General features: G+C 39.3%; 3 protein-coding genes and 1 long non-coding RNA gene across 7 annotated transcripts; 2 read left to right on the forward strand and 2 right to left on the reverse strand.

The window, feature by feature from the left end:
* The first annotated feature begins 74,328 nt into the window (after positions 1 to 74,328).
* LOC137851694 (uncharacterized) lies at positions 74,329 to 76,033 on the forward strand. Its single transcript, XR_011093366.1, has 3 exons — positions 74,329 to 74,539; positions 74,841 to 74,955; positions 75,406 to 76,033. It is a non-coding gene; the product is annotated as an uncharacterized lncRNA (long non-coding RNA).
* A 28,957-nt stretch (positions 76,034 to 104,990) lies between these two features.
* Positions 104,991 to 189,463, reverse strand: HIBADH (3-hydroxyisobutyrate dehydrogenase). Its single transcript, XM_068674269.1, has 8 exons — positions 189,317 to 189,463; positions 182,782 to 182,942; positions 177,163 to 177,272; positions 173,895 to 174,016; positions 119,017 to 119,150; positions 118,570 to 118,646; positions 111,296 to 111,452; positions 104,991 to 105,992 (listed from the first exon to the last, which is right to left on the reverse strand). Exons 1-8 carry the CDS (start codon positions 189,378 to 189,380, stop codon positions 105,834 to 105,836), a joined length of 984 nt encoding a protein of 327 aa, XP_068530370.1. The 5' UTR covers positions 189,381 to 189,463; the 3' UTR covers positions 104,991 to 105,833.
* Positions 189,464 to 204,240: 14,777 nt separating this feature from the next.
* On the forward strand, positions 204,241 to 261,342 carry TAX1BP1 (Tax1 binding protein 1). 4 transcript variants are annotated; one of them, XM_068674270.1, is made up of 18 exons: positions 204,241 to 204,401; positions 206,849 to 207,032; positions 220,569 to 220,671; positions 222,965 to 223,152; positions 224,165 to 224,323; positions 235,435 to 235,583; positions 235,721 to 235,811; positions 237,331 to 237,516; positions 239,778 to 240,005; positions 240,237 to 240,383; positions 241,730 to 241,823; positions 243,024 to 243,142; positions 244,574 to 244,699; positions 246,625 to 246,696; positions 251,200 to 251,374; positions 251,713 to 251,861; positions 259,420 to 259,505; positions 260,172 to 261,342. In XM_068674270.1, the coding sequence occupies exons 2-18, from the start codon at positions 206,856 to 206,858 to the stop codon at positions 260,371 to 260,373; spliced, it is 2,451 nt and encodes an 816-aa protein (XP_068530371.1). In that variant the 5' UTR covers positions 204,241 to 204,401; positions 206,849 to 206,855; the 3' UTR covers positions 260,374 to 261,342. The 4 variants fall into 4 exon arrangements, with proteins under 4 accessions (XP_068530371.1, XP_068530373.1, XP_068530374.1 ...); XM_068674271.1 differs by lacking the exon at positions 204,241 to 204,401 and adding an exon at positions 204,642 to 204,884; XM_068674272.1 differs by lacking the exon at positions 237,331 to 237,516.
* A 1,018-nt stretch (positions 261,343 to 262,360) lies between these two features.
* JAZF1 (JAZF zinc finger 1) lies at positions 262,361 to 448,170 on the reverse strand. Its single transcript, XM_068674274.1, has 5 exons — positions 447,546 to 448,170; positions 347,545 to 347,617; positions 291,705 to 291,901; positions 271,307 to 271,476; positions 262,361 to 264,758 (listed from the first exon to the last, which is right to left on the reverse strand). Exons 1-5 carry the CDS (start codon positions 448,168 to 448,170, stop codon positions 264,582 to 264,584), a joined length of 1,242 nt encoding a protein of 413 aa, XP_068530375.1. The 3' UTR covers positions 262,361 to 264,581.
* Between the last annotated feature and the right edge of the window lie 5,494 nt (positions 448,171 to 453,664).

A 453,664-nucleotide genomic window follows, 5' to 3' on the forward strand; every position in this document is an offset into this window, starting at 1 on the left:
GAGTTACTGCATTTGAGGTGGTGTCAAATCCTGTAGGTGATGGCAGAATGCAGCTACAACACTTTCCTGAGCCTCATGCAGAATCTGGGGACAGAAAATTTCTAGTTCCTGTTCTAGATTTGGAGTCAGATAGTCAACAGACAGTTCAGAGCTGCTGACCAGTGACAGTTCTAGGACAGAAGATGCAACTTTGGTAACTGGGAAGCTCTACAATAAACAAAAGCACAAATGGAGTTCAGAAGTTGACAATTTTGCAAAGAGGTTTTTGCAATTGCAGTTTTGTAAATTATTGCTTAGGTTCTGCATAACTTTTTATTCGACAGCCAGAGTCCTTCTTTGGATTTGGCTGTAAATTTTGCAACGATTCTTCTTGCATGGAGCTGACCCCAAATGTCTTCTTCATTTCGTGGGTCTTTCTACTGCTCAGGGCTCTGTGACACTGACTCCACTCTTCCACCAAAGCCATCTGGCACTATCTGCTACAGCCTTCTATAACATCAGTGCCAGGATCATTTTCCAAAGGTCATGAATGTTCCCCTCCTTCAGCAGTAGGCTAAACCAAGGTCACCTCCATGTCCAGTGATTTAGTCCACATTAGCAAGATCCATGCCAAGGTCTTCCTAAACTGTATTTTGGATCAGCTCAGCAAGTGCTGGAGACTTGTTGGAAGGTGCTAGAATGCTGCAAAGAACTTGGCTAGGTGAGACACCTTTGCTGGATTATCACAGAGGGGCTCTGCAGGTGTTGTAAAATGGACACATCTGGTCCTGCAGTGAGAAATATGATGGCAAAGTCCATGAGTAATTCTGTACTCATAGCAAAGGTATGAGTGGTGCAGAGTAACTGCACCCACAGAATACCCAGTAGCCAATGCAGAGAAAATAAAATAATAAGAACCTGCTTTTTAGGTCAATAGCTTCTTACCTGAATGACACAATGTTTTTGCTGAGGAAAACAAAACAAAACACAACGCAACACAATACATGCACACATAAGGAAATGCACAGTGAAGTCATCCTTATTTTTGCTTTTTCTTAACTTTGGTTGTTTGACCTTGCAACTTCAAAGCTGTTTCTATAATATTCTTTAATTCTGTTAGTTTCCAAACACTGCTTGATGCTTCCTTTGACGTCTGTTGTTCCCATTTCCTATGGGTTGGTTTCATTCCTCCATTGCAGTGCTGAAGCTTTTTGGAGTGAGAACTGCCTTTTAAATTAGCATCTATGTGGCATCTAGCACAGTGGGCAACTAAATCTGATCCCAAATACCTAATTTATGTACTTTATTTGGGTCACCTCACATCTGCTCATGTGACTTTTTGGGCCAAATTCATAGGTAACTTCTGTTCAATTGCAGACTGATATAAGAGTGTGGAACTAGGCAGCACATCAGATATAATGGAGCAAGAGTTCAAAGAAGTCCATAACCCAAAATTATGGGTTATGCTACTCGACCACTTTTGCCACTGGACCAGTGGCTGCTGGACCACTTTTGCAAAGAAATTCCCTTCATTGCCCCATGAAAAACTGATGTTAGATGGAGGTTAAAGGAATAGTACTTTTGTTTACTGGAAGGGATCAGGAAAAAGAGAAAAAAAAAAAAGGAAACTAGCGTACAATGCTCTAATCTTGGCTGAAGGGGCTTTACTTAGTGAAAATAAATTGGAGTATGTAGAAACTATCAACATACTTCACTGTACATAATAGAGAATAAAGTATACAAATAAGCTTATGACTGAGGAAAAACAACAACAACAAAAATCAAAACCAACCAACAACAACAACAACAAAAAAAAACATGAATCACAACTATGAAAACTTTGGTCTGGGATGTGAGGATTTCTAACATGTGAGAGAGTTGTAACAGGGGAAATCAGAAATAAAAGGGAGAAAGAAAAATAAAACCAGACCTGTGTTCAGTTACAAAAATAATGAAGTTTAGGATAAAGTAGTGCTATTTTCCAACATCCACTATTTTAACAACAAAATCTGAGACTCTTTTGGTCTCAGTGAGACAACACTGGAAACCATGTTGAGAATGAAAGGAAGGAGAAAGACACAATACGTTTTATGGTTATTTACCACTCCAAGATATGCTAATATCTGCTAGTATTTACTGTATGTATTAACATTTGTGCAACAAAAGACAAGTCAGAGAACATCAAGTGAAGCATGACTTCACAGGATTTCAAGGAGAGAAGATGTGAGAGGCATGAAGTTTGGCACCATAAGGAGAAGTGAAATTCAGTTTCATTAAGTAATGAAAAATTTGATACAACACCCACTGAAGTCAGTGGAAATATTTCCATTGACTGATTCCTAGCCCCATGATGTAGGGTATATGGAACATGGTTAGAGCGAACTGCAAATCAAATGCACGGCAAAATGGACAGAGATAAGCAAAAGTCAAGAGAAGTCCTGCAGCTCCATGAAAGTTTCATTATTGCTATGTACTGCTGGCAGGTGAAGTCAAGCTTTTTTTTTTTTCTCTGCATTTTCCACCCGAGTGGTGTTCATTTAGGTGTGGGTGCGGGCATATAGCTCTTCTAGTTACCACTGGCACACACTGACTGCAAGCCACATGTGTGAGTTCTTGGATATCCTTTGGCTTTCACATCGTGTTGTGGTTGTGGTTTTTAAAAACAAGAGCAATGCACTTCAGCATGAAAGGAGACTGACACCTGACTATGAAATGATGATGTAGATATTTTCTTGATGATTATTTAATCAAACAGGAGAACTGAGAGTGTCAAATGAGTACCAGCAATTTATCAAGAGCCGGTTGTAGAAGGAAGTGTTCTCTGAGTCATCAGTGTGATAATTACCACTGACATTTCCCCAAGGGGAACTGCATTTTTAATTGTTACAAATATAATCACACTTCTACAGAGAAGTGGGAACAGAATCCTTTCAAGTCTGTTTCTGGAAATAGAAATGTCTAAAGTTTCCATGTGGAAAAAAAAACTTTGTGATAAGAAATTATTGGGTACACCAGAATAAATATGTCATTGCAAAGGTTAACTAAAATACCAGCTACTGTACTCTAATTTCCAGAAGAAAATGCATTTATTAAGGGTCTCTGGGTTAAGTCCTGGCCCTACTGTAACTGCAGCTTCCTTAGCTGGGCTGGAGCTGAGTGAGCTTTGGTGGAGAGGAGAGGAAAGTCTGTGTGGACCTGCCAGTTGAGCCGTCTTGAGCTCCACCACCTCTGCTTTGGATATAGAGGGGGTAATACAAAAGCTGTTTCTCTCCCATGGCAACACTAACATGAGCAGTCACATGCAACCGCTCGGAGGTACCTTTTTTTTCTTTTTCCAATGGGCAAGCCAGAACAAATCAGCTATGTTTTGCCTTCCCTCAGCTCCCCGTTGCAGGCAAAAGCCCTTTCTTACTCATATTCCCCCTTCAAATCTGGCAATTGTGTCAGGATTTTCCCTGTCAGGATGATAGAAGAGTGAAAGTCTTCACTAACTTTTTGGGTGTCATCTGAAGCCTGCTGAAACGAACTGAGCTAATAATATACTTGCCACTTAAATCTGCTTGCCAGCTACATCTATGCCTTTGTTAATTAAGGTAGCTGTACTGGTTTGAGGATAAGAGAGGTAAGTTTTGTAGGAACAGATTAAGTCTTTTACTGGACTAGCTGATATGGCTAGAAAAAATATTGAATTTTTATCAGGGCAGCAAATCCTTCATTCTGTCAGAGGAAGTTATTTCTAAAAATCTCTTAAATTAAAAATAGTATCAGGTATTTTAGCCTCTCACTGGGCACAGAAGAACAGTGTTGGGGAGGGGAAGGTATTTAAACCTTTCTCAGTAGTGGGCTCTCCATCATACAGTGCCGTCACCATCACAGGCATCTCCATCTCCTCTACAGCTTGGTCAGGTGCTGCCTCTGTCCCTGGAGCACAGAGGTCACTAACAGGCAGTTTTAACTAAACTGTGTTTTATAGAGAGTTGCAGTCTTTGCTGTTCAGAAGGGTTGATTTAGATAGCAGAGACTGGACATCAGCAGATAATACAATCTGATAACCAATCTACACAATTTAGGTTTTCAACTGGTAAATTTATGAAAAACAAAGCAAAGCAAGCAAACAAAAATACCCTACTGTTTGGCTAAGAACAATTTGGTTTAACTCCTTTTTCATTAAGGACCTTGGCCCTTCTTCAATTGAAATCAATGGAAATTCAACTCTAGGTTAAGCAGATACCACTCAGTAATACTGACAGAGCCATTCCAATTTAGCTTGGGCTGCATTTATACTATTAAATTAGAATGTTCTCTGCCCCTTCATAGCTAAAATCAAAAGGGTTGTTTTGTCCTATGTAAAAAAAAAAAAAAGACAATAAACAGAAATGAGTCAATTTGAAACTAAATGTAAAGAGAATACTAATTACTGCTATGTTAACAGGCTAAAAAGTGAAGAAACAGTATATTCAGAAACTTGTAAATAGCTTTAAAAAGTACAATTAACTGATTACAGCAAGATTTGTTGAAGTTTCATATAAGTGAATATGGTACCAAATTAAAATAAATAAATAAAAGAGCAGAATTTTCACTCGTTTTTATTCTGAATGGGCAGACAATCAGGGGTTGCATGTGAAAATAATTGATTTGTTACTGTTTTTGCTTATCCACACTTTACATGATGTACCATCTTTGAAACTGCACACAGAATTTAGGTGCATGTGTATGTATGGCACTTTCTGAAAACAAAACCAAACCCAAAACCAAACCAAAACACACACACACACAGAAAACAAAAACAAAAACAAACAAACACACACACACAAAAAAAAAAAAAACATTTTTTTTTTTTAGGGGACTGTACATATAGGACTTAATCTTCTTGCAGATTTGTTTTATGATGTTGCTTTCAATCAGACCGTGCAATCACAGCTGACTCCCTCATCTACCCTTCTCTTCCCAACCAATAATCTCAGTCCTGCTGTGAAGCCATATAGAACTTTCCAACTCTTAACTTCTGTGACCTGGTGTTTGCTGGCTGACAAAGGTGTTGGCTTATGCCAGCAGTATCTGGGGTTTCCAATCTAAGCATTTTGTAGGTCCAGGTCTTTTTAGATGTCAAGGTCAAACATGGCCAGGTGAATTCATCCTATTATGGCCAAGTACTGTGCTTACCTTAACCCTTACAGAAAAATTAAGGCTTGCAAGATAGGTCTTCTAAATGAGGCCAATATTTCAAACGCCTCACTGAGAGTACTGCATTCAAAGATACACAGATGACGTTAAGCTTCTGCAGTAATTCATGGTATTTGCATTTTATGGACTACTGAAAGAACGTATTACTTTCAATTATTAAAAAAAAAAAACAAAAACAAAAACAAAAAAAATTTACAATGACAAAAGGTTCTTGAAATAATGATTTAGAAAAAAAAGCCTTGAAGACTTTGGCAGGAATTCACCCACTTCAGACTTAAAATATATTACAACTTCATGCAGCCACTTTTTCCTGGACTTTTGAAGATATTACTTCCATGGTAAAGTTGAAAAGCTATGAGATCATTGTGCTCTGGGGAAAAAAATAAAATAAAATAAAAAATCACTAAACATTTCATAATGTCAGGTGATTTGACTGATCACACTTGATGTGATTTGACACATCAGAGCAGTGGGATGCATGAGCTAAGAAAGAAGAACTTTTTAGCAATTTGTTCCCAACTTATAATGTGACATCAGTGCTTCTTGAAACCTAATCCAACACACAGGAGGCATCCCATTTTCTAAAGATCTATCTCAATTTTTACTGTTTCAGCTAATATTCCTTAGTAAGCCTTCAGACTTTGGTCTGCTTAATATTAAAACTTTTTTTTTTTTTTTTTTTCTGAATTATGAACATTTATCTCTCATCAGGGAAGATAAGTGTCCCTTAGGAGAGACATGAGAGGAAGATTTGTGAGATCTAACAGATTTGTACAAGAGAATCATGACAGGTATTTCATAATGGAAAGATCCTCAGAAAGATAATTCTTTAGCATACAGATGAGTTTGCTACCTTAGCAGATGTTCACCTTTTAAGTAAAAATATGCTTTTAAGAGACCCTCTGAAATGTCACAGTTATCCCCATTATTAAAAGATATCTTGATTTATATTATTACAATTGTTGAAACATTCCTAAGCAATAGGTTCTGAAAGCAGTACTTTACCTGCCCTGCAAGACATTTAATTAATTCCATACTTTCATTGTAGACACTGCAATTAAAATAATTCTTGACTACCTCATGGAATTTTAAACATTTTCAAGAAATGAATTCAATACAAGATAGTGTGTGTGCAATTCTGCAACTTGGTCTCCCAGCTGTGCAATAAATTGCTGGGAGAAACAATTAGTGTAGAGTCATTTGTTAGAGAATGAACCAAAAATGTATCTAAAAATGCCAGTACTAAATGTGCTGACAATTAAGAGCAAATTACTTAGCAAAGATGCCATGTGTTCATATGTTTCTTCAGCTACAAGCATTTGATGTCTAGCACTACATTTATGTTTAAGACATAATTGCACATTTTTTTCATTTTTGTGTCTGTACTGAAATAAGGTGATATGATGCCACCACTTTCAGACAGGACTCCCCAGTGTCTCCAGTTATCACCATACCTTTTCATTCCAAGGGCAAAAATATTTCTAATTACATGTGACACAAGCCTTACTCATTCATTTTGATTATTTTTCCCTTGCCCCCCAGAAAGTTTTATAGGGCAACAGAATGAGAAACAGAAATGACTTACAGTGGAATTGATGCTACATGAAAAGATCTCTCAGGGGAAGCAGTAGGACTGTCATTGCCCCATCAGCTGAAAACTAGACTAGACAAAGCATTTATTAACCCTTTGCAGAGGACATTCCTGCATTGTTTGGGACTTTTATGATGGCCTAAAGGCTCTCAAGCCCAAACAATTTACTCCAAAGAATGGTTTGCATCATTACATTTCACTAGAAGCACCTGGACAGATACATGGAATCTTTTGAATGTGTTTGACTTCACAGCGTGAACAGATGACTTTTTTAGTGTCTTACGAAAAGAATTTGATAGTGTTTAAGAATAGATTTACAGTTCACATTTTTCAAAAGTGCTTGAGTAACTGGGAAATGTACCCCTCCTCTGAAATTATAAAATCTGATGTAAGGGGTCTCTAGAATTGAAATTGCTTCTCTCTTTGCTGCCTACGGAACATGCACCACACTGGGAGAGGAAAATGGCAATGTTTCGCCAGCCGTGCTCAGAGAGATCTAGCCTTAGACTTTCACAGACTGCTAATAGCAACTTGTTCTTATCTATCTGTGTTTCTGTACAAAGCTGAAATCAAGGTGACATATGCAGATGCAATGGAAGACCAAAACAAAAGTAAGTTATTCATACAAATTTATCCAAATCCCAAATTGTGATCCATCTTTCCAAACAATACTGTGATAGAAATATATCCTTCAAATCCAGAAAACTATTTGTAGAGCAATAAACTTCAAAATCTTGCACTTCTGTCACATTTCAATCAGACTTCTTTCAAGATGACTTAATTTGCTCCTTCCAAATCTGTTTTGGATAACAATAAAGGATAGCTACTGTGACAGGCACTGAAGACTGTTGTGCATTAATAATACTTCACATTTAGGCAGGGAAGAGAACTGTATTAGCACTTACAGAAAAAAAATAGCTGAAATTACTTTCCTTTGACAACTCATTTGCTTAGTAAGTATCTGGTGCTTTCTTTAGAGGTAAATCAGGACAACGGGCTGGGAATCTGCTAAAGTTGAACCAGGAAAGCACACACTTCCAGCCTTCCCAGCAAATTTCTAAGGTTTATTGCTTCAAGTTCCATCCATATCAAATCTTTTTATCATTCTTATTAAGTAGCTTCTCTATGGATCTATCTAATAATTTGCAAACATCATGCATTCATAGAGAACATTACAAACTTATTTACCTTCTGTTGTTCATTTAGTCCATTAAGGTCAGGTCATACTATATTCACAGATTAGATTGTTTGGTAACATAATCCATAGGATAATCAAGCCAATTTATCCCTAAATAGATTCATTTTCTCCTGCTTATTATTTTTCACTGGGTTGCTGAAAACTTTCAATGACTTATACCACTTTGAAAGAAAATATTGTCAGAATGAAGAAAAATGCCTTGTAGCTATGTCCTTTCACTGAGAACTTGTTTTATAATATACTTCTATTTTGGACAGTGAAACAGTAAAGTGTGTCGTGGAGAAAAGTGATAGCTAAACTGTGCAAAAGTTCTTCCGGCTAAAATGTTGACATCACTGAAATCAACAAAAATATTTTTACACTTAGGATCCCAATGGCATACATTTCATATTCTCCAAAACCCCCTCTAAATAACATCATAACTCTTTTCGAAGGAAAGCATCTTATCCAAGATCTTTATTCTCTATATAATGGGGACATTTTAGACTTCCTCATTTTTTTTCTTGTCAGTCTTTCCCCTTCCACTTGCTAATTTCAATAGCACCCATCTTTCCCTCATTTTCTCTTATTGTGATTTTGTTATTTCCACTGATCAGTGGATAACTTATTTTCCTTTTTTTTTTTTTAGGTCTGGTACCATTATGAAGCTTGAGTTATAACTGCCTCTGTGGATGATCTCTGACTCTAGATGTTCATTCTTTACCAAGCTCACCTTTCTCTTATGAATGTTTCATGTCTTAAAAACTATTGCTTATTGTAACATCTTCTTTTCTTACTAGTAGCTACCAACAATTCCTAGTTTTCACTCTCTTGTTTTGGTTAATTCTGTGTGCAGCCTTACTAGCCCGATATTAGTCTTTTCATTTTTTATTTTCTCTATTCCTTTTAAAAATATAAAAGTGAAAGCCATCATTTTCTTCTGGAAACCTGTACTTGACAAATCCTTCTCTTCTTCTGTTGCCCGTTGCCTTCCTTCAGTTTTCCAAGACCACTCCAAAATCCTCACTCTCATTTACTCAGTCCCTATATGTATCTTTAGTCATGTTTTATCTCACACTGTTCTTTCCTTGACTTCTCTCATCCCTACCAGAAAAGGACCTTACCAAGGCTTCTTTTATATTTCTCATTTTGCGACAAGCATTCTGACATATTTTCCAGTGCAGGGAATGCTCTCTTCTTCCTATTTATTTATTTATTTATTTTTTGGAAGGATCATTTATTTCTTCAGTCTAGCAGTCTACAAATTCTGCCTTCCTTGAGCAACTGTCCTATGTTTTATCATGGCTTTCTTGTCTATCTTTATTTTATTTTATTTTGAAACCTGTGCTGTAATTCTTTCAAAGATATTCAAGTACTATGACATATTGTTATCAGGACAATGCAGTGGTATGATTCTATGATAATGCAATTATATTAATGCACATGTTAAAATAAAAGTATTTTGTCAATGATTGTGTAAAAATCTGATCAAAAATTTTTTTTTGAAAGTTTTGTATGCTTAACACTCCTTAGTTTATTAAAGAAAATATTAAAACCTGGTTTGAATGTGATCCATAAATACGTAGATGTATTATACTAGAAGTGAGTTTTTCAGACTGTCAGACATGGCAATACTTAATACCTGGAAGCTGAATACATGCAAATTAAGATGGGAAGTAAGATTCGGTCTTTTAAGAGTGAGAATAATTAGCCATTGGAATAACTTTATAGCTATGCAGTGAATTCTTCATTTTAAACTTTTAAATCAAGATTGGATATCTTCCTAAAGTATACATAGTCTAGTTCAGACAGAAATTCTAAGTTTAACACAGGGACTTCTGGATGAGTTTCCACAACTGCTTGTCAAGCAAGATGACTGTTATCCGTAAAGTCTATGGCTGAAAGCCTAGCCATGTTTAAGCAAATGAAAAATAGTCCTGAGTTTGGTGGGGTCAAGGGTGTGTATGAAAGTTGGAGCTAGCCATGAACAAGCAGCCAAACCTCCCTCTGCTTGTTGGTTCTCACTGGCCACTGGTGAAATCAATGGAAAACATGATCCCATGTTCCAAAATGTCCTAAGGCAGCCTCATGCCAACAACAATTTCACATGGCTCTCCCTATCACTGGTTTACCAAGTGACATGATGGCTTTAAATGTTTAAAGCAGAACACCCCATTTTCTTGCTTTTAAGAACAGGAATAGGTTTTGATACATGCTTTATGATAAGTACTTTGCAGAGCTGAGGTAAAACATATGACACTCTGGGCTGGTTAACAAGGTGGTTATTTTCTTGTTGATGAAGGAGGGGAGAGAGGGTATTTTTATTTTGTTTGTCAGGTTGGATTTCCTGAGAGGTTACATCATGTGAAAGAAACCTTTCAACCTTTTCATGCTGCAGCAGAATTTAACTCAGTGTGTTTCTTCCCATGAGGCCAGAAACATATTTCTGAGTGCAATAACCTTGCATTGAAAGGCTACTGCCTGCCAGCTCTGAAAACTAAAATTCTCTACATAGCAGTTCAGGCTTCTTGCCACAATCTCGCCTTGAAGTGTTCACTTCAAGAAGTGCTTGTTTTTTACCACATCACTGAGCAGAAAGATGCCAATTTTTTTGCCTCTCTGCAGGTACCTACAAAATTCAAAGTGGATTGGATTTTGGGGGCACCTACATTTAAATCCTGAGGTCCATTGAGGTGGAAGGCTAGACGCTAAAATCCTCTGAGGACTTGGGGCCTTCAGTTCTGGGAGCCATGCTGAAAATACTGGCTGACAAATTTAATGTACGTCCCTTTAAATAGCCATCAGATGGTAACATCATTGACTGTTATTGTTAAAAAGAGAAATAGACAATGAATGCTCTACTGAGAAATGTATTTGAATGATTTTAATAAATTATGCATTTTTTTTTTAATGTAGGTGATCATCTGGCAAAGGTTAGGTTGAGCCCATCACTCATTTCACTTGTGGCCTGTCAGGCACATTAAAATACTAACATCTACTAGCAAAAAGCTAATGCCTAGACTACAGCAGCTCCTCACAGCATACTCTGAAGTTCCCAAATGAAATACCAGGTCATTTCCAATAATGGCCACACAATCAAATGATCAAGTATAATTAAAACAAGAGATTCATCATTTTTGCCTGCGTCTGCACTCCTGCTTAAACACTGTCCACACGCCGCTATGTAATTAAGCACCTAACTGCCAAACTCTCTTTTTGAAGCCAGCATTTCTCTCTTTATCTCTCCCTCTCACCCTCCTGACTTGCATATTAACATCAGATTGGAAACCGGCAGAGAACCAGGGTTTGCCCTCATAGAAGCCAATGGCAAAACTCCTACTAGCTCCAAAGCTTACTTCCCTGATGTGTACATGCTTACCTGCCCATGGCTTCATAACGAAGATAAGTATTTCTCTAAAATACTTAGTTATATCTAATTTAAAGGGAAGACACAAACAACCATACGGCAGTCTTTGTTGTATCTCAGCAAATGCTATTCTTTTTAATAAAAGATTAAGATCCATTAACCCAAGAACTGTCAAATCTTATCCAGAATAACAGTGTCTAATACTAAAGCTGGCTTATAAAGTGTGGGAGGACAGACAAACTGTCTTTTCCCCTGGGGTCTCTCTTTTTATTTCCCTTTCCTTTTCAAATGACCCTCCCCAAATAATAGAACACAGCGCTTTATGTTTCAAATGTACCATATGGCATGACGTGAGTGCAGTTTAATTACATATTAGCATATTCTTACAACGAGGGTTGGCTGTTTAAAGCAGCTTGCCAAAACATGAATTAAAATATTTGCATGAACACTTTTGGACCAAATCTGTCTTTGTTATTACGAACACTTTTAAAATTGTGAATGTGTGATGATCTCACTAAACTTTCACAGCATGATATTGTGAAACAGCAAGAGAAATTAAATCATGCTTTTCCTGTTTGGGATTTTAACAGTTATATTAAGGACCACTGAAATACACAAATGACAGCAGCTCTCAACTCAATATGATTATATGATTTTAACACTTTCTTCAGATTCTAAAGTAAAAATAAAGTAAAATTAATGCCAAGGTCAATATTCCTTTAAAATACAAAGTATGGAAATTTGCTGGTCAAGATTTTCCCTGCTTTCTGTCTCATTAAGAATGTTTCTTTACTGATACATTTAACCATCCTTGTGCTGTCCTCAGCACTTGCAAATGATCAATGGCATCATTTGGTGTCTTAAGAAGAAGGAAGCAATTAGCAGCAAATTTATATGAAAGATTTCTCTGAACGTGAACCCTCTCCTACACTGTGCCTTCTCTTCTATTATTGCCTCTACTGTTGCTGAAGCATCACATCTTAAAATACCTTTTAAACAAAACAAACTAAAAAATACCTACCCAGACTGCCTGTACATTGTGGGCTGTCCTCAAATGTTACTGGGAACATGCTTCCTTTTTCTGACTGAAAAACAGTTCTGGGCATTTTTATTGCAAATATTTATACACGAGTTTCATGGAATTACTGATAATCACTCACACAAGTAATTGTTTGAAGGCTCAGACCCAGTGTTTGTTAAGTGGTCCAGCTCTTTCCCGTACTGACATTTCAACTCCCCAGTGCTCAATGAATTAGGGGCATTCTCCAAACATGCTCCTGCAATCCTTTATCAGTGACATTTTCCTCACAGTTTGTCTTGAATTGTTTTTATTTTGCTCCCCATGGGTAAAATTCTTGGCTTTCTACAGTCTGGACAAAGCCTATATACCCCTGAAGCTTACAGAAGAGGGATTATGTGGAATTCGTACAGTGCATTGGCCTGGTGCTGGCTCCATGTGCATGGATGAATGGCATCCATGTCCAATTGTTAGTCTCCCCAGAATGCTCTCTCCAGTGATAAAGATGACTCATGTTTCATGGCGATTGGTGGGCCAGCAACATCTGATCAGACTTTTCCCATCATTTGTTCCAGCCACCCTTGGGCTGAAAGTTATCTTCAGAGATTTTTTTTTTTCTTTTTTTTTTTTTTTAATATAAAAGCAGCATTCAAGAGTTTGCCAGTAAAATGTATATCTAATGCAATTTATGGGATAATTTCCATTTTAAACCTGATTTTAGCCTTGTCTAATTTTCTGAAAACAAAATAAAAGCTATTTTTTTTTTTTTTTCACACAAGCCTGGCAAAAATAATACACTTTCCACTGGTAAGTTGTGTGGGAAGAGGAGCACTGCTATTGGAAGGAGTCAGCCATCTTAGAGTGACCCCTTTATAGGTGATCTTGGTCCTAATTACATAGGTTTACAATTTAAAACTTGTTCTTTGTCCTCAGCCTCTAATTAGTACAGTACATTGATTTTCCCAAACCTGAAGTATATTTGAGAGCAATCTTCTCTTCTTTCTATTCATGTTTGGGAGTACTGTCCTTCCACGTGGTCCATGTGTGGTGTGATGGGCAGGGCTGGAGGCAGGAATTGAACCAATTTGAAACCACAGTGCCAGAGCTCTGCCTCTGTTGGCAGAGAAAGGGGAAAAGAAAGCAGAGCCTGACAGGGCAACATTTGTAGCCCTTGGGACAGAGCTTCCTGGTAGTTTCAATCTCACTCCTTGTCCCCACCCTGGTAGAGCAACAGGCAGTCTGGGCTCTGGCACAAATAGCAAGCAGTGGGGTTGCTGCAAACGCTCTGCCATTTTCTGTCCTGTCCTCTATCCCATAATCTGGAGGCAAACCTGGTTAAGACATCTCTACTCAGAAAAGCCATGGTTAAGACATCTACACCTCTGAAAAGCCACTCATAAGCATGGCAAGCCAAATTCCGTTTCCTCTTTGATAGCATGAACTAGTACTAGTGTCGTGCTTGTTTTCTTAGAGGACAAGGCCAGGGAGCACACAGAGGCTAGAGGGTGAGAAGAGGATGATATTTCCTCCCCATCCCACACTCAAGTAGGGAAGAGCACTGGCATATGGGGCTGTGTGACAGTGAGGGCAAATGGGTAAGATTTTCTGGGAGACCTTCGGAAAGTGCTGTGGGGCTCTAGGTTGGATTAGAAACATCACAACTCATCCAGGAAAGACTCCAGGTAATTGTGCATCTCTACCACCTCTCTAGGCATGTAAGGCAATGAGATATATGGAGCCACAGGACCATCCACAGGGCATCAGATCTCCATGGTCAGAGAGGGTATACCTGAATGTGCTCACAAACACAGGGTATGCTCAATATTTTCCCCTAGGAAATACCACTGAGGTCCCTAGGGCTGTTGCTCTGCAGGTAGCTGTGCAGACTGCCTCCAATATCATCCTCTGGCCATATCTGCATGGTGGATCAACACAGGTTCTTCCTTTAGGACTTCTCCACCAAAATGAATAGGATCTCTGAGCAATTGAGTGCGTTCACTATCTCCCTTCATGCCAGGGAAGATAAAACTGTTTCTTTGGACAAGTTGAAGTGTTAGTGGGGCCACGCTTATCCAACAGTCACATTACTAAAAGTTCAGCTAAATCAAGTTTTACATTAGCAGAGCTTTGAAAATGGGCTGTATGTGGGCTGTACAGTTTGACTCAAGCACCAGTCAGGAGTATTCGAAGTTTAAAGTGGGGTTTCAGTTCTACAGTATATTTCTGAGACTTCTGCTTATGACAGCAGAAGTCTCACAAAGTCCATTATTTATTGAAGGATGTTAGAGACACCTTAATCTGAACCAGAAAATATGATTCACAACTGAAGTTGTACCAGTTGGTTCATACCTGAAAGTTTGCAGTTGAAATGTCTCAGCTCCTGGAAACAGGTAAATTCAGGTTTGAAGTTCTGGCTTTGACCAGTTTCTTTGTAAATGGTACTTTTTAGTGGTGTAAGTTATTTGGAGAGTAAAGATGCAATAATACTGAGTTATAGACCTTATTTTTAACTTCTGAGGTCTCAAACAAAGCCATAAATGTGCATTCCATAGTTCCCAGACAAAAATAAACAGAGCCTGCAATTTCTAATCCATTCCTCCTTTCCCTGGGTGCTGATTAGATTGCATATCCTGGAAGGGATGAATTCAGGCTTTTCTGAAGTTATTTCTTAGAGGTTCATTTATGATTTAATGCAAATGTTTTGTAGATTTGAAATATATATGGAACAGCTGTTCCTTCTGCATAGGGCAACTTTTGTGTAAGCTCTTCAGAAGGAAAAAAAAACAACACAACACCAAAACCTCACAGCTATTCAGTTGCCACAGGACACCATGGCCTTCTTAAAGCCTGAAGAACATCCTCTCATTCCAGAGTCTCAGATAGGGGATGACTTTGACCATCACTTATCTGACACTAATTCCATGTTTAGAATACCGAGGGCTGTTATGTTTTTATCTTCTCTCTTAAAAAAAGGAAAGACATTTCCTGGGCCAAAATGAAATATCTTGCAATGAGTTCTGATAAGCCCAGAGTAACTAAATAAATTTCAGGGCTTTACAAGTAATTCAAATATCAGTGTTTAAAATAAAATAACACTTAAGAATGTTTCCACAAAAACAATTTCACCATGTGACAGAGCTGAGCCCGTGCTGCTGGCAACTGTTTATGTTCTCCCCTTAGATGTTACATTTGTGCTTCAAACCCAAGTGGTTAACACCAAGCTTTCTGTTTCTTCCTTTGTGCTCCTGTCAACCTATTCAAATGCAAAATAGCACTCTACTGCCTAATCCCTGATCTGCATTGAAATCCAGAGTAGCATTTTCAGGTTTATGGGTCATCTTTAACCTGGTAAAACTGTGGGTTGTGCGTCCAGAGCCTTTTCCCACTTAGTAGACCTCTAACGGACTATTACATTAATAACACAAGGGGTGTCTCATAAAGGCCAGTGTTTCCAGCAGTCTGAAGGTAGATGGGTGCTTCTTTACCCTCAGTGATCTGACTCATAGACAATATGGGTGTTTTGACTTTTCCTGGTGGGAATCGATATACACTAGACTGAAGAACAAAAGCATGACACAGCATCAAATGCCATTAAACAATACATGGATTAAAATAACTGAATACATCATGGGAGTGGCAAAAATCTCAGGCTAACAAGTTATGTATACAAAGGCTTATTCAACACTTCCTATCTGAATAGACCTTTGGGGCCAAAAAGCATTAGAATTTGGTGACATTTAAAAACATGCATTGATAATACGAGAGTACTTATAGTTGTGCTATAATCGTTGCGAGCACAGGAACTTTATGGTTAAAATGTGCTCCAAAGCTATACAAACACATAAAGATATGTAAATACAAGTCTAAGTAACAACAGCTCTGCTCTTTCCTAACAGTAACATGATGGAATAAAGAAAGTTATAAGGAGGACAAAATTGTGTTTTTAGTTTCAGGTGTATTAAACTGATTTACAATGACTTTTTGGAGACACCTCTCTCTTCTCTGAAGGAGCAGAAGAACAATCTTTGATATTTAACTGCAAACATTTGCAAAAGCTACCTGAGATATTAACCTGATGCTCATCTCTTCTAAAATGATAACAGTTAGCCAAAGTAATCATTGACAGCTACCTGCTTCCTCCAAATGTAGACTGTACTGTTGACTTATATTAAATTGAATTGCATTTGTAATTTAAGATATTGACACTATTCTGCTTTTTACTACCTTTGAGACTGAAAATACCTGACAAGTATTCCATCATTTACTGATTTATTTAACTATTGATTAGCAAATGATTAAAAGAATTGCTTGAAAATTATGACAAAATCATCCAGTTTCCAGAGTTATAGTACCACAAATGGAGACTAACATCTGAATGGGGGGTTGGATTCTTTCTTGGATGATACAGCAGCAGCCTACCAAAAATAACTAGCTACTCCAGAGTACATGCTCTTTGCCTGTGATGACATTTTCCCTTGATCTTATAGGCCCTGCTTTGCATCAGGTAAATTCCCCTGCCTTTCAGGCAAATCAGAGTAAACCTAATTAAAAAATATATATTTAAATTTAAATTTTAATTTTTTTTTTTTATTTTTTTTTTTTTTATTGAGAGGGGAAACTCAAAGCAGAGGGAGATGCATGTTTCATACTGGGATTTTGGTGTGGTCTAAATTGTGTTAGTAGTTTCTAGGATCCTTCTCTAGGTGCCTCCTGAAGCAACTATATTACTAAATTATGAAAAGAAAAGGATTCCTGAACCTTCTGGCATGGAAACAGCTGTTTCCATACATGCTTTTTCTCAGCAGCATGGAGAGACACAGCTCTCATAAGCACTTGTGAGCTCTACACTTTGTTGTGTTCAGAAAGAAAGGAATCTGAGGTTCTGTCTGAATTTCAGAAAACACTTTCTTTTTTTTTTTTTTTAACTGTGAAGGTGACTGTGCACTGACAGTTTGTCCATAGAGTTTATGGAGTCTCTATCCTTGGAGATATCCAAAAACTGCTTGGACATGGCACCAGACAACCAGCTCTTGTTGGCCCTGCTTGAGCAGGAAGGTTGGACAGTATGACCTCCAGTGGTCCCTTCCAACCTCTACCATTATGCAAGAAGATTTTGGCACAGGTGTACTTATTTTACACAGGTCTAATTCAAGATTCCAGTCCTACTTTACAAAATCACCCTCATTTTGAGAACTACCAATCATTTTAACCTGAAAATTATATTATTTTACGTGAAGCTATGACAAATATCTTTTGCACAGAGAATGTGAATATATGGACCTGTAATATTTCTTACACAAGCAATGGTTTTGTCTTTGGTCTTTGAGTGCTTTGATTAATGCTCATGGACTGTGTTGGAATCATGCATATCATTCACATCAGGGTAGGTACTGGCTATGTGATTCACTCCAATTAATCTTCTGAAAGCCTTTTATTTCTCTATTACATCAAAAAAAGTCACTGTAGTATTGCAAACACTGACCTCACAGATAAGTAAATTCTGGATCTTGGGTTAGTTTTTCTGGGTAAATAAAGAAAGAAAACACATACCCAAAGAAAAATTATAACAATTTACATGGGATAAGAGCATGTTAATGTCTGGTTACATGTACACCAAGGGACTTGATTTCACCTGGTCTTAGCTCATTACAGTATTTCTTTCATGTGTTTTACTTATTGCACTTTAATTGACCTAGCCAAATGCTGAAAAAATGGTTCACACAGCTCAAAATTAGTCTTGTTCTTTCTTCTTCACAAGCCAGAGGATGAACAGAATAATTGTAGAGGCTTAATCCTGTGGAACTGTACTCCATTAGATACTAGCATTAGGAAATAGCTGGGAAAAATTCCCATACTGACATGAGAATAGAGCAAAAGCATGTGTTTTATTAATTCAATCTAATTACATTATTCACCCCTTATCTATGCAGCTAGTCAAAATCACTGTTATGCTCCACAAAGACAAGAGTCTTAATAAAAACCAAATATTAGAAGTGTTGTTTGACAAGAAGCAGCTTATGACAGAAAATGGTTTTCTTTTCTTGAGAAGGATGTCATCATGGTCATGTTCAGTGATGATTAATTGTAATTATTGTGTTTGTTTCACTTAATTCCCTCTAGATGGGCTCATTGGATTTCTGCTGTGCATGTGTGTCAGTGTGCATGTGTGTGAATTTATTTTTTTGCTGGACCTCTCACTCAAATAAGAATGATGTAAATCTTCTATGTCTCTGTTTGGAAATGGTAGCCAGCTTTGTTGAAATGCAGAACATCACCCAGCTGGCATAGTGAAAGCAAATGACACTCAAGCTTCAGAGTCTTTCTGAGTATGCTAGAAAACCATTTCCTTTATATTTTCTAATGCTTCACAGCATTGCCTCTAATCATAACTAACACTTACTTTGTGCCTAATGGTGCAAATATCATGTATGATGGCATTTTATCTGAGGTGGCATAAAAACAGTGCAAGAAATCATTAGAGAAAATGCTAAGCAAATGTGAAAAATCAGCAAAGTTTAAAATGAAATGTTCTCTCTTGATTTCATACATTCCTGGCATAATAATACTGTAGCATATCATTATCATTAGTTGTGCTGCTTGAATTAAGGTTATATAAACCAGTTGGATATATCCTTGTGTTAGGAGGCTTTCTTGTCGGTCTGATTCCATCACAGCTGTCTGAGCTGCACTTTTATAAGAAGGCCCAAAATGAAAGATAATATATCTAACCACCAGTTTGACCCTTCCTTCATTTTGGTTGTGGGTTTGATGCAGAAAAAGATGGAGAGAAAACTTGCATTTGTACAACTCTTCAAACAGGCCAGGAATGGTAAGAAATATGTTTGCAACAGGTGATTCAGAGACTGCTTGTAAGGAGATGACCCAAGTACCCAGGTGTTATAGCTAAAACGGCAGTCCTAGCTGGGAAAGGAAAGATTTAATTATGACGACTTTCCTGCTTTATTTTTTTGTTTGTTTGTTTATTTATTTTTCTAATTCCAAATTGTGGTGAACTTTCAGTTGAAGTCAATGTAGTCACAGGAAGCAACTGGTATGATTGTGACTTTGTGTGTTTATTTTAGCCTTTGCAAACAACAGCTGAAAGAATAATATAGTAGTTAAATCATATTTCCCCCTCTCCTCTTTTCTGTTTTCTCTCCTCAGAATTATCAGGAATTTGTTCTTATGTCCATAATGTTGTTTCATCGCATTCAGCCATTTCAAAAAAAAAAAAAAAAAAAAAAAAAAAAAAAAAAGCTACTTTGAGCCCAGAGTTAAAATTCTTATCTTCAGACAATAATCCACATACCCTCTTCATATAATAATTTCAAAGTTAACATTTCTTTCTACATAAACATTTAGTACACTCATAAATGTAGGAAGGTGTATATTACTAGGAGAAAACAAAAACAAAATAAAACAAGCAAAAAACAACTCAAAGTACAATACCCCAAAAAGTACCATGCTTCTAAATTACAGGTACTGTATTATATGTATTGTCAGTGTGTCATGAAAGTTCCCTTCTGAGAATAAACACAGATTTGCACACAGACAGAAACGTATAGGACTGTCCCAGGATATTAACTTGTCTTGTCACTCTTACACATATACAGATAAGGCATGTGCTCAGATTAGTGCTCACCAGGTATCACATGTACTTCGACAACATCACTTGAGATAGTTCTGTTTGGTATAGGATCTTTAAAAGAACACTGAATTATTTTGTTTCAAAATAGTTTTCTCAGATTTCAGTGCATTTGCTGCACTTAACAGAACCTGCTGGCCTAAGCATAACCAGGCAGTGAGATGTTGATAGTGGCCTCTCAGAATCAGATCAAGAAGACAACTGTAATGATTAGCCAGACCAGCCTTATAGGCATAGTGTAAGCACATACACAGAACAAGTATTCAGGAATGTCAAAGCCTGTTGGATTCATTCTTGTGATGTTTGTATATGTATGTATACCAATATATTTACAATGACTCATTTCTGTTTCACAGCTTTGGATGATGTGGCAGAGAGACCACTGATATAAGCTGAATCAGGTCTTCTGATGAAGGTATTGTTGAAATGGAAGAACTGGTTTTAAATGGGATCTGTATTCTAAGTGAGGCAAGAGCATGTTCAAAAGAAGCAAAGCCCTATTAAAAAACTATTTGTTTTGCAGGGGAAGTTTATATCAAGTAACAGAGATATTTTCTTTCTGTGGTAACAATATCCATGGCAAAGTTTTCAGAGCTGGAAGTGCTGAAGAACAAGGAGAGGAAACAGAACCTGCAATGCAATTCCTTCCTACACACTTTTGGCTGAACTTAATTTTAATTTTGTGTAGAAAATACTTGCACCATATCAATACTTTGTTATATTCCCAGGCATTCTCTCAAAAAGAAAACCAACAGCACAATGCAAATTTTTATGCACCTAAGTGATATGTGCTCAGAATAGTGATTGGCCCCCTGTGGTATAGAGAAAAAATGAAAATCTTTGCTAATTAGACACCTTTATAATAAGGAAATTTAATGGTTACTGTTATGCAATCAAGAATGAGAATCTCTTCCATTACAAAGAGCTATTCTTCACTACTATGCCAGAGCAACCACTAATTTTATTTTCAGATCAATAGCTTGTATGTTGAGTTAATAAATGTGAAATGTTAATGCAGTATCAAACAGCAATCTAGGCCTCTGGGTCCTAGTAACATCCCTTCTAATCAGCACATTCTGCAGTGATATATAGGGCTATCTATAGGGACAGATGAATCATACAATACAGAAAGCTGCTGTTAGCTCTCATAATAATTCCAAGCTGGACAGGAATCTCGAAAGAGGAGCTGACCATACATGCTTTTTATCTTATTTGTCTAATAAAATTTGTGTAATTGTGAAACTTGTTTTCTCAAGAGATATAATGCATATTCATTCTCTGTCTCAGGCCAGTTGAGCTAATAATGATTGCAATCAATAAGAAAGTCTTTCATCGGTATAGTTTTCTAATAGACACTTTAAGGGTATCCAGCTATCAGATGAACCCACTTATATCTTGCGGGTAATTTACCAGAGATATCTTGCGAAAATTACTTAGAGGAGTTAACACTTATTTTCATTTGAAGTTTGTGAAAACCCTGTGAGATCAAGGGATAGAAAACTATTTTATCTCTGCAATAGAATGGTAACTAGCAGATTCAGTTTTCAAAGGCCCCTCTTTACAGCCTCTGAAATTACACAAGGAATGGTCTCATGCCAGCTTTCACATGCCTCTCAACACAAAAACATGAGTTTTACACAGGCCAAAAACTTTCATATGAAAACCAGGCATGCAACTTTGCATTAAAAGTTAAGGGAACACATTTGAAAATTTGCCCCTAATTGTCTAGTTTGCTGTGCTTGCAAATGGATTCATTGCCAAGGTATATTTACGGGACACGTGAAAGTCATTGTTATTCTCTTTTTATTCCTTTTGTCTGCTTTAGTAATTTGGGTTCTCTAACATTTTCCATATGTAAGCAAGGGCAGCAGAAGGCCTCAGTGCGAGGCCTTGGGAGTGCTTCTAGCTCTTATTGACAGCCAGGTTCTTCCTTGAGGTGCAGCAGTGCTCAGAGCACACCCATGGACTGCATGAAGTCCAGGTTCACACATTGTATTATAGATAAAACTAATACATATAAAGGTTTCATGGTGCCACATGGCTGCTAGCTTTCCTGACTACACTGTGATTTCTGTAATGTTCTATGTTTTATTTAAAGCTCCAGGACCAAGAGGGTGTTGGCTTTTCTATGCAGAAAATGAGTTTCCAGTCCTCTTCTTTGCAAAGGAAAACTTAAAATACATTCAAAGGCATACATTGAAGTGTGGAGCTTGAGACCAGAACATTTGTTTCAAAATTCGATTGTTTCTAAAAAGATCTCATTTTTAAAGACTAACTCCTGATTTTGGAATTATATGCAATAATGATACCACAAGGTTTATAAGTACATCATTACCTTTCTTGAGTTGTTTTTATTAATATTTTTTTTTCTATCTCATTGTTTATACTAGTTCTTGAAGGGCAGCCAAGCTGAAGTACATTCACATTAAATTTTATTTAAACAGTTGCAAATAGTCATCTGTCCCAAATGTATTCAAAAGATACTATCTAGGATTTCTTATGTAAAAATGTCTTTTTATGTCTTTTTCTTATGTAAAATTATGTCTTTTTTAATGAAAGATGAAAGTAAAAGATGTTGATAAACTGAGCCAAAGGTGCAGACACTCAACCTGCATGTGTTGCTGTGAATGCTTTTCCCCTTACTAATGAAAAAAAAAAAAAGTAAAAAAATTTTACATTCTTTAAGCAGAGCAAGCAGAGGACTTGTCTTTGCAGAACAAGTCATTTTAAAACCATTTACAGTGTTTCCATACAAATTATAATCATGTGTTTGAGTTTCAGTGGGAGGGCACACACTTCATTGTGTACAGAATAGCATGTGATAGGTGAATTAGCGTGGAAAGAAATTCACACTCAAATGTTTTATTGATGAGAGACCTCAAATATTAAATAAGATCAAGAAGGTATTACATAATGATATAGACCAAGTTAGTTGAAAACAGAATCATTCAGAATATTTGCCATTCTCTTTTTAAACCTGGATAATAGGCAAAAAGCTATCAAGGAGAGAGAACATTGTATGTTAAATACAGTTAACATAAAGGCTAAATATCCTCACAAGCAGAGGTAGATAATTTTAGATAACTGAAATCAAAATATATTCCAAGCACCAATTGCTACAAATTCAGTGTTAGCTTTGTAAATTAGTACAATTCTAGCATTGTTACCAAATAGGTACATTTTTTGCTTGTGTGTTATTTTTGTAGAGATTGTTAGGATCTTGCAATAGTGATAACAGAAGATGCAGTTGAAAGTGTAACTTTCCTCCTCTGACTGTATGAGTACTCATGCGGAGCTCAGACATCAAACTCAAAACTTGATGGCAATTTGAGAAAAATTACATTTCAGTCTAAGTCCAGGAGGAATCAGCCATTGCAATAGTCAATCAGAACACCAGCACAATATTTAAGCCAGCATAGCATAGCATGATAAAATATAAACTAATGATAAACTTTAAAGATAGATATCAATAATACAGCTTTAGGTCAGCAAAATTATTTTGAAAATTATCCTTGGAGATAATTTTTCTCATGGAGATCTGAGGCAAATATTTGCCTCTGAGCATGGCTGCCTGTGCAGGATGAATCTTCACATAAAACAATGATTCCTGCTTATTTACCCACTTAATAATAACACTAATCTCCAGTGGAGCTGTACCGACATTTATTCTAACATGGTGGCTAGAAGTACCTTAGACCACACCAATAGCCATCTGTAGGTATTCTTCTTTATACCCTCTAGACCTACATTTTATGGTCTTTTGCTTACATAATATCAAACTGTGAAATTAGAGTCCTGGGTAGGACCTTGCTGCTTAGATTAACTTTCCCCGTAAGGGCCTTTAAACATACCTGCCTCTCACCACTGAGACAGTGATATAGATAACTTAGGCTCTCATTTTAGATTGCCTATATTTTGTGTGAGAAAGATACCTGAATGCAATTAAGATGCTGGTTAGGTGGACTCCAACCCAATTGTTTTCCTGCTTTTACATGAAGATGTAGACACTGAAAGAGGAAACCACTGCTAAATATTAATTAAGCATTGATGTATAATAAGGGGAGTAATTGAAAAAGAGATTTATTATTTATAAATTACTGCATTTTAATGATACCTAGAAAACTCTAATATTACCTTTGAAGGTTTATGAGCTTTACTCCTGTGCAAATAAGCATTCAAACATGTTTTTCCAACATGTCTTTTCCACAAGCCCTTTGGTTTAATAATTGTAAATACTGGCACTCTTTTTGTGTCAGTTATCTGCATTAGATCTTGCAATGTCTGGGTTCAGTTGAAAATTTTTTGGACCTTGCTTGCATCTCCTGTGAGAACAAGACATTCATACTTTGAGGAACATAACATGGAATATCATGTTAAGTATAAATAAACTTTCTACCTGGAGAGTATCTATGATATGTCCTTTTGTAAAAAATATTCCTTAAAAGGAAGATTCTAAGGAAGGAGATCATCAGTTTGTCAATGGGCTTGCAGAACAAAGGCCATGTTTGTGATAATTGGTGAAAAGCACAGACAACTTTTCAGACTGCTCTGAAATAACAGCAGTCTTACAGACCAGTTCTCAGAAGATATTAGGTTTTATTTAGACTGGAAGGGATGTAGTCTGGGGATTGGCTGCTGAGGGCTTTCTCTTGAGAAGATATCCCAAGATCTGACCAGCTCTATGGTAAGGAAATCATCTTTTGGTTTCTGTGGGCAGGTGTGGCATGCCAAATCTCTGTGCAGTGTTGCCAGCTTTCTGAGTGACTTCATCTTCATGGGGCTGTTTGTGAAACCAGCACAATTGCATCTTCCTCTAAATACACAGTTAGAGAGTAGGGAGAAAGGAGTGTCCCACCAGGTGAAGGTTTTGAACAACTGCAAAACATGTGACTGGCAGATAAAGAAGAGCCAGTTAGCTCACATCCTTGCAGATATGGGAAAGACAATATGGAAGAGGTTGAAAAATGGTACCATCCCTTAAACTGAGCAAAATCTTGCCTTGCTTATATCATGGATCCAAGACACACCAAAAGTAGGCTCTATCTTCTCCATGCAAACAAGTCTTGTTTGAGATGGAGAGAGGATGCCTCAGTAAGATGAAGCCCCTTTAAATCATGCTGAAAATGGCAGCTGGGTAAGCAGTAGGTATCACACTACAGAGAAGTGAATTGTAGATTTCCCAGGTGTCCCAAGGCTTTCTATGATTTTTATTTAAGAGTAAGAATAAATTAGAGACCAGATTTTGAGTAAACTGAGGAGAGCTCACTGAGCTGGGAAGAAAAGGTGTTATGAGGGATCCTCAGCAAACTGTGCTGTCATTACACTCCCCTCCTAACCTGACTTTGAAAGAAGACAGAAGATAGTACAGCCCTTTCTCTACACATGATGAAGTCCTTCCCTTTTCCCATCATATTTTATGTTGTGTTTTGTTAAGGGCATACATTCCCTGTTTAGAAAATAACTTCATTTAGAAGCCTGCCCTCCTGATGCAGTCACATCTGGGAAGCTGTAGCTACATACTTTAATCACCATTTTAAAGACAGTGCTGAGGTTAAATTTCCAAAAATAACAATTTGAGCAAGAAATGAACAAGAAAACCAAGAATACTATTTTTTTTTTTCCTGCACCAACTGGAAGGAAAAAAAATGATCAATCATTATGACTAGTTTATCATAAAATGTGGTACTCCTTGCGGAGATGCACATCAGCAAAAATTTATTCTGCCACCAATCCTTTGATACATTTGTAGGAAAATATTTACAATGAAAATACTGCCTATTCAGTAAACTGTAATTTTACAACAAGAACAACACTGCTGCAATTACTTTCCTATCAAGTAATTCTGTGGATTTATACCATCATTTAGCAGGTGGCCTGCCGACCTTCAGCCACTGGATAGTTCTATGTGGTGTAAAGTGGCCATCCTTAAAATATAACATCTACCTGCTGAGGACAACATTATGCTATTTATGAAACCATATAATTTCAATAGCCAAACTCAGCAAGATTTTATTGCTCTCCCCACCTGTAATTGAGGGAGAGCTGACATCATTCCATAATCACCCCTCACCAATGAATGGCTTCACTAAAAGTCTTGAAGTGACTTGTTTTCTCATTATTCCTGTGCCCATTGTCTCTCCCATACAAGACCTTCACTCAAGAAGTTATAATTAATTACAGTTCAGATTAACACCAGGGAAACATCCATGTGAAAAACTCTTCACTGCCTTGTTGATCAGAACAATGTATACTTTTAGTAGCATGAAGATAAATTAAAATTCATTAATGTATATAAAGAAATGCAGTTGTTTTAACAGTAAACTTCCCTTTTGTCTAAGATGTAACAATGTAAACATTCCTCCAAGGATGGAGATATTTTCCTCTGCTTTTCCTCATTGACTATAGCTCTTTATTAATACAGGACATAGTCAAGTCCTGCTTCAGGGTTTTCATGAGTTAGTTGCAAGGATCAGGAAGGAATACCTGGCACTATGGTATGCAACTCGAATTTAGATTTGGATTTTTTTTCCCCCTTCTGTTTAGTCATTTGCTTTGACAATAACTGGGTTGGGCCACTAGGTAGGACGGCACAACACTTTGAACCTCCTTTCTCAGGTGTTTCCTGGTACATGGCCTTATGGCTTAGACAAACTAGTAACCCAAGCTGGAATGAGGGAAGGGCTGGCAGAAACCCCATTTTTTTCAACATAGAATATAGGTCACCTGTCAGAATAATCTGATTCTAACAAATTCCCTGCCCTGCAGCAAGACGAACTGTTAAACTGAAGAGCATGGTCATATCTGCAGAGCAGTAAATTAATGCTCTTCAGCAGATAAATGGTTGGATAGTTCACCATAAATACCTCAGACTACCTGTTTTCTACTTATGGCGTACAATCAGTGTGTGACTGATGAACTGAAATGCTTCAGATTCACCTAAGCCATTGGACTCAATCTGTCAACAACTGTACTAAACTGCCTGGCTTGAGCTCTGCAAAAGGTCAGGCTGAACAATGCAAAAAATCCCCCATGGCAAGAGGTTCTGAGTCTGGGGGATTTGTGCGATAGAATTTTAATCTCTCGTTTATGGTTGCAAGGGAAAAAGAATAGGATCAGAGGGACTAAAGAAAAGCCACAGTAGAATTCAGCATGGATGTCTCAGTTAATACAGGATCCTGGCTTCAAGTAGGACTCTTGATGCCAGAGCAGGGGGTCCCCTTTCTCTCTCTCTCTTTTTTTTTTTCTTTTCTTCTTTTTTTCAGTAGAGCATATAGCTGTTGCACTTGACCAGGTCATATAGCTGTTGCACTTGACCAGGTCATCATGTCAGATATGTCACTAAAACCAAGTAAGGGTTGGTTATTGCTTTGAAAAGTAATACCTACCTTTTTAGATGTTTTCCTAAACTCACCCTTTAACAATGATTACTTGGAAATCTTACTATTATTTTTTCAATAATACTGCTTGTGAGACCGGACTTTTCAGGTAAGTAGGGTCTTGTGTTGGCAGAGTGTGTGAAAGAGCAGTTTGCTGGAGCCGAGAACCTCTCCATGAGCTCCTTGGCACATCTTTGTCTCTCAACCACATGCCTAAATCAGAGCAGTTTGCCTCCTGCTCTAGTCAGTGTCAAAGTGACACCCACAATGACCATTTTATATTTCACGCTCCTTCCTCCTTCATCCTATACCTTCTCTTGATAAGGGGGAGGTGATGTTTGACTTTTATAATTTTCTTGCCAAAACATCTCTGAAAAAAACAAATATTATTTGTTTTATTCCCTTCACAAAATGACATATTTCTGTGGTACTGGATTGTGACACATGGCTCAAATAAAATAAGATGAATTTTATTTGAGTCATAGCTACATCTGAAGTGCTAAGTGGTGCCTAAAGGAACAAAAAAAAATATGGATAATACAGATGGGGTCAGACTCTCAGCAAGTAAAATTGTCATATCCTCGCTGCTTTTGAGTGAATTTGCACCAGCTGAAGATTTGACCCATGCATTAAAACTGCTGGGAAAGCCAGTTTATTAGTCATCTCAGGTAAATGGAAAGAATGCTCAGAAATGAAAGACAACACTCTTTATTTGACTTCTTCAAAACATTTTTAGGCTTTATTGTTAATAAGATTAAAAAGGAGATGAGCAATAAAGATATTGGAGCCGAGTTTATTATGAGAAAAAGTACACTTCAGGAAGAGTGCTCTCCCACCACTTAGCCTGAAAGTTTGTGTACACATCCTTCCATTCACATTTTTTTATTGCTGTTTGCCTAGAAAAAAAGTCGCCATTAAAAGAATGTGAGCAGGAGTGCATTGCCTCCCTTCTCCAGGTTACTCTAGATGCACTGATCCACGCATTTCCCATAACTATGTAATTTTCTGCCAGTCATGACTGTAGACCCTTCAGTGGGTGAAACCCTATACTTCCTTAAAAATAAAGCAAGTCATCTGACAAACTGTATTCCTCCTTCCTTTTGTGGGCCATTCAGTGACTTTATTTTACTGAGGGAACAAGGGGAAGTTTATAATAGGATCAGTTTTGTTTGCAATTTGTTTCTAATAGATGCCAATAAGCCGGTTAACTAGGCTCTAGTTAATGGAAATTTTATTGTTTTTCCCCCTGCAGTGCACATGACCTTTTCTTACAAGAGTTTGTGATTCTTGAAAACATGTATCTGCTGCCTTGCCTCAGGGTCTGCTTACAACAGCAGGGATATGACCATAGGCTCTTCTGAACTTGTTCACCAGCCCTCTGCTTTGAGTAGACCAAAATACTTTGATCATCCTGTCAGTGGCAAATTTACAGCAACATACTGGCTTTTGTTCCATGTGTATTTCTCCAAATATAATATCTCCCTCAAGAAATCAATGATAAGCTGTTAAACTAAAGAGCATGGTAACATCCACAGAGCAGTAAATTAATGGTCTTTTGTGGATAGATGGTTACAGATTTCATCATAAAAAATGGATAAAAGATTACATATCACACAGAGCGAAACTTTTAATAACTCAACATGACTTTTCTTAATGGGTTTTATTCATTTTAATCATTATAGTGTCAATGATGATTATAGCCTTATTAGATTCTGGTGATTGAGGAGCCTGTTTATGAGATATTGAAAATCTTCGTCTGCTCAGAAGTGGAGTTGCAGGCTGTGTAGGTTTGATGTGTAACTTCATCTGTAGAAGTAGGGGTTGCCAGAAGAGTTTCAATTAATACTTTTACTAAATTGCTCCTGTCTGTCGTGACCTAGGTCACAGATGACTTAAGGATTCCACAACATTGGCTTCTCAAAACAGTAGACCAGAGACAGTGTAAATCAAAGAGAGCTGAGGAACTAAAAAAAGAAGAAAAAAACGGGGGGGTGGAGTACCATTGTGGCAAAAAGAAACTGATCGTCTCTCTCTAGCAGCCACACAAGAATCTAGCCTTATGCTATCACTCCAGGCTTACTTTCCTTCCTAGTGATGGAGCTTTTCACATAGACTTGAGCACGTATGAACATTCAAAATTAGAATGGCTCTTAATATTATCTGGGACATGAACAGAATAAACAAAAACAGGTGTAACAACGCTGTGTAATTATCTTTGCATTTAGAGGAACAATTACAGTATCACTAAAAAACCACAGCTTTTTAAAAAAGTACACATATATGTTAACTCTCTTTAACGTGGACCAGAATACAAAAGGCCACCATTTTGATTTTGTTTGGCTCTTGCTTAAAGCTGGTTAAATGAACCCTTTTCCTTGTGAGGGCACAGTTATGATCTAGAAGCTACCAAGTGAAAATGGTGTCATAAGTTCATTTATCATTGCAATGGAATACTTCTACTAGTCACACATCTCTCTCTCTCTTTCTCTCTCTCTCTGCAAGAGGAGTTACAACTTCCTCCTACAAATCCACAGCGTAGGAATTAAGTAAGGTTTAGATACCACATAGATCCACATACATCTATCTAAATCATCCTGAATTGATTAATCTTTTGAGTCCTGAAAATGTGAATATTTAGACATATCCTGCCTCCTAGCCTTACTCTGCCTTGTGGCACTCTATCTCACTGTCAGATGTGCAGAGCTTTCAGGCTAGCTGGGATCCTGCAGGTGCTAGCCGGACACCTGGCTTGGTCACTTCTACCAGCTCTCAAATATTACAGGAGCTGGGAAATCTTTCTTTACTAGCAGGACATCTCAGAAATGCCCATGCCCTCCTCCTTCCTTTTACTTTGCTGAGTATGTTCCAGGAGCAACCATGGCCAAGTCCCTAGCTTCACTTCATTGTCCAGCAGCTGCTTCTGGGCAGTGTCATGCCTCTTTCAGAGCTCAGACTAAATTCTGTGGAATCACTGCAAGTTCATCCTGAATAAGGATTTCAGGATTTGTCCTGCTAAAAATCCAGTAAGATCTTGCAGTGCCACTGGATTAATTCCTTTTTGCTTCTTTTCATCCCTAAAGCAGCACTAGCAATTTTCAAAGATGTAGGATGTAGGAGGCATGTCTGACAGAATTGCAGCATGACTTATAGAATGGCTAAGGTTGGGAGGGACCTTAAAGATGATCTACTTCCAAACTCCCTGCCATGGAGTTGGAAAATAACATTTTCTGTGTCCATTGGGGATAAAACAGTGAGTGTTGGGTTTAAATTATGGGAATGATGTTGACTAGACAGCAGAGCAAGGCAGTATAGATGGCTAAGAATACAGACTGTTAGGGATTGCTGTTGGTCATGTTGTGGAAACATCATCTCTGGAGTTTTTTTTAAACCATTAGGGAAAGAACTAGACAATTTTCAGAGTCCCTTTTAGCCCTGTTCTTGATGATTTCTAAGATTTTCCTCCTTGTTCACAAGTTTGCACTATTTTTTTTCTTCTTTTCATAAAAATCCAGGTAGGCAAACATGTTCTTAGTAAATTACCTAAACTTACTCCAGATTTGAGTTTTTCAAATCGAGTTTTTCAAGTACTGTATTTTCTTTTCTATCTGTTCAAATTGTATGAATCATCACAATTGGTTATCAGTACTTTCTAAAATCACTGTATTGTTAAATGAATAACCATACTTGCATTAGAAAATTACAAAAAAAAATCTCGTATTTCCTAAGAAACAGTGACACAAGCAAATGTTGGAGGAATCCTATATGAAGAAGAGTCTGTCAAAAACTCTTTGACATAGTCAGCATGAGGTCACAGTTACATACAAAAGCTAGGTGGGTCTGTTTGTTGTTCTTGATTCAATCTTCTATTATGCCATTTGCATTGCAGACAATGCTCAAACTGCAGACCAAGGAAATCAGTGAACTAGCATTTGCTATATTCTTACAGATATCAAGGGCTGGCAGGAGATAAAACACAGACTGAAACCCCACTGTTCCTTTTCACCATTCCTGGTGTCATGCATTGCTTCAGACAGCCAAGAAAACATCATTCTTGCTTTGCTGTGTTAGGCAACACACAAGCACACAATCAAGGTAAGGAAGCAGAATTACCATTTCCACAGTTCATTCACTTGATTCCTCTTTTCTTTCTAAGTGTATCAGAAAGGTAACAAACTTCTCAAAGGACAAGAAGAAATGACAAAGCATGTTTGTTTTATAAATGTCTGGGGATTTTTTTTAATTAATATGACGATCACCTAGTGAGCTGCAGGGCAGACTCAGTAGCCAGGACAATCCAAATAAAGCCCACATGCTCCTGTTTTAGTCACCTCCCTTTCCGCAGGGCAAGCTTATTAACTCATAAATAGGAAATCAAGGTTTAAGGTAGTGCTACACCCTTAAAAGCAGAAATCTTTCTAGCACTGCACAGATGAAAAGTTGGGAATCAGCCTGGCTCCCTCTTGATGTCTCTATCTGGGCCATCTGGTAGCTTTTTTGTTAATCCCAAGTCTCTCCTGCTCCCTTCTATCTGCTCCTGTTTCGCTGGAAAGCTGTTACACCTTAGGAAGGGCAAGCAGAAAGGACCAGTAAATATGCCTCACAGTTCTCCATGCCCCCTGCACCCCCAAAAAAAGGGGCAAAGAGATTTTGATGCCTTGGAGCTGTTGCATGGCTCTGTCTGGATCCTTCCCACCCTGCTCATGAGGCAGCGCTCCCTCCCCAAAGGCAGCAGAAGAGCTGCTCTCAGCTGTGCTGCCCCAGGAGCCGGGCAGCGATATACTTTCGTCTGTGGTTCTCCCATTAATCAGAGAGAAAAGCAGATTGCTCCTGGCCCGGATCACCAGTAAATTACTTCCTGCTGCGTGCTGGGGTGGGGGAGCGGCAGGCTGGGGCTCTGCTGGCTCCCTGGCAGCCTGCTCTGCCCGTCAGGCACAGACGAGGGATGCACAGAGGCCACCCAGGGAGACTTTCACTTCCTTATTCCCCGGCGTGGGTGCGTGGGGCAACCTTGCCCTGTACTAGCAGGAAACATTCAGCAAATATATCAAAAGCACCAAGGCAGAAACTTGCAAACCGCAGTCTCTTTATCCTTATGGGAAAGGCTGATAGCATTTAATAGAAAACAAATACCTTTCTGAACTCTCCTATCAAGTTTCATAGGGATTTCTACAGACTGGGCTTCACAGACGAACATGGAGATTAACGTGGCTACAGGACTCATCAGAGAAGTGTGAAAGCCAGATACTCTTCTTATTCTAACCATCTATTGAGTTCTCTAAGTTTTGTCTTCATCAGACATTAGGATACACTATAAAATTTCATATCATCCCATCAGAAGACGGACCAAGCTTTCCTGGCATGGATGTGTTATATTAGGATGCACAGGATTTGGCCAAGCGTGCTAAGTCTACATGTAGTAACTAGCCAGGGTACATTTCCACATGTTCTATACACCTGCTTCCTTTTCAGGTTATGTATTAGGAGACTTTTAATGCAAGCAAATAAATGATGATTTATCAAAGTGACTAAACAAAGCCTTTGTATCAATATAAAAATATATCTGTAGTAAATTGGGTGATTAAAAAAAAAACAACATTAATTTATTTAGAGAGATGCACCAAAAATATCTATCCCCAGTATTTGTTTGTTTGTTTGTTTGTTTGCTTTTCATTAAGGTCAAGCAGCCTATCTTGTTTCCTGGAATTTGGCTTGTAAGTTCACAGTCCCATCTCTTTTTCTTTTATTGAGGTAATAACTAATCGTTTCTACTCCATACCTTTGTCATATGTAATTGCTATTTTATTGTTCCCTAAGGTCAATTTTACTAAGACTTTTAAAAAGCTGAATTTAAAATGACTAATGCTGATTAAAAGTAGGAATTTGAGGTTGCAAAGCCTATCACAGCCTTATGCCATTTCCTGTGGCTGTATTTTAAGGTAATTAAGAGCAGATCTCCCTGTAGTGCATCTTTGTAAAGTAACTGCAAGTGCATTAAGGCACTGGCCGACCTAGTAAATATTCACACTTGTTTGTGAGGTGGGAAGCTTTTCCCTACTTTTTTTTTTTCTTTCTTCTAAGTTCTTCAGTTCTGTTATGTCTACCTGCAAAAGTTCTTCCAATTGGCTACCACCAGATTTACTTTAAACCTCCTCCTCCCCTGCCTCCCCACCTCGTAAAATCCAGGCACAACAGCATGTCATATATAGTAGCGGTGTAATCCTGCCATCTCTTACTCACATGAACAAAGCCGACACAATTTCTGGTGGGGTGACGGTGGCTCTTCTTCTACTCAGGATGGGGTGGGAAGATCTCTCTCCAGACCTTCCTATTCAGCTGCTTTCAAACTAACATCTTGGCAACTTCTCTGGGTCTGCTAGTGCCAGCATCTTTGGAAATCAGAACTACTGGTTTACAAAGGTAGTGAGGGGTTTTGAACCTCTGAAATTCTTAAACTGAGAAAAAACAGTCTGTAAGTAAGCTTGACGGAGTTAATGAGCCCAGTCTCTGGGTGTGGAACTGCTAGCAAAGGTAATGAGTTTTACCTTTCAGCAGAGCTTGCCAGATTTTGTCTATTTCTGCTCTTACTCCAAAGGTTTTACTTCGCAACCCAGAATTCACAGCTGAGAAAAATGAAGGTACATACTAAAAACTTCTGGAAAGACACTGGTCACCCTGTGAAAGAAAGCTGGCTAAAGTATGATATAGAGGAAATATTTTTATCATAATTATTATGATTTTTTTTTTCAGTTCTATGATGCCTCTTTTTAAAGGTACTATAAACATTATTTGAACCAGGTTTCCATTACTAGGAAAGGTCAAATCTTACAGTAGACTCACAAAGTCAGGCTAGCCATTAGTAAATAAGGGTTTATGGAAAACTCATAAAGCACCTAAAGTGCCAGCTTATGTAATGTATCTAACATAATAAACACTCTGAGGGGAGTCTAGGAGTGGAAAAAATGCAGTTTTTTATTATGAAATATTTGAGTATAGTTGAGACTTTACAAATTGATGAAACTGTGTGAGCCAGAAGGCTTGAATCCATGAAGCTTGAAAACTCAGGAGACCTTTATCTTGCTGAGAGGAAGAATTTTAACAGACCCTACAGGATGAATTGTTAATACAATCATATTCACTATGTGCTCAAAACTTGTGTAGGAGAGTTATCTGGCACAGACTTTGTGAGATTCATGTTGCACTAACTACTGTACAAGCAACTGCATGGTTTTAGATTACAACTACTACACTGTTCTGCCAGTGAAATGTGGGTAGAATGGAGCATATCACTCATTTTGTTGCATAGATGCCTTTTAAAGAGAGCCACTGAGAAAGCCAGTCATTGCTGGCTATTTGGCACCGAATTGGACTGTTTTCCTGAGTGAGGGTATTCCCACAACAGTTATAGTCACCTGGTATTGTACAAACTACCTGCACAGAGGCGTTTGATTCGACACACCATCATTGTGCTATTTTTGGCACACTCCTTCCTAATTTGTGATTAACAAGGATTAGGTTGTTTTCACTTTGTAAGGGCTATTTATAGTTCAATAGAAGATTTCCCCCCACCCCTTCCTGCCCCTATAGTGCATCAATGGCACAATTTAGTCTTAACACGTGACTACTGTTACACAGTCATGTTATGTAATTAGGAAAAAAAAAAAAAAGGAGCTGATTATGAAATACAAATGACTATGTCAATGGCATGCTAAAATATACAAATAACTAAAAACATATGAACAATACACTACATATACACAACGTGTATTTCATCTAAGAGAACCAGATCCTGACAAGATTTTGCATGATGCTTTCACAACTAACATGCCTTTTTAAGTGGCATACACCATTTAGCAGGTCCAAAACAGGAGCAGTAGGATAAACCTGAACTTGAAATAATGAGAGTTTTATGACTGAGTTCAGTGGGAGCATGAGCAAGCCTGGAAAGTAATTATCTAAAATTGAATTTGACTGGGAACAGAGAGCTATGATGCATTTGTAAATTTGCAAGAGAGATCCATGTGGCATAGGAGAGTGCCCATAACAAATTAGCTGGGAGATATTCTAAGTAACCAGTACACAATCTTGATTAGGATGAAGTTATTAAAAGGACTGAATGCTGGACCAGCTGTACACCCACTGAAGTCAGTAAAATTAAATCATTTTATTGTTTCTTTAAAAGCCAAATATTTGTGAATCTTCAAATGTGGACAGAAAATTGTGTTTAACATGCCTTAATCTATAATGCAACCCCCTAAAAACAACACAGCCATGTGAAAGACATCCAAAGAATGGCTCTACCCAGAAATTACTGCAATATACGGGTCATCTATTCTGATTACTGTTATCAGTATTTTCCAATAGAAAACAGTTGTATCAGCCTGAGATACTCAGCAAGTGAGCATGAGAATAGCAAGAAGAAACAGCTGTGGAATTAGAAGAAGTATCATATGTAATGAAGCTAAGTATTTTATGTAATGAAGTCTTCCCATCTTCTTCCACCACTGAAGTAAAAGGGCCTTCAAAGGAAGTCGTGTGATGCAGAAGTGATGGAGACAGTGGCCACTGTCTGAGAGAATTGTCAGTAGCAGGCTGCTGATATAAACGGTTCTGACTTCTTCATCAGGACAGATGTGTGTACTAAGGATGAGATCCAAATCTGGTAGAGTATCCTGTGTAAAAAATTAGGTTTCTAGTCTAGCTAGCAATTGAGAGAGAGGTGGCTTTTCACTCCTTTGTAAGACCAGCATGAGAAGAGGTGTGATGTAATGTTCTCTGAAAGAGCTTGTCTCCTTCCTGGGACTACTATAAGACTCTAGACAGCCAAGATGCCAAGATTCTGGACTGGTCATGGTGCATGAGATGCACCTAATGCCAATAGCTGCAAAATGCCTGCCTGGAATTTCCCTCCTCCCTTGCTGTGCATGCTTGTCTAGTTTGCTGCAGCCATATGTTGTTAATGGGTAACTCAAGCCTGAACAGCTAGTGAGCTGGATCTGTACTTGCCTGCTTAGATTCCTGGCTTTGTTTGCTTTCCCAGTTGTGCTATCTTCATGCCCATTTAACTGCTGCATGCAATCCGTTATGCTTGCCCTACTGAGCCAAACTTGTGCTGTACTATTGCAATTATCATTTACTCTTCCTCTGTTCCTCTGTCAGCAGATGGGTCTGTTACCAAGACTGTATGTGCTGGTGCCAGATACCCTCTTTCCCTATCATTGTTCTGTACAGGGATGCAGTATGCTTTGCTGGAGGTGTGCTCCTTTGTTGAGCCCCAGGAATACACTGAAAATAAAGCACTGGGGCTTCAGAGAACAAAAATCTGGTGGACAGCCCTACATGTGATTGACAGTGAGCATTTTAGTTCCTTGCAGTCCCTTTCTCCCAGTTTCCAGTTCTCCATCTCCCTTGAGTATATTTCTCTGTTCAGCCCTCCCATTTTTCTTCTGGGCTTTCCTCCCACACTGCACAGCCTGCCTGGCAGCCTTCAAACCAACCCACTTTCTACCTCAGGGTCTTCTACTCTTGTGACAATTACACTCGAAGAAATGCTGTGGCCCTGGAAAGTCAGTATCAGGCTGCAGACCAATAATAAAATGGCCACTCTTTTTATCTGCTACAAACCTTTCCCCTACTTGCTCCTTTTCTGTTTTGTCCTCTTAGTAGATACGCCCTTTGGTGCAGAGATGCAAATCTCAGCTAGCTTTGATGTCATGAATACAAATGTCTTTTTTATTAACCTTCCAAATGACTGTTACTCTGGGCCGCATCCTGCTTTTAGTTAGTCAAATGCAAGCAGTGTTTCTGCTTGATTTCCTTCTGTTCTCCAGATTCTCGTGTTGCGCTGATATCATTTTACACAACAATGTTCTTATTTTCATGTGTCTTTTTGATTAGTTGGTCACTTACATATTATTCTCCTTCAGTGATAATTCCTTTGCCTTTACTGTATATTTTCCTACCTTTACTAAAAACTGAAACATGAATAAAAACCATTAAGCATAACCAAATATAATGCAATGTACTTTAGGAAGTCATTACACTTGTTCATTTGCATTCTTTATTGCTTGTTTTTCTTACAAAATATCAGGAAACATGTAGATTACCATTTGGTTTTATTACTTAAGAGCTCCAGCTATCCTTACTTAAGATTAAAGTCATTGTTGCCACAATAGCTCTTCCACTTCACAGAAAAGAATTGAGCTTGCAGAGAAACGCACTCAGTATAAATGGGTTCTGCTGGATCTCCAAGTCTCCTGCCTAGATTAGAGCAGGGTTTTAAGTTGGGAAATGACATATCTGAGCTGTGATCAGTTGTGCTATCCAGGCAAGTCTATTTAAAAGCACTTTCCATTTTAAATATGGCAATAAAATACCACACTAGCAAACCTTCTTGATAAGGGTAAAAGCAATACATCCAAATCCAATCTAAATTTGACATTGCCTAGAACAAGAATTCACATTGATAACTCAGGACTCATTTACAAGGCCATAAATGGGTGGGTAGCTATAATTTGGGTATTAAACTTGTAAAATATATTGATGGCATACAAGGGCTAAATAATTTACTACAAGAAAATTGGAAATCTTTACACAGTACTTAATTGACCAGCCACTCTCCCATGTTCTTGATAGCTTCCTATTTTGCATTTTTTTTAATTTTTCACACACTGAAATTTCCCCCATGTGTATTTTTTCCAACTTCAGTGAATGTTCATAAGTTGCTATATATCTGCAAACATAACCTGTTTCCATCCTTGTTTCATCAGTCAATTACTTTCTTTTTGACATTTTCATTTGTTTGTTTAAAGGCATGAATTAATCAAATGCCTTCTCTTAGCATGGCTCAGCTGGTGTTATTCTTAAAACTAAAATGAAATTGCCTCAGTGATCAGCCTAACTTTGCATGTTAGTTAACACCATTTTCAGTGCAGAGCTGATTGAGATATTGTAGTTAATGGGTATTCCAGTGACCACAGTTAGGGTGATATTGGTGACTTTATACAAGCTTATAAAAATTCATATGACCACTTCACTGGCCAGTGCAAGCCAGGGTAGTTGCTGCAAGGCCAATGAATTTTGGCTTTAAAGGAGATTTGCTATCCGTAGATATTGCAAAGCTGGTTTTGAGTTTCCACACAAGCCCTTGGTTGACCCTGCTCTCCAAAACACCCCATGAGTCATGAATCTGATCCATGAAATTTATAAGATTTTATTTTTAACATCTAACACTTGCTTTTTGTTAGAATTTTACTCTGAAACCAGACCTCTGGGGTACATTTCCACTACCTTTTCCTGTGACCCCAGGAAGAAAAGCTTTCCACCCCATCTCTCTAGCTCTTGTGGTTTCCCTGGGGGACCATAGCAGTACTGTACATGCTCGTATCCTTTTGATGTTCCTGTGGGGCCTCTCCTCTCTGCCAGAGCAATGAGAGGACAGAAATGTGCCTTTCTCTTCCCTGTTATGGGTGGTATGGTCTCTCTGTACAGTGAAATTCACTGAGTACAAATAAACAGTTATGTGACATAGCATATTAGAAGGCTTTTTAGGGGAAGAGGAAGTGCATTTGAAGTCAGGTTCCTCCTAGCCATGTTTTGTCTCATTCTCATCTTTAGCCATCCACAACAACCTATTTTGCAAAGAATTATGCTCTAGACTGGCAGAGGTCATGCTTCTTTGTGAACACATCCATCTTCTTACCAGGGAGCTTCTTACCAGAGCTACTGCTCATGTGAGTAGCCGAGTTACGTTGTTGGTACACCCCGTACAAGTTTCCCAGGATATATGATGCAGTGTGCCAAAGGAGTCTTGGCCATTAGTGCTTCTCTGTGAGGGTTTTTGCCAGGATGAAATGCCATGATGAAACTCATGCCATAACACCCTGAGTCATATACCGGACCCAAGCATAGGTAAACACCACAGAGATAAAGGAGCAGATCAGGAGGGAGCATGGCAAATTCAGGTTAACTAAAGTGAGAGTTTGCTCCAGCTGCTCTGGGCCACTGCCATCTACTTCCCTGTTGTTATAGGCACCCTGAGACTCCCATCTAATTCCACTTTCCACCTGCCCTTCCCAATAAATTCCTTTTAAAATGGTAGTTATTTTTGCTCAAAATATTTCCATTGTTTCCTCAGGAATGTCACCCCCCTCCCAGCTGCCCCCTGGGTTGGTTGACAGCACTCTGCTTAGCAGCCTTATGACCATTTTGGAGCCCAGGGGTAGCTTCACAGTAAGATACTTGGGGGGAGGAGGGAAAAACCTCTATTCCATGGACTGTGATAAGGTGGGATGAGGGTTAAGGTTTTTAAGCAAGAGCTGCTCTACCCAAGTTCAGATGTGAAAGAAGTCTCTTGGCTACAGGAGGAAGGGTACATGCTGGCGTAACACACGTGAGAGAGCCAGAAGAAAGCAAAACTGAAAGGCTCTGCTTTACATGTGTGTAGTATGCTGCTGCCCGAGGGAGTAAGAACCCGCTTACAACCCTACATGGATTACCCAGGCTTTGTCCAGGTGCATGAAACAAGCAGGGCCACACATCTGCTTATTTCCTCTCTGGGGATTAGAAATTGGAGGGTGGGAAATGAGTAGAGCCTGGGGTCCATTCTCACTCGCCAGCTCAGATGAGCTGGTGAGTGCTTGAGGGGGCTGGGGGAAGAAGGGAGGGAGTATTATTTTATTTCTGGCTTAGGCCAGAGGTAAATGACCGCCTGAGGGAATAGGAGAGGAGAAGGTGTGCCGCTGAGTTACGGCGCCTCAGGGGGCTCCTGCTGCAATGGCACAGCTATGTAACGTGCTCCCTTGGGGACTGCATCTGAAATAAAAATGTAGCCTGTTACTTATTGGCATTAATGTTCACTTACTAACGTCTTTTATTGCTTAACTCTTCTATTTTGGCGCCTGGGTAACTACTTAGGCTCTTTTAAATTCACTGGACCAAATTCAGAGATCACATATCCAGAGATCTAAGTAGAGTTCACAGCTGGCAGGGTAGTGTGGATTAAAAGTAGTATGTTTAAGAAAGTCTAGAGAGAGAGTCATAATTTATAAAAGGGCCAAGGTAGGTAGGATTCCTCCTCCCACCCCTTTTTACTTTCAGTGAGCTTGGCTTGAGTGTGGCATTGTGTCTCCCAGGCCCTTTTAAAAAGTATGAATTTGTTTCGGATCTGAGGTGTCTCTCAATGAAGGAGATGCTGACTGAGAGTCAGGAGCTACTTGTGGTCTCAGCACACTCAAGAAACCTTTGCATAATGCTTTGTAGTGTAACATGGAGACACTAGCTCACCAGTAATGCAATTTCACAGGCAAAACAACATTATGATGACCTTATATAAAGTTTATCTTGAACTATCCCACCAGTAAACCCGTTCTCGATCTGAAAAAAAATGAGTCCTTAAAATATTCAGTACATTTCCAGAACATAATATCTAAGCTCTATTTCCTTATTTAATTACAGGAAGCACATCACCACCCTGGCTGGGCTCTAGTCCATAACAGACACTATTTTTTTAGTAGGCATTTCTCTGTGTGCTTGCATACAGACTACATGCAGAGAAAACCTAAGGAACAACCTTCCTCACCCAGTTCTCATGTGACTATTACAACAGTGGCGTTGGCTCAACCCCAAACACTCCCCATGCACAGCATGGGCATGAATGCCAAGGCAGGGCTGTCTTATTTCCTGGACATAGCCAGCAGACTTGTGGCTGGTTATTGGCCATCAGGAATGCTGCTGTCAGGTTTTCTTCCACAGCCTACTATGTTTTTCTATGACACCTGCTGAATATCACCCATTTTCATTTTCAGACACCCTCACACAATGTTATCTGTCTTTCACATCACTTTCTAGTACTTCCAGCTCCCATTTCCTGTCAGCATGCCTTCCTTACAAGTATTGTGTGCTTTCTCACCTATTTTCCTTCAGATATAGAAGGCATGTCCACATATCCTTACCAATCTACAGTTGAATATTGCCTCAAAGCTCTGCTCTGTCACTCTATTCTCAGGAAGTGAGGCAGCAGAGAGGATGCTACTGGACCCACCACCCACAGTGAGCACCCCTGCTCCCCTATTTGTGTCTACCTAACTGCTGCCCCGTGTCCTGTGAGAGACAGAAAAGACCATCATTTCACTGCTTGTACAGCTCCTTGCACCATGGGACTGACCTCATTGCTCTAACCACACAAATTGCATGTAACTGTATCTTCCTCAAAAGCCATGGCCATATTCCATGAGATTTAAAATTACATGCCAGCCCCAGGATCCTCCCTTGCTGCTGAGCCATGGCACGGCAGCTGGGAAGGAGAGGGAGGGAGAAGAACCAGCTCTGTATATTTAGTTACAGTTAATTATAAGTTTATGACCTTATGATGCAATTGTTGTATCCCTTGCTCAATATATTTTTCAGGCTGAACATACAGAAGGGGTGTATTTTATGGCTGCAGTGTTTGCTTGAGCTGTGCAGATAAGAGAGCTGCAGCGAGGTCTCTGTGCAGGACGAAGCAGAGACATTATGGCCTTGTAGTATTGGCAGGGTCTGAATGTCTCTGCCAAAAGAGCTCATGAAGCGTAGGTGTAAGCCATGCTGATCTGCTGTCCCCTGCTTTCTCTGGCAGCAGGGGTTGAATTATCTTGCACTTTCAGAAGGGAGGAAAGCTAAGGAAGGGAGTAGGTGAGTAGGTGTCATTAATGTGTAAGGGAAACTAGAATAGGATTTTTTTTTTTTTTTAAGGGAGGCAGCTTTGGAATTTGACATTCGCTTCACCCAAAGATTTCCAAATATTACACTTTTTTTTTTTTCCCCCCCACACACTTCATTCATATTATGCCCGTTTTATGGATAAATTAACTGATCTCAAAAGTGAACAGTAAATAGAGAGTTCTTTGCAGGTCTATGAATAGATTCAAAGACCCTTGAAACCTTAATCCACTTGATCCCACTTAATGCTTTCAAGATGCATTAAAAGGACAAAAAGAAGTTTAATCAAAGAACATTAAACTCAATTTAGGAACTGTAACCCTTCTGCTTACAAGAGCAGCAACATAAAGAAAAATGAAGAAGCATCAGTTTGCATTTCCCTGGAAAATAAGTAAGCAGGAATGTGTGCCTTATTCTGGCTGGCATTTTAATCTCATCAAAACTGAGCTTTAAAAATGGCTGTTCTCCTACTGTGCTTTCCAGGATGCACAGCACAAATGTGCTGTGAACACTACAGAACTAATTGAACAATCACAGCAAAGGAGGTCAAAACCCAACAAACAGCGTAGCATCTAAAATGACTCTGGAGGATTTTAACAGATGGACACTTGTAAATCTAACAGGATTTCCTACTGGTGAGAATGCCTTAGGTAAAATTCAGAATGTCTCATTAAATTGTCAGCCAGCTATGAGGCATTGCTCATGTGAATATGAACAGCTATGCAGCTTTACTGTAAATACAGACAGCCATACATTAACATAGGCCTGAAGAGCAATGTTTGGATGTGAGTTCAGTTAGAAAACTCTTTCAAAACTGAAGGAAGATCAGATGTAAAGTTTCTGGCTAGGATCCATTGGAGATGCAGTAAGGGAAATGAAGCCAGGGGTCAGTTTTTTTCTGTCTTCATTCTTGAAGTCGTATGGTTTTGTCTGTGTGTGCACTTCCATGCAAATTTGCAAATCAGTGCAGCTTAGACTTCTCTGACTGCTTTTTCTATTGCTTTTTTGTAACCGTCTGTGTTCTTGCGTTGTTGATAAAATGCATCAACAGACCCAACACAGGTATAAATACGTTCTGTGTCTCCCAAGTAGATGCCCTCGTGCCAAGAATTTGAGTGTAGGTTAGTACAATGCAACAACACAGCAGTTACACATTTCCATTTTTACACGTTTGTTTTACACAGTGCCAGCAATCTGGATAAGAGCAATTAGTCTGTTTCTCACCAAAACGCTGTGTGTGCCCCTTTACCTCATCCAGTAACCCTACTGCTCACGAGATCTGTGAGCCTGTTGTTCAAACCCACATTCCTGTACAGTCCCACTTTCTCGGTAAGAAATAGTCTCTGCTGGGTTTATTGGCATTTCTCACAGTATCTGAGTTCAAAGAAAATGATTACAAGTTAAGACAGAGCTCTGTTCTTTAAAGCGCCACAGTGTATAGATCTGTTGAGTGATATATAACATGGAACAACTTCCAACTGAGGAAAGCTTAACACAGCTCGGGCTAGCTTGCTGATAGCTGCTCAGCTCCTAGAATTACTGCTTACAAACCATAAAGGCCCCAGCTTGAGTTTCATGGCGGGTGGGGGGGGTGATGTGTGTTGCACACACCGCAAATACAGCCACAGGGCGGGTAACCCGCCAACTCCCTAACCTCAGCCAAAAAATCTGGCCACTGCCTGACAGGCGGAGTGTGTGAATTTGCTGTCTATCAGTGGCAGCAAAACAACTTAAAGTCAAAAAAGAATCGTGTGAAACCACTGAGTTCACTTGTGGGAGTATTTGTGTGCCAAATCGACAGGCTTGGTATCTGTTAAAACTGCCCTTCATTGCTGTGATATTTTTGGCAAGGAAACAGCCCATAAATATAAACAGATCGCTCCTCTCCCTACTGAAAAGCAGGCACCTCAGAGGGAGGAAGCACAGTGCATGTTTATCAGAGCCATAAATCCTGCACGAGGTTTTAGAACCAGCACGCAGGGGCAAATATCTTGATGGAGAGAAGACAGTTGACGAAGGACAAGTTAACTACAAGAGAAAAACATGTGCAGTGTATCCCACAGACCACAGAATACACCTCTGTTTGCTTTAAGGTGAGTGGGGGAACTGTGCCAGGACAGGACACATGGGCCTGTGATTACTGACCCAATCCTTCATCAGAGAACAGGCACGGCCGTCCTGGGCTGGAGTAGTAACTGGAGTTGCATTCCCATCCAGCTGGAGAGCCTCCATATCCCTGACACTCTTATCCCACTCCCAAGGCTCTTGTGTTCAGTCTGACACTGGAGAAAGAGCATTCAGTGTGTATGCATGCAAATGGTTATGGTAAGATGCCCAGACCAGTACGAAAATTGTGCGTGGTGACACTGTAATTCCAAGGGAAATAGTGCGTAGTGTATTGTTATAATAAATAAAGCAGATATAATCTTGATTAGAGCTTCAGCAAGGTGGATAGACTGCAAAAGCTATGCAAGATATGTCACATTATGTTATATGAATACTTCATATTTACTGCAGTTGATCAGAAGTATGAAATATTTTTAATGGAAAATTGTAGGGGGCCATGTATTCCAATATTTCTAAAGGATTTTGCTTAAAAATTAAAAAGTTTTGAAAATCAATCATTTAAGAACTATTTTCTGTAGAGGATACTATTTTTTTCAAGTTTAAATTTTAATATTTTTCCCAGTTTTCCCCATATTAACTGCTCACCTTTGTTTGAATTCTGCCGTCATCAAGCATACGCTTGTATTATTGTGCATTATTGTTATATCAGAAACTTAATGTCTTCAAGTGATCTATGCACCTTTTATGTTTCATCATCCTTCTCCTTTCTTCATATTTAAAAGTGTCTTTCTTCCCACATGTTTCTAGAATGAGCCTGAAGGAGAGAAGAAAGAAAATTACTGGAGTATTAATGACAGAATATATACTAAACTTTTAAAATGAGAAGGTTCTAAAACCAGACATAAATGTGGAGTTCTTATATTTGTCTATCCACGCTCAGTGTGTTGAGTTCCTCTTCATGAAAACCCCTCAAAACTTTGTGTCTCTTACACTGAAGCAATCCTTGCTGATGTGGATATGAAGTTGCAGTGGCAAAGCAAGAGGGAGTTAGGCACCAAACCTCTGCAGTGGAAGAAACACCTCCAGCAGCCCTCAGACCTGCAGCTGTATTCTGCCCTGGCATGCTGCTGTCCTGGGTGTGCTTGACAGAGGACAGAGCCATGCACTTTTCTCTTATACTTAGGCAAATCAAAGAACTCTTAAAAGATTTGTGAGATGTGACTTCTTCTAGAAAAGCCTTGTTGTTTCTTCTCTTTATGACACATTTACCTGCTATCTCTCTCCTGTTTTACAAACTTTAGCAGGGTGCATGGCAGATAGGTCAGACCCACTGATCTGTCATTCCTATGATTACCCCAAGAAACCTTTCTGTTATCATATTTGCTACTTCATACTCATCTGGGATAAAGGGTATATGATCAGTAAATTACCTGTACTGCAATTAATAAAGAAATTTCACACTTAAGTTCATTTAGACCTCATCTGACTTTAGCAATTTCTTGCTGTTCAATGTATTGGGTTGTCCTATAGCCTGGATTATTAACACTATAATGTAAAAATACTTCTTAGATTCATCCCCTTTAAAGAACAGTTCTGTTGTAAGGACCTCACTGAGCTCCAATTAGTAAGCACAAGAACAAGGGGTTCATTTAAATTATCAGTAACAGTCCTATCTCTCCTAACTGTTCCTTTTATATTTTGTTAACGTTTTCACCATGCCAGGTCTCTGGAAGGCATCCTGTTTCCGATGACTTTGTTATTATTAGTTTTTATGGCTGTAGCATAAAATCTGAATCCAGATCTGAACTTTCCCAGATTTTAGAGGTTCAGATTTGGACTGTTATAAAAATAGGATCAAGATGTGGGGCCTGAGGCATAGCCTTGAGCATAATGTTTCTTGAAAATATGGCTGTGCTTTTCAAGGTGAGTCAGTAATGGGGCACTGTGTAGATCCATTTGTGGTGCTCATTTTCAGCTTATTTATTCCACGTTGGACTTCTCATAAGAAAAAATACATTTTTCATGCCCTGCAAATGAAACACAGAACCTGGGTTATTTGCTCTTTAGGTGTAAACATCATCAGGGTTGCACAAAAACAAACAAACAAACAAACAAACAAAAACAAACAACCCATGGAGTACAAGGTGTCTGGAAGTTCTTTACTATTGATGGTCACATAGGAAAAGCAAAAGACCCACCTAAGAGACAAAGTCTGTGTGTTTATCTCTTGCAGGTCTGTTGGCCAACAGGTGTTGGATCATCTACAGAGAGAACCTACCCATTTGCTCTGTTGTGTTACAAGTCATTGTCAGCTCACTCCAGCCAACTTCTGAGACAGCTACCAGCCATGGAGCTGCAGGGAGGATAGTGCCCTAGCTAATTACAACCTTCTGAGACACAGGTATAATTCCAGTAAATTGTGATGACACAGCTTTTGACTATTTTGTGGTGTAGTCTTATACCTGTGGACTTACACTACTTAGGATATTGTGCAGAGAGGTTTATGAACCCACCTTTAGAAATATGGCTGAATGACTGACTTCTGAGGCTGTCGTCTAACCCAGCAACCTTGTGTTATTTTTCTACAATCTGCTAAAAACAAAAGATGACTTCTCAGATGAGTGTCTTTTTTTTTTTTTTGTCATCTTCTCCTTCACTGCTATATCATGTGCTTTCACTGTATGAAGAATATGAAACTTTATATTCTTTCCTTAAAACAAGCACACAAGTGGCAAAAGAAAAAAAAGTAAGATGGCATTGTGTTTGTGAATGGTATTGTGATGAGCTGTGCTCTTTTTCTTTCACACCATTTAATATGGAAGGTAAGGAGAAGTTAGACTTGCTCCTAGGAAGCTGGCTTAACAAAAATCAAGGGTGGAGAAGGTTAAATATTGATGAACTATTTTTTTTCCTAACCATATACCTCAATTGTGTAAACAGTAAATAAGCTCAACAGCAAATTCTCGTTGTGTGACATTTCCCTTGCTTGTCCTATTATTAATTGTCAGAAAAATAAAAGGGAAGAAGTGAAGAAAGAAAGGAGGATAGAAGCTAGTCCAAGAGGGCTTATTCTGGGGAAAAAAAATGCTAATTTGCAACTTCTGCTCATGCATTATGTTTTTCCTGAAAACTCATGGCTTAACACTAAATACAGCAGAACCAAAGACCTGATTTACTCTGTACATCAAATATAGTGAATAACTCCACTATGTAAAGAGAAGAAAGCTTTTCTGTAATTGAACTCTCACTGGGAAAAAAGTAGAAAAGACAGGGAAAGATACTATTTCTGATATTATTCATTTATTATATCCAAATTTAAAAGATTATCCAGCTAAAGAACCATGATTTTTGCCTATGTGTTTTTAGAAAAAATTAACCATTCTATTGGTGGAAAATATTCAAATACAAAGTGGCAAACTTTGAAGAAATACATTGTGTTTTTCAGTAATGATATTTCTGACCATTAGTTAAAGACAGAAAGCTTTATCTTGTAGGAAAAACAGTATGTAAAAGCGATACAAACAGTATGAAGCAGAAAAATGCTTGGATTGGGGTGGAAAAAAGTGTCACAAACAACTCAGTTTGTACTGAATAGATGACATTAAAAAGACACAATACACACAGGCAGATTTTTTTCTGATTTAATCTAGGCAAGCAGCATCTTTGGTCTCCTTACTCATTCAGTGTCTTGTCAAAAAGAAAAGGAAGAGCTAAATTGTATGTCTAACATGAATGCAGTTGGAATGGATGCATACTATCTTTGCAAAACAAATACATCTCATTTGGCTTTCCCTGGCTAGGAAGCATTCTCCCAAGGAGGGTTGATCCTTAGAGTAGAAAGCCAAGAGAGGTGCCATGCATCCTGAGACTCCTCCCCACCATGTGTATATGGTGAGAAAATGTTGGGAATAGGGAGGACTTGCATGGCCATTCTGCATTGTTCATTGAGCAAAGTCTTCTAGCTGCTGTAAACCACTGTTAATGTGTATGTTAAGCAGGTCCTACTTGGTGACAACATATGTTTTTTCTTTGAGTATTGAACTGGACATGCCACTAAACTGTCCCTTTGTGGCCATCATAACGCATGCAGTTGAAATTTGTGACAAAAACATTTTGGCAATCTACTGATGCTTGTAATAATCCTTCCAGGTAGCACTTGTGGGAGAAGACCTGATACTACCCCATAGGCCAGCCTGGCCTTCTGATTAAACCCAGTAATAGGAGAAAATAAAATGTCGTGAGACTGTGTTGGCTTCACCAGGTTTTGGGACTTGGATTAGAGGAGCTTAACTAGGCCCCAGAACTGTGAACTGGTGCAAAGTCCATATCATCCTAAAGCTTAGTAAGTGTTGCATATTAGACATTAACTAAAAGCTCTCTTTTAATTCAAAGAACATTTAATTCTCCAGGTGAATTCAGTCCCCTACTTGTACTCTCAAACTAAGTGGGTATTATAAATGCTTAGTATTTAGGCCCCTTTCCACTCACTCTGTGCCTGAGCATATCCAGTGTAGCCAGCAACGGTTGCCACTGTTTCACACTTCCATTTTGGTCAGGAACCCATGAATTTGGGCTGCCCGCTGAGAAGTGAATGACCTTGGAACAAATCCTTCTTCTGCCCCCTGAGACAAAGAATCTTAGAATTATAAAGGTTGGAAAAGATCTTCAAGATCATCTGGTCTAACTATTACCTTACTACCAATGTCACCCACTAAACCATGTCCCTAAGCACCAGGTCCAACCTTTCCGTGAACTCCCCCAGGGACAGTGACTCTACCACCTCCCTGGGCTACCTGTTCCAGTGCCTGACTGCTCTTTCTGAGAAGAAATGTCTCCTCATTTCCAACCTAAACCTCCCCTGGCCAACTTGAGGCCATTCCCTCTAGTCCTATCACTAGTTATCTGTGAGAAGAGGTTGGCCCCCAGATCACCACACCTTCCTTTCAGGTAGTTGTAGAGAGCAAATAGGTCTCCCCTGAGCCTCCTCTTCTCCAGACCAAACAATCCCAGTTCCCTCAGCCGCTCCTCACAGAACTTGTTCCAGGCCCTTCACCAGCTTCATAGCCCTTATCTGGATGCGTATCCTCTCTGGAAGAAACAATTACCCTAGGCTATGAGGGAAGATAGATTTATCTACTTCTGCTGAAGCTGTTCTGTTGTACATAGGATGGCTAAATATGCATGGTGGTGAAGGAGGGAGAAAGAGTATACTGGACTGACTGGACAGCGTCTTCAGCCCAAGGTCTCTACAGGTTATCACAGCTTTTACCAGTAAGGAGAAGAGTTCATTATCCTAAATGTGATTTAATTCAAATACAAAGTGCATCTGCCTCAAGAGGAGAAAATGCAGCTTTCGCACCTTTGAGCTTAAGAGTTGATGGACAGAAAGGGCATGCCCTGGGATGATATGTATCCAGATCCCCTTGGGTTTGAGGTACTTAATGTAGCTGTGGCACCTAAGTCCTCTAGCAGAACCAGCTGTATTTCCCTACTAGCTGAAAAACAAACCCATTTCAAGTAATTATACATGTGTTTACAGCTTCCAGAGGGAAAATAAATACAGCAATTAATGTAATTTATGAAAACAAAGCGACTCATTCACATTAGGAACAACTCACTTGACAAAAAATATTTTCTGAAGCGATCCATTTTTAATAGTTTAGAAACCATAGAAATAATGAAGTAATTAATTATGTTCTTTTGTTTTAAAAAAGGTGTAAAATTACTTAATGCCATCAGGATAACAACAAACAAACAAACAAACAAACAAAAATAAACAACAACAAAAAAAGCTGAATTTCTACCCTACAAACATTTTACTTTCAGAGATTTTAAAGTCTCTGAAATTAGTAGAAAATATAGCATATCCCAGATTCGTGGGCTGTGGCACATACATCCGTAAATAGCTATCAAACACAATGCATATATAGAATCTTATGCAGTAATCCTGCATCAAGGGAAATGCTCTCTTTGACTTCTCTGGGAATCAGAGACTTCCTTAAGGAGTAGAAGAGTATACCATAAACGAAACAAAGCTTAGTTTAGATGTAAATCACAATGCTGCCATTGAGTTTATGCTCAGTTTAACCTATTAAACAACGGAAGATGGGCAAAAATTACTAATTTACATACTGCTGATTTTGCAGGCTTCAGAAACCCTGAGTGTGAAATAAATAACTTGCTCTTAATAAATGTCTACTTTCAGTGTGGATAATATATTTAAATGTAGGAAGATGTAAATGATGTTTTTTATTGCATTGCTGGTTACATTTCTATGTGAATTCAGATAAATGCAGAAGTTTAAAATTACAGTGAACGGCCTATTTTTTTTTCCATTCATCACAAGTAGTACATTGGCTACAACATGTTATAATGGAAAGTTCTGAAGATTGAGTCAACTGTATCAATATAATCAGTACTTTATTTCTTGAATGTCTGGCCTGGTTGTATAGCTATGCCTGTATCATAAAAAAGCAATGATAAAATTGCACAGAGGAAAAGACGAACTCACTGCACACAAATTTAAGCAACATTCTTCTACATTATTCTTCATTAGATGGATTTCCTGTATCAGTATACCATGTTTATTCCTAAATAGAATACTCTGAAAAGACAAGATCATTCTAAAGTGTTCTTAGCACTTGAGAAGTGTGTAGCTTCTGGATCAATATATATATATATATATATTTTAAATAAAATGAACATTTCTAATAACCAATGCTTTGGGAGTCTAAAAGATAAATTATTCGTATTGCAAGACAGGATGTAAAGAAATAATTTATCTGACATATTAGAGAGCAGTAGGGAAATTGGTGATTATGAAATTTGTTTGCTTTTCTGCTAGCTACTTTGCTGATATGATAAATTTTTATGAAATATTCTTTATGCTTAGGTAAAACTGTGGTCACTTGCTGCATAGCTGCTTACCTTTGTGAAGTCTTTTCACCTCTTTTTCATAGTCTAGGATCCTTTTCACTGTCAAATCTCAATTCCACTTACAAAACTCACTAAATAATAGAATACACAAAAGCTTCTAATCTCTTTTAATTCCTCTCATCAGGCATATTTTATCTCTTTTCTTCCTTTTAATATGTTTTTCTTCCAACTTATTTTTCCTCTACATGTTTTTTCTTGCCCTGATCATGGATTTGAATTGAGAGAGGGACAAAGATGTGCTCAGTATCTGCAAACATAAAATCTCTATGCAGAGCTGAGTCCATCACCCCCATTACCATCTTACTCCAAAATCATATAATCATAGAATGGTTTGGATTGGAAGGGACCTTAACAATCACATAATTCCAACCCCCTGCCATGGGCTTCCCACCAGACCAGGTTGCTCAAAACCCCATCAAGCCTGGCCTTGGACATCTCCATGGGCATCCACAGCTTCTCTGCGCAACCTGTTCCACTGCCTCTCCACCTCCTGAGTAAAGAATTTCCTCCTGGTACCTAAGCTAAACCTGTCCTCTTTTAGTTTGAAACTGTTACCACTTGTCACTACACTCCCTGATAAAGAGTCCCTCTCCAGCATCTTTCCTTTGTAGTGTTCCCTGTGAATGTAGCTGCTCTGGCAGAGGAAAAATGGTTGATAGGTTCTTAGGAAGCATTTCACAAACAGCCCAAACTATCAGGGGACTACTAGTATTATTGGAGGCCATTAAAATGTATGAGTCTACAGTTCAATGTTCTTCTGAATAACTGATGCTTGGAAATGGAGCTGCTGCATTTGTTCAAGTCTCCATGTAGCTTCTTTCCTTAATTCCAGTGGTCATACATTTCTTCCTCCTGAGCACCTGCACCAATAGATCTGTAGCTGTTTTGAGGTTTGCTCTCTTTGGCTTTGGCTTACTAGAAAAATGAGTAATTTCTAGCAACAGGAGCTGGCAGTGGAGGTAACAGTTCTGTGGCCTCTACGAGTTCAGACAGAGGTTCAAACTTGATAGGCACACAAAATCCTTCCATGAGACACTGAACAGCACAGACTTGTTTCATGTAGGTAAAAAAGCTTTTGGGAAAACTGTGATTTCCAGAGCTTTGAAAATATTTAACTTCTTTCTGAGGTCAGGGCACAGCAACCCCCTGAACTGAAAATGATCTGTTCCTGGATATGAGCTTCTGCAGTGGCTTGCCATTGTGGAGGAGCTGAGCTCATGCACAGTAACTCATTCTGCATGACCTATTATTTCTGAAAAAGTCAACATTCAGAGGGTTGAGAAAAAAAACACAAATGATAAATGGCAAGTGAAAAAAAAATACTTTATGTGCTTCTAGGATTTGGGATTTGAATCTCACTGAAAAAAGGAGAGAGGAGCAGAAAGATGGAGGGGGGAACACATTGCCAAGTCTACAATAATAAAAGTCCTCCTGAGCTTTCAAACTCTCTCCTCACAGTGTGACTTCATTGTTTTATTTACAACAGAAATACTGGATTATAATGTGGATTATAATATGTAAACCAACCTATAAACATAATAGATATCATATATGGGCCATCTTATACCAAATCTAGTTATCTGGATCAGTGCTGTAATCCACTTGGGTAAGGATCCAATTATTTGGGAAACAGATGTTGATTTTATTTCAGATACAGTTCTGGAATTATTGCTCCTGCATTCTTATTAGGAGATATATATATATATATATTTTTTTTTTTTTCAATACGGAAAAAAATGTATGAATTAACAGTATGTATGAATTAAACTTGGAAACTTGGAATCACCTTTCAGAATAAGCTGGGAAACCTATAGTTAAATGAATGACAAAAAAAAATCTGCAAAAGTGTCGGGAGATGAGCTCAATAAGACTGCAGATTACATAGCCTTTTTATTAGTAGTGACTAATATTTTTTGGAATGGATAAAGATCTGATTTGAAGCAGTTAAATCATAATAGATATATTAAACAAGTTTATATACAAAGACCACTCTGCATTAGCTGTTGCTTCCTTAAAGTTCTTTTTGTTTTCCATCTGCTTTTTATCTGATCAGCAAGTGCATAATGAGAAGGGTTGTATGAAAGGCATGTAGCAAGAGCTTCTCCGCCCCATTGAAAAGACTCAGTAAATTGGGCCAAATGTTAAGAGCTCACTGAAAAAGTTTTCAGCATTCTGTGCTGTTACTTTCAAATCACCATTTCCAAGTTCTCACTTCTCTTACTGACTCTTCTTTCCTAAATTGGCTTTCTGAATTGTGAGTGTCAAAGCTCTAAGTTGTTTCAGCCTGATCACAATATAAGATCAATTTTAGTTCTAGGTGACTGTGCAGTTTCCATTAGGCCCACAAAATCACTTTGATCCCCCATTCTTAAATGACAACAACAAATATTTGCAGAGGTCTTTAAATGCTGCCTTTTAAATAGAGGTGGTTCTGTTAAGCAAGACCACAGTAAAATCAAATGAAATTTTGTTCATGAGACGTGTAAACAAACTCAAGAAATAGCCTCATATATTTCCTACTATATTGATCCCATGAATATCCCCCATTAATGACCATGTGTGTATGAATGCTCCTCTGGCCAGGATTTCTTTCTACATGTCATTTAAAGTGTGTTCCTGCCATGGCCTCTTTGGTACTGGGATGGGGGGCTGACTGGTCCCAGCAGCATGAGACCTTTCTCTGCTGCCCCTGTGGCTGGGAGGTAAGGCTGTGGTCTGTCCTAAGGCTGATTTTAACTCTCACTGAAATAAAAAAGTGGACTTGGTGGCACCTGGTGGTCCAGAGGCAGACTGGAGAAAATGTCTCACCTTACCAAAGAAGCTCACTGGTATACTTTTTCTTTTGTTTTGTTTTCATTTGGGCTAAGCCCCCATGCTTATACTGATGCTATTCTCAAACCTAAAAGATTGAGCATTTTCTTTGTGCCATCAGGGACAACTACAGTTCAGAGCATGGAGGCTAGTCCTATCTTTCCACTAGCACATGTGCTGCTAAGCCCCATATGAAGCTCATACCAGCTCGCACATTGTCCCATGTTTCAGTATGGACAGGGATTGCCTTCCCAGGCTGATTCATAGAGCTAGGCAGAATCTGGCTTTAGCCTTCTGTGTCATAAGGAATGAAACCAAAAGGATGAAAATACCCATCAGAGTGATGATCCTCCCTAAGATGAAATCCAGCATGTTCTGAAGTCTGAAATAAAGGCACTTTCAGCTTGGCAGTGATCTCTTACACAGACGGGTTAAGCCTAAGAATAAAAGATAAGCCCAAGAATAAAAGATAGGGACTAGACATTAGGGGGTTACCAGGCATGCCAATTTTCACATTTTTAATGTAATCCAATATATTTTTTTACACTTTATGTACAAAGCTGCATGGTTTACTATATATTTGAAAATCTCTTCATGCTACCAGCCATGTTCGTATGCATTTTTTTTTCCCGTGGTGGAGCAGACAAAATTTTAGAGAGGAAAGTTGCCTTCAGCAACAGAAGATTAAGTTATCTGGAGTAACAAACCCTAATGTTTCCTGCTGCTGCAATTGCCATAGAAACAGAAATGCCACTGCTCTCCCTTGTCTGTAATGAAATTTAGAGGGTCAGATGAAAAGACCTTGATCCTACCAGGTGCTGAACACCCCTCGTGAGGTGCTGTTCACCTTTTAACACTTGCTGAAAGGGCTGAGGGTTTAGGATTTAACTTGTTTTCCACTGGTACTGTCTGGGACATTTGCTGTTCAAATGATAATAGGTCCAGGCCCTTCATAAGTTTACCTGGTATTTTTCTGAGGTCAGAGGCATTTATCTGAGGCAGCCACTGAGGCAACACAGACAGATGTCAGCATAGCCCTAAGCATGTTGGTTTAACTTGCCCAGTTCTTGCTATTTTCATATCCTTACTTCAGTTCTATCCAGTCAGGTGGCTGAGGCATGATATGTTCCATACTTAATGCTGATAGTACCAGAAACTATCCAGAGCAAGTGGCCAGATAACAGTCTACAAGTTAAATAAAATCTGGGATTTCTTTTAGATCCATTAAGGGATCTCATTTTTTACAGAGAAAGCAGACTGGGGCAATAATAATCAAAGTAAAATTTACCCCTTAATAACTGCCTATTTTTATACTGGTGCTAGAGGTTAATAGCACTGTTATTTACTCCTCTGCCAAAAAGTACTGAAGGATGTGAAATGTAGCAGTCAATAAAGCTGAGCCGTCAGATAAATAACATTCATATTACTTTTTGACAAATTCTTTTGCTACACGGGGATATAAATAACACTAAGAAAGCAATTCCTACATTACAAGTTTACTGATGTGTAAAATGTAATTTTAAAAAGAGCCCAAAGCACCAGGAGCGTGACTTGCCGTAACATGATGTGTAGAAAGAGATATATGGCAAATCTAGCACCTGTAACGAGAAGAAACAGGGAGAGTGAGACATCTTTGTGAAGGTGGGATGCAGCACTAAGGCAGAAAAGGTGGTAAGAGAGCAACTCCCATTTAGAGAGGTAAAGATATCCTCATGTACTGAACAGAGCTTCACAGCAATAATGATAAAGTTTCTGTGCTCACAGTCCTCAGAGGGACAGACTGGCCAGCAACAGACTGGCTCTCAAAGCAAAACTGCATTTAAGTTGTGTTTATACTCAGAAATAGAGGGAATGATGAGCTCCTGGCACAACTCAGATTTACATCCAAGGGCTTTCTCTTCTGTAAGCACCCAGGGATGGATCAGACTGCACCTCCCCAGCAGTGAAGAGGCTCAAAGAGGGACACAGTGGTGCTGTTGTGATCAGATCATCTGACCTTGGAATAATACCGCCTGTTCAGCCACTTGAAAAGGGTGGCTGTAGAAAAGCATGCTGTTTGCATTTTTACATTGGGTTCTTGAGTGCCTCAGTAACAAGAGATGTAGGTATGTAGATAGATAGATAGACGGACAGACAAATAGATAGATGGTTAGATAGATAGAGAGGTAAATTGATAAACAGAGGAGTGTGAGTCCTAAACTAACCAGGTATACTGCTATCAGAACCAGGCTGCTATCAGAAAAAATGGATGTGGAAAACGGCAACATACATGAAATGAGTGTCAGGGAAAGAAATAAATGTGGGAATGGTCTTCAGTGTTGTAAATGCTTCATGCAGACCTGTATCCCTTGGCAGTCTGTGTGATGGAGAAAGAAGGAGTCACTTCATCCAGGAGAGAAGTAAAATTACTTTTAATTGGTCTGCCTTCTGTTTCTCTACTGCTCACTCTTTCAGAAGGTTTTCCTTGGAGTACATTGGATTCAACGTTACAATGACTGAGCTACTTATGTGGAGAACATTAAAAACCAGTGAAATCTTTAGTTTCATATAGCATAGATCATTGAAATTTTGTTCATACCATTAGTATGGAGAAGCCATGCAGTTCTGCTTGCACACTTCTGTGCCTTCAGTCCCTGGCTGGGGAGAGCCCCTGTTGTCCTGATCCACATCTGTCCTGCCTGGGGACAACTGAGCAGTTTGGCAGCTCCATAGCTCCAGAGATACTCTGCAAGATGGCTTTGTGGCCATGCTTTAAGTGCTGTATAAAACTCCACCCATTGGATGACAGCTTCTAACAGGTTTCTTTTTAGAGCTTACTGAGTAACTAATTTCCCTGGCAGACTGTGTGTTGTGTATTTACAGGAGCTCTTGTCCTGCAAATGGGTGTATGTTGCTTTGTGTCATTAAAGAGAATTTCTACACTGTGTTACCTATCAATATGTGTAAATTATAAAGCTTTCAACTTCCTGAAAATCTGATTTGGGAAAATGTCAGTATTGTCTAATGTTTGGTGCAATAAACAAGCCTCTCTGCTGTCACCCATCAAAGGCCCCAGTGACATCTGCTCAGTGCCTGTCTTTTGTAGGCTAGACAGAGAAGCAAGAGAAGGACAGAGGGAAAAAAGAACGGTGGACTGTCTGCTTCCAACTGACCTTATAGCTGAGCTTGGCTGTCGCTGAGGTAGATGGACATTCTTGAATAGCCCTAGATTATTCTTATTTTTTTTATGAGAAATAATAAAAAGATAATTTGGGCTTGTTGTCCACAATATTAATATTTTGAATCTTCTTGGAAATATTATGTTGACATTTTAAGGTTTATGTTTCTGGAACAATTGTATGTGTCTCCTCTTGGATTCCAAATGATAATCCTAAGAGCATTAACAATCACCCAAAGAAATGAGAGTAGGAAAGCTATTTCTAAAATATCAGAAATGTCTTTTTCCAACTAAGAAAATTTGTAGCACAAACCAGAGGAGTATTTAAACCATAGCAGCATAATGACAAAAACAAGCAAGTGTACCTATACATGTAGTTTGCAGTAAATATTTAAGCAATACATTTCAATCAGATCTTGATGTTGTGGGATAATTTAGATGCAAGTGGAAAGATATCTTATCAGAATTTTCCTTAATAATTGCAAAAGCATTTTTGTAATCCAAACAAGTTTATGCTGTATCTTCTTCCAAGAAAATAGAAATTACTCAAATTATTATTAATTAAGGGTGTGTGGGAAAATACTTCTACAGCAGAGGAGTGAGACCTCTCTAATTTTTAAAAATGTGTTTCATATATGGTAACTGCCATAACCAAAAGGACAAATTTTGCAGACATTAGGAACATATCCTTTTGGGAAGTCAAAACAAATATCACGTGGATCAGGCTTTTGTCACAGATAAATATATATATATTTGCAAACCCTAGAGTATTTAGAGTAACCTGGCAAAGTCCAATGAAGTGTCAACTCAAGCCAGAAGCATTATTATTTATTGTCAGTTAGTACCTTCATCACTTTCAGACATCACTGGAAATATTACTGGTGATTGATACTGATGGCAATGATGATTACTCTTGCAATAAGCTTAATTAAAATAATGAAGTACTGTTGCACAGTACTTGGTTGCTGCCCAGGCAGGATAATGTATAAACAGTTCAAAGAAGTCATCAGCTCTGAGAGTGCTTCACATTTCAAGTGTGGCATGGCTAGCGAATCAAAGAGGCATTGTGTGTTGTTTCACCACTATTCCTGCTCCATCTCCTGCCTGTGTTCAACAAATAATTGCTGGAGTAGACAGTGTGGAGAAGACACTGCAGTGATTGCCTCTTACATATTAATCATAGAATCATAGAATAGTTTGGGTTGGAAGGGATCCCTTAAGGATCATCTGGTTCCAACCCCCTGTCATGGGCAGGGACACCTCCCACCAGATTAGGTTGCCCAAAGCCCCATCTAGCCTGACCTTCAACACCTCCAGGGATGGGCCATCCACAACTTCTCTGTTTCAGTGCCTTGCCACCCTCTGAGTAAAAAACTTCTTCCTTATATCTAATCTAAACCTACTCTCTTTTAGTTTAAAGCCATTACCACTTATTCTATTACTACACCCCCTGCCCAAGAGTCCCTCCCCAGCTTTCCTGTAGGCCCCCTTTAGGTACTGGAAGGCCGCTGTAAGGTCTCCCCAGAGCCTTCTCTTCTCCAGGATGAACAACCCCAACTCCCCCAGCCTGTTCTCACAGGAGAGGTACTCCAGCCCTTTGATCACCTCTGTGGCCTTCCTCTGGACTCATTCCAATACATCCATGTTCTTCTTCTGCTGGAATCCCCAGAGCTGAATGTAGTGCTCCAGGTAATCTTGACTCTCTACTATAACAACGGGTGTATTGGTCATAATGGGGGTATTGCTGTTTTTATAAGATACTGCATGTCTCCAGTAACTATTTTTGGTTATTATTGTTCAGGGAGTTCTTCTCTGAGCACTTGGTTGTGACAGTTTAATTGATCTTCTGCCACAATAAGTAATCCATGCAATCAAAGGTTATAAGGTACCTAGAGTGAGGAAGGTCATTCCTGACCTTTCTTGCTCTAGGTAGCTGATGTCGGGAAAAAAACAAGCAACAAGGTGTAACATCAACTTATTATTCTTTTATAGGCAACTGAAGTTACTAGTAGTGCAGTTAGATGCTCAGCATATGGAAACCCTGTAAACTCTGAACCATTCAGGCTGTGGGCACAGGTCTTCATTGCATGGCAACTATAGAGAATATAGGCAGCTCCAATCCCAGAATAGGAGGGTGTGCATTCATAGAGACCTGCATTCTAGGCTGATTGGATTGTGTCAATTAAAACAGCAAGCTGTATAAATATTTAAGGTCAAATTTTATTATAAATGTTTCTGTAACAAGATTTGTACTTCTGCCTGGTGTGGCCTAATTATTCAAAGTGATGTAGGGAGCAGTTAGAAATCCTTTAAAGAATGACACATCTGTTTTATCTAATAAGACAAGTATATACACTTAGAAGGAAATTTCATAAAAGCTTAGAAAAATCATTTTGTGAACAGGTGAAATGCAAACATGCAGTCAAATTAGGAGCTAAGTCTGGAATAGGTACCACATTTTGTCATTGAAACACTCTAATTTTGGATATTCTGTCACTTGTCCTTCCCTTTTCTAGGTCAAAGACGGATGATGTTTAACATTTTGCATGGAAGCTTGCACCTTGTCCCTTTGTCTCTCCAAAGCTCATGAAACATGTCAAATGTTTGTGTTTCTTCCCTGTTACTTTCAATTTACTTAAATTCACTGAGCACTTTCCTTTGCATTCACACCAAAGTTTTGAATATAACCTTCCTCTTGAATGAGAAATACTGTAAAGCTAAGCAGTATTTTGTATAAATTACACACTCTGCAAGTGAAAAGGAAAAGAGACAGATGATGTCCAGATGAAGGCAGAAGGGCATGACTTAGGCACTTGTCTTACTTGCATAGACCTGCAGGGACTCCTCAGGCACTGCTGGGGATGCGTCCCCACCAGTACCATTCCCATTCCAGTTCCAGTGGCCCCTATGTCCTCTCAACTGATACCAATAAATGATCTTGCCCAAATAAATTATCTTTTCTTGTTAGTTAAGCCTCAATCCCATCTCAGTTAAGAGGAAGGGAGCTACAAAAGAGATATGCAATCAGCTGAACAGAGTTGGTTGTAAAACTGGTTTCACATAAGATGGTATCAGGGCTCAAATTATCTTGTGCATACCAAGAAAATATATTTGCCTTTTCAATGAGATGTTTTGCCTATTAAACAAGATAAAAAAGATAAAACACCAGTTGCAAAGTGGGAAATCACCTGAAACCTCTCTTCCAGTTGTTACAGGCAATCACGCACGTTGGGGTCTAATATTTCTTAAGTAGGGGAAGAATTGTTCAGCTAACACAGATGTAGTTTGCTAAGCATCCTATTCTCAGCAGAAAGCAGGGTGACATTTTCTGAAATTACATCTGACCTATTTTTGTAGTAAAAAAGATCTCTGTGGCTTTGTGTCTTGACATATCAGAAAGATGTTGAGAAAAATATTGCCCCTATTAGGCCATTTGAAAAACTTACAGGGAAATGTATTCAGCAGTAGTTTCTAAAGAATTGTGTCGGGATTGGAGCAGCAGAGAGAAACAAGAAGGGAAAGAGCAGAGGAACATTGGTATGTGTGCCCAGGTATGGATATAGGAAGCAGGCATGCCTGCCATATGGATCTCCCTAACCTATTCCAGCTGAGACAAGACTCTTGCAAGCAGAAGTACTCAGAGGAGAGGCACAAGAAGAATATGAAATTTATTTGGTTAAAGTACATAAGATCTGTTGAGTAAACCAAAACTTAAAGCTTTGGCTGGTATGGGGAAGGAGTTGGAAAACAAAAAAAAATCAAACTTCTATGAAGCATCTCTGCACTCAAGACTGTAAGTTTGGTGACAAGATAAAGCAAGACCACAGTCACAAAACAGGCAGGAGACAAACTTTAAATAAATATGCATAATGTTTTATTGAATGTGGAAGAAAATAGGCAATATTTAAATGTCTTCCTACTCAGCATATTGGTGCATATAATACAAATAAGATTTCAAAGAGATTCAACTGAAAATGTAGTCAGCGTAGCTAAGGGAAGGATGGGACTGCACAAACTTTTCACCGCTCACTGCTTTCTCCTCTAGAGGACCAGAGATGGTTCCCATGAGCTACAGCTGTTCCCACTTGTTCTGAGTTCAGCTGGGATTGAGTTAATATTCTTCTAGTAGCTGATATGGTGCTGTGTTTTGGATTTAGGAGGAAAATAATGTTGATAACACAGCAATGTTTTAGCTGCTGCTCAGCAGTGTTTGCACTAAGTCAAGGAGTCTTCAGCTTCTCACACTGCCCAGCCAGCAACGAGGCTGGGGGTGCACAAGGAGCTGGGAGGTGACACAGCCAGGACCACAGGGAAATCCCACACCATGTGGCATCATGATGAACAGTAGAACTGGGGACTTGGCTGGGGGTCTGCCATTGCTTGGGGATGGGATGGGCATTGGTCAGCTGGTGGTGAGCAGCTGTGTTGTGTATCACCTTTTTATATATATATATATATATATATTTCCCCCCTCCCCCTTCTTATTAAACTGTCCTTATCTCAACTAGCGAGTTCTCGCCCTTGTACCTTTTCCGATTCTCTTCCCTATGCCACTTATGGGGAGTGAGCGAATGGCTGCATGGTGCTTATCTGCTTGCCAGGTTAAAATACAACACCACCTCTCCCATAAGGGTTAGAGTTCAGTGAATGACAAAACTTAGAGCTGCAGGGCCCCTGGGGCTGGAAAAGGGAAGCTTGGGTCTCTGTGAGTCCTATTTTTATTGAAATTCACATATTCATTCATACATTTTTCTTCTTCATTAGTAGAATTATGACCGTGTAATAGATTTTTTTAAAAAGTCAATCACTTTTTACTCTGACAAATTTTGAAAGGAAAAATACTACCAGCCTTTTTTATTGTGTTTTATTTTTTTAACCCCTTTGGTACAGGATATTCACATTTCTTGCAGTCCTGTCATTTGAAATCAGGTCTTAGTTTAAGATCTTGAATATTACCTAACAGTATTATCTCAAAGCAGAATTTTAAATGAATTATGAAGAACATGTGAGAGTGTTTCTGGCAGAGCTCTGTGGGAATTGGTTCTATGTTAAAAACTTTTTAATTTAGTACACAAAGAAATATTGTGAAACATGTCCAATAAGAATGTACATTTCTTTATAAGAAAATTATTATAACATGGGCAGGTCAGGTGCTACTGTAATCTTGATAATGTGATGAAAAAGTATGCAGTATAACATAATCATTTATAAGGTCATATATGTAGAAGGAAATGTAGAGAGAAGGTATACTGTTAACACTTAGAAATGTGGTTTTGGAAAGGACTGAGAGGTCAAAGCAGAAAGATAATTAAATATGATTTCTCAATATAAAACTATTGCCAAAAAAGATTATGTGATATTTTTATATATAACTGTGAATAAGAGTGTGATATTGTCTAGTATCATTTCAGTTGTATTATATTGTGCCTCTTTATCATTCTTTCCTCAATGAGGATACCTAAGCATTGGTTAAGAAAATATCTATAAGGATAATCTGAGGCCTGGAGAGTTTGGTTTATGAAATAAATTTCTTATATTTAACTTATGAAGGTGAAATTTAAGTGCTAATGTAATTTTAGTTTATAAACATCTACCAAAAAAAAAAAAAAAAAGAAGGAAAGGAAAAAGGTCCAGGTAGCAGAAGACAAAAGCAGAAGTGAAACTAGAAGCATGCAGATTTTATGGTGAAAAAGGTAGCTCTTACAACAGTTCTTACAGGCTGACAATAAAGGAAAAAGTTTTTTATCACCTGATGTTTCTAAATTGAGATCAGACTGTTCACTACAATTTGTGCTCTAGTTGAACCAAAACCAGGTATCACCACCTGAGTATCATACAGTCTATCCAGAAAAGACAAAATGATTTAGGAACAGGAGATAGAGTCCCATTCAAATTAGATGAAAAAGCAGTATGTTGATAATAATTCTAAGTGATAAATATGAAGTAATGCATATAGGAAAGATTAATATGAACTATACAAACATACCTGATTCTGATCCCACTGTAGATATTTTGTTATCACTCAGCACTATCTGAAATATGGAAAAAAAAAATAATAAAAAAAAAGAGAAAGGATAGAGACCAGAACAATGGCAGGATATAAATATTACTAGGATACTTTTTTTCCAATCTGAAATATGACTTAAAAGAAATTGGATAACTTGGAAATAGCTAAGGATGATAAGAAGTATGTAAAAGCTCCTTATTTTGAAAGGATTTACATTAAGGAGAAGATGAACACTTATAATACGATATACCAGGCATGATCCTATAAAGAAGATGGGACACTGCGTAGCTTTGTTTACCATATATCTTAATTAAAAAATGAAAGGTAGTCAATAAAATTAAAGGGCAACTTTGTGTTTGTGTGTGTGACAGACCCTCATTTTAGCTAAGTACTTGATAGCACTGAAAAAGTTAAGACATCTATTGCCTAAAAGAATGTGTAGCATCAACTTTAGCTGAATTTTAAAAAATATTTTTTCTTAAGCACGCAAATAAATCCTAATACCCAAGGACAAAAGCCAGCCGGTAGATGTCAGAGGCTAACAAGCGGCTTCCCTAATGGAGCAGTTACTCCATAAGCCCAGCAGTTTGTCACTCTTTAGGAAAACATGTTGAGTGGAAATTTTCAAAGGGGTAGAGAACAACGAGGTGTGTAACTCCCATTCAAAGCTGGGGGGAGGAGAGGTGAATGCCAGACTTCAACTTAGGCTGTTGAAAATCTTCCCATAGCTAAAGTTAAGCATGTGCTTAAACACCTTGGACTTTCATGGTACAGACAGGACCCTCGATTAGACGACTCATGGAGTGGATCAAGTATGGGGAGACCTATGCTGCTGTACAATAAATCTGAAGTCTCCTTTCCTGTTGTTAATCTCTTTCCTGTCTGTTAGCCTCAAGGCACAGTGAAGAGTTAATTGATTTTCATCCAGGAAAAGAGGACTTCACTGAGAAGTGCAGTCATGGAATTTTTTATTTTATTTTAAGCACCAGGCACACCTGCCAGGCCTCCAATTATTCCTCAGGAGGAGAAAGTCTACTGTTTTTCCTGTGAGGAAACCCTCTGATCCAAGCACTTGTCAGAGGTTTGTACTTCATCTATGCACTGTGTTAATCTGTCTTCCCTTTTAAAACCCAGCTGCTGGTGAAGGTTTGGGGATGTCTGTCCTTTTGTGTAGGTGTTTAGTGCTTAGAGCATTTAACCAGAGAAAGAGAAAGCCAGGGCTGTTTTCCTCCTCAGCTGGGATGCTAAAAACCCGGGGAAATGTCCCCTAGAGGCCTGCGGGTTGCCAAGACTCTTTTTAGTCGTGCCCATTGCCAGGACAAGAGGCTATAGGCACAAACTGGAACACGTAAAGTGCAATTTGAGTATCAGGGAACACCTTTTTCACTGTGTAGGTGACTGAACACTGGCATGGGTTGTCCAGAGAGGTTGTGGAGTCTCCCTCCTTGGAGATATTCAGAAGCCATCTGGGCATTGTCCAGAGAAACCTGCTCTGGGTGGCCCTGCTTGAGCAGGGGGGCTGGACAAGATGACCTCCAGAGGTCCCTTCCAACCATAATATAGTTCTGTGAGGTGATGTGATGGGGGAGATGAGGTTTTTGAACCCCTTGGGCCAGGTGGTTATCCAGCCTGGTCCCATCCTTCCTGGGGAGGCTAGCCTGCTACATAAAAGGGGCAATTCCTCTACAAAGCATCTTCAAATAAAAAAGACTTTTGTGAGGAACCTAACCCTACTCCTGAGGGTTGGGAGACCCATCATGCTTCCTTGTCGAGATAGGGAGCAGACCTGATGCAAACACACACTAGGGCAGAGCTAAACTCAGAGTCATGCAAGGAGAATTGTGATCTGATGACTGGGAAGCACCATTAGGAACCAAGGGCTGAAAAGAGTAATTTTGCACCATTTTGCCCAGCAGCGTTGTCCTGCTGTTTAGCCCCAGAAGGGATCATTGAGTCTGCCTCTTCACAAAACCTGGACCATTTTTAGTGAAACCAAACTGAAAAGTGTCCTCCAGAGAGCACAGAGCACTCTAGTCACTCATGGATGCCTACTGCACAGGAGCACTGCTGGTCTGAAAGCTCCTCAATTTGTCTCCCTGATATGACATGGACACTGGGTCCTCAGTATCAACAATTTCTCACTAAGGATCTCACTAAGGCTTCTCTTCCACTACCTTACACTTAGATTAAGTCTTAGGTGCTCAAAATCATTCCAATTCTTATTTGAGGTACTTCTGTGATTTTTGTTTAGTTTTCATCAGTTGTATTTTGAGTCACTATTGCAGTGCTCTGCCAGAACAATTTTTATACCACTACATGGGGAAATGAGACCCACTTTGCTGAGGTTTGAAATAAAGTTAAAAAATAAAAATAAACAAACAAACAAACAATGAAGAAAAAAAAAAACAAACACAAAAAAACATACAACAACAAAAAAACACAACACAAAATGTTTGTACTGAAGTCAAAATTGCACAGAAGGCTATAATGGTTCTACATTTTTTTTAAATACCAGCATGAGTTCTGTTGTGTGTCCTGTACCCACTAATGGATTTTAACTTTATTACTATCCAGTTTTATTGGAACTAATCAGAAGACTGTAGGAATGAAAGGACTCCCACATTACTGAAACAGTTAATTTTTTTAAAGCCAGGCTACTGAAGTGCAAGTTAAAAGGGAGGAGCAGATCAAATCCATGTGCAGGTCATTTAAGAGCTCAGTCTCATTTTTGAGATATAGATTATCCAGGATAACATGAATTCAGCATTTCTATGTAATGTTGTTTCATTGATTGATCCCTTAGGCCAACAGGATTTGGCTGCAGATAGATACCTAAAAATGAGGTTTAAAATTTTACCATCTTTTAATATTTATAACCTGCCAAAAAAAAAAAAAAGAAAAAAAATATCAGTCAGAAGCTCTGCTTTTTCTCAAGTTCTGATATCACGGCAGCAGATCTTTAACAGAAATAAGTTTTTTTTTCATGCAGCTAAATGGTAGTTGCCACAGAGGCACATCATGAGTCATGACTCCAAAGAGATTCCTGGATGAACAGTTGCAGAGGTGAAACGAATGGCTAACACCTGCCAAAACCTGCATGTAGAGTGCTGATGTCATCAGCTGGGCCATCATTTCGCAGGCAAAGCCTCCGCTCAGGTCTTGACAGGTAAGGGTAGGAGGCTATGACCTTCAAATGGTCTATTTTAAGATGCATTTTCTGTGTGGTCTTTTTAAGTCTCACTGAAGCCTGGGCAGGACCCAGCCTTTTACTCATCAGGTCCTTATTTATGTTTATTTATAAGCTTTTCCATGGAGGTCATCCTGGTACTATGCGAGTGCATTATGTATATTAATGGCCTTGTCCTCAAGCTATGCTGGGAGTGATGAAAGTGTGATGCCTCCTTTTAACCGCAGGGAACTGATGCAAAGAGGGGTGAGGTGATGGGCCAAGGTCATGCACAGCATCTGAGGAGGCATCTCCTGTGCCCCAGCCTCAGCCTTAACTACTGCCCTCATTTTTGTTAAGTTATAGCTATTCACTTCAGTGCGAGATGGAGGTTTTCATAACACTTCCCAGGGTCAAGTCTAAAGTGGTTACAACAAGTCAGTAATGAGCTAGATGGATGGATGGATGGATGCACAAACACACACATGTGCCATGCTACCCCCCAGGATTGAAGTCTCATGATCAGTTTCACAAACATCCCTTGAGCTCTCCCGGGCACATTGTGTGAGCAAGACGGAGGCAATGTCATCCAACAGGCAGCACTGGGGATGGATTTCTGGCTCTGCCATAGGCCCAGCACGGGAGGTTTGGCAATTTGTTTAATTTCACTGCAGCATACCGTAAAACAGAAATACTGACACTAGAGCCAACCTGCCAAAGCTTTTTTGATTCAGGTTAAGAGCAGTTGTTCACATTTCTGGTATCCTTCAAGAAACAGTCATCTTTTCAAACCTTTGTTTCCTAAAAAAAAAAAAAAAACCACCACAATGTATCCCAGAAAACTATCCACCTGAGCACTGGGAATACCCCATGCCTCACAATGATGCTTAATGCAGCTTAGTAGCAGGAGCAGTAACAACAATATTGTGCAATATTTGCCTGTTTGCCAAGGCCACCACTCAGGACAAACCTGCACATGGAAGTAGTTAACCTGCGTGACAGTAAAATACTAGCAATCTTTATTATGTTGACTTTTAATAACCATCAAGAAAGATGAGAAAACACACAGGAAATAGCAATCTGCTCTGAAGTATATTGAGAAGAAACACGTATTGCTCTCATCTCTTAAAAGCCTAGAGTGTTACAGCGTCAGAACAGATAGCCCAGGTTAACTGGCAACGGATTTAAGATTTCAGGACACACAGCAGCTGAAATTGAAAGTAATGTGAAGGAAGGTGATGTGTTTAGCCTCAGGAAGCATGGAATTAAACTGTCTGCTGGTAGGAGGTGAGAGGGGGAAAAGCAGGGAATGCAGCAGTCCCTCGTTTCAGCAACAGCAACCCACAGGAAGGTGGGAGGGGGGTGGGAAGAGGGGGATGAAATCACAGCAAGTTTTCCCTTCAGTGTACCTAGCAGGAGATTAACAAAGAATATGCTTAATTATTGCTTCCTGCCCACCTGCCTAGCTCCTTCAAGAACCAGAGCTCGCTCACTCAAATAACATACGCTCCCTTGGCAAATGCCCTCCTAATGGAAGCGGTTACAAATTAACCAAGTCCATTCACTTCTTTTACCTAAAAGGCATTACAATTATTACCCTCTACCTTTTTTTTCAGACCTGCTGGTGGACTTTCAGTTTTCATGGATTGCAATCTAGACGTCATGCTGGGGTAAATCAGCATAACTTTTGTTCAAGGCAGCGATATCATACCCATTTACACCAGTCAGTCATCTATCAGTTCTGGATGATCAAACTCACTGTCCTAGTTACTGCCTTCAGTAATTCTGTGGTATCCTAGCTGGTGCTAGATTTATTTTGTTAATAATTCATGTGTTGCCTTCAACTTACAGCTCTCTGTGCTACACGAATGATGTGGGATAATTAAAATACCTTTAAAGCACCTTGAGTGCTGTTGGCAGGAACATCGGCAAGTATTTAAAAGAATATTTAATATCATACACTATCGGCATGCATGCTGGGAAACAAGCTCACATCCCAAAGCCTACCCTGGGCCAATCATAGGAGAATGGCTTAATTGGTTAATCATATAAATTACAGTCACTTAATCATTTTAATCACCATCAGCCAATTAGCTCAGAGTTATGGGCTCTGAGGTAACAGTTATGCAAATGTTTGTTCCACTGAAAGCTATTAACAGCCATATTTTCTATATCAAGCTGACAGTGACTGATGTGAAGAGGGAAGTGAATGAAAGTGAGCATTTGTTTAATATAAACTTCTCTCTTTCTGCTTAGAATGAAGCAAAATACAGGAATAGCCTTAAAATGGAACAGTTGTCTTTTCAGCATGGATAGCAGACTATGTAGGTTGTGCTGGTGTGGGCGTGCTAAGGTGCTCTCCTCGTTTTTGCAGAATGCTACTGTGATTGTGTCAGTGTCCTAGCATCGCTGTCATGCCTAATGAACTGCTTCGCTACAAGGATGGGAATAACTGTTAGCATTTGGCTGCTGGAAATCTGCAATACCAAATGAAGGCTAGTAGTTCAACAACACTGGATAACTTTAAAAAAGAGAGGCATGAAATCTTCACTCAGTGGTTTTGGGTTTCACCTGCTCTGTTTCTGCCAAAGTCATCCCAAAACCTCATCTCCATTACTGCAGAAGCACCATGCTGGTTTGAGTGGAGATATTCACTACTCAAGGTAGGTCTTAGCCCCACATCAGAGCTGAAAAAGCATGCATGAGATTTTTCAGTGCAGCATGGTTCCTTTACACTGTTTGGGTAAAAGTGGGCAGCGCAGCAAGAACACATACAGGAAGTACAGATCAAGAGAAGTATGTCCAGTACAGTAGGATCCATGGTGCATTGGAGGTGGGACATGCAGGTCATGACCAGAAATCCAGTGGTATTAGGTCTGTTCAGGAAGTACACGGCCATTCTGTCCCATCGCCTGTTCGGTCTCCCTTGATATGTAGCTCTGAAACTTCTGCATGCATTGCTATAATAAAGCTAATATAGAGGAGGGGAAAATTTGGTAATTTTACTTCCAGCAGTATATATTTATCAACCAAAAGTACGCTTAGATACCTAGCAGATCAGGAGGGTGCAACTGACATGATTCTCTGGACTACGCACAAGTCTCATCTCAGTTTGTCATTAGCGGAATGACGCTACCCTGGAGAAACACTGAGGAGATGCAAAGCCTCATAGGAAATGCAGTTGTTATACCTAATGTGAGAAGGCACAAACTATTCATTCTCAAAAATGCCTCGCTACTGTCAAGAATCTGAGCGAAAAGTTACTCCACTAGCCTCATACTATTTTGGTTTGATTCGTGTGTGCTTTTGTGTGTTTTAAAAAAATGTGGGTTGCAAACTTCCATAATTGAGGCACTAAAAGTAGTGACTAAATATATACACATATCACAGCCACCAGAGTTATGTATTATGGCTTAGATGAAATGTACATATGAAGGACATCGGCAGACAGGGTTATAAACAGTTTTAAGCCATGGTTATTTGAAAGCAATTAACCTGTTGGTCTTTGTAATACTCAGTTAACAAATTATTACATCTATTAACCATTTATTAGTCCTGTATCAGTTACTCATAAATAGAACCTTAACGTAAAGCATAACTTTTTTGGCCTTTTAGATTAACAGTTAGTTTGGGGAGATGATGTATGAGTTAATAGTAACATATTTTTGGACTGAAGGGCTGATCTTGTCAGGTACAGAGAAGAAAAATCAAACCCTCCACTGATTACTAACCAACATAGGAACAACTAGTGGATGGAAAAGTTTTGCACAAGGCGTTTCCTCTTGGGTGCTGGGGAAGAGGAAAGAAATGTTTTCTGAGTCTCAGCGATGCTGCAAATAAAGGGGCTGTGCATATACTTGAAGTACCTTGATGAACAAAGAGCTACAAATAGGTTGCCACCTCTGACATGCAAAAATACCTGGCGGAGCTGGGGAAAAATGGCTGCTGCAGCTGCAGATGGGTCTGTACATGCAGAACGCCTCTGATGCCAACCAGTAAAGTCTACAGTAAAGGCAGCCAAGCTAAATGGCAACCACCCAGAGGGCAATCTCATTCATAATAGCTCTGTGAGCTAGGAAAATATTTGCATACAAATTTTATGGAGGAAACTGAAATTGAGATTAAAGCCTTGATCTTATAAAGAGACTTGGCCAAACAGTGGTCTGTGCCTATAGAGACGGGATCTCTGTGGTACTCCACACACATAGGGCACGGCCCTGAGCAGCTGTGAAATCAGTACCACACCTGCAGGAAAGCCTAGACCCATGGCTCAATCCTGAAAAAGGAGACCAGGTTGGAAGTGGCATGTCCTGTCCTTACAGATGAATAAAATGCTTCAGGTCACTCTCTGGTGTTGTTATATCTTTTGATGATATAATTTAGGAGAGATCCTGATAAATACTTCAGGTTTACTTTTACATTTCTGTCTTTGAGCAAAACCCTATATTTCTGCAATACCAAAGAAGCTACCACTGCTGGCATTGTCTTTCAACTGTATTGACAGGGTGTGTTGGTCTTTGCCATGCCCTCAGCGGAGATACTTATGCCTGGTAAGCACTGCTTCCTGTCAAGGTCATTCTGCAGCTTCACAGACACACTCTGCCCAAAATAAATTAATAACAGAGCACACCTATCAATATTTATTACAATTACTCAGGCAGAATATAAAACAAAGGCTTCATCCCTGAGCAATGTCTAGTCAGACAAGCAATGACCCCAGGACCAGGCCCCCCAAACCTTCACCCCCTTGTAAACCATGTCATATCCCAAGAGAAACAAGGATTGGAGCTGCTCTTCTGCTTCTGTAAGGAAGATGGAGCCAGGAGGAGATCTTCCCACAGAAGAGGGAGAAAGCTGATAGGGCTCTAATTAACCTTTCAATAAAATATTTCCTGGTGCCAAAGAGGATTGTTGTCTAGGATATTCATTTATGCTGTCAGGCTGAAATCCTCTAAAACCTTTCTAAGGCCATGACCCACATACCAAAGGATACGTTTAAGATGGTGGTTGTACAAAACTGCTCTCTTCAGTAACTAAGTGGTCATATTACAGCCTGTTGCTTTTCAGATTTAAAAAATAGGTACAGCTGTGATTTTGGGTGTGTGGGTTCACTCTTTAGAAGCACTTAGGAGAAGAAAAAAATGTATTGTTGTTAGCTTATCAAATGATGACCAACTTTCATATTTTGTGGATGCTACTGAAAAAAAACTTTTTTTTGTGGATGCTTAAATAGTTGTTTTAATGTCAGATTTTCTTTACCAGCTCTATTGTTTTTGTAGTTCTTCATTCACTTCAGCCAAGCAGTGTGCGAGGAATGCCAGATCAGGCTTCCTGAAAATTAAGCTCAATTAAGCCAGGTGGCCTTTGATTGTTAACGATTGATTAGAAAGGAAAAGACAGATTTACAGCAAATTAGTCAATAACTGAACATTTTTTCTTACTAAGAGAGATCTCCTTTCTGCCTGTTGTTATTTTAGGTATTCCATTAAGATCCCTTTATTTATGTTGCCATGCTGAGATAGAAAGGCTTTTTTTATTCTATTGACAAACCTGTCACTTGGAAAAGAACATAATGCTGCTGGTGGCTTTACTGATTAGTGGTGGCGTTGACTATATTAAATACGATAATGATGTTAATATATTGCCATTTAGGTACACAGTGGTGCTTGCTTTCAGCGTGAGGGGAGGTCACACTCAACCACACTATTTGTTTTCATTAGTGCGGTGAGGGCGGAGAGGTACATCAGTGCGTAACCCCAGAGCAGGAGCAATCTCCAGGCAGGAGCAGTGCTGCACAAATGTTTTCCCTCTGATATTTCTAACCTTACAAAGAGCCCAATGAATCTTTGACCTGACTTAAGCAACAGTGTGCCTAAGGAGTGGCTTGCATCACAAACTCGATCAATATTTGTTTCAGGCATTTTATTCCAGACAGGCAAGTTTTCTGAGGTTGTGAATAGTAGCAAACACAGGTGGATGGCTAAACGCAAGGAAAGGCCGTGGCAGCAAAGTGCACCACCAGTAGAAGCTTAGGCACCTCAGAGAACAGCGTCCGAATAGGGGCTTTCTGCATCTCAGTTTTGGCCTGAATTCCTGTTTGAGTTGAAGCTTGGATGCTGCTACATCCACTAACCATAATACCAATCCCAACTTAGTAGCAAAGTACCTCAGAGAAAAAATGCTAGCCACTTCTGGTTTTAGAAGCCTAAATACTTTTGAAAAGTTGGCTCTGTAATCAGCTGCACAGAGAAGCATCTTGCAGCCCATCACCAAAGCACAGTGAGTAGACATGTACAAGATTTTTTCTCTGTTTTCCTCCCTGTCCCTTTGTCTTTGGCATCTTCACCAGGCTGAGGGAAACAATGAGCAGATGAATCACACAGAAACCCCAAAAATGCATGAGTGGAAGCAGATAATGAAATGTGTAAGGAAAACAGTTGGAGCCTGGTTTTCAATGAGAGTCAGTACCAGAACCTTAAAGAACCAGTATGGCTGGGTGAGCCTTATCCAGGGCTTGTCAAGGTCCTGAGTGTACCCAAGGACCACTCATTCCACTTTGGTACAAGACACATCTTCTCTGCTGGTAGTGCTAAAGCAGTGTAGCACAGCAATTTTCTTTAGGCCACCAGAAGCCGCAAATTCTCCTTTTCTCCATTTGTAGTGATTGCATGTATGGATTTGGTTGTTGTTTAAGTGTGACAGGGAAACTAAGACAAAATCACAGCTGTATTGCTTAAGAACCAAAGGAATAGAAAGGACATGGTTAAATTAATAGGGGTGTTCTGTTGTTCAGATCTGGGAACATGGAATACAAGCCAGGTCTGGGCAGTGAATGTTAAAGCAGCAGTAAAATGGGCAACATTAAAAGTATAAAAGGACTATTATAAACTCCTGATTTAACCTTCTTAATAAAAACTGAAAGCTGGCGTTGGTTCCAGTAAGGGCTACTGAAAGTGTGACTGTGTTAGTACAGGTGGGGCCAGGGAGAGGGAAAGGAAGAGAAAACAGAGCATCAGGTGAAAGTGTGCTTTTATTGTCCGATTTTTTTTTTTATTAACAAAGCTTGTAATGAAAAAGGGGTAGGTGGACTCCTCCACTTTATGTAGTGAAGGGGAGCCTGAAGAGTCCCCACAAAGAAGGACCTTGTCTTTTTGACATGCTCCCTTTTCCATCTTTGACTCCAGATGTTTCAGGCACTGGGTATCTGTCAGGTCAGAAGTTAAACTGAGAAGACAGAAAAGCTTCCCTTCTTGTCTTTGCACTGGCCATAAGTGATATGTCATCTTACTTCTCCTAAGGTTCTTTTATTTTTCATTGAGGTAAGTCAAATGACATTGCCCTACCTGTGGGCTGAAAAAAAAAAAAAAAACAAAAAAAAAAAAACACAAACAAAAACAAAACAAAACAAATACACTACTCTTATCCCACATAGAATTGACCTCATTCTCCAGAGGGTTCCTTGCCTTTTCTCCCATTGACTACATGAGGGCTCTTAGCTACATGCCCAACTAAGTTGCTGTGAACCTGTAGGCGCTGAGGGACAAAACATAACCTCTCAGTGTGCTGTGAGTGGTTCTTGTCAGTGCCATTTCTATTGAAGATGACAACCTCTTCTGCTTGTGCACTAGGGTTCTGGAAACGTGTCACCAGTCAGAAATTCAGAATGCTGAAGGCCTGTTCCTACCCCAGAAATTGGCTAGAGACTATTATTAGCTGATTTCCAGGAGAACCCTGTTCTGTCCGTTCTTTTCTCATATGCCATATATTTAACTAAGTGATGAATTTTCCCCTGAAGATCTCTGTCTTCTTCCCATTGCTCTTTCTCCTTTAACCCTTAAGTATAACATCTAAAATGATTGAGAACTAGAAATAAAATGTCTAAAAATGAAACATCTGTTGACCGTGATCTCTCAACTATTTCCTTCAATTTCGGTTACTCTTGTAAAGACCTTTAATGAGGGACATAATGTATTTTTATTATTTTAACTAAGTCCAGTGATTTTCTTAGTTGTGTCATGCAGTGTGCTGCTACTGATTAAGTTAATGTAGATTTTTTTTTTTCTCAGAAAGAAGTAGGCTAGATACATTTGTGTCTGACTGAGAGATCTGAAATGTAAGTAAACTAGAGAAATAATTGGAAGACCATTTCATAACAGGTTTGAGTTGGATAATGGATTGACCTAAGTCTGAAGTACTGCAGATGTGAATTAGGATCACTGTGTGTGATTTATTTCTGCTTCTTCAATGAATGATAAAAAACATATTTTTCTGTATGTATTTCTCCATTTACAGTGTAGGACTTCATGAATGAATTGTCAGATCAGGTTCAGAGAAATCATGTGATCTGATGACACAAAGAATGAGGTAGGTGGAATAGAGTACATCCCCTCCCACTCAGTGTGCAACATCTTGCAGGATTAATCCCAAACTGAGGGCTGTTATAGTTCACATTTATTAGGATGAGCTGGTCATTATAAGAAACAAACAATGTGTCAAACTTGATCAAAATTAACTTGGCTGCTGGCCAGTTAAACAGAAATTAGATCATCGCTCACTGGGCCAAAGACATCAACGGTATGTTGATGCATTTCTCAATAGCAGTTTCTTGAAATCTCTCAGCTGTAATCAGAGAAGGAAAGGGTTTAATTTCTCTGCTTTCTTGTAGCTCTGTCCCATGCAGGTCCAAGAGAAGGCAGCTGTGATGGCACTCTGGTGCATGGAAGCCATGGAGATGTGGGGCTCTGCACAAGGAAATCTGCATGCTGAATGGAAGGAATAAGGTGACAATTTGCAAACTGTGTTTTCTTATGCTACACTTGAGCAGGGTCTCATGCCTCCCAGGCTGGAAGAAAAAGTCTGTTTCAAGGAGCTAGATTAAACAAAAATCTCACTGTGAGGTAGGGTGTGGAGACAAGAGTAAGAATTTCTTTGGATTTAGCCCCATAGAGATGAAAAAGTGTGGTAAGGCATCATAGGAGAAAATGTCCTAATCACTCCTTAAATTTTAACCGAATAAATTATGGGAAGAGGTGAGGAATCAGCATCAAGGTCACCAGTGCAGTAAATACAGTAATTGTTCACTGAGGAGTATATTCATGTCAGGAACACTTTGTACAAGGCAGGAAAAGCAACCGTTTGATCCTGTGTTCATGAGTAATACATGTCTTTCAGGTCTGTGACTGCTTACTATGCATCATGTTCTCTGTATTTCCATTTTTATTTTATTCCAGATAATTAAAAATGGCTAATATTCCCACAAGTACAAAGCCACAGCGATGTACTTTCATCTCCTTCTGAGGGCTTCATGTCATTTTAAAAATAAGAAAACCTCCCCCAGCTGGATCAAGTGTTTACTGCAGGAAAAAAAAAATTAAATATATATCCATAACTGTAAGAGAATGTCTCCCAGTCCAAAGGCTGTCTGAAGATTCCTGTCAAAGATCAAAGGACTGTGCAAGGGGCCAGGCATATATGGGAATCTATGTGCAGTTTATGCTCTCTGCTGGATAAGAAATGCTGTGAGCCAAGTTACAAAGAAATTAGAAATCCACTTTTGATTGTGTTAACCTGGTTTGTACCTCCTATATCATCATCTTACCTTTGCTTTGAATTGAAAGTGGCAAGGACTACAGGTAGAAAAATAATATTAGAGAATTGTTAAAATGAACAATTATCCACTAGAGGCATCCATTTCAGTGACCTAGGAATTGCCATGAAGATTCAAAAACCATGTATCACCATATTTCCAAAAAAAACAAACCACCCTACCTCTGGTCAGAGTTGTGTACCAAGATAAGGGCAAAGGTTAAGCCAGGATAGTTCAGCATCAGCGACTGTTCTTTCTGGCTTTATGGAAGAGGGAGGAAAGGATGTTTGGGGGAAAGTGGAACAGTGGTTTTAATACAGACAATTTGGCATTGGAGGCTGGTGAGGAAATGTGGAAAAGTATCTGTGAAGACAAGGCAGAAGGCAACAAGCTGCATAACTGAGGGATGAGGGTCCTGGGGTTAGAGGATACTTCAGTCTGACAGGGAGGCTGCAGGAAACCTGGCAGAATGTTGTGCTTGAGAAGAGGAGAAGATGAGGAAGATGCTTACAGAACCACAAGTGGTACCTGAGTTCTTACTCCAAGGCTCGCTATTCCTCTGTCAGCAAATAACTAAAAACAATGGTAAATATTTCTAGCACTGGTCTCCCAGAAAAACGACAGCTTTGTAGTATTATCTGTTACTCCATTAACTCACTTGCCAGAAGTCTAAAGGTCCAGCTCTGCTGATGACCCATAGGAGTGTCAGTGTGACGCCATGTGATGGAGTTTGTTTTTCCTTGCACCTTCCTTAAAGCCCTAGGAAATTACTCTCATGAAAACTTATTAAAAGGACTTTATTAATATAACAGAGTTAATCAGAGTATAAGCTAGGAAATACCAGAAGTGCCACAACCAGCCGACTGTTACTCCTCTGGGGTATCGCAGTCCCCACTAATAAAATATCACAACCAAAATTATAATAAAAAAAGCAAACAGATTTGTTTTGGTCAGTCATGCTGTGTTCGCTTTGAAAATGACTGCATGGTAAGGTGAGATTTTAAAAGTTCCAAACAGAAGCAATTAAGTTGGTGAAAGAAAATATGGCTATTTGCAAATATGCCTTATCCTCCTTCACTCTCCAGTGCAAGAGTGCTCCTAAGGGACCAGTTAATTTCTGCATGTGTATGTACTGTTCTTTAGGTCACAGTACAGCAGACTGAGACACAGAAGTTCAAGCCAAAATTGTTTTGCAATTAAGAAAGTGTTGCAAGGTGAAGTTGTGAGTGGAAATAATAAAAAAGGAGGTCTTCAGTATCATGTGTGTGTGTGTATATATATATATATATATATATATATATAGGTATATATATATATTTACTTCAGTGGGTCTGAAGCATGTGATTTAACCTGAAGTACATGCTTAAGAAATACTGTTTTGAATTTGGCCAGATTTGTCTGTTTAAGAGAATTCATGAACAAGAGGCAAAGCTACATGCTACACATTTTATAATGCTTTGGTTTAAGGGTCTCTGGCTGTCAGAGGATAAAACTGATATGAATCGTGTTAGGCACATACATGAGGAGGAAAACACAAGAAAGGACTGACTGAGGAGCAGCCTTCATTGCCTTACAACTAATAGAGTCCTTGCCTTACCACAAGAAACTCTTATCCAGCATGCCAGTGAGATACCAGCACAAATTAAGTGACTTTTCCACTGTCAGAAAGAGCACTTTGGATTAAACCAGGGTCTCCCAAGGCCTAGCCCAAACTTCACAGCTCTAAGTAGTTGTACGTAACCCCCTCTGTGCTAACTAAAAATAAGCTAAATATATTTTAAATGGCAAGCTTTTGAGAATTGTATTTTCTCAACAACCAGCCATGGAATACAGAACAAAGCAGAGCCCAAGTGTTAATTGCTCCAACCCCATAATTAAATGCAGACGTACTGTACTCTGTGATTCTTGAAAGCTTGCCCACTTTTTTTTTTTTTTGTCCAATAAAAAAGAACACCATCAAATTTTTGTTTGAGTAAATGCAATCGCTGACGTGACAATAGGTCATTGGCATAATTATGATTAGAAATGCCTTCACGTGTTAGCCACAAGATTAAAAAAAAAAAAAAAAAGGCAGTAGTCAAGCCACTGCAAATTATTCTGCTTATTAACATCCGGTATGCTTTAAAAAGCAGTGAATGCGCATGTGTTTATTTTGCGGTTCTGTCGGGGAATGGCCTTGGGATCTGACTGGGTGCACGCCTGCCCGCATGAGCCCGTGCTCTTAGTTGGACGGGTGCAAGGCTGTCTGGCCCAGAAGCCAAACCCTCGCATCAGCACAGTATCGGGAGCAACCTAGTGCACGCCGCTTCTTTACTGGTGTGTCTTCAGAGCTCTGGACCAAAGGCCAGGCTGCTTCCATCCGGACCAAAGTATCTGCAGCTAGAGGCAGTGCCACTCTGCGTCCATTCCCGTCCTGTGATCTGAGCCAACGCGAGCAGTTTTCCCCTGGCCCACAGCAGGTAGGTCCTGCTGTCCCTCTCCAGACCTGACCTTCACTGTTGGCCCCGTTTAGGAATTAAATGCGTGTTGAATATTTATGATTTAGACATGCCAAGACTGAGCCTTTACTTCCCAGTAAAAATCAAGTGGCTGGTTTAATAAACAAGAAATCTGTTCCAAAAACTGAATCAACACATTATACGCCTTCAGGGCTTGGACCCCCTAGGCTACCTTCTGCTTCTGTATTATTTGCAACCTGCACATTTTCTTTGCAGACCTAGACACTTACAAACAAAACAAAAGCTGAGATTTTCTTAGCATCTCTCATGGATTCTTAAATCAGACACCAGGTTTGATAGGCCACCGTAAATTGACAGCAATCATTTTCATTTCAGGACATTGATCTCATGACCACCTGTAGGTCGGTGAGTCCCTTGGGTGGGTAGGAGGGCAGGAGTACTGCAGCTCTCACTGCAGGGTTCATCCAAGGGAATCCTGGAAGCCTTGCCCCAGCACTGAATGGAAATGCAGGTTACCCATGCCCAAGATCCACCTCAATCCCTCACTGGCAACATCTGTCTTTCGGGCATTTACCTTCTGCCTCCAGATTCCCATGCAGAGAGGGGCTAAAAGCATTGCTACACTCACATCTTATAGTAAATGGACCTTGTACCACAGTGGTAACTGCTGTGCCCCAGCAGCACTGACTGGTAATTTGAAAGGTGCTTTACGATCCCTGCAGAGTGAAATAAACTCGTAAGTGAGAGGTAAAGCCTTGAGCCTGAATAGCGCAATAAAGCTGTTTAACTCTAGCCAGTTCGACAGTCTCAAATAATATCCCCTTGGGGGCTGAGCACATTCCTGTGGGAGAGGAGGAAGAGGATCAAGATGCTCTCTAGGTGCTGTGCTGCTGGCGGTGTTGGGGCTTTGGCCGTCAGTGCAGAATGTGCTGCCCTTTGTCCCCAGATCCACGGGCTACCAGGCTGTATACACACCAGCCACAAAGCCACCCTCCAGGACGGTGACAAGGTCTTCTGGTGCTAATTCAAATCTCCAAAGGATTTCTCAATCTGATCTGCTGATTTGCTGACTATCCCAGTATACCTGCTTTTGTTGTTCTTGTTTCTTTTTTTCCCTTGGTATCCAAATATAATACAAGTGGCGGATTAATTGATTTTTTTTTCCTCCTGTATCAGTACTGCATCCTACTGACACATTTGCATTTTGACTTAGATATTCTCTTATAAATAAGATGCTCAATCTGAGGAATCTGTGGTTGTTTTAGGGAGTCTCTGACACACTTCAAATATTTTCCCAGAAAAATATAAATTGTTCCTTTCTAAAATTATCCTCCAGTTTCAGACCAGAAAAAAATCATTCTTCTGAAGCCGTTAAATATGATGCAATTACTAAAAGGCTGTGGTATGCTCAACCAAGACACAATAGCATCAGTCTGAACAGGTAAACCAACCCTGCAGAATGTCTTAGAGATCCTTATAAATAAAAGTAAATAATTAATATTGGTTCTATAACCAAACTGTTTCAGGCCCATGGGAATACAGGGAGAGAGCCGACTTCTTCAGTGAGAGCTGTAGCCATTATTTTGGCAGCATTGAACCTAGATTTATGGTATTCCATTAAGAAGGAATGCATTAACTCTACAACTGTCACCACTGCATTGATGTCAAAGGAAGTGCTCTGCCTGGCTTTGCTGACTTGATTGATGGAAAATAGTATATCAGTCTAGTTGCTTTCTCTCTGATGAGAAAGGCAAGTATCCTGGATCCCTGAAGCTACAGAGAAACTCCATTTTTTTTTCTTACTCTTGGATAATTTTCCTGCATTCTTTGGCCCTGGTCATGGAAAAGGAAAAACAGGACAGTTGACTTTTTTTTTTTTACATTGCCCAGAAAGGAAGCAACCCAATAGGCAGGGCAATGAAGTTGAACCTTTCTCCCCTTCCACTCCAGTTCCAAACTCGAACATTGCACCAGTGCTATCACGACAGCAGGCCAAACTGAAGCAACTACAGATTCTGAGGTAACCACAGATTGAAACCCAGTCAAAATCCTGATTGTAACACAGACATTTCTCACCATGTATCCACTGTCCCAGTGGGCTGCAAAAAATATTGGATTCATCTCTGGCAAGTACTTAAAATAGCACCTATTCCTGCAGCACATTAAAAAGGCACTTATTTTTTTGCAAAGCAGGGAAGTGCTGCTATTGCTCTTGAACAGACGGAGAATTAAGACACACAGGAAATGTCTAGTAAGTAAAATAACCAGGGACCATTCTGCAGCCCCGAGGCCAAGCAGCACAGCATGGCTCAGCTCTACATACCGTGGTCTCTTCTTTCCCTTCCCCACCCCCTCCAAACCAGAGTATTTGAGACGAAATTGCCTGCTGGGAGCGGTCCCTGGCACATGCTCTCCCCTGAAGCGTGTCTGTGTGTTGTCTGGAGGAGCAGCAATCAGCACAGCCGGAGCTGTGGTGCTCGGGAGTGTGCTAGCAATTAAAGAGCACGGACAACTACCAGCCTGTGCTGCCGCCCCGGTCTGTCTGGCAGGCTACAGAGAGCAAAGGAGAGGCATGCCCTGTTACGGACCCATAAAGGACTTGGCAGGACAGGGGCATTCAAGTCCATAAATGCAATCCTTGAAATTTACCTCTAACCCTATTGGCATTTAAATTTTTGACAGCAAGCTGCCCCAGATGGGTAACATCCTGCATCTGTGTGTTTTCCCGGCTGCTTTGGCTGTGGTGACCTGGGACTTTGAAAAGACTCTGAAAGACTGTGGTCAGGGTACTGTTTTTGTCAGGGAGCAATGTAAAGAAGAGATTGGAGCCATGATCAGATCTGCAAATGAGATCCCCAAGCACACACACGTGTGCACAAGCACACACAGACCTGTGCACACATGCATGCACAACCTGAGCGACATTGCCAGGTAAAAATTTTCAGATGCACCTAATATAAACACAGGCAGACACGTCTTGCACGAAACAGTGCCCAAGTCTCTTCTTGCCCCAAGTACCAAGTGATGTCCCCAGTGGCACATTGGAGTTTAAGCCTTCCCATGTCTACCCTTGCTCCTGTCTGAAGAAGGCACAGTGGTGATGGTGCTGACTGAGGACTTGAAAAACCTGAATTCCACCAAAAAAAAAAAATAAAAATAGAGCCACACCTAAAATACATACAGTACATAAGAGACTGACAGATCAACAGAACGTGGTTTTCTATTTTTTTTTTTAATTTTTATTTTTAAACTTTGGGCCAAAAAAGAAAAGCCATATTGTGAAAGATACAATTTTATCAGCATCTTGCCCATTGAGGTTTTGATTCCATTCAAAAGGAAATCAGGATGCTTTATATTCGTTTTCTTCCTGTGTTATTATTAGAAATTGTCCCTGTAGACTTAAAACTAATGTTCTCTTTACAGAAATAATCTCTATTATTCATAGTTTTGGCTTGAAATTAGTCCTTCCACAAAGCCTTCCCATCTCAGCTGAAAGATTAGTCTCTCTACTGTCTTGTTTCACTGCCCTCTTCTGTTACTCATCTGCTCATACTTCATCTCATCCAGAGCTTTTGCAAAATCAAGGGGCTTACAACGAATTCATTAATCAATGTTTCTGGAGTTTAGATGTGGGGAAGTCTCACCCCTGCACATCCTCTCATCATCGCTGCGCTTATCATCATTTTAAATTGGTTTGTCAGCCAGCCACTCACCTCAGTTGCTGTTTCTTTCTATGCCAGCATCACATTCCCTGTGAGAAATCACAAATTATGGTACGTAGCAAGGTTCATATACCATTCAGTCAAAATAATCACTTAGTATTGTTACCTACGTCCATAGATTTTTTTCCCTCAAAGACTCCTGAACAAATAGACGTTTCTAACTCAAGATTTTGCATTCTCTATCAGCCAGTTTTCATTCCAGTCTCATCCTTTTATTAAATGTAAGCTATTGAACTAACTCAGTTCACTGCGTTATTTCACAAATGATTAACGCAGATTATTCTAAAAACCATCATCCCTTAACTCCTTACCATCTCAAATGCATTTACATATTCGGTTTCTCTGAATTACTCCTGTGTAAGAATTGAGACTGCAGCTTTCTGGTGGTGCTACTGGAAGAACACTTGTATTCACAGCATGGGAAATTCAACATAAAAGATCATAGACATAGCCATGCATAGAGCAGTTAAAAGACTGGAGTTTTCCACTACAGGGAGCTGTTTTCTCTGCATTTGCTGGACTACCATCTTGCCCTTTCTAATGCACTTAGTCATCACTCTTTGAGAGTACCAGGCAATGTGATTCAGCAATCTTCAGGCGAAATGCAGCACAGATGTGTTTGGTCAGTCTGCTGGCTAATTGATAATATATCAGCTGGCAGCCTGAGGGGGAATTGTCTGCAGATGTCTCGCACTGAGAGCCATGTAGCTGTGATGACCATTAGGAGTGCATTAAACTTCCCATTTTGTATTCTTGTAAGGAACTCTGATAGCCTGATAGGCATTTAAATATTCTGAAATAAATATGCTAAACATATTCCTGACTATCAGGTTTTATTATTGAAATCTGCAATTTTCAAGGACTTCTTTTTAATGTAGTCATAGGAGGTATAGATGGAAAGAAGTATAAGCTTTATTTGATAGTATATATTTTTAATTGTTTGCATAAACCCTAGTAGGAAACAAGTCTGCACAAACTCTCATCTTTCAGTTTGATTGCAGGCATCCAAACAACCATTGGCAGAACACAACAAGCATCTGTGTCTCTGCTTCAGTTTCTATTGCCATGACAATTATCTGTGCGAAGCTGGTTCTTTATGATAATATGTGCTCTACCATAACAGACCCAGTCAGTTTGTTACAATGACTCTTCAGAGGATTTAACTTTTTATTATATTGAATCAAAAAGAAAGAAGCAATGTGACTGAATAGCTGACTCTTGAGCTAAAACATGTTTTATCCATTCATTTTTCAACAGGCTCTCAAGACTGTACTGCATAAAGTTTATTTTAGCTATCAAAAAGGCTATCAAGATGTGTTACTCATTTTAAACAAATGCTCCTATTGTAGTGTCAGATTTACATGTTTTTCTGACTCTATCTGACTCAGATGCATTCTTCATGGGGATCAAAGTGATAAAGTTCCTTACATCAGAAAACTCACTTAGATCAACTTACAGTACTTCAATGAAAGCGGGTTTCCTTTGCTGGAACAACTTAAAGTACATGCATATATTTTGATGTTCCTGGTCCTAGTCCTGTGATGTTCTCAGCCCAAACACTCAGAGACAAAGTTTCCAGAGACACAGGAAAAGTCATGCAAATATTCCAGGGTTATACCCATATAAACACAGGACACGATATTGAAAGCTTTAACAGAAACTGAAATTAAAATTCTACCAAGAGTGCAATATGACATTCAGGATGATTTTTACTGTCTTCAGTGGGTTCATGATTTTGTCAGAATACAGACACAGATTAGGTTGCATATTTAATGAGCTATATATTTTTTGGTTTATTACAGCCAGTTTTTCCTACAGAGTATTGTCCAAACAGTAACATATCTTCACACATACTCACCTATTTATGGAAATGAAAGTAAGATCAGATAAATAATTTTTTAGGTTGTTTTTAGTGGTAAAAATGCAGATATATCCATTAGAATATTTTGTGAGAAATATGTCATTTACATAAGTATCACAAAGACTGGGAGCTCCAGAATGGGAATGGCCAGTGAGAGGGATCAGAATAATTTGTGAACATACAGGTTTAAGTCCCTGAACACCTATACTTGCCAGGTTTGCCTCAAAATTGAAATGTTGGATCTTCTGAGCTGGATTTTTTTTTCCTTGTAAAGTGGGTTGAACTTGAAGCTTCACTCCAATGCAAGACAAAAGCAAATGCCAAACATTTTTGTTGTTGTTGTTGCTTGTTTGTTTGTTTGTTTGTTTTCCCAAAAAACAGAATTCCTTTTTTTTCCAGCCAGTCCTACCTAAGTGAGTAAAACTGATAGCAGAATTGACACCTTAATCTTTTTATTTGCACAAGCTTTCCAATTTCATACCACATTATTTAGTTGGAAAGTATTTCTACCTGAGCTGATCACTGTAATTCATGATTTACTAGTCAACTATGTTTCCAAATAGCCAAATATTTTCTTAGCACTCATGTAGACTATGATACAGCTGTCTGAGTTATCCTCAAATTAGCCTTTTACACCACATGCTCCTTAACTGCTGGAGGGAAATTTTCTTTGACATGCTTACCTACGAAATCACTATCTGGCAATTGCCATTTAGCAATTACTTCCATTCTGTCCCCAAACTTCAATTTCTCTGCCACAGATCCTACAGTAAATGGAGGATATGAGGCAAGGACAAGCTTGAGGCACAGGCTGTTTCATGCCGTGATTACAGATAATGTCGATCCAGTACTATATTGCCCAGACAAGTACTGCCAGCCCGTGTGACAGAAATGTGCTGACCTGTGCAAAGACAAGTTAAGTGCTCAGCAAAATGGATTATTGCAGAGTTAGAAAGTGATGGGTTGAAGGCATGTGTTTCAATGTGTTTCCAAAGTGCTAGCTGTGAATATTTTTAAATGATGCGTAGATAGTTTAGATCTAAGCCTAAGCGCTGTCTAAGCACCTACACAGTTTTGCTTACCAAGTGGCTCTTAGAAATGGCCAGTGAAGACTTTGAGAGTTATGCTAAATAGAGAGCAGTAAAGCTACATGATATTCTGTAGCACTTTCCCCTGTTTTTAATTCCAAACCTATTTCTATGTCTGGCATTAGGACCGAGCCCGAGTGAGACTACTGGCCATGAATCCCTTCCATCCAGATCTTAGTGTTAAGTCTCATTCAAAGATATTTGTTTTTCACAACCTGGGGAGAAGGATCCTCTCTGAAGATGAGGGCAAATATGTGAATCTCAGAACAGGCGATTTTGTGAATTTTTCACAATATTGAGATGAAATCTTATTGGACATCCTTAGGTGATTTCTACAGCATTAAACTACAATGTGAACCTCAGCCAAGGTTCAGCCTTTATCATAAAACCCAAACCCTGATTTAAAGCTGATCTTGACCCACATCTGGTCATGATCTTCTGAGTTTGCATGCTGAAAAAACTCAAGCTGGTTTTGTTCTTTGTAAAGGTGATGTGCTCCTGTTTGAAGAGTGAAGAGAATGATTTCATTTTATTATTATAGGAACTTACATTTATATAGTATGTTTTCACCCCAAAAGATCCTAAAGTGCTCTAGAAAGCATACAAAGGGATCTCTTAATCCAGTTCTGAAATATAACACTTAATGCAATACCATATGACAGTTTAGGAGAGGATGTATGCCAGAAGTCTTTAATGACCACAGGCAGACAGGACCTTGGTTTTAAGTTTCATGCCAAACACAGTAGCTCCACTGGCATGGTCTCTTAAACTCCAGGCTAAGTTGGCAGTTCAATTCCGACTCCAAAGATTTCCACCTACTAAATCATGGATGCCAGTTCAGCAGCACCAATGCATTCCACAGAGCCCTTCTGCTCAAGATGTCCTTGGCCACAAATACCCTCTAAGCTGTAAGACATGATATGCCTACACTGGAAAGTGTAAGAAGGAGTGACAAAGTGGGAAAGAGTATCAGAGAAAAAATGCTTGCCACCCAATCTACATTTTCTTCTTGCCAGACTGCAGTCAACCTGCCAGATCTACTTTCAGTTATCTTGTTTACAAAAAGCCTAGAAAGAAACTTGCTTAAAACACAATACCACTGAGGCATAAAAGTCAAGCTGTTAGCAAATAAAGTTTAATCAATAAATTACATTAATTCACATATTGATCACATCATCTACCTTAAAAATAAACATAACAACCCCTCTGGTAATATAAAGCGTGAACAAAAAGAGTATACATTTCATATGGTACCTGAATTTTCTCTCTCCCTAGAAATCCTAGATTCATCCAATAACCCTGGAAATTCACTGAGACTGTCTTCATCTAAAAAATAATTTCCTCAACCACCATGAATATTTTGATGAACTCTAGAGAACTCTACAAGCATTGTAATGCAACTCTGACTTAGGTCCTTAGTATCTTTTAATTACCAGTCTTTGAAAAAATATGCAGAGATGAAAAACAATCCACAGAATATTTATCATATATGTGAATACAAGTCCTATCACTGAAATATTACAAAAAGCAAAAATGAGAACTGACATAAGGGCAGATGAGGAGACCAGCAAACAAGGCCAAAATATGTTTCAAACAACAAGAGTTTCATTTGCTAGACCTGAAGGTTAAGTCTTCCAAGACTGACTACCAAAGTGGGAAGTCTCATTTTTGGTATTTCCAACTAGATATGCCTCTAATTTTTGCTAGAGATGTTGAATTTGGCACTCTAAATTGCAAATACTATTTGAATATTTTAGCTGGAAAGTGAAGTAAAATAAAAGAATGAGTTATTTTTGTGGATCGTATCTGTGATAAGAAAGTGGAAGGAACAAATAAATATGAACATTTTCTGCAAGTTTCAGACTCAGCCATTTTCATTTTCCTAGTAGATGACCATGAGGATAATAAAAGAATTGGGTCCACTTGCATGAAACTGGAAGGCTATGACCACAATATCAGGCTAAGGCAGCTGCAGAGGAAGAGACCCAAGAAAGAAGCAGGAATAATGCTGGAATTTGAGAGCTAATGAATTTAGTCTCATTTAATTCCCTTCAAATTGATTGTATATTTTTCCTGTAAAGTAATTTCAGAAGAGTTTAGCCTGGCCCAGAAAAATAAATAAATAAATAAATAAATAATGAATGAATACGGCACTAAAATAGGAGCAACAGAATCAAGTCAGCTTTTCTCCTTGGTAAACAATGCAAAACCTTATTGTACCATTAAGGTACACAATCCAATTACTAAAATATGTAAAATTGAAATAATAAACATGTAGTTTGATTAGACGAGGATATAAAAGTTGTGGTAGTAAAGTCAATGTTTGAATCAATCATATTTATGAAAATTAAACTAGCAGAGCATGCATATATTACTTAAGCAGGCAAGCATTACCAAAGTATTCAACATTTATTAGGGAGAATAATGGAAGTTTTGTTTTCATTTAAAATGATATCACATAAAACATGAGCTCTATCACCTTTTCAGTGCTAAGTAAGTGAGTTTAGTGGCAAATGACTCCAGTAATTTTCATTTTTTACTATTTACCATCATAGAAACTTTCAGGATATTATTTTTGGTGCTGCAAAACATTAAAATGATCACAATTTTACCCAAGCAAACAATGACTAACGTTTTTGCACACAGAAAGTGCAAAAGAAGGTCCACTGTGCCAGACTGCCTAACTCGTGCTGAACACAGAAATGTTGTTCCTGAGCTATGAATGCCTGTTTCAATGAGAGAATGTTTCTAAGTGAAACTGTTCAGATTTCAGCCCTGAAGCTTTCTCACTTTCCAGATTTTGGCCTCTACTGGTTGCAAGAGAAAAAGGAAATGCAAAATCAAAATTTCAGGTTTGGCTTTACATTCCATTTGGAAAAATGCATTCATAAAAATATATATTTAGAATCTGAATGAACCAAAACAGATGGAGTGTGAATAATTTCCCCCCACATGTTCACATTTCTATCCCAAGATTGTTTCATACACAAAAGCAAAGGGTCATATATTATGCAAATGTTAATAAGAAAAAAATGCAGTATCAAGTCTGAGAACCCATCATGTGTAACAACACCTTGAGGGCCACTGTCAATTGCTGAAAGAAAAAAAGGTGGCTGCTGCCTAGGGATGCATATTTGCTCTATTTATGGCCCTTCTGCTTCCTTTATTAGCCCAAATTGACACATTTTCCTTGATCTCTTTCTCCTGCTCCAGAGATCCATTCAAAGGTTATTTTCCCGATGAGGAAGCAAGTCTTTAGGCAGATTTGTTATCCTGAGTTTAGCAACTGTAAGGCTAATTCATCCCTCTACTTGCAGGGGAGATATCTGCTCATCTGCCGACCACCTCAGACTGCTTTTTCAACCCTTCGCTGTAGCCTCTGGCAACAGATTTGTGTCTCCTGTCTTCCTATCGGGCAAGTTAGGCTATCTCCTCTAAACCCTGAACAGCGATGCCCAATTGCCCGAGGGTTTAAAACAGTTAAAAGGGACGTGTTTTTTCTTTCTTCTTAGTAGCTGCTATTAGCCTTATCCTCATGTTTCAGTGAGTTTTCTCCCAGCAGGGAAACTGCCTGCTGCAGGGTGCTTTGTTGCTTTCATAAATCTCTAATTAGGTCCCTATCTGATTTAACAAGAAGTCAGTCCTGTCCCCAGTCATCTTGAAAGCTTTACAAATCTTTGCTTTTTGAAGATTCCAGTGAGAAAACAGCTTCCCACCTATCCCACAGCAAATCTTTTCTATTTGCTTTGAAGGTATTTCCTAATGCCCTAACCTCCTATCTAAATAAAATCAGAGCAATTAAATAGGAAGACATTGTGACATACATTTCCATGCTCAAAGGATGTCTGTCCAGTGGTTGGGAATGGTTCCTCACTGAGGGTAAGGCCCTGAACTGGCAATAATAGGTTTCATAAAACAGGTACAGCTCCACTAGTGCTTTGGCAGTGTCAAGATATTATCTGAATATCAGAACCTTTCCTTCTTTTTTTAAAGGTTAATTTATTCTATTTTTTAAAAAAATAAATTTAAATATTTTAAATTTTGTTCATTCCTTGCTTAGGAGGTACAAGAAGAAAACGGAACAAGTAGCTGTTTAAAATCTTGAAACACAGTCTGGAGACTGAGATCAGTAGAATACAAGCATTGATTGTGTGTGTGTGCTTGAGTTCCCCCCCGGGCTTTTAAAAGGAAATGTAACATTTCCAGAGTCTGAAGAGATTATTTCTGTACATATAACACAAGTGGGATAAGAACAAGAAGTTTCCCTGACAGCAAAAACTAAAGTAGCAATACACATGTTTACCTCCCTAAAACTTACATGACCACTTTTGTCCCCAAGGGAAGTCCATCCCAACTCAGTGGTTGCCCACGAGGCACAACTTCTTATGCAGCTTTCAGCTCAAATGTCAGGGACCAGAAAAGATTAATACTTCTTTCATGAAATCATATAAAGCACCTTGTGAGAGGTGTTGAGTGCCTTCATCTCACAGGATCAGGTCCATAGAAAACTAGAAAAATGTGTACAAAACACGAAGAGTTCAGGAAAGCAGACTGGAAAAATACCACACTGTGCTCTCGTTGCCACACTCTTCTCTCCACATCCATCACTTACTGCTGTCCATGACAGGAGGCAGAACTGTAGTGCTTTTTTTATTCTTGCACAAGACCACAATTCAAAGAGAACTACTTTGCATGAATTGTTTCACTGCAACTACATGAACAGTCATTCACATAGGAAATAAATCACAGCATATATATGAACAGCCAAATTTCTGAGGTGTAAACTTTGAATTTAAAAAAATTTCTTGTCCAATCAATTCTACAAGCATGGCTGAGTCTAAACAGGGAGGAAGGAAGAGCTGGAGACACGTCTGAGAATGTAATTCATGTCAGTAAGAACTTCAGCTCTTGACACCTCTGAGAAGATAGACCCAGAAATAGCTTTTATTGCTATGACATAGCAGTAAATGCCAAAATCCATCAGGAATGCACCTGCATCTCACATCTAGCTATCATTGGGTATCAGTACCACAAATCATTAGTAAAAAAAGGAAAAAAAAAAAAGAAAAGTGTCCAAATCCTAAAGGACAAAAATATTGAACAGTAATTATTGCATATTTACAAGGCCAGAGCCCCTGTTTAATGCAGAATACAAAGACAAAGACCCAGGGATGCTGTCGCACAGCCTGTAGTGATCCTGACTTTGAAACCCAGTAGCAGGGTGACTGAGCTATAATAGGTTGTTAAAAGCCTTCACAAGGATGAATTTGTCACTTTTCCTCATGAGCTGTTTGATGATCAGTTACTGTCACTGCCATCAAACAACAATTTTATTTACCTCACTTGAATTCCTCAGTGTTGCAGTGGGCTGGATGGGACTGTAGCTCACCCCAATGCTGGGCTGGAGGGCCTGCCAGTCTTGGACATTTTCTCCCCATGTAGATCTCCCCATCATAACCAGATTGCTCTTAACTTCCTCTTTGGAAACCCAGCTGACTTGTCCTTCCTGAACATTGCCCTTTAGGTTTGCTTTCCACACACTAAGGCCATACCTGTGCAGCAGGATTCTGCTGGGACAGACGGGCTGGGGACAGAGGTGCCAAAGTAGCAGTGCTGGCAGAAGCTCCAGTGTAGGTGATGCTCCAGCAGTGAAGTTATGCTTCTGCTGGTGTAATCTGTCACACTAAGGCTGTCCAAGGCACGTCTTTGCCTGTGACAGTGCATGCATGTGATGAACACTTTCCAGGCTGTCGTTTTTACCAGTATCATTAATACATGCCCAGCGCAGCTGGCCAAAACCCTCCTGGAACTTTTTCCAGGATCACATCCAGCTTTCTAATGTGCGCATCTCTCTAAATATCAAAGCTAGCCACCTTATCCTAAAAGTATCACCAAAACATCACCAGTGCTAAAGAGGAGCGTGAGGATATTGATGTGCAAATGAGCAGTCTGGCTGAAATCTCAGGTTAACTCTAATTTAAAAGCCACTTGATATAGAAGTTGTCGGACACAGCAGGTCACTTCTTCGGAGCTTGGTTTTGCATGTCAATGCACAGCATGCTCCCACCTTAAAGGGATATAGTGACTGAGGAGGGAAGGTAAGGTGGCAAGCAGCTCTTTTGGGGAGGGTCTCTATGAAAATGAGACTTGATTTGGGAGGGTGTAAGGTCTGTGAGTAAAGACACTGGAAAATTTCTGCATAGTGAACATGCAGAGTGACAGTGCAATAACAATGAGATTTGTCACCTGGACTGTTTCGGAAGCACCTCAGGTACATTGCAAGTCACCCTTTTGATCTAAATCAGAAGAAACAAGCAAAGTATAAGGCCAGCTCATCAGCACACTAAAGGCTCAGGAATGCTGTAGACATATTCACACATTACAGCTACACTGAAGTCATGTGTGACAGTGATGAGCTGCAAAGCAGGGGTTGGGGAATACACCCATTCATGATCCCACATAGAAAAGCTCTATGAATGCTCAAAGAAAACAAGCAATCTGTTAAAATGCATTGGGTCTGTTAAAAAACTTGCATTCCACATTAAGGTGATAACAGAAAACAGTGACATTTCTGCTGCCTGGCTCTTACCTCCTGTTAGGTACGTTGTATTACTTCCAAGCAGTGACAAACAAAATTGAACATTTCTCCAAAGGTCACATCTATCTCAGTTTTTATTTTCTCATTTGATTCGGTGTATTAGGGTCTTGTTATTTATTCTATTTCACCTGTTCAGTGAAGTAAATCATTCCTCCTCTGGATAGAAACCAAATGTTATTTATAGAGTTGAGTGAATATTTCACAGCAAATAGCCTATCCAGTCAATTCAAATTTTCTTTCTGTTCATTACTTGTTTATGATCAGCTTGCTATTTGTTATCTCAAATTAGGGATAGTAGTTCAGCCTAGATCAATGGGAAGTTTAGGCTGCCAAGCACAAAATCATTGTACTTCAACAACTTACAGCAAATGAAATTATTTCCAGTTGAATTTGAAGTACATTCTTCTGCCCATTATCAGAAAAGCCTTCAGGCAGGACATTGCCACTACATTCAGGGTGGCATGGAGGGGTTTGCATTTCACCTTGATTATGACTATCACTGCTCACCGGGCTATGCTGTCAAGGGAAACAGATACAGACAGCCTAATTTGCAGCACCTGGTACAGATTCAGACATAAGCCATTTCCCACAGTAAAAATAAATAAATAAATAAATAAAAAAAAAACCTTAACAGCTAAAGCCACTGCATGCTAGGGTGATTTTCCAACTTGGAGCTCTAGCTACGTTCACTGTGGCTGCTTTTACGCACCCTGTTTGGGCACCAGCACAGATCTATTACCTAAAGCCTGACATTTTCTTTTTTTTTTTTCCTGGTTCTGGTTAAACCATGAATAGAACAAGAAGGCCTTCTTTTAGAAGTGATGGTTTACTCTTTCATGGAGGACTCAGGGACCTGTGAAGTTGTGTAGGTAGAATGCTGCCATGAAGCCACAGGTTTCTGACCTCGCCATCTCTTCCCACAGACCTAGGTGTGCCTGGGTGTCTGTGGGAAAGGTCTTGGTTGAGAACATGCTGAAAACAACCAAGGCTCTAACCCCTGTCCCTCCCCAGAGAAGCTCTGCTTTTGGGAATTATGTCAACATGTGCTTTTGGGTTAGGAAAATAGCAGACAACATCTTCCATTTGGAGTAAAACATCTTCCCCACTTTGTTATTGTGGAAAACCAAATAAATCCTTGGAGACACAAGCTGGGCTTGGAGACACATGCTTTGAGAAACCGAAAAATAAATATATATATACGACTTACAAAATGTTACAGCATTTTCACCCTGTCATTTTTAGACCAAGCCACAGCCTAGCTTCAATAACCATATGTGACATTCAGCAACAGCCCCGGTACGTTGGACATGAAAAGAGAATGGTTTATTGGCACAGCAGAATATTTAAGTTCATCTGCTTTTCATCTATAAGCAAGACAGATGACCAAAATGCTACTGAACCCACCTGTAATATGGCTATTGACAGCACAGAGCGCTGCCTGAAAGGACATGCAGTAGATAGATACATAATGGTGGCAAGCAGGGACTTCTCTCCCACCTTCAGGATCTCACTGAGATTTCTTCCACATGCCTGAGGCTGCAGGGGATGACAGAATGATGCTCAGCACAGCAATATCTGCAAAGGCCAACAACAGGTTCTTGTTGTTTGCCTCTTCATATGTGGAAAGGTTGAACAAGGCAGTTTCCTAATTGTGACCCCAAAATTTCTGACTTCTAGTTATTTAATATTTGGCTGTATTTCATCAACAAATGTACGGATCTTCACTCAACTTTCAAGTTGAGACAATGTGAGACAGGTTTTTTTTTCATTTTTGAGACATTTTGAGTCACACACTAATACAATTCAGAAGTCAAGTTCGCCCTTCACGTTAATTATTTCTTGCAAAAAATATTTTCATTATCTGATCAGATTTTTATAAAATTCCTGATACATTTTGTAAACTGAAGAGCCTTATTCCAATCTGAATTGCACCCAAACAATTAGATACATGTGAGAAAAAGTTACATCCTACCAAAATAAACGGCAAAATTTCCATTAACTCCAGAAGCACTCTGATTTTTTTAGTTGCTTAAGGTAGAATCATGACCAAGTGGCACAATCCAAGTCGAAGAAGGAAAGAGGTGTGCATGTTTCAAATACACCCACAGCAGTCTTTTTGCCTTCATATTCATAAAAACACTACTTCTCAGGTCTGCCTTACAACACAGCTGATTAATATGCCTAATGCTATGACATTTTTTCCCATAGAGATAAGAAAGTCCATGAGAAGTGGATTTTCTTTCAATATCATATGCTTTTTAGCAAATACTTTGGCAATATTCTTTTAGTACAGTACAATTTGTTAGCCTTTATGGCATGCAGTAAATTAGTAAGACCTACACACTGATTTTTATTACTTTAGGTAGAAAGATCACAGCCTTCTCAACATAACTGAGCATCTGTAAATTACTGTTAACAACTACATGAGAGAGAAGGAAGTGGAAAAGTCACCTCTACAATAATGATTGTTTTCTATTCTTCCTTTGTGGGTTTTGGGAAGGGAAGCTTTCAAATAAAATGAATAAATAAAATAAAGGGGACACTAATGGTTTGGAAGCCCTGTATCCCTACCAGGGCTGCTGAAGACTTTGTAGCTCACCATCAAAGGAATTCTTTGCAGCTAGCAGATTGCCAGCCATTATGTTGTTACAATACATTTTTCATGAATGTGAATGTATTTTGAAATCTTTAAAAATCCAGAGTCATAAAAACCACCCCCCGCAGAGAGCAGATTTTAAATAATTACTATATCTTGTTTCCACAATAATAACCTGGTTATCTCCATTAAAATAAAAAGCTAGCTGAGTGCTGCAGCTTGTATTAGAAAAGTAACTGATTTATATTTAGGCCAGTATCAGAGCATTTGCAATATGAAGAATATGGTCATGAGCATGACATTTCATCAAGCAAGATACATTTCAGTTTGGATCTCACTTTGGATACTATAAAGAGAATCCCCATAGAAGTCTATGAGCATGCTTGGATACAAAATCAGTGTGGTAAGAAGAAGATCAGCCCCACACTGCTGGAAGGCTAAGGCTTGTAATCTCACACTCCTCTGATGTGACACAGACAGACTTCAGATGTTGCAACAAATAGATGTTTCCCATGGCAGTGAAAAATCAGTGAAAAAAGCTCCTCTGAATGGACATTCAAGAAATGTCTACATCATCAGCAGAATAGGTGCAAGTATGGAAAGCTAAACTGTTGGTTTTGAGGAGCTGGTGTCCACGCTCTGTTTTACATCTGGAGTTTTCTTCAGACTAGCTGCAGGCTGGGCCTGTGATCAGAAGTCCCATGAGCAAGTCAGAGTGCATGAGACAGACCTGGGGCGTGATCTTGCAGCTTTGCTTCACCCGAAACCCACTCCCACACTGTGGGATTGCTCTGCAATGTGATTTTAGGTATGGTAGAGAGGTAAGGTCAAAAAACACACTGTAAAGCAGATTCATGCTCCAGACTGGATCACTGGTTTAGACGTAGCCTTAGAGGCTGATATTAATGCAGTTGTTTATGAATGAGAAGTGAAAGGACACTTGATGCTCATTTAGTCAAAAAGACAATTCTGGGAGCTGGAGGAAGGCACAAGATGTGAAAGCAAGAGTGAATGTGGCAACATGAAATCCAGCCTCCTTCATGCCTTAAATATAGTCTATTGCTGCTCTTCAAACTGACTACACAGCATGTGTAACAGCTGTGTGAGTAGTAGAGGTTGCAAAAGTACAAGAAAATGGGAGTGCAGTTCAAATGGAGCAGAAGAGCTGAGGGAGACAAAACATGCTAGGTAAAAAGGAAAAGGGAAGGAAGAGAAAACTAAAACATTGGTTGTGGCAGAGTCATATGCTGTTTTTAGGGATGATAGTGGCACGTCTCTGTGGATCATGGATGTGCACATTTAGGTGTGGTGAGAGAAGCCAGAAGAAGACCATGTTGCACACCAGCTGTGGGAGGAGGCAACTGAGAGATTATTATTATTACTATTTTTTACAGACTGAGGTCTAGAGGCAACCAGCAAAGTCTGTCAGAGAGGAAGAAATGAGAACCAGCAGGAAGAGAAATAAAACATGGGTCAGGTTTATGTAGACTTAATTGAAGAGATGTCTTTGTCCACCTTGGAGGTGACTTGAAGCAGTATGAGCAGATACAGACCCCTAAGAAGTGGCTGAAGAGGGTTCCAGAAAGCTCAGAACGATGCGGGTGTTTGGGTACTGGTGGACATGTGGAGAGCTGATGTGTGAAGCCAGGCAGGTCCCTGAGCCCACTGCTGCCCTTGGTTGGACTCTGGAGGTTGGTGGGAGTTGCACTGAAAATGAAGGTGCCAGTAGCTGTAGGGCTCATGGGCAGAGCAGCACAACAGAGGATTTCCCACCCTGGCTCACAGCTTTGTTCCTTTAGGCTCTACTTTTTGCCCTTAGCCATACTCAGCACCCAGAGCACAAGAAAAACAAGCCCTCCAATGCTTTGCAATGCATGTTGAGTAGACGTGGTCTAAAGGAGCTAGAGATAAAATAAACCTCTGCCTGCTATTTATATCCTTAAATGTAAGATTTTATTACAGCTTGCTGGAATAGCTACATATTTTACCAAGGCCTTTAAAATAATTCCAAGAATTTGACACACTGGTCTCCAAGAAGAGAGCAAAGAATTCCAAAAGGTGTTTTACATGCTGTGAAATTGCAGGTTCTCTCCTTTGTTCTAAATTTACTAGTAATTAATTTCCTCTAGCAATCCCATATTTGAATCTTGGCACTATAAAACTGAGGGGCTGAACACAAGCTTTCAAAGGCAGACGGCTGATGGACTAATGCAGAGTGCCTGTAATAATGTAGATTTTATTTTTTAAGGAAGTGTTTGGGTAATATTCTTATCATAGCCTAAGTGAAAAACTAGCATCTGGCTGGTGAAATAAATAAATGAAAACTGAACAGGGATTTACAGGGAAGAGTTTATAACCATATCCAGCCTGTCTGAGAGAAGGATATGTATTTTCCTTAGTTCTGTCTTCCACCCTATTTTTTCAGGCACAAAGACACTAACCAATGTTTACTTTTCAAGCAAAAGGGGTCACAAAATGGAAAGAGTGTAAGCAGTGAAAAAACAAACTCATAACATTTTTCAGTGTCACTAGGGTAAGACAGAACTACACGATTAACTTTCCTGCATCCAACACTGGTATTGTCTTTAAAACACACGTACCTCTGTTCTACCCCTAACTATATACCTGTCACCTCAAAGTTTGTGGGATCATTAATGCAGAAATAATCTATCCTATCATTTTTAAGGCCTTTCCAGCTGCAGCAGGTTTGCTCTGAAACTGCTCACACTAGTTTCAGCAATACTTCATGTTATTTTCCCCCCCTTTCAGTGGCTTTGTCCCCATCAGAAAAAAAAAGGTTGCATTTTTGCTGCTTTCTTGATTCGGAAGAGTGTCAAACTATTGGCCAGGCTGAAGTCAACTGAGAAGTAATGCACTTTAAAATGCAAAAGACACTGAAGTACTGTAGCTCTTCTATACTTTAGGGTTAATCTCACCATCTGCTATGTCTGTGGCTAAGAAAGGCTGACTTCCCTTTGTATTGGGGAAAAAAAAAATAATTGTGTGGATCAAAAGAAGTTTAAACAGGGAAAAAGTAGCTACCAAATTCAGGGGTTGCACACAATTTCTGCACACAAAGCAGTGAGCATCCACAAGGAATTTATTTTTATTCTAAGGTGATGAGTATTTTACAGCCCAGAGAAATCCTCCTCAGTGAATGCTTCAGCTCTGGGATCCTTCTCACTCAGACACTGATGTCTGCTTTGCAGTCCCCTCCCATGTATGCTCTTTATCAACCAGGATGAAGCAGACTTCCCTCTGCTTGTTGGTGGCTTTCATCTGCTTTTTTCCAAAAGTCCAGGTACAAGCTATTTGTGAAATTCCCACACTCCGACATTAAAGATGTTCAGAAAACACGTTGGACCATCAGTCACCACTTGCCTTCTAACATCTTTGCAAGGGAAAGGCACTGTTCCTAAATCACGATCCTGCCCCTTCTCACAAAGCAATTTTCGACTGAGATTGCTAACTAAAAGGAACCCAGTAGCTTTCCTGCAAGTAAATAGCTCGTTAATGCTGGAAGTAGGGCTTGTGTGCAAAGACTGTCCTATGCAAATCAGAGCTGATGAGCACTTAACTAATCTGTTTACAGACCAGAGCTGCTGGGCAGGCCTCAGCGATTTTCTATCAAAGCAAAGAACCATTCTTTATGGGCATCTGGTTGTCCCTGAATTGGTAGTTTAAGCATATACCCTTGCTTCAAAGAAAGATCAAAGGATTTATTACTTCTAAATGAGTGCATTATTTCCACTTACTACTTTCTTGTTTGCAATGTGTTATTAACAGCACCGTGGCAGGGTTACCTCGAGACTCTAGTTTCTCATAGATTCCTGAACATGATTTTAGGTGTTATTATGTAGCCAGTAATATGCAGGCTGTTACCTAGATGGAGAAGGAAGTAGAGAACAGATTAGAGCAGACAGTTATTGAAAATGGATTTAAAAACACAAAGCAAAACAGCGACAACTTAATACATGAAAATGGCTATTTATCGCTTATGCTGTAAAGGACACAATGAGCCTGTTTCAGGATGACAGCCACAGTTGTGTGGACAGAGCCAGTTTTGGCTCCTCCTCATGTGAAAGGAAACACAGATCACTCCTGCTTGCAGAAAAAGCTGAGATGCCGCAGTCTCGAAGTAGCACAACGACCGGTTCAATGAACAAATTCCTATTACCCCATAAATGCCTACCATCCCCATCCTTTTGGCTTACTGTTTATAGCTCCGCTTACTTATTAAGTCTGGAAGAAACAAGGGAGACACATTCATTATGTGCTTTCTGGCACTACTGGGAGCACATGGAAAGCGAGTAAGACCTAACATCTTATTTGCACACACACTGAAGGCCCACAGTCAGCTCAGGCACAGAGCTGGAAAGGGGATTTTAAGGAGGAAGTGCAGAAGTAGATTCCAGGCAGCGAGGGCCAAGTCAGACAAAGCTGCCAAAACTATAGCCACAAGTGGCCCCAGGGAGAGTTTGGAGAGGCTGGTGTGATGTTTATTGCTCAAACTTCAGTGCTGGGTGGTGCAGTGGGGGACAGAAACTGCTTGCTGCTGCCTGGGAGCTCAGTAGCAGTATCTAAAGATATCTGTGGGCTCAGCGTCTCCATCTTTATCATGGTGCTTGAGGGAGCAGATTGTGGTTCCCTTATCAGTTTTACAAGGAACCAACGTTGCCTGATAGGCCTAGCAAGTCACACAGCCACGTCTCGTTCTCCTCTTTTTGCTGAACACAGACTCAGTTTGCATCCCCATGAGCTAACAGTTCCCTATCCAGGGACAAGCAGAAATTAAGTGTCGTAGCAATGGAAGGTGCAACGTGGTATTAGCTCCTGAGAGAGCTGAAGACCTACTGGACACCATTTGTTTTGCAGTGTTTTTCTCCACTTTTCCTGGCACACATTGGCTATTTTTGAGCTCTAACAGTAAATGTGACTCCAATACAGACAAATGCAGTGACGGGATAATGTAACGGCCTTGTTTGGGTGTCTGCATCAGACTTCAAAGCAGCACCAAACTCTTTGCAGAAAGTTGATTTTTTAAAATTTCATTTCATTTTTATTTCATTTTATTTTATTATTTTATTTTATTTTATTTTATTTTATTTTATTTTATTTTATTTTATTTTATTTTATTTTATTTTATTTTTATTTTTTACAAGTGGAAAAAAACAACTGATATACTGCAGTCTCCTGGTTCCATGCAAATATAGGCACAAACAAGATAGAGCTTGTATTGAAACCTGACTGCACAGGAATCCAAGCATGTGTCTTAAATCCACCTGTCTGAAGCTCTAGCTTCCATCTCCAGTGAGTAACTGCAGTTAGTCTTTTTTTTTGGTGGACTATACAATGACTGGCTGCCTGACACTGTTACACTACATCAACAATTCACATCACGGGTACCCATAACATATAACAAATTTTAAATCAGCAAAATCCTGTCATGCATAGTACAGGTGTACACATATAAAGGCACTGGAAATAGCTACTCACAGGCAAGAAGAAGAACAGGGTTAGAATACTTAGCCAAACAAGTACCCGTATGGTATGTGAAGATATGGCACTAAGAGACATGGTTTAGTGCTGGGACTCAGTTGGTCAGCTGGGTGGTTGGACCTGATGATCTTGAAGCTCTTTTCCAACCTAGATGATTCTATGAACCTATTCTATGATTCTAAAGATATCCAGAATATGTCAGGAATATGGTGGGAAGCTGGGGATCTGAAAGTCATTGAATAGGCCACGGTGTGAATTCCAAGAGACTGAGCATCAATGAAACAATCAGGCAGGGGACTTGTCCTGGGTATAGTGCAAACAGAGGAAGAAGAAATGGGGCACAGACTGCCAAGATGATGTTGTAAAACAGACAACAGCAACAACATCCAACACATTAGCTTACTAAATATCTTGGTCATTGACAGCTAACAGCCTCTACAGCCATGGAAAAACATACGCTGGAGTCCTACATAAGTGGAATTCTACTATTGCTAGCCACAGACTAGCCAGTTTAGGTACTGGAAACAGCCTGTCTAGGTTCAGGTTAGCTGTCCAAGTATTTACCCAGGGAAGTCTCTGGGACTAGAGATATGTAAGCAAGGTACAGTTGGCTCAGGTATGCCTGCAACCAGTGACTGCAGCCCAGTTAATATTTTAAAATCATTTGGAAGAAGGCATCAAGACCAAAGTATGCAGCTCAGAGATTTTACGAAGCATTCTTTAAGTTACTTTCCAAATCATTTTCCAAATTGCTATTCTTTTGTTTTACTTGTCTGGTTTCTCCTTTGAATTTCAACAATACAAATTTTTCAAAGCACGATTCATTTCATTTCTAAGAATACTCTAAAGATTGAAATATATTGTAACAATATTTGCTTTTCTTTCCAGGGTAGCTGCATTTCAGGTACAAGCAAACTTTTATATAAGTTGGTTTTGTTGAGCACTCCAAGTCATTTTGAAACCAGTGAAATTCATAATACATGCTAGCAGATTTATTATTTCCAGACCTACCATTTAGTTTACCAAGCAGAACACTGTCACCACTAATGGGAGGCTTAGCAAAGCTAAATGAAGAAACAGACTGAGTTATCTCTGACCTCAAACAAAAATCAAGACCCCATCTCAGGGTCAAGGTCAAAAGGAAGAGTTGGGTGTAAATGCGGAAAGAGACAGACAGCTTTTTATCATGCAGTTGTTATAATGAGACATTTACTACTTTAAAAAGGTTTATCCACCTGTTTCAGTTTATTGCAAGTGCTCACAATCTATGATGAATACCAACAACAACAAAAAATCGTTGCCATATGGATGCCTAATTCTATGTCATACATCTACTGAACACACAAACCATAAAAATACTCATTCTCTGTCCACCTAAGAAAATGTTCTAAGTGTTGCTATTACTCTTATTGGAAAAAAATAATATGTAACTGTGCCAGCAGACAGGATGGTCTTGACAAATCATATATATAAAGCAACAAATCTTAAAAAATATCAGTAGCCTTTAAAGACCATACATCTGTTATGCTATTGCACTGAATGTCAAAGATTATCTTTGTTATTGAAAGCTAGAGCTTTTCAAAAGCAGTGCTTATTCATTTGTAGATGTTGAATTCAATTTCTCCCACTACTAAAGTATAGTTTTTCAATTTTGCAAGGCTTGCAGAAAGTTCTAAGGGCTTGATACTGAAGTCAATAAAAAGGCTTCTCCTTTTAAAGTCCCCTCACTTTAAAAGGGTCTTACCCAACCAGAAGTCTAAAACACTGCTGAGGACCCTAGCTCCACACATTGCTTCAGTGCACCAAGAAAACACAACACAGACTTCTAAATTGCATCAAAGTGTCTATAACTTATTAGACGACCTCGTCTTGTTAAAGATAGACAATGTTCTCAGCTTTTCTTGACCAAAATTGAATTACATCTGTTTTATACAGCGCAAGAGAGAGTAAGGATGACATAAAGGGAAATCAAAAGCAACAGGTATCACTGTAGTCGAGTTAGTACCTTTTGAGTTGGGCCTGGATAGCTAAAGTCTTGCAAATCAAGATGGAAGACAAAAAACACAGAAAGACATATTTTGCATAAATACGGTAGCCTTTGTGTGATGGTAGCCCTCCTCTGCTTGCTCTAGGGGCAGCCCCAATCTTTTTGTCCCATAAATCATTTAGTAAGATCATTTTGGGCAAAGAGATGTCAGATTTAAACAGATGAAAAGGTGAGTAGCTCTCTTCTCAGGATGGACGTGACAACAGCTATTCTGTCTTCAGCAGCTCTATCATCCGCTGTAGGACAAGGCTGGGACAGAGACTGGCAATATCAACTTCAGGGGCTCCTGCTGGCTCCTTCCTCTCGCAAACAGCACCCCAGCTTTTCAGAATCCCAAAGCCAGCAGCATGGCACAACCCCTGCCTGAGGGATGCCCTTGAGCTATTCCAGAGCTGCATTTTGGCTGCGTCTGTACTGGAATTACATGGTCATTCAACAAATGCTGTGAAATCTTGGCAGTATTGTGTAGTTAATGGCAAAATTCCCATTGATTAAAACAGAGCCAGAATACCCTGTACAATAATTTTACTTGGTCAGAATGCCTCCTCTTCCTCCTGAGGCTTGTAAGAGCCATAAATAAAGTTAGAGCAACATAGTACTCAGCAGTTTTAATAGAAGGCCTCCTCTGTTAAACGACCACCAAAAATAGTTGCTTAAGATGGGTTACACTGAATCATAAATGAGAGAAGACTGCTTATTTTTTTTTTAAACCATCACTATTTTTATTGGTTGTCAATGTTTCCCTGCTAGTCAATAAATGCATTTGGGATAGGTGAATTTCCAAACTAAGCATGATGGGAGGGCGTGTTTAACATTCAAACTAATTTAGAAAGAAGTTACCTCAAGATTCCCTTTGGGACATTTAGAAAATATGCAGTTAATTTGCTGCACCTAATTTGTGTGCATGCACTGGGAGGTAATTAGTGTAGAAATTTAACCAATTTTACAGTCTTTCTGTTCAGCTCAACAAATTGCTGTTTTCAACACCTGTTTCTGTCAGTGACAATAGTTTTAGTCCTTGCTTAATTTCCAGAGAGCATTAATATACCCCTTGCAGAGCAAAAGATACATTATGTACACATGTACATGCAGAATAGATGTAGCTAGCATGAATACCATCACCATTATACATACTCAGTAATACAATATCCCCCTGCAGAATTAGGAAAAAATGTGTATTCTACTATAAATTGCATTACTGGCTTCAGGTATTGGACACTATTAAAGCTTTCAAGGCACTTTCCACAATAAGACCTATTTTAAAAGTTGTTTCTAACTTTGCCAAACTAACTGCTTGGTCTAAAATTTTACATTCTGGCTGTGTGCCCCAAAGCTGGTATTTTTTTGGTTTTTGTTTTTAATTTAATCCAAAATCCTCCTCTAAGAAGCAGACCAGAAAACATTTTGTAGGTTTGCCATAACAGCATTCTGGCAACTTGAGCACCTTATGCTTTGGAGTAGAAATTTAAAATTTGATCAGAGATTGTGAGAAAGGAGAAATGAACCCCAAGAAGCTTAAGCTGCAAGCCTTTGGGACAAACATAAAAATAATATGATGTTTCCACATGCTTAGCAGAGACTTTATGATTTCAGAAGCTAAAAGCTTCAAAGAAGCATATTCTTTTCCTTTGTGGCTCCCAACATTTATGTGAGCATGTAACATATTCAAAAAGCAAATGATTATGCTTTCTGCAAGCCCAGAGTTACCAGCAAACACGTGCAAGGTAACTGAGGCTCCAGGCTGTGGTGGACACCAGAAGGATGCCTCTCTCAGCAGTCCTGCTGCCAGCCAGCTCTCCAAGTCAAATTCAGAGGAGACAACTTTAACCAGGCCTCTCTCTCCTACCACTCCTTACCTCATCCATTTTAAACAAGGATCCTACCAGCAAAAACATCCTTTATTATGTGACCCAAATTCATTATGAGACTAGGTCCCATCCTTTGTATTATATGAGGCAGGAGTCCCATGGAAAAAAAAGTTATACTGTGAACTTGAAATACACATCTCATGTGGAACAATTTTAATAGTTTTTATTGCAGCTAGTTTTGTGTCTGATTTCAAGGAATGAACGTAATCCTACAGAAACCGTAGTTTTATCAAATGAAAGGGGAATGATTTTTAAAAAGTAAGATTGTTCCCAGTAGTCCCAGACGTGTATATAACATCAATGCACCCCCAAACAAACTCTGCATAACCTAGAATGTCATACAGTCTTCAAACCAAACTGAAAGGAGATCAGATCAAGGGACCTTAAAAACCATACAGTTCCAATGCCCCTGCCATGGGCAGGGACACCTCCCTCCAGACCAGGTTGCCCAAAGCCCCATCCAGCCTGGCCTTGAACACCTCCAGGGATGGGGCATCCACAGCTTCTCTGGGCAGCCTGTCCCAGTGCCTCCCCACCCTCACAGTAAATAATCTCTTCCAAATACCTAATACTCTCCTCTGTTAGTTCAAAGCCACTACCCCTTGTCCTATCCCTACAATCTTTGACAGAGTCCCTCCCGTGCTCTCCTGTAGGCCCCCTTTAGGTACTGGAAGGTCTCCCCAGAGCCTTCTCTTCTCCAGGCTGAACAACCCCAGCTCCCTCAGCCTATCTTTGTAGGAGAGGTGCTCCAGCCCTTTGATCATCCTCATGGCCCTCCTCTGGACTCGCTCTAATAGGTCCATGGCCTTCTTGTGCTGGGGGCCCCAGAGCTGAATGCAGTGTTTCAGGAGGGGTCTCACGAGCAGAGCAGAGGGGAAGAATCCTGTCCGTTGCCCTGCTGGCCACACTTCTTCTGATGCAGCCCAGGATATGGGTGGCTTTCTGGGCTGCAGGCACTCATTGCTGGCTCATGTTGAGCTTCTCATCAACCAATCCTTCTCTTCAGGGCTGCTTTCAATCCATTCTCTACCCAGACTGTATTTGTGCTTGGGATTGCCCTAACCTAGGTGCAGGACCTTCCACTTGGTCTTGTTGAACTTCTCAGAAGTTCTCAGAAGATTACTGAACTGAGCTAATTAAACCACACAATTGTCTTATCTGAATGTGCATGTATAAAAGGATCTGTCTAACAACAAAAATTGAAATGTAAATGCATAATAGTCCTAGAGACCAGAAATAAGTCTGAACTTAAGTAGATCTAGTGAAATCAGGAGTACTTATATTTATAAAACTAAGTTTGCACTTCTATTTTGCAAGAAACAGTGAAGAGCTAAGCATATTACTATATGCATTTTACAATCACAAAAGGCTACTTTTGCAAGATAATCTGTAGAAAACCAAGCAAATTAAAATATAAGACCACTTAGTATGTTTTTAGTTAATTGTGTATGAGAGTGCATCAAAATAAAAAGCAAATAATTATACAGCAAGTATTTACCAGTATAGATTTTTATTTCTTTTCAAAATAACGGGGTTTGAGGTTTATATTACTGCAATAGTTTCTTAAAGCAGATGTACACTTTGTTTAGAACTTCTACTAAGTGCTGTTCTTGATCTCTCAAAATGTGTGACAGAATACAAGAAAATACAAAATCGGGTTAGCAAAATACAATAATGGAGTTTTATGGGAGAGACACACATACTATGTTATTTTAACTAAGTCTATCAGATAAACATGCTGTAACAGCTCTCCACTTAGTAGCATGTGTCTATAAACTTAATCTGCAACCTGAACCCCAGGAAAAAATTCACTACTGATCAATCCAAGGCTAGTAGGTGCAAGGAAAAAAAAAATCCATCTCAAACCGTTTCTGCATTGAAAAAAAAAAAATTCCCTTTTTCCATAAAGTATTCACTTTCATTTTTAATAGATTACTATATATCGTTAAATCACTATATAACTTTCCCATACTATTCAAGATTCACGTAAGTTTTCAGCCATAATGTAAGTTATTTTATATGCAAACAATTAAGTGTTTAATAAAAAAAAAATATATATTTACTTTATTTATTGCATCTAATGAAAAAAACATTGATGGTTCTTAAAAAAAGTGAAATCACTGTCTGGCTAAGTGCCAAACAACCCCTTCTTCTGGCTTGCTTTTTCAAGAACTGATGAAAAAATCCTGGAGTTCGTTGTGATCTAGACAACCAAAGATGATTAGTCTTATGTGATCAGGATGCACAGTATTTGATTAAACCCATATACTTCACAAACGAGCTGTAAGGATTAAAAAATGTGGTTTGTTATTGTGTCCATTGCCAAAGGACAGCTCACAAGGTTTCCTCCTCACGTAAAAACTGGAACACAGCTGAGAAGTCTTTCAGGGCATAGCCTTTTGCACACATCATCCTGTAGATCTGATGTGCCTGGGATCCCAAAGGAACTGGTGTCTTTGTGTTGGTGGCAGAAATCTGGGCCAGGCCAAGATCCTGGGAGCAAGGAGGAAAGAGAGGATGAGGGTAGAGAGGAAGAAGGGAAGGAAAGAAAAAGGAGAAAAGATCAAGAAAACAAACAAACAAAAAAAAAACACGACAAGGTTATCAATAGCCACATATGTATTATAGGTTATTGAGAAGAGCAGTCTACTGCCAACAAGTACAATACCCCAGCCTGAAAATTTCAGTCCTGGAAGAAGGGAGCCTTGTTTGATTTTTCATTTTTAAAACAGTAAACCAGGGTTATTCAACAGGAAGACACATAAACAAACGAAAACCCACAGCTCTGCAAGGCAAACAAAAAAATTTGGGACAGAGGGAATTTTAAGATTCTAGATCACTGACTGTGCAACCTGGTAGGAAGGCTCAGTCTTGTTTTCCCCACTTTATTATATCATCTCCATAAACAAGATTCCTCTGGCTATTCATTTAAGCATTTCACATCTGTTTTAACAGCATCATTTCCCTGTTTGGGTGAGAGGACATTTCTTTCTACAAACAGATTAAAAACAAAGCTGGAGGTAGTTGAATAACAATGAAATTGAAGCCACTTATATTACATAGATTTACTGTAATGTGACCGTACAATTAACAGAAAAATGATAGGCATAGGCCACTTTGTGAATACGAATGTTTTGCAGCCTAACTGGAAGGATTTATTAAAGAATACTCTAGGGGACTGTCCTGGGTCCGTTACAACCTGAGATTTTCTTTAATGACTGAAGATAAAGAGATACAGAGAATAAATCAACTGCAATTTTAAATACAAAGTTTGGGGCAAAAAAGAAGGGGAGGTTACAAAGAAGGTGAATTTGAAACCTGTCCTCCAAGAGTACTTGGTCAACTGTATAGCTGTAATTTGAAATAAATAGGACAGAAATCAAAGGCAAGTATCAGGTATGATGACTAACTACAGCTAGTTAGAAATAATCAGCTTCATGCATGCTGGACAGAAATGACGAGCCAGGATAGAAGATGTCTTGAATTCTAAGCTGAATCAGATATCAAGATCACCAAAGAAAGAACAGCTAACAAGGGCCTGGTTATATAACCAGATCTCTTTTCCAAGTATGAAAGCAATGCTTGCACACAGGGTTGCCTTTATAATGTTTTGCTAGAGAAGAGAACTTGACTTTGAGGTCCACATTTGAAAAAAGCTGCGGAAGAATTCCAGTGTTACTAGTAAGTGCCTAGATTTGCTGTCCATCCAAGACTGTGTTTTTTAATAAAATTTGCAGTCTTTATTTTTTTTCCTTTTCTTTTTAAAATAACAAATCTTTGATGCAGAAGAACTGAGAGACTGTAGTACTGCTGAGAGCACCTTTGGCTTCTCAAGGATGACTTACAAGACAGGTCTTTACTTTCTGTGCGTCTGTATTTGAATTAGCACAAGGAAATTCAAGATCTTACTCTGCTCTCTAAATGTCACTTCGATCTGTAAATCGGCTCTATAAAGGTCATTCTGATACAAATCAGAATTATAGTTACTTTTCCTATTACCCTTGAATGACTTCAAGATCTAGGAAAATGGGAAAAACACACGTATCAGATGCCACAGGACCCAAAATATTCTTCATCTGCATCAGGGCAGATCACTCCTTTATGTCCAACAATAACCGATGATCTAACAAATCTAAGAATAGTTACTTTAGCCCAACTTACAATAAGATATTCTATGACATATTCCTAACCTCTCCTAATCCATCCTTGTGAAATCTGTTGCTCGTTTTATTCAAGACAGCTTAAATCATATAATGCAACAGTAGAATGGCAAAGGCATCCAACTCCAAACTAGTGAAGGTGCTTAGTTTTGGTAGCAGTGAGCTATTTTTCTCTGAAGGTGCCAGCACAGAAGCAATCCCTCAAAATTCTGAATAGACTGCCAGCACATGTACCATTTTATAAAGCAGGTGTGTTCACTTTTTTAATGAAACTCAGGCTCCAAGATGGTTGAAACATTAGACAGCATCTTAACGTTTATATAGACAAGGACTCCTGACTCCAAAGTGCAGGAAGGTCATGGTTTTGTTTTATTTATTTAAAAATCATTCTATAAATTATAGATTTGAAGGAGAAAAAAAAATACAAACTATAAGTAAAACTTATCTTTAACTTCAAGTTGTGAAGTACTTTGCACCTTTTCTCATGAAGCTGGAGACTCCCTGAGTGAACTGATACAAAACAGCTCTGAAAGAGATTTGCCTTCTGCTGAACTTTTTGGAGAAGTAAAAATCAGAGAGCATAGTTTAAGACTCATTTCATACCATTTGGAACTGATATAATCTTCCAGATGTCTCACTGTACCAACTATTCTGTTCTCCTTTTCTCAGCTTGGAATAGGGAAACAGATTCTCTTTCAGGAAACAGTTGCCAAAATATTTTTAAAAAATGCCAAAAAATGATCATGGTAAAAATACATGGATCCTTAGACTTATTTTGCAGTTGACGTAACTGAAACTCTGCCATTCGGAATAAAGCTTGAAGGCAGTCTTGTCATCAGTCAAGAATACCATGATATAAATCTCACTCTTCTCAAGATTCAAGACATTTAATCAGTAACTATGCTGTGAATATAGTTGTTTTTTGACTCTTTTAAGTGGCAAAAGCATGCTTTGTACTTCCCACAAAAAAGTCCCCAACCCAAATAACCCACAAACTACATGATCTGTCACATACCAGGATGAAAGGGATTGTAGGAAAAGTAAGGAGGAATGTCTTAAAAAGGTCACCACTGCAAAACATAATACCCCAAACATGATCAGCTTTGTCTTGACTCCTTACTCATTCAAGTAATCTTCCATCTATACTGAAAAACATGGCATTGTTGAAGAGGCATGAGAGGAATTTATTGTCTTCTTATTGAGGATTTCAGCCTGAAGAAGGCAATCTTTAGGCTGCTTAGCAGGCAGGATGGGCAGGAAAGGCATAGTCAGAAGAGGTCAACAGCGATTATAAAATCTCTGAGGAACAATCCTCTTAGGTATCGATGATAATTTATAACCCAAAGCTGGCAGTTTCAACGGACACAAGCCAAGCTGCTATTACTCCTACAGCAGGAAACTTCCTGAGGAGATGAAGGTCCCTCTTAGAAGTGGAAAAATCACTTTTACAGAGAAAGTTAATGGGAGGGAAGAAGGGAGAGGAATATGTGCCTCCATCCCATTTATATTTTGAGGTTATTCTGGACAAGAGTAACAGATCTGAATCACAAGAGCAGAGTTTACAGCGTGAAGCAGGGCACAATAGGCTGAACATACTCTGAAAATGGCACATGATGAAAACAAGAGCTTTGAGGCAGGGCCAAGACCAGGTTTCTTATCTATAATTGATAACCCTGCCAAACTCCAAACAGTAACCTGAAGCATTTTATAAATTAGTAATTTAAATAATGCTTTCTTGTCCCCTATGTCCAATGACAAGAACATGATGTAAATGCTGCTGTTTTCCAATATTTTAACACATACCTCAAAGGGATGAAAGCTCCTGGCTGTTGGTGCATAAGTGTAAAATGCTGAAGGCCAACCACCGAGGGATTTCGAGTTGCACAGTATTAGTGAAATTTTTTGGTGCTGCCACACACCAAAACACATAGGACCCTTGGACTGACAGAATTTGGCCAATTCCACTGAAGTTAGGGCAAACACACTAACATAAATCAACTGCAAAACTACAGGAGCAATCGTTTTCTATCAGTAGGCAGGCATTACATACAGGAAATGCAGCACTGTGGAGATTTGCATGGCAATATCTGTTTTATAGCCACCTCTTAGAACAGCGTTTTAGTTTTAAGTGCTTAATCCATTCACACAGTACATGGATAAGCTGAAAATGGCCAGAATGCCTAACCAGTTGGGAGCACTCACAAACTGGTAACCATGAAACTTGTCCTGTGCAAATTCAAATTCCTCCCTCAGAATAGTATCCCCATGAAACCAATCTTCAGAGTGTGAAATGGTTTCCTGCACTTATATGCTTACATAATAGATCTCTTCCAGGACTGTTTTTGTAATTTACCTTAGGCAACCACTGTGCTAAAAGCAGAAGCAGTTCAAAAGTCAGAGCCTAACAGCTCTTTCTTCCAACTACGTGTCCTCATCAGTATGATGCACAGCCCTGACCTCCTTGCCTACTTTCCTCTGGCCTCTAAGAATTTTGCTTTCCTGACCACAGAGTGACTCAGGACAGTGCTTTTCCTAGAACAGCCAAGAGTGTGGCAGTGAGTGTATCCTCCTGGGAAGGGACAGCTGTAAATTACAGCTTCCTTGTGCTGAGAAGGACCTAAACCCCAGATCTCTCACTTTGTAGAAAAGTAATTTAGATTGCTAGGTTATTACTTGCAAGAAAGCACTACTTCTTCCACCACCACCACCAATTCAAGAGAGGTGAGAGCACGGTGTGTGAGCACCTGCAGAAAATCATAGTCTGCAGAGGGTTGGGGTTGAAACCTGTCTGCCTTCTCCATTCTACATGACCTTAAGCAAAAAGACAAACACTTAAGCAGTTGGCTCAGCAAGGAAGGGGATGCTAGAGGGGACGTCTGGTGGCACAGCTTAAGGTATCTGGAAGAGATTGGGCCAAAAGACTTGGATGGTTATGCCATCACTGGCACATAATCAGATCAGCAGGATTTTCCTGAACTTGTATAGAATCATAGAATCATAGAATATCCTGAGTTGGAAGGGACCCTTAAGGATCATCAACTCTTGACACCGCACAGGTCTACCCAAAAGTTCAGACCATGTGACTAAGTGCACAGTCCAATCTCTTCTTAAATTCAGACAGGCTCGGTGCAGTGACCACTTCCCTGGGGAGCCTGTTCCAGTGTGCAACCACCCCCTCTGTGAAGAACTTCCTCCTGATGTCAAGCCTAAATTTCCCCTGCCTCAGCTTAACCCCGTTCCCGCGGGTCCTGTCACTGGTGTTAATGAAGAAAAGGTCTCCTGCCTCTCGACACCCCCTTACCTAAGTTCTAGAGAAGTCATGTGAGAGCCACATAAATGGCTTTCTGAATGCTGCCATACACACAAGTCCATCAGGTTAGATGGACAAGTTAGAACTCAAGCAGACGGTGCATACAAACTCACTGAGTGGCTTTGCAGTAATAGCGGCTAGGAAGAGGCTGGAGGTTAAAGAAAAGCCCCTTACGATATTCATTAATTCAGAGCTACAATAAAAGGTTGGGTTCCCTTTTGTTTACGCACACACATTTCCCTGTAATTGTTACTTTTCACTAAGAAGAACGTTTGCTAGAAGCCCAGAGAGAAGCAACTGTACCTTTACATGCCAGTATTACGTACCTTAGCCATGAGTGTTGTTCCAAAGCCGCCTTGATAATTATTAGCAGACGGTACTCCTTCCATCACTCCAGGAACAGGGTTGTATGTATCGCTTGACCAACAGCGACCTGAGCTCATATTTAGGATTTTGGCCAGCAGCTTTGGGTCAAGCCCTAATCTGTCAAAGGTCAAGGAAGAGAAGTGTTAATGTCAAAATGCGCAAGACATGGGTGACTTGTTTTATATCTTTGGACCCTACCATCATTTCTCTCCCTTTATTATAAGCCATGAAAAATGACACAGTATTGATATTGGGGGTAGGGATGTTGTATCTTAAATTAAAGAGCATCAATCCACCATTTAAGCAGTAGGCTTTCAGAGCTTTTTTCCTTTTGCACTAAGCAAAGCCCCTTCACCTAGCAATTCTGAAAGTGCAAGCGAAATAAAGGTCCTCTCAGAAGTGCAGTTCACCTGTATTTCAATTACAATAAGGCATTCCCTGTACTGCTAGCTACTAGGTCACATATCTGTTCTTTGTAACAAAATTATATTCTCTAAAGCTGAACAAAGCAAAGGATTCACAAGCAAGTGAGGCAGTGTTAAAATATTTTTACAGTATGTTTATACATGCACACTAATGTATTTTCATGCAAGCAAGATGACACCAATGATCCTGATCTAAAAAGAAAAAAAAGATACCACACCTGCTAACGTTTCTGAAAAAAATATTACCACTGTACACATCCGTATGCTCTTTGCTTTGTTATTACTAAATCTTCATTATATACGCTTGCTTCTGAGGCACAGACATATGCTATCTATTCACAAATATACATTATAGTTCTGGGTCAACTGTTGATAAGGTTACTGATCCTGATAAAACAAAGCTTGTCCAAGTAGAAACACCATTTGTTCTATCACACAGCTGATGGCATAAGCTGCTGTTCAATGAAAACCCTGAAGGTATTTCAACATTACAATTAACCATCTTTGGTATTTGTATTTTTGGGAGGTGGAAGGGATCATGGAATTTGGGTTTACGCTTTGAAATTTGTATTTATGCTGATATCAAGCTGCAAATATAATTTTACACCAAAATAATTTATACAAACAAAGCATTTACCAACAATTATACCTACAATTTTATTTTACACCATTTGTGTTTATACCAGCATGTACAGCAACAATGACAAGCAGCAGTCTATCTGGCCCTGTACAAATGTTCAGCTACAGTCATACAAAAATAATTAAATAAATAAACCAAAATAACTATCTTCAGTAACTATCTTCAGAAACAATCAAAGAGGAGAAAAGGACATTTTAAAATGGATATATCACAACCTACTTCAGCATGGATAAGCAAGCAAGTTAACAATAAAACACCTTTTCCACACAGTTCCAGTGGAGCTTTAACCTACATAGAAGTCAAGACTGTTTATGTTAACTTTTACCACATACTTTTTGCAGATCTCCAGAGCCATGGGGATCTTAACATGGCTTCCAGGCTCTGTAGAGCCCAAGGTTAATTTCTAGGTGATTAAAGCTCATTACCAATGGAATAGTTGCTAAGTTACATGTATATGCCTATTTATTCTGATAGGCATTTAAGGCTTGAAAAATCTATCTAAAATAGTTGCCAAAGCAAGATCACTTTCTGTACTGCAAAGTTACGTGTTTAGCATTACTGCTGTACAGTCTTTTTTTTATGACTTGCTGCACCAGCCCCTGTAATTCAATGGGAAGTCCCCTGCTGGCCTGAATGGGATCACACTTTATTCTCTTCCTCCATTTTGAACCCTCTGACTCAAATGAATGGTTTCAATTGCCATTTATTTTTAAAAAACAAAACAAAACATTTTCCAGCACCAATATGTCTTCACAGTATTTTAGTTGTACTTATATCCTGCAAAATGCATTAAAATCTTCATCAAGAACCTCTTGGAATAAATGCTCTAATTGTTGTCACCCCCCCAAAACAAAACAAAAACAACCCCAAACGCATTGGGAACAGACAATGCCTGAGCTTTCAAGTACAAAGAAGTTGATTTTTTTTGGTTTAAACAAATCTCTTGGCTTGTTTGCTTCCTTATTGTTGTTACATCCCGATCAGTATTTTTAGCAATCTAGCTACATGCAGAGGTCCGTAATTACAGCTGCAAGACGGAGAGCTTATTATTTCAAGATGCATATAGCCCTCCAGAAGAATGCTCTCCTCACAGTATTCCAGATACCTCTCCGTAAAAATACACTTAAAAAGATATATATATGTTTGTTAAATACGTCAAATATTGTTTGCACTAGATCTGGCATATTTTTGCTCTAGCAAAAGAAAAAGATAGTGTCAGTTTAAATCCCTGCTTCTTCAAACTTCGTTGCTCTTAAAACACCACACAGATTCTCTTCAGGAGACCTGAGCCTATTTTTTTTTCCCCTTCCTTTGCAGCAAGTGTATCATTAATAAGAGCAAGTTAGAAGTGCTTTGCATTTCATCTTTCTGAGGATTCATCCACTGGTGCATATATAACTGACAGTTAAAATTAGACATATATTAAAATCAGTTACTGAAGAAGTCCTCTGTCTTCCACTGTGCCCAAAGCTTGTAATGGTCTGAAACCAGCTAGAATATACAGTAATTGTCATTCAGTGAGAGTCTATCCTAGAAAGTCATGCTTCAGTGGAGAAGACTGAGTTTCCATTTGAAATCAACAAATTAATCCAAGACAGGTATCTGAAAGGGCAAGTTTAATAGGAAGCAGCTACTGGGCTCTCAACCATGATAAAATGTTATTGCTGTTTCCCTGTAAATTGGCTGGGAACATATGATACTCTCTGCATAAGAGCTCCATTGCTGTTCGGGAGATATACTGCTCAAGCTATCAAAATGATGACAGTCTGCCAGTCCCCATAACAACTTGCCATTGGACGTGGCAAGAGCTTGTGCATGCGCATGTGAATTTACAATTACCAAAATGTTCTTCTCCCTTATAAGCAGAATAGAAGTCCATGCATTAACTGTACTTGTAATAGAGCACAAAAACAATTCCTTGCCTCAAATTAATGCTTCTTCAATAACATTCATAATGAACTGAACAGCAGAAACGAAGCAGTAGGCACACATACACACACAAAAAGAAGGTGAAAATAGGATCCATCCCTTTGAACCACTTCTCAAAACTCAAGTTTTGCTGAGCTTTAATAAAATAATGTACTGAAATTTTCACACACTCCTCCTCCAAGAGCTCAGTCTGGAACAGAGATAAAAATTCTAATGGCATTTTGGAAAAAAAAAAAAAAAAAAAAGATACCTCCTGGTCTCATTTTGGGGTGTAACAACCAAAGTAGCTGAACTGTTGAGTTTCCCATCTTGAGGTGTTTCTGATAAATACCACATGAAGATGCAAATATTAAAGCAGAACCCTAGGACCCTTCTACCACAGCTAAAAATTATTTTGCCAGTGGCATGCTAAACAAGATACGTGCTTTCAAGTGTCATTAGAAACCTGAACAAGACTTGGCTGTAGCCCCATGTGGAATAGAGCAGAGCCACAGTGCTCGTGGAGGAATTCTGTTTCAAGACATTCTTTCTAAAATTTGCAGTGGAGATGGGTTCAGGGCTCTATCCCCCAGGCTGCAGCACAGGCTCCTCTCTATACTGTCGACTCCCTTTTCTGCTCCTTTCTTCCATCTATAGCCCAGGGATGCTCACAGAAACCAGATCTAGAGACTGAAACTATGTATAGACTTGACATCAGAGGGTGAAGTCTTTCTACTTTATAGATCTAAAAAAAGCAAGCAGGCACAAAACTAATATGCAGTAAGATTACTTAGGAAAGAGCACTCTTTGCAGCTTTTGACACAAATCTGGGTGCTACCATAGTCCCTTCCAGTAGAGAAGACTTCTCTCTGCTGTTAGAAGCCCACAAGTGATTTTTGCAGCAAGGCTACTGCCAAAGACCACTTACTGCTGTCCTGGTCCTTTATATCCCAACCATATTAAACAATCTTGTACTGTCATGTGTCAGCACATGAAGCCCTTCTCTGCATCTCTAAAGGGACTGCAAGCTGCCTGACAGGCAGCAACTTCCATCTGACCCAAACATAAACTAGGTATCAGCAATAACTCATTTCCAAGCTTTATTTTGCTAGTATTAGACATTGTTACATTGGAACTGAGAGCTTGGTAAATTACTGACATGGAGATGATCTGCAAAAAGAAAAAGAAAAAATAGTCTCCAGCTGTGGACAGTATCAATTAATGTTTTTATTTCTTATTTGTGAAGTTCACGTGTATTCTGTGTATTGGTCTGACACTACAGCATTTTGCAACATGTACGTTATCCATAAAACTAATAGCAGTAAAATCTACTCAAGAGATTTTTTGGTACCGTTCAGTTGCATTATGATGCTAGAAAGAACATACAAATGAGAATGTAAATTAATTTCCAGAATGTCTGCCACACCTTCAATAACTTTTAATGGCAACATTCATAAAGCATCAGGAAAGTAATGGGAAAACAAAACAAAACCATTTCAATAGTCAAAACTCAGACTGTATTTTTTTCTAATAGTTACAGAATCTAAACTAAAGCACTTCCAGTGAAAGTGGACATCTTCATTAGTAAATTAAGTAATTAGTAAATAAAGTCATCTTCATTAGGTAATGAAGATGATATTAAAATAAAGTAGAAAAGCAAGTAGAATATAAAAGAAATAACTACGTAGCAATATTGCCCATTTTTCTGAGAGTTTATTGCAGAATTTTTGTTCACTAATGCCAGTTTTCCTTCCTCCTCACAATATTCAGTTTGCTGAAGTTCAGAAAAATTCTACAATTTCAAATATAACTAAAACAATAGCAAATGTAATTTGAACACCTGAAATGAATAAAATGAAAATTTAGGCTGCGTGGTTAATGAAAACAGTAGAGAAGTGGTTTATTAACAGAATTAATGCCACACTGTTCTGAAGACTTAAGCACAGATATATATCGATTTCTGAAAGGCCCTGTGGTATGACTTTCTAGTTACATCTAGTTTAGTTAGCAATATTTTGAAAAACTAATTATCCAAAGTCCCACAAATTCAAGATTTAAATGATACAGCAGGTAAATATAATGCATGACATGAAGGTATTTTATATTCTGTCTAAAAGTTAAGAACGTGTATAAGCTCCAGTATTTCTACTACAAGGTTTTTAGGTTTGCAGAGTCTTTTACCATTATTAGGTTAGAATTGGACTTTTTTTTTTTTTTAAACAGATAAGCATCAATCTAATAAACCAAGTTCTGCTTCTAAATCTCTCCGGACTGTGTAGTCAAATCATCCTCTCAGTTTTACACTTGGAAAAACAAATCTAATTAATTCATTTAAAAGGGAAAACTTAACAATTAGAATTACAACTGTAACTTGCATGTTAGAAATTTGTAAACACCAGAAATGGAAAGCGCTTATTCTACTTACATGCAGAAGAAGTCATTTCCAGGATTTAATTCACAGCACATTAAAATTAATGCAAGGGTTCCAAATTACTTCACTTAAAATTATTGCCTGTATCTTAAACTTGATACGGTTTTTGACTAACAGATTCTATTCTTCATGTTATTCTGGATACAATCAGCAGGTTTCTTCTACAGTAAGTACAATTCCTTCTTGATTACCATGATAGTAAGGTAGGAAAGTTAGTATCTTGTCACCTCCACATTTCTGATTTTTGGTCAGAAATGCTGAATATAAATTCAGCCAAAAATGATAAAATGAAAAATAAAAATCCAAAAACCTTGAAGCTAAAGTAGCTTCAGACAAGTCATTCTGCATTCAGGGATTACATGCCCAGAATATTTGTTTTCCAAACCTCTTGATTTTATTTTTAACTATAATAATTCCTACAAACTTAAGACAAAAATTTAATGAAAAATCAGTTGTATATGCTTTATTAAGTGAAGCATGACTTAAAACAGAACCCGATGAAAGCTTTACACCATGCTGGATTGCAATACTTGTATACAATGCTACTGTTTTTATTATGGGTTGATACAGACGTGCTTCAGTATCTTACAGACTCTCAATTTTAAAATGTAAATGGTACAGGATATTGATAAACCAATTAGCACTGATGCAAAGCAAATTCCTCTTTTATCTCAATTACAACATGACAACTTAATAGGTCAAGATAGTCTAACATCTGAGACAAGGGCAATTCAATAAAACAACTGCATCTTGATATGGTAATTAAGAGGAAATGTGAATCCATTACACTGCCTCGTGTATGTGTGCACATGTAGGCGTTCTTTTTTTTTTTATTATTTATTTAAGCATTTGATGCCCTCTTGCTGTTTTTATAGTATATCAAATCCACATGAGCACACAGTCTAAAGCTCAGTTGATAACTATCTACAATATCTGTAGTTTTAGCAGGCCAATTGTAAGGATGCAACTGTGCAGATGAATAATTCATGAAGAACACTTGAAAGATACACAATTGCAAGATAATCTCTTCAAACATAACACTGCATATAAACTTACAAATGATTTAGATCTGGCTAAAAGAATTTATGAAGATTCAAATACTGTGATAGTGAACTGGTTCTTGCATGCCCTGTATTTGAAAAATCTTAAACACCAGAGCAAAATAAATAAGCTACTATTGGATAGGACTTTTTTTTTTTTAATACACTGCTGTACGAGCAGCAAGTCAAATGCACCGCCTGTTAAAAAAGAAATGGTGCTTTTAGCATTGAAAAGAGCATAGTGGAACATACTCCAGCTTTTCAACAAAGTAGTAGTTTTGGCAATTACGTTAAACAACAATGACAAAGTCTGACAAAAATGTTATGTTCTTTTGTATGCTTTAATTTGATACATGCACCGTATTGGAAATTTTACTTTATTTTGGAACAATTTCCCAAAGATAAACAAACTAACAAGAGTATCATACTCAGAATACATTGTACATAAACTCAGAATCCAATAGTTACCTCTGTATTACCTCTGCTTATATATATAATGTAAGACAAACATTATTGTACAGTGCGCTATAACAGAATAAACAAATTCTTATCTTCAGGTGCAGAATGGAATGATCTATACAGTCAATACAAGAGAATATTTCTGTTCTGAAGAGCCCTGCCTTAGTTAAATAATATCTTTAGCACGTTAATGACTTTTATAAGAGAATTTCTGGGCAAAGTGTATCTATGCTGTCTAATCACTATTGTCTCAGCAACAGTCAGCTGTAAAACACAAGACTGTGAACACAAAAAAAACCAACCTTCAATCCAGTATAAGAATCAAACAAACCTGATTCCAAGATTCATAGCCTCAGCAGTTCCAATCATACTGATGGCCAAAAGCATGTTGTTGCAGATCTTTGCAGCCTGAAAAAAAGGTAAACAGTCTATTAGTTCTTGCATTTTCTAACATAAACATGTTAAGTTTATGCATAGGTAAAATTAAGTAAACCTAAATTTAGAAGAAACAAAGTTAAAATGCACGTCCTCTAAGAAGTATAATTTAACAAAGCAATGTGAAAAAACACTGGGTCAGATGTTTTGGCACTAAGCTACACAACATACTAGAGAACAGTGCCAAAAGATTATTTTATAAACATGTGGTTGAAGAATAAGGAAACGCAAGAAGATAATACATGCATTTAGTTCTGGGATAAAAAAGTGGATATCATTCAAGAAAAATAAAGCACCAAAAATAAAAGACTGAGATAACTATCAAGCCCTCAGCAAGCATTACCTGTCCAGTTCCAACCTCTCCACAATACACCACATTAGAACCCATGCATGTTAGCAACTCTTTGGCAGCATTGAATTCCTGTTCCACTCCACCAACCATGAAAGTAAGGTTTCCAGCTCGAGCAGCTCCAACACCTGAATCAAGACAACATTGGATTTAATACCAATATTTTTTTTCTTCAAAAAAATCTTAACAACTTCATCTTATCAGTAAGGGTCTGATGATGCAAAATTTATGCGTTTAATACTTCCCTTATGACGAATCCCTCAGATGATGTAAAAGTAAGCCTATATCCTAAACACTTACAGGATCAGAGATCTTAATTCTTAAGCATTTGATGAAGATAAAGCCACCTTATGAAAGGCTGTATCTTCAGGAATACTGGCAGATAAACAATTCACAAGAATTATAGAAAACAGGCTCTATAATTTCATATGAAGAAACAATCAACCCTTTCTGCAACCTTGCACTCCATAAAATTAATTGTATCTGAATAACTAAATAACATTTCTGTTTTGTCAAACTACTCTGAATATGTGAATATGACTATTCACAAACAATTGCTCAAAGTTAACTCCACTTTTATCAGCTTTTCCAAACCCCAGGCTAAGTTTTATCAGTGCTTGCTGATTTTTACATAACCGAACATCTAAAAGCCACAAACATGTAAAACAACGTGTTTGCCTTCTGAATCTCTGCAGTTTGTTATGTCTCTAATCTAAAGCAAAGTTCTACTTAATTTCAGAAATGTTTAGTTTTCTATGCATAAACTTAACACATATACAACTACATAAAGAGCTACGCAAAACCAATGTAAAGATGATTGACATTAGCACACATATGAACATTTTATTCCCAGTTTTATTCTGGGATTCTATCGTATCTTTACCATGGGTCGGGAAGAACATACCCCAAAACTGACCAACGCAACAACTTCCTCACTGTTTTTCACTTCAGCAAGAGGTATAGACAATATGAATTCTGTGTTATGCATCAAACTTTTGACTTATTAAAACGTACAGCTGCAGAGAATGGCCCATTTTCAAATAAAACATGCTCAACTAGTTACAGTGGTCCTTCACATGATGCCCAGGTGAAATGGTTTGTTCTTCTGTATGGAGTGGACCATTCTGCTTCTACAGTAATGGAAATTGCTCTCCAGCTATGATTCACACTTCTTTTTCGGCAACTATCTACTATAATAACCATTAATAGCTGTTTATATAGAAATAGTTTCCAGGGTATAACTGGTATAACTTCACCGAGCTAGATGTTGTGTAGTGACAAATGAAAACGCACTCCTAAAATGGGATTTCACAAGTTTTCATTTGCACCCGTTACCTCCTACCCTGTCACTGGGTACCACTGAGAAAAATCTGTTTCCCTCCCTCCCATCAAATACTTCTAAATGTGGATGAGATCCCCCTGAGCCTTCTCCTCTCACTGCTAACCAGTGTCAGTTCTCTCAGCCACTGCTTACAAGGAAGATGCTCCAGTCCCTTCATTTTCTTGTAGCGGGGAGTCCAGAACTGGAACATCCAGAACAACTCAGGTGCAAGCTTTAACCAAATCCATCCATACATGCCCAACATTCATTGCTGCTCCTAGAACAACACTTGTACTTGTAATATACATAGTGGTGGAGGCCCTTCTGCTCTGGTTAAGAAACACCCTATTTGTAGCCAATCCTTAACCTCACTTGAACAACTCCTCTCCAGCCAACTCATGTCGCAAAACCCAGGAACTGAAGGAATACCAAAACCTAGACTTTGAGCTAACACAAACACGTCATTGTCATCTTGTTGGCTACCAATTTACTACATACATGACCGCAAAGATTGCTACGTTAATAAACACAATGATTTTCATTCCGTTCCTCCAGCTATTTTTATTCAAACCACATAATGGCCTTTACCACTAATCCTGTGATCTGACCTGCAGCAAATTAAGTAGACAATTTAAGTCAAAGCTTACAAACAAAATCCAGTACTATCCATCATAGGTCAATAGCCTTGTATCTAGATTACAGACTGCTAAATAGCTTCAGAGAGTCATTTATTAGAGCAAAATTAATGCTGACAATAGTTTTCAGCTGGTTAATCTTCTGACAGCTGCACTCTCTCACTTGTTCAAACGCTTACATTTCAAGTAGAAAAAATAAATTAGCTAACTAGAAAAAAAGAGCAATTTGTTGTATAATGCAGAAGGCTTGGAAAATTCTGTTTTTAAAAACAAAAACCTGTTTACTTTGTGCTAAATTTTATCATCCAGGATCCTTGCCAACTATCAGCTATTTTATCAAAATTAAACGAGCAACGCTGCAGATCTTCTACACTGGCAATTTCTGGAAGTTTTGGCAGAGAGTCTAGGCATACAAGAACTGTAACTTCAGCTAAAAATAGAAATCAAAAGTCATTAGAAAAGAATGCAAAGCTTTATTTCAAAAATCACCAATTCCACACCAACAACACAGGCCAGTAAAGTACTATCAGCTTCTAACATTAAAGAGAGCAAGGGAGAAAGCAAAGCAGCTCAATGAAATCATAAAGCTAATGATTATTTTTCATCTTTTGGCTTTTGAAAGATTGTTCACTACCTAAAATAGTGCTATATATACACCACTGCTGATTAGGGTCATACGTCCATAAAACCTTCAGAATCTATTTGCTCTTTCTAAAATACAGAAAGCTCATTGTCAGGAAAGAGTTTTGGAGAAACCGCATTTGTGAGCAGCACACGTTTAAGATCTTCTTTCCTGCAAAACAAGACGGCTGGAGCCCATGGCTGCAGTCCTATGCTTGGCTTCTCTAGGATGATCCCCCCAACCCATATGTTCTTTAAAACATCCCGTCACTTCTAAGTTACCCATGGGGCAAGGATGAGTTCAATCCATGGGATTCTCACTTCAGTTGCCATTGATTGCAATGAATGGACCTGAGGCAGAGCAGTTCCCAAGTTCAAACCTTTAGACAAAAATGTGAATGGAGCCCTCATATGACAGCAGCAACTGGTTGCGGCTGTCCTGGGATAGTCTGGATTTGGATGACCTCAAGTTTCAGGTTCCCAGCTAGGCAGCCTAGTTCAGTAGCCACCCTACCCTTCCATATCTGGTTTTCCTTGCTTAGTACAACTCCGACAACATTTAACACCTTGAAAAAAGTCTTGCAGTTTGCAACTGTTGTTTCCAGCTCCAAAAACTAAGGTCTTACCTCTAGAGCTGCATCAGTAAAAGCAGTTTGGCTAAATGCAGCTTATTACTAAGAATACAAATTGCTAGAAAAAAAGATGTTAATATAAAGATGTTATATAAAAATTATCTGCTTTCAGTTTCAGTTGTATTACATTTCTGTAAGAACAGCAGGGTGGAGATCACTTAAAAAAAGAAAAGTGATACTGTACGGCTACTCATTGGAACACCATTAGTTACACTGCTGAAAACACAGAGTACCCTATGCCAAAAATATTTAAATCACTGTTGTGTTGCATCTGCACATACCGTTTTTTGTTGCTGACAAGGTTGAGAACAAAAAACTAAAACTAAATGCTACTCCAAAGGACAGGCTAAAGATGAGGGCTATAACATCAAAAAGCTTAGACGGCAAACATCCATTTTATCATTGATCTATTCAACATCTAGTCTACTGAGCAAGGCAGAATTTCAGCAACTAGTTTATGATCTAAAAAGGATGTAAAAATAAACAAGAACAATACTGTTAGAGTTTTAATCCTCTCTTCTGTTTTACAATGTTGTACTTTCACACATAGGAACTGAAGCTTTGCTGCCTGTTATGTTTTGGGAAGTGCAAGGAAACACTGGTCCCTTATTCCAGTATTTTTGCAAAAATACAACTTAAGTGACTATGGTATCTTCAAACAAGCAGTTTCTTGTCATGTTTGCTCTCCTTCAGATAGGTTGAACTTGAGAGCCTGCATCTGTGTAGCTTGTGTGTGTGCATGATTATAAGCTCTAAGCAATTCCTTTTAAGTACCTGCCAGCTTGCATGAAATACTTTGTCTTTTGCGACTCACCAAAAATTAAACCAAGATACACAAGGAAAGATTAGCTGTAAAGGTTACTATTGTTTTGCTACGTATATAAATCCAAAACCAATTAAAAGGCACGTATAGGCAACATCGTCTACAAATCCCTACTGGAAATAAAAGCAGGATATTTAAAATGATACCATAAATTTAAAATAGCCACAAGGAAGCTAGTTATTTTTATAAAATACAAATAGGGTATCATTTTCTTCTAGTTGCTTCACAGACAAAGTCTGACATCCTCAATCTATTTCTAGGGAACGAGTAAACAGACCAGTCTCAGAAAATTAAAAAAAAAAACAACAACCACCACTCAAAGGGATTGGGCTTCTCCCTATTATAAAAACCAGCATCAAAGGTAGAGCTATGAAGCTATTCTACTGCTGTATAACCAAAACACAGTAAATCACTTAATTTGCTCAAAAGAACTTAAATGTTTTAACCAGTCTGCCATCAACGCAGATAAAGAAGAGGGCCGATGGGACTGGGCTGCGATGTGAGCCGTCTTTAAAATGCAATTGTTCTAATCATTTTCTACAGATGCAGCCTCACAAGGGGCTGCTGTCACAGGGACCATTTACGACTTGTTATGGTGTCTCTATTGTTTACCAGCGACATTCGCTAAAAAGGCGACAGCTGGGACAGAAAGCTGCTACTCAACGAACAATATAATCCCGTGAAAGTAATCAACAAATTTAAGGGTGTTAATTAACTTTACACTTTATCATGTTCAATTAGTTGTCCTTTCTCGAAAAGATTGCCGTGCACAATCGGTTTAGAGCGTGCCATGTTTGATTTGTAAGTGATCACTGTTTCTGTTTCAAAGTCCATGTCAGATGTCCTCTTGGGTTTTGGTGACACAGATGAATGGCTCTGCACATGTTAGGGGTGATCTGGTTTAACATAAACCAGCACAACGTAACCCCTTGTTACCGCAGCGCTGGCCTTGCCGGCACAGGAGCGCCCACGCTCACGGCCTCACGCCGTACGTGCACGAGCCCCTTCCAGCAGGGCCGCAGACAACAATCCCAACTTTGGTTTTTGCTGAAACACAAAGACACAAATAAACGGGCAATTTTTCATCATTATATCTCAAAGCAAGACTTGTCTTTTAGGGGCACGCTTGGGATCATTTCTTCCCAGCAAGATCCCGAGCTCCGCCGCATGATGCGCCGTGCACAAGCACGTTTGCACATTTTACATAATGCACGCTGCCTTTTAATGGCAGCTGAGCAAATGCCGGGTAGATGGGCTAAGTTCTAGTGGGTATCAAATTCTGCGCTGACTTTTAAATGTCTATGCTGCATTTCTAATGGCAGACATTCTAGAAGAGAGTTAATTTAATTTATTATTAAAATTTGCCATTTTCTCTTTAGTGCACCCGTTCCTGCTTGCTAATGGGACAAGGCAAAGCTCATGATGAAGCGACAACGTACTTGGAAGTATGCCTTAATGAAAGTCATTGCTATTTCTCTCTTCTGATAAATCGAGCCTCACATCACCATACCTCATAAACTACTGATGTTTGAACAAAAATGGAAATGGAGGTTCAGGTCAGTGCTTTGAAGATTTATACAAGTACGCAATATTACTCTAGAAAAAAAAACACACTCAAGGAAATAGAAGCATCTCTCTTACAGCACAAACCAATTATCAAACGTGCAAAATTATGGCTGTGCGAAGAAAAAAAAACTAGTTGATTTTTATTCTGCAGCAACAGGCAAATTAAATACACATTATCATAATTATTTAAGCAGTTACGTTGTACAGAAAAAGCAAACTGCAAAAAAAAATAAAAAATCCACAAAACAAAACAAAATAAAAATGCAAAGAAAGCCCAATGGAAAAGTTGTTAACTCTGAAAGCTAATAATGGAGTAGGTTAAATATTTAAGAGGAAATTATAGACTATATCAGAAATAGCTGAAACCACAAAACAAAGCAGTAGAAAACATTAGTTTTCTGCTAGGAAGAAGATCTGCAGGGAGAAGGGAAGCGGTCGATAGATCCTTAAATTGGACGCAATAGCTGTTCTTCTATCCCAAGTTGGCAGCTGCTACATTTGCAGACCTGGTTCATTATTTACCCATAATGACCATCAAGCTCCAGTCAAAGTCAGATCACAACAACTGTCAGCAGCTCTTTTAATTAGCCTTGTTTGAATTCAGATAAATATCACAATGGCCCAGCTTCTGCTGAAAAAGCAACAGAAGACTGCAGAGAGTAAGCTGCTCTGACTTCCGAACAAACAGGATTGTGAAAAAGTCTGGGGAACAAAAGTTTTTTGTTTGTTTTTCGACTGAGGAAGGAATGGTGATGTGCACATTATTAATTTTCCCTCATGAGATATTCATATCTCGACCTACAGTTCCTGTTTATGGGCAAATTTCTGCATCTCAAATGCCAACTCAAAGCATTACCCCACAATCTATAAGGCAAACTTAAAGAAATGGTTTACAGGTACTAATTAAATCTCTAACCTCTGCGAAACCGTACGTTTTGAAAAACTGAATCAGAATTAAGGAATGCACATATTAACAGGATTATCCTCTCTCCTAATTTATCTCCTTCTGTTTGTTTATCCTCAGGGAACATAATCTTCTGTTGCATCAAGCCACTCTCATTCTCCCTGTGTCAGCAGCAGAATAATAATTGCCTCCTCCTCCTCCACCCCCGCCTCCCACAAGCACAGGCAAGACCGAGGAGTGGATCTGACTGTGTGCATCAGCATTAATGCTCCATGCAGCTATTTTCATAACAGTGGCGTAGATTGAAAGAAAGATGCAAGAGAGGTGTGCAATATGCTACCTGTTCTGGAGAGCCCAGCGTGACAGGCAGTAATTAAACAGATTTTCCCTCCTGCAATAATACGAAGGCAGAAGGTACGGACAGAGAATGCTTTAATACCCTTTCTTTAGCACTTCTGTTGGTGTTGTGGTTGAGTGTATTTTGCTAGCTGCTGTATGAAGACAAAAGCCAGCACCAAACTCTCCAGTCCCGCGTGGCAATCGGAGATGTGCTGCTGTACATGCAAGGATCCTCAGGGGCCTCAAGGAGAACGTACTTAGGGATTTACATGAATCAAGAGGATAAACGTATGTAAACAATAGGTACACTTGAGTTACAGTAGCACAGGATATCCCTTTTGGGCACACACTCAAAATTATTTAAACATCATCAGGAAGGTAGCAAAGAAGGAAGGGTAGAGAACTGATTAAACAAAAAAGGCAACAAGAGGCTCTATGCTTTTAAAGGAAGAAGAGTGCAATTCTATAGGGATTAGTACTTGAACTTGGCTGTGGACACCAGAATAAAAATCTTCAGTCTGATTTAGATGTACTATAGCAGGATGCCAAAACGCAGAAAACAATATGTCCTCTCAATAAATCATGAAAAACCAGAGTGGAAGCTATTGTTAAGATGGTTTAATATAAAGCAAATGCATCAGAAAAATTTATGAGATGATATTGAGTAGCAACTGACACCTCCAAAATGATTAGCCAAAGAAAATAAGTTGCAAAAGGCAAAAGCACACAGAAGGCACTTTAACTTTTTCAACAGAAGTACAAAGTGAAAGAAAGGCCTGAAGAGATCACTCTGTTGGCAGCACTGCTTTTAGTTCTGGTCATTGTAATGGCAAAGTGAAATATCAGAGTACCAGGAAAGTCACCAAGGAAAAAGGTTAACAGCCTTGCAATAAGAAAGGAAATAAAATACGATTGATTAAATAAGTTGCTTATTTTTAATACCTCAAATACTGTATCAAATACATTTTACATGCCAGTCATCTCTCCTATGCCCTCTCTTTAAACCCTACTCCACTATAAAAAGCCACAGACAACTGAAAAAGCCGTTAGGTGTTCTTGCTGGAGTACCAGATTTAGCTACTCCTTTATCCATCCCTAACATTTGTATATACAGTATAAATGTCATTTGGGTCTGCAGGCTGATATAGAAATATTAAAACTTAACAACAACCACAAGTATCTACTGTCTTGGGCAGCAAAGCTAGCTGCACAGAGCTCAGCAGAATCGAAAAGTATTTCAGTTTTTATCCAAACATTAGCAGGAAGGCTGGTAGGTCAGTGCACGACTGAAGCAGTATATTCCAGGCATCCAATAAAGCACGGTTCCAAAGCAGGCTTCAGGACAGCCCAAATACAAAGCACGTGCTGCTAAGCTATCTGCTTAACCTTAGCTCAGTTCCGAGGGAGTGCAGCATAAATACGAGAGAAATATCAAATGCAAAAGAAACAAAGAAAATAACCCCTGATCTTCTTGGCCAGCACTACTGTTTGAAACTCCAGTGTTTTAGTGGAAGTCTGAAAACGAAACATGAACATGCACACAGTTTCTCAACTACGTGGGCCAATGTTATCCTTCCATGCAACAAAAATTGAGCAGGCAGGCTCCAGCACAATTCCCATGTTGGCTGGCTTATGTACCAAGTCCTAAAACCAAAACAATTTCTCAGCCACATATTGCAAAAACAAAAACATTTTCTAGCATTAGAAAGGTGACGGAGCCAAGTATTAAACATACACTGAGGACATCCCAACTCTATGCTACGCAGAAGATCAGCAACCAGGAAACAGACTGTGGGGACTGCATGAGAAGAAGCTCAAAGGGATGTGCATTTGCAATGTTGTCTTTAGAAAATGTAAAATCTCAGAAGAGCTATTTTATCTGCTCTAACTAAAATCAACAGACAGTATCAAAATGAACAACAACAATAACAAAGCCACCCCAGAATCGTAACGTTTGTAAAGGGCAGCAAAAGCCATGACTAGAACCCAAAGCCCAGCCTGGCATCGCAGCTTTCGATCTCATCTACCTTAACTGAGCAACACGCAATTGCTGTGCAATTTTGTGACCAAAAAAAACAGACGTTTGGCCAAACTTGCTGAGCCTTGCAAATTACAAAAAGCAGTTAGCCATACACCACCGCATTTGCAGATTTTGCTAGTTGGACTTGAATGTCTGTACCTAGAAGGCATGAAATCCTCACGTATTCTAACGTAAGCCCACAGCAAAATGCAGGTATGTTGACACTTCATTGTGGAATAAATATGCAATAGCTGAAACCCTGTATTGTAAGAGAAAACCAATTTTCTCAGAAAGGAAAAATAAACAATATGTTTTAATATTATTTTTACATATTTCTCCAGTATCAATACAACTGTAACAAGATATTAACCCCCTTTTACATAAACCAAAATATTTAAATGATTTAATCCTTTATGCTTTTCTTTACCATGTCACCCTCAGACAGACTCCCAAAAGTAACAAAGCACGGCAACATTTTTTCTTCTGAATAAAGAAAGCATTAAGCACATTGCTAAAAAAAATAAAAAATCGAATCAGATGGAGGTATGCATTGAAACTGCATTGCTCAACAGGTACGGGTTCAAGTGCTCTGCTCAATAAAAGGTTCCCTTTGGAGAAAGGCAGCTGCAGAAGCCTAAAATCATACAGACAAATTTCTGTTGATGCATTCATTGGTCCTTTCCTGTGATATTATAAAATAAAAGCATTGTAAACACAGAAACAAAAAATAAACCAAAAAGCATTCAAATGGGTGTGGAACTGCATAACATACTGATCCCTAAGCATTTCTGGTTTATCTCGCAGTTGAGGATGTAGCAATGCCAATGCCGAGCAGTAGGAGCACATTTACATTTACAACATTTAAAATGCATCCACTGTATAACAGCAGCAACCTAATGAAATTCTAAACTGATATAGGCAACAACATATAGTCAGAAGGAAGTGTCCGACAAGTTATTTAAAAAGAATCCAGTATTTTCTGCTGGAGACTTGCCTGGCTGCGAGTTTTAATTTTGCCTATTTAGGGTACAGCCTGTGACGGGACAACTGACACAGTTTCACCAACTGCAATGGGAAAGAAATGCCTAAAAAAACAGTAGGACCAAGGACTGAAAGGAACATTTCTGAACAAACTTTGGAACTTTGTACCTTAAATTGTTACGAGCAGTATAAGGACCGATAATTTTTTCATTCAGGTGAACGACTGCCACAGTGCATTGCTTTCGATGCGGCTCTCCTTTCTGCAACCACTTTGTCGTTGAATCTTGCTGCAGGATACAGCATAAGAGTCCAGATATTCTGTCTTGCATTTTCTTCTAAAAATATGTGCTGATTTTTAAGCAAGCCTAAATTTATATCCATAAAGTAGCTAAACATTTCCTGCTGCCTAATTTCAGCATGTTCATGGTTAATTCGAGAAGCCTTTATTCGGAGCTAAAAAAGCAAAGTAGAATATGCAAGCTGACAAGGACTGCAAGAAAAGCAGACCAATTTGGAAGGATGCAGACCTTCCATTTAAGGCATCCTTCATTATACGGCCGTTCTCATATCTATTTCCTGCTTAGGAACCCTCCACACATCATTCTATTATTACTCCTTTGCAAAACAAAAAATATATCTCTTCCGTAGGACTGGATTTAGCATTTCCCTCCAGCCCAAAACGTAACGTCCTATTCAGTGTTCTCAAATGTATTTGATGCCTCGTACCCAATGAGTTCAAAACATGCAATTTAAAATCATTTTACATCACGCTAATTCTAAGTTTAAAATGGAAATATCTTTAAAAAGAGATAATCTTTTTCTTGCTGCTTTTATTGTTTCCGGAAGGGCAAATATGCAATCATATGGTTTAAATTTACAAATCTTTACATGCTCTAAATGCTGCACTTAAATGAAACAAAATATTTTCACATTTAATGGTACTGAGTGACAGCTTAAAGAAATCCACTATAAAATTATTCTTGTACTTCTTTTTTCCCAACTAACTATAACTATTCCAGCACTACAACTTAAGCAATTTTGCACAAAACAAATTAACCTTTTTTCTTTAATGTAAAGGTATCTGAAGTCAATGCATGCCCTAGTCTTCCATAAGGAAAAGGAAAGAAAAAGACTGCATTTTGCCTATGAAAAGAATCAAGAGGGTAACAAAGTTAATTATTCCTCATAATCAGTAATTATGATTAGATAAGAGAGTCTTTGGTAATGAACTGCTCTAATGATGGAGGACCTCCATCCTAAGAAATATAATAGTACATTAACATAACTGTGTATGCAAAGTACATAGAACCACCGCCACAGTTAACTTGTCATTGAATGATTAAATAGGAATTCATAATTAGAAAAATCCACAGTGTAATTTATTGGCCTTCCTGACAGTTCTGGTTCATTAGAAGTTGATTACCAAACAGTGACCTCTAGTGGCCCACAGGTTTTTCATGCTATCGTGTTTCTCTGAACTGCTACTAGCTGCGATTTAACCTAAAAAAATAAAATAAAATAAAATAAAAAATGCAATTTGAGGAATTTAAAATGTTTCCCTCGATCAGTCCTTTTTCACTTCTCTTAAAGTCTATGGTGTGCTAATTGTTTCAGAAAAAGGTTTCCCTTTCTGTGACCAGTTATAAATGTGTAAATTTATATAAAAGTAAATATAAATGTACACATAATTGGGAAAAAACAAACTTCTCAGCTTTAAAGTTAATACTGAGGTTAACACAGCTCTCATGTTAATTAATATTTATATACTGAATAAACATAATGTTTTCCAGAACTATAAAAAAACAAACAAACAAACAAAAACCTCCTATCCAGTGTCAGAAATTGAGACCTTCAAGATCTCACACTCCGAGCAAGCCTTCGTATCTGAAAGCAAAGCGCCTCTGAGCGCTGCCTGTGAGCAGTCACTTCTACACTAAACCAAATTGTACTGGCTCAGATGGAGAGGACAGAGGACGGGAAAGCTGAAAACTCCCCAGTTCTCTGTTCCAAATTGAGAAAAAAAAAAGCCCCATGGTTTGTACTAATTGCTGAACTTGTGATGATTTTAACTCAAAATTCATTTTGAAAGGATACAACTTAAATTTCAGTAAGATTTGCATTTAGCTGCAAAATCTTTTAAGCGTTAGGGAGTGGAATTTCCTCTCACTCACCATAATGAAGCCACTGTTCAGCTATTTAGGCAGTCTTCTATTTTAAGTTTTTCCATTATGATATATATGCTTTTTCTTGCAATAGGACAGTGGCTAATGTTTTTTTAATCCGAATATTTTTAACAGGAAGTAGCACATCTGAAACTAATATAGAAGTTACTCAAACACAGCATTAAACAAAAATCCATATTCAGGGCACTCAAGCAATTGAGATTTCAAATGTTTTCATTTTGCATCTTGGTCTGGTTTCCAAGACTAACATTTTAGAAGGGACGTGCGTGTATTTTTCTTTGTTTTGGTCTAACACGGAACTGGCCACAAAAAATAATGTCCTCTTATCAGAGAGAAGCTAGAAAATAAACTGCGTAGTCCTGTTTCATACACAAACAGATTTTTCAGAGAGAACTACTTCAGCCTCTCAAATGAGGTGAAGTCTGTCATCCCGGTATGCTGGAAACAGCTTTAACAATTGCAATAAACAGAGAAGCGGATAGCTGCAGGACACAGCTCCCCACCTCTGATTTTCCCATGCACGAGTGAGTGTGTGTGTGTGTGTGTGTGTGTGTGCATATGCGTGTGTGCACATGCTAGGTCCTAGCTGTTTGTGGCGATGATTTAATATAGTGACTGGATAATGAGCTGTGCTCCCCGCAGCAAGTGAATCACCATTTAATGCTATTATCAACAGTTCATGACCCACCGGCATGAAATGTCAGCCTGATTAATCTGAACACTACTGACCTCGGAGAGCAAAAGCTACCTTATTGCCAGAATTTAATATATAATAAAATCATACACGGAATATAAATATCTGATAAAGCAAAGCCATTAATAGAAAATCTACTTAATTCTAGTCTACTGTTTCTTTTACGTTTGCTAAGACACAATTTATTTTTTTTCCTTAATAAATACTTTTGTCTAGTCAAGCAGAAAGCAATCCATTAGGACCCATTATTTTGATGTACAGTGAAACACTTCAAAATGGCTGTCCAAATACAAACCCCCGGTTGATACAAATAAGAAGAAAATTAGAATATGCTAGTGTAGGACTTGCTACTGTCAATTCATATCAGGAAATGCTCAGAAATTGTTCTTGCTTTTCTAAGGTCAACGAGGCAATAAAAATACCGATCTGTAAACAGAAACAGTTTGTATGAGTGATGCTGCATGGCTCAGAGAAGAAAGCTACCTTAGCCTAATAAGACCAATATGCCTCAAGTAGATTAGAAACTTGTGTCAGTTGAATATAAAGGGGAAAAAAACACAGTGTATTTTATTATAAGCACAATGAAGATTTTTCCTTATATAATTAAACATCACAATACAGCCCCACTCAACACAATTATTATAAATTTATTGATTCTCCATGGAGAATCATGGAGAATTCATGAAACCATGAAAAAAAGGGAAAAACAAAAACAAAGAAAAACAAAACAAAACAAACTTTCTCCAATCACAATTAGGTTAATGCAATTGTGCTGTATCTTCTCCAAATCTCTTTCTAATTTAACCTGGTCAGGATTCTGATTAAGCAAAACAAACAAACAAACAAAAAGCACAAACCAACCAAAGCCTTTTAAGGCAGCTTTTGAGGATTCTGTACATCACAGTATATAAATAACCCAGACTGAAGCTGGTAGGACTACGTGGCATTTATTTATGTAAAATTATACTAACTTATGCAAGTATAGTAACTACTATGGTTTATTGTTAAAACACCATAGTGCAAAATAAGTGAAAACTGCTGCAATTACTACTAAAATTAGAAAAAAAAAAACGCTTAATCTCTCATTTTGCATTGTTGTCACCTGGTACTGAAAGGGTTAAGGGATTTTTCAGCACAAGGGACTGGAAAAGAACTGGGACTGCAATCCCCAGAAGTGTCCACATATGAATGGAATGACCGTGGGTGAGACAAGAGAGTGATCCGTCCAAGTACTAACTTATAACAACTGGCAGCCAAGGAAAGAAGAACATGTCAAACCGACTTGACTAAAACTTGGACAAAACAAGAACCCTGGTGTCTGAACTCCCAGTTAAGAGCTCTGCTGGAAACGTAAAGAAGGGATAAAGGAATTCTGGACACTTATGCAGGAAAGTCATTTACGCTGCCAGCACAGACATATGTTTAAGCTTCGCTTTTCCATTCAGAAACCAAGAAGTTTTTGTGTGCCAGTTGACTAGTAAATGCTGGCTTGTTTCGCAAAAGCTCTCCTGTGTAGCTGCAAATAGTGCTAGCTGCAGCGTGCCCAAATGGGTAAGGGTGATAATGATAGCAGTTTGTAACCTCTTCCACACCTCTCCTCTGAACTTACTGGGAGAAAGAGGAGGTTGCCATACAGTAGCACGGCCATGGTGCACTGATTCTTGGAAACATCAGACCTAGCAGTAAGAAGTGTTAATGCGGAGTGGCTCCATCAAACACAGACTGTATGCCTGTAGGATGTCCAGAATCCTCTCATTTATCTGCAGCTGAGCATCCCCACAGTCATGGGGACACTCTTCCTCTACTGCCGATCAGCCCACCTACTGCTCTTGCAGTTAGATTGCATCTTCTGCTGCTACAAAGCCCTCTGCTATCCAAAGCTTTTTATCTCTGTGGTTTCTCACTGCCCACTCATTCTACAAGGCCCTTTAAAGATGCTGTTTTAGTCATTTCTACTCTGAGCAAACATCATTTTCACTACTTTTGCCTCTTGAAGAGGCAGAGGAATGAGGGAGTGGAGACTTGTTTTACCAACCAGGTGCATGATACAACCAAGTCCAGCAAAAAAGCAGAAAGGTAATGAGGGATAACTACAGTTTGCAAGAGAGTTTCATCTGCACAGAGGTGGGGAGGCACAGTTAGGTCTTATTTACAAGGATGAAGGACAGAACTGCATCCTGTCTAGGAATACAGTTGAAGCAAGGACCAAACACAAAGCAGAGATTCAGTAGAGCAATGACTGTTCCTAAATAAAAGAACAGTGAAAGCATAAAGGAACTGATGAGAGATCAGTTTTCAATTGGTGGTGATGTCTGTACATACGTTTGCACGTGTATGTGCTCACGGATGACACAAATAAAGATAAGAAGGATGATCAATGTGAAATATGGAATCTCAAATTGATTTATATCATCTGAAAACAAAAGCCGTAGCTATGAAATAAAAACATAGCCCATGTAAGCAAGCTCAACAAGAGTAAATGAGGAAAAAAAATCCACAAAAACAAAACAAAACCTAAGTATATAAGTCTGCTAAAAATAAAAAATACATTTAAAAAATCAGATACATTAAGCATGGAAAATGTACTAGTGGACAAGATTTAATTGTTACTGCTCAGAGCAGTCCATACAACAAGGAAAAGGCAGCCAATGAGGGCCCATAAACATTTCTTTTTAAGAGAAGAGAAAAAGAACATTAGCATTGAAATCTGAATAAATAACATTTCGTTACAAAAGCCACATGTTGAGAAAAACAACCTGCTATCTAGTAAGACTTCCATGATGCATACACTGGAAGGAAAGAAGCTGCCATTCTTGAGGATAAATTATTTTCTCATCTTGAGCCATATTTATTTTTTATTCTCAAAATTTTACACAAATCAAATTGCATTAGAAATAAATTGGATCATATGCACTGAAGAGATGCGGCTACTGTCAATACTGATGAAAGAAGTCACAGAGTAGCCCAAAACTTGCCATTTTCAAGGGTTCCGTAGAATATTTTGGCATGCATATAAATTGTTCAATAGACTTCTTTTTTTCCTCTTCATTCTTAAAAAAAATAATTATCACGAGGAAGCAAGAACCTGGAAAACACAATGTAATTTGGCGTATTTTCTACTCTGTTTATAGCTATTTATAAAATGCCCAAGAAATGTTAGTAAAAGAGAAAACAGTGGCCAGAATCGCTTTTTAAAGTATGCTTTTAAAAAACTCTTAAAATAAAAGAAACACATTTGCCGTCCTAAGAAGGTAAAATTACAGTTTCAAATTAACTTTTTAATTACACCCTGGAATGAAGATGAAGAAAGAACTGCACTTGACTGATATTAACACAAAAAACAGTTTTTAAGAGGTTATACTGCAATCTTTCTGTGCTTATTCTGGTCTCAGAATATGTAACTAGGATGTGTTTTATTTTTTGTTTTGTTTTGTTTTTTTTTTTGTTTGTTTGTTTTGTTTTGTTCCCCAAATGTAGCCCAATCAGAGATTTGGGCTTTCATTCATAAAGAGTGACATGGCTCTGGCTCCAGCTGTACCCTGTATTTACGAACATACTACAGTTCAGTGGGTGCTCAGCAGGGAAAATACAGAAAGCTGGTCAAAACAGTACTGAATGTAGACTTTTTTTGGCTAAATATCCAGATTCTAAGTGGGAAGTCAGTCTGTGTTCTCTGCACTCAGAAATCTCAAAAAAAGAGACTGTGATGACACCTGCATATCCCTTTTCCTGGAAAGTGGGGAAAGAAGGAAGAGAGAAGACAGTCATTTACTGAGAAACTTACAAAATATATTTATATATACATAAATAAAAAACTGCTCCAAATTTGAATTGAATATTCTAAATAACATCAGAAATTAAACTCATGAACCAGCTACTAAGGAAGTGGCATAAAAGTAAAGCATCCACTAACACTGGCACAGACAACACAGAGACAATAATCAGATCTGCTAAACACAACCTGACGTTACACTCTTATCGGGGAAGCTAATCATGCCAGCCACAACATTTGAAATGCCAGCTCCTTAATCACTTTTGGCTAAACATATGAGGTGTACTTTTGCATTTTAACAATTCCTCTTGATTTCCGTGGAGCACTTTTTCAGACAACACTCCTTGCCTCTTTGTAGGCTCTATATCCATCTCAAGTAAAACTCCTCACTTTCTTTGTGCAAAATACACACAGAAGTAGGAAAGTCAATGGATCAAGATCTTCTAGAGAAAACAAAGATGCAGCACTTTCTTTTAAAAAGTTTATTTTTTTTACACCTTGTATCAAGGGTTAGCTAGATGTCAACACATGAAACAGTAAAACAATTATGTAAGCATCTCAAAATACTGCCAAATCTCCCTTCTTGAGGTAGCTGTTCTGTGTTTTCAGTGTGAGGAAAACCTGTTCAAATAACAGTATTTCTCAATATTATATTTAAATTCACACACATACACACACATAAATGATAAATTACCTAAAAAGGACATTTCCAGAATCAGGTAAGAGTGCACTCAAAGGCTTTTGTTTATTTACCATATAGACTTACAGGGATATATGCACATCATACTTAAAACATTTCTCCATCCAAAAACAGCGTATGTAACAAAAAACTCAGGTGGCAAGGGATGACAGTTTGTCAACTATGTTCTCTATATGTTTTTTTGTTTGTTTTTTTTTTTTAATCTGATGGACACAAACCAGTGATTTGCTCTGTCATCGCTGCTGTCTGAACAGAAATGCCTTGAGGTTACCGTTCTACAAGTCAAATCTTGCAAGTTTTATGTTGCAGCGTCACAGGATTCAACTAAAATTGTAACTTTTTATTTCAGCCTTCTCTCATGAATAGATATACAATTAATTAAAAGGCTTAATGACACAATTTCGCTTCTTTCAAAGTAAAACTAAGCCAACAGATGATAAGAAAAAATATAACTGAAAATGTCTACAGGCTATAAGACAGAGTGGTCCTTATTTTGACAAATGTCTCTTATTCATTCTCCATTCAAATGGGGTTATTTCAACATGGAGAACCCTTTCCAGACTGTCTATGAAGTGCTATCAAAACGCTCTTGATAAAAAGACATCCCCCCCGAAAAAATCTGAAGTTTTTAATCTTCTTTTAATAGTCTAGACTATATATTCTTAAGACAAAAGGGAACACATACATACTGCTACAGAACAAGATGGATTAAACAGATTAATTACAATGGGACAGTTATATAAATTACAGTTGATTCCAGACGCTGCCAGAGGGGCACCAGCCTGTTAAAGTTCAGGCAGGGAATTCCAGATAGCCAACAGGGAAGTGAATGAGGGACCCAGAAGACCCAAAAAACTGTGTGACTGGGATGATTCACAAGGCTGTTTTCACACTTCTTTTGCCAATAGAGTCCACTGTGTGCAAGGAGGCCTTTCCTGCTAACAAGTGTCCTGAAAGCAGTTGGGTACAACATCCTCCCTCATCAAAGACAGGTTCTAGCCTGACTAAAGCCATGGTGCAGAAGTCCAGACAGGGAATCCCAGCCCACCTGGGGAGATATGAACCACTGAATTTGTGAAGGAGCCTTCAGGGAGTGCCCCTTATCTCCAAATTATGAAGTGGGTGTGGAAGAGCCAACAGCCAGGTTGCCCTGAGCTGAGATTGCTAACAGAGCATGGCTACACCAGAATTAGGGATGCCCATTAAAGGTAACGAAATTTTCACAGGAGGAAGGTAGGGGGTGGATAAAAGTGATAAGTTAAATAATAATCAAAAACCACAGTACTAATCAAGTCACAAGGGCAGAATGATGGTGGCAGGATCTACTGACACGTTTATAAAGGCTAAAAATTTCTCTCCAGTAAAAAGAGAAAACACAGTAAGAATGAAGAAACTGATGTCTGATTTTGACATGCTGTTTTTCACACGAAAGGTAGAAGATAGGGCTAGTGGCTTGGCAAAAGTCTGTGGATGACCACCTAATAATGACATTGCAGACACCAGTACTTGAAGAACACTAGGAAATGGATCTCTCCTCTAGCATCCCCAAAAGAAGTAAATGAATAAACTTGGTGAAGCAAGAAGATCCTTAAGAAATTAAGAGATGTAGGGATATTACGTCCAATAAAAAATTATTCTTGGTTCCCTCAGTTTGTGGTGGTTTGCATACATCGAAAAAGAGACTGCCCACATCACTAGCCTTTATATTAGACAGCAGTACCTACTTATTTCAACCATGGCACCTCTTAAAGAGGGAACATAACATCCATGGGCACAGAAAAAATAAGCTGGTGAGAGTGCACAGCTCTTGCTAGTGGTTTCATTACTATTTTGGGAGTGGACTGACCTGGACTATAAACTCCCAGTGAACAGGAACTTTCCTAAGTTTGAGAGGGGGGACAGAGTTTAAATCTAATAGCTTAATGCTAGGAGTCTGGGGCTGGGGAATGTTAGAAATAAGCAACTTGGAACAATAAAGGGGTAGGGTTGATTTTTCTTTTTTTTTTTTTTAAATATTATTTCTTGGAGGATGCCTGAGGAAGAGATTTCTACTGTTATGCATACTCTTTTCCTACCTATACCGAATATTTGTGCACGCTATTCAAGTATAATAGTTGTTGCCTGGATTGTTAGCAACAGTTTCCTTTACAGGGTATTTCCATAAACTGCTCCCGCTAACTGAACATGCTAAATCTAGAATACAGCAGTATTAGTTCAGATGGAAGGAATACAGGGGGGGAAAAGCTCCAGCATTTTGTCTTACAAATGTATTAAGCTCATAAAAATGCATTTCTGTCACTGACTGGGCATGCTTGGTTAGATGCATAAATATTGGTATTGAAACTAAACATGTAGAAACTAACACCAAGTGATAGATTTCAAAACAAAACGCTGGAGAACAGGTTCGTCCTGTCCTTGTTAAAGGATGGAAAAAGCTTTCAGAAGGTTTGCTCTCAGCGGTAAAGCAGCAGCTATTTAACAGAAGCAGGTTTCTGAAGCATCTTAACAACTCTCACTGGTGACTTGTTACATCTTACCACTGGTCCCTGCAGGTCCTGTACCCTGACAGGCAGAATGAAAAGATTCTCTAACGGGGCCACTGGCTGTCAGAAGCCACCAGCTGGCCTGCCAGGGCTTTGCAATTGCAGGGGCCAGCTGACAGTCTGGGTGTTGCTGACCATGCTGAGAAACGTGCCACCCAGCTGCTGTGTGGTCACGTCCATCTGGAGATCTCCAGCCAGACAAATCTCTGCGCCTGTCAGATCTCTTCAGCAAGCCTTGTTATGCAAATTCAATTACTCAAGTGTGCCCTATTACTGCTGGCTAACTGCTCCTAGAACCAATCTCACACTGACAGTCAGCTCACATTTTTACCCACCAAAAGTACCTCATTTATTCTTGCTCAACTATTCCCTTGTATCATTAAGGCAGAACAGACAAAGTCCATAGTACTGTAACCTCTCTGCAGTGGGTTAGTATTCCTTGCAAAGAGCTTAGAGAGAAATTAATTTAAAAACATACAGCATCTAATCAAACATGAGTTAAAGCCACACTATCTACATAATTTACTCCTGGAAATGGGAACTAGTAAACTTTGACAGAATCCTAGCTCATCCGGCAACTATTTGAAAAAGCAAAGAGATGAACATGAAACAGAGTACTCAGGAAAGAAATGAGTTGTGTTTGAAATATTATTTACTTTAACACTGGGCTACAGGTAATGAAAAATAAGATTTCTCATTTTATCTACCACACTGGTGTTTAGATTTGTTCAATTAGCAGGATTGCTGCAGCAATAACCACCTATTTCTTTCACATATTCATTTAGTGAATCTAATTTAGAAGTCATCTGAACCATTAGAAGTTTTCCCTCATGCAGAGATATGAAAGATGTGACTTAGAGAATTCATCATGTGAATATGACAATGTGTAATAAAAAAGTTTGGTGAAGAATCATAAAGGAAGAATCAAAGTATTGAGTTTTTCAGTATATAAATAAAAGTTTCTACTCAAAACATCATTGTCAAATTGCACAACTTCATTTAGCAAAATTATTCAAAATCTATCACAGGAAACTTTATCAGATAAAACAGTGTGCTAAAAAAAACTTATAAAGATATAAGGCAAATTTAAAATATTTCTGTTTTCCAAACTACCAATAAGCAAAAGAAATATTGTTAGTGAGGAAGAATACTAATGAGTTTTCTGAAACAAAGAATTCAACTATAACAAGTACAAAGCTACAGCACGGTTATTTAACTAGATCAACGTTCTATGTGTTTTACAACTGATTCAGGTGTCAGGACAGATTGTAACAAATCAAACCAAGTTTCTCTAACCCTGTTCTCTTCCATTTCATAGGAATGAAGTTGCATTTCTAAGTGTTGATTTATCTCTCAACTCCTCACAAAAGTGGTCTTAGGTAAAGAGAAAAGGAATAGGAGGAGATTTACTTCAAAAACTTAACATTTGCACTGAAATGGTTTTGTCTTTAAAAATGACTGCTAAACAAATTAAAGGAAGCATCAGCGTTGGAAGACTGTGGGGAAAAAATATTAAGATGCAATCATAAGATTATGAGTTGATTAATACATACGAACCTGAGCTTTTGTGAAGGAAGATATGAGTCAAGCTTTGGGAGAAACTGGAAAAATGGCACAGGACACAATGCTGGCAGAATTGCCAGCATGAGCAGAGCAGAGCTTGGCACAAGCAAGGGAGATGGGAAGAAAGATATGTCTGAGAGATAAGTGTTTTTGTGTTACGTTTTGAAAGGTGAAGATACATAATGCAGACGGAGATCAGAAACTAGGAAAAGGATTCCAGGAGCATACATACAGCAGACTGCAAGAAACGAAGACCTTAGGTGAAAGATAGAAGGGAAACAAAGGATCATAAGAGGCCAAGAAAAAGTTAAAAAAGTACAGGTGTCAAGACCTGAGATAACTGGGTCATGGATCATGGTCATATCAATAGCATGGGATTCTAAAACAAATCTAAGTGAAATGTCAGCAATATTTAAAACACACCTTCTTAGAAGAAAAAAAAAAAAAAAAAAAGAGAAACAGAAGTCAAATATGATAGTGGGATTGGAGTGTGAATGAAAGAAATACAAGTAATGGGGAGTAATGGTTTTGTAGAACCGCAAAACCTCTCTAAGACTGTAAAATGGTGAGAGGGAGATGCAAAGGTGTTTCTTGCAAATCAGAGCAAATGATATAGAAAACAAGACACACCTGCAAATATATCAGAAAATGGATGGTTGAATTCAGAACAAAACTGCTAGACTCAGATCTGATTTTGAAAAAAGCTCAAGTTTACGCTTCAATTTTTATAACAGTACCCAAATTCAAATAAGCAAGGTAACTTAAGCATAAACTTAACTGCCTTACTGAAGGATTATTACAAATGGTGTAAATAACCCCAGAGAAGTAAAAAAAATATTACTATTCCCAAAGGAAATTATTTCTGATGATTCGAGCAGGGGTAGATGAGACAGAGAAATAGAATGGAAATGCACATCATTGGCACATCTGGTTTTTATTTAGGAGCATTGCTTTTAAAGGAGCTTTAAAAACCTCACTCCTAATCAAGCCAACTATATTCTTGTGAAAATCAACTGAGGGATGGGCATGGAAGCCACATCCTTCTCCCCATCATTTCTTTTGAGAGGTGGCTTGAAAAATGACTTTTTTTTTTTTTTTCTAAGATGGAAGACAAACAGTCTGAGAGAATACCAAATCTAAAATGAGTTTCATTCTATCAATACTTACACACAGGCCTACATTTTATCATCCAAAACCACAATACACCTAGTCAGGGATAAATTAGCTGTGTGGGAAAGTTCAGCTTCACTGAAGTCATCCAGAGTGACACCCTCCAGACAAAACAATACGGACAGCTCTGATGGTATCACCCCCAGGCTATTGGTGTCTAACAAAAACAAGTCAACTTTACTCAAAGTTTCAGTAACAATAATGCATATATTGTTCTCAGACTCAATCTATTCTTCCCTGTTTACGTGACATTAATATTTATTTTACTACAAATCAAGACGCAACTGTATAAATGGATGCTAAAGAAGTAATACTAACCCACAGTTCACTGGCAAACAAGACAAGGACAGATAATCCAAAGGCAGGTATTTCAATAAGATGGAGCAAATATAAAGGTAACTAACTTGATCACCTGAGAAGTTGTGGTGGTTTCACAACAGTAGGTAGCTAAGCCCCACCACCATGCCACTTTCTCACCTCCTCTCCTCAGGAGGATAGGGAGAAAATATGATGAAAAAAATTGTGGGTTGAGATAAAGACAGGGATATCACTCACCAACTACCATCACAGGCAAAACAGGCTCAGCCTAAAGGATATTAATCTAATTTATTACCTATTGATAATAGACTAGAGCAATGAGAACTAAAAGCAAACTAAAACTGCCTTCCACCCACCTTTTTCTCCTGTCAAGAGGTGCAAAGGAATGGGAACGGGGGGTTGTGTTAAGTCCCTAATGTTTCACCTCCACCATCCCTCATGGTCCCTCCCATGTGATGCTATCTTTCCCGAACTGATCCTGCGGGGGCTGCCCACAGGCAGCAGCTCTCCAAGAAGTGCTCCCACATGGCCCCGTACCACGGGGTCCATCCCCAGGAGCAAACTGCTCCAGCACGGGTCCCCCATGGGTGAGCGGCAGCTCCCCCCAGGGCCCCTGCTCCTGCGTGGGCTCCTCTCCCCGGGCTGCAGCTCCAGCCCGGGGCCTGCTCCATCAGGGGCTCCTCTACCCACAGGGGGGCTGCAGCGTGGAGATCTGCTCCATGTGGGACCCATGGGCTGCAGGGGGACAGCCTGCTCCACCAGGGGCCTCTCTCCACAGGCTGCAGGGGAACTGCTGCTGCGTGCCTGGAGCACCTTCTGCCCTCCTGCTGCACTGACCTTGGGGGCTGCAGGGCTGCTTCTCACCCCTCTGTCCCAGCTGCTGTTGTGCAGCAGTTTTTTCCCCTTTCTTTAATCTGCTCTCCCAGAGGCCCATCCAGCATCACCTCTGGCCAGCAGCAGCTCCCTTTGGAGCTGGCTGGAGCTGGCTCTGACCTGACATGGGGCAGCTGCTGGGCTCTGCTCACAGAGGCCACCCCTGCAGACCCCTGCTATGAAGCCTTTAAACATAAACCCAATACAGATGTACCATCAAGCCCATAGCATTCCAACTCTTGGTATCATCCAGTACTGATCCACCTAACTACATAACTAGTAACTTGGGTTTTCTGTTTTACTTGGTCATGGCATGCCTCATTAGGAAGGCCCATTGTACTTGCAAAACTGACTGCCAGGCTCCTAATAGTTGTTTCCTGCTAAGAAAGGATGTAATAGTTTCCCACCAATACAATAAATATAAGGAGAAATATGAGGAAAAAATGCAATTAGAAAGAATGAAGGCATGGAGAAAAAGCTCCTTTTGCTGACTCTTTCATTCCAATCTTTTGCTTCTTACCAGAAGTAAGAATAGCTGTAACCACACAGATATTTCTAGACTAACAAGCTACAGAAGCCCTGTGGCTTTCCCCCTACCCCCTCAAAATGCCAAAGAAATCACAAATTCCTCTTCGTGGAATTCTCATGGCAAGCTTTATTCCTCTATGATGCAAGACATTCTGTGCTGATGTTTTATAAAAAAAAATACATTCAAAAATTCCAGAATCAAGAGGTGTCAGGAGAGGTTTTTTTTGTTTAATCTGAAAGCCTGAAATTATATATGGGAGTAACGTGAAAATTATTTATTATTAACCTCTATCATCTCTTAGACATCTGATGCAGTAAAGTATGAAAACATATATGTCTCATAGATTTCCGTTAATTGTGCCTAATGAAGCTGTGGGTGTAGCTGTATATACTGATATTCTTGGTAGCTGTATATACTGATTTAATTCTTTCATTTAATCCTAATAAGCTTCTGCCCTAAGTGAAATTCACTCCATACATTAATACTGAACTGCCATAGGAAAAAAATGAGTACTAGTTTCTAGTTTGTTGCCTTACAATTTGACTGAAGTCCCTTTATCATCATACCTTGAGAAAACCCAAACATGTATGGGCTCTTTATTCAGTCTATACTCTGCCACCATATACTTCCACCATTGCCTAGTTTGGGAGATATAATTTTGGAAGGAAAGCTATTATTACTTTCTTCTTTTTCCTATGTTTCAAATACCATTTCATCGGTCTGAAAGCCTCCTCCATTTTAGCTGCAGCCTTGTGAGAGCAGTGCAACCAGAATATATTATGCATAAAGCTCATGTGGCACATCACTCATTTCTATATTGAAATTACATTTCAGTACTATTTTTTCAGACCTGCTTCTCATATAAACCAACATTTATTTGTTTATTTATTTATTTGTTTAATATGTTGATCCATATTAAACAGAAGCTTTCACTAATTAGCATGCAAGGATATACAGTTAGTGGCTTAAAAAAGGGAAAACGTCTTAAGTGCATTCAGCTAATTCAAAATCAGGCAGCAATGAGGAGTTAATCAAGTGTTTTTTCCTTAGTGATTACCACTTTATATTTATCAACACTGAACTGCGTTTGACTCCATGCTGCTTGATCACGTATCTTAATTTGGTGCCTTACAATTTAATTGAATGTACATATGTCACCATATCCCCCCAAAAGCCAAAGTACCTTGATCTTTTCTACTCTCAAGTGACCAGAAGAATTCGGAGAGACTTGTAAAAGATGGATTTTTATTTTTATTTTTTAATTTCCCTCAGATAATAAGTTTACCACACGGAGATGAAATTGTGTGCTGGGGCTGGTAGCGTAGAACTCCACCATGTGTAATATATCTGGATTCAAAGAGTGGCAGCAGGTAGCAAAAGGTGCAGAGCAGAAAGGAAGAATAAGACAGCTGTCGTTTTCCCATCATGAAAACAGAAACAGATCTTAGAGAGATTAGAGAAGTAAATCTCTCAGTAGATCAGAATCAGTTCACTCAGGGTCACTGCCACTAATTAAAGGGCATTTTAAAGGGTTAAAAAGAGCAACCTTTCTGTCTAGCCAGAGCTTTCCATTCATCCAGACTGCCAGAAAAAGTTTGGTCCTTTTTTTAAACAAAACAAAACAACAATTGACTTCAGCTACCAGCTCCGTCACAACCCAGTTACTTACTGCTGGCAGCCAAGTTTTTTTTGCTGGGCTCACTGAAATAGTATTGAGAGATAAGAGATCATTTGTATTAAAGGTGATTTCTGCGTGGTGATGAGATCCTTTAAACAGCAGCTGTTGGTTATCTGCTGTCCCTCCCACATTCCCAGTAACCACCACGCTTATTCTCAGACCCTGTTCCCATAAAGGAATTAAGGGTATACCCAATTTATACACAAATATTATATTAAAAGCAGATTTCAAATGGGCTTGGGAAAGGAGAACATATGTGTGTGGACCTGAATGCAATTATTTTACTACTTATTTGGTGTAAAATATTAGACAACCTGGCTCGAATGCTTCTGTGAAATTAAATCCCTTTCTATCAAAAAACAAACCAAAGGAAGAAGATAAAGTAGAACACATATGTTCCATGCTTCAGTTCATTATAAGCAGGGTGCTGAATGCTTTCTTTGAAAACCACTCCTTTATGTACGTGAGATTAATAATGGAGTCTGTAAGGTCATTCTTCAGCAGTTTTCAAGTTCTCTGAAAACCGAAGTGGTCAAGTCAGAAATATAATCAAGTCAGAAACAGAAGGATGTCTATGACAAGTGTTCACCTTGTAAAGACACTATGACAACTAATTTATTCCAAAACAGATGGGAGCCGTTATTTCCATATAGCAAGCTTCCATCCAACTCACAAAACACAAATACAGTTAATGTGCAATATTTTAACGCATGTGACGAATGAAAAGAATATATAATAAACACTTTCCAGCATTTCACAGAACTTGCAAAAAGGTGAACTGCAGACCTGAGACACTGGAGGAAAAAAAAAAAAAGCAGACACAGACAAGGACATGGCCTAACAGAGGCACCTGTAAAGCACTGGCAACAGACAAAAATTATTTGGACTGTGCAGTTAAGAAGGCTACCTCCAAAATATATAAAACTTTTAAATACACAAAGGAATCAGAAGTTGGTCCTTCTAGCATTAGGTGAAAATTCAGGAGAAGGCTTTTTTACCATATTTTTCTCCATAAAACTTATTTTGATACTTACCTCCTATTCCACCTACATTAAATGAACACTTAAGAAAACTAAAACACATGGCTGCAAAAACGTTTACTACAGGTATATCTCTTCAATATTGTTCTGAGGATAACGACTGTATTACAATAGTAAATGCTTGATAAAAGTGCACTACACTGATGGAGATCTGCCTGGTAAAATTCTGAACTTGACTGTTTTTGTCCCAAACTTTCATTTATGTAATTTTGACATGACAATAGTCATGTCATTCATTGATTTGTAAAAAGAAATTTGCACCAGAAATACATAAATCTACTCTGTACACAGGGGTCTCTTTTCTTTCAGAACTGCCCTTCACTTTCACATTTAAATATTATCAAGAATGGTTAATAAAGACACATTAATTGTACTGAATAATTTTCCATTTTTTTTAATCTTGTGTACTGTCACTACTTTTCTGTTTTGAGGATGCCTACAGCACCTTCTACATTTCATGTCAGATAAACAAGCCAACTACAAAACATGTTAACTTACATACTCAGATACTCAGAATGTATAACCAGCAACATAAAGTTCCTCCTTTTACAGCTAACTCAGGTATTTCTGTAGTACAACAGTCTGACATCTAAATACAACTTCAGACTACTCTCAATAATGCAATCAACCAACAATGCAATTAGTTTCCTTCTGAAAACAATTACCTTGAGAAAATTGTAATTCTGATCAAGACATAAAGCACAGAAGATCAGACACAATGGAGACGTGGGAGCACTCCTGGTAGCAAGAATTATTATTATTACCTTGATGAAAAAAGGACAAGTGATACATCAGCCAATTATGAGGCTGATGCCAATCATAAATATATCTTTCCATTTCAACCGTGTTCTCTGGAACAACAAATCCTTCAAACAGAGTCTCTGAGGTCACAAATGATATAAGTTTATGCTAAGAACTGTGGATGTGGCATTTATTTTTGTTGTCTGAGCTAAAAGTACAAGCCACATTTTCCTTTGTGAGGTTGACTAAGACTGCTATTTGAGATATGAATTTCAACAATTTAATGGCCAGCATTAAGTCGCAAGATTTAAGTGAACCATTATTGGTATAATTCTCAGACTTGGCAAGCCATCTTTTCTTTATGACAGAGGAAACCCTTAGTTTCTCCACTGCTCCCAGCATCTTCTACTGTATGTTGATGAACTGTAGAAAAGAAGTTACAACTCCACAGTAACATCATAAGTTCTGACCAAGTTGTAAGTCACAAAACCTATGAGTGAGGAGATGAACATGGAAAAAAAAAATGCAGTGAAAGATTACAACAAATTCCAGACGTGACTTTAAGCAGATTTGCGAATAGGAAACTGGGAGGAGGAAAGTGCAGAGTCACAATCAGACACAGGAGACTCAAGTCACGAATAGAAGATGGAGAAATTGTAGAGATTCATACTGTATGAATCTCTCATGGAGAGACAGATTCATACTGTAGATAGTTTTTCTTGCCCAGGAGAATAACTTTCACTTGAAACACTTCCCTAAAGGAAGTTAAAATGAAGCCATATGGCCACCTGGTCAAGGCAAGGAAGAGTGGGCCATTGGAGGGCTATCATTAACGAGGTCAAGAGACACATACAATTAAACTGTCAAAGTGATAGCTATAGCACAGATAAGATAACGTAGGGGAAAAAAAAAAAGAAAAAAAAAGAACAGTAGATCAGAGAATTTAATCTCGTGGAATGACAGGCAGGATCGTTTTAGTCACAATTTTCAATCATCCTAGATAAAGCAAGCTTCCTTCTGACCCCTTGAATGGCTTCTTTGCAATTTGCTTTGTCACTCTTCCAATCAGTTTTTCTACTCTGACTGCTTCCACTTTACTGTGGAGTACAGCCTGCTGCATCAGTTTCCAAGCAAAATGAAATCCTACAACAGGCTCATCTTAGCTTCAAAGCAGGAAGAATTGTATTAAATTTATTGCCACTTAATACACTCCCTTTTGAAGTCCTGCTGAACACAAAGACTGGGAGTCATAGATTTGGAATAGCAGTACAACAAATCATGGGCCAGTCTCTTGCAATTCACCCCAAACCTCTACCAGTGTAGGTCTACCGAAATGGCAGCCTGATACCACCCCTTTCAGTAGAACAGCCAAGACCTTCCTCTTGTCCTGTCATTCTGTTCTCTTGATTATTATGTTGGTCAAGCCTCTACCCTAGCCATATTAGCTGAGGGATCTAATCAAAATAATAGTTGCTCTGGACAGGCACCCCAAAGCTACACTGGATACTTAAATAATTGCAGCAAGTGCAAGAGAATAATAATTACTAATATAAGCGCTCTCTTGCACTCCTAGGAAGAACAGAGATGGAAATGGACTTTTTTAATTACTCATTTCCCTTTTTTCTTGACAGCAACATTACAAATCTGCCCTCGTACTGAATTGTTTTCTTTCATGTTTAATGACTCAAAGTAGATATGCTGGTCTTGGATGTAAGGTAGAGATACTGCCAAAAGTGGAAGCAACAGGAGCATTTCTATAAACATCTCCCCAGCCACCAGAGAAGGCAGCAGATGAACTCCAGTAAAGTCACCTTAGCTCTTAAGTATAATTGTATGAGTTACATAAAGAAGAGTGCTTGTGCTCTAGTTACTCTGCAAATGCCAATAAATGTCAGGTACCAGAACTTGAGAGCATGTCAGGAGAAATGAATTGAAATGTTCCATAAGATTCATCACCCCAGTGAGTCATGACATTTACCCAGGCAGTGCTTCTCCAGCAAGAGTTTCAAACAACTACAACAAAATTTTCTTCACTGGAAGATCCTACAGTAATCTCCGTATCTTTGCATAGCACCAACTCTATTAAGCTGAAGAGGCATATGCGCTCCTTCCTACAGACCTGATAAGGAGATTATTTCCTGTGAGAAGAAGCTGTATCGATGTCACCAAACCAGACAGATATCAGCTCTATTCATCATAAAGTATGAAAAAACATCTCTAAGATTTATATTTCAACTCTGGAGTAAGAGAGGGTCCATGAGTCTAAATCTTCTGCTACTTTTTGATGCTTTCACTGAATAATGAAACTAACCATTTACATAAGATGTTAAATGTCACTCTGCAAAGCTCTCGCTCAAACACTGTTTATGACCTGTAGGAAGTCACTGGGAAAACCAGTGAAACCACATGGGCTTAAGCACCAGGAATACGTGAAGAGAAGCTCAGAGGTACGTCTTGATATTTATTCTTGACAATCACCAATATTTCTGAATTAAAGGGAGGCAAACCAGCACCAGTCCTCAAATAAAAAACAGCTGACTGAAAATAAATGCCACTAACAACAAGTATTTACAGTTATCAGAATATGGAAGTGGTCTGAAGATACAAACCAGGCCATAATTCCCACTGCACAGAAGTGAGGTGGTATCAGAGAAGGAACAAGGTCCAGCAGAGCCATGGAAAAAAAATCCCCACCACACAGCACAATTCAGAAACTCCAACCAATGCTCAAATACATATTATCTCTCCCCTAATAACATATGTAGGAGCATAAGGGACTGTGAGCAAACATACCCTAACTACCTTCCATTCCTGCACGCCACTACCTTAGATCCTCACTGAACTGAGCTGATTTCACAATCATTACAATTTTTTCTAAGAGGTATTCCTACGTGTGGATTTAGCTATCCATGAGACATTCCCTCCAATTGGTAAATACAGTTCCCAACCAATACCATCCACTGCGTACATCTACCAACACTACATGCATAACTACAAGTATCGAAAATGTATGGTAGTTACTCCAAGATTATGGATTTCAATCCTCTGAAAATTGAAAGAATAGAATAGAATAGAATAGAATAGAATAGAATAGAATAGAATAGAATAGAATAGAATAGAATAGAATAGAATAGAATAGAATAGAATAGAATAGAATAGAATAGAATAGAATAGAATAGAATAGGAGGTGATCCACTATTTACAATGCATTCTGAGCTAAAAGAGATAATGTGCTCTTCCCTACATATAAATAAAAATAAACCCTTATAAACTAAGCAAGCTTCAAATACAGACAGTTATCGTATTTTCTACTTTAAAAAGAACTAGAAGCAGCTCAGTTATTATGGCCATGGACAGAGGAGGAATGTCTGTAATACTGACATATAGGAGTAATTACAGGTCACGTATTGTTTAAAGTCAGAAAAAGGCTTGATTATTTGACCTGTAGCAAAATACATCGGTACTGCTGGTAAAACTGGTAATGCATACATATTTACTTTAGGCAGTGTCTCTGCTGAAAAATTATGCCAGACATTTTCCAGAATCAGTTCTCACCATCTTTTACCTCTAGGTCATTCAGAAATTACCAGTTTTCCATTTCTGGGACAGTAATAAAAGTGCTCCAGGTAGCTTTTTTTTTTATTCTTTCCCCTCTCCCCACAATATTACTTTTATCTATGTTGCATCTATTACTCATGTGTCAGTTCATGACAAAAAGTAATTCCTTTGTTCATCCATTCCTAAATACCATAAAGTCAAAGATGCGATATCGATAGCTTGCATTCTGTAGGGCCTCCGGGACACTGTTTTTTCTTTATCTGGCCACTTAATATCTTCTAACAGTCAAAAAGGTCTTCAGCAAAAGTTATTTAGTATTTCCACATTACACTGGTAGCATGGCAAGACCCTTTATTTTAAATATCATGTATAATTAGGTGGAAAGCATTACAAAATAATACAATCTGATCTCATTACACTTGCTACCAGACAGCAAAAAACCAAAAATGTACCAAACTAAATTTCTGGGGAGAGATAATATAGCATTTCTTAATATCATTGTGTTAAGAGGGTTACTGAAGTATCCCCTCAACATATGTAAAAATGTGGTCACTGTGCCATAAATTCAGTATGTGGGAAGTGTTGGTACTAATTACTGGTATAGAACCTTGACATTAGACATTGCAAAAACCAAGCATCAAGTAGACCAGCTCTCTGACAGCAAAGAGATAATTATTAGGCTTCTACTCTTATGGAATTCCCAGGACTTATTAATGCTAGTGCACACACACACACACACAACTCATCAAAGAAGAACAGAAGCTTTTCTCATTGTGATTAGATGACTCACATCTAAAAGAAGAAAAAAAAAAAAAAAGAAGAAAAAAAACATTACATGTGATCAGACACTAAAAGACTCACTTAACAATTGATTTGTTACGGGTTTGTTAAAGATGTCCTAGTCATATAGTCTTTTTTAATTTTCACAGGAGCATCCAAGGAGGTAATTGACTAAGTATGTCAACAGTTTCTTGCAAGCCGCAGACTTTGAAAAAGAGCTATGCATTGCCTATTTACTTTCCTTTAGCAGTTGTCACTATCCAGATAAAAACAAGCCTTATTGCTCTCTACAACTACATGAAAGGAAGATGTGGAGAGCTGGGGGTTGGCACCTTCTTACAGGTAACCAGTGATAGGACTAGAGGGAATGGCCTCAACTTGCGCCAGGAGAGGTTTTGGATAGAAATGAGGAGACATTTCTGCTCAGAAAGAGCAGTCAGGCACTGGGATGTGTTGCCTAGGGAGGTGGTGGAGTCACCATCCCTGGGGGTGTTCAAGGAAAGGCTGGACGTGGTGCTTAGGTACATGGTTTCATGGGTGAAATTGGTGGTAGGGTGATGGTTGAACCAGATGAACTTTAAGGTCTTTTCCAACCTTAATGATTCTATGATTCTAAGTCACCAAATTTGTGACTGAATTAATTCTGCAAAAAACATATGCTCAAGGAAATTGTGGATTCGTGCATCAACTTTTCTTTATTCTGGATTCCAAATGCAATTTGACATGAAAAACTTGGTTTCAAATCCAATTAAATACTGAGAAACTGAAGTTCAGCTACTTGTGTCTTTGGATCACTGGCACTGTTAAATACATTAAGAACAATTCTGACGCTCTCAGAACTATTATTTTTAAAATTCCAACAACACATCCAAGGCATAGTGTTCACCAGATAAGACACAAAAGTTTCAAATCTGCCACCACTCAAAAATATCAGAACTGACTAGAAAAGCATGCCTGGAAAGTGTTTTCATTATTCCATTCATCTTTTCCCTATCATTTTGGGATCCGACTGGCATCTCTACCTGATCCCTGCATGCTGGCTACAATAGCTCTTGACTGAGAGGAGAGTGTGGCAGGGGACCTGGTTAACCAGACAGTGGTGATGGAATCTTCATCCTTGAAGGTTTTCAAGACTTGGCAGAAGAAAGCCACAGCCCACTTCATCCAATCTTGGCAACAGTCTTGCTTCAAATGGCAGTCTGGACTAAAAGACCTCCATAAGTCACGATAAATCAGGACTTCTCTGAAAATAAGACACCAGGACAGTACTTTGGTATTTCCTTCCCAGTGAGTGACAGAAAACGTCCCCCTTAAAGAAACCAGAACCCTGGCCTGCATGAAGCAGTCTGGGATTGTTGCTTTCCGGGATTGTTTGCCAATATTGCTTTCTAGGTTTTCCAGTCTTGCAATACTTTCTCATGTTGTCTGTGCCCATGACTAAGCTTTGGGTCCTTGAGGAAATCTTATACTTCCTCCAATAGGTCTATAAATGAAGTCATATTATTGAAAGCAACCTAAACATTAATAAAGCTATTCCTTTATGGTACAATATACTCATTCAAACAAATCCCTCCCACAAAAGAAGACGTAAAATCTCCTCATTCTTGATTTAGAGAGGGACATAAACCCTTGGCACTTTGAGTTCATCAGTACAGAACTTTCCAGGCCAGCACCCATATGTGCACAGTCCTTTCTTTTTTCCTGTATGCTCCATACTGCTTCCAGTTAGTAATTCTAGAGCTGTTTGTGAATGGCACGTCAGCTTTTTCTTGGGCCGTCCACAGTCCAGCAGTGTCCTACTCTCCCACCAATACACATTACAGCATTTTCTAATTAAACTTTTCTGCAGAGTTCACCTGTCTAGGAGAGCTACATGTTTCAGAGACTACATAAAAGAAAACACAGGTGAAGTAAAGCATCATCTTCAGCATGCTGCTCTCACATTTACATTATTTTTTTTCCCAAGAAAGCTCAAACAAATTTTGCTCCCCAGGAAATTTTATGAGAAAATTTTAGGCTAACCTAAGACTTCGAGGACAGTGAGGCTGATCTTATTTCTCTTCTCCTTGTGACTTTCTTTCTTTAAAGAATCTTGTTCCTTCATTATAGTTTCCAACATCTTGCTTGCCTGTTCATTTTTACCGGTAAGCACATAGTTTTCCATCCTCACTGTCTTTCACCAAGTGTATTCATGCCCTCAGTCTTTCAAACTGGCCTGTCTGTAGAAGAAAACCACATTGTTTATAGCCATTCGGTATCTACAGCTCTCAAAGGCTATCTTCTAGCTGATTGGATAAAGTATTGATAACTTCTACTTTGAAGACTATATTGGTCTTCAAAGTATACAGGTTATTTTCAGAATACAGGACACAAAGTGTGTCAATCAAAAGGAAAATATGAGCGTTAACAAATGAATACAGATACATTCTACAATTAGGTCAATCAGCCTTAAAAAACATAAGGAATATTGCTAAGTCTTAAATAATAAAATCTAATTCTATATTCTTGAGAAAATACAGTTTCCTCTAACAATTTGTATTATGCTGGTTAATTTTTTCTTTAAAACTATCACAATGATATCAAGTTTGCTACACTTTTGTGATATGGATAAAAATAGTTCTGATTTTTAATTTAAAATGAATTGATATTTAACTCAAATGTTATAAAAACTGACACTACTAAAGAAGGCAAAGCATTGATATTACATAGAGAACACAAACATCCCTCATTCAATGTACTATGTGGAACAAGCAGTTCATTATAAAGCAATGTCAGTTTTGCATAAAATGATAACATTTTTTTTCCCCATGTCTAATCACATAATCTGCATTCCATATAATAAGCATATATACAAAAAACCTACTTATATATAAATAATTACAAAGTCCTCTCAGTCTTGTGAGGCATTACAGTGTTGTAACTTTTAACCATCAAAAGACTTTACACAGACAAAACATTTGAGATCACAACACAATTAAGTTACTGACAAACTGAAAATCTACCAGTTCTCCTTTCTGTAAAAGGTTTATAGTTGCAACAAAAATTAATTCACTGGATAATCATTAATGTAACAGAAATAATTCAGCAAGAAGGTAAGGTGTACACTTCTACAATTACTGTCATTTTATGGCTTTGATACATATTTGTGTGGAAGGCTGAATGCAGTAAACACATCAGAGAATATCTTATTACCCAATAATGCACACAGTCAACTACCTCATTGGCATTATAAAATGGTTATTTTAGGTTCTTGTTGTTGTAAGGAAATTTTACACTTTTTGTTGTTCATTTTATTGGGTCATTTCTGATAATGTAAGGTAGGGCACTAAAAGATAAGAGAAGAGAACACGGATATAAATGTACACATGCATACCATTTAACGTGTCCTATCTATTGAACACCTAAAAAAAAAATATGGTTCATAGGTGAGAACTTTAAACAGTTTATGTGCACTACTACTTGCTTTAAATGTTATTCCCAAAGTCATTAAAAAGAGTCAAATATGAACATGCAATGATGTACTTAGAATAAAAGTTCAAGACTTTTTTTTTCAGCTAACTGTTTGTCACCCTAATTGTGTTTTATTTTAAAGAAAACAAAGAAGCTCAAAAGTGCTTATATCACCTATATAATTTACAAACCCGTAAAAGAAATGCCTGCTATTCCAGAATGCATATTACTCCTCCAGAGAGAAAACCCCTTGCCTGTTGCTCTAGTGAACAATTTTCTTTTTGGTCTTTCAGTAGAGTACTACTCTGATATACCACCAAATGAGTAACACACATAAAATGTTCTCCAACACATTCTCTTGTCAAATTATGTAAGTCACAAGAAGACTAGAAAAGAATTAGGATTTTATATTCAAGTTGCTCTTGAATTCTTCTTTACTCCGACAGCCATATTTCTTTCTCCCACCATTCAACAGTCCAATCCACTCGTTTCATAGACTCTCCAGCCTACATCCCATTTCCTCAAAGAGCATTTTTCTTCCATTTCTTTGTTCTCTCACTTCTTGCCCAGGGAATATTACTGCTTTTGCACTGTAAAATGAAATTAGTACCTAGATGCCAATGTCCCATTCTGTGACACAACCCATCTGTGAAGACCTATTTTTTGTGATAGTACTCGTTTAACCATTTGCAGTAGGCAAAGAAACACAGTAAATTTCCCAGAACCACAGAGCTGCGAAGAGAGATTTACTTTTTATAGTTACTCAGTGTCCTGGGAGGAAGATGTTCTGCAATTTTATCACCCTGTGTCCAGTCAGGTACAGCCCTGAGCAAAGGTGCAGGAAACTACAAATACAGAAGAAACTCTTTTGAGGTGAGTAACAGGACTGACCTTTGAAAAGTTGCTACACTTCTTTAAGATATGGCTTGTAACTATTCGCAGTCATGCTCCATTATCCAGCAGATGCCAGCCATGAATCCTGCTTTGAAAGCAGGTTCTGCCGATTTCATTCCTGAAACTAGTCAGGGCTTCCACGGTTTTAATTTATAAACTCTTCACTTACCTATTTTACACCTAGTTTGCAAAATGATTATTCTCTAATCCCAGAAAAGGATGAAGCCAATGCTCTTGGGCATCTACTTCAAAAGCTCAAGGGTGTTTTCTACACAAGCAGCTTTAATTTCTTCCTCTACATTTATTTCCAAGCATGTATCAGATGGAGTTTTAACTATAGGTCAAAAGTGTCATATGTTACCATTACTGCGGTATCTTACGTTGCCACTAACTAGCTTTGGGCTAAAAAGAAATAACTGAATTTTTAACTGGATTTTGTTTTATTTTAGTAGTGGGATCCCAGTGCATCTGCTATGAATCTAAGAGTCCTTGGCAGTGTGCAGGAACTTTTTTATTCCCTTAGGAAAAGCCCGTTCTGTACTTTTTGAAATTTCATGGAGGGTTAGAAAAAATATTACTAGAAACATCAACTACAGAAGATCATATGCATAGCCACATCCTTTATCTTAAAAAAAAAGAACAACAAAAAACACTTTTGACAATAAAGTAGCCAAACACTTTTCAAATTTTCTAAGTACCACATGCTGTGTACTTAAGCATTTCCATTTTTACTGACCGAAGCCAAAAACATTTACAAACAGAAAGAAGAAAAAAAATCACAAGTGTCTATGTAGGAAATAATTCTTGTAAAGTTTAAAGCAGTAAGTATACAAATACTATAAAAGCCAGCCACTCTAAAATGACTGTAGCTGTAACTGATTATAGTAATTAAACATTCCCATTATACACTTTTATTGAATTTTCTATTTAAAAAAAATCTGTTTCTCAAAGTGCTTTAAAAATGTGCAAAGCAATACGCAACATTACCATGGTTTTGACACAGTATTTATACACACATAGTACTTAAGTCAAATGAAAAGTCAAAGAAAATTCTCTTTTCTAAAGACATCAAAAAGCATGTTGTTTCTTCTTCTCCCTTTCTCATCCAATCCCCAATTTTTACCTAGCTAGCTGAACCAGTGCATCGGATGTTAAATGGATGCTCTTATTTTATTTTTCCTTTAACTCAGAGATTCTCGATTTTCACCTCTGTGCTGTGACTCCCATCCCAGCTCTCAGTAGCAGTGCTGTCACGCTGGCCTGAACTGGCAGACGCAGAATCAAAACTGTGTTATGATTAAACAGGTCTATAAGAAAAACACTCCAACTTGCAGAGATTCTTTTCTCAGCAACCATTATTTTTAATGAGGCCAGTTTACTTTTGGAATCTTGGCAAAAAACAGTCATTTACTCTAGTCCTAGAGCAATGGCTGCAAACTGGGCAAATATAAAGATTACATGCGATGTAAAATCTGCATGTGCATATCATTACACAAGAAAAGCATGATGTGCTGGGAAAGAGGCCTGTCAAACCATCGTGTTTGCTAATGAAAAGAACAGTTTTATTCCAGTCTACTGTATCAGATTTGATAGAGCAAGTGTTAACTAAACGTCGTGCTTAAAAGCTTTGATGAGAAAATCTAACACGTTAAACCAAGAAACAGTTCAAGGACAGCAGGAGGCAATTCCAGAACACAGGCGCAATCTATAAAGGCAAACTACCACAGCTTTTTGATGTTAAGTAAGTAGCAATATCAGTATACAACAAAGCTTAGAGGCAGACTGTTGTATCAAGTTTAAAAGTCTAATATCCAGGGTCAAAAGCCTCAATTACCTATTCTACTACTACTCCTCTTAGTGAAGAGATCAATACTAGCTTTAAATTATGATTTGCTTAAAACATTACCTAAATTATCACATTTTTGTCTTCTTCCATTATTATCTGGATTTTTAGCATTTTTATTATGCTGCATCTCAGATACTCAGACTAGGGCAAAACCCGTATGTTTGGACTTCAGCAAGGTGGGAGGTCAGAGACACACTTACTTTGAAAACATATACATTTCTAAAAATGGGCTCTGCCCATTAAATGCACCAAGAAAAAGGGCAATGACATAAGACAAGTGGCACTTAGTAAAACTGCAGAGAAATGATTGCAGTAGCATTTTAAAGTCATCCATTTAGAGTGAAAGCATAAAAGTACACATTCAAAAAATACGAAACTGGGAAAAAAATCCACTTTTACTCAAACTAGGGATTTATTATACTTTTGACAAATTTAATACAGTAACAGGCCACATGACACGTTACTAGCTACCTGATAATTTAGTTACGTGGTGAAAGATGATTTTCTAGTTATTTTTATTGAGCATGTGATTTCTTTTGTCCCTTTACAAAACAGTATGGAGGTATGATTAAATGGTAATTGGAAAAGGAGAAAACATTCTTAATGCAAAAGAGGATTAAAAAACAACTTCATAATAGTCCTTTTTTCTTCAATATAGCAAGATATCTTCACACTTGATTCAGGAAACCTCAGATTCCTCTACATATTCTTCTGTGCCTCTGCACTCCTCAGCTTTTATAAAATTACTGTGACCTTCTCAGTGAATGAATCTAAGCTGATTCATTAATTAAACAGGAACATAATTCTGTTGTTACTACATTACCAAAGGAGAAAAAACAAAAACAAACCGCGACATTTTGCAAATACCCTGGTGAGGCAATTTTACCACTTTTTAAACTTTTGTAAACAACATGTATGACTTAAGTCACTCTGATTATTTGTTTTACTGGAATATTAATTATCATTATCAGATACTACAAATTAAGCTGTGAAAGCTAGAGAAAATAAATGGGGTGGAGGGGAGAAATGTCTTCTGTACAAATTTTTATAAATTATCAAGTGTCTCTTTTGAGCAGGCTAGGCTGCAATGCCACCTGGTGGTTTAGAAAAAATAACAGGATTCTGTCTGAACAGTGCTTAATGGCTTGGAAAATATGCAATATTCTATAAAATACCAAAAATGGCAACAACGTTTAAGTTAATCATTTTAATTTCTTTGCATTTTTTATTCTGTTGCTTTCAGTGTGCAGTGCTTTAGTTAAGTTTTAAAGTTCGCATGTCCAAATCTAACTTCAGCAAGAACTTTACAAATGTCTTAAACTGTGAGTTGAACTTGCCAGTGAGTGCATTATACTGTATACAGTTGTACCCACACACAGTCTAGTTCACACAACTAACCCCTAAAATTGAATTCTTCCCCATTTGAGGAAAAATCAAATGCAGCAGAAGTCTAAAAGGAGGGTTACTGAAATGCTTTGTAAAATTACACTGTATAATTAATTCCATAGTAAGAACGTTTTTATGGTGTGTGTTGGTGACCTTTTATTACCATCAAGTTCACAATGCTGGTGGGCTGCCTTTTAATCCCTCCGCAGACAAAGGCCCTAAATAAACACAGATCCCTTCCTGGGAAAAAGTCCTCTCTGGTTAAATGGTAAGGAAATGAGTAAATCATTAGTAATCTTTAAAGCCAAAGCTATAAACTCAAGTTACCTTAAGTTAAAATGAAAGTGTCCTGCAAGAGTTTCAAAGTTCTGTCACAGATAGAAATCTCCAGCTCTTGACTCCAGACTAGGCGCCAGCTGATAAACAAACAATTTAAGTCAAGAGCTGGAGAATTCCCAGCTTTTTCATTTAATGGCTTTGGCCAAGAGTATTTATTGCCTCCAGTTTTATTCTCACTTAGCTCTAAGAGGAAATTTAAACTCATCATTATCTTAAAGCCCCATATGGGCCACAGTCAGCTCACCTGATAGAGCTCCTTTTACTCTGCATAAGTTCTACTCCCCACTACAAGTGATGTAATAGTGTAAACTAATTAAATGTAGTTTTAGGCTGACTTTTTAATAGGCTAAATAAATTTTGTTCAATATGGTTTATATTCCCACTTGGGGCAGTAACGATTCCAAGAAGTTTAACTTTACAGTTTCCAGTCTAAACTACTTGTAGTTTACTCCACAAAGGACAATTGAAACAAACAAACAAATAAACAGTCTTTGGAACAAGAGCATCCACCCAAGTACTTTGGAAATTCTTTGCCGTAAATTCATTCAAAAAGGCACCAGAAGATACACTGAATCATGAAAAAGCAGACTGCACAACAATTCTGATACTTCTAGCAAAGCATTTCAGGAATGCAAGGACACACGTGCAATTACAACTCTGCATTTAGCACTTGTTCTGGTTTTAGAATGAAAGTAAGTAAAGCAACGGAGGTGGAAATCAAATATTAACCAGGCATTAGTGGTTAAGCCACGGTGTTAAATGCAGTGAGCAAGTCCAACATGAAAATACTTTATTGTAACTGAACAGAAAGATAGCATCATCCCGTGTCTCAGACTACACCTTCCTTCGTCTGTTCTAAAACTGTACACCCTGGAGGAGGTTAGAGTTCTTTAATATAGATTCTAATGCTTACCTCACTTCAGAGATTTTTAAACCTATCATGAGTTAAATTCAGCCCTTGCTACCTCATCCCAGGGATCTCTCCCTAATAAAATTTTTGTCCTATATATTAATAGCTTAGAATCTTCTTACTTTAGAAATCAATTTCACAAATGTGAGAGACAGAGAACTGCACGTATTAGAAAGTCTGACTACCATTCCTAAAGGGTTAATAGAAGTCAAACTTGAAGCCAGGAGGTTGTATTCCCCTCCCACCCAGCCCCCTCCCCACAAAATACTTTCCTAACCTGACTTGGCTGAAAAAGCCAATTAATTGTTCCAGTGTCTGCCAAGACTTCTTATTCCTTTAAAAATGCGGATAGTGTTTGAGACAGCTGGCTATTCCAAACCCAGGTAACACCCCTAAATGTGGAAAGAATGAGGGAACATGAATTATGATTAGTATTTTAAATGGATTTGTAATGATACAGACAGACAGATATCTTAAAGCTACTATAGTTCCAGCATCCACTATTTAAAAAGAAAAAGACGGGATCTAGATGTGTCCGCTGCTTGGAAGCAGTTTAATGTAAATTGCATTAAAATATGTGGAGTTAGTTTTTCCATCTTTGTTAGATACTAACAGTACAGACAATTTGAAACATACACACACATACACAAAGCAACCACCAAGTGACAGACAAGAACCCTTCTGAACCTGAGCCACTGCAATCCCTACAGAAAGTAGTGATTTTAGGTCAAGTTAAGGTCATTGCAAGGCAGAGAAGAGAAACCCTTATGACAGTTGTCTGCCAAGTATTTGGCTTAGCACTGAGCAGAGAGCTGCAATTAAACCCTTATTTACTTTTCTACAAGAATGAGAGGTCTAAAAGATACTACAGAACAAGGGCAAATAACAAAAAAGTCCATAAAACTCATTTTGCAACATTTCTGCTCACGAAGAAGCTCATAATAAGAAATTGCTGGCTGACTATATGGAGTCAATGTGCAAAGGAACATTCGTCACTTGCAGGAGAGACATCCAAATATTATTAAATAACTAAAACATTGTAATTTATATAAATTTATGATTATGTTGTATTATTGTAATAATATAATCTACTTTTATAATCTCTTCTATTTCAGAAGGGACAGCGCTTATTTATATCTTATGATAGTACTTCCATTATCACCAATTAAACACACCAAATTTATTTTATGTCTTTCCTGTAACCTCAGTTTAAACCCGCAGGTTGTACTTTGCGTAAAAAAAAAAAACTGTTTACTTAAACAGGAACACCTGCATGTTATCTGTTTTGTGCACTTTTGATAGTCATTCTTTAATGAACATGTATACTAATAAACAGGAAAGCGTGAGCCAATACAGACAATTTCTAAATCCTGGAGGAAAAAAATTCAGAAGGTTCCACAAATATATGAAAACTAACACAAGAAAATAAAAGCAGAGACATCTTTCTGTCCACTTTTAATTTGCTTGCTTCTATTTGTTTTTTAAGAAAAGCATTATGTATGTGCAACACTTGCATACATTGCATTTACATCTGACCTGTGACTTCTCCAACTTAAATTTCTCTCTTGCTACTCTTGATTTTTATGCAGTTTATTTCAGTCCATAAAAGGTACAGAGTTTTATCTCATCATATTGAGTACTTCTACATGTTGATAATTAAATTGGTTGGTTTTCACAGTAACTATAAGATGCCAAGTAAACAAGGGCTGCACAAGTCATGCTGAGTTCTAAGGCATGCAAGTTATATGGCCATCAGAAAGCACGTTCTAAGCTTAGGAAGGTCAAAAAAAAAAAAAAAGCATACACCATTCACTTAAGCAATACATGCAAGCGACCATGAGCAGGTAGGTACCTTCCTAGTGAGAGCTGTCAGAAGAGTTATGAATTTTAATAACACTTGACAAAATTGCAGGCAAAGTCCCATGGTTTCAGCAACTTACATGAGCATTAGGAACACCTGAAACTCCACACTAAAGCCACACACCTATAAAAGCAACAGTCCTGGTTGCTTTGTTTGCAACTGTGGTCTATGCCAGGTACTTACAGACATGTACCTTTCAGCTAGTAAACCTTCTGCAGTTCTCTTTCTCCCAAAAAGCCCTGTATGCTTTGTCATTGGAAATCCAGGGCAACAATTGGAATTCAGAAAATGTGTTTTATTTCATGAGCCAGTGTGGAAGACACTCAAGTTGTTATAGAATCAAGTAACAGAGATTCAAGAATGCTCATTCCCAGCTGCAACCTCATTAAAAACAGCAGTATACATACCACAGTGGATGAAGGGAGGGGGGGAAATGGACATTATTTCTGCTTCAGTTACAAAACTGGGAGGTAAGAGGCAGTATTTAAAGTGAGCCAAATATTGTTGTGCTGAAGAGATGTAAATACAGTAGTAATGAAACATAACAACTTGTAAAGCCTAAATACAGAATTCTGCTTCAAGATCATGTTTGCAGGAGACATGGCTTTGAAAATAACCATAAAATACTCTAACCCTATACTATCGCATTTCTAAGAAAGGCAGAAAGGAATAGAATTCATCGTGCTACATGACACTTCAACAAGGTTTAAATTATATATCAACAAGACTAAATATAGAAAATAAAAAATGTGAAGCCCTTGAACATTGGTGACATTAAATAAAAAATGCTCTATATTTAGTTCAGGATGAAGGATATTTCCAAATAACTAAATCAATTAGATGTACATTGTCCCTCGCACTACTTAAAAGAAACACAGGTCCATTAAAGAGCAGTGTCTGATTATGTTTGTGCAGCTTTTGCCAAATAAAAATGTTGCTTGAAATGTCTTGCCAAATCATGCCTAGAACACCAGTCCACATAGTGTTTTGAAACCCCTGAGTTTCATAGTGACTTAGTAGTGTAAGAGACACACAGATTGCCACAGACACTTAACATCCCCTGTGGATGCTACCTCTCCAACCACTAATTAATTCCCATTGAAACAGATGGGCTTAGGTAGGTGCTTAAGAGTTTTATGCTGAATTGGAGCTTTACAGATGTTCTCTGCTGTGGGCTACCATATAGCTACTTCTAATGATTTTGTCCCATGACTGCTCGTAGTTTGAATTTCTTGATTCTTAGCAGTAAAGGAATACCAGTAATGATGTTATTGAAATCAAAGTTTCAATAGTATTTTCAATCATGTATTTTGTGACACTTGCATTTTTTGGAAGCTTCTGTTTGCAGAATCCAAAATGTAATATAGTGGGGTTTAATATATACTACAGTTTTAGCCTTCAGTGCTTTTAAACATTAAAGCCAACAAGCTAAAAATAAACTAATAAAATTTAAAATGAGTTGTCTCTGAAACATTCAAAATTTGGAACACTTAACCTATGAATTTGTTAACATCTGGAGTTAGGGAAAAAAAAAAAAAAAAAGATGTAGAAGACTTTCAAATGCTTCAGTGGGACCCAGTGCCCCATGGTTCAGTAAGCTGTTGCTATCTGCCTCCATAGTTAATTTTACTTCTGCTTCCCTTTTCCTTCTTGTCAAGAAGAGAGAATATAAAATAGAGCAAGGCAGTTTTATTATGCTTGTCCAATCAGTAAGAATTACTCTACAAACCTGCATGAATACCTGAAAATAGAAGACGCCAAAGGATGAGTACCCAAGAAGTTGCCAAACCATGTAAGTAAGCCCTCCCCACTTTGCTTTCCACCAATTCTTTTTTCTTCTGAGTAATTCAATAACAAAGGGAAAAAAAAGCTATTGTACTTTACTGCTTCTTGCATAACGTGATGAAAGAACTGAGAAAGAAACTTGTTTTCCATTTTCAACTGTATTATTTGGTCTAATAAAAGCTTCTGCCTCTCTGCACACAATTCCCCTTCTTTGTATTCTTAAACCACCATGTAAAAGAACACTGGTGCTGCGTTACTATGATTAGTACTGAAACGTTATAGATATGTGTTATTTGTGTGGCAAGAATTTAATTAGCATAATAATACACTACTATGGTAAGAATTTATGACTAGAAGGAGCTGAAATTCCTCTGTGGTTCAGCGTTCAGGGCCATGTGAAAACAGCAACGCACACCACTTTTAGACTCAGAGGATTACTGCACCCAAGTAGTAATTCACCCGCATCCCATAAGGAATGGCAGAGCCCTAGCAAATGCCACTCGTAGCCACATAGGGTTACATTTGACTGACAACTGCATTTGGCCTCTCTTTTTCCAATTAAGCTCCATCTGTTTGCTCTGCTGAACCGGCTGGCTTTCGGCCCCTTAACAGAACATCCACTGTATGCTATTGCATCCACTTCCCCAAAACTGTTCAATGCCAGAAGCCTGGAGATGCTTCCTCAAAGCGTGTCATTGGGAAGGGGCAGACAAGATGAGTGGTGGGGTGGGAGAGGATGTTTGGCCTGTGAGTAATGGGAGCAACTTGAAAAAGCACGGTTTTAATACCTTTGGCACATCCAAGGAAGGGTTAAGTGCCTACATTAAAAAAAAAAAAAAAAGCAGCACCATTTTTCTTTCATTATATAGTCTGACCAAAAAGCCTCTGAAACCAAAATTAAATACTATGTTCCCCTCCACTCCCCAACGTACACACTCTAAAATAAATAATGGCCAAACTGATTTAAATGAAATTCTGTAGAAGAATTTGTGCTTGGATGAAAATGGCACATTTGAGCCTGAAGCAAAAAGTAAAACCGCCAAGTTATAAACCTCTCAAAAGGAAGGTTTATAATGGAAATGCCAACAGACCCTTAACTATAGTGGAGCTGTTAGGTGCCAACGTATAAATAATTTTAGCTTTTGTGGTCAACTTACGATAAATTAGATACAGTGCAAGTGGAAACAGTAGGGTTCTGATTCAGTAAACAGTAACGGCCAAGAGTGCATGTTTGGATTTTTAGACAAGTATAGCATAGATTTGATGCTGGCTCTGAAATGGAGTCTATAAGGGACGTTTGGACTTTTTTAAGTAGTAAGCAAGCCATATTCTGAATTCTTGAGGGCTTGTAAAATAAAAACTCCTTAACAAGCTTTGCTGCCTACTGTTTCAATCTTCTTAGAGTCCTTTAACCCTGTTACCAAAAATGCTCTGTTTAAGTTTGGTATAATTGTCTGCTAAGGAAAACAACACACTAAGTAAATGCACATAACCACATTTAGCAGTAAGAATTGCTAAACATACTAGTACAGTCCAAAAAAAGTGCCAATAACTGAACAGTAACAGATTATTCACCTTCTTCTTTATTAGGTGTGTCAGTTGCTCCAGTGCTAATAGAAATGCCTTCCTATAGTCCAGTTCGGTTTAGCACAGGGATGTTTGGGTGATCAGGTATGTTCCTCTTGGCCCTGGGAGGCAGTTATTGCATTGTTTCACAGCAGTCGAACCCCAGGCCTTAGCGTGACATGTTGAGGCAGTGAGTGATGCTATTAGCCTTCTCTGTGGGAACTTCCATCTTGGAGAGGGTGGGAGCCCTCGGAGGCAGCCAGGATTCAGGCCGAAGCTGCTAAGAGGATGCTCCAAGTCAGGAAGTTGTCCTGCTTGCCAAACCCACATCAGCTTCTCATTTGGTACTTCCGCTGCAACAGCTTCCCACTGCCCCAGCATCACCCCGAGCTCCCCACTAAAGTAAAGTCTAAGACGAGTATCTCCAGAGAGAGGAAAGCTGTAATACACACTCTTGGTTTGCTCTAAACCAGAGCTATACTACAGTGCCTCACATACTGATAACGCTAGTGAAAACTGCTTTTTCTATATGTCTTCTAACTTCTAAAAAAGAAAAATGTCTACTCTTCCAGCATACTCAATGTGACTTTATTCAGGGGAAAAAAGCATTTAGCTGATCCCAGATACTGCTTTTGGACTACTGGCAATTGCAACAACTTTGGGAAAATGTTTTGTGTCAGACAAATGTGGAACATTAGAAATCAACTAAGTTCAAAGACCTAACTATTTATAGTTATATACCTGTATGGATTATCTATAGTTACATTTACACTGGTTGCTGAAAAGTCATGATTGTAAGCAAAACCAAGAAATCTAATGTAAACAAAACACAAGAAGTACACTTCTCAGACAGAATCTGTGAGCCAACATCAAAGTGACCTTCTCTGTACTCACAGTGGCAAATACACCAAGTGCCACAAGTCACGCATTCCCACCATGTGTTCTCAGAAAGCAAAGGAAATATACAGACTGATAACAAATTGACAGCAAAAATGTGTTGTTTCTGACTGTGTATGGTTAAACTATATAGTTGCTGACTAACTAAGAGCAAGAGCTTGCAGCAACGCATATAAAGTAAATTAATAGTAATCATATCAGATTAGTATTATTGCCAATGACCTAAATTACACACTAAAAAGCCCCAGAGGTTTACAAAGAGTTAAACAAAATGGAGGGATACCATCAAATCATTACGTGATTTAAAATACATAAAGGATTTAATAAAGTGTTACACAGTGTTTCACACTTTCCCCCCATTTTACTGCAGACAAATTTAATATTCTTCCACAGTTGTTCTTCCAGCTAAATTAACTACGGGAATGAAAAGGATAACTAAGTTTTAAGGGTTAAAGTTGTAGGTCAAATACAGTGCAGTAAGTCATTTTGTTTTCACTTCAGGTTGTATGTTGTACTTGGCACGAACAGAGCTGTAGTTAAAAACTATATCTTTTCAGCTCAGGAACTGCCTGACTCTCATTTGTCCTTTGCATTTCAGTAGATTGAAGAAGTGAGCCAACAGGACTAAATACTGTTGGACAGACTGAAAGGTGAACATTTACATAGTTCATATGCTCACAAGCTGAATTCTGAGTGCATATGGACAATAAGAGGCTATATTGCTTCTCTTATGCTTTTATTTAATTATACAAATCATGGATTTTTAAGATGTGTTAGGAGCAGAAAGAATTAAGAAGCCTTGGTATTTCTATTTGCTCTCTGAGGATTAATCAAAAGTAGCTCTCCCACAGAAAAAAGCATAAGCTGCTGAATTGTCTCAAAGCTGGCAATACTAAAATACTTCTAAAATTCATTGTTTTCCAGGTGTTTGTTTAAATTGTGGTGGGAATACTTCTGTGAAAAAATTTTCCTCTTTTTTTATTGGCACAATTTAAGAAACTTGTCAAAACATGAAGATGCCCCCCACTATACGACAACTTTCTGCAACAAATCAGCATCTTAGAATGGCTCAGGATCTTCAGACGATTCCCACATAAATCCCAACCTTGTCCAACATGTCACCATGATTTCAAAAACAAAACAGAAGTCACTCATAATACTGGCATCCTCAGATGAAGGTCCACTGAAGATCAACTTTCCTTCCCTTCTACTCGTCTTGGATTCAGCCATTTAGAGGATCAGTGAACAACGTACTTTCAAAGGCCTGCCTCAAAGGTCTCTGCACTACAAAACAAAGAGCAGTTGTCCTTATCTGTAAAGTTTCTCCCATCTGTTTATTTTCTTTCCACTCCTTTAAAATAGTTTGTGTTTAATGTGCCTACAAAGAAGCAAAAGAGAGTAGTTTGCATGACGTGTCCCACGACATTGGTTCAGGTACTTAGGATGTTCTCATGTGTCTAGTGTAAGATCTGCCAATGTGTCTTGCTAAGTAAAACATAAATTAAAACCTGTAATTTAAGTCTTCAGCAGCCAAATCCACTTAACCAAGTCAGGTTTCTTTGGATTGATGTGGTTTTTGTTTTTTTCCTTTTTGTTTGTTTAAACAACAAGAACGTGCATCTGCAGACTGAAAAAATCTGCTGAAGGCAGCACTGAATTGGTGCCAGTACATTGACTTTACATTAAGATTCAGAATAAGCTGCATTTTCTTCAGTGGCACCTCCAGTGCTTGCAGCTAGTTAGGGTTGTCCTCATGCTGATGGCTGTTGTGAAGTTCCAGTTTAGGTATCTTGCCCTTGTGTGCTGTGGTGCTGGGTTCAGTGTTGATGTGTGCCATCCACATTCAGCATTGTACAGAATGATTCGGGAGGAGTCAGGGCATTATTAAGGTCTGGTACTGATCATCCCCACCATCCCAAGCATGAGATTCATGCTAGGTTCTTTGACTAGATGAAAAATACTCTTTGAATAAAACAGCCTATTTAATAAGAAAGAAAAAGAAAAAAAGAAAAAGGAAAAAAAATGAAAAAAAAAAAACAACTTATGAACATTTAAAAACAAAACAAATCTTGTAGAAAGCTTCAAAGCTATCACTGCATTCCAGAAACATTTCCAAACAACACCTGCAACTCCTTAACTTTAAAAGGTCTCTAGAAGAAGCAATCAAAATTTTAAAAATGAAAATAATTAGTTTTTATTCCCTAGGATTTACGACTGGCTGAAATTTGAAGATCTCTCTTACTCTGTATATCTCAGAAAGCTCGATGGGATGAGCATTAAAGTAACCACAAGTAAATAGAACAGCTATTAGGAATTCAGTAACAGCTCACATGCAGCCATGGATATTAGAAACAGTTTTACTGAGAAAAGGAATGTTGGCCATAATTCCACAATTATCCCTTGCTCTTTTTCAAAGAGTGCCACAGGGATTTTCAACTTCCATCTGGACAGCTTTCCTTTAACTGTTTTTGAACACCATGTGTGAGAACACAACAGAATTGTAGACATTAGAGATGGAAAAGACCTATTAGATCATGTAGCCATCCTTCTGCCAGTTAAAGATTTTTCCCTACAGAATAGTTCCTAGCACTTTGCCCGGTACAGTTTAAAGCATGTCAAGATACTTGGCTTCAACCAGCCCTTTTGGAAAAATATTCCACAGTGTATGAAGAATGTTGTTAGGAAGTTTTTCCTGGTAGACACAGCATGCATTTTTCTTTCCTTAATAATTTCCAGCCTATTATTCCTGGTTATATCCCATTGGGCCAGCCTGAATAACTCATCTTTACACCTTTGAATAAATGGAGACAGATATGTTTCCCTACACATTGGTCACTAGTTGGCCAGACTACACACGGTTTTATAGCCAAGATATACACTACACTTCAATAAAATCACTCATTCCACCCTTTTAGTCATTGTAGGAATGATTGTCTCCACCCCAGTGAACATTTTCAGATGATACTCTCAACAAATCTGTTTGTTCTTGGTTAGCCGTGTACTATCTTTTGCATTCTCCATAAAAGTAAAATAAAAAGAGTAACAGACTCACAGAAGAAAAATACCCTCACAAAGTCAGCACAGCAGTAAATGTACTATCTCATCCTTCTGCAATGGCAGCTGCTGTGATTTCTCCCCAGTGTCATAATATGCAATTTGACAATGTGTATATTTTCAAGATCTCCGTTCTCTTCCATCTTCTCTCCAAGAAAACAGAGGCCTATTAAACAGGCTTTATTTTGACAAACGTAAGAATTGTTAAATAGTTTCAAATTTTTTTTTAATTTATTAGGAATCAGAGGCTTTTAAAGCATCTCAGATTTCAAAGTATTTCTTTGTCCTCATTTCAGCCTCCTTAAATGACAGTACACCTGATCCTTCCCTTTGTTATCAGTTACTTCCTGTACTAGTTTCACCTCATTTAAGTTTCAGAATTACTCAATAACATTTTTCATACTACCTTAGTATTAAGGTTGCATGACAAAAATTTTACTATTGTCCCTAAATCAAAAAGCTTTGTGATAAAGTAATAAGATCTGTTGCATTTAGCTAAAATGTGAACAGAAGTCATAAGATTGCATTTCTCTAAAAATGCACAAAGCTATGGAAACAAAGCAGATACAACCTGAAAGCGAAGAATAAGTAGCTCTATTGAGGTTCTCCAACAAATGAGAGGTCTATGAAACTAGCTTTGTTTAATATACAAACATGTTGATAATGATGATGCTTTATTAGGTAAATAACATATATATTTGTTATTATATAAATAACATATATCATATATATATGATATATAACATACACTCTAAGAGCTGCAATGTGTGAACCACTCATTATTATTTTTCATTAGTCTTGTCTTAAAACATCTTTCAATTCATCTTTGAAAGCATTAGTGTGCAAAGACATACTCCTAAGTCTTCTATAAGGCCCTCTCCTCTTCCTACTTCGTTTGGAAAAGCATTAAACCATCTGAGTAAGAGAAACATTCACCAATTTTTGAAGTTGGCCTATTTAATCTCTTCCATCAGTCCAGTCATGCAATTGAATACATTCATTCCTCAAGTTTGGAGATGTTCTCATTTAAGGAGAGGAAAGGAGCCATGAAATATAGTGTTATTAGACTGAAAAATCAAAGAAAAAATCTCCACACCATTGCTAAATATTGTTTTTCTTTACTCCATATTAAGGACAGACTTGGCCACACAAGGATTAAGTCTGTAGTTCATGCTTCAAGGTCTCCATTGCCAGAGAGCAGAAGTCTCATTTTGTAATTATTATTGGTAATATTCTTTCCACCACTTAATGGTTAACTGGAGCTTATGGAAGTACTACTGTAAGATGAAACAGTTTGAAATGACAGCTGGAATAGAAATTCCAACTTTTTCTAATCTACTCCAGCCCACAGTTGCTAAAAAAAAAAATGTGTTGTTGTAGTGTTTATTACTGTTTTAGCATGACTGCAGCTCTCTCTGACAGCTATTAACAATTAGCAGGATGACTTATTGACTACTATCTCAGCTAAAGTAGACAGCGAGGAGAAAGACCTACCTAAACTTCCTTATCAGATCCACAGAACTGTACCTACAACAGAATTTAAAACTTTACCTGTAACTCCAAAAACATAAAAGGTAATCAAGTTGGCACATCTTCTTGTGAAGTTCCAGCAAAATGCAGTACAACATGTTTTGAGCAGAACAGGAGCTGACATTAATTTCAAAGTTGGTGGAAGTGGAAAAAGTTGCAAAGATACTATCTGAACACTAACAGTGTTTACAGTGAAGAAACCATCTCATCAGAAATTAAATTAAAAACCAAACAACCAACAACATTTTGTCCACTGTACTTTAGACAATGCATATTTTGTGTACTAAATTCAACAGTAGATGTTACAGCAGCATCAGTGAAACCACCAGTAAAATTTGCTCTGAACTGCCAGGTAAGAATCATACTTCCAGTGAAATCAATGGGAAGACTCTCTTGACCCAATTCTTAAAGGTTAAATTGAGATCTCGTGCTAAGCCAACAGCCCTTTCAGTAGCAACAGAAGTCAGTTTTAAATATGCTTCTGTCATGATCTGTGCTTTAAAAGCCTTTTACGTGTACAAAGATGCAGAATCCAATCTTTGCAAGAAGATAAATTTACCCCTCTATGTTTAAAAATATATATTAAATAAACATGGATTGTGAAGATTGTTCTTCATTTGTCTGTGCTCACAAAGAGCTCACAAAGGGCAGCACTGGGAACTGTGGCACAACTTTCTCATGGGGACCTACAAGAGATCCTAATCCCAGGATTAAGTGACTGCTATCTCTAAACAGCATTAGCAGCATAATCTGCATGCTACTGCTGGGCTGAGAAGTATTTTCCAAAGTTAGTTAATACAAAATAACACTACAGTAATGTGGCGTATTATCTTCTACTTAATGGGTCTTGACTATAAGCTGCAAGTAAATGCTGTAGGCCAATCATATGAAGAGCACAGCACTACTACATGGGCAGCATAGGCCCATCTGAAAAGGGTTAAAGGAAATAACCTTTAAGAAGTAAGGCTGCAAACAAGCCACTGTAATCCAGCACTAACTCTAGGCCTTAAAATACTTTATTTGCAATGTCAGAACAGGAATAAAATTACCACTATTTCTCCATGAGGTTTATAGACCAAGCGACTTACAAAATATTATTTAGTTTGTGAAATTATTTTTTTTTAGTGCAGATGAATATTAATGTCCACTAGGCATACCCAAAATACCCAAACCCACCAGTGGAATCACCTGCCAATAACAGCTAGTAAACACACAGGTCTAAAGATGACAGTTCAGGCTTGCTGATTCTTCTTCCTCCTCACTCTATCCCACAAACTCCCTCACTGACGCTCCTGCCAAGTCTGTTGCATTTCACAGCAACACAATAACGCCTGCCAATTTCTAGAGAGCTGAGCATACTTCTCCATTTAGCACTTTGTCTAATGGCCAACAATGCAGTCAGGACATACAAAAATACCCCAAAGACATGATGTGTAAGGCTCTAAAAGACACAAAAACCAAAGCATAACATTAATGTTTTTCTAGCATACTTAACTTCTCCATTTGTCTAGCAACTGCCCGCTTTAACTATGATTTGTACGGAGTGCTACTTGGCATTCACAAGCGTATTATATACCAGAAAGATAAACATCAATTCTTTCCCCCTCCTTTATAATATCACTCAATCTGTAACTCACAATAAACACCAAATAGTTTGTATTCAGACAAAACACTAAACACCAAAACAGCCATCTGTATTCAGACTAGTCAACTGTATTTTATCACATTAACCCAGTCTCAGTATTAACATTTTCTCAAGAAACAAAACCCAAAAACCTGCTAGGGTTGTTTTGGAAACAAATTTTTCTTTCTTTCTTTGTAGTTATAGCATAAACAGCCTCAAAGCAAAAAATATAGGAAAAAAACAAATTACAGATGTTTCCAAAAGATAAATAATTCCCTCAGGTAAACAACATATTTGGGGGAAAGGGATTGAAAAGAACCACATAAAAGCTGTCACGATTCCCAATCTAGTAAGTATAAGGCCATGCAATGTTTAGAAAAGGATCAGATAGATATATACTCCACCCACAATGTACTTTTTTTCTGTGGTTTTTATTCCCATGCTGACAAGTTATCTAACTTTATAAAGCAAGGACTAATATTTTGGCTGGAAGCAAGAATCCTATCTTCCCATTAGCCTTGAATATGCTCTGACTCTTCCTATTTTCTTTTCACATTAGAATTGTGGTGAACACTTTGTCTTCTATTGTGTTGCCAAATCATACCTAAGTTTTCACTTGAAAATTAAAAAGATTAGGTTTTGAACCTCACCCACACTCATCTTCATGATTTGACATATAGGCTCTGTATTCTTTCTAGCTTGTGCACCATACCTTTGATAAACTCTGTAAGACCAGATTTTCTCATACCTCTTTCATTTTTACTCTCTTTCAGGTATAGCTATCTGAATTACCTCAATTAAAACAGTAAAATAGAGGACTCACAATGCCACTTAGATTAATTTTTACAGTGGATTGTAAAAACAAACCAACCAAACAAAGAAACCAAACCAAAACAACAACAGGAACCCGCAAGATTTTCCTGCAGAAAATGGGCTTTCCTCGTCTTCTAATGTTTTAGATAACAATTCAACGATAATAACAGTTAGCTACAGTTGTGTTTTCAAAACCTTAATTTTATGCTTCTACTCTCCTCTATCCACAAAATGAAAGACTTCCCTGCTCTAAATTATTTCTCACAATAGATGCAATACTCAGATATTAGTAGTTACCAACCTCCAACTTCAAGAATAGCTAAACATCTCTCATACACAGAATTTAACTATTATAAAACCAGAGGAAGCTAAATAGTCTTTCCTACCAGAAATAAACAGATGGAGACTGAAGAGATGTTGACCACCTGCATCATAATACAACACTCTGAAAGAACTAAAAGAACCACTATACCAAACCATGTGAAAATTCAGTTTGTCCAGGTGTATCACTAAGCATATTTGTAAGCCTAAAAAAAATCCTAAATTAACATGTAACTTCTTAAACACCAATGTTTCTCATCTGCTCCTAGAAAGACAGTAATACAACTGCATCAAAGAATAAAAAATACAGCACACTGGAAGATCAGGTTTACCAGCCTGAGCTCCCTTACCGCAACAGCACTGCCTTCAGGCGAGAGATGACAAACAGCATTGTGCTTCATAGAAAGCATTAAACTCTTTACACAGAGGTAAACATGCACACGTCACAGAGAAAACAGGGAGCCCTTTCTTTACTGTAATGGAACAAAAAAGGAATACCATACATCTAGCAAAGACAACCAACTGCACCAGTAAGGGCACAGAGTGGTGGCTAAGATTGCTAGCAAGAAGACAAGCTGTCCAATATGAGGTAAACTGTTAATGAAGACTTACCTCCAGAAACCGGAGCATCCATGAAAACAGCTCCCATTTTTTCAACTGCTTTAGCTAATTCTTTTGAAACTGCAGGGTCTATAGTACTGGAATCTATTAATAATGAGCCTTTCTTCACTTTCCTAGAATAAAGATTTATTATTATTAAATATCTGTTGCACTAGGTATCTACAACTACTACCATGGCAATGACTTTCCTCAGCATGACAACCACACAAATATTATTTGGTACACTAATAATTAAATGTAATGCTTTAAACTCTACTGAGCAAGATCTGCTCAGTGTGTATACTCCTGAGTATGTATGTTACAATGTTTTGATTGACTCAAAACACAATAAAAAATAAACACACAAAAACACACAGGCACATACACAAAAATATTTTTTTCCTAAATGCTATTGTAAAAGAAATTACACAAAAGGAGTACACTTGGAAAATCTGCCATCAGATAAGCTTGAACAATATATCATATACAGATCACCGAAGATGCATTCTAAGCAATGGAACTAAACACCAATGTAGCTTAAAATTTCATATATAGCTTAACAGAGTTTTCTTTCTATATACATTGTATTAAGCATCTTATTAGAAGAGCCTGTTTGTATTCTTTTGATTATTGTTACAATTTGTTCTGTATAAAGATAGTAACTAAAACCACAAAAGCCCATTACAGACTTAAAAGCAAAGAATGGTACAAAGTTTCCGCACTGACAGCAAGTAAATTTAGGCAGAAGAATTGTATCCCAAATGGCAGAACATGAGAAGCTGTATATGTGATTAAAAAAATGCAATTAAATTAAATTTTAAAAATGCCTACACAACAAAAACGTTGATTATATCTTTAGCCATCTTTCCATTCAATTGCACTGTGATTTAATGACCACTGGACCCGCAAGCACTATGAAATCAAACTGCATAATTTTTCAGTCATAAAAAGGTGAGTTATTTAAAGCTACATGTTACATTAGACAAAGAGCCCCCCTGCACTTCGCGTGCTGTTGGGAGTACAGTGAGGTTCACTGCACTGAATTAGATGGATTGCTGGAAATAGTCTCTCAATACATACATGTGGCTGTGAACCCCACTACAGCTCCAGATTAAAGCAGTGCCACATACACTGAGTCCTTTTTCACATGATACATGAACTGCTGCAGATAATTTGCACACATGCAAACAAAAACCAGCTTAGCAGATACAGCACTACATCATCTCCTCTTACATTCAGCACTACGTTCAGTGGCACAGACTCCCTGGTCACCCAGCAGGATGACTACGTTAACCCTTAATGTCAATGTTTTCTTCAGTGAAGCTCGAAAAGCTTCAGAAAATGAGTGAGGTCTAACCAGTTATCAATGAACAAGTCACTCAGGGCAACAATTAACCACTACTGTCAAATGACACTTCCTTCTCTTGAATATGGAGGCTGAGAAACTGCAGCAGCAAGACTGCTTACTGTATCTTCTGTTCTCCTCAGAAGATTAACTGCCTGCATTATACCAGTAAGCACTGCCAATCAGTCTTCAAAGCACTGCCATCCTGAGTACAATTCTCCCACAGCTGTTTGTCTAGCTTTGTGGGACTGATCCAATTACCCTTCTTCCTGAAGGGCATAAGCTACAGACTTCAATCTGCTCAGTCCTGCTTTGTGAGGAATTAGAGGATGGACAGTAAGGGAAGAAAGCAGCTATTGTTTCCTGTGTTGGGAAGGAAAAAAGAAAAATCCCTCTCCTCTATTTCATTTTCTAATCACTGCACCTTAATATAGACTACAATCAATAACTACAATTTTACCAGTTTTAGATGATCTACTATATTTTTGTCTTCTGTATGTTTCTTCACCTACATTATCAAGCTGGATAGCAGTAAGATCCTGCAAGATCCTCACAGGGGCTGAGTAGCCTCAGTCATCCTGCTAAGAGCAATGCACATGTGGCCAGAAGAGCTTTTAAAACACTATTAATTTATTTGGCAAGTCCAAAAACTCTGAGTATTTCCACTATTAGAATTCTGCAAATAATGGATTTTAGGCTCAGTTGGAATCCCTCCACAAAAGCTAATAAAACCATTGTTACAGATTAAACAAACTCTTCAGATATTTTCTTGTTAATAAACAGGGAAGAATAAACCAAAATGAAACAGTTTTCTCACCAAATCTAAAGACTAAAGCCTATCTGAATTAGAAACATGCCAAAGCAAAACTGAGGTTTTGGACAAATTCCTTTTACATTTTTTTCCCTGGTCAAATCAATTGGGTATAAAAATGGTAATCTGAAGATAATCATCTCTGAAACAGACTCATTTCATGGTTTGGGGAACGGGGAGCATGTCTGCCCTTTCAGGTATTCAGAAGCCTTATGGTAAAATGTATGACACTGAATCTTGAAGCAAACCAACAGTCTACTGCTTCAGTACAAGATCCACTTTAAAGGCCTGAAACCACTGAACCTCAAAGCATTTAGAACGTATTACTGTTAAAAATACCTCTGTGTATAAAAGTATTTTCCAATAAACCAAAATGGAAAGCTGATTAAGTCACCTTCTATACTCAAAAAAGAAAACCCTATCATCTCCAATAAAATAAGGAGTCAACTGTAATGGTGATCTTCATTCTTAAGTACGAATAGATGGAGACATTGCTATAGTTCACTCAATACGAGGATTTGGTTTCAAGTGAAATATAACACTACATAAATCCCTGGCTCTTACTGCTCAATAGTCCATTTTTGCCTACAAATCCTAGAATTCCTTTATCAACAGTAAGGAGTCTGCCAAGATAATGGACAACAAGAGTAGAAATCAATAAAGTCTTGTCAGCTATTCTATGTCAGCACTTTAATACTATGAGACACAACAGCAGCTCTTCAGAACATTTCATTTATAGGATTTCATGTCAAAGAAAAAAGCATTTGAGCAAGTAATTGTTGCCAGCAAATATTCCACTTGCACTTACTGTAGTACATTACCTTAATGGTAAAAGACACATGCAACTGAGAAGTTAGGTAGGTCAGTTGGGTTGTCTCAAATTCACATAAATTATTATTCTACTGGAAATAAAATTTGACTTTAGCCACAAGCCATTCAAAAGAAAGCATAGGTGAAAAGAATTCATGTAATTAGAAATACCAACAATAAGAAAATAGAGGAGAGCATCAAGTTAAGTGCCCTGAAGGTGCAGCAAGGGTTACAGCAATAATGATCATTTGACAAGCAGTGTAATACAGGCTTGAGTACAAGAGGGAATTCTTCAGACTACAGCAAATCCTTACTTTAGAATTCCATTTGCTCCTGTGTAAACTTCTATTGCATTGGGACTAGAAGGCAGCATGGTAATAATTCTGTCTGCTTTTTCTGCTACATCTGCTGGGGAATCCGTTACCTTTAAAAGAAAAGAAAAGAAAAAAAAGGAAGTAAGCTTCCACTTCTTGAGAAAGAAACATCAGCTGAGTCTGTTTTAAGTATTTGCAGGTCATCAGACACAACTAAGTTAGGTAAAAAAGCTAGAATGCAAGACAAACTTTGCCCTCATAATGGAAAATGTCAATTAAGTGGATCCAGTAACAAAAAAAAAAAAGAAAGAAGAGAGAAGAGAGAAGAGAGAAGAGAGAAGAGAGAAGAGAGAAGAGAGAAGAGAGAAGAGAGAAGAGAGAAGAGAGAAGAGAGAAGAGAGAAGATGTCCTGTTATGGAAGTTCCTCCAGAACATCACAAGTGGATGTCTGCAACCCATTCATGAATCTTCAACTCACTAATAAACCATGCCTCTGTACAAAATACTGTTCTATAATGTTTCTAAGGAGGAACAACACTAAGTATGATCTCACTTTTATTTTCTTGGCTTACATACAGTGTTGGAAGAAAGAAAGACTGAGGAAAAAAGAAAAAAAAGACTTAATGTACCTCCAAGCATCACCTTATAAAAGTCAAATAAACTAACTGATGTTTCTCACGATATCTTGACTGACATTTTTGAAGAAGAAAATGATCAGCTCAAGCATCCTTCACCAAAATGTCTAAACAAGTTTCAAAATATATTTGTAGCTATTTGTTGCTACATAAACATATTTAACTTTAAAGGTATCATACCTTCCCCACTTCTTCATTCTCAGAGGTATGGTATTTAAGGTATGTACACAACAAGTGAATTAATGACAGCTAAGTAGTGAGTTTTGCCAGTTAACTCCAAGAAGGCATATGCCAGTAGGATTTTTGTCTAATATTAGTTTTAAATAATTTATTTAAAAAAAAATGCATTGTTAATATAGCTTAAGGAAAATAGCAACAAAAAACTACAGTTTATTCTTTTATCCTCAGCACAAGAGGTTTAAATATGATTTTATTAATTCAGGTATTCTACTGAAAGGAGAAGTTCCAAGCAGGAATTAAAATGAGAAAGATGAGGAATTAAGATTCTCCCCCTCTTCTCTGCTCTCATGAGACCCCACCTGGAGCACTGCGTTCAGCTTTGGGGCCCCCAGCACAAGAAGGCCATGGACCAATTAGAGCGAGTCCAGAGGAGGGCCATGAGGATGATCAAGGGGCTGGAGCACCTCTCCTATGAAGACAGGCGGAGGGAGTTGGGGTTGTTCAGTCTGGAGAAGATTCTGGGGAGACTTTACAGTGGCCTTCTCGTACCTAAATGGGCCTACAGGAGAGCTGGGGAGGGACTCTGTCAAAGATTGTAGGGATAAGACAACAGATGATGGCTTTAAACTATCAGAGAGTAGATTTTTATTAGATATTTGGAAAAAATTAATTACTGTATGGGTGGGGAGGCACTGGAAAATCCCTGGAAGGGTTTAAGGCCAAGTTGGATGGGGCTTTGAGCAACCTGGTCTAGTGGAAGGTGTCCTTGCCTATGGCAGAGGCATTGGAATTAGGTGATCTTTAAGGGCTCTTTCAAATTAAACCATTCTGTGATTCTGTGGGCAGAAAGTAGGTTTTGTTTGCGGATAAGGTTTGTAGTATCATGCTGTTGCTGGATGATAAAGAGTAACCTTAATGTTACAATGATCTATTCTGCTAGATCTATTATGTGCCTTGAGTCTCTAAATTATAAGGAATGTCTTAAATACAATTTCATATGCACTTATTCAGTATGGGTAAATCACAATTTCCATATCACATGGAATTAGGGTTAAGGAAATTGCAGTTTGAAAGCTACTTGAAAATTTGATTCCTTTCTATAAGGTAGACAAATGAACAAATCAATGATCTCATTTCACTACACCCAATCTGTTTCCAAGTACAGGTATTTGTTATCATTTTGTGTTAGTTTTGATACTCAAGGCAATTATATATTAATATATTATATTCTAATATACAATGTTCTTATAAATTCTCAGCATCTAAGAGAGCACATAATACATACATTTGGAAGAAATGATGAGCAACATCTTAAAGGACTTCTGGAACACAGCAAAATAAACTTCCTGATTACTATTTATTGTAAAATAAGTGAAAGAAGACAAGACTGTATATTCACTGAAAAGAGCTCTCTCTCAAAAAAAAAAAAAAAAGAAACTTAGATGGGACTTAACCTTTTTTTTTTTTTTTTTTAAGTATAAGTTAATATTACATTAAAACATCTGGTATAACACACAGATACAAAAAGGAAACATATCCTAGTCCAAAGAACAAACATTAGGAAGAATAAATGAGGCAATTACAAGCAGAAAAACATCTATACCTGATTAGTTAATTTTATGACTCGCTTCCCTGGAGACCGGAGAGCCTAGCTCTTTATGTAGGAGTATGACACCTTTGTCTTTAGTTCAGAGTATCTCTGGTTCAGTTCAGTCCCAATGTGTGTTATTAGAGGAGTAGAGAGGAAGTGTGTAATTAGAACCTGGATTTATATACACCTTCTTGATCTGAAGATATTATCTCCAGTGTTCTCAAAGGTTTGCAAGTTATCAGGTGAACACTCTGTAGTCCATTTCAACAAGAAATTGAAAAACATGCTATATTGGGCACACAACTTTAAAACTACATCAGCTTCATATTTCCACTCTGTTATGTAGATAGAACACAACTGTTTTATTGTTGTCTTAGAGTTTGAAACAAAGCTTAAGCAATACATATAGAAGACATAGTACAGCAGTCATCTGTACAGAAATTCATTTTTTCCATCCACGTCTTTCAAAATACTACAATGTCTTCTAAATGAAGAAAATGAGATTAGGAATGCACACTGACTGTGACAGTTACTTCCACAACTGTACGAAGGAAAATCATTTCGCTAACCTGTATTAGGCAGCAAAAAAGGTGGTAATTAAAATGAGAATTGTCATTCTTGGCTTTTTGATACTGTAATAAATATGATTAATAATCCCAGAGGAAACCTACCTAGCTGGTTCTTAAATAAACTCCTTTTATTTGGAACTTCCTGCATAAGAATGATCATTGAACTTGAATGTTTTGAATGCTATTAAGAAGCAGTAAGCATTTGAAGTTATTAAGACTATGTGTGTAACTAAAAAACGTACCAAATACTAGTTGCTGATTGCTAACATAGATCATACCAGGTAAGACTGGCAGCCCACCAAGTTCCATACATGTTCTGATACCAGTCAGTTCAAGCAAATTTTTGCAGTATGCATTTGGATAGGGGAAACTTCTTCATACTTGTCATCAGCTTATGCCCTCCAACATGCACATCTGCTTATATTTCTTCCAAATGCTTTCCTGTATTTTTCTTTACATTTACTGTAAGCTAATTAACAGATCTACTTGCCTGCAATGCCATTCTCACTAAATACACTGAAGAAAGCTCCACTTTTTGCTGCTTGACTCATCAGATGACTTCAGTAGCTTTTCCAAATGTGATATATGATTTGAAGATATGTAAACTGAAGCAAAGTAGCTGTGATATATATGCACTTCACTGTGTGAGGAAGAAAACGTTAACTATGAGGTGGACAAAAGAGACAGAACAGAATGAGGGCGCAGGCAACTTACAGAACTACTCTGTGTTCTCTTGTTTGTCCCCTTGCACCTTCATCCAAGTTTCTCCCCAGCTGATGGAGAGGTGAATAGCTCTTGCTCAGGCAGTTTTCCCCTTACTAGTCATCAGCAGCAGGCAGGTGGCTGCCTCCTGACACACCTCCCAGTTCTTACTTCGGAGGATAATGAAGTGGAGTCACAGAATATGTAGACTTATAATCAAACATTTGTCATCCTCTATATACCTTAGCAATAGCGCTGACTTTAAACAATGGACATTTGACAACATTTACTGTCTCTTGGGGGACATCTTTTCACTTCCATAACACTCCTGACAGTTTCACCCTACAAGCCACAACAAAGAAAAAGCAGCCCTCAGAGCCCAATGTTCCTTCTACATCAGTTTCTACAAGGCCCACTGGACCCACAAGTTTTTAAGTCCTGAAAAAAAACACTGGGGAAGGATTTACACCTGTAGATCAAAAAGAGGGAGTTATGTTAAAATATTTTCTTAAAGTGTGTTTTATTTGTATTTAAGCTTACCCACATATTCTGTTAATGATTTATGATCTTAAAACATACTTTGGGCTTTATTTTCAAAAACATTATAATTCACCTAGTTCACCTTTAATATCATGCATGAAGTCTTGAAGTGGATGCTAAGGATTCTACTGCTATGGCAACACGTCATCCAAGGGGGCAGCCACAGCAAAGAGAGCCCACTGCAGAAAGTGAATTAAAATATAGCCAATTGTTCAAACCATTCCATTTGCAAGGCCTCTTACTCAACATAGATCTGGTTCATGCCCAAGGGTCTCAGCTACTTTAAGAAAATGAAAATAGTAGCTAGGAAAACAAGCTGAAAAGCCTGCTTTCCCACATAAAGCCAAGATGCTGTAATTATTTAAGGACAACTGCAATTAATTATCAACAGGTGCACTTTATCATTTTACCTTTCAGAAATTATTTAAAACAATTGTAATTAGCTCTACCAGTTTAGACTTTCAAGGCATACAGTTCCTTTATCTATATCTACCTCAAAGTTCCTTGCCCTGCTTGAAAATTTCTTTCACGTATTATTTTTGAATTGGTTTCTCCTTACTCAAACATGTTCTTTGTTTCAGTGCTTTATGTACCTATACATCCACCCATGCCGTCTGCACTACTATAGCTTTGAAGTATGTCAAAAACATACAAATACATTTCAGACACTCAGAAAAGACTGCCCCAACCGTGTGAGGAACTGAATGGGTTGCCAGCTGTATTAACAGATCAACAAAAGCAATAGCACTGACTGGAACAGGGCCAAGATTTCACAGGGTATATGGCAGGAAGGTAAACCTCCTTAATGTGATCAATTTCCTTCTCTCCTTTTTCCTTTTCATTCCTTCCTCTTCTCTCACCATAACCTTCCTTGCCTCCTAGAGAATAAGCACTTAAATAATTAGATTTTTCCCCAGCCCCTGAGGACTGCACCTTGAAGCAGCAGGAAAGCTCATATGTCCCTATAACCCTTACAGCTATGCCAGCAGGAATTTTTAACTAGGGTCGTCTAACCTGAAAAGGTCAAAGTAGGAACCAGATGAAAAGCAGCCCACTGGCCATCTAGACCTGTGGGAGGAGGAAGCAGCAGAAGGAAGGTGAAAGAATAGGCCATCAACCTACTCTCATAAAAGGAAAATAAATAAATAAATAACAGCTAGAGAGAAGTTCAACAGAGTAGCAATTCTGGTTAGCAGCATGAAAATAACTTAGGGTGGAATCATGTCTTTGTTCCAAGTAAAATCTGAAGAGATTCTGACTGTATTCACTAAGCTGTTTAGTTTTGAATGAGAACTTCACCAAAACCAACCAAACAAAAAACAGATTATTTTAAAAACATCACATGCAAGCACGATTCGATACATACAGTTATTGTGGGTATCAAGGAGGTTTATTACTATACCTGAGCACCCAAGTCTTGAAATTCTTTGCAGGCTTCTGGGAATACATCATATGCAATAACTGGATATCCATGTTTTACCAGGTTTTTTGCCATCGGATTTCCCATGTTACCGAGCCCAATGAATCCAACAGGGGTTTTGGAAGCCATTGCCCTAGAACACACTGATTTCAAAACAAGAAATATCAATATTTTCATACTTTAGAGTAAAGTGTAAAAATAACACAATAAAAGCTAGCATGTAATCAGTTTGCACTGGTTTAGACAACTTAAATATTTAAAAATATTTAAAAGGGCAGAAATGTGCATTCTATTCCACATAATTTAAACTGTAAAGCTAACGGGCCACAAATACCATCCCAAAATGATTTTCTACATGTCAAAGAAAATTAATTATGAAAGCATGGCTGTTTCAAAAATCATAGTAACAATCAAACTTTGGCGACATCCCTGAAAACTAACGTCTGAGTTTTGGTCTGAGAGAAGCTCCAACACAGACTTAAAACAAACAGGCTTGTCTATGTTTTGTTAGTGTCTAAATCCTAAACTGGATAATCACAATCAATTTTAATGTATGTATATTTTGTAGACTCTTTATTTGCAACTTTGGATACAGCCCTAGGACATAGCACCTGCTCTCTAGAAACGGACTGAGGCTGCTCCTGTGTTTCCTGTGGCTCCTCACAGATAATAACCGGTCTCTTTGGATCCTGCAGTCAGACATAAAGCCCAAATCTAACAGTGAGAGTCTCCCTAATAAGTCAGTGCCAAACCTTTGAGCCACGTAATCACCTGCGCTGCTGTTAAAAGCAAACACTGAAAAATAGAACAGATTACAGTATGAATGCAAAATGAATGCAAAATGCAAGGATAGCTGCTGTATTCTATTTGCTGTGCTACAAGGCAGAACTGGAAGGCGTGATCTACACCCAGCGGAAAACAGGACAGTTTCAGTCAGTTACTTTTTACAAGTAGTTAGTGAGTATCAAATGCTGGCTAGTCAGTAGCTCTGCAGGCATATCAAATGCTGGATAGAAAGCAGTGTGGCAGGCATTCATGTACTGTAATCACTCTCATCACTCTAAACACTCCTAATTCAATGTTAACACATTTGGTGGTTCCTCGATTTCTTTGCTGATGACACAAGATAATGTCTCCTTTGTGGCAAGGGAAAAAGTTATGCAGAATAAACACGGAGGCACGTGGCAGCTAAGCAGACAGAAAGAAGGCAAACTACAGAGCTACCGCCGCTCAGAAGCACACACAGAAGTGCCTAAGCTGGATCTAGACTCTAAGAGGTCTCAATGCTTAGCGAGGAATCCTCCTTAGGCCAATAACACTTGATTAATCATTTCAAAGTCTTTCTGCCTTTAAGCTCCTTCTTAGCCAGCAATGGTCATGCTCTTTCATCTCCAGCACTATTCTGGAAGTGCCACGTTTAATAAATCAGGTTCGTTGAGAGAACTTGGGTCTGAGACAGTTTCCACAGATGCCGGCAGCAATTACATAGCTGGAGAAGTAGCACAATTTACAAGAAAACTGCCTGGGAAAATGCTTAGTGCAAACTGAGATAAGTCACAAAAAAAGAACATGTTGCTTTTTTAAGAAGTGCTACATGTCAAGTCTTGGAAACATATGAACAAAGAGCTTAAAACACCATCATCAGTCACAGTCATCATCTTGAAGTCTCTTTCTTCTCATAGTTTCTATGAGTCAGACTTCCCCAGTACATCACTTACATTGATCTAAACTGCTATGTTATTAGCCAGAAGCCTCCAGCTTCTCGTGGAGCTTCAAGTCCTGGTTTTCAGCATCTTTCCTTCTTTGCCCCTTAATACCAGTGGATCTTATCTACCAGTAAAGCTTTCATGCCATGTGAGATACAGCTTTTCTCTCTCCACCGTCCACAAAGATCTCAGCTACATCAACACTTGGCCACCTGCCTCAACAGATGTAATTCTGTCTTGTTCTTCCAGGAACTACTGGGAACAGAGAAGGGCATTTTGCTTGTGCTGCTTCTCTGTATCCTGCCTTGCTTTTCTCTACAGTGTCACAGAAGGCTGCTTTGCTTTGATGACGTTGTGTGGCTGCCTACCACGTCTTATGATAAAGACGTGAAAAACCCCTGGTAATTGGACTGCAACAACAGAGCACGTGTATTACTTCTCAAAGCAGCTCTCTCGGTGTAAATACCCAAGAAACCAACTCACTCTTCTACTATAATTCCTTCCTTAAAACCGTTTATTATGCAATATCCCCAAAATAGCTAGCAGTGGATTGGCTGCAATATGAGGCAACATCCAGATCAGTCTTAATAGTCATGTGTCACCCTATTCTACTATTTCCCCTTTCGACTGTCTGTGTTGATTACATCTTTTCTTAAAGGCTCATCAGTCACGTGCCATTTTCTGTTCTCTGCTAATTATAACACATTCAAGCCCACGAGAAGTGGGACTTTTTAGAGTAACAGTCCAAATCCTGACTCATTTTCTGACTTCTTAGTTTGCTTTAACTTCTCCCAGTCCAACACTAAGTTAGCCACTTAAAATTATATAACTTGACTAACAGCTTTAAAACACCTCCCGGTCCCCAAGCATTCAGATGCAGGAAAACTCTTTTAAAGGACTGATTAGCTCACAGACGTAACTCACAGAGCTGATTTCAATTAAATTTGAATCAACTATGTTTTAAATCCTGGCATGTATTTCAATGGCTATTTACGACAGCGGGGGCTTGCCAGACAGAGGCTGTTTAAGAAGGCTTGGTTCTTCAGATCTTCACATTAGATGAAACTCCACAGTTTCACAGAGAAAGTGACGTCCAGTTTGAATACCTAGGCACTGCTCACAGCTCCAGATACACAGCACAGGCTTGTTTTCTAAACAAGTGCATAATTCAATAATCTGTGGATTCATATTCTGCAAACCCACATACACATGTACTTAACTAATCCCATTAATTGCGTAAGCGTTGCCAGAAATTGTCCCTGTGGTATCAAGCCCATTTTACTTTCCTCAGAACATCTACAGGAACCTGATGGAATTGCATGGCTGGAAAAATGCCCAGGCCACATTCAACTTGTAATTTATGCAATTAATACGCCATCACTGAAAACAGAATCAGCAACATAAATTAATCTGTACATCAAATTAATTGTCACCAAAACCAGATACAGCTACATTGACTTCAAAGATTTTGGGCTTTTCCCAGGAGATTTTTCACTTGTCTATTGAGGGAATTAGTGCTCACAGATCCTCGATCCTATGAAGGCTCCACTGATGAGGAGGATCTATTCACGACCCTCTTGCCATACTGGAGGCTTACAGACAATACAGATAAAAATGTTTTGCTTTGAAAAGCCACCCCATGATACAAGCACTTGATTTAATCTATGTAATCACATAAAATTTTTCTCTTAAAAATAATTTAATAAAGAAATTCGGTACAAGGTCATGAATTTCTGAATTCTTTTTCTTGACCGAAGTAAGAGAGGAAATTGAGAAATGCACAGGCTGCATCCTGTCCTTAATCCTGTCCTCAAAATACCTGGCCCGTCAGTGACCTTACACACAAGTCTTCTCAAGCTACTACGTAAAGATGCTTAAAGTCACTTTCTTCTTAACCTGAATGATGGCAGCTACACTTCTAGGAGATCATTTCAGAGGCTTATATTTCATTTTACACTATAAAGTAATGATTCTTACAGCTTTTAGGAAGGATTTCAGTCCAGTGGTACCTTGGATTCACTGCAAATAGTAGAGTGACCAGACACTGTAAAATGCAGTGCAGGGTATGTCTTTCTGTACTCAGAGATAAAGGAACTAGTAGCTAGATAGGATCACAGACAGTGGGCCTGAAAAGGTCCAATATGCCTGTACTCTGAAAGAAAGCACAGCCTACATGGCCAACAACAGGACTGAGAAATCATTAATTCTCCAGTTCTAATCTCAACTGTTTTACTTACTTTTTGGCTGTATCAAATATATCTTAAACTATGTTCACCACAAGTGCCTAGCTCCTGCAATGGAATCCCTAGCTCCAGTGTCAAATGTAATCAATATATCTGGCACAAGGGATAAGAGCCCACAAATTCCTGTCCCACATGAATGCCCTAATCAGAGCAGCTGCAAGTCACACTAATGTTTTTGTTCCCTCTGCATCAGTGAATCCTAAGTTAACTCAAGAGAGATTTAACATGAATACGGGCAGACGACCATGGTGGGATGAAGCTCAGACACTGAAGTTACCGGTTTTGCTTTATGAGAAAGCACAGTTGTATATGAAGAAGTTTGACAAGGACGGTGCCATGATGACGGTTCAGTATGAGCCATTAAACTAGGGCTCTTGCCTAATTCAGCACCTGAAATTATGGTATAAGTACAAGACACCACTCTTTTCTCTTTCCCACTTTGAAACAAAGGCTCAGAGAAAGCTTCTGTGCTTTGTGCAGAGTTCTCTGCGGAAACTCATGCAGCCTCTACTGAAGTAGATCCTGGAGGGAACTGGATGGAGAAGCATAGAAGTTTGTGAGGTCAGCTGCACACAGGCAGAATCAGGTCTTCCTGCTCCTAGAAGCCTTTGCCAATGGAATTTAAATTGCCTGGGGGTCAGAGGCTTTTAAAGGTTATGCAATGATTTTGAGAACTGCACTCTGCCAAAATCATAATTTAAGATTACAAGACTAAATTTGGCCGGCTTTACACAGAAAACGTCCTACTTGGTTCTTCTTGACTCTGTAAAGGCCCACTGATGAAAAACAGACACGCTATCTTGTAATGGTCAGTCTTCTTACCTCATTTTTCTTATCTGTAGTTATACCTCATTAAATGTTTGTTAATGTACTAAAGACAAAAGCATGTAGTAAGTACTGTTCATCTAAAAAGAGCATCAAGCGTACACTTGATCCCTTAATTAAGTAATGTGCTGGACTTCAGAGCAACAGGTCTTTCCGTCGTAATCCTTGCTTAGTAATTAATACTTCTCTGCACCAGAGCATGGAATCATTTGACAATTCAAGCAAAGCTAGTGCATCAACAGACGTACTATTAGGCTGTTAATTGAATCGGTCCCTTTTACTCATCCGAAAATGTTTGCAAGGACACTTGCATGCTCCAGCAGGGTACTCTTTTCTGCAATGAACGGCTCCGTCAGCTGCTGAATCTTCGTTTACTTTCTCAGCCATGTTACCTCATCAACACCACCCCCCCTTCACCGTCCTTTGAGGTATTTGAGGAAAGGTTGGACCTGGTGCTTAGGGATATGGCTTAGTGGGTGATATTGGTGGTAGGGGACGGTTGGACCAGATGATCTTGATGATAGAATCATTTGATGATTTAGACAGATAGATGACAGAGTCATTAAGATGGTCGTAATGATTCTATGATTCACCCCTGCTAGCAGTCCCCAGGAAGGATTCCTCCACACCTTTAAAGATGTGTTTTAAGCAGTCACATACACCCTCTCCAAGAAACACCTTTATAAGTGACTGCCAGCTGCAGATCGCAAGACACCACGGTCTCTGTCAACTCTCCAGTTTGCCAACACACAAACACACATAACCAAGATGCTTCTCCAAAATCTGCCCTCATCTGTTTTCCTTATATGAGTTTTAAGAGTCTGGTGTAAAGGTACAAAAGAAGCAATCCATCGTGGTTTGTTGTCTAAGTGGAACCCAACATGTAGCCAGTAAGTGGGCGACAAAAGGCCACTGACAGAGCTGTCACGTTGGACACGTCCCGTGCTGCTGTCACGCTGGACAGCTCTGTCACAGCTCCTTCACGAGCACGGCCTTTCCCTCAGAACGACGCTCAATGAAACCTCCACTCAAAACACACCTCCTAGACTACTCCAGCAAAGGGTGGCCAACCTAACGCAGACGTTAGAGATGAGGAAACCTGGATGAAAACGAGCTTAGCCGGTAAGCAGGCTTACAGCTTAGTCCTTCATCCCATAAACGCGTCTCGGAGTCGACGGGACTTTCAGCGCGGCTGCCGCTAAGTCAGCGCTTCAACACCGCGGGCAAACCCCTGTGCTGTGGAGCTTCTGGAGAGACCCACCGTGCCTCCCTCAGCCACAGCTCCTTCCTCGGGTCTTTGGGCACTGCATTTTGGAGTTTTAGGGGTCAGCGGGGTGCTCTGGGCTGGTTTCCACAGCCGTGCCCACCACCACCAAACCAGGCACGCGTCCTTCTCAAGGCTAAGCACGACCAGAGAGCTACCTGACGGCCACCACACACGGGAAGATCAAAACCACGCCGCAGGCTGCTGTTGGTGAAGCTGTGGCGCAAGGAGGGTGCTCAGCACACACGCAGGTCTCTCATATTTCAATTTTATCAGCACACGACCCGCACCCGCTGCGCCTCAGCGCCTGCTGCTCTCCACCCCTGCCTGTCAGAGGGGTAACACTGCGCCACGCAAACCTGACCCCCAAAACCCAACGCAAACCCAGCTGTCACCAGGCATTTTTTTTCAAGTTCCAGGCTCGGCAGCCAGCCCGCTGCCCGCTCCCCGCTCCCGCCGCGATCCAGGCCGGTCCTTACCCATCACCCGCCCGTGCCAGCGCCGCCAGCCCGCCGCTCCCCCGCGCACCACGGCCGCGGCCATGCTGCGTCCGGCCACCTCCGCCCAACCGCCGCCCGCCCCGCCGAGCGGCAGCCGCGCCAGCCAACCAGCGCCCTCCCCGCGGCGCCGCGCAGCCAATCGGCAGCGCGCTGAGGGGGAAGGCCCCGCCCTCCCGCCCCGTGACGGGAGGGGAGGGGAGGGGCGGGGCGGGGGCCGGGCGGCCGCCGGGGAGCCCCATTGGGGAGCGGGGGGGGCGGGGGGAGCCTCGCCCCTGAGGGGAGGGGGCGGGCAGCACGCCCAAAATGGCGGCGCGGCCGGGAGGGGCGAGGCCTGGTGCCCAGCCGCAGGGAGGGAGGGGGTGGCTTCGTCGTGCTGGGCTCCCCGAGGGGCTGCCGGCCTCGAGTGGGGTTGTGTGGAGCTACGGGGCTTGCTGCAGCCTGGGGTGCGAGGGGGTGGAATAATTCCCTGCTTTTATTGAGTAAAAGAGAGTGAAACACAACACAGTTCAATTCTATCCTTGAGTGAAACACAAAACACTTCCCCACTCTTCTTGAGTGAAGGAAAGAGTGAAACACAAAATAGATCCTTCCCTGACAATGAAACTCGCCATAGTCTGGTGTGGTGACACTAGAGTAGTGCTGGGAACGCCACCAGTCATTAGGTTACTTGTTCTGTGTCAGAGGTCTTTTTTTTTTTTAGCTGTTATGTAGTGCCACTGATAGACTTCTGGGAGGTGGGAGATATCAGGAGCAGGTCTCAGGTTTCACAAAGTCAGCTATTCACTTGGTTATATGTTAGCACAGAAAGAAAAGTCTCGGTATATTCTCTTAGCTCTTCTGTCAGTACCATAGTATATTTTTGTATGCTCGCCCCTATAAAACAGTGGATGATACATAGTTAAATCAACCCAGCTCAACATAAAGGAATTTTGTGGACAGGAAACACGGCTGTGGTTATATAGTTGCTTTAATCTAGCACGCCTGAATGCTACCACTCGCCAGGCTGATCTCAGACCTTCACCCAGTTGCTTCTTTCTCTCATTGCCCTTCAGCTGTGCACTGAGACAGAGCATGACTTCACAAGAAAAAGATTCCTGCACCTCAGGCAATGAAAAGACACACACAAGATCAGAAACTCTTCAATATACTAGCACTTTGCAAGCGTTTTGAAGGTCCAGAGACTCATCCGTGCCAATGTTTTCCTTAAGCTCACTCATCTCTTCCACCCCACCTACCATTTGAAGAGTGCCAAGTGAATGAAGCTACTGCACGGTGTTACTTTCTTCCTCAGGGGGGAAAAGGCTGACAAATATCATGAGCACCAATTCTGCGTGGATGGGAGGAGGTGTGATCCCCCGTTAATGCCAGCTATGCTGGCAGAATTTTGTACTAGCTCAAATAAGGTCTTTGGAAATCATTAAAAGATGAATTTTACACATAATTACATATACCTTTAACTTTGCTTGTTAATGTGTTTTTTGCCTTCCTGGATGAGTTTTCACTGCCTTGCATTCATGCATTTCAGTCATTTACCTTTTTCCAGCTGACTTCAAATTCTTATTAAATCTGAACTGAATTAGAAAAATGATTTATTTAGTGTTTTGGAAGGAGGGGAACAAGTGAGCAGAACCTGTTGGATGCCATTCATTGTAGTGACTGCATTCAGAATTATAATTCACATTACAAGATGCAGCTTTGCCTGCATAGCCGCATCTTTTTCTAGAACTCTGTTGTGTCTAAGGATTTTATTTGTGTATGTCAATGAGCAGAATTTCACTTTATACCAGCATAACAAAAATACAGCACAATTATTTCCAAACACATCATGAGAAACTGCAAAAACAAGAGTCTTGTTGCTAAAAGTGTAGTAGATTTAGCCTTACATTACTTTGCCAGTGTACCTGAGAATACTCTATTGCTACAGTCATGCCCACTGTTATCTTGCTATGCTTTTTACATGGCTTTTGTACAGAACATGGTTTTGCAGACAACATATGAAATTTGATATATAAATATGAAATATAATCCCTGCTCGTGTACTAAACATGGATACAACTACTATTAGTAGAATAGTATTTTTAAGATAGCCACTATGAGAAGGAAACCTTTGCAGGACTAGACTACAGTATTGCAGTGCATTTGCGGGAAAAGGGACCAAAACAAATTAAAAGCTTGCTATTTGTTTTCCTCTTCTTGAAATGCCCTCCAGTGATGTTTGAACTTATAGCAAGCCTATAGTAAATTTGGCTTATTTTATAGTAAAGTTGGCTCATTTTGTTAAAAATGATTTTGCCCTTCACAAAAGCTTATCTCACTATAAATTAAGCCTTTCTAGTTAATTTTATTTTGTGTTTCTTCTTTGCCAACCTAATTACATTCTTTCCACACAAACTGAAGAAAAAGGGGTTGTTAAGATTCAGATATTTTTGTTTTAAGTAAATAGCCATGAAAGCTTTTATTTATATTAAATCCAGGATGTTTTGAATGTTCTGAATTTTTCCAGTAGAGCAGTGATATCTCCTTACTCACATCTACTAAGACAGTGTTTATAAAGATTTGTATAAGATGATTTCTGAAATTTTTAGCTAGTTAAAATGCAAATAAATTACTATTTGTATAGCTAGGTTCTACATATTAAAGAGTATTTTCCCTTGTGTTAAGATGTAGATACATACCTCATTTGAGTGCATAAAAGCCCTATTTTTAAAGTAAAATGCTTTGAAGCACTCTGAGTAAAGTCTAAAATTGTTCATAAAAACAAATTCATTAGATATTTCAAAATATCTTGAAGTGCCAAAAAAGCTTTCCAGAAATCAGTGATTGCACTGCAAACATGCTACAAAGGGGAACTGTTAACAAGGGTGACTTTGCCAGTGGTAGGAAGATTGCCAAAATTTAATTGGCTTTAAAGTTTTGTTCTATCAATGGTGTATTGTATCTTAAAAGCAGTAATACCAACCTTATGATTTAGGCATGAGAAGGGACTTCAAAACATCTGACTGATTATGGAAGGAAGGAACAATTTTCTCAAGGCAACCTCGGCAGTCTGCTTGTTGCTCTACTGTTAGTAAAGAGTTCATTTCGTACAACACAGTAAAAAGTATAGCATAAAAATTATATATGAGAACGACAAGTAGTAAACATATAACTCTAATGTATCAGTTTTCATTGGTAGATCTTACACTGCCTTATCAAAAAGAGTACAGTTGTCATAAAAAGTGATCTGCTGGCTGCCAAACCAATCTTAAGTTGTTCTTGTTCCCCAAAGCTCGGTATATCCTGCAGGCTCTCTTTTTCCTCCCTGGTCAGCCCACTGAGTTCAATGGTATTTTGACAGCTTTCTGCACTGGAGCTGTAAAATGAGCAGGATTTTAAAGAAATCCCAGCTGCTTTTATCCTGTTTGTGCATCCCTATCCTCACATAACAGTTCTCAGGTATGCCAATATAACTGCTGTTAACCCACATGCTTCCTCTCATCATCCATTTTACAACCAGCCCCAACAAGTGCTCACGCTGCCACACTGCTCCTTGCTCTGTCCAGAGTGGGCCAAGATGGAATGAATGAGTGGATCAGAAATCTTGGATCTTGAACTACACAGTATTGGTTAATGTGGAACCAAATTCTGGATCATAGGAAGATAGCTGAAGTTCCTGGTGTCATGCAACACGTCCATAACAGCAAAGGGAAAGAAAATACGGCTTTCTTGACTGTCATTATCATATAACCATGATATAACCAATGGTAATCCATTACCATTATTACCATGTTAATTAAGCCACATTTCCTTGATATTATTAATGCATAGTTACCATATTATCTTGCTTTGTAGATTGGTGCAGGTTCATTTCTCTAGAACCCCTACAAATGCAGAGAAAAAGATACAGTGCCTTGATACTGAATGGCTCTGCTGTCATCTCATGGTCTATTAGATCATCAACAATTTCTGTGCATTTACTTGAATCATACCCAACAAATGCTTAGTGACTCTGTAAATCAAGGCCTTTGAGTTTAAGTGACCAAGATTTATGTTCTTACTCTAAGAAATATAAGGATGTGTAGAGCTTAGGTGTGCTCCATAATATTTGTGACTTGTAACATGGATGTTGAGAGAGCTGGCAGAGCACTCATAATACAGAAAGCAGCTGCTGTTGATATGTTGGTATTGTAGTTGTTGGTACATTATGCCTACTAAGTTCGGAGACATGTAAAGAAACAGAAAATAATGTAAAAGGTACTATTTTATTCTTAGTGTTGAAAATGTGACCATCGCAGTTTGTTTTAAAGATCTGATATAAAAAGACAAAACACATAGGAAGAATTTAAAAAATATATAGAACATTTATAGTATATTTTTGGCAATTTGCATTTTCTTGTATATAAGGTTTTTTCCCCCTTAATAAGAATCTCTTAAAACTGAAGGGAAATGTAAAATTATGCTAAGAGTCTCTAGATTCACATTCAGAGCCTCCCCCTGACTTAAGGTGTATTGATGTGGGATAATTACGGTTGATCATATATTTTTTTTTAAGTTTCCATCACTCTGGGGAGATTTTCTTCTTTAGGACATTGAGCTTTATGGCCCAGGCTGATAACTATGCACTATGTTCACTGAATTTAGCAAGTTACAGGCATACAACACCTGTAAAACTGGCCCCTCATTGCAGAGTGATATTTAAATTCAACATTAACACTACTTGGTGTAGCCAAAAGAAACTACAACAAATGCAACAGCACATTTGAGACTTGAATCAAAATGAATTGGCAACCCGGCTTACAGTGTTTTATTCCTAATTTCTAACCTTTCATCTTGTGTTTGTTGTGTCTACCCCTCTGCATTGGAGAGCTTTCATCATGTTTGTAAAATGTGCTAAAAGTGCAGTGAAACTGAGCTGCAAATAGCCAGAGGTGGGAGTGCATTCCAGAAAAATATCCCCGCATATTTCCTCTCTGTTTGGCCACTGCTAGAGACAGACTACTGGGCTAGAGGGACCTTGAGCCCAACAAAATAGGACATTCTTCATGCTTGTAAATGCTACAGTTAGGATTCTCAGGGCAGCATTCATTTCCTAATCACTGTGTGCACTTCACCAGATCACTCACTGGAATGCATAAGCAGCACTGCAAGAGCTTATTTTTGCCCAGAGGGAAAAAAAAAAAAAAAAAAAAAAAAAAGTGTAATTTGAACTGATTTATTTCTTTCAGAATTGTGTGATATATTCTGCAGCAGTATGTAATCCAGTAATCAACCATGAGCTGAGTATGTGCAATATTCTGACTACTGCATATATGTGTACACAGGGCAGCACATTCCAGGCTTCTGTGGGAATGTAGTGCCCTGGGGGATCATTGACACTTTTTTTGGTATGAAGAATTACTGTCTGTTTTGTCAGAAGCATTCCTACTGTTGTTTGGAATGGGGTTGCATCTCATTTGGACATCAGCTGAATGTAGGGTGGGCAGGTTGCAGAAGGGTAGCAGCACATGCATATTTGTTCTAATTGACACCAAGATCAGTTAAACACCCTTTTTTCCCCTTTTCACCTTTTTCAAAATCCCACCCAAGTAAACTGCAATAGAGATACTTCATCTAACTGAGTTGTACTGGAAAACGTTCAGGGAACAAGTCCTTTTAAGCAAAGCATTTTGCTCAATAGAACATGTTGCAGTTCTGGTTATGAGCAACTTCAATCACTACTATCTTTTACAAACCAGTAGGAAGCTGTATGTAGGTGACTGTGTATAGGTTGTACCATGAACAAGAGAGAGGTTGTTCCATTTGGAGGACTGGCACAAAAACATACAAACAAACCAAAAACAAACCAATAACAAACCAAACCAAACAAACAAAACACCAGAGTGTAAGGGCAGTTACCTGTACAGCATCCAATAGCAATTTGAGGTTGGTTTCATTTTTGTTTTAACTGAAAAGTATGTTTCAGATTATTTTAGTAGTTTTACAATCTGTCAGTGCTTGTGTACACTGGCTTATTTTTACATGCTCACTTCATGTGACACAGAAGTGCAAAGAGGAGGATGACTTTGATTCAGATGTGGAAGAGTTTTTGTGAAAGCAGATAAAGAAGGAAAGAAATTCCCAAAGAAATATTGCTACATGTGATAAATAATTGGTATTAATCATGTTCATTTTATTTTGACCTCTACCTGTAGTGCACTACATACAGAACCCACTGAATCATGTAGGAATTGTCCAAAACAGTCACTTGATGCCTTTCTGTCACTTATGGGATACTGACATAGGAAAAGAAAATGAACGTGCTAAGGCAACATGGAAAAACAATGTGGAAAAGCAACATGGTAAGTTGATCTCAAACATAAGGGGCCCAAGCAAGGAGGCATGCATATAATATGCAGAAAAAAAAAAAATGTTAAATTTTTTCCAACTAACACGCGCATATCAGTATAAAAGCATCAAATTCACATTATTCTGATAAAATCCTGAACTAACCTCATTATGATATAAAAAGAGGAATACTGGCAACAACTCAGTTCTTGGGTTTTCCTATACAAAAGTGTAGAGCACAGTGCTTCAGAAACAGTTTTTTTTTTTTTTTGTGAGTGTCATGCTCCTGAGCAAACCCTTGGCTTTGCCAAAATGGGAGGTGATGTTGGTTGTATTTACATTCTTAGGAATTTGCTACTGAATTTAGAAGAAGGAACATAAGATCCTCAGAGGAGTAAGGTATGTGGGGATATTCCTCATCACTGGCTTGCTAAAAAAAAATAAATAATAAAAAAATGAAAATAGTACCCAGGAACACAACCTACTGCAGGTCAAGAGAGATATTAACTAACTTGTGACATAGAAACACAGCTACTGAAGTAATACATGCCAACACAGAAGAAGAAGGCAGCTTTCTAGGCTATTAAGAAGAACGCTTTAAGAAGGCTATTTTTCATTCTTGGGCATTTTCTATTCTTGTTCATTGAAGTACTTTAGATGGAACCTGTAATAGGAGATTTGGAATGTAAGCTGTAATTTTCATGGGTTACTTTTAAGTAAAAGCAATTAAGTAATTGTCAGCTTCAGTGAAAAAATGCTGAAGAAATTATCAGACAACAACACTTTTTTAGGAGGAATATGCTGTTTGTTCATAAAAAAAGATGAATGCTTCATCTGTGCTGACTGTGGTATGAATTCCAACAGAGCAGTCACTACAGTGTCAGTCACCAAAACAATAGGATCACTTTGTGAAGGTCAGCATTACAGTGGCAGTACTCTCCATCCTTCCCCCCCCACACCAAAAAAAAAAAAAAAAAAAAAAGAGAGGTACGATAATTTGGTTTCCTAAAGTAAGGAAAGGCAAACCTCTTGTTAATGTACAACTTAGTGAAGTTAAAAAGTAATTTGATTTTTGTTACCTGAGCTGGGAGATAAAATAAGAGCACACATTACACAGAGAGATGTTGATTACACCAGAAGCAACCAGTAAATCTAGTCAAGACATGCACTTAAGAGCCTTCCCTGATACACAGGATACTAAACCAAAACTTGGCTATGGTATTAATCTTAATACCACCAATTATAACAAATAGTGCTACTAATAATATTAATTAACACCGCTGTTAACAAATGAATCTACCGTGGACTCCTCAAATATAACTGAATACAATTGAAATGCAAATCTGGTCTCTTGCATCTGTCTTTTGATATGTGACCAAATGTAGGAAAAGATACACAAAAAAAACACCCACATCATGACCAGCTTCCAAAATCCAGGGCTGTTGACTTAGGGAAACCAGAGCTTTCTGAGTTTTCCTCATTATTATTATTTCTGTAAAACTGGCACAGTGTGCCTGCTTATATACACAAACTGAAGCTTTGATTTACAAATAAGACAGACGAAGAAATATTTTCCATGACTGATTTGCTTGAAAGAAAAATATTTTTTGAATGGTTTGTTTTTTTCCCCTGTAACACATTATCTTCACCGAACATGAAATCAAACTTTGCTTTGTTACTATTAAAAATGAACATAGCCGTATCATTATTACTAGAGGAATATAATCCCATTATCATTTTACTAGATAAGCGGTGACAATGTTGTGTTTGTAATAGCCCCTAGAGATACAATAAATCTAGCCAGGGAATGTCAGCCTGGTCCAAGACAGATTAAATGGAGAGAACTGGAATATAGTTCCCAGTAAACAAACACTTGGAGGTCAGGGGGTCGTACTTGCTCAGCTGTTCTTCATAAGCCCTATTGGAAATAACTTTCATACCATCACTGAGGATATTTCATGCTACCTAATAATACCAAAGGCCAAGTACAGTTGTGACAGAAACGATTCCTAAGTTAAATATTGAGTGTAAGATGATCAAGACACAAGACTTACATGGCAAACCAGGATGATGTTAGATGTTCAGGGGTGCGATTCATGAGATCTGCTCTTTTGTGGGGGAAAATTCATTCCACTCAAAAATTTCCGCAAATTCCCATTGACAAATGAGCTGAATTTGGCCCTGGCAATGCTGTGAATAATAGCACCAACTAAGGCTAACAATGCTTGAATCCAGAAGAGGGCTAGGCAGAACATACAGCCAAGGAACTCTCCCATGGCAGTTGACTAAGTGCCGCAGAATGGGGACTGCGAGTCAACAAAGGTCTGGGAAGGAGGGAGAGCTGCATACTCAGCTTTTGGCATTTCTTCTGAGAGTGAAAAAAAAAATAATGCCTGGATTCTGGGAATGCTAAAATAAATATATATCAATGTGTTGTTTATTATGGGTAAAGTTCCCAAAAACTTTTAAGATCACTCAGTGCCTTTCAGAGGGACTCATACACCTCGATCACCCCACTGCAGGGAAATGCCACACCACTTACAGGCAGTTCTGGGAATATTTGTGACAGATACTGTTGACAAGCTCACTTAGGGCTCAGCAGTAGATTTCAGCAGGCACTTCCACAAAGCCTGAAAAAGTCCCCTTTATCACTAACATGCTGTATTCAGAATATGCAGGTATAGGGACCAAATACTGCACTGACACAAAATACGCACTTTAAAACCAGATCCTAACCATGGTGTTTGTATACAAAACACTATTACAGGACCAACAAATCCTCGCCCTGTAGTGACGTAAAGCCATATGTCATGGCTGTGACATGAGCTTATTTTTTAAAAGACAAAGAGCTGTTACCCATGTTGTTGATGTGAAGCACCTTTTGCTTGAAAGACTCCAGTTCCAATACACAACAACACACAACTGCACTCTGGACAAAATTGCTCAATTTGCTACCTTATAACATAAAATATTTATTAGCAAAAAGGAGGATCACTTGCTAAATATGTTTCTTCTTCTAGAAAGTAGTAGAAATGTGAGCACTGTAGTATTCTGCTTTTTTATAGTCCTTATACAAGGAAATTCATTTGTGAAGTAAGAAAAGGCATGTAAGTTTTCAAAAAAAAAAAAAGATAGGCTATGTGCCTATACAGTTTGCATTTCTAAGTGATATTGTGCTGATGTAATAAAATCAGAAAGACTGCATTACCTTCTGTATGCAAACTTGCATGACAAATCAAGTATATTCTACTCTGTACAACATTGTTAGACAAAATAGAATAGCAAGTGATCAGGGAGATGAATTAGAGACAAATTTTAATTTTAGCGCTGCATTTCCAAGGTTCCTAGTAGTAGATTTGTATGTAATGTGTGTAAGAACACAGTTATTATTTTTCCACAGAATGTAAGAACTCCTTATGTCACAGCTTAAGAACTCAAGCAGCAGGAGGATAAGAGAAGCTGGACTCCAGACCTGCTGGCTGAGATGTTTTCCATACACATAGGAACACAGCAGGTTTAGACCCCTCTCCAAGGTGAACGTGAGGCTATGGAGAAAAAAGCAGGGCGAGTGGCTGTCTGTCTCAAGTCCCAGGTCAGTTACAGCACCATTAGTATGAGGACTCAGACATCTTTAGATCCTCTGAGAAAAATATATACCTTTATGAGAGAACAGGAAAGCTGCCAAGCTCCTTACAGATAGAGTACACAGCCACTCCTGTACTCTGTCAGTGAGGGCAGCCAGTGCTGGAGGGGGACCCAGAAGGGGATACAAGCAGCACGCTGGGTAGCTATGGAAAGCGTCTCTCTGCTCTCCATCCCTCAGGGTTCGGTATTGTGCCCTGAGGTATAAGGGCTTTGAAATCTCCTTGCTTGTTTGTTTCCTGCCACAGGCAGTTCTCATGCCTCTGAAAACAAAATGTTGGTCATTTGGGAGCTTCCTATTACTTTAGGATAGCAAAGATAAAAGGCTTGGAGAAACAGTAAATCTACCAAAGCATACAAAACAAAGGTATTTACCTGTTTAGTATCTGTTAAGATTTAAATGACACCTACTCAGTGGTCATGTACATGCAGTTCTGTGTATGCCTGTAAGAGGTACGCAAAAGGGAAAAAAAAAATAAAAATCCAACCCTGCAAACATCATAAATAAGAAATGAAACACTCCCCGAGACCCGGGTCTCCAATGCACCTATATTAATTACACACCAGAGAGCAAAGCCTCAGTGTGTGCAAGCATTTAATTCGTTATTTGCATTTATTAAAAACATTCCTTTTCACTTCAACAATACAGTAAGCCAACAGTGAAATAACAGCAATTCAAATGCGGTCATTTGCAGACATGCGGTTTCTTGTGCCCATTGTACAGTGCAACGCTGCCAAGTCTCACACCTTAGGAGTAAGCTCTTGCTCCCTCCCCTCTCTGTCACACGCACACATGCACACACATACAAAATTTACATGTCTGCTCTCACCTACGCTCTTTTGGGAAAAGCCACAAATTTCATCAATCTCACTCATACAGATCTAAAAATCCTGGCAGCTTTTGAATAGCTTTTCTTCATCACCTGCAATTAAGTGTTGGAAAAGAAATCCAAAATATACAGAGAGAGACTTTCTCCTTAATAGGAAATGTTAGCAATAGTATGTGATTTCTAATATGTTCCAAAGTTCTGCCACTCCATCTTACTGGAAGGCAAAGTCTGCGTACCCCATGATTAGATTTCCTTAAACGCTGGGCAATTCAGTGTTGTCAGCTGTAATATAAAACATTATTTATAACTATTTAACTGTTTTAAGAGTATAGTTAATAGCTTTCTGTAACATGATCTTAAAGAAGTTGATTAAGTGTGCTTTACAACGTGACCAGAAAGAGCTTCCGATTAGTGACATCAATATGTATATATATATATATGTATATATAATATATATATATATATTACATCTCACATGGCCCATATTCTTAAAAGCTGGGAGTGTTGAAATAGGAGTTGAAGCAAAATGAAATCAAGTCATTAGAACCTAAGCGTTCCCTTACCACACTTCATCAATATCGTCATGTCATGCCAATAGATCGAATATCCATGACAAAAAGTACCTTTCTCTGGTCATAAAAACTAGAAATACACAGTTTTTCTGTCACTCATACAAAGCAAAGATGGGCCTCGGAGGAATAATTCAGGTCTGGATCCAAAACTCATCATGGCTTTGCTTCAGGCTGTAATGCAGACAGTAAACAGAAAATACACTGGGCTCCAAATCTGAACACGAGTTCAAACGCAGCTAAGGTTAAACACATGTGATGGGGACGCATTTCTAATTTTAAGGCTATAAATCGCTAAAGGAGCTCACAGGATTAAAAAGATTGTGTAGTTATGAAAATAGTAAATGATTTCCAAACATGCAAGACTGTTTCCCAAGAGTCTGAAACCTGCCCCACGCTTCCTTTGGCAATCCTGGTTAGCTGCGGCTTACAGATTTTACTCTTCTTTTGTCTAATGCCTGAAGACGGAGTTGTGCAGATCTCAGACTTGGCAGGGAAAGTCTCTGTGTAATTACAAAGCAGGGAGACTGTCATGTCTCAGCCTGAATTTCAAACTTCAGGATCCAGTAATGCTCGAATTGCATTCACATACATTTTTACCTTATTTAACATTTCTTGCAAAACCACAAACGCTAACTTGCCATTGCTTATTTATCCTTTATTTATACACTTAAGGAATTTGGACAATAAGAAAAGGGTTCTGCCAGCTTTCAATTTAAAAAAAAACAAACAACAACACTGTGGTGAAATGTATTTCACAAAATGAGAGATATACTCTCTGGGAATTTTATATATATTCTCACAAACAGAACTGATTTTTCTTCAGCCTTAAAAAGAGAAGGCCACAGGGAGACCCTACTGCTATCTACAACTAAGCAGGGGGTTTAGAAAAGATGGAAACGAACTCTTTTCAGAGAAGCACAGTGAAAAGAGAAGTCGCAACAGACAAAACCGAAACACAGGGAATTCTAGCCTGATATAAATAAACTTTTTTTTTTTTTTTTTTCTTTTTTTTTTTTCCCAATGACTGTTGTCACACACCAGAGCAGGTTCTCTAAGTGATGGTGGAATTTCCGTCCTTGCAGATATCCTACCTGATTCTATGACATATATAGAGAGAACCACATCAGAAAGACATTTCACATTCATCGTCTCTTCCTTAAAAAAAAAAAAAAAGGTTGGCTAAACAATGTTTCTACATGCTTAGAGTACAATTCTGGTATACATGACAAGCCTGTAATTTGTTGGAAAATACTGTCTTGAATGACAACAATTTCCTGTATTCTCCTTGAAGTCCACATGGTTGGAAAGGTGGAAGTCTAGTCAGAAGGAGATAGGATTATTGTCATCTTACCCGTAACAAGCTTTTCTAATTGAATTAGAGTATTAGTGTTAGAGAGTCTCACATGACTAGGCATTCACCAGAAATGCTGGTATCTGACTTTGTGTTCTAAGATATTAAATATTTTGCAAAGAATATAAGCAAAAACAGAAAAATAACATTGTTTTTCGACTCAAGTGCAAGTTTTCCCAAAGTTTTATGGATGAATTCATGGATAAATTTCAGGAGATAGTACCTTACAATCCCTGCCTGGAGTATTCAGATTGATTAAAGCACTCAAGCATTAATGGAAAGACCAAGTGCAAGTTTTACCAGTTCCAACCACAATTTTTGTTGTCCAAATCTTTCTTTGTACCAGTACAAGCCTAATGTTGATCTTGGGGTCACGGTGTATAGCCTTGAAAATGTGGGTAAAGTCCTTCAATTCTCAAAGTAGCAAAAAAAAAAACATGAGAAAAAACTCAACATGAGACACAGTCAAAGCTCCTACAGGGACAAGACTGCTATCTAAACTTAGGATACAAATATGTAAATGAGAATGCTTTTCATAGTTTCATTTCAGTAAGAAATGTTCTTAATTTGAATAATTAATTAAACATTTCCAGACTTATGTGGTTAAGGTACAGAGTTAAATGCATTTTTTCCCTGAAAATTGTGGACAATTACAAGAAAAGACAAAATTATTCTCAACTTATTACCCTTAATATTTACCTTGTACATGTGATAACTGTAATATGTAGTTCGTTTTGACTCGTATAGACACATTTAGCAATAAAAATAATAACTTAATATTGAATTATGACTAAGCCATAACTAGTTCTTTTGACTGAATAAATATTTATGAACTGAGCACAGAAATACCTCAAGATTCTTTAAAACTCAGAATTGTATATATATATATATATTATTAAGAAACCAAGGATTTTTTTTTTTCAGGCATTTACTGTAAAAATTGTCAGCTGCCAAAGAACACCTTTATTTCAAACCTCCCACTATATTCCATAAACTAGCATTACAAATGATGTTCAGTGAAAGCAAAACTACTTGTTAGTCTCATCAACATTTATATTTCCCAGCTACCGACAATGAAACTGAAGCTCTTTCCAAGTCCCAGCCCACAAGAGAACAGCATCTTGTGACTCTTACACAGCCCTTTATCATGCCATGTGGTGCAAAGGGCAGTGACGAGAAGAAATGGAAGCTAGAGATAAGAAAGTATAGCTCTCTCCACCTCCCCAGAAAAATGTATTGCTTTTCAGATTATCATACCAATTTCATTTGCCACTACAAAATTTCTTCTGGTCTTAAAGGAGAAAAAGGACTTCACGCACACTTCTTATGTCTTATAAAACAATTTATTACTATATAATGCAGGGAATTTATTGCTTTCCAGGGAAAATTGAATATATGAATAGTATGAGAAATTATTATGTACCTAAATCAAATGGTTACCTAATAACCTGTGGTACACATGAAGACGTAAGGTTGGTTTCTGAAACGAGAAGTGCAAAGTAGAAGCATGTCGAGCCATTAACCTTCATTACTTGAAAGGGGAGCTTCTATACTCCACCTTGGTTTCATTTCCATCAGGAGTGACCATAAACAAGCCCGTGATCTTGTCTACAACTTAAGTCATAGGTTTATGACCTAAACATGGCCTGTTCACTGATAATACCAATGAAAATACAGAAGAAACAGCAGCAGTAAAGAGGCAAAGGTGACTTTGAAGACCATTTGCGGGAGCCGTCCAAGCTCAGCGTACTGGGACACGTCCAGCGTGCTACTGGCAATTACTCATCCCTGCTGGTTGTTACTCAGCCCCTTTGTTCTGGTGAATCTCCTACAACTCGACTGTGTATAAAAACCTGGCAGAATCAGTGCACTTATGAGGTGACGTGCTTTAACGGGGCTTTACCAGTTTGCGCAAGCAGAACCGTGTATGCATTTACAACCTCTCTCCACCTCACTCTTCCCTCGGCTGCACGCCTTGCAGGTCCCAGGAAAGACCCTCAAAGAGTGGGAGACAGCGGGACACCGACACAAGGTGCTCAGTGTTTTGGGAGCGGGATGGAGGACGACGACACGGCTGAATCGGGGTACGCCAGCATTACACGAGGCGTGCTGTAACCACCCTCACGCATGAGGGGGCTTAGGCAGGGGTTTTATGAAAGCAACAGCCCCGTACCAAGCCCTACACCCTCAGCAGGGTCTCCCCACCCCTGTTCGCCCCACTCTGCCCACCGGGCTGAGGCGGCCGCTTCCCCGCCCCCGGCTGAGGCAGGGCCGGCGCTGGAAGTGACGCGGGGCGGGCGGAGCTGCTTGGCGCTGATGGCGGAGGCCCCATGTTGATGTCCCCGGCGTCCTCCGCGCCTGCCGAGGTGAGGGGAGCCGCGGGGGCCGGGCTGAGGGCAGGGCACGGCTCGGCGACCCCTTCCCCACCGCCTCCCTCCGGCCGCCGGGCTGGAGGGGGGAGGCCGGGCAGCGGGCAGCCGTGCTGCGCCACCGGGAAGCCGCCCCCCCGGCGGCTGCCTGGGGCTGGGGGAGGGAGAGGGGAGCCGTGCCGGGGCTCCCAGGGAGGGAACGGGGCAGAGGAGGGAGGCAGCAGCGGGGTCCCCCCGTCCCCGAGGGCTGAGGAGGGGTGGGGAGCGTGGGCAGGCAGCGCTGGGGGCTCCGGGAGGAGCTGGGCTGCGGCTTCGGCGCTTTCCTGCCCGACCTGCTTTTCCTCCTGCCGGCGTGTAAAGGCCAGCGGCCGCCTGCCCCCGCCAGAAAATCGCTTGTCATGGCAGTGATGGAGCCCTAACGTGGCCCTTCCTCCTCCTCCTCCTCCTCCTCCTCGCCTCTTTCCCCACCGGCGCCGTGAGGTGAGCGGGCGGGCAGCATCCCCGCCGCCGCGAGGAGACGGCCTCCCCTCGGCCCCGGGGATTTTCCTGACGGGGAGCGCTAATCCCAGGCTTAAAGTTCGCCGTAGTTCAGCTTCGGGCCTGGAAACCAGGCCAACTGCGCCAAAAAATTATTTATTTATCACTTGCTTCTTTGTAATGTGTACCCGTAATAGATCTACCGTTTTATATTGATTTGTTTATAAACAGATCTGTGTAAATTTTACGTGTTATCAGATACTGCTCAGTTACTAAAGTGAAGGAATTTGTTACACCTGATGAAAAAAAACAAAACTGAAGGCTGTTTTGTTTCTTTTGGAGTCGTAGAAGCTCAATCTTCTTACCATTTTTTAGTTTGGGATGGGTTTGTGAGGTGTCTCGTGTGCCATCTTCTGTTTTGAAAACTGTGGGACTTTTCAGGGTTCTACTATGCTGGAAAATTTCCTTCGCTTCTGTACTCAGAAGTTCTCTAACAGGTGGGGTTTGAGTGAGACTTGCTGTTTTTAAAAACATATTTTGTTGTTTACCTTATTTTTTTGCGTAAGTTCTCGTGAAAATTAACAGATACAAAAGGACCGAAGGCAAGAATTTAGGCATTTAATCTTTATAGCTGTGTCATTCAGGGCACAAAACTGCTGACTTGTGCTTTGTGTCACTCTGTTTTGGAGAGTAATAAGCTGCTTCTGAGTGACGAATACCTGTTGGCTTCAGAACGCGCTTTTATTTCCGAAAACACGAGTTCTTTGCTACTTATTTCCTGACTGTTGAAAACAACATTTAAAAGGCTGTGGGAAATATGCAGACAGCCTTTAATCTTTGAACTTCGTGAGACTTGCAGTGGCCCGTCCCTTTTTGGGATTGGTTTCCACATATATCTTAATAAAACTGGTGTATTATGTCACTTGCTTGGCAGTTACCTCATTCTGTCAGTGTAAAATAACTTTTAATAGCAATGGCAAGAATAGGATGCCTCTTCTTTCTAGAAATATGCTAGATATCCAAGGCCCCAATCCAACTAGTACAAAACATTTTGACAAACTTGTGGTTGTAGATTTAAATCAGGCACCTGAAACTTATCAGTTGCCTATCTTTTTGACAGATATTGCTCAATCTGAGAGATGAACGTTTTTGGTGTGCTTGTGAAGCCTCTGGCAATGCTGTAATTTTTAGCGCAATGTATCCTGAATGAGGTGGTGAATAGAAAGGGTGCTTAAAAGCTTTCACAATCCAACTGAATTAGCGTTAATCCGTCAGACTGCATGCAGATATAAACGTTCTCACTGTCAATGTAGTCCATTGTTTATGGTAAACATGCAGGACTGGGGACATGTGGGTTACAGTGGGAACAATAAAAGATGCCCACAGACTGCTAAAGAGAGAAGAGATCAGAATCTTTTGAAGAAGAGGGAAAAAAAAGGCTTTTTAACTAAACTTTAAAGACATTTTAACAAACAAGAAAGTGGAGCTTTGTTATTTTCACTGAGAGGGGAACAAGAATTTCATTTATGAAAATGCTGTCAAAAGTACTGAGCATTACAGATTCTGAGAAGTGTTTGAAGTTAAGGGAAACCACGGAACTTTGTTTCTCCTTCCCTGAAGCATCCAGAACCATTAAGGACATTTCATCCTTACCCTGCTTTGTTTTCCCACCACTTTTATTTCCCACTTTCTGATATTCTGTCTGTGATACAATACTAGGAACGTCTCACTAAATGATGCTCTCCTCATCTTGATGTCATCGCTAAAGTGCCTGTGCTTTCATTCTGAGAACTGATTGTTTTGGAGTGTAGCTGAGGCAATGTATTTTGTTGGGCTTGGTCTATAGCTGTCTGTTCTCAGAACAGAACAAATTGTTTGTTTGTCTCGGTCTGGTATATTTCAAATAGATTTCTAACTGATTTCATTCCACTATATTGAAGTAACAACTTACATGATTTTTGTTGCAGATCAATCATGTCATCCTTTCAAGAAGTTCCATCTTCAGCTAATGCTTTACAGACTTCCAATTTTGCACATGTGATTTTTCAAAATGTGGCGAAAAGCTATCTTCCAAACACACACCTTGAATGTCACTACACTCTGACCCAGTTTATCCATCCTCATCAGAAAGACTGGGTTGGTATTTTCAAGGTAAGTAAAGTTTGTTCTATTCATATTTCTCACATGTTCACTGTCTTCTCTTACCAATTAAAAAAAGGAAAAATCCAACAATAGAAGTGCCCTCATAAACTCAAGTGGAACATCACTTAAATGATGTATAAGTAGCTGCAATTAGAGTCAGAGTTTTTTTGACAGAGATGAGACTGGACACCAAAACTAGAGTAATGAGTATAGTACGTGTGTGCTGGAGTAAAGGGAAGCTCTCATAAAGTGGTGTGGTGCAGAATTAAATGGAGATGATACAGGAAGAAATGTGTGGTCATAGAATGACACTGTGAGCATGACTCTATGAAAAGCGTGAGCCAGAGTAAATGTGAAGTGTGTGTGGAAAGAATAAAGCTAAGCTGAAGATGGTGTGACCCAGGCCCCTGACTCATCTGTGTTGCTAGAGCAGGATGAACGGTGCAGATCACAAAAGCTGTTCAAAACAAACCCTTGAATAAAGGAGGAGAAGAGAGGCCATATCAGTTGCCTCACATCAGCGACTTATTTGGAGTTGCTTTTAAAGGTAGTCTCAAGAGATTAGAAATTGATTAATTCTTACATCTGCTCCTATTTAAGATGTTGATTACATTTCTTTGTCGATTTAGCTCATAGTAGATGATTCTTGTATGCCTTATTTGAATAGTTAGTAGCAGCTTTTTGGGGGGCTTTAAAGAGGAGATACTTTGGTGGGGAGGGGCTAAATGTAACAGACTGTTTTGTTATTGAAGTCCCTTAGAACTGTCCACCGATAGCTGAAGAATATAAAATCTTGACTGTAGTCATTAAATTATTGGAAGAAAGCAGTAACTACGTGCAGGCAGATTTCTCTAGTGAGAAGTGTTTAAAAATATGTACATGTTTTGATTTTCTGATAAGTTTTGACAAATAGGAGTGTGACTCAGCATGGTTGGTGTTCAGTTGACAGCATTAATGAAACAAACAGAAAACATTATCAAAACTTTAAAGGGAGTGCTCTTCAAGTTACACAAGTGTTATGAAATTATTTAAATGTATGTTGAGAAATGAATGTTGTGGCTCTGTGTGTGTTGCTCTAAGTGAGGCAGGCAAGTAGGACCCTAAAAATACTGATTAAAAAGTAAAGTAAAAAAAGTGTGAAACAGTTTTTCAGTGACCGCATGAAACACTGTGTACAGAGTACAGATATCCTTGATTTTATCATGTCTGTGATGGTAGATATCATAACCTGTTGAGGTATGAGTTGTTTTTTTTCTTTTTTTGTTTTTTTCTGCTTTGGTAATAGCAGGTAATATGGCTTTGGCAGTTGTTTGAGGAAGGCTTTGAGATGACATGAGGTAGCAGTGCTGCTGGAAGAAATGCTTTCCCTTTCTTTTTACTCAGAGTGGTTTATTTCTTGTGTTTCCTGTCCTTTGCTTGAAGCAAGCTCTTGTGTGATGGACCAAATTAGGAAATTGATTGAGGTTAAGACCAACGTTTTGGATTATTTTTAATAGAATTCCCCAGCAGAATTTCCAGTTCACCCTGTTCTCATCAACACAAGGGAAGGAAGCATTGCGAAATAGGGAAAAGGAAGAAAGTTGTTTTCTGTTTGTGACTGTGTCATATTCGCTGTTATGAATATACCATCTTACTATAGTTGCATTAAATGAAGCCAGCTGTATCCTTGCCTATGAATATATATCAGATTAGTACAGAAAATAAGCACGAACTAAGATTTTTCCTGTGAATGTTTTGTTGGTGGTGTTTCTAATGTGGACTTCCCATTTTAGGGGGCAGTGGCTTTAACAGTAGTTTTAACAGTATTGTCTCCTGTGTTTGCTCAAATGGTTACTTAAGAATTTTTTTATTGGACTGAACAAAATTCATAGGAACCTTTTTAAGTGATGGTTTTCATTTAGATTGCAAGTCCATTTCTTCAGTGGCAATGATGTCTTAATTGTTAATTATTTGTATCTTTATACCATTCTGCTTGTTTTGCTAATCTAGCTGTTTTTGCAGCTGCACAGTGAAATGGATCAGGGAAGTAATCTGACAGAAAAATGCCATCCCTCCTTTCCCCATTTTTTTCCACCTTGTTTCCCAGCTGCTTTTGGTTCCTCACCATGTGACACAACGGGCAGCTCTGTTGGCATCACTGTGGTGGGAACAAGTAGATTAGGAAGGACAGGGGCTAGGCCTGATTAATTGGCATAGTTGCTTAATGTGGAATGACAATCTAAGTTCATTTTTCAAATCTTTTCAAAATTCTTTGAAGAGGGACTTTTAAGGGTTTGGTTTGTTGATTTGTTTCCTTTTTAAAGGGGATTAAGCTAGTAGTTCCAGAAGCAAAAACTATTTCCTATACTGACTCCTAAATTCTAGCTTGTGAGTTTTTTAAATGTTTCCGTAGTGTGCACCACATGTCAAATAGCCCATTTTTATTGTATGTGTGATTACTGTAGGATTTAATTTTGCCATAGTGTTGTGCAGCGTATGTGAAAAAGAGATATTAAAAATGGAATGCTTGGTAGAAGCCAGAAATTACTTATAGGTGCGTGTTTTTTTTTTTTTCCTCCTGTGTGGCTTATTGTGGTTACTTACTTGTTTATAGATTTTTTTTTTCACTTTGTTATGTCAATCTTTTCCACCCGGTATATGTCATTTTCAGTTTTTATTTTTAACCCCCTCTTTAAATGTTACCAGTTCTCGGTGTCCACTGAATGTTCCATTTTCATCACTGAGTACAGTTTCTGTTTAGAACTGTGATATGAAAATGACTTCAATGAAAGGGTACCACAGCTGGTTACTTCATGTTGCAGTAGTTTATTTACAGATATCCTCTTAAGGTTATTTTACAAAGCTTAAAATAAGGGGCAAGAGCAAGATAATGCACTTCCTAGCTGTTCACAATCAGAGGCATTAAAAAGTCTTGTTGGGAGGTAGAATAGGCCTAGAATGTCAGACCCGAGCTAGGGATTTGTGCAATATTTGTACAATATTATTACAAAGAGCTGAATAAATCCCTAAATTTCTTCTGAAACTTATCAGATTCTATCAATTCTCTCTGTGTCCTGTAGATAGAATATGCTTTTTCTGTTGTTGCTGGTGTAATTTAAATTGCTAAATGCTGAAATTTCGTAATGCTGAACAAAAGGCATTCCTTGGTGGATATGAAACTGTTCCCAAGAAAATTGTCTTCTATTCTTAATGGAAGCGTGGTGTTCATAAATTAAAAGGATAGTGTTGTATATGCACCAATTACTGTATAGCAGGATAGTTCAGTTATACCAGTTTCCTTATAAACTAGGTGTATATAAAGGTCATAAACATGGGACTGCAATTCTGGCAGATTTTTTTTTGGAAAAAGTACTGTCGTGAAGATGATGTTACCCTTGTCTTTGTCATTTGAGTGTAAGTTTAGAGTATACAGCCTTTTTATTCTTTCTGTACATATCCTTCTTTTTCTTCCTTGTTCCCTACAGGATGCTTGAAAACAGTTTTAAATTGATTCTCCCAATCTGTTGTCGTTCATTGCTGCTATTTCTTTTCTGCTTTTGTGGTGTTTTGGAGGACCATCTGCTATCAAGCACCAAGTTCTCCATCAGTTTTATTGCTGATTGTTACTAAAGGGGGGACAAAAAAGTTCTACAGCTGAGTACTGGTTTAGTGCTCAGCATGTACTTTCTTACCCTGAATCCCTCTTTGGGATATTTTGTGGGAGCTATAATTTGAGATCTGCTTTCCCTCTATTGGATGTTTCTGTGCAGAAGAACCAGAGTTCCTAGTGTGGAGTTGAAGAGGAGAAGGCTTGTTCTTCCTGAAAGTGTTGATAAGAGATCGGTATTTCCAGAATGATCTAAGCCCAGTGCCCCCCATCATCCTCTTCTCCCCTTCTGTTTTGACTAATTGAAATCTGGAAAGGCTCCTAGGGTAATCTAAATCTAAACCTTTGAAATGAGGAAAACCAATTAATATGTATACTGCATCTGTTTGCAAAAATTGGCTGGTAGGTGGTCCTAATCTCCGGATGGGAAGTCTACAGTTTGTTACTTTATTTTGCAATAAAGTGAAATAATCATGTGGCCACATGATATTTTTTTCATTATTAATACATAATGCCCAGACTTGCAGAAGTGTTTGAAAAAAAGTGTTTGGCTTTTAGGAAGAATTGCTTATGCCTCTGTTTAGGGCATGTGCGGGCAAGTAGGACTCACAGATGTGAAGTATACAATAGATGCATGTTTACTGTGCATCTCAAAGGCACAACGAAGTAATGTTTGGGATGTGATAAGATATTGCTCCAAGAGAGTAGAGTTACAGATGTATGTGTTTATGGCGTGCATCATAATAGCATCTAGGTTTCTGAAGATTTAATTTTGCTGAGGTCGGCACGCTGGAAAAGTCTGTAATATCAGCAGGGAATCTTACACGTTTAAAGATAATGGTTTCAGTTTTGCTTTCTCATTAGTTACCTAGTCCCTCAAACCTCTCAGTTCCCATTGTTATTTTTTTCTTAAGTCATCTGCATTGCTGTTCTTCTAGGGTGTTGACTTTAATTTTAGACATAGTTTGGTATTGACTGTCTCAGTGTACCCCTAGAGAAGGAAATTTGTTCCTATTGTATACATTTTTAATATCCACAAATTAAAAACAGTGATCTGGCTTTCTGGTATCTTAATGTATATATATATATTAAAAAAAAAAAAAAGGGTTGGGAAAATCTTGAAAGATTATTTGTACACAGTAAGCACAGACTTGCTCTGAAAGGCTACTCATTATTTAAGAGGCCACACCTCAGCTACTGTTTGTATATATTGGTACAATGCATGTGCTTACGTGCACCTTCATTTCTCGCTCTGCAGTTCCCTGATTTATAGTGGACCTCAAATTTAGCTGTCTGTGCTCAGAACCTCTGTAAAATCAGCAGTAGGTTGAATGGACAGCTAACAAATAGCTTGGTTGCTGTGTTGTAGCAAAGCAACATAGATAGGCTTTTGTGTAGTCCTCTGGGTTAGTTTGCTTTGAACTTTGACTACAAATACCAGCACAACTTGTGTGAGCAGTTTCAAAGTCCTGGTTTTGTCAGAGATTGATATTCCAGATAAGAATTACTTCCATATCTACAGATCAATTGTGAAGTGTAGGGCAACAGCTGGATGTGTTATTGACCACATGCATGCCGTAATACAATTTTTCTGGCATGGAGTCATCACTGCACAACAGGATATGATGGATACAGAAATGAGTAGCGAACAGTATGTGCTGTTTTTAAAATAGTAGGGAATAGAATTACCGGAATTCGGAGTGTTTCAAGAATTACGATGGCCGCCAATTAGAGCGATTCTCTTCTGGTTTGCCTTCTTTGGAAAGATGCCTCAAATAACTGAGATAATATTTTTCTTTAAAATAAAATTAAAAAAATAAAACTCCGCGATACCATCATTCACTGTTTCCTAACTAGACAGAGAAAGATTAGCTGGGTTTACGTGGTGCTACCTTTGATAAGAAGTTCTGACATTCAATCCAAAGTGTCACTGATTTTCTAAAAATATTTATTGTGGTAGGTTTGTGTGTTAAGAGACAAAAATGGCATAACAAAGTGGCCAGTAGAAATAATAATAATAATAATAAAAAAAAAAAAGTTGTGCTACTTTATAGTTTTCATGAAATGTGATGGTATAATAATACTTGATTAATCACCCTTTTTACTACCTTTCTATGCTTATCTTTTAAAGCAAACAGTAACTTCGTTGCTCTTTGATCTGTCATAACATTTCCTTGGGCAGTCATTTACATATGTATCAGGTTTTCTTTTTAGAGCATTCCTATTTTTTCTGTATTTATTTTGATTTATACCCAATAGGAGAGAAAGTTGATCCAATGGTCTAGGCACTTTGTCAATGCTATTTTGACATATTCCTCTGAACTATGAGGTAGAAATACAACCAACAAGAGATGATAATAGGGTAGGAACCTGATAGTACCTTGATACAGCAAGAAATGCCATATGTTCTCAATAGCCTGGGTTAAAAGATTACCTGTACGTGTTTATAACATTCAGCAGAGATGGACAACTTTGGGTTTGGGCATACGATTTTCTTCTTTCAGAGGCAGTTCATGTATTCTTGCTGTACTGAAGAGTACTTTGCCAAATTACATTCTAAACTGCATGGTTTCCCTTCTGAATTACAAAAAGGACATAATAACATCAACAGAGATAAAATTATTATTATTATTTTAGAATTGCATCATATTAAGTATTTACAATAAAGGCCAACTGGTTATGCCTGCATTGGTTCGGCTAAACAAGTGTTTCCTGGGTTTGCTTCTGTGCTCTGTTGCTGTTACCTCTCTGCACAACACATGTACCAAGCTGCTACCTTACACGAATGAAAGCTGCTGCTCGTCCAGTTGCACGACAGCTTTCTGAGGTTAGTGGAGCAAGGGCCGAATTAGCTTTTCTTGCAGTCGTGTGCCCTTAAAGCTGTCATGTTAAGACCAAGTTGCCTGACTTTGTGAAGGCGTTATAAGGGAAAGCACAAAATTAGGGTGGAGGGATGGAAGCATTCATTCCCCATGTTCATCTAAAACTGAAGAAATTAAAAAGGAAGCTCGAAAGTATTTTTACGCTGTGCAGTTGTAAGACAGTAACTCTTACACTCTTTAAGTCTGTACACTCTTTAAGATAAATCAGATGTAAGTTAAAGGAAACAGAGCAAAACTAAAATAGTTGGTCATTACTTTTCCTCAGTAGTGTATTATTGAGAAACAGAGAATTTCTAACTTTATGACTTTTTTTTTTGTGTGTGTGACTCTAATCATTTAGTTTACTAGTTAGCTAATTTTCTTCTAGCTACTTGGTGGGAATGTACTGCGGGTGAAATGTAAAAATTTCACTGTGGGCTGTTTTAATGAGAAAAGGGTTTGTATGTGGGGGGCAGCACAGAAGAAGAAAGAACTGTGACACCTACGTAGCTATTGGTATAGGAAGCGCTGCCTGGTGTGAGCATTGCAGACGTTTCAGTTGTCCCCACTCACCCAGCCAGTGTTAGACATCTTAAACTTTGGTAAACTTCAACATTTCCATTGTGACTACAGATTTGGTTTACATAACTAAAAAGTAGTTTATGATGTCTTAAAATGAAATAAGCCCTTTTGCTCAGAAGTAGGAAATAGGAATATAGCGAACGGATTACTCTGTAATGACCTATTAAAACTTTCAGTTTTATGGGAACAAAGTGAACTACATAAACTAAGTATTGTTTGAGTAACACGTTGTACATAATAAACTAAACTCATTATGACACGATGTTTAATCATATATTTTGTGTTTGGTTTAAAAACATGGGTAGGGACGGTGTAAGTAGGGTTTAGATTCTGGACTATTAATCTGTTGGTTAACGTATGGAAAGCAAGAGCGTTGGCACGTATACACAGCTTTTCCTTTTGAAAAAGGATTTCTGAGTAGAGCTTGTGAGAATTAAAAGTAGAGAAGCGGAGGGGCTAGAAGGATGTACTGAGTACCAGGTTAGTAGCAGAGAATTTAATTCTGGTTAAAAAATATGTGTAAAAATTAAATACATATATGTTTATGTGTATATGTACGGTTTAGGAGAGTTGCATCATCTAAGTCTTGTTTGTTCTTTTTGCTAAGAAATAAGGACATTAATAATATTTCGAGTTTTTAACTCTGAGCAAGATACTTTCAGGGTTTTCAGTGAATTCCTTAAAAAGGGATTCCTTATAGCATCAGCACAGCCAGGCAGTGCATTGGATGTTGGGCTTGAGGTCAGAGTTCACAACAGGTCTTATGTTCAGTTTGATGGGCCCTTCTCTGTTTTCCTCCTCTGAACTTCAGAAACTAATATGCTAGATTTCTTGTGTACTTTATAATGTTTGTGTACTTTATAATGTTTGTGTACTCGAATGTGGATGTTGTAATATGTGCTGTTGACACATTTTTAAATTCTACTAGTAGTAGACTGTGCCTTTTGCACTCCTCCTTGCTCGCAGGAAGGTTCACTGTATGTCCTATCAAGATTTCTCATTTATATAATATTTCTGATGGGAAGAAAGTGTATATTTGATAGTGTATGCTTCTTTCAGTTTTAACACTTCGGAATTTGGCTTTATTAGTAGTTGACAGTGCTTTTTATTTTTTAGTTATTTATTTTTTTCCATAGTTACTATTATTAAGGGTATCCCAACAGACTTTTGGCACAACAACAAAGTCTGTAGCTGTTCTGATCCAAATACTGTTTTACATGATGGTGCTCTCATATTGAAGGTCTTATTCCAATTTTTTAGATTTTTGTTTGTTTTGAGGGAGGACTGGTTTTTGTTGCCTTTTTTTTTTTTTTTTTAATGCAAAATACTATTCCAGTTAATAGTATCAACTAAAAAAAAACAACTATAAAATTATTTGTCTGACTTGTTAATGTGCCATTTTAATCAGTATTCTAATGAAAGTTTTTGTTTTTGTTTTTACTTTTGTGTATGTTAGAGTACATTCTTGTAGGAGAATAGGGCCGAAACTTCGTGTGAGGCCTAAACAGGAATTAAGTGTGAATTTCCATCTCTTTCCCTCCATTTCCTTTTTTTTTTTTTTTTTTTCTTTGGACAGCTTTTATGTTCAAGATATTTATGTCAGTAAATATGTTTGCAGCTTGAATAGTTAGATCATAACTTTTTAGAACTTGGTCAGTAAGTGCAGGAAGCAAAAAATGAACTGATGTGATCTGCAATCAAAGTTCTCTGGGGCATTTAAATAGCATGTAAACAGCGCCTGGATTTACTTCTAATGTGCACTCATCTTGTACTTCCAGTAGAGTACTGGAGAGTTTGGACAGGCACTGAAGAAGCCCTGCTTCTTTCTGTTTTCATGCTGATGGCTTCTCAAATATTGGAGGCTTTCTTTGCATCTGCTTGTTACAGCAATTTCCAATTCTTTATGTAAAATCTGTGTTTGAAGCTTTTCTGCTCTATTACTGTTCAGGGATTTTCCTGGGTACCCCTGCATAGATAAGTTTGTAGATATGAATAATGAAAACAGATTTAGGGTTGGATTTTTTTTTTTGTTCTCTTAACAAAGTAGTTTATTTGCTGCTGCTGTAAGTGCAAATGCAGCAGGGTCAAAGGAGCCACGTCACCGCAAGAACTGGGGCATAAGTTGCAAAAGGTTTGCAGGGTGGCAGGATAAGCCCTCACCTGCTACTTGAACATCATTCTATGGAGAATATATTTCTGAAAATGAAACGTTAGGTCTACTTTATTTGTTTTTAACTTAACAAATCTTATATTTTGAGTTTAAAATTAAATTAAAAGAATTCAATTAAATGCTGTGTTGGCCCAGGAACTCTTTGTTTTAGTCTGTGCTCAGTTATTGCTTCTTACAGGTTCTACAAGTCTCACAGAAGGTGTCATTTAAAGAAGTATAGGTATTCAATAAGTGAATACATTTTTTAATAAACTCTTTCTTCAGGTTTTCTCTGATATATACAACTGATTGCCACAACTATTGATGCCTGTTGATTACTTCTCGAGTCCTGCACTATTACCAGGAAGATGCACAATTTTTTCTTTTGGCAAGAAAAGCTTCAGCTTGCCATTTTTCACTGCATCCCAAACAGTTTAATTGGTTCACTTGCCATAATGGTCTTTTTAATTAAAACCAACAAAACCAAGCAAAACCACCTTCATGGACATTACCTTACATAAAGATCTTTTTCCTGTCAGTGTAACCCAGAAAACGTCTTCACAACAAATGGCTTCTTATAGGGGCTTTGAAGGGTGTCACCCCTGTGCCCTAGTGGAGTCTGAAGTAGTCTATATGAGTTGCTTCTGGTATGTTTTGTCACACTGATCAGCAGTCAGAGGAACGGTTTAGCATTTCTCATCCCTGTCATTAAAATGAAGGTATTTTTTCCAAGCCAATATGCTTGAGGAGGATGCTGTTCTCCATTTTGCTCTTAGAGCTAGTTTCCTTTTTTTTTTTTTTTTTTTTTTTTAATTTAAAAAAAATCCCTCCCTTCCCCCCATGCAAATTTGTTGTGGGCTGGTTGACAAGTGTTCCCATCTTTCTCTTCATCATTTTTACTCTTGGTTGATTTCCTCTGTAGTTTTTCTCCCTACTTTCAGTTGACAGTATTTCTGTTTTTATTTTCTGTCCCTCAAGCAATTCTAAAAATTCATTATAAAGTTTTAGTCCTACTTTAGGCAACTATTAGCTTTCTTGCTGAGGTGAATGAAACACACACACACACATATATATGTATATATTATATTTTTATATATATATGTATTTTTTTTTTTTTTGGTCAACAGTCACATCTAGGCCATTGTGAAGTCTTTCGGCGTGCTCGTACAGTCTGTGACTGTATAATCTGTTGCCATAGAGAGGGTTATGAACATGGAAGACTATTTGTAAATAATTGTGTAAATTATGTTTAATTAAAACCTATTGATAGAAAAATGTTTTAAAGATCTAGATTGTTGACCTAAAACATCTATTACTTACTCTTATTGTCGTTTTCTTCTTGGAATGTCATTTACTTTGGTTTTACGCCTTGTTTTTGTCACCAAAGAAATAATCCTATGAAAATGGATGATAATCATTGTTCAGTAGAAAAGACGTTGAATGATGTTACTAATTCAACTTTTTTGCTGCACTGTACACAAACTTCTCATATTTTAATTTATGCAGGTGTGAGAATGATGAGATTTGTTCCTATTTTCTTTGCCACAGTGTCACATTTTGATATGTATGGGCTTCCCCTAGCAGGGAAGCCCATCCTCTGAAGTCATGTGTGTGAGAAGAGCCGCTTGCATGTGCCCTGTTAAGTAGCTGGTTTCTAAGAATCAAGACAGTATGAGATGGGGAGCTTTGGTAGGGGAAGCAGATGATGGGTGACAGGAAATAGGGCAAATTGATCAAGAAAATATGTGCCTGATAAACTTCCCACGGTATTGCCCACTAGCTGGTTATGTGTCATGGTTCTCTCTTTACCAATAACCCACAGATTAGAGTTACACTTGAAAGTATAGTACCAGCTCAGAAACAGGCCAGAAGACTTGAGTAATTTGCTTTCTACATAATTTGTCTCTTTGCATTAATATGAATAGAATTTCAAATGACCTAAAAAAAAATTATGTACATTACTGTTAAAGTATTCCTAGAACTCTTGGTTTCAGGGTAGAGAAAAATTGAATTGGAAGCTGAATTGATCACCTAGGAAAGAGATTGTGCTAGCAACCATTTTTGGTTTTATATTCATATATTTATATGGATTTTGCTCCCTCCCTCTACACTTTCTTAAGTTTTCATTTTCAGAAGGAATGCTCATTTTATTCAGGAAAATAGAATGTGTGTGTACATTGGTTCTTTTTTGTTTGGTTACTTTTTTCCTTTTTATTTTATTTCTTTGTTTAAAACAGAATTAGAAACTAGAGTAGGATGAAGAGATTGCTTCAGTTCTTTACCATATTTGTTCTGCACAGTAAGCCAGTTTCCCTTCTGAAATTAAAAAGAATGAGACAGGCTTTTCGCTCCTTAACAACCCACTTTCTGTGTTTAAAAAGCTCTCTGCTTTCTGTGGCGTATGCAAGTAATGGTAATTTAAAGGGAAGTAATTTCACTTCCCTTTACAGAGGTGAAAGTACCTTCAGTGAAAAAGTGGTCTTAACATCTGAATTGGATATGAAAACATAACTAACGTGAAAATTTACAAAATTTTCTGTGGGTTTTTATTACAGAAAAATTGCTTTTATTCCCTCTTCCACCTGCCCTGTACCTCCCAATGTCACTGACATCCGAAGGCACGAGAGGAACTTCCCTTCCTATTTCTAAAATATTTTAGCGTGGGAATGACAACCTCAGGAGTTCTCATTTCATTCATGTTTTTTAAAGTTCCTCAGTAGGGGATATCACAGAATCATTTTTGTCTAAGAATAGGCTTAAGATACAGTAGTTGGTTCCGTTTTGGTTGTTTTATTGAGTCAGCAGAACAGTCAGAAGCTGTTCTGTCTAATGAATATTGCCTTAAAAAAGTGACTATAGCTAGCAAAAGGAAGTTTTGAACTGCTTTTGCTGTTGTTCATCTCTGCTTTTTATTAATTGTAAAAAAGGCCAGGTTATAGAGCGATTACTTTTCCCCAAACAGTAGCTATTGCCATGCTTTTAATACAAAATGGAGAAGTAGTTTTGTAAAGGCAGCTATGGAATAGCCTTCAGATTTTTTTTTTTTCTAATGCTAATTATTAATTTTCATACTACTTGAAATCTGTAGCTGTAGAAATACTATTTAATTATTTTGGGTTCTACTGTTCTCATTACGCGTATAAACATTTTTTTTTTCTCTCCTTTTTGTTTTTGTAAAGCTGACAGCCTCTTAGGAAACAGTTCTTAGTCCTTGCAAGATACACTATTGCAATGTATCCTTTATAAAGGAGGATTTGATATGAACTTAAAGTTTAGAAATCTTGTCTACTGAAGTAATAGAAATCATGATTACTAACTTCATCTTTTTTGTCGTGTTCCCCTCCCCAATAATGTTGATAAAATCGGTGGACAATTTGCCCACTTTCCTTCTTAGCTCTTCCAAGACACCATACACAGTTACTGACAAAGCACATTACTACTTTTTGACCAGGTTTTCGATATTTTCTTTTAGTTAGAACAAATAGATCTGTTTCATTGCACTCCTTTATCATTACACTATTATTGTTCTATGCTGCTTTATAGTAACTGGTTGCTCAGGGTTTCAAGTTTAGATGCGTGTATTTCAAGCTTGTTGGAATATATTTCTTTGGGGGATATCATTTCTTATTTCAAGGAACTTCAGGCTTTATGAAACATTAGAAAGTAGGTGTTTATTGAAGTTACTGTGGAAACTGCACTAACTTAGCTGAGTTAGCTTTTAATGCATTTTTTTTTTGTTCCCTGCAGTTACATTATGTAGTATATATGGAAGAGTTAGCATTCTGGTGAAATGCTGGTCTTTAGTTAGTATTGCAGAAGTTGTCAAGCTAACAAAAAGCTAGCATAGACCTGTCAAATTTGGCATTTTCAGTAGGGAAGAGGTGTGTTCTCCTTCCTCCTCCTTGTTTTCTAATGAACCTGTTGGATTGCGGACACAAAACAGTTGATACTGGCAGAAATTGCCCTAAGAAAATCTCAGTATAAACTTCTGAATTAATCTTTTTCTATTGTCAATGTATAATAGTGTATCTTTGTAGAAAAAAATGTAAATGTACCAAATAATAGTTTAAAAGTATAGTGAAAACTGTCTGGTGTTTTAATTTATATAGACCCTTTTATTGCCTTGGACCCATTTATTGCCTTAGGTAACAAGCTTAATAAAATTCATGCTAAATCTTTGACATGCTTGTTAAAAATATTCTTGATTTGTAAACATTGTTAAATATCTTTTTATTGCATGTTGAAGCAGAAATATTCATATTACAGTATGTTGTAAAGGCCAGGCTGTGATATCTTAACTATATGAAGCAATTTTTTCTGCCTAATATTTTCTTTTCTTTTTGTTGTTGTGGTTTATTTTATTTTAGGTTGGTTGGAGTACTGCAAGAGATTATTACACGTTTCTTTGGTCACCTATGCCAGAAAACTATGTGGAAGGATCAACTGTTAACTGCGTGCTGACTTTTCAAGGTGAATTGAAATAACGCAGTATCTACCTGTATTTTCTAGCTTCCATAGTTATTTAAATACTTATCTATGTGTTAAGATATTGAGGGATGCAAAACAGTTTTAGATCTTCAGAAACGCAAATTGTAGGAAGGAAAGTTTACCACGTCAGTCTTTTGCGTGCTCTTTTTGTTACCTGTGTAAAGTTCGTTCATATTTCAGATGTCAACGAGACTGTGTGAGTAATTGTGTGACTCAGCATATTTTTACATAATAAAATGGACGGTGTTCAGGACTGATGGAAAGAGGAAGCTCTGCTGGAAATTATTCAGACACCAAAAGTGATGCTGTTTAATCATTGGAAGTTTTTTTTTTTTTTAAATCTTGGCATCTCGTAAAGCACTGTGTCTTTGCATTGTCTGTTTTTAGTCTCTGAACTTTAGACCATTTCAGTGTAAAGTCATTCGTGTCAAAGAAAGAAAAAGATAAATAATGTAAGTGATAGTTTGGTGAAGGTTCAGTTCTATTCAGAGTTGCAGAAGACCTTTTGATAGTGAGGAATTGCTGAAAATCGCTACATTTTAAGAGAAGAACACAGAACAAAACAGAAAATGGTACACCAGTATACAAGAACACCACTATACAAGTCTATATTATAACTGCATTTTCAGTACTGTGTAAAAATCAGATCCTCTACCTTCCCTTGCAAGTTTCAAACATGTAGCACAACTAGGAAATGAACAAGGAAGACATTTTTAAAACCAGCTACCCATCGAACAAGTCAATTTTCCATTGTTCATGTTGAAAGAAGCAGGGGCCGTCAGTGTAAACTACCAGTGAGAGGTTCATAACAGAGATAGAGATGGTACACAGTCAGGTGCAGAACATCTTGCAACAGGATGTTATGGATGTTAGAAGATACACACATGTTCAAACCTGCAAGTAAGAAGATAGTAAGATATTATTCCCTAAGCTATAGTTAATAAAGTACAAGACTGATGGAAATACGAAGCACGTTATATACATGTCTGTATAGCAGATGTAGTGAGTTTTACCACTATCAGGAAAAGTAGCGAAGACTACTTGAAGAAGTCCTGCAGTAGTCTGGAATGAAAATTTAAAAAACAGCAACAACAAAACAAACAAAAAAATCCCCCCAAAGCAACATAGTAATTGAAGTAGGGATTTTAATGTTATAGTTCAGTCAGAACTGAGGGAGTATCTGAGAAGGCGTGTGAAGTTTCTAGCCTACTTTCATTTACTTAGCTGCTGTTAGAATTTTATCAAACAGTTTGTTTTTTTGTTTTTTTTTTTGGGTGGTGCTGGAAAGTGACTTCAGAAATATGTATTATGCTCACTTCTCATGCATTTTTTTTGTGTATCTTTCTCATCTGCGATAAGAGGGAGGTAAGCGGATTTTAAGCAAGCTGATGGAAAGAGGACAAAGTGTGAGGGACAGTGTTAGAAAAAAGTACTCATGCCAAAATTGTTGTGGCATTCAGCATCTGTTTCTGGAAGTACTGGACTTTGAGTTGGTGAATGCAATTTAATGATGAGGAAGTTATATAGGGAGCAGATTAAATTGTGGTGAGATATGGATAGAAATGGGTGACATCATGTGCTAGGTGAGGATTTATTATGCTGGTGTCTTAAGTGAGCTAAAGTGTCTGACAATTAAGTATTCTACATAAAACCAAGTGGTTTTCTTACCATTAAGTTGGGTTTCTTGCATTTACTAATAAAGATAAAAATCTCATTAGTTCTGAAAATGGTTGCTTAACATGTTATTCTGTTTTTTTTTTTTTTGTTGTTTTTTTTTCTCTTGTCTTTGGCTGTAGAGGTATTCCCAGCCCCCAAATCACTTACTCTTTGTTCTCTTATTGTACAACAGTTATGTAATAATGTAGTCCTGTTCCATGTTTAGATCTTCAGGGCATCTTGATGTGTATGAGTCTTTTTATTCAATAAGAATATAATCATCAGCCATTACCTAACGTATGTAAGGTGATAGTTATATATAGTTCTATAGTGTTGTCACTTTTTACTGTCCTAGGCCTGGTACAGTAAGAAGTAAAGAAAAAAAAAGAAATAAAAAACAAACAAAAACAGGAGAACTAGGAGAAAATAGGGGGTGGGGTCAAAATTACTGAAAAGGGTAACTTTTCCTTTGTATTGCTGTGATCATGTCTGTGTCTTCTGGAAATGAGGGTGAAAATCATAAGTCAAACATGATCTGATAATGTATTTCCACATGGAGAATTGCATAATAGATTTGTTAGTGCCAAATGTTTCTTCAAATACGAATTTATTTTGATAGGATATTATCTACCAAATGATGATGGAGAATTCTACCAGTTCTGTTACGTGACTCATAAAGGAGAAATACGCGGAGCAAGCACACCTTTCCAGTTTCGTACCTCTTCTCCTGTTGAAGAATTGCTCACTATGGAGGATGAAGGAAACTCTGATATGTTAGTGGTGACCACAAAAGCTGGACTTCTCGAGGTTTGATTCAAAAATTCTTAAAATGTTATCAGTCTTTCCACTTAGTTTTTATATGTACATATGTACACACATACATAAGTACGTAGAATATAATCAAGAACAAGCAAGGAGAAAAAACTATGTGTATATATAATGTGTATTTCTGGCTTGATTTTCAATTGTTGAATGGAGTTAAGAACATTTGCAGATCAAATGAATAAATATTTAAACTAGCTACAGGTATGGCATAACACTTGGTATAAACTGGGAAATCATAAGATAGTAGCTAGTTGTCCATCTCTGCCATCTGTACTCTCTAACTTAAGTGGGTTGGGGGCACAGGGGGAAGATTCCTTACAGTGAATACCCTTTGTGTGCAAGGGTACTCACTGTAAGAAAAAAAGGAACTGATATGCTTTTAGTTGTGCACAAGAAGCACATGTATTTGATTTACAGCTTTTGAAATTTAGGATGAGAGACACAGTACAGAGGTACAGCTGGGATGTTTTTTCATTTATAGTCTTAGGGTATGTACCCATAGTACTAAAATTGAAGAAAAAGGATTTTTCAAACTTTTGTGATTATCTTGATTTCTGTGCCAGTCCTTACGTTTGGCAATGTTTGTATTTTTTAAAAAATTTCTTCAACATTGTTCTAGTGTGTGTGTGTGTGTGCGCATGCATACACTCAGCGGCCATTTCGTCACCAAGCTGTCATCATGTTAATTGGCTTTTCCATAGTTGCTGTCACTTGGGAACAGTAAAAGCACTTCACTTAAGGAGGAAGAACAAGCAGAAATTAACATGGTACAAAATGTGCTGTCTAATGATAATGTAGTACTATAATGTAACGGTAATGTAGTTAGAGTAGTGAAACTTCAGTTTTGTCCTTCACAAATTTCTGTAACATCACCTGGCCAGAAGGCACATGTTTTGTGATTCTGCCCAAACATTGGAGTAATTTGTCATCCATGTATTGGACTGAAATCAAGGAGAGAAAAGATGCCAAGAAAGAATGTTTTTGTGTTTTACAGTTTAAAATTGAAAAGATAATAAAAGAAAAAGAAGAGCTATTAAAAGTAACTTCTGTTCTGGAGAAGGAAACAACACAACTCAGAGATCAAGTTGAAAGACTGGAAAAAGAACTTAACCATGAAAAGCAGAGATGTGACCAACTGCAAACAGAGCAAAAGGTTAGTTGTTTTACTGATTAAAGCTGACTCATAATGTCTGTAATCCTTCTTTTTCGAGAACCAGTTAAACTGGGTGAAAATCAGCTATCAAAACCTCTCAGCAGTTAGATAGACATTTACACTAGAATAGGTCAGTTCCTATTAACCTCCTGCCACTATTCCTTTTATGTCGTAAAATGGTTAAAATATTTAAGGCTTTTGGTACCAGGCTTGGTAAGATAATCGATGACAACTGTTACCAGATGTTTGACATTTAATTGTGAATTTCATAGTGGAAAAGTAGTTGACAGTTAAAAGTTTGCTTATGTTAGTTTAAAATGGAGAATGGCTTTTCAAATAATGCCTGTTAAGGAGTAAGTACACAGAACACAGGATATTGAAAATGGTAATAAAGCAAAAAAAAAAAAAAGTTGGCATTAAAAAAAATCAAGACTGAACAGAGTGCTACTGTCAGAACATACTAAGAGTGAAAAGTTAACTGTGGCTTCTCTTAAAGATTTCAGAAAGGCCTAAAGATTTTGAAAGGGAAAAGAACAAACCTAAAAATTAAGTTACATTTTTAATTGGTAGTGGAAATATAAACCTAGCCTGCACCAAAGCAGGCTAGAACTTTACTTTGGAATGCTACAAATAGTAAGGAAATATAGTATTATAAAAAAGGCACACAAAAGTTCGACTTAATATATATTTCAGCTGATGCTTAAAAAAAAACAACAACCACCACCAACAACAACCTTTTAGGAGAAGATTAAAAACATGTGGGAGGGAGGTGGTGACATGGACAAATTTGAAGTAATGAAGCCTATATAATTTAGCTGTGGACAGCAGTTAATAGGCTATTTCTAAGTACTAGTTATGTATATGTCAACAGTTCTGCACGATACACCTTTGGTAGAAAGGAATTTGTTGAAGGAATTTGAAACTGTTGAAATTTCATAGTCTACTTTTCAACAGTCATAATTAAATGAGCTATAACATTAGGTAAGGAAAAAGTCAATGATAAGATCTATTGTAGGGGAAAAAAGTGTAAAATCTTTCATATAAAGGAATTATTTTAATTTCAAGCACATGGGAGGACCAGTTTAACAAGACTAGAATTAAATACTTAAAAGTACACATTTCATGTATCTACAGAATTAGAAGCTTGATGAATAAATTTGAATAAGCTATATAGAAATCTTATTATTTGAGGTTCTTATTTAAAAATAGCTTGAAAGATTGTCAGTTGTGATCCACATGAGCTCTAGAATGCGTTTTTAGAACAATTTGTCAAATGGGACTTCGATAACTGTCTAGCAAAGGTAGTTAGACAATAGTTGATCAAACACTTCACCTATCTGGAATACTATAGCAGTTTCCTAACCCAGGCACATACTTTGTCTCTCAAGTCTTTGGGATTTTCTTATTTTACTACTTTTATGTTTTCTGTTTTTCACTTTTAAACGAGTTTCTGAGTTGAAACTTGCATTTGTTTCTATGTATATTACAATATGTATATAATAAATGCTTACATATATTAGCAGAACATAAATCTAGTGTTACTTCTGAAAATTCAGCTTCCATATTGTAAATCAGATGCATTAATTTAACTTGTTCATCATCAGAAAGTTTAATAAAGAGCACTTTATATGCAGCTTTCTCTCTAGCCGTTGCAAGCCTAAAGACGACTTTCCTTCTTTTTTGCTCTCCGTACATCCCTACCCTAGTACTTGAAATACAGAAGCAGGCCAACAGGCTATATGATTTATCTTTGCTGGGAGCATTGTACAGTGGGTTAATAGATTGATTTAAAGATTCCTGAGCAGCAGTTATGCAGCACTCATTTCAATTACAATAGCTAGGTTTTATTTTCCTTCTGGTTTGTTTAAAATAAATAAAGTCAGCTAATCTAGTCAGCTTCATGTGATGTGAATAATTGTTATTGGCAATAAACCTAAACAGTCCATTAATTCAAATCTTGTTTGTAAGACCACAAGGGATAACCTTGAAATGTTAAGTAATCAAAATATAACTATATTTCATATGACAGCAGAGTCTTCACCTGTGCTTAGGATGAAGCAGGTGATTTTGTTTTTGAATTGTTTTTGTTGTTGTTTGGTTTCACTTTTAAGTTACAGAATGACTGCTTTTAAGTTACAGAATGACTGCTTTCTGTCATTACAGAATGAATGTTTTCAGTGGTTTCTTTTTTCTTCTTTTACTCCTAGTCCTCTGGTGCAAGTCACATGCAGCTGGATTTTTAGTTATGGTCTAAACCTTTGACACAAAAATCTTAAATTCATCAACTCCACTTTTTAATCTATTTATTTTTAAAAAATGTTTAGTTTATTCAGGTAAAGGTTTAATTATTTAGAGTTCTATTAAATAAATTAACAACAAACAACTTTCAATATACTTAGAGCACATTAAGTTAAGAAAAACAATTACTTACAAGTAGATAAGTCTGTATAGATGTACACTATTGATTCGGAGTGCAGAGCTCTTTATTCTTCTGGTGTTTTTGTAACTGTTACACATTTATTGCCATTTAAATTCAGATATGAATAATCACGAACCCCTTTATATAGCATACTTGTCAATCTGTTTTCCTCTTTTCTAAAAACAAATAAACAAAAAAACTTAATTTCCTCAGAGCAAATAGTGTGGATATCTGACCTAGTATCCTTATCTTTTAATGATATGTATTATTAAGCCACCCTGTATTTTTTACCATAGAATCACAGAATGGTCGATGTTGGAAGGGATTGTTAAAGATTATCTAGTTCCAGTCCACCTGATGCAGACAGGGACATCTTCCACTAGACTTGCTCAAAAGCCCCATTCAGCCTGGTCTTGAGCATTTTCATAGATGGGGCATCCACAACTTGTCTGGGTAGCCTGTTCCAGTGTCTCACCACCTTCGTAGTAAAGAATTTCTTCTTTATACCTAATCTAAATCTACCTTGTTTTAGTTTAGAAATGAGATCATTCGTCCTACTGCAGTTTGTTAAAACATAGTTTTCTTGATATCTCCTGTGTATTTATATTTTTTCATATGTGTTTAAGATACTTTTCTCTTTTTAGTACTGACTTCTTTCAGTCTTCACAAATAGCTCAGGAGTATTTGGGACTATTGAGAAATATCCATAGAAACATTGCTTTCCTGATACAGGCAAGGTAGTTGTTGATGGACTGTGTCACAGCTCTATCCAAATTAATGTTTCCCTCCCACTCTTAAACATTTGCTGTCTTTTCTTCCTAGTTACTGTCATAGAGTTCTGGGCATTAGGGTATTGTCTTCTGTGTCTGATTTTCGACTGGTTGGGATGCTTTTAAAGTGCTTCTTTTGAGGGTCTTTGGGACAAATATTAGGAAGAAACACACACTGAAGTTAGATTCAATCTTTTAGGAACAAAGTCTATGCCAAAATAAATCTGTATAAATATATCTGTATCTGTATAAATAATATAAATTTGTTCAGGTATAATGTAGTCAGTATTCCAAACAGTTTGAATATTGGGCAGTATGCATGCTTCTAAGTGATGCAAAGATTGGCTTTCTTGAGTTTCAAGAACAAGTGAGTCCCTGTGTATCACTCCTGACAGGTAACAGTGAAGGTCACAACAAACTACAGGTTTTGTTTTGCTAACAGTGTTCTTGCTGTTCAGGAGATAAAGGCTTTTGTTGCCTTCTTACAAGATTTCTATCTCATTTCCTACCAAAAATGGGTAGAATAAATGAATTCAAGGCATAACGTGATTGTGTTATTTGAGTTGTTGAAACATTGCTTCTCATTCAGGTCCTGCATATTACAGTACTCCAATTCCATTCTTATTTCTAAAGGCTTTTATTTTAGGGTTAGCATCTTATTTTACCACACTGGAGTAAAAAAAAAAAGTGTATTTTTTTCTGGTATTCAACACAGTGGTTCTGCAGACCTAGTTTTCTCAGTTTGTCATCACCACCATCACAGAAGAAGAATATCTGCAAGACGCACAGCTTTGTGCTTGCCAGTGTTTGTGCTCACAGGGAACATATGCTCCAGCCCTGCTGTTGTGCTTCATATGGAATCCCTAGCTTTGTGCTGCGAGTGGATAGATATTCAGTTCTTTTAGCAGTTTTGTCTACTGAAATTATCTGTTGCCCTTCATATAGAAAAGGAGATGGCTTGATGCATGTTTGTATTCTCCAGTATATGGAGTGAAGTTTGAAAAACTTCACCAGGTCTCCACTTGAAACATGCATATTCTTATTTTCCTTTAGTGGATCACAAGTGCACAAAGCAGGATGGATTTTACACAATATTTTGGTAGACTAGATTAGTACACGCTGCTACTGTGGTTTAACCCTGATAGGCAGCTGAGCACCACCCAGCCACTTTTTTGCCTTCCCCTTCAGTGGGAGGGGGGAAGAGAATCAGATGGGTAAAAGTTAAAAGACTCATGGGATGAGATATAGCCAGTCTAATAAGTAAAAAAAGAAAACAAAAGAAAAACAAAACCAAGAAGAAACAAATGATGGGCAACACAATTGTTCACCACCAGTTGACTGATGCACAGACAGTTTCTGAGCAACTGCAGTCCTACATTTTTTTTTTAAATTTATTTATTTTTATTTTAAATTGCTGAGCATGCTTTCATACGGCATGGTCAGTTTGGTCAGTGTAGGTCAGCTGTCCTGGCTGTGTTCCCTCCCAGCTTCTTGTGGATCCCCAGCCTGCTTACTGGCAGGGCAGTGTGAGTAGCAAAAGGCCTTGTTGCTGTGTTGCTCAGCAATAACTACATGATCACTGTGTTGTCAACACTGTTTTCATCACAAATCCAAACCACAGCATCATACAAACCACTAGGAAGAAAAGTATTTCTGTCCCAGTCAAAACCAGTACAGCTTCATGTCTTGTGACTGCCACTGTGGGCCCCTTAGCCAACCTTCCCCCCCAGCCCCTAAATATCTTAAGCTATTGTAGAACTTCAGTCTCCAAATTCAGTCTTAACTGTGTTAGGTTGATCTCTTTCTCCTCTCTCATCTAAGGGCCTTTTAGCAGATGCAGTATGTAGCTGTTAGAACAAGATCAGATTTGGGGGAAGGAAGCAATTCTTTCCAGTTCACCCCTGCCTTCTCCTGCCCCCCAACATGCACATTTTTTTTAGTCTCTTGAAAAGGGCTGCATGTCCGGGTACAGAAATACACTTTATCCTTCTGCAGCCTGTTTTCATGCCAGTTAAACCACTCCTATGCTTAATTTCATGCCATCTGGGGAATAAAATGAAGTAATATTTTTACAAGGATGATGTTCCCTGATAGCTTTTTTTTTTTTTTTTAATTTTGAATCATATTGCATATATAGCTTGCAATTCTAGTAATACAACACTGTTAAAATAATGATGCACTTACTCACTATGATAATTTTACTTACAAAGACATGGTCACCAGAACTCTTCCAGGTTTCTTTTAACATTTAATTTTTTCCTTTGGTTTCCTACTGAGATCACTTTTTAGTGGTACACACCCTGGTGTGAGAGCTGCACTGCTAAGCTGCTTTTACCTGAAAATACTTTCCTTTCAAGAAAGTTGAAGAACACTGAATCAAAAATCAATTGCATTTTTATATATAAAAAAGGCAATACAAATAAAATAGCAATACAAATATTTCTCCTATATATCTTACATGCTACTTATATAAAAATATACATATACCTGTATAAATAAAAACAATGCACTTTTTTGTGTTCTCTGGCAGCACTGCCCTTGTCTACTCCCTCAAGGTTTAATATTACTTTCTTGAAGGGGGGGGAATATACAGTAGCCATAGTATCACTCATGCATTTGCTTGTCTGACACTGAGCAACCATTCAGATTTGTACACACAGGTTTTAAACATTTTTGTAGAGAGAGCACAGCTTGCACATCAGATGCTTTTGCAGTCATTTGTCTCCCTCTAGTGGGCAAAGAGCACTTCTGGACTGATTTCTATCCCGTTAGAGTGGTGACAAGTTGTATTTCTGTGGCAGTGGTGTTCTCAAAGGTTTAACTTCAGACAGAAGCAGCAGATTTATTAATTAACCTGCACATTATTTGACCCTGGGTATATTTGAAAAGTGTTTCCATTACGACACTGACATAAAGTGAGGCATAAGTGAACTTACTGACTCGATAACTTGTTCTCTCATCAGCTTTTGAAAGTTTATTTCACCATTTAACTTCTCAAAACTGGGCTAATTCATCTATTTGATCGGCAGTTTTAATGGGATATCCATCCAAATCCCAATTCTACTAAGGTATTTTTCCTGCATAGTAGCTTTATACACGAAAGAGTTAGGGAGTTTCTCTGGTTAGGCAGTGACAGAAGGCTGTCGTGCAGTGCAGTGTGTCTGCAGTACAAGTGCCCGGTTCGTAAAAGTAAACAAATTGAGTATTTTTTCTATAGCACTTTAAATCAAGTTATGTTGGTTTTGTTTGTTTATGCTGCATGTACAAAAAGCTAAGAGTCAGGGAAATGCATCGTTTGTAAAACAAAACAAAGCCCCATCATGTAAAATAATGACTTAAAGATACAAAGAAAATGTTCAGAAATGCTCGGGTTGGAACCAGCAGTTATAGGACCGATGGGTGCTGTAAACATTTGGTAAAGAGCAAACCCGGTTTTAAGGTGTCAGTGATTGTTCTGTATATGAATATGTCCTAAACTGATTAATTTCTATTTAAAGCATCTCACATTCTGAAATGTAAGTGCATGCTGCAGAATCAGTGTGTGTGTAAACGCTTTGGCTGCCTCCTGCAAAAACTTGTATGTCTGTAGTCAGTTCATGAAGGTAATGGCGTGACTGATGTTGCTTAGATGAACTTTTACCGAGTTAGGCCTTAGTTTTGGAGAGAGAGAGAGTTTTTATTCTGTTCAATAATGTTAATTTTATATCACTGCTGCTGTGATGTATTAGATTTTGGATTAGAGAGACTTTGGTGTTTAGTGCGGTATTTCTGTGGCCAATCATAGCGACGAAGATAAAAACTTAAAATCAGGGAGTATGTTTGGGATTGGTTTCCTGTTTTACTTTGCTGCATTATTAAATTTTACTTGGGGAAGGAAACACAATTTGAGGTTTCCTTTCAGAACGTTTGGGCCTTGTGTCATGAGAATACTCAGACAGCTTTGCGGTGGCTGCAATGGTACTGTGTTGTGTTCATCACTTGTCCTCAGAGGTCCTTTAAACGGGGCATGATGTCAGCCAAGTGTTTTACACAATTCTGTTGGAGCTCCTACAATGTCAGGGGGGTAAACAAAAGGCTCCAGCAGATAATTAATCTCCATCTCCTAAATTCTCTATGGGATATGAAGGGTAATGGTTCCCCTGACAGTAAGTTACGTCCAAATAAATCAATCCGGCTAAAACTTGAAAAGTGATGGCAGTCTTTATTTTTATTATTATTATTTTGAAGTCATCTTGCATTTGGTGAATTGACCTCTTTAGTTTGAGAGTTTCATAGGTCGCTTTTAGCCTTTCATTCTTCTTTCATAATGGATGAATTCTGTAAAAAATGAAATCCAGGTTGCAGATACTAGCTGTTACTCAAAGGTGACACTTTCTGGTATAGAATAGCTTTTAAAACATGGGTGGGGGTATTAGATGTATTTATCAGGATACACTAGATGATGTAAAATCACTGTTCTTATAGCATCTTTCTGTAATGAAGTGTAAATAAGTAAATGAAGTGTAATAAGTAAATTATCTATAATGGCAGTTTTTGCACCAGGGGGACAGTTTGTCATGTGATTACAATAAAATTAATTTTACAATAATCAGTTTAAAGTCTTTTGCCACTTTAGAATAGCAATAAAAAAATAAATATATTGATGTCTCATCTTTCTTTCCCTTCCCTATCTGAGGGTGGTACATCAGACTTTTCAGTGTAGGATTTTGATTCTGGGAAAACAGATCCACTTAACAGCTACCTTATTTTTTTTGTTGTTGCATTTCATTAGCGAGACTCTGAGTAATTACAGGAGTTTTTGTTCTGATAGCTTTTGTTTTGCAGCAGTGAAGCTGACTTAAGTAACTTCTGACTTCTTATTCTGTCCCTTGTGATGCAGTTTGCTTTTCCCCTCCACCCATAATACTGTTGCAACTCTTTTGGAGGAGGGGGTGCATTTCTAAGTTGAATTAAAGATAAGATCCAATGTAAAAATAATCTCGAAACTGTCACGTGTTTTTAAACTGATTCATTAAAATGATCCATGCTCTTGGCTTGTTTTTCTTTCTGTTAAAACAGTGGAAGGAAAGATATATTTGTAGATGTTTCAGATAAATTAAAAGAAATTAATTAAGCAGCAGTTTAATTATCATCTTGGTAGCAGTGGTTGTATGTGTTGATACGTTTATTATATTCTTCCACTTGAGACTCCGCCTAAAACACAGCCGACCTTTACCTGTAAAATAGTCTGAGAGTACTCATTTTAAATTTTATAGGCTCTGAAACCACCGTAACCTGAGTGTATGGGACTGGGACTGCAGCATCTAAATTGAATTGCTAAGAATTCTGTAAAATAACAAGTCGTCTCTAAAAATTAATCCTTTCTTCTTTCAAAACTGTGGGCTTTAGTTGTATCTAAACAAGTTTATTAGGTGAGAATCTGTTAAGTATGGAACTTTTACATTTTAATACCATGTCCCTTTAGAATAACTAGCAAAGCAGCATCAATTGTAATGCTGTTTGTGGAGTGTGTTTTTTCAGGCTATTAATTCCTTTTAATATATGTTACCTTTGGCAGCCTGTTTGAACTGTTTGTACAGTTTGTATATATAATGTATCAGATTAAATTCTTTTGAAGGCACTTGGGTTACAGCAGTTACAGTTATGCCAAAGTGGTGTTTAGAGAAAACAGATATGCATTGAAATAGGCTTTTTACTATACTAGACTTTCAAAACAGGGGCAGGTAATTAGTCTCCGCTGCACTAGAGAAGGACAAGCAGTTGTAATGTGTGTTGTTGCTGCTGGTTATATAGCAAGTTTTACTTGGAGTACCGACTTTAATTAAAATATCCTGCCTTCATTACACCAAAGTACGTGCACTTTTGTTTGCAGGGAACTGATAGCTCTTCAAAAATAAAAGCCTTGCAGGAGTTCTTGGTCTTGTCTTTAATACTGTTTTCAACAAACAGTGCATTCATGATCCCTTCTCTAAATACTTTATTCTATTAAGGCATATAATAAAGCCAATTAGAGTTCAAATAGTTGGAATGGATTGGTCCTCTTCCTTTTTAATAGTATCTGTAACAAAAATTAAAATCTACTTTAGGTGCCTGTTTAGGGTTCAGGAAGTATTTGAGACATCAGTTACATTTGCCACCCTCACAATTCACTGCCCCCCGCCCCCAAATCATAATACCCAAACCTCTGTTTAGTTGCTTGTAAAAGCAGGGCTTAATTACACTTGCAAACAGCGTATTTTTGACAATTAATGAGTAAAAACAGTCCTCATTATATTTTATTGTACTTAAAACATTGTTAGTTAAGTGGAATCTGGCCAGTAGGGGTTCTCCATGAACTCTGCTTGATGTGTTTCTCATGATGTAACAGTACAGTTTTGTTGTTTCAGGGCATTAAGTTTTGTTTAAAAATGATGAACAGATGAACTAGCGCTTTAATCTTCCAAATGCAGGGTGAAAAGACAATTTGTACCTTAGTGTCTGCACAAACATTGTAAGTCACGCTGTAGTCAGTTGTGTTGGTCAGTCTGTCTTGACCTTGTTTACACTTTGATTTGTATCACTGCCACGGGGAAGCTTTATTGAATTTTGATAACAGAAATGGTAATGTATTTAGTGTTTCTGATTTCTTTTCTCAGGAAAATTGCATTATATTAAAAATCACGTTTTTCTGGGTTAAGATGGCCTGTTTTTAAATGGTCGTTTTACTGTGGTGAAGACGACTTTTAACTGTGCACTGCCTTGGATGGTATAGATAGACATTACAGTAACTAGAATAATGAATGCATGCTGTACTTGCAGTGACTGCTCATCTTGTGTCTCTCAGTGTTACAAGGGAATCTGTACTGGGTGTTGTCATCACCCTGTCTCAGCTTCCAATCTCTACGACTTGAATCCTGCAATTGTTTCATGGTCCTCTGTGAGCTTTATGAGGCCTTCCAAATGGGCTAGCTGGTAGAATGTAGTCTTATAGCTTAACTGCTCATCATCAGGAGTATCACTGCCTCCATTTTTTCTCCTTCTTGCTTGCAGTTGTCTTTACTGTGGCTTGCTTGAGTCCCTAGTCCTGCTGGCTGGGCTATTTCTGATGCCGGCCAGGATGCTGTTGGCCTTCTTGGCCACCTTGGTTATAGTCCAATACCCCCAGGTCCTTTTCTGATGGGCAGCTTTCCAGCCTCTCTTCCAATAGTCTCTGCAAAACTGAATGCTTGCACTGAAACAAATGCCTTATTGACTCATTATTTTTATTAAATAAGCACAGTGAATTTAATGTTTGTAAATACCAGGTAGGAGGTTCAAAATGGGCCTGTCATACAGCTTACAGAAGAGAAGAAATCTAATGACCATCTGCCTTAGGTTGTAGCTTTATATGTACTCTAAACTAAAAGCACTGAGTAATTTCAAATATTGTACATTTTTAGAAAGTTTTAAATCATGTAATTTATTTTAGTTGATAAATGTGATACTGTTTAAGCAGAAAGTTCAAGTTCATATATGGATGCTGCATTGCTTATTGCATTAATAGATGATTGAGAATGCTAAATGTTACTTGAAATGTGAATTTTGATCTTTTTTTCTGATAGTAAATTATTGAATATTTCTGATAGTAAATTATTGAATATCTGATAGTATTACCGAATATTTATAGAAACAATACACATAATGTTTTGTGTAGAAAGCTTAAAAAACTTGAAGTAAATAATGGAATGTTTGTGAAATATTCCCTTATTTGAAATAAAAAATATATATACATATATATATACATATAAAATACGTGTGTATATATATATATATATATATATATATATATATGCATATTACCTAGAAATTAACAGTACTTATATATTTGAACATTAATTCAAGTAGCACTTTGTAGTTCTGGAGAAGTGCATTATTAAATGAAATATTTGCAATTGTTTTTAAAGGCTAATATTCAAGCATCAGAAACTCTTAAAACTGAAAATGATGATTTGAAGAAAAAGCATGAAGAGGCTGCTTCAAAAGTTCTCCAGCTTGAAGAAGACATCATGGCTGTTACTCAAAAAGCCATTGCGAAAGAAACAGAGTTAGACAGGTATTTAGTCATTTTGACCCTTACCTTCCTTATTTTATGGTCTCTTTCCATGTGTGTTTTTTAAACTATCACTTTTAAATATATGTATGATCTTTCTGCATTAATAATTCTGTACTGTTAATTTGCTTATTTCTTAGTATGAAGGACAAACTAAAGAAAGTGATGCTTGAGAAGGAGCAACTTGAATGTGTGTTAAAGACAGAGAAGGATGAAAAAGAACTTTATAAGGTAACTTTATTCCTTGTACCTGTGTACACTGAGATGAAGTGGTTTGAAATAAAGGTAATAATGTTTTACGGAGAGATCTGAAAAATGATATTTATTAAGGAGTAAGTGAAAAGGGGCATTTCTGTGAATAGATTTTTAAGAGTTACAGAAGTTGTTATATAAGAATGAATGGGGAAAATGGCATTTGAATTCGTCCCATCATGTAAAAAAGTTTTGTAAGGAGAATGCACCAACAGTTTGTTGAAATGCATGCGCAGTAACCTAAAATTCTTAGGTTCTTTAGGTATATGCAGTGCATCATCCAGTAACTGGTTATCTTAACATACCTATGAAAAAATAAATTACTTTTTACTCTTACAAGCTCTCTCCCAAGAGTATGTTTTCTAGGTCAGTATTCCTGAGTCGTTTGAGTAGCTTTGAGAAAGTATAGGAGGAGTTGTGCTGCACTGATTTTTCACTAGCATAAATGATTTATTTTGGTGGTATTGAGAAACATCCGTATTTAAAACAAACAAACAAACAAAAAGTCTTGTAAATAGTCTTCAACTTAACTAGACAGAAGTTCTGAATTAAGTGGACTGCTGGAACCATCCTTACAGCAAACATGTATGTTTAATTTTTATAGGAGCTTGCTGTACTGCCCTGCCTAATTTGATGTGTCCATTTGCTTAGAAAAGTAAATAGAGAAACTGATCAGGCTTTGCCAGTGTGACCCCCTAACTTGTCTTGAGATGATCACTGTTAGTTTTCTTACTCCTTCTTTTGAAGAAAAAATCCTGTGTCTGGTTTACTTATTGCAATAAGGAAATCCTTGGGTTGTGTAAAACGAATTGTATATGTTTAAAAGATTATTTACGTTCATAGGAAAACATCTTGTATGTGGCAGGCAACATTAGATTTGTACCAGAAGTCATCTTAAAATTTCAAAATGTTTTTTGCAAGCATGGAATTTGGCTGTAAATAAGCAACTCAAATCTTGTAGTCTTTGAACAGCACTTGAATACAACAATTACCATTTTTTAGGCATTATATGATAGACTTGGTGACATTTAAAAACAGCTTTAGGGTTGTTAAAGTAGTTTGCTGTCTTGGTAACTGGATATTGGTGGTATAGTCCTGTTTGCTTAGACAACTTCAAGTAGATACTACCAGAAGATTAATTTCTCTGTAGCTTTAAGTCATTTTCTTGCTTGTGTTTCATTTTACTGCGTTTGTGAAGAGAAGAGTTAGTTTTGAAAAGCTTAGTGTGTTTTGTATAGAAAATGGGAGCTTACCTTCAACCTGTAGAGTGGAGGAGCTGTTGTTAGAGCTGAAATCAAGCTGAAAGGATTCCAACCAGAAATCTTCTGCTGTGAGGGCAGTGATATTATCATCAAATGTTTAATTTTTTTTTTTATTTTCCTGTCCTAATCTGTCTCAGAGATGAGCTAAAATTTAGCAAACACTTAAATGGACAGATAAACAGCAGTTTTTTTTTTAATGTGGAAGAAGAGTTTGACATTTTTTAGCATCATTACAGATACACTTGAAGAATACAGAAATAGAAAACACCAAACTAGTAAAAGAGATCCAGACGTTTAAGAATTTGGATGCAAACAAAGAAAACATGATATCGTATTATAAAGAGGAGGTTGGCAGATTACAGCTATTTATAGCTGAAAAAGAAAATATGAAGAAAGCTTTTTTGCTCTCCTCATCAAATAAGGTAAGCATTGCTACTACTATAATTGGCCTACTTTAAAATACATATATCCAAGGTAGAATGTGCTTTACAAGAGAAAGGAAGAATTGATATTTCCTATGTATAGGTTGAGAGCCAGGAGGATCGTGGTGTTCTCAGCAGATGCAGAAAATAAACAAAGGAGAAAGTAAATTCAGTTTTGTTTTGCTCACTCTGAGTTTCTTGAGGTGTCTCACATGAGACAGCTTGAGGTGAACTCTGTGTGGAAAAAGTAATTTATGAGTTCAGTAAAAGTGGTGCACTCCTCTGAGTTGCTTAGAGCTTCATGAATGAGGAAAGAAAATGAAGAATAGAGAGAATAGAGAAGAGAATGCAGCCGTGTTGAGAATGAAGAGGATGATAGTGGAAAAAAAAAAAAGGAAAATTCAGAAGATGTACTGAGGGACTCAGGTGCTGTCAACATATAATGGTATAAAACCTGAGGAGGGCTAAGATGCCACATAAATGGACTAAACCAACTGACAAGTCAGCAGTATGAGTGTTGGTAGGACATCGAAAGAGGAGGTGACTTTTGCTATTCAGTGTGATAGGACTATGGTTAGCAAGTAGTGTGGTGCAACATGATAGTGAATGTGCTGAAGAACTGGTATCCATGCTGTCTGTGGTCTGGGAAGGGTACTTAAGATCAGTTTTAGTGTGGTGCTGTGGTTGGAGTGCATTAGGTTTGTCCTTGATGTGCATCTATCTTCCTGTTTCATTTCATCTGAAAGGAACCCAGTGTCTGTGCCTTGAGACTGTTCTGTGATGTGATCTAGCATGATAGGTAATGGTGGAATGACTGGGGGTTTTGCTTCAGAAATGTGCTCTTGATCCAAACCGGAGTTAATTTAGACACAGTTTTAGGAGTCAGCATGGAAAAGTCAGGTCATCCAGGCTTGACTATTTCCATCTCGTATGTCTTGTCAGTTGTCTTACTGAAAAAGCAATCTAGTTTTTGAAAGAAGAGACATTGTGTTAAAGTTAGAAATGTAAAATACAAGTGCTAGTAAGAGTGGAAGTAGCAAGAGCACAAAAAGAACCCACTGTTTTGCTTAAATTACTGCTTACATTCTTTTTGTCTTGTGACTGCTCTACAGTTTTGTTTCAGAATATGTTAAACTACTACACTATTTTACTTGAGAATTAAAAACGTAGCGTGTGTACTGGAGCAAACAAACATGTCATCTGGTTATCTTGAGAAGCATTTATAACTTTTCTGGTGGGATCATTAACATTTTTGCCTTACACTGAAATTGTTTACTGGAAACAATACGTTTACTGAAACATGTAACTGATGCAGGATTTGCTGTAAAAAAATAGTTAAGGTATAGTTCTTTGGGGCACCTACTAGTTCATCCATCTTTTTAAATGATTACAGGATGTATTACTATTCCACTGGACTTGCTGTGCAATCTTCTATGTGATTATTAGAAATGAACAAATAGTGGACTAGAGATGCTTGAATTTATGTCTAGACTCAAGAATATGAGCTCATAATATCTTCAGGAAGCCCAGTGGCTGCAACTGGCTTATAACAGCTTTTATTTTTTATGTTATTATTTTATTTTATTTTTATAATTCCGGGCTTTTCTGAGTGTTGAGAGACCAGTGTCACAGTTTGGTCAGTGGGCCCTTGGTCTGCTTTATCGAGTTTCAGCGATGCCAAGAGCCTTATAGTGCTGCATGCTGCAGCTAATTCTCTGTTATTCTTCTCTTTTCCTTCTGAAACGCTTATTATGCAAGATCTTGGGACATGGAGTTGTTTGGAAAAACATTCCAACACTATTCTATGTTGTTTGATGTAAACCACTTGTAGGCATTGTAAGGCTTCCTATTCTGCTGTAACCTGCAGTGTCTTACTCTGGGATCAACTCTGTTTTTGAAGCTGGATGGCCATTTATGCCTGTTAGGAGCTCTGTGGTAATAAGATGTTCTGCAATAAGCTTAAACTAAAGCTGAAACTACAACAAAAATCCAATATAGGTAAAATGATGATGCCTAAACGTGTTTTGAAATGGTGATTGTGCAAAGACCTTTATATCCTAGTGAAATATGGATGCCATTGTTGGCAAAAAAGGCAAATGGGGAAAATGATACTAGTGCACAAACTTCTGGATTTGGTATTCCTGCCAGAGCCACCAGAACAAGCTGATTTTTCTTGTGAATCTTTCTCATCCCTTTGACAATCTTGATTTAAATGTTGAATTAAAATTTGACCAATTCTCTTTCCCTTCTCTCTTTCCCAGGAGGATGCAAGTATTTTAAAAGAACAGCTGAGGAAAGCTGAGGATCAGATTCAGGCTAGCAAACAAGAAGCTGTCCTAATGTCAAAAGAGTTGAGCGACGCAGTAAACGTGAGAGATAAGACAATGGCAGATCTTCACAGTGCACGTCTGGAAAATGAGAAGTTGAAAAAGCAGCTTGCTGATGCTTTAGCTGAACTTAAAAAAATCACAGCTTTGAAAAATGAACAGGTAATTGTTAGTTTTCCTTACTGGAGTTTATATGTATTCACAAAATCGGTCAGTCAGTTTAGTTAATCCTGGAGTGTAAAATACGCTTTTTTGGGTAATTACTACAAAATAGGACAGCCTTTTGTACTTACATAGACTACTTTGCTTTCTTTAATAATAATAATAAAAAAAGGCTTTTCAGAGAGTAGTACTATTTGAACAAAAGGGATAACAGTTTTTATTTTTTAAAAGGAAACTTCAAATACAGTGGAGCAGGAACTGCGCAGAGAAGTTGAAGATCTGAAGCTTCGTCTACAAATGGCTGCTGACCATTACAAGGAAAAATTCAAAGAATGTCAGAAACTTCAAAAACAAGTAAACAAGTTCACAGAACAGGCAGTAAGTAGAACGGAGAACTTGCAGTTATTGTGTAGCTTTTCAGCAACTGTTTAATTTCTTTTTGCAAAAAAAAAAAAAAGGTGCTTTTAAAAGGGTTAGAACATATGCTAAGCAACTGGTCTTTTGTTGACTATTTTCTTCCATGTAGCCAAATTATTTCTATGGATATTCTAGATAGCTGTTGAATCCAGGCACAGGAGTTGTAGCAACTGGTGAGTGTAGAAGGCAAATAAGTGTTTGGATGAACTTACAAGCACAACTTTGTTCAAGGAAAAATTTTGAAGGTGAAGCATGGGAAAATGCATAAGTACTATATAATTACTACTTTATTTCAGTCCCACCACCACCTCCAAAAAACAAACAAACAACAATTAAAAACAAAAACAAACACAAAACAAACAAACAAACAAACAAACAAAAACAGCCCAAGCATAGTGGAAATGGAGAACTTAGAGGAAGATTCTAAGGAAAAGTAGGGAGAACATTTCTATAGCATAGCATATATACAATTGGATTCCATATCTGTTTTATATTCTGACCACCCTTTCAAGCTTTCCTCAATAAAAAAATGAGGATTTTGCAATGATGATGTCAGTCTTATGCCACCTAGTAACGGAACCTGTTAGTGAATTTAAAACTGATTTTAGAGCAGAGTTCTTAAAAAATCTGGGGAAATCTGGGACCAAGTAGCAGAGAGACTTCAGTGGGCAAAATGTCAATGGCAAGATGTACAAACGTGATTTCTTAGGACAAAGTCTATTATTTCCGTGATCTCCAGAACAAACAGGGAAGCTACCCAGTTTTGATCCACAAATTACTTTCAGAGTTTGATTCTCATCCAGAAGGTCAATGGTGAATGAGGAGGTATCATATCATAATGGCTGTGGCTTCTCCTTAAAAATGTTCCAAATCTTTGGCTATGTTGTAGATCTGATAGAAACACTGAATATTACTAATTTGACTTAGGGCACCAGAAGTGCCCTATAATTATTCATTAGTAATACTGACTACATTTTCTAATGAAATGTTAGATTTAAGTTGATGGATTTAAGTATAACCTATTATCTAGAGAACAAGATTTTCTAACAATTTCTTTAAATTTAAAATTGCTATTTCTAGGGAAGGAAAAAAAAGATCTTTATGAAATAAGATTATAAAAATCATTGTCTGAGACTGTTTCAGTGTTAGTAGAATAAATTATGTTTACATATTTATTATTTTCTCCTGTTTTAATGAGCAGTTCTTCCTCATCCAATTTTGGAGGAGGTGATAGTGGAAGAAATATGTTACTTTGTGCTTTGGTTTGCATTTAATAAAATACCAAAACAAAATTTCTTTTCACCAAGAAAATTGCAGGGAGTCAACAGAAACTGACAGATGCATCTAACATTGAGACAGCTACTGCCGTCGTTACAGACAAAAAGTTGTCTGCATCTCCAGGTATCAACAGCTTAAATTTTGTATGTTTATATCATCCTGAAAGCGTTGTCTATGTGAAGTAGTCCCTAATAGTTTTTCTACTATAAACTAGGTGAAGTTGTTCAGTCTACTTTGAAGTAAAGGAAGCTGGTTAGAGATGTGAGAATGCATCAAAAAAGCTGATTTTTTTCCAAGTACTAGCATTCATAAGTTATTTTATTGTATCTTTTCAAAACAGTTCAATTAATATTATTAATATTAATGCAAGTAGGACTGAAATAATAAATTTTGCTTGATAGTTAACAGAGTGGGTTTAGCCAAGCTAACAAACAGAGTTCATTTAGGAAAAAAAAATTCCACCCCAAATTCTCAGTTTGTGTACAGTAGTGTGAAAATTTTGCAGTCATCGTACAATGAACGTTCACTGGAGCATTCTGCTGTAAAATCAAATCCACAGTAAAGTTCTGATTATTTGATGACAAGGTCAAGTCTACAGACTGTTCTTGTGATTTATAGGCAATAGTAGTTTATTAGAAAATTAACTAGGTTATAATCTTTATGAACTATTAAGTTCTTACAAAACTAATCTTCTAAAATAAACATATAATAGGTTATAACTGAACCTAGTTTAATATTCAGTTTAAATCGATAAATGCTAGTAAACGCTGACTAATTTTGTTGTTGCCTTACAAGGTCACACATTCTTTCTCTATGTGGAGACTCTAGGGTGTAATTTCTGGTCACTTTCATCCCATCTTAATTAAATACAAGTGTTTCCTAAAACAAATAAAATCCCAGTAAGTCTAGTTATAATATGTGATGGGATGAAGTAGATTTCTGAGGAATTTAATGATTTTGCAGAAGAATAAAATATCTAGAATAATATTGAGAAGAAGGTATTGTGGTGTTTACTTACTTGGGAGCTCATGGGAGAGATAACTATATATATAACTAGATAACTATATATACTGCACAGATCAATGTAAAAAAGTTATGTTCATCTGCAGTATGAGAGGGGGTGCAGAACACTGCCTTGCTGATATAACTGCTGATCCTTCAGTGTCATGTGGCTACTGATGTGTTTGTCTCTGAATAAGTATTTATGGATGACATGGAGCACTCTGTTCTTGATGCATTGTCAAATTTAGCCTATCATCTCTTTGATGCATACTTTATTTATGGAACAAAAAACGTTCATGTTTTTTTCTTCAATGTTCACAGTTAGCCCCATTTCACCTGATGTAGTTTCGGAATTCATGGTAAAGGAGCAAGTACGTGAAATGAATAAAGAAATTGCTGAGAAAACAGAGAAGTATAAGAAATGCAAGCAAATGTTGGCAGTAAGTAAATGGCTGCTTCGGAAAGCTGAACAGAAAGCTCTAGGTGCTAAATCTTAAAACCACAAAGCCTACCCAACTGAGTTGCCTTGCTGCTTATTTGTGTGATACTCCATGCTTAAGGTAGAAATGTTGACATTAGAAAACACATTTTTATTGAGTCAGCTCTCAATTACTTGTGGTGTTAGGGAGCCCAGATGGAGACTGCTCAGGATAACTCAAATGAAGGAAAAACAAACGAACAAAACTATTGCTACTTCTGTGCTCAAGCTTTTGAACATGTTTTTTAACTGTATATGTTAAATGTAATTGCTTTAATACATCAAATACAGCACGTTGCTCTAAGCCAGTTGATGTTTGGAACAAGTAGAGCAGTTATTAATCTGAAGTGATGTTCAAGTGCAATAATTCCCTCCAAATCTGACTGTCCTGGGTTTTTATATGGTTTTGATATCCAGGTGGGTGGGGCTTAGTAGCTGAGGCTCAGTGGTACGTAAGTGCACTTGCACTGTTCTCTGGACCAACGTTGGCACCAGTAGTGCCATAATAGTAAGACCCCTCAAATGTTAATACATCTCAGTATGAGTTTGATTTTCATGCAGCTAGTTTGGATGTATGTGTAATGATGGAGTGTTTCATTAGTAGTGATCATGAAAAACTGATGGCTGTAGAAGTGTTTAAGAACTGCCATCTGGGTGTTGGATTGTCTCGTCTCTTCAGTTGTTTGCTTCTCCTTTGGGGATTAAAAAATAACATTATGAAGTCAGAACAGTTAGAGTTAAGTTCAGAATTAAAAACAGTTTTTTTTCTCTCTACACCAATGTGTTTTCTTCTCACATGGTCATAACACATTCCTAAACAGCCATGAACTCAGCTTATCATCTTGTTTCTCTTACTTATCAGAAGGAGATTACTTTTTTAATGTGCTCTCCAGGATGTAATAACTACCATGTAATTCTGCTCACTGCCCTGTCTATAGACAGCCTTCAGTGGCTTCCATTGGCTATTTCTTCTTTAGTAGTGCTTGAGTAAAGCCTTGCCTTTGACCTTCTGGATGAAAGATATTTAGGGTGATTGTGCAAATATCATGGGGAAATGTTTTTTATTGAAGTGAGACACTGGAAAGGGTAAGCATGATTACAGTATGGTGTTAGGATTGTGTTTGTACAAAGAAACTTGAAACAGTTAAGTTAAAGAGGAATAGCAGCATGTTGAAAACTTAAGCAAGAAAAAAAATGTATATTAAACACCATGTTCACAGTTTTCTGTGCTCAAAGCGTTGTAATTGAGTCAGACTTGATTTGTTGAAGACTTCTGTAAATGGTAAAAATCAGTAAAATAGTAATAATGACGTAAATAGTTCTGGAAGCATAGAATTATTCAGTGTCATTGTTTGGAAAAAAATGCTTAATGCTGTGCTATGAACCACTATAGGGTGAAAAGATGAAATGCAGTGTTTATGCTGATGAACTTGCTAAACTGGAGCTGAAGTGGAAAGAACAAGTGAAAATCAATGAGGGTATAAAATTACAGCTGGCAGCAAAGGAGGATCAGTATAAAGTAAGTTACGGATTTTGTTTGTGACAATGAATGGTGTCCTGTTCTTAACTTATATGCTTATTTCTGATAGTTGGAGTAATAAGGGTTTTAATGAGACAAAAACACCAAATATACTTTTGCCCTGAATAGAAAATCTGTAGGAACAGCATGCTCTTTTAATGCTTCTTTTAAAGTAAGACAGACTTGCTAAGTAATATACTTACTAAATGGCTATCAGTCTTCTCATATTGTGGATTTAAAGAAACCTTTAAATGACTTTAATCTTGTGTTACAGGAAAAAAGGGCTAGAGTTCTAATTTCTGTTGCTTACAATAATACTAGCAGGAATATTGATTGGCATATTTATCTAAAATCTTCCTACTGCATGCAACGTTACCAGTATACTAACACCTAATGCATTTCACCTGAATTAACGAGAGAGTCACTATAAATGATGCGTTGTTTTTTTGTTTTTAAAATGTTTTTGAGAGATTTAATTTAGAGGAGATCAACTATAATCTTGGTATGGTGACGTAACATGCATGCACCAGAAAGTCAAGCGTAATGGACAGCTTTCTTACACAGAACCTTAATCGTTGAGGCTGTGATACTGGAACATGTGTTGCGGTGGCTTGTTGGGTAAACAAGGGAAAGATAAATGCAATGGATTTCCCCAAGACCAGCTTTTATGCTTGTGCTCAATCTAATGGTGATTGTTAGTGCAGTAGGGTAGAAATGCTCTATATTGCCCGTCTTTACCCATTGCAATGAACAGGATTTAAACAGAATTGTGATTATATCAGTTCTAGTAGGAGCCCTACCTCGTTAGAAATTACCACACTTTTTCTTTATAAAATACTGAAATGCTCTATGGAGCATTTCAGCACTATGTACGCTGTGTAGTCACTGTGTGATTTTCAATACTTCTTTTAAAGCTCTAATTTCACTTTTATAAAATGCATGACTCTTCCAAATGTATTTAACTTCATTAATTAACGGTGATCAGTTGCCACACATAATTTAATGAAAAAACAGTTTCTTTTTTAACTTCTCAACAGCAGGAGTAATAAATAATTGGTTCCAGAACTGAAAGTATTTTGGCTGCAATTCAAAACTACTTCTTATTCAGGAGGGTGCAAGGAGGGGAGGAAAAAATGAGCTTTTTGTCCCAGTCAGTATGAACTCTACTAAGGGAGAAAATTTCAGAATTAAAAAAAGGACAACCAACCAACCAACCAACCAAAAAAACCCCAAACAAACAAAAACACAAAAACAAAAAGACATTTAACTATACAAAGTATTGCATTTATATGCCAGATAAATAAGTGGAAAGGTGGTTTTCAAAGTAAACCAGGATCCAAATAAAACAGCACTTTGAAGAGAAAGGTTATTTAAGTAATAATTTGGAAACAAAGAGGAAAAAGCTTTCTGTAATACGTCAGTTGCATCTGTCTTCTCCCTGATCACCCAACAGGGCCACGTGGTGGATGTTTGTGAAACAACTGTAGTGTCTTTGAGTTGGGAGGGTGGTTTGGTTCTCTCAGTTCTGTTGTGGGACATGAGATGGAGAGAAGTGAATGGAAGAAATCACTGAAGTACTTGCTGGCAAATTCCTTAGAAATAGTGTGATGAAGCTTGCAAACCTGCAGCTGTTTCTGGTGTTCCTCTTTTTTTTTTTTACCTGGGATTTCATCATTCCATATCTGTTTTCTGAAAACTGACAAGAGAAGGTTGCCAGTGTCTTGCTGTTACCCCATAGATAAACTTATGGAGAATGTTTAATTATTTGTAGTAGTACTAGGTGTTTCACGTGAGTATAGTAGACAAGTTCCATCTGAAAGATGAACTGAAGTAATCGAATGCACTGTTTTCACGATATAATATGCAGGGAAGTAATGTCTATTCAGTAATATAAGAACTGTAAACTGAATCTGATTTTCATATAGGTTCAGCTGGCGGAAAAAGAGAGACGAATAAAGGAACTGGCATCACAGCTGGAACTCTTTACCAGTGAGAAGGTATTGTCAGGACTGCTGTTAAATATTGTAAACTGGCAGCTGTGGGGCTCTTTGATTTGAGGAATTGCAGTTTACTTTTAAGTGATAATTTGTTTACAGTTCAAAGGTACTTTTCCATATTTGAATATTTTGCCAAAACGAATTAGCATTTTAAACTGCAAGTTCAGATGGTAACACTAAAAAGAAAAAAAGTAAACCACAGAATACCAATTTCCCAAAACTGACTCAACCTTTGAAAATAGTTGTTACTGTTCTGTAATAGTGTTCTAGAACATTTTCTACATAAACTTTAAGAAAAACGTTACAGCGCCACAAGTTTTCTTCCATTCTGTCTAGAATAATACTCTATCTAGGATCTAAAATAATTTTCCGATTGCAGATTGTGCTGTAAGTTAATAATTTCAGATTGCAGTTAGCTCCACATTTTACTAAATGTTTGGATTTCTGTCACTTTTTCCTTTCTCACCTCAGTAGCATCCCTGCTTTTCAGCAGGTTTTCAGTGAACTTTGAGCCTCCTTCCTGTTCTACTCCTTGGTATCCCTCACTGAAAGAGGTTCACTCCTTTTGTGGCTAGAGGCTGATGTCTGATGCGTGCATGTGCTTCCTGGCCAAACAGAAAAGATAATTCTTGGCTTCATGCTGCAGCTGTTCTCTCCTCTTAACAGAGCATAAAGTTGGAAGAATTTCATTTCTTTGCGAGAGACACTCTCTGATATTTTCAGGAGTCACTGGCTGACAGGCAGCATGATTAGTAAACCCTATTCCCTTTGAAATCTTGGTGTAAGATGTCAATACTACATACCTAGCCTGACAGTTTATTTTTTCCATCACTGGTTAGGGTTGTTTTTGCTTTTATCCAGTCGTGGCCTATAACTAGAGATGCACATGTTTCAGCAGTAAAATCTCTAGGTTTTTGATGATGTGTGCATACAACCAAGTCCGTTTGACATCTGCGGTTCTCTTTGTTGACCACTTGTAATAATAAGAGCAGCTTGACATATGTGGCAGCAGTGACTTAAGTAAACTACAGCTGAAAAAAATACCTTTATCAGAGAAGAAAGATAAACAAGCAGTACTCTGCTTTTTAACTATATGATAGAAAATGGGATGCTGCTTTCAAGAGCTCTCTGTCTAATCAAATTCGTTACCATTACTGTAAAAATCAGACAAGTGCATTCTGAAATATTAATGCTAATGTGCTACTGCTGGAAGTACCTCTTAGGTATTATATGGCAATTAATCAAAACGGTGTTTTTGTGAAAAGCGAAGCAATAAAATCAATTCACATTCAAACAGTATTGCATGATATTGTGGAAAAGTTATGATTGTTCAGACTACTTAAACACATCCTGTGAAAAAAAATTCCAGTATGAACAGATACCTGTTAAACACAGGAATTTGCACACTGGTAAATTGAAATGGAACTAATTTCAGATTAAGATACCGTTTTTGTAGAATTCTAGAATCTCAAGTAGTTGGTATTTAAATTCTCTTTGTTTAAACAATGATGTAATTTTAATACAGCTTTCATATTTTTCTAATTCAAAAGAAAGCACAATAAAAGTTAAGTTTTAATTAATCTAGTTTAGCTGGAGGCAGTAATTCTAAACACCACACATAAGAAGGAGAGCAACTGTAATAATAATGTATGGAACTTATAAAACCTTGGAACTTTGTCTACCAAATTTATAGATATTTACATTACAAAGAAGAATCAAAGTGCCTTGCTAGACTGGAACCATGATTTAAAAGGTTAAGCACAGTATAGTAAACAGCTTTTCAATTTATGCTCCATTATCAGTGTTTGTTTATAAATGTCACCAAACATAGCATGCTAAAAATGTTCATTTGCTGTCTCTTCAAGCCTATAAAATTACTTGGTTTCTATTTTATTTACATACTTACAGCCTTTGATTTTTAATCGGTCTCTACCCTAGCTGTCCAACTTCTGGCTAAGACTATTTTACAGCACCTTTTTACAATCACTTTGATCTACACTCTGTTTTAATCTTACGTGATGCTAAAATTAAAGTATTAATGCCATTGCTTCTCATTGTAAACTGCTTCCATATTGCAGGAGAAATTGATTTTAAAAAGGAAAGTCTTAATTTCACTGATAATTAATTGTTCCTGCTTTGTATTGAGTAAAGATTAATTATTTAGATTTTACATGCTCACTAAAATTTTAAGACGTAATCCTAACCATTTAACCCTAACCATTTCAATCATATATGGAATTTAGTCTATAAATTTAAGTAACATTAGCTTAGTTTTATATCATATCAACAGGAGGATATTTTACTTGAAGGGTGTTGTGCAGAAAATCCGCTGTCCTCTATTAGAATGTTTTCTAAAAGAACATAAAAAGTAATTGAAGTATTGTGTTTACAGCCAGCACTCAAAAAAAAAAAAAAAAAAAAAAAAAAGATAGTTTTCTGTAAGCTGCCTTTCTGTTTGTGGATAGCACTTCTATCCTATTTGAAAAAGACTTCGTTGTTGCTGTTGGGAGTCCAAGCCCTCAATGTCTGAAACCTGATAGTATGTAGAATTGTGGAGTGGTTTGGGTTGGAAGGGACCTTAAAAGTCATCTGGTTCCAACCCCCTTCCATGGGCAGGGACACCTCCCACCAGACCAGGTTGCTCAAAGCCCCATCTGGCCTGGCCTTGAACACCTCCAGGGATGGGGCATCCACAGCTTCTCTGGGCAACCTGTGCCAGTGCCTGATGTAAATGTATAGTTTCCATCTTTTTTCATTTGAGTATTTACTGTTTCAGAGACTGAAAGCTGATGTTGCATTTTTGGGCTCTAGAGTTTGGGCTGATGATTACCTGTTTGTTGTTAAGAAAAATGTTTTGGGTTGTTCCTTTTAATAGCTGAGACATTTTACTTCTCGTGTAGTTAAGTAAGTGTTTTAGGTCTTGGTTTTAAGTTTAAATTGAAAGCCTTCTGGGGAAAAGACACACTTCTGGGTTAGAGGTTTTTGTTAACATTACATTAGCACATGTTAAATGAGAACCTAAAAGAAAATGCTAACCAGAAAGGAAAAAAAAATGATCAGGAAACCTCTGTCTTAAAAACATTTATTATTATTTTTATTCTTATATCTCAGAAATTTTTGTCTGGCTCTGAACTGTAAATGACATTTTTCCTTTGGAGTTTGTGACATGAGCTCTTTGCAGAACTCATTTTATTAAATGGAAGGAAAAGAAAAAGACTTTTCTTTGGATGAATTATAGCTGAGGCACTGGCTCAGTCACTGCTCAATTAAGTCATTTTAATTTCTGTCTTTTAATGTATATATTGGCTTAGAGTTTTGATGGTATGTAAGTTATTTAAATCCTTTAGTAGCTCGTAATAATTACTGTCTGTATGGCTTATATGTAACAATTCATGATTTTACATATATGAATATCTTAAAGAGTTCTGCTTGAGCTTTTCTGGAAAATTTAATTGCCTTTCTGATACAAATAATTAAATAAAGCGGGTTCTTGGAGTCCCTGAATAAATTCAGCAATTTAATATTTTGGATGAAAACATTGAATTTTGGAAGTAAGATACACGTTTACTTTTGTTAAACCGCAAGTTCACACATATTAAAATAGTTGAGGAAAATGATTTTCATTTTAACTTTACAAAATAAATGTAGGGAGGGATAAATATGGATGAGTTAGAACTTTGCTCATCAAACCTTTAAAGTGCAAATTATTTTTCAGAGGAAGTGCAATAACTTTGAAATCTATGCATGAAAATATATAACTTCCCATTGAGATACTGCTCATTTGAAATTGTGTAGTAATATACATGCAGTTTTGTTCTGTATGATGCTTAAAAATATAAATATTATACTTTAAATAACTAACCTGATCTGGATTATCTCTCTGAAAACTAGCAATAATTTCTATTTGTTAACATAAACAAGAATAACCAAACTTGAGTAATAGGTTTTACTTCCGCGAATCAATTGTCTGAAAAATTTGTCTGAATTTTATCAATGGTAGAGAATGAGTTATCAGTCTAATAGGGCTGGTGTTGAACATACATTCATGTATAAATATATATGTATATATGTGTGTATATATATGTATGTATGTCAAAAAATCATTAAGGTTGGAAAAGACCTCCAAGATCATCTGGTCCATCCAATGTCACCCACTAAACCATGTCCCTAAGCACCATGTCCAACCTTTCCTTGAACACCTCCATTCTTTACTTGTTTCACTGATTTTTCTTCATTTCGTAAGATGCAGATACTTCTTGAAAAACGTGGCAGTTGAGTTGATGCAATCTGAACTAAGTGACAACAAAACAGAAGAATTTTTCAAAATATCCTGTGTTTTCTTTTCTTTGTTCTAGTGGCATATCTGACTCTAGACCAAGAAGAAAGGAGGGTGTGAAGATTAGCAGATGTGTTTTTAAAAACACATCTAAATATTTCATAAAAATTTAAAACTTTTGCTGTGACTCCATAGAGTAATTACATTTTAAACTTTGTATTATTTAGGAACTTGGCAGGACACCAGGAAATCAAGCTGGAAGGATGATGGAAGGACAGATTTCACAGCCAACATTGCATTTTCGCAACCCATACTCAGAGGAAAATGGACCAGTTCCTGCAGTGACAAGTAGGCTACCAGTATTGCAATATGGAAACCCTTATGCAATTCAGGAAAGACGAGGTAAGTAAGGGGGTGTGAGTACTTTTTTCCCCCCAAATATAATTTCTCTCTTACTGTTTCAAAAACAATGTTTCATTCCGTGCAGCTTAAGTACCAACCATCTGTACACTGATGTACAGTTTCTTTATTGGCTACTGAATACCATTAAGGACCTTTATTTTATCGATGAGAATCAATAAGGGAAACAAAATTTTAGAGACACCTTTAGAAAAAAGATTCCTCTTCTTTTATCCTATCAAAGCCAAAAATGTTCGAAAGCCCTGATTTAAATGTAACGTAGCACATCTTTAATCTCAACATACTACTGAACAAAGATGAGCTAATTAATTTTTCTTCAGATGGAGCAGATGGCGCCTTTAATCCTGATGAGATCCAAAGACCACCTGTTAGAACTTCCTTTTGGGAACTGGAAGATGATGTAGTGTGTAGTCAGCCTTCACGCAATCTTAGTCGGCCTGATGGTTTAGAAGATCCTGAGGACAGCAATGTAAGTTAACCTTTTATATTATCTTCATTTTTCCTTGATGATATATTTACTACTGAGTATTCAAGAGTTGCCCATAGGTTTTCAGTATCTAAGAAGCGTGATCCTATTTTTTAAATATGGAATTTTTATTTTTTTAAATCACTTCCTAATTTGTATGTGGAAAGTGGGTTGTATCAGAACAAATGAAAACTTAAAGGATTCTGGTACCGGTATTTTCAGTTAAACACTGAAAGAAAATTCCTGTAGTATTAGATATTTTATCTCTATATATTAATCTCTCTTTCTGTCTTTTATGAATCTGTATTTGTTAAATTCATTGTTTTATTTTATTTTATTTTTTTCCTGTTAAGCATCTATTTGGAAGAGCCGTTAATTGACTGTTACCTAAAACTGGTGAAACTGAAAGTGACAGATTCTCACTGATTCCTTTTTTTATGTTTTAAGTGGAAACTGGTTAGCTTTCTTTCTAATACAGTTAACTTTCATATTGCACTATAAGATACACTTTTAGTAAATTGGCTTCTGTAATGAACTGGACCATATGTCTTCATTTGAACAGGAACAGGCTTATTATTCTTTTTTTATTCCAAGAACCCTTGCACCTTCAAAAATATGAAACAAGAAATACTTTTCTGCAAAGTATTGTGCTCTTTGCAAGTACAGTGGTATCATGACCTGTTTCTCATTTAGTCTAGTTTGCCACATTTAATTGCTATTAACCTTTGCAGAAGCTGATCAGTGTTCAGACAGGCATGATTTTAGCCCTGGTGCTCAGCACCTATAATGGAGAAAAATGTATTTCTCCCTCCTACCTTTTGCCCCCGATGTCCATTACTGTGAATAATTAGAAAAACTGTCAGTACTTCTCCAGCCTGTTTAAGATCTAGAATGTGAGCTTAACGCTGTTGCCCACCTTTACTTCACATTTTGCATATTTAAACTGATCATTCTTGACGTAGATACTACATATGACAAGCTCTTCTCTTCTTTAGTCATCTGCTTCAGTTTAATTAGCAGGGTGTTCTTTCTGATCTATGTGCTTTGCCCTCTTGCAAACCCAAGAGAAACAGTGCTAGAGTCTTGTGCTCATTTGCTGACACAGCTTAGATTTTTGTAATGAGATGGAATATAACAGGCTTAAATAAAGTTCAACTTGTGAAAAGGTGCCTTTAAATCAAGTAATTTATATATATATATTTTTACTTTCAAATGAGAATCCGTTACTTTCTCACCCCAAAAATAGGCTATATGTGTAGATGTACATGGAAATGAGCAGTTGCAAAAATCTTTCTAGAGAGATCTAGTAATATGCTAAAGATAAAATAGTTCTAATGCAAAACTTAAGTAATGAGGGAGAATTTCCATATGTGTAGGTAAGTTCTGCAGAAATGACAGGCTCTGCCTCATGAAGAATCACAAAATGGCTGAGGTAGGAAGGGACCTCTGGAGAACACATAGTCCAACCCCCTGCCAAGCAGGATCACCTAGAGCATGTAGTGCAGGATGGCATCCTGTCAATTTTGGAGTATCTCCAGAGATAAAGACTCTACAACCTCTCTGGGCAACCAGTGCGCTGTCACCCTCACAGTAAAGAAGTGCCCCCTCATATTAAGCTGGAACTTCCTTTGCTGCAGTTTGTGCCTGTTGCCTCTTGTCCTGGGCACCGCTGAAAAGATCCTGGCCCCATCCTCTTGACATCTTCCCCTCAGATATTTGTACACATGGGTAAGATCCCCTCTTGGTCTTTCCCAGGCTCAGCAGGCCCAGCCCTCTCCAGGTGAGGCCTCACCAGGGCTGAGCAGAAGCGGAGGATCACCACCCTCAACATGCTGGCAGCACTTTTCCTAACGCTCCCCAGGATACCATTGCCTTCTTGGCCACAAGGGCACATGGCTGACTCAAATCAGCAGATACAAATATACACATACGAAGATTACTGTTTCTTTTACTGGTTTTCAAAATAAGCTGTATGAAATGTAATTATGTGCATTTTAAAACCAAAAACATACAGAGCTTGTCGTTGGCAGAAGGTTCCTTCCCAGAAGAAAAACTCTTGTAGTCTTGCTGCTGTTACCATTGTATGGACTGGTTGTCTTCCTTTCCGCATTGCTATTACTGCATCTTGTGCTAGGTTAAGAGCTTGGGGGTACTGTCACATCCACCACAGCATGGATGTTTTGGTGGTATCTCATGTATGGTGATGAAAATGCCTACAATATTTATCTTGCCTAAGATGAGGTATCTTCTGGGCCCTGAGACTATGATACGTATGGGATTTGAAGTAGAAGCTGTATACACACAACTGTAATACGCAGATTTGACCAAAATTGCCTTTTTTTCAGTCTGTAAGGCAAGGGGGTGGAAGTGCATGCAGGCATGTTTAAGAAACCTTTTCCACTTGCTTCTCCAGAATGGGGAAGAACAGGAATGGCACTTCGTTTTCCTTCAGGTATCCGTCTAACCTAAGGAATAGTTCAGCAAACAGAAGCAGCCTAGCAAGTCAGACTTACCTGCTGTAGTTGCTGCTCTCATTTCCGTGCAGTTGAGTCACTTTATAAGCTTTATTAATCTGGATGGCAGAGGAGAAATTCTGAATGCTTCTCCACGCCGTGTTTTCTGACAGGAGATGAGGTAGAATCGCTCCTCTGCAACTGTACTACTACCTAGGGCCAGTTAAACAGTGATTTCTGAGAGGAATAAGCTGCCCTGTGTTAATCATCACAGATAAGCATGCATGCGGTATTGATTTTTTGTAGAATATTTGACTTGCCACAAGTTCCTGCCATCATCTGCTAAGCACTGGCTTTCCATTTGCTCATGCTCTCGTAACTGAACCAAACGTAATCGTTTGGAGCAAGTCACTTCTAGAAGCAGGTATGCATGGGAGAGATCCATAAACAAAAATATATTTTTAATAATAAAGTGAGTTTTAGAAATATAGACCTGATTGGTTGGCAGTAAGCCCAGAATAACTGTCCCGAGACTCTTAAAGAATGTTGTGAGTCACAGGAAAAGTGTGGAGTGTAACATTTGGCAACTGACGGCCAGGTGAGGATATTTCTTGAGATGAATCCACAATGGTCTTTCTTTTAGCCAAATAACATTAAAAAAAAACACACAACCACTTAACTACTTTCATCAGCCTGATCTTTCTTACTGGAGATGCCAGTTACTGTCCTTTTCTATAGCGTAGACATAAAAGGAGTAGCTGGCATCAAGATACCCACGTAGCTCTTGGCTGCTTGCAGAGAGGTATAGAGAGACTGTAAAGTGTTTGAGTAGTGCTCCTACGGAGCTGAGTCACCAAAAGCACATGTATGCCCCCTTCTCTCTGGTTACCTGTGCTGTACGGAGCTGTTGTGGCTGCTTTTTGATGGTTTAGAGCTGGAGATGGTGTCACCTTGTTGACGGTCGTGTGCGAACGCTCTCTGCAACCTGGAGATGGGGATGGGTCAGGTCTCGGGGTTTTGTTCTGGGTCACACGGCCATGTTGCTAATTTCCGTCTTGCAGACTTGGAACTGATTACGTGAGCTTTTGATTGTGATCAGTAAAGCAGTAGGTATTACCTGAGAGAGTGTTGGTTAGTTTTGCTAAAATCAGGCAAGTTGTGGTTGTATGTGACTGTTAATGTCTACTTTCCCTTCATTTTTTGATGGCAAACAAACTTTTTTTTTTTTTTTTAAATCACACTTTATTGTGTGTAATTGTGTAAGTGCTGTGTGATAATGCAGTTATTGCCAAAGTCTTTCTGTAAAGCAGCTTCAGCTGGCCTTCCTGCTTTGGCTTTGTGGTTTTCAGGGGGTGCTTGGTTTTACTACTGGAGAGTGGCTGATTTTAAAATGTTACACAGTGCTTTCCAACCTGACATCCTTTATAGGAATGAGGAATGCATCACTGGTTTTACTAACTGGAAGAAACCAGGCCCTCTGTGACTGTGGACCTGTAAGAGCTGTCCTCCCTTCATATAGGCCTGACTTTTATGGGGTGCACTTTGGGAGTTTTGTCTATCTGAAATGCTAGAAATAGTTAGACTGCTGGATGAATCCAATGAAATGGCACATTTTCCTGTTTTTTTCTCCAAGTTACCTCTAGCGGAATGTCTGAGAATTCTTAGTTATTGTTCATTGTGTATTCCTTAAGCATAAGTTGTGATCAGAACAGCTGTGAAATACTGCCAGGCAGTGATGAAGTCCTGTATTAGAGCCCCATACTAACTTCTAGATAAGGAACTCTTTGCTAGTGATGTATTTGGTGTCCAAACAGAAGACAGTTACCATTATGTTACCAGTTATTGTCTGTTCTTAATGTACTGTTCCTTAATTATACGGTGATCCCTGTGATACATACTGCGAGGGATGCTCTGTATAGATTTGCTTTCTTCTTTTTTGGGTTAAGCTTAAGAAAAGGTTAAGAACTGATCTTCCCATACATATTTACTTGGCCAAGAGCAAAAGTACGGTGAGGAGACAGACTCTCCATATCTCAAGATATCACGCTGTTTAATATGGCCATTCCTGCATGGTGCACAGGTCAGAAGGTACAGGAAGGAGGTCACAGTATGATTTTTATCATTAATTGAACTGGTTCATGAGAAGTTATATCCTTGGGAGGCACAGAACAATGTTATTCTGACATGAGAAAAGCCTTTTTGAAACTGTTCATAATTCAAACCTTTGTTGAAGCCAGTGCCTGCAAGGCACTGCCACTCACTGTTTTTGTATTTGAGTAATGCACGCCTAAAGACTTAGATATTCTCTTTCGCAATAGGGAAAACTATGATTTTTGTGGTAGTGTAACCTTCATGTGGAAAATGAATTACTTGAGGAATGCTCAGTCCTGAATGCTGGTACAGTTGGGCGTCCAGGTGAGCAGTTTCTTTCAGGTCCATGTAAAGACCTGTTCCAAAAGTTGTTTTTTTTGTTGTTGTATCCATTGGTAATTTTGAATGGGAGAGGAGACCCATCACATCAATCACATAGTTACGGTTAATGCCCTCACACCTAGTTGGTATTTGGTATTGGTAAATCCTCACTACTTGCTCAAATAGCTGAACAGTTAATAACCCTTCATAAAACAAATAGCCTGTGCACTTGTCATTGGGTCTGCTCATCTGTCCTACGCAAAGGTTACTGCAGGGCCTGAAGGTGTTGAAGGAGCTCTTTCACCAGAGGAGCACCTTGTCCACCTTGCCATTTTTAGCCAAGTGTTAATACGTAAGTGCTGACAAAAAATGCCTCGTGGTCAAGAAACAACTGAGTGACAAACAGTAAAGGATTATAAGCAAGTATTTTCTAAAGTGTTAATTGAGCCTGTATTTGTAGTGAAACTATTCTTTCCCCAAGAAAGATGCAGATTCATTTTCTCAGGTAAGTCCTGGTGAACTTACAAGTCTGGTATTCAACAAATTTGTCATGTTTCTGGCACCACATAAGCTGTAGCATTGTAGTATGAGAGTACTTTAAATAGTTTTTCTTCTTTAATACATACATCCTACCTCTTCCGTGACAAAAGGAACAAATAGTATTTTAAAACCCATATGCCCTTTTTACTGCAGGTGCAAAGCAAGCAAGTTAGACAGGAAAATATGTCTGTTGCTAGCATCTGTCACAGCAAGCCCCACTAGCTGCTTAATGGAAATGTTAAATGGTTGAAGCTAAACAGCTGTTGTCAGGAGAAGAAAAATATTGAGGGAATCTTCCCATCCTGCCCTATTTCCATTAACTCTTCATAAGGACAAAGTACGTTAGCCTTAAAGTGAAATACGTTTGACTATACTTGTTAGCTACCTGTATGAAACATACTGTTATATATGCTATATATGCTCCCTTGCACCTGTTTTTGCAGACCAGCTAAATAATTCATAATTCTGGCATGTACTGTGTCTTTGAAATGAGAAGGAAAATTATTTAGGAGTTGGAGTTTCAAAAATCTTGCTGCATGTACCTGTTTTCCCACCTTGAGATTAATAGGTTTGTGCTGCGTTATCGTAGAACAGAACCACAGTGCTGTATATTAGTTCGGTGCTGCATAAAGAATTGACTTAAAAACACAGTTTGCATTTTCTTCCCCTACCTTCAATTTATTTTCCTGCTGCTGGTTTCCTCCCCTAAATGTATTTGCTTAAATCGCTGTGTTTGTGTAAATCTTGATTCCTAAAAATATCACATATAAATATATATACTAAATATCATATTAAATACATATAATAATATTCACATAATATAAATTACAATAATTATATTAAAAATTATACCTATCTTCTAAATAAATATATCTACTATATATACTATATATATTATATATAATATATTATTATATATTAAATATTATATACTATATATCACATTATATGAAATATATATTATACATGATACATAAATATATATATTATATTATTATAATATATTATTATATATAATAAATTATGATATAATAATATAATATATTATTATATATAATAATATATCATTATATATTATACATAAATATACATTTATTATATATATATTTATTATATATTATATATATTATATATATTATACATACATACATACATACATACATATATATATATATATATATATATATATATATAAAAATATATATATAAAAAACAAAGACCAACAAAAAATCGTGGCCCTGAGCACGTCGGAAAGGAAGTTTTCAGAATCAGTCCCTGTTGCTATTCTTCATTTTTCTGCTTAGGAGTTCCCCGTTCCTGTTACGATCAGATTTCTTCTCTCGTGAGCAGCGAGGAGCAGCGCTCGCATTCTCCGGAGGCTGAGCTGCCTTCCTCCCCTGCTTGATGGAGGCAAACCTGAGAGGCGTCAGCCCCACCATCCTCATCAGCATGTGCTGCAGCTGCAGCTCCTCACGTGCTGGTGGTGGTGGTGCCGGGAGCACAACTGACAGGGCTGATGGGGGAAGCAGCCCAACAGGGCAATTTAGCTGATGTGCCTGACTGCGGCACGCAGTGCAGGGCATGCTTGGCTGGCGATGGCAGCCCAGGCAGATCACTCAAACCTGACTGTGGGGAGGCAAACACGTGCACCAGCATCCATCCATCCATCTATCCATCCATCCATCCATCCATCCATCCATCCATCTATCTATCTTTTACTGTTACTGTAATTTAAGATTGACAGATTTTAAGCACCTGACTTGATGTTCTATTGTGTAGAATTAATTTTTGAATTTTGGCTCTCGGTAGCAGGCTATTACAGTATGTAGTGCGGTGCCCTGTACGTGGTTTAACACAGGTTTTTCTGTTCTGGTTGAGCCCCCAGGCAGTAACAGTGAGGTGACCTGCATTTCCGTAGTTACTCTATCAGTAGAAGCTTTCTAGTAGTCCTGGCACAGGTTTCTGTTACATGGACGTGGTCAAAAGGCAGTCTGTTTGGCTTTTCATGTTCATTAACCACATCTCCCTTTTGTACACCGAAGTAAAACTCATCCTAAGGTTAAGTTTCAGCCATGTTTTGCTTGATAGCAAAAAGATGTATTGAGAGGGGGGAAAGTAGCTGCCTCTTATTTAAAATACCGCTGTTTTTTTAACAGGACGATGACAACACTGTACCTTCTGCTCCCAATCCTCCCAGCCTTCTTTTGCATGAGCGTGGAACAGGTTTTTGCTTTGATTCCAGGTAAATGTTTATCTTTTATTGCTCTTTAATGGGATGGATCGGCTTCTATATCGATGGAGTCCTTTACTCAAGTTGGGGGAGAGGGGTTGGAAAAGGAAGGAGAAATACTTTTAAGCATTTTCAATTGATGTTTGGTTTACAATTAACCATCAGAATTTGCTGTTACACAGGGCAGACTATTTGTTGTACCTTATTTTGACTGAATGTCAAATGTCGTTTGGTGAATGAATGAGTAACTTTTGTTTTCTTTCTCCCTCTTTCCAACCTAATTGTGAACCTAAGTTTAGAGCTTTTATAAAGTGTTATGTTTGCTAAGAGCAAGCATTTATGAGCAGAGAGAGTGGTTTCCCATGAAACCGCTTGGCCATTAAGACATTCAATAGATTTGTATTCAGTGGAGGTTGGAATTATGTCAAAATGATGTAACTTTTTAAGCGCCAAGTTACTTTGGAATCCCTGTATAAAAAACTACATTAACCGTATTGAAGGCTTACGGCTAAGACATTTTAATTAACTGTGTGATACGTACACAGATACCAATTCTGCTCAAATTTAAATTAGTAGTAGAGCAGCAGCAGGAGCCTACCTCTGTATTTTATTTGGCAATAACAGATTAAATAACTTTCCTTTTTTTTTTTTTTCCTTTCTCTCCACCTCTTCGTGAAGCTTTGATGTGCACAAGAAATGCCCCCTTTGTGATGTGATGTTTCCCCCTAACTATGATCAGAGCAAGTTTGAGGAGCACGTGGAAAGTCACTGGAAGGTGTGCCCCATGTGCAGCGAGCAGTTCCCACCTGACTACGACCAGCAGGGCTTTGAGAGGCACGTCCAGACGCACTTTGATCAGAACGTTTTAAATTTTGATTAAATCTTTTGTTTGCAGTGTAGCTTAAAAAGAAACAACTTTGAGTAGTCCACCTATGGAAAAACAAACCACAAAACAACAGTACAGCTTTTCTTTAACAGTGCAGATTTCTGATTAAAAGCTAGTGTACTCTAACGGGAGCCATGATAAATCCTGGCTGTAAGCTGCTATTTGAGTTACCTTCTCCCTCTACCTAACATTATACTAAAAAAAAAAACAAAAAAAAAGACCTTGTTGTGTATGTAGCTATTTATTCCCCTATCCAGTAGAATTTGGAATTTGTAAGGACACAGGAACGACTCAGCCTCAGAACAAAGGAGACCAGCTTCGTGATGCTCTTCAGCTATGTAAAACAACACCAAAGCTCCTATGGTTTATCTTGACCGTGAGAACTGAGGTGTGATTAAAAACGTAATAAACAGGTGTTTCTCCTAGCAAAGTTGTGTAGTCTCTTTTCATCAGTAACAGTTAAACCAGGGAGTTGCATAATTTACATAATTTACCCAATGAAACTATAGTTTTCTAGCACATTTCTGAAATGTAGGTGCACGTACTGTGAGATTACATGCCTGCAACAAAGGTAATGGCAGATCCTTCAGTTTTACATATGCAGTGTTTGCCTTAAGGAATAATGTTCAGTGAAGTACGTTATACTTTAAGGCAGAATTTTTGAGTTGAAAGAAACCGTTGTGCTTAAATGCCTGGAAATTAATTGTTTAAAAAGTCATTGCCATTATGTTGCAATTGCATTCAGTAGAAAATATTGTTATATTTTCACAACAGTGAATTGTGTTCATTTTTGCTTAGGGCTTTTAAAACCTTCTGCATTTTAACTTTATGTATTTCTTTCCAGTTAAGTAAAAACATGTGTGTATATCTAAACATTTTATATTTACCTAACTGTATTAAGTAAATTGCTTTCCACTTGTTGTACAGTAGTCTTGTTACATTAAAAGCAGAATTATTCATGGAGTCAGTGGTCTTTTTTTCCCCACTGCTTATTTTGACATAAAATAAGCTGGAGTTTAGGCTTTACATAATTGCAGTAAATGATGGTTCAGTTTTGTATGACAAAGTAACTGCTGCTCACATCTATTTATGTACCTTGTTTTAGGGAGACTTGGGGATTTAGTGTTTGAGTAACTTCTGTTGTGTGCAGCTCTTACTTGTGAACATAGGCAATATCCTGTTCAGTGCAGGGTTTATTAAAAGCTGCATGACACAGATAGACTGCAGGGCACTGAGCAGCAGCTACTACAGCAGTCCTCTGCATTCCAGGTTAGGTTTTTACGTTTTTTTAAACTCCCAAACTCCTGTCAGTAGACAGTCCAAGGTAAGGCATGGAAGTACTGAAACAATATTTTACCATTTTTTTTAATAACTCAGTAGTGTATGAAAACAGAACTCGCTATAAAAAATAAACATTATTCAAGTTACAGTCATATTAGTAAAGGTGTCTGAAGTCTCAGATGTTGGTATCCTACACAGGAAGACAACCTCACACCCTGGTTGTGCCAAAGCAGACTTCTTTGAGGTGCATACACAGGGAATTGCTGAAGTTTCCCTATTAAATAGCCACCCTCACACAGCCACTTAAAATAGCAATTTAGATTTTAACGATTCCTCTTTTCTTAGGGCTAGAGGCTTCATTTGTGAAAAACCTTCACAAGAAAGGTTCTCATACCCTTCCATTAGAAGGGGAGGGTTCAGGAGCATCACCACCACCTCTTACCTGGCAGGCTGAGCCCTGGTGTGACGCTGGAAGGAAACATCCTCTGCAACCTGAGTGTCCTTTTGGCTGCTTACATCCAAATGCTCCATTTTCTCCTCCCAGCTGCAGCACCCTGTGTTTGGCTGTGTGAAGGATGCAGCTCTCAAGCTGCTGCAGGTGTTACAGAACAGAGTTTGATGAGCCCAAAGTAAAAATACACAAATACAGTAGACAGCCCAAGAGCTTCACTCCATGTTAGTGACAAGTAGAGAGCAGTCATTTTAGGTCAGAGGCAGTTTATTTTAAATGTGATTTGATTTACATTTATAAGCAGCTTTCTTGACAGGAATTCGTTAAGTTGCCTTCAGTTCTAAAACAAACCTCTGTCACTTTCAAACTTAAAGTACTTTGTCCCCAACAAAACATATGAAAATATAATTTAAAGCACACTTTTTCACAGACACAGTACAATACATTCACTATACACAGTATAACAAAATAGTCCCATCTTTACCTGTTTAATAATACTGTCACAATGAATAGGTAAATAGAAACTGGAATTTTGTTTTTATAGTTGAAAGGAATTTACATGCAACAATGACATTTTACGACTGTTTAGCTGTTGAATTTACTTACCCAGCCTGTAGTTTCTTGCACTAGGAGCAGAGCCAAAACATAGTTGTTGGCCACGTCTGTTGCCAAAACTGCAGAAGGTAGGAAATGGCCCCATGGGGCCTTTTGTGTACCAATAATTCTCATGTCTGGATCATCCTCAAAACCCAGCTGACAGCACTGTGCAATACAACCACTGTCATCTCTTTAGGATTTGAAAAAGTGGTGTTTTGTTTAAATACAGATGTTCGAACCTTAGCGTTTAGGATGATTCCCAGTTTTTAGAGAGATTTTTTTTTTTACTCAGCTGAAAAAATAGGCAATTGTCATCCTTAAAACATTTTCCTTTAAAGCTTTGGAAAAAAAAAAAATAAAGGGAAAGGCTTATTCCTCACGTTTTGAGCTTTCTTTTGCACTTAAAAGGATGGGAAATAAGCAAAGGCGATTACTGTACTGAACGTTTTGCATTCCTCCCTGACCCTTGCCACGTAAGCAGTGTTTCAAGGTTGGGGCAGGGTGGGGGGTGCCCCCTCGATGCAACTGGCCAGCTCAATTCCAAGAATAGCACTTGTGAGAGAAGAATGCTCAAGGCAGGATGGTAAGCAACAAATGTTCAGGTATGGCCCAGACACGAAGCTCTCTCATGCTGACTTTTGCTCTAAGTCACTCTCTGACCACCTGCTGCAAGAAGCACTTAAATCTTCGATAAGGCTCATATGTCATATTTCAGCAAAATTAACTGTAAAGCTAAACAGACACTTCCAAATGGAATGCAGTGACCTACAACGAGAAGCAAAAAACGTACAAAGAAAACCTCAAAATACAATGAACAGGAGGGAGCGGCATTGGCAGCTCCCTGAGCACAAATAATGGACCTCCTTAAACCATGCGCAGAATTTTTAATTTTTATTTGCAACCACAGGCACATGCTAGTACAGTAGTTGCAAGAATTGGCAACACATAAAACATTAAATCTGTTGGCAATAGAGAACTACAAAGTGCTTTAAGACTTCATCTGAGATGAAGATAATTCTTTCTCACACACACATAAATTTGCACTTAAGTATTTCCAAATGTCTTTCTAACAGATATTTCAGGGGTAAATATTTAGTTGGACTGGGATATTGGTCCTCAAAAGTTTGATGGGCATGAACATAATATAACATCTTGTACAAAAAAAAAAAAAAAAAAAAAAAAAAAAAAGTAATTCCTAACACTAAAGTGATTGTTTACTAGTTCAAATGGCAAGATTTTCAGCATTTCAAGAGGGGAAAAAAAAAAAAAAAAGATTTGCAAGATAATATAAAATACAGCAAGCACACATTTTTATGTATGTTATTTAAGTATGAAAATATTTTTAGCATATTATGTTAAACATTCTTTCTTATTTATATTTCCATTACCTAAAAGACTTGCTACTCCACTGATAACTCCATAATGTAAGGCATGTTAACTATAGTTTGACAATGGTGGTATTGTTTTGGTTTTGCACACACACTGACAGATGCATCGGAAGTCTTCATCACATTACAATCTTGAAATTACATCAGTGCCAAGCTCTCCTCCCCTTACTCCTATTCAACACTTCAGTACAACTAAATACGCGACGCCCCCTAATTTTTTTGTTTTTGGAGAAAAAAAGTTCTGAAGAACCTATAGCTTTTATAGCACCTTATCTCAAAGTAATGAAAATGGGTATGATGATTACATGTGCAAATGTACAAAATCATTAACTCTACAAAGATACATCATTCCAAAATTACAGAAAATTTTAAAGCATGCATTTAATTGTTTAAAGGGTTGCTGAATGCTTCCCCTGAAAAAGGTGGCTGTTCTCAAAATCAGCAACTGCTGGTGAGGATTTCTTGGCACATTTGTGACCAGCATGTTATTGCTGCATCTTCCTGATAATCTCAGCAGACACGGGGGGATGGAAATTGATTGTGTGGTGCCGCAGGCCCTGAGCTGTCTTGTAACTCTTTCCACAGCGACATTTGAATGGTTTGCGTACGCGGATTTGCGTTCTGTGGCCGTTCTTGGCGTGGTACTTTATGCCATTCACATTCTGCGAGCGAGAAAGCAGAGCGTTAGTGGTCGATTGGCCTCGAAACGCCTCGGTGTCTGCTGAAAAACACAACCCAGCTAATGGTAGGGGCAGAATGACTCAAATTGCTAGGAACCCTCCAGGTGTTGTGCATGTGTTGTGCTCCAAGACAGGGTGGGACAGGAAGGAGGGTGATCTGTGCAGTCCTAATGTATCACACCTGGGTAGTTCTGATTGTTATCTCCCAGCGCATGGCACTTTCCAGAAATATTGCTTGCTTAGTGGGATCATACATAAATGTTCTTTGCTTCCTGCCATTTTTTAATATTTTTTTTTTCATATAGCATTGAAAAATGTTATCCCGAGGTTCATTTACAAGCAAACAAAGGTTTGGCATCAAGACTCGAGTCACACTTCTTCAAAAAGCTGGAGCTCCCCCCATGGTGTTTTTGTTCCGCTCTGTGTCATTGTTTGTAGATATGTCTTTAGGCACCAGCAACTTCTGATAGTTTACACATTGTCTCCAAAGAATTAACTGCAGGGAGCAGCTAGCTCGGAGTTGCGCAGGGCACTCAGAAAATAATTCAGAGAAGCAGTCTTCAAAACAGCTATTGTTTGGGAAGATCCTACAGCTAAAACTGGAGGATCCTGCAGCTAAAACCTACCACTGCTCTCCTCGCATCTTTCTGGCAAAAATGGAAGGAGCTGTTGTGGTCTAACCAGCACGCGATACCGCTTTCTCTAGGGTTCATCCTAACAGAGTCCCTTTCTCATAGTATATGTTAGCTTCCACCAAGAGAGCTTGGATTTTTTTGGGGAAAAAAGGGGAGAGAGGAGAGGGGGACGCAAACTGTGTTTCATTAGAGCTTCTCCTAGCAAGAAAACCAAAAAAGAAGCCAAGATGACTTGTAGCAAAGGTTCTACCATAGGCTCTACCATATCCTGTCTGAAGTTCCTAGACGTCTGCCTCAGATTATTATTTTTTTTTTAACTAAAAAAAAGCCAAAATTAATATAGCCCACCAAATAAGAGCTTAAGGAATTTTGTCTTTGCTGAGCCCCGGGCTTTTGCTACACATGACAAAATGTCCCCGTGGCTCTGAGCAGCAAGCTCAGCTGTGTTAGCAGGCAGCTTACGGGGGAAGCTCCAGCTTGGAACTCGCAGCAGTTGGACAAGGAAGAAGAAAAGAGAAGGAGAAAGAGAAAAAAAGAGTTAAAAGCCTTCTGTAAACAGAACCGAGCTGAAACTCCTCGAACTTCACCAGACTCTACACGCATCACAAATCTAACATCAGAGAGGCACGAGGTAACCACCTTTGGTACCGCTCTCCTGCCAACACTTTCCTTCTCCTCCCCTACCTCCTAACCCGATTTACTCTGCATCAAAATCCCAAGTGCTCAGTGACGCTCCTGGCAGTCCCCTCCACATGCTGTCTGCACAATGCCAAGCAAGAAAAGGGCCGAGAGGAACTTGTGGCCCCCATCACGAAGCCGGGAGGAGCGCGGCTGCAGCAGCCACCGCCCAGTGCCCCGATGGTGCTGATCAGAGGGCGACCTGCTAAACCGTTGCTGCTGCACTGAGACTTTAAAAACAAAGTAAACCCCAAACCCTCTACTTATCTTGGAAACTACAGAAGCCTGCTCAGACTTTCACTCTTTATAAGCAGTCATTTTGAGGTACTTTTAAGCGACCAGTACCAATTGTTACGGACTCCCCAGATCACAAACGCCCTCACTGCTCCGTGCCAACTGTGCTCTTCTCCTCTTCCAGATTTTTTTTAACGATCCACTCAGCCTCAAGTACAGGACGCACCACATGCTTTGATGAAAGGGGAAAGTAATTTCAGGCAGAAAAATTTAAGGAAATGCTAAAACAGCAACCTGTGTGGAATTAATTGGGCCGTGGAAGGTTTGAGAAATAGCAAAACACGCAGGGTATGAGGAGCCAGTGTAAGATGAAATCCGATCTGCGCTTGTGTCTAAAAGAAAGCTGTTGTTAGAATTACAGTCAACTCTTCAGCACTTTTTCCACTGCTGCAATGTAAACACTTTGTTGTATGTCTGGGTTGAGTTTGTTGAGGTATGGCAAAAAACGCTGCCAAACCCATACATCACTTTTATTGCTCCGGTTACTTGGGTTGCTCGTTATTTACTCTCACAAGTGATTGAGGAAGAAGATGGCAGCATGGAAGGGCACTCACAAACCTTCAGCAGGAGGAAACAATTATTAACCCGGGACCAGATCAGGAGGAGGCGGGGGAGTTCAGCCTGGCACTGCCCGGTCTGCAGGGACACGAGGACACTGGACGGACCCACAAAGCCACCACACACCAGAAGCGACACGAGCACGCCACCCTCTTCAAGTAGGGCTGGTTCAGGTGGATTTCTTGTTTCAGACTCACCTCTGTGCTGTTCCTTCACAAAAATCCCACCCAGCCTAGCAGCCTGGTCTACCTGCTTCTCAGTGTCCTCAGAGGGAGGGCAGGGAAATGGGAACATCCTCATGTCCCCTCCTTCCTCCTCGCCCCATAACTGTGCTGCTCTGGCTTCTCACGCAACTTGTGCCCTACTGAGCACTACCATGAGTAAGGGAACACGCCAAATATATCTAAGTGAGACAATCTGGAACAACCGTAACAACCAACACGCCAACAGTAATTAAAAAAACACCCTTGCAAAGGCAATGTACGGACAGAGATGAGCCATGGTTTATATACCCTTTCAAATACCATCATAAACCAGGTGCGCTCAGGAAAGCACCTCTACCACCCCAGTGAATTTCAGTCCTGGGTAACGCACCTACACTGATAAACTGTAAGGTTTTCATGTAGGAAGAGCATGTAAGTTCAGGAATAATCCACAGACTGCACAGAGAAACCAAGCTTGTACCTTCTAGGTAGTTAAAAATGTTACAAAGGCCAAGAGAAGCTTAGGCGAATTTGCTTTTCTAGACTGCCTGTAGGTGAGAGATGAGAACTGAGGCTTGCTTCGATGAGATCAGCTGCTGACGTCTTCGTGTTTCATGATTGCACTGATAGAGATGCATATAACTACGTTTTGGGTGTATGTACAGCTATTCTCGTGTTACTGTATTTGCACAGTCCGCAAAAACTATGACAAATACTCCAGGGTTTTGTCTGTAGTAGTACATACACATCATTTATGGCATTTTTGTCTTTATTGTGCGTTGAACTTTTATTGGAAGTTGCCTGAATCAGTTTATCTACATCACATGCGTTTTGAATGTCCTTCTCCTGAGTTGGCACCCAAGTAACTGATACAAACAGGTGGGGTGTACTAAAAGGAAAGCCAATCGCCAGCTTCACAAATCCACAGTTCAGCTCCCACAGGTGGCATCTTGCAAAGCACGTTAAGAACTCATCACCCACCGCCTACTGGAGAGGTCACCTAAATGTCAGCGTGAAGCCTAGGTTTGGCCAGGGTGAACTCTGAAGAAACAAGATGTTAAGGTTCCGCTCAATCACTTGGATGATTTTCTAAAATCAAATTAATGGCTTCAAATGCAAAGCAGATAAATCGTAGTGAAACAGCAAATGACAAACTCTTAGATACTCAACATTTCCTCTCTCAGCAACTGTAAAATGACAAAGAAAGCAAGCTTCAGAAACTACTTTCAGAGGGTGTTAGGCACCTAGAAGTCAGCGTGCTCCAGATCCCTTTAGCTGTTTCAGAATATCCCAACAAACAAGTTTACAAGCCACTAAAGTTGTTTTCTTTTTCTTTTTTTTTCCAGAATCTTTGGCCCTTCAAGAAAAATCTGTGCCATACTGTACAGAGGGCTTAGTACCCATGCATTTTATAAGCAAGCAATTTTATTTTCTTAAAAAAATAAAAGTTCCTGAAGAACAATTAAATGTTTATGACTGCCTTCTGCTGCAGTGCCTATGGGAAACTGCCAGCAGATAGCAGCTGGGCAGAAGGCCAGTAGGGTCTTCTGATACTCATCTGGGCTTGTGTATAAACATGTTCTTATTACAGTTTCCATTGTCCGCCCCAGCCCACTCCTTGGGAGTATTTGTTGTACTCATTCTTGTCGTATTTACCTTTCCATAATGACTTTTCAGTGCAGAGGCCATCTTTTATCCTTGTACATTGTTTGCAAAAAGGAGCCCCAAACCCTACTGGGTCCTTTGGGCAGTCCTGCAGTACAAATAACACACCTAAAAATAACATCTCTGCTTCTCAAACGTACGTCACCTAGGGCCAGACAAAAGAAAACTGTGTACATTCTCCTTTCCTCCTCGCTCCCTAAAAGAATGCATCCTTTCTCAGCCGTGAAGGGAGCCTGGCAATTACTGTATGTGCATGTCCGTGTTCCTGTTTGTGGCTCTATAATTGTTTTACAGCCCTGGCTGTGATTATCCAGTACCCACCAGAAAATCCCAGCGCTTTGATCACAGGACTCCCTACCCAGACTCAGCAAATAATTCATCTGAGGAGGGGGTTAAGTAGGAGGAAGACGAAGAGGAAACAAGAAACACAGCTGACACGAAACTAAAAGGAAGGAAACAAAGATAAAAATGTAAAAAGCAGAAAAAAAAAAAAGGCTGAAAAGAAAAAAAGGAAGGAAGCAGAGCCCACAGAAAAGAGAGATGAGGTGAGGCAGAGCTAAAGGAAATGTATTTTCCTATCTGGATTGAACAGAGGTGAGTCTCTGAGGAAAATACGGCACTTTTTATTTGCTGCTGCTCTCTGTCTGCCAGCCTCTCTCTGGGTCATTAATTTGTTCCCTGTCCGACTGCTCGAACATTAATGGTGTACGAGATATCCCTTAGACAGTCCTCATGCATTTGAGATGAAGGTAGCGAGATAGCAGAAGCAGGCAGGAACAGCTTGCTTATTTGGGCAATAAAAAGACAGAGGGCTGGCAGTCAAACAGAGAACAGACAGGATATAGCAAATTACAGGGTTCTCCTTCTAGCCTGTGCCATTAAATGAATGCTTTCTGCAACGCATAGATGCCCTGTGGGCATACTGACTTCTAACAATCACCATGGCTTGTTTGCTTCCTGAGCTAGGGGTTTAGCATTTATGCTGTACCCTCCGTCCGACACAGCTTCTGCCACACACAGGAAAAGTATTAATCTCACTTAAAGCGGTTTTATCTGCAAAGTAATACTTGGAAAATAGGCTCAAAACATCTTTCCCTCTGCCCTGCCCCCTGAGATGGAGAATAATCATTGCACAGGTCCGACGCAGCTCCGCAAAACCAGGCTTGTCCGTCGCTAAGAAGGGAGCACGCTGCTTTCCTGCTCACGTTACCAGGATTTTAAGCAAGCATTAGCTGGTCCCCCAGCACCGTGCACGAGCCCCAGTCTCGTGACCTGCTGCTAACAGCGACGGCGCAGCCCAGAACAGCTGCAGGATCGCTGCAACACATTTTCATCCACTACACGTTTTCACGCACAGTTTATTCGTTCTTGTCACAACTGTTTTATCTCAAACGTTATTGGTCTTCCTATATTTCTCTTTCATATTTCTGTTCTCTTTTAAGTCCCTGCTTTTCAGTTATTTAAAGGCAAAGCCATAAAATAGAACAAGTATAAAAACAAAGCCCACCACTACCGGTTTTTCTAGGGTGTAGGTCCGTGGTTGAATTTTCTAGGACTTCATGCACAAAGTTATTTAAAGGAATTGCAGCCAGTACACTATTTCTGATCCCAAATTTCAGTGTCTATACACTACTGAAGTCCAAAGTGGTCAATAAAACCTAATCTGCCCCCGCACCCGTTCACGTGAAGCAATATTCCTGTCCTCGCACCGTCACAGCGTGTTCTTTACCAGCCAGCTCAAGGTTCAGAGTTAAAGACGTTTCACTCCCATAAACAGAGAAAATTTTCTCATGACGGAGTGTAATCAGAAAGGGGAAAAAAAAAAAAAGTTTCCCAGCATGTCACGCAGAGGGACGCAAGCCCAGCGCTCAGGGCCAGACACAGCGACTGCTGTGCACATGAGTCACTGGGACACTGACCCAGCTCAGAACAATGCCAGAACTTCTCCAAGGCTCTGCCTTCTTGAGGTGACCTCTGACTTGTGAAACATTAACCACCACCTTCCCGTACATCGCCTGTACCAGAAGGAGTATGCCGGGCACGGTGTCTCTGCAGGAGAGGCAGCATCCCTCTCAGCTTACTTACGCAGAAGGATTTCATCCCGGCATTGATGGGCAGAAGCTTTTTACTTAGTGCCTCTGAAAGGGACCCATGAGATCATTTTGCTGGTATTGCCTCCTGGGTTCTGCACTTAATTTGTCTGAATTATAGAAAACTAATTAAAACGTGGAAAGCGTAAGTCCTAGGAAAGTCACCATACGTAATCCCGTTTGACAGACCAGGATGCAAAGGCCACATTTAAAAACCTTATAACTTGGCTGTGCTTCAGAGGCAAGCGGTGAATAAAACACATACTCTGCTAAAATACCACAAAAATAAATATGACAAGTCTATTAAACAAGAAGGGTATAAAGTGATTTTACAGGCTTTCCTTTTTTTTTTCCCCCTCGCCTCTCTGCAGCAGCTGGAAGTAAGATAGGTTTGCACTACTGCTTACCTTATATCTTTTTTTACATCCAGGAACAGGACAGGCAAAAGGTTTCTCATCCCCTCCATTCATGCACATTGAACTAAGGATAGCTTCAGAGCTGATAGCACTTTCTGTAGTCCAGGACTCATCACTGTCTGATTCTTCATAGTCTACTTCCTCCTCATCATATTCACTACCTAGAAAAGCAGGGTGGTGAGATAAGGATAAAGGAGCACGGCAAGATAACGCATTCTGTATTTATCACATCAGTTACAATGACTTGTAATTTCCCCACTTTTGTCTTTGCTGGAAGACAGTTTTAATTTCATAAACCTCTCCTCCTTATAGCCATTTATTCTTCCCTGAAGGCACCGGTGGCTCTTTTTCTGATAACCGAGACAGGCATTATTCCTGTTATTTTCATAAACACTTAACTGTGTGGCGCAGGAAGTTCAAAGGATTGATTTTAAACTGCAGTTTCATTACCCCGCAAACAACAGGATCCCTCCTTCTTTCCCAGGGCCCAAACAGAAAATGTGTTTTTCCTCCCCCCTGCAATTAAAGCTAATTTTAAGGCTTTTCTTTATGCAATACAATACTGAGGAGCGTAATTCTACAGATCATAAACAGTGTAAAATAATATGTTGACAAGTCCTAATGCATTTACTAGCCCTTTGGAATTAATAGGAATTATAGCACAACATTAATAAGAATTATATTGTAGCAATTATAGTTGTGAAATTCATTCCCTCAGGTGTGGGGATAAATTGCATTGTGTGGCTGCCCTGCGCAGACCACATTATGTTCCAGATATGCTACAAGAGCCGTTTGAGCAGCTGGTGCTGAGTTTATTTATTATTTTTAATTGCAATAACTATTAATGAAATTCTCTGAAGAAGTTAAATGGGAAACAAGAGAAATTGGGAAAGCAGAATTCCAACTGTAAAAATACAGTTAAAAAAAAAAAAAAGGCAAGGGAGGGAAGAGCCCCAGCTGATTAAAAAGAAAATATATACACAGAGGGAGAGAGAGGGAAAGCTTAGGGAAACTTCTGTGGTGTCAGCAGGAGGTGGTGCTGTGTTTCCCCTCCCCTTTATTCTTTCCCTTTCCCAGCTCTGCTAAATTTTATCCTTTCTGCTGAAAGACGATTTGGCTCCGAGTGCTGGAATAGCTCCCGTTATTAAAGACAGTTATATGACACTTGCATGGCTCTATTTGCTTCCCTCATTTGCCCTTTAAGTGCATGCCTCCGAGCAGCTCGAGGCAGCGAGGGGAAGGCGCAGACAGATGCCTTATGGCACTTTAAAAAAGAAACATCACGACTTCACACAGAAAACCCGTGCAGCACTGTACAATGGAGGCTTTGTTTTTCTCGCTTCTCATGAAACTGGATCCACACCTATCGCCTTCATTTTTCTCTCCCGATCCCCCTCCTCCCCATGCGCTCCCCCCCTCTTGCTCGGCACCTCCCCGTCATTAAGCGCAAAACGCATGTCAACTGGTAGCTGGGAGCGCTTCGGGCTCCGGAGCTTTAATCAGATATTGGAAGTCAGCTTACAGATGTCAGGCTATTCACAGTTCTTTCCTGCGGCTCCCATCCTGGCGGGGTGGTGCGCAGATGAGGGAGGAGGGATCCCTTCCCACCACCGCCAAGCGCGGCCGCGAGCGCACGCACACGGCTTTCTGCGGGACAGCTGGAAAAGCGCGCCGCTGCCCCAGGTCCCCCATCCCACACAGAAGGACTGAACGCCAAGGAAAGCATTATTGACCTCTTAAAAGATTCCTGAACTCTAGGAACAGTTAACCTAAAATGAAGTTAAGAGTTGTTATAGTTTAATTAACCAATAAAAAAAACAAAACAGGAGGCAAAACCACAACTCTGCTTCTACGATTTCCTGCCCTTGATTGTATCTCGATGGAAAAAATTCCTCAAGCTGTTCCTTTCAAATGTTTTAGCTCACTTTTTTTCTTCTTTTTTTTTTTTTGGCAAATGCAACAGAAAAAATATTGTAAATAGATACACGCATTTCTAGGATGAGAACATATTCAACCCCTCCAGACGCCAATACCAACAATTTCTGACACTGTAAACACCCCCTTAAAAGGGGGGCGATTTCCCCATAAATAGGATTTTATCCTCCCCCAAAAATATCCTTCAAGACCATGATGTCACTAAGGATATCACGACTTTCAAGGGTAACAAGGAGCATAGTTTTATAAAACAACCATTGGTGCATCAGAAAACCTAATGTGCAATGTGCTGTGGAAGAAAAAAAGGTATGTGGAGCAGGGGGGAGTAGAAGTAATCGTAATTATACATCTCCATAGGTTCTCCTGTACTTTAAGGCATCCTTTAATTTTTTCTACTAACTTTGTATAGACCTGATTCTGTAACAACTTCTGCCTGCTCTTCACTTCCAGGTAGGCTCACTGAAGGAGAGAGAGGAGAGATCAAAAAGGATGCACAAGCATCTGCAAGGTCAGAGCATCCCTATGGTTTCACTTTAATTAGCTTACCTGAACAGAAATGCAAGATTTTGTCTAGTACAGTGAAAAGAGTTGTTTAAACAGTACGAACAAATTCTCTAGTGCCTCGGGTTTTTAAACCAAGACCTGCCATTAGGGATTTTACAAGTAGGATGGTATGAATAACCATAGGGATATGCTTTCCTTCTTTCCCTAGCCAGGCATCCCGCTAATGATGCGAAGCACCTTGAAGGCACAGCGCTTTGTATGAGCTGGAACTGCAGAGCCCATCGCTGCTCTTATCTGACAGCATCCTACTGAACTCATGGCTTCTACTCTCTTCTAAAAAAAAAAAAAATAAATAAACAAATCCCAAAATGTCTTTAAGAGGGGCCCTGGTATAAACAAAATGTAAAAACTTACTGTCTTAAAAAAAAAATAAAATTCATTAGCAATAAAAATTTATCCTTTAAATAATGATGTTGTTTCAGTTGCCATAGGAAAACAACACGGATTCAGCCGGGCTTTTACCCGATTCCGCCTTGGAATTTAATTTCCTCCGCTGTCGGTGCCTCCGCGCAGCGGGGCCGGCGGCTGGGCCAAGCGGTTCCCACGGCGAGCGGGGTCCCCGGCCCCGGGCCGCACGTCAGGTGTAGGAGCTGCAACACCACCAAGGCTGCAACTCGAGCTGGCGGCGGCGCCTCGATCCCTCCGGGCAGCCGGCCAGGGCGGTGGCACTGTGCGGGGAAGCACGCAGCACCGTGCTTTGATCCGTGAGATCTTGCTTGCATTAAAAAAAAGAAAAAGGAAAAGGACCGGGGTGGTGTTGCACGATATTAAGTGTAAATATTTGATCTGAAAAGGGAAGGCAAATGTTTAAGCGCATTTGCATTTAACCTGTGGCCTGTTTTGGGGTATGACAGCCCGACCATGGGACTCGGAGAGGCATTTGAAGGAACTGTTAAAGGAGCTCCTGGTGACCCGGCTCGCTGAGCTCTGCCAGGGCGCTGCCCTGTGCGTGGGAAAGGGGCCGGGATGCTCTGCTGGGGCATGCTGCTCTTTTGGGGGACCGAGCAGAGCAGCTCGGCATGTCAGCTCACCACATTATTACCGTAACCAAATACTAGTTCTGCAACAGCAAAATCCTGCCTTCTCCACCTCTCTCCTCTGGAAATGGTCTTTCCGAGTCTCCTTGCTAGCTCACTGCTTTTTACCAAGCCAGCTGTACCACAGAGCTTTCATTTTGGGACCCTGCCCAGCTGTAGCTCAGCCAGCCGAGACCCCGTGCTGCACCCTCCCAGAGCCCAGGTGACATCCTCGCGGCGCTGCCCCTGCCCTCGCACACAGCAGCGTGCTCCAGTCCCGGCCCCCAAAGCTGTTTCCTCCGTCCTCACTCCAGCAGCCGTGCCAAAAGTTTGCTCACTTCATCTGGGCCACCCCTAGTAGATTAAAAACCAAAACAAAACAACACAAAAGCATGGAAAGAATGCTACGGTTGTGTATTTTTTTTTTCCTGGGGTTTTCCATGTTGCACACTATGCCACTGCCCCTCAAGCAAGAGGTGGGCTCCACCGGTGGAGAAGGACACCACGAGGCGCAGCTGGCATCGACTGCCCTGTCAGAGCCAGGTGTGACAGAAAATTACCAGCTAGGAAAAGGTAGAAATTACCCAGGCTCACAGAACTACACCACCAAGTTATTTTCCTTTCAATTTTTATACTGCGTTTAGACAAATGCCATCCTAAGTGAGATGGCTGGCGGCACCACGGCAGCTTATTTGCCAAAAGAAAACACGCACTAAAAGGGATTATGATTACTGCTAAAACATCTTTGTAGGGTAAGGAAGAGCAGAGTTGTACCATGAAGACTCGCTCTACCTCTTCCTCCAGTTGGTTTTGCCACTGAAGGCAGTGAGAATGCCGCTTACGCCTACAGCAAAGACCTGACCTCTTGAATGCCTCTCTTCTTCTCTTCGTTCCTCCAGCAGATGAAGTCAGCCCTTTAAATAGCTCAAAAGCATCTGGCAGGGAGTTAATCATCTGACATTCTGGAATTGACAACATCCCCGTTACCCTGCTGAGGATCTGGAGCCTTATCTTTTAGACTTGTGGAGGTTACTTGGCATTGATGCCACGGTGGCCAATTCTACCTTTTGTGTCCATGCACTCCTTCTACCGTGAGATTTACAGAGGCATTTTTTCCTCAACCTTCCCATGAAGCTTGGTTCTAGCAGGTGCACATCATTTGTAGTTGTTTGATGTGTAAAATCTAAAGACTTCTGTAGTGTGCACTGGAAAATAAAAAAGACAAAGCTGATTAAAACCAGCACAAGCTGCGTGCGCCGTTACAACGAATATGATCCATCTTGATCTAAAATCAAGAACATTACGAGTTCTTCCTTTCTCCTCCCAAGAAAAAAAAAAGCAAAACAAAACATCCTTGCCAATTGCCTTTGTGACCAGAAAGCATACATTCAAGTATACAATGAATAACTAAGAGCAAATAGCTTACTGCAGCGGGAAGCAACATCGCCAATGTCACCGAAAGTTCACGGTGGTTCCAATGATCTCCCATAAAAATTCAGCTTCACACTTTGTCCCATGCGGGACTCGCAGTTTGTATTTCACAGAACCAGTTTTATGAGAGCACTTCTTATGTTAAGAAGCTTGCATTCCCATACACCGTGACAGCTTCCTTGATTAAAAAAAAAAAAAGTGAATTATTAATGTTATGTGAATTTTGGTCTACCCCTAAAGCACATTGGCGGGTTTGTCAAAGTCCTTCCCTACATGTCCATGGATGTGCCCAGCTTCCCTCCGTGCTCACCAGCAGGGAGAACATTCCCACAGCTGACACTCGCTGGTGATCCCAGGGCTTATCGAGTCATTCGAAACAAAATATTCTTCCTTCACAGAAAGCACAGGAAATAAATGCTAGGAGCAATGAAGCACAAAGCAGTTAAATAACACGTGTCACAGCTGCTAGGCAAGGCTTTAGTTTAGGGGCTGCAGCAGGACCAGGAGCTGGTACAAGTGGCACAACGCATTGGGCTCTGGAAACTGCAACAAATTCCCAACAATGGATCATCCAAAGAGCCTACGATGGGATTTTCCCTTTGGTTGTTCTTCTGGGGGTTGGGAGGAGAAGGGATTGAGAGGACAAAAATGCTTTTCAGCCTTGGTGGCAGGTCCATTCAGATTGAGATTTTGTATTTCCAAAACCATTTTAATCACTGATGTCAACAAAAAATGATGTGTGCACATGGAATACAAGAAAAAAAGAACAAAAAAAGGGTAGCTTAAGCAGACCAGGGCGTAGTGCTGGTATTTTAGACTGCCAGTGCAGTGTTGGCGTTTGGATTAAGCCCCTTCATAAAGTGAGCGCTGGGTTCCCTGCGGTGAGGCTGGACTTTCATCATCCAGGCACAATGCACACCGTTGCCTTCGCTCTTACCCCAGCCAGCATCTCTGAACCTCGCTCCCGAGCGAGAGGCAGATTTGCTCTCTGAGCCAGCTGAAGGCTTGGCAGCCCTGCTTTCACTTGAGGGAGCTGCTTGAGATGGTTATGGTTTGTCAAATGGGCGCCTGCCAAGGCTGGCAGAGACCTCCATCCCTCGGCGCGATCACAAAAGAGCCATCAAAACAGCAATTACTGCTTATTACTGACTTGGACCCTCACGAAGCTGTGTGGCCACGAGGGGCATGCCCCGGGGATGCTGCCAGCCCCCTCACAGCGGGTCCCGGTGGCTGTGTGGTCTGCGGTGCCGCTGCCGGGCAGCGCGCTCGTGCCAGCTCCATCCGCCTCCTGCCCTTCATCACAACACTAGTCAGAGCAGGATTTGGCCAGAAAAATGGCTTCTGGAGTACCCGCCCTTCCTTCCAGCCCTCTCCGAGCAGAGATCAAGTGTCAGGCGCTAAGTAACGAGCTGTTTAGGAACGACGACTATTTAGAGGAACTAATTTTCTATTGTTTCTGGCTGCAGCGAGGCTCGGTTAGTGAATAAGCACCACGAGCATTTCAAAAATGTGCCTCGTGTAATGATGTGCATACGGCCTCAAACACAAAGAGCAGTATGACTTTCAACATTATTTAAACGCACGAAGTACTTTAAAAAAATGGCTCTGGAGAATTGTAAGACAAAAAATGACTTTTTCTCATTTGGTTGCCTCAATTGAAGAGTAGCTTTCAGCCACCAGGGCCTGCTCCACTGAGGGGGAACGTTTAAGCAGGCAAGAAGGCGTTTAGGGGTTTCTGGACTTCCTCTGAGGCACGTGAAGTAGCCGTAGAAATGGCAACTGCAACTTGGACAGTCACAGAGAGGGCCTGAAAAGCTGGTCTGAGTTGTGGTACCTCAACCAGGACTGACCCACAAGCACAGCGATGCAGCCACTGACAACCTCAGTGCTTTAAATAACATGGTAGACTGGTCTATTCCCCAATTTCAAAGCACCTTTAGGTTTCATTTAAACGCTCAGCATAAGCACATGCTGAGTTTTAAGTGACCTAAGACGCATTGAATTTTACTACGTCTGAATCTGCTTTGGAAATCACAGGAAGACCTCAGATCCTGGAGGCGTAACAGAAGCGCAGGCTGTATTTGCACGTAGAATGGTTTCAGCTGAGCAAGTCCACTTGGGAAATCACTCTAAAATCCTGGAGGTAAAGCTATGAAAACAACAATGGTAAAGAATAAACATCAAGCTGTTTCTTTGAAGTACTATTAGTATGATATTAGCATTATATATTTTTATTTGCTGTCAGTAAAATTGGGAACTCCTTCCAAATTAGATCTGTTCAACTTTCTGGGCTACAAAAAAATCAAAGCTAATCAAGCTAGGGTTAAAAAAATTCTGCTAGGGCCAATATAGGGGTAAGGTGGATATCTGTCTTTGTATAAATGTGTCGATATACACGTACCAAAGGGCACTCTCTTTGAAAGTAAAACACAGAAAATCCCAACCCAGAGATTATAAATCCATTACGAGCAGTTTGCACACCCCTATAAACAGACACGCTGTAACTTACTGAATGTATAAATGCAAATAAAACATACATGCAACAAGCTGGATAAAAAAAAAATAAATCTCTATTTTCAATTAGTAGTGAAACGGCAACTAATCACAAAAACATGCATGTAAAGAACCAATTCTGGCAAAAACTGTCAACTGATACCGTGGCATGTGTTTTGGAGAACAGGACTTTCTGAAAAACGCTGCAGAGGTGCTAAAGCAAATTGTTGTAATGTCACTGCACAATGTGCTGTTGAGGTTTTATGGTCACACTGCGCCAATAGTCTCGGGAAGTTATTTTGCATTCTTATATAAACTTTTTTTCCCAATCCTGTTTTCCACAAAAAAGGGCTTTCAATAATGTACAATCTTCTGTTTATACGTAGTACAGGAAAAACACGATAAACCCAAGAACACAATCTCGACTTTAAACATATTTTAAACGTAGATTTCTACAACTCCGTATAAACAAGAATAAGCTATTAAACGCTCACCAAAAGAGAGCATAAGCTTCCTGTAATTAAACGGCAGTGTTTTACATGGCAATTTTTTTTTTTTTTAAATCATGAAAATAAAAAAGTAAATAAATAAATCAATCCAGCAGACCCCTCCCAACTCAAGGCTTAACCTGTAAATTAATGTAGCAGCAATAAAACCTGTGCCAGCTGGAATCCTTTCTTTCTCTGGCTTTGGCATGAGCCACACGAGCAGGTATACGTTTGAAGAAAAACAAAGCAGGACATTTTCCACCTTTAGTCACGGGATGTTAATTGAACTCTGGCAAATGTTTAAAGATAGTCTCAAAACGTTCAAGAAAGAATTAAAACCAGTTGGGGCTGAGAAAAAAAAATAATCCATCCTTCTTCCCCCTTGCTCTCCTCCCCCCCCAAACATCTGTTCCAAACTTATACTCCACAAACCACAGCGAAGAACATCCATAATTAATGTTAGTTTGGCTTTTTAGTTGCTAGGCCTGCATTCTGAGGTTACAGATACAAAAATACAAGTTCAGGGCACTGTTACTGTACTTTAGGACTCTCCCGATGCATATAACAAAAAGGCAGATTTTCTTTTCTTTTTCTTTCCCATTTTTTTTCATAAAAAGGAGGAAAAAAAATAGAAACAGTATCAGGAAACAGTTTCATGTTTAAGATAAAGGATTACAGTAAAAAGTACCTACATAAATGAACTGCAGTTTATGAAGCTATGAAAACGCATTGGAGACGTGTTTTATAACACCAGGTTAAACATGCTTTACAGCTGCACAAAAGCCATTCAGCCACTTAGAGCACAGGCCATAAAACCCGCAACGCGCACAGCCCTCACCTACCCCAACTGCTCGGGGCTTCCCGTTTCTCAGTGGGCAACCCCAAAAAGGATGCACCAAGCTGGTGCAACCAAGGGGTTGAATCGTGCCAACCCCTCCTGCAGCAGTCTGCCCGTGGAGGACCATGGTGTAGTGAAGCTGTGGAGACCTGAGGTGGCTCAGCACTCCTTAAGCAGTTTGGGGCAGGAGGAATTTTACACCCCGGGAGGATTACAGACCCTTGCCCAGCATTGAGGGAGGCAATGGCAGATTCTCCACCTCGATGCACTGAAGGCTGGGAGGGCTTATTTTGCACAAAAATATACTTAGCACTTTGTTCTACCTGCCTTTACGTTCTCTGACCACCTAGATTTAAGAAATTCCCTAACTTTTGAAAGCTAACCCAGAATAACTCAGAAACAAGAGCAAGGACTAAGTTCATTACTGAGTCAGGATTTTGTCCTCCTACCTACACATAAAGTCTACAAGAGAAATGTTAACTTTTTACAATTAAACCTATGTTCTTCTTCTGAAAAAGATACTCATTTTGAACATCCAAACGTAAGAACACATTCAGTAGGGAGTCACGTCTCCCATCTCTTTTTTTGATGAAATAAAATCTGCACTACCTTTGGTATGCTGTCACAAACCTTTCTTTGAAGCTCTCGCAGTTTCAGTCAGGTGCACGGAACACATGTGAGCAGGTGTGAGTTGTTTCAGATGATATATCACTGGCCTACGGTTGAAATTAAAGTACTTTTCAAGTTGTTATTTTCCACTGCTCCTTGGCTTCTTGTACCCTTTGGCATTAGAGGCAGAAGTGTTGGGAAACTGCTCTGACTGATGCTGTCTGACTACGTTAGGAAAAACTTCACGAGACAGAGGCTATGCTAGTGCGGAGAAAGCATCAGATCTGATCTTCGGCAAGAGTTAGGGTGGTGTCCCTCAACTGCAAGGCCACAACTGCTAAAAAGACAGGAGAATATTTAGTTTTGGGGTCAGCAAGCCTGTACCTCGCTTGGTAACGTACGAGAGCTAAACCACTGTTTTTCCTGGCATTTTACATCACTTGGGTGATCACGTACTGGCTAACATCAACTCATAATACACCGTTTCCCCTGTGAAATAAACCTTTCTGTGTTTCAAGTCATCAAGTGTGAAACGGTACGTTAGCCCTTGCTTTTTTCTACTTCTGATTTGCTTTGGCTAAAGTGCAAGGAAAACTCAAACATTTGCTTAAGTTTCACCATCTTCAGCACATTGAAGTGCTGGCCTAAGTAAGTAGGATTTTTTTTCTGCTAAAAAGCTTTGAAAATCCTAACTGCTTTCAGTATGCAGACATACAGCACTAGTATAGCTCAAGGGTTTTCTTCAGTTCACTCTCTTCTGTACTATAATGGTGCAAATAAATCCCATTCAATCTCACAGTTTTATGTGAACGTGTGCGTGTATATACGTGTGCATATACAGATACACATTTTAAATAAGCACCTAAAGGTTCCCTGTGCCCAACTCCAGTTTCCAGCTTTCTGAAATACATTTGTGCTTTCAGTTAGTAATTTTCAAGGTAATTAGCACATTATTCATAAATCTAAATAGTTTTGTTTTTTTCTTTTTAAGATCTTTCCACCAGTTGGACCTTGCAGTGTAGACACACAAACCTGAATGCTGGCATTGTTACCAGAACCACCAAAATTCCTTTTTGACTGTCAAGCTATTCCTACATTAAACCAATTATTCCACAAACCATGAAAGCAGTAACATTTAGACAACATGCATTCTACAAAACTTATGTCCTTTTTTTTGGTTTTGTTTTGTTTTATACATTTGGGAAAAGAAAGATCCATGTGCAATGGAGACACTTCTACACCAAAAACAAACCCCAAACCCTACCACAAATTAACACAAAGATAACCTTTACTTTCAGCTTATTGTACATTTTCTGTTCTTGACCCTGTTAATAATGGTTTGCCAGGTTAGACCACTAAGATGGGGATTATAAAACAGTTCCTGCACTTGAAAGTACTTTAAAATCTATGAGCCACAGTTCTGTTGCTGCTTTGTAGCTCAAAAATCAAAACTAGTGATGATTTTATGAGTTGCTATAGTCTAGACAACATGGTTACTTTTCAATGAAATTGTTCCTCAGGGAGAGTACTGTGAAAATTCCCATACAATTAATTACAGGTACGTGCTACTAAAATACAAATCTACTGCACGGTAGCTCTACATTTGCTGGCCCATTTATGTCTGTATCAAGCAAGAATGAACTGGGAAGAGGAAATATAATGAACAGGTTACATGCAAAGCTACCCAAAGTGAGGGAGATGAGACAAATAGGATGCGATGTGGAATTTTTGATGCACCTTCTCCTCTAGCAAGATGCAGAGTTCTACTGGAGAGCACAAAATCAGAAGGCTGAGTCAATCTTTCCAGAACACATTCTTATAGAAAACTGTGTTCAACACATTTTTCCTGCCGAGTTAAAGAAAAGATCAGAAATCGAACAGAATTTTAAGGGAAATGCACCCATAAAGCAAGAAAAGAAAGAACCGAAAGCAACAAGAAAAATTGGGAATAAAAAAAATAGCTTTCACGTATTTTCTCCTCATAGCACAGCCCTATTTTCCTCTATCAGCTATTTAAAATAATTTGATTTCCTGAATGTAGTGTACTTTTTGTAGTTTATAAATTGGTTATAAATTGGTTTAGGATGAAGTTAAATAAAGGACTAAGCAGGGGAGGTCATCATGATATGTGTCCTTTATAAACCTGATAAAGGTTCTGATTTCTTCTGCAGAAGAACAAGCCCAGGGCAGCCCACCGGCCGGGCAGTTTGCAGCTTTTGGTCCAAACAGCTTCCCACAGGTCACAGAGACATTGCTGTGCTGCAGAAACCTTCCTCTGTTCCTCCTTGCAAACACTTCTCCAACACTCCTCTTTCACCTGGGCCATCCTCAGCTGAAAGGAGCCGCCTCTGGGAAGTTCCAAGCTCAGTGTAAACCGAACCAGTTAACTCCTGTAGGGCAGGTGGGGGGTGTGGATTGCAGAGTGCTTAAAGACTCCAGTTTTGCCTGAGAGATAATAAAAAACCAACACCACATGGGTAGGAGGCTTGGCACCCTGGTAAGAAAAATTGCCATCAGGCCTGGGCCAGCTCTCATCCTTCGTTTTACAGTCCAGCCAAACCACAGAGCAGGTACCCAGGTAACACAGCTACGTTTCATTAAATGCCAAAAACTTTTGTCCTGTCTGTACTTTTAGGTCAATCCCTTTCCTTTCTGTACACCTATTCCGCTTCCCATCCTGACTCCTGACCCTCAGCAACATCTTGTTGCCAGAGTTCCCTCCGCAATCTCGCTGGATGTTGTTGCTTATCTCCAGCGATAGGGATGAGAAATTAATCTGTCACTGGAAGTCACTTTTACCTACTGCTGTGCTTTATTAGAATTCCACCAGAATTTCAACAGAAATTGGCATTTCTAAAAATTTTTCTTCGGAAATAGGAGCAGCAAGAGTTAGAGCAGTCCTGTAACTCCAGTCGCTTTGGTGGTCACTGTGAGAGGACATCAAGATATTTTTGTAGATTTGACTAAGTGTTCTTGGCCTTCAGGACAATTTCCAGCTGCTTGATTTGGGGCTTTAAGATGAGTTATTAATTACTGTTTGCCACGCAGTCATCCCCAAGCACATGACAAAAGCACTGGGGCCGTGCATGCGATACAAAATCATCTCTGCTCGAGAGATCCTCCAAGCCCAAGTTTCCCTGTGTCCTGAGAATATTTTTATATATATATATATATATATATTTTTTTTTTTTTTTTTGGTGTGCTTTTGCCAGTGAGCAACCAACATAAGATTCTTGCCTCTTTAAGGAACCTGTATGGCCATTTGACAGCAGATGACTGCTGGAAAGACAGATCCCTTTCTGAAGTACTCAGCCAAACGCACACAGCGATGTGTACTTGTGCATTTTTCACTCTGTGGGAAGAAAGAGTTGGATATGGACAAGGTTAAAGCCTGGCTTCCTAGAAGTCAGGGAAATGTGGCATCAAGCTCTGAAAAAAAAAATACCTCTTTATAGCTGGTGCTGGGAACAAATCCCACCTGTGCTAAGAAAATGCCTATAGGAAATAATTGCACTTTTACTTATTATTTTTCATTGTTATTGGAAACCTCCCACCATAGCTTTATTCCTTAAGGCAGAAACTAGAAACTACCCCAGATTTTACTTATTATTCATGCTCAGGCGCGACCTCAGCCAAAAGCTCGTGCTAAAATCTCATACCAACTCTCAACACACACATATATTATAGTCAACTCATATGTAGATCAACTGTTTTGCACAATGCCCCTCATTATTTTTTTAATTATTATTTATGCATTTACTTTTTACAAGAACACCCATAAGGCTCTGTTAGAATAGACGCCTCAGACTGCTAAATGCTGGGCAAACACATGTATATATTAATTAGCGTGCAGGACTAATATAGGCCCCCAAACCTGCAATTAGATGGAACCATTTTGGCTCCCCTAATTACAAACAAAGTTCTCTTTCGTCATCTGCACAGAAAATGTGAAATCTTGGCACCAGTGGAGTCCCTCGGAGGGAAGCTTTGCCACAGACCACAATGCAGTTGCCTCAAGATATTTTATCATATATTTTATCGTCCTTTGCAGGCCTGAAATACCGAACGCATTCAGACAAACTTCCATTATGCTAGAGAACAGAATTTGGTCTGGTCTTCATTTTGCGAAGCATGGCTTAGTTATTTGCTCTTTCTGTTTATACAAGAGTGGGTCTATATATCTAATTTTTTAATAAAAACATACCATACAAGTTCTTCAGTCTTCAGAACGAGCAATTAAGCGAGTAGAAACCTCTGTCAATCGGAACAACTAATGAGATGGTTCCTCAGACATCTGAAAGTGTGTTTTTTCAAGTTACAGTAGAACTTGGTTGGTTCGTGCTTTACTACCCTAGACACCCCATAACTCATACACACAAAAATGTAGCACTCAACCCGCTTCTCAGCGACAATTTAATTAAAGAGCCCTGGGATTTGCGCTCATATTTCTACTTTTCATTATTTTTTTAAATTACATCTGCATGATACTATAATACATTAACATAGGGTGTAATAATTAAACCTGAGCATTTCAAAGATGCTAAATTCAGGTGAAGATTATTTTTTTTTTTAAGTGAATGGCTAAAGTTAGTTTTTTGTGCTTGCATTAATTTTTGAGTTTGCAAGTCTGCAAAGTGCAGGAGACTTTATTCCACTCTGACAAAACGCTTGTTAAATGTTCACAGTGAGGCATTCACCTCCTCAGTGAGCAGTCTGTTGCTTATCACTAATCCTGTGCTTAAGCGTGTAGGAGCTGAATTTGTAGCATGATTTACAAAAAACAAAACAAAACAAAAACCAAACTACCCATCAACTTGTGCTTGTTTCCACTGACTTGATTGTCCTGACTCTCAAAGCTAATTTCAAGCACATACAAAATCTTAATCGTGGAATATTTTGATGCATACTATCCCTAAAAAAAAAAGCATCAGACCACAAAAGAGCAAGCTCCCTCTACAGATATCAGCATTGAGCCAATCTGCATGGCTCAAAGAAAAAGCTGTTGCAGATTATCATGTGAATAGTGGATTTAATGGTTCACAGTCTACTCTGATTCACCCTAACATGGAGTTCAGAAATACCACCTGCTGACAGAAACTAAAGAGATTCTGATATAAATAGCAGTTCTGCTCCAAATTCAGATTCATTTGGCTATACACTGATAGGACAGCCATAAACAGAAAAGGTTCGAACACTGAATTCCTCCCCCTTTCAGTCCTCAGTTCATTCTGGGGGGAGGAACCCAGTTATTTTACATTTCTACTGTCCACTTGAAACTCACGAAGTAGCTTAGCTGCGCAGATCTCTTTCTTTGCTGGACTCTGTTTAACGTGCTGTTATGGCACTCTGCACAACAGCTGCCTGTGCCATATGATTACTTCATTGTTGAAAGCATAACATATGGAAACTGTACTCAAATGTTAGTTGCTTTGATACCTATGAAGAGGAATGAGATTTCGCATTACAAAAAGACAACGTATTTTTCAAACAACTCTGAGTAACAAAAATTAAACACACATTTCGAATCTAAACCATATTAGTTTCTGGCATGTCTCTCGCTGTTTCAGTGCCCAGTTCCAGTTCCAGTTACTGTTGTGTTTTTGATCGCTATTACCAGCAAACAATGGGTGGCTTGCTTTTAACTTCTGCATTCCCAAAAAAGAAAATGAATAGGTCCAAGAGAAGGCCCTTGGGATCCCTTCATGAGTTATCCAAGGAGGAAAATGCTATAGAGGCAAATTGTATACGTAATATCTCATGTCACTGAGATAATATTACTTGAGTTAATCAGGCTTATTGGGAAAACACCCAAATTGCCACACACTGCTTTGCAATCTTCTCCAAACCAAAGCTCCCACAATAAATGAGTCCCTGATGGACCAGCAGTGAGGTGGATCCTTACTGATTTCATTTCTGAGTCCCGGTTGCCTTTGATGCAAGGAGAAAGGAGATCCTAAATCGTAACACAGAGTTTCCTCTCCTTTAGATTAGTCACCCGGAGAGGGAACAATGAAGCTCTAAATTATTTCATCAGTAGCAACACTCATTACCACGAGAAGGAAGCTGTAATTTTTTGGTCACTGTTTGGCCAGGAGTTGCATTTGAATACTGAAGCAAATCCAACTGAATAAGAGGAAAGATTAACGGTCCGAGTTGTAAGAGTCTATTAACTTCATTGCATAGATGCTTACACATACATAGAAGCTTACACATACATGATTTTAATCTTACAAGATATTCTATACCGGTGTAAGTGGGGAACGATTCACCTAAAACTAAATTCACGACAAAACTAAAGATATTTAAAATCATTGTACAGATTTAAGAATTCAGTCGTGCTGGGTATCAAAAGTACTTTTAATTACAACAGGCCACACTAGCTGAGGTCTGCCTTATTTTTTTTTGACTGAAAATATATTAAATTTCACTTCCTGTCTTTAAGTCATGTACTGTATTTTAGAAAGGCATGGTTCACCACTGGTAAGATTTATTAGAAAAAAAAAAAAGCCCATTTCACACAGTATGTTCTAAGTGGCTGAAATGATGCAGTTTTAGGGTTACTGACAAAGCTACAAAGCAGTGTTGAACACCCTCAGATGGTAAATATAAGGGTTTCTACATGAACAGCACCAATATGAAAGCCTGAGTTTTCTTTTCCTTTATATCTAAAAATATTTCTGTTTTGAATCTTTGGGCATATTTGATTATAACTTCACTCTTCACATCTTAGATTCATTAAACGTTAAAGGCAATTCTACAAAGTAAAAAAAATAATAATTATTGATTTCATGTTGCATTTAAAAAAAAAAAAAGAAAGAAGAAGAAAAGGAGGAGGTTGAAAAGTCAGTTTTCCTGTGGGTGGGAAATTGGGTCATTTTTGTAAATACTAGTGCAAATTTCAAAGAAGTTGGCCATGGTATAGAAAAGTAAAACTTCCTCATGCAGTCAATCAGAAAGGACTGCACATATACGACTCCCCAGAAAGGCATTTATCCTAATTAATAAGATAAACCAACAGTTAGTCAGCTATTTAAATGACAGCTGCAAATCAAAATGGGCCTTGCCAACTCTCTCCTAGGGTCAGCTCTGACCACCCAGGAGAACTTCGCCCTTTCATCTTCTTTATAAGTGGAAGGACTGACGGACGGCTGCAGCTCTTGCAGCCAACCACAGCATCCTCGGCGCTGGCTGCCAGGACTCGCTGCCATCAGCTGCCCAACGCGATCAGGCAGTAAGTAGGTTTATAAACCTATTAAAACTGCATAAATGTTATACCTTGCAATCTATTAAAATCAAAATAAACAGGAAAGGAGGTCTGAGAGCCAATTTCTTCAGAGCAAAATGCAATGCCAATTATGAGGTTTTCAAATATTCCAGCCTTTTTTCTGGGGGGGATGTAGGGGTGAAGGGGACAAGACTTAGGGTCGAACCATTAAAAAGCCAGTTGGTAGTGTTAAACCCTTTCTTGAAGATTTATAAGGCCAAACATTCACTCCAGGCTTAAATCTAGAATCCCACGCCTGGAATCATTAAGAAAAAAAAAAAAAAAAGTTTTCATAAAGATGAAAATCATACAGAAGAAAAACAAACAAACACAAAACAGTGGTTTCAGATGAGTTCTGATTTTTGGCACTTCTTCAATGCAAAAGTGGCTTTATTTTATTTTATAAGCCTGAGACTCATTACTATGAATTACTTTTGTAACTAAAATCGGGACCAGGTTGTTTTTTTGTAATGAATTACCAGTAAGTCACTATCACTGAATCTTTTCTAAAGCTTTTCAGCATGAACAGATATCATAGCTTTAAAAGGAATGTCAATGCTCTGACTTGCGCTCAAAAGCCAAGAAATTATGGGTGGAAATTTCATCTGTGAGCCACACAGATGTATAAAAATGTTTAAGAAATTAACAGCGTATGTTAAAGATGCAATGTCAGCCCCATTTTTATCCATAACTAGACTTCATTAGTTTTGTGGCTTTAAAATTGACATTTAAAAATAAAGGCAACACAAATTTTTGTGACTTAATTGAGCACTCCTTAAATAAAGAGATATTTCAATGTTTGCAGAATGTTAATGCCTTTCCAAAATAAGCTATGTGCTGCTGCTACTTAGCTGTACTTCCCTCGCACCCTAAGGAGTCTATTACTGATGGAAGCCATTTCTTTCACTAAATCCTGCCCGCGAATCCTAACAAGAGCTTTAAGCCTTAAACAACGTCTCCTGGGAGACACTATTGTTGCAACAAAAAATGGAAGAAATTTCTTAAAGTGAACGTTAGGCAATTACTAGAGGATGTAGGTCTTTGGAAGAAGAGAAAACTTGTTATAGCAGAGGGAACAAAAAGCCAAATGTAAGCAGAGAGCACATGCCAGTCACCCCTGAGGGAACAGAGGGGAGGTATAGAAAATTAACTGCTGCATTTCTACTTCCCACCAAAACCACAAATGGGCCATTTCAGGGGACTAACACACACAGAGCTTGCAGATAAATACGTGTCTACCTCATTACCTGGGAAGAGCCTTCAAGAGCACACTTCTTTGCTGAATATTTCTGCTTCTACGTGAATAATCCCATTTATACAGAAGAAGGTGCTGTACATACGCATGCAATGTTTGCAGCATGTATGTGTGTCAGCTTGGAAGCTGCTCAGCTCCGTCTGAGAATTTGGCCCCTAGTCCTTTGGCATAGATTTTTACTGCTAAACTTAAACATTCTCTGCAGCCAAGCCACCTTGAACTGTTTCTTATCAAATTTCATAAGCAAAACGGGTTCGAGTCTGGTCAATATGTGGATGGGAGATCATTATATGAAATTTATTCAGCTTTGCTGAGAAATGACAACAGCAGCTTGACGGCATCAGGCAATGGCAGGACTTAGCTGTAAGGACACAGACAGAGATGACAGATTCAGACAGCTTCATTCAAGACAAGACTGCTACATCTAGAAAAGCCAAGACAAGTAGCAAACCTAAACGGAGGACGCAGGTCTGAAGGATGAGTAGGACAACGATTATATTTGGATTATACCAGTTAACACCAACCCAGACAACACTCTGTCAGACAATCTAAGGAAAAACATCCTCTTTGTTGTCTGAACTCACCAGAACCCATGTTTACCTGTATTTGAAGATGAGTTAACAGGATTTGCTAAGAGTACAAATCAAACAGGATTGCACAGAAGGAACACAGCAATATTCTTCATTTTCACTGGACGCAGCATGGGGCTTGAAGGTTGTGTAGGAACTGAGAGACTGAAGTGCAGGATGATTTACATACCTTGTCTCCCTGAAATGGATCTTGCCTGGCTATCCTTGGTTTTATCACCTTGCTAGTTGATTGCCATATGTATTTGCACTCGAGGGAAAAAAATTCACACCAGCTAACAACAGACGTGTGAACTGCTTATCTAGAATTAGCCTGCCTGCCTTCCTGGGCTCCCTCTGCAGGCACTGCACAGGGAGGAGGAGAGAGAGGGAGAAACTCAGCCAGATAGGACTGAGCACCTGACCTATGTATCACAGAATCACCGAATGGTTAGGGCTGGAAGGGACCTCTGGAGGTCGTCTGGTCCAACCTCCCTGCTCAAGCAAGGAGGCTTAGAGAAGGTTATCAGAAAAATCTCAATTCTGCCTATTTTAGGTCCAGAAAAACTTTAACTGGCAAAAATGGAAATTCTGGGGTGAGGCTGTGATATATAACTCAATTGATAGCTAATTAAAAAAAAAAAAAGACCTCCAAGAAAGAGTATCTATTTTATATGTGGTTTTTGCTACCAGGCTATTCCAAATCCTAACCTTGTAATATGGCTCCAAGGGGAAAATTGGAACAAAGGATGCAGAAAGTGGAAGCTGGTATTATTTATATCTTGGCAAGCAGGACCCAGTTAATCCAGAAACTCACTTGGCCAAAACAAGCTTATTCTCCTAACTACAGGTAAAACAACATTCTGAATAATGTTAAAAGTTTGAAAAAATATATAAATAATAAAAATAGATTTTTTTTAGTAGACTTTTTCTTTCTTTCTTTCATGTTTGATGGAGTGTATTTCAAAGATCATATAGTTAACCAATGTTACTGATAAATGTGCAAAGTCGTATTACCTAACCACATCATAAATTAGGCTGCTCAGTAAGAGCTGAACAAAAAGCAAAGCAAAAGAAAGGAGAAATTCCTTCACATCTGTAGCGAAGGAATTTAATCAGTTCGTTCCAAATGGGAGATAATTAACAAATTCTTACTTCTAAAATTTCCTGTATTACATTAGGACTTCATCATTTAGCTGTACTCAACATGTTTCCCTTTTTCATACCCCAGGGACATACTGAACAAATGATTCGTTTCAGAACTTCCAAACAGAGTGTCTCAACTACAACTTTTCCACTTAATCATTAATACCAAAATGTTAACTAGCTTATGCAAAACACATGGCAAGGCAGTTTATCAAGGCAGGGATGCTCATGTTATTTCCTAGTAAGAAGAATATGTTGGGCCTATTTATTACAAAATAACATAGATAAATGTGTCCAACTTTTTAGAAGAAAAAAAAAAAAGTTATTTAGCCTGAGGTGTATCACCATAGCCTGACAAGATCTTTACCTAATGTAAGCCAGAATGACTTGGGCTACAAGATCTGGTTTAACACAGAAAGCAAATTTTAGTTTCCTCAGTTCGTTGGAATTTTAATACCTGGGAGAACCAGAGGAAGACTTGGTTTTGAAGAAAACACAGATCACTTTTTTCATACATTGCTTTTTATTTCCTTTTTTTACTCAGTGGATGTAATACGTTAATACCACCAAGAAAGAGAAGATGGAAGAGTGTTCAACACTTAGCTATTCTGTAATCTGTGTGAGAAAAACTACCTATGATTTTGGTCCTCTCAAAGCCTAAAGCTTTTCTGTTTTACTTTTAGGGGTTCTTCTTCCTGATGCCTCAGTACATCTACTGTTCTCTGAAAGCCACACAGTAAAAACGCTAGCTGATGTGGGGATAAACAACACAGTATATGCTTACCTGTAGGAGTACTACTACGAAACGAAGAGGAAGGAGTGATTGGAGGGGTAACTGGAGGAGTAAGGCTTCCACTGCTGTGGCGAGGTGGAGTAGATACATTCCCACGGGATACTGTGCTTGACAAAGTCAAAGAGAGTTTTGGCTGAATCTTTTTCTTCAAAGATTCCTGCTCACGTCGAGCTGCATCAGTCATAAATCTAGAACAAGGACAATCATGAGGATGAGAGGCTTGAAACACTATCAGCACACAAGCTATAGGTAAAGAAAAAAATAAGTATATTTTGCTTTCTGTAGCAAAATGGAGCTTCATATTCAGCCATGACAAGTTCCTCCAGAATACAGAGATTTCAAGAATACAAACCTCTCTATCAACTTTATTCACATAGAGTTCAAGATCTGGGGCATTTGTTTCTGATTTTGATACAATTTACATTAGACATTTGCATCGTGCACAAGCTTTTTGAATCTCCAACCAAAGATCAGTCTTTCACATATCACACTAACTACACTTAATCCTTCCATTAAAAAGTAGCTGAGTAGCTCTAGTGGAGACAAATGTTAGGGGCAAACATATTGAGTAGGAATGTCAAAATGGTATTAGGAATTACATTGTGCACATCATTTCCAGCTTTGGATAATCACATCTTTTTTTCTTAAGAGTTTTAGACACTGTTGCCTGATATAAAACATGTCCAATTAAATTGTAATTCCTCAAACAGGAGCTCCCATCTCCTGAAAACTGAATTAGACCTCTGTGCAGAGCTTTGGTACGTGCTGCTGAATGCCTAATGCAACTCAAGGTTCATCTCAGCGGGGTGCTCAGAGGAAATTCCACCAGCACAATGCAAGGTGTATGCTAGTAGTACCCTAATTCCAGCAGTGCAACTTCACGCATGGGTTCTCTCACTTGGAACAAAAATAGTTTTTTTTCACTTCTATTCTGATTCCTTCCAAAAAAAAGAACAGCTGGAAGGAAAATGACCTTTTATTCTAAGTGAAAGTACCTACACTCAGTTACACCAGAATATTCGATGCTGACATTTCAAAGCATCACCACTGGCACCTGTGTTAAACCTCACTTGAAAGAACTGGGGATCCCCCAAATGACCTCTGTAACCAGAGATCATGCACCGAGGGTTCCTTTCTTTCACTTCCACTGCCCAAGGAGCCATCTTGAAGGATTCCTAAAAAGACAGCCTGGAGTAAATCACCTTTTCTGTACAGTCCTCTGTGCTTCGTGCTAAGGTAAAAACTATGCCTCTCAGTAAATAATACAATACACAACAGTGTGTGATACTGAATTATGCTTAAGTTACAACCAGACATTTGTCTGACTTCAGTTAGACGGAATAAGCCAGGTTTTAGTCAAGATACCAGGTTTAAATGACGAACTCTTGCAACCTGGGCAAACAGTGAAGGCTGCATTCAGCTGAGAACTGCACGCAGCCTGTGTGCTGCAGTCACCTTGGAGCCAGCTGTCACCCAGAAACTCGTATTTGCAATCCACTAAGGAAACAGATGACAAAAATTACCAGCAATTATTTGTATTGGACTAAGGAAACGCAACCTGGCTTGCTTTCAATAGTCACACTCTCCTCAGAGGAGCCTAAGAGAATGAGGCAGACCCAGGGATGGAAACAGCAGCAGAGTACACATCCGCAGAGGAAATAATGAAGATGCTGAGTTGCTGTACTGGGCGTAGGTGGCACGGTTTTGGTGGCAGGGAGAGGTGCTGGGGACCTCTGTGAGAAGAGCTTGGAGGCCACCCTGTGCTGGACACGGCCCATTCCAGCCAGCCCAGCACCGACCCACTGCAAAACATAGCTGAGCCCAGCAGCAAAGGTGGTGGCACCTCTGTGAAAGCACATTTAAGAAGAGGTAGGAAATGCTGGAGGGAGAGAAAGAGGAGGAAACAGAGGGAACGAGAGAAAAAAATAGGTCAGAGGAGTGGGAGATGGGGTGCTCCTGGGTGGAGCAAGCACAGCCCTGAAGGGACTGCAGCCTGCGGACAACCAACATCAGGAAAATGGTGTGGAACAAGGAGCAGCAGAGGAAATCCATGACATCCTGACCCCAGCTCCACTTGTTCCCCTCACTGAAGGGCGTGAGTGGGACCATCAGTGGTGACAGCGCGGCAGAAGAGGTGTCTGAGTGAAGCTGTGCCCTGGGGACCAGAAGGGCAGGCATGAGAGCGGAGTGATGTGAAACGAGCCTGCGAGTGAAGCGAAGCCTGGGAAAGGGAGAGGAAAAGTGGCTCCCCTCCCCAAATGTTTTAGTGCTTGGCTTTTGCTTCTTAATAACCAATACCTGAATCAAGAGTTAAATATTTCTGCTAGTTGGCAATAAATTAAGTTTAATTCCCCAAGGTGGGTCTGTTTTGCTTGTGACAGTGCTTGGTAAATCATCTCCCTCTCTTCATTTCAAGCCAGGCGTTTTCCCTCTCCTGCTCCTCCTGTTTTCTCCCCATCCTGCTGGGGCTGGAGGTCAGGCAGGGGCTCAGTAACCGAGCAGCTCCGCAGGTGCTTGGTGGCTAGCAGGGGCTAACCCAGCCCTCCACCAAATTCTTGTCACTTGATAACTCTACCTGCTGCGTGACCAAACGGCCTGTTGCGTGACTTGACACACCTCATCGTGAGAGAAGACATGGAAGCAAGCCCTGATCAACATCCTGAATCCAACACAGGACAGGGAGATGTAGTTAGGCTCCATGGAAACCCCACATTTTGCGACTGCTTGCAGCCCCCGGGCTGTTGAGTGGAAGCTGTGTAGACTCTGCTGGCCATGAATCCAGACCTGATAGCATTTATGGAGAGGTCACTAAGAGAAAACAGCTCCTGGGGAAGGAACAGTAAGGGTTGCACAGGAAAAGGGAGGGGAGGAAGGAAGAAATCGGGTTTTTAGGTACGTGCGCCAAATATGAAAGAAAAAATTGGCCCGGATCTCCAAAAATTGTTCTTTTGAAAAAGAGATTTAGGTACTTTAACACAGCCTCAAAACACTAGGGCATAAAAATTTAACTACCCGTAGAGCAATAAAGTTGTATCCTGTCCAACCATACCATGAAGGCATTAATAAGTGGACCTTTGCCATGATAGCATCATGCACACAAACTGCAGACTTTAATAAACAGGTATATGACATGACGGCTTATCTTCTTTCAAACAGAGACAATGCATCATGTCAAACCCAGATATGGCAGTTTTATGAAGTTAATATTTAAAAAGCAGATATCCATAGTAACGGCTCAGTTTTATATTTTTCTTCTCTCAACAAGGGTGCAGATATTGGCAAAACAGTCCCCAAAGAGAACTCTACATTTCATTAAAGAAAAAAAAAAAAGGATCTCAATAAAACGGCCATTCAGTACACATTTGCTTTTCCTCTAACCAGGAAACATCTAATTCACTATTTTTGGAATTTGTAGCACGATGTGTGCTTGCTTCTGGATGGGAAGCCTTATTCCTCATGAAAACGTTATGGCAACATTATAAATCCTTGAAAACTTGGATGATAACCTCAAGTGTGAGATGTTAAAAGCACCGGCATGAACGCCGTTATTTAATAAACTCAGCCACAAATAACAATGTTAAAATAATATTGAGGTATAACCAGTCTGGTTGAAGTCCATAAAAATCAGGAAAATTTGAAGTTATAGCTGAAACTTCTCCCTGTCCTCTTAACTCACTCCCCTTCGGGCTGAGCACGCTGGGTACGTTCCAGAAGGTCGTTTGTTGTCTACACTGTGAACCTGGGAGAAATGGAGGGCAGAGACTGCTGAGAAGGTCAGTTCCTGATACGTGAAGTACGAAATTAACTTTTTCAGATCCAAATCGTCCCTTACGCGTGTTTGCTGAAGCACTGACAGTGCTGAGCTTTTGAAACGAACGCTTGTCTAAATGGATTAAAATATAACATTTTAATTGAAACACAATATTATACTCATGCTTAATGATGGTGGTGTTCTTCAAAGCCTATAATATAAGCATTTTAATAATGGGTATAGGACGACATTTCCGACTAAAGCTTTAATTTCCATGTTGAAGGTACATTACGGTTGCAGCATCAAGTGCACAGAAATGAAACATATTGGATTTAAGGTTGAATATTGGCCTCTAAATTACACAACTGCATAAAATTTTCCCTGCCTCATTTAAATGCACCAAGATGTATGGGACACAGACAATGAACTGTAACTAAAAAGGGCTGCCATAAGACCACTTAAGGTCATATCTCACCTCCTTGCTTAATAGTCCCTCTCGCTATCTTTTTGCTGAGCAAGTCTCCCTCTGCTCTTCTCAAGCCTTATTCCCAGCTCCGTAACCTTGCCCTCCAAATCTTATAGCCGTGTTCCATATTGCAGAGGATTGTGTTTGCACCTCATAATTCTCTCTCTCTCTCTCTCCAAGTGCAACATACTACATAGGTGCAGCGGAACGGGGAGAATAATCGTTCGGTTCCCTGCCACTCGCTGATCCTGTTTTGACAAGCAATTTTATTTTTTTTTTGTGTGCTTCCTTGCAGATGGTTCACAACATTTGGAAGAAGCCTATTCCTTAGAAAGAAACCTCTTCTAGCCCATTTTTTTCTTTCCTCTCCCTTTCACCTTCCTAGTAATTCAAATCCCTGCTCCAAAATACGTAGGTGCAATGATTTCCGAACCAAGCGCTTGCAGCAAACTTTAATAAACATGAGCAAAATATAGTATTTCCCCCTCCTCTCATTGCCTGGAATGGTTCAAGTATTTTTATTGAAACTTTCCCAACAAATTCTGCCTGAAGGAGACACCCAGCACGGAAAAATTCAGCCCAAACAGCTGAATGTTGGCAACATAATAAGCAACCGAAACAGTCTTATAATGGAAAGTATTGCACAGCCTTCCATATAGGTGGCAATGCGATACAAACAGCACGAACTGTTGTTAACAACAATAACAAAAGTCACAAAAAAGCAGAGGTGACATCCAAATTAAAACGCTTTTTTAAAATCAACCCTTTGCAATGCTTGCGAGTATTCCTCCCTCCCAGCCCCCATGCCAAAACCAGCTTTGCAATCGAGAGGGAGCAGAAGCAGAAGCCCGCTCCCAGAAATCTCCGCTAAATATACTCGCACGGACTGCTTCAGGATCATGCCCTCATGTGACTCACACCGTGACGCCGGGGTTAGTTTATCATAAACCTCTTCCTGCACTCAATTCTGAGATAGCTGAAGTGTTCTGCACTCATACACCCGAACCGAGGGCAAGGGCAGTCATAAAAATAGGCTGCCCTGCAGAATCTATCTTCTTACTGATGGTCATGAGGGTAGGAGGTTCTCTTTCCTCCTTCTTCTCACTGTTGCAGCTTGTTGATGTGGGAAGCTAGCCCTCTTTGGCCAGATCTACGTCCACAGACGTTTATATGGACAGTGAGAATGGTGCCTTGCAGCTACTTTGTGCAACTGAAAATTAATTTGCTAACCTTGGTTTCTTCATGATCTAGACTCATACCAACAGTCAAGATGACACAATCACAAGCCTGTCATGCTCCAACTCCTGCACACTCACACAAGAGAGGGAAGAGGGAATATGCTGAGCTTGCAGAACAAGCAGATTACATGTCGGAGATGCTCATGCCCAGGACTACTCTGTAACATTGTGTGATTGCACCCAAGCTTAAAAAAATATTAATAATAACGGTGCTACTTGCCAGTAATACATGTATCTTCTCCTGTGCCTCACCAATGACATGTTGTACTAGACCATAATAGTAAAAGGGAGTAGAACAGAACTAGTTCTGACCCTTCTTCTCATTATCACACAGATAATTATGGAAAAATGCTGCTACTGACATTCAGCTCAGCTTCATGTTTGCCTAATTTTGTTAGCCTGCACTGGGAAAAGCTCCTCACCTCTCCCAGAACGTGAGAAACCAAGCGGCTGTGGTTCCACCACTCTTATTTCAGCAGGCTGCTCCTTAACCCAAAAGTTGGTCAACTTCAAGATCGATTGGAAAGAGGAGAAAAGAAAAAAAAAAAAAAACACAACAAGATGCTTCATAGCAGGTTTGTGCTATCTTCTGGTGGTATTATATTTAGGTCAGAAATGGTGAAATTTACTTGTCAGATGGGCCACACAGTAGCTTAACTACATATTGAAGGCCACATATTGATTCTCCTGCTAGGCTTTACACCTACCAAAGTGCTCGTTATGTATTTGATTTTCCCCTTAATCTTTTTCCACTTTTGTCCCCAGATGTTCGTGCAGTTCTTTGTCACTGCTGTACGAGGAGAAAGGAGGAGGTGGGGATGCTATGTTTAGCTCCTAGCATTCCGCCTATTAGTAGTGTTTAGGAATTTAAAAAATGCTAGGTGTGAAGCCCCTCTAGTAGTACAGTATGTTAAAACTTCAGGAGACCTCTACATTGAGGAAGGGGTTAGGAGGGTCCATTTCTCATGGTGGGACCCTATTTCAGGAGGGTGGGGCTCTGCAAACCCTTAAACTTCTTAGTCAGGAACTGTCTCTCCCCCACACCCTTTGCTGCCCCTACAAAGCAGCGAGGTTTGGTTCAGCTAACACTGGGAAAAGGAGTCAATTGTTAAGTTGAACCATTATCGGGTTAAGTAGAGATCTGGTGGAACCTACACTGCTGGAGCTCGGCAGTAGGCTGCCTTGTCTCCTGGAAAGGATGGAAGGCTGTTCTCAGCTGAACTTCACAAAACGGGGCCAAAGCAAAGACAATCCATGTCCTCAGTATTGCCTTGCACACTATTTTCGTGATAACGAGGAAAGAAATAGATAAGCAAGTTTCATACCATTACTCAAATTATTTGAGGAACCTCCTGAGCACTTTCACGTACCTTTCTTTGTAGCATGGGAAACAGAAGTATGCTGCAAAAACACTCTGGAAAAAAAAATGTTGCTTCACAGAAGCTATCAACCATTTTTTCCTTTAGAGATCTTCCATTACAGTCTTAGCAAAACCCTAAAAAGAAGTGTCAGTGTGACAAAGCCCAATAAAGATGCGTGCATAATCACACACATTCCTCTGCCACTATCCGCGTAGTGCCAAAATGTGTGATTTATATGAAACTCCCTCTAGCTTTTTTTTCTGATTTCACAAAAAACATCAACAAATGAGGAAGAAAAAACACAAAATAATAATTCCCTCTCGATTATTCCCTAAAACCTGTATTTCATAACAGACCCTAAGCAGACCGAACAACTCATTAAAGGGCTTTTTTAAGTTTCAGGAAAAGAATTCTTCCAGCCCAAGATGCAGTACAGAAATACAAGGCATCTGTGTTGGGCTTCAGCATGGCACATTCACGAGATCAGGTCTTACAAAGGAATTCAGTGTTCATTCTCCATGCTAGTCTTACTCAGACTGATCTGTTAAAAGCCTTCCCTATGTCCTAAATAAGGAATATTTCTGACAAACTGATGACTATCTTAGATAGACAGGCCAGAATCAGATTTCTTTTTATTATTAGTCCTAGGAATAATTTACTGCTGGTACAAGTCTTTCATTTCCATTATTCAGACTATTTTCTCAAGATGTTAATATTATTATCACCACAAAACCAGATATAATGGAATACAAAAACATTTTTCTGAATACGTGCACCTTCAGCAGTTGTATTACAGGTTATGAGGATGCCCACATAACAAAAAAAAAAAAAGGTGAAAAAACAGACTTTGCATTGCATTTTTGCTGCAGCACTGATAAGACTAGAACACAACATGCAGTCTTGTTCACATTGCTGTCACTACACTCAGGGTGCAACCTGGGGAAATCTGTTCAATATGAGCAAGAGTTCACTGCATTTAATTTAATTGTCTGCTCGTCACACACATTCTTAAAATATACAATAAAATACCCACCAAGTACATGTTTTGTGCTTCCAGCATGGAAAATTGATTTAAAAGATTGAGTAATTTCACATTTAAACATATGTAAGTAGAGCTAATGGACGGTGACATGCCAAATAATCTATTATCACTCCAAATGAACAAAAATAAAGCAGCAATTACTTAATCATCCCAAACCATATACTTCCCCAGAGTAAAATGTGTGTTTATTTGCTGTTGGTCAATACAAGCAGGGTTAAAAGTACAGAAAAGGAATTTAGTCTCTCTCTCTTTCATGAATAAACAGACAAACTTCAGTGTGAATTACACGTCATATTTAGGCTCATGTAAATAATTAACACTGGACATAAGCCCTACCTTCGCATTTTTCTACATTAATATTTTTTTTTTCTGCCTTTTTTTCCCTCCATTCTTTTTGTAAGACACTTATATTTACTGTACTGTATCAACTTTTCACAGGGCAACAAAGTAATTAAATTAATTAAAAAAAAAAAAAAAATCAGTGTTGTACATTTCCCCACCATAAAAGCAGCTGTTTACTTAAATGTTTGGTTCTGAACCTTCCAAAAAAGGATATTGTTTATTTATAGCAAAAATGGTATTTTGACCTTTTCTTCCTTCAATTTGTGTAGGTCATGCAGAAAATGCAAAATCCAGGACTATGTCCAATTTATTTATTTATAATTACATTGACAGAAAAATTCTGACCTGCACAGAAAACATTAGAACAATAATGTAACCAGGGAAGATGAAGTCTTTTTTCAGATATTTTATTCATAATGAAAATTCATTACTTGTGCTGTGGACTGATGATGGGGACTAGAAGAAGACAAGAGCCCGCAAGGGTTTTCTGCTTTTGTTAAAATAAATAATATTTCTATGCTTAAAAAAAACACACACAACAACAACAAAAAACAACAGAGCTCACGGAAATCAACTCAAGAAAGTTTCCCAAACATTAGAAACATATTTCTATCTCTTTGTTTCTCTTTCACTCTTTTTCCACTCTATTTTGAAGTGAAAGAGCAAGTTACAGAAAGGAGCTATAAATTATCTGCAACTTCAGATTTCTGTAATTTCCATAGAGCGAGATGCAGGAAGGCAACCACCATTTGTCATGATACTGTCACACCTCTTTCACAAATAAATAAAGAGTTTACAAAGTTGTGATAACCCTCTCAGGCATATCCTATCAGCATGATACTATGCTGTGCTCTACCTCTAGGTTGAGTTATCAAACTAATTCTAGACTTTTGCTGTTGGCAAAAAAAGAAGCATTTGGATGGCATGAAACATTTGCAAGGTTTCTCACATTTGGGTTAGGTTTCCAAACGCTGCAGTAAACCCTTGCCTTTAGCGTAATGTAGCAGTTGTCATTTCATAAAACATCCTCCCTTCATTTACTGACTGCCTCGTTAGGGCACTCCGTCAGCCGTGGCTTTGCTTATGGTCATTACTGAACAAACCAGTCATCGCCCGCTTCTAACAACAGACATGGATTAGTGCTTAATTAATTGTTAAATATAACTTCACAAGTCCTTACATTTCAGTTTATATCCTAGCTAATACAAAAGAATAATCTAATGTTATAGCCATAAAATATTACAAAACACCAGATTAGAATTTTAATTGACATCAGTAATGTGAAATACAAAGTTTTACTAATAAGAGTTTTTCCAACAAGACATATATTAAAGTATTTTTAAAATACGACTTTAAAAATCCACGCTGTCACTTTTTAAATTTGCATCACATATGCAAAATGAACAAATTCATTTTCTTGGCAGGAAGTTACTATACTGACTAAAGATGATCTCACATGAAAGACTACTGATGGTATCTTTTCAGTAATACTCTAACTTAACATATCACTTATTCAATTTAAATATTTTAAAGACTGTTATTCTGTTGGTTTTTTGCTTTGTTTTTTTTGACTTGTTAGGCTAATCTGTGCTTTAACATGAACTAAATGCAAAATTCTTGAAGGCAGAATAAAAATTTAACATTTATGTTAATGTGAAGGAAGTACAGGGGAGTGATTTATTTATTTTTTTTTTCATTTGTAGAAATGCTAATCTTTAATTCCCAGTCTCTTTGAAGAAGGTGAAATTAGGCTGCTCACAGAATAAAAAATAATGAGTCTGTATCTCCTGAGTTTGACTCAAATCTGAAAATAGTTCTTATGTGAGACTTAAGTAGTGTACCAGCCCTGCTCTGGCTCACTGCACAGGCTCGAGTACTGTCAAATTGCCTAGTTCCAGTAGGACATTTTACTTTCAGATGTGCTTAACCTAGAATACCGTATTTTTTTCCATTACTAGTCCACCCTCTTTCCTTCTTGAAGAGTTTATTGTAACTATTTATGTAAAAACAAGTTCTTGCAGTCAGCCCTACAGAGAAATAGATCTGTGTATTCGTGACATCCACTTTTACTGTTGGACTTAGTTTGGTTTTATTGATGCCTCCAGGACTTTTAACTTTAAGAAGCAGGGAGCTGAAATGTCAAGTATTTTATTCCTGTAATGTTCCATTTATGTCACGGTATTCTTGTGTCATTTCATACCAAGTTCTTCTGAGAATTCAAGTCAACACCCAAAGACAGATTCATCAAGGAAGAAGTCAAAAATAGATCCTACCACAAATCATTGCTTATTAGCTATAAGGATGTCTAATATCATCTGCATAAATAAGCCAGTCTTCAATAATTTATACAGCATTAGTCGAATGCACTAACCAACACATTTTCCGGTCTTGCAGAAATGCATCACATACTGCCTATATAGTGGCTCCATCAGCAGCATCTCTACAGTAAGAAATCCAAGATACTCGTTCACTGAAATATGACAAAAAGAAGCTCCGGTAATAATAATCTGCATAATAAAAAAACTCTTAAGACCTATAGTTGCTGATTGTCTTTTAAATACAAAGACCCCTAAAATTTCTTACAATGCAGTCACTGTTTAATTTTATTTTTAAACAAAATACTGCATCTATCTGGGAGGACACTGATACAAAATACAATTCTCCCATTAAGAAGGATCATTCAGCTCAAAAGATGCTGTTCCAAGCTTAAAACCTAAGTGAAGATTTAGATGGAAAAACATTTTTAAAAACTGATTTATAAATCTGTATTCAGAAGACTGGGTGGGGTGAAGCTTATAATGGAAAATTGCAGCAATCTTAACATTAGGAATGTGAAATGTCTGGTCTTAATAAACCAAATTTTCAAGCATCGTGAGTTGTTTGGAAGGACGATAGCAACTTGCTAACAACTCACCCTTGCTGAAATGGCAAACTGAACAGTCCCAGTGTTCCAGACTCTGCAGCAATTAGTCACACATCTGTAAAATAGCTGATGTCAAAGATTCCTCCTAAAAGAAACTTCAAGGTGAAGGTAGACAAGGGAAAGCAGAGTAGGAAGAAGATAACCATCATTCATGGCTTTTGCTCTTTCATGCAAAAAGAACGAACTCTCATTTCTGTAATTACATGCTATTTTTAAAATATACCTTTCTACACTTCAAGCTGCTTTGCCTGGAGGAACGAATGACTGACAAAGTTAACAGTTCATTATGTAATCACTGTATTAGGAAGGAAAAAAAAAAAGTACCTAAGAATCAAGAATAACTCCCGAGGTCCCCTTATTCAGCTGTGAGGTACAAAAGGAGATTTGCATTTTGAAACTTTGGTGTCCCATTTGTCCCATTAAGTCTCGGGGTGTGCTATCGCACCAGAACCAGGCACGTACACGAAAGCAGTAAACTCCCTGGTTTCGCCTGGTCTGACAGAAACCATTTCCATCGCTTCCCTCCCACCTCCAGCTCGCAGCGAGCTGCTGAAAGCAGCGAGACCCTGCGAGGATGCGGAAGAAAGGCCTGACATCTGAACAAGGCACAAGGCGCTGCCTCTCAGGCAGACAGCAGGGAAGTTCCTTCAGCCCTGTTTGATCTGCTTCGCTGGCGTGGCTGCAGAAAGCCGGGTTTTCATTAGGTAAGGGGGGAAAAAAACAAAACAAAACACAACAACGTTGAGATGCTGCCCGCTAAGTGAGGTTACAAATGCACCGTAACACAAAGAGCGAAGAGAAAATATATGGTGTAATACAGAAAGGCCTAATACTTGTCAGTGGAAAAAAAGTATAAATGACTATTTTAATTAATTTCCTAATGTAAAACACAGCTGTAGTAATGTTGGCAAATATCACCTGCCTGTTTTAAGTTTGTTAAATGAAATCATGCTCTTTAATTGGGTCTTAATGTACAAAAGTATGTTTTATTTACTTTTTATTACAATATCAGCATTTTAACTTTCAGTTTGCTTGTGCAAAAGCTTTATAAATTACTTGAATCACTTAAATCCGAATACTATAATCTGCAGTTACAATGTACCAGTTTGAGTTTCAACAATTAAATGCCTTTTTTGTGGACTCCCGCTGCTATGTGAACTAGCTGTAGGCTATTAAAATAATGAGTCCGGACTGAGTCATCTGATCTCGGGCTCGGTGCAAAGCCTGAGGAAAAGGACTTAGCCCACAATTCCTACTCTGTTTACCAGACTGCGACCAGACCGCTGGCAGCCGCGCCGCTCCCTCCCCCTCACGCAGCCCCAAAGGCGGTCTCACAGAGCCCTCTGCAGGCCGCCCCGGCCCCAAGCCCCGGGCCCACCTGCTAAGGGACGGGCCCCAAAGAGCTCAGAGCACCCCAAGATGCAGGGCTGGCACCGACCAGGCTGCCCCTGCCGAGCTGGGGTGTCTGGGGAGCTGTTGGGAGGATTTTGGAGGTGCTCCGCACAGCGCCTGCCTGATGCCAGCACCGACCAGGCTGCCCCTGCCGAGCTGGGGTGTCTGGGGAGCTGTTGGGAGGATTTTGGAGGTGCTCCGCACAGCGCCTGCCTGATGCCAGGGGGTGGGAGGGAAGGGGGCTGGTGGCCCCAGCCATGTGGTGGTGTTCTCCATGACCTCCTTCATGTTGTACATCGGTTCAGAAACATCACCAGCAGTGCCAATTCGCGACAGGAACGGTCAAACTGCCAACCCTGTCACGCACTGACACGCAATTTCCCCACCACACCATGTGTCTGCCTACCAAATCCCCACAGCACGTGCACATTACTACATTGCCTGAAGCACTGTCTGCCTACCTCGGCTCAAACACCCAGCTGGTACCCAGGGGGTGCTGGTGTAATTTTCCTGTATTATTTTTAAGTTGGTTTGTGTGCCAAGAACTGTACTTTATCCACTTCCTTGATCTTTGCAGTTTGTGCTTTACGTAATCTTACAGCATCAAAGATAAACGGAGAGCTTTCTCTAACTAATCTCCGTAGCTCTTTCGGGAGATTTACCATCATCATTTCCACTTAACTACTCTTCTGGAAAAGAAAAGAGCTCTACAGATAGGGCTGTTCCTTTACACCCCTTTTAGGTTTACACATATTACCAATCCATACCTGCATTTCTGGCTCTCCAGGTGACACGTGTGCTCTATGCGTCATTCCACCACTCCTCCTCACATAGGGTCCTTTTGATTCCTGCCCTCTCCAAACCACACTGATGCTCTGCTTCGAGTCACCAGCCCTCATGAAAAATCGATTTCCCCAATTTAGGTAGCACTGTGTTTTCGGTTTCTTCATGTGTATTTATAAATACACACATACAAATACGTACATGTATGCACACATACACTATTGCATGCATGTTTAATAGATAGAAATGAAATATATATACACTCACTATGCATCTATGCATATTCTTTTTGCATTTTAATAGCCTAGTGAAATCACTGCTTTCAAGTGCCAAAGTAATCAAATAAGGAAGTTGAAAAAAAAAACCAACAAAAAAAAAAAAACAAAAAAAAACGTGGCCAAGATAAAACAGCTTGTGGAGTGCTCTTACTCACAGTGTGCAGATAATGAGATTCAGCACACACAACAAAGTTACCAACTTGTATGACTCCAAGTCTGCCAGTGTTTCTCTAAGGTAAGTCCTGATGAAAGAATCAATGTGGAGAGGAGAACCATGGCAGTTATATAAAGAAGGAAAATGATCTAACCCGTATAGTTGCACATATATAGTTATTTTTAAACTTGGTTTAAACTCTAGAGACAATTTGAAACACTAGAGACAACACTGTGAAAACATCTGAAAAGCTCACAAACCAGAAAGTAAGCAAAAAGAAACTGTGCTATTAGTCAACTTTTGAACCATAGTAACTTGTGATCAGGTCTGATGTGATTTTTGAATTTCTGATGTTGTCTATTCTGAAACACATTACCAGACAAGCACAACACTTCCCTGCATCCATTTCTGCTTCTAGAAATACTGGCAAGCAGAGGAACATGCCACGGCAAATTGAGAAACAGCCTCAAACCACCACTACCAGCACCTCCAGTGTTGAGTCAGCGCTCAAGACGCTATCCCACTGCAATTCCTATTTCATTGTGCCTACCTGCAAATAGCAGGCATAATAAAATGCCTCACATTCAAATTACTGCTCATCCTACATAGATTCTAAAACCCACCAACAAGCTCTGTGTAAACATCAGCCGTGTTTAATAGCTGACCTGGCTGACTACAGGGACTTGAAACTTTCCTCTGGCCCGGTCAACTAGCACAGTGGTTCCACAGCATATGCTTAGTGGTAACTCAATGGTCTACAAAATTATATTAAACAGTTGTTTATTAGAAACCAGAGGGCAAGATTTGGTGCATTATGGTCTGAGAAAAATATTGAGGGTTGGCTCTGGTCTGCTGAACTCCTACACTGGAGAATTGCTGTGCTGGTGGAAAGGCGCAGGTCCAGGCCTTGCTGCCCCAAGCATCACAGACGCATCCATGAGGGCATTTCTCACTCACATACTTGCTCCACATCAAGCCCAGGCCAAGTGGCCCTTCGGCCAGGGAGCAGCACGGGAGGGGCAGGCTGCCAGCATCAGCAACATCAAGGAGGTAGAGAGAGTTAAAAAGCAGACAATGAAATAACTTCTTGTTGCTTTCTTCTCACAACAGTTTCCACAAAATTTCCTTTGCATATTATTAGGACAGTACTGCCTTTGGAGAGGGAAGGACTTTTTCCCCCCCTAATGTTTTAGATACTCATTTTTTAAACTTAATTTTGTTACAGGCTAAAAACCTGTTAAGCCCCCCACACACACACTCTGTCCACTTTCCAGTCTCATTTGCTGTATTCTTATTGCATAAACTACCCCCAAAATGCCAAGAAACAGATGAGCTGCATGAACTTTTCATTTCCTAAAACCTGTGTCAAGCACCAGAGCAGTCATTTTACAATTTACAATTTGCCCTTGGAAACAACCTATGGACTGCTGTCACTGCAAACCAGTGCCAGCTGATTCTAAGGCTTTTTATTTACAGATGAACTACTACGTAAATCTGCATGTTTTTAGGATGGTGCACCAACACAAAACACTTTTCATCTTGCAAATTGTTAAGCAAGATCTTTTAATCCTCAAACATAGTCCCTGGATTTAATCCAAGTCCTCAGAAACATTTCAGGTGCTCCTAAGAGTAGCTTCTTAAAATGTTTTTTAAATTTCTAAATTTATCAATAATAATAATAATGATGATGATGATATAAAATTTACAGGCTGTTCTATTCATAAGCCTTAAAGCAAACCTCAGATCACAGTAAGATAATTGCAATCCATCTTTCCCAAGTAGAGAGGGACAAAGAAACTGTTGCTTTGAAAATTTCAAAGGTGGCAAAAGGAATTTTGTTTAACACCTACAAATGCAAAGGTTGTGTGATGAAGCGTCTTCCCATAATCATTAGTTTTTTCCTTCCATGCTAACATCCTTTGTTTTTTTTTCTGTCCAAGCCAATTTTATGAACAGTTTTCATTCACAGAAACCAATTTCTACTTGAATTGCCACTTCTTTATAAGAAACTCACAGCATGACTAAACAATATAGGAACAGTGCGTTTTCCAACAAATTTTATTCAAGAATTTTTAAAGCCACTGGGATTTTCTAGATTGCTTGGATATGCTTACCCCTTGACGCAAATCCCTTTCTATAAAGGGAAGAGCTCTGAAACTGCCTTTGTAGTATTTTCCTACATAAGTTGTGAGTGAACGCTCACTTATAATCAATTATAATAGTTAAACTCCTCACTATCTCGTAATAAATAGTATCTATTGTGCTACATAATCGAGAGGAACAAATAAAATCCTCTATGCAGGGTTCACATCCTCCCCCCAAAAAAAGTCTCATAAAGGTCTGAATTTTTAAAAAACAAAACGTAAATTTAAGAAAAATATGAATTTTAATGACAACTATGAAAATGAGAGTAATAAAATATACTAATTTAAATGTTAAAAGCATCTTAAATTGATTTTGGTATTGTCCAAAAGCCCTGGATGTCCCATGCAACCTAAGAGGTTCGGTTCAGGGAATTTTTCAATAGCTGCAGAATAATTATTGCAAAGCTTAACTTAATCCTACTTTGATAACTCTAAATGATATTTTCAGATGAAATACATTGGAATGGAGTTGGAACACACTACTCAACTGGAAAATTCTTTACGCTAGGAGAGTCAGAAGACTTAAGTAGATGCAGTATTTTTACTTGCTTTTGCTGGAAATTGTTGTAAAGCATTGTCGTTCACCAACTACAGTAAAAATGAGAAGTAAAAATTGAGAAATATGTATTTGCAGTAAAAACTGTGACACTTAGCACTAAACTTCACCAGCAGCGTCCCGCCCAAAGTTAGCTTCTTCCCTCTTCAGCAATAATAAACTTGACAGCGATGCAGGCTGGCCTATTTTCAGTGGCAACATAGCAGCAACATGCTGGAGCAGCTCAGCACCATTTTTATCCTCATCTCCCACTGACATCGGAGTAATTGAAAACACTTGCCCGAGGTGCTCAGCAACTCGCAGAATCTAACACAAACACAAGCAAGCCTCAGCGCTGCTAGAGGCCTTCATGCAGAGGAGCAAAACCATCGGGGTCACCGCAGCGCCTGACTGGGAGCCAAGGTAAGTAGAATAAAATGGGAGTGCTACCATAAAAGGGCTCAGTACCATGGGTGTTAACATTCTTGTCAGCAGCAATTCAAAACAGCAGGGGCAACTTTGGAGGACAAGACGCCGTGAAGGTGGATTAAAATGAGCAGAACTGGGCTGAGGAAGGGTGGAGAGGAAAGCCAGGAGTGGTGCAGCTGGGTGCACCGCCGGCAACAGCCCCACAGTGACAGGAATGGAGAAGGGTTAAAGCTCAGCAATAATAAACAAATAGGAAAAATGACACTCTCATTCCAGCAACTGGCCTCGTGTAAGTGTCCCGAAATCTCAAGGTAAGGCACTGCCCAGCTCGCCAGCTAAGGACGGCACTGTCTGTGTCCGCATGCAGTGAGCTCAGCGAGGAAACTCTTCCAGACCAACACCCTCAGCTCTCCCAGCTGGAGGGGAGCATTGCCCTCGCTTGGTCTGCTCTGACAGCGCACGACTGGAGAAGCACTTTAGCACACCACATGCCTCGGTGTACTGGACTGCCAAGAGAACAGGAGCTGAGTAAGAGCTGGCATGGTTTATGGGATTAAAGTCCCAGCAACGCTTACAGATTGCTCCCCCATCCTCCCCAAAGCATTGCTGCTTAACTCTTATGGACCAAAGAGCAGTTTCAACGACACCGATGCTTTCCTCGTGCAGAATATGGGAGAGGACAGGTGATGAGGATTAAGAGAAAATAAAATTTGCATGTCTTCAGCATAGCTGAGGAAAACCACACCGCAGTGTCGTGATTTAATGGCAGAAACATGAACAGGAAAAGCATAAAATTCAAAGCAAACTCTGAGCGAGCAGAAAAAGAACCAAAAACCCTGAACACCAACCCTCCCGTCCACCAGCCCACACAACTGGTGTAGGAGTGGAGGAGGGAAGCTGCTCAGTGTAATACTGGCAGTGATGAACAGAGAGCTAATGGAAGAAACAGAGCTAGCAGTTCAATCACCGATGACATCAGGCTATCAAAAACAATCTGGTCACTATCACATTAAAAATCTATAAAGCAAACAAAACAAAAATAGAGATGAGAACAGAGAGCTTAAGACTCACTTTAGCAATGGACTAATGATTGTCATTATTAGTTCATAACACTCTGAAAAACAATGCATGCAAGCTAAAAATTATTACCCATATTAACCGATTTACTATCAAAAATGCTGCTTCTCTGCCAAAATCTGGTGCTAAACCAGATAGAGATGTTCTGCTGATTTCCTTTCCAAGAGCTGATGCAGTGGTTGACTTGTCTTCCTAAGCCTTTGGCTATCCCAGCAAGCTAGAAACTGGGAAGAAACTCTTCATAGTTTTTAGCCACTAAAGAAAGAGCCTTCACCAGAGCACGCAAGCACCACAACAGCCAGCATTTTAGAGGCAGCACTTTAAATAACTCTTAATTTTTCAAAGAATAACTTTGTAATTCATTCACTGGGCATTATAAACATACATAAAGGTCCATACATTTAAATAAGCAAAGGGATAACATGATCTAATGGATGGGAGCTGGAAACATTCTGACTTTGAATAAAAATTAAAAAAAATCTAATTAGTTGTGAGGAAAAAAAAAGTTTGTCATTTGGCTTCAAACCATTATTGGATGCTTTTCTAAAACGTATGCTCTATTTCAAGGCACAATACAAAATTTGGTCTATACTCAGTCATGCAGCAAACTCACTTCGTGAAACTCCTTTGCGGAAGCAGAGAGGGAACTCCCTTGCCTGTGTCATGCCTCAGGTAAGACTAATAACCGTAAGGATCCCTCCTGTACTATCAAATGCTTTGTAAATCCTGATACACAATCTTAATCACAGCTCTTAATTGGGAATGTCTCTCTAGAGCCATTCAGGAAATGAGAGCAGGAAACAACCATTATGTGGCAGGAACCTCCGTAGATCAAACACAAACCAAGTTCATCTTTCCAAGTCCCTACCAACTTATCTCCATGCAATATGAATAAACCTACTAATCTACCTCGAGTCCACTGTACTGCAATTTGCCAGGGAAATTGCACAGAACAAGTAAGATAAGAAGGCCAAACTGAACCTCTGAAATCATTTTTTGCGTACAGTACAAATAAGACAAGCAGCAAGTATCACTGCTGTTAGTGCCTACAGAGCGTTGGCTTCTAACCTGCGTGTTGCCTGAATATGAATATGACATTGAATATGAGGCTGCATGTAAAAAGGTGGCCACAACTTTAAAAACATAAATTTCCAAGAGCCCACATTTCCATGTGAGCACCCATCTGCTCTCAGATTCTTAGGAAAAAGTGCAATTATTCAGAGAAAATAAGGAAAGACCACACCACCAAGAGAAATCTGTAGTGCTGTCCTGGGAGAGATGTGGTTGGGTTGCCTGATGTCAAAGCTCCTGCTGCACACTGACATGAATCTATTTCCTCCCCCAGTTCCCTGAACCATAACAAATATCTTCTGCCTTTCTGATGGTGAAGAAGGAAGGGACCAAAACCACAGCTCATTTGCAAATTCAGGATTACTAAGAATGACACCTTCTTCTGGTAGTCACAATGTAAATACCCCAGAGCACGGATTTTCTATTTACACATTTAGGTTTGCTAGGGCCTATTGACAATACTCATACAACTTATACATATGCAAAATAAATGACCACATTTTTGCACTTTGGGCAAATTTTGGAGAGATTCCTCAAACACAAAAGACATACAGTAAGAATTTTAACTCCAAAATGCAAAATTACAGACTAGAAAAGATGTGTAACATCAACACTGCAGTTCTCTTCCCATGACAGCTCTCTACTGTCATCATAAACTTAATTCCACAGGTAAACAAAAGAGATGTTTTGATGTACAAACCTAGCCTTTTAAAAATCAGGACCTGGTCTTAGAGGATTAGTTGTTTCTGTGTTGTTGTTTGCTTTTGTTTCTGAAACAAAAAATACCAAGAAAATCAGCAGGAAGAAAGAACCATAAAGATTTAATTCTTGACACGTCTCATTTATTTCCACTTTGGAATAAAGCACTTTCAAGTATTCTGGCTATTTTACCAGTGTTGTTCTTGGTTTTGCAATTCTTAGTCAAGGAAACGAACATCACTAAGAAACTAGTAACTACATGTGGGAATAAACAGCTGAATCAGAACGTACTTTTCCCATTCCTCTATCATCATCGTCCAGGAACTGACGAAAGAGCCCACAACTGGTTTCTCTGTTGGGATAATCATCACCTCTGGGTTCACAAGATACTATCTCACTGTCATCGTTTCAAAACGAAAAAACATTAAATAATTAAAACCAGGACACGTAGGACTCTGATGAGAGAAGAAGAAGAAAAAAAAAGATGAGAACTAGTTTGAAATTTTGGTATAAAGGTTAAGTCAAATTTGGGAAGTTCTGAGTTTTTCCTCACATATAGTAGTGAAACGGGGACTTACGGTGTAGAGAGAAGCCAGCTCAGAGAAAGCAGCAGCTAACTCCATGTCCTCTGGAGGAAATCTCTCTCTACTGGTGTTTGAAACCAAGCTAGTTGCTATTTTATTTGCTTGCAGGCATTACTCAATGCAAGAAAGCATTCAAATCTCTCTTTCCCACCTGTTGCACCTAAGGCTGGCTGCAGCTCAGCTGGGGCAATGCACTCCATCTGTCCTGTAGGCACAGAGTTGGAGAAGGGCAATTGCACCCTAAAACAAGCAACCCCAACCAACCTCTGGGATGACTTGCCCACTCTTTCAATCTTTGTTTTTCAGCAATAACCCATTCAGTTGAGTTTTTGAGTGTGGCTACTAGCCCCTACACACACCTACGGGCTTTTGTAATGCTTTTGTAAAGGCAAGCATTTTCCTCAAGTTTATTTATATAGTTCTAGGTTTCCTGCGGCTCTTCAGTACTTCTTATCTAGAAATCCATTACTGTTCACATGCTTCCGAAAGCCAAGATGACAAAGCCTACACCAAACAACTCATCACCTCCAATGACAACAAACATGCAGCCCATGTAACGAGCTCTTTCAGGAAATTGCTTGGCCTCCAAAGTCAGGACTTGCCTTGTACAAACAGATTCTGAAAAGTTTTCTGTTTTAATGCAAGGTCATAATAGAATCTGAAAAGAATCATTTGCTCTCTTCCTAACGTTAATGGGATTATTTATATATTTAACAGTTAAATAGCATTTCTTCAGGTCTTTCCTAAGTTTAAGGCTATCTGTTTTCACTTAAGCAACAGTCTTCTGCCAAATTTTTTTGGTACATTTGCAACTGCTGAACAATGAAGTGAAAATGTAATTGCTAACGTGGCTTAAGTCTAGAATACACACACGATTAATAATATTTTATTTAGGTTTAGCCACATTTTACTCAACCTTTATAGAAATCTGGAATCATGGCATATTAATGATTTTTATTAGATTTCACAAGTTGTAGAAGGTGTCTTTTATCAAGCTAATTCCAAATTTATTGCTGACAATCTTTTGCAATTTACACTCTAATGAGAAATAAAACCTAATTGTAACAGGGGCTGCTCTTACTACCTTTTAGCCTAATCCAATGCGGCAGATTTTATTTGGCCCTTAAGTATTGAGCTTCCCATCTAGAACTCCTCAGCTATTCACACGCAAAAGACCACACTAACAACGGATTTCGGTAAAGAATGCAAGGGGACCTCTTGTTCTGCTTTTGCCCTTTCAGGGCTTGATTATTCTCATATGTTATAAATTGCATCTGGAACTAGGCAGTGGTATACGCATTTTCAGGTCCCAAGTTCCCTCTCCACTTGCTCACGTGGTCCTCCACTTACCTAAAAGCATGGCAGGGCTCCCCCCACTGCCCAGGCAACCGGGCTGGCTGAACTGAAGCCAATTAATATAAATAAATAAATAAAGGACATATTTGTCTTTAAAGATTCCCATGCTGCTTCTAGGGAAACCGAGGAGAAGCCTCTCTACAGGACAAGTCACACATTCCTCAAGTAAACTCCCTGATCCAGTTCACATGGGAAAGCAACAAAGGAAAGGTAAGATCAGAGCCTCAGGCTGTCTCTGTTCTCCCCATTTTCATTTCTCAAGAGCTTGAAAACCATCTTACAACTGTGTATCGATCCTCCCCTCCAGCTCTCAGATAACTCTACACAGCCTCTGTGTAATTTCAGGGGAAATCTGAAAACCAGCAGACCTAACCAAGTTACTTTTATGAACTGTGCTAGTTTTACTGCTTCTTCATTCTTCAGTGTCTCTACCACCAGCCAAGGCTTCATGATAACTGGCACTCTGCTTTGCAAAAGAGATAAAAGCTTGCAAAATGTCACTCAAGAAGAGCTGAAATCAGGGTACAGATTTCTGCATCCGCATTGCTTTTCAGGAAGCAAATTGCAGAAATATATGCCCATTACCCTCTAGCACTGTAACTCTCTCTCTATAAGGTTACATACAGAGATTTGCAATTTTACTAATGCCTCCCAGCTGACAGACCTGCTATTTTTTTTTTCATAATGAAACAGCCAAAAATATTTAAATCCCTACCACCACCAGGTCCCAGACTCCCCAGTCCCTGCAGGAGCAGTGTCACTGTGATGTGGGGCTGTTCCCTCAGAAAGGGTCAGGCCTCAAAAAATCTTCCCCTGGTGAAAATGACATCCAATATCTGATGGTCACCAGGAACTCTACCCTACTGTCAGCTCATCTTCCATCAGGAACAGAAGACAGGCATCTACATCACGAACAGTACCTCACTGTGATGTGGAAATACATCATGAGCAATGTTAACCAACTGTAGGAAGTCTTCTGTTAGCATCCTGCTTTACTGGTGGCTTTTTCTTGGATGTTTCCACCTATTTCAGACTAGTTCATCTCAGTGAAAACTAGTCCTTACCAAAAAAAAAAACAACAAAAAAAAACAACCAACCAAAACCAAAGTTGCCATCTAACACCTGCTGGCAAACCTATTTGGATGTTCCACGGGTCTTTTATCCAATTCCCAAAGTCCCTACTTGGCATCATGGTTTGCACTATAGGCTCTAAGCTCTCAGGGCAAGAAACGTCTTTTAATCCAGATTTTACCCCCAAGTACAATGCTCTTAAATCCTAAAGAAATGCTCTAATGAGAGTCAATAAAGAGAGAAAAAAAGAGAAAGTGAGGGGAGGAAAAAAGGCTCAGTATTATGCTATCAATATTAAATGTCAGGAGTCAATAGAACTATAATTACTGAACATGGTTTGGAGAGAATGATAGACTTTTTTTTTTTTTTAATAACAGGAACAAAACAACCGTATGAACCCCAAATATCTTTTTTACAAAATATGAACAAGGAGAAACACACACGTGAACAACTCATTTGGGAGAACAAACTTCACACGGTCACAAGGACTCTTCGTAGGTTTTGATCTTCTGGGAAAAAAGGGGAGGGGAATAAAGAGAAGCAAGAACCAGATGACTGCCAAAGATGCATCACCTTCTTGCTAAATCTACCCACCTCTTTGTCTCGTTTGGGTCCAGGTAGGAATACTCAACTGCTTTTTACTTGAGGATGGTGAAACAGGCACAGGAATACTGGTGCTCTAGTAAACACAGTGTAAATATTAAAAAATTAAGAACTTCAGTGATACAACATGTGATTTTAATGGCTTTAAGAAGGCCTAAAAATGTTAAGGTCTAAAAATGACCGGACCCTCCTGCTGCCCCTTTGGAGGTGCTGGTTTCACAACGCTGGAGCTGGCGCAACACCCCGCTGCTGCCCGGGCACGGCACGCGGCTCCACCTTGCTCCCACCCCAACCTGCCCGTTCTCACCACCGCTCCTTTTTCCTTCCCAGCAGCAGTGTTTGCGCACTTGTGGGCAAGCTGGAACACGGCCCTGGATCCAAGCAAAAACCAACCCGAGCAAAACCGCATCGGATGCGCGCAGGCAGCACCCGAAGGGAGCGGGCAGCCCAGGCGGGGAGAGGCAATCATCCCCTTCCGCGGCACCACCAGCCCGCGCCAAATGGAAGTGATGACAGCCTCAGACTGACTTGCCTCATCACGGACTCTCTCCAACTATTCCCCAAATAAATTTTGTGCATGACATGCCTTTCCATTGCCTGTTCCCATACCCTGATCCAGGCATGGGGCTGGAAGGATACCATGGGAACAATTTCTAAGATACGCAGGAGAAAAAAGAAAGGGCTTCCACTGTGCAAAAGCCTAGAAGCTGTTTGTCACCACGTCATTCCCAAATTGTGAGTCCACTACCCATCCAGCTTAAATTAAAAAGTCATGTAAAGAACAGAACTCACGAAGCTGGATTTCCTATGGACAAGCAAACCACTTCCTTCAACTTCCTACTGCAATAAACACCAGCTCCTTCTGTGTCTTCTGCCACTCACCCCCCTTCAGCTTCATTTTCCTCCACACAACCCATTTCACAGGCTTCCCTCCACATTCAGGTCCACCCTCTCTTGCTGTGTTTAAAGCTGGTTCAACCTCAGTTGGAACCTCAGACAAATCTCTGTGTGTTCTCTGTAGTCCACTGACTTTAGATAGCTCCTGAAGCGGCCTCGTTTTCTGAAAATAGCATTATTCTCTGAAAATGAGGCCTTTGCAAAAAGGCACCTAGAGTTGGCTTCTCCAAACTGCTAGTCACTTCGAAATCCTCATGCAGAATCCTGACTGTTGGTCTTGAGCCCAAAACCCCCACCCGCCCCAGCCGGTACCCCAGGAAGCCTTCTGAGGCTGGGCTGGGCTTTGCGCTGCAGCCCGAGCTTGGCTCCCCTCCCAGCTGCGTGCAGCAAGCTGTGCAGATAGCGCAGCGTGCAGCTTCCAGCCCACGGCGGGGAGAGAAAGCTTAAAGCTGGGCTGCTTTCACACGGGGAACTCGAGAGAGACCCGGCTGTAAGGCACAGAAGAGGTGGTCAGGCCCCTGCCATTTACTACCTTCTGTGCTGGAGCAAAATCCCACCATCTACGCTGGGAAGTCCAGCTGGGATCTTTCTTTGGAGAAGCTGACCTTGCGTGGCCTTGCAGCCCAGAGCTATGCAGGATGCTGAGCCCTCGATCAGGGCACGTGTGCTGCTCACTCCTCAGAAACATGCAGCTGACGGGTTGCAAAGACAGAGACACGGGGGCTCGCAGAGGATGCTGTGCCTCAGCCACACCGCACCGTACGTCACACGTGCAGAAGCAGCTTTGCCTCGTTAAGCTTTTGAGGTGTATCAGAAGGATTATTAAGCAGCCAAACCCAGTAATTAACTTTAATGATATGTAGTTATAGAATCCTTGTATTGGCTAGATAATGTAACAGTGATTAAAAAGGAAAAAAAGAAGAAAAAAAAACAACTTTCCTACCAATTTGTTATTTAAAAAGATGTTTCCAGAAGAAAAAAAATATATCACTCTAACACTTTAATACATACTGTCCAACATACAATCTCAAGGGCAAATATTTTAACAGAATATTTAAGATACTTGCTTAAGAAATCTGGGTCTTTGATATTGAATTTATGACCAGTCATTGCTTGACAATTGGAATTAATATGCTGGGTGATTTTCTGACTTGCTCTTCCAAGAGACATTATTATTTGTAGTCTGTCAGTACAACACATAAATTATGAGCCATGTTCACCTGTAATAGACTGAAATGAAACTTCAAAATTGACATTTATGAAGAAAAATGAAAAAGTCCTTTTCCATCAGGAGAATGGGCGCAGCCCACAATTTGCAGCAGACTCAGAGCAGAAGAAAGTTAAGTTCTATATTTTGAAATACCTGCCTGCCAAAAACAATTACATACTTAGAAATAGATTACTCTTTAGACCCAAGATCTCATAAACTGGGCAATGTCATGCATGATCAAGGAGACTTTTATGTAGATGGTAATTTTTTCTTGCATACTGAACACCAGCATGCAGTCATTTTTCACTCCTTTATGAGATCTTTCTTGATGCACTGCTATGCATGACTATAAAATTACCTCCCTGCAATAGAGCATAAACTATTCATAAGACAATCCCCTAAAATATAACAGGTTTCATCTTTTTTTGAAAAGAAAAAAAAATCAAGATAATCTTCTCTTCCCATTATACTGCTATCCCAAAATTCAATTTTTTAATCATGTGAAATTTCAAACCAAAATGCATAAAGACAAAAGCAGAAAAGCAGAAGCTGTTTACACCAGCCACACACCAACTATATACTTGGATGATCCAGATATGAAAAGCACTGTATGGAAAAACATGCCCAAACATCTCCCAGATATTAATTTGCACATTTGAAACAGTCAAAGACTCTTTCAAAGCTGCTGATCATTAAATCTGAAAAAAAAAAAAAAAAAAAAATAATGTATGCACAGGCTACCTAAATGAAGAATATGTAATACGTACTTGCCAAGTAAAAGTGTTTTTTTTTTTATATATTCCTTTTTTTTTTCTTTTAATTTATAACGATAACTAAACCAAATGAAATGTCTGAAATAAGTGCTGTGAATCAGTATTACTGAAAAAGTTCAGGTGTGTCAAGCATCCCCAGATTCCAGTAACTTCTGATGGAACCACAATGGCACTTTTGCAAAATCAGGTAAGGCCCTGATAAGGCACAAATCAGGAGGAAAAAAAGATATCAGTAGAAAATATTTATGTTGACAAGCCTAAAAGAATCTAGAGGAGGCAACTGGTGCTCAAAGGTTACCTCCTCAGGGGATGGATGCTAATGCAGGAAAAGCTCTGGAGCCCAGGTGTCCCAGGGCCCAACACACGGGGAGGAATAGTGGCACCCGAGCCATGCATATTATAGCAAATCCTATGGAAAGACGCTCTTTAAAATAAAGAGGGAACCTACCTATGGGGCTCACCAAGAGAGCTGCATGAATCAGCAGGAGTTCTCGTCTTGATCAGAAGTGATCAAGTGATCACATAGTGATACCTTCATCACTATGTGCACCAGTAAGTGTAATGTAACAGTTCTCAACTTCTTACCAAAAAAAAACACCAAACAACACTCCAAATCTGATAGATAAAAGTTTAAACCACAAGCCCAGACTGGTAAGACCGGAGTGAAACTAAACCAAATTCCATCCCTTTTCGTAATTTAACCTAAATTAAGTGAAAGCATCAAAGTTTAGCCTCAACTTTTGTGTCAATATTTTGGTTTGTTCACACAGGAAAATCTAACTTTAATACTTGCAAATTTTAAACTAATCACAACATTTCAACAATTTCAGTTTGGAAAATATGAGGCATACAGAGTTCCAGGGAACAACCCTGCAGGGCTTCGTTATTAATTATTATTTTTTATTTTAATTTTATGTGTTATGCAACCAGCTTTGCCTCAATCATTTATGTCAGAGTTCAGAGTACCAGAGCCTGGTTTAAGATTATCTGTCGCTAGTAGCCCTCTCTGTCTATACATTATCCCTTCCCTCCCTCCTCATATGCACAGGACGTAGGAACAGAGCAAAAACAACCACTTCGTAGGGAGGTCTGGGCTAACTATGGGCTGAACCTACAGCATCATTCCTTGCTAGCCCACAGTCTTGGGGTTACATTCGTTGTCCAGCTTGCAGACTAAAATAGCAGCAACAAAACCCCTGAAGTTACAGATGCCAACAGAATTACTGTAAATACAGGGGAAGGAAAAGTCTGACCAAACGGTCTCAGATTAACAAATACATCTGCAGCTTACCCCTATTGATAGCAGTGTTGGTATTCTAACGATATAATTATTTTTGCCTGGTTTTAAAAGGTTTAGTCTTTGAATTAGTACAGTCGATGCATTCAGCCTACAAAAACACGTCTGTCCAGATTGAGGATATTTTTTTTGCACACTTGTGGACAAGATGTTGGCTTCATTTTACAACCAACATCTTGTCCACATCAGGGGAGCGTTCTCACACAGACATGCATACCATGTGGGCTACCTGCTGAGTTTTGGCAAGCTTGGCAGACTGCAGAACATAAAGGGTAGGCAGTTGTAGTGGAAAAAACCTTCATGGGAATTTTTTTTATGTTGTGAAAAAAAAGAAAAAGGAAAAAAAAAAGCAAACTGTTTCCCAATGAACCACACTGTGAGCTGGCATAAGGAAGATAAGGGCAGGAAATTGGATGTAAAACTTGTGCATAGGTCCTTTAACAGAGGAGGCACTCTGCGAGTTGCCAATGTGACATACACATTTCTGTTCTAAAATTCAGCCACTTTTTTCTTTTTAATTAGCCATATGGAAAGTTGAAAGACTTGTGAACTTACAGCATCAATGCCACATGTTGAGCTTAATTTCTGAGAGGTTTTACTCGATCTTGTGTCTTTAATTTGTTTTTATACTCACAGATATACACCGTTAGGCAAAACAACACACGTGGAACAAGATACTCCTTATGCTGGGAACGTGGGTCGGTATTACTTCCTTCTTATATAAAGGTGCTAAAGTGTTTCCAATTAAGAAATGAAATTCACCTACAAGTGGTTACGTTTTAGTGTTCCACCTTGGTAAATTTTACAAATATCAGCGTAGCCAACTATTCTTAATTTCCTAGTATGATCTAAAAAGCAAAGCAGAATAAAAATGACTGAAGCTTTAAAAACAGCAGCAGCTGAAAGCAAAAAAATGCAACAGCACCACCTAAGGTCCAGCTAAAACAGTGCAAAAAGTCATCCAAGATGTTACGGATTCCTTATTCGTATTTATACAGCTGTAACACGCGTTATAAAATTTTAACACAGCATTTCTTCATCGCTGGAGTATTGGCTAACCAACTCCCGATACATATTTTCTCACATTCAGATTTCCATGCAGCTCACAGTACTGTATGAATCAAAGGGCGGGGGTTCAATGCTGAATACATTTATACTCCTGGTTTTTCCACTCTGTAATTAAGTGATATTGTATTTCAAGCACAGCAAGGACAAGAGCAATTTTAGAAGTGTCTGAAGCAGTCGTGACAAACTATCTAGCCTAATCGGAGCTGGTGAGGTTTCGGAGCACACAAGTGTATGCAGATGCAGACTTTGTTTTCTAACCTAGCTGAAGCGTCAAGGTCACTAAAACTTCATCTCAGATAGTTGTTCTCTTCCCTGCTCGTTTACTCTCCATATAGCACTTAAAAGCAAAGCTGTTCCCTCCTAGACTTTGATCGCCTCTAAACGAGATCTAACCTTCCCTTACACGACTGTTTTCCCTGCAACCCGCTGCCCCACGCCCTGTCCCAAATGAGTCTCCATGTCCACTGCGACAGCTCTGACCTTACCTTGCTTCCCCTGCAAACCCTTCCAGTGTATCTGACCCTCTGGCTTGTACTTATACACCAACTGCTGTACTGCAGGATGACTGAATGGTGCTCCGAGATACGATGAAATCTGTTCCTACCGGGGAGCACAAACGTGCTCAAGTCACTTTTGATTTTATTCTCCCATTATTTTATAAGGAATTAATTTGTCATAACATATGGTATCAAGTAAGTTTAAGACTTCATCAATTCATCAGCGTGAGACCACTACAGAAGACAGACAAATGTTATCTCTTCCTCTGACCCACCAACATCCTTTTTCTTTCCTTGTTTGTAAATTAACAAGGCACTCCCAAAACCAAGCAACCTTTTTGACAAACCCGCCTGTAAGTGCTGTAACAGATTTCAGGGAGTTCCCCTAACGTAGGAGCGATATTAGAAATAGATCATCACGGCAGAAAGGGAGGTCGATACCACATCTTCTGCCAATACTGCTACAGGTTACGTGCACTCCTCAGCTGCGAAGTCTCACGTTGTCAAAAACAGGGCTTTCAGAGATGTGTGCGTGCTGAAAGCAAAGGCACTGAGGGCATTTGTCCTCACCCTTAGCAGGGTGCGTGTGCTTAAGGCACCCCCGCGTGAGTTGGGGGCCACACGGAGCAGGGTGAGCTGCGGGAAGGAGGGGAGAGGGCTCCACAAAGAGACGCCCAAGAGGCAGCCCTTCGGGTCAGCCAAGCCCGACCTAATTTGCTCTCTTCACTGCCCAGGCACTCGGCCCCCCGCCCTGCTGCCCCCCTCTTCTTACCTGCCAGAGGCACCCCAAGGAAGCAGCAGGCAGCAGGCTTGCAGGCGCGGAGCTGCCAGGGAGTGGCCTCCTCCTCCTTCCTATTTTATTCCAGGCACAACTCCAGCCACTGTCCCTTGTACTTGGACTATGAAAGGAACTATTTGAAACCGAATTCCTAAATAATGCCCTCTGAGCAGATGTGATTCCCAACCTGCTTGCAAACACAGCTCATTCACTGTGTAGATTTGAACTCACACCTCCCCAGGAGTTGTTTACATTATTAACACAAAATTAACAATACATTAACAATGTTCATCTGAAAACTCGACCCCGGCCTGGGGCAGGGTAGGTTGCTGGGCCCATAAAAGCTTGCAGCCTGTATCTACGTTTTAGTGGTCTTCGGCACCCGCAGACCGATGGCAATAGCAGCAAACTGTTCACGTGCTGCAGCCAACATTGTGCTCGGCTCTCCTGCCTGGCCTCAGCCTTGGCTTTAATATCCTGTGGCCCGAGCAAGAGCCTCACACACAGCGTGGTGTTCCCACAAGGCAGGGCCTGAATGCTACACCGATACACCCGGCTGCTCCCCGTTGTTTAAGTGGGGCAGCAAGTCACTTCGTTACCTAGAAAATAATCTTAAAATAGTGTTCGGGGAATGTCATTCTGGCAGTCGTACAAGTAACACAACGCTGCCTGCAATGAGATATTTCGAAGGATTACAGGCTAAAGGAGGTAGAGGAGAAGAGTCGGTGCCACAGAAGTTTTATTTCAAGTGCCTGCTGTGAGGGAGGCTTGAATGATGTAGAGACACTTGGATGCTTTATGCTCCACAAACGAGTTACTTGTTATTGATGCACCTACCAAAACGCCTCGTTGCTTTCATGGCTTCAAGGGGAAGCATTTCCTACCTATGCTTTACAGAGGCAACACCGAGGAACTCCTCATCCCTGATCCAAAGGCTGTGTTCTCACACAGCGACATCGACCTCCCTTTCTCTCTCCTAAGACAAAAGCAGAGAGCATCTCGTGACAAAACAGTCCTGCACGCCCATGCGAAAGAGAATAATATATGCTCAAAAATTATTCAGGCTTTTAACAACTGAAAATCATCTGCTTACTTTCTAGAACCAAAAATTACTTCAACATATTTTATATTCCCCATGGTTACCCTTAAAATGTATGTCATCAAATCTTAAGAATACATTTAATTATTTTTTTTTAAATTACCAGTACTTCATTTTTTCAATTTCACTCCAAAGAATTCCACAGTAATTATTGCTCTCCTTAAACAGATAATTAGTGGAGGGCTATCGTTATAAAGGCCCCCAAGCCCTGTTTCCACCACAGTAATGAGTTAGCCACGAACGCTGCTGACCAAGGAGTGGAAACATCAGCCACTCTGCATGAAATATTCAGTGCCACAAATCAAACCAAAAAGGACTCTAAAATGCAAGCGTGTTAATCTCAAAACACACACCCATCATCCAAATGTGGCAGCTAAAGCTGCTTTCTATTGCTGAAGAGGCACGAGAGGCCTAACTGGGAAAAGCAGGCTCCCTGGGTAGCTCCTGCATTTCAGCAGCTCTTGAAATGCCTTTCGGATGCAGCACCCATGGATTAATTGGTCATCTTTGCACTACTTTTTGTCACAAAAGCATAGGTGCTGATGTTCTCATCTGATTTTGCACCCTTCCGAAGCCCTGGGTGCACGTGTGCTGTGCGAAACGTGGTGGTTTGCAAATGGCTTTCAAAAGCGTTTCTGGATGTCGCCTATTTTAATAAATGGGTTTCTTTAATTAAATGAGAGTGCCATAAACTGTCCATGTGTGAACCACAAACAAGAGCTGTGTTAAATTAAAAGCACAGTATCGTACTAATGCTAACAAATTAGGTCTGCCTCCAGGATGGAGGATTTTTTTCCTTTAAAGTGTCAAATAATTACGGTGGTGATAGGAACAGAACAGTCGTGCTAAATCACCTTTTCAAAATTAATATTTCTTTGCAATCAATTAGGAATTAAATTTAAGACTTAAACAGATACAGAGGACAGACGCTCCTGCACAGCATTACCTTCTTTCATAAATAAGCTTATTTTAGAGGCATGATCTTCCTGCCAATATTACATGAAATTAGCATGGTAAATATTGAAATAAAATGTTTCTTAAGTACTACTTGGCCTAATTTTTTTGCAGGCTGCACTTAATCTTTATTCATCCATAATCAGTATTTATTGTGTGACCCTGACAGCTTGCTACTGCTGTGATAAATTATCTGACTCAAGTCAGATTAAAAATGCAACCCTGAATCCTAATTATCTCAGCAGATCCGCTTAGTAATAGCATTTCTTGTCAATTATGGAATCACAGCATGGGTGTCAATTGCAACGAGCGCGCGGGGCCGTCTCAAAGGCAGGCTTCCCATGATGCTTTCTTATCTGCCATATGTAAATCTTGGGTTCTTTGTACCTTTGCTGACCTTTTATTAGCAAACTGACAAAATGATAAAGCTAGTCATGGCAAAACTCCCACCACTAGACAATTATCCGCTGCAGCTCCAGTCAGTGGGAGATCAACAAGACATAGTTAATTGTGATGCATTTTATTGACTTCCCCTGCTAATGGACCCTACAGGTCATCCAAACTGGTAGGGCTGGGCATTTATTTCACATCAGAAAGGGACAGCAATGCAATTTTGACCCATGTGAGGAGAGGGTCTTCCATCCTTTGTTCTTCCTCTTCAGTGTGACCCCCATCATCTGTTTTTAAAAAGACGTGTGAAATCGTTTTTAGATATATAAAAGTAGAAGTGCTAGCAAAGACTGATCTGCTTCAAGATTTTACAAAGCTGAGATACTGTATGCAGAAGAACACCAGTTAGATCGAAACCACGCTGAACTCCCTGCTCCCACTGCCACCCTCCAGGTGAGGATTCAGACCCCAGCACACCTCTGGCAACATTTTGAGGCAGGCAAAAAGAATGCCAGCAAGTACCAGAAACATGAAAATCAAACAACCAAACAACCATAATCAAACGTTCTGCACATTTAAGGCTAGCATGAATGGTAAAGAGAGAAACAAGTTCAGAACTGCTCAGCACAGTTCAACCTTCCTGCTCCCCCAGAGCTGTTCAGGGACGCCTACAGCAGAGGATCCTGCAAGGAGCTTACAACACACCCCCAGATGTTGCACTGGAGATTGAAAATTGGAAAAGTCTGCTCCGATTTTGGCACTAGTCATTGCACTCCAGCTACCTTCTGGCTGCCTGCAGTTGATAAAAGCATCAGGCTCTGCAGAATGCAATATCAGTCAAAGCCCTGTCATTTACGAAGCTGATGCATATTTGCTTTATAATATCATTTATTTCTGAGAGCACAAGTTGGCACAAAAATCACTTAGATTTTTCCCAATTGCATGGAATGAGGTTTTTGGAGAGTGCATGCCGAGCTGCATCTCCTACGGTGCTGTTACCAAGGATATGGTTGTTTAAACAGGGCGAGAACTGAACTGTGATGATGTGTTGTATTTGGGGAAGATATTCTTGAATAACTCCGACAACCGGCACTCCCATGTCATCAGCTCCTGCAGAAGAGCTGTGTGCAGCAGGAAGAAGGCAAAAAAACGTTTCCGTTCAACAAACATCTTGTTCAGCCAATTCCCCAAACACGTTTTCTACTCTTAAGCGGGTAAAATTCATGTCTTCTTGAAGAAAGGGCAAGACTGATGAATTCTTCAGACTGATCCCAAAGTGAATGAGAGAGGTAAAACCACAGTGTCATTTCTTACCATAAACAGAAGCAAAGAAAAACGAAGCTTATAGGAAGATAGGAAACCTGTGAAGCACATGAGGAGAAAAATAAAGCCAAGAAGTGGACACTGAATACTTTAGCTAAGATTTGGACTTAAGAAAAAACCCTGACACACACAAAAAAGCCTTTTGTGGCATTTTGTGTTGGTCACTGCGCCCACGGTAGTTCTGATTAATGCAGCTCTATTCTCTGCTTGGATCGTTCTTTTCTTCTTCAGGTTTAAGCACACAAGGCACAGTAACAGCACCCTGCAGGATTAAAGACCATTCCAGACCGACAATCAAGATTCATACTCGCGAAGCAAAACTAAAATAGAGCCCAGTCTTGCACACAAGTTTGCAGGCTAAGTTCCTCGCTCAGTTAAATGATTCCAAATGCTGAGAAACCAGCCTATCTCACTACAAATGAAAAACTTGTGAAGATTGTGTCAGTTTATAAATCAAGAAGATGGAACGGATTCAAATGTCTATATCAAGTTGCATAACATTCTTCCAATAACATAGCCTCTGAAACAGTCCCGCAGCAGAGAGGAATATTTGGTTCAGCAGCGATGGTTCTCTGAAATGAAGCAAGGAGATTGCAATCCCAGCTGTAAATGAAATGAAATGAATCCCCAAACTTTGAAAAAAAAAAAAAATATATATATAAGTATATATATATATATAAAGCTTTGAAAGAAGATATTTCAGTGCTGCGTTATTTCTTCCCTCATCAGTGAGCTCAGTGTAATGACCCGATCTTTGTGCCAATAGTTTGTCAAATTAGTACAGCAAATACTGAAATCAAATGTTTCACAAGTTCTACATGGCCTGGTTTTCTTTCAGGCTGCACTTAACCTTTAGCGATCACCCTTTATAAGCATTCTTTGTTTCTCTGCAAAGAAAATGTTCTTGATTGCTCTTTAACCATTGTCTAAGAGCCTCCTCTGCTGAGCTGCTAGGTGCTTCAGAGGTGTGCAGCCATAACCATCATCCTTCAAACAGATGAAGCTGAATACCAAGGGGAAGATTTCACACCATTTTGCCCTGACATAAAACCAGGATTTCTCTTTGTTCCTTGGGAGCTGAACTAGTTGCTGTGACGATACAGTAGAGTTTCTATATCCTCCAGTAGAGCTGACCCAAAAATATTAGACAGCACCAAACCATTCAAAGAAGAAATACGAAAGTCGTGTAACCAGGCATCTTTCACACCCTTGTTGAACACATCAATCTGGAAGTTTCACACCCACGACCTGACTAGGCATACTACACCGTTCCCTTTTCTCTTTTGCTTACACGCATTCAAAAGGAATAATGAGAATGCTCTTGGTTCACATCGACATGTAGCAAACAGCAGACTTTGTGCAACAAACTGTAGCTGTATTAATTAAGATAGTTTTACTGTCAGGCTACGTTCAAATCAGGTTCCAATTTGTATTCCCTAAATATGAGATTACTGCAACCATGTTTGGCGTCTAGAAGCGCTGATCTCTCCAGAAAATACCATGCTGTTCGTCTCACTGCTCGACTTATTTTTATATACATTATAATGCATACACCCAACATGGTTTGTATTCCACGTAACGCAGCTCAGGCAGTGAAATCTACAGCGCAGGCTCTGCAGGACGGTTTCTCCATTTAGACTTCAAACCCATTAGCCCAGCTCCGCTGGCTCTCTCATACTGCATCTGTGGTCTTCCACCAGACACGGGGAAGGGAGGGGGATTCCTCAGCTGCAGAAGGGGAAACTAAAAGAGCCAGTGCTGAAGGAAGGCAGTCCTTTGCTGGTTTACTGCTTCCTTTCCCCTCGGTAGCACAGTGCATGTATAAAAGTTTGCCTTTGACCTGACTCCTCCCATGCTGCTGTAGACCACACACCCTTGCCTGCAGCCAGCGATTCACTCGTGCTTCTGCGGATGGATGGAGGGGCTACACACAGACACACACAAGATTTTACAGCAAAATAACGTATCTGTTAAGTTCACTGCCTGGGAGAACACATGGCCCTTAATCCTTCATGGTTTTTTAAACCATTAGCGATGTACGTATTAGAATCCTTAGTGGTTTTATCTGTAATGGAAATAAATTTCACGGAAGATGTAAGCTCACCAGGTTGCCCGAGCTGTTCTTACAACACAGCCCTCAGAGACACACCAAGCTATGAAAAACCCTCAAAGAAGTTCAGGTTGGTTGGCAACCGAAAATCTGATGCCCGAGTGCCCAGTTTCTGGTGCTTACCAGCAAGCCACATACAACAGACATCTTGTCATCTACCCCTGCCTGAGCTTCCATCTTTTTTTATTTCTTCACTTTTATTTTTTATCTAGATGTTTGTATTTAGTAACGTAAAGCATTTTGAAGATCATTGCTGTCAGCAAGGTCTCAGAAAATGCAAAGACCTGATGACAGAAGAGAAGCATTTTAACACTGCAAAAGACACCCTTCCCCTTTTAAACAAAATAGTGAACTGATTGCAGCCCCGCAGCAGCCATCTCCCGTGCTCAAACACAGCCTTTAGAGCTGCTAAATAACAGGGCATCATCTCAAGAGTGACAGGAGGCTATCGAATTTCTCCCGCTGATCCCTTATAAAGTCACAGCTTTCCTTTTGCAATGTTCTGCTGTCTGCAGGATTTCCCCTGAGGTCTGGAAAAAGCCGCAGCTGGTGGAGTCGCTCTGCAGCACTGCCAGCACTTGGGCACTTTCAACAAATCTGTACCCAGCACTGTAACGCAACCCTCGCTTCGCCTCTCATTGGAGGCTTTCTTAAAAAGAGAGGCTGCCCTCCCAGTGATCTCAGCGGGTTTCTTGGCAAAGACGACTGCGGAGCCTTGTACCTGGGACAGAATAAGCCTATGCTGAGGTACATGCTGTGGGCTGGTGGGGTGAGCAGCAGCTCTTTGAGAAAGCTCCCAGGGATTCTGGTGGTCAGGGAGGGGATGAGCCAGCAGGGCAGCACGGCTGTGATTCAGGCTAGCAATGCCCTGGTTGCATTAAGGAAGATCGCAGGCAGCAGGTCGAGAAGAGCCCTTACTGCCTTCTTTGTGGCACTCAGGAGGACAGATCTGGAAGGCTGTGTCCTCTTCTGCAACCTGAATAAAGAAGGCAAATGATAAAGGAGAAGAGAAACGCTTCAGCAGGGAAGCATTAAGGTGGTCAATGCTTGGAACATGGAAGATGTGAAGAAGCTGGGAAAGCTGGCTGGCAACAAGGTTGAACCAGGTTCTTCTCAGAGGTTTGTGCATGGCAGAAGTAGCAAACACCACCAGATGCAAGTTGTAGCACAGAAAATGTCAACTTTAATCCTGGTTTGAGCACAGGGCTGGACCATCTCAAGGGACCCTTTTCAACCTAAATTATTTGGTGTCTGAAGGGGGAGATGTCTCTCCTTTCCTAGAGGGAAAAGGTCATCTGAACGTCTTTCTCACCCAACCCTAACATTTACTTAGCTATTCAGCGCTAGATTTTATCTTAAAACCAAACAAATACAAAATTCAAGGGCCTGAAATACAGAGATCTGTGACTGGAGTATCATCCTAAAAAAAACTACTCGAAAACTTCCACCGTATTCTTTGGTCCAGTCAAGAGCCCCAGCTTCCTGCTAAGGTCTGGGTAATCCTATTACCTGGGCTCTAGCAACTCCTCTATCAAAACACAGCTCCTCTTTGATGTGAAGTACTTTGAGATCCCCACATGGAAGGCAAAGCGAAGTTCAGCCCAAGCTGCTATGTGTAAAACGTTACTTAGTGAGTTATTTTCCTAGCCCTGTATTCCTCCTCTGCTGTTTCACCATGTGACATTTTCACTCATTCCAATATAAAGTAGGTTTCAGAGTATTCAGAGCTGTAACACACAGACACATTAATCACCAGCCTAATACATGTCCTGTGTAGTAGCTTTATTATCTTTTCAAAGCAGGCTTGTAAAAACAGAGAAACTGTGATCTTTTATGCTATCCCTTAATAAAGTTATTTTAAAAATGCTATAAAAATGGTTTCAGTTTTTTTTTTTTTTTCCAAGCTACAGCTTAATGCAACTAACTCTTGTACATCCAAAACAGTAAAGTCTGAATAAGTAGTTTTAAAAGTCCCTGTGGACTTGTAATCTAGCAAGAGTGAAGAATTCTAACCACTGGAGACAGAAATGGGAAAGAATCCTGAGTTTCAAGTTACAAAACATGCCTGTTCCTTTGTCATTCTGACGGGCACCGCCTCGCAAAGCGCTCTCGCCTCTGCGATAAATTTTAAATGTCTATTCCTGTATGCCAATATTTACATGTTTAGGTTAGGGCAAGGGTGGGTTTTTCTTTTTTTTTTTTTTCCTTTTTTCTTTTCCCAATTTCTTCTTCTTCAGGCTCAGTGACAGCCTAAATCCTTATCCACTTAAGTTAATGACTATTTTATGCTGGCCAAGACTGTGGCGATGTAACACAGCCCTAGCAGACTTGTGTTCTCTTTCACACACGGCATGAAGAAGGACCAGTCACCGAGGGTGAGCATCTTGTACCCTGTCAAAGCCAGCAGCAGCGACTTTAGCAGAGCACCTTGCACTTCATGGGAGGCGTGAAGTGTCCTTCCAGTGGTGCAGGCTGACCCTGTTTCCTTCCCTCCTTCCAGAGATGCAAGAGTGAACATCCACGTGTTTATGGCTTTCAAAAATGGCACTTTGGAAGACAGACCTGAAATCTCAACACAATTTGGAACAAAGCCAAAATGTTCCAAAAATCCGTGCTGGTAATAAACATGGTGATTGACAGCAAGTAGGCTTCAAACCTGGTCTGGTCATCCCACACCACTGTTTGTCCTCATCTCCTCAGGTGGAAGCAAAGCACGTTAATTGAAGGGAAACCTGTACACTTGAGTTTTGTGCAACTTTCACACCTTTGCCTTGGGCAGCCTAGCGCTCTTGGACAAAAACCTGCTGCAACTGGTACAAACCCAACAAATGGCAGACGCAGATGGGTTATCAGCATCAGCTGAAGTCAGCCTTGAAAGAAAGGTTTTCTGACTAAATAAAGCTGATTCATTAATACAGGCCCAATCATATGTCAACAGACCTTCACCAATCCAGCCGGGAACAGCCTCTCAGCTCCGTATGTTACAGACGATCAACCAACTGCACATTTGCAGTGTCAGGGAGGAAGGCCCTGCATGGCATCCTGGTGGCCTTTGCGTGGCCACTAACCCAAAGCAGGAAACATTGCTGCCATTTCATGCAGATTGCCAAAATTTCTCAAGTTTCCTGCCAATGAAAACTAGATCTTCTAAAATTAAAACAGCAGAAGTGGAATAAAACCTTGCATCTCATCAAGTGTAATTTAAGATCAGTCATTCAATAGGTGTCGCTTTCAATATCCAGCAATTTCAGCCATGACCCAAAAAGTTTCCTTCCCAAAGGTTCAGTAGAAAACTGCAGGTTTTTGTAGCAAGTTGTGGTTTGGGTAAACCAAGATCTTTGTAAGAGATACGTGTAGATGAAAAACATCACTGATGACGAAACGTTATCCCAAAGTAGACACACCTCCGGAAAAGTTGCGAGTGGTTAATACCATTTCAAGACCGCTGCTATCAGCGCCCTAGGAAGCTTGTGACCAAGGCTGTCCCCACTCTCGTGACAAACTGAACGGTGGTCAAATGGAAAAGGTGGCTGTGCTCTTAGGGTACGCCGCTCCCCTGACGTCCCCAAGGAGCTGGGGGTATTCGGCGTTCTGTAAGGCAGAAACTTGCACGTCATTATGCTCATCAGCAGTACCCCACCTTTCCCTCGACACCATCCCTGCAACCCCCTTACTTTTATTATTATTATTTTAAAATCAGAGCTATTCTGAAGCTGCAAAACTGAAAGCAATTTATCAAAACAAGGACATGTTTTAAATCATACTTTATTGGACCCTCTAATGGGGGAAGAAAAAAAAAAAGCCGAATTCTTTCGCTTTTATTTCTACATCTGGTAAAAAGTATGGAATTCAGCAACGCTGTGCCAAGTTTTGACTAGAAATGAATTTTTAAATCCAAGTAATAGATGACTAGGGAAATGGAGTGGTTTAAAATGCAAATGTGGGGATATTAATTATTGTTGTTATTGGGGCATTTACAAGAATAGCGTGGCACTAGCTTAGAACCAGTAATTTCTAATCTTTTAAAACTGCCATAACAAAAATAGAACTAGAATTAAAAAAGAAAAAGCACTAAAAAGTGAATTTCCATAATACTTTAGTTTGTTTTGTCTGAAAATTTATTTGAAGTCTGGAGATGGCTGGTGCACGTATTCAGCATTTTATAACTTAATTTGTTCGATGAGAACTGCAGTATTTTAACAAGGTGAAACAACTTCACGATTAAAGCAGTGCCTGCTCCATCAGTGCTAAAGAGCTCACTGAAACATATCTAATCTTTGTAAGGCAGAGACTCATAATTTAACTGCTGAGAACAAATGAAAAGTGTAATTCTTTTCTTTGCTGCTTTAGTGGTAGCATGTGGCGATAGCAAAGTATTAGCATAAGCCCGAACTTGCTCACACTTTCCTTTCCAGGCATGTAACAAATATCTGGTGTCTATGCAAATTGCACCCAGAGCTGAGCTGTCCCAGCTGGCAAGCCATACATTAAAAGGTAAATTACACAAAGCTGAAGCCATCTGGACTAAAACACTCACCATCAATAGGATCTGAAACCCACTAATTCCACAGAACCGAGGATAACACATTAAGTACGCATAATGATATTTTGAGGCGTTTACTAAACACTATTTAAAAACAAAGCAAAAAAAGAAATTATGATAATAGACTACAAATTGATTTTGTTTTCTTGGAATATAATTTTTAAAGTGTGCATTGCCTAAATTTAGTGGTATTTTAAACGTACCATACGTTCAAGTTCATAAATGCCCGTTTTCTGACAAATGGCAGGTTCAGGGAGCCAGCAAATCTAAGCCATTACACGAATGCCACGTACAGGCAACTCCACTCAAATGACACTATTTTAAATCGCAAGCTGGATCTCTCAGCCCTAATGGACAGATCAGTACGTAGTCAAGTTGTACATTCAAGTAAAGGCATCACCGAGGCATTTTATTACCTGTGTTCACCAAAGCAGCCTACAGTTTTCTAAAAGTGATAAAAAACAAAATAAAAATAATGAAAAATTTCAAATTTCGAATTTGCAAGAAGCCTCCCAGCACAGGCATTCCCACACAGCTGTTGGTACTGCATGTGTCGGTGCAGGCTGTTACTAGACTGCAAACCTTGACAGGACACCTTCACAATGTTCTTTCATTTTTAAACCACACTACCAATGCGGAAGAAATGTGTAGGAAAATGAATATGTGAAGGAAGAAAAGCTGACCAAACGACGGCAGAGTCTCCACTTAAGTTTGTGGAGATTCCTACACTGAATTCACTTTACATTGCCCATCTTGTCCACTCCTGAAAAACTCATCTCCGTGTCATGTATTAGGGAATTTAAAGCAACATCTGCTTCATTGAAATTAAATTAACACACTTGTATTTGATTAGCTTATTAACTGCAATCCTCAATATGCTGCAGAAACAGACACCAACTAGAGAAACGCAATTGACAACACCACCTGTCTGATAATAAAGTACTTCTTCTAATAGACATGGAGAGATCTGTCAACAGGCAGCCGAAGCACCAGATTAGGACGTGACCCAAGGGCAGAAAAATGACTTGCCTCCACTCACGACGCAGGTAATTGATGGGACGGGGAGAGAACCTGAGCGTCTTGACTTACGGCCTTGTACCTTTGCTAATGGCTTTCCCCAAAATCAAATGATGCAAGGAAAGAGCAGTTTGTAACTCGCGCGAGGTTAACCGAGGAAGCGTTTGAGGAAAAATACATTTAGGTGTTTTATGTGCTGCTGTGAATATTTATTATACCAGTCCTCGAATTTACATATTAAACATTTCCCATTTCATCCCCCCACATGATAAACAGAAGACCTGCCAGCGTACATTCATCTTAAGCTGGCTGCTGCCAGCATGATTCCCTTTAGTACAGTGACTGGAAGAGTTTCTTCTACAAAAGCAGGACATCAGGAGAGATTTCATGCGAAACACCTCCCCCTGCAGCTCACCTAGCAGGGCTCTAAAAATACACGTGCTCAGTCTCAAAGTTACAATGCACGAACAAGGGTAATGAGCAAACACGGCCTCTGGGCAGTCCCCACTCTCTTCCCCTACCTGGTGAGATCCTACACACCTGCTCACAGCAGGGAGCCCTTATTATCCCACCACCTCCTCTTAACCTACAGGACACTTCTCCAATCACCCAGCGTCTCAGCAGGTCAATTCCAAGCCATCAGGTCTGTCCCTACAGACAATTTCAGTACGCTGAGAGCTAGAAATGCTCTCAAGTTATTCAGGAACAACAACAACGAATTGCATTAGTTACGTTTTCACAAGAAATCAGGAGAAAAAAAGAATACAAATATATGTAGGCATTCAGGCTGCCAAAACAACCAGGGTAATGGTGGCTAGTCCTTGCAACTCAGAGCCACTTTGGCTGAAAAAAACCCTCAGGAACTCTGGTTTTGTTCTCCCCAAAGCTGCATCACAGATGTGATCATCAAGATGCTACTTTCTGCTGCTCTTATCTAGAAGTCTTCTCCGAATGCCATCTATCTTTATGTACATAGTTTTTAGGCTTGATGTCCCAAAGCAGATGTTAATGTGATTATCTAGCGGAGTCATCTGTATCCTTCACCTGAAACCACGTTGTATTTCAGCTCCTGTGGACCATTTCCTGGAAGGCAGCATACATTTTTGGCTACAAATGTAATAAGCACACTGCCCACTGATCCTTTCAGATGCTGCTCCATATCACAGTTACCAGGGGATTCCCAATCCCAATTCCAGCTCCACAGACTGTGTACACTTGCCTGCAGCACACAGAATCTTCAAGAATACAGATGGCAGAGATATAACTTGAGGAGTTAATTTGGCAGGCTTCTTCATTAATCTGGGTGATGCTGCTTCTTACAAGTTCTCCCCAGACCTGCTTCTATCTTACCGAACAGAAGGCTACAGAGAGTTTTGCATTAGATGATACGAACGGAAAACAAATTGCCTATGACCAGCAAAAATACCAGAAGGCTGCTTTCTTAAAGCACTTACATGCCAAGACTGGTCCAGGGCCGTGCTGCCAGACAACAGCTGAGTCCTTTCCTCAGTACACAGAGCATTCGTAGGGGACGTCTCACTCAGCCAAGAATTTATTAGATGAAAATGAGATTAATTTATCTAACTTTAAGACCTCTGTCCTACTGGTATGTTTGGCCAAAAAAGGCCTAAATGTTCCACAAGTCTGATTGGCATGAAGTATGGTGGGTTCCCAAAAACCAGGCTTCTTACGTATCTCTCGGGAGATCGCTTACTGAATTTTCTTTTGCCACTTATAGTTCATTTCCAGTATGTAGAAATAAAGCAAACTCCAGCAGCTTCAAGTGCTACCTAAGCTGATTTCAGCATAGGTGACAGAGAAATAGAAAGGGAACAATTTGTTAGTGGTGTAACCTCAGCAGCATGATACCAAGCCCTGGATGTTCAAACAAGCATCCACACAACTCGTTCCTGCGACACGGAGTTCACCACAGAGAGCTGCAGGCACCACCACCAGCAAGTATCTGCTGAGGATGAAGAAATAAAGAGTGGGGTTTTTGTCTGTTTGTCTTTTTTTAAGAGATGCCCAGCAGTCGGAAGGTTAGATGTACCGGAGACAATCCAAACTATAAAGTTTCCTTTTACATTTATCCAGAAATACCCTTCAATGAGAAATCGAGCCCCTCCCTCCTCTAACTGCCAAAACAAGATGTGGCTCCCACCCACCACACTGAGGTACTCCTCCTGGAGGCACTTTGTGTCCCCTCCCTTGAATTTTCCTTTATATATTTCCGCCATCGTGTACCTCAGCTCATTCCATCCTTTATTCCCACCAAAGACTCATCTCCCTCCGTTACAATTTCCCATTTTCCCCTGTCTCCAAGACACCTCCCACAAAACTCCCACGTTTGTATCTGGGAGGGGAAGCTACGTCATCTCCATTTCCACTCCTCAGCTTTTCCTTGTCACCAAAACCCCAACGTGCCTGCACAGTCCTCTCCTGCCACGTTGTCCTACAGCCCAGCAATGACCAAGTGGGAGCTTCTCAAACACGGTGGGAGATGGTGCCTACACATGCCCTTCCTCTGCGTGCTTCTGGCAGTGCCAAAGCCTCTTGCTTTCTGCCTCCTTCCTACCTGAGTTCACTTCCCGGAGTTGGAACAAGCGATGTCCAGCTCTTCCTGAAGACACCAGTCGTGTGGAATGACTGAAGGCTGGAGCCATATGAAACCAATCCAGCTCTCGTGGTTCTTTCGACACACAGTAAGTGAGCACAGATTGGCTGCAAATTCAACCCAGACTTACAAACCTCAGCAAACGTTCTTGTGAACTGGATCCAACCTTCAGGTTTGTTTCATCCAGTTTCAGGTTGCATCGTGAAAGTTTCACTGTGCCCTACATGCCGCCCCAATAAATGATGTCTCAAACAGAATGAGGACATCAGCAAAAATGAAGAACTCTTCAGATAGCAATGTTTTAGTTTTATACCATATGTGAGAACATGCACTGACAAGCAGCATGCATACAATTACTGCTGTTACAAATCAGAAATTGTTCACAGTTAATGGACTTCTACTTTATTGCAATTTTTGCCAAGAAACTATTTTCAAGAAGTACCTCTGCGCCATATACCACCCCCCCCATCATCATCATTTACAAAGCAACTGGGAGCCTTTTCATCACAACACGAGCACAAAAAAAAGCCAGCATGCTTTTCAGACATTCTGGATGTGAAACAACCAAGCCCAGTTTACTGAAGCTATATTGTCTGCCTCCATACATCATCACTGAGGTAACAACAGGGAAGGAAAAATAATGCTGAGGAAACGACGTCTTTTATGGATCGCATGAATACAATGCCAAAATGCACTTAACTGCCTAGCTCATTGAGCATATCAGATCTTTTCCTATAAAGCTGTTACTACTGGCCATGTTTCCTTACTTCTCTTCAAGTATACTTTAACAATGATTGAAGTAAGTAGTTGCTAGACTTACTATACTTTTGGGAAAGGATGTAGTTTTTTGTTTTTTTTTTTTTTTTTTTTTTTTTTTCCCCTTGCACACCACACAAGCAAAATATTGTAAATTTTGTAGTCAGAGATCAAAACTAAATCTGTGCTATAATCAGTTTGGGGAATGGTTTAATCCCTGCACAAAAATATTATTAAAGAAAAAATAAGCTCCGTAATACTAGAGGTTCAAGTCATGTAGGAACTACGTAAGCCACAAGATAGCCCACTCCGACCTCCCACAAGCAGCACTCCGCTGAGATCACTAAGGGAAGTCCTCATTTATGCAGATGTCATTTGTAAAAGAAGGCACTGGAGAGACTGCAACAGGAAACTTCCATAGCAGATTTGGAGATTGACACACCTGAAGTCAGTGCAGCATGCCAGCCTGTGGCCCTTACTGGACTGGCCCCTAAATCTGAAGGGAAATCACTGACTGAAAGGAATGTACACGCTGCTTTCCAGCGGGGCAGCTATACTGCCTGCAATTCCAGGTTTAGCTGTGCTGAGTTTTGCTGTTCTTACTAAACCAGATGGACAAAATCAAAAGGAGTTCCAAACACACAGCGACATCTAACAGGTCCTTAAAACGTACCATGCAAATTATCAGTTACGTGCACAGGACGTTAGGTACCAGTAAAAATAAATGAGGTTGCACTAAATGTAGAATTTAAAAAAATGAATTGTTACCTTTTGATTGTATGTTTCTTTCTAAGATATTAATTTCATACAACGCTGCAGATTTCTACCAATCCTTTCTACATTAAACAGAGAACAACAACAAAAAGGGCAATATGGGAGTATATAATGACTAAAAACTATGAAAGAGATATCAGTATAAAACTTATAAAAATTAAAGGAATAGGTTTTGGAAAGCAAAACAAATGGGAACAGGAACCCTAACTACTCTCCTTCATGCACTTGAAGTCCCCCACAAAGTTTTCACTGTGTTTTCCGTGGACGATCAGAATTACATTTAGCAAAAGATCATTTCTCATTACTGAAAATGGTTAACACTCTTGGTTTGTTTTCTTTTTATTGAATGACTGCTACGTAGCACAGAGTGCAAATTCAGGGAATTTCTAGGATATCAACATAACTGAAGATATTCAAAACAGGCTCTTGTATTCAAGCTCTGTGGTTATAAAGCCAGCTGTTATAAAGTTGGAATCATCCCTGCTAATCGTGTATACATAGGACAGGAACCTCTTCCATCACCTCTTGCAAACAGCACTGCCCAGCTGACCTGGTGTAAACTGCTTAACAACTTCTGGTAAATATTGACCTAGAAATGGGATGTGAGCAAGTGAGATAAGAAATAATACAAAAGGAGGTCACAGATAAACGCATAGAATCAATGATTTGAAGAGAGGGAGGTTTTTTGGTTGGTTGGTTTTTAATTTTTTTTTTTTATTTTTTTTGAAGGAGTGCTTCATGTTGGGAGTCAGTGCAGGGAAGGAAACTGCTTGTTAACTGTTTTTGTTGAAATTACTTTATATTGTGTGTAGCAGGGGAACTTATCACAAATTGTCAAAGAATGCACCACCACAGGGGTAACTAGATGTCAAGAGGAATGCTCCCCATGTCAAAAATACAAGGCATAAAACCAAAAAAATCCCAGCCCAAGGGTTTTTTAATGCATGTTAATGATTCAAGACGCATGGTTAATCCCCAACAGTGACACTGGCAAAGAAGAAATGTGACTTATATGCAACATACAACCTTCCTCTTCTGCACCTCCATCCAGAATTCCCTTTCATCAAGGAAACTTTAAGAGGCTGGGGGCAGGAGGAAGAACAGAAGGCAGTAGAAGCAGAAGCCAAAGTGTTAGAAATTCTTGAGGTTCACCATTAAAAGCAAAACAGACTGCAGGCCGTGTTAGAACAGTTTCATTAGAAATAGAGATTAACACATCTGACACATTAAGAAAGTCCAGGAAAGGACTGTGTGGAGGAGAAGCTAGAAGAACAACTAAAACATACCAAAAAGACTGTCTACATCTGTAAATGGAATTTCAGTTGTAATAATTTCTGTCTCTGCCTGTATCCTCATCATACACCACTTTTCAAAAAACAATGTGCCTGATTTTAGACAAGCAAACAAAGCCCCGGCAATAATAAAGAAGGAAAACCTTTCTCAATTCACCAGCAAATTAGAACAAGAAATCTGGTGTCCTCAAATGAATTGCTCCAGGGAAACCAAGATTTGGAAAGTATTATGTCAGCCTGATTAATTGGTCTACAGTCAAACCAAATTAATTGAATAAAGCCTCCTTTCAATAGCGTTTGCTCAGTGAACCAAGCAAATGATTTGTTAAACTACTTCAGGCCACCTTAATTCAACATAGGTCACTTGGACAACACGTAATGCCAATGTACAAAATAACTATTGTTAAAACACAATGAATTATGTTTTAGAGCTAGATTTTCTTAAGTCAAAAGTATGTAAGTGTCCATCTGTATTCACAAATAATTCCAACAGCTGTATATCGTAAGTGGCTCGTGTATGTGCACCTGAACGTGCATGCTAACCTCCAGTTAAGTGCCAGTTGTGGTACTCACACATCGCTCCATAAAGATTTCCATTCTGTGGTGCTATTTCTACTTTGTTGTGCAAATCCTTCACTTCTACCATCTTGTACAGCGTCCTCCCTTTCTGAGGTGGGGACCAGAAACTTCATAAAAATTCAAGGTCAAGATCTGAACAATGCATCCCCAGTTTTTGCATTTATGAAAAAGAAATGAAGTCCTATGGTTTTGTATATTTTTCTACTCTGCTGAAAAATTATTTTCTGATTAAGTGATGCCATGCTATCTTAGCAAAAACAACTAGATCAAAAAGGATTTTCCACAGATGACATGCCAAGGCTTCCTCCTCTTAGCATTAACAACACTTTGCCTGTTTATGAGAGCAGCTCCAAAGGAAACTCAAAAGCCAAACAAAAATCAGTTACACAGGAACCTTTCTTATTCTGTTGTTCTGACCCTATTAAAAGTTCTTTCACTATAAAACACGTGCTCACAATCCAAGTGGTCAAGCATCACTGATTCCTTGCCACATGCTGCTGATGTTGTGTATCTCACTGGGTAATGAGATACTGCATACCTCATTGCTAGTTTACTCTCACATTTCATGGATGGATATCGGGTGCTTTCAGCTGACTTAGTTTCAACCTTTGGATTTTGTTTGGCATTTCCATGACGTGAGCCAGAGTTTAGATTCCAGCCCACAGCACAGGTTGCTTACAGTTCGGTATTAAAGGTGCGTGGTGACTGTTACAAACCGTGTCGCTCTTCTCACAGATCGGGGAAATGCTTCTGGGAGATGGTTCTCAGAGGAGGCCTGCAAAGTCCCTTGCTGGCTGCTGAACGCACCCCACTCCTGTTATTAGGGAATAAGGGAAGAAGCCAGCTCCATCAAGCTCTCCACCTGGCCTCCATTTCTTTGGACACTGGAGTATTGCAGAGGAAGTGGTGGGATAATGAATGCATCCTTGCAAGATACACAAACTTTCTTTCTGGCTCACAATCAAATTGAGAGGTCAACTCAACCGCAAAAATATTTAACGAAAATTAAGGCTGAAGCTAACACTTTGGAGTAGATTTTATGGAGCGGAAGATGACATCAATATTCTTTCTTCACGAGCCAAGTTCTCCAGGACTGAGTATGGTCTCTCATGGGCGCTTAATCCCTACAACTGGCTGCTCTAAAGGATGTCCTGGGCAGCCTCAGTGTACAACCTCCGAACTGCAGCCGTAATTCTGCATGTCTGCAAGAAGGTACACAGACACTGTGCTACGACTCACCCGGCAGTCCCCCTCCCTCCCTACACACTAAGTTATCATCCATGTAAGTAAACGTCACATTATTAAATAAATTAAAATTTTAAATATCAGACCACAGCCAACATCTACTACAACTGGCTGGTCTGGACCGCCTTGGGATTTAACAGGGATGCTAAATTCCCCAATCTGTAAGTCATTACATTTAGCTAAAATGGTTGTGACAAGCGTTGAGCAAAAACACTGGCCAGGGAGGAACTTTCCTAGAAAGTCTGTAATTTCCTGTGTGCAATGTTTTGTTGTTGATGGCGATTTAAAACAAAATACAAAACACAACAATTAACAGATAGGAGATAACTGCAGCCATTTCTGTGCATGAAAGGTGGGAAGAATAGCTGCTGTTCTCAGCTATTTTATCTCTGATTATACCTGAAAGAAAACTAAGGCACCAATGATTCAATGTAAAATCTTTGATCATTTTTCACTCTGAAACAAAAGCATAAGTTTCCACAGCTTCTTACTTCTGCAGAGGATATGAAAATGGTGCGTTAGTGTGGTTTTCAAATAGCTCTGCAAGCATGTTAAATAGCTACAATATAAATAATGAGCATACTTTATTACCAGAATCTAATGAGAATAAGGGCCTCACTGTGCTAGCATACACAAATGATACTGAGAGAGATGTTATCCCACATATGAATGACAATGAAATATCTGAATATAAGTGTTTTTCGTAAGACAAACACGCAGTCCTTCTGAAAGCACTACTACCGCTTAAGTTTAAATGTGCTTATTTAAAAAAAAAAAAAAAAACAGAGAAAATATATTTTTTTTTCTCTTAAGAAGTGAAAGAAATTGAAGAATTACTTCCCCTCTTCTCCACAATGAAGTGACCTGTGCAGGAGTAAATGGAAAATGTATGTAGAAAACTGGGAATTGAAACAGGATCTGCCAAGACAAAATCCAGTGCCAGAAAGACTTTTTTTTTTTTTTTTGGTACGTCACATTGACCAAAGATGACAAAAATCGTGATAAAGATAAGAACCCTGAAAGCCTTGACAATTTATACTGAGGGCTCTAGCATTTGCTAACCAAACTACACACACACAGAGGTGTGCATAGACACACTCCCCAGGAACAATGAGGACTTGGCAACACTTCTTTCACTTGAGATTTCTGTGTGCATCAGAAGTCGTGAGATGGAATTTTTTTTCTGTCTCTGCGTTTTCCATACAAACGCTGCCAGAAGAAAGCTAATCACCTCTCAATTAAAAACAAAAAACAACCCCACCACTAAAACATATTCTTTTGGTATCCTACACGTTTTAATTCATCTTGTAATTTTTATTTCAGGGCATGGCATTAGGGCTTTCCTTAAAATGCCAATCTGCTTTTTGATCTTTACTGCTGACATGAAATAAAAGAGCTGTACATTAAATAAATCTTTGGTTTCGCTTAGCTTGAAACTGATAAAAAGAGAAAAGAGAAAACAAAGCCAACTGCATAAATCCTTCCAAACCAAAAGGCATTCCCCGTACCCTAACTAAAATTCATTTCTGCACAGCTTGTTTGAATTATCGTCTGAAGTTTGTCTTGTTCCATCTCCAGAACAAGTCAAATAGCAGAGCATAAAGATATGGCTACATGAATAAAAACACATGATCTACTTGGTCACTGCAAACATAAAAATAAGCTCAGGCAGAAAAATATTATCTGGCAAATGACATGTTACTTTGATCCCTTCGTTTCTGTAGTCTGTCACATGCATTCAATCCAGCAGCTACTGGAAGCATTGGCACGCATCTCCAAGGAGATGCGAATCAATAGTCTGAGGGAATCACTGCACTTTTACAGAATTGTGATATTTAATTCAAATAAGACAGCATCATGTTACAGAAAAGTTAAATTTCAAGACAAAGGGCAAGAAGTGTGGTAATAAGCACTACAAAATGTATCAAGTCCAAACAGGTGGTAGAGAAAGAGTTTATCGGATTCACAAACTCTGATTTTCTTGTGTGGAAAAACTGATCTCCAGCAGGATTCATAAAATGGAAAAATCTTTCTGGACTCTACCCCTTTTCTTCTGAATCACAATGTGAGAATTAAGACAGTTTATGTGACAGGCTGGAAGAACCTGAAGAGGAGGTCAGGTTCTTTTCTTTTAGTTACCTTTCTTTGTCATTTTGCTTTTATATTCAAAAAGTCAAATTAACTATTCTGAGATTAAAAATCAGTTTTTAAGGGTTCTCATATATTTCCTTGTAGCATGCCTGAATGAATCTACAAGGTACCACCAATAATATACCTTCAAAGTTGAGACCTCTGTCCTGAATTTGAAAGAATCGATTTGAATTCTGACCTCCTGCTTATCAGGTGAATGCTGCAGTGAGTATTTATTTTAGAAGGAGATTCTCACTACTTCAGAATGGTTCAATTTTGCATATATTTGCTGAAAACAAACAAACAAACAAACAAAAAAACATTAAGAGAGTAAGCAAAGAGAAAAAAATATACATCCAGCCTCACAATTTTAGTAGTTTCCAAGCTGTGCTCCAACAGAAAGTACACAGAAATCAAGAGGAAAAGAGAAGAAACATCAAGAGAAGAAGTGATATCCTATCTGAAGACAATAGTCTTATGATTAAAACAATCTTAGGGATCAAAGAGGAGGAAACTGAATCTTGGTTTTCCACACAGTATACAAAAACCGATCCTCTTAGATAAGAGGAACCAGGAAGAAAGCGCACTGCCACTCAGAAAGGATCCTACTGAGCTTTTTGGTGGCATGTACAGTTATCAGGTAGGACCTCTGAGAGGTTAGAGTCTTTCATTAGCTTCTTATTTGACTACTACTGGCAGCTTACCTCAGGAAAATCTGTTAGAGCAGAACTACAGGAAGAAGTTCAATGTGCTGCTAAAGCTGAGGATGCTGCTGGGTAGCTTTAACAAATTGCTCTACTTACTGAAGAACATGGTTACTATTATAACTAAATGTATACACAGAACTAACTGGCAGAGGAAACCCAATAAACACACAGCACAGGCTGTCCCCAGGGACAGAGGATGGAGATGAATGGAAGTTATCAATGGCAAGAGTTTACATCCTGTACAGAAAGGAATAAGAAAGACTTAAATTTCTATCGATCACTGAACACAAGACCTTAACAAAAAAGTAAAGGTCAGTGACAAAGAAATAAAAGACCAGTATTGTGCAGCTTGGATACTCTGCTATGAAACCACAGGGATACAGTCAGAGAGACATGTCTCCAAATCCAAAACATTCTTGTTATTGCATTAACAAAATGCTGTATACAAAATATACCACTACCTGAAGACTTACCACTTCTTAAAATAACTCTCAAGTGAACATTAAATCCTGTAATTAATAGCAGTAGAACCAAAATTAGTGTGCTAGACATGACATGGGGATGGTTTGCAGTGGTTAGAACTCCATACGCAATTAATTCCTTTCACAAAAGCACATGTTCACAGAAATGATTGATTTTATTCCTAGCAGTATTAAAGGAAGCTGAGTGGGGAAATATGTTCTGGAGAAGTCAATGATTATTGAGGGAAAAGGGAAAGGAGGGGAAAAGCCTGGAGCCTACAGGAATTTAAAATGCCAACAAGTGAGGCAAAATCTTGCTAGTTAAAAATAAATTCTGGGTAAAAATAAATTCTGGATAAATTCAAAAAATGTCAGAACCAGCTCAGAGATGTACTCGGGTCTACCGACCCAAGAGCGACATTCAGTTTTGATCACAGGCTTCGTCTGCACTCCTCCCATTTGTGCATAAGAATAAACTTTATAGACATTCAACAGCCTGCTCACAGGCAACACTGAGAACATTCACCCTACTACTCTGTAACTGCTTGTAGGGTCAGTATTTTATTATAACCTTCCTTGAATGACCTCAGTTATCAATAGAAAACTATGCTTAAAAAAAAAGATCCTAGGATTAATGTAATTAACTTAATGCTCTAAGTATTGTATCTAAGTAATAGCATTTACAATAATTAGTATTGCTTCTAATCATTTTATTTCACTGCAATGAGAAATATAAAGGTGTCTTGAACTGTACACAAAGGAAGTACCTCTAAGTAGTACTGGAGGATGTAGGTCCAAGTGCTTGTATGCAACTACTACAGATCACAGCCAGGATCCCACTCAGGTAGTTGCACCTCTGAACAACTTGCAGGCAAACTACTCCTGTATTTACAGGATGAAAGCAGATTTATTGCATCTGCTTTGGTAGTAGTGACTTCAATGTTGACTTTGAAGAAAGAAAAAAAGTAAATAGGAAAATCATCAATACTGGGGACTGCATTAGGACTATGTTAAATTTTGTTTGAGGAAAGAACTTGCTGCAATTCAGACAGTGACCATTACAAGCATTTGATGGAGAGACGGTAAACCATTATGACCTATAATTTATGCTTTGTCCCTCAGCTTGAAAAGGAACGTTATCTGTCTACATGAGGATCGCACACTATGGAAACGGCATCTGTGTGTAGTTACTGAAGGCTGTGGTGGCAGTAAATCTCCAGCAGAGAAAGAGGCTGAACCTTACAGACATCCACAAGCTGAAGGTTGTTTCAGAATGTAAGTGTACACACAGTGTTGCCATATTAATGTGCCTGAGAAAACAACCTGGGAGTAAAGGGGAAATGGATGCAGGAGTATGTTTCAGGTTCTCTCCTTTACCCTTTCATCTCTGTCTGCTTTACTGATACTTTACCCTCCAACCAGACAACCCCAATTTATGTTTTGCTTTAGCTTACAATGACCACCACGCCGTAAGGCAACAAGCAGAGCATAGCACACACCCACTTAATCATTCTCCTGAATTTTTCCACCTCTACATGTACTAAGTATACATCTTACACAATTTTGACAGGCCCTGAGAATCACAAGTCCCCGTTTTCCCAGGCTCCATGAGAACGTATGGCCCACACAGAACATATTGAATATACAGACCTGCAGAGGGAGATTGGTTTAAGGCCTGGAACTCACAGCAGGAACCGAGCTAAGTTCAGTTCCACTTGGAAGCTATAAAAGCACGGGCTTAAAAAAAGTGCAGCAGTATCTGGTGTTTGATATCTAACAGTATGCAACATGTTTATGACATGTATTAGGCTACAAAATCTGAGTTCATAGCCTGGGACAACAAAGCAGAACCCAGCTCTGGCATATGTAGCGGGAAATAGAAAGGCATGTCTCAGAGTGTAATGGATATCGCTGCTCCCTCAAGAGCTTGAGCTGCGCAGAGCAGGTGGTTCAATGAAAGACATCAGCACTTTTAGAAAAAATTAAAAGACAGTTACAAGACAGCTAAATAGCAGCTGGTTTAAGTAAGAGTCAATTAAGGTTGGGTTTTTGCTATAAGAACACAAATTCTGCACAATTATTTCCCAAAATTAAACGGGGAAGAAAGTTTGTGGGCAAAACGTAGTAAGCAAAACAATCTAACTCAGTTAAATAGGGTAGCAAAATTGTGAAATTTGAACAGGGTATCACTTTCACACTACTTTTAAAAGCAGTTTCCAATTCTGAATCAGACAATCAAGTCCCATGGCACTTCCTGTTATCTTACAACAGCTTTTCCCTAATTTTTTATTTTTTTTATTTTTTATTTTTTATAAAACTTTCCGCTCTCTCACATTAAGTAAAATAACCACAGAAGCAACAAGGGAAAACGCCCAAGTATATAATGGAAAAAGGGAAACACACCAACATACATGACAACATACCAAGCCTACATATTGCAAGAAAAGTTTTATACATTAAATGAGATCAACAGAAATAAGTGTAAAAGAGGGTCACGGTTAATTTCAAAGTATGCATTAAAGGGTAGGACTGTCTCCAGGAAGAACACCAGTCACTTGCCAAATAGGAAATCATGTCAATACCAGCTATTCGTAACCGTAACAGTATCATTCAGTGGAGAAAATGTAGTCACTTCACCAAGTGAACATCACTTCTTCCTTTCATACATCAGTCTTTCTTTTTCCCCCGACTGCCACCTTTTTTCTATAGCAAATATTAAACAAAAGCCAAACGGTGGATTCGTTTTAAAAAAGTGTGCTTTCTTTCCCCTCACTTTTAACATGAAGTAGAATTAAAATGAAAAAATTACTTTATGTATGACCAATGAGAGTTTGAGCAAACTCAGTTTATCCTGAATTAAATTCCGGGTTAACCTTTCAGGCTTGTGAGTTTGTATCTCATGCACTAGCATAGCAAAGATACAAAAGGAAGCTCAGATACCATAGATAAAAGCCAATAACCCCATACACAATATTTTCCAAAAATGCATTTCCAAGAGACAACTGACTCCAATTTTTAACCACAGTACATCTGATTGAAAAACAAAACAAAACAAACACATGATACATAAAAGAAGGCAAAGTATACCCAGAATAGCAGCATGTTGACTTTCAGAAAACAGGAAAAAAAGGGTTTTAAATGAGGAACAGCCCTTCATGTATAATGCTTGCTTAGGAGTAAAAGATAACTTGGAAGACATGCTGAGAAAAGGGCACTACAACTCCACAAAAACTTACCATCTCTTCCTTCCATGCAGCATGCTGCATGGGTCAATTCTCCCAGAGGAAAAGCAATCTGAGGTACCTCTGTCGAATTCTGTGATAGGCTTAAGTGAGAAGAAAACTAAGGAGCTGCTCTCAGGTTGCTCTTTACCATAGTGCAGCCCAAGACACAAGCAGCCCTTCCATTCCTGCATTCTGGAGGTTTCAGTTCTGCTATCAGTCAATAAATGAAAAGTCTAATCTAAATAACAGAAAATAGACTTGTGTTTTAAAAGCTGTTTAAGTTTCTTAAATTTTTCAGGTCTTACGTTATATAGGTCTGGTAAGCAAGTTTGTTTTTTGTTGTTTTTTTTTTTTATACACTGTAGCTGAAAAACTTTCAAAGTACTATAAAAAACTCATATATTGTACTATTATCAGTTGAATTTAAATATTGATTGTAAAAAAAAATTAATCTTTTTCCACTCATTTGCATGGAGTACAAGAAAGTGAAAAAATAAGCAATGAGAAATTATCTTGCTTTGCACAAGATTTAGCTTCAGCATAAAACATTAAAACCTCATCCCCTAAGTATTTGAGCAGTGCAACTGAAGGGCTGCTCATGTCCTATATTAAAGTGATTTAAAATTTAGTTGAATTTTAATTCAACTGTCCTTGTAGAACATGTGTTATCACAGTGTCTTATAACATAAAACAAATTAATCATAATGAACACATAAGTGTATCATTTTGGCATGCGCATACACACACACTGTGCAAACCATGATCAATTCTACTTGAAAAATAACCACACTTACCTGTTAATATAACTTAGAGCAACATAGGTTGGCTGCTGAAGTTCTTGTTTCTCTAATACACGTGGGTCTGTATCTGGAATAAAAAAAACAGATATACTGAATTCATTTTTCTGTATTTACCATGAAACATACAAGACTGCATAGTGCAAAGTAACATAAGTGAAGACGAGATATAACAGCTCAACCCAGTTCATCCATATACAGTATGCTTAGCACAGCACAATCATTTGTTCATTCATAAACACAGTACTGCATTACTTTACACAAGAATTTAAAACATCAACAGTGATGTAATTTCCAACTGTCACACAAGCTTTCACAATCTCCCTCATAAATATTAGTTTTCACTGCTTTCCATGATTTACAGTGTTAAAAGGATTTAGCTTTCTTGTTTTTTTAATGTAGTTATTTCTAAATATGTTTGACACATTTTGAGATGTTTCAAGACCCATTAAATCTCTTCAGCTGGGACTTGACTTTTTTTCTGCATCTCTGAGTTTTGCTTTCTCCCTTCTCTGCAGCTTATTTTTGAAGCTCTCCATCAGAAGTCATATAAAAACACACTCGAAGCAAAATGCCTGCCAAGCAGAGCATTGCCCACCAAAAACCCTGAAACAAGCGCAATCCAAATCCCTCGACTACTAACTTTCTCATTCAAATGAAAGAATGTTTTCAATCACTATTTTCAATGTCCCTTTTAAGTTTTGCTTTTTTTTTCTGACAAAGAAATAGCTTAAACTAATTTAAAATTCTGAAACCAAAACTATGTATGCCCATAGTCTAAGTAGTTTACTCATACAAAATTTAGACTGTATTGAGACTTCAAATACAACATTCCCCACATCACAGAATCACAGAATCACAGAATTTTCTAGGTTGGAAGAGACCTCAAGATCATCGAGTCCAACCTCTGACCTAAAACTAACAGTCCCCACTTAAACCATATCCCTAAGCTCTACATCTAAACGTCTTTTGAAGACTTCCAGGGATGGTGACTCCACCACCTCCCTGGGCAGCCCGTTCCAATGCCTCACAACCCTTTCAGTAAAGAAATTCTTCCTAACATCTAACCTAAAACTCCCCTGGCGTAACTTTAGCCCATTCCCCCTCGTCCTGTCACCAGGCACATGGGAGAACAGGCCAACCCCCACCTCGCTACAGCCTCCTTTAATGTACTTATACAGAGCAATAAGGTCACCCCTGAGCCTCCTCTTCTCTAGGCTGAACAAGCCCAGCTCCTTCAGCCGCTCCTCGTAGGACTTGCTCTCCAGGCCCCTCACCAGCTTCGTCGCCCTTCTTTGGACCCGCTCAAGCACCTCGATGTCCTTCTTGTAGCGAGGGGCCCAAAACTGAACACAGTACTCGAGGTGCGGCCTCACCAGAGCCGAGTACAGGGGGACGATCACCTCCCTAGCCCTGCTGGTCACAGTGTTTCTGATACAAGCCAGGATGCCGTTGGCCTTCTTGGCCACCAGAGCACACTGCTGGCTCATATTCAGCCGACTGTCCACCATCACTCCCAGGTCCTTCTCTGCCTGGCAGCTCTCCAACCATTCCTCTCCCAGCCTGTAGTTCTGCTTGGGGTTATTGCGCCCCAGGTGCAGGACCCGGCACTTGGCCTTGTTGAACTTCATACAGTTGACCTCAGCCCATCGGTGCAGCCTATCCAGATCCTCCTGCAGAGCCTTCCTACCCTCGAGCAGATCGACACACGCACCTAGCTTGGTGTCATCTGCAAACTTACTGAGGGTGCACTCAATGCCGTCATCCAGATCATCGATGAAGATGTTAAAGAGGACCGGCCCCAGCACCGAGCCCTGGGGGACGCCACTAGTGACTGGCCTCCAACTGGACTTGGCTCCATTCACCACAACTCTTTGGGCCCGGCTATCCAGCCAGTTTCTAACCCAACGAAGCGTGAGCCAGTCCAAGCCAAGAGCAGCCAGTTTCTTGAGGAGAATGCTGTGGGAGACGGTGTCAAAAGCCTTGCTGAAGTCAAGGTAGACCACATCCACAGCCTTTCCCTCGTCCACCCAGCGCGTCACTTTGTAGAGTGCATCTTTAGGAGGTGATTATGAACAGACTTCAAAAGTTCCCAACGGAACATGTGTATCATGCCTGTGCACATTGCTACATATTCATTAACAACGTATTTTATGCATGACTTTAAAAGCAGTTCTAAGTTCAACTTTTGCTTTTTTAACTATAAAGAACACAAACCGTTTTTACTAAATCGCTGTCCGTAGCATTGCTGCTATCTTTTATGTCAGAGAAAGCATCTATTTTGTGTTTGGGGAAGGAGAAAAAAATAAGCGAAACCCACCCAAGCACAAACAAACATGGGAAGATCTTACAGTCAGGATGTATTTTGGATTGCTCTCACTTCTTGCTGCAACTTTAAGCAAAGATGATCGCAGAAAGCTCATTATCTTGATAGCCACATTTGTTTGACCTCATCAGTTGCTTCTGGTGGGATTTGTGGTTTTTGTTTTGTTTTTAAAACCTGATAAAAGTTGTTTAGGAATCTGCCTCAGCTACCCTATCTTTAGCAAGATTTTTAACTGAAATTAATGGGGACTGTGCTTGAAATAGGTACAGTAGTTACCCTACTGCCCAAAGCTGATGTCTTTATTCTGTGTGCAGAGAATTCCCTGTCTCGCCCCCTCAGAGCTCAGATCGATGCTAATCTTTCTTCCCACATTTCAGTTCCTACAAAGCTCACGCTCCAGGATTTGCTAGCATGCCTTATCAAAATGTCCATAAAGAGATAAACACCTTCAAGAAAGGTCAGAGAGGGGAGATAAAAGCCCAAGTACAAGCTCAGCCACCAACCCCAGCCTACTTTCCTTGCCTTTCTGGTGCCTGGGGAAATCCTGCAGCAATTATCAGCACACCATGCTCTGCATTAAACTAACCCAAGACAGCAAAGCATTGGCTATCCTCCCCTTTATCTTTGTAATTCCCTTCCCCTCTCTGAGGAACCGGGGTTTACAGGATGCACAAAGATCTTTTCCTTGTCTTTGTTTCCACAAAACACACAGTCATTTAGCAGGCCAAGCACACAACTGCTGTCACGGTGAACTTTGTTAGATTTACACCTCTGCGGTGCAGGGCCTGCCATGAAACTGTCTTGATACTGCATGTCTGCAGAGCCCTAATCCCTGCCAGGACTGACTGAACACCGCCTCAGCCCGCATTTAGGCCTCTGTGGTTAAATGACTACGTCTTTGCTAATCCAGTGCTTAAGTGGGATTAACCTCCACCTATAAACAACAGTTTCTGTGACTGAAGTAGGCAAAATTAGGGTTGGTTTACATCAGAGTGTTGTCCTCTCCCACAGATAGGAGCAAGGGAAAGCTCCGATGAAGAGCCCACCACACTTCATCTGCCTGCCAGCAGCCCACCATAATGCTCACTAAAGATGGAAAAACAAAGATGAAACCCAAAAACCTCATAATTTTTGTAGGAGCTGGTTAGCAAAGCACATCACCTGCTAGTCAGCACCCGTGCAGAGGAACCCCATCTCTCAGGAGATGCCATCTGATACACACTGCTTGGCTGGCTTGTCCCTTTGGCTGCCCTCAGAGCACCCACACCTGCCTGCGGCAACTTCCAGCCACCACCACCAGCTCTTTGGTCACTGCTACAAAATGTCACCGGTTTGCTCCTTCCTGCCTCACCGTGCTCCTCCTTGCCCTCTGTCTTTCCCCTCCCCTGCCCCTTCCTTCACACAGCCCACTTCCCGCTACTCCTCCATCCTCCCCTGCCGCCATCTTGGCCCTTGCTGAGGAGGCCATCACAGGCTGCCCACCTTCCCTCCCCTCAAAACCCCCTGCTACGTGAACAAAACCTGCAGAGATGTGTATAGCTGCCTGTTCGCCTTGTGCCCCAAGACTTAACACCTACACAATGCACACACGAAATGGTTTCCCCATACCGCCCTCTCACTAGCCTCCCTGCTGTTCACAAAATGGCCCTGTAAAAATGTTTGGTCAATGTTTCCTCAAGCACGCATAGGCTGGTCAAGGCTGCCAAAAGTTGCCTAAATAGTTTCCAAACAGACACCTATAATGGATTAAACACTCACTAATGACGAATCTCTTTCTCGAAAAGTATTTATGCAGTATAACCATGGACTGATCTGAGCTCCCTTTCTTATACTGAAAGAAAAACATCCAGACAGCACGCACAAAAACCACCACAAATTTTGTTTTGAAGGGACTGATCAACAGCTGGCTTTAACTGGTTACTCTGGCTTCTTGAACTGACACGGGATATTGAAGCCTCACTGCTGCATTATTTTTGCTGTATTGCTTTAAATCTAGCAGAACAAATTGCCACCCGCTGTCCATTAGCTGCCTTCATTACTTGTCTCTTCTCATAAGCATTACGTTCCACTGAGTCCATTTCACAACAGGAGGACAGAAAGCACTACGTACTTTCTGTAATGCTCAGGATGTTTCTGGTTTTTGATTTATTTTTTTAAACTTATGGTCTCTTATTTTACTATGGTGTTCGATGTTGAAAACCCTGTGTTGTTTTTTTTCCTCTAACAAAGTGTTATAATTTTTTTGTTGTTGTTGTTGTTCTGGGCTACCCCATCTCGCTATTAAAAGACTGAACCGTGGGTGCCAACACCCACAAGAGATACAGTTGCTCAAGTAGTCAGGGATTAGACACTTTCAATTTCTCACGTCCACAGAGTGCTCCACACTGGGCAACCAGACAAGTAGCATGAATACATAATTAAGGCTAAAACCATAAATTGCACTGCACCTCCTTTAAACTGCTCAACTGAAGCCAGGCATTTTCTGCAGAGCATGTGCTAACAAAATGAATCACTGACTGCTGAACCAAGCTACCATTACTAAATCACCTCACTCTATGTAGCAATAGCTTTCAGCTTGAAAATGTTGCAAAATCCTAACCTGGCAAAGCATTCGAAAGAGAGCAAATAATAGAGAAGTATACCCATCCTGTTCAAGTACAGTCTTCATCAGATGCGTAACTTTGTTCTATGTGAGTATTCATGCACAAAATACATGCCACATCTTAGCTACAAAATGGAGCAGTGAATTTTGCCCTACCTCTGTACAAGAAATTTATCAAAAGCAACTTCGTGTGAGAGAATTTTCATAAAGTTCCTGCAATTAAATAACTGAAAAATCACCTTTCACCTATAAGGCACATAGAGGACAAACAAATTTCAGTAGCATTATTTAAAAACTGGAAGCATTCTTCTTGTAGTGACTAGGAAAAATGCAAAGTGGCAAAGCTGGTCTCAGATTAAAAAGTAGTGACTTAAAGGAGGTAAAATTTAAACTACTCTTCCACATCTTAAATATGAAGTGTCCAGTGCTGCTTCTACTTCATTGTGCTACCACTGAACGAATGAGCAGAAGCTGAGGTCAATCCTGATAAGAGTCCAGGTACTTGAAGGAAGACATCTAAATCCCTGTTCACATACAAATGAAGTGACCAGACTTTGAAGATGTTTTCGTAGTTGTAATCCTCCAACAGATTTTACTGACACTGTAGAAACAACATTTCTGGGGTAGAAAAAAAATAAAAAGATGAATTCACATCTTCAAAAGATGTAGGTTTGAAAAAAATTGCCATGTCATTACTTCAGCCAGGCAGCTGCAACAAAAGCAACAAGATAAAACTCCCCTTGTCAGCCCAAGGGTATTTTTAATCCGTTTCATCTCAAAAAGAGCAAAAAAACACCACAAATGTTAGGAAAATAATGGCCCTACAAAGGATTTTTGAAAACACTACAATTCATATTTAAAAGGACCGTGGACTTGAAGTATGATCCATCTCCCAAGTCACTTGGAGATGTTTACGGTAACCTCACCTTTTTGTACGAGATCAGTGCACGTAAGTGCTGGAGCGAACAGCAAATGCAGAGGTTCTCCAGACTCACAACTCGCCTGCTAGAGCAGTCCTACACACATCCCACGCGCCCACCACTGGGTTCGCAGAGTGTCTGTCTTATATTTCACTTGGCCTTAAAAACTGGCTGATACAAGTCTGCTCAGCTAATTAATTAAAACCTACACTTCCCTTGAAACTAGCTCCCTTCACTAATGATGCCAAGGCAAACATTTCTGTTGGCTTCCTCCAAAGTTCACAATTGTTCTTATGCGGGCATAGCTTAAAAAGCCAGAAAGATACATTCAGTGTTACTGGAAACTGGTCCCAATCCCACACTTCCACTGCAAGGAAGCCACTAGGAATTTCACGGTTTCGATTCCAGATAGTCTTATGAATTTGAAGAGCAGGATCACAGACAACTATGATTTCATGGGTGTCAACATGGCTTCCTGGTAGTATCTCTATAGACAAATACATATATTTAACTTGCCAGCCTATGACACATGCATTCAGAGTTTGTTCAGTTAAGGGCTTCACTCAAAATCCAGCAAGGACATTATTTGCTCCATGCAGTACTTCATTTTCATTCATCTCTAAAAGGGAAGAAACTTGTATCTCAGCAAGTAGTGCTCTACATCTTGGAAACAGAAGACTGGAGATAAATATAAATATAAATATAAATATATACCATGAGTCTGCAAGAGTTTCAAACCCACCTGACTTCAAGAACACCTTTTATATATTTATATATATATATATATATATATATATATATATATGCACATATATATATAAAAACAAGTTTAACTTCTTTCCAAGGGTGCCAAATGCCAGATGGACTTACCAAAATGTATAAATCGGAAAAGATGCTAAATGCTTCCACACTTCCAGATAAGCTCTCATTAAGCAGATGACTAAGAAAGCTACATTCAGGCAAGTTCTAACACAAAAACACTATAGCTATTTCAACTCACATTTTCAATGAACACTGGAGACTCCATACTACATTTTTTTATTTATTTTTTTTTTAGCACATAAGTCTCCCTATTTGGACTACTCAAGACTTGCCAACCTTTCTCAGCTGCCAACAGTCTGTTTCCCCTGTCAAATTGCTCTTAAGTTCATGAAGCCATGGAAAAGAAAACTGACAGTCACAGGCCACCGAAATACGAATGAAAGTTCAGATCAAAGCACAGTGTCCAGTGTAGACACAAGCAATACAGTAGGTGATCTATCACGGCCCTTTTCTAAAGCCTTGCAAGCACAAGACAGTGTAAATCTTAACAGTGGCAGATTTCTTACTGCAGATGTAGGCAAGTGGCTATCGAAAAGAAATACCAAACAGAAGACTTATTTAAATGAAGGAAGCCCCAGGAAAGTAAAAAAGAAAAGTCTCTTCTTAGGAAAAGCACCCGATCCCAAGGACATCACTCCAGCATTTCCCCTTCACTTGTGTTAGCACTGCAGAAGCCGTGAGGCTCAGTCACAGGATGTCACTGCAAGAGGGACCATCCGAAAAAAAAAGGGGGGACAAAAGTTCAAAGCAGTCTGCTGAAAATTAAAGCACAAAAAACTCCAAGACAACCATAACAAAGAGCATCAATTCACTGCTGCAGCTTAGCACATCTGAAACTCCATTTTATGGACACAAGAACTCAGAGCTCTGTGGTATGAAAAAATGGTTTCTTACTGGTGTTAAAATAATATATGCTATTTTAGATAACCTATACAGAAACCAGTCACTTCTTTACTCTCACAGCAAACAGAATAGTAGAACATTTTTATATAACACTATTATTGAGCAATACCACTTCATCCTTGCATGCTACCACTACTGAATTCAGACTGTGAGTTCTCAGAAGCAACAGCCATCCTGTACCTCCCACAGTCCAGCCAAAACAGGTTCTGATTGCAGCTTCAAATGTACTAATTTAATGCATAATTATATTCAAAGGATTACTGGTTTAAAATGGTAGCTCAGTAACATGACAGAGAAGATCATTTGACATTAGTTTATATATATACGTATGTATATATATATATATACTTGTGATGTAACTGTGGACACGAAAAAGATATTTCAGATACAGAAAACAGAAAAGAAAAAGAACGCATGGAATCCAATTGTGGTTCCCAGTTCTGTAAGATTTTCAAATTTCTGCAATTAAGTTAATTATTACACACTAGTAAGCAACCACAGCACTCCTTGGCTGCTGAAGTCAACCTTTGATTCTGTCACGCTGTCTTCAAAAAGGCAATTAAAGTGAAAAATGAGAGTGTGCATAACTTTCCAGTGCCACAGATTATATATAAATAACACAACACAACTAAGAACAGGACAGAAGTTCCCAATCCAAACACTTGATCAGCTAAGCCACCTCTTTATTTGTTTATTTGAAAATATACTACTTTGCTATTCTTGTGGTTCTTGTTATTTACTAGCTACTGCCTTATGAAGAGTTTTTCCTTGCTAGAAATTAAAAGAATTTTCCATCCCTCTATCCCCAAAATAATTTAAATTAATCAAGGTTAGCCAGTATCAAATATGCTAGAATAGCTAAGAGGTAGTGGCCAGACCCAATAAATTTATCTGTTCCTTCGCTTCTCAATGGGACGATCTGGTTGACCAGAACTTGTTGAGGTTGCTTACAGAGTTAGTCTCTTGCTTCTCACCAATTTACATCACTGTAAACCAAGTACAGAATTTGTGAAATTCTTTATTTAAAAGTGAAAACAAAGTAGTGTATGCTCTAAGTGTTCTCAGTGGGAAGCTTGAGAAGCACGTGCATCCTGCGAGGAACACCATGTGTGCTCTCTGCACGCCACCCTGCATCCTCATCCCTTTCCCCAGCCCACTTTTTCCAGCACAGGAACACAACCAGCATCGTCTTCAGCAGATAAATTCAAATGGTGGCTTCTCCTGATTCCATTAGAAGGGGCCCCAATTAGAGATACAGCCCAGAACTCAAGCACAACTGAACAACTGGCTGCCACCTACTTCAGCCTGCCTTTGACAGAATGGATGGTGCTTGACCAACCATTTTTTAACCCATCTCTCATGCATGCCCTCCTCCAAAAACGTACCCAAAACTCCAGCAGCAACTATGAAGCAGGGAGCTGTGTAGGAGAGTACAGCCGTAATTATTTAGAAGAGCATTACCGTGCACTGTGATTACTGCACCCTCATAATATTCTCAGTAGCTCATGTCTCAGATTATAAAGAGCAATGCTGTAAATCAGATACTTGATTTCTATCCGAACGGAAAGTAATTGCTGGTAACTAGCTGCAGAGCCACAGATGTCAAAAAGGCGTCTCATGATCTTTCAGATGTAGTGAACTGCGAGCACACTTCATGTGCTATGATGCTTTTCCACTTAAGTTAATTAGATTTTATTTGAAACATATAATTATCGCAGCAACCAAATGCAATAAGTAATGGTTATTTTTAATAGGTAAAATATTCATTAATCAAATCAATTGGAGACTAGCAAATTGCTGGAAAGATCCCTCAGAGAAGGAAAAGAACACGAGTCTGCTGCTACTTTATTTTCCTTTTTAAATCGTGAGATGTATTCCATTTTTAAGTATTTGAAATGTTAACATCTTGCTTGCAACTTCTAAGTGCAAATATAAGTAATGAAGCTTGAAATAGAGAAAAATTAGAATGCCATTTTCACTAAATTTCCCAGCATTTAATTCAAGTCACATAATCTCAGGAGGTGCCACTGAAGAGTGCTAAAATAAAGGGTCCATTCTCACTTAACAGTCAAGTAAGCACACAGGACATAACATGTAACGTTAGCATTCCCTAAATGACCACATTTCAATAATGAAATGAACCTTTTTTCCCCCCTCCACTCTGGGATCAGTTTTTTTTTTTGTTTTTTTTTTTTTGTCTGAGAGTTTTAAAAATGCACATACCATGGAAAGGCACTCACCTTTACTTCACCCAAATCTAAAGTAAAAGAGAAATCAAAAAAAAAAGTGATTTAGAGATATTATTCTATTTTGAAACCAACAAAGCCGGCTTCATGGCATATAACACGCCCCACCAAACACACACATCAACACGATGCTCTTGTTAATCGTGCTGTAGGTCCTGGCCACGCTCCCTGCCCTCTGCACCAGCTGTAAGAGCACAGCTATGTTGGCAGAGCCCTCTGATGGGGACACAGCAAGAGTACATCAAAAGGCCTTCTCCTGTTGACATAGTTGTATCACCTCCCCAAACGACACGCGAGGCCAATAAAAACATGCTGCCAGCATAGCTGTGACTGCCCCAGGGGTGAGAGGGATGGAGCTGCTGGTCAGGGAAAGCATTTTTCATTCCTTGCGCTGACAGCCTGGAGAGAAAGGGAGAAAAAGGCAGGAGGTTGTTCTCCAACACGGAGACATGAATTTTCTAGGTACACAGGCAAACCCCCCCCATTTCCAAAATTTGTACATTTCTCCACTCTCTAAGATCCTCTGCATCATTTCCCATTACATTTGGAACAAAAAAAGAGAAGGGAGGAACATTTGTCTTGTAGTCAGCATTTTGCCAAAACTGTAAGGAAATAAATTTTGGAATTGGCATTGGATTGATTTAGGGTTGAATGTAGAGGGTTTCTATGAGAACCAGGCTTTGGCTTGGGTAAATCCATTGGGAAGTTTGGCCTTTTTGGGCAAAATCTGGTGACTACTAGTAACAGAATAACCTTTACAGAAAACCAACTAGAATCCCATGTCTTCTCAAATCCAGGGTATAAGGTAAGTACATGCTTAAATCCATATTCTAAGATAAACAGTTTTGCATAAAGCAGGCAGTTATTTCAAAACAGCTAGTTTTCCTATTAAAAAAAAATTGAAAATTTATAGGTTTGTGTTTTGCCTTTTTATTATTATTACTTTAATACTCAAAGTCTTGTTCTAGTCTAGTTTTAATAATGAAAACCTGGCTAAGCATTCCAAAACAAATAAAACCCAGTATTACTTTAAATAAAAGTTCAAAATATATATCTTGACAGTTTTGATGCTTGGGGGTTTTATTTCCCAAAGTAGTAATGATCTCCAGGAGTTAAAATAATATAATTATATCCCAACTCCATAGCCAACTAAACCACAACTGAACTTCAGTGGCACATATTTCATCTGCAATGTCAGAAGATCTTCATTTCAGACTATCAACATAGCACTAAATTTTCAAGTGTCATTGAAAACAGGCCACTTTTAATTTTGGCTGGAAACACTAAAATCAACCACTACAGGCAAGGCAGCTAGTATTTCACAAATTAAACCTCTTCATCTTTACCAGGAATCAAGAAGGAAAGCCTTTACTGTGTTATTTACTGTCTCTTCACTCTTCTGCAAACAGTATTTTTGTTTGTTTGCTTTGTTGGTTGGTTTTTTTTTAGAGAAAGGGTTGTAATTAGAAGGAAACAATACATATTTTTGCCATGACTCACTGAAGCTGCTGTAAGAAACTTATCTTCTGGGCTACTGCTTTGCACAATGTTATAGGAGGCAGCTTGGGTTCCCGATCTTCAGTTCCTGCTGACAGGGAGTGCACAAAACGAAGCAATTTCCTGTAAGGATGAAGGGAATGGCATCACAGCACAGCGATGCCAGCTGTTTCAGGATTGCTTGGCATGCCCTCCAGAAGGCAGCAACCAAACCCGGTGGAGCTGGAGGCTGATGGCGCACAGATGGGAACCAGCTGCGTAAGAATACCAGGTGCTCAGATAACCTTTGTTTCCTGAAACTGCTCTGCCAAATTCATTTGGACGTACTCCGTCTTGCACAATTTTATTTCACTGAAAATAATTTCACCACCAACGTGCCTTATCCAAGACTGTGAGCAACTCCACATTTATGCCGAGTGCCACCCATGAAATATCCAGCAACAAGCCTACCACAGGGAACAAGAAACACCCCCACATCATCGCTCAGTACATTTCTTACAAGGCTTTTCCCCTTTCTCTCAGAGGGATCCAACATCACTGAATATATTAGGTTCACATTGATGTGCTGCTGTGAGATGAAAAATCTATTTCTCTGCACACAAACTGAAAATTCTTATTTAGTTTTACTGTACGTCTTCTGTATCAGCTTTTTAAAGCTCAGTATTCAATCACTGGGACAACAAGGACTAGTGTGGAAGAAATTCTTCATGTGCTACCAACTAACCTTGACCTGTTTGTTTGGCCTGAAGCACTAATGGTGGAGTAGATCCCCTGCACCTTTAAGATCTGTTCTTTTAAGAGATAATCTTCAAAGCATCTCCTCCTCCTGAGGAGTACCAGGGTGAAATAGGTTATTTAATGCATTGAGGTTACCACTTCAACTCTAGGATCCTCAGGCACTGACTGCCTTGGTGTCCTCACCTGGATGAAACCCGGCCACCTTGGCGCAGCTCCGAGCAGACACTGGCTTGCAGAGCTGAGATGAGGGGAGATCTCCCAGCCTGACTCCGCAACCATCTCTAACACCACACTGGGAGCCAACCCGTGCCGTGCTCCAGGGCTGGGCTGCCTCATGGCCGCCATGTCACCACCTTGTGGTGGCCCCCGCGCCGCTCCCCTGCCGCCATTTGTCATCCCGCTGAGGCGGCGGGCATTATTTCACCTCAGGTGATGGGAAGGTGTTTCCAGCCCAGGTAGTTTTGCTGTCATTTGTGGCAGGCATGTAGCCCTCGGTGACGGCATCTCTGCTGGCTCACCTCGCAGAAGAGGGGGGCATTCAGCAGCTTTGGTCTTCACCTCCATGCCACATCCTCCATTCAACTTGGGACTTGCAGCATTCTCCGCTGCTTACCTATAGGTTTTATTGCCCCTGCATTTAGCTACTTCTTTGCTATTGTTTCTTGGAAAGGGATACTTTTGCTACTTGTAACAGCTCTGATACAGAGAAAACCCTGATCACAATGAATTAAACTAAGCCATCACATCTTTAAAAGACAAAACTTAAGTCAGGGGATGAAAAAAAATAAGTAAAAAGATGAAGGGTCACTTTAAAATAATAAATTCAGATAAGTCTGAAATGTTGACAGTAAGTAGAAATTTAAGGAAATCAAAAGACTTAATATCAAAGGTGCTTTAAGGCCAAGACTCATTCTTAAATACATTTCGCTTTATTACCCCAATCAAATGCTGTCTTCAACAAATAAACATTTGTGGGAAGACAAAGGGAATGCTGCAAGGTGCCAATTCCTTTAAAATTACAGTATTATTTTTTGCTCACACGTAGACTTTGAATATAGAATCATTAATCTAATAATCATGCTAGTGAACACAAAGTTAATTTACCATAATATATTTTAAAAAAACATTTACAGATAAAACAACTGGATGAGTATTCACTAAAGAAGATAACAAAACATTACATTCAGTTTCTGAGCTTCCATTTTTTCCCCTGACATTCATGCAAGCCAAAATCATCTACATTTCCTTCACGTTGTCATATAATAGAAAGCAACAGTAGGACACCACATTTTTGGCAGGTTAAATTGGTGCTCGAGATTCAGAACACTCAAGATTTCCTGAGAATGCTTCTCAACAAGGAAAGCTCCCTCTTCTGCTCTGAAGCACCTGACAGGATTAAACAATCTAATATGTATATTCATTTTTGCACACCCGAGCTTTCTGTGTTGTAATTTCTGATGCAAGATGCAGAGAAACAATGCCTCACTCCTAGCTCAGTACAACTTCAAGAAGTAGTGTTGATCTGTTTCAAAACAGTGATGAATTTACCGTATTTACATGTTTGTAGCCATCTGAAAACTTCATTATTCAGACTCACCGAAACATCTGTTTAACTCTACTGAAGCACTATAAGTAACTAGAATCAAGAGGAACTTGGAAACAGGGCTGGTGAGAAACAGAGGACATCAACTGTTCTGAAAACTCATGCAAGGCTGTCTTAGATCAGGATACATAAATATATACAGTATATAGACATGTTTCCTGATAGCAGTATATATCTCGAAGAAAATACGCACATTCCTCTGAAAATCCAGCTGCTAATTATACATTTAACTGCTGCCAAAAAAATTACTTCATGCAATGATGGTTCAGTGTCTTCTAAATTCTACTATTGTTGTTACTAAACAGCAATTAACTGCTGCAAGCTGATGGACAGTAATAAATATTATTTCTTGTACTACTCCTCCTCTGATCAGCAGCTGCCTATGAAAGAAAAAACACTACATACATTTATCAGAATGATTAACGGGGACACTTGGTAAACAAAGGTTCTGATGCTGAATTTAAGAACAAATTAAAATTCTGATGAATTCAGCTAAACGTATGCTGTCACTTGCTCTGTTGGTTATTTTTAAAATGTGATTTTTGAAAATTCCCTAAGGTACATTAAATAATTTTGCTTCAAAGGACTAACAGGAGTATATGAAGACACTTTCTATTTTAAAAATAGTAGTTCTTTCTCAAACCATATTTCAGTAATAATCTTACAAGTGTAATTGCATATGCATCAGAAAAATAACATCATCTTTCCAAGTCTGCTACTATATGCAACAGCAGATGGCTTTCCCTTTGTTGGCAGTTTCTCTCTCCTTGAGAAATAGCTTAAAAAGTTTAACCAAACTCTTTAAAATATTTCCATGTAACAGTTAAAAAGGTAAGGCCTATTAAAAGACTATGTGTTCAGAGAGAGCTTGTTTGGTTTGCTGTTTCCAAACGAATGAAAGAATCTATTTGGCAAGTAAGTCATTTTCCAGGTTCAACAGACACCTGCATGTCAGCATCAGGACAATATAACTGCATTCCTGCCAGGATTAGTTCAAGGTACTTGACTGAAGTTGCTTTGAACTCTCTTCATATTCAGGACTAAGAGAAAGTAAATATGGTTGTTGGATTACAAGAGAAATTAAGACCACCAGCACCAATACTACGCCCACGCCACCCCCTGTCCTCCAAAATTCCTTAAGCATTTTCCCTGCCATTTACTAAGGCTAGCTGAAATATCTCCATTTCCATTCTATTTGAATTTTAGTAGCTTTTAATATTCATTGCTTAATGCAGTGTCAGTGTGCTCACCCCTTGCTCTACAGAGTGGTATTGATTTGCAGTGAGAAGCAGAGAAATGCCTAGTAACTCCTCTGTAATTTATTCTAGCTCTAAAGCTTTTCACTACAGTTAGTAGACTACCTAATAACCTAGTCAAAACAAAGACAAATATCTTCTATGACAGAAAACTGCGGGGAAGGTGGCATGAATTAAAGAGTATGGAAATAAACACCTTAAACAAACCACCTCAGTGGGAGACTGACATTGCCTGTCTGCCAACGAACCGCAGACAAGATGCTTAGAAAAACCCTGAAACAAAGGAAAAGCTGCATATTGTTCCAGGGTTCCCATGTCAGCACCACCCCTGAAGCCAGAAACATTAATAATTTTTCTTTTGCTTTTCTTTTATTCCGGGGAGAAGGGAATTGAAATTAAAACAAACAAATAAAAAAGTATCTAAATAAGATTGCATTTTTTTTTCTTTTGCTGGTTGAAATCTGCCTGTGCCAAGTGCTAATGCAAAATGCTGGGGTTAAAGATTTCTTGGTTTTGTTTTGAAATGGGTAAGTAACAGTCCTACAACTTGGCTGACTCATAAAAAGTTTCAGACACTCCTTATGAGAGGCTCTCTACTCCATCAACTCAGAAACCAACCTTGCCCTTTTGATGACGTAACTAACTATCCCTGCTTAACATCAGCTACTTTTTCTACCTCTTCCACCCATATATACTTGAAAAACAGTTTACTAAATTCAGTACCATTGAAACAAACCAGACTGACAGCAGTCAAAAACAAACAACAAAAGACCCTCACCAAATTGCTTTGGTAAGGAGAAATTCAATACGAGCAGTCAAAATGCAGGTTTTCCTATTCTTATTATCACTAGGATGAACACATCCTAACTTCCAGGTCTGAAAGCACATCGTGGTGTGTCATTCCAAAACAGGCTGTGACCCAAGCACTCGTGCATCCCCCTGCAATCTGAATTCAACAGGAAAGAAATCTGCTGGAGTGGGCTGTGGGAGGAGGCATGGGAAGCTACAACTCGCTCCTAACATTCCTCAGTCTAAATCATCAATGGACTGGGACAGAGGTGCATGACAGGAGGCAGACTGCACTACAGTCATGATGTGGCCTGAGGTAGTGTCTGCTGGAAAGACAAGTCCATTCCCTACACACATTCAGTAAGTGGCCTTCTCTCTGCAGCTACCAGCTGAGATTATAAATCAGCATGTTTTTGCAACATTAAAAGCCACTACAGCTGCATAGGAACCAAGATCATAAATTTTTGTTTTCAATGAACCTTTGAACAGCATCAGGCAGTAGCAAGGCTTTCCACACAGTGTTAGACTGCTGTAAAATATTCCCTTCAAATTAAGTTTCTATTAAAGGAGACGGAAGACACCTGTATGAATTAATTAATTGATCAAGCCAGTACGACTCACGAGAGTCTTACTTTTAGCTCATAACAACGTGTTTTAGCTCTACTTCTTAAAAAGATTTTATAATCTCTTGAATGCTTTCTAATTGGACGGTAGCATGAGCTGAAGAACATCTCCAGATCTGGTCTTCGTGTTTCTATTAGTTTATGTCAAGTGAACAGCAGGTAAGTGAAGTATTTGTCTAATGGATCAACGTGTCAGCTGGAGGTGTGGGGAGACCACGTGCCAGATCTTCTTTACACAGCCATGGAAAAGGTGTTTATGGCTGTGTGAAGAAGCTCATGAAAAAGCTATTCAGTTTATTTGCTCACAGAGTCAAAAAAGGTCTTCTTTTCCAGCTGATCATTTAATTTAACAAAAAAAAGAAAGAGCAGACTACTTTTTCTACAGCTCAATAGAGTTGTAGCTCCCCTCATATTACCCATTGAAATTGCACCCCTGGTATACACCAGACATAGGGCAGCGTTAGAGTGCTAGAGGAAAAGAAGATTGCAGTGTCTGCCATGACCATTACAGGCTCCTTGAATTGTCTGGATAATTATGGCCAATAGCTGCAACTATTGCTCAGCTCTTTCAGTGGGACTTAGGCTCTGAATGTGGTAAGAAGAGGATGTTATAAAATCTGAGCGGATGGCATCAGTAGAAGAACCAGAGTTATGTTTCTTTTGTGGAAGTGAGCATCCACAAACATGTTTCTGGGGGATTTAATTCCAGTCAAGCTTGGCAGAAATGAAGAATGAAGCCCACTGGCTAGCATGTTGTCTGGAGCAGTGGACATGGAGACAGTAACATCTAAGACCATTAAGAAGAGAAACAGATCTGAGAGTTTCCTGGACTCTGCTGAACAGACTTGGCGATGACACAGCATATTCTGTCCTTTTTTGCTTCTTAGAGCAATTCTGGACACAGTCCTGGTCTCCACTGTAACCAAGATGTTTTGGATACTGTTTTCCATCCAGATGTAAACATCTTTGTATAACCAGGAGCAGCTTCATTCCTCCGTGTATATAGCAAAGATAAAAAAGAACTTTCACTGCATACAAAATATTGTTTTAACTTACTGCCACTAATGGTAAAGATCATCTTAAAATAATTAAGTACCAAAGTTAATTTTGATCCCAACTTTAAATAACAGAGTGAAGGTTCTGCGTTGGCTAGGATCAAGGGCTACAGGTTCCATTTCCAGCTAGGCTACACACTGCTTAATGGTCCTGACAAACTCCTTTCTCTGCTCGCTGTACCAAGAGTCTCCTGTCCCCTCTATCTTTTGTCTGCTGCATTTGTTTACCTACTTCATTTTCCAAGACCACAACTTCCACTTGAAACGTCTGTCTGATCTGCAGGACCTTTTGAAACGAGAAGGAAGTGAGCATGTGATCCATCTGTTTTCATCCCAAAGCAATGCTTTAAATGGCATGAATTCCAGCAACAGAGCGACGAGACATACACAGTACAGCCAGTCTCCACTTAGCATTTTTAATTCAAGGGGCATTATGTTTGCTTGTTGCTTACTATAAACAAAAACACGCCTCAACCCCACTCTCGTGCTATGGACAAAATGAGATTCCTTATGCTGTTTTATAGTTGCTGGCACAACTGATTAACCAGACAGTGAGACGTGAGAATAACTGTATTAAAAAACCTTGCTGTAAACACACTTCTTTTTATAGTTCCAACAAAACCAAAATGCCACTTGCCTACATTATTACCAGTAGTGTTAAAACATTCATATTTTGCAGTGCACCACTGTAAATAAAGACACAAGGAACTCAGGCTGTAAGATACAACACTGAGGAGAAAATGCAAGAGATCCATCCTGTGAATGTATGTAACACCAGGCACTGACTGCATCCAAGCATTAAGAGCTCTTCAAGTCCTTGGAGCCACCAAAACAGAGATCAGGGAGAGGGGGATGGAGGATGACACCCAAAAAAACTACCACGAAGAAATCAAGACAAGCACTCAGTTTGAGTTCACTGTGATATTCCTGACAAAATGTCTGCTGAAGCACTGCAGAGGATTTTATAGACCGAGAGGAGACACTGAAGAAATACAAACAAATCAATGAATACCAGCAGTGAGAGATAAACAGTTTCAAATGCTTCATACAACCAGAATCACTTTGCAGCCAGATTCATTGCCAAGACGAAGACTTGGAAAGCTTCTGTCAGACTATTTCCAATTACAGTGTTTTATGAAAACACTAGGGATACTGTATGACTTGATGAGAAAAACCAGTGTATATATAGGCTCATCGTCCTCGAGCAGAAAGCACTGAGGTAAGTACTAGTTGTTATGGATACGTCTGCATAAGTAATGGGTGTTATTGCATCCAACCTTCGGGTTTCATTTATTTTGTATTGGGGGGCGAGATTTACATTTGATGTTATAAACTATTGTCTGCCATCCTGTGCGACTGAAAAATACATTCAAGGGATGAGTTTAGTGTAAAACTAGGAGTCAAATACTGTATTTAGGCGGCTTTGGAAGATTTTGAAAAGTGCATTGCTGATATTTCTTTTAATCAATGAACACACACACACACAATTAAATGTGAACAGGTTTCATGACAGAACAGATGCACAACTCATTTGTGCATTCCTTGTGCCAACTGACCTCCTTTGCCAAGAGCTGTTTTTCTATTAGTGACACTATGCTGGGGAAAAAATAAAATAAATCACTGATGACCTCACATTTACTACATAAGGCACACACATGCTAGAAACACCACCGTATTTTATATATTTTCCTTTATATCCATAAAACAAAGAGGAAAGATCAAAAATCAACAATTAAACAAAACTCTAAATCAGTTTCAGTACTGATACCACTCTGGTAATATGAGATATTATGAGATATTTAAGATACTCTGTGATATACATCAGAAAACATTTGTTTGTTTTAAAGTAAATTTTAAATGTCAGTAAGAATCTCATGGTTATTAATGAGAGAGTCTATGTTCCAAGTCTTTCTCTTACAGGCAAATCTGACAGCTCCAGAAAAAGTTTAGGTTTTGCACTTATAAACTAAAACCACAACTTTCTTTGTCCTATGTAGGCAACAATTGGGGTTAATTTATGTACTTATATTCAATATACCAGATCTGGAAATAAGTCAAGTGAAAAATCAGTGTTTCCTAAATTTTTATCCCAGTTAAATCAACTTTACAAATATAACTTGTACAGACAGTGTACAGAGTTTAGAAGCTATGGGCCTACAAATCTCAAAGGTCATGATCTTTTTTTTTTCTTAAAAAAAAAAAAAAAAAAAAAAAAAAAAGCGCTCTGTTAAATTAAAACCTTTCTTCGTTTTCCTTAGCCCTCCATCCCTCCATTGTCCTTTACACTTAAGCTTGAGAAACGTCCTCCTCTCCTTCACTCTTGACCTGTCCAAGGTCCATAAGGGCAGTTTGTGCTGCCACGCATACTCTGGTCAGATGAAAACAGAGAAACATGAGAGCAAGCCTACAGTTCTCTCATCCAATACCTGGAGCTCAACAGGTTCCAGTAGTCTAGAAGAGGAGTCGCAAGAAAGTCCTGCTTCAATCTCTGCAATAAAAACCTTCAATTTTTAGAGACTTCTGCTTCTTTACAATCTTTAGCAAGCCTACTGTGTTAAAACAGCAACCAATTTTCAGAGACCTGCCACCTTGCCAAATTTGAATGATTTTCATAAAAACAAGTCCTCTTCACCCTCCGCTGAATTCCAAAACTTGTTCCAAAACAGAGATACGGATCATCTGAATGAAATGGAATTCCTTTCTTTAACATCAGGGAAACACATTTTTTCCTAGCTTTCTGTTAAAATCACATAAAACTTGTTGTTAAAAATTACAAACAAAGCGTGTTTGCAAAAGCAGACACAGAACACAGAACCATCAGTCGAAATGGTTGAGATATGGAAAGGCTGTAACTAAAAACAGTCTTGCAATGGAAAATGGAGGCTCAGTGTGAGATCTTTCCACCATTTCTTTACAAATCTCAGGTGGCTCGATATTTTAGAAGCTGTCTGCCACACATGTATAGAACAAGGAACTGTCAAACAAAGAGTCTTTTACTAACAACACAAGAACATCTTGAAAACAATAACACAGAAGGAGATATTATCTAGCAAAACCTTTCTTTTGCCTTTTTTTTTTTAAACAAACCTTTAACCCTGCCTCTTTACTTTGAAGCAAGAGTAGAGGGAATAACCTGCCAGATAACTTTGCACTTATCTGTTTAATTGAAAGCAATTTCTGAAAGTCCCTCCCGAAACGCTTCCAAGTTCAAAACGTCTCAGCTTAGTTTGTGCCAGCCTGTGGCACCGTCAGCATTTATTTCTTGTTCTATTTTTCCAACGTTCCTTTAACTTTCTGAATGCTCCCCACATTTGTTTCTTGCAAAACCCACAACTTCAGCTACCTCTAACCTGAAACATTCTCGAAGTACAGATTTGACAAAGGGAATCAGTTCAAACCAAAAGGACATTAAGTGGTTAGGTGTACGTATTTCTCTGATCTAATTTCATGTTTGTTTTGTCATCACAATTAGTTGGACTACTACTACTACTTCGGCAAATCAGGATCAGGTGAACTTCTTTTAACACAAGTCATACTATTTTTAAAGCCTTAATGAGGTTCCCAGGTAATTTACCATGAAAAACAATTTGGGAAGGATTACTGAAATCAAAGTGACTAAAAAACAAAAAAAAAACCAAAAACAAAAACAAAAAACAAACAAACAAAATCAGAGCAATACAAAATTAACATTTTGAATAGGACTTTGGGCTGCACAAAGAACTAGGAACTAGATTGTATCTCTAATTCCAAGATCATAGCACATACTTCAGAATACTCAACTCCAACGCACCACTTACATCAGCCACTCAGAAATCTGTGGCAAAAATATTGTTTTGATTTTGCAAAAATCATTGTTTCAATCAAAAAAGAACACTTTTAATAGTTTAATTAATTGTGTATTTTAACCGCTTATTTGTATACTTTAATTGCATAATTAAAAAAAATAACTAAAGACACATGTATTCCAAAACTAGCTAAAGAGCATCAAGAAAGTTTAAGCAAGGAATCTCAAAGTCAGCCTACAGAAACAAGCAGCAGGCCTCCTGAAAACACCAGGCCCAGAAGATCTGCATCTTCTAGGTGGTGGTAAGTCCTTCAACTCTCATCACTGAAGCAGTTCTTCCGTGTTCTCAGCAGTTACCAGGTCACAAGGACCTTCCCACTGCACTGAATAAGCAGCACCACTTCTTCCCCCCTCCCTGACTCCTGCACATCTCACAGAAACCCCCTGCTCCTGGGAGGACTCCCAGCTTCAGGACTTGGTACGTTCAGTGCAATTGCTGCAGTCTTGCTATGCCTGGAACTCCATGCACCCGACAAGCTCCTGGCAGCTGCCCCAGGCCCACCCAGAATATGCTTCAGTGAGCAAGAAGCACTGTAACTCTTGTTTAGGTTGCCCATTTGAATGTCTTCTCTCTGTCTCCCCTCTCACCTGCTTATGGCAGCTATGAAGCATTTTTTATTATTTTTTAATTTTTAATTCAGAGGAAACCTGAAGATGAACAGAAAGTGGCCTACCAGTAACAAAATTCAGGTCTGTATTTGACCTGCCAAATGAACAGGTACTTTCCCAACAGGCAAGCCAGACATTTGGACTCCTAAACATTGCCAGGACAGAAAGCAGCTCTCCTTTTCAGATGAGTATCCAGTCTTTTGAGACTTCAGAAATAAACCAGACAAAGTGCTGGACTGGAACAAAAGGTACAGGAACAGTGCGCAAGAGCTGCAGCCCAAGATAAGGGCACAAACAGGAGAAAAAACAACTTTTTGAATTTAATAATTTTGCCAAGCCAAGTTTAATTCCTACAAGTAAATAATTTGGAGCTGAACTTAAGATTTTATCCTTCATTCCCTGTGACTTCTGGAACTTACAGAGCACATCATACCAACTTACCATTGCAGAATGAATTATGGAAACACTGTCTGTACTTTGATACTTTCTCTGCCACAAGTTTGGAAAGAATGAGACTATGCAAATGAAACTTACAGTAGGCTATATATAGGGATAAACTTCTGCATGTTGCATGGAAAAGTATCTCCAACTTTGTTGCTGTTTCCTGCCTAGGCTATGAGAAAGTAACCAATACCTACCATACAAAACCAAAATGAACACAGAAAACAAGAGATACAAAAAAGGAACAGATATTTACAAAACAATTTTCCAGGTATTTTAGAAAGTTATTAAGATAGATTTGTTTTCTATGCTGTAGCCTCAGGCACAAGCTTAGAAGAACAAATGGCTTGTTCCTGCAAACTTTCTTTGCAGAGTTTAATCTTACTGCCTTTGAGGAGTAATGTACACAGCAAGAGGGTAAACGATGGAGGCCCTGAGATCAAATAACACAGACAGACAAAGTGAAAACAGCACTGAAATAACCAAGTCTAACTAAGAACTGGGTGCAAACAGGACTACAGACATTTGGTTTTAGACTTCTTGGGATGCACTACATTCACCTTTTGGGCTATTGAGCAAAGGTAACAGCACTGGCAGCAGCAGGCAGAAGATGAAGTTCAAGGATGCTCTTCTCAGATGCTTTCCCTTCCTGCAAACAATCACAGCAGCAGTGGCAGACAGACAGACGTCAGCTGCCCTGTTAAATCCAGCACTGCAAGCCAGGCAGCACTGCAGCGTATTGGTAACTGCGGTAAAAGTTCAACTCTCGAGACAGCTGCCATAGCGGAAAGGAGGTAGACTGTGCTGGGCAACAGCTACAGAATGGGAGCAGAGATTTTTCCCTTTCAAAATACTACTGCTGTCACGCAGAAGGACTCCGGGGTCAGACCTCTCCAGTGAAGCAGTCAAAAATGGAAGCAATTAATTTGTCATTACTGAGTTTATCAGCCGGGATAAAATGAAGCGTGCAGGAACTGTACCCTACAAAGCCTCAGATAAATGGTAATTTGCTCTGTGAAAAGTTCATGAGGCAAAAACAAGACCTCTGGTACATAATACATCGTGGCTAAGAGAGGACAGCATGGCAGTGCCTCTGCGAGCAAGCTTCCTTCTGAGGCAGAATCCACTCAAAGTCTCAACCAAGATCAAAGTTTTTCAGTTTTATTTTTTAATCTCTGCTCACACTTGTGCCAAATGATTACACAGCCAGCGCAGAGTGAAAAATGATGCAGATGAGAACTTGCAAGAAGATGAGCGCATGCCATTACTGAGGAGCAGGAAATCAGCAGCCCAACAAAAACGACAAGGAAATAATTGTCAGGGACAACTGCAGGCTTGACACAAGCACTGAGATGTACTGAGTATGCCCATGAATACTGTGAGCTCACTAGCTATCATGACCTTCATTTTTACAGAGTATTTGTAAGTTTTTGTCCCACTTTCATGATTTTCACTCATTTTCCACTTCCTAGGTACCCAGTGGAACCACCCCTACAGAACTGAGAAAGCCTGTGCATTCAGCCCCTCCATGTGGTTCATGATGGCATGCCACAGCTGCCTGAACTCCTGCCATGGCCATACACCCTTCAGGAATGGGTTACGACATCTTTCAGAAAAGCATTTTTGAATAGACATGGTTTGTCCTCAGGGTCTCAATACAGAACGGCAGGGTTTCAGGAATCCTCACAAAGATGGAAATACCTGCTGCCAACAAGCACTTCATCTGATTTCTATTAAATATCGTACTGTGTATGTCCTGCTCTGCATCTTTATCACATAGGCCTTACTTCCACATAGACAAGATGTGCTGTACGAACAGTATCTTGTTTCAGCTCACTTGTTTTCTGTATGACCATACTGCAGGTAGGTATGTTCCAGCAATCTCTATTTGCAGTGGACATGGTTTGGGAGGCTGGAGAGAACTAAAGCAGCTTGTGGCACTTCTCCGAGACCATTACCAAGGATGTCTTTATGGTGGTGGGGTGTTCTACATGGGTTAAACATGAGGACTACACAGTAATTTAGTATAAGGATAAATACATCATCAAGAAAGTCAGAGAGTTATGAAGTTTTCTATCATTTTTATTAAAAATACATAGCTACTTTACGGTGCTAACAATCAGTACAAACCCAACTGACAGGCAGTGGCTTCAGCTACAGAGGTAAGCTTGCACTGGGGAGCATCAGAAAAAACGCACTTTCCATTTTTCATGACATTTGCAATGGAATCTGGTTATGATGTTTTGACAACACGAGCACTTAGATCACTTAGATGCTTTATTTATCAGCTTTTGTAACATGGAGTTTAACAATTTACTTTGGAGTGAAAAAACTGTTTTAATGAACACAGCAAAATGAGATGATTGTTCAGGTGATTGGCCGTTTTGGGGGTCACATTTCAAAAGGCACAGAGCTATGCTACAAACCTAGAGATGTTAAATATGTCACAAAGACATTATTTTAAGAAAAAATAATGTTTCAGGGAGTAAGTGACAAAATTCTGAATCACATTTAAGAAATAAATAAATAACGGCAGATATTACTCTATGCAGCTGGTCCTTTTTTTTTTCTTTCCTCCTGGATTTTATTTAAACACTCTGCCTTCTCCTTTTCCCATGCATACTCCTAACATCTGATCTTTTTAGTTTACTTGCCAAGCCCCTATAGAAGTCTCAAAATCATGGTCAAAACTCTGAATTTCAGAGTAACACAGAGGGTTATTGGGAAAAAAAAAAACGTTTGTCTCAAGTTCTTCATAATTTGTTATCTTATATACGTATTTCATCAGTTTTACATACAAAAGAACTTCATTAATAACTTCCCAAAGTCGTCTAGAGGTAATACCACATGAAGGAGTTTCTTCTTTATACTCGGTTTCTTTTAAGACTAATAATTCAAGTACCTTATTTGGAGAACTGAGCAGTGAGCAAACACAACCAGTTCTACCCCATCACCCGCTCTCCTTCTTAGGAATGAGAAAGCCTTCCAGGAAGCTCAGCAGACTTCACTTTCAAGAATCATGATGTAGAGATAACCCACCATTTGTACAAGATATTCTTAGGGAGAGCCAAATAATCTGTTCTATACAGATTGCAGAGAACTGCATGCTATAAGGCACAGTTGTAATTCAGTGGAGTTGAGGCACATCACAGATGTAATGCGATGCTTCTCAGCGTGTTTATAAAGGAACTATGGTTTCCTCTCTAAGGAAAGAATATAGTTGCATAAACACATACCGTGGTGCCCAAAGTTAAAATTATCTCCATTTCCAAAGCAGTCACATAACCTCAGACAGAGCCGTAACTTTCCTGCCAGCATTTCTTTCAGAACCATTGCTCTGCATCAGAGCTCCAAACTCCGAATCGAACCAGGGTAGACAATAATTAAAAGGACATAAGGTAAGGCAAACAAAGGAGAAATCAAACTGGATGTCTGCTTTATGAGCCACAGAAAGAAACAACAAAAACTTCTTTATCTTTTACCCCCAGGTCCCTTTGTTCTCCCCCCTCTCTTAGTCCATCAGCATTACAACACTTTACGTTTTCAAGCTGAGATGTAGCAGACTGAAGATGAATCTCACACTACCAAGGTAAACATATATATTTTATTCTGGTGTATTACCTGACACAGGATATAATAACATAAACATTTATTTTCCAGAGAAGATGTTACAGAAGTAAAGTTATGGAAACAGATGAGTAGGGTCTCTGTTTCCAGTCTAAGTAGCCTCACACCTGCTACCATGACACACGAAAAATGCTGGTAAAGGTATCAGCTAAAAAAAATGAACTCTCCCACAGCAGCCTAGTTCAGAAGTCAGCAAAGGCTTTTGTGTGAGCTTTGGATCACGCCTCAGGAGACTACCATGGTTATTAAGCTTCCCTTTGGGTGCCCGAGAGTTAGAAATGCAAATGGAGTTTCAAGAAGAACAAACACATACTCTAACCCTATTAAAACAATTTAGGGAGCACTAAATACTGTAATTCCTTCTTGCAATTATATTAATGATGGTGAAAGGGAATTTCACATCAAGAAGCCTCAGAAAAGCCTAACAGTAGTTAAATACATTGGAAGGCTATTAAAGGAAATCTGCATTTATTTTATTTAAACCAGCTGCATGCAGTTCTGAAGGAGTAAGATGCAGTTATTATACCATAAGCAGAGCTAAAAGTTGCTCGGATTCAATTTGTAGCCACTTTCAATTGAAATACCGGCACTCGAGCCAAGTAGGAGATATTATTATCTCAGCTCAGTTTTATATATTTATTTAAAGTTGTACAACAGTCCTCTGAACATTTTCAAGGAAATATTTTCAAATAAAACATTAATGTATTTTTCCCCAAGAGTAAAACAATTAGCACAGCAGGTTTTAATCAAGTGCTCTACATTCCTCTACCCCAAACTCTCCAGCGACAAGTGTCACAAATAATCTCTCTTTTCAGGTATCAACAGGCTAAGAAATGCCAGTTGTAATTACAAACTTTATGAAGTTGACAAATGAATTAATGGTAACAACTGCTCCTAACCCCCGTGAACTCTCATAAACCTGGACTAAACCTAATGGATCCAGCTCTTCTGTAACCATATTCCAGCAGTACTCGAGAGAGTCCCAAATACTCTCCTATAGAAGATTAATTGAACAACATCAATCTAGCAGGTTACTTGTAATCTAGGAATGCTTTAGAGGATGAGATACCTAATTCGATAGACATTCAAACCAGGGAACTGTAATTCAAAAAGCAGGACCTCGGCTGTTCACTTAAGAAAGACTATAATCAGTAAGCCCATTTTGCAGACCTCCAGCAATTACATGGGAAGAGCACCAGGACTTGTTTCCAAGTTCTGTGTCAGATCTGAGCAGTGCTGTTTTATCCCTCAATAGCAGAATTTCAGAGCACTTAAAATTCCCGACTGCCTCCCCGAGATTTTGCTTTAGAGACCAAAAAATGCATCTGTTGTTACCTCTCAAAAGTGTTTCCATGGGTAATTCTAGGTTGCTCTTTCTAGAATGAAACCTCCCTGACCTGAATCCACATGACCATACCCCCAAAATTCATCCTAAGAGACCAATTGCTTTATGAACATGAGGAAAAAAAAAAGTATCTGTTGGATTTTTACATCCCTTCTACCTTTTGGCTCCACTTGAGCAAGCACCCTACCTTCCAGGGTAGTACCTCAGGTTAGGGAGTATTCACATGACGAGCTGTAGCAGGTTTTTTCCATCTCCCTTCTCTTAAGACTTCAGCTTTACGGGCAATACACCAAAGGAAAAAGATACCATTCTCTATTTCACACCCTGAAGTGGATGCTAAAAGCTGTGGGAGAAGTGGGACCATGACCCTACTTTTAAAACTGAGGCCTTGTCTATTCTAGCACACCGCTCTGACAAAGAACTAGGGAAACAATGAAATCGCAATATGAAGCAGCAGAGTGAATTATAATTAAATTCTGTTTCACTGCTGTCTTCTTCCCAAACCCAACATCTAACCAACATTTTGGAAAAGTGATCTGTGTTACTGGTTCAACAATTCAGACCCTGAGTTTGAGACCCCACAGTAATGATCTGAGTCCTATAACAGGTTGTCTATTAGGACTATACCTAATATCACGCCACCACCACATGAAGCAGAAATTCAATTTAAAACAAAATTACCCATTAGAGTAGTTACTCCACCTGACTCTTAAGGCAAAATCCCTTATATTCTACATTACAAGTCTGAGGCAGAAAACACTTAAAAATATATTCAATCTTTTCTTTATGATGGAGTACTTCCAGCTCTACAACAAGTACTACCATTTTAAGTGATTGTTAAATGAAAAGAACAAAAGAACAAAATCAGGGCTTCTTGTATCTGTTATAGTGATTTGCTATGTACTGATTTCTGTAACGTTGCTCAATAGCAAAGTGGTTGGAACAAGACTTGCAAAGAACCCCTCTACTCCGCAACACACATCACTGAACACTCCATAGTTTTCATTAAAAATATGATAAGCATATTTAATTTTGATGATTTATTGCATTTCTCCATGGATTTTTTTCTGGTGAGAACTACTGATCAGTAATTGTTCATAAGAGATGCTTCAGCTCCTTCTAGCAACTTCACTCCTGCAGTATAAACTTTTATGTTTGTCAAACAAAATCCAGCTTTGTGGTCTAGATAAGTCCATTTAGGACAAAGACTAATGGCCATTTCCCTGTCTGGTCAATTAAGTCATTTTCCTGAGTCTGGAAACAACAATACATAGACAGCAAAGTCTCTTAGCTGGGGTGAAATGACCTTTTATAAATCATATGATGCAGTCCTGATCATTACCTCCTCTCAGCAGAATGCAAAATAAAGATGTCAGCATGAAAGAGAGTGCAACAGTGCAAGGAAGATAAGGAAAAAACAACAACTACCCAGTGAGAAGGGACTAGTGTGGAAATCAGAAGACCATGCTTCAGCCTTAATCTGCCCATTCTAAAAAAGTAGGATGAATTCCTTCCTGTATTTGTCCTACCCCAAAAAAGCTCATAAAGGATAGCTATCCCACTCAAAATCAGCTTAATTTATGAGAAGATGGATAGACTGTAAGCATATCATAGAAGAAATTGCTATTGTGAGCCAAAGACTTCAGTTAGTGCTAGCACTGAACTGGCTGTATCCCCAGAGCACAGTATTTTCACATGTAACACACATTTTCCCTCAGAAAAAAAGAACAGAGCATAGCAGAGATACTGAATAGAGACAAGGTGGGGAGCAGAGAGATCAGAAGCAGTTTCCTCATGTTTCCCTCCAACCTGCTCTACCACAGAACTGCAGGCTATGTTTTTGCTGTTGCTTTTAACTGCAGATAAACCTTGAGATGATTCAAGAGGAAACACAATGCCAGTTTAACCATCGTGGGCACAGAAGTTCCTAATTCCTCATTAGCCCTAAAGGATATCTTCTGAGTAAGTTCAGAAGCAGCACCAAAGCCAGAGTAGCAAGATCTTCCATTTATTAAAGCAATGAAAACACACTAACTCTGCACGTCAGCCTGCAGTAATGGGCACTGAAGTAGCGTTTTGCTACCTAAAAGAAGTGCACTCTCCCAGCGCTAATGACAGCAGTGAGCCACCGCAGACTCTTCACCACTTTGCTTGCATGCCACCAAAGTAAAACACCTCTAGCACTTTCAGATACGTTCGTCCAAATTACTGTCACATATTATTCTGCCTAACACACAAGACAGCAGCCATCCCTGTAAGTAGTGGGAGAGAAGCACTTGTCTATAGCGTGCCACCTACATACTCTGTTCCTGCTCTTGTGCACTGGGCTTCTGCTGGCATCACACCTGCACTTCAAACTCAGCAGCACAAGCACCATCTTTACAACACTTCTTATTTATTCCCTGATAGCACACAGAACATCCTCGATGAGGTACCAGTGAGAGTTTTATCTGGAGCTGCCACCCAGAAGTAAAAGAAGATTCCCCGATTCCTCTGCACTACACACCACTGCTTTTTCCCCCTCAGATTATTCAGTATACGATTAAGGTTTAGCTTACTATCCTTCCCTTTTCCCTACAGCCTCTTCATCTAGGAAAATACTCTGTCTCCTTTATCAGCCTTCCCCCATTCCCCCCCCTCCTTTTAAAAAAAAAAATCTTTACATGCAATTTATGGGAACAACACATCTCTGATATTTCTGCTCTAGAAGCAGGCTTGGTTCAAACTAGCCAATGGACTTAAAAGTTGGAGGTGGAGGGAGAAGAAGAGCGAGAAAGCATGCGACTTGCCTTGCTTCCCAGAAAATCAGAAAATAAACAAAACCAAAGGAACACAGACAGACATCTAATGTCATCCTAGCCAAAAGAGGGAGCAGGAGGAGGAGGGAAAAAAAAAGAAAATGAAAACAGGTTGGAACAGGCTTCTCAGAAGTACAGCAAAGAGAGACTAAGATGAGAAAGTTCTGTTCTTGTCCGGCCATAAATTAGCTAAGACCAAATGAGTTCATGTTTTTCTAACTTGAAACTGTTGAGTTGTATCTTTCCAAGAGGGAAAGGGGGTCATCTTGTTCCCTGAGATGAGTTCCTGATGTTATCAACTTTCAGCAAGGAGGGTAAATTTACACTAGTTACAACATCCCAGTCCAAGCACAAAGCTTTCGCGTGACCTGCCCTATTTGCTAGAAAACCCAAGATTCAAAAATTGCATGGAGTGGAGGGGGCTAAAAAATGAAGGACTGCCAGTGCTTGCCAACCTCATGTCCCTTCAAAAAGGGCAGAGCAGCTTCAACTCAGACAACATAAGGCAAACAAGCAAGAACATAGAAAAGTGATTCTTTGATATTTTGGCTACTGCCACTGAATATAATCAAAGCAAGCCATTAGTTCTGAACTTCCAGCTCCAGTTTAGGTTTGGAATGAACATAAACATGGTTGTGACCACCCTGGAGTTAAATCCAATGTGCTCTGCCTTGTTCCACGTTTTTGCAGCCTGTGCCAGCTACCCACTGCCATGGGTAGACAGCCTCCTGTTAGAACACTTGAGCTGAGCACATCTAAAACTACCTTCAGTTTATTACACGCTATCACAACACTGCAACAAATGCCATTTCCTTATCTCCATCATCTCTTTGCAACCTTTTTTTTTTTTTTTTTTTGGCTCTTTTGCTGCTTTTGTTGGCCTCTTGCAAAATAAGCAGAGAGCTCTTCCACATATCCAGTGCAAGGCCCAATCCTGCTTTTTTGAACTTAAGTATACTCACGCACAGTGAGGTGAACATAAAGAGCTTAGTATAGCTGTCAGTTCTGCACCAGCTTCACAGAAGACACAGGATATCTTGGACAAAACTTACTTATTTTCACAGGGTGACCAATAAAGCCTCTATGGGGCGATGCGGGGTTTCTTTGCACATCAGTCTGTACAGGATACACTTCCCATCAAACAAAACAATAAGAAAAGTACCACAACTGAGATTATATCAAGTGTTAGTCTACAAGAGTTGGGCAAAATTCAGTTTATGTCCAGGCGGGGAAAAAAAAAAAAGGAAACAAGAAATTACATTCACTGGGGTCAGTGCATTTAGCCATCTGCATTAGCAGAGTTTCTGTGTCAGTTTGTAAACATTTTGAAATGTTTTTATCTATAGCGCAACCAGATTTTTATAGCGTTGCTTTAATCAGAAAGCCGTACTTCTGGATGCTAATTTTTATTGCCAGCTTCACTTGCATGCATAAAACAGAACAACCAAAGCCCAATGAAAACATGTATGAAATTCCCCTATGAAGGTCACTGTGCAATGAAAAAGGGTTATAAATGACACAGTCCATCAACATTTAAAGCCTGCAAATAAGAACAATTAAGATCAACTACAAAAGGGAAGTCAAACAAAAATCACAGGGAAAGGAATCACACCTTCAATTGATTTAAAAGGGCAGTAGAAACCCTGGCATGTGATTTACTGGCAGAAACTAAACACTCTAGTGTGGGCTAGTTGTAAAGAAAAAATATTGTCATTTTTTTTTTCCCCAGTTTGAAATCTAGTGGGCTGAATCTTAAGAAAGAACAGGTTCACTCAAAGTGCAAGCTTCTTTTGATGTTAAAGGGGAAAAAATTAACCTCCTCCATTTCTTCTATATTAAAAAGTTCATTAATGAAAGCCTAAACGTTTAATTCACTGGGATGGTTCTGTTTTTTGTCATTTTTGTATAGTTAACAAGATCATAATTCAAATAGGTCACACATTGTAAATATCCTCACTATATTGTTTTCCTTTCCTCTATAATTAGACCACCTTTTGTTACCGAGAATCCTATAAACTGTTTAAATGTGAATGGTTGTAAACTGCTCGTATTAAAAATTAGGCATCTCCTCCTCCCAACTTGGTACAATGAGAACTGCATCCAGAAAGAAAGAAAAAAATCTGCGGCACATAAAATCAACATTACATCTCTGACACCTCTTTCTGCAGGGGTTTGACCCACATTACATCATCTGCACACTTTATGCAGCTTCTGTCCTTTTCTCCATCCACACAAATTACTCTCGCCTAAACATCCAGTAACAAAGGGAGACGTACAAGCTCGCTGACAGCACAACCGACTCGAGCAGTCCAGCTGCCATGGAAAGAAAACCACTCCGTCTCCGCCAGGGCTACAGGAAGGGCAGCACAGCCCTACTCTTCCAGCAGCTTTTTGGGGGCACATGCAGACGGTGCTGAGCCCTTGCTCCTGCTGCCCAAGAAGGGGATTGCCAGCATGAGGGCAGCTAGAGAGAGCCCAAGAGAAAAGAGAGGGCTTCCCAGGAGCTGAAGCATCTCCATAATGCTCTGCTCCTCTCTACACTATTTTCCTTAATTACCAGAGGTGCTTTCTGTAAACTCCAAATCACAAAGGTGACTCCAGGGAACTACGGCCCTGCTCCTGAGTGAGCTGAGCAACTGCTGCCCCCCCAAGGTATTCCCAAGATTTTACCCAGTGAACTGCAGGTTCTCCTGCAGTACCAGTTACACTGTATGCTTGGTGGAATAAGCAGGGTCACGAGATCGAGCGAGAATTATTTTAGCATAGGGGTATTAAAACCCAATGAACTGACAAGGTTCACACTCGTCATTAGTAGGATTAATGGATCCTACCCACGGATTTTCAGGCAGACTCCTTATGAATGCTGCAGTCCTCCTAAACACACACATTTTATGGAAAGGATCATTTGAACTGATTAAACAGGGACAGCACAATCAGAACCGCTTCCTCCACTGCTAATGGTTTGATCGATGATGTACAGCAAAATGCTGATGAAAACTCTCAGACAGAAAGCTGGCATCTCACACCAAACGGGCCCAAATGGGCAGCTCTAGGAAACACAGCACTGCCAGCTTATACTTCCTTGCCTCATCTGAAAGAGAAATAATAATTAAACACCCAAATTAGTAAAATGTTTTCAAAAGATTAGTTTAAAACGAAGCCTGAATTAACTGAAGTTCTTAAAATCCAGCTTTTTTTTCCTCTCATATTTGTTTGGATTGGGAGTTGTGGATGTTTTCCAAAATACACAGCAATCTGTATGGGTGATTACATCATACACCCACCTACAGGAGATTAAGTAATTTTTCTGAAGTTAAACACAGATTTGATTTATTTTTTTTTAAGCTCCAATTTTGACAACTGCTGTTTGACACATGCTGCATAAAAAATGATGCCGTGGGCAACTGTTTTCCAACAGCACACACTGAGCTCTCCTCCACTATTCAATGGCAGCCTGCAGAAGCCCACGTTACTGCCTGTCAATTCAAAATCCACCTTTTATAAAAAAGCTTTCATATTCCACTGAAAAAATGCAATTGCAGAAGCAACTTTAGCTCTCACGTTTCACGTCATTTGGTCAGAGAACAGACTGAATTTCCCTAACCCCGAGGAAGAGCTGCAGCCTGCTTTTCCTCCTGGTTGCACAGACAGCACTGCAAGTGAGGCGGATAGACAGGGAAGTGCAGACAGACAGAATCCTTCAGTGCCAGACAGATTGTGGTTTCCACTGTGGTGTTAGGGGCAACAGGGAACAACCAAACCCACCCAAACCTAGAGGATTTGGTTCAGATAGAATAGCATTATTATGCAGGAGAACGGAATAAAAAGGAAAGTAATATTAACCAGTTTTAAAAGAATCTAAAACCTGGAGAGGATTATAGCCTGAATTAAGTAATATAGAAAAAGACAGCATAATTTTGCAGTAAGTACATCTCTGCCTGGTTAACTTGCCCAGGACTTTGCCACAACAGAAAGCACGGAGGAAAACTCCACAGGGATTTGCTCTGAGGTTCACAGGCTGTCTCCCAGCACGTTCCACTAAAGGGGTCAGGCAGCTCCGCGACCACAGTGGGTGCAGATACCGGGCAACACATCCCCACTGCTACGAAAGGTATTTTAAAGAGGGTGCCAAGCTGCTGCCTTTCATGACATCCCAAAACAATCGTGAAGCACAGTCTAACACTCATTTGTATACTTCAAAGGATATTTTTAAAGCATTTCATTATCTAACAAAAATTCGAGATGTTTCCTCTTGCTATTCTCTACAATATTTCAGTTTAAAAAAAAAAAAAGAGAGAAAAGCTCCTATAAAAATAAAATGCTATTTGATGCACTACCATCATTACAATAACTAAAAGAAAACTAAATCTCTCCATTGCAAACTACTTTCCACTTGCAATAAAAACCCTGGTTTTCTCCTTTTAACCCCCATTAAAAGATCAGAGGGAATGCTGACATACAAGATTTGGCAGGCACTCAAGAAAGAGTGGGTACCCCATCAGACATCTCTTGTTCTTAAAGACTAGACATCAAGTAAAAATGAATCTTGGCCCGATATCAAACCTTAACAGTAATCTATGGTAATTTAGCTGTTCATAAACGAAAACGTTCAACCTTTTTTAATTTTACCTTCAGGACAAGTGAAGTGAAAGGGAAGAGTAATTTAATATTGAAAAAACAGCTTGCTAAAGGGGTAATTTCATTATTAGACTCTTTTAATCTTGTTCAGAACACCAATATGGTTTATGGATAAGGAACCCTATTTGGATAAGGTGATTTACATCAATCTCTAAATCACCAATATTTCCCTTGAACTTTGGTTCATATCCCATTTTCCACTTACATTAAGACATGCCAGGGTTTCTTTCCTAGCACTATTGGTCTTCTCTTTCAAGAGAATTATCTGCTAGCAACAAATATGTTTCACCATACTCTGTCACAGAATATGAAGTATTTCTTGCATAATCACAATAAACATCCTGACTAGAAGCTGGTAAGTCACCCTTACCTTTGGTATAGAGAAAAGCTTAATACCAGCACTATAAATAACGTCACTATTGAATGACAGCCGGCTTTCTGGAGTGATTAACAACGTTAACATATCATATGCCTTGTAAACCTAAGTTATTCCAATTTCACATTATTCAAGCTAGTTCCAACAAACCTTCAGGCTTCACTGAATGGCGTGCCCTTTGTTTCTGGCATCAAAATCCAGGAGCTATGGAGTCAGCTAACGGCAACCACAACCACTATGGATAGCACCTGGTGCATCTCACACTGCTGCCTCCTCCCCTCGCATGGAGGCTTCTGCATCACACACTAGGTAGGCTCATGGTCAGCAGAGCAAGGAATCTGATCCGTCTCAGACTAACCTAAAACTAGCCATTTTTTCCCCAACAGTAGCTTCAAAGTCCAAACCATAATGTTATACGCAGATTGCAGCTGGTTAGACTTAAGCCACTGCTGAACAGACAGACCAGTTGTATCCCCTGCCATAGAGACATCCCTAACAAAATGTCTGCAAACACAGACACGTTGAGTTTATTACAACCCTGCAATAACCATAAAAGCTAATCCTAGAAAGACTTATCTAGGATCTCCAGAAATGTTATATTTTAATAGAAAGTGGACTTTCCTCTTCCAGTACCATGAGAAACATGGACCTTTTGACGGTTATTCTAGTTCTAGTATCAATGATGGAAAAAAGGTACATCTGAACAAATTTGCTAATTTATTATTAAAGTCACTACATTGGCACTAAACACCCCTCATTTTTACACATGGAATTACTGTAGTGTATACATGTTCTACCTTACATTCCTTGGCAAATAACGTACAGAATGGGAGTGGGTATTGTGGAGACTCTCAAGGTCACAACACCAATTAAAGTCAAAGGACTCACTAGAATCCAAAGGGAACTGATATCTAGCTAAAATATACATCTCAAAAATAGCCATCCATCATGATATCAACTTGGGAAAGATATCAACAAACATCTAAAGAAATTCAAGTATCACTACCAATTTAATGTAACGTTAGCCACCATAATTAAAATTCTCATTCCATGACAAGATTTATATGTATTTATGTATATATAACAGTACACTCTTTGAAAGAGATTTTTGTTAATGCAAATCATAAAGTACTGAAAGTATCTAAAATACAAACATCTAAAAGGTACTTCTATTAAAGACTCAAGCTACTTATGAGAAAGCATTTTAATGACCGCGGTTAGACAAACTACAAAAAATATAGAATGAAGATTTTCATGGAAACATCTTAGTACTGTAAATGTATGCTGATACATTTTTTTTTCTAATGTAGCAGTTCTAAGTATTTCTACTGTGAATTTGTCTTTTGATATACTAAAATATATCCATTATATACAAATACAGTGAATTTAGTGCAATTTGTAATGGAGTTGTGTAATGTTGTCACTATATAGCACACAAAGGGTCAAACAGGGAAGAGCTGAGAAGATGAAGACATAAGAAACACAACAGAAGTTGACCATATGTTTATACACACACAAACACACCTATCTCACCACAACTTAATAAGGACGCTCCTTGAAATCAAAAGGCAACATATTTTATTATGAATTTTATGAAAAAATGAACTAAACCAAAATGAGCATCTGAAGTTGGAGCAGCTGTAATAATACCAAAACAGCCAACAGTTGTTGCTGTCAAGCATACAATGACTATTCTGCCTTTGACAATTAAAGGCAGCGTAGGAGTTTTATAGTCCCTGTGGTAAAAAGGGAGAGTTCGCCAGTTAGAAACATATTTTTTAGAATAAAACACTGTATGGAAACAAATATGACAGTTCAGATTCTAAATTGCTTCTCTTCACTTTGATCAACGCATGAATGCTTCCAAACGGTCCCAGTAACTGCAGTGGAACGAAGAAAAATCAATTCTCAGTATATGAAAATGCATTTAACATAGATGAGTTTTGCCCATAATCTGATTTACTCACAAAACAATGTATTATTCTCTTTGTACTGAAATCCTTGGGGCATCCTCCATACATACAATAAATACCAAACGTGGAGTATCACTCTTATGTTCACAGTGTTATTAGAACACACTGTGACTTGAAGATAAATACTACCTCTAATTCCATTTTTTCTTCTTCAGATGCAGAGGAGACTTCATTTTGAAAGACTAAAATTACAAGTCCTGGTTGGGAACGTCCCAGCACTACAGGCATTGAGCAAATAGGCATGGCATGGTTACCCAAAGGATTAAAAGAAATGGCATCAATTAGATTTTGCAAACTCTGCCCAAATTTAGGACATCCATACAGAAGGAGTAGGTGTTAATAATCACACTATGAAGAGCATGAAACTATTTTCTGTTTGCACAATAGCTACAAACCGTGAAGAATGCATTGTGTATTTGCTCTGACTCCAGGTCTAACTTTCCTTCGAAGCACTAAGGAAGGAGACTCCAACCAGGCAGCCCACAAGGTTCAGTTTAAAATAGCATCGCATGGCTGAAGAAGGTATCCCACAAAGGAGGTAATGTGCTGCTTCTTGTGAGTGGGAGAATTATCCCAAGACAGGCACGCTTTATTTATTTTGGGCAAAACTCTCCCTAAATCACAAGTGCAGACACGTTTAATGCTTCCCTTCTTCCCGCTCCAGCGCTGCATGCTAGAAGGCTACAAAGTCTACCTAAGAAACTTTTAACGAGGTACTAGTGTACCGTGGGTTTCCACGCCCTGCCCTACTGCAGATGGCACCGTTATTACCGCCAGCAGACTTACAGTAGCTGCTCGCTGCCCTGGCTGGAAGCCGGATCTCCTGCCATACAAAATCCCCCCCAGCACACCTTCCCCCCTTTTCCCTGCATCCCGGGATTGGGATAAGGATTCACAGCGCTGCCACCTCTTACAACAGAGGCTACCTGGTTGGGAAGGGCACGGGGCAGCCTGTCTTGAAGGCACCTTGGAGCTCCCATCGCTCCTGCCCACAGCAGGGGATGGATGGATGGATGCGTTTGGCATTTTGAGCCCTGCAGTTATCCCCACACTGACAGTGTCCAGGAGAGGGAAGGAAGGGAGGGAATTTCCTTCCAGGACTATCGTGCAGAAAGTGAGGAGCGGTTGCACCGCGTTTATGGACACAGTCAAGAGAAAAAGGAATGTCAGCTATTTGGCAGTTTCTGCTCAAGAGAGAGCCAAAGTTAGAGAATAAAAGTGGTATTTTGCAAGGCTCAGGTGCAGTCACAGCATGAAAGCAGAAACCTGCAAGAACTCATTTTGTGCTTACATTGTTAAAGTCATAATAAAAGGTAGTTTTTTAAGTAAATATTTATGCAACAGAGAAACATTAGAAGAACTAAGGATTACAGCAAATATGACAGGCTGGAGCATTAGCTATCTAAGGTATACAGAAATGTTAATGACTTCAGACATGTTACACAACAAGCTGCTGTAACATTTTAAAAACAAGTCAAACCACAAACACAAAATCAACCTACAAATTACAGAAATCTTTATAATCACTGCAGTTGTAAGCTATCAAAACAACGTGGTAGAATTACTAAGATCACCAAATACAGCCTCCTACACATTCATCTTTGCCTATGGGAATGGAAAAAAAAACAAAACACATTTACAATGGAGGGGTAACTTCAAAATGTTCATCCAGTAAGGGTTGCAAATGCTGCTAAATTTTTGTCTTTTAGGCAAACAGAATGAAGGGAGAAAATTCTTCCTATCAAGACAGTGGAAGTGGAGGTACACAACCACACAAGCGGAAAGACACTCACACTTAAAATAGTAATAGGATTAAGTTTGGGTTACGTACAAAATAACAGACAGCATATGTGCACACAAAAAAAAATTACCAAAAATACCTACACCAAATAATGCCAAGGAAAAGTTGAACAATCATTCGCATGTGCTTTAGCTAATTAAAGTACATTTATTTCTGTCTATCTATATACGTGAACATTTTGCAGTTCTATTGGCCAGCTAAGCATTTTACACACAAATGCACACACACATCACATTTTAAAATATCAAGGAAAATAAATCTGGAATTGTAGATATGTAAACAGTTTCCAAATACTCAGCAAAAATTCTGTGCACCAGTACATTCTCTTGTTGCTTTTGTTTGAACAACCCAAACCAGGTTTTACAGCAGTATAATTTGGCTCCCTCTGAATTCATATCACAGCTTTCTTTCAGTGGCACTTGTTAAACTTGCATTGATTTATTTTCAATAAATGAGCACTTTTTTTTTTATGGCTGCTCTATTACCTACCAGCATTTACATCACCAAGTACTGTTGAGATACAAACCACCAAACTGAGAAATATCTGTAACAGAGGGATGGCCTCGAAATTTCATTTGCATGTTTTTGAAAACTTGACTGGTCTCTAAAAGAGTTCAAGAATAAGTCCATTATCAACCCATGCACACACACACACAAAAAAACAAACAACAACCAACCAACATAAACCAGGAAACACACACCTCCCCTTCATTTTCTTTCTTTAGGATCTTTTTGAGGCTTTTATCTCACACATACAGAAAACTTCCACCTCTTCTCTTTATGCATAAATGTCAAGCAGAGTTAGCCTGGCCTACTCATCCTTCATCAAATCACCTTTAAGAGCAATTAATTTCTTCTGCACAAAACAACTGACAGGTACATGGAATAAGCATTATACATCAATTTCTGCCATTAGTCATCTTTCTGTGATGGGTTGAAATGAACTTCGATTGTCTCGTCCCTCATTGTGCATTCAGTTAGCTTGTTTTCTCTTCCTTTGCAGTCAGGATATAGTTCAAGTTCAGTGTAGTTCGTATGTTGCCTTTTTTTTTTTTTTGTTATGTACTTGTCTGTGGTATGTACACGACAGTTTATGCTTATCTATGTGTTAACATGATCCACAGTTACACCACCGTTAAAATTTACGCAATGCTTCAACTTTTTTGGAGAGGTGTAAGTGAAGTCCTATTTTGGTTACAGTCTGATTCTCAGAAAGAAATTCAATGGGAACTGCAGGTGCTTATAACCTCAGGAAAGAAATAAAACTCACTCCTAGCAGAGTGTGCTCTCAAGATCCCCCCACCCCCATCACATCTCATCAGCCTAACCTTCTGAGCCCTCCATTGCCAAATCCCATCACAGCAGGACAGATGTCTCTAATTGTTTAGGGGGGTGGTGTGTGCATATATTTTGTAGTACTTTGCATGTTATTGAGATAAATCCAGCAATTTAGAGGTGCAGAGTAGGCTTTTCTTCAAGGAATGGATATTTGTTAAGTCCTTACCTGCATATAGATGCTTATTTATGATCCTATTACTTGCAAAATTGTGACCAGCATTTCTCAAATATTCCTTAGGGTTTCAATTGTGAGAGTTAACAGGCTAGAATAAAAGCAGCATTTTAAATAGTCCGTGTTGGAATTTTATGCCTACTATGAATTGCTCTCAAAGAAGTGCCCAAAAATAACCAGGAAAAGAACATTAATTTGAGGTACAAAATGGTGTCCAGAAAAAAAACAGCCCCCAACTCCAGAGTCCTTTACACCACAGTCCCTTGTCAAACTGCATGGCAGCTTCCCCTCTGACAGTATATTAACAGGAAACTTCAAAACAACGTCACAGCTTTGAAATACTAGTTTAAGGGCAAAAGATAATTTTAGAAGGAACAGTGTTTTCAGCAGGACTACCAGAGAGAAAAAATAAATTCAGATACTGCAATACAATGATGGTAACATTAAAGTGGGAAGCAGCGATGAAATACTAAACCCAAACAATATGTGCACATACCACACACTTAAACACAAAATTGTAACTAATCTTTTAATATCACCAGAATAAATGCAACTTCTTAAAAAAAATCAGAAACCTCTTGTCCATATCAATTATTGCATCCTGCCAATCCAAAGAGGTGAAAGTGGATGGACGGAAGGAAGATGCTAAATCCCCAAAAATGGGCAATATACCAGAACAGACAATCAAACAAAAAAGCTATCACAGCTTATTTTTGGGGAAAAAAGAGTGACATGATGCTGTGAAGTAACAAGCAGTTCAACAGGAGTTTGCCTCACTTGTAAAGCAACGTAAAACGCTGTTGAGTGAAAACACTGCATTCACTCAACAAAAGAAAACCCAAGAACCTAATGACCTTCTATTTATCCTGTCAGGAGTATTTTTGAAATGAGTATGTAAATACATATTTTTATAACACAGAGACATTATGACAGCAAGTATTCACCTTCTTAGTCAAGGTTTTGCAATTTAAAACCATCCATTCCTCACCCATCAGAGAACATTCTCCCTGAGTACAAGCTACCAGTGAATTCTGGACAAGAGATCCCAGTCCTTATTTCATTTTCCTTTCTCCATTTCATTTTCTACTAGCATGCTTGCCAAAAGTTCTCACAGAGAGCAAATCGTATATCGCACCAATGTGGAGTGTTCACTTACAGATTACACATCATATCAGGGCTCTCCCATGAAAGGGCACGTCCACACAGGCTTGTGAAAGACCTTACGCATATTTATTTATCTCCGTACAATATTATTTTGGAGTTACACCAATGTTCATGATTTTTATTGCCTTTAAGGTTATCTTTCCTTCTAAATTTCTTTCAAGTGTCTTTATCATTTTAATGCATCTTGGCAAGCCTGCTACTTCCTGATATTCTGAAATAACTTCAGAGTTTGAAGACTCTGATGTAGAGAGATATTTATAACAACTAACAAAGAAGCATGTCTTTAATTAATGCCTTTCTTTTGGTAACTGGAGTAAGTTTTGCTATGGATAATGTACTTCTCTAGACTCCAAATTTCCAACCAATTGCATGAGAATTTTCACAAAATGAATGCCAGAACTTTTTCAGTGACATCTATCAACACCACACATCTTTAACATAAACACCTTGCCAATATACCTATATATCTTTTTTTGAAGCTGCTTACTGTGTGTATTTCTTGCAATCTTTTCACCTTTTATTCTCGCTCTAAGTTTACCTCAAAACCCTCTGTTTTGTTTCAAACAGGAGACTGCTAGGCACTGACCGATAAAGAATGCTTTGGTACTTTCCTGCAGAAAAGCTATTATTTGTTATTATTGCATGTTTTCCTCTTGAAATGCTAAAAACAGCTGTCAAGGAAAACAAACGTCTTCCAGAAAGTCTTTGACCCATCTCAGCTATGAAATATTATTTCCAGTGAGGTATCCTCTGAACTACGTACTCCAATTCCATCTGATCCTGTCCAGTTTACCGACAGCAGTGTTAATTTTCCTCTAGCGTAGAAGATGACAAGAAAGTAAATAAAGCGTATCATCTCATGGTCTTGCTAACAGTTTCCTTAGCAATTGGAGACACTGAGTTGGTGGGTATAAAGGAAAGCTTTATACACCTAAGCTTATACAACTTTATTTTAGTTGGGCCTGAACCTGCTAAGTGATGCCCTGACATTTTACACACAAAATAATTGTGAAACCAGGCAAGTCTGACTTCAATGTGGATCTTTGTTCGCAAACATTAGCATGTCTTTCTTATATTCAGATCCCTACTATTACCTTGCCCCACAGTTACAGTGCTTCTTTTTCAACCCAAAGGAGCGTTTTCAACAAAATCAGCTCTCATCCCTCAGAGCAGACTTCCATGTGCTCACACAAAATTCATGGCAAAGGTAGACAACTTTCCACAAGCTTTCACTTGTTCCGTTCAGAGGGAAAAGAGAAGATCATATATGTTCGAAGCCCTCTAAATGGAAACGCTTGACGGAACCATGGCTTCTGTAAGCCATACGGAACCAACTATAAAAGTTCCAAAAGGAATTTTTCCTTCTGTAAAGATAAGTATCAGTTACGTGAACAAAAATACACTCATTTTGATGGCCACAGCAGTCTTAACAGGCCAATATGACTGCGGGCCTGTCTCTTCATAAATACACACGCAGGCACTACCTCTGAGCCTGATGAGCATTAAAGGTTGCATGCAAGAATGTACCAACAAACCAGAATTTGAAGGATTTCTTTGATATCCTTCCTGAAGTTAAAATTAAGGTTACTCACTGTAGTGTAAATCCTATTAAACATAACAACTATATATTAATTTTTTCATAAAACTAACACTGATGACTGTATTTCCCCACGGGACTCCTGCATTTAATAATTTTGAACAAGAACCACACCTTCACATTTTAACAGTCTGCTAAAAGTTAATGCTGCTGAAGTTATGGTTTTGTTTCTTAGATCCGTAATGATTTTACTTTTATTATCTATTTATTGTTCTTCACCTAATTTAATTCTCTTATCGGTTTGCTTGTTCTGTTGTTGCTGATAGGAATACGTGCCTGGTTTTCTGATTTGTATCACTTTCTTTTGAGAACTATCAGATTACTTGTGGTAAAACTGTCGCAAAGCAATACCAACAGATAAGCTGAGTAGAACTACAGACTTTCTACTAGTTGTTACAGAAATCTCAGTCATCTACCACTACTGCATATATACATTTGTGGGTTTTATTCTTGTGGGTTTTTTAAACTGTAAATAAAGGGTACTTACTCAGAGTGAACAGCCATTCAAAAATACTATGCAGAAATTTTTATTCAACTTGCATCAGGTGATTTTAAAATGGTTTTCAGGGAGAGAACAAAATTTCAGTTTAAATGACACAAACGCAAGACTTGAGGAGTTTCAGGAGTTTGAAGCAGACAAAAGAAGAGGTTACTTCAGAAATCCAGGAACCAACAGGTTGAGAGCTGCAGTAATTGATGAAAATTCATTAGGTGTCAAATTAAGGCAATGGGTTTTGTGCTCTATTTAACTTGCACTGAAGAACAAAGTGAGCTCCTTGTTTACCCAGCCAACCACCAGAAAGACTTCTAATGTTACCTCAGACAATATTTTTCATTATAACCTGGTTGTATTCTCTACCTCAGTGCCACACGCACACAAAACACTGAAAACTGTATTGTCTCCTGACGAGGTAAGAGCTTGCATGAGGGTGTGTGCACCTACACTACATTAATACATAAAGACATACAGACTTATTTACACATGTACATTTGCATGCACTCGCTCATTAATAGGGAAATGACCATTTCAAAAGCCCTGAGTTATCAGGACAGCATTAAGAGAATTACAGCGCTTGAGACATGAAGACGTAGCATTCCTGTGGCACTGGGAGCTGAACAAAGAGTATAATGTAAATGTGGAACCTCGGAAAATATAGACTGAGTAATTCTATCTTTACTATTTCAATAACTTCCAGCCTTTGTAGAGGTACCATCAAACTGAACTTACAATTCAAATGTTCTGTAGGTGTGTGTATGGAGAAAGGTCAATACATTAGATATTACAGCTTCCAAGATATAGCTCATAGTAGTATTAAGGAGAAGAGCTTGCACATTTCATCAAGGGCTCACTGCCCTACAAATGCTAAATCACTGGTGCCTGTATTTCTGCAGGTGGTTAAATCAAGCCATACAACAGCAGAAGCACAGAATTACTTAATACTGTTGTACACAAAGCAGAAGGCATTGTTGGATATCCCGCTGTAGCAGAAAAGGCAACGTTAAATGTAATGTAAAGCTATTCCCTATGTATCCTCCATAAACCACAGCTACTGCTTAGACTGTATGAACCACTGCTAAGTTCAGCAAAGGGGATTAAAAAGAGGACAGCCAACTATTTCACATGTGGGCACGCACGTCTGGCAGGAACCATCCCTACTTATCTCCTGACTGACACTAGGCAAACAACCACTCTTAGCCATGTATCATATTCTGCAAGGCAGGGACTTTCTACCTTCTGATCTCAACTTGCTAAAAGGCACGGAGGGCCTGCCTCCTGACATCCTCCTCCTCTCTGCCACTCAGGATAACCTCCTCATCTCTGCATCAGACAAGCAGTATAGTTTGGAAACCACCTCTCTGCTATGCAGTGTCTGCTAAGAAAGACTTATTAGAGCAGATCCTGAGTATACTTCTGTTTGTAGAGCCCCAGGCTACACAACTCCAACACTTTATTTGCTTTGGAGCGTGGAAGAACTGATAATTTGACCTGTCAAAGCTACTTGTGCTTCTCTGCCACTTCCAAATATTTTTCCCGCAGTTCCTTTCCTCTTTTTGTGCCCTCCTGCACTACAAATATTCTAATCCACAGTGACAGCACTTAGGGCTGATTAAAGTGTTTGCAAGTGATGACAAAAATATGCCCAAACAGCGGTCGGCTTGCAAGGACAGATCTGCAACAGAGAAGGAAAAAAATTTATGAGCAGAACCTGCTTTAAATTTGCAGTAGAATCATTACCTTCACCATCCTCAATACATCAGGAAAGCAAATAATTGCAATTACGGATGGGACACAGCTCTTGCATATTTAACATACCTGGTAATTACTGGAGTGAACAAAGTCAAGTCAAACGCAGCAAGTAATTTTTTCTTCCCCAGAAAAGAAACAGATTTAATATCACCCTTGCTTAACATCCATCCCGTTCTTTAATTTAATATTTGTTTAAATGACAATAGTCATTTTGTTTTAATAGTCTTTTAAAACAACCCTGACTCCTGAACTTAAAAAAAAATAAAAAAAAATAAAACTGCTTTAGGGAGATGTGATGAACTTATAACACAGACTTTTTTTTTTTTTGCAAATGGGAGATTGACAGCACTTGTTAGAGCCAGGCACTAGGCCTGTGGGCAACGTGCTGGCTTCAAGAGGCAGCCATACAGCAGGGCCCTGTCAGGCACCGTGCCAGGCAAGGCCTCACCCTGAGGAACTACGAATGGTCTGCTGATTTCACCAGTAGAATTGCCCCAGCTGGGCTTACTGGTTTTAAGACAATCCTCTGGTACAGTCTGAGTACTGTCCTTGCAAAGGACAGGCTCTCTGCAATGACACGCAAACAAGTTGTGCTTTGGGAGCTCCAGGGAGGCTCAGAAACCCTTCTCTTCTCTTGTGGCCAAGAAACTCTGACTGAGATGAGAATGTGAACAAACACTAGAGAACTGGGATGCAGAGGAACATTGCTTGGGAAGATCGTTGTTTGATACTTTACACACCATGAATTCCTTCTCAATCCTCCCCTGTGCCTCCAGCACTCATCACCTCTCCATCACTCCATCACACTGGATGATGAGCTAAGGTGGCAGGCATGGCCTTTCCATCATCTGCAAACATAAACGGCATCTTTCCCTGGAAAATGTAGTAGGAACATCACCTCTGACATCTTCATCCCAATGTCAAACTTGGTTACAAGTGGCCAAAAGATGAGACAAAAACCAGAAAAATAAAATACATGCAGAATAATCACAGCTGGGTCAAGTCTTGCTTCCTAACAAAATAAGACTACAAGCAGACGCAAGACAGACCCCATAAAAACCTTACAGCAGAAGCAGCCCAGCAAGCCTCCAATCACTGACCTAGATACCAAAGCATCAGGAAGTTTATTCTTTTATTACAGGCAAAAATCAGAGCATAACAGAAGACAGAATGAGAGGGGACCTCAGATGTTTTAGTCCACTCACCTGCCAAAAGGATTGGCTATATCATTCCTAACATTTTGATAAATAACCACTAGAAATGAAGATACCAGTCTGAAACTATTTCCATCACACCTGAACCATTCTTACTGTAAATTCACATGGTCAATTTTTGTGCTGCATGCATCTTGGGACTGAAAAGGACACCCATTTCTCCCCAGTTCTTACAAAGTACCAGGCCCAAGTCTGACCCACTCAGTGCTATTCTGGGGGCTGGGACAAAACCCAGCTGCCTCACTGCTTTTGTTAACTCAAAACCTGACTTCAAATTCCAGCTCTGGCCTCCTCAACGTCACCAAAAGCAGAAGGATTTTCAGTGCTCCACACATAACAGCATTCCTATTTCTTACCATCTTCTGTTTTGCTTCCTTCAAAATACAAGACACTACTGCTCCAGGTGCTGCTGAGGTGCCACAAGATCACAGACCATTTTCTGAAATCTTTTTCTTAACAAGTTTTTCCCTTTCCAGGATCATGCAGTTTGTACACGTAGGCCTTTTGCACATTCAGTTACTGAAGAGCACCCAAGCCTTTCCAGATGAACCCACTGAGATCTTGCTGAATATTAAATTAAGCCTTCAACAAGCCCTCACCTTCACTCTTACCTGAGAACAAAGAACACAGTCTATATTTGAAATAGTGTGGAAAAAGCCCAGATACCACTGGATATGGTCAAGAATTAGCCATTAGCAGTAGCACAGGCAGCAGTGGGAACTAATGGAAGAGTTTATTGATTTGCTCCCTGATGCATCACAAAAGCAAGCACAGAACTAGCACTGGGTCCAGAATCCAGCCTGCACTTCACTGCTTGGAGGCATTTTCCTTCCCTTTTACATATACCATGGCTCACTCTCTCCTAAGAAAGGCTTAGTGCAGACAAGACAAGGCAACAAGTAATGGAAGGAAAGAAGGAGACAGCTCCTGAGAGGAAGTAGACATTGGTCAAGGACAAATACCAAAGTTCATTACTCTTTCTGCTATTCAGTTGTTTGTCCCAATATCTTCTAAGCAATCATAACTCATAATAAGACAACCAAAGTTTTAACTCACTAATGCTATTGATTTAACAAAGATAAAGCAAAACAAAATGTGGTCAACAAAGTCCCAGACACACCAAATTCACTTTCTGCATCCTTCTCCACTTTAATGTGAAAATCTAGAATTTCCTAAGAAGGCATCAGAACAGACAGTTCTTATTTTTTTGTTCTTTAAGTAAGTCTAGAAAATTAGACTATGCAAAAGATCATTATAAACAAATAAGAAAAACAAACCAAACAACCAAACTACTAAAGGAAAAAAAAAATCCCCAACATAAGGAGACTACCAAAAATCCCTTTCCATTATCTGCTTTCGTGACCTATTTTGCAAGTTAGTAAGGCTGAAAACAGATAACTGAGCTACAACTTCACTAACAAAGGAAAAGCAGGGAAACAAATGAAACATCCAGCTGAGGAGTAACCCTCAAGGAAACATTAATTCCTAACACTAAGAAATGGAAGAAGCAACTAACAAACTTCGAAGTACTAAATAAAAAAAAAGGAAAAAAAAGAAAAAAGGATGAGCCTGCAACTTTTTCACCCTTTTCTTTTAGTATCAGCGAATCACACCTGCTTTTGAAATTAACTCCAACTAAGTCTTCAGTAAAAACGTACCTTATTGTAATACTGTCTACTTTCTTGAGGTTTTTTCCCCCCTACATAATTCATAAGTTGTGATCTGTACTGACATTTTCTTTTCTTTCAACAGGCAAACCTGGAAAACCTAGTGATGAACTGCCTATGAATTTACCTAATCTGTGGTTTATGTAAAGGCATAGGCACTTTTGACATTTAAAAATGTGTTTTAAACCTTAATTTGACAATAAATGCTTTGAACCACAAGTATTAACAGTGTCATAAAGACAAAGCTAACAGATAAAATACCAGTGACCTGGTAAGGAATGGGAGTATCTTCCCCAGTATTTAAAAAATCAACACACACACACAAAAAATAACACAAAACCAGTGTGTGGGAATGACAGATCTACTCTGACTAAGACAACGAACTTGACATGCTTAAAATACCTGTTTAGGATCCTAGACTTGGCTTAACTCAAACAGCTTTGATTGGATGGGGTCCCTCAACAGTATTAAAACTGCTCTAATTGCATTCTTCAAGCCAGCTGAAAGCTGACAGCTTCCGCTCGCCGGCTCGCTATCAGGGCACATCAAGGAGCTCTATTATGAGAGGAGCACCTGGTCCAAATTTATTTCAACGGCCCAGAGCAAAATGGGAAGGTGCTTAATGTTCAGCCACAATGGTGACATTTTTACGATACATCCAAAGTTCAGAAACAAACAAATGAAGGATTTGAAAGGCGCATGAACAGAAACCGTGACAATAAAAATTCAACATTAATATATCAATTTTAAAACATATACCACCCATATTCTTGAGGGCAAGGCCAAAAGTTCAAGGCAGAGAAAAAGGAGAAGCTAGCCTGGAAGAAGAAGAAAAATCTGGAACTTTTTGAAAGAAACGCTGACCTTTTACCAAAACCGACATACTTAATTTCATTCCATGTTTGACGACTACAAGTAGTAGCAGTCATTCCACCCAAAAGTAAGGGGTGGCACATTGCAGCCTGAGCAGAATAACAACTGATATGAACTGAAAGCCTTGTGCTCTTTCTGTTAACGTCTGTCCCTGTAGTTGTTCCTCCCCCCTTTTTACGTTAAAAATCAAAGCGGGGGAATGCTGCTGCATGCACACAGGCTGATACTGTACAGTTTTCAGATCAGGAGTGAGAGATGAATGAATAATTATCACCAAATTTATTACAGTATTAAATAAGCTTTAATAATATGTCACAATTTCTTTGAAAAATAGCACTATTTTAAACCAAACCTTTATGAACAAAGCAGTCTTATTCACTCAAGATGAGGCCAAGATTATTTTTGCAGCTCCAACTCCATGAAAATTAAGGTCATTATGTACATTTACAGAATTCTCATGCACAAAATGACTGAAGACTGGATAATGCACTTTAAAAAAACACACTAAAATTACATCAAAATAACCACTAATCACAGTAAAGCAAAGACTACATAAAAACTCACAACTACGCAATGACACAGTAAGTGTCAATTAACTCTACAATTACAGCATTTGGGAACAATTATATAGGTATGCTTCAAAAACAAGAAACAAATTATTCTGAATTAAACAATTCTGTACTATTTATAACAAAGATCAGAAGTTTGACGCTTTGGAAATTTCAATTTAGGTACAACAATATACTGAGAAAGTAAATTCTTTAATTGGTATCTTGGCTTTTCTGCTGCAGTAGAAAGCATCTATTTCCTCCTACTTAGTAATTACAGACGGGCTCGCTTTCTAGTCAGTACATACTACCAGATTCACTGCCTCGTATGAAGTTATTAGCAAAGCACAGGTGTGGCATTTTTATTTATCAAACAGATAAAAGTGTCATTTAGCAACTGAGAAAATCTGCAGTACAAGCTAAACTGCAAGAAAAAGAAAAGACCTCGTTCAAGAAAGACTGAAATACATAACTCTAGTGGTAAAAATACACTATCTTCAGAAATGAATCACAACTAATTTATAGAACCCCTAATTATAGCGATTTCTTTTTCTCTTAACTTGCAGCTCTGCCTCCTCATGCAATTTCCCCTGCTATACTGTATGGTAAATTAGAGAACAATGCACAAGTGCAGCTTTTTCTCAATGCAGTCTGCTGATACCAATCATTATTATTGTCATGGCGATTGTGCTTGATCAGCAGTGTGCTTCTCAGAAATATTTGCCTTCTGCTTTCTTCCTATTAACTGGGACAAGTTTGCTTAAGGTTTTTCTCAAGAACAGCTTGGCCTCATGAAACATCACACTTCCTTATTTCACCTATGTAAGGCTTATATTGAAAATTTTCGTATTCAGTGTACTAGCAAATATCTTGTTTCTACTAAAACAAATTATTTTTATTAAGAAGTGGAATTCAACAGCATTTAACGCTCTTTAAAAATCCAAATCCCAAACCTACTTTTCCCCAAGCCCCTAATATATATATATAAACACACACTTTTTAAAATTAAAAAAAAAATCTCATGAAGAAGGAAGGACAACATGACAGTGGAAATAGATGGATAGAGGAACAAAGAGTTAACAAAAACTGCAGTATACTTCAAAATTAGCTATAAAAGTTCAATAATGAACCTTCTAGTCCTGAACTATCTCTCAGGCGCATTCACTTAGATTTCTTTATGCAGTCATCTCTCACTGCAAGTATAACAAGAAAGTTAAAATGTAATTTTACATGTAGGTATATCACCTCAAATTAGCAACATAAAATTACTGACATTTATTCTAAAAAAAGGCCTACTGGCTAGAGGTAAAATGCTGAACTAGCATCTGTCAGTACTGCTAATTGAGGTAAGGTTGGGAACTATAAAGTACTATTAAAGGAGTAAAATAATACCAAATGGAAATGCTGAGAAGGTACACTACCCTTTTGACACTCTAAATTATTATCCCGATTAAAGTAGCTAGTATGTTTGACTCTTAAAAGTGCCATGAACAGTAATGCTCTTCAGAATTGCAAGGAACATTCTTATGCCCCACATACCTGAATAAATACATTAACAAATTCTTGCAGTATAATACCTATAAGCTTGATGTGTTTTTAATGAACTATTCATTTTTCTCTATTTTTAAAAAGCATCTGTGTTTTTATGAAAAAAAAAAAAAGAAGTCTTGAATGCCACATTTTCACCTCCAGGTTCAGCAGTTCCACCTGGTCCTCTTTAGCCTGAGCTTTCAGCAGATCCTTGGACCACAAGCTGCTTACAAGGTTCTTGCCATCACCTTGTGAATAAAATCCAATGTTGGACTCAAAAGGTAAAACAAGTAAATCTTAAAGAATACTGGCAGAACTTATTCAACTTTATCTTTTTTTTTTTTCTTTGGCATATCTACCCCTGTGACAACACAGCATGACAAAATCTGTGGAGCTCTGCCGATTCATTTGGAAACATACATCAAATTTTACAGTGACATCTAGAAGTCTTTTAAATAAACTATATTCCTCAGTTTATCAAACAGACATTCCTCCTTTCTCTTCCAGGGCAAACAGCAGGGGAAGAAAAATCAAAGACTCTCTTCTGGATCCTTTTAGTCTGATCTATGCCTATAATTTGTTGCTAGCCACAGCTTTTAGAAATTCAAAGACTTCCAAAGCATCAGCAGACATGGTGCAAAATAAAGGCAATTGGGAGAATATTCAGAGATGAAAAAGGACTGTGTTGCATTTATTTCTGTGCACCTAAGCGTGGTGGGTTCATTTACCAGCAGCTACCTACTCTTTGGGGAAAATGCTGTAACCTGAGGGCAAAGCAGGTACAGTAGTATGCCTGCTTTGCTGATATTCTTGAAAGTATTATGCTGCATAAGTTTAAAAGCAAACATTTACAGTTGGATCCTACGGGATTTGTTTTTGTACAGACTGCTCACATTAGAGAAAAAAAAAAAAAACACAGAGTTTTGCCTTGCTAAACTTTCACAGCAACACCAGTTAACAAAGAAAAAGGTTGTGCCTTCCCCTTGATTCCCCAGATAGACTGAAACATTTCACCCGGTTTAACATTTTGACATACTAAAATGAAGCCAGATAGAGCATACTTTATAGCTGAGTCTGGAAATTATTCTATCTTATGAAACTTATGTAGGTTGTTTGCAGGGTCCATTAAAAAAAGCTTCACAATTTTCTTGGACGCTTTACACTCACCAAAGAAGTACTTTCCATATTCCAAGTGATCTGAAAGTCAGTTTTCATAAGCAAGACTGCATATGCATACAACATGTACATACACACACAAAAACATCCTCACTCCTAAAGCAAAGATGGTAGCATATTGAATTCTTTTTCCATCTCTTATCTCAAAAATTCCACATCCCAAGGCCTTCCAAAAAACACCCAACTCGAAAAGTCATGGTGAATCAACTGCATATGAGGAGTTTTGAGAGGGCAAAAGGACACAGTTTTTCTTGAGTTCAGAATGTCAGAACAGTCCATCAAGCTAATGAAGGACTTGTCTGCTGTAAAAAACATCCCTGATTTCACAAAAAGGATAAAGAAAAGCTTAAAAGCCACTGAAGTTCTCTCCTGTATTTTGTCAGCATTCAAGTGACATCCATACTTTAGAAAGAACAGAAACATAAATGGGGGATTAAAGCAACCTCTGCGGAGCTGGACAGTTTGTAAAGTTCATTAGCACCCAGATTACCTTCCTACAGACTCTGAGTCCCTCACAATCATCTGAAAGATCATTAGATTCTGACACATCCTTCTCATATATCTAAATGACCTTTCAGATATGCTCTTCAGGTTCTCTCAGTTAATACTGCATGCCAAATGTCACCAAAATTTTTTGAAGCGAGTGTCACCAAAAAGACATTTTGACAGGCCGCTTTGTTGCTGGATACAGCCACAGAATTTTATTATGCTGCGGGCGGGGGGCTGAAAGAGCAGAAGCATCGGATCCCTGCTCAGGTACACCCTTACTTCGGGTACCTGGCGGATGCATGCACACAGAGCCTTAGGGAAGGAGGAGAGGCTGGTACTCCAAAACTGGAGGCTCTCCTGAAAGCCTGGCATCCTCAATCACATCAGGTGTTTTAAAGAAAATTAGAGAAAATTGGCAGGATGGGCCACATCAGAGGGCAGCTCCCCAGCCTATGCTCCCAAATAGTGTCAAGAGTGGATGGTCTTAACTACTGCTCTGTTTTCCCAGAGGTCACACACCTTAGCATATAACCTCTGAATAATCTTGCCTCTTCAGAGGAACAGGCTCAGCGTATGCCCCATCGCATAAGCAAAACAGGGCATACACCACGTAGTGCTCTGAGGCAGCTTATGCTGTCAGCATAAATATATCCACTCGTTCCTGCTTAGTCATGACTGCGAGCCCACTGTACCTCTGGGTGAAAAAAAAAAAAGCAGACATACATTACTTCAGGATGAGGGATGCTGAGAAGAACCATCAGTGGGCCTGTTTATATTGAAGGGAAAAAACACATGGCTTCATCTCTACCAGTTTGAGTGGCCTTCTTTTCACTTGCCTTCCCAAAGGACTTGATAGCAGTATGACCTGGCCCAAACAAATCCCAGAAAAAGCTTGCCACATTTTCTGGATCAATCAGTACGAATGGAAACCACGAGAGAGTGGATGTGAATGAGCACAGAAGCATCAAAAGGCAGGAGCTCGCATGGTTTACACACCACAGGCTCAGAGAAGTTTCAATAAAAGGAGATTCTAGTAAATTGCAAAAAAAATGAAATGTTGCTGAGAACTACTCAGCAACTGGAAGAGTGGAAGACCTTGGGTCCTAACTGGTCTTTAATGCATATTCCTTTCCCCTTTGAAAATGATGTCTTTTTTTATCAGCACTATCTATCACACTGCGAGTACTAGGCACCATGAGCTTAGACAGCAGGAGACGAAAAAGCTCCCTTGTCCTCGGCGGCGTGGCCACGCCTGGTTTCAAGGCTCATCCGATCGCTGTCAAGATTACAGGATGCTCAATGCATTAAAATAATGTTAGAAAAACACGAAACGCCACAGAATTCAGACTTCTCAGAGCCCCGCGATTCACAGCAGTAATTTACTATTAGGCAAATAGCTTACCAAGGGAATTTTAATGAGCAAGTAATTAACAATCATGACTGCCGTAAAACAACCTTTTTATGCAAACAAGCAAATTATAACATCGTAGGACTTGCATGAAATTTCACACGACACAGACTGAACGCAGGAACTAGACAGGGGCGTGTGTCTGTCTGCTCTGCACGCTGCTCGTCAGAGTCGACTGTCTGCAGCTTACGCAGGAGGAGACTTTAAAAACCTTGTGAAAACACAGATGATAAGAGGAACCGAGAGCGTGGTACAAAGAAACAAGCTTCTCCAAATAAATAGTCTCCACAGCTGTAAACTGGATTTAAGTTCCTGGGGAAGCAGGAACAAATCCGCAGATAAAAACCACATCTACTTAATGAATAGATATGTGGGAGCAAAGAAAGGCTGACATTTCTATAGCAACAGAGTTAATGGTGCGTGGAAGTATTTAATTCCACGTTTTCAATTAAATTTGCTGGCTTTCACTGTTTGTTTTCTAGTTCCAATACAAACTACCTAGGATACTCTTCAGGGTTTGGGGGCGAACAGATTTGAAATTCTGAAGCAAAAACTAAAGCGTAGCAGTCAGCAAAACTGGGTGGACTTTATTCCATCTACACCCAGAAAAGTTTCCAGAAACAAGAGCTGAACCTTGAAGTTTGTTAGATGCTCTTTCCCAGGCCTTTATAAAGCAGAGGCAATAAAACACTATAGGCAAAGCATTCTGATCTCAGACACCATGTACTGTACTTACAGCAACCACCCTCTGCAAGTCTTGTTATTGCTGCCTATTAAAAAAAATAAATAAATCTGAAAACCAGAAAGTTAAAGCCTTGCTGCTGTGGAGTAAAAGAATGCCCTTTTTATGGTGTGCTACTGCTGCCTTAAGGGGTAAATCCTGTTTAGGGCAAACCCTAGTAACAAAAAAGCCCAGCATCGCTGTTGTATTAAACAGATCCCTCTTTTTGCTGATTTTATGGCACACGTAGAGCCAAAAACCTCCTTATCAGACCAAATGCTCAACTACTTACTTTGGAGCCAATTAAAAAGGATTGTAAGATGACTTTTAAATTAAGACTTTCAAGATACCCAACCAGCCAAGTAAACTGTGAGAGCCGGATGCCCGCCCTCAAAAGGTTTAGTGCTAGCGTCCCACCACCCACTCCCTCTGCTTTTATAAATAAAGTTATTCGAGAGTCCAGGTTCTTTCTTTGATATATGCAAGCTGCTTTTGGGGAGGATTGGGCTTTTTATTTGCAGATAGGGTGGGGGGAGGAGAAGGCTAGGAGGGGGAAGAGAGAGAAAGGAGGGAATCAAAACCACTCTATGCAGCTTCAATTCACATCACAAATGGAAATTTTGTAGGATCCCAAAAATCATGGTCGTGCTAGAACTTATATGCTTAAGACCCTACAGTGAACAACAAACTGGAGCACTAATGTCAATAAAAGAAGTGAAGGCATCTTGTCTGATGTGAACTAGTATCTTTTAAAAACATAAAAGCCCAAATCTTTACCAAAAGCTGTGGTACTTTGAAGCAGCAAGACTTTCAGCAGTGGAAACAACCACCACCCAGACATGTCTGGATTTATTTTTTTTTTCTTTTTTAAGGTGGTGCTTAGAGAAGCAAGCATCTTCTAAAGGATTTTTCCTCAGCTATTTCTATCTTTAATTCTTGAAAATAGGAGAGCACTTGAATATCTTAGTTTTGTTTAAACCACTAACAAAGGGAAGGATTGGGGGAAAAAGTGATGAAGCTTTCCTTTCTCTTTTTCAGTAGTGTTTGATGAGCACGCAGTCTGCGCAGTTACCTGGAGGGTAAGAAAAATTTAATACAACTTAAGACACCCTAATTAATTACATGGTAATAGGAACAAAAGAAAAACTACTTGTAAATGCATCCCCATTGGGAAGATGTCACACATTAAGGTCCAAACATTATCTGTCATATCAGCAGCATTGAATGTAGAAACACCACTCTGGTATGGTACAGATACAATTTATGCAGTTTTCTTTAAAATACAAACACTAGTTTTACAATCTATAAAAGTGAGGATAAAAAAATCTAAACCACAAATATGTATTTATTTAAAACAAAGAGAAAAATGCATTTAATATTGAGGGAATGACTAAAAGAGACTACTAAAGAAACATTCAAAATTCTATCATAATTTTAAAAATAGACATCTTACAGTGCTTTTTTTTTTTTTTTTTAATACCACCAACAGCACAGAAACCTCTCTGGGTCTAATGCAGTAGAACAAACCTAGACACAAAGTATAAGTAAAGTAAAATCTCTAGCAGGTAATCATAAATATTCCAAAATGTTTGTGTTTTTAAGATAAAAAATTACAGCCTGTTCAAAATAAACTTTTAAAAAGTTAAACCTTAAAAAGAGAGAAAGAGAGGAGGAAAAAAAATCAAAGATATTTTGCTAACAGATGTCTACATAGGTTTACAGAAGTTAACTTAGCCCAGGTGAGGATCATGCCCAGATCCCCTTATTTAACTGAATATGTTTTTAATGCTTTTCCCCCTGACCTTCACACTCCATTGCAGTAATTATATTTTATCTATAAATTGGTGTTTATTGTTGGTTTATGTTGTGGATAAAAACTTCAAGGTATTAACGCTATAAGAATTTTTTGAAAAAGTTATTGCACACATACTGTGTTTTAAAAATATTTATGACAGAAGTGTATACGTGTATATATGTGTATAAATGTACACACACACACTGAGCCTAACATCCACTAGGGAGCAAAATGTAGCTACCTTTCATCTCAAAAAAACAAAGACACTTTTCAGTTTCAGAAAAAAAAACAACAGGTATAGAAGAAAAATTAGCAAGTCTGAGCTTTCTGAGTTTGTTCAACTTGTGTTTTTCTGTTTGTTTTTAGTATATCTGTATTTTAAATTACTTGCTTACAGTCTAGAAGCCGATAGTATAAATTTCATCCCAGAGTGAATTTTTATGATGGAGTTATAAACCCCTAAAGAAACAGGGTTTACAATGGAAGTGCTGACATAACTAACTATAGCAGCACTAACAGTGCCTCTGTAATCAAGGCACATTATATTTATGAGGTAGGTAAAAGTCTGTAACCATTAATCACTAGAATCATATTGACAGATTCTAAGTTTGAGGTCCACCAGAATTAATGTATTCAGTTTCTCACACCATTGATATGAAGGGGAGAATTTGCAGGCGCTTTTATGGCCTTAGGCTTTGACATCTTTACAGAAATCAGTGAGGGGCTGTCCTGCTGAAACATTGCATTAATCTGCTGTCTCAGCATTTCTAGGTTTTGTACCAACCTTTTTGCAAAATACTAGAGAAGTAGGCTGTCCAGAAACCAAACATGACCTTATTCACACAAGTATGCTTCACAATTCAGTCATTACAAACATTAATTCTTTGTATATCCACCAGACATTTAAATTATACCTAAAAATGATTAATCACCCATAGAATATCCAACTCCTAAATTATAACTCCACATCCCTATATAAAACAATCTAAAATGTCAGCACCTCACTCTTTATGATATCACACCATTCCAATAATTCTGTTTTACAAGTAAATTCCTATTATACATTAATAAGTGCTGTTGGTGGCTAAACTTCATGCCTTTGAGTAATGACCAGGTTGAAGGCAATTAGGCCGGCCAGGTGCAGCTGGGTTAGGTACTAATAAAAAGTTTTTAAATTTTACTATTTCCGTTTGGATTTTGGGGATGCATTCCAATCTGCCCAAATTAGGGAGGAAATTGTTTCCATGTTTTCAGCTGTTCCATGGTTTGACTATTACTGACCGATAACCCTCATGGATTTTTTTGGCTCTCCCCTCCACACACACACATGGATGAGTTCCTGGACCCAACACCTTTATTGTTCAACTTGACAGAGCAGTACAATAGAAAAATTAATAAATTTTTTTTGCTGAATTCAGAAAAAAATTTTAAGTCAGCTACAGATTTAGCCAGGCCTGTCTGAATCTTGTCAGAAAACAGAAATTCTTTTTTTTGTTTCAGAGCCTTTAATCATATATGTGTATATATAGACACACACACAGAATAAGAACAGGAATGCAACCATGTCTGTCTTCCTCCTTTCATTCAGTCCTCATAAAGCCCAGATTATTGTCAATTTATCTTCCATAGCATGTCAATAAAAAGTAAAAACAAACAAAAATCACAGACACACAAAACAACACCCAAAGAACAACAAGCACCACAACTACCTGAAATGCTTTTTTTTTTTTGAACCAAGATGACTTAACATTATTTACTCTGAATTTAAAAGCTGTGTTTTTATTAAAGTATATTTAGAACGTGTAAATTGCTGGTGCTTGTGGTTTAAGTCAAAGGATGAAGGTTCTTTGAAGAGAGAGCATTGCAATCAGTCTGCAAGAGGTTTTTCCATGGGTATATGCACATGTTTACATTTGCCTTCCTGCCCTCTTGCCCTCCAACACATCTCCATGCATGCATCTAATTCCAGCATGGCCTGAATTTCTGCACAGACAGCATCATACAGCCCATGGCCAGATGGATGAGGAAACCTCAAATATTTTTTCCCAAAATTTTCTCAGACAGCAAAGCTACCGACAGGGACTTGAGAAACTTTAGGACAGAAGAGCTGTTCTGTTCCTCACAGATGAGTCCCGAGGCCTTGCCTTCTCCACAGCACTATAAAGCTGTCTCTCACATGAGGCTATACAGCTAGAAGATGTGACAGGGCAAGTGGGAATAGCTTTAAACTTTCAAGGACAGATTTAGATTAGAGATTAGGAAGAAGTTCTTTGTATGAGGGCAGTGAGGCCCTGGCACAGGCTGCCCAGAGAAGCTGTGGATGCCCCATCCCTGGAGGTGTTCAAGGCCAGGCTGGATGGGGCTTTGGGCAACGCGATCTAAAAGGTGGCATCCCTGCCTATGGGGATGAAGTTAGATTATCTTTAAGGTCCCTTCCAGCCCAAAGCATCTGCGATTATATGATTCTAAGATGCACACTGGAGTCATGGGTTCTGTTTAGATGCTTACTGCAGCATTTGTTAGTTTACATTTACTACTTGTAAGGCGTACAGAGATGCCACCTTGGCTCGAGTTGGCCTTGAACCATGGCTTGGAGGTAACTGGGAAACTATCCTCCAGCAGGATCAATACAAGCTTGCCCTAGAAAGACACACTTGGTGAAGCCTGTGCCAAAATACCACAGAACCCTGTCCAACTCCATTAACTGGACAGCATCACCAGAACTAGCAGGATTTAGCCACAATTAAACCACAACCTCTGCTCCTTCTGTAGCTTTTGAATTGTTGTGAGTCTAGAAAATAAAATCAGACTTTGGAAATCAGAACAAAAGCATCATTTTATGTGCCAATTAAAAAAAAAAAAGCCATCATTAATTCCTCTGGCTCAATCACCTGAAAGTAAACAAGGCGTATATTTAATTTCTTGAGGCCATTATGTTGCAGACAAAATGAAATAGCACTGCAGCGTGTGGATGCAGGCACACAGGGAGCTCAAAGAAAACGACCTGCCTTACTTCTCACAGACGTGCAGCGCCCTGAGGAGGGCAGCATGCAGGCACATATTTAAAAACGCAGGAAACTGCTCGGAAGCCCATGCACTGCTGAACTGCCCCTCCTTTCAAAGGATTTGTACCACACACACAGTCTAACTTAAGAGTTAAATGTAGGTAGGAAGACAGCAGGATATTAAAAAAAAGCTCACTGAAAAATGCCACAGCACTTGCTTCAAGAGGAACAGATTCTTGGTATCTGTGATACACTCAGTACCTCTTCAATATAAAGCATTGCCAGCCTGACTTTAAATGTGTGCTTAACTGAAGCACAAGACTTGAGAAACAGATCATCTAATACTGATCACACAAATAAAATGCAAACAATTACCAAAATCTGAAAAACCACAGCAATACTGTCATATTTTTAAATAGTATCCTCTTAAAAAAAAAAAAAGTATATTTAGTTTTCAGGCAAGCCAGTTTGATAACAAATGTGACAAAGCGTGTGATCTCCAAAAAAAACAAAAAAACTTACTGAAAAAGCCCACACATTTAAAATTAAAACACTTAGTCTGGTTATTAGTAAACTTCATGAAAATAAAGTCACTGAAAAATAATTTTTAAAAAAGGGAGGAACAAGGGAGGAACTTGTATTAGTCTCCAGGTATTCTCGACTGCTTATAATTCAGCCATGTTGTCTTATATGTTACAGGAAAGAGTACGCTTTCCAGTTATATAGATTGTTAAAAGTAGTTGTGATGCTTGGAGAAAGCAAGATTACAGAGGTATGTACCACACATCCTTTCTCTTCATAAATAAAACTGGAGAATTTTTTTTTAAGGACTTTTAATATGGCACTGTCTTAAGCACCCAGGCAGTCTTTTCTTACCAGTCCTATTTTTTTTTTGTCAGTGGCCTCAGGGTGATTGATATTTTGAGGTGATAAATAAAAGTGCACTGTAAATGGCATTGAGTTTTGTTTTTTAATAAGTAATTTTAAAATATTTTTTAAAGTGTAGCAAAAGTTTGAAATCTAGAAGTCTGGGTAGTATGAGCAGCAAAAGCAACGCTGAGTTTCTGAGAGGGAATTACCCGACTCAAGGCACAGAGTGGCTCTATCAGCATTTTAAAGCGGATTACAGGGCTGGCAGCAACATGAGGAACTCGCAGCAACCTGGAGATGTATTTCAGGCCGGGCCATACGCTGCCTTGCAGTGCCCTCTGCTGCTGCACAGGCAGAAGTGGAACAGCTCGAAACGACTCTGACAGCACCCACACCAACCTGAACGTGGCCCTGAGAAAGCCCCCATCGAAAATCCTGCAGCCGCTCCATAATCACGCACACGTATTTAATGCAAGGAGCGTAACTGCGGGAAAAGCACCAAATTACACGGGCTGTCACTTGAACAAAATTCCAAGGAAATACAAACCTACAACACAACTGTTCCCTGAAAAAGAAACATCAAGCAAGTTATCTGAGAATATAAAAACATACAGTGAGGGAAGGTCAGAATTATATTTCAGCCTGCTCAGAGACTGCAGCTCCCATATTTCTTTTTGTTTTTGGAAGCCACAGGTAATGCAATCCTTTTCTCCCCCGCAGTGAGTACTGGTGCTTCAGTCCTTAAAGTCACCTGCAATATTGTCACGAGCACGTAGGAAGCAGAGAGGAATTGTCCCCAGATGCCATAGGGCAGATGAACTCAGGCCGAGTGCTCACAGCAACGTGTCATCCAGCCAGGTAAAGCTTCGGCTCACCATGCTGTTGGGAACCAACCTCCTCCACATCTCCATGCCTCCTGACCTCCACTTATTCATATGCACTGTCAAGAACATTGATTAAAAAAAAAAAAAAAAAAGAAAAAGAAAAAAGCCCAACAACTTTCTTCCGTGTATTTCAAGTTTTCTGTAGCTACATGGGAAGGTCACGTGTATTTTTTCCAGCATTAAGCTAAGTTTTGCTACCAAAGTTGGAGCAAAGATGCTAGCCACCAATCACGAACCATGGTTTGATGCAAAGTCTTCTGAAGTCATTTGTTACAAGCATCTAAATAATTAGTATTTCTAAATGTAGTTATACCACAACATTCTCAAATCACAGATTATATGCACTTCAAGCCGCAAACAGTGGTAGGCACAAGTACTTAAGGTTTCTGGACTAATCAAACTGTTCAAACAGAATTTAAATATATTTAAGTTCTCTCTTAATATTAGCTCTCTTCCTATGCTGAACAAAAATGTACGTCCTTTCCTAAGCTATGTGTATTTTACTGGAATACAGTGTACACCATGAAACATGTCTTTCAATTACTGCCACGAGTACTTCCAATAAATGCCTCATCCACTTCAGTGAAGGATGGTCCAGTATCTTCAATTTGTGTTTCTTCCTGTTACAATAATTCTTCCCAATTGTATTATTTCAATGTAGCTTCAGAATTCTAGACAGCAAAAACATGACAGAATCTTTATAAAACAGACAATAAAACTGCTAGTAATGTCAGATCTCCTGCAGTCACGGTGTTTTATATCTGTAAAAATCCAGGTTAGGAGGAAAAAAAAGACAAGGAAAAAAGGATCACTGTCCAAAATGATTAGTAATGGATTGCAAAGAATGCTGTTACCTTTGGTGGGTCATAAAAAATACAAATAAGTAAAATGTAAGAATGTAACACTTACGTGACAAAGCACACACACTTCAACACATCAAGCACTATAATGCATGCTTTTTAAGATGTCATTTTGCAGAGCTCTGCAAAAAGTGTCCCTTCTAAGCAGCAGGTCACAATATTTTTTTAGTAGAAGGCACCTGCCTACACTGATGCAGGGCTGTAACGGGGTAAAGGCAATGATCTAGGAGGCATAATCATGCTTCCAGAAAACACATGTTCCAAAAAACAGTGATTTTTCTGCATCTTTCCAAGAATAAATGTGGGCAAGCAGCCCAGCACAATTCCTTTTTTTCTCTCTCTTAAAGCTGAGGCTATTAGAAGCTAGTACAACATTATGCATGAAAAATAATCATCTCAAAAGTAGGAGTGACAAGCAGTGGTTTTAAAGTTCAGTAAATAGAACTAATGCTTCAATAACCATAACTGTTACAGTAGGAACTTCATTAGAATAAATCTCAGTGACTAACTGCAGCTTGAAATACATAAGCTGAGGACTGACAAATTATTCTTCATGGCTCAGAAGATGACTATCAAAGACTGACAAACACCTGGAGTTTCAGCCCTCTATCTTAGGCACCAACATTTTCCTATCCCACCTTATACCCTGCTCAAAGAAGTTCTTGCTATGGTATCCGGAGACGAGTTTCACTTTTTTCATCTTCTTTTCTCTAAGACAGAAAAGACTGCTTCCAACCATTTAAAAGTTAACAAATAGAATAGTCTTGTCTACTGTCCTTTTTTTTTTTTTTTTTTTTTTTTTTTAAGATGTTTCTCACTTTTAATTTTAAGTACATCAACCTGCAGTTCACTGAAGCCATTCTGAGATAGCCAGATGGTTGCTCTGTAAAGTTCTGCCACCACAGGTCTTTCCTTCTCTGTCCTCAAAGTTGCTGTAACTCTGCTTAGAGGAGAATTAAGTGGAATATAGTGGAATGAGAGCAAAAATAAAACCACCGTGATGTTTAATTTTAAAAATGAAATTGAAAAATAAAAACGTATTGCATGCATCATCAATCCCTAACATCTTAGGTCAACTGCACAAATCTGAGAGCTACCCAGGTGTCACTACAGGTGTGGGGGCTATCAGAGGTGCAACTGCAACCAATTTGGACACAGCCAAGCAAGCTGTGACCTTGCTAGGGACAGACCTGACATAACAGCAGTGCCAACATCAACCATTCCTGAGAAAGTCCCAAGGATGTCATTTGTTCTGCAGCACTGGCATTTTTGGTATCAAAGATGGGAGGACTTGAACTCACTTGACTGCGTTATGGCACAATGCCATTTACTTTAGGAGGAAAATGAATACCTTCATATCCACATTGCCCTAAAGAACAAACACACAAGTTGAGAAGACAGAGGATTGATTCTTCACCTGCTCTTAAACCTTATCTACCTGCAGCAATTCTCCCTGGACAGGACACATGGGTCTAAAATATTATACCTGACCTTCTTGTCCTAAGCTACAATAACAGGGCTCTCCATGCTCTACAGCTTGAAGATTTAGTATTGAGAAGAACTTAGAATACATGATGATCGTATCACAGCTTAAGCTGGTAAAAAGGAAAAGGCTTATCATTACATTCAGCGCTCAAAATGAAAAGAATAATCAAAAAGCTCATTTTTTTTCTAGCTGCAAGTGTAAATTCAGGAGCTGAATCTACTTGCTATTATGATAGATTCATTATTGGCCTGCATGTATCTTTCAGATCCACTGTAGCTGAGCATCTACTTTGACAGGACTTGGAAGCAAATGATGAAAAAAATCCCAAGGAGATGCAGAAAATAGAGATGGGGGGCAGGTAAGAAGGCAGTTCAAATACAATTAAAATACACTTGTGTCAAAATGGCAGAAACCATTCTCACCATACTTCATCATTATAAAACCAGTAGCAACTAGTAACACTGTGAAACCGTGACAGAATAAAAAAAACACCAAAATTGCCTTTTAACTCTCATAGCCTTTCTTTTAGTCTGCTCCTGCATTAAAAGAACATGCTCAATCACTGCTGATTACAGGATATTTCTAATGAAAATTTATTCCTTAATAAAAATTGATTTTTAAAAGAAAACTTGAGAATTTTAGAAATCTTCAAATGACAATGGCAAATATGAAAAAGCAGAAACCTGAAACAGAGAAAGAAATCTTCATACAGGTCTCTTACCAGAAGATCTGCTGGTCATCTGGGGCAAAGTTATTTGCAGTTTTTATTTGTAAAGAATGCAAGCAATTTTCTTGAGGATTAAAAAAAAACATTTAACAGTGCCACAGAAATTTGTCTTACCTTTGGTAATAAAATTCCATTAAGGATGGTATTTATGTTTCTTTTCTAAACATAATACTACAACTAGCCAAGCCATTTCACACGTATTTAGTACGCATGTTATCTGTCAGAAGAAACAAATTAAGAAAAAATTCATCCAAATTTAGTTGAACAATAAAAAAAAACTTCAAGGGTTTTCAGAAAATTGAGAGTACATGTCAGTCTGGGGATACAGAAGGGATATATGTGTAAAAAGACACTTCCCCCCCACCGTCCCCAGCAGATCAAGGAAAAAATTGTTGTCTACCTGCTTAATTTTCACAGCTAGAATAAGATTTTGCCACTAGGACATGTGGCTGCTCTTAACTCTGCATTTATAAACATGAACCAATTTTAAAGCCATGCCTCCTTGAAGCTGACAAAAATAGCAATAGCTCTGCCGTCTCACACTGCATGCAAAAAACTGCAAAGCATTAACCTTTTTCACCATTAAAATGAAGTGAGAACGAAGCATTTCATTCATGCTAGAGAGAAAGCATTCACCACAGACAGAAGCGCATGGGCCACTGAGTGACTGCCAGTTGCCAGCACTACCCAGTATGTGACTAGACACAAAATAAGGGAGCAGAGTGATCACCCCATGTGGCTCCTGAGCCAGCTGAGAGCCCTTTCCTATCCTAACAATACGCACGGGTATCCTAAAGGGGTGGTGGTAGACACCCTACTGAAAGCTGTGGAAATTCATTTCAGAAATACTCTTCTCCAGTGTAGTCTTCAGGAAATTTCTTTCAGAAACTCTTCTAATTGTCATCCATGCAGCTGCCGTATTCTTTGGAGAGATGGACTGCAATGGCATTTCAAGCCTTTTTGCAAATGGCTGCTTAGGAAACTTGAAACACTTCTTAGCTATTAGAAGCTCTCCTTCACTGTCAGTTTTAGAAAAAAAAAAAAAAAAGCAACAATCTTCACTGTGTCACTACAATTTATATTCAACAAGTCAAAGAATGTAGGAAAAAAAAAATCAGAAAATTTGAAAGAAAACATTTCAAAAAGGTAACACACGTAGTTAACATATTATCCTGACGCTGACTAAAGCAGCATTCTATACATACAGATATAAAGGAAGACAACAATTACTGCCAATCACTAAAGACTTACACAAAGAAGATCATACTCAACTTGTTAACAGCTCTGTCTTTGCTTTGATAACGTTGAACTTCTTGTCGATAGTCAGTAGCATTCCTGTCACATACAGAACTCCACAGCGGGTTCTTCTGCTGCTATCCAGGGATGTGCAGGATGGGGGGCAAAGGGTGCACAGAAAGAAAATCAGCAACCCCAGAAGAATACCCTTAGAGCCTTGAAGTTATCACTGAGCAGATGAGTGTCCAGCAGTACTGTGGCCATGCGAATTCTCAGCCCCTTATTATGCAACTTTTTAAAGTTAACCTTTTTAAGCAAGTTACTACTGACATGTTTACAGACTCTGAACATCCCGAGATGCAGAGAGAAATTGCTGATGGGAATCAGGATGCAAGAAACCAAAAGAAGGCTGTGTGTCAGAAGAACCTAACATGAAATTACCTCAAGTATGCCTGCAATATTAACAGGGTGGTGGAGAAGGGGATGTCTGCCCAGGAAACTTTTGTTCTGGAAAGCCTGGAGAACCATGAAGAACAGCTACTGGGGAGTGGGGTGTGAAGACTGAATTAGAAATATTTCACAGCTGAATTCAGCGGGGGCCAAGCTCCTAATAAAGCACATGTTTTTAATAGTGAGAATAAACCACTGAAACGGCTTACTAAGTATCAAGGTGACTGGTGCTAGAAACGTTAAGCTCAAGATGGGAGGATACTTGCTTTCAGAAGTCCTGTAAACAGTGCTCTGCTCAGTGTAGATCAACACAGTGAAGTTCCCTTGTCTGCAAACCAAATTTTTATAGCGGTTCTATGTTGTGTTTTATTTTTTTTTTTAAATAAAATTTAAAACTTGAAAGAGTTGCTGCACCCAAGGGAAGAGCATACAGCTGGCTAATCACTCTGCTCCAAAGCCTAAACATAAATCTCAGTTGCACACAGTCACTTTTATCTGTGCCTCTGAACCAGGATTATCTACAGAAGCAAGTTGAGCAGTGCTAGCTCTCTGTTCGCACTGTCAAGCCCAGAAGATTCTTACCCCACAACTCATTTCTCTGGAGCACGGGGTCAGCCCGGGTACAGCTGAGACTTCCCTTATGCAGCAGAGATCCAAAAACATTAATAAAAAGAAGGCTTTGCCACTTTAAAGCAACCTTGGCAGACTGGGGAATCCCAGTCAACAGCATACTGTTACTTGCCTACCAGTTCCAACACGCAATGCTTTTTTTTCTTGATGTGAGACCTCACTACAACAAAAACAGTCCAAAAATAAAAATACAAAACACCCACACCCAGAGGCATGAACCTTTTCCTCCTTCCCCCTACACAGACAAAACCCACCCAATGTCACCACTCTTCTGGACCCTTCCCATGTCAGATTATGTTCAAATGTGTGCCCATGAAAAAGCAAGGACTTGCCAGGGACAAAAACCCATTGCAAACAGGCACCCTTCCACTTGTGTATTCCCATGTATACTGCAGCTGCATGTGTGGTGTTTATTTCAGTGTTCAGTTTATACTCTTTCCCTTACCTAAGTGTTGTCCTGCTCTCCCAAATTTGATTTGTTGAAAGAAATTCAAGGTTGAGGTAGGAAGTAAAGATTTTGCTGCCTGACATGCACGTAAAGACGTTCAGCCTATATTTTTTCTATATGCTGTAAAACTTTACCAATCTTCATTATTAAACAGAGGGAAGAGTTTGCTAACAGATCAGTGTGGTCACATAGCGAAAAGCCCAAACCATTAAAAAGGAGAAATTCACCACAAACATATCTTTGCCCATTCATTTTGACAGCTGCCATTTATAACAGTATTTAACGGCTGGGAAGTCTGAGGCTCAAAACTTGCTGACTTTATTCATGTGCTTAACCTGGCAATGAGGTCCCAAACTGACATCGAATGCCTAGCAAAGTTGAAGGTCAAATTAACATTTGAACAAACTAGACTATTCAAAGCCACGTCCAGGCTGGAGTCTTTACACGTGCAGTCGTCACATTCAGGAGTCTTCTGGGCACTGACTCTTCCCCGGAGCATCATTATCACCTGCTCCCATTGCCTATCGAGTAACAACTTTACAAAGTATTTTTTGTAATCTTGCCTGTACAAAAAATTTAAGAAGAGCAAGCCATTCTCAAAGCTTTAGTCACAGACATAGTAAAAGCAAAGCAAGGTATAAACAAGGCTCTGAGTTAAGAACAGAGTTATTATTGCCCAGACCTACTGCATAAACTAAGACCACCACCTAGGTTTGCTTTAAGACATTCTTCTTGGGATTAAAGACTCCCACAATACTCCTTTGAATTTATATTATTCTCAGATAAATTGGTCATACAGACATCAGTTTAGGTAATGCAAATTAGCATCAATACCTAGGACAGTACCTCCTTGGAAGTCATGTGTGAATCCATTTTTTCACCAAAGAAAGAATGTGGCATTTACAAAAACACACATTTAAAGCATCGTGACTGGCATAAAACAATAGTTCAAACACCAGAAACAATCCAAGTCACATGTGAGGTGTAACAATGCTGTTCTTTGTGTCAAATGAAGAAGACTGATCTCAGAGAACAGAAGGTGCTTTTTTGTCAGCATGAACTGAAAATGTTCCTGGTACCCACAGTCACGACACTTCTTACACCCTGGGCTTCCAAGACAACACTCTTTAGCAGCATCCCATATGATGTACAAGATGTGGAAGCCAACCAAATGTACTCCAAGCAACTACACTGAAACCGCTGACAGCTGCGCTTCAACAGAAGGCAGGCACATGCCAGTACGCTCATGAAAACACAGTCCGTGGGTGTACCTGGGTATTTTCAGTTAGCCCCCAAACGGAGAAAGAAGCCAAGCAAGAAGTGAGAGACACCACCTGGCTAACAGAACAGAAATATTTAAGAACGCTACATGGCTTACAAGATGCAGACATGAGAAAGGTTTGCTGCTTCAACATCAATAGTCATATAAATTTATAACCTTAGCTCTTTGATAATAGTGCTGGTAAGACACAGAACTGAACATGGGAAAGAATAATACATAGCCATGTCCACTTCCAGTTCTTACAACAAGGCATAAGAAATCAGCAACTGTTTAAGTGAAAAGGCTAATGAAAAACATGGAGGCTGCCTTCGAAATAGAAAAAACTTAGAGGACACGGTTGAAAGAGCTGAAACACTACAGACTGCAGGAAAGGAAGCAGAAATAAAGGCCAATGAAAGGTTATTCATGCTTGCACATACAGCAGATCACCCAGTTGCAATTGAGGGAGCTTTTCAAAACGGTACCAAAATAGCAGCGTCCTCTACAGCCAGGAAAGAACAAGTAACAGGGGCTGGGAAAATGGAAGGGGTAGGGAGAAAGAGAAACTTTCCACCTCCACCTGGGGGAATCAAGACTAAATCTTAATTGACTCAATTAAGTCTGCAGAGAACAGATACTGTAAATACTAAAACTCACTAGGAAAAAGGAAAAAAGAAAAAGAAAAAACCTCCAAGACAAAGCATTCTTTTATTCTATGATCTCTGTTGTGCTGCGCAATTCAGAAGACAGAGGTTTGCCCTAGGGCTGTATTAGGGGTTATGCTTTGTGGTTTACAATTTTGATACGCCATTTCTGAGGTTTCTCAGAATATCTCATGAGAGGGCAGGATTACAGAGTATGACAGAAACACTTGTTCTGGTACAGAAATTCGAATCTAGGGAAGAACACATTATAATACACCAAGCTGTCACTCAAGCTGCCCATTTCTTCCGATTTGTGGTACACAGAAAAACAGAGCCCTTACTGCTTTTCTTAAGCTATTAAATAATTTCACAACATATAAGAGGAAAACTATGCAGTGCCTTTCTCTCTTGCATGTTAACTAAAGGACGGGGCAGGCACTTTTTTTGGTATTCCCACTGCTACATAAATAAAGCCTACCACCATCCTGCGATTTGCTCTCCTGACTAAGCATCAAAGAGAGATGCTTTATATGAAAGAGCTTCACAGCCACAGCAGACAGAAAGCAATAACGGAACTGGCAATCTCATTACAAAGTGTGTCCTCACTCCCACACATTAGCTGGGGAATTTTAACATTTTAGCTCCAAAAATATATACTAAACCTATGACGGGGGATAAGAATACTCTAATAAATATCGTAAGTGTCATTCCACTCAACAGCAGAACGAGAAACCTGAGTTTAAAGAAAGGGATTTAAAACCCATGCGTAGTTTATGAAGTGTACAGAATAACGTGAAAGTTTAGCCTCAGAAATACATTATCTAAACCAGATGTTGGCTTCACAACACTCAATTTATGATAAATTGTTTTAATATTTATACCTAGACCAAGCTCTGTAATAAATCAGACAGAGCCAAAACATAACGAGCACTCTGAAGTGAAGAAATTACATGCCCCCTTCTCTGTAAAACCAGTTTGTTTGGAAAGCAGCGAGAATAAATCTCACGGTGGCTTAACGATGTTTTTCTTCACCTGCCTTATCGAGCACCGGGAAGCCAAGACAGCAAACCTGAGAAACCAATTACTATGAACAGGAGCTGAACGCCAGCTCCCCCTCCGCGGAGGATCTCCTGCTGGATTTAGCGCTGCTGCAGCCTCACCTTGATTACTGTGCATGGTGCTGGGCTCTACAATATAGCATGGGTGGTCAGATCTCCTAAAATGTGCCCATAGGAAGGCACCCAAGCTGGTAAGAGGTGGGAAGGCATGCCCTGTGAGGAGAGGCTGAGGACACCAGGTTGTATGGGCTGGAGAGCAGTAGGCCGAGGGGCGGCCTCCATGCTCCCTGCCGCTTCCCAGGGAGGGCAGCACACTGATGCACGCAGGCAACAGCAGGGCCCGGAGATGAGTTTTACCATTTCACATGGCTCCAGAGCAAACTGAATGTGAAGATCACGTCCACAAAAACATCATTTTGGTGGCATGACCTTTTGGTTCAGTGCACAGCTGAGTCACAGTGTCAGACCACGTCTGTCAGGAGCAGATACTGCAAACTTCTTCCCCTATAAAACCAGCTGTTTTAAGCATGTTTTGCCATCAGGAGACTTTCTTCAGGGCTCTTTCTCTACTTCACCTCCATCCCCTTCGCCCACTCCCAGAAAAAGGCTCAGGGAGCCGCTGGTGAAGTGCCAAGCATCTGCTCTGCCACCAAAGGCTGTGGGGAAAGAATACTTGTATGATCTGTACAGGCTACGTAACAAGAGCTGTAAAGACTGAATGCATTTGCATTATACAGTATTTAAGAGAAAAAATACCTCCTCTTCTGCCTGAAACCATCTCTCTGACAGAGCGCAGTGAAGCAGGAAGCACTCACCACCTCCCCAGCCTGAAGGAGGCTTCCATTTTTCCTGTATCTAGGAACAGAGGGTGCCACCACCACACTAAAACGTTGCTTTCAGCACTCCTGGCTTTCCATGCTGCATGCCATGTATGAAGGATCAAAAGAAAACAGCAAAAAGTAAGGACAAGAGAATGGAGAAAATCTCCAGGTAGGTTTCAGAAGCCCACAGTGATTTGAAGAAGTTTTTAACTTTTCAGGAGAGTCTCATAACCCTGGAGAGGGCCAAGGCAGCTCTGCCTCAGTTCGTGGCAGGCAGTGCATGCCTTAATCTTACTTTACTGTGCATTTGCACTGTCAGCAAGAAGCCAGGCAGACAGGGAGCCACAGCAAGTAGCAGGGGGATCCCTTAGCTTTTAAATTTAGGAGCATTTTTTGTTGCTAGTTTTACATTTCCCCTTCCTTTGACTTAACGCATTTCTACTGGCACTGCTCTGTAATCAACTTAAAATAAAACAGAACAGAAAAGCACCCCCTTACCCTACCCCCCGCCCCAACATAAAGGCTTATATCCTGTTGGGAGCCACACTGGAAAGCTGTGCTTTCATGTTCTAGGTGCAATTCACAGGGGGCTCTCCCGATGACAACCTGGACAAGTGCAGAGGGGAGAAATACCAGATCAGAATAAAAGAAGTAACAAAGAGCACCGATGCATATTTAAGTCCACAGCTTAGTTCACTCTAGCCCACTTGTCTGGTTTTGCAACTCTTCTCATCTTTCTGTACTGTAGACGAACAGCAGCACTGACCCACTGATTGACATGTTGCTAGAGATTTGAACGAACCAGAGCAGTATTCTGGAAATGAATAGTTTTGATTTTATTCATACGGAGAAAAACCGAAGCCTGTATTCCACCTGCTATCTATGCCACTCAATAACAGGATGCCCCATTACCGGGTAGCACTTTATTGACACGCCTGTGCTGCTGGGTAACGTTGCAGCTCAGTGGCCAAGCACTCAGCACTTCGGTTCGATGTGTGAGCGGGCTGAGTCAGGAAGCGGAGCTGCCACAGGCACCGCGTTACCTTGATAACTACTGCTTGTGGCTGCTGTGGCCTTCTGGCTGCTTTTGGGACTGCCAGGAGTACAACAGGCGCCGACAAAACTGAGACGTGCTCCCGAATCTGTTACAAAAGCAAAATGTCAGCAGCAGGCATGGGAGAGCACTGCCAGAACGAAGTTGGAAAAGCAGCTCTCAGGCTGACGTAAAACCTGTTTGAATAAGTCATCCTTAGGAAACTGCAGGTGTTGCTGTTATTGCATTAGCTTTATTTTCTAGAGCAATCAGGCAGTACGTTGTGTGCCGGGCTGCCACCAGCCTGAAGAACAGCATGTGCTTTAGGACAACAAGAGCTGACCAGGCTGGCTTCAAAGCATGGGAACTCCTCGGGCCTGGGATTGCACTTTCACGTTTACAAGCTCAGCAGCTAAAAGGAGCCCAGGTGCAGACACTGAGAGGACTGTGGGGTACATTTCAGGCAAGAGGTGCAATACCCTGAAAGATTACCTCAGCCAATGCAGACAGTGAGTTAAGTTCAGACACTACCATGATAACCTCACCTGAGCTCAGTGTTGACCCTCCCCTCTGCAAAGGAGGTTGGATTAGGTGAGTTCCCCAAGTCCCTTCCAACCTAGGGGACTCAGGGATCTTAGCAGGCCATGATTCAGTAGGAACAATTTAAAAGAGGTATCTGACATACTTCCCATACATCAGACATTGGGGCATATGGCCCATCTTTACAGGTTCCTAATGTCTAAGGCTTTCAGGCCCCAGGTAGCTCTGTTTTGTAGAGGGTTCATACAAGTGCAAGGCTGGCAGTTTAGCAGATACTCTCCTTAGGCATTTAAAAATCAGCCCATGAGGGAAAGCGTGCCTAGTTGAGAGCCAGAAAGGGATAGCACCCACTCAGAAGATTTCTACATGTCTGAAATTAGGCTCTCCCACAGGTTTATTTACATGAGAGTTACACTCTAGTCAGAAGATTGTTCAAGTTTTCCTGCTAGGTTGGACATGGAAGGAGACAGGCCAATCAAATGGTAAAATATTAACAATTTAAAATAATATATATCACTTGATACTGAAGTTTTATCAACTCCAAGGTGAACTAGTTCAGTTATCTTATCTTTCCCAGTTCATGCAGGAGCCACACAAAACAAGTAGGTGGTTGGGTATACAAGTTTTGTGCTGGGCCCAGAAAAAGCAGAAGAGCCGTGGTTGTGCCTGCTGGCAGAATTGCATGCCTGTGGTGCAGCATCAAAGGCAGCAACTTAGCCCACAGGCTACAGCAACAGTCATCTCTCAAACAGCCATCCAACAATATACATTTAAGGAAGAACAATGTTACAATTCTTCCTGGTATGGGAATAAAATGGAAAACTGGGGTCTTGCATCCTTTTTTGCATTATCCATTCTGCTGCTGAAGAGGGCACGTCACTTCTTCACCTACCTGAAGCTCATCACATCATGTATCGAGTTCAGTTACGAGGTTGTAATTAAAGCTACAGCTATGCAGAACATGATTTGAACAATAACTGGGAGGAAAAAAAAAGATGAGGAAAACCACACTGCACATAGAAATGCCCATGAAAAGCAGCCTCCATACACCAGAGAAAGCATGTGAAATCAGCCTGGAGGAAACAAAAAATCCCTGATTCATCATCATGCTAGCCAAACATTTGAAAAGTGAGGCAGTGCAGTCATGAGATGATGTCACACACAGTGCTGGAATCCAATTCGTTGCCACAGCCAAGACCAGAAGGAAAGAATTAAATGATCATTATCACACAGCGAAGTGGTATGCACTGAAACACAGGGAACAGCCAGTCCAGAACCCATAAGAATACACAGGAGACAAGCTGCTGGACTATGTGTACCCCACAGTACAATCAAACTTCCTGCTCTTCCACCGATCATCACTGTTAACTGAACGCTTTATTAGGGTCTCCAGACACAGTCATAAAGCACAAGTCCCTTGCTTGAGCCCTGGACAGTTTGCACTGAATACATGTGGATATAAATTCTTTGAAGGGGTTGTGGTTTACCATCTAAGTATCACACCTCAAGCTTTTGCCACCCTTGCACACATCAGAATCAAATGTGCAACTCCAAGCACATCTGCAAGGTAACAAGGACAGGAAATTGTCCCTTTCCACCCACCTAGAATGACCAGTGGCAGCAAACCCCAGCATATGAGAGCAGACAAAATTACCAAAACAGCAGATAATTGAAAAGGTTATCTTTTCGGCTACACAGGTGTGTACACAATACTGTCTCATATATATATATATATATATATATATGCGCTACAAGGTGCTTCACCTGTACAGTATGCCTTCAGACAGACTCATACAAATTGGATATAAAGTACTGTTTGATAATCATTCTCACATCATGGTGCCTAAATCTGACTTTTGGCAAAGTAACAAGAGAATGACCAAAGTAGTAATCTAGCAAAAGCTAAACTTAGCAACCATCTCAAAGTCTTCATTCCCATATAAAAGAGGTTCAGATTATAATTAGAACTCCTACAAAAATAATTATATGGATTTAACATTGTGTTATAGCATAATGAGCATGCACATCTATGCATTAAAATGTAAGTTAACAAAATTTTCTTTTAAATGAAGCTGGAAAAAGTAAGGTTTGAATAATATCTTAGGGAGCCAAAACCAAATACACATCAGCATTTGAATACAGTAAGCACGTGATGAACAGTGAGCATTTTGTGACATCTTGAAATGTCCTTTCTGTCCCCCTTTCTCCTCCTACCTTTTTTGAGCCTAGTCTCAGTACCTACTTACACATTGTCGACCATGAAGAATTTGGGCTTCTTCTGAGAAAGAAATTGAAGAGACTTAAAAAGCTCAAGCAGATTAAAAGCTATCAACTAAAAAATCACTAGAACTAATCTAATTTTGCTTCTCATCTCATCCACACATGCAATTTCATCATTATAATGCAGCCAATGTATTTGCCTTCAATAATGAGCTTTTCCCTCTCTCCCGCATTGAAGACCTTGCTCAAACATAACCTGCTTGTAGTATTAATAGCATACATGAGCACTCTGGAGAAGTGGCTAGATTCTCTAGCCAAGAATCAGTGACAGGCTTTAAAGAGATTGGAAGATCTTCCTTTTCTCTGTGTAGCTTGAAGTACACATGGAGCTGAATTTTACAGATTTCTTTTTCAAACAGAATCATTGATGTTACTGCAGCAGAGGTAAGAAGGGTAGCCCCTGCCTTTTAGACCCCATAACCTGCAACATTTTATGGGGTTGGGGAATGAAGTTGGAAATCCTTTTACTTTTGTGTTAGAGCGTGCTTCCTATGTTGCAGCCAATCAAATAAAACATACCAAATATCTCAAGATACAAACAGATCAATGATGTATTAAAATTGCTATTAACAACTGCTTTATCACCAAGAAGGAAGAATATCAGTTTTTAGGGTTAAACAGTGATGCTTACCTCCTGTGAAGTCTTAACACAAAGGAATACGCCAATGAAATACAAGTACTGCTTATACATCAAAAACAAACAGCTACCTGTTTCCCCCACATTTAAAGTACAGTTATAATAAACCCAGTAGGTCATTACTCTCAAAACCTGTCTAACTACTACAGTAAATATTGTAGACTCCAGTTCATTCTTTCAGCTGCATTAGGGGTTGCCTTGGATGTCTGCTTCTGCTGCACTTCTCTTCATTCAACAGAAGGATACCCACAAAAAAATTAGGCTCACTAAAATCATGTAAGCTTCTACCTGCCAGCAGCTAGGATCATTAGAAAACTAGAAACTCACATGATATAGGGGCATACAAGCACCTGGAAAATTCAGCATGATGAAAGCTATACCATAAGGAGAAAGTAAATGCAGTAGCATCACTTGACAGCCAGCAACCTCAGTAATAACTAGAGCAATAGAAACTAATTCCTACAACACAAATGGCAAGGAGAGCTCTTTGCAAGTAAAACAAAGTGTTGCTGTAGACCAACAAAAAGAACAGTAACAGAGGTTCAGAGATGGTGCTGAAAACAATGCAAAAAAAACCCTTAACAGGTATATTTTATAACTAATGATGAAAATTTAGAGGTAACCCAGTGAGTTCACCTACTTACAGAAACTTTGTAAGGCCAAAAAACCTTTGTAAAGAAGATAAGTTGCTTTTGTGCATCCAACTTCACGTTATCCTCCCCCTTCCCAGAACAAAAGTGGGCAATGGACCAATTACAGGATAACAAAAAATTCAACTGAGCACCCAGAATAAAAGTTAAACACACAGAATTAATCAAGTAAGAATGTTTTTTCTTGTGCATCTCCATGCCTGTAAAATCAGCCAGCGTTTAAATCTCTAGAACAATAGTGTCCAGGAAAAGCAAACAACAAAACCAAACAAACAAATCCACCCTGTTCTATATTGCAGTTACTGCTCCAGGAAAAAAAAAAAAGTGGGTAACAGAAGTTCTAAAGGAATTACAAGCATCCAGTTGGCATAAGCTAGCACACACCATGATCTTTGCCCAGAGAGGCTGTGGATGCCCCATCCCTGAAGGTGTTCAAGGCCAGGCTGGATGGGGCTTTAGGCAACCTGGTCTGGTGGGAGGTGTCCCTGCCCATAGCAGAGGGTTAGAATTAGGTGATCTTTAAGGTCCCTTCCAGCCCAATCCTTTCTATGACTCTGTGATCCTGCACTATGTAGCACAGAAGTGACAGCAATGGCCAGCCTCCCAAAAGACAACTGCATGTGCCTTTTGAACATTTTGTGTAAAACATAGAAGCAGTAGGTTTCTACAGGTTTTAAAGTATCTTGGAAAATAACAGTGACTTAAAATAACATTTAAACAGAATTAATAGATGGCTTTGCTAAGTGATAGCTCCTGTATTCTGCTGTGCACTCCTTCTAAAGACACTATCCATACATGAAGACTATTAACTTCAGCATGGATTGAAAAAAAAATAATTTCTACATAGAGATGGCTAATTTTTTGCTATGCACTTACATTAAGTTTTATGTAGATGCAGCTAAGATCATTTTGCCTCCATTTGAATTTCACCCTAAGAAACCTAAAAAGCTTTCTCTTGAAGAAAGGAAGCCCAAGCAAGGCACACAGGCTACCACAGGGGCACAAACACACTACATACAAACCACCCTCCACAGTCTTCAATATTCTGCTCAAATTTGCTCAGTTTCCTGTACTTACCCTGAGTATTTTAAGAGGCTGGCTGTTAAAAAAAAAAATCCAGGTTATTTCAAGTTACTCGAATTCACTACACATCAGCGAGGGGTTTTGACGTTCCTATCTTTGCTCTACAAACAAGCAGGTTTGTTTTTTTTCCTATATGGTTTTTTTTTTTCCTGCATTGAAGTACAGATATAAACCTTCATCTTTTCTCCACCTTATTCCAACGAGGTAGCCCACGCTCTCTCCATAAACACAGCTCCCTTGCTCTCCATGGTAGGGCTCAAGCTCCATAACTTGTCCTCCTCTCCTGTCAGAGCTGGAAGGCAATGAGAGCCTGCTGAAGGACTGCAGGCTCACAAGTACCAACACCTGAAACGTGGGAGTATGCAAATGAGAATTAGCCTCCTGAGCTTTCTTTCCAACCACACTGCACCACGCAGACTTTTTTTTTTTTTAAAAAAAAAAGGCAAATAAAGTAAGTAGTGAGAAAAAGCTATTTTAATCGGTATTTTCCAGTAAGGAATGCAACAGGTGCTGAGTGCTGAAGGAAAACCACATCTGCTCCCTTGAGACAGCAGGCCCTGCCTGATTACATTTTATAATACATATTTTGCAGACACACAGATTGCCCAGAATCCCAGGAATGTGGCCCATACCTCTGCGAGACTGTAAAAAAAACATAAGGAATCCGCGGGTTTTCTTGTGGCAGGGATCCAGAATGCCCGTGCTGTTTGCGCAGCGTTATAATGGTAGTCCCCAAACTATTGTCAGTGTGATTAAACCCAGTAGCTCTCCTCGTCCTGGCCAGAAAGCCAGGCGGTTCGCATGTCACACTTGTAAACCCTGAATCCTTTTAGTTCTGCACGCAACATGGAAGCCCATTCGCCCACTTAACTTGACCATGAAGGTGGAAAGATGAGAATTAGGGCTGTTTTCTGAAGGGATTAAGGAGGGATAACAATTGAAATTGGGCCAGCCCTCTGCCCGGGCTTAGAGAAGTTTGAATGTCCAAGGATGTTTGTGAGCTATTGACGTGTGAATAATGGCTGCTATGTTTGCCTACAGAGTCACCGTAGGACCAGCCTCTGGCGGAAGGCTTTGCAAAAAGCTCTGGGGTCTGTGAAGCAAAGAAAACGGTGTATCTCAAACAAAATCATATTGTCTGGTCCAGCAGGGCATGGAGGCAAGAGGGTCTCTCATCCATCCAGCGTGGAAGGAGCCACATTCCTTCAATCGCGTTGTTGCAGCAAGTTTCAGGGAATTGCCACATTTATATGCGCCACACAGATAATGCACTCGAAATGCTTTGAGACTGATATGAATAGGAACTATTCTTCCCTTTAATTAGCATTTTTGCCAGATGAACACTGCAAAGTGCCAAGCTGTGGAATGCTATTACGCGTTCAAGTCGATAGACAGTTGACTGCCAGAATACAGCCAAAATCGGGAGATTTCGTTTCCCACCTATGACTCGGTTCTACCTACTTAAATGAAAATAAATCAGCCATCAAAACAATTATCCTGTCACAGGACAAAAAGTGTGCCACACAAACCCTGAAAAAAGTCTTATATAAAACTTGTCTGAACTCTTACGCAGCTGTATGATGTTCTTTGGTTCGCATATTGTCACTATCCATCAACCATTAAAAAAAATAAATGAGTTAATACACTTCCTAAAAGGTAGTTTATCATAAAAATACCCAGATTTTTTTTCTGCAAGTCAAACAACTGATGTTAACTAAAAGAAGACCATTTACAAATATATTTCTAACTTATTTCTCCAGTGCTTCACTCTAAGTTCTGACCAGGAGGAAAACTAAGCATCCAGCAACGTAGCAAAGACACTAGTTATATTGTTTGCGTTTTGGTGTTCTTGCATTACCAGATGAATTGCCAATTAAATAAGAAGACATTATAGATTAAAAAAAAAAAAAAAAAAACACAAAACATTGGCTTGTTTCCTAGCAACAGCTCAGCTAAAATTACTTAACATTTCTACTCAATCAAATGTAAATTTGACTATGTTATCCCTTAAATGTTGATTATAACAGCCCTTTTCAAATGCAAATTCAATGTGTAAAGTGAATGTAAACGTTGACAAAGCTGATACCAAAATCTCCTGATTAACATCATTTGCATGTACACAGCAACATTATTACAAACCTTCAGAAGACAGAAGGAAATGGAAATTGGATAGAGAATCACCTTCTCCATCATCTCTTTCCTTCCCACTTTGTTAAAGACCAAAACAGACAAAAATACAGAGCCTTCTGGACCGTGTGCAAGATTCCAACAGTTTAAAAGTGCAAAGCATCAGCACTATCTGAATGCCGTACCTTGTTTTGTTAGCAAATACAATAGAGTGACAAAATCTGCTTTATTTCTCAGTCACAGAACATGCTGATTATAGTAAATATATATAGCACAGGGCAGACTGTGATGCTTATAATACCATTCAGACATTGATAGCTTGCAAGTTTTCCTCCCTCTTTTGGCTGGAATTTTGCATGGAAAAAAAAATACATAACTGAAGGTACAGGACAAATGAACATGGATTGCTCCCTTCCAAAGTATGAAAGTTTTGTCCTGCAGTATTAATCAGCTTTAAGATTCAAACACATTAGTCAGGCATGTGTACACTCAGGACTAGATAATGATGCTTCACCAGGAATGTTAAAACTTTTCTTCTTATTGCAGCATTCCACAATTAGGGTATTAAAACACATCGTTTTACAACACACACATTGTAACTACTGCTACTCAACCAAAAGTCAGCAGGAAGCCAAGAACAGATGCACTGCACCTTCAGCACATTGCAAGTAATCAGAATTAACATCTTCAATTGAGAATATTTTCTAGTAGTAAACATCTTTTCTTCTTAATCATCTCAATAAAGACACTAGGCTCAAACAGTAGATATATATCTACAGATATAAATGTTAAGCAGACTTGTATTTGGCAATTTGGCAATTTTTTCATACTGATGTAACACGGTACCTTGATAGCTCGCTGTGACAAATGTGCTTCTCCAGCACATTTACACTATAACAACTTGCACAGCATCAACTACATCAGTGCAAAATGGATAACTTAGTATACAGCACCATGAAACATTAGGAGATGGATGATATGTTCCTGAAAAAAGCAGATGTACTTTCTTCCTCCACTAAACATTCTTAATATAGTTATCACAAGCCTGTTGAGGATTATCTACTCTATTCCAGATTAGAGTTGTTACTCTAAGTATTTTAAACAGGACATAATCCTTCCCCTCTACAGCCCCAGCCTGCAAACTTTAGGAATGTCAGGTTCTACAGGCTGAGGCAGAAGTCTTCATAACAAATAGCACAACACAGCAAAGCATGAAGCAGCAGGAGATCTGCACCTTACTTCACAATGTCCTTTACTCCTATGCTGCATGTTTGCTGCTCCACCCAAAATCTAGCTTCTGGTAGGAGAAACAAGGAGATTAACACATCCTTTTGTGAAAATTTCGAGATACTATAGTTTATTTTTGTTTGGAAAGATTCCAGAAAGCCTTCTAGTGCACTATATACACCGGAAAATACTGTTATATATATATATATAATATATATTTTCAAGTAACTTCCACAGTCTGAAAGCCAGGGTCAGTCATAATGATTTGCTACACAGAAAAAGTAGCTTTATCTGACTATATGGTACTATAATTAAACACACAACAAAATACTCTTTGATGTTATGACTCTCACCAAATACATGGTTCACAACCATATTTTTCCAACCCATGTTTTTAGCTGTAACTCTGCAGAAATACGATCAACAATTTTCCAACCATAAACAGTGAAACTAAAGACAACAAATTCTGCTCAACGTCTTACATCACTGCCTGTATGATTTACCATTAAATATACCATCAGTGTACGTGATATGACAGCTGAAGGACAATCAGCTTGTGATGGAGTAGCTACAGAAGCAGCAATGATCAGGTGATTGGACTCTCACCTCAAGATCAGGACACAACAGGTTGCAAGTTCATATCCGCTACAGTGACTAGGAGAGATAACACAGTATTTGTTGAACATGCTGGACAATTGATCTGGGAACTAAAATAAATTACTCATACACTCACAGAGTTCCCGGAAAAAAGGCACATTTACAAGTAACATGAGAAACATTTGCTACAGAACACAAGTATGTAAACAAAACACAGGCAAGACGTGCATACACAGTTACCCTATACCATATGGAGCATCACTGCCAAGAAAGTTCGAGTTACAAAGATTTTAAACAACTGAAACTTAAAAATGAGCAGAAGTTAGTTAAATGCAGACAAAGAACCAACAAGCAACTGTTACTTGTGTACACAGCCCTTACCCACAGAAATCACCTCAAAGGAATTGTTCAGCCTTAGGTAAGGCGCTGCAGGGACTTTAAAACCCATAGTGCAGCTATTCAAACTGCACGAGGCACTAAGATCCATGATTTAGAGGAAGATACCTTTCCTTCAACTCGCCGGTGGCCCAACTTTAAACCACTCTTTTCCTTAATTCTGAATAAAACACACAACCAAGGTCCATAGCTATATACAACTGCCTTTTGCCTTTCACATTTTGATGACCCAGAAGAGCCCTTTCAGCCCTGTGCAGGGGGAACAAGTAAAAGCAAGGAGGGTTAAAACCAGAGCAACACAAGAGCAGCCCAGGGTGGGAGAGCAGCAAAGCCACAGAAGGGAAGAAAAGAGCCTGGAGGACAGGCAAAACGAATTACTGCAAAAGTATCAGTCCAAGTTCCTAGCTCTCCTAGTGAGTTATACAAGGAAACAGTTCAGCTGCAAGCAGCTACAGCCCAGAGAACCAACAACCTGTTCTCATCTGAGGTAAATGTGGTCAAAGTAATGTCACTCTCATGCTATCCTTCTGATACTCTGGGCAACATTTACCTGTAACATGACCTACAAGTCAGAAGAAAAGCCTCTTTTGACCCTCGAGTATTAACATTCAGGTGAAAAAACAAGGACTGAGAAGGGGCAGAGCTGCAGTTTGCAAAGAAACTTGGTTATAACCGCACACATGCTGCATAACCCTGGCAAGTGCTTTCATCTTTTACCTTGCAGGCAAACCACTCTAGATTTAAAGAAAGAAAAAAAAAAAAGAAAGAAAAACCACACACCTGTGAATGAACGAACACGACAGCGCGATGACCTAGAAATACCGCCCTGCCTCGTGATGTGCAAGACCTCAGACAGCCACCATCCATCTCTGCAGAAGGCAGGAGTGGCGGGGGGGTAGAAAGCAGAAGAGAAAATAAATAGAAGCAGCCTTCACGGCGGTGTCAGACTCCACGAGCAGGCCTTCAGCCAGACCACAATCTGGTTTATGATTCATAGAAAAAGAAACTACGTTATGTTCACAGACCGTCATTTCTGCCACAGCTTCTTTTATGGGCAGTGGTTTTGGTAGATAAACCATATCTGAGTCAAGAAGCAGCTTCAGTAAGCACCTCAGCATCGACCTAAGTCGTCGGCACGCTCCTCTCCAGCTCACTGCAGCACTGCGCACCGCCACGCAGGTGGCTTCAGAGAAAAGTGACCCCATCACTGCCCCCTGTTCGGGGAAAGGCAGATTCTGATAAGCACACAGAGTACAAGGATGAGACAAGTGACATTCACGAAAGAACCAGTTGCTAATCAGCACTCACTGGGATCCTCAGTGACTTCACAATTTGACATTACTTTCTGGGTGGGAACAATTATTCAGGATCCTAACTAATCTGCTCTGACGAGCGAACGTATCAAGTGGCATACGTGACCTTTTCCCCCTGCAGCAGACTCCGTTTACTCAAATTCCTAAGATCTTGAAGAACAGACAGTATACACAAGGCATGAGAAAAAAAATCAATAAAAACAAAATAAAAGACAGGAAGAAGATTTGCTATCTGCAGGAAAGAGCATCCCTTTTAGTCCCACCACTGCTTACATTTTATTTGTCAATTTTCTCTTCATCCAGTTCCTCTCTGCAGAGACAACCTGGCAGCAGCACATTCTTAGTATTCAACACAAAGTCAAACATAATCCCAGATGATTAAAAAGCAATAAAGCACTCCTTCAACAGATAAAACAATAGAAACAGAGTCAGAAACAGCACTCTTGCTCATCTGGAATCTCTCTCCCTCGCTTTCTTAGGGCCATTTCTGGCACATTCTTCTGGTCCAAATACACACAGAAAAGGAAAGGTTACAAAAGAAAATAAATATATATTTATAAAATAGAAAAGTCAAAAGACAGCAAGAAATAACTATAAATATAGCAGCTAATATAAATAAGAAGTTCTTGAGCACTTAATCGACTTTGGATTCAGAAATGGTCTCACAGATACTGCTCTGAAATTAAAGCTCACAGACAAAACACAAAGCTTAGAAATTAAATTACTTGGCTGCTGGAATAAATATTTATGGTTCACCTCACCTGCCCACATATTTCGATCATTTAAGATTTTCTCCTTCACAATCAATTGAGCCGAGATAACTATCAAAGGCCCAACAGCAGGATTTGTGTGATACAGAAAAACAATGGCAAGAGTTACTGTAAATATGTTTTTAAAAAAAGAACAGTAATCAGAAATATAAAGTATTTTTATACTCCTTTGAATAAAACTCCATTTGAATTCTATGGTGTCCCCTCCTGGAAAGAGAAATTAGATGTCAGTTTCCTACCCAAAACAAAGTATTTATGTGAATGCAACATACTTACGTGTAGACAAAGTAAACATTCTTCATGCAGATATATGTTCATTTTTATATACTTACGCATAGGCTTTGTTATGAGGCTACATCTCCTGATGCACAGATCAGGATCTTTTCAGTGAAGAAGTCACCCGTGCACAATCCAAAAGTGTCTGGGGTCACAAAAAGACTGTTTTCAGAAGTGCAAATTACCTCCCTGTTTTGTAAGCGTGTGAATCCTTCCTGCCCACACCCCTGTGGCATCTCTAGACAACTTTTGTCACTGGGAGGCGACCCAGCCTCACTGCCAGTATTTTCACTGGTACAGTGGTCACAAAGTCTGAGAATTATGATTTTCACGTTTTACTATTGGTTGAAAGATTTAGAAAAAAAAGGGAAGGTGCCAGTGCTTTAAAAAAAAAAAAAAAAAAAAAAGGCACATACCCAGAACACAACCCCCAACACCACCACACAGATTTGCCATTTTATTCTCCTACTGTATTGGTGCCAAAGTGGAAGTTCAAGATCTGTTACACCAAGCGGAATTGCCATGAATGAGGAGATCAGATGGCAAATCAAGCAATTCAAATCTTGCAATAGCCTGGACCCATTAACATTGTGTAGACAAGAGTGGCTTTTATCTTATTCCAGTCTGCTTTGCAACAGGCCTTCCTATTTCCTTTACCCCCCTGGACAAAATCCACAACAGCAATGCTGGTTCACGGTTACATGAAGTTAAAAACATGCAAATTCCACTGTATGCTGTATTTGATAAGCAGATTAATCTCTGTAGTCCACATGCACAGCAATGTGTTGGCCATCTCTTACAGGCAGTACGATCTGTTCATCGTGTCAGTGGAAGCAGGAGGAAATGTCAAACCATACAGGACTAAATCCTCAATCCACAGCAACTGTGTACAACTCCAAAGCTGTACACAGAGAAGATGAAGTCGAAACAAGGCAGAAATCTCTATCTAGTGGTGAGGCACAGGTGATCTTCAGAAGTTCTCTCTGGCGTATTCATTTCTACAGGAACACTGGATATATGCTAAAAAGGAAAATGTAAAGCCAGCCCCCTTGTGCTCACAGTTAGCTACAGAGTGCAGTGCTAGTAAGCCATGTTGAGGAAATAAGGAGCACTGTTTTCATTTTCCCACATCTAGTTCAAGCTGGTAGTATTGACACCACCACAAGTGCACATCAGCAGAAAAAGACTGCATGGATCTCAAAATCTTCGCTCCTGCATGAGCTGCTCCCTCAGAACTAAAACATGAAAATCAGCTGATCACATACATGCACATGCCTGGCATGAGACCCATAGACCACAAAATGTGTAAGAACACGTTCAGTCTCAGGAAATGCTCACAATCAGTCCTCAAATTCAGTCCCCACAAGCCACTATTCCTTTTATCTAATTCCTTAAACCGGGCCCATCACTGTCGTTATCCGAGTTCTCAAACACAACTGACAAGTATGCACTTCACAGCCTATCTCATTATTACTGCATGTTTGTGACAGGCAGATACACAGGCTTTTTTTCCTCAGTTCTCCTCCAACCAAGATATCTGTTAAAAAGTCTGTGTCTCCCCAAGCCAGCCACTGTGTTATTCAAGCCGTTCTGGTAAGGTCACGTCATCGTTACTGGATGTCTTTCATATTACAACACATCCTAAGCAACAGAAACAAGATTACAGCTAAACAAGATTCTGGTGTATTAACATGTCCATCAAATAACTTGTAAATGTAATGATTAGGAAAACTTTTGTAAGTCATGTAATGTTCTCGAATCTCTTCCACAGCATAGAAATAACTCTGTGCTCTCTCTGCACTGCCTCCATTCTCAACATCCATGAAGGGAGGATGAAGCAATAAATAAACCAACCTACCTCTCACTACCACATCTTCTCTTTTCCCAGGTCATCAGATTGGAATAGCTTCCAAGCCTGATTTATCTTCCAGTATAAGAGCTTCCTACAGCTCTGCCACGTAATGATGAAACATCTTTGTTTAACTAAACCATGTATGTCTATTTTAAAAAGCAGTCAGTACCAAAAGATGGCACTGCAAAAGGCAATGTGGTTTTCAAAGGATGAAGAGCTCAGCAGTCCCTAGATATAAACCCTTCTACTAGAAAGTATCTTATGGTGATTGTGCAAGAACTGGAACACTCCTCTCCCTTCTAACACAAATCACTATTTCTCCCTTCTTAAAGGGAAGAAAACTCAGACAGTACCTATGAGACAAAGTATTACAGTTGTGCTTTTCTTTTGGATGCATGGCCCAGAAATGACCTATGCAACTGGAGATAATATACAGTGAATATATCCCACTGTAAGACATTATGTGAGATACCATACAGATAAGCTACTGTCTAAGTCACATGGATATACATGCAACTGGAAGGGGCAGTATTTTGTTCTGGCCAGGTGAACTCACAACTGTCAGGACATGATGAGCTGTTGTGTTTGTAGGAGTCCTTTTTCACATCCCGCTGCATAGCCATGCGCTGTAAGACCAACTAGCAGCATACAAGGAGACAGAATTACTGTCAGACTTCAGCTTCATCTACTTAAGCATCAACAACAACGTACAATACTTAAGAGGAGACCACTGCGCAGCATGGATACCAACTGAGAAAGCAAACCTCCTTTGCCATGCTGTAAAACATCCTGGGGTTCAAAATATACAATACAGAGCAGTTCAACCTGTTGCATTGTATTAACCTGGGGGAAGCCAGTTCCTTGCCTCAGACATATGAGACGAAAGTCTCACCTTCCATCTCCTTCAAAGGTCCCTGTGCTTATGTTCTGCTTCTAGTGAGAAGTCAAAAACATAAATAAATCCAAACCTTTGCTTTCCCAAACGCTTGTCATCAGTTCTGCCTAATACATTCTAACTTCCATCATCCAAGATGTGTGGTTGCTTCACTTCAGAGGTGGAAAGCTGTAATGGACTCATGATGAGGAAATCAGTCAAAAAAAAAAAAAAAGTCAGGACAGGAGGTTCACATAAGCAGTCACTGAACTAGCTGCAGACTGCCTTCCAGAGAGGCTATTATTAGGAAGTCTAATCTTGGAAAGGGATCTATTCTGCTGTGGAATCACTGGGAGAATAGGAGAGTGGGGAGGAGACAGAAAGAAAGAAAAAAAAAAGCAGTTCTGCTACAACAGCAATGGAACAATGTTTGTTTAGAAGGGATGGGCAATTGTTTACAACAAATCCAAGGACTCCAAACACGATGGCTTTAAAACTGACCTTAAGGGAAAGTTTACCGTGTTCATGAAAGAACAGGAAAAGGGTACATCCTATCTGACCAGGAGATGCACTATTTCTTCATGAGGACTGCTTAGGAGTATCTAGACAGACCACCTGCAGAGCAGAGAAATTTAAAATACCAAGAGGGATTCAGCTTGAAAACTAAGGTAGATAAAATAACCTATAGAGATGATCCAATGTGAAAAATTTATAGTAATATGGACTATAGGAGTTTTCAAAGTTGATTGACTGTGAGGGCAGTATACTGAGGATACTTCAGGCATGTTTTAAGAACTCTGAATCTCAGTCAAGTACACTCCCCAAGCAGACTGCATGAACCATCCCTGACCATCCACTCCCAAAGTGAGCCTGCAGAAAATGAGTAGCCAGAATAGTTGTTCCTGAATTGTGGATGCCTCCAGATGGCAAGAAAAAACATGGATTCTATTCAGGCAGGTAACTCTGCCCAGCTTTTGGGATTCAAACACTGCAGCCAAGACTGCCTGTTAAAGAGCTTATTTAAAAAAAAAAAAAAAAAAAAAAAAAAAAGCACACTTGTCATTCACAAACTCCTTCTGTTCCTTGCTTCAACTTCAAATTTCTTCCTTCTTTACCGCTTGCTATACTCTGCTTTTTTGTTTTCTCTAGAAGGTTGAAAATCAGGAAAAAGTTGTCAGGCATTAGTAGAGAATGCACCCAATATATGCACGTGGTATATTAAGACTGCAGTCTCTTTGACCCTGAAACTTGGTATTTCAGCATTAGTTCTTCAAATTGAGAGACAAAGATCATACACACCTGGCGAAGATGGAAAAGAAACCTTCTGGGTTTACAGGGTTCACGTAGTAACACAGGGGCCTTATCAGTACAAATGAAGTATATTATACTATTATACCTGTGTAAGCAACCTGTTCCTAGTTGCACTTGCCCCATAGAGAATCAAAACTAAATAAATCAGAACAATGAGCACTGACAACTAAAGAAGGCTTTGAGATTTTACACGATGAAGTGGTTCAGTGGTTCCAGGACAGAGGAGCAGCAGCAGCTGTGACAGAATGGCTCCAACTCTGATGGGGAAAAATAAACCACTCACCTATGGAGCAGCAACAGCAGAGAACAAAAAGAACAACCAGAAGGGTTAGCAACAGGTGAGCACAGACACAGACTAGAAGTTTTCTGAAATGCAGGAACAAAACAGTAGACTATTTCTCATTTGCCTAAAAATCCTAAAACATGTCTACCAGCTCTAAAACAGAATACATGCATAATGCCTTTCTCAGTGGACATTTATTATGCAAAGGGAAAACCACCTTGGGTCACCAAAACCAAAACCCATGGTCCGTGTGGTTACCAGAACTACTGAACATAACTGCTTATCAAAGGCCATACAGTGCCTGAGCAGACCCTCCTACATGGACAGCAATACGTAGACGTGGAATTTATCATCCCTCTCCTTCCGTCAGGGTTTGACAGAAGAAAAGTCAGGTGGCAGGGTATGAGTGGGGCAGCATCTTCCTAGTTTAGGAAACAGCTAGGAGATTGATAGAAGAGAGATGTAAAGGTCTGTCTTTGTTCCACATGTCAACACAGATTAAGAAAAAATATTTTTTATGCCAACCCCCCACTACGTATGGGGTTTTTGTTTCTGTGTTGTGAAAGGGTGACTAATCCTACACAACTGTCTTCCCAAAATGCAGGTACTGGAATTTTTTTCTTCTTCTTACTTCTGCAGTTTACTATCCTGTGTCAATTTGCCAGCAACAAACTAAGGATCTGGGCTCTTCTGATCTCACTTTTCATCCTAACCACCTGCATCTCTCCAGGCTTCTGAAAGAAACATTTAGCTGGTCTTCAGTTAGAATTAATATTTATAAATTACACATGCAGAAAGATCAACATCAATTATTTATCCCTAACTATTGATGTAAGTCTAGTAAAACAAAATGGCTGTAAAAAACGTTGGATTATTTCACCACATAAGTTAACAAAACTGTCTAGACAACTGTATGCTCAGCTACACACCCCAGTTCTAGCCACACATAGCGGAGAGCTACTAACAAATACTAATATTATACGAGGTGCCAGGGATCTTAAGCAGTCACTTGTACCACTGCAGGCAAAATTCCTCTCCTTTGCAGTATTAAAGAGGGCTGGGGGAAGCAAGGTGGCGGAGGATTCACTTTTCAAATGTAAATGCGATGGCTTCTCAATAAGCAGAGACAGGGAAGAAGCATTCCTACACTTCCAGAACGCTTCCTGGCAGTAAGGAGTCTTGCTGCTGGCACACTGTGCTGTTTGCAAGAGCAGAAGGGGTCACGAGCTATATGTACAGTACATTTCAGAGGTCAGTGGAACTGCACAAAATTAGGGTAATACTGCTACAGGAACTGGATTTTTTTTTCCTTCCTTTTTTAAATAATTCAGATTGCCATTGAGGGGAAAAGATGCAGCTACAGAACAACTCGGTATATCTCCATAACACTCATTAAGCTAATAAATTAATGTTCATTTTTATTATACCCATTTCCATATCTGACATGCATTTAAGGGTATGCGTACAGTTCAGGTAAAGCAATAGCAGATACAGACATTCTCACTGATCTCTTTCACAATGGTTTCAGACTCTAATATGAAAATTGCTCCAGAGCTGAAATCCATTAGGTAACGGTAGCTCAAAGGTAATTTCTTCTACAGAGTGATTAAAATCCAAGCAGGTCATATTAAAATACAGGAATGCAATCAACATTATCCACAAAAGGTAACAGCAACAAATACCTTTTCCCCATCCTGGGTATCCAGTTATCATCTCACCTTAACAAGCTTTGCTTTCAGGCTCTTGATATTTACCCTGGCCTGGAAGCTGGTTCAGAGAGCCACTAAAACTCCTTGGCATATAACTTTGTTCCAGATCACTGTGTCCAGCGCAGACTTTATCTCCCCACTGAATCTGGTCTAAAGAGAGCCCTGGTAACCACCCCATGATAAATGTGAGCAGACAGGATTATTTGCTCTGTTCTGAAGACTCACTCTTCACAATCTCACCAAAAATTGCCAGCGAGAAAGGGGTCATTCTGGATAGCTGAAAGAAGAACGAGATATTACATCCAGATAACTAACTCTCTGGATAGCTGCCCTGGGACAGAGAACAGTATTTGGAAGTCCTGATAAGCGTGACCACGAAAGATAAAGCATGAGGACTGACACAGCTACAACAGCTGCATATCTCATCTATAGTAGCATTTGCATGGTTCAGGATTACTTAGCCAATGTAAGAGATTTTCTGAGATACAAGGAAACTGCTGCAAAGCCAGGTCTGTGTGGGAAAGGTCCTACAGCACAGGTATCGAGCACCTCTAAAGTATAGCAAGGGCGTGCACTGAACCTGGGAAAAGGAGATTTCCTAGCACAGTCCTCTGAAATGGAAATGCATACAAGAAAATGCAAAAATCAAACAACAACAAAAAGCACCACACAACATTATTTTCCCACCCTCTACAAACCATACCTCTACCATGCTCTGTCTCCTCCCAGGAGCACACAGCGCTTCTAACTACACTAGAGGACCCTAGGCCACCCCAATTTCTCCCTGGAAGGCTGTGCAAACCACAGAGGTTTATTGTAAATACCTCACAGCTTTCGTCCTCCTCCCTCCAAACGTCACAGTAGTCCTAAGCAACTTTTAGTTAACTTGTTATCCCTCCCAGGTCCATGGCACTCTGCGCTTGGATGAACAAGCCCCAGCTCGAGAGCACAAAGCAGCATATTCCTGCTTTTTCATGTCACAGCTGCGGAGAGGTTTTACTCCCCTTCCCACAAATCCATCTTTTTCACATTAGCAAACACATTAAACGAGTCAGGAAGTTCTTGCAATGCGGCCTAAACAAATCTATGGGGAAGAGGAGCTATTTGGGGGTTTCTCTGGAACTCTACAGCATTTATTTCTGTCCCCCTCTATCCTAATCGTGAAGAGTTCACATGATGAAGCCTCAGTAGAAAAGTTCTGCTTCACCTGGCCCCAAACTGAAATGCAGGTGAGTGGGTTTTTGTTTGTTTGTTTTTATACATCAAAACTGGGACCTTAATAACTCTCGGAGCGCTCAGGTAACCCAGTGTAAGAAATAATGATGCCTGCGAGGTAGCAGACACTCCTCTGCAAGTTACAGACACCACAACACTTCTACAGGTTGTTACAAAAAGATGTAAAAAGACCTGGAAAATTTACAAGTTTTTAGAAAAAGATGTAAATTTTCCAGGTCTTTTTACAAGTTTGTTGCCAAATTTACTCAAATCAAAGTCAGTACTTTGAACTGAACACAAAAGCAAACGGGAAGCAAGGGCAGACCTCAGTAACCTGGTGTGCAGACTTCACCTGCAAGCAGGTAAGCATCCGAAGTCTCCACGAAGCCCTTAAATGAATTCCTGTACCACGCACACATGCTGATGAAGATGCTCAGAACGATTACAGCAAAAAAAAATGAGTGCAATACGACAGACAGTTTTGTCCCCTGAATGCCCCAGTCATCTGTCACAACATGGGGCCGAGTTCACATTCATGTGCCCATGCCAATCTCAGACAGCAGTGAAATTGGATCTCTGGCATCTTAGATGTACCAGCCTGCAATTTCTGTGTTACAGCTCCACTTACAGCTTCTGTCCGGATACCTCCTACAAAGTAAGATGACCACTTTACACATTACTGAAGAAAGACGCGATATTTTACATCTCCTTGTTTCCACAGCACACTCAGAGATTCGGTAGTTCTATTTTTATTCAATGAATATTTACTCTTTGTCAAAATATGTTGGAAAAAAAAATATATATATTTCCAGGAGGAACAGAAACATTTGCAGCTTAGTCAAGTTTGACAATGTAGTCTTAGAAAAAAAGCAAAAAGTGCATGTGGGGAGAGAAATCTCAGCAGTGTCCAAGTATTTCCTAAATTAAAAAAACATTTTGTTGGAGCAATTTCAGAAATGTCAACATTTCAAAATGAAAGTGCTCAGCTCTGCACAAAAATCTCTTAAAAAATCTTTATAATTCGAAGTCAGAAGAAATGTTTCAAACAACATCCGAACTAAATTCTGATCTTTGGGTCATAAGACAGCCAAGCTTGGCTTCAAATCCTATTGTTTTTTTTTTCCTCTGCTTTTTCCAGTAAACTGATAAATTCTACTTAAACTAATAAATTCTCTTTCTACTTCATCCTTCTACTACAAGACAGAAATGGGACTAACAGCTGTATTTCAATCTTTTTTTTTTTATTCTTTAATGTATTATTATATCTTAAATGAAAGTCCACAGCAGTAATGTACTCTACTGTGGGCTCTCATCAGAGATGCAAACAGCACTGCAGTCTCTTTGGTCAAGTAATCCACTCCCTGTCTTTGTCACAGCAACTAATTCAGAAAGAGCACCCTAAGAGTTCAGGGTGAAAAACGCAAAAATCAATATCAAAGAAAATCATTAGACTATACATGGGAATACTTCTTGTATTCCATAGGTCAGAATATTACTCTAGCCTCTCATAACTAAAAGAAAGTCTAATAAATAAAGCATTTGCAAATGTCTTGGTGTAGAATCAGACACTGAATAACCATAATTGGTTGCTTAATTTTAATTGCGAAATTATTCACAGACCCTTAAAACCAAGGACCTTTTTGGACCTTTTTTGTTAACTACAGCTAATTTATCAAATCTATTCTTTAATTGTCACTGTTTCAAATTAACACTAAAATCTTAGTCTGTGACTTTCTCAATGTGTATTTAGCTATCTACTTAGATTTTTACCAAATTCTGAATCCCTGGTGTTTACTAGAGACAAATGAAATAAATTCTTAGTAAATCATAGCTTGCTCAAGAAAAAGAAATATAAATGAAGAAAAAAGCACATTCAGGGGCAATACAAAAAGTACACTGAAAGCAGCTGGCCCCCAGTGCTTATTTGTTTTGCATGAAAGTGTTCTGCAGCCTGTCACAAAGTATCTCTGATAACTTGTTTATATTTACACCAAATCATGCAGGAGGAAGGAACAGTAGAAGAGTTTGCCTCCGGATCCAGATCAGGCGTGTTTCCTTGTCTTTTTAGCATCACCTCTTCCTTGATTATTTTTTATTGTTCACATCATCTTCTCACATTCCCCAGGTAAAGATGAGGTGAAAAAACAGAAGATTTGACCTGACTACTTTACATTCCTCATAAGGACAGCTGCTCAGCTACAAAACTCATGCCCTGAAGAGCAGACACAATAATCGCTACGCATTTTCGCCCCCAAATACAACACGTATGCCCAGCTCATGGGCATAAATGAAGTATGACACAGCCACTACAAGTTACCTGATGTTTCTTTGACTTGTTTCACATGCTGAGTTGTATTTATTTAGGTTTGCTCTTGTACAAGATGAACTGTCCCTGCAAACCGCCGGTACGCAGCCCCGCAACAGGCCTCACCCGAAGCCACTCCAGTAGGCAGAGGAAAAAGAAAATATTCCTATTGACTTTATACAAGGCCTTCAAACTTAAAAAGGAAAAATGTGTTTGTAACACGTTAACAGATGTTTGTTTTCAGCCCTTTCTTCCTATAAAATAGGAGACTGAACCTTTAAGCCCTGAAAATATTTTATGCCTTAGCCCCTCCACATAATCAGTAACCTCAGAACAAGAACATATTTTGTGTCATAGCAGTATCAAAAATCATGTTTTAGTTGAAGTTTAATGGCAATTCCATTTACCTCCATATGATTAATATAATCTAGACTTTGTCACAAATGTTGCGCTTAATGTTTTATCACAATTTAAATTCAAACCCAAAGAGCAAAGGAAACCAGACCTGGAAATGAAACAGAATCCCAAAATCTGCTCTGCTCAAGATTACATGTGGGGAAGAGAAAAAAAAAAAAAAAAAAAAAAAAAGGTGCTGATCAGAACTGTTAGTCACAAAAGACTATTTAAGAGAGAAAAACCTTCCCGAAATAGAATGGCCTTTCTCACCACACCAACTTGCAAAGCGAGTAAGCAACATCCTTGGAACATACATCCTTCTACATCGCTGTCAAATGCATTTTCTGTAAATAAATTAAAAAAAAAAATATTACAGCTGGACAGAAGATTAAATTAAGATAAATACTGCCACAATTAGGTTTCTCTAGTTGCTTCCAATGAACAATAATTGGTACTGCTGCTGAGGTAAATAAGTGTAATTGCTCATTTATTTTGCAAGGCCACACATTTATGCCCATTACATAGCATAGCAACTGAGTACAGGCGTGTCCTCCAATTTCCAGGTACTGGACAAAGCATCCCATAAGCTGACTGTTTTACCTCATTTCCTCATAGGGGCTGCTGCTTGGCTAGAAAAATGTTCCCTCATGCCCCGAAGAGCAGACATGATAACCATTATATATTTTCTCCCCCAGACTGTCCCATATAGTTGCCGCATCGCTTGCAGTATGTAAGAAGCCTTGGGATAAGAACTACCACATCTTAATAGAGGCAAATCTGAACTCCAAATTTTAATTTATACATTAAGCAAAATGCTAAAATAGAGCTGCATGACACTAATTGCTTATCTTCCTATTCTTCTGAAGAACTCTGCTTGAAGTTAACAAAATCCTTCCAGGCTCCAGTTTGCTAGGCCTCCCGTCAGTGCTAACATGCACAGCCCCTTGTCCTCATCACGAGCAACATGAAAGCGTTGCATCTTTCTGTGCTTGTTTTACACAGCGTACTGCGAGCTCCAGTACAGGAGCTGTCACTGTCATCCCACTGCACTTTATCCAATATGCTGGTGGAAGTTTCCCCAACACAAAGGGGAGCAAAGCAAACATCTCAGCAATACCAAATGCCTTTTTTTTTTGCGTGTGCCTGCAGCCAGCTTGTAACTCAACACCTCGCAGCTAAAGTGAGGACATGGCCCAACCTTTATTAGCATTTCTGAGAAAATATTGAAAGGGCCAACTTCAAGCAAGCTACACGCATTCACCCGATGGATTATGAAACCACTTGAACTCCTTGCTGCAGAATTTACCCCCCTGACTGCCTAATATTAAGCACAAAGTGAAGTCACTGAAGGCAGCAGATGCCAAAGTTTCAGGGAGAATTTCAGAAGCCTCTTTCCTCCTCTATATGACCTGAACTTTTCAGATGCGTGGTATTTTATACGCAGCTTTTGGTCCATCTTCTGCAACTATTCTTTTGTTGAAGTTGTGTTATTCTTGCTAATCCTGCTACTTGGAAAAACAGCTGCCTGTGCTCTCACAGCAAGTACTGTTCTGTTGCAGGAGCCATCCTAGTATTTGGGAACCAGTCAACTTTAATGAGAAGCACCACAGCTCAGCTCTGACAGCCAAGGCCACTATACAAATACCTTGCTGGAAGCTATTCAATAACAGGACTGTGTGTGCGCAGCGCCAGTAGATCATCTTAGTTTGTGTGACTATTCTATATGCAAATATTTGGGGTTTTTCTCCCTTCAAGATCTGCTAGCCATTTTCAGCACAATACAATTAACAACTTCTATCTCCATTAAAGTGCCTTCTGATTAATCTTTTGCGTCTCCTCAAATACGCAGTGTTGCTTCTTCAGGCCCACTGTTGTATGTTCAGACACTTATTTCATTCACATCCATTTCTCAGCAATCAACAGGTCTCAGGAAAAGCAGAACTGTCCAGGTAAGCCATACAGCTGCACGGGTATGTCACGTCAATATTTGCCATGAAACAAGGGAGCACATGAGAGCACACACTGGCTCAAACAAGCAACAAACTCATCTGCACACATGATTAAAAATACCCAAAATAAATGTAAATCAAATTAGATATATATGTTGTCAAAATCTGATAAAGTGACTCAGCTAAAGTCCTGTCTCAGTTTTCAGACTGAACATTACATTAGGAACTAGCTTTAAGGAGGTACTGACCCTCCTCTCTAAAGGATACAGATCAGCTATGGGCAGATTAATGAAAACGATCAAACTACAGGAAAAAAGCGTGTAGCCCTCCAGACTTCTGAGAACAGGTGACAAAGCCCCAGAAGATTACTTATACCAAAATTAGACTTGAATGTAATTTCAGAAATGCTCTGTGGAACCAGAACTGCTGTTCCTAGTATCACAACCTTACCACACGGTCCAACTTTTGATGAAGGCATCACCTGGACAGAAGAAATGCAATAGAAATTGCCATGTTGCCACATCTGAGTAATTAGCAGTTAGGTTTTTCAGATGTTTCCCCCACTGCCCCACCCTCTTCTACACAGTACTCGTTGGGGAAATAACTGGCTTGGACTGATATAGCCTATTCTACAGGGTGAATCCAGCAAAGAGTGGTAAATTGGGCCTTTTGCTCCCACCCCAGAGATACCAGAAAATAAACCAGGCTACCTGAAAATGGATAGAGTATCTAAAAATCAAGAGACAGGGAGACCGCCTCCCAAAGCAGACTAAAAGACACCCTCATTGGCATGCTTACAGGGAAGGTGGCAGCACTTCAGGTTGCACGAACAAAGTGCTGGTAGAAAAAGCTCACAGAGAAACATTGCAAAAATTACTAACCAACAGTTTTGAATCAATGTCTATTTTCAGCTGTGAGCTGCAGAAAATGAGAATACAGCCTGTTTGGTAGTCAGCACTGCCACAGAATTACAAAAGTTCCTCCTGCAGAACACACTCTCATTGCCCTCTGAAAGGCCCAAGAGCAATATTCCTGATTTAGCATAAGTATTCAGTGCAACAGAACACACAAAGGTAATACTTAATGTAAAAACAGAAAACGCAGCAGCCGATCACCACCTCAGTTGTGAATGTTTCATCCAACAGGCAAAACTCTCCCAGGTTACCTGCATTGATTTTCTTTTTTAAGGTACTGGTCATGTATCAGGTGGTCCCTAAGATGTAAGGGAAAAAAAAAAAAAAAAAGAACTGCACAATGAATTACTTCATTACTATATCATTATTTATTAATATTATACTACAAGTAAGAAAAGGAACTATAGAACCCCTCAGAAACCAACTGCATTTCATCCCCAAAATGCCACAAGTGTTTCCTTATAGTAAGTTGAGCTTTGCTGGCAAGGCTGATGAAAAAGACCCTTAGGTAAGTATTTGTTTTTTCAGGGACAACTGAGCTCTGAAGAAATGACCAAATCCTCACCAGCACTCTGCTGAGGATGTGAATGGCTGCTAACCCACCCTGTGGAATGTGACACAGCAGCAGCACTGCAGCAACTGGAGCTACACGGAGGGAGCATCAAAAGCTGATGCCCTAGAGGTCTCCCCACACAGATCTGTTCACAGCATCAGGTTTGTTACCTGCACTGCAACACCGTTTGCTTTGCAACCTCCCACTTCAGTTTAAACTAATAGCAGAAAATAACTCAATTGAGTTTTCTTTTTCTTGCAGCACACACGGAATGTCCCAAGCAACGTATGTTTTACATGGCACGTTACCCTGCTCTGCATGCCAAAAGCTACAGTTATTTTTTAACATGACAAATTTTGGTGCACATTTCTAGACCTGCGTGACAGAAAGCATTGGATTCTGTTTGCATCAGACTTACTGTGGAAATAGTTCCAACACAAGCTCCTGTTCAGGCATTTGCTCCTTTATTTCAAAGCTGCCTTCGGAAACGTTAATCATTTTCTGGCAGAATCCATATCATGTGAGTTTTCATCCTCCGATCCTTCAAGCTGCTCCAGGAGCACATCACAGGCACCACCCTGTACAGCCGAGGCCTCCATGTGAGGACTGGGATCCATTTTGGTGTAACAGGTGCAACTCCCAGCTGCTTTGTCAGGTGTTTGATAAAGGTGAGTAACACAACATACCTGTGCCTCGTACTCGCAAACAGGTCAAGTTTCACCTACCTTCACGCCAAGGTGAAGTGTTAAAGCATGAGCAACCTTACAGCATTTTGCACCACTCAGTACACCATCAGATGCATGCGTGATGTCTTATGTGCAAAGTGTCTGTTCTGCGTACTCCAAGTGTTGGCCAATGCCACGTAACATGTATGGGCACATGCTGAATCAGTAGCACTTTATTAACTTCAAGATAGGGGAACAAACAAGTAATATTTGAGACAGAATTAAATATACAGTTATTAAGGAATTACAGTATTTCCAGATAAAGTTCTCCTCTCTGCTGAGGAGTCTGAGAACTGCTGAGCAGCGATTACAGCGCAACGCACAGCCCGCGTGGGCTGGCCTCTATCTTTCCTGACACCCTGCGGGCTGTGACACCTACGGGCCGATAACCCATTTGAGGGGCACACCAGACTTGACTTACGAGCTTTCACTTGGGGTAACTGCTTCCCCTGAGCTTTTCCGTCATGATGTGACGCAGGGCGTAGGAAAAGCGAAGATTATGAGATTTGAGAGAAACCCCCCCAAAAGCCAGCAGCATCACAGCAGCGCGGTGCAAGCGCGCCGAGTCATAAGTTGCAGAGTCTTGTGGTGTGTGGTTTTGTTACTTCATCCCAGACCCTGTGGTAAGGAGGAGCAGCACACCTTTCATCCTTCTGACCCGTAACGTGAAATGAGTGTGCTGTTACACTTGCAATTTGAAGTTTGGTGGTTTTTTGGGGGGGATATTTAGGCCTGCCTATTAGAATATAGTTACACTGATGAAACCTGCGTGTGTTTCGGTTTGTGGCAGCACTTTATTTCCTTCCACTTCCACCAAAGCTCGGCAGCCTGCGGCCCACAGCCACCCACTTCAAACTTCAGCATCCCCCATCCCACCACCCCGCCGGCTCCGGGACCCGCTCTGCCTGTGGCAGCACCACCCCGGGCGCGCCTCAGCTCCGAGCCCACACCTGCCGGAGCGGCACAACCCAGGGAAGGGAGAACCGGGGAGGGGGGGGAACCGAGGGGCCGCGGCCGAGCCGCGGGGCGCTGCCTCCCCGGCGGGCACGCCTCGGGCCTAGCCGCCGCCGGAGCAAGGCCGCCGGAGGGGGGCGAGGGAAAGTTGGCGAGCACGGCCGGCAGCCGCGCCGCCCCCTGCCCGCCGCCCGCCCGCCCGGCGGCCCCTGCGCACGCTCCCGCCCGCCCACGAGGCCCCCCTGGCCCTGGCCCTGGCCGGGCGGGCAGCGGGGAGGGAGGCAGCGCCCCGGCGGCCGCGGGGCTGAGCGGGGAGGGAGGCAGGGAGCGGGGCGGCGGCGGCGGCGGAGGAGGAGGAGGGGGGTGGGAGCCCGCAGGTGATGGGCTGAGGGCGCGGAGCCCGGCTCTGTCCCAGCGCTGCCCCGGCCTCCCCTCGCACGCCGCCCCATCCTCGCCGCCACACCTAGCAACGGCGCTGACAGGACGCAGCGGCGGGAGGAGGAGGAGGAGGAGGAGGAGGAGGAGGAGGAGGAGGAAGCGGAATGGCTGCCGCGGCGGCGGCTCCCTCCCTCCCTGCTCTCCCTCCCTCCCTCCTTCCCCGGAGCCCTGACAGCCAGAGCCGGGGCGGAAGCAGCAGGCGGCGTGCTGTGCCCGTCCTCTCCTCCTCCTCCTCCTCCTCCTCCTCCGGGGCTCCGCACTCCCTCCTGCCCATGCAAACTAACTCCCCCTGGCCGCGGCCACCACGCGTCCCCCGCCCGTCCCTCCACGTCGCCCTCCCGCTGCACCTTGTGCCCCCACGCCCCCTACCCCGGCTCCTTCCCCCCCTTCCCCCTTCCTTCCACCCTGCCCTGCCCCTGCCCCTGCCCCGGGCGCTCACCGATGTGGTTGTCCTCGATGTGCTCGATGAGCTCCGCCAGGGTGGGGAAGTGCAGCCCGCAGCCCCCGAACCTGCAGGCGTTGGAGAAGAAGGAGGCGGCGGCGATGCCTGTCATGGTGTTACATCGAGATCCCCCCGCCGTGCCTGCTCTGCCAGGGCCGGCGGCGGCGGCAGGGCGGGGAGAGGCGGGGGCCGGGGGGAACGGGACGGCGAGAGGGAGATGGGGAGGGAGAGAGAGAGAGGAGAGAGAGAGGCTGGGGGTGGGGAGACGACGACGAGGAGGAGGAGGAGGAGGAGGAGGTGGCGGCGGCGGCAGCGTCGGGAGCGGCGGAGGGGAGGGGAGGGCCGGGCTGGGTGGGGGGAGATGAGGCAGCCGCAGCTGGGAGGAGGGACCAGCGCCGCTCCGTAACAGCTGGGCTACCCCAGCAGCAGCGGGAGCGGGGCAGCCCCGCACCGCCCTGCACCGCCCCGCACCGCGCCGGGGGTGGGTGCTGCAAGGGAGGCACCGGCAGCGCCCCGCAGACAACTTTCGCCCTGCAGCGGGGACGGGGCGGGGGGCGGCGCGGCGAGACGGCCGCCCCTGAGGGGAGGGGAGGCCAGGGGAGCCGCCCGCCCGCAGCCCCATGCAGGGGGCTCGCCCTCCTCTCCCACCCCGAGGCTTTACCTGCATGGGCAGGGGGCACCTGCAGCCGGGCCAGGCCTCCGGGGGTCGTCCGTCCCCCCAAGAGCACAGGGCCCACCCCGGGCCTGATCCCTCGGCTGCAGCCCCAGGGGTGTGTAGAGGAGGAGGAGGAGGAGGAGGAGGAAGGAGAGAGCAGGAGGCACGCACCTCGCTCTGCAAACCTATTTTGACTTTTTGTCTCCAGAAAGCTATTCAGCGGAGAGGCTGACTGATTAATTGATTTTAATGAAGGTCTCCCTAGGCTCAAATTCGCAGACAGCTTTATTTAAAATTAAAAGGGAAAAAAAAATAAGAGAGTACTTGTCAGGAAGCCTCTTCCCCCCCCCCCCCCCCCCCCACTTCTGTTTTATAATCATCTTTTTCCATATTTATATAGTCCTACAATACTATTAATGATTTTGAGGAGAAGTGTAACTAAAAAAAATCTCAAAATCTGTATAAAGCTCTCTTAATTGCCTAGACATAAATAACTGCACTGATCCCACTGATGGATAACAGCCCTAGACAGTTCTCATCTCTATAAAATTAACCGTGTGTATAAGGATAAGCAGGATCCACATGTGTTTTATTCATTGTATTGCAGGTGGAGATGTTCTTAGCATTGCTGCAGGAGCTAAAGAACAGCCAAGCCTAAAAACGCAGTAGAATGATTAGTGGATGGAAAGATAAGTACTTGCCCATTTAAAAAGGAAAAATCCTGGGCTGTGATGATAGTGCCCTGTGTATCACAGAACTTACCATTTGTGGTGACAGAAAAAAGCTTTATCTTGTACGTTATTTTAGTCATCTCCTTACGCATTCACTTTAATATTCATGATTTTTTTTTTCTCTTCCAGTTGTATGTTTCTTAATGCAAGCACAAACCCTATTTTCTGGAAAAAATAACGTGACACAACCTTTTACTTCAACACATAGAAGTAGAATTTGTAAAAAGAGTTTGCAAATAAACTTTGCATAGCCATGGGATGTTGACCTGCGGAACAATGTTGTACAGTTTACGCATTAAGAAAGGTAACAGACACATGGTAATGCACAGAATGCTTTCAGGATGGAGGGCAGTAGTCAACCTGTACCCTAGAAGGTTGGGGAGCGGCTGCTGTGAAACGTTATTTGAAAATGTGTAACTTCTTTGAGTAATCCAGAGGTGCTTGGTATCAGACATCTCCCATTTGATCCGCCAGTTTTGAGTGTAACTGTTTTAGAGGTAACTAGTCTCAAACGAATAGTCTCCACCGTCTTTCTGTTACTGAAGAAACTTGCTCACGAAGAGTTGACTCAGCAAAGGAGGAGTTGTTCCTGGACCATGTTCCTGGAAGCTCATGCTGCAGGAGTTGCTGTCATGAATAATGCCACAAAGTTAAGTACATGCAAGTGTCCGTGTGATCAAGGCATAAAGCAACAGTGGGTGGGGAAGAGGAATAATATGGCAATGTAAGCATCTTCTCTAGGAAGTTGCAGTTTTGGAAGGTAATTTGTGTAGTCAGGCACATAGGCCTTTTTAAACCTGTAGTGGTTTTGGTAAGCATGGGTCCTCTGCACAGTTAACAAGATCAGGACTGTAGAGTTTATATTTTTTCTTTGTGCATGAGTAGGCACTGTCTCAGTGTAGATCAGCATAAATCAAATAGAAAAATTCTGAGGTAGGAAATCAAGATTAATTTGAATGTACATTAAATACAAGAATTTTCTCAGGGCTGATCTGCCATGTTCAACAGATGCATGATTAAGTCTGTTAAAAAACAAAACTGTGATGGACATTGGGTTGCTGTCAATAGCTGGTTATAGCTGTTAATAAGGAACACTTGCTACCTACAAAGAAATTAAAGTAGTTTTGTAGCTATCAAGTAATAAACATTCAGGGTTAACCACCTGCTTGTAACAGACAATATTGTGATTGCTTTCTGATGTGTGAACTTGGTCAGTTAGCTGCAGGTCTCTTTTCATTCACTGTTTGCTAAATTCTCTGGAATTTTTAGACCTTTTGAGTACTTAACTCTTGCAGCGGTTGTGAGGAGCTGGAAAGTCAGGAGCCATTCAATATCCCATAGGGTAAATATTCAGGTCAGTATAGTTTTATGTAATTATTCCTCTTACTCTGTAGGGCTTGATTTTACAGATATTCAGCCTTAATGGCTTCACTAGAACTTGCTAGTTAAGTCACTTTTTTTTTTTTTTCCCCTGATTTGAGCTATGGGCCTGGTTTCAATGTAAGGACAAGGGACTAGGTTCAAGACACGGGCATGAACAACCACAACGAAGAATGTCCTACACTCAACGCTTCTTATCCCGGATTCAATGATCTTTTTGTCACCATCTGTGTATTACAGATGTGGAAAATACGTTATGTTCATGTAATAAATAGTTGTTGTAGAATAAACTACTACTCTTCCTCACTTGTACTTTTTGTTTTGTTGTTTCCTAAGTATTACCTGGGAATCCTTTTTAACAAACTTAATATCACTCGTTTACCCAATCCAATATATCTTTAAGTCCTTTATTATGAATAATCATTTTCTTATGCAGGTTTTCCTGGGATAGAAACTGTGGTGCTCATACAACAAACTAAGAGAAGGAACTCAGAACTTACTCCCTTGTTGGTTTGTTCTGTGGGAGAAATAAATGCAAATTGGACCCAAATGATTTGTCAAGCTGGGACTAATTGCTGAGTAGATCCATTTCAGGGGTGATAATAGTTGTCTTAAAGGATACTTTAAATAAATGGAGCTGAGAAAAAAAGCTTAAATGGCTGGTAGGCCGCGCTTTATTTATTTTTGAAGAAGTTAATTTGAAGGCCACTAAGAAGACCCTTAGTTCAACAACCACTTCTGCTTAGGCAGATGCTTGCACGCAGCAGAGAGCAGGGCTGTATACAAGGAAAAGGATGTGCTATTCAGACCTCATTACAAGATTGAGGGGTGGGTAGATTCCTAGGTCATCTGATTACCTGCTTAGAAATATGTATGTTAGGTCTGTGTCTTTTCTTCACTAACACTATACCTTTGTGCCCCATTTAAACTCCATCTTGGTAAGTAAACATGTTTAGAGTAATTTTAATTAATTTCTTCCTTAAGCTGATGGTTTATAGTCATGGTTTGGTAAGATCCCTTATTTCTTTAGATCTCTCTTAGACCTATTCAACAACTTTTGACCACTGGTCTTTCTAATAACCAGTTTCTACTAATGACTTAGTGGTTACATTGTGCTAATTAACTGCTGTAGCATAACTGCTGGGCCTTATCTGAAGATAGATTGCTACCATCCACTCACACTGTTCTGGATTCCTGAAAGCTGCTTATTCTATCCTCATGCTCTCTGGACTGCTAGAGGTCAGAATTGGAAACACTTGGTAGTTGCTGTCCTTGGCTCTCCGAGGGTGATAAAACTTTTGTTGAAAATATCACCCCCTGCCAAATATTAAGGAAAACCTAATACTTGGTTCAGAGCTTTATTTACAGTATCGTTTATGTAAAGTTCTTGTTTTCAGCTGCGTTTATAATAGAGCATTACTGAGAAGATTGTTATGACTCTTGTACAAGAATGACGTGAATCTGTGAAACTTTAAAATTACAGTCTTAATACAGTTCTGATTGTTAAACTATTGAAGTCATACTTGAAACATTTATGTTTTTTTTCCCCTAAAGAAAAAACAGTTCAAGGATAATTGAGTATTACAGAGAAATAGTTGGCAGCACCTTCCCCTAAAAATCACTTGTTCATCTTTCAGTAACATTTTTTAACATTTCATTTCTGCTTCCCTCTACAAACTGGCAGTGTAAAACACATCTCACAAGTTGAGAAGAATTCACAACAGAGACACATCACTGCTGCAGAGTCATTATACAAGTAAAACATATTTATGCAGTTTGTGTCACGAGAATCCTATTTTTAATTTATACTGCTGAATTAGTTTTCTCTTGGCAGTGCACAGTGTAGCTTCAGGGTGCAATGGAAAAATAAAATGTTAAGCTGGGAAAGTACTGTATTCCCCACTAGTTCCAGATGCCCCAAAACAATAGATAGAAATCCTGCTTAGCTGAACTTTTTGAGAGACTTGCACATTTTCAGAAGGACAAAGCTTCAGATAAACCGGAGATCAAAGCTGCCTCTGTACTTCCAGTTACCTGTAATCTAGAAAGAAAAAAAAAAAAGAATCTTGTCTTATTTTGACTACTTCAGGAAATTTGGAGCTTACATGATGTTATAGCATAAACTGCTCTTACAGTGTTAGCCTGCCTTGGAGTTTTAAAATACAAGCTGTTTCAATGGTCTCTTCAAAGAACCTGCAATTACATCAGTATTAAATAGCCTACTCTATTCTTACTATGGGTTATAACAGCATACTTTTCTAAAACCTTTCATACTTTTTTACTCAGACAATTGGAGATAATTAACGTATACTTTTTGAAATAACTGGTTAGAGAAATAACACAATTTTGTATGCTTACCTCAATGAAAGGTAAACTTGTTCTTTAATTAAAGCTAATAGTCCAGAGTGAAACTTTCAGTCTAATAGTTTTTACAGCCTCTCAAAAACACAGAAGTGTCTCCCATTCTGAAATTTTTGTCTTTTCCACTTTCACTTCCTAAATTGAGGACCCAACTCGTAACTGGATTCCGTGGCATCTACTGACATAATAGTTTATGAAGTCAGTCAAAAAAAGATGTTCACTCCAAAATGTATTAAGATTATGGTATCATTTTCACAAAAAAATAATCCCAAGTTAAAACAAGCCTTTACTTGTTTTCTTTGTTTGAGTAGAAGCGTCATCAAAACTCAGAACTGCCAGAAAGTCAAACTCTCTTATCCTCTGACCCTGAAGATCATTTATGATGCTATAGTTACAGGATGATTTAAAGCGATTCTTAAGGCTGTTCTGTCTTACATCAGTGATCTGGAGTGCAAAGACATGGGACACGGCAGTGGTTTAGTGCCATCTCACATTTTCCTTCCAATTTCTCTGCACTAAATCAAAATTTAGTTAAGACAACCCAGGTCCTTCATTTCTGGATCTCCTCACAGAGAACTGTGTATTTTAGAGCCTGCAAATTCAGTACAGACTCCCCTCTGTTTAGCCTGAGAATTTCCCATTAAAGAAAAAAAAAATCCTTCATGGAGCCAAGAATACCAGCAATACAGAGAATTCTGCACCAAGGCATAGGTTCCAGCAAAAATGCACTTGCTAAAAATTTTGTACAGAGGGTCAGAGAGTCCCCTGTGTTCAAGCAGGAGTGCAGGGAATTCTTCCTGTTCTTAAAAGATGTGTCCTTCTGGCATCCCTAAATTAGCTTAGGGAGAAGAAGGCTTTGACATAAAGTCAACTGCTAGCACTAGGGATGGTTTGCACTTTCTAAGAGTAGAAAGTCAGGTAACTTTGTTAACAGGAGGATTGGCAGTTGTTGATCCAGAGCCTTACATTGCTGGAAAGGAGATCCACGG

Source organism: Anas acuta, chromosome 2, assembly GCF_963932015.1.
Source record: "Anas acuta chromosome 2, bAnaAcu1.1, whole genome shotgun sequence".
Lineage (NCBI taxonomy): Eukaryota > Metazoa > Chordata > Aves > Anseriformes > Anatidae > Anas > Anas acuta.

Bases quoted from the DNA above. Each gene is read 5' to 3' on its own strand.
- JAZF1 (XM_068674274.1), bottom strand. From the start codon at position 448,170: ATGGGGCTGCGGGCGGGCGGCTCCCCTGGCCTCCCCTCCCCTCAGGGG. The intron at 347,618-447,545 runs GTGAGCGCCCGG...TTTTTATTCCAG, and splicing joins CATCGAGGACAACCACATCG to ATACAGACCCACGTGTATTA. The intron at 291,902-347,544 runs GTAAGTGTGGTT...TCCTTGTTCTAG, and splicing joins GCTCTAAGTTATATTAACAG to ATTTATGACTGATGCAGCTC.
- HIBADH (XM_068674269.1), bottom strand. From the start codon at position 189,380: ATGGCCGCGGCCGTGGTGCGCGGGGGAGCGGCGGGCTGGCGGCGCTGG. The intron at 119,151-173,894 runs GTAAGTCTTCAT...GTCTTGATTCAG, and splicing joins GGATGCTCCGGTTTCTGGAG to GTGTTGGAGCTGCTCGAGCT. The intron at 118,647-119,016 runs GTAATGCTTGCT...CCTTTTTTTCAG, and splicing joins GAGAGGTTGGAACTGGACAG to GCTGCAAAGATCTGCAACAA.
- TAX1BP1 (XM_068674270.1), top strand. From the start codon at position 206,856: ATGTCATCCTTTCAAGAAGTTCCATCTTCAGCTAATGCTTTACAGACT. The intron at 244,700-246,624 runs GTAAGTTACGGA...ATTTTCATATAG, and splicing joins CAAAGGAGGATCAGTATAAA to GTTCAGCTGGCGGAAAAAGA. The intron at 251,375-251,712 runs GTAAGTAAGGGG...ATTTTTCTTCAG, and splicing joins TGCAATTCAGGAAAGACGAG to ATGGAGCAGATGGCGCCTTT.